The sequence below is a fragment of the Salvelinus alpinus genome, chromosome 13, assembly GCF_045679555.1.
Source record: "Salvelinus alpinus chromosome 13, SLU_Salpinus.1, whole genome shotgun sequence".
Lineage (NCBI taxonomy): Eukaryota > Metazoa > Chordata > Actinopteri > Salmoniformes > Salmonidae > Salvelinus > Salvelinus alpinus.
Window position 1 is genome coordinate 33,923,895 of NC_092098.1, and position 540,791 is coordinate 34,464,685.

The window sequence follows — 540,791 nt, forward strand, 5'->3', positions numbered from 1 at the left end:
GAGAGAGCTCGGATCGCTTACGTCATATCACTCCTTACTGGTCGGGCTCGGGAGTGGGGCACAGCTATCTGGGAGGCAAGGGCTGAGTGTTCTAACGTTTATCAGAACTTTAAAGAGGAGATGATACGGGTTTTTGATCGTTCAGTTTTTGGGAAGGAGGCTTCCAGGGCCCTGGCTTCCCTATGTCAAGGTGATCGATCCATAACGGATTACTCTATAGAGTTTCGCACTCTTGCTGCATCCAGTGACTGGAACGAGCCGGCGTTGCTCGCTCGTTTTCTGGAGGGACTCCACGCTGAGGTTAAGGATGAGATTCTCTCCCGGGAGGTTCCTTCCAGCGTGGACTCTTTGATTGCACTCGCCATCCGCATAGAACGACGGGTAGATCTTCGTCACCGAGCTCGTGGAAGAGAGCTCGCGTTAACGGTGTTTCCCCTCTCCGCATCTCAACCATCTCCTCCCACCAGCTCAGAGACTGAGCCCATGCAGCTGGGAGGTATTCGCATCTCGACTAAGGAGAGGGAACGGAGAATCACCAACCGCCTTTGCCTCTATTGCGGTTCTGCTGGACATTTTGTCATGTCATGTCCAGTAAAAGCCAGAGCTCACCAGTAAGCGGAGGGCTACTGGTGAGCGCTACTACTCAGGTCTCTCCATCAAGATCCTGTACTACCTTGTCGGTCCATCTACGCTGGACCGGTTCGGCTGCTTCCTGCAGTGCCTTGATAGACTCTGGGGCTGAGGGTTGTTTTATGGACGAAGCATGGGCTCGGAAACATGACATTCCTCTCAGACAGTTAGGGAAGCCCACGCCCATGTTCGCCTTAGATGGTAGTCTTCTCCCCAGTATCAGATGTGAGACACTACCTTTAACCCTCACAGTATCTGGTAACCACAGTGAGACCATTTCCTTTTTGATTTTTCGTTCACCTTTTACACCTGTTGTTTTGGGTCATCCCTGGCTAGTATGTCATAATCCTTCTATTAATTGGTCTAGTAATTCTATCCTATCCTGGAACGTTTCTTGTCATGTGAAGTGTTTAATGTCTGCTATCCCTCCTGTTTCTTCTGTCCCCTCTACTCAGGAGGAACCTGGTGATTTGACAGGAGTGCCGGAGGAATATCATGATCTGCGCACGGTCTTCAGTCGGTCCAGAGCCAACTCTCTTCCTCCTCACCGGTCGTATGATTGTTGTATTGATCTCCTTCCGGGGACCACTCCCCCTCGGGGTAGACTATACTCTCTGTCGGCTCCCGAACGTAAGGCTCTCGAGGATTATCTGTCTGTTTCTCTCGACGCCGGTACCGTGGTGCCTTCTTCCTCTCCCGCCGGAGCGGGGGTTTTTTTTGTTAAGAAGAAGGACGGTACTCTGCGCCCCTGCGTGGATTATCGAGGGCTGAATGACATAACGGTTAAGAATCGTTATCCGCTTCCCCTTATGTCGTCAGCCTTCGAGATTCTGCAGGGAGCCAGGTTCTTTACTAAGTTGGACCTTCGTAACGCTTACCATCTCGTGCGCATCAGAGAGGGGGACGAGTGGAAAACGGCGTTTAACACTCCGTTAGGGCATTTTGAATACCGGGTTCTGCCGTTCGGTCTCGCTAATGCTCCAGCTGTCTTTCAGGCATTTGTTAATGATGTACTGAGAGACATGCTGAACATCTTTGTTTTCGTTTACCTTGACGATATCCTGATTTTTTCACCGTCACTCGAGATTCATGTTCAGCACGTTCGACGTGTACTCCAGCGCCTTTTAGAGAATTGTCTCTACGTGAAGGCTGAGAAGTGCGCCTTTCATGTCTCCTCTGTCACATTTCTCGGTTCTGTTATTTCCGCTGAAGGCATTCAGATGGATCCCGCTAAGGTCCAGGCTGTCAGCGATTGGCCCGTTCCTAAGTCACGTGTCGAGTTGCAGCGCTTTCTCGGTTTCGCTAATTTCTATCGGCGTTTCATTCGTAATTTCGGTCAAGTGGCTGCCCCTCTCACAGCTCTGACTTCTGTCAAGACTTGCTTTAAGTGGTCCGGTTCCGCCCAGGGAGCTTTTGATCTCCTCAAGAAGCGTTTTACTTCCGCTCCTATCCTTGTTACTCCTGACGTCACTAAACAATTCATTGTCGAGGTTGACGCTTCAGAGGTGGGCGTGGGAGCCATTCTGTCCCAGCGCTTCCTTTCTGACGATAAGGTCCATCCTTGCGCTTACTTTTCTCATCGCCTGTCGCCATCGGAACGCAACTATGATGTGGGTAACCGCGAACTGCTCGCCATCCGCTTAGCCATAGGCGAATGGCGACAGTGGTTGGAGGGGGCGACCGTCCCTTTTGTCGTTTGGACTGACCATAAGAACCTTGAGTACATCCGTTCTGCCAAACGACTTAATGCACGTCAAGCTCGTTGGGCGTTGTTTTTCGCTCGTTTCGAGTTCGTGATTTCCTATCGCCCGGGAAATAAGAACACCAAGCCTGATGCCTTATCCCGTCTCTTTAGTTCTTCTGTGGCTTCTACCGACCCCGAGGGGATTCTCCCTGAAGGGCGTGTTGTCGGGTTGACTGTCTGGGGAATTGAGAGACAGGTAAAGCAAGCACTCACTCACACTGCGTCGCCGCGCGCTTGTCCTAGTAACCTTCTGTTCGTTCCTGTCTCTACTCGTCTGGCTGTTCTTCAGTGGGCTCACTCTGCCAAGTTAGCTGGCCACCCCGGCGTTCGGGGTACGCTTGCTTCTATTCGCCAGCGGTTTTGGTGGCCTACTCAGGAGCGTGACACGCGCCGTTTCGTGGCTGCTTGTTCGGACTGCGCGCAGACTAAGTCAGGTAACTCTCCTCCTGCCGGTCGTCTCAGACCGCTTCCCATTCCTTCTCGACCATGGTCTCACATCGCCTTAGACTTTATTACCGGTCTGCCTTCGTCTGCGGGGAAGACTGTTATTCTTACGGTTATCGATAGGTTCTCTAAGGCGGCACATTTCATTCCCCTCGCTAAGCTTCCTTCCGCTAAGGAGACGGCACAAATCATCATTGAGAATGTGTTCAGAATTCATGGTCTCCCGTTAGACGCCGTTTCAGACAGAGGCCCGCAATTCACGTCACAGTTTTGGAGGGAGTTCTGTCGTTTGATTGGTGCTTCCGTCAGTCTCTCTTCCGGGTTTCATCCCCAGTCTAACGGTCAAGCAGAAAGGGCCAATCAGTCGATTGGTCGCATATTACGCAGCCTTTCTTTTCGAAATCCTGCGTCTTGGGCAGAACAGCTCCCCTGGGCAGAATACGCTCACAACTCGCTTCCTTCGTCTGCTACCGGGCTATCTCCGTTTCAGAGTAGTCTTGGGTACCAGCCTCCTCTGTTCTCGTCCCAGCTCGCCGAGTCCAGCGTTCCCTCCGCTCAGGCTTTTGTCCAACGTTGTGAGCGCACCTGGAGGAGGGTCAGGTCTGCACTTTGCCGTTACAGGGCGCAGACTGTGAGAGCCGCCAATAAACGTAGGATTAAGAGTCCTAGGTATTGTCGCGGTCAGAGAGTGTGGCTTTCCACTCGTAACCTTCCCCTTACGACAGCTTCTCGCAAGTTGACTCCGCGGTTCATTGGTCCGTTCCGTGTCTCTCAGGTCGTCAATCCTGTCGCTGTGCGACTGCTTCTTCCGCGACATCTTCGTCGCGTCCACCCTGTCTTCCATGTCTCCTGTGTCAAGCCTTTTCTTCGCGCTCCCGTTCGTCTTCCCCCCCCCCCCCCCGTCCTTGTCGAGGGCGCACCTATTTACAAGGTACGGAAGATCATGGACATGCGTTCTCGGGGACGTGGTCACCAGTACTTAGTGGATTGGGAGGGTTACGGTCCTGAGGAGAGGAGTTGGGTTCCATCTCGGGACGTGCTGGACCGTTCGTTGATTGATGATTTCCTTCGTTGCCGCCAGGGTTCCTCCTCGAGTGCGCCAGGAGGCGCTCGGTGAGTGGGGGGGTACTGTCATGTTTTGTCTTTGATCATCATGTCTTGTCCCTGTGCTTCCCTCTGCTGGTCTTATTAGGTTCTTTCCCTCTTTCTATCCCTCTCTCTCCCCCTCCCTCTCTCCCTCTCTCGCTCTCTCTCTCTATCGTTCCGTTCCTGCTCCCAGCTGTTTCTCATTCTCCTAACTACCTCATTTACTCTTTCACACCTGTCCCCTATTTTGCCCTCTGATTAGAGTCCCTATTTCTCCCTCTGTTTTCCGCTTCTGTCCTTGTCGGATTCTTGTTTGATGTTTGCTGTTCTGTGTCCTTGTTCCGCCCTGTCGTGTTTTTGCCTTCTTCAGATGCTGCGTGTGAGCAGGTGTCTGTCAGCTACGGCCTGTGCCTTCCTGAAGCGACCTGCAGTCTGTGGTCGCGTCTCCAGTCGTTCCTCTCTACTGACGAGAGGATTTCAGTTTCCTGTTTTGGATTTTCCTATGATAATATCCAGGAGTATCATTGTTTGTTTAAGACTGGATTAAAGACTCTGTTTCTCTTAAGTCGCTTTTGGGTCCTCATTCACCAGCATAACAACAGGCATATAGAATGGTGCTGGATTGGATAGCTGCCGTATTACGGGCTCCTGATCAATTCTGCTATTTTGAGTGTGTTTTTTGAGCTGATCTTAACTTATTTTGTACATAATGAACAGCAATCACTAACCTCGATTTGGATGAAGATTTTTACTTCAATGAGTCGTCATCGCAGGACATACTGCTTACCCCGTACCAAGCCCTAATCTCTGAGATGCATAGAAGAAAGAGGTGACATAAGCGGGGCCGACGTGCGGGCACTTAGAGGAAACTATGATGCCTCTACCCTCCATTTTATTGGCAAACATACAATCACTGGAGAACAAACAGGACGAGCTTGGTTGTAGATTATCCTATCAACAGGACCTGAAGAACTGTAATATCCTTTGTTTCTCTGATTCGTGGCTGAACAAGGACATGGATAATATACATATATCTGTTTTTTCTATGCATCGGCAGGACAGAACGGCAGCTTCGGGTAAGGTAAAGGGGGAGGTGTGTGTCTCTTTGTTAACAACAGCTGGTGCACAATCTCTAATATTAAGGAAGTCTCGAGGTTCTGCTCGCCTAGAATACCTCATGATAAGCTGTAGACCATACTATTTACCAAGGAGTTTATCTATATTTTTCGTAGATGTTTATTTACCACCACAAACCAATGCTGACACTAAGACTGCACTCAACAAGCTGTATAGGGCCATAAACAAACAAGAAAATGTTCATCCAGAAGCGGAGCACCTAGTGGCCGGTGATTTTAATGCAGGGGACCTGAAATCCGTCTAACTGCATTTCCACCAACATGTCACCTGTGCACCTTTACTCCACACACAGAAATGCATACAAAGCTCATCCTCGCCCTCCTTTTGGCAAATCTGACCATAACTCTATCCTTCTGATTCCTGCTTACAAGCAAAAACTTAAACAGGAAGTACCAGTGATGCGCCCAATACGGAAGTGGTCCGATGTAGCGGATGCTAAACTACAGGACTATTTTGCTAGCATACACTGCAATATGTTCCAGGATTCATCCGATGGCATTTTGGAGTTTACCACATCAGTCACCAGCTTCATAAGTGCATTGACAACGTCATCAAATCAAATCAAATGTATTTATATAGCCCTTCTTACATCAGCTGATATCTCAAAGTGCTGTACAGAAACCCAGCCTAAAACCCCAAACAGCAAGCAATGCTGGTGTAGAAGTCATCCCAACAGTGACCGTACGTACATATCCCAACCAGAAGCCATGGATTACAGGAAGCATCAGCACTGAGCTATAGGCTAGAGCTGTCACTTTCAAGGAGTGGGACACTAATCTGTACGCTTATAAGAAATCCCGCTACGACCTCCGTTGAGCCATCAAACAGGCAAAGCATCAATACAAGATTGAATTCTACTAAGCCAAATGCCTTCTATGCATGCTTCGAGGCAAGCAACACTGAGCCATGCACGAGAGAACCAGTTGTTGCGGACGACTGTAGCGAATGTGAGTAAGACCTTTAAACAGGTTAACATTCACAAAGCTGCAGGGCCAGACGGATTACCAGGACGTGTATTCAGAGCATGCGCTGATCAGCTGGTAAGTGTCTTCACTGACATTTTCATGGCTCACATGACTCACATTAACACCATCATCCCAGACACTCTGGAACCATTCAATTCGTATACCGCAGCAACAGATCCACAGATGGCGCAATCTCTATTGCATGCCACACTGTCTTCTCTGACCTGGACAAAAGGACACCTATGTGAGAATGCTGTTCGTTGACTACAGCTCAGCTTTCAACACCATAGTGCCCTCCAAGCTCATCACTAAGCTAAGGACCCTGGGACTGAACACCTCCCTCTGCAACTGGATCCTGGACTTCCTGATGGGTCGCCCCCAGGTGATGAGGGTAGGCAACAACACATCCGCCATGCTGACTCTCAACACGGGGGCCCCTCAGGGGTGTCTGCTTAGTCCCCTCCCGTATTCCCTGTTCACCCACTACTGAGTGGCTGCGCACAATTTCAACACCATCATTAAGTTAGCTGATGACACGACGGTGGTAGACCTGATCACCGGCGATGTTGAGACAACCTAAAGGGAAGAGGTCAGAGACATGGCAGTGTGGTGCCAGGACAACAACCTCTCCCTCAACGTCGCCAAAGACAAAGGAGAATTGTGCACTACAGGAAATTGAGGGCCGAGCACGCCCCCATTCACATCGACGAGGCTGTAGTGGAGCGGGTTGAGTGCTTCAAGTTCCTTGTGTCCACATCACTAAGGATCTATCATGGTCCATACACAACAACACAGTCGTGAAGAGGGCACAACAAGGCCTCTTTTCCAATCCAGGAGGCTGAAAAGATTTGGCTTGGGCTCTCAGATCCTCAAGTTCTACAGCTGCACCATTGAGAGCATTTTGACTGGCTACATCACCGCTTGGTATGGTAATTGCTTGGCATCCGATTGCAAGGCGCTACTGCAGTTAGTGCGTACGTCCCAGTACATCACTGAGGCTGATCTCCCTGCCATCCATGACCTCTATACCAGGCGGTGTCAGAGGAAGACCCTAAAAATTGTCAAAGACTCCAGCCACCCAAGTCATAGACTGTTCTGTCTGCTACCTCACGGCAAGTCTAGAACCAACAGGACCCTGAACAGCTTCTACACCCAGGCCATAAGACTGCTAAATAGTTAGTCCAGGTAGCTATTTGGTTAACTATTTAACTAACTGCACTGACCCTTTTAGCACTAACTTTTTTGACTCATCACTTACGCTGCTGCTACTGTTTATTATATATCCTGTTGCCTAGTCACTTTATTCCTAGTTATATGTACATATCTACCTCAATTACCTCGTACTCCTGCACATCGTTTCTGTACTGGTACCCCATGTATATAGCCATGCTGTCATTACTCATTGTGTACTTATTATCACTTTTATTAAGTGTTAATACTTTTCTATTATTTCTATATTTTCTTTCTCTCTGCATTGTTGGGAAGGGCCCGTGAGTAAACATTTCACTGTTAGTCTCTACACCTGTTGTTTACGAAGCATGTGACACATAAAATGTGATTTGATAAAGCAATATCGAATTGATGGATGGTTCTGCTGCTTATGTTGTGAGGACAGCTGTCTACCTGATCTTACATGATTGATGTGATTTTGTTGCCGTCCGACTATTCTAAAGAACAAGGTTCTCTAGCTTGGCCTAATTATTTCTCCATGATTTTGACTTTAGCTGCTCGTTGCACATTGCCTTTTATCAATCTGTGCACTCCATAATCTGGGTACAGGTATAGTGTACTTAATGATGACTGACGACCATTCAAACATTAATGCATTGATGATACTAGCTACTTTTGAAGTTATTAGCCCTAATTGTAAAAAAAAAAAAAAAAAAATAGGGGGCCACTCAAATGTTTTCGTCCCCCCTGTGGCGAAACCCAAGCTCTGCACCTGGTTGAACCTATCCAATCCTTTGATATCCAAGTGCCTTTTGGGGCCATCCTGCTCCACTATCAATCACAGACAACAGGAAACATGTTTGTACATAACAAGTATCCCCTGTAAAGCTGCACGGGCTGTCACACATTCTTGATGTTTTTGTCTCGTTCCTCCGTGACTGAATCATAATTTCATACCAAAACCCAAAACATCCATATAGTGGCAGCTAAGAATGACTTCTGTCACTCTGTGCATTTCTGAACACAATTATCCAACTGATTGATTAATTACGATTCATGTTACAGTCAGTGAAGCAGGATGACAAGTTCTCATTTGTGACGGCATCTGTAAGTAGTATGCACTTTCTAAAGCTTTCCATACATTCCTGGGGGAGGCATTGGTCTGCCCAGAGAGCACAGGAGAAAGGGTGGTAAAAACAGAAAAATTACACAAGGCTTTTGTTCAGCACCATTTACAGTACATGTTTGTTTCTCTCTCTTTCACATAAAAGGAAATGTATCAGGGAAATTCATATAACAATAATACCAGAAGATGAGGTGCAATTAACCCTCTGGGTGCCTCTTGTATTTGTGAATTATTTATGTAGAAAAGCTAATAAATAAGTTGTGTCAGTAAACAAAAAAATGAAATATATATAATTGAAATGGTTTGTTTTCAAAGTCACTTTGAAGGGAAATTTAAAAAATGGTCTATAAAATATGTTTTGAATGGACAGGTACATTAAATGCCATTGATCCATTTGCTTAGAAATCACTCAAAAATTATAATTATTATATAACACAAAACAATACTTTAACCTAAAAGTGATGTAATATACATCAGTAAACCTACTGCAAATTTGAACACCAAACATACCAGTACACTAGAAATAAAATGTTGTCTGTTTATGGAACGTTTTAGAATGTCTGGGATGACCAGAAGTGAGGAAGTAAATGGCAATACATTTTAGTTATTGTGTCTGTGCTGGCAGATTTACATGCTACTATACCCTGCTCTCAAGTGGCCTGATGGCCGGATGATAGTAACATCTCTATGTGAAGATATCTACAATGAGGCATTCTGAGGTACTGAGTTGTCTCTGGCTTCAACCCTACTGTGCTGTAGATTTAATTGAACGTTACCCAAAAATTCAGAGCGGGAGACCAAATAAGGATGGGACAATATTTAGCTAAGTACATCTGAACAGTCCTTTGTACACTTGTATTGCATTTAGTGAGGCATAATGATGTGAAAAGATGGATGGCATGGAATTAAATCATACACAGAGGCACCAAAAGGGTTAACACTACTGCAGTTGAGTGCTTGTAAACTGAATTGTCAAGCAGTGTTGTGCAAACCTGTAAAAAACGTGTGAAACTGTATAATGACCACCAATACTTTGACATACAGGACAGAGCAATCAATGTCTCATTTTATCCAGCATCAACACCCATGTACTCTGTACCAAGAACGACATGGGAGTCATAATAATGAAATGTCTTTCCAATCTATGGCAACTTGGATTCTCATAAAATGGACAATGAGGATGTAAGTCCATCTCATCTGATTATTCCCTGAAGCTGCAACACAAATTCCTCTGACACAGCAATATCCATTACATACAGTAAACGCACACACAAAAAACTATGAATCTATGCCAAATAATAAGTACTTTTTCCTGTTTTCTTTGATCAGCAACGTACCTCTACTCTGTACTGTACCTGTACTAACTAACAATGGGCCTACGTCTAAAGGTTTACCTCATTTGATATCCTACTAAACTGTCAATTAATTTGCTATCTTTGTATGTCAAAGACCATAACAAATACAACGTCAGTACAACACCAAGAAGGGTTTGTTCATTGCTAAAATGTCTAACCACAATGTACAGTTTCAGGACAGTTCTATAGTAGACTACAACATTGTTTGTTGGTTAAAAAAAACAGGGTGTTCACAAGGTGTGTGAAGCAAGGAGTTAAAAACCTCTTAAGGATCCTCCCCTTTTTGTCAATTTTCGCCTAAAATGACATACCCAAATCTAACTGCCTGTAGCTCAGGACCTGAAGCAAGGATATGGATATTCTTGATATCATTTGAAAGCAAACACTTTGAAGTTTGTGGAAATGTGAAATGAATGTAGGAGAATATAACACATTAGATCTGTTAAAAGATAATACAAAGAAAAAAACATGCATTTTTTTGTATATTTTTTTTACCATCATCTTTGAAAGGCCATACTGATTTATTCAGCCCAGGCGTAATCTATATTTTGGCCACTAGATGGCAGCAGTGTATGCCCAAAGTTTAGACTGAGCCAATGAACCATTGCATTTCTGTTAAACAATTTGTATCAAGACTGCCCAAATGTGCCTAATTGGTTTATTAATAGATTTTCAAGTTCATAACTGTACACTCTCCTCAAACAATAGCATGGTATTGGACAGTGTAGTTAGATTAACAAGAATTTAAGCTTTCTGCCAATATTAGATATGTCTATGTCCTGGGAAATGTTCTTGTTACTTACAATCTCATGCTAATCGCATTAGCCTACATTAGCTCAACCATCCCACGGGGGACCCACCAATCCTGTAGAGGTGTTAACTCACCACCTAAAGCAACACAAAATTGATTGATAATAGCACCAGTTGTTGTCAGAATGTGTGCAATGGAATTACAAAGTCAATATGCCCCACTTATGGGTCTCTAGAAAATGGTACTGTCATCTTTATAGTCTGGTGCAACTCTACTAATCAAATCTTTGCACCTATTGAGAGCTAGAGGCAGAACATATACGTTACACCATAAACAATGTGTTTAAAATTGTTTTTCAAAGCAGCATTGAATATCTGTTACATACACATACGCTGTAAAATATCTCTGATTGCACAATCTGTTGACTGGAGGAATATAGATTACACATACAGTATATTGTAATCTGCTGCTATACAGAACGCAAATGAACACCTGCATGAAAACTTTCCCTCTTTCCAAAAGCCAATTGAGTCCATGACAAGATACAGGGAGGGTTCTTGAGCGGGCCAGCAGTAACATTTGGAGTTGAGGATCTGTGGCAGTCTTGGGAACAGACTGGTATAATGATGGACCTATTGTAGAGCCACATAGTTATTCATTTTTCCCATTGGCCAAGCTAGCCATGTTAGCGTATTCCAAGATCAACTTGTCAGAAATTATTCATTGCAGGTAAATTAAGTAAAGAATTAATTCCAGTGCTTTCCAGTTATGCTTAACAATTTGTAAAACCCTGTATCTTTATCTTAGTCGTTAATAAACCGATGACACTTGCACCCTTTTTTTGTTATTTATTTTGTTTTGTACAGAACTGAAATGGTTTGCCTCAAAGGCATTTCTGTGTCAGTGGAATATAAATATTCTCTATTTGTATGATTCTGTTTATCTAAAAAAGCAACAAGTGGATATAAAAATAAAAATAACATGAAATAATACACCATGAAAACCATTGACACCAAATGTATTCTATATCTGTTTGATTTATAATACTGAATCATTAAAACTAATTTGTAGTATTTAGAATAATTCAGTCACTCACATAGAAATCTAGTGGTCTGCTACTTGTCACAATGTACCACTGAAACAGACTGTACACTACTCAGTGCCCACTCACTCTGCAATATACTCTGTGTGTATCATATTCTCATGTACAAAAAATATATATGACAAGGTATGCTTTTTTTAAACATTATTTACACTGCGTTTGCTGTAGTCTTTTGAGTCTTAGCACATTTTTCTTTATTTAACTAGGCAAGTCAGTTAAGAACAAATTCTTATTTACAATGACAGACTAGGAACAGTGGGTTAACTGCCTTGTTCAGGGGCAGAAAAAAATATTTTTACCCAGTCAGCTCAGGGATTTGATCTAGCAACCTTGCAGTTATTGTCTCAATGCTCTAACCACCAGACTACCTGCCACCCCTAGTAACTAGTAAACCTACAAGGTTGATTGTATTTCATACTGTACATCTTGCTTGGCCTCGACTTGACTGTGTACAGTACAGTACTGTGCAGTGTTTTCAAATGTCATTTTCTTGGGGTGACATAATGCTTTGGTATTTTGTTATACAGCTATGTTTTGGTTTTTACATAATTTTGTGTGGAACTCAGATTGGCGTATGGGAGATTACCAGTGTTATATTCAAAATAACAACATATCATGTGTGATCTACCAGAGGAAATAAAATTCTGAAAATAATTACTCATATAAAACACTGTCCTTGAAAACTTGTGTTTTAGCACCAGAGGTTCTTACTCTACAGACTCATTTAATGAATTAGGCATAGAACAACCATCAAAGACCAAAATACATAGGGGCTTTACAATGCTCTGTAATGCTCTATGCTCTGCTATGAAGTAGTAGCACCAAACATCTCCTCTTCCATAGAGCAGACAACTATGATGACAGTTCCTCTTACAAGGTGTTACTTTTCCGACCCCTAGGTTGCAAACAATATGACCGCTATTAGATGACCTCTGAGTATGGTTCAGATACACCAGAAAAATAGCTATTGCTATACTTGACAGAAAGCATCATGTCATTGTTAACTGTAAAATGTACCGCTGTACAGTTTAGATGTGGGCCACTACATCATGTAACTGCTTGTATATCTCCTGAAGTCATTTACACAAATGCCCCAAATATCTGTAAAAACATAAAGGGAAATCTCAGTTACACATGATTGAGTAGGTGAAGTAATGCACTGTATAATCAGTTTAGCTATGGTCGTTTGTAGCTCAGTTGGTAGAGCATGGTGCTTGCAAATGCCAGGATAGTGTGTTCAATTCCTGGGACCACCAATACGTAAAATAATGCACACATGACTGTAAGTCGCTTTGGATAAAAGTGTTTGCTAAATGGCAGATATTATGATACAGTCAAATCAGAGTGTATTCACACACAACACACAAAAGCTTGCTTATTACATGTCATACTAATATTCAGAGTCATGAAATGTCAAAAAAATATATCTATACATATTATTATTATTAAAACATTTAGACTTGACTTGAACTTAAAGAACGCATTTCAGCATTATAAATGGTACATTGATTAGTCCGTGGCATGATTAGGCAGCAACTTTTTTGGTCTTATTCGCTGAACTCAAAATTACAGCAAATATATTAGGCTAGCATCATATTTTCGCCAAAGTTAACCAATCGTTGGTCCACAACCCCTTGAATGGGAAGTGATTCTATCCAAGCGATGCCATTTAAATCATTCCAATTCTCTCCAGAGCCACAGACTTTCAACCTCTGCCCATTGTGATATACAATAGTACTCTCTGCTTCAAATCCCAACTGTGGGAGAGGTGGATCAATGTATGTGCTTTGATTGCATCTTAATGTTGGCAAAACGCTATTGTTTTATTCAAAGGTTCAGGTTAGTCGGTTTTGTGATTTCTAAATCCTTCTCATGTGACACCACTCTGCACTCAATATCAACACTCCACTGACTCAGTATACTGGCAAGATATGTATAATATTCCCCAAAATATTGAGGATTATAATGACCTCTAAATTAGTGTTCCTGTTTTTTACTTATCCTCTCTTCTCATATATATTAAGTATTGTAAATGCATTCCCTCTTTTCACAGCAACATTCAGAAACTTTAACATGCAATGATCTCTCTGCTATACACTATGTACATTTTATCCATATCCATTGCACATTAAATGGTCAATATATATATATTTTTAAGAGGGACATTCTACTGCTCCCCTTCCCTCATGCTTTACAGCATTTCCTTCATGTTAAACTCTTTTAAAAAATCTGCCTGTATGCACATCTCAAAAAGGACATTTTTCAGATGTCTCATGTTTTAGGCCTTGGGAAAGCCATTCATTTTTAAATAACTGTACATTCTGAAAAATAGCAAAGGGCTTATTCCCTCTATCTAGAGATTTATGGTCAATATATAAACTTTTTGAATGTTGGTGATTATTAATGTGGTTGCTGAAAGCAAGAGCACTACTGTTATTCTACATACTTATTTAGTTATGTGCTACTTTATGTGCGTAATGTGCTCAACTTTGGAGAGGTGTTTATCATCCTCTCTACATTCAGCTTACATAACAGACACATGTACAGAAACAACAGAATATGACGCACAGAGCCCTTGCCAGCCTTGGGGATATTCTACAAATATCTACAAAGGGTCCGTCTGAGTGGAGAAGGCAAAAGGCCAGTTTGCATTATTCAGATTTCTGCATTATTCTGCTGATACTTTAAGGGCCACAATATATCGTAAATGTAAATGTGTAAATATAAATACAGTTGAAGTCGGAAGTTTACATACACCTTAGCCAAATACATTTAAACTCAGTTTTTCACAATTCCTGACATTTAATCCAAGTAAAAATTCAGGGTCTTAAGTCGGTTAGGATCACCTCTTTATTTTAAGAATGTGAAATGTCAGAATAATAGTAGAGAGAATTATTTATTTCAGCTTTTATTTATTTCATCACATTCCCAGTGGGTCAGAAGTTTACATACACTCACTTAGTATTTGGTAGCATTGCCTTTAAATTGTTTAACTTGTGTCAAACATTTTGGGTAGTCTTCCACAATAAGTTGGGTGAATTTTGGCCCACAGAGCTGGTGTAACCGAATCAGTTTTCTAGGCCTCCTTGCTCGCACACACTTTTTCTATAGGATTGAGCTCAGGGCTTTGTGATGGCCACTCCAATACCTTGACTTTGTTGTCCTTAAGCCATTTTGCCACAACTTTGGAAGTATGCTTGGGGTCATTGTCCATTTGGAAGACCCATTTGCGACCAAGCTTTAACTTACTGACTGATGTCTTGAGTTGTTGCTTCAATATATCCACATCATTTCCCTCCCTCATGATGCCATCTATTTTGTGAATCAATCCCAGAACAACAGCAAGCCACCCCCGTGCTTCACGGTTGGGATTGTGTTCTTCGGCTTGCAAGCCTCCACCTTTTTCCTCCAAACATAACGATGGTCATTATGGCCAAACAGTTCTATTTTTGTTTCCTCAGACCAGAGGACATTTCTCCAAAAAGTACGATCTTTGTCTCCATGTGCAGTTGAAAACCGTAGTCTGGCTTTAATATGGTGGTTTTGGAGCAGTGGCTTCTTCCTTGCTGAGCGGCCTTTCAGGTTATGCCGATATAGGACTTATTTTACTGTGGATATAGATACTTTTGTACCTGTTTCCTACAGCATCTTCACAAGGTCCTTTGCTGTTGTTCTGGGATTGGTTTGCACTTTTTGCACCAAAGTACGATCATCTCTAGGAGACAGAACGCTCATCCTCCCTGAACGGTATGACAGCTGTGTGGTCCCATGGTGTCTACAATTGTTTTTCTGAGGTCTTGGCTGATTTCTTTTGATTTCCCCATGATGTCAAGCAAAAACACACTGAGTTTGAAAGTAGGCCTTGAAATACATCCACAGGTACACCTCCAATTGACACAAATTATGTCAATTAGCCTATCAGAAGCTTCTAAAGCCATGACATAATTTTCTGGTATTTTCCAAGCTGTTTAAAGGCACAGTCAACTTAGTGTATGTAAAGTTCTGACCCACTGGAATTGTGATACAGTGAATTATTAGTGAAATGATCTGTCTGTAAACAATTGTTGGAAAAATGACTTGTGTCATGCACAAAGTAGATGCCCATGACAGACTTGCAAAAACAATAGTTTGTTCCCAAGAAATTTGTGGAGTGGTTGAAAAACCTAAGTGTATGTAAACTTCCGACTTCAACTGTATGTACTGTGTAAATAATGTAACAATATATTACTTTAGTTACTTCAGTTCGTGTTTCAATGTTGGCATGTGTCTAAAATGACCATGATCATTCAATAGGTTTATTTTTGCTGACAAGGTTTTTGACTGAGATGATGGTTCAATTCAGTGAAAGAATTGTGCCATTATAAATCATAACTGGTTTCTCTCATAAACAAACAAAGCTAAGTGTCAATAATATATTACTTGAAGAAGTTCCTATAACTTATGTTTACTTAAAAAGTAAAATGGGTATCTGAAAGAGCCTCAGGTTTTCAAAGATAAACTTAGCCTTAAGATGCTTTTGGTAAACCAGGCCCAGGATAATAGTTGAGATTTGATACTCTTTGAATTACCTTGACAATGATATTAATGCCCTAAGGCAGTATTGTTCCTTACCTGAGCCCCTACCAATTTATTTTGTGCAAGTAGTCACCCTTGTGGAAAAAGTACTCTACATAAATATCATTTTCATATATGAAATCCAAAATATCAGAAAATATATATACGCATATATGTAATTGCATGCATATATTGTCCAATTTATTTAAAATATATACTTTTTCATAATACATTGTGCAATATATGCTACAATTGAATGAGAATATATTTTTATATATTTAATATATTTTCTATAATAGAATATGTTCCTTGCATTTTGATTCGTCATATTTATATAATTCTTCCGAGGGAGAGTTTGAAAATAAATGCCAACAACTTGCATTCCTAAATAATCAGCAGATACATATTTTTTTGTAAAAAATTGAGAAACCATAACATATTTCTGAATGTTATTGCCATAACAAAGCACCTTGATTTTGATTTAACGTGTAAAATGTTTTAATTGAAGCTTACAGTATCGATAAATCCTGTTGGATCAGCACAAATGAAGGAATATTTCAAAATCATCAGTCTAGGAAGGGAATAGTATGCTAATTATTTAAAGTATCAGCCTATACTGTGAGAATGTTAACATGCACAGTAATAATTCGATATTAAACTGATTATGGCAGTAGGCAGATTATGCCATAGTCATGTAAACACCTTATTCTGTTTATCTTAATCGGCATAAGGTCAAAATCGAAGTAAGCATACGTCGATTAAAACAATGGTTTTCTGGGAAATCTTTCAAATTATTAGGACATGTTAACACCTTAATCGGCGTTCCAGCAGTGTATTTGATCTGCGCATGCGCTAGCACCATCCGCGTGAGTTCGGAATAAATGTATGTATGCGTCTTAGAAGTAGTTCTCACATAGAAACTTTATATGTCCTAACTCAGAATCAAATATGCTTTCCAAAAATAACATGGTCGCTGTGGTAGAATGTTTATTTTGATTGCCGATTTTCTGCATTTATCAGAGTGCCATTAGGCAGCCTGATTTCAGATGTGTCCATGTAAAAAGGATTATTAGGGAAATCGTTCTTCTTGAAAATATGTAATTTTTTTAATCAAACTATTATATTAATCTGACTATCCACAATAATCATATTATTGTATGCATGTAACCGTACTCAATGTCATGTGTTTACAAGTGCAACGTGGGGGATTTACTGATAAATAGAATATCCTGATCCTGCCGACTACGCCAAATGTAACACTCAGGCTCAGTTTAGCCACAAATTGATAATAAACCATCCAAAAAGTCCTGTACTGTCAAACAAAAGTCAAGAAATTGTGGCCACTTGACACAAGTTCTAACTTGTTCCTCAGTTGAGGTTTCTCACTTGAAGTTCAACAGAACACACTGTAACCTGGCTCCATAAAACCATAGTAGAATAACTTTGAGAGTTTCTTCTTTAGCAATTTTGTTCGTCTTTCTTTCAACTCTTTAAGGTACATGACTAGGCATCCACAATATGTCATCTGTTTATGATGTAAAATACATATGCAGGCAAAGTATATAAGTTCTACACACCAAAAAATAAACATAACATGAGCATTAGCATCCATGATTCAGACTCTCTAGGACTCAATGTACACATCCAGCTTAAGAAGCACCAAGATGGATGTTGAAATTGTATTGCACCAACCGTAAAACATCAAGTATGATCAATTACAGTATCATTTCATATTTGTGGTAGCTGTCATTCCTCTGAAATTACTAATCTCTCTGCAAGTAGAAATACCACTTTCAGATTTGGTGAGTTTGTTAGCACCTGAAGTTGCAACTCTTAAAGGAAAACTCCACACAAAAACTATATTTTGATATTTGTTTCATTAGTCCATTGTTGACAAAGTCCCAAAATGTTGACTTTGTCAACAATGAAGTAATGAAACAGATACCAAAACATAATTCTTTTTTTTTTTGGGGGGGGGGGGGGGTATCAATAAGATACCCAATGAGGGAAATGTGTTAATATACCCAAATCAAAGTGCCTACTTTACATAATTCAGGGAAATGTCAAACCAGCAGTGAACCAAACAGTTGAACCAAAACATATGAGCAATTGGTCTCAAGTGCACAGCAGCACCTGTGTTCCTACATGTATGGGTGAAACCATTCCAAACACCCCTCTCCTTTTCTGACTATCACCAGATAACCCCCCATTGCCATGACACACACAGTTCAGCCTTGACGAGCCCAGATATGTCTATATCGACATGATAATACATGCCAATTTATAAAAAAGCACCCTTCAATGACAGAATTTTTTTTTAAAAAAAATAAAAACTTTAGCAGCTCTGCGTAGCCGTTATTCCACAAGAAGCTCCTCCATTGACCTTTCCGAAGGAGAATAGACAAGTGTCGAGACATTCTCCTCATCACAGCCATGTGGAATTCCAAGCACATGAAGAGAAAAAGATGCCAAGGCTACAAATAAAGCAAATGGCCATCAAAGGCAGTTACTTTCATAAACAATTGAGAACAAAATGACAAAAAAAGACCCCCAAAAAAGAAACAAAACTGAAGGGGGCAACCAGAAGAAGCCATATAAAGGCCATCATAAGCCTCTTGTTCATCGAATCAGGCCCATATGAATGAAAAAATACTATAGTATACTATGGCACAAAATCCTATCCTCCTCTCATTACAGTACACGTGATGTTTTTATTGATTAAGGAAGTTGTAGTATTTTTGGCATTACTATAGTACTTTTTAAATAGGATATGGAGCCCTCGGAACTATTCACAACGCTACAGTAAGTGTAATAGTACAAGTGAAGATGGCATCAAATAAAGACAAAAACAAACATTATTTAGCAAAATGGCAAAAGACAAAATTTTGCTCCAGTGCAAACTCCTTTCCCAGACGATGACACACCCAAAGTCCAACCTGAATAGTAACTGTGTTGTGTAGAGTGTGTGAGGTTGTATGCCTTGAGAGATGTACAGTAGCCTAGAGTGTAGTACCTGTTCTGTTCAAATGGAGCATAATCCCAATTTAATCCCTTCCCCTCGCCCTATTCAAAATAGATCTATGAGCTTTTGTGCTTACTTTATGACAGATCTTCCCCATAAGGGGAAATACTCACCATTCCTTTATGGGTTTAAGGGAGAATAAAATTGAATGAATGTTTATACAGAATAACTCAACTGTACAATCACCTTCTAAATGATTCCAAGAGAATACTTGATGATGTATACTGTATGTCCACAACATATCAAATATGTAAAGCATAACATGCTCCATTTCCCTAATAGCCATTATGAACACTTCAGTTATGGTGTGTCAAAAGACCAGAGCCCAGGGATAGATTTTTGATCTGCATGATATCATTCTACGACTTATAGTAGACCTACATCGACCTAATCAAATGTTGGTATATATTGTTACCATTTGGATTTTCACATTTGGAGTTATTAAAATTGTGTCAAATTTCAACAAAACCCTGCTTAAATAAGATATAAGATCATAAAAAAACATACACGCCAATACAGTTGTGTTCAGCTAGCTGAGCCTCGTTGTGGTGCCATGTCCTGTGCTATGAGGTATATTTTGTAGGATGTGAGTGAGAACCCTGTGTGGATGGGAGAGTCTCTGGGAGGTGATAGAGGGCTAGCAGAGTGAGGCAGGTGAGGATACTCGGGTGCTGTAAACTGAGACCTAACTAGGCTTCATGTGCCGTTTTTACAATGGGCTACGCCTGTACTGAAGTATAAAGATGAGATAGAAAATGAAAACCTCAGACGGGTCCTTTCCCAAATGGTTAGAACAATTGTTTCAAAGTAATCTATGTTGTAGCACACAGTATTACTTCCCTCAAATTAAATATTTTGCACTGGAGTAAAACTTTGGAAACATTGGATAGCCACTGTTTTACTTTCAACTTCTCTTAAAAAAGGAACTTAAAAGCATTGATTGATGCTGGGGAATGAGCAACGCTTTAGACTGAGAGGTCATTTTCCAGGTGGGGTTTTGTGGCATTTTGGGGGAAGAGTGTAACCTGACTCCCCCACAGTGTCAGAGGAGAGTGGCATGGTCTGGGTCCATGTTATCCATGCTGGCCAAAATGGCCTTCCGGTCCTCCCGGGGCGGGCGGCGGTACAGCAGAGCGGAGAAGCGGGCATACGGGTCCTGTCTGACTGGCCGTTTCTTCTTCTTGCGGAGGTAGAGAGCTTCTTCGGGCTGGAGTACCTGAGAGGTGTAGTCCTGCTGGGTCTGAAAGGTGGAGACACCTGGAGGATGGGGATAGCGACATACAGGTCAGAGGTGAGCGAGCCCTAGGTCAGGATAAGAGGGCAGAGGTGGAGAGTAAGGGTCCTGGGTGCTATCAGACAGACATTGGGCCGGAAGGTGAGGCATGCAAAACACACAGGAAACCATGGGTCAGAAAACAGGGTGGTTGAATTAGAGAATGAGCTCAGTTCCAATCCAAGGTAAATACTTTACGCTGTACCACTCACCATACCATACCACCACAATATGGTTATTTGCGCACAATACTCTAGGAGAGTAGATAGTTCCCAATCAGCAAAATGTAAACGTTACTTGGGTTAGTTACATCATCATAACGTCCCCATCCTCAATAATAATAAATTAACACATTTGGATAGCTACAGTAGGCTTTGGGTTTAGCAAATGCTAGCTAGCCAACAGTCCATAAAATGCATTTCAATGCCAGATGAAGCCAACAGTCCATAAAATGCATTTCAATGCCAGATGAATGACACTATTGGTTTGAATGTTTCAAATTCATTAAAGGGCTTCTAAATGTGGCACCTACATGTTTGGGACCAAAATAAGGTAGTTGGGTAACAAAATAATGATCTTACAATGGTTCAAATAAGTTCATGAGTTAGAAATGCAACATGAATAAGTGAGACGTTGAATTGTATGATTCAAAAGATAAATTGTATTAACTGATCATCTACAGTCATTTGATACCTGTGTAAGTATTATTAGAAATTATGTCATGACTATGGAGAAAGTTGGTGTCAAAGTTAGGTTTCTGGAGAACTGCAGAACTCATTGAGGGAACTACCTTGGTGTTACCACCACTAAGGCTGGGTATCAGAGATGGGGAAAATATCACACCATGGTACCTTATCACACCATAGTGGCGTGCCGCTGAGTAGATAGCATCGTATGATGCATATATGTAATTTGATTGGCGCCTGTAAAAGAGAAAGTCCTTGTTAATCCTGTTGTGGTGAAGTCTCTAAAAATATATATGGCTACTGAAAACAAATCTGCCAGACACAATTTCTGTCAAAAGAGCGGTATGCCACAAAATGTGCATGTTATTCAATCATTGTCTTACGTCAGGACCATACAACCACAACGCCAGAGGACTCACCTGTTTTTCTTCTGGACTTGGAGTTGTTGTTGTTGACCACCATCATCTTCTTGGCCTTTTTAATACGTTGGTATCTCAATGCATCAAACCTCTCAGACCCCGCAGGGGCACCCGGCTCACCTCGACGATTTCTGAACAAAAAAAAGGAGGGAGAAGACACGTAACCCTGAGGAACATCTGTCTACTGGACCTCTCTGTCTGCATGAGAGGCCCTCAAAGTCCAAGGGTCAAACCTTATGAATTCAGCTTCACATTACCTAACGTTTGGAGCAATGTGAGGTTTGGAGCAACCTGAGGTTTCTGACTGAACAAAGCCAATAGTTTGGCCAAACGAAATCAAGAGGTATGTTTGTGTGACTTGAATCTAGGCTGTTCCTGTATTTTACACCATCTGTTCTATGATTTGTTAAATAATATAATAATCCTTGTAACAACGTTGTGATGCGTCAATTTATCCCAAGGTGAGGTATACAAGATTATTACAGTGCTTAAACATTTAGAAAAAATATTTACAAAAAATATCTGTTATTTTCAGAGGGGAGTGAAAAGATATATGTATAAAAAATAAACCATACAAACGGAATTTGATTTCAAGCTTAAGTGTAAACAGCAACACTTTCTTATGTTTTATTTAAAAAAAATTATTCTGAAAATAACAGTTGCAAATCTGAAACAATATTGTCATTTGTAGAACATGAACGAGTATTCCTATCCAGATACCGAGGCACATTAAAACGGCAGCCCACAAATTCTGTCACCAACACACCAGTTTCTCACAAGACACGAAAACAAATAGCATATAGGGCTGTCCTCCAGCTGTGGCTGCAGAGAGAAATTGAAGGCTTTTAGAAGAGAGGGAAAATCACAGCTGAGCGACAAAGCATCATCAATATGTATTCATAGACATGGATATTGTCTACAATGGGCTTCACCATGCTGACAGGGAGAGATGGCGGGAGGGGAAAATGGCTACTTGGGAACAGTCACATAAAGAAAAATAAGCCAAAACCAAAACGAACAACAAATGTAACAAGAGTTTATTCAGATATTTGTTTATTGGGGGGGACTGAATAGCAATATTTAGCGATGGCATGCATGGCAGTTTGCACATGGAACAGGACTTTAAAGGGGAATACTCCGAAAAGTGGTCCTGTATGGCTCAGTTGGTAGAGCATGGCGCTTGCAACGCCAGGATTGTGGGACTGATTCCTGGGGCCACCCATACTTAAAATGTATGCACATATGACTGCAATTCGCTTTGGATAAAAGCGTCTGCTAAATGGTATATATTATATTATTATATAAAAGCACTTCATAGGACTGTGGACCTAAAACCAGCGGGTGCTTGGTCCCCCTCACACCCTGGGCTAATGCTACTTTCCCCACAATATCAAGAAAGTGTGTCAACAGTTGTGGGAGGACACTTGCTTCACATGGTAGTGAGAACTGTTCTGCAGTCCAAACTTACAAGTGTAATTAGGTTATTTGGGTGTTTTGTTTCATACTGACTGGAGTTAAGGGAGTTTCGACTGCCAATCATATAAAATATTTCCTAAGAGCATGGGTCCAAAATATTTAATTGGTGTATTATACAAAAGCACCTTAAGTAAGAAAGGATAGTATGTCCAACTTGTAAGTCGCTCTGGATAAGAGCGTCTGCTAAATGACTTAAATGTAAATGTAATGTCTACTGCTTGAGAGGAATGCTAAGAATGTAACAAGTCAAAGAGGACATAACAAAGTGCCCATTGCCACAACCCACAAGACTAGACGAGAGAGACAAGCTACTACAGCCTGGACAATCTATAATATAACCTTGGGTAGGCTTAGAAAAGGGCTATTACAATTGTAATTGTCTTTGTCAGATAAATATATATTTCCTCTGATATCTACTGCTCATTCTTTATGAAGACACAAAAGAAGGCACAAAAAAGTAAAAAAAGTGTAGCTAAGCTGCCAAAGTAACACCATTATACATAATAATGCTTCTGTAGTCAACAGAACAGATAACATTTTTGTCAGGGCCTTGCTTGTGCAAGGACTTTCTTTCAGCTTTTTATGTGTACCTGTCAGCTGTCATGGTAGTTAACCAAAACAATCTTAATCGAAAAATAACGAGTGTTGTTAGCATACATCTCAAGCATACAGTTGTGTCAGGGATACAGTGCCTTCAGAAAGTATTCACACCCCCTGACTTTTTCCACCGTTTTTTGTGTTACAACCTGAATTTTTAATTGATTAAATTGAGATTTTTTGTCACTGGCCTACACACAATAGCCCATAATGTGAAAGTGGAATATTTTTTTCTGAATTTTTACAAATCATTTAAAAAAGAAAAGCTGAAATGTCTTGAGTCAATAAGTATTCAATTCCTTTGTTATGGGAAAGGGGGATACCTAGTGAGTTGTACAACTGAATGCTCTCAAATGAAATGTGTCTTCCGCATTTAACTCAACCCCTCTGAATCAGAGAGATGCGGGGGGCTACCTTAATCAACATCCACAGCGCACAGGGAACAATGGGATAACTGCCTTGCTCAGGGGCAGAATGACATATTTTTACCTTGGGGATTTGATCCAGCACCCTTTTGGTTACTGGTCCAACGCTCTAACCAACAGGCTACCTATGGCAATCCTACATAAGTTTAGGAGTAGAAATGTGCTAAACAAGTCAAATAATGAGTTGCATGGACTCACTCTATGTGCAATAAAAGTGTTTACGTTACTTTTGAATGACTACCTCATCTTTGTACCCCACACATAGAATTATCGGTAAGGTCCCTCAGTCGAGCAGTGAATTTCAAACACAGAGTCAACCACAAAGACCAGGGAGGTTTTCCAATGGCTCACAAAGAAAGGCACCTGTTGATAGTTGGGTAAAAAAAAAGCAGACATTGAATATCCCTTTGAGCATGGTGAAGTTATTAATTACACTTTGGTTGGTGTGTCAATACACCAAGTCACTACAAAGATACAGGTGTCCTTCCTAACTTATTTGCCGGAAAGGAAGGAAACCGCTCAAGGATTTCACCATATTTTCAAGCATAGTGGTGGCTGCATTATGTTATGGGTATGCTTGTAATCGTTAAGGACTGTGGAGTTTTTTTCTGGATAAAAAAAAGGAATGGAGCTAAGCAAACATGGTTCAGTCTGCTTTCCACCAGACACAGGGAGATTAATTCACCTTTCAGCACAAGGCCAAATCTATACTGGAGTTGCTTACCAAGAAGACAGTGAATGTTCCTGAGGGGCCAAGTTACAGATTTGACTTAAATCTACTTGAAAATATATGGCAAGACCTGAAAATGGTTGTCAAGCAATGAGAGCTTGAAGAATTTTGAAAATAATAATGGGCAAATGTTGCACAATCAGGTGTGGAAAGCTCTTAGAGACCTACCCAGAAAGACTCACAGCTGTAATCGCTGCCAAAGGTGTTTGTACAGAGTATTGACTCAGGAGTGTGAATACTTACGTAAATAAGATATTTCTATATTTCATTTTCAATAAATTTGCAAACATACAGTACTAGTCAAAAGTTTGGACACACCTACTCACTTCAAGGTCTTTCTTTATTTTTTACTATTTTCTACATTGTAGAATAATAGTGAAGACATCAACACTACGAAGTAACCAAAAAAGTGTTAAACAAATCAAAATATATTTTATATTTGAGATTCTTCAATGTAGCCACCCTTTGCCTTGATGACAGCTTTGCACACTCTTGGCATTTTCTCAACCAGCTTCATGAGGTAGTCACTTGGAATGCGTTTAATTTAACAGGTGTGCCTTGTTCAAAGTTAATTTGTAGAATGTATCTCTCTTCTTAATGCGTTTGAGCCAATCAGTTGTGTTGTGACAAGGTAGGTGTGGTTTGGTAGCCCTATTTGGTAAAAGACCAAGTCCACAATAAGGCAAGAACAGCTCAAATAAGCAAAGAGAAATGACAGTCCATCATTACATTAAGACATGAAGGTCAGTAAATGCGGAACATTTTAAGAACTTTGAACATTTCTTCAAGTGCAGTTGCAAAAACCGTCAAGCGCTATGATGAAACTTGCTCTCATGAGGACCTCCACAGGAAAGGAAAACCCAGAGTTACCTCTGCCACAGAAGATAAGTTCATTGGAGTTTACTGCACCTCAGATTGCTGCCCAAATAAATGTTTCACAGAGTTCAAGTATCAGACACATCTCAACATCAACTGTTCAGAGGATACTGCGTGAATCAGGCCTTCGTGGTCGAATTGCTGCAAAGAAACCACTACTGAAGGACACCAATAATAATAAGAGACTTGCTTGGGCCAAGAAACACGAGCAATGGACATTAGACCGGTGGAAATCTGTCCTTTGGTCTGATGAGCCCAAATTTGAGATTTCTGGTTCCAACCGCCGTATCTTTGTGAGTAGGTGAACGGATGATTTCCGCATGTGTGGTTCCCACCGTGAAGCATGGAGGAGGAGTTGTGATGGTGCTTTGCTGGTGACACTGTCAGTGATTTATTTAGAATTCAAGAGACACTTAACCAGCATGGCTACCACATCATTCTGCAGTGATACACCATCCCATCTGGTTTGCCCTTAGTGGGACTATAATATGTTTTTCAATATTACAATGTCTCAAAACACACCTCCAGGCTGTGTAAGGGCTATTTGACCAAGCATGAGAGTGATGGAGTGCTGCATCAGATTACCTGGCCTCCACAATCACCAGACCTCAACCCAATTGAGATGGTTTAGGATGAGTCGGACAGCAGAGTGAAGGAAAAGCAGCCTACAAGTGCTCAGCTTATGTGGGAACTCCTTCAAGACTGTTGGAAAAGCATTCCTCATGAAGCTAGTTGAGAGAATGCCAAGAGTGTGCACAGCTGTCACGAAGGCAAAGGGTGGCTACTTTTAAGAATCAAAAATCAAAAATATATTTTGATATATTTGTTTAACATATTTGTTTTGTTTGTTTGTTTAACATTTGTTTAATATATTTGTTTAACACTGTTTTGGTTACTACATGATTCCATATGTGTTATTTCATAGTTTTCATGTCTTCACTATTATTCTACAATGTAGAAAATAGTAAAAATAAAGAAAAAACACGGAATGAGTAGGTTTGTCCAAACGTTTGACTGGTACTGTATCTAAAAACATGTTTTCAATTTGTCATTATGGGGTTTTGTGTGTAGATCTGCGTTACTTAAAGTATGGGTTGCGACGGGACCTGTTAATGGTGGGTCGCGACGTAAATGTATAATTATTTAATTAATTACTGGAATTGACTTGGCCAAGCGCAACTGCAGCTCTCGGTTCATTGCGCTCTCTGTTTAGCAGCGGTCTCTGCTCAGTTTGGCAGCTGCTCGAGTGGGAGAGGTAGAGGGAAATGCCCGTGTGCTTCGCAGTTTACCGGATCTTTTTCCTGCAGTTTTCTTGAAGATCACTCCACGACCCACACGCTGCAGCGCTGTCTTTCAAGCCACTGACTTGTTATCCCCACTCGCCATCACTCACTGCTGCAATGAAATGGACTCATGCTAGCCACAAGTTCTGACTGAGCTCAATCGTAATGAAACGCAAATACAGTGATTACTTTTTGTCTCTTTCATACAAACTTTGAGATATAACGAGGAGCGCCCACTGTGTTTTGTGTGGGGAAGTGCTTAGTAATGAGTCTCTCAAAACGAACAAATCAAACAACATGACGGTAAACCCAGGGAGTTATTTCAGAACAGGGCAGAATGTTTCAGGAAACTGCTTCGAAAGTGGAAAAGTAAGTCAACTAGCAAGGCATTGTTGTCATTTTATAACAGGTGATGATATGCAGAAATAAGGGAGTACTATCTCTCATAGTAGTAGATGTGAGTTTCTCTTTCAAACAATCCGCTGGACTTGTAACGTTACACAGCTAATAGCTAACGTTAGCCAAAGCAAGGTAACTAGCTCCTGATAGTGCAACCGTAAGAAACAGTACAGATGAAGATGAAAAATTATCAGGCCTACTGTACAGTTTACTGTATAAATTATTGTTGGAAACAAGTCTAGCTTGGAACTGTTGCTGTTAAAATACAAGTAATATTTTTTTATTCTGAACTGGAATAAACTGATTGAAGCAAGATGCTTTTTGAGGCAAACACTTACTTACACAGTTCTGGGTTGCTCATCTGCTGTCACACCCTGGCCTTAGTTATCTTTGTTTTCTTTATTATTTTAGTTAGGTCAGGGTGTGACATGGGGGATGTATGTGTTTTGTATTGTCTAGGGTTTTTGTATGTTTATGGGGCAGTGTTCAGTCTAGGTGTTTGTATGTCTATGGTTTCCTAGATTGGTTCTCAATTAGAGACAACTGTCTATCGTTGTCTCTGATTGGGAGCCATATTTAGGCAGCCATAGTCATTAGGTAGTTTGTGGGTGATTGTCTATGTCTTTACGTTAGTTGCTTGTGTCTGCACTTTCGTTATATAGCTTCACGGTCGTTTGTTGTTTTTGTATAGTTTGTCAGTGTTCGTTTCGTGTTCGTCTTCGTTAAATAAAGAAGATGTATTGTTATCACGCTGCGCCTTGGTCCTCCTCTCTTCCACAATACGACGATCGTGACATCTGCAGCAGGAAGCAGTCTCCTGCCTGACTGAGAAAGCAGTAGATATTCTGATCCAGTTTGGCACAACATACCTATGCCAGTCAGAGTTCTCAAGTACAGAAACAGTGTCAATGCTGACCATGACCTCAGTGTTGCACTGTCAAAAACTGAGCCCACCTCTCATTAGGACTGTGTGTATGTGTGTGTTTTCTGGTCTACATCTGTGTGATGTGATCAATCAGTTTATTCCAGTTCAGAATAAAAAATATGTATTTTAAGAGCAACAGCTCCAAACTTAGACTTTCTATCAACAATAATTTATACAGTAGGCCTGATCATTTTTTATCTGTATTGTTACTTAGCGTTGCACTATCAAAAAGCCTGTGTGTGTGTGTGTTCTGTTATACATCTGTGTGATGTGATCAATCCGTGTATTCCAGTTCAGATTGAAATGATTTATTGTATTTTAACAGCAACAGTTCCAACCTAGACAGGTATGTAGGAGTGTTTTTAATGGGGAAAAATAAACATCAAAATATATTTATGGGTATTTCATTTTTAGGCATAAGGGCAAAGAAATGTACCGATATGTATGTATAGTCAACTTGTAAGTCGCTCTGGATAAGAGCGTCTGCTAAATGACTTAAATGTAAATGTAAATGTAGTTGCATATTTTACTAAGTGGGTCCCAGGAAAACACAGAATTTCTCATTTGGGTTCCAGGTGGAAAAAGTTCAAGAACCCATGGTGTAGATGGTTGAGGAAAAACATCCATTTTGATTTCAGGCTGTAACACAATAAAATGTGGAATAAGTCAAGGGGTATGAATACTTTCTGAAGGCTTTGTATGTGTCTAACCTTCAAATCAATTATCCTAAAGGGTGACATATGCATGTTTATGACAGAATGCATACATTATTGCAGACTGTAGGACTCAAAATGCATAGTACTTTGAAAAAAGGAAATGAACTGCAAGTTGATTGGAGTAACAAACTAAACAAAGCAAGACCGAAAGACTCGTATTCCCCTTTAAAGGACGAGGTGATTCAAAGCCCCACCTGCTGCCCCCCCCCTTTCAGACATGGATCCAACCCTTACCTATTGTGGTGTAGAGGACCTGGTCACAACAACGCTGCCCAGATAGCTGAGATCAATCAAAAACAAAGCAGGTAAGACTCCAGGAGCCATCAAGAACGACCAACTGCCCCTAATCAATAATGATGGAGACATTGCAACACATGAAAGCGGACAGATCCCTGCAACACGCTTCGCCCAACAAGCCTCCCTGTAAGTCAGACCTGGGATGTCCTGGGGGCAATGAAGGGGTGGGTGAGGGATGGGGTTGGGGTGGAAGGTTCAGGGAAGAGGCAGTCCATGCAGTCAGGTTACTTTTAAGTACGAGGATGGACCCCCCTGTGCCTGCTGAGATGGACTCTCATAAAAGTACCCTCTGCATGATAAATACGGAGTCCTAAAAGGCCTAAGAGTTAGACACAGCAATGGTGTTTGTTTTGTCTGAGAGTCAATTCGGATGCACATATGGGATTCCTCCTGTTGGGTGAAAGCAGGGTAAAGCATGACACACATGGAAAACCAGGGATCTTGTGGTGATGTCCCTCTGATTCCAGGCTTTTAGGGGCTTGTATCAAACAAACTGCACAATGCATTTGAAATGGTTTAGATAATAATAGCATTTTCTCCAAAGACTTACTGTAGCCCCGAAAGGTCTGTAAGGTAATCTGTGAAGCAAATCATTTATCTTGTTAGGTCACAAAGGAGTTGATCCACCAAGTCCGAATTTAGAGGAAAATTAACAATCGGGATTTGTCAAAAGACAAGTTTGGTACAGTGCTTCACAGATTCAATGGATGGATGTTTGAAAGTTGATGTCTGACATGAAAAGCAGCATTGATCGAGTTGAAAACGGCAGAACTCCCAAGCCCATAAAATAAATCTATACAGCAAAATTACATTGCAAGGAATAATGTAAGAGTCCCTAGTCAATTTATCATCATAAATTATATCCTTTGATTAAGTCATTTGTCAAGAAAAAAAGAAAAAAAATCTATTGATATTTCACTCTAAAAACTGACATTGGTATGTAGTCCAACCCAAATTTTCCTGACAAGTGCATTTAGCTTTTAAAAGTAGAACCAAAATTGTCTTCAATGTAACTGCGTTCAGAACTCAAGGCGCAACCTAACAAGTTAAAGCAATTGGTAATGGGGCAGATAACAAGTAAATCCCTCCCTGAAGGCCTAGTGCACCTACCCTGAAGCTGACAACTGGGGTGGAGAGGGCTCGGACGGAAGGACCTCCTCCTCAGTTCTCCTCTGGGATGGTATCTGCCCAATGGGATCACTTGGGATCTGCCCAAACATGTTGCTGCTTTCCATGGGGGGTGACGGGGACTGGGACGGGTAGCTTGTGGCGGAGGTGGCAAAGGCCATGTGGGAGCGGAAGCTGGGACTTGCCCTCTTGCTAACCTGACCATGGGCGGGAGAGGAAGAGGGAGACGACCTCCGGGAGAAGCTGGCTGAAGAGGGTGGAAGCAGGGTGATCTCGGACATCTCTGGAGGTATGGAGGGCTGGACGAAGCTGGGACGGGGACGCGGTCGCACTAGAATCTCTGGGGAGCCCTCGTGGGAACTAAGTGGACTCTGGGTGAGGGGCGAGAGGCGGGAAGGTTGGAGGACCATCATGCTAGGCTCCATCCTACGAGCCTGCCTGGGGCTGAGCCGGGGGGTGGGCTCGAACCACCGGGTGTCCAGGCTACTGAATGTGCTAGGGCTGCCCATGAGGACTGTTGGGTCGGGGTAAGGCAAAACTGGCACACCCATACCGTGGCTTTTGTGTCTTAACTTCCCTAGACTCTGTGCCTCTTGCATAGCTAAACGCTTGACTGGAAGGCCCTGAGGCTTGACCTTGCTGGGAGACTTGCCTGGACAGCTCTTTGGGGCCTCCAGCTGCAGAACACCGTGGTAGGAGGGCACCTGGAGAGAGGATGGCTGGAGAGCACCAAGGGGAAGAACATGGGGAGGAGGAAAGAAAGGTTCCCGGTGGAGATGCAAAGGGTGGTGGGGTGGGAAAATGAAGTGGGGCCTTTCCAGACTTGCAAAGGGGAAATCGGGTCTGTGCCAGATCTCCGGGGAGCGAGAGGAAGAGGTAAGCGTCAGGGGAAGGGGGAAGCTTGAGACGGCATAGTGATGAATATCTCCTTCCCCCATCTCCTCAGGGATGCGGTGGTGACCAAAGGGCCCTTCGGGATGGTAAGGTGGTGACGACATGACAGAGCTCAGAGGGCTGGTGTCTACCATGTAGAAAGGGGGTGGAGGGTCGGGTTCCCCAGGGCTGCCAAGGTACCCGTAGAAGTGACCGTGGCTGTGGGGGAAGGCTCTGTGGTGCAGGGAGCCTTGGATCTGCCCCGTGGCCTCGAGCCGACTGCTCTCCATGATGGTCATACCTTCCATGGGCCTCTGAAAGCGGGGGCTGTAGGCTGGTGGCTGCAGGTAAGACTCCTGGCTGGAGATGGGGGAGATTTGGTGAGGTCGAAGGGTTGCCATGACGGGGGGTATGGGCCCGGGATCATCGTTCTCCTCATCCGACTGGCGGAATTCGGGATAGCGGTCTGACTCTTCGACGAAGGGAAAGCCCTCAATTCGCCGGGGATTGACGGAAATCATCTCCATGTCGCTGGGGTCCATGACGAAGCGTCCGTCAGGGCCTCGGCTGATCAGCTCGATGGGCGTGGTTGCCTCCATTTCATACTTGGACTTTTTGCTCGTTATTGCTCGCTTGGTTTTCTTGTACAGGGAGAGTTCTTCCTTCTTCACAGGACTCGGGGGGATCTTCTTCATGCTCATGCCATGCCCGTCCTCAGAACACTCTGATGGTTGTCCCATGGAACGCATGCTCTCCGGACTCACCTTACCAGAGGAGAACCTGAGAAACAATGGAAAGACAGAAGGCCAGTCAATGCCTGCTCACCTATCTCCTTTAACATGACTCAGCAAACAACCAAACCAAGCACCTCTGTCGATGCCTTTACTGCCAGGCAACATTTTAACTGGAAATTACGATGGAATAAATAAAATAAAGAGCCAAGCTCTGACTATAAGTGTTTCATATTTAGGTAACAAAATAAATATTGTCATAATTGTTTATCTGAACTGGAAAGTCAGATTATGTGCTGTTCTAAGTTTAGTTTGAGCCTGAAGTTTAAATGGGGATTTCAGACACTGCTACGATGCGCCAATGATTTGATCTGACAAGGCAGGGATTGAATGTTTATCATTTGATTATGAATAGAGGATGGAGATGGAGGGACCATGTGCAGCAGTAACTTTAGAGTTTTGGACTGGTCTCCTACGCAACATTATAAATAAATTGTTGAGTCATAGGTGCATGGTTGAGTCATAGGTGCATGGTCTTGGTATGGAGTCAGATGACCCACTGAGTAAAGTATATTTTGTGTACAGGGTTAACAGTCTATGTTGTCTATTAACTTTCCATTTGCTCAACCGCATCACTTGAACAGCTCATCAGGAGACTGTGCTGATTATAAATCATGTCTGCCTGTTCGTTTCTGATTGAGTAATATTTTCATTGTTCAGTCATGGTAGTGTAATTGATGTGAAGTCAGTCACATTAATTAAGTGTCTCTCAGTGGAATAACAATGCTTAATGTGTGTGTTGTATCACCTGACATTTCCATTTACTTAGATTTTCATAAACCTCTGATAGTCATTGCCTCTGGTTGGCTCTAACATGCCCCCACCCCACCCACACATTCCCATTGCCCAGACATGGCCATCTTGATGACTCAGGTGACCATCTTTAGCAGAGTGGGCATCTGTCCCTTTTTCCCCTCCTTTTTTCTCGATAAGTCTTGTCATTACTCAACTTCCCTGGACCACATACTCTCGAGCCTTGTTCTCACTATATTTATATGTGGTGTTGACATGCATGTTATTTGTATTTCAAATTGTGATTTGAATTTAAGAATATCCACTTAGAATACAGTACATTCTAAGGTCATCATTGTAGAAATTGGACTACGTGTTTGTTATTAGTTATATGGGTTTTATTCATTAGGAAGAAATTTGAAAGTCCATTTAGTCAAGAGAGTATTTATGTTATACCAAGAAATGAGGAACAACAAGCATTTTCCAGAAAAGAAAAGAGAAAAATCGGGACGTTTTGATAATACTTTATTCAGAGTACAATGTAAGGCTGAGGCTTTTCAGTCTCTCTTTTTTGCTGAATCACTAAGGCCTAGCTGTGCTTGTGATGGCTGCGGTGGCAATGGAGGGGCTGAGTTTCTAAGGCAACTGACAGTCGATGACCCGCATTGAAAAGCAATGACGTTCTCTTTCTCTGCTACGTATGAGGCACGTACGTTCTCTCTCTCTCTGCAGAAGGCACTGTCTGTCGTGGTGCAGGGTCTTCAAGTAGAGTGCGTGACACAGGCAAACACATCTGACTCCACTGGATGCAGAGCACAACTCACATTCAAGATGCTTCCAGCAAACTATTCAATATCTACTACTCATGTGGTTCATAATATCTAAAACTATATCAACAAGTTGAATACATAGAAATAGCTATTACAACCAATACTATACACATACTTCAGTCTAGATAGAACTGTTGTTACAGCTATAAAATGTAATATGCTGGCTTGTTTGTTTCTATAAAAATCACTTTTGAATATAGTATGACATTTGCTGAATGTGCCATTTTTCATGTTAAGATTGTCACCGCTCATATTATTATGAGACAAAGATGTATTAACACTGGTTATAGCATGAATTTTAGCAGTACAGCAGATGAGGACAATACACATATGTAAAAGTGAGAACCTCATAAGTGTTCTCCTGGTCATATAGATTCACTGGTTTGATTACAACGCTGTAAAATTACAGGTGGTCACAAATACAACATTATACTTCTAGTATGTTACTGTATGTACTGTATATACGGTGTCATGTGCTTTATACAGTAACAGGAGCACCATTTGGCACCAACACTGTATGCTTACCATTACACATACTCACTCGACTAAACTTAACACTAAACACTCTTGACTTTTCAAGGAATCCAACAGAATAGCTGAGAGGAAAATAGCAAAGCATAGAAAAGAGTAACTGCCAGGAGAAAATAACATTGTGTTGAATTAACTACGTATCACATGAAATCAATTCACAAAGAAAATAAGAAAGCGTTTCTAGTTTAGGCAGGGTTAAGTCAAGCTTAGGTGTGCAGGGGCAGGTTCATCACAAAGAGATTCAGGGGCTGCTCGGCTGCAAACAATCTGGAAGTACACAAGGTATATTCAGCTAAGACTTTTTGTGACATAGCAACATGAGGGAGATTTCTACAGTATGCTGTCCATTCTAGCAAAAAGGTGCTATTGTTATTGACAACAAAGGAACATTGAAAAGACTTGCTTGTATAAAGATAGGACAAACTCGTGAGAAACCACAGTGAAATTTGATGAGATTAAATATTTATGTTGAAACTGACATAGAACAACTATGTATTGTGTGAGTACGTCCTGCAGACAGCCACATTAACATTTCCAAAAGTCTAAAATGAATTCTGTAAAAATTAATTTTACTTTGGAAAGCCTTTGATGAAAGCCTGCATGCTTGTTATAATCATGTATGATCCTTTATTTTGTATAATACGCTTATAATATGTCCATCTATGTAGGAAATGTAGGACATTTTCTTAAAAGTGACTCAAAATGGCTTATTTAGTAAGGATGATTATGAGAGTAATTATAAGATAATAATAAGAGGGCCATACATTCTTATGACAAGTCTTATGATGCATTCTAACAGCATAATGGATTACACCTGCACACTTGAAGTAAATTGTTACCGGTACTTTCAACCCACAGTTAAATTAAGAACTGAATGATGTTGACATTTTTATGGCAACATATTTGCTATGTTTAAACCACAATCTGTAACTTTCATTCCCAGTTGAAAGTGCTGCCCATGCATGTACAGTCCCAGTCAAAAGTTAGGACACACCTACTCATTCAAGGGTTTTTCTATATTTTTACTATTTTCTACATTGTAGAATAATAGTGAAGAAATCAAGACTATGAAATAACACATATGGAATAATGTCGTAACCTAAAAAGTGTTATACAAATCAAAATATATTTTATATTTGAGATTCTTCAAAGTAGCCACCCTTGCCTTGCGCAGATTGTCACGATCGTTATAAGACGAATGAGTGGACCAAGGCGCAGCGTGTAAGAAAGCCATCTTCTTTTAATGAAGAAAAAAACAAACACTTGCAAACGAACAAAAACAACAAACGATCGTGAAGCTAAAACGAACTAAGTGCACACATGCAACATAGAACATAGACAATTACCCACAATCACCTAAAGCCTATGGCTGCCTTAAATATGGCTCCCAATCAGAGACAACAATAACCAGCTGTCTCTGATTGAGAACCAAACCAGGCAACCATAGACTTTCCTAGACCTCTCTCCTGAACACAACCCCATACACTATACAAAACCCCCTAAACAATACACACACCCTAAACTAGCCAAAACACACAAACTTCCCATGTCACACCCTGACCTAACTAAAATAATAAAGAAAACAAAGAATACTAAGGCCAGGGCGTGACAGTACCTCCCCCCAAAGGTGCGGACTCCGACCGCACAACCTGACATTGAAGGGGAGGGTCCGGGGTGGGCCTTATTATGGCGGCGGCTCGGGTGCGGGACGTGGCCCCCACTCCACCATTGTCAATACCCGCTTTGGCGGCTCTGGTAGATCCTGGCTGGCGGGCGACTCTGGCTGCTCATGGCTGGCGGGCGACTCTGGCTGCTCATGGCTGGCGGGCGACTCTGGCTGCTCATGGCTGGCGGGCGACTCTGGCTGCTCATGGCTGGCGGGCGACTCTGGCTGCTCATGGCTGGCGGGCGACTCTGGCTGCTCATGGCTGGCGGGCGACTCTGGCTGCTCATGGCTGGCGGGCGACTCTGGCTGCTCATGGCTGGCGGGCGACTGGCTGCTCATGGCTGGCGGGCGACTCTGGCTGCTCATGGCTGGCGGGCGACTCTGGCTGCTCATGGCTGGCGGGCGACTCTGGCTGCTCATGGCTGGCGGGCGACTCTGGCTGCTCATGGCTGGCGGGCGACTCTGGCTGCTCATGGCTGGCGGGCGACTCTGGCTGCTCATGGCTGGCGGGCGACTCTGGCTGCTCATGGCTGGCGGGCGACTCTGGCTGCTCATGGCTGGCGGGCGACTCTGGCTGCTCATGGCTGGCGGGCGACTCTGGCTGCTCATGGCTGGCGGGCGACTCTGGCTGCTCATGGCTGGCGGGCGACTCTGGCTGCTCATGGCTGGCGGGCGACTCTGGCTGCTCATGGCTGGCGGGCGACTCTGGCTGCTCATGGCTGGCGGGCGGCTCTGGCTGCTCATGGCTGGCGGGCGGCTCTGGCTGCTCATGGCTGGCGGACGGCTCGGGCTGATCCTGTCTGGCGGACGGCTCGGGCTGATCCTGTCTGGCGGACGGCTCGGGCTGATCCTGTCTGGCGGACGGCTCGGGCTGATCCTGTCTGGCGGACGGCTCGGGCTGATCCTGTCTGGCGGACGGCTCTAGCGGCTCGGGACAGACGGGCGGTTCTGACGGCTCGGGACAGACGGGCGGCTCTGACGGCTCGGGACAGACGGGCGGCTCTGACGGCTCGGGACAGACGGGCGGCTCTGACGGCTCGGGACAGACGGGCGGCTCTAACGGCTCGGGACAGACGGGCGGCTCTGACGGCTCGGGACAGACGGGCGGCTCTGACGGCTCGGGACAGACGGGCGGCTCTGACGGCTCGGGACAGACGGGCGGCTCTAACGGCTCGGGACAGACGGGCGGCTCTGACGGCTCGGGACAGATGGGCGGCTCTGATGGCTCGGGACAGACGGGCGGCTCTGACGGCTCGGGACAGACGGGCGGCTCTGACGGCTCGGGACAGACGGGCGGCTCTGACGGTGCTTGGCAGACGGGCGGCTCAGACGGTGCTTGGCAGACGGGCGGCTCAGACGGTGCTTGGCAGACGGGCGGCTCAGACGGTGCTTGGCAGACGGGCAGCTCAGACGGTGCTTGGCAGACGGGCAGCTCAGACGGTGCTTGGCAGACGGACAGCTCTGGCCGGCTGAGGCGCACTGTATGCCTGGTGCGTGGTGCCGGAACTGGTGGTACCGGGCTGGGAACACGCATCTCAGGGCTAGTGCGGGGAGAAGGAACAGGGCATACTGGACCCTGGAGACGCACATTAGGCCTAGTGCGTGGTGCCGGCACTGGTGGTACCGGGCTGGGAACACGCATCTCAGGGCTAGTGCGGGGAGCAGCAACAGGACGCACAGGACTCTGGGGACACACAGGAGGCTTGGTGCGTGGTGTAGGCACTGGTCGTAATGGGCTGGAGACACGCACCATAGGGCTAGTGCGTGGAGGAGGAACAGGGCTCTGGAGACGCACAGGAAGCTTGGTGCGTAGTGCCGGAACTGGTGGTACCGGGCTGGAGACACGCACCACAGGGCTAGTGCGTGGAGGAGGAACAGGGCTCTGGAGACGCACAGGAAGCCTGGTGCGTGGTGTAGGCACTGGTGGTACTGGGCTGGGGAGGTGGCGCCGGAAATACCGGACCCTGCAGGCGTACTGGCTCCCTTGAGCACTGAGCCTGCCCAACCTTACCTGGTTGTATGCTCCCCGTCGCCTGACCAGTGCGGGGAGGTGGAATAACCCGCACCGGGCTATGTAGGCGAACCGGGGACACCATGCGTAAGGCTGGTGCCATGTATGCCGGCCCGAGGAGACGCACTGGAGACCAGACGCGTTGAGCCGGCTTCATGGCACCTGGCTCAATGCCCAATCTAGCCCTGCCAGTGCGGGGAGGTGGAATAACCCGCACCGGGCTATGAACACGTACAGGAGACACCATGCGCTCTACTGCGTAACACGGTGTCTGCCCGTACTCTCGCTCTCCACGGTAAGTACAGGGAGTAGGCGCAGGTCTCCTACCTGACTTCGCCACACTCCCTTTTAGCCCCCCCCCAAGACATTTTTGGGGCTGACTCACAGGCTTCCTACCGCGTCGTCGTGCTGCCTCCATTCGCCGGTATCCCTCCTCGCACTGCGCCAGAGAATCCCAGGCGGGCTCCGGCATTCTCCCTGGGTCTATCGCCCACCTGTCGATCTCCTCCCACGTAGTGTAGTCTTGTCTTTGCTCCTGTTTCCTTGCTGCCTCCTCATACCGCCGCCTCTCGGCTTTAGCTGCCTCCAGCTCTTCACGAGGGCGGCGATATTCTCCAGGCTGAGCCCAAGGTCCCTTACCATCCAGTATCTCCTCCCATGTCCAGAAATCCTTAGTAGGTTGCTCCTGTTGCTGCTTAACACGCTGCTTGGTCCGGGTTTGGTGGGTAATTCTGTCACGATTGTTATAAGACGAATGAGTGGACCAAGGCGCAGCGTGTAAGAAAGCCATCTTCTTTTAATGAAGAAAAAAAAAAACACTTGCAAACGAACAAAAACAACAAACGATCGTGAAGCTAAAACGAACTAAGTGCACACATGCAACATAGAACAGACAATTACCCACAATCACCTAAAGCCTATGGCTGCCTTAAATATGGCTCCCAATCAGAGACAACAATAACCAGCTGTCTCTGATTGAGAACCAAACCAGGCAACCATAGACTTTCCTAGACCTCTCTCCTGAACACAACCCCATACACTATACAAAACCCCCTAAACAATACACACACCCTAAACTAGACAAAACACACAAACTTCCCATGTCACACCCTGACCTAACTAAAATAATAAAGAAAACAAAGAATACTAAGGCCAGGGCGTGACACAGATTCATGAGGTAGTCACCCAGAATGCATTTCAATTAACAGGTGTGACTTGTTAAAAGTAAATTTATGGAATTTCTTTCCTTCTTAATGCGTTTCAGTCAATCAGTTGTGTTGTGACAAGGTAGGGGTAGTATACAGAAAAGAGCAAAGAGAAATGACAGTACATCATTATTTTAAGACATGAAGGTCAGTCAATACGGAAAATTTCAACAACTTTGAAAGATTCTTCAAAAACCATCAAGCGCTATGATGAAACTGGTTCTCATGAGGACCACCACGCAGAGTTACCTCTGCTGCAGAGGATAAGTTCATTAGAGTTACCAGCCTCAGAAATTGCAGCCCAAATAAATGCTTCAACAGAGTTCAAGTATCAGACACATCTCAACATCAACTGTTCAGAGGAGAATGCGTGAATCAGGCATTCATGGTCAAATTTCTGCAAATAAACTACTACTAAAGGCCACCAATAAGAAGAAGAGACTTGCTTGGGCCAAGAAACACGAACAATGGACATTAGACCGGTGGAAATCTGTACCTTAGTCTGACGAGTCCAAATTTTAGATTTTTGGTTCCAACCGCCATGTCTTTGTGAGACGCAGAGTAGGTGAACGGATGATCTCTGCATGTGTGGTTCCCAACATGAAGCATGAAGGAGGAGGTGTGATGGTGCTTTGCTGGTGACACTGTCTGTGATTTATTTAGAATTCAAGGCACACTTAACCAGCATGGCTACCACAGCATTCTGCAGCGATACGCCATCCCATCTGGTTTGCTCTTAGTGGGACTGTCATTTGTTTTTCAACAGGACAATGACCCAACACACCTTCAGGCTGTGCAAAGGTTATTTGACCAAGAAGGAGAGTGATGGAGAGCTGCATCAGATGACCTGGCCTCCACAATCACCTGACCTCAAACCAATTGAGATGGTTTGGGATGAGTTGGGCCGCAGTGAAGGAAAAGTAGCCAAAATGTGCTCAACTCCTTCAAGACTGATAGAAAAGGATTCCAGGTGAAGTTGGTTGAGAGAATACCAAGAGTGTGCAAAGCTATCATCAAGACAAAGGGTGGCTATTTGAAGAATCTCACATATACAATTTTGATTTGTTTAACACTTTTTTGGTTACTACATGATACTACATAGTTTTGATGTCTTCGCTATTATTCTACAATGTAGAAAATAGTCAAAATAAAGAAAAACCCTTGACTGAGTAGGTGTGTCCAAAATGTTGACTGGTACTGTATATGTAAACTGTGTGGGTGGGTCTTGACATATGTCACTACGACAGAGTTATTTGAATTATGTGGTAACCTAACCTTCCCCAAAACTATAGACTACTTGGGGTGTTTTTGGAGTCGGATAGCCCAGACTTCAAATAACTCTGTGGGAGTAATTTGCACTTTTGATAGGGAAAGAAAGTTACATTTCCCCAAACTCCCAAAGTAACAGATAATGGGGCAGTAAAAGCAAATTATTCATAATTATTGAATAACTGTCAGCTTCTGTTGAATATCAATCTCATTTGAAGTAGAACAAAAGAGACTCCATTTTCCAATGGTCTCCCTGATGTAATCAATTAACCAAACCCATTGCTTTCCAGTTGTTGTACACCAGACCTGTTCCCTTTGTATAGCCATCCCAAACTTAAAACGCCATTGGTCTACCTGTGCTAGGTTTAAAACAGGTCAGGCCAGAGCATGTGATGCTATGCCCGTGAGCTTCATGACAAGTGGCGATATGTTCCTGTTATATTCTTAGTGTATGGCATAGGAGGGAAGTTGGGGGGTGGGACGTGAGGAGAAGCAGCAGCAGCAGCCCGACCAATGAAACCCACGAGATGGGAGGAGAGAATACTGGGTATGTGCGCCCAGTGGAAATCCTCAATGGGACAGAGTCGTCTGTCGATTCAAAGGAGAGTAAACATTTTGTCCATTCTGAACACTGGAGTGGTTTCATCTTACATGTCCAGCATGGTGGTCAGCATCGGGGGCAATTGGTACCATTTCGGGAAAACTGAATACAATGGCCTCCTGTGCAATGTTGTGTTATTGTGTTATTGCCCTCAGAACAGCCTCAATTCATCGGGGCATGAACTTAACAAGGTGTCGAAAGTGTTCCACACGGATGCTGGCCCATGTTGACTCCAATGCTTCCCACAGTTGTTTTAAGTGGACCGGATGTCCTTTGGGTGGTGGACCATTCTTGACACACGGGAAACTGTTGCGCTTGAAAAACACAGCAGCATTCAAAGAGAGCAGGTGTTCTTAATGTTTTGTACACTCAGTGTAATTCACTGTTGTTACACCACTTACCGTGGCTTATATGTCAATTTGAATTTGGAGCAGTCTGACCGCTGAAAATCCTTTTCAGTTCGCGGTGCTATCACGCTACGTTTGCACGCACCTCGGGGAGACCATTAATAGTACTGGTCTAAATTGCTATTTGGCCCATTTTGGGACAATTTCTGAGATATCGGGATCTAGGGCTTTCGTCTTGAATCGGATGTATTTAAATTCAGCTCAACAGCTTTCTCAAAGGGCACTTTCTACCCAACAGGTAGAAAGTGCGCAAGTCACCCTCTGCTGGACATCTAAGACTATGACATCTCCGGGGACCATAAAACAAGTATGACTCCAGGTAGGTTGCTTAGTGCGTATCTTTTTACAGCTGTATCTATTCAATAATTCTGCATCTCCTGTGAGTGGACCGTGAGGGAGTTTAGGGCCCCAACTGCTTGAACTGGCATGTGACCGTGCGACTGTGCCCAGCACATGAAGCATGCGGCCAAGCCAGCCAGCAGCACACTGACTGAGGGGCGGGCTGAACAAGGTGCAGTTAGCCACACTCACTGAGGGCTGGAGGGCGGGGACCGGTAGCTGCTGGCGTCTGGCCCCTCACAGTAGGGCTCTATGCCGGGCAATGGGCTAAGAGGAGTCCTGCGGTGGGAAATACAACAGAGACGGGAGAGGAGGAAGAAAAAGAGGGGAGAAGAGGGAGGAGGAGGAGGAATGCTGTCAATGAGTCTCCAGAGGTTCCACGTCCAAACAAAGAAAGAGAGAGAGAAAGAGAGTGAGGGATGATAGAGGAGAGACAGAGAGGAGGGAGGGAGAGAGAAAGAGATGGTCAGAGAAACGGAGTCAGTGACAGAGGGTGTGAGAGAATCTAAAATAAAAGGCTGGGTAGGGATAAAAAGATGGAGAGACAGGGAGACAGAGAGAGGGGGAGAAAGAGATACAGTCAGAGAAACGGGGTAAGCAAAAAATTAGATGAAAAAGAGGCAAAAAAAGGAAGAGGAAGGAGAAAGATGGGGATAAGCTGAGTCGGAGAAACAAGCAGAAAGCAAAAGGGAGGCAAGACAGAGAGAAAAGGGAGGAGAGGAGATAGAAGCAAGAGCTAGAAACAGAGAGGAATAAAGAATACAGGGAAGGAGCGAAAGACACAAGAAGATATTTGTACGATGCACGTCTGACAAGCTATCCATTTATTATGCACAATGAGTCATTCAGCATACCATTAGACACCCACACATGCTAGGACTACATACTGAGTACTGTGGAAGTAATGCATTTCAGAGGGAACGGGGGTATCCCTCCGTCTGGCTTTGGTAGCAGCACAACACACACCCTTGTTCCTATGTATTTTGGGAGACATTTCCAAACATCCTTAATTTCAACCCTAAACCTATTAGCAGTTAATAGTTCATATTGGTGGGATGGAGAATAAGTAAAGGAGTATATATATATATATATATATATATATATACACTCAGTTGAAGTCGGAAGTTTACATACACCTTAGCCAAATACATTTAAACTCAGTTTTTCACAATTCCTGACATTTAATCCTAGTAAAAATGCCGTCTTAGGTCAGTTAGGATCACCACTTTATTTTAAGAATGTGAAATGTCAGAATAATAGTAGAGAGAATTATTTATTTCAGCTTTTATTTATTTCATCACATTTCCAGTGTGTCAGAAGTTTACATAAACTCAATTAGTATTTGGTAGCATTGCCTTTAAATGGTTTAACTTGGGTCAAACGTTTCGGGTAGCCTTCCACAAGTTTCCCACCTTAAGTTGGGTGAATTTTGGCCCATTCCTCCTGACAGAGCTGGTGTAACTGAGTCAGGTTTGTAGGCCTCCTTGCTCGCACACGCTTTTTCAGTTCTGCCCACACATTTTCTATGGGATTGAGGTCAGGGCTTTGTGATGGCCATTCCAATACCTTGACTTTGTTGTCCTTAAGCCATTTTGCCACAACTTTGGAAGTATGCTTGGGGTCATTGTCCATTTGGAAGACCCATTTGCGACCAAGCTTTAACTTCCTGACTGATGTCTTGAGATGTTGCTTCAATATATCAACATAATTTTCCTACCTCATGATGCCATCTATTTTGTCAAGTGCACAAGTCCCTCCTGCAGCAAAGCACCCCCACAACATGATGCTGCCACCGTCGTGCTTCACAGTTGGGATGGTGTTCTTCGGCTTGCAAGCCTTCCACTTTTTCCTCCAAACATGACGATGGTCATTATGGCCAAACAGTTCTATTTTTGTTTCATCAGACCAGAGGACATTTCTCCAAAAAGTACGATCTTTGTCCACATGTGCAGTTGCAAACCGTAGTCTGGCTTTTTTACGTCAGTTTTGGAGCAGTGGCTTCTTCCTTGCTGAGCGGCATTTCAGGTTATGTCGATATAGGACTCGTTTTATTGTGGATATAGATACTTTTGTACCTGTTTCCTCCAGCATCTTCACAAGGTCCTTTGCTGTTGTTCTGGGATTGATTTGCACTTTTCGCACCAAAGTACGATCATCTCTAGGAGACAGAACGCGTCTCCTTCCTGAGCGGTATGACGGCTGCGTGGTCCCATGGTGTTTATACTTGTGTACTATTGTTTGTACAGATGAATGTGGTACCTTCAGGCGTTTGAAAATTGCTCCCAATGATGAACCAGACCTGTGGAGGTCTACAAAAAAAATTCTGAGGTCTTGGCTGATTTCTTTTGATTTCCCCATGATGTCAAGCAAAGAGGCACTGAGTTTGAAAGTAGGCCTTGAAATGCATCCACAGGTACACCTCCAATTGACTCCAATTATGTCAATTAGCCTATCAGAAGCTTCTAAAGCCATGACATAATTTTCTGGAATTGTCCAAGCTGTTTAAAGGCACAGTCAACTTAGTGTATGTAAACTTCTGACCCACTGAAATTGTGATACAGTGAAATAATCTGTCTGTAAACAATTGTTGGAAAAATTACTTGTGTCATGCACAAAGTAGATGTCCTAACTGACTTGCCGAAACTATAGTTTGTTAACAAGAAATGTATGAAGTGGTTGAAAAACTAGTTTTAATGACTCCAACCTAAGTGTATGTAAACTTCCAACTTCAACTGTATATATACAGTGCATTCGAAAAATATTCAGACCACTTGACTTTTTAAACATTTTGTTATGTTACAGCCTTATTCTAAAATGTATTAAATATTTTTTAAATCCTCATCAATCTACACAGAATACCCCATAATGACAAACCAAAAACAGGTTTTTAGATATTTTTGCTAATTTATAAAGAAAAACAGAAATACCTTATTTACATAAGTATTCAGACCCTTTGCTATGAGACTCGAAATTGAGCTCAGATGCATCCTCTTTCCATTGATCATCCTTGAGATGTTTCTACAACTTGATTGGAGGCCACCTGTGGTAAATTCAATTGACTGGACATGATTCGTAAAGGCACACACCTGTTTATATAAGGTCCCACAGTTGACAGTGCATGTCAGAGCAAAAACCAAGCCATGAGGTTGAAGGAATTGTCTGCCAAACTGAGCAATCGGGGGAAAAGGACATTGGTCAGGGAGGTGACCAAGAATCCGAATGTCACTCTGACAGAGATGGGAGAACCTTCCAGAATGACAACCATCTCTGCAGCACTTCACCAATCAGGCCTTTATGCAGAGTGGCCAGACAGAAGCCACCCCTCAGTAAAAGGCACACCTTAAGGACTCTCAGACCATGAGAAACAAGATTCTCTGGTCTGATGAAACCAAGATTGAACTCTTTGGCCTGAATGCCAAGCGTCACATCTGGAAGAAAGCTGTAACCATCCCAACGGCGAAGCATGGTGGTGGCAGCATCATGCTGTAGGGATATTTTTCAGCGGCAGGGACTGATAGACTAGTCAGGTTTAAGGTAAAGATGAATGGAGCAAAGAACAGAGAGATCCTTGATATAAACCTGCTCCAGAGCACTCAGGGCCGCAGACTGGGGCAAAGGTTCACCTTCCAACAGGACAACGACCCTAAACACACAGCCAAGGCAAAGCAGGAGTGGCTTCGGGACAAGTCTCTGAAGGTCCTTGTGTGGCCCAGACAGAGCCCGGACTAGAAGCCAATCGAACATTGCTGGAAAGACCTGAAAATAGCTGTGCAGCGACACTCCCCATGCAACCTGACAGAGCTTAGAGGATCTGCAAAGAAGAATGGGAGAAACTCCCCAAATCGAGTTGTGCCTAGCTTGTAGCATGATACCCTTAGAAGACTTGAGGCTGTAATCGCTTCCAAAGGTGCTTCAACAAAGTACTGAGTAAAGGGTCTAAATACCTATGTAAATGTTATATTTTCATTTTTTTATACATTTGCAAAACTTTCTAAAAACGTGTTTTTGCTTTGTCATTATGGGGTATTGTGTGTAGATTGATGAGGGGGAAAAAAAAAAATTATGTAACAAAATGTGGAAAAAGTCAAGAGGTCTGAATACTTTCCGAATGCACTGTGTATATATATATATCTTTAATTGTTCTATTGCTCTAAAGTGACTTAGTGAACTGGAGTGCAATTGGCTCGTGCCAACATTTACAGACGCCAATAATGACAGCTTGCCCTCCAAAAAAAATGGATTGTCCATAAATACCCAATTGACAACAATACATTAAACTTTGTTTTGAATTTCTGTTCTCTTTCTTCTGTGACTATGTTCAAGCCTTATAATATGTACAGTGATTAGAGAGATTTGGAAGATAATGTGCAAGTGCATAACCACAGCCAAGGCAAACTCCTTCACTTTTTCTTCAATGACAAGTGGATGGAAAGTATGCAATGTTGATGATGAGTACTGCATATTACACAAATAATAGGATCATATGTACAATGCAAGAGATTTCTGCTTGACATGGTGTGTAAACCATTAAGCCATATCCAAAAGTCATCAAAGGGGGCAGTTATTAGAACTGGGGGGAGAAGACACGCAAAAGACTGGTTCATTAAATTAATGAATTGAAGAACACGATCATTTATCTCATTAGGCTCAGTGAGCAGTTTGGTCAGTTGTTCTTTTCAAGTGTGATTTCAGAGTTTGGAAAATGTGTCAACTTGCCATGATAACATTAATAAAGTGTTTCAGTGTACCATGGTAAACTGCTGAGCAGAGTAAAGCTAGTGCCTGTGGCCCAGGGTGCCACGCCCCCCACCCCCATTTTTTTTTTTGCCCTGCGGTATAATTTGCACTCTGAATGGCACAACATACAAAGCAATCTACGGTCAGGGTGTGACAACATCAAAACTATGAAATAACAAATATGGAATCATGTAGTAACCAAAAAAGTGTTAAACAAATCAAAATATATTTTATATTTGAAATTCTTCAAATAGCCACCCTTTCCCTTGATGACAGCTTTGCACACTCTTGGCATTCTCTCAACCAGCTTCATGAGGCAGTCAATTGGAATTCATTTCAATTAACAGGTGTGCCTTGTTAAAAGTTCATTTGTGGAATTTATTTTCATTCTTAATGAGTTTGAGCCAATCAGTTGTGTTGTGACAAGGTAGGGGGGGTATACAGATGATAGCCCTATTTGGTTAAAGACCAAGTCCATATTATGGCAAGAACAGCTCAAATAACCAAAGAGAAATGACAGTCCATCATTACATTGAACTTTGAACTTTGAAAGTTTCTTCAAGTGCAGTTGCAAAAACCATCAAGCGCTATGATGAAACTAGATCTCATGAGGACCGCCACAGGACAGGAAGATCCAGAGTTACCACTGCTGCAGGGGATAAGTTCATTAGAGTTACCAGCCTCAGAAATTGCAGTCCAAATAAATGCTTCACAGAGTTCAAGTAACCGACACATCTCAACATCAACTGTTCAGAGGAGACTGTGTGAATCAGGCCTTCATGATCGAATTGCTGCAAAGAAACCACTACTAAAGGACACCAATAATAATAAGAGACTTGCTTGGGCCAAGAAACACGAGCAATCGACATTAAATTTGACCTTTGGTCTGCAGTGTCTTTGTGAGAAGCGGGGGGGGGGGTTGCTTTTCTGGTGTACCGTCTGTGATTTATGTCGAATTCAAGGCACATTTAACCAGCATGGCTACCACATCATTCTGCAGCGATACACCATCCCATCTGGTTTGGACTTAGTGGGACTATCATTTGTTTTTCAACAGGACAATGACCCAACACACCTCCAGGCTGTGTAAGGGCTATTTGACCAAGAAGGAGAGTGATGGAGTGCTGCATCAGATGACCTGGCCTCCACAATCCCCCAACCTCAACCAAATTGAGATGGTTTGGGATGAGTTGGACCGCAGAGTGAAGGAAAAGCAGCCAACAAGTGCTCTGCATATGTGGGAACTCCTTCAAGAATGTTGGAAAAGCATTCCAGGTGAAGCTGGTTGAGAGAATGCCAAGTGTGTGCAAAGCTGTCATCAAGTCAAAGGGTGACTATTTGAAGAATTTCAAATATAAAATATATTTTTATTTGTTTAACACTTTTTTTGGTTACTACATGATTCCATATGTGCTATTTCATAGTTTTGATGTATTCAGTATTATTCTACAATGTAGAAAAAAGTTAAAATAAAGAAAAACCCTTAAATGAGTAGGTGTTCTAAAACTTTTGACCGGTAGTGTAAGCTGAAGCATTTAATGTGTGGAACAATCATAATTATATTGAAAAAATCCATCTAGCATTGATTAAGTTTCAAAATGTTATGGCCCACCTAAACTGTGTCGGTGCCCCACCTTGGCCGCCCCATTCAAAATGTTCTGGACACGCCACTGCACAGAAGCATGGGTAGTAAAGCCAGGGGCCAGGATGGTGTGAAGAAGCATGAGGGAGGCCCCAGGATCCAAATGAAAAAAGACAGCTAGGAAACATAATTCACAGCATGCATGTTTTTTACCATGTTAAACTTCAGTTCTTGCCAGCGCCAAAAAAGTATTCTCGACAAGGATCAAAGAACATTGTTGTCAGGGTAGGAAAGAGGAATAATGACAAATAAGAACAAGTCAGGGGATTCTGGAAACTCGCATGTACCAGCCGTACTTTGCTAGTGAGCCACTTTTCAACCGCAGCCTTTCAGCCAGATCCTCTGCTAACCTATAGTCATACACATAGTGAGCGTAGAGGAGATAGGCATAGGGGACAGAACAGAACATAGTCCAGGCTGAATACTTACGTTCTGGGGTGAAGTTTCCCTAGTTAGAGATCTAGGATCAGCTTCCCTCCCCAATTTCTAACCTTAACCGTAAGCACAAGCATTTCGCTACACTCGCATAACATCTGCTAATCATGTGTATGTGACCGACAAAATTTGATTTGATTTTAACCATTGGTTTGGAAAAGCAAAACTAACCCAACATCAGCGACCCAAGATCAGCAATTTCAATCTACACCAATACTAACACAGAGAGAGGGATTGATCTCCTTTCAGTATCTGAAGCTGGTCTCTGATCACAGCTTTCACCTGACTTCATCTTTCATCCATGAACTGAGAATATGGGTTAGCAATAGCATGTTAGCGCTTGTGTGTGTCCTAGTGGTGTGATTTATAATTGCACACCATCTAGGTTGGATTAGCCTATGCACGGTTGCCAGAAAAGAGCTAAAATTCGTTTTTAAGGGATACAGTATTTTCAACCTATCCTCCGTTTCCCGTGAAAAATGGGTGTGGGAACATTGCTCAGGCGTTTTTTTCCGCCTGCTACGTAAGGTTAAGGTTGAGTTATCACGGGAGAAAAAAAGTTTACTTTGGACTATATAACCTATTGCCCTTTTCACACTATTACTGAGCCGGGCCATGACAAGCCGAGCTGTACTTGGCTGGCCTGGTTACATACCCACCATAGTTGCTGGAAGTTTGCAGGATAGGACAATGTGGAAGGAAAACATCCAAACCAGCACAGTACGGTTCGGGTCGACACTTTAGTGTTAAAAGGGTCAAATGGAGTCCCAAGACGAGGGCTAAAGACATGAATCACAATCAAGTGGCAGCTTTTGAAAAAATAACAGGCTACAGTGACAAATCGGATACTTACCTGTTACTTTTTTTTTTTTTTTTACCTCTTACCTAACATTTAAAACACCACAACTTTACAGACATAACACATTCTCTTCTCCTAAAATGTTGGTTGTACGTCCTGTTGCAATGTTAGTACCACTACACCAGGAGTTCAACAAAACATGCTCTGTAAGTGAGTGGATCAAAAAATACTTCCATGGAATGCAGCTCAACAACATATGCTTGTTCAGTCCTCAAAGCCCACAGAAGGAATGAGTTTGAGAAAGAGAGAATCTATGTGGCAATTAAGATGCTATTTTAATGAGGCCACAGTAGCCAAATGAGGCCCTTGGAAAGATCTGAGGGAGAGCCATTTCTCCAATCCAACAGTTTGTCATACCTCTGAAGCACCGCCCTCAAATAATTATCAAACGTTCTGCCTTTAATGTCAGGGATTTTTGATTGATGTCTCTATGTAGGATTGTTTTCTTTTGATACTAAAATACTTGGGTTGCGTCTCAAATTATATCAAATTATACCCTATTCCCTTTATAGTGCACTACTTTTTTTTTACCAGCACCCCATATGGCTCTGGTCAAACGTAATGCACCATATAGGGAACACACACACAAAGACTTGGTTGCTAGATTAGACACCAATGTTTGTGAACACGGCCATGACAACCTCTCTGTGACCAAGAGGTATTGATCGTTCAGTCCCACTGTTATTAGGAAAACAAGGTCAACAACGATGAATTGAACGTTCTGGGCCGTGACAAAAGACAAGCTTGTGTACAAGCTCAGCTCTACTAGTCCATTAAGATTACATGAAGGAAAACATGTAGCTGAAAGTGTTTTCTCTAGGCCGCAATTTGTTGGGAATTATCGACAACATGATTTGAATTTGGTAAATGTTTATAAAATATGAGTTGTATTTTTTCAATATCATATTGAGCATTTACTGTACGCGACAAGTATCGTTCCAAATATGACCGTTAAAAAGCAAGTATGGGCTTTGCTGAGATGAACTACGGGTAATGGCTAGCTACACAGTGACCGCCCCCTGTCCGTCAATATCTGGCCAATCGCTGGCCAGTAATTGGTGGTCCTGCCAATAAGCTTTCTCTATTTGATGGGCGTGTCTGCTAGAATCCTTGAGTTGTGATGCAGTGCACCCTGCCCTTGATTTGCATAATTTGCAACGAAGTAAGAAAAAGAGAAAAGCGTTGTTGGCTTAGGGTTACTTACGGAGTTTCCACACTTTTTCTGCAGTGTGTTATCGAGAGAGGGGGGTCTGAAAAAGAGGTGGGGGGGATTAATTCAATGTTTAATTTGATGTCAATTCAAAGAAATGTCAAGAGAGCTCTATATTGCTATATCAGCTGTCAAATCATGTGTATGTGTGTCTGTCTGTAAATCCTTGTGTGTCTCTATGTGTCTCACCTCTCCTCCTCTTGAGCTTTCGTCGGCGCTGCTTGTTGACGAAGCAGGCTGCCAGTGTGCTAAAGAGGACAGCAGCTGCCAGGAAACAGATGGTAGCCACGATGCCAGCCACCACCGGCCGCGCCAGCCCCCCCTCATCCACCATTTCCGGGGGTGGGAAGAAGTCTGGGGGAGAATAGGGGGGTGTGTGAAAGAGAGAAAGAGAGAGAGAGAGGGGCGGGAGGGGAGAAAGAGTGTTTTGGGGGGGTGTAGGATAGGTGAAGGGGGAGAGAGGGAGAGAGAGTGAGAGTTTGAGAGCGAGACATGACATGACTTGTCTGCCTGGAGGCTATAGGCTTGGACAGGTTTTTGACCCAAAACAATACTGTGACCGATATCCACCCACAATAATAAGTATATTCGCTTTATATTGGTATAGTAAACTAAGCATATTGGTATATTAGAAACCAAATCTTTCCAGTCTAGCCATTAAACATGCAATCTTGTGAGCAAGAAAAGTGTATTACATTGTTTAAATGACTTGAGTAACTCTACATAGCCTTTGTACTAGGCTTGGACTTTAAGGAGAATGTAACTGATTACTACGTATGGGAGGGCCTGACATCTGACATCTGCAGGCCTCTATCAGTCACCACACCAACTGTGTGTGTGTTCATGTCCGTGTGTGTGTGTGTCTGTGTGTATGTGTCTAGCTGGCTCCTGCCAATCACCACACCAACTGGCCGTCCAATTCACCTGATTCAGCGACTCATCATTTATTGTCCTGAATCGATAGACACTTAGTGGAAATGGATTAGGAAACTCCTTTCCTCATCTACTATCCTTTCATGACCACAGACTGTCTAGATGACTGGATAGTGAATTAGTTCTCGCCCTCCTCATTTTATCTTGGGGAGAATTTGAAATATCAACATTCAGCAAGACTGTGATCAAATACTGTTAAAAAAAATGTAGTACAAGTATTTTATCAGGAGGGGGCAGCAAAGTACTTCCAAGTTTAGGAAGTAAACTCTTGTGAATTATGGTGTAAATTACAAGATTATGTTATAATGCTGTAATTGCATCAAATGGTTGTTTTATGCAACAGAATAAGGGGTTATTAGAATGCTCATTTGTATGTGTTCTACTGAGGATGGGCCTCTGGAAGATTTACGATGTCTTTGAGTGATACCGCATTCCAGAGCATGAGTTAATGTTTCTGTTCTATAAGGTACCAGGGAGAGATGACTCCAGGATGGAGTTGGGAGGACAGACACTGGTCTCTACACAATGAGTTCTCATGTTTTTAGAGCAGATACTGTCTGCTGTGAATTATAAGTATATTTCATACAAATCTTAACCTTGAGACCCATTCCATACAGTACATCTGTTGCGTGTCATGTAGACTGAAGGAGGATGGACTTTGCTATAAAATGCTGTGGCTCAAACCAGCTCATTGAGTTCTCAGTGATCACCTCCAGGGGTGATTACCGACCAGCTCCATTACTGCACTAATTAAATAGTAAAGTTTGATTGTTTTGAAGAAATCTTAAAAGTCTCTCCTTTTGATTACAACTATTCCACCACAGAATTGTTTGCAGCTCTGGCGATGCTTTCACAGTTGCTCACAGTCACAATTTCTGTGACAATATATTCCCTGTGACCTCCACACCAGAACAACATCACAGGGTAGAGAGTATTTCAACCTGACAGCACTGAAGATGGACATCTTATGTGAAATGTCCATAGGAGGAATATGAACAGGGGTTTTGTGATGTCATACTTTTCAGGCTGTTCCAGGAAGTATTCGTGCCTGGTCCCAGATGTGTTAGTGCTGTCTTGCTAACTCCTATGGTCATTGTCACGTTTGACACTTAAGAATTGGCAATCCCTCTGGATCTCTTACAATATACACCACCAGTCAAAAGTTTTAGAACACCAACTCATTCAAGGGTTTTTCTTTATTTTTACTATTTTCTACATTGTAGAATATTAGTGAAGACGTAAAAACGATGAAATAACACATATGGAATCATGTTGTAACCAAACAAGTGTTAAACAAATCAAAATATATTTTATATTTGAGATTCTTCAAATAGCCACCCTTTGCCTTGATGACAGCTTTGCACACTCTTGGCATTCTCTCAATGAGCTTCACCTGGAATGCTTTCAGGTGAAGCTGGTTTGAGAGAATGCCAAGAGTGTGCAAAGCTGTCATCAAGGCAAAGGGTGGCTATTTGAAGAATCTCAAATATAAAATATATTTTGATTTGTTTAACACATTCTTGTTTACAACATGATTCCATATGTGTTATTTCATAGTTTTGATGTCTTCATTATTATTCTACAATGTAGAAAAAAGTAAAAATAAAGAAAAACACTTGAATGAGTAGGTGTTCAAAAACCTTTTACCGGTAGTGTATATTTTGTATGATCATTTTATACAGTTTTGTGGGATTTAAATGGGTCATTAAATTACCACTCCACCAAATTACATTACAGTGTTTTTTAACAGGATGAATCCCTACAATTATTTCCCCATTTGCTTTGTTTTGTCATGTTTTCAGTTAATATCTGCCATATCTCAATTTTAGTCTACCACTTGCCCCATGCCTCTGTCTCTCAAATCCTAGACATGTTTTGTGTTGTTCACTCACCTGTACTGGACACTCCTACTGTGTTACTGGGCTCGCTGACCAGTTCCTCCATGACTGCTATGACCCGGAACTCATACCACGCCTCCTAAGTCACACACACCAGGGAGATGAGAGTAAGACAGGGGCAGAGGAAACACTGTATTTGTGTGTGTGTTAGTGAAACATCTGTTTAATGTTGAACTCTGTCATTCATGTTGTAGTCTGTCCCATTCTTCTTAGAGTCAATAAAAACTATTGTTTACAAAAAATAAACCAGTTTGTTCGTTTTAGGAGGAAATCCACAAGGAAATCTACCTGTCAAAGTGGGCATGAAAATGTTTCGCATCACTAACAGTATGTTAGCGAAGAAGTAAAAAGGCAGAGCAACAAATAGACAGTCCCTCGTGGTCCAATTACCTCAATAGCTTGAGTAAAAAGCGAGCTGCAGGAATGTGCTACAGTATAGGTGTAATGAGTGATAGAGACGTGTGAGTGGGTGTTGGGAGTCATGCTAGAATAAAGTACCTGCATTGAATGTATCCGCGTCCCAAATGGCACCCTATTCCATTTATAGTGCTGATATGGTATTTAGTATCCTACTTGCGCCGTGGTCAAAAGTAGTGCACTATAAAATAAATAGGGTGCCATTTGGGATGCACCCTGTGACTGATGGCTGAATGAGACAAGAAAATAATAAACATTTCACGCCAGGAGCGCAATCCGACATACAACAAAGGAATATAGATTTTTTTCAACATAGGTGGAAAAATACATTTCTTTTTTTTGAATATTTTATTTTTGCATTTTCCAATTAACAACATTCAAGACAAACGTGAAAAGATATTAGACAACAATAGGACAAAGTGACAGTAACAGATGAGCGTAACAAAAAGTAAAAATCAAACAAATTATAAATATATATACAAACAAACATACAATAAAAAAAGATTATAATGAGACATTGGATCATATGGTCACCTGCCGTAGGTTACATATTATACATTACGTGTGAAACATTATATAAGGATAATATAGAGATTCATTCAATGTGATGTGGGGGGAGATTCTCCATATAGTCAATAAAAGGTTGCCAAATTCTGTAAAATGTATTTAACTTATTCCTCAAGCGGTAAGTGATTTTCTCCAGTGGGATACAACTATTAACTTCTGATAGCCACATTGCAACTGGCAGGGGGGAATCCAATTTCCATTTCAAGGCAATACATTTCTTGGCAATCGCTAGCAATATTTCTGTTAGCTTTATAGTATGGCTTTGCCTAAGATTGGTGTTAGTAAAGTTGCCCAGTAGACAGACCTCCGGGTCTAAAGGGAATGCAACCCCATGAATTGAGGATATGGTATCGCATACCCCCTGCCAGAAACCGTGTAGTTTTGAACACTGCCAAGTGGAATGGAGGAATGTTCCTTCATCTGAGCCACATCTAAAACATAGGGAGGAGATATCAGTGTTGAACTTGTGCAGTCTAGATGGCGTGATATAGAGCTGATGGAGGAAATTAAACTGGATCAGTCTGTATCTGGAGTTCAGTGTGGATGTGACACCATTCCTGCATAGGTCACTCCATAGACCCTCATCAAGATCAATACCCAGATCTTTTTCCCATCTAAGTCGGGGTTTATCTAGCCCGGTCAGTGTTAGTCCTGACATAAGAGCATCGTAAACACGGGAAATGGTCTTGAACAGTGGTTGGTCTGCGTGGCAGAGTTGTTCAATAGGTGACATCTTAGGTAGGTTCCATTGTCCCTTGAGAGACACCCTAATAAAGTTTCGTAGTTGTAGGTAGCTAAAGAAGTCCCTGTTAGGCAAGTGGTATTTCTGTTTCAGCTGATCAAAAGACATAAGAACTCCCTCCTCGTAACAATGTTCCAGAAGAGTGATCCCCTTATCAGACCATGGTCTAAAGTTACTATTCTGGAAAAACATAGGAATCAATCTATTGTTCCATAAAGGGGTTTTAGGGGAAAGGAATCCCCCTCGTCCGAACAGCTCTTGCAGTTTGCACCATGTCAGGACAGAATGTATGATTAAAGGGTTGTCTGTGATGGTTTTAATAGATTTTCTGTCCCATTTGTAAAACAATTCTGCCCCAGTGTCATCGTTTACCTCAAGCTTTTCAATGTTCAACCATGAGGGAGAGGGACCCTTATCAAACCTCTGAGCCAGAAACCTCGACTGTGCTGCCCAGTAGTACATTCTAAAATTGGGGAGGTTTAAGCCTCCTTGACTGTAATCCAGGGTCAGTTTATCCAGGCCAACCCTAGGGGTTTTGCCGTGCCAGATAAACCGTCTGGTCATCTTGTCGAGAGAGGAAAAGAATGCTGCGGGGACAGGGATAGGGAGAGATTGAAACAGATATAGAAATCTGGGCAGGACATTCATTTTAATTACATTGATTCTACCCAGTAGAGTGAGAGGTAAGTCCATCCATTTACAAAGGTCACCCTCCACCTTTTGTAACAAACTGGCCAGATTGAGTTTATAGAGGTTGTTCAGGTTACCATCCACCATTATGCCCAAATATGTGAAGCCCATAGGCGACCATCTAAAAGGAAACTTGTGCTTGATGGTATGATGGTCAAAGACAGACAACGGTAAGATTTCGCTTTTATCTAAATTGACCTTATATCCAGAGAAAGAACTATAACACTGTAGCAGGATCTGCAAGTGAGAGAGGGAGTGTTCTGGGTTTGTTAGAAATAAGATAAGGTCGTCCGCAAAGAGTGATAATTTATGGGTATGGGGGCCCACCTCAAAGCCATGTATGTCAGGGCACGTTCTAATAGCCTCAGCCAACGGTTCGATGGCGAGGGCAAAGAGGTGGGGGCTAATTGGGCAACCTTGTCTGTTCCCCCTATAGAGAGGGAAAGAGGAGGAAGTAATCCCGTTGGTAGCAATCCTAGCTTTAGGAGATTTGTAGAGTGATTTTATCAAATTTACAAACACGGTGCCTAAACCAAACTTTTCCAAGACGCGAAAGAGGTATGGCCATTCAACCCTATCAAAGGCCTTTTCAGCATCGAGGGAGACTGCGACACTAGGTATTTTGTTTTTGTTAGCAAGGTGAATTATATCAAAGAACCTTCTGAGATTATTGGAGGACAATCTATTAATTATGAAGCCAGTCTGATCTGGGTTGACCAACAGGGGAAGACATGACTCCAGTCTCTTAGATAGCATCTTGGTGACCAGCTTACAATCTGTGTTAAGGAGAGAGATTGGTCTATATGAGGCGCACTTTAGTGGATTTTTCCCTTTCTTGTGGATTACAGTAATCACTGCTTGAGAGAAAGACTCTGGAAAGTAGTTGTCTTCCCTGGCTTTTTTAAGTACCTCCATAAGGTAGGGGACCAACAGCTCCCTAAATTCTTTATAGAACTCTGGAGGGAAGCCATCCTCCCCAGGAGATTTATTAGAAGGTAAGGATTTAATGGCCTCCAACAATTCAGGAACTGAGAAGTGTTCACTCAGGCGCTCGCTGTCTTCCCCTGACAGGCATGGGAGGTTGAGAGAGGAGAGAAAGGAGTCGATCTCTGATAGATCATCGCTTGATTGGGAAGTGTAGAGGTCTTCATAGTATTTCTTAAAAGTATTATTAATTTCAGTAGGGTCGAAAGATATCTCATTAGTAAGAGTTTCTATAGCATTAATTGTCCTCTTACTTTCCTCTGCTTTCAGTTGCCATGCCAATACTTTGTGAGCTTTCTCTCCAAGCTCGTAATAACGCTGTTTTGATTTAGTGATGGCCCTCTCAGCTTGATATGTGTTCAGAATATTATATTTCAGTTTTTTATTTACCAAAAGCCTGTATAGATCTTTAGTCGGGCCTCTTTGGTAGGTTTTCTCTAGCTCTGAGATTTCAGATTCAAGGGCACTCAGTTCCGCACCGTGTTTTCTCTTCAGCCCTTTAGTATAGGAAATGATCTGTCCCCTCAGATAGGCCTTCAATGTGTCCCAAAGAATGAAACTGTCAGGAGCGGAGGGTTTGTTTGTCAAAGTGAAAATATTGATCTGCTCTTTGATGAATGCACAAAATTCAGGTTGCTTTAGGAGTGTAGAATTTAGTCTCCATCTATATGCTCCATTTACCTTGGTAGGAATGGAGATTGATAATACCAGGGGAGAATGGTCACTAAGCAATCTGGGGAGATACTCAACATCTAACACTCTATGAAACAGTTGTGTCGATATTAAAAAGTTATCTATGCGTGTGTGTGTCTTATGTGGGTGTGAATAAAAAGAGTAGTCCCTATCCTGTGGGTGCAACTGTCTCCAGATGTCTAGTAAATTGAGATCTTTCATGAATGACATGGTGAGTTTGCCGGCTTTGGTAAGAAGTGAGGGTTTATCAGAGGACCTATCAAGAACTGTATCTAAACAAAAATTAAAATCTCCTCCAACCAGTAACCATCCTGGTGGTGCTTGAGCAACCTGAAGGAAGACATTCTGAATAAACATATGGTCATCGAAGTTAGGAGCATAGATATTCAATAGGGTCCAAGACTCTGAAAACATATGCCCCTGCACCAAAACAAACCTGCCAGAGGGATCAGAGATGGTGTTGTTGACGCAGAAGGGGATGTGTCTACTTATCAAAATTGCAGTTCCTCTTGCTTTGGAGTTAAAAGAGGACGCAAAAACTTGTCCTACCCATTCCCTCTTCAATTTCTTGTGTTCACTGGCTGTGAGATGTGTTTCTTGTAAAAACACAATGTCAGCCTTTAATTTCTTAAGGTATGTATAGACTCTCTTCCTTTTAATCGGGCTGTTAAGACCTTTTACGTTGAATGTGACATATTTTAGTGGATTAAGCATAGTTGGGTTTCAAATATGTAACTGAATGGAATTCTATCATATGTAGATAGTTAGGAAATGTTTCAACTTTGGTTTTAACACAGAAGTGACCTATGTGTCTCTTTAGGAAGGAAACAATAAACATAGAAAAAAGGGGGAAAAAATTAAGAATCCCACCCACCCCGATTGTTAGACTAAAACCACAATCCCAACAATCAAACATGAATACACTTGTAGAGATACGTTGCTGCTCGCTTTCCATCTTGCTCTTACTAGCTAAACCTTGGCGTAAACTAAAACCTGCGAGCTCTCTAAATTGAAAACAAACGTTGTGAATAGACATTTATGGCTGAATATTTACTGCCCACGGTAAGGGCTGCTTGAGTCTCTTTTCGAAAGATTAACATAAATGAGGGGGAAAGCAGTGGGCCTAAACCCACTTATTTGCTTCGCCCAGTGATATGGACTAAACCAAAATATACTCTCCTGTAAATGTAATAGAACTCACCCCGGAAAGATACGGTTAGTTGAAAATGTACAAATCAATTATAGCGACCGGAGGATATCAGCGGTTCAGTCCGGATAAGAGAAAACAAACAAACTGCATCTTATCCCCCAAAGAGACCGTCCTGGCTCAGACGTTGCTCAGTTCTTTGAGAAAAGTGTACACTTCTCCCGGTGTGTTGAAGAGATGGCTTCGGCCTTTGTACTGAACTTTCATCCGCGCAGGGTGGATGAGGTAGCCGATGATGTTCTTCTCCTTCAGTGCTTTGGCGGCAGGTCTGAACTGCTTGCGACGTCTTGCGAGATCCGCGCTCATATCCGGGAAAAGGCTGACCCTCTTGCCATCAATGGTTATGTCCCCTTTGGCTTTTGCGAGTTGCAGTACCTTCTCTCTGTCTTGGAAACGGAGGAACCTGATCAGGACGGCCCGTGGGGGCTCATCTGGCCGGGGTTTCGGCGCTGATGTTCTGTGGGCGCGTTCGATTTCCAGTGGCTTGGTGAAGTTGATTGTGCCTAGGACATCCGGGATCCATTGAGTGAAGAAACGGGCCGGGTCACGGCCCTCGCTGTCCTCTTTCAATCCCACCACACGGATATTACTACGTCTGCTCTGGTTCTCCATCTGATCTACCTTGTTTTTGAGGTAGGCATTGTCCTTTTGCAGTTGTATCAAGACCTGGTCATGTCGAGCGATGGTGTCTTCAACTGTGCTAATGCGCAACTCTGCCTCAGTCGTTCTCAAAAGGAGATCATTCATGGAGGATTTCAGGTCGTCGATGGAAGAATGGAGTTCAGCCGTTCTCTTATCGATTTTCATAGAAAGACCTTTGTTACCGTCCTGAATTTCCCGGAGGAGAGTAGCCAGCATGTCGGCAGGCTCGCAAGGGGCCGAGAGCAACAGTCTGGAACTGTCGTTTGAGTTATGAGGGCTAATGCTAATCTTGCTAGCGTTATCGTTATCTTGGGAATCAACGACGTTTTGGTCGTTCTTCTTGCCTCTCGGTCGGCGGTCCATGGCTCTTTGGGAAGTTAAGTACTTGACAATTTATCAGCCGATGTTAGAATATTGTTTCAACGTTGTTATTTAGGTAATAATAGAATAACTTTGAAGAGCTCGGTTTGTCAACGTCTGCTCAGCTCCGCGGCATCACGTCCCTCCGGAAAAATACATTTCTATACTTTAACACATCACTCTCCCCAGATGGTGTACTTATGTGAGACTAAGTATGCATTCCAAATGGCACCCTAAACCCTATACAGTGCAATTCTTTTAACAAGAGCCCTGTGAGGGAATAGGAAATTTGGTACTATTTGAGAAGTATCCTAAAATGTTTTATGACTTCTTTGAGATATCAGATTGGGCTGACAAGGAAGATAAAATAATAATTTTCATATACACTGAGCATTCAAAACATTAGGAACACCTTCCTAATATTGAGTTGCACCCCATTTTGCCCTCAGAACAGGCAAAATGTTTCAGGGCATGGACTCTACAAGGGGTCGAATGCGTTCCACAGGGATGCTGGCCCATGTTGACTCCAATGCTTCCTACAGTTGTGTCAAGTTGACTGGATGAGCATGAAAACCAAGCAGCATTGCGCATGGCATCTACTAACATACCCCGTTCAAAAGGCACTTAAATCTTTTGCCTTGCCCATTCACCTTCTGAATGGTACACATACACAATCCATGTCTCAATTGTCTCAAGGCTTAAAAATCCTTCTTTAACCTGTCTCCTCCCCTTCATCTACACTGATTGAAGTGGATTTAACAGGTGACCTCAATAAGGGATCATAGCTTCACCTGGTCAGTCTTTGTCATGGAAAGAGCAGATTTTTCTAATGTTTTGTACACTCAGTGTAACATTATATAGTTGGTCCTTTGAAGAACACATTTTTTAAAAACACAACTGACTCCTATCCCCAATCATCATACAATATATATACAAAAGTATGTGGACACCCCTTCAAATGAGTGAAGAGGTGTCCTACGTGGCTAATTCAGCCACAGCCGTTGCTGACAGGGGTATAAAATCGAACACACCGCCATGCAATCTCCACAGACAAACATTGGGAGTAGAAAGGCCTTACTGGAGCTCAATGACTTTCAACATGACACCGTCATAGGATGCCACCTTTCCGACAAGTCAGTTTGTCAAATCTCTGCCCTGCTAGAGCTGCCCCGGTCAACTGCAAGTGCTGTTATTGTGAAGTGGAAACGTCTAGGAGCAACAACAGCTCAGCTCCGAAGTGGTAGGCCACACAAGCTCACAGAACAGGCCCAGCGAGTGCTGAAGCGCGTAGCCTGTAAGAATCGACTGTCTTCGGTTGCAATACTCACTACCGAGTTCCAAACTGCCTCTGGAAGCAATGTCAGCACAAGAACTGTTCGTCGGGAGGTTCATGAAATGGGTTTCTATGGCCGAGCAGCCGCACACAATCCTAAGATCACCATGCACAATGCCAAGCGTCGGGTGGAGTGGTGTAAAGCTCACCACTATTGGAGTCTGGAGTCTGGAGCAGTGGAAACGTGTTCTCTGGAGTGATGAATCACGCTTCACAATCTGGCAGTCCGAGACAAATCTGTGTTTGGCGGATGCCAGAAGAACCCTACCTGCCCGAATGCATAGTGCCAACATAGTGCCAACCTCCCAGTGAAGGGGAATCCTAACGCTACAGCATACAATGACATTCTAGATGATTCTGTGCTTCCAACTTTGTGGCAACAGTTTGGTGAAGACCCTTTGCTGTTTCAGCATGACAATGGCAGGCACAAAGCGAGGTCCATACAGAAATGGTTTGTCGAAATTGGTGTGGAAGGACTTGACTGGCCTGCACAGAGCCCTGACCTCAACCCCATTGAACATCTTTGGGATGAATTGGAACGCCGACTGCGAGCCAGGCCTAATCGCCCAACATCAGTGCCTGACCTCACTAATGCTCTTGTGGCTGAATGGAAGCAAGTCCCTGCAGAAATTTTCCAACATCTAGTGGAAAGCGTTCCCAGAAGAGTGGAGGCTGTTATAGCATCAAAGGGGGGACCAACTCCATATTAATGGCCATGATTTTGGAATGAGATGTTCGACGAGCAGGTGTCCACATACTTTTGGTCATGTAGTGTAGTCATAACCATAGTGTTGGATGAAGGTGTGTTAATGAGCTTGGCTGGAATTAAAGCCTGTGCCCACACCAGCCATGCGGATAACTGTCCACCCGTCATTCTGTATGAAACAGTGTTTATACAGTAAGCTACCTGAATGAGATCTCTGGCTAGCAGCTCTGTCTCTCCAGCGGGGATGGCATCATCCAGGACATCCCACCTCTCCCCTAGGCGGAACTCCATGACGTAGCGCTCGATCGGAGCCGTGTGGTTGGCTGGCGGGATCCACATGAGCAAGACGCCCTGCTGCGTTCGATTGGCTATGAGGCATCGTGGTGGGGTAAGCAGCACCAGTGGTTCAGGGGTACTTATAGGAAAAACTGGACGGAGAGAAAAAAGGAGAGAGAGAGAGACAGAGGGGGAGAGTTGGAAAGAGAAAGAGAGACTGAGAGAGGTTAGAAAGCTGTATTTCAAATGCAGTAGCAGTGTAACTGCAATTGTTGGTACGAGTTCTTTAGAAAGTCGATGAGCAACTTTTAAACCACAACACATTGCTACTACAGCTGCTGCCACAACACCACTGTCTACATCACTATTAACAACAAAACCACACATCATTCAATGAATTACCATCACAACTTTTCCCTTGCTGCCATCTTGTACTTACAACACACAGTTCTGTTGTGTTCCCGCCAGGTAAGGTCACTCTTACCTCACTCTCTTAGGTCATATACTGTAGGTCAGAGGTGAATACCGTGAATACCCACCTAGTGTGTTCACAGTAACGACCTCGCTGAAGGGGCCCGTGCCCAGCTTGTTATGCGCAAGGACACTGAACTGGTAGGCCGTCTGGGGCTCCAGGCCGGGCACTACCAGCCATGTCTGGCCAGAAGGCACGGCTATAGACAGCCAATCATGTGGGCCCAGCTGCTCCCTCTTCACCCTGCAAGGTGGAGGGGGACGATAGGAGAACATTCATGGGAGAGGGGGATGAGGGAAATACACATAGGAGTGGATATGTAGAGGGCCTAGACTTTTAGTAATTTTAGTCATTTCAGTAACGGTCATTTCTATCCTGTCAGTTCTGTAAAAAGATTTTGTCCGGTCAGTTCAGTAACAGGATTTCTGGAATGACATTTCAGTGACACACCATTGCAGTTGCAGTCAGTGATGTCATTGTGTCTGTATCATTTCAGTAAGATCATTTATGTTAGAACATTTCATTTACAGAATGTCATTTCACAGTATTTCAGTCAAATAATTTCACACAGTAATACAGTTGATGGTGGTAAGCCCATGCTGCGCTCAGCCGTGCAAATTCCCATTGAAGCTAAAGATGGACCATGCGTTAGATTCAACACCACTTTTCTGACTTTCACTGCAACAGATCTCCCTGAAAAAGTAATATGGGTGAATGAGTTCTTCTACTTTCCAGTGAGTATGCATGGCATCAGTCTCTGTTCGTATTGTAACATAGTGTAGTCCTAAATAGACAGCAACGTATGAGACCACTGTGGGAGCGTGGGTTTATCTCACTATAAACATGGTTCAGAAAGATAACACTATACACCAACATGTATATCAACCTGAGGGGAGAGTCATGATCCTCGTATACGATGTCATTGTGTCATGTAATATGTAGGCATAACTCTCCCTAACAGACATGCATGTATCAGCTGCATGATGGTGTACATGATAGAGGCTGGGGGTTAGGGACTGTGATAAATCAAAATGTGCTTACTTTGTGCTGACGGTCAAAGCGCCTCTCTGTGATTTACAGCAAAAGCCACGCGCAGACGGTGTTCCCAACTTTCCCAATCCCGGGATATCATTACGCCATCCTAGGGGGCATCTAGTGACTCTCAGGTCTTGGCCATTGTGCGCATGTTAAGTGACATGTTAGCTGTTGTGTGTATATTATGATGCATTCACATTGAGGGTGTCTATATTATGATGCATTCACTATGAGGGTGTGTATATTATGATGCATTCACTATGAGGGTGTGTATATTATGATGCATTCACTATGAGGGTGTGTATATTATGATGCATTCACTATTAGGGTGTGTATATTATGATGCATTCACTATGAGGCTGTGTATATTATGATGCATTCACTCTGAGGGTGTGTATATTATGATGCATTCACTATTAGGGTGTGTATATTATGATGCATTCACTATTAGGGTGTGTATATTATGATGCATTCACTATGAGGGTGTGTATATTATGATGCATTCACTATGAGGCTGTGTATATTATGATGCATTCACTATGAGGCTGTGTATATTATGATGCATTCACTATGAGGGTGTGTATATTATGATGCATTCACTATGAGGCTGTGTATATTATGATGCATTCACTCTGAGGGTGTGTATATTATGATCCATTCACTATGAGGGTGTGTATATTATGATGCATTCACTATGAGGCTGTGTATATTATGATGCATTCACTATGAGGGTGTGTATATTATGATGCATTTACTATGAGGCTGTGTATATTATGATGCATTCACTCTGAGGGTGTGTATATTATGATGCATTCACTATGATGGTGTGTATATTATGATGCATTCACTATGAGGGTGTGTATATTATGATGCATTCACTATGAGGGTGTGTATATTATGATGCATTAACTCTGAGGGTGTGTATATTATGATGCATTCACTATGATGGTGTGTATATTATGATGCCTTCACTATGATGGTGTGTATATTATGATGCATTCACTATGATGGTGTGTATATTATGATGCATTCACTCTGAGGGTGTGTATATTATGATGCATTCACTGTGAGGGTGTGTATATTATGATGCATTCACTATGATGGTGTGTATATTATGATGCATTCACTATGAGGGTGTGTATATTATGATGCATTCACTATGAGGGTGTGTATATTATGATGCATTCACTATGATGGTGTGTATATTATGATGCATTCACTATGAGGGTGTGTATATTATGATGCATTCACTCTGATGGTGTGTATATTATGATGCATTAACTCTGAGGGTGTGTATATTATGATGCATTCACTATGAGGGTGTGTATATTATGATGCATTCACTATGAGGGTGTGTATATTATGATGCATTCACTATGATGGTGTGTATATTATGATGCATTCACTATGAGGGTGTGTATATTATGATGCATTAACTCTGAGGGTGTGTATATTATGATGCATTAACTCTGAGGGTGTGTATATTATGATGCATTCACTGTGAGGGTGTGTATATTACTTCACCGTCAGTGGGTTTATTGTGCTTCATTGGCTGTTATGGTTGTGTACATAATGCTTGTTGTCAGTGAGTATATTACCGTATGAAATGTAGCTATATAACACAATATTTTCATTGTCAGTTTGTATTTCACGGTGCACTGCCTGTCAGTGTGTCCATAATGTATTGGCTGTCAGTGAGTAAATCATATGGTGGCAGTCATTGTAATAGGATATGGTGGCTAGCCTGTCGGTGTGTTTATAATGTGGTAGCGGGGGGCTGTTTGGGGGCGGTCCCATCTTTGATTAGCACATGAGACCAGTAAAGACCGTACGTCCTTCCCAGTGAGGCTAATACATTTTTTTATTTTTGAGGGGGGATTTCAATAAGTGGGGCAGTACTATTCAGGGTACTATGAATATTTATTACATTTGAGTTTAAGACAATTCCGCTACATCCTGCATACATTTTCACAAGTCAACTTAAAAAACATTTAATTGAAAAGGACTTGAGAGTGGTGTCTGGGGAAAAAGTTAGTTTATTCACTTTATCTAAAGCCGTCTTCCAAGCACTATGGCTAGAGTGCTGATAATGATCCTCAGAAATACTCAGGAGGAGATGGAACTTCTGTCTGGAGTCTGTGTGTGTGTGCGGGCGGTAATGTGTGATAATGCTTAAGCATACCATGTTTGTTTGTTATTGTTGACTGAGGCTAACCTTTAGCTCAGCGAGTTAATCTGTCATCTAATGGTCAATCACACACGTGCCAGTACGTGTGAGTTCATGCATGCAAGTGTGTGTACGGGTGTCTGCGTGAGCACATAAGTGTGTACACGTTGAAGTTTGTGGCAATACACATGAAATATTATCAGTGTGTGTGTGCACACGAATGCGTGCATCTGTGTCTGTGTTCTACAACAGTGTGTGTACGACTATGTGTGTGTGCGTGTGTGTGTGTGTGTGCGTGTGCACGTGCGTGTGTAAACGCATCACGGTGGAGGCCTGCCAAGCATGTTTGCTAGAGGACCTTGGAATGAGAAGCATTTGTCTTAATCTCCCGACCGGCAGAAGGTAGCTTTTTGACCGTGCTGCCTGCATACTGGCACTGTCCTCCAAAATCAGCTCCCTATCTGACGCTAAAAGACACAACGCATGTGCACCCTGGTCACCCTGGTCAGAAGTAGTGTACTATATGGGGAATTGGGTGCCATTTGAGATGCAGTCCAATGTCAGCCGCCTGTTGCGTTACCATCACCCAGCAACCTGGCAGTCTCACACACCACCATGCTTTAACACTCTGGAGAGGAGATAGCTATATGGGGCTTGAGACTTGTTATAACGCCATAGTGACCTGACTTAAGGTGTTAAAGTGGGCCAACTAAAGAGATCAGACAGGATCGGTAGTGTCAATGACTGACTGCATCCAGAGCATAGAGCTATAAATGTGGCTTACCACCTGCTATAACCACCTAATGTCCTGACATGGTGTTAGAATTGGTTGTCTGGGCCTATGGGTCTACATACAGAATACATAGGGTTACGACCTGTTATAACAGCCTCTTCACCTGATACAGAGTTAGAACTGGGTTTGTGGCACATTTGTGGCCAACATTTTCCTGATCAACGCTTCAAATGAATATGAGCTGCTGTTTCTGTGAGTCCTTCGCACCTGAAACATAATCAAACAAACAAACATACAAAAAACAATGATGCAGCTCTTTATAGAGCTTTCTATAGAGTTAAGAGCAGCGGGGGCTATAGAATAGTGATATTTGGCAGGAATATTGGAAGTGGAAGGTTGCTACTTGTTAGAGTTGCATCAGCTTTAGGGAGAGCAGGTAGGTGGAGGTCTAGGCACTAGCCGAGAGAGAGTGAAAGAGTGAGAGAGGGAGAGAGAGACAGAAAGAGAGAGGGTAAAGGGGGCCAGTTGGTTGGATAGCGTGGAGTCAGTGGAGGAGAAGCTCTGTTTACTCTTGCTTGGCAAAATAGAAACCCTTGAGTGATCAGCATTGTTTTGTGTGTGATCAGCTAATTCTTGAATATCTAGTATTGCGGTGTAAGGAACTGACAGTTGTGTTGTTGATGACAATCGGGACCAGATGATGTCATGAAGATTTGTGGCAGTGTTGTAAACAGATCCGATGGCTGCTTGCCTGCTGCTAATATAGGAACTAAAAGACAGCATTTCTAAAGAAATCAGTCATCTCACGAGTTCCCTTTCAGGCAGAAAATAAACATTCAAATAGTTTGATGAATTGATTGCAAAATAGTTCCACTAAATGTGATGCATCTCAGTACTAGCACAATGGATATGTGATATTGTAAAAACCTTGTTTAATGTGAAACACAGGCATATTAATGAACTTAAGTTACTAACCACTTCTATTAATAAAAACTACTTGACATGGTAAGTGTCCTCAGAAGTCGGCGAGGGAGGGCGCGACGGAGCCTCTGACGAAAACATGAGATGTCTAATGACGCGCCCGTTGGCGTGGCATGAGGGCATAGGGGGGGCATGGGGGGTGTGCTCGACACAGCTTTTATAGCACATGAATATATCATTACTTTTTTAGAGGATCACAGTACTTAAAGCGCGCGCTAATTGCGCAGTCTGCTTCTCGCTAATTGTTCTCCTCGTTTCTTAATATGATACTTCATATTCACTTTTAATAACATCTCCCCCATCTAGGGATCGTAACAGTCTGATAGTTCTTCTCGCTGGTTTTTATCTGTGGTCGTTAAGTAAGGGGCAAGCCCATTTGCTGTGTGTCTGTTTGGGAGTAGGAGAACGAGCTGATGACAGTGCAGAATACCCTGCGGCAGGGTCTGGTCTGGTTTGGACTGGTTTGGTCTGGTCAGGTCTGCTATGAAAAGCCAACTGAAAATTATTCATGATTATTATTTGACCATGCTTGTCACTTATGAATATTTTGAACATCTTGGCATAGTTCTGTTATAATCTCCACCCGGCACAGCCAGAAGAGGACTGGCCACCCCTCATAGCCTGGTTCCTCTCTAGGTTTCTTCCTAGGTTTTGGCCTTTCTAGGGAGTTTTTCCTAGCCACCGTGCTTCTACACCTGCATTGCTTGCTGTTTGGGGTTTTAGGCTGGGTTTCTGTACAGCACTTCGAGATATTAGCTGATGTACGAAGGGCTATATAAAATAAACTTGATTTGATTTGATTTGATTTGGTTTGGTTTGGACTGGTCTGGATTGGTCTACGCTGGTCTGGTTTGGACTGGTCAGGTCTGGTCTGCTGTGGACTGTGAGTGATGTGGTGGTGATCTATAAGGAGCTCAGTGGATGATGCTTCATGGTCAGTATTCACAAAGCATCTCAGAGTGCTGATCTAGGATCAGGTCCCCGCTGTCCATGTAAGCTTATTTATTATAATCTGAAAGGCAAAACGGATCCTAGATCCGCACTTCTACTCTGCGACGCTTTATCAATACAGGCCCAGTAGTACTAAGTGAGCTGCTTGGTGATAATGTATACTTTTGTAGTGACGATAGGAATTGAGCATGTAGATGTTATAAGCATGATTATCTGGCGAATACCATTTGAGGAATCAATGGGTGAAAAGGATTGGTGATAAAGTCAAACTATTGTTGAAACGGTTTCCCGGGCAATTTTTGCCCCGTTCTGAACATCGGTGTGTAGCTACAGCGCATTTCCATGACAGTCAACTGAAAATATTGGTAATTTGGTGTCTTAAATAGTTTGAATTAGGCGTTTTTGTGCTTGTCTCAATCCAAAGTTATTGGAGTTGACTTGGGATGACTTGAACGGCATGTTACGCTAAGCCGTCCCCTCTCTCTCGTATTATCCCCACCCCTTCCCATCCGCTCTGGGTAACAGTTGCCCTTTTTAAGGCACAGGTCTAGGAACAGCCTACCCCTCCCCAAACCCGAACATTAAAGCGTGAGACTGAACTTGACTGAACTTGATAGTGTCAAGGGGCAACTTCCCCCCCACTACCCCATCCAGCCCCCCTCTTCCCCAGCCAAGGTGAAGCAGCCTCCCCTAGGCAGAAGAGCAGCAGAAGTGGGCAGAGAGGAGCTTGGTTTCCCAAAAAACTTGGGCTGCATCCCGATTCTCCACCCTTTTCAGACCTGTGCACTTCTACTCTCCCTGTCATCTACTTCAAAGCACTGTATTGGTGTGGAAGCATTGACTGGAGTGAGAAGGGTAGAGAATCGGGACGTAGCCTTAGAGAGAAAAAAGTTTGAAGAAAGAAGAAGCAGGAAGCAAAGCATGCTGGGATGACTCACACATGGCCATACCAGACTGATAATGTCTGCTCAAAGCCGCCGTCGTAGCCAGCCTCCCATGACACGTTGGCCCAGGTGGTGGAGACCGCCGCATGGATGTCGGCCGGGGCGTGGGGGCTTGTGCCTGGGGAGGGGAGGAGTCAAGTAGAGAGTGGCGGTAGTGAGGAGGGTGGGAGAGAAAGAGAGTGAAACATGAAGCATAAACCACACACACACGTACTTAAATCACACATACACAAATCAAACACACACAAAAACACAGACACACAAAAACGCAGACACACAAAAACACACACACAAACACAAAAAGGCAGACACACACACACACACACTGAGTTGGCCTGGAAGGAAGTCAGCTCTTTCTGATATGTGTAGGCTTTATGTGATTGTGTAAAGACTATAGTCATGTGGATGGCCTCTGAGTGGTTGTGTAAAGACTACAGTCAGGTGGTAGACCTCTGAGTGGTTGTGTAAAGACTACAGTCAGGTGGATGGCCTCTGAGTGGTTGTGTAAAGACTACAGTCAGGTGGATGGCCTCTGAGTGGTTGTGTAAAGACTACAGTCAGGTGGATGGCCTCTGAGTGGTTGTGTAAAGACTACAGTCATGTGGATGGCCTCTGAGTGGTTGTGTAAAGACTACAGTCAGGTGGATGGCCTCTGAGTGGTTGTGTAAAGACTACAGTCATGTGGATGGCCTCTGTGTGGTTGTGTAAAGACTACAGTCAGGTGGATGGCCTCTGAGTGGTTGTGTAAAGACTACAGTCATGTGGATGGCCTCTATGTGGTTGTGTAAAGACTACAATCAGGTGGTAGGCCTCTGAGTGGTTGTGTAAAGACTACAGTCATGTGGATGGCCTCTGTGTGGTTGTGTAAAGACTACAGTCAGGTGGATGGCCTCTGTGTGGTTGTGTAAAGACTACAGTCAGGTGGTAGGCCTCTATGTGGTTGTGTAAAGACTACAGTCAGGTGGTAGGGCTCTGAGTGGTTGTGTAAAGACTACAGTCATGTGGATGGCCTCTGTGTGGTTGTGTAAAGACTACAGTCAGGTGGTAGGGCTCTGAGTGGTTGTGTAAAGACTACAGTCAGGTGGTAGGGCTCTGAGTGGTTGTGTAAAGACTACAGTCAGGTGGTAGGGCCTCTGAGTGGTTGTGTAAAGACTACAGTCATGTGGATGGCCTCTGTGTGGTTGTGTAAAGACTACAGTCAGGTGGTAGGCCTCTGAGTGGTTGTGTAAAGACTACAGTCAGGTGGTAGGGCTCTGAGTGGTTGTGTAAAGACTACAGTCAGGTGGTAGGGCTATGTGTGGTTGTGTAAAGACTACAGTCAGGTGGTAGGGCTCTGAGTGGTTGTGTAAAGACTACAATCAGGTGGTAGGCCTCTGAGTGGTTGTGTAAAGACTACAGTCAGGTGGTAGGCCTCTGAGTGGTTGTGTAAAGACTACAGTCAGGTGGTAGGCCTCTGAGTGGTTGTGTAAGTAGGCCTCTGGTGGTTATGTAAAGACTACAGTCAGATATATTTGAATAACATCTTAAAATGGTCACCAGTAAGGTCAGACTTGAAAAATAATTAAAACCCTCTTCCCTTTCATCCTCCAATCACACATCAGCATCTGTCATAACAGGTGTGACCTCGTATGGTCGTGTCACTTCGTATTGACGCCATATGTTAGCACCAAAACGTTTCATCAGACGAAAGGATGTAGGGGTTGGAAGGCAGACAAATTACCCAGGAAGCAGTGGAGGCTGCTGAGGGGAGAACGGCTCATAATAATGGCTGGAACGCAGCAAACAGAATGGCATCAAACACATGGAAACCATGCTATATATATATGATATATTTGATACCATTCCATTAATGCCGCTCCAGCCATTACCACAAGCTTTTCCTCCCCAATTAAGGTGCCACTAACCTCCTGTGCCAGGAAGCCTTTCTGCTGTCCAAGAAAATGGAGGAGAATGTATCTTAATTGGTTGACCTTGTAACCATAGAACGTCAGAATGTCTTATAGCAGTCCTGCTATGTTGTGTCTGCAGTAGACGATTTCAGAAATCTCTGGCCATGTTCGAACAAAAGTACAAAATATTCCCTACTAATTATACACGAAAATGTGCTGAAAGGTAAAGGAGAGGAATGATTTGGCCATAATCTAATCACCCACCAAATACATGAAAACGTATTTCATTGGCCAATTGAACATCTTCGAATTATGCTATTCTCTGTTGCTTGACCATTGAACGCAAGAATGCGAAAGAAACAGTGGCCTGATTACCCCATCTGTAACTCTAGCACCTATGCACAACAACCTCCACACAGGCAATATCAGTGGCCAGCTAACTGAAGACTGAGTGGTCTTTCTACATAGCCAGCTGCAACTAGGAACACCAAGACTGTTCCAAAAAGGCATCATTAGTAATAGGATGGCCTAGACACAACAAGTGACAGTTAATCTATCGGTTGTCTTTATTTAGCAGACAAACTAGAGTTTTCAGCAGTGGAAACAATCTCTGTGTCTACTTCCCTAATGCTGCGAGCCCAATTTGCTCATTTGTGATTTGCGGATATTGGCGCGCCACGTCGTTGACCTTGCAAATTGCTCTTTGCACATGTCCCCCAGGTGCTTTGGCTGACACGTCGAGCTTTGGAAAATTGTCAGTGGTTGACGCTTGGATGCCGCCGTCACTGCCGCTCTGCAAAGCCCTGCCTCTCTTCACTACCCTTTCAGAGCACACAAGGGTCGTAATCGTTAAGGCATGCAACGGAAACCATTTTAAAACGTTTTGCAACAGATAATGAAAATGTGTATTTCGGATTGGTTACCTTTGGACGTGATGTCCTAGTATTGGACTACTTCTACTAGACTAGTTATATTGTAGATTCAAATTTAACTGGATTGACTCAACATGGTGTTAAAAGGCCCATTGCAGCCATTTTTATCTCAATATCAAGTCATTTCTGGATAACAATGAAGTACCTTACTGTAATAGTTTCCGGCAAACCGTGCCAATATATCCTCTAAACATCACTTTTATACAACGGGTTACAAACATATTCAAATAATAATTGACATATTTTCATACTATTTCATCCTTCCACAAGATATAGTCCCGACACAAATCTAGGGTTGCTACCCAAGCTGGCTGGTCATTCGTTCTATTGGTTCGGTTGCCCGAGATGCGATCCAGTCGTTCAGTCTTTTTGTTCTGTATTTATAGACACGACCCAGTCGTTCAGTCTTTTTGTTCTGTATTTATAGACACGACCCAGCCGTTCAGTATTTTTGTTCTGTATTTATAGACACGACCCAGTCGTTCTGTCTTTTTGTTCTGTATTTATAGACACGACCCAGCCGTTCAGTCTTTTTGTTCTGTATTTATAGACACGACCCAGTCGTTCAGTCTTTTTGTTCTGTATTTATAGACACGACCCAGTCGTTCGTTCTAAATGTACCGTTGCCAGTTATTATCTCTTGCTTGCTAGCTAACCAACTACAACTAAATTACAGTCACGTCAAAAATTGCAGCCAGAATAACAGCAAAGTAGCCGCATTTGCATTTGTCTAAGCTGTTTTCTAGTGACATTTATTTGGATACATCCATAACAATGAGCTAATGAGGTGCGATTTCGCCTGGCATAGAAAATGTGCTCACTTGTCAGGACACTGTTGTTCAGAGGAGCTAGCCAACAACACAGCTAACACAATCACTTTAAACTGAAACTGTAAAGACTGCTGGCTTCCTGCACTTATTTTCGTTTGACCTTTTTTCAATTTACATTTCTTCGTATATATCCATAAAAATTATGCGTCTCGTCCCGACTTCCAACACGTTCATTACTGTGGGACAGCTGGAGATTGAATTTGAATATTGAAACAATGTTGCAAATGTCAGAGAAACAGAAAGGTTTATACAAATCTCCGCTGGTGATTTGTATAAAACTAGATGTTAGTCTAAAAGAAATGTGAGATAATGTCTAGATGTTTTTTATAGTGGCGATCAAGTTTATAAATTGGTTGGCTGGGCTGATGAGACAATGGATTGCGCAGTCAGATGGAACAGATTAAATAGGCATTTTAACGTCATAGATTTTGCCGGTGTTAACATGTGGACTAGACACCGGCTGGAATGCGGTTTTAATCAATCAGCATTCAGGATTAGACCCACCCGTTGTATAATAATTTATACTGCCTGGTGATGTCACTAGGCAAGCCAAAACTTCACCCATGTAAAACCTGCTAATTGGAAGGTCCTGTGTAAATTATATTTTCAACCAGCAACCATCAGGAAATAACACTGATAAAATGTTTTCACATTTTTACAGTTTTAGTTTCATCAGCTGTTGTACAATAACTGAATTATGACTGCACTGGGCCGTTAAGGTTCTTCACTTCTCTTTGCTTTCACCTGTCCAATCGTGTTAGAGCAGGGATAACTTTGAAGACTTCTTGACATTTTCAAACAGGGCCCACGTGAATGGTGATAAGGCTTGTAATTTATAAATGTCAAACTGAACTCTGTGTGTGTGTCTCAAACCTGTGTTAAAATACTACTGGGTTCAAAGACATTTGGATATTAAGTATTTGGATATTTTTTATTTGACAAACCAAGCAGTTGAATATTGGAATGTATTTGTAAATACACTTTAAAAATATTTTCAAATACTCAAATACACAGTATACTGTATATAAAATATTTAAATACTCCCATGCATTTGAACCATGTATGTTTGGTATTTGAAATCATGTATTTTGAAATAAGTATTTGAAAATACTTTCAAATAGTAGGCTATTTATAGGAAAGTATTTGAAAATACTTAAAAATACTTCCAATAGAAGTAGTTGATTCGGGCCACAATATTTTTTTAAATAAATATTTTAATAACAAATAATCAAATCTGCACGTATTTGAACCCAGATCTGATGTGTTTGTATGTGTGTGCCTATGCCTGTTCCTGTGTGCGGCAGAGTGGCTCCTACCAATAACTAGGAGGTGTGTGCTGGCAGTGATGCTCGTGGCGACGTTGGTGGCCACACACTCCCACTCCCCGTGGTCCTCCTTGCTTAGGGACTTGAACTGTAAGCTGCCTGAGGGGAGGACATTGTGCTTGCTTTTGCTGGGCTTCCATACCTAAAAAGAGAGAGGAGAAGGTTGAGTCTTACATCTCACAGAACAGCACATACTGTACTGGTCCTGGCAAGAAAGGACATTATCGTCCACCCACATAGCTTCCAGACAGACAGTAGATTAGTAGACAGACACATAGAAAGCCAGACTGACAGAGAACAGAAGACTGATAGAAAAAAAGGAAGACAGACAAAAAGGAAGACAGACAAACAGTGACGCACACAAACAGACAGGTAGATTAGTAGACAGACAGACAGACAGACAGACAGACAGACAGACAGACAGACAGACAGACAGACAGACAGACAGACAGACAGACAGACAGACAGACAGACAGACAGACAGACAGACAGACAGACAGACAGACAGACAGAGACAGGCAGACAGACAGTCAGGCAAAACAGAAAGGCTAACACCTTTAAAACTTCTACCGAGTCAGAAACCCAGATCCGGGAGCACCCCCCACCCCCCACCAGTAAAAAAGCTGAATAGCATAGCTAGCATAGCGTCACAAGTAAATAGTAGCATCTAAATATCATTCAATCACAAGTCCAAGATACCAGATGAAAGATCCACTTCTTGTGAATCCAGCAATCATTTCTGATTTTTAAAATGTTTTACAGGGAAGACACAATATGTAAATCTATTAGCTAACCACGTTAGCAAAAGACACAATTTTTCTTTGTCCACCATTTTTTCTCTCCACCAGTAGCTATCACCAATTCGGCCAAATAAAGATATTGATAGCCACTAACCAAGAAAAAACCTCATCAGATGACAGTCTGATAACATATTTATTGTATAGGATAGTTTTTGTTAGAAAAATGTGCATATTTCAGGTAGAAATCATAGTTTACAATTGCACCCACCATCACAACTCGACTAGAATAAATACAGAGAGCAACGTGTATTACCAATTTACTCATCATAAAACATTTCATAAAAATAGACAAAGCATAGAAAGACACAGATCTTGTGAATTCAGACAATATTTCAGATTTTCTAAGCGTTTTACAGCGAAAACACAATAAATCGTTATATTAGCATACCACATGTGCAAACGTTACCCCAGCATGAATCCAAGGCAACGGGAGCGATAACGTTATGATCACCAAAATATATTAATTTTTTCACTAACCTTCTCAGAATTCTTCCGATGACACTCCTGTAACATCATATTACAACATACATATAGAGTTTGTTCGAAAATGTGCATATTTAGCCACAAAAAAACGTGGTTATACAATGAGAATAGTAGCAAAACTGGCCTGAAAATGTCGGGCGCTATCTTTGAGAGTGATCTAGTCTAATCGATAGCTAATCATAAACTTGACTAAAAAATACAGGGTTGACAGGAATCGAAAGACAAATTAGTTCTTAATGCAATCGCTGACTTACATTTCTAAAATTATCCTTACTGTGCAATACCGGGTCCGCCAAAGCGAAGCTACACATAACAAAATGGCGATATATGCGTTTAAATTTTTTCAACAGAACAGCGATTTATCATCATAAATAGTTCTTACTGTGAGCTGTTCTTCCATCAGAATCTTGGGCAATGTATCCTTTCTCCGGTCTAATCGTCTTTTGGTCGAAAGATGTCCTCTTGTCCCGTCGAAATGGCCAATAACGTTCGGTATGTACAGGAAACGTGCCCAGCTCATGGAAGAGCGTCACAAATAAATGCCTCAAAATCGCACTAAACGGATATAAATTGCTATAAAACGGTTTAAATTAACTACCTTATGATGTTTTTAACACCTATAACAAGTAAAAACATGACCGGCGATATATTACTGGCTAAACCAAGGCTTGGAAAGGGGTCGGTCCGACGCCCTTCATGCGTCCAGCGCAGGATCCAAAAGAAAGCTACTTCCGGTCTTTTCTGTTTTATACAGGCCCTGATTGCGCAATCGACTCCATTCAAATTGTCACCACTTACTGACATCTAGAGGAAGGTGTAGGCAGTGTTTGTATCCTCATAGCATTCACAGGGACATTAAAACTGACCTGGGACCAGAGGCCAAGATTTCTGAAATCTCACTCCCTGTCAGGGAAAGTGCTGTAGATAGAGTTCTGTTCCACTCAGAGACATAATTCCAACGGTTATAGAAACTAGAGAGTGTTTTCTATCCAATAATAACAATAATATGCATATTGTACGAGCAAGAATTGACTACTAGGCAGTTTAATTTGGCAATGTCAAAAAAAATAAAGTGCTAACAGCACCCCCTATTGACAAAAGGTTAAAAAAAAGTATCCTTCCAATCACTGTCACTGTTGTAAGAGACCTATCCTTCCTCAGCTATTCATATAACTAAAATGTTCGGCATCACAACGGTAAGGGGAGACAAACAACTGCAAATCACATTGTTTTCAACAGGAGAGATTAAGAAGCTCCGTAATCAAGAGACAATTTAAGGTTAATGCTAATGAGTTTGTTTCAACTGATAATGCCACCATTAAAATGCAATTAAAACATTGGGATTTCTAGGAGCCAGTTTGATTGCAATCTCATCTCATTCTTTGTGGCAAAGATGGAAAAGAAGATGACTCCTGTCACGCCCTGACCTTAGTTCCTTTTTTATGTCTCTATTTTGGTTTGGTCAGGGCGTGAGTTGGGGTGGGCATTCTATGTGTTTTTTCTATGTTTTCTATTTCTATGTGTTTGGCCTGGTATGGTTCCCAATCTATCGTTGTCTCTGATTGAGAACCATACTTAGGTAGCCTTTTTCCACCTGTGGTTTGTGGGTAGTTGTTTCCTGTTTTGTGTTGTGTCACCTTTCAGGACTGTTTAGATTTTCGTTGTTTCACTTTGTTATTTTGTATTTTGTGTTCAGTTATATTAAATTAACATGGACACTTACCACGCTGCGTTTTGGGCCGATCTTTCCTGTTCCTCAGATGAAGAAGTTACAACTCCAATATCAACAATAGTTAGGACACCATGGGGGGGGGGGGGGGTTATGGGAGTAAGAACCACCCGTTATCATTACTCAATAATGGTCATCTAACATCACCTGGGGAATTAGTGACACCGAGTAGATTTGTTACCATTAAATCTCAATGCCAAATATATTGTGTGAGTGTACAGCAACGTGCTACCCAATACCCATAACTTTAGGGTGAAAGGATAGAGAAGAGGAGCTGTAGCTCTGTCCTATTATAAAGTAATAGACTGTTAGACCAGGCCACAACATGAGTGCTTTGGGTGGTGGTGGGGGTCGTTTACCTTCCTCCATGTGATGTTGGGATAGGGAAATTCTCCCTCAGCCGCACAGGGGATGACCAGTTCTCTCCCAGCCTCCTGCCTGTACTCCCCTCCGGGAACAATCGAGAACTTGGGGGGATCCTGCCCAGAGAAAGTGTGAGATTAGGCCTGAGCCTGGGTGTAGTCGCTAGGCTAACTTGCAGCATGCTAATCTTCTTATAGAAAATGCATGGGAATTGCTACACTAACTAGCACAGTTAGCATTAATGTAAGCTAACTCGCAGCATGCTAGTCTTCCCATAGAAAATGCATAATCACTGCTATGCTAACTAGTATGCTACACTAATTAGCGTTAGCATCAGCCTGCATACCTTTAGCACCAGGGGAGTGGGATCGGACCAACCCTCAGAGCCCAGGGCGTTGTAAGGCATGCAGGTGTAGGTGCCCAGAGAGTCATCCGTCACTTCAGTCACGCGGATGCTCCCGTCCTCCATTTGGCTCCAACCAGGGTACTGAGGGAACAAAGAGGGGCCAACACTATGACATTGCAATTTTTGTATGGCTGAGCTCACCAGTGGCACATCACTATACCATCATCCTGCAAAGAGGAGCTGATGAGACTGTGGCTGCCCGATGGAATAGGAAGTGAGAGGTACGCTCGGTCTCCCCATTGTTCTCAATAGTTAAAAGTTCTGAATCAAAGGGGACTGAAGGCAAGGTCAATAAGTAGTGAAAGGAAACAGCAAAGCAACAGCTAGATTTTGTCTAGGATATATACAACAATTTATCTACCCCTAGAAGCCTGAAACTAGGAAACTTAGTCACTAGTTTAATGCACATGTGAAGTGTAGAAATTACCCACTAAAGTAGCCCTGCAGTTAGCTCAGTTCATCACCTTTGTTGCAGTTCAAAGCTTGAGGGGATTTCCCAGTCTGCCATCCCCAAGCCGGGTAGATGTTGCCCTTCTAGGCACTGTCAGCTTACCCCTTAGCCCTAAACTTAACCATTAGGGGAAAACACAAAACTGACTTTAGATCAGTGTCTTCACCCTACTTAACTGGGCTGTATTCAGTTATCTCAGAAACCCAGAACTAAAATATTCTGTAATTGTGTCAGATGCTCGATGAAGTTCTGGGGGGAGATCGATGTATGAGAAAAGATACTAATGAGACTAGCAAATTCTCCACCCATCTAAATAGAGGATTTGGGAACGTCTGTCCCCTCTTACGAAATTCGAAATCGTAATTTGTCCAAATTGTTAGTGACAAAAAATCTGCGCACTGGAACAACGTTCCTCATTAGTCGTCGCATCCCACAGTCTGATGACAGACGCTACGATAACATACCATCCTATGCGTCTGTCCGCAAGTGATTATGTATTCAGTGATGTCAAATGTTCTGAACATTACAGATAGAAATAGAACTGACACCTTATCCTACCTAACAGATAATCATATTGGTTCTACACAATACATTTGTCTCTGAACGTTTTGGCTCATATTCATTCGGAACCAAACGCAAGCAAAGCTACTGAAACAGAGAGGGACTTTTTTTACCCATTGCAAGACATTTTGCTCCGGTGTGCTCTAATGAATACGACCCTCGACTCACCTTCTCTATCCGGAGAGGGTTGCCATCTTTGGTCCACTTGACCAGCGTGGCGGGTGGGTTGGCGTCCACCGGGCAGCGGATGAAGCCTGGCAGGCCGATGGCCACGTAGATGGCAGGTGGCATGTCTTTGACACGGGCAGGGTCTGAGGCGAGAAATGTTTTTATTGGACATAGGAGAGATGGTGGGAAAAGTAGAGAGTTTGTCACAAAGGCAGTGGGCTGGATTGGAACCCACGATGACACGGGCAAACATACAATGGTGTAGGCAGTGGCACTAACCTCTAGCTAGACCATCCAGGTCACAAGATAAATATCATACTAAAACATTATCTTTATTGTAGAGTAACATTGGTAGTGATTATGGGACCAGTACTTCAGCAGGAGCCAGGGGAAATAACACGGGCTGTCGTAACATGATAAACTGTGCTTCTGTAGCAGCTGGTCTGAGAGCAGTAGCTGTTCATGTGGAGGTTGTGTGTGTGTTTAGAGTGGATGGGTAAACACTGACTAGTGAACAGGGAAATATGTTTTTAGTATGTCAATTAATTTCACAAGGAAGGAGAATCTGAGACAGTCACATATGTAGAATGGAATCAACGTGTGGATTAAAATGAGTTTAGAGAAGGCTGTCCTCTTTAGTATTCAGACAGAGGCTTCCATGGCTGAGGCAGTCTGTCTGGAGTCACGGCTAATTTAACTTTATCCGGCAACAAGGATAGACGACAGGAAAGAGGAGTTGGAACTGAAAGTCAATACACCAGCTTTTAACTTTGAACAACCCCGGAAGCAGGAGAATAGTAGGGGTGCTTAGCAAAATTATGTCAAAGTGTGCCGTTTCAAAGAACCATATACCCTATATTTTTACACTTTGGTGGCTGTGTAAGCGGATCAGCTCAGTCCAACTTGTTTTGGCTTGGCCCAGTTCAGCTCAGGTGTGTGAAAAGCCCTATATAGTGACAGATTCGCCACTACACCCCTTACATTACACAACGGCACAAATCAGGTTTCCACTAGATAGCACAGCCACAAAGTCAAAATTGCTTGATCGTAAAAATTCATTAAAACTAAAATTAGCTTTTTGGTCTTAATTTAAGGTTAGGCATAAGGTTAGCAGTGTGGTTAAGGTTAGGGTTAGGGTTAAAATCAAGTTTTAAGAAGATACATTGTAGAAATGGCCAGGGTTTATGAATTTGTGGCTGTGGTAACTAGTGACAACCCACAAACCAAAAAACTCGTCTGCACTTCCCATTCTTTCCCTCCGTGTTATCTAACCTTTTACCGGACAAGTCTCAGGCTGTGTCGGTTCTGATGGATAATATCTGTGGCCTAATGGCAGATTCAGACATTGTCATCTGCTCAAAGCCCTGTACATATGGCCACAAAGCCATGCTCCACAAAGAGCTAATGGATATCCGTCCGACGGCCGGTGCAGCTCAGAAAGGAGCGGTTTAGAAAAAACATAATGCTTGGCGAGGTGCCACAGTCTATTTATAGGAAAGATGAGGGGGGTAGTGCCACTCTCGATACAGCTAGCATACACACACACTCACACTTATCTAACATGCACATATCCACACATGTATTTATGTCTCTCTCTCTCTCTCTCTCTCTCTCTCTCTCTCTCTCTCTCTCTCTCTCTCTCTCTCTCTCTCTCTCTCTCTCTCTCTCTCTCTCTCTCTCTCTCTCCCTCTCTCTCTCTCTCTCTCTCTCTCTCTCTCTCTCTCTCTCTCTCTCTCTCTCTCTCTCTCTCTCTCTCACACACACACACACACACACACACACACACACACACACACAGACTGTAATCTTGTCGTCGTGCTGCAGTGCCATCAGTGGTCTAGTGGGGCCGCTATCGCCCACGCTGCCTGTCTGCCTGCTTCCCTGTCTGCCTGGCGTCTGGAGCTGACATCACTGCAGAGGAGAGGGTTTCCACAGAGGATGATGTCACCTCTCCCCCCCCTCCTCTCTTTCACTCTCCCTTTCCCTCGCTTTTGCAGGTCCTGTCACACGCACGCAGCACCGAAACAGCAGGTCACGGTGGACAAATTTGGTCTGTGTGTGTGTGTGGCGTGTGTTGTGGCATGTGTGAGTGTGAACATTAGAGTGTGTGTGTTTGTATGTGTGTGTGAGTGTGTGTGGCTGCCTCCATGGTACTGTTCTCCTGGGGCAGGTATAGAAGCATGGCAGCATGCACCCCAACCATCCCCCCAAAGAGAGGGCACAGAGATGGGGGGGTACAGCTAAGAGGGGGAAGAGAGGGGGAAGAATTCCACGTGTTCTCGCACACCCCGAGAGCTTCTGGTCAGCGGGGTGGTGGCACTGGGATCCTCATCTCTCCCAAGTGGACATTCTCTCTTTCTCCCCTGACCCATCTGTCTATCGCCTCCTTTGAATTCCATGCTGTCACAGTTACCAGCCCTTTCAAGCTTAACATCCTTATCATTTATCGCCCTCCAGGTTCCCTTGGAGAGTTCATCAATGAGCTTGACGCCCTGATAAGTTCCTTTCCTGAGGATGGCTCACCTCTCACAGTTCTGGGTGACTTTAACCTCCCCACGTCTACCTTTGACTCATTCCTCTCTGCCTCCTTCTTTCCACTCCTCTCCTCTTTTGACCTCACCCTCTCACCTTCCCCCCCTACTCACAAGGCAGGCAATACGCTTGACCTCATCTTTACTAGATGCTGTTCTTCCACTAATCTCATTGCAACTCCCCTCCAAGTCTCCGACCACTACCTTGTATCCTTTTCCCTCTCGCTCTCATCCAACACTTCCCACACTGCCCCTACTCGGATGGTATCGCGCCGTCCCAACCTTCGCTCTCTCTCCCCCGCTACTCTCTCCTCTTCCATCCTATCATCTCTTCCCTCTGCTCAAACCTTCTCCAACCTATCTCCTGATTCTGCCTCCTCAACCCTCCTCTCCTCCCTTTCTGCATCCTTTGACTCTCTATGTCCCCTATCCTCCAGGCCGGCTCGGTCCTCCCCTCCTGCTCCGTGGCTCGACGACTCATTGCGAGCTCACAGAACAGGGCTCCGGGCAGCCGAGCGGAAATGGAGGAAAACTCGCCTCCCTGCGGACCTGGCATCCTTTCACTCCCTCCTCTCTACATTCTCCTCTTCTGTCTCTGCTGCTAAAGCCAATTTCTACCACTCTAAATTCCAAGCATCTGCCTCTAACCCTAGGAAGCTCTTTGCCACCTTCTCCTCCCTCCTGAATCCTCCTCCCCCTCCTCCCCCCTCCTCCCTCTCTGCTGATGACTTTGTCAACCATTTTGAAAAGAAGGTCGACGACATCCGATCCTCGTTTGCTAAGTCAAACGACACCGCTGGTTCTGCTCACACTGCCCTACCCTGTGCTTTGACCTCTTTCTCCCCTCTCTCTCCAGATGAAATCTCGCGTCTTGTGACGGCCGGCCGCCCAACAACCTGCCCGCTTGACCCTATCCCCTCCTCTCTTCTCCAGACCATTTCCGGAGACCTTCTCCCTTACCTCACCTCGCTCATCAACTCATCCTTGACCGCTGGCTACGTCCCTTCCGTCTTCAAGAGAGCGAGAGTTGCACCCCTTCTGAAAAAACCTACACTCGATCCCTCCGATGTCAACAACTACAGACCAGTATCCCTTCTTTCTTTTCTCTCCAAAACTCTTGAACGTGCCGTCCTTGGCCAGCTCTCCTGCTATCTCTCTCAGAATGACCTTCTTGATCCAAATCAGTCAGGTTTCAAGACTAGTCATTCAACTGAGACTGCTCTTCTCTGTGTCACGGAGGCGCTCCGCACTGCTAAAGCTAACTCTCTCTCCTCTGCTCTCATCCTTCTAGACCTATCGGCTGCCTTTGATACTGTGAACCATCAGATCCTCCTCTCCACCCTCTCCGAGCTGGGCATCTCCGGCGCGGCCCACGCTTGGATTGCGTCCTACCTGACAGGTCGCTCCTACCAGGTGGCGTGGCGAGAATCTGTCTCCGCACCACGTGCTCTCACCACTGGTGTCCCCCAGGGCTCTGTTCTAGGCCCTCTCCTATTCTCGCTATACACCAAGTCACTTGGCTCTGTCATATCCTCACATGGTCTCTCCTATCATTGCTATGCAGACGACACACAATTAATCTTCTCCTTTCCCCCCTCTGATAACCAGGTGGTGAATCGCATCTCTGCATGTCTGGCAGACATATCAGTGTGGATGACGGATCACCACCTCAAGCTGAACCTCGGCAAGACGGAGCTGCTCTTCCTCCCGGGGAAGGACTGCCCGTTCCATGATCTCGCCATCACGGTTGACAACTCCATTGTGTCCTCCTCCCAGAGTGCTAAGAACCTTGGCGTGATCCTGGACAACACCCTGTCGTTCTCAACTAACATCAAGGCGGTGACCCGTTCCTGTAGGTTCATGCTCTACAACATTCGCAGAGTACGACCCTGCCTCACGCAGGAAGCGGCGCAGGTCCTAATCCAGGCACTTGTCATCTCCCGTCTGGATTACTGCAACTCGCTGTTGGCTGGGCTCCCTGCCTGTGCCATTAAACCCCTACAACTCATCCAGAACGCCGCAGCCCGTCTGGTGTTCAACTTTCCCAAGTTCTCTCACGTCACCCCGCTCCTCCGCTCTCTCCACTGGCTTCCAGTTGAAGCTCGCATCCGCTACAAGACCATGGTGCTTGCCTACGGAGCTGTGAGGGGAACGGCACCCCCGTACCTTCAGGCTCTGATCAGGCCCTACACCCAAACAAGGGCACTGCGTTCATCCACCTCTGGCCTGCTCGCCTCCCTACCTCTGAGGAAGTACAGTTCCCGCTCAGCCCAGTCAAAACTGTTCGCTGCTCTGGCACCCCAATGGTGGAACAAACTCCCTCACGACGCCAGGTCAGCGGAGTCAATCACCACCTTCCGGAGACACCTGAAACCCCACCTCTTTAAGGAATACCTAGGATAGGATAAAGTAATCCTTCTAACCCCCCCCCCCCTTAAAAGAGTTAGATGCACTATTGTAAAGTGGTTGTTCCACTGGATATCATAAGGTGAATGCACCAATTTGTAAGTCGCTCTGGATAAGAGCGTCTGCTAAATGACTTAAATGTAAATGTAAATGTAAATGTAAGAAAGGGAAGGAAGACAAGGAGGGAGAAGAGAGAATAGGAGCGATAGAAGGAGAGAGCGAGAAAGATTAGGTTGACAATGTGGATTCAGAGAGGTAGGAGATGATGAGAGGAGAAACAGAAAGAGAGATGGAGAGAATATTTTTATTTTTATTCCCAGCCCCTGTCCCCGCAGGAAGCTGCAGATGCCTCTTGCTAGGCAGTCATTGTAAATAAGAATTTGTTCTTAATTGACTTGCCTAGTTAAATAAAGGTTCAATTTAAAAAATAGACAGCGAGAGAGAGAGAGAGAGAATTAAGAGATGGAGAGAGAAAGCATATCCTGGTAGTTCAGTCTATCTACATCCTACCACCCTAAAAACCCTGGAGATACAGTAATTACACTATACCACTACTACTCAGCTCCAACTCTCAACAAAGACCTCAGTGGCAGCCGAGCAGACAAGAATATCATCCAAAGTCTAAAAATAGAACAGCGCTAGATAGCTAGCAATCTCTCGCTCTCTGCATCCTGGCTCTAGCAGTGACTTGCTTTGGGAAAATAAAAAAGCTCCCTCTATCTCTGTGTCAAAAAAGTGTCTGGTCTCTGAAAGCAATGGTGTAATGCTTCCTCCCTCCCTCATGACTGGTGCTGTTTTCTCCTGCTTGGGCCCTGAGAAAAAAAAGATCTAATTTAGAGCCGTGGAGGAGGAGATAGAGCGGGGGAATGCAACATGTCTGTTGCCTTGGCTACCCAGACGAGTCACTACCCACCGACGCGGGGCCACATCTCTGTGGTGGATGGGTATTACCGGTGCGCAACATTCATCCTCGCCTCCATTAATTTAGATTACAATACATCTGATTTACCTCGGGGGAATGACAGGGCTGGAGTTTTTGAATGTCACGACTCATGAGTGAAAGGCGGGTTGCGTGTAATATTGATTAATTCTGATCAAACACAAAGCCTGTGTGACTGAAAAACGAAAGAAAGAGAGCATTTAATTCGAGGAGAACATTGGTGAAAGTGACTCAAATGACTTTGAAGAAGAGTGACTTCAAGGTCACTGTTTCAATTCTAACCCGCAGGGCTCCTGGGAATGGTGTGTGTGTGTGTGTGTGTGTGCGTGTTGGGGTTTAGAGACACAGTGTGTGTAGTGGTTGAATGGGATCACGGTTAGGGCTAATATGCCCACTTGGCATATGGGGTGGGGGGTCTGAAATTGTCTCGGAGACCACACACCAGTGTAACCTCCAATTAATCTCAATTACACAGTGCAGTGGATAGAGAGAGAGAGGGGTTCTATTTAACTAAGTCTATACCAGGGTTCCCCAAATGGTGACATGATTTTATATAAATAAATCAATTGTTTGAGTGATTTTTATTTTGGAAATCTGTTCCAAAGTATTCCCACGGATAATAGAGAGGTATATGTGATCGTATATAAATGAAAGCTAGGTTTGAAATTATTATGTTTTTGTCAAATATTCTATCTGTTTGGGCTTCTTGTGGTCAATTTGCAGTCTAGAATTATTTGTAATTATGTTCCGGTCCCCCGACCATCCGCTCAAGAAAAACAATCCGCCCGCGGCTGAATCTAGTTGATGATCCCTGGTGCATACCATGGCCAGATATCGTGCCATATTTCCTGTAAAGCTTTATCGCCATTAAATGTACATACAGTAATATGGAAACTGGTATTTGGCTTGTGATTCATAGGGTGGTTAGGTAGTATAACACTCATTAAGTAGAGAACAGCATCAGCAGGACTGAATGTACACAGTTGCAGTGGGACTGCTCAATAGCACAGCTGCAGGTTCAAGTTGCTCTTATAAGCACAGATCTAGGATCAGTCAATCAATGTCCTAAGTGCGGCTGATGAGTAGAATTAGAATTGTTAGAGTAGGATGGATCTTGCTGTAGTGTACACCCAGTAGCTCTGTGTGCTCTGATGAACACGACCCACATCTTGACAAGCGCAGGGTGGTAGGTAGCCTCGAGGTTAGAGCGTTGTGCCATAACCGAAAGGTCGCTGGTTCGAATACCGTAACCGACAAGGTGAACAATCAGTCGCTGTGCCCTTGAGCAAAGCACTTAACACAAATTTCTCCAGGGCTGCTCTACAATGGTGACCCTGGCCGTGACCCCACTCCCTGCGGGTGTCTCAGAGGGATATGCAAGAAAAACATGTGTAACAGGACAAATTATTATTATGATAAGGGGTATGGGTTGACTGTAGAGGATAGGGCGAGACACTCACATTGCACTGTGAGCTGGGCCGAGGCGGATGGGGGCCGGCCCAGGCTGTTGCTGGGGCTGCAGGTGAATCTCCCAGCATCCTCTGGCTTCACACTGCCAATGATGAGCGAGCCGTCCACCAGAATACTGACCCTGTCCCTCAGGCCACTGCAGAGGAGTGATGGACCGAGAGGGAGGGAGGAAGATAGGGAGGGAAGAGCATCAAAGTAGCGTCTATAACCACATCATTGACTCAATGGGTCAAATCTTAACTTCCACAACACGCATTTTTACCTATTCGTGCATTAATCTCAATGGAAAACTTAAAGTTCAAATTCAACTTAAGTGGAAGTTAGGATTTGCCCCAATGACACAGACATATGTGTGACTTTGAAAAGTAATGCTGAATATTGGTGCTGAAATAAGCCGCGTCCTCAGAGCATCCTCAAAGCATGTGCAGCTGGCTGGAGTGTTTACGGACATATTCAATCTCTCCATATCCCAGTCTGTTGTCCCCAATTTTTTCAAGATGTCCACCCTTGTTCCTGTACACAAGAAAGTGAAGGTAACTGAACTAAATTACTATTGACCCGTAGCACTCACTTCTGTCATCCTGAAGTGCTCTGAGATGCTAGTTAACGACCATATCACGTCCACCTTACTTGACAACCTAGACCCACTACAATTCGCATACCGCCCCAACAGATCCAAGGATGATGCAATCGCCATTGCACTGCACACGACCCTATCCCACCTGGACAAGAGAAATACCTATGTAAGAATGCTGTTCATAGAGTACAGCTCAGCCTTGAACACCATAGTGCCCTCCAAGCTCATCACTAACCTCGGGGCCCTGGGTCTGAACCCCGCTCTGTGAAACTGGGTCCTGGACTCCCTGATGGGTCGACCTCAGGTGGTGAAGGTAGGCAACAACACCTCCGCCACGCTGATCCTCAACACTGGGGCCCCACAGGGGTGCGTGCTCAGCGCCCTTCTGTACTCACTGCTCACCTATGACTGCATGGCCACCCACGTCTCCAACTCATTTGCTGATGAAACAACAGTGGTAGGCCTGATTATAAACAATGACAAGACAACCTACAGGGAGGAGATGATAGTCCTGGCAGAGTGGTGCCAGGAAAATAACCTCTCCCCCAACGTCAACAAAACGAAGGAAGCTGATTGTGGACTAAAGGAGACAGCAGAAAAAGCACGCCCACATCCACATTGAAAGAAGAAAGGGTCAAAAGCTTCAAGTTCCTCATCGTGCACATCACTGAAGACCTGAAATGGTCCCTTCACACAGAAAGTGTGGTGAAGAATGTGCAGCAGCGCCTCTTCAACCTCAGGAGGCTGAAGAAATTTGGTTGACCCCTAAGACCCTCACGAACTTCTACAGACGCACAGCTGAGAGCATCCTGATGAGCTGTATCACCGCCTGTTACGGCAATTGCACCGTCCGCAACCGCAGGGGCACACTGCCTGTCCTCCAGGACATCTACAGCACCCGGTGTCACAAGAAGGCCAAGAATATCATCAAGGACCTCAGTGGGCCTGTTGACCCCACTACCATCTAGAAGGAGGAGATAGTACACGTAGGTGAATCAAAGCTGGGACAGAGAGACTAATAAACAGCTTCCATCTCCAGGCTATCAGACTGTTAAACATTCACCACTAGCTGGCCTTCGCCCAATACCCTGCCCTGAACCATAATAACTGTTACTAGCTGGTTACCACCCACCATTAATGTTTACATACGGTTTTACTCGCTTTATATGTATATACTGTATTCTAGTCATGGATCATCCTATACAAGTACGACACCTTTTCAATGCCATACTGTCTATACACACCATTATATACAGTGCATTCGGAAAGTATTCAGACCCCTTCACTTTTACCAAATTTTGTTACGTTACAGCCTTATTCTAAAATTGATTAAATTGTTTTTTTCCTCATCAATCAACACACAAATACCCCATAATTATAAAGCAAAAACAGGTTTTTGGAAATTGTTGTAAATTTATTACAAATAAAAAACTGAAATATCACATTTACATAAGCATTCAGACCCTTTACTCAGTACTTTGTTGAAGCACCTTTGGCAGCGATTACAGCCTCAAGTCTTCTTGTGTATGACGCTACAAGCTTGGCAAACCAGTGTTCTGAGTTTCTCTCATTCTTCTTTGCAGATCCTTTCAAGCGCTGTCAGGTTGGATGTGGAGCGTTGCTGCGCAGCTATTTTCAGGTCTCTCCAGAGATGTTCGATCGGGGTCGGGGTCTGGCTGGGCCATTCAAGGACAAATTTCATATGTGTTATTTTATAGTTTTTATGTCTTCACAATTATTCTACAATGTAGAAAATAGTAAAAATAAAGAAAAACCCTGGAATGAGTAGGTGTGTCCAAACTTTTGACTGGTACTGTATATATACATTGAACAAAAATATAAACTCAACATGCAACAATTTAAAACATTTCATTTAGAGTTCATATAAGGGTTGAGTTAGAGTTCATATTCATATCAGTCAATTGAAATAAATTCATTAGGCCCGAATCTATGGATTTCACATGACTGGGAATACAGATGTCGGTCACAGATACCTTAAAAGTAAAGGTACGGGCGTGGATCAGAAAACCAGTCAGTACCTGGTGTGAACATTTGCCTCATCAGAGCGACACATCTCCTTTGCATAGAGTTGATCAGGCTGATGATTGTGGCCAGTGGAATGTTGTCCCACTCCTCTTCAATGGCTGTGCGAAGTTAATGGATATTGGCGGGAACTGGAACACACTGTCGTACACATCGATCCAGAGCATCCTAGACATGCTCAATGGGTGACATGTCTGGTGAGTATGCAGGACATTTTCAGTACAGTTGAAACCAAGATTAATCCGTGAAGAGCACACTTTTCCAGCGTGCCAGTGGCCTTCGAAGGTTACGACGCTAAACTGCACTCAGGTCAAGACCCTGGTGAGGATGACGAGCACGCAGATGAGCTTCCCTGAGACGGTTTCTGACAGTTTGTGAAGAAATCCTTCGGTTGTGCAAACCCAGTTTCATCAGCTGTCCGGGTGTCTGGTCTCAGACTATCCCGCATGTGAAGAAGCCAGATGTGGAGATCCTGGGCTTGCGTGGTTACACGAGGCCTGCGGTTGTGAGGCCGGTTGGACATACTGCCAAATTCTCTAAAATGACATTGTCATGGTAGGGTGTCTTATGGTAGAGAAATTAACATTCAATTCTCTGTCAACAGATCTGGTGGACATTCTTGCAGTCAGCATGCCAATTGCACGCCCATAAAATCATGCTGTTTAATCAGCTTCTTGATATGCCACACCTGTCAGGTCGATGGATTATCTTGGCAAAGGAGAAATGCTCACTAATAAGAATGTAAACAAATTTGTGCAAAACATTTCAGAGAATTAAGCTTTTTGTGCATACGGAAGATTTCTGGGATCTTTTATCTCAGCTCATGAAACATGGAAACAATACTTTACATGTTGTGTTTATATTTTTGTTATATTCTGTATATACACTGCTCAAAAAAATAAAGGGAACACTAAAATAACACATCCTAGATCTGAATGAATGAAATATTCTTATTAAATACTTTTTCTTTACATAGTTGAATGTGCTGACAACAAAATCACACAACAATTATCAATGGAAATCAAATTTATCAACCCATGGAGGTCTGGATTTGGAGTCACACTCAAAATTAAAGTGGAAAACCACACTACAGGCTGATCCAACTTTGATGTAATGTCCTTAAAACAAGTCAAAATGAGGCTCAGTAGTGTGTGTGGCCTCCACGTGCCTGTATGACCTCCCTACAACGCCTGGGCATGCTCCTGATGAGGTGGCGGATGGTCTCCTGAGGGATCTCCTCCCAGACCTGGACTAAAGCATCCGCCAACTCCTGGACAGTCTGTGGTGCAACGTGGCGTTCGTGGATGGAGCGAGACATGATGTCCCAGATGTGCTCAATTGGATTCAGGTCTGGGGAACGGGCGGGCCAGTCCATAGCATCAATGCCTTCCTCTTGCAGGAACTGCTGACACACTCCAGCCACATGAGGTCTAGCATTGTCTTGCATTAGGAGGAACCCAGGGCCAACCGCACCAGCATATGGTCTCACAAGGGGTCTGAGGATCTCATCTCGGTACCTGATGGCAGTCAGGCTACCTCTGGCGAGCACATGGAGGGCTGTGCGGCCCCCCCAAAGAAATGCCACCCCACACCATGACTGACCCACCGCCAAACTGGTCATGCTGGAGGATGTTGCAGGCAGCAGAACGTTCTCCACGGCGTCTCCAGACTCTGTCACGTCTGTCACATGTGCTCAATGTGAACCTGCTTTCATCTGTGAAGAGCACAGGGCGCCAGTGGCGAATTTGCCAATCTTGGTGTTCTCTGGCAAATGCCAAACGTCCTGCACGGTGTTGGGCTGTAAGCACAACCCCCACCTGTGGACGTCGGGCCCTCATACCACCCTCATGGAGTCTGTTTCTGACCGTTTGAGCAGACACATGCACATTTGTGGCCTGCTGGAGGTCATTTTGCAGGGCTCTGGCAGTGCTCCTCCTGCTCCTCCTTGCACAAAGGCGGAGGTAGCAGTCTTGCTGCTGGGTTGTTGCCCTCCTACGGCCTCCTCCACGTCTCCTGATGTACTGGCCTGTCTCCTGGTAGCGCCTCCATGCTCTGGACACTACGCTGACAGACACAGCAAACCTTCTTGCCACAGCTCGCATTGATGTGCCATCCTGGATGAGCTGCACTACCTGAGCCACTTGTGTGGGTTGTAGACTCCGTCTCATGCTACCACTAGAGTGAAAGCACCGCCAGCATTCAAAAGTGACCAAAACATCAGCCAGGAAGCATAGGAACTGAGAAGTGGTCTGTGGTCACCACCTGTAGAACCACTCCTTTATTGGGGGTGTCTTGCTAATTGCCTATAATTTCCACCTGTTGTCTATTCCATTTGCACAACAGCATGTGAAATTTATTGTCAATCAGTGTTGCATCCTAAGTGGACAGTTTGATTTCACAGAAGTGTGATTGACTCGGAGTTACATTGTGTTGTTTAAGTGTTCCCTTTATTTTTTTGAGCAGTGTATATCTAAATATATTGAACTCTGACATTGCTTGTTCTAATATTTATTAATTTCTTTCTTTTTAGTTTTGGATTATGTGTGCATTGGTTTTGAGCTAGAAACACAAGCATTTTGCTGCACCTGTGATAAAATATGCAAATTAACTTTGATTAGAAATGTGGCTTTACACACAAATGTTAATTAGGTGCAATGTCCAGGTGGCATAGTGTCACGGATTCCCCCGGTACTGCTGCTCATTCCGTGCACCAGTTCCGGAGGTCTATGTCATCGGCCTCTAGGCATCGCTGAACTGTCTCATTATGCACACCTGATTCCAATTCTCCTTATTAGTAATTGTATATATGTGCCCTCTGTTCACCATTGTCTGGTCGGTTATTGTTCCCATGTCCGTTCCTCTGTGAGTACCTGTGCTTTGTTATTTCGGCTCGCTTGCTGTGTGTATTGTACACTTGTTATTACGGGTCTCGTCCCGTGTATTGTTGTGCATTTGTTACTACGGGTCTCGCCCCGTGTAGTGTATTGCGGGTCTTGTCCCGTGTATTTATTAGAGGTTTAACCTTGCTCTTTTGTTTGGGTTACATCCCTGTGTTTTTGTATACGTGTTTGTTTTGGGCTTCGTCCCCTTGCCTTTCATGGCATGTGATATTAAAACCTCCTATTACGTATTCCCGCGTCTGTCTCCAATCATTTATTCAACGTGACATATAGCCTGTTAAATACTGTACATTTTCTAATATCATTGTGTATTAATACCATTGTCTCAACTTCCCTGGGCTCCAATAACAAACTGCCTCCTTATATTGAAACAAGGGCTCTTCCCTTGTCTCTCCTCCCTCCCCATCTCCCTCCACTTAAACATTTCATTCTCTGGGAGTGTGGGAGTTCTCTGGGAGGTTGAAAAAGTGTACAGGCCACGCATGAGTGGATGTGGGAATGCTGGGGGCTAGGTGGAAGTCCCGTAATCATAGCTAGTGGAGTGTGGAACGGCACAAGCACTGTGTCACTAGATATTCCTGTCACTAGATATTCCTGTCACTGGGGACAAGGAGGGGTGGTGAAGAAGAGGTGGTGTTGGTGAGGGGGTCCTCTATCTATTGCCTTCTACCTTTTTCCATCTCTATCTTTCTTTGCTTACTGTCTTTCTGTCTCCATTGTGGTGACGCTGTACATACCGTTCTCACTTTGTCCCTTCCACATTCCCTGACTTTGACTCACTCATTTTCTCTATCTTCATTCTCTTATACCTCCTTCCCGACCTCCCTCTGCTTCAGTCTAACTCTTTTCCGTCTGACTGTCTATCTTCATTCCCTACTTTGCTTAAAGAGGTACATGTTACACTGTACCATCCTCTCTTTCAATCTTATTCAATACCTCTCTTCTCCTTCTCTCTACCCACCCCCCTCCCTATTTATATATAAATTCCCGTTGTACTTTATCAAAAATATTTTCAAAGTCAGTTATGAATACTAGGCCTGGTTTCCCAGATTTTTCAGTGTTCTATTGTTTCCAGTACTTGTATTTTATTATCTCCAATGTATCGTCCATGTCAAAAACCTGTCTGATTAGGATGAACAATACCTTTTTAATTCTATGCGCTATGCAATTCGCTCGAATTTTGCATCACAACACTGAAGTGTAAGGGGCCTCCATTTTTTAAAGTGGACTGGATCGCTATATTTACCACCTGGGTCCTGTTTTAGTCATAGTGAAATCAGACCTTCTTGTTGAGTATCTGTATATTTTTATAGGAGTGGTTAAAACATGCTAATAACGGTCCGCTGAGTACATTAAAAAAATGGATATCCCTCAATTGGTATGCATGCCATCCAACCCTTGAGTTTCCCTGGCTTAAAGGCTTTAATTGCATCAATAAGTTCCTCCTCTGTAATTTGGCCTTCACATGAGTCTTTCTGTACAGCTGTTAATTCTACATTATTAATAGAAATGGAGGAGACTGAAACAAAAACTTATGCTTAAAGTACTTTGCTTCCTCTTTCAAAATATTGGTGACTGTCATTTGTAACAAGTTTCAGTTAATTCTTTTTGGTAGCATTTCTATGTTGAAAATTAAAAAATGATTTGGTGCATTTTACCCCATCTTCCATCCAGTTTGCTTTATTTTTTTGAATATATTACACTTGGTTTTTCTTCAAAAAGTTCCTCCAGTTCTTTTTGTTTTTCCTCTAACTTATTCTCTACCTCTCTGGTACAGTTTATATTCCTGTCTATCTGTACTGTTAGTCCATCTACTTCCTTTGTTAATATGAACTCTTTTGACCTATATTGCTTTTGTTTTAAAGATGAGTATTGCATTGCATAGCCCCTAAAAGGACATTTAAAAGTGTCACATACAATAAAGGGATCTGCTGTACCTATGTTATGTCAGAAAAGGTCCGTCTTGGTTAAAAACAAGTAGTCTTACAATAGGCTTTGCTTACATTGCCAATATCCTCGCCCACTTGAATTCTGTAAGACCAATGTATATGCAAATGATTTGATGGTCCGACCGCATTCTGTCCCCTATCAACACTTTTTACTTTTGGGGCAAGCGAGAATGACATAAGAAAGTAGTCAAGATGACTAGCTTGATTTAGCCTCTGCCATATACAGTACCAGTCAAAAGTTTGGACACACCTACTCATTCAAGGATTTTTCTTTATTTTTTACTATTTTCTATATTGTAGAATAATAGTGAATACATAAACTATGAAATAACACATATAGAATCATGTAGTAACCAAAAAAGTGTTTAACAAATCAAAATATATTTGACATTCTTCAAAGTCGCCACCTTTTGCCTTGATGCTCACCCATCCGGGGGCTTTGGCTTTGTTTGACCAACCCTGTCAGGCAGGCTCAGACTCTTGAGCGGACGATGCTGCTTTAGTGGGTCTTTGACCACGTTTATCTTTCTGTCTTGGTGGAGTATAGACTACTTGCAGTAGGCCTATAAAACAGATAAAGATAACAGATCCATCGTGTGTGGGTCGCTCAGGTGGGTGTCTAGGATATAGGGTTGACGAAGGTTCCATCGTGATAGGACAATAAATAAATAAACTACATTGTAATTTATTTTCAAATGCATATCCCATATCTGCATAAAATTGAAAACTCTCTCTGTCACAACTCCTGCTCGCAGACACACATGGGCTCTGGCTTTTGCAACCAAATTCACTTTTTCACTCACTTAACCCAACACACTTTTTCAATCACACAAACACACACCCCATCTTCCACCACATGTACATACCCACATACTGTGCCTTCGATGTCCTCTGTTTGCGGTGGTTTTATTTGTATCATGTTATTCCTGCCTAATCTCAGGCTTTTGAGTACGTTTGTGTTCCAGTTCCTTATTTGAAGATCTATTATTTAATTAATTGTACTTTCTTTTAATGCTATCTTATCTATTTATAAATACTATAAATAGAAACTTAATTACAAATTATTTTACTACATTCCCTATCTTGAATGGTATAGTGTATTTGAATTGTATTTCTTTATCAATTGTTGTATTTTATCATCTTTTTTTTAATTACAATCCCTACCGTGGATAGTGTTCGTTGTTGGGTATTATCAAGTATTGATGGCTAGCTTGCCTTGCACTCAAGTTTCTTCTGTCACCATGGTGGGGTACTGCAGCTTGTTTGACACTATTTCAGGCACTGCTGTTATGCCATCGCAGGGCATCTTAATTCCATGTGAGGAGAAAGAAGTGCACAATAATGCATGCAACACAATAACTAATACTCTCTCTGTGCAAGGGTCTAAAATGAGATTACATGATCAGGTTGACAGTTCCAAATTCATTGTGTATGTGCGTCAGGGCGGGATTTTATTTTAGTACTTCTATGTCTCTCAAATGTTACTGCGTGCCGTGACTGCACAAGGACAATGAACAAACAATTCTGTAAGTGGTGATTGGTATACACAATTCACACCAAACAAAGCATCACAAAACTCATATTTAATGTGTCCCCAGTTGTACGGCATGTGTTTAGGGTGGTGGTGGATAGGGGATGGAAGAGTAATGAACCCGATCATAACTTTACTTCTTGAAAAAGACGTTGTCGTCCTCCCAGAACCAGGTGTAGGTGAGGTTGCCAGGGTAGGCCTCGGCCAGGCAGTCCAGCTTGGCGGCCTGGGATATGTTCACCGTCAGGTTCTGGGGAGGGGACACGATGAACGGTGGCCCTGGAGGGACACAAAGCACAAAACAATGGCAATTAGTTACATTCCCTTTTTTTATTTTATTTTATTTTACATGTACTCAAACACGTTAAACAGGAGAAGATATGAGAAAAAAATACAGTCCAATCATCTGCCGAACCAGACCCTCTTGCTTTAGCTCACATAGCATTTCGTTCCCTTATGATTTTAGTAAGTTCCTCAGTAAACCAAGGGTTCTCTCTGCCCTTAATCCTATGTTTTTTTTAAAAAGGGGCATGCCTATTGCATACATCCTGGAATTGTCACGGATCCCCCTGGTACTGCTGCTCATTCCATTCACCAGCTACGGAGGTCTACGTCACCAGCTTTCTAGGCTTCACTGAACTGGATCATTACCACCAACCCCGGACTGTCTTCGTCTCATTACACACACCTGGTTCCCATTCCACCTGATTAGTATGTTATATAAACTCAGCAAAGAAAGAAACGTCCTCTCAATTAACTGCGTTTATTTTCATCAAACTTAACATGTGTAAAATATTTTTATGAACATAACAGGATTCAACAACTGAGACATAAACTGAACAAGTTCCACAGACATGGCTAACATAAATGGAATAATGTTTCCCTCAACAAAGGGGGGTCAAAATCAAAAGTAAGTCAGTATCTGGTGTGATCACCAGCTGCATTAAGTATTGCAGTGCATCTCCTCCTCATGGACTGCACCAGATTTGCCAGTGCTTGCTGTGAGATGTTACCCCACTCTTCCACCAAGGCACCTGCAAGTTCCCAGACATTTCTGGGGGGAATGGCCCTAGCCCTCACCCTCCGATCCAACAGGTCCCAAATGTGCTCAATGGGATTGAGATCCGGGCTCTTCACTGGCCATGGCAGAACACTGACATTCCTGTCTTGCAGGAAATCACGCACAGAACGAGCAGTATGGCTGGTGGCATTGTCATGCTGGAGGGTCATGTCAGGATGAGCCTGCAAGAAGGGTACCACATGAGGGAGGGGGATGTCTTCCCTGTAACGCACAGCGTTGAGATTGCCGGCAATGACAACAAGCTCAGTCCGATGATGCTGTGACACACCGCCCCAGACCATGACGGACCCTCCACCTCCAAATCGATCCCGCTCAAGAGTACAGGCCTCAGTGTAACGCTCATTCCTTCGACGATAAACACAAATCCGACCATCATCCCTGGTGAGACAAAACCGCGACTCGTCAGTGAAGAGCACTTTTTGCCAGTCCTGTTTGGTCCAGCTACGGTGGGTTTGTGCCCTTAGGCGACGTTGTTGCCGGTGATGTCTGGTGAGGACCTGCCTGACAACAAGCCCTCAGTCCAGCCTCTCTCAGCCTATTGCGGACAATCTGAGCACTGATGGAGGGATTGTGCGTTCCTGGTGTAACTCGGGCAGTTGTTGTTGCCATCCTGTACCTGTCCCGCAGGTGTGATGTTCGGATGTACCGATCCTGTGCAGGTCAGCTGTCCATCCTGTCTCCCTGTAGCGCTGTCTTAGGCGTCTCACAGTACGGACATTGCAATTTATTGCCCTGGCCACATCTGCAGTCCTCATGCCTCCTTGCAGCATGCCTAAGGCACGTTCACGCAGATGGGCATCTTTCTTTTGGTGTTTTTCAGAGTCAGTAGAAAGGCCCCTTTAGTGTCCTATGTTTTCATAACTGTGACCTTAATTGCCTACCGTCTGTAAGCTGTTAGTGTCTTAACGACCGTTCCACAGGTGCATGTTCATTAATTGTTTATGGTTCATTGAACAAGCATGGGAAACAGTTTTAAACCCTTTACAATGAAGATCTGTGAAGTTATTTGGAATTTACAAATTATCTTTGAAAGACAGGGTCCTGAAAGGGACGTTTCTTTTTTTGCTGAGTTTGTGCCTTCTGTTCCCCATTGTCCTTGTCGGTGTTTGTTCCCATATCCGTTGGTCTTGTGACTACCTGTGCTTTGTTGTTTCGGCTTTCGTGCTACGTGTATTGTGCACTTGTTATTTTTGGTCTTGTCCCGTGTAGTGTTATTACAGGTCTCGTCCCATGTAATTATTAGAGGTTAAACCTTGCTCTTTTGTTTGGGTTACATCCCTGTGTATTTTATATCCACTACCGTTCAAAAGTTTTGGGTCACTTAGATATTTCCTTGTTTTTGAAAAAAAAGCACATTTTTGTCCATTAAAATAACATCAAATTGATCAGAAATACAGTGTAGACATTGTTCATGTTGTAAATGACTATTGGATCTGGAAACGGCAGATTTTTTATGGAATATCTACATAGGCGTAAAGAGGCCCATTATCAGCAACCATCACTCCTGTTTTCCAATGGAACGTTGTGATAGCTAATCCAAGTTTATAATTTTAAAAGGCTAATTGATCATTAGAAAACCCTTTTGCAATTATGTTAGCACAGCTGAAAACTGTTGTCCTGATTAAAGAAGCAATAAAACTGAACCTTCTTGGTCAAATAGCCCTTACACAGCCTGGAGATGTGTTGGGTCATTGTCCTGTTGCAAAACAAATGATAGTCCCACTAAGTGCAAACCAGTTAGGATGGTGTATCGCTGCAGAATGCTGTGGTAGCCATGCTGGTTAAGTGTGCCTTAAATTCTAAATAAATCACAGACAGTGTCACCAGCAAAGCCCCCCCACACCATCACACCTACTTCTCCATGCTTCACAGTGGGAATAACACAGGTGGAGATCATCCGTTCACCTACTCTGCGTCTTACAAAGACACGGCTGTTGGAACCAAAAATCTCTAATTTGGACTCATCAGACCAAAGGACAGATTTCCACTGGTCTAATGTCCATTGCTTGTGTTTCTTGGCCCAAGCAAGTCTCTTCTTCTTATTGGTGTCCTTTAGTAGTGGTTTCTTTGCAGTAATTCGACCATGAAGTCCTGATTCATGCAGTCTCCTCTGAACAGTTGATGTTGAGATGTGTCTGAACTCTGAAGCATTTATTTGGGCTGCAATTTCTGAGGCTGGTAATTCTAATGAACTTATCCTCTACAGCAGAGGTAACTTTTGGTCTTCCTTTCCTGTGTCGGTTCTCATGAGAGCCAGTTTCATCATAGCGCTTGATGGTTTTTGCAACTGCACTTGAAGAAACTTTCAAAGTTCTTGAAATTTTCCGGATTGACTGACCTTCATGTAATGATGGACTGTCATTTCTCTTTGCTTATTTGAGCTGTTCTTGCCATAATATGGACTTTTACCAAATATGGCCATCTTCTGTATACCACCCCTACCTTGTCACAACACAACTGATTGGCTCAAACGCATTAAGAAGGAAATAAATTCCACAAATTAACTTTTAACAAGGCACACCTGTTAATTGAAATGCATTCCAGGTGACTACCTCATGAAGCTGGTTGAGAGAATGCCAAGAGTGTGCAAAGCTGTCATCAAGGCAAAGGGTGGCTATTTGAAGAATCTCAAATATAAAATATATTTTGATTTGTTAAACTCTTTTTGGGTTACTACATGATTCCATATGTGTTATTTCATAGTTTTGATGTCTTCATAAAGAAAAAAAGAAATAAAGAAAAACCCTTGATTGAGTAGGTGTGTCCAAACTTTTGACTGGTACTGCATATATTTTTTTGTATTTTACCCCTTTTTGTCCCCAATTTTGTGATATCAAATTGCAATCCAATTACCATCTTGCCTCATTGCTGCAACTCCCCAATGGGCTCGGGAGAAGCGAAGGTCAAGTCATGTGTCCTCTGAAACATGACCCACCAAGCCGCGCTTTTTAACACCCGCCCGCTTAACCTGGAAGCCAGCCGCACCAATGTTTCGGAGGAAACACAGTTCAACTGACGACCGCAGTTTGCCTGCAGGCGCCCGGCACGCCACAAGGAGTCGCTAGAGCGTGATGAGCCAATTAAAGCCCCTCTGGTCAAACCCTCCCCTAACCCGGACGACGCTGGGCCCATTGTGCACCGCCCTATGAGACTCCCGGTCACGGCCGGTTGTGACAGCCTGGGAATGAACCCGGTTCTGTAGTGACGCCTTAGACTGCTGCACCACTCGGGAGGCCTAGACAACCATTTTTAAGTCAAAACTGTAACTAGGTCACTCAGGAACATTCAATGTAATCTTGTTAAGCAACTCCAGTGTTAATGTCCTGCTGAAAGGTGAATTTATCTCCCAGTGTCTGTTGGAAAGCAGACTGAACCAGGTTTTCCCTCTAGGATTTTGCCTATGCTAAGCTCTATTCCTTGCTATTTTCCTCTATTCCATACCCATAACATGATGCAGCCACCATGTTTGAAAATATGAAGAGTGGTACTCAGTGATGTGTTGTGTTGGATTTGCCCCAAAAATAATGCTTTGCATTCAAGACGTGAAGTTCATTTCTTTACCACATTTTTTGCAGTTTTACTTTGGTGCCTTATGGGGATGCATGTTTTGGAATATTCTGTACAGGATACTTCTTTTCACTCTGTCATGGAGTAACTACAATGTTGTAGATCCATCCTCAGTTTTCTCCTATCACAGCTATTAAACTCTGTAACTGTTTTAAAATCACCATTGGCCTCATAGTGAAATCCCTGAGCATTTCTTTTCCCTCTCGGGCAACCGAGTTAGGAATGACGCCTGTATCTTTGTAGTGACTGGGTGTAGCGATACACCATCCAAAGTGTAATGAACAAGAATATAAATGCAACATGTAAAGTGTTGGTTCCATGTTTCATGAGCTGAAATAAAAGATCCCAGAAATGTTCTAAATGCACAAAAAGCTTATTTCTCAAAAATGTTGTGCACAAATGTCACGTTCCTGACCGGTTTTCTGTTATTTTGTATGTGTTAGTCGGTCAGGGCGTGAGTTTGGGTGGGCAGTCTATGTTATGTGTTTCTATGTTGGTAAAGGGTGACCTGATATGGTTCTCAATTAGAGGCAGGTGGTTTTCATTTCCTCTGATTGAGAGCCATATTAAGGTAGGTGTTTTCACATTGATTGTTGTGGGTGGTTGTCTCCTGTGTCTGTGAATGTTGCGCCACACGGGACTGTTTTCGGTTTGTTTGTTTGTTTGTTCGGTTTTTGTGTAGTCTGTTTTTCCTGTTCGTGCGTTCTTCGTGTTTCATGTAAGTTCTTACGTTCAGGTCAGTCTACGTCGTTTGTTGTTTTGTATCTATTCAAGTGTTCTTCCTGTTTTTTTTCGGTTTTGTTTAATAAATATAATGTCAAGTTACAACGCTGCGTCTTGGTCGAATCACCACTCCTCCTTTTCGTATGAAGAGGAGGAGGAATTCCGTTACAGAACCACCCACCTAACCCGGACCAAGCAGCGTAAGTTCGAGCAGTGGCCTACTAAACAGGAGTCTTGGACATGGGAAGAAGTCTTGGAGGGAAAAGGACACTGGGCACATATTGGGGAATATCGCCGCGCTCGTGAGGAGATGGAGGCAGCGAGAGCCCAAGAGCGGTGGTATCAGGAGGCAGCAAGGAGACGTGGCTGGAAGCCCGAGAAGAAACCCCAAAAATTTATTGGGGGGGGGGCTAAGAGGTAGTGGGCCAAGAGGTAGTGGGCCGAGGGCAGGTAGGAGACCTGCGCCCACTTCCCAGGCTAACCGTGGAGAGCGGGAGTACGGGCAGACACCGTGTTACGCAGTAGAGCGCACGGTGTCTCCTGTACGTGTTCATAGCCCGGTGCGGGTTATTCCACCTCCCCGCACTGGTAGGGCTAGATTGGGCATTGAGCCAGGTGCCATGAAGCCGGCTCAACGCGTCTGGTCTCCTCGGGCCGGCATACATGGCACCAGCCTTACGCATGGTGTCCCCGGTTCGCCTACATAGCCCGGTGCGGGTTATTCCACCTCCCCGCACTGGTCGGGCGATGGGGAGCATTCAACCAGGTAAGGTTGGGCAGGCTCAGTGCTCTAGGGAGCCAATACGCCTGCACGGTCCGGTATTTCCGGCGCTACCTCCCCGCCCCAGCCCAGTACCACCAGTGCCTACACCACGCACCAGGCTTCCAGTGCGTTTCCAGAGCCCTGTTCCTCCTCCACGCACTCTCCCTATGGTGCGTGTCTCCAGCCCAGTGCCTCCAGTTCCGGCACCACGCACTAAGCCACCTGTGCGTCTCCAGAGCCCTGTACACACTGTTCCTTCTCCCCGTACTCGTCCTGATGTGCGTGCCCTCAGCCCGGTGCCACCAGTGCCGGTACCACGCACCAGGTCCATAGTACGTTTTGAGAGTCCAGTGTGCCCTGTCCCTGCTCCCCGTACTAGCCTGAAGGTGCGTGTCCTTAGCCCGGTGCCTCCAGTTCCGGCACCACGCACTAGGCCTACAGTGCGCCTCAGCCGGCCAGAGCCATCCGTCTGCACAATGCCATCTGAGCCATCCGTCTGCCCAGTGCCATCTGAGCCATCCGTCTCCCCAGCGCCATCTGAGCCATCCGTCTCCCCAGCGCCATCTGAGCCATCCGTCTGCCCAGTGCCGTCTGAGCCATCCGTCTGTCCCGAGCCATTAGAGCCGCCCGTCTGTCCCGAGCCGTCAGAGCCGTTAGTCAGGCAGGAGCCGCTAGAGCCGCCAACCAGACAGGATCTGCCAGAGCCGCCAACCAGACAGGATCTGCCAGAGCCGCCAACCAGACAGGATCTGCCAGAGCCGCCAACCAGACAGGATCTGCCAGAGCCGCCAACCAGACAGGATCTGCCAGAGCCGTCAGCCAGCCATGAGCGTCCAGAGCCGTCAGCCAGCCATGAGCGTCCAGAGCCGTCAGCCAGCCATGAGCGTCCAGAGCCGTCAGCCAGCCATGAGCGTCCAGAGCCGTCAGCCAGCCATGAGCGTCCAGAGCCGTCAGCCAGCCATGAGCGTCCAGAGCCGTCAGCCAGCCATGAGCGTCCAGAGCCGTCAGCCAGCCATGAGCGTCCAGAGCCGTCAGCCAGCCATGAGCGTCCAGAGCCGTCAGCCAGCCATGAGCGTCCAGAGCCGTCAGCGAGCCATGAGCGGCCAGAGCCGTCAGCCAGCCATGAGCGTCCAGAGCCGTCAGCCAGCCATGAGCGTCCAGAGCCGTCAGCCAGCCATGAGCTGCCCCTCAGCCCAGAGCTGCTAGTTATCCAGAACTGCCCCTCAGTCCAGAGCTGTCTCTCTGTCCGGAGCTGCCCTTCAGTCCGGAGTTGCCCCTCTATCCTGAGCTACCTCTCTATCCTGACCTACCTCTCTGTCCTGAGCTATCTCTCTGTCCTGAGCTACCTTATCCCGGTGCTGCCACTTGTCCCGGTGCTGCCCCTTATCTTAAGGTTACCCTTTAAATTAAGTGGGTGTATTATGAGGGTGGTCATTCGAAGGGGGAGACGTAAGCTGGGATTGACTATGGTGGGGTGGGGACCTCGCCCAGAGCCTGAGCCACCACCGTGGTCAGACGCCCACCCAGACCCTCCCCTAGACTTTTGGTGGTGCGTTCGGAGTACGCACCTTGAGGGGGGGGGTTATGTCACGTTCCTGACCGGTTTTCTGTTATTTTGTATGTGTTAGTCGGTCAGGGCGTGAGTTTGGGTGGGCAGTCTATGTTATGTGTTTCTATGTTGGTAAAGGGTGACCTGATATGGTTCTCAATTAGAGGCAGGTGGTTTTCATTTCCTCTGATTGAGAGCCATATTAAGGTAGGTGTTTTCACATTGATTGTTGTGGGTGGTTGTCTCCTGTGTCTGTGTATGTTGCGCCACACGGGACTGTTTTCGGTTTGTTTGTTTGTTCGGTTTTTGTGTAGTCTGTTTTTCCTGTTCGTGCGTTCTTCGTGTTTCATGTAAGTTCTTACGTTCAGGTCAGTCTACGTCGTTTGTTGTTTTGTATCTATTCAAGTGTTCTTCCTGTTTTTTTCGGTTTTGTTTAATAAATATAATGTCAAGTTACAACGCTGCGTCTTGGTCGAATCACCACTCCTCCTTTTCGTATGAAGAGGAGGAGGAATTCCGTTACAACAAATTTGTTTACATCCCTGTTAGTGAGCATTTCTTTGCCAAGATAATTCATCCACCTGCCAGGTGGGGCATATCAAGAGGCTGATTAAACAGCATGATCATTTTACAGGTGCACCTTGTACTGGTGACAATACAAGGCCACTCTAAAATGTGCAGCTTGGCCACTGACATGCTGGAGAAGTGTGCTCTTAACGGATGAATCCCGGTTTCAACTGTAGCAGGCCGATGGCAGACAGCGTGCATGGCGTCATCTGGGCGAGCGGTTTGCTGATGTCAACTTTATGAACAGAGTGCCCCATGGTGGCGGTGGAGTTATGGTATGGGCAGGCATAAGCTACGGACAACAAACACAATTGCATTTTATCGATGGCAATTTAAGTGCACAGAGATACCGTGAGGAGATCCATTATCATGCCATTCATCCGCCGTCATCACCTCATGTTTCAGCATGATAATGCACAGCCCCATGTCGAAAGATCTGTACACAATTCCTGGAAGCTGAAAATGTCCCAGTTCTTCCATGGCCTGCATACTCACCAGACATGCCACCCATTGAGCATGTTTGGGATGCTCTGATTGACGTGTACGACAGTGTTCCAGTTCCCGCCAATATCCAGCAACTTCGCACCGCCATTGTAGAAGAGTGGGACAACATTCAGCAGGCCACAATCAACAGCCTGATCAACTGCATGAGGCAAATGGTGGTCACACCAGATACTGACTGGTTTTCTGATCCACGCTCCTACCTTTTTTTTAGGTATCTGTGACCAACAGATGCATATCTGTATTCCCAGTCATGTGAAATCCATAGATTAGGGTCTAATACGTTTATTTAAATTTACTTATTTGAACTGTAACTCAGTAAAATCTTAATTGTTGCATGTTGCGTTTTTAGTTTTGTTAAGTGTAATAACCTTACCATGCTCAAAGGGATATTCAATGTCTGATGTTTTTATTTTTTATTACCCATCTAACAATAAGTGCCTTCTTTGCGAGGCATTCAAAAACCTCCCTGGTCTTTGTGGTTGAATCTGTGTTTGAAATTCACTGCTTGACTGAGGGACCATACAGCTAATTGTATATGTGGGGTACAGAGATGAGGTAGTCATTGAAAAATCATGTTAAAACTATTATTGCAAACAGAGTGAGTCCATGCAACTTATTATGTGTCTTGTTTAGCAGATGTTTAGTCCTGAACTTATTTAGGTTTGCCATAACAAAGGCGTTGAATACTTATTGACTCAAGACATTTCAGCTTTACATTTTTTATTAATTTGCAAACATTTCTAAAAACATAATTCCCCTTTCACATTATGGGGTATTGTGTGTAGGCCAGTGACACAAAATCTCAATGTATTCCATTATACATTCAGGCTGAACACAACAAAAAGTCAAGGGGTGTGAATAGTTTCTGAAGGCACTGTAAGTGGAATAGTGGTGAGTGAGAAAAGAGGGAAAGATGGCCTATGATATCTTATCAGTAATTTCAGCTCATTTCATCTGCCTGCACCGATGGAAAATCCTCAAATCCATGTCATAACGTGTGCGTACACACAAACATACTCAGCACACACAAACATACATTTTAGTAATTTAGCAGATGCAAAGCTGAGCTGATTGCAGAGTCCATAATACAAAACACACACACCCACCCACACAGTCCATCCCCCTCCTTAAGCCAGCTTGGTGATTTTGGCTGGCAGCCTAATATGGTAGTTCTGATCCAGAGCCCAGGGCCTGAGCCTCTAACAGGGGAAGGATTCTTATCTGCAAACCCACTGTGTGTGGGTGTGTATGGGTGTGTGAGTGTGTATGGGTGTGTGTGTGTGTATGTATAGCAGGGGCACAACTGGAAATGCTGCCTGCTGCAGATTTGCTTAGTTGATCTGGTGGCGATCGGATTCAGTGGCTTTCCAATAGGGACACCGAATTAACATAATCCCTACCCCCAGAGTCATTTGCCAATCAAAAGCCACCACCTTTAAAACCTGCATCATCAGACATCATCAGACAGACAGACAGACATACAGAGAGCTTGTTAAAGCCTTAATCCTCAGACATGCTCCATATGGCAGCCAATTAGCTCCTGTAGTGGTAGACCTCATAGGCACACACACACTTACACATCTTCCTGCACATGCACATACGTACACCCGCCCACTGCTGCACGTAGGTATACATGCACTCACACACAGACACAAACACACAGACGTTGAGTTGTGGTGAGGCTACCTTGGACAAGCAGGCGTGTGGTGTGGACAACCTCCCCCTGGATGCTGTAGGCTCGGCAGGTGTACGCCCCTCTGTCCTCGCGCCTGACCAACAGCACCGTCAGACTCCCATCAGACACCTGGGGAGGGAGAGGACACCATCAAATAATTATTACTGATTGAATACTGTACTTTCTGATTTTACTTCCTGGCATAGGGTACCATCAATATGGCCGCCAGTCCACTAATCAGGGAACATAGACTTGAATAGTGATTGACATTCTAGAAGAGATTCTATGACAGACGTTGGACACTCACCATTCCCTTACATATTTTGGATCACTATCTGTACAACAATAAAGCACTGCAATCGGCACTAAATAACACCCATGTTACAAAATACAAAAGCCCATGTTCTGTTGTAGGCTAGCCTGTGTAGGGCTGGTGTGGGCTAGCCTGTGTAGGGCTGGTGTGGGCTTGGTGTGGTCTAGCCTGTGTAGGGCTGGTGTGGGCTTGGTGTGGTCTAGCCTGTGTTGGGTTGGTGTGGGCTTGGTGTGGTCTAGCCTGTGTAGGGCTGGTGTGGGCTTGGTGTGGTCTAGCCTGTGTTGGGTTGGTGTGGGCTTGGTGTGGTCTAGCCTGTGTTGGGTTGGTGTGGGCTTGGTGTGGTCTAGCCTGTGTTGGGCTGATGTGGGATTGGTGTGGGCTAGCCTGTGTTGGGCTGGTGTGGGCTAGCCTTTGTTGGGCTGGTGTGGGCTCGCCTGTGTTGGGTTGGTGTGGGCTAGCCTGTTTTGGACTGATGTGGGATTGGTGTGGGCTAGCCTGTGTTGGGCTGGTGTGGGCTAGCCTGTGTTGGGCTGGTGTGGACTAGCCTGTGTTGGGCTGGTGTGGGCTAGCCTGTGTTGGGCTGGTGTGGGCTAGCCCGTGTTGGGCTGGTGTGGGCTAGCCCGTGTTGGGCTGGTGTGGGCTAGCCTGTGTTGGGCTGGTGTGGGCTAGCCCGTGTTGGGCTGGTGTGGGCTAGCCCGTGCCCACCTTGCCCACCGAATACTCAAATTGGGCCAATGGGGTCATGTTTGCTGGGAATAACCACTGGACCAGGTATTTAACCAGTTTTATCATTACATCATATAATACATCATTTCTTATGAGTGTAACTATTAGTGTTATCGTTTTATATGTATACATGTATGTTTATGCATGTACCAATTAGCACTACTCACCTAGCCCCTTGTGGGATAAATAGAGCAGAACTGACACTTACAGCCTATAACATAAAGACTGTAAATTACACACTACTCAAGCACTACATAAACCATGGCTGCCACATAGTGCTGTCACTGTGAGAAATGAATCATCTCTCTCTCATTTCCCAGAGTACAGGATGGGACACGACTTGTTGTCCGACAAGAAACAACGTTTAGGAGATCAAGTTACACTACACTACTTCCATAGTGGTGCAACACACAACCTGAGCAGAAAGCTAACTTTCAGTCAGTCTCACTGTAGCCATTCATTAATTACTTTTGACAAATTCCTAAATCATTACACAGTTATTTATGTTATCTATAGACAGTGGTTTTTACAGGCATTTACTCAATAGAGCCAGAGTCATTGATTCTCACATTCTCCCCCTCAAATCTAACGGACCAATTAAAGGCCAAGTACAGTGGTCTTGATATCCATATGAAATCATTTCTAGATAACATTAATAGTTCACCCACATGTGTTACTGTACATGTGGTAGATGTGTTACTCTACATGTGGTAGATGTGTTACTGTACATGTGGTAGATGTGTTACTGTACATGTGGTAGATGTGTTACTGTACATGTGGTAGATGTGTTACTGTACATGTGATACATGTGTTACTGTACATGTGGTAGATGTGTTACTGTACATGTGGTAGATGTGTTACTGTACATGTGGTAGATGTGTTACTGTACATGTGGTAGATGTGTTACTGTACATGTGGTACATGTGGTATAGCGAGACCAGGTCAACAGGATGACAGACGTAGTAGTAAGTGAGATGTGGTGTGTGTGTATGTCTGCAGGTGTATGTGTGCTTGAGTGAGAGTGTGTGCTTCCCATGCAACCGTCACCTTTAGTTTCCACCAAAGACTAACAGTACTTTCAACAACCAATCAACCACCTGTTACCCAATGAAAAAGCGGGCCATATGACATCACCATCTTACATTACAAAAAAAAATACAGAAATAATTAATATATTTATACGGAGAGAACAAACTCCACTACCACCCTTCTTCAATGCACAATGTGACAGAGGCGTACCATAAGCTTAGCCAGAAAATCCTCTGAGAATGCACACGGGGACTACGGACTCAGCAAACATTAGTCAGACTAAAAGCCGTACAGTATAATTACCGTAATTTAACGGAGGGTGTAAAAAAAGACAACACAACAAAAACAAAAAGAATGTTAAACACACCAAATGCCTCGTGGGAAAATGAGGACAGACTTTTTTTTTCTGATAAAAAGGGTGAAATTAACTCAAAATATTTGTTTTTGTTTTTCTGGTTTAAACGGATAAACAAATTGATAAGATTAGTCTTTTTCCAGTAAAATGGGGGAGAATAGTCAAGACCTCTTAAATCGATATTTTCTTAAACAGCCTGTCTACTGTTTATAAATACTGTTCTGTCCATAACTGGCCGCTGCTGTCACGTTCCTGACCTTATTTTCCCTTATTTTGTATTTATTTAGTATGGTCAGGGCGTGAGTTGGGGTGGGTTGTCTATGTGTGTTTTCTATGTTGGGGTTTTTGTGTTCGGCCTGGTATGATTCTCAATCAGAGGCAGCTGTCAATCGTTGTCCCTGATTGAGAATCATACTTAGGCAGCCGGGGTTTCACGTGTGGTTTGTGGGTGTTTGTTCCTTGTTAGTGTTTCGCCACACGGGACTGTCACGGTAGTTTCATTTGTTATTTTGTATCGCATATTGTTTTCGTGTCTATTAAATTACCATGGAAACTAACCACTCTGCAAATTGGTCCGATCCTTCTCGCCTCTCCTCGTCCGAGGAGGAGGACGACATAGACTATCGTTACAGCTGCACTATTCAACAGAACAGCTACGCATCTCCTTAAGCACTACAGTGCCTTCACATTTTATTGTATTACAAAGTGGGATTAAAATTGATTTAATTGTCATTTTTTGTCAACAATATACATAAAATACTTTGTTTATGTCAAAGTGGAAGAAAAATTCTGTTTTTTAAGATAAATATAAAAATGCATAATTAATATTGTCATTGCATAAGTATTCAGCCCATTTATTTAGGCAAGCCTCAATGAGTTAGGAGTAAAATGTGGTTTAACAAATCACATAATAACATACATGGACTCACTCTGTGAAATAATAGGCGTTGGGATGATTTTTTATGACAAACCCTTCCTCTTTCCCCCAGAGATACATACAGTAGGGGCAATACCAAAATAATGTCAGTGATCTAATGATTCTGTCTCTTCGTAGCAAAGTCTGCAGAGGTGAGATGGTTGTATGCCCCATATAAGGTGCACTCGGAAAGTATTCCGACCACTTCACTTTTTCCATATTTTGTTACATTACAGCCTAATTCTAAAATTGATTAAATAGGTTTTTTCCCCTCATCAATCTACACACAATACCCCATAATGACACTGGCTCTCATGAGGACCGCCACAGGAAAGGAAGACCCAGAGTTACCTCTGCTGCAGAGGATAAGTTCATTAGAGTTAACTGCATCTCAGATTGCAGGCCAAATGCTTCACAGAGTAAATGTATTTTTTTAATATTTTTTTTTACCTTTATTTAACTAAGGAAGTCAGTTAAGAACAAATTCTTATTTTCAACAACAGCCTAGGAACAGTGGGTTAACTGCCTTGTTCAGGGGCAGAATTACATATTTTTACCTTGTCAGCTCAGGGACTCGATCTTGCAACCTTTCGGTTCCTAGTCCAACGCTCTAACCACTAGGCTACCTGCCACCCCAAGTAACAGACACATCGCAACATCAACTGTTCAGAGGTCGGTCTTCATGGTCAAATTGCTGCAAAGAAACTACTACTAAACGACAACAATAATAAGAAGATACTTGCTTGGGCCAAGAAACACGAGCAATGGACATCGGTGGAGTCCAAATTTGAGATTTTTGGTTCCAACCGCTTTGTAAGATGCAGAGTAGGTGAACGGATGATCTCTACGTTTGTAGTTCCCACCGTGAAGCATGAAGGAGGAGGTGTTATGGTGTGGGGGTGATTTTCTGGTGACACTGTCAGTGATTCATTTAGAATTCAAGGCACACTTAACCAGCATGGCTACCACAGCATTCTGCAGTGATACACCATCCCATCTGGTTTGCGCTTAGTGGGACTATCATTTGTTTTTCAACAGGACAATGACCCAACACACCTCCAGGCTGTGTAAAGGCTATTTGACCAAGAAGGAGACTGTTGGAGTGCTGCATCAGATGACCTGGCCTCCACAATCATCCGACCTCAACCCAATTGAGATGGTTTGGGATGAGTTGGACCGCAGAGTGAAGGAAAATAAGCTAACAAGTGCTCAGAATATATGGGAACTCCTTCAAGACTGTTGGAATAGCATTCCAGGTGAAGCTGGTTGAGAGAATGCCAAGATTGTGCAAAGCTGTCATCAAGGCAAAGGGTGGCTACTTTGAATAATCTAAAATATATTTGGATTTGTTTAACACTTTTTTGGTTACTACATGATTCCATATGTGGTATTTCACATTATTTTACAATGTAGAAAATAGTAAAAATAAAGAAAAATCCTTGAATGAGTAGGTGTGTCCAAACTTCTGACTGGAAAACAAAATGTTTTTCCACATTTTGTTATGTTACAGCCTTATTCTAAAATTGAGTTTTAAATTGAGTTTTTCCCTCATCAAGCTACACACACAATACCCCATAATGACAAAGCAAAAACAGGTTTTTAGAAAATTTGGCTAATTTATTAAACAACAAAAAAACTGAAATATCACATTTACATAAGTATTCAGACCCTTTACTCAGTAATTTGTTGAAGCATCTTTGGTAGCCATTAAAGCATAAAGTCTTCTTGGGTATGACGCTACAAGCTTGGCACATCTGTATTTGGGGAGTTGGCATTCAGGCCAAAGAGTTCCATCTTGGTTTCATCAGACCAGAGAATCTTGTCTGATGGTGCCTTTTAGCAAACTCCAAGCGGGCTGTCATGTGCCTTTTACTGAGGAGTGGCTTCCGTCTGGCCACTCTACCATAAAGACCTGATTGGTGGAGTGATGCAGAGATGGTTGTCCTTCTGAAAGGTTCTGCCATCTCCACAGAGGAACTCTAAAGCTCTGTCAAAGTGACCATCGGGTTCTTGGTCACTTCCCTGACCAAGGCCCTTCACCAATTTCTCAGTTTGGCCAGCTCTAGGAAGAGTCTTGGTGGTTCCAAACTTCTTCCATTTAAGAAAAGGAAAGGGGGTACCTAGTCAGTTGTACAACTGAATGCCTTCAACTGAAATGTGTCTTCCTCATTTAACCCAACCCCTCTGAATCAGAGCGGTACGGGGGGCCTCCTTAATCAACATCCACGTCTTTCGGCGCCCGGGGAACAGTGGGTTAATTGCCTTGCTCAGGGGCAGAATGACAGATTTGTACCTTGTCAGCTTGGGGATTCGATACAGAAACCTTCTGAATGATGGAGGCCACTGTGTTCTTGGGGACCTTCAATGCTGCAGACATTTTTGGTACCCTTCCCCAGATCTGTGCCTCGACACAATCCTGTCTTGGAGCTGTACGGACAATTCCTTCAACCTCATTGCTTGGTTTTTGCTCTGACTTGCACTGTCAACTGTGGGACCTTATATAGACAGGTGTGTGCATTTCCACATCATGTCTAACCAATTGAATTTGGGTCTGAATACTTATGTAAATAAGGTATTTATGTCCTTTAGTTGTAATACAAAAATACAAAAACCTGTTTTCGCTTTGTCATTATGGAGTATTGTGTGTAGATTGATGAGGAAACTCAAAATTCTTTAAAATGACTAAAACCAAATCAAAACTGTGTAGAAATGATAATGGACCTACATTTCTACAAGTTTATTGACTGTGTCCAGCTCGCTAATAATCACCTAAATTAAAGGTAAACAGTCAGGGATTATTGGAAATTCCAAAAATGATGGATAAAGGATATTTTGCAAATTTTGACGGCAAGGAAATATAACCAATTATCAGTGCGGCCCCCCGGATCTCGTTGAAGACCAAATGTGGCCCCTGGGCAAAATGAGTTTGACACCCTTGATGTACAGCAATATTTCAACCTTTTCTGTGATTTTCAAGCAGATTTTCTTTCACTTTGAAAATGTGAAGTAGGTTGTGGGTCGGTAGGAAAATGTTTCAGTTTAATTCCTTTTTAGATGTACTGTAGTTTTAAGGCAGCAAAATGTGACAACTTTGCAAGGGGTGTGTATGTAGACTTTCACTGGCGACTGTATGTAGGATCTATAGGATTATCCAATCAGGTGTGAGCGTTTCATGTGTAGCTGGTTCAGCTTCAACCCCCACCTGGCTCACTAGTCTTTGACTTATAATCTTTTAATACAATGTTGCCCCATTCCAAAATGACCCCATGGCTTGCTCCCTACCCCTAGGAACTTCGTGGTACTGTACATTTGACAGGATTGGATGGGTGGTGGATGTAAGTAATATGGCACAAAAGAGTGGATGAAATGGAAAAAGAGGATGAAAGAGTGGAAAGGGAGGATGGCTATGTAGCCCTAGAGGGGAGGAGGAGGACAAACAAGGTAGTAAGCTGTCTCTTCCTGTTTGTAACAGGTCACAGGAGATGAGAGTGGAGGCTGCAGCCGTGCAGTCCTCAATCAGAGGGCCCACATAGGCAAAGAGATGGACGACTAAGTCTACCTTGAGGGGGGTCTTACAACTGGGAAGAGGGAAGGAGAGCAGGAAGTGTGTGTAAATAGTCTAAAGCGGCCACCTGTCCTTAATCTGCACTGATATGAAAAAAAAACAGGATGTGTGTAAGCGATAGGTGTTGGATACTTTGCATGCAACAGTTCAGTGTGATCATCACTGGATGTTCTGGGGTTTTCAGATCAAAGTAGAGCTGCTGATACAAGGACAAAGCGGGAAATAAAGGCTAGATTACCTATGCCTCAATAGCCCTCTCTCTCTCTCTCTCTCTCTCTCTCTCTCTCTCTCTCTCTCTCTCTCTCTCTCTCTCTCTCTCTCTCTCTCTCTCTCTCTCTCTCTCTCTCTCTCTCTCTCTCTCTCTCTCTCTCTCTCTCTCTCTCTCTCTCTCTCTCTCTCTCTCTCTCTCTCTCTCTCTCTCTCTCTCTCTCTCTCTGTGCATGTGTGTATGTGTCTCAGGGAGAGGAGATAGATAGATGGCAGCTGAAAAGAATACACAAACACACAAACATATAGACACAAACACACCCACACGAGAGCACTCCTCCACTCCTAACCCTCAAAAGTCAATAGAACAAACACTGTTGTATGCTCATCTGTCAAAACCAGTGTTCATTCGTTCAGCTCTCCACCACGACACATATCTGATGCTGCGCCAAGGAGGGCAAAGTCCATTTTCTAATCATTTACACTTCAAACTACGTTAACATTCAGCGATGCTTGCTAGTGTCATGTAATTACAGTCCCCCCACGATTCCTCAATTGTTAATTATTTTGCTAAATCAACAATTCCCCACATATTATGCGAGGGCTTGCACATTTGACCAATCACTACACTATTTCTGCATAAAACAGTCCAATCATCTAAATTCTATTGCATAAAATTACCCATCACCGCAGTACAAAAAGAGGGCTCACTATTTCAACCAATCACTGTACATTTACAACATAATAAAGTTCAATCAAGCCACACGTCAACAAAAGTTTTCCCTCATCAGAGCATTTTCGTGACAAATTTGACAAAATCACTGCATATTGCATCTAACCTCTGCTGCTATTTAGAAGCAAAAGGAGGTGAATAGGGAAATAGCTCAAAAGCTAAGGACCTGTAGGATCATAGACATGGCTTTCTCGAGCGAAGGCTACATTTGGACGCAACGTCACCTTAAAGTTGCCTGGTTAGAACTGAGTACCGGGTAACGCGTGGAGATCCCCAACACGTTTAGCTGAGGCCAAAGCGAATGATCTCCGCGAACCAAGGCTGCCTGGGCCAACGGGGAGCTACTGGTGCACCAGAGCGTTGATGCATGCCACTACTGACATATTGTTGGTTCTGACCAGCACAAGCCGGCTGGACAAAAGCAGGGTGAAACACCTGAGTGCCAGATACACCGTAAGGAGCTCAATGGTAGTTGATATGCAGTGCGCTCCGCACCAGTGTCCATATCTCCCGAATCGAGTTGCCTTTGTGCAGCGCACCCCACCCTTGGGTGGATGCGTCTGTCGTGATCACCTGCGGGATACAACTCAGCCCATGGGAGCCGCATGACAATAGAAGTAGGGACCCACTACTGGGCCATGTCCCGTAGGCCTGACAGAGACTCCCGAAGCGACTGGCATAGGCTGCGAAGTGCATCCAGGTGAGTGGCTAGCGCTGGAGGGCCCTTATCAAAAATAGCCCCATTGGAATGGTAGGCATTGGCACTGGCAAAAACACACTGTGTCCCATCCTTTTCAGAACCAGGAAATGCCAGCTGTACCATCCGTCCTGGATCTTCGACATAGGAACCACTCGGATTGTCTGCTTCTGGAGACGGGAGGATATATCCTCCCTCAAAATGGGCACTTAGGCCTCGGGAACAGTCAACGTGTGGATGCCACCGAAGTGTGGGGTACGCACAACAAATTGTAGCCTGTACCCTGACGTCACTGTTCACATGATCCAGGTCGACACTGCGCATGCGCGCGATTGGTCGGAGCAGACAGCGAGCCTCCAGTAAAGTGCCATCTGAAGGGGCGGGACGCCAACTCGTGGACTGGGAGAGATTGGTTATTTTTCCATTTCCACTACTCTTGACAACCATGTGTCTGAACGTGGAGAAGGGACACTTTTCATTGAAATCACATGCAGGAGACAACACTTTTGACACCTGTGAACACTGATGAACTTTGGGGTTGAAAAAAACGGTGTTTATGTGCCAAGGTTTGCCTAAAGCCATGCCCACTCTGGGTACAAGGGCTCCGGCGATCAGTGACATATCTCGAATGGCAGTACCACCTGTGGGTACTGTTGTCACAACGAGCCTCACTCGGTTTAGGCGGTAAGATGCGTTCCGGTAACCGGCTGGCACCCAGCACTTGGCCACGCATTAAAAATAGACACTGGGAAAATAACTTCATCATGGAGGTTACCGACCAGTCATAGGTACTGGTAACAAAGTGCCTTGTAGCATGGATGGGAATGGGACAGACAGCTCTGAAAAACGGACCCCTTCGATGGTAAAAGGCAGGGGCAACTCGTAATCCAATGTAATTCCCAGGAATCACCTACAGGGCCTATAATCTATATCAATAGACACCTCATAGGGACTAGTGAGCTACAGGGAGGAATCGGCAATGAGTCACCTATGGGGGAGGGGTGCCCCCTTGTGGACAGAGAGCAAATCACTCAACATTACTCCCACCCTGGAGAGATTGATATACACCTTGGACCCCGTGAACACCGTGGAGTGCAGGGTACCAGAGCGGCATTAAACATGGACAAGCTTCCAACACACGTTGTGCTTCCGTGAGACTGTATTGCCTGCATGAAGCCCGGCCCCTTTATGGGCACAGAGGGCTCTGGCATTGGCTAACGTTGGCTAACTCTGGCATACAACCTGTTTGCTGTAACAAAATGTGGGGGCACTGTCATCATGGCAATGTTTTTGTAGATCGGCACAGCTGCTCTGGGGCTACTTCCTCATCGGAGGAGCACGGAAGCCCCTCTATCTCTACTCCCTCCAACTCCAGGAATTGAAAATAGAAATGGGGTTGCCATATGCCGGGGGAACGCTAGTAAGCTTCATTCACCGGAAGTTATGATGATAGCCGACATTAGCCAGGAGGCTCATTAGTCTAAGCTAGGCTAGCTAGCCTCTTTGACCAAAGCACGGTCCATTTAGAATAACCAAGTGACTTAAGGCTACGTATAGTAAACAAGACAGCTACCCAAGCAACTCCACCATGGGGAGGCAGGAATATCTAATAATATCTAGTTCGCCTCGGCAAGTTAGCCAACCTGGCTAGCATGCTATGCAGTGCTCATTAGCTAGCCTGGTCTCGAAAGTTTACGTAAGACCGGATCACTGAGGTGGGACCCACACCCTTCTGCGAAAAGAGACATGTGGTGCTTAACCAAGGCAGACACAGGCGGCTGGGAGATACCCACAAATCCTGGCCGCCCTCTCGCTTTGAGTAGCCTACCGTAACCAGCAACAGAGCGCTCTGGAGCCCGGAAGACATTTGACCTGACCAACGACCCAAACCATCATCCACGTCCCGCAACTCAGACTCAGACGAGGTACGAGCACCCGGGAGAGGAAGTCACTATCAGAAACACCAAACCCCCGAAAGAATGATTCACAGTTGAGGAACAATGCCAGCTGTCCCCTAGTCTCGCACACAAACTGATTCAAGCGAGGGCAGCTTGAGCATGCACCGTGCCGAGACAAACAAGACAACCAATGTGAGTATCTTTTGATTCCGTGGGGAATCGTTGCGAACCCAACCCGGCTTGTTAGCCTTCGTCGTTTTGGATGCATTAGTCATCTTACTTATTGCTCTAGCCAGGCCAAGTAATTAGAAGAATAACTAATTGTTAGTGATCAGGAAACTTATGAGATCCTTATGATATCTCAATCTCTTCATTCAAAGACTCAATCATGGACACTCTTACTGACAGTTTTGGCTGCTTTGCGTGATGTATTGTTGTCTCTACCTTCTTGCCCTTTGTGCTGTTCTCTGTGCCCAATAATGTTTGTACCATGTTTTGTGCTGCTACCATGTTGTGTTTTTATTTTATTTCACCTTTATTTAACCAGGTAGGGCAGTTCTCATTTACAACTGCGACCTGGCCAAGATAAAGCAAAGCAGTGCGACAAAAACAACAACACAGAGTTACACATAAAGAAACGTACAGTCAATAACACAATAGAAAATAAAAATCGAAAAATCTATGTACAGTGTGTGTAAATGTGGAAGAGTAGGGAGGTAGGCAATAAATAGGCCATAGAGGTTAAATAATTACAATCTAGCATCAACACTGGAGTGATAGATGTGCAGATGATGATGTGCAAGTTGAAATACTGGGATGCAAAAGAGCAAGAGGGTAAGTAATAATATGGGGATGAGGGAGTTGGGTGGGCTATTTACAGATTGGCTGTGTACAGGTACAGTGATCGGTAAACCTGCTCTGACAGCTGATGCTTAAAGTTAGAGAGGGAGATATAAGACTCCAGAGATTTTTGCAATTCATTCCAGTCATTGGCAGCAGAGAACTGGAAGGAAAGGCGACCAAAGGAAGTGTTGGCTTTGGGGATGACCAGTGCAATATACCTGCTGGAGCGCGTGATACGGGTGGGTGTTGCTATGGTGACCAGTGAGCTGAGATAAGGCGGGGCTTTACCTTGCACAGACTTATAGATGACCTGGAGACAGTGGGTTTGGCGACGGATATGTAGTGAGGGCCAGCCAACGAGAGCATACAGGTCACAGTGGTGGGTAGTTTATGGGGCTTTGGTGACAAAACGGATGGCACTGTGATAGACTACATCCAGTTTGCTGAGTAGAGTGTTGGGGGCTATTTTGTAAATGACATCGCCGAAGTCAAGGATCGGTAGGATAGTCAGTTTTACGAGGGTATGTTTGGCAGCATGAGTGAAGGAGGCTTTGTTGCGAAATAGGAAGCCGATTCTAGATTTCATTTTGGAATTGAGTCTGGAAGGAGAGTTTACAGTCTAACCAGACACCTAGGTATTTCAGAACCGTACAGAGTAGTGATGCTAATCGGGCGGGAGGGTGCAGGCACCAATCGGTTGAAGAGCATGCACTTAGTGTTGCTACCATGTTGTCATGTCGTGTTGCTACCATTGTGACCACCCTCCCACTCTGTCTGACAAATTCTTTATCTTTGCTCTTGTTTTCCTTAATAGGATGTCGGTGGGCGGAGCCGGGGGGGTCGTCAGCGAAATGGGACACACCTGGGCTTGGGTGTGTCCCAGGATAAATGCACCTCTTCCCCATTCATTGCGGAGACTCTCTCCATGCAGACACAGATTTTGGTTGTGGCATTTTTGTGGCTGTTTTTGGTTGTTTGTGTTGGCACCTTTCAACACCCCTCATTATCACATTTATGCACGCAACCACTCACACTACTGATTACTGACTACACACACCATTGTTAATTATATTTAGTTTACTTTAGTTAAATAAATATATTTTGTTATTCCTTATCACCACGTTGTCTCCTTTTTTGATATGCACTTATATGCACGGTTCATGACACCATGCTGCCTTGCCATGTTGTTGTCTTAGGTCTCTCTTTATGTAGTGTTGTCTCTCTTGTCGCAGGAGGTCTTTTGCCTTTTGGTAGGCCGTCATTGTAAATATTTGTTTTGAACTGACTTGCCTAGTTAAATGAAGGTTAAATAAAATAAATAAAGATCCATAAAAACTTCAGCATGCTCTACCACTAAAGGACAGTTGGCGCAACATAAGACAGTCTCGTGTTCCAATTGTTTGTTTTAATAGCGTGAACCGTTCCTGTTCACACCGAGGTGAAGAGCGGAAAAATGTAAGGAATGAATCTGAGCCTCACACTTATCACCTGTGGAAGGCGGGACTTCCAGCGAAGTTGACTGACTGAAATGTAACTGAAATCCATTTAACCTAATTTTTACCAGCATGTCACCTGTGCAATTAGATGCGACAAAACTCTTAATCACCTTTACTCCACACACAGAAACGCATACAAGGCTCTCCCATGCCCTCCCTTTGGCAAATCTGATCGTAACTCTATCCTCCTTATTTGTGCTTACAAGCAAGAACTCAAACAGGAAGTACCAGTGACGCACTCAATACAGAAGTGGTCCGATGAAGCGGATGCTAAGTTACAGGACTGTTTCACTAGCACAGATTCATCTGAAAACATTGAGGAGCTTACCACATCAGTCACCGGCTTCATTAATTAATAAGTACATTGACGGCATCGTCCCCACAGTGACTGTACGTACATATCCCAAACAGAAGCCATGGATGACAGGCAACATCCGCACTGAGCTAAAAGCTAGAGCTACCGCTTTTCAAGGAGCTTGACACTAAACCGGACGCTTATAATAAATCCCGCCATGACCTCCGACGAGCCATCAAACAGGTAAAGCTTCCAAATACAGGACTAAGACCGAATCCTACTACGCCCACTCTGATGCTCATTGGATTTGGCAGGGCGTGCAAACTATCACATCTTACAAAGGGAAATCCAGCCGCAAGCTGCCCAGTGACGCGAGCCTACCAGACGAGATAAATGTATTCTATGCTCGCTTTGAGGCAATAAACAGTGAACCATGCATGAGAGCACCAGCTGTTCCGGACGACCGTGTGATCTCGCTCTCCATTGCCGATGTGAGTAAGACCTTTAAACAGCTTTACATTCACAAGGCAGCAGAGCCAGACGGATTATCAGGATGCGTACTCAGAGGACGCGTACCCATCATTTAGTTTGCTGTCGACAAGACAGTGGTAGGCCTGATCACTGATGACAATGAAACAGCCTATAGAGAGGCAGTGTGGTGCCAGGACAACAAACTTTCCCTCAACATCAGCAAGACAAAGGAGCTGATCGTGGACTACAGGAAACGGAGGGCCGAGCACACCCCTATTCACATCGATGGGGCTGTAGTGTAGCGGGTCAAGAGCTTCAAGTTCCTCGGTGTCCACATCACTTAGGAATTAACATTGTCCACACATACCAACACAGCTGCATCACCGCTTGGTATGGCAACTGCTTGGCATCCGACCGCAAGGCGGTACAGAGGGTAGTGCGTACGGCCCAGTACATCAAGGACCTTTATAAAAGGCGGTGTCAGAGGAAGGTCAAAAACATTTTCAAAGACTCTCTGCTACCGCACGGCAAGCGGTACCGACACACCAGTCTGGAACCAACAGGGCCCTGAAGAGCTTCTACCCCCAAGCTAAAGAGTTAACCAAATAGATACCCGGACTATCTGCATTAACACTCTTTTGTACTAACTCTTTTGACTCATCAAATAAGCTGCTGCTACTGCTTATTATCTATCCTGTTGCCTTGTCACTCTCCCCCTTTCTATACAGTACATACAGTATCTACCTCAATTACCTCATACCCCTGCACATCAACTTGTTACTGGTATCCCATGTACAGTATATAGCCACGTTATTGTTACTCATTGTGTTTTATTCCTTGTGTTATTCTTTTTCAATTATTTGTCTCTCTGCATTGTTGGAAAGGCCCTGTAAGTAAGAATGTATCTGTTAGTCTACACCTGTTGTTTATGAAACATGTGACAAATCAAATTTGATTTGATACTGTGAATACAAAGTCAAGGACCTCTGATGGCTATTCGGTGCAAAACTCCCTAATGCTCGAAAAAGCCAGATACCATTTCTATCTGGAATTAATGCATGGCCAGTTGTAAATGGAATGGGATAGAAATTCTCCATATAACTAGCAGACTATGCAATCCCATGAATAGAGCCATAGAGACAACAGATGGGGCAGGTCAAATGTAATGTTTACCAGGAATCTATCTTCTAACATTATTCACACATTATTCACACATATAACGCTCCTGCACTTGCTCAACAGTTTGCATGATATAGCCAATGTTGTCCTTTCTAGCATGGTCATCCCAACTGAGCTTAGTAGAACTACTTTTAGACTTCATTGGGTCATCATCACATGAATACCTAAGAGGTAGCCAGGGGCAAAGTACCTGCCCTCCAGGACACCTACAGCACCTTCACAGGAAGGCCAAAAAGGTAATCAAGGACAACAACCACCTGAGCCACTGCCTGTTCACCTTGCTATCATCCAGAAGGCGATGTCAGTACAGGTGAATCAAAGCTGGGACCGAGAGACTGAAAAACAGCTTCTATCTCAAGGCCATTAGACTGTTAAATAGTCATCACTTGGCGGCTTCCACCCGGTTACGTAACCATGAACCTTAGAGGCTGCTGCACCATATACATAGACTTGAAATTACTGGCCACTTTAATAATGGAACACTAGTCACTCTAATAATGTTTACATATTTTTGCTTTACTCATCTCATATGTATTATATTCTACTGTATTTTAGTCTATGCCACTTCGACATTGCTCATCCTAATGTTTACATATTCCTTAATTCCATTCTTTTACTTTTAGGTTGTGTGTATTGCATGCATTGTTGTGAATGGTTAGATATTACTGCACTGTTGGAGCTAGAAACACAAGCATTTCACTACACCCACAATAACATCTGCTAAACATGTGTATGTGACAAATAAAATTTGATTTGATTTTAGGTGGGGCAAACACATGAAGTGGTGAAGTGGGGGTCCTACCTTGTACTTGATGCTGTCCTCCACGGGCTCGCCCTCCCGGAGCCAGTTGATGGAGGGCTTGGGGTTGCCGGAAGCAACGCAGCTCAGGGTGATGCTGCCGCCTTCCTTGGCCTCAACGTACAGTGGCGGCGTGTCCGTGAAATTGGGGGGAGCTGTGAAGAGGACAATATAAAATAAATGGTGAGAAAAATGTTACTGGCAAATATCAAAAGGGAAACATCTCTAATGTTCCAATGTTGTATGTGTTTTCGTGTGATATTTGTGTTTATATGTCTGTTAATGTCAATGTGTGAAGCCATAATGTGGAAAATAAAGTTGACATATTCTGTTTAAAATGTATTAATCCAATGATCCACTACGAGAAGCTCTAGCTAGCAAACCTTAGATGTGTTGCTAGGAGAGGCGCAAAATCAAGTGAATATTTACAGACTTTGCTTGGACAATGTAATCATTACCACACACAAGTAATGAATACATTGCAGTAGTGTTTTATGATCTTTTTACTGTATATGTGTATGTACTGTACTATGTGAGTAAGCTTCAACGAACATTTCCAATGTATATATTACTGTTAATACCTGCAAATGGCAAATAAACTACTTGAAATTGAAGTTTGGACCAAAATATGGCCTGTGTTTAACCGAATAGCCCAAACACTGGTAAAGTTTTATATTAACGTTCAGTAATAAACCATTTATAAAAGGCATATACAAACAGTTTGTGCACCATTTATTAATCATTACTCCCACAAGGATCCCAATTTCAAACTCTCATAAAAAGATGGGATCTTATACAGTTTCTTGCCATAGCCTTCTGTGACTTTAAATAATATTTCTCTCAAAGCTGTGTTTCTGTCACGATTCCTAATGAAGGTGGCTCCCCTTCCTGTTCGGGTGGCGCTCGGTGGTCATCGTCACCGGCCTACTAGCTGCCACTGATCCTTTTTTCCCCTTTTCTGTTTATTGGTTTCACCTGTTTTGTGTTTGGTTAATTAGTTGGGCTATATTACCCAGCAGGCCCGCCTGCTATTTGTGCGGGATTGTTTGTGTAACTAGGGTGCACGTTTGAGGTATACGTGTTTCGTGTTTGTGGGTTTTGCTGGACTGTTGCAGTCCCCGGTTTTGGGGCATTTGTTTTGTGTGCGCTCTGTGTTTTGTGGGGTGGCTTTTGTTCACCGTTTTGTGCATTACATTTGCACTACTACTGAACTCTCTGCTTCCTGCGCCTGACTTTGCACCCACTACACCCAGATCGTTACAGTTTCCTGAAAAATGTGTCCAGCGATTTGGTCAACTCCATCAGATTAGTCTAAAATCCTAAATTAATCAGGAATAACCATGGCCCCTTATTCATGTCTTCACTACATGTAGTAGTAGTAGACCCTTCCTGCAGTCAAATGACAAAATCGCCCTCTACTGGCCTCATGGGTGGAATGTAATTAATAATTCATAAATATAGTTTTTTTAAACCTGCAAAAAATCTGGTGTTTATATGTCAAACAGTTGTGTTATATTTCAGTCTTCTGTGAGCTACAGTACCAATCAAAGTTTGGATACACCTACCCCTTCTCGGGTTTTTCTTTATTTTTACTATTTTCTATATTGTAGAATAATAGTGAAGACATCAAAACTATGAAATAACATATGGAATCCTGTAACCAAAAAAGTGTTAAACATTTTAGATTTGAGATTCTTAAAAGCAGCCACCCTTTGCCTTGATGACAGCTTTGCACACATGTTTTGTTGTTGTCAGAAAATAGAAAGTGACATTTGAAAGATACAGTTTTTGTCTTTTTGGAAATTGAACTCAGATCTTAATGCTGGCAATGTCATAAGAACCCCCCCCCCCCCAAAAAAAAAATCATGTGCTATGGTCATATTCATAGAGTATGCAATGTAGGTCAAGGAAAGTGTACACATTATTTGTATGCATCCTCCAAATGCGCCTTTGATCTAGCTCATCGTTTACAGTAGGAAAAGTGAATGGGAAAACAGGTTGGAAGTTTCCTCACCTGTCTGTGTCCTTTTGGAACAGTAATTAGTGACATTTTATATCAGTAATTGGTGACATTTTATTTCAGATATTCAAATCTCATATTCCACAACATGGGGACATTTCGGGGAAAAGTTGAGATAAACCCGTTTTTCCAAGAATCCCTGATTTATAGAAAATGTTAGATATATTTCCATAAATATTCTGTGTTGTGTGCTTATTATTTTACCATTGAAATGATCTAGGTCATTTTCAGAGCTAAGAAGAATCAGGTACTGCTGGAATGTCTACGAATGTCATGCTCATCTTATGAGTAATTACACTAGTTACTCAAAACCTTTATAAAGTATAAACAGCACACACTTTAGATTAGGGACAGCAAAAAACACTAATGATTAGAAAATGGTTTATAAATGTAGGAGTAATGATTAATAAATAACAAACACACTACTTACAGTTGAAGTCGGAAGTTTACATACACCTTAGCCAAATACATTTAAACTCAGTTTTTCAAAACTCCTGACATTTAATCATTGTAAAAATTCCCTGTCTTATGTCAGTCAGGATCACCACTTTATTTTAAGAATGTGAAATGTCAGAATAATAGTAGAGAGCATGATTTATTTCAGCTTTTATTTATTTCATCACAATCCCAGTGGGTCAGAAGTTTACATACACTCAATTAGTATTTGGTAGCATTGCTTTTAAATTGTTTAACTTGGGTCAAACGTTTCGGGTAGCCTTCCACAAGCTTCCCACAATATGTTGGGTGAATTTTGGCCCATTCCTCCTGACAGAGCTGGTGTAACTGAGTCAGGTTTGTAGGCCTCCTTGCTCGCACACACTTTTTCAGTTTTGCCCACACATTTTCTATGGGATTGAGGTCAAGGCTTTGTGATGGCCACTCCAATACCTTGACTTTGTTGTCCTTAAGCCATTTTGCCACAACTTTGGAAGTATGCTTGGGGTCATTGTCCATTTGGAAGACCCATTTGCGACCAAGCTTTAACTTCCTGACTGATGTCTTGAGATGTTGCTTCAATATATCCACATAATTTTCCTCCCTCATGATGCCATCTGTTTTGAAGTGCACCAGTCCCTCCTGCAGCAAAGCACCCCCACAAAATGATGCCGCCACCCCCGTGTTTCACGGTTGGGATGGTGTTCTTCGGCTTGCAAGCGTCCCCGTTTTTCCTCCAAACATAACGATGGTCATTATAGCCAAACAGTTCTATTTTTGTTTCATCAGGCCAGAGGACATTTCTCCATGTGCAGTTGCAAACCGTAGTCTGGCTTTTTTATGGCTGTTTTGGAGCAGTGGCTTCTTCCTGGCTCGTTTTACTGTGGATATACAGTGGGGAGAACAAGTATTGGATACACTGACGATTTTGCAGGTTTTCCTACTTACAAAGCATGTAGAGGTCTGTAATTTTTATCATAGGTACACTTCAACTGTGAGAGACGGAATTTAAAACAAAAATCCAGAAAATCACATTGTATGATTTTTAAGTAATTAATTTGCATTTTATTGCATGACATAAGTATTTGATACATCAGAAAAGCAGAACTTAATATTTGGTACAGAAACCTTTGTTTGCAATTACAGAGATCATACGTTTCCTGTAGTTCTTGACCAGGTTTGCACACACTGCAGCAGGGATTTTGGTCCACTACTCCATACAGACTTTCAGCTCCCTCCAAAGATGTTCTATTGGGTTCAGGTCTGGAGACTGGCTAGGCCACTCCAGGACCTTGAGATGCTTCTTACGGAGCCACTCCTTAGTTGCCCTGGCTGTGTGTTTCGGGTCGTTGTCATGCTGGAAGACCCAGCCACGACCCATCTTCAATGCTCTTACTGAGGGAAGGAGGTTGTTGGCCAAGATCTCACGATACATGGCCTTATCCATCCTCCCCTCAATACGGTGCAGTCGTCCTGTCCCCTTTGCAGAAAAGCATCCCCAAAGAATGATGTTTCCACCTCCATGCTTCACGGTTGGGATGGTGTTCTTGGGGTTGTACTCATCCTTCTTCTTCCTCCAAACACGGCGAGTGGAGTTTAGACCAAAAAGCTCTATTTTTGTCTCATCAGACCACATGACCTTCTCCCATTCCTCCTCTGGATCATCCAGATGGTCATTGGCAAACTTCAGACGGGCCTGGACATGCGCTGGCTTGAGCAGGGGGACCTTGCGTGCGCTGCAGGATTTTAATACATGACGGCGTAGTGTGTTACTAATGGTTTTCTTTGAGACTGTGGTCCCAGCTCTCTTCAGGTCATTGATCAGGTCCTGCCGTGTAGTTCTGGGCTGATCCCTCACCTTCCTCATGATCATTGATGCCCCACGAGGTGAGATCTTGCATGGAGCCCCAGACCGAGGGTGATTGACCGTCATCTTCAACTTCTTCCATTTTCTAATAATTGCGCCAACAGTTGTTGCCTTCTCACCAAGCTGCTTGCCTATTGTCCTGTAGCCCATCCCAGCCTTGTGCAGGTCTACAATTTTAGCCCTGATGTCCTTACACAGCTCTCTGGTCTTGGCCATTGTGGAGAGGTTGGAGTCTGTTTGATTGAGTGTGTGGACAGGTGTCTTTTATACAGGTAACGAGTTCAAACAGGTGCAGTTAATACAAGTAATGAGTGGAGAACAGGAGGGCTTCTTAAAGAAAAACTAACAGGTCTGTGAGAGCCGGAATTCTTACTGGTTGGTAGGTGATCAAATACTTATGTCATGCAATAAAATGCAAATTAATTACTGAATCATACAATGTGATTTTCTGGATTTTTGTTTTAGATTCCGTCTCTCACAGTTGAAGTGTACCTATGATAAAAATTACAGACCTCTACATGCTTTGTAAGTAGGAAAACCTGCAAAATCGGCAGTGTATCAAATACTTGTTCTCCCCACTGTAGATACTTTTGTACCTGTTTCCTCCAGCATCTTCATAAGGTCCTGTGCTGTTGTTCTGGGATTGTTTTGCACTTTTGCACCAAAGTACGTTCATCTCTAGGAGACAGAACGCTTCTCCTTCCTGAGCGGTATGACGGCTGCGTGGTCCCATGGTGTTTATACTTGCGTACTATTGTTTGTACAGATGAACGTGGTACCTTCAGGTGTTTTTAAATTGCTCCCAAGGATGAATCAGACTGGAGAGTGGAGGTCTACATTTTTTTTCTGAGGTCTTAGCTGATTTCTTTTGATTTTCACATGATGTCAAGCAAAGAGGCACTGAGTTTGAAGGTAGGCCTTGAAATACATACACAGGTACACCTCCAATTAAACTTCTGACCCACTGGAATTGTGGTACAGTGAATTATAAGTGAAATAATCTGTCTGTAAACAATTGTTGGAAAAATTACTTGTGTCATGCACAAAGTAGATGTCCTAACCGACTTGCCAAAACTATAGTTTGTTAACAAGAAATTTGTGGAGTGGTTGAAAAACGAGTTTTAATGACTCCAACCTAAGTGTATGTCAACTTCCGACTTCAACTGTATATAAATGCCTTATAAATGGTTTATTACTGAAATGTAATATAAAGTGTTACCCACAACCCTTTTGTTCATAGCCAGATTAAGCAAAAATTAGCTCTGCTAGCTAATCCTGCCAAATTCATTATTGTGTTAATTATTCACGTACATACAAAAGGAGGCCTTGAAAATTCCAAAACACAATCTATGCAAGTTGCGCTCATCTACCTGGTGCAAAAGAGCCACTTACTCAATCAGCAATGAATCCTCTGTGAACACTATCTCCAGGCATTTATAGCCTCTAAGTGTACTGTATATGAGCCACTACCGCTAGCCACTTCCACTCACTTTCCCCATCCTCTACTCCTCTGGGTTGTTTTAATACTTTATCTCCCTATTTCCTCTCTCCTCTCTGCATCTCTCCAGGGCCCATTCATTACTTGCTTCTGATTTAGGACCAAAACTATGGCCTAGACGTAACCGAAATCTCTTAAAGTCCCAATTTTGCTTTGATAAGTCACAGAATAAGGGGCAGCAGGTAGCCTAGCGTTGGACTAGTAACCGAAAGGTTGCAAGATCGATCCCCGAGCTGACAAGGTAAAAATATGTCGTTCTGCCCCTGAACAAGGCAGTTAACCCACTGTTCCTAGGCCGTCCTTGAAAATAAGAATTTGTTCTTAACTGACTTGCCTAGTTAAATAAAGGTTTAAAAAAATTAGAAGTCAGGCCCTAGTTATAACATTAATATATATGGTCACTATGGAGGTGGGTCATGCTACAGGGCTCATATTCTGTCTTTGTCACTACTATGGTACTGGAATATAACACTTTCTCACAGGTTTTCATTCATTTTCTGCATTAGCCGCCCCCCCCGCCTCAACTCTTTAAATGTTCTTGAACATGCTGCCTTAATTTTCTGAAAGAGGGAGAGAGAGAGCGAGAGAGAGAGAAAGAGAGAGAAAGAGATGGGATACTCCAAGGAACTAAATTACAGCACATAGGGCAAGAGAATAAAAACACATTCATCTGTGAGTTTTGTTCAATGTATTCAATACTACAGTAACGCCATAATGCATAATAACTTTCCGCTCGTCTTTTTTCAACAATATTCCATTTACTTCATACCATGGGACAGTTTGCTTTACAGAAGCTTCAAACATAAATTGTTAATTCGACTAGCAACTACAGAATTGCATGTTATTGGACACACGGTTTCTGTAATACCCAATTACAGGCGAAATGCGGATGAAAACAAGGCATTGTGTGAAAATCTCAATTTAAATTACACAAAGGCAATGACTGGACTGAACATCTTTACTGTGCATTTTAGTAGTCAACACAATTATTTTCAAAATATTTATTGGATTTCATGGTTGAAATTAGAAAATAATTTCCAGGTCACACAACATTTTGGGAAGAATGCTTCATCCACTAACATTTCGGAAACGGACAACTTTGTTGTGTGTTTGAAAAATGTATAGCGCACACATTTAAAAGGTACGTTTGAGAGACCCTGTCTTCCTGATGTTGGAAAGTAACAAATATCAAAAAACACAGTCTTGGAAAACGGGACAGGAGAAGAAAATATCTGGGGCCTCAAACATAGTTAAATATTTACAGAAAAAAAGTCACAAAGTGCACTGCACTCACCTACAGAAAGCCTGCAGTGATCACTAGACGAGATACTACCTCTATGGAATCGGATGTAGTGTACTTCAGGGCCTCACACTAGTCAACACCTTAGTCCAATAATGCATATGCTGAAACCTTCACCTGGCCTTGACTCTACTGCTGGGGAACACCTGTGTGACAGCTTGCCCCAGTGACCACACTTTTAGATGTACCATGGGGTAACAGTCAGGCATGATGGTATCAGAGACAAAACAGATGCCATGAGGGCTTAACAAAAGGACATAAAGGCATGGGAAGATGGACTCTAGGTAATTACTGCCCATTTTACCTCAATATTGTGTGGGAATCATAACATTCTGCCACTGTCAACACAGCGTTACACATCTGTGAATGACTAACTTATTATTTAGGCAGTTCCCAACCCAGGTAGCTGTAGTGCCACAGATACTAACTATAGTATCCAGACAGATCTCAATTCCATGACATCCTTTGGATCCCACTGTCCCCGTGGGACTCGTGCCTCATGTTCTAATACAACCAACAGCACCTGGCCAGGCGCTAATAAAGCAGGCAATTAAGAGCGCATAGCATCTGTCCATCCACTGGCTCTCTGTATCTCCACTAGCCTGCTGCATTCAAAGGTTTTTTAACAATACCTTGGCTTTACCCCTTAGCTACAACTGGTGTTATACTGCAGAGGTTGGCAGTGGACTACGGTGCGTGCTGGTTTTCGTTGCAGTCCAGCAATACCTCACCTATTCAAGTCTAAATTGAATGAGCAGTTGATTAGTTGGATCAGGTGTGTTAGTGCAGGTCAGTATTCACATCTCGGGTACCGAAGTAGTGGTGCACTAGTATGGCCAAACCTGAAGCTATTACAATTCTTATCTTTCTTTCTCCCTTTCCTCCTTTTCTGTGTCACATCAGGTCAGCAACCACAGCACAGCCACGCATCATGCTGCTGCTCATTTTTTTTATTTTTTTTTTATTTCACCTTTATTTAACCAGGTAGGCTAGTTGAGAACAAGTTCTCATTTGCAACTGCGACCTGGCCAAGATAAAGCATAGCAGTGTGAACAGACAACACAGAGTTACACATGGAGTAAACAATAAACAAGTCAATAACATGGTAGAAAAAAAGAGAATCTATATACAATGTGTGCAAAAGGCATGAGGTAGGCAATACATCGAATAATTACAATTTAGCAGATTAACACTGGAGTGATAAATCATCAGATGATCATGTGCAAGAAGAGATACTGGTGTGCAAAAGAGCAGAAAAGTAAATAAATAAAAGCAGTATGGGGGGTGAGGTAGGTAAATTGGGTGGGTAGTTTACAGATGGACTATGTACAGCTGCAGCGTTCGGTTAGCTGCTCGGATAGCAGATTTTTAAAGTTGTTGAGGGAGATAAAAGTCTCCAACTTCAGAGATTTTTGCAATTCGTTCCAGTCGCAGGCAGCAGAGAACTGGAAGGAAAGGCGTCCAAATGAGGTTTTGGCTTTAGGGATGATCAGTGAGATACACCTGCTGGAGCGCGTGTTGCGGGTGGGTGTAGCCATCGTGACCAGTGAACTGAGATAAGGCGGCACTTTACCTAGCATAGCCTTGTAGATGACCTGGAGCCAGTGGGTCTGACGACGAACATGTAGCGAGGGCAAGCCGACTAGGGCATACAGGTCGCAGTGGTGGGTCGTATAAGGTGCTTTAGTAACAAAACGAATGGCACTGTGATAAACTGCATCCAGTTTGCTGAGTAGAGTATTGGAAGCTATTTTGTAGATGACATCGCCGAAGTCGAGGATCGGTAGGATAGTCAGTTTTACTAGGGTAAGTTTGGCGGCGTGAGTGAAGGAGGCTTTGTTGCGGAATAGAAAGCCGATTCTTGCTTTGATTTTGGATTGGAGATGTTTGATATGAGTCTGGAAGGAGAGTTTGCAGTCTAGCCAGACACCTAGGTACTTATAGATGTCCACATATTCTAGGTCGGAACCGTCCAGGGTGGCGATGCTAGTCGGGCGTGCGGGTGCAGGCAGCGAACGGTTGAAAAGCATGCATTTGGTTTTACTAGCGTTTAAGAGCAGTTGGAGGCCACGGAAGGAGTGTTGTATGGCATTGAAGCTCGTTTGGAGGTTAGATAGCACAGTGTCCAAGGAAGGGCCGGAAGTATATAGAATGGTGTCGTCTGCGTAGAGGTGGATCAGGGAATCGCCCGCAGCAAGAGCAACATCATTGATGTATACAGAGAAAAGAGTCGGCCCGAGAATTGAACCCTGTGGTACCCCCATAGAGACTGCCAGAGGACCGGACAACATGCCCTCCGATTTGACACACTGAACTCTGTCTGCAAAGTAGTTGGTGAACCAGGCAAGGCAGTCATTAGAAAAACCGAGGCTACTGAGTCTGCCGATAAGAATATGGTGATTGACAGAGTCGAAAGCCTTGGCCAGGTCGATGAAGACGGCTGCACAGTAATGTCTTTTATCGATGGCGGTTATGATATCGTTTAGTACCTTGAGCGTGGCTGAGGTGCACCCATGACCGGCTCGGAAACCGGATTGCACAGCGGAGAAGGTACGGTGGGATTCGAGATGGTCAGTGATCTGTTTGTTGACTTGGCTTTCGAAGACCTTAGATAGGCAGGGCAGGATGGATATAGGTCTGTAACAGTTTGGGTCCAGGGTGTCTCCCCCTTTGAAGAGGGGGATGACCGCGGCAGCTTTACAATCCTTGGGGATCTCAGATGATACGAAGGAGAGGTTGAACAGGCTGGTGATAGGGGGTGCGACAATGGCGGCGGACAGTTTCAGAAATAGGGGGTCCAGATTGTCAAGCCCAGCTGATTTGTATGGGTCCAGGTTTTCCAGCTCTTTCAGAACATCTGCTATCTGGATTTGGGTAAAGGAGAAGCTGGGGAGGCTTGGGCGAGTAGCAGCGGGGGGGGCGGGGCTGTTGGCCAAGGTTGGAGTCGCCAGGAGGAAGGCATGGCCAGCCATTGAGAAATGCTTGTTGAAGTCTTCGATTATCACGGATTTATCGGTGGTGACCGTGTTACCTAGCCTCAGTGCAGTGGGCAGCTGGGAGGAGGTGCTCTTGTTCTCCATGGACTTTACAGTATCCCAGAACTTTTTGGAGTTAGAGCTACAGGATGCAAATTTCTGCTTGAAAAAGCTGGCCTTTGCTTTCCTGACTGACTGCGTGTATTGGTTCCTGACTTCCCTGAACAGTTGCATATCGCGGGGGCTCTTCGATGCTATTGCAGTTCGCCACAGGATGTTTTTGTGCTGGTCGAGGGCAGTCAGGTCTGGAGTGAACCAAGGGCTATATCTGTTCTTGGTTCTGCATTTTTTGAACGGAGCGTGCTTGTCTAATATGGTGAGGAAGTAACATTTAAAGAATGACCAGGCATCCTCAACTGACGGGATGAGGTCAATATCCTTCCAGGGTACCCGGGCCAGGTCGATTAGAAAGGCCTGCTCGCAGAAGTGTTTTAGGGAGCGTTTGACAGTGATGAGGGGTGGTCGTTTGACCGCGGACCCGTGGCGGATACAGGCAATGAGGCAGTGATCGCTGAGATCTTGATTGAAGACAGCAGAGGTGTATTTGGAGGGCAGGTTGGTCAGGATAATGTCTATTAGGGTGCCCATGTTTACGGATTTAGGGTTGTACCTGGTGGGTTCCTTGATGATTTGTGTGAGATTGAGGGCATCAAGCTTGGATTGTAGGACTGCCGGGGTGTTAAGCATATCCCAGTTTAGGTCACCTAACAGAACAAACTCTGAAGCTAGATGGGGAGCGATCAATTCACAGATGGTGTCCAGGGCACAGCTGGGAGCTGAGGGGGGTCGGTAGCAGGCGGCAACAGTGAGAGACTTATTTCTGGAGAGATTAATTTTTAAAATTAGAAGTTCGAACTGTTTGGGCATAGACCTGGAAAGTATGACAGAACCTTGCAGGCTATCTCTGCAGTAGATTGCAACTCCTCCCCCTTTGGCAGTTCTATCTTGGCGGAAAGTGTTATAGTTGGGTATGGAAATCTCAGAATTTTTGGTGGCCTTCCTAAGCCAGGATTCGGACACGGCAAGGACATCAGGGTTGGCAGAGTGTGCTAAAGCGGTGAGTAAGGCAAACTTAGGGAGGAGGCTTCTGATGTTGACATGCATGAGGCCAAGGCTTTTTCGATCACAGAAGTCAACAAATGAGGGTGACTGGGGACATGCAGGGCCTGGGTTTACCTCCACATCACCCGAGGAACAGAGGAGTAGTAGGATGAGGGTGCGGCTAAAGGCTATCAAAACTGGTCGCCTAGAGCGTTGGGGACAAAGAATAAAAGGAGCAGATTTATGGGCGTGGTAGAATAGATTCTGGGCATAATGTGCAGACAGGGGTATGGTGGGGCGTGGGTACAGTGGAGGCAAGCCCAGGCACTGGGTGATGATAAGAGAGGTTGTATCTCTGGACATGCTGGTCTCAATGGGTGAGGTCACCGCATGTGTGGGGGGTGGGACCAAGGAGGTATCAGAGGTACGGAGAGTGGAACTACAGGGTCCATTGCAAACCAAAACAATGATAGCTAGCCTGAACAACAGTATGCAAGGCATATTGATATTTGAGAGAGACATACAATAAGGCATAAAGTGATTGCAGGTCTTGATTGGGAGAGCTAGCTAAAACAACAGGTAAGATAACAGCAGCAATAACAGGGTGCTAGTCTAACACAGCAACAACAGGTAAAAATGGCGACGACTAGGCAGAGAGGGTCGGATTAACTACACACAGATCCTGAGTTAAAGCACAGAGCCGACAGATAAAACACAAATAAACAGAATGGAGTACCGTGAATTAATGGACAGTCAAGCATGCATCAGCTATGTAGCCAAGTGATCATAGTGTCCATGGGGCAGCCGTAGATGGAGCAGGGAGGCCTCCACTAAGCTAGCACGCGGCGTTTAAAGTTAGTAGCCCGGGGGGTGGTCTGCTCAGACGGAGGGGGTCTGCTCAGACGTGGTCGTGTCGACAGAGAATCCAAGCCAGATGGCGATGGCGAAAGAGAGGTTGTGAATTGTAGAATTGTGTTTGCTAACTGGTGCTAGCTTCGTGGCAGTGGCGCTAGCTGCGCTAGCCGCAAGCTAGCTGTGAGGATCAGAAGCAGTGGCTCAGGGATTACGGCAGGAATCCGGCGTTGTTGTCGAGAGACAGTCCGATGCTGGTAAATTGGTGAGTAATATCCAGGCTAATAACAGGGCTGGTGTCTGTGCAGAAGGTAAAAGCTACTAGCAGCGGCAAAAAAATGGCTAAATTAGCTTGTAGCTGGTATTGTAGCCCAAGAATTCGCTGGTAGACCTCTTCAGCTAGCCGGCAGATGGGCCTAGCTCGAGGCTAGCTCAAGGCTAACTGGTGCTTGCTTCGGGACAGAGGTGTTAGCCAGTAGTAGCCACTCGGTTGCAGCTAGCTAGCTGTGATGATACGGTGTAATTGTCCAGAGCTTGCGTCAGGAATCCGGTGATGTGGTAGAGAAAAAGCAGTCCTATATGCTCTGGGTTGATATCGCGCTTGCAGACTGGCAGGTATTGGCCCGGTATTGAAGCTGGCTGTGTCCGAGTTGAGGGTGAAGACCGCAGCAGTGGCTAACTGACTACTAGCTAGTAGCTAGTTATCTGGCTAGCTTCTGATTGGGGTTACGGTTCTAAAGTATAAAAAAATAGCAGGTCCGTACCACATTGGGTGAGGCGGAATGTAGGAATGTATATTCAGTTCCTAGATGGAAAGTGAAATTAAAATATATACGAAATGTATACGAAAAATACGAAGACTATTTACACGGGACAGGACAAACAAAGACACGTCCGACTGCTACGCCATCTTGGATCATAGCCTCTCCTCTTCTCTCTGTCCCTCCTTCAATGGTTCTTTGTGACAATATTGCATGAGTGGCGTCAGGTGGATGAGTGGGAGGGAGAAAAGTGAGCAAGACATCAGAGAGAGAGAGGAGAGAGAGAGGGAGAGAGAGAGGAGAGATTGAGGGGAGAAAGAGAGAGAGAGAGAGGAAGAGAGGAAGAGCGGGAGAGAGGGAGAGAGGGAAAGAAAGAGAGAGAGAGATGTGCTCGAATAGACATAAGCATGTACAGTGCATCCATATGCAGTAGCTACGGCTTCATCTAGGACCTTAAAAATAAACTGGAGGCCACTGGAGGTGGCCAATGTGGGAATGAAACGCTTTCGCTAATGGACGTGGCAGTGTTTCAAAGTGCACCTTTTAAATAGTCTGATGCTTTTTGCAATAATACACCTCCACATGAAAAAGTGTTATTAATAGTAAACAAATAGTTGTATAGTAGTAGTAGTAGTAGTAGTAGTAGTAGGACTGTAGTAGTATTATACCATGGAGCAATATTTGAAAGTGGATCCTGTTGCTAACAGGATTTTTCAAATACCAGACTGGCGCTTTAAAATCTTGCCAGTTTGAAATGAATCAATTAAAAACATAATCATTGCAACAGACACTACATCTGGCCAATCAACATAACTAGTACTCTGAATCCTCCAAATGGTTTGAAATGGGACAATAAAGGATAGCTTTATTGTCTGGCCTAGCAGGATAATGGCTTGTTTCATAGTCTGGCCCATAGCAGACCTTACCATCTGCATCGGCCCACTCTCTCTCTTAGTGTTCAGACTCGGAACACCTGGCATTCTTCTAGTTATTCTCTAAAGCTACATCTGAATGCTGGGGAGAGACAAAGCAATCTTTCCAGGCTTCATACACATTTTGACGGATGGAATTTCCTGGCTTTCCATGAATTCTCCATGAATTTAAACCAAATTACTATGACCAACCATTAGTGTTCTCTATGTACGTATAAAAAAAAGTATGCGCAATGTGGTATTGACACTGGGAGGCTGCTCTCTGATCCCATGTACCATCTCCTGTCATTGAGCAAGGCACTTAACCCCCCACAAAGTAGAACACCTGTTAGGCAACTGTATATAACACGTGGTCAACCCTCAGTGTGGAGAGCTACTGGGTGTGCAGGCTTTTGATCAAGCTCACCTCAAACACATCAGAGCCTGTTTATCAAGGTTTCTAAAATGTGGTTTGTTAGAGGACTGGAATAAAAGCCTGCACACCCATTAGCTCTTTTGGTGGATGGTTGATCACCCTAAATGTATAACATTGCAACATAACATCCAAATACGTTTTATGCCTTTTGAAAGAATTCACTCATTTAATATATCAAAGATCAAATGGCTATGGTAGGCTACAAATCGTATTATTCAGCTGTAGCAAGCCTACACATTTTCTTCAGTAAATTGATCTAATCTTGTTTCTCTTGGCCTGAGAGTCCTTTAGGGGCCTTTTAGGGGCAAACTCCAAGCGGCCTGTCATGTGCCTTTTACTGAGGAGTGGCTTCCGTCTGGTCACTCTACCATAAAGGCCTGATTAGTGGAGTACTCCAGAGATGGTTGTCCTTTTGGAAGGTTCTCCCATCTCCACAGAGGAACTCTGGAGCTCTGTCGGGAATGACCATCGGGTTCTTGGTCACCTCCCTGACCAAATCATGTCCAATCAATTGAATTTACCACAGGTGGACTCCAATCAAGTTGTAGAAACTTCTCAAGGATGATCGATGGAAACAGGATGTACCTGAGCTCAATTTCGAGTCTCATAGCAAATGGTCGGAATACTTACGTAAATAAGGTACTGTATTTCTGTTTTTAATTTTTAATACAATTGCAAAAACTTCTATAAACCAGTTTTTGCTTTGTCATTATGCGGTATTGTGTGTAGATTGATGAGGGAAAAACAATATTGAATACATTTTAGAATAAGGCTGTAACATAACAAAATGTGGAAAAAGTAAAGGGGTCTGAATACTTTCCGAATGCACTGTACAATAGCTTAACAGTTAACTACTGGGTACAAGATATGTTTTGAATTGGCTACCTAGTTATTAGTCTGTTCTCTGCTGCAATGTCTCTCTCTCCTTGAGCAATGGTCCACTCATCTTGCACACATGCAGGTGATGCGCGTTTCGTGCTAAAGCGCCATTCCGATCCTGGCTGATATGTAGATTTTTATTTGATTGAGACAATATTTCAAAACTGGGTCTAAATAACTTACATTAAGAGAATTGATTTTCCAAACCATTTAGGATTTTATAATTTTCTCAAATTTTTCCAGGCCTGGAAAACACAACTTTAAAATTCCATTACTTTTCCAGGATTTTCATGACATAGGAACCCTATCTTTCATACACTGTGTTTTATGTCTCTCATCTGCTTGGCAAACCCTGAAGGCTCTAGTAGACACACACATGCACAAGTGCAGACACACACTTTCATGAAAAGAGGCAAGTGTTTTCAAGATCAGCTTCACACACTTGCCCTTTATCAATGCTGGATAAGGATTGTCCCAGCAATTTAAATGGTGGACAGGAGGAATTTCATGATCTTTGTGAGAGGAAGAAAAGTGTGTGCAGGAGCGAGACAGAGGTAGGGTGTGTGTGTGCGTGCATGCGTGTAGTGTGTAGTGTGTGTGTTTGAGGGAGTGATAAAATCGCAAGCTTGTGTCGCAGGGTTGGATTAATAAACAGCGTGAGAGGAGGCAGACTATAATAAGACTTTGTGGCTGCGAACCCTGCAAAGTGCGTGCAGATGTTCACACACACACTTTGAATATCTGCATCGGTCCTCCAACAACCAGAGGTGTCAAGTTTCAATCCCCAGTTCCGTTTTGCCCTGGAGAATCAAGCTAACCCTTCCCAGCAAAACCTAGCACAGCTAACTGTAGCAGAACTGAGCCCAGCACAGTCTAGCCCAGTACATTTAAATTCAGCACTGTCAATGCTACCACGGTTTAGCACTGGTTTCCCAGCCTACTATAACTTTGACTCTAGCCTTAGTAGCCCATCTTGAGTTAGCCCAGCCCAGCCCAGAGTCCCTGGCTCATGGTGTCAGGCTGATGCACAGCCCTGGAGGAGTTTCCTCTGTTAAATATGCATGAGTATCACTGACTGAACATATGTACCAGCAAAGAGAAACCCCAACACGTTCATCAGCTTCGGGCAAACTGCCAACTCAACTAATTACAGCATTCCTGTGATAGGTAAACCACACCGACTACCTTCCTCTCTGAGGTGAATGTGTAAAAATAATGTTCATATTTTGAAGTAGGAGGTACTGTTTAGGGATAGTTAGGGAGATTTCAGCGAATCTAGGGGATTTCAATGGAGCTAAATACATCTAGCTGGGTGTAACAACTTTAGCCATTAAATCATGTTCAATAGGGAGGTTTAGTTTCCCAAATACAACACACAGTGTATAGGCTAATGTTTCATGCTAAGTAACGTACCCTTGGCCATTCACAATCTTAACAAGGGAAAATTATTAAGTTTGAAGTCACATTCAAGGCACAAAAAAAACATTAGCTGGGTGATGATGACATTGTTGACCCATAAGCCCACATTCAGGCTTGTGCCAGACAAGGATTGGTTAGCTGGTCTTATGTCCCTGATGAACTGAGCTTAGCTCTCTCTATCTGAATATAAGGTGTAATCTATGATCCCAGACCCCGAGCTCAATGTATGGGATTTAGCTCACAAACAGAGAGTCAGCGGAATGATTGCATGGATCATACAGTATTGTTACCCATTACCGTAGTGCCATTCAACATTGCGAAACCATGGTGAGTGCAACAAAAGAGAGAGCAGTGTAATACAATAAGCTATTATTTGTGAAGGGGAATTCAGTGTGTGTGCGTGTGTGTGTGTGTGTGTGTGTGTGTGTGTGTGTGTGTGTGTGTGTGTGTGTGTGTGTGTGTGCATTCTTTCACGTGACAATGCTTCATTGTAAATAATGTATAAAGGCATGCATGTATATGTGTGTGCCATTGTCAGAATATGAATCTCTGTGTCGAAACAACTTTGACTTGACCTTGACACGTCCATCCTCACACAGAGATGCCATGTCAAGACAAAGTGCATATGCTGAAGTGTAGATGTGTGTGCATGTGCGCAGCAGGATCAATGCAGATATTCAATATGCACTCATCATTACATGATATAGAGAACTTGTCACTGACAGTCTACAGCTAATAAAGTCCAAAATCTACCTACTGGTCGCTAGAAAGAGTAGTTTTGCTCCTGTGGTTGCTAGTGGCTGGAAGTTGAACTAGTGAAACGGTGACATTGCACTGTAGGTACAGTATGTCTGACAAGCTAACAGCTGTTTTTGTACTGCTCCAGTGCTGCATCATACAGTAATAGTATCATACTGCTTTCACACATTTGACCCTGCAGACAGTACAGAATACAGATCTGTCTGAAATGCACACTCACAGTGTGGGACAATACCCATTGTTCAAACTATCGGGGGGATATGTTACAACGTTAATAGACAGCCGGCATTATGAGTACAACGATAAAAAGAGACCATGCAAGTTTGAGCCTTTATCTATCGAAAGCTCTGGGAAGCAGGGAAGCCGAAATGAGAGATAGAGATGGAGAAACAAATTTACAGTAAACAAACCGATGTGCTGATACACCACCGCAGCTAATTATGCAAAAACAAAAAAGTGATAAAGATCGCTTTGGACCGCTTTACTCACAAAACAAATGCAAATCCCAATTTTATCTCAGAAATAAAATCCTCTTTGCCCCGGAGCTTGAAGATTGGGATCGGAACAGAACATCCTCTGAGACAATTGGCGCGTCTCCCGACAAAACGGACCCCCACTGTCCCTCCTGGAGAGAGAGAGACACAACCAAGCTTATATATACATGCACCATAATAATCCGATATTAAACTGATTATGGTATTAGTAATGTAAACACCTTACTCCGCTTATCTTAATCGGCGTATGGTCATAATCGCTGCCCGCACCCTCCCGCCCGACTAGCATCACTACTCTGGACGGTTCTGACTTAGAATATGTGGACAACTACCTACGTGTCTGGCTAGATTGTAAACTCTCCTTCCAGACTCATATTAAGCATCTCCAATCCAAAATTAAATCTAGTATCGGCTTCCTATTTCACAACAAAGCCTCCTTCACTCACGCTGCCAAACATACCCTCGTAAAACTGACTATCCTAGCGATCCTCGACTTCGGCAATGTCATTTACAAAATAGCCTCCAACACTCTACTCAACAAACTGGATGCAGTCTATCACAGTGCCATCGGTTTTGTCACCAAAGCCCCATATACCACACACCACTGCGGCCTGTATGCTCTCGTCGGCTGGCCCTCGCTACATATTCGTCGCAAGACCCACTGGCTCCAGGTCATCTATAAGTATTTGCTAGGTAAAGCTCCGCCTTATCTCAGCTCACTGGTCACCATAACAACACACACCCGTAGCACGCACTCCAGCAGGTATATCTCACTGGTCATCCCCAAAGCCAGCACCTCCTTTGGCCGCCTTTCCTTCCAGTTCTCTGCTGCCAATGACCGGAACAAATTGCAAAAATCGCTGAAGTTGGAGACTTATATCTCCCTCACTAACTTTAAGTATCAGCTATCTGAGCAGCTTACCGATCGCTGCAGCTGTACATAGCCCATCTGTAAATAGCCCATCCAACTACCTACCTCATCCCCATATTGTTTTTATTAAATTTTTTGCTCTTTTGCACACCAGTATTTCTACTTGCACATCATCATCTGCACATCTATCACTCCAGTGTTAATTTGCTGAATTGTAATTACTTCGCTACTATGGCCTATTTATTGCCTTACTTCCTTAGTCCATTTGCACACACTGTATATAGATGTTTCTATTGTGTTATTGACTGTACTTTTGTTAATCCCATGTGTAACTCTGTGTTGTTGTTTTTGTCGCACTGCTTTGCTTTATCTTGGCCAGGTCGCAGTTGTAAATGAGAACTTGTTCTCAACTGGCCTACCTGGTTAAATAAAGGTGAAAAAGAAAAAATACAAAGTAATCTAAGTAAGCATATGCTGAATAAAATACCTGGATTTCTGAGCAGTTTTTCAAACTATTAGGACATGTAAACACCTCAATCGGAGTTCCAGCTGTGTATTGGATCTGCACATGTGCTAGCACCAGCAGTGTGAGCCTCCCTCTTTTGCGTGAGTGAAGTGAGTTGGGAAGAACTGAAAGTATGCATCTTATTAATAGTTTTCACAGTCCTGCTTTAAATGATGTTCAGTTTATAAAGGCTTCCTAAAGCCTTCATAATGCCTTTATAAGCACAACCTAAATGTGTTACAAAGCCAAATGTCATGCTTTAGAAAGGGTTCATAAATTTGGCATATCTGTGTGACATAATCACCAATGTCAAATCTGACATAACCCACTGTGTTGAATATGATATAAACATGTGCTTTATGAAGGATGACATGTTGTGCTGAAGGATGTCACACGCTCTAAAGTTTAGTCATGTTAGTCACATTACACCTAATTTCGTTCCCAGACACTTCTGCCCAAATGGTCTGGTGGACCAACGCATCAAACTTGTCCTTCATCAGTTATGCTTTGGTTTAAAATACAGTTTTAAGAAGAGAAATTGTGGAAATGGGCAGGGTTTAGCCGTAATTATGACGTTGTAGCTGTCCTTCATAAATAATCAGAATGTTAATAACCTCTTTATTGACACTTTATGTAGTGTCCTGTAATACTTTGTTGGAAGTCAAACACCTTCGGTCATTCAAACACATCCATAAAGACTCTATATCACATGACACTGTACTTACTTTAAAGTCAGACCGCTTTGGTCATTTATAACACAGATTAATACCTTGTATCATATGACGCTGTACTTACTATAAAGTCAGGCACCTTTGGTCATTTATAACACATACATAAATGCCATATATCATATGACGCTGTACTTACTATGAAGTAAGATACCTTTGGTCATTCATAACACATACATAAATGCCTTATATGATATGACGCTGTACTTATTATGAAGTCAGTCACCTCTGGTCATTCATGACACATGCATAAAGGCTTAATGATGCAAACACAAATGTATTAACACTTAGGGAATTATCAGTAACAGCTAAATAATTTAAATATTAAAGACATTTTTAAACTATACATTTCCTTCTTTAAAAAAAAATTGTTATACAAAGTTTCAAAAAGTCCAGCAATGCAATTACATTGAACATTACACAGGGCTATTAATAGTGTAGCTTGTACCTGAGCTGGCAGGGACAAGCTACTACTCTCTGCCTACTGGAGGTCTTGCATGTTGCCAGAAATACTCTAAATGGGGAGATGGGGAAACTCCATTTGATCTGTATTATTATATTCCTCTTTCATTTACAAATCTCATGACGTGACTATGAGACTTGGCTGTATCTAGGGGGATTTTTATTTAGCTGAGCCTGCTAGCCAGCTACATTTTGTTAGCTAGCTAGCTAGCAATTCTCGTGGAGTCACCAACATTATTTGAAATAATGCGTGAGGTAGCTATGTAATCTAACGCAACACTTAACTACTATATACAAATTACAATAAATAACTTTGACTAACACCGTTCCGTACACATTTTGCGTAACAGCGGCATTCAAACTAGGCTGCAATGAAAATTAATGTGACTGTAGCGACTGTGTTGGCATCAAAATCCGGGGTGTAAACTACGTTTCTATTCAAGCGTTGATTGACATGGTAATGTACCAATAGTATTGAAGAAAAGTTGAAAAAACTGACCGCTCTGACGCTGTAAGTTATGCAACTCATTGTGTGCCGTACAGCTTCTTTCCACCAGGGGTAGCGCTTCTCTCGCAGATTAAAAACAAGAAATTATCAATGTTGAGCGTAATGGTGAGTGTAAAGTTAATTAATTGAGTTCACCAATAGTTAATTCAAACAATTGGGCTCCCGAGTGGCGCAGCGGTCTATGGCACTGCATACCAGTCATTACAGACACCCTGGTTCGAATCCAGGCTGTATCACAACCGGCCGTGATTGGGCGGTGCACAATTGGCCCAGCGTCGTCCGGGTTTGGCTGGTGTAGGCCATCATTGTAAATAAGAAGTTGTCATAACTGACTTGCCTAGTTAAATGTAATTATTAAAAATATATATGTTAATTGTTCACGTCATCACTGCGAGCCATGACTCTCAAAAACCGTGACAGCTGCAGATTACTTGTGAAGATAAATTTAGTGCATGAAGGTCTCGTCATTGATTTTGCTGGAAAGGGGAGAAATTGTGCTTTACAATGGTATTCATATTACAGTTGACCTGGAAGTATTACATTTTTGGGGTGTTAAAATAAGGTCAAGTGTACGGAACACTGCGATGTACAAAAGGTTAACTTATTCGTTTTTCGCTGTCCAGTGGCACCACAAGTGGGTATTTGATTTGCAAACATCACAAGAAACTCCGCTAACCAAACAACAGTGCAGAATTAAAGGGCAACTACACTCAAATATCAACGTTTCATAGATTTTTCACAGACATCAAAAGTTCAAAAAGTGTGCAAAAACTGGGGAAATCCAAAGCCTGGGAAAACAAAACCAAGAAAATATAACTTTTAAGAAAAAAAAAACTCACTTTATTGTGTGTGTCATCCTGCAGCACAGCATTTTGGGGAAAGTTGAGGTCAGATCAAATATTGGCTATGCACCCAATAGGGAAAGAGGTTGAGCCATCCTAAGACATGTTTTACATGAATATAATATAATATATACGATTTAGCAAATGCTTTAATCCAAAGAGACTTACAGTCATGTGTGCATAAATTTTTACGCGTGGGTGGTGCCAGGAATCAAATCCACTATCCTGGCGTTGCAATGCTCTACCAAGATGCATGACAAGGTTATACATGCTTTGTGAAGCCTCAATTTAATATGATATATAAAGCCTTTATTAAGCGGCGCTTATGCCACCCTTTATAAAACACAGGTTTATGTCATATTTGAGTTTGACATACTGGGTTGTGTCACATTTTACAATGGTGTTTTTTTCACACAGTTATGCCACATTTATGAACACTTTATAGATCATGACATACGGTCAGAGATGATTTGTGACACATTTATGTAGTGTTTATAAAGGGTTTATGAAGCCTTTATAAGCTGCACGTCATTTTAAAGCAGGACCCAAACGGTCATATGTCCGAACTCAGAATGAAATAGATTTCCCAAAAATAACATGGTGGTAGAACGTTTATTTTGATTGCCAATTTTCTGCATTTATCAGAGTCCCTTCAACTAGCCTGTTTTCAGAAGTGTCAATGTAAACAGGATTATTAGAGATATCGATTTTCTTGTAAATGATGTAAACATTTTAATCTACCTATTATATTAATTTGAGTATTCACAATAATCGTATTATTGTGTGCACGTAAATGTACCCAATGACTCATACAGCTTTCACTCATGTTTAATTTCTCTTTTTTTCATATTCTACGTATCTATAATCACCTTATGATGGATCTGATCTGCTTACATGTGTAATCCAGAAGCTTTTTCCCGGTCATTTGGCTACCATCAGCACCAATTGGCTACCATCAGCACCAGGGGCCATGGTGCGGCTAATTTCACACACTCACTATGGGTCAACGTGGTTGACATGGGCTACCCAAGGAGGAGGTGAATGAATTCAAAACGATGCATTTGTAGTGTGTGGCAGAAATATGATTTGTTTACAGTTGTAACAATTTTCTAAGGGTAGTAAAAATGTATTGATTAAAAGGAATACCAAATGTTTTTGTTGTAGGCCCTACATTGCAGAAAGATGCTGAGTACTGTATTGCAGTGTAAACCCACTCTTTAGACTGAACCACAGACAGAGAGGGACAGAACAACAGATTGACCCCATCATCAACTGCTCCTGTCTGCTCCATGTGTTGTATAGCAAGGCGGATGTTGTGGCTGGATTTGCTTTGTTATCACAGGTTTCTGAGCAAATCTGTCAGGAGATTGCAAGGCATAGATTCTCTCCACACAAATGAGAAGCATTATCAGTTGTGTGTTGTGTTACTCCATATAGTCAATGCTCTGAATGGGCCAATAAACGTCTGCACAGAAAGAGTGGACAAAGGACAATCACAAACATCAATAAACAAAGCTCTACTACAATATGGTAGGCTATACTGTACCTTCTCAGCAGTGAGGCAATCGGGAAACACAAGGCTAGAATAGAGTATAATAAAACAGGTTTTTGTTAGACTAGAATTCCACTGTTGGTTCTCAACATTTGTTAGAAGCATCAAAGAACTACTAGAGGAGCTATTTTTTGAAGGATGTCCTCCCGAAGAGAACAGCCAGTTCCTTATTTCTTAGTATGGAGGGGGTTTAAGTGCAACCAAAGAAACGGGGAAGAAGCTTTGACATGTTAGCTCTTTGACATCAAACGCAGTGGAGGATAAAAGAGTTTCCATTCATCCTACAACACAGACATTAAATATTTCACTGTTCCTCTGCCACATCTGCATGACTGCACTTCCAGTCTGATTCATAGGCACAGAGCTCCAAAAAAGCAACAAAAAAGTGTTCTCAGATCTCTCAATTAAAAGGATAATTCACCAAATCTGACAACTTTGATTTTGGGTGACTACACCTTTAAGAGGCTATCACTATGCTCTTAACTCTTTGAGTGTGGTACAGTCTCAAAGTGTGCTGCTATAACGTTTTCATAACAACTAAGCTGCAGACGAGGAAGGAAGGAATCATTTGTTTGAATGAGAGGGGTGGTTTAACTGGTTTGTTGAGTCTGCCTGCATGGGCAGTGAGTATTGGTCCCTTCCACTTTGTAGCGTGACGGTGCTGAGAAGCCTCCTACTCGGTGCGAGGCGTCATGTTCTGATGATGTGGCAGCACTGCTCCAAAGACACTCCAACACCATTACTTTTCATTCCTCTTCTTTCTTTCTATCCTTCCTTTCAAGTTGTTCTACATGTTTTAACTGAATGTTGTTTTATGCAGTTGGTCTATTTTAATTTTAAAAGCTCCTCGTGTGTCGCCTTGTCTCCTCTATTATAAGACGCAAATAAAGTCTTTATACTTTTTTCTCCTTTTGCATCATAGTTGCAAGGAGCATAATGCAGAGTTTTGGGCCTTTTCTCCTCCAGTCTGGGCTGTTTCTTTAATCCTAAGCAGTGGCTAGGGGTCATGTGTAAATCTGTTCAGAGCACGAAGAGGAGACAGAAAAATATGTGTTTTTTTCAGAGAGCTATGAGAGAGAGAACTAGAGATTAAATGAACGCAGCAGACAGAGAGAGACAAATAGAACGAGATAGAGAGACAGAGAGCGAAAGAGTGGAGAGTGGGAGAGAGGAAAGATATAGAGAAGCTGTGCAGCTTATATGCACTGCAGACCTCTGCTGCAAAGGATGGATGGGGGATGAGAGGGGGGAGCTGGAGGAGCTATTTGAGCCTTGGAGATCTGAACCCCCCATCCCATTGAAATCAAAAGCTTGGGAGAAAAAAATCCCCAACTCTACACAGAGAAGCATCATTCCCACCAACCCCTCTCCCCTTCCCCCTTTCAACACTTAGCTCACACCTTGGTTGACAGGGTGCGTGAGGGTGTGAGGGCGAGGAATATCACAGGAACTTGAACAGCAGCATCTACATCAGCATCACAATAGCCCAACCGATTGCCACTCAATGCTATGGACGCTAACCTGGCTCTAACCTACTCAGTTACTCAGCGCTACTGAAGCTAACTGCTAATTAGCAACTTCCCCAAATAGCCTCCTGACAACAGAGACCACTAGCGCACAACAGGCAGCGGCTGCCGCATTAACAGTATGTGCCGGCTCCAAACCCCGCGAGAGTTCTGGCAGCACAAGGCACCATAAATATATTCATGGCGTTACGTAAGGCATTTTCTGTGTCATTTGAAGGCATAAGGAAGGCAGTCACGATGTTGGAAGGGATGGTAATGAGCTCTTTGAGTGGTATCTCCTCAAACATTCTAAAACACAGAGCTGACGGCCCGGTGCCGGTTCAAGGGCTTGGAGTTGATTCCATTTACATACTTGAAGATTGAAGTCTCCATCTAGTCCCGATGATTGCAGTACCAAACATGGGATTCGTCAAAGCTGCTCGATAGTGTGTGCGTAGATTACACAACTCCTTTTGGGTTGGTTAGTCTCTCCTTGAGTATCTTCCTTGAGATATTTTGAACTTCAAGAAACAGGAAATGCAGGGTAGCATGGTAGCAAAATACACTGCTCAAAAAAATAAAGGGAACACTTAAACAACACAATGTAACTCCAAGTCAATCACACTTCTGTGAAATCAAACTGTCCACTTAGGAAGCAACACTGATTGACAATACATTTCACATGCTGTTGTGCAAATGGAATAGACAAAAGGTGGAAATTATAGGCAATTAGCAAGACACCCCCAAAAAAGGAGTGATTCTGCAGGTGGTGACCACAGACCACTTCTCAGTTCCTATGCTTCCTGGCTGATGTTTTGGTCACTTTTGAATGCTGACGGTGCTCTCACTCTAGTGGTAGCATGAGACGGAGTCTACAACCCACACAAGTGGCTCAGGTAGTGCAGTTCATCCAGGATGGCACATCAATGCGAGCTGTGGCAAAAAGGTTTGCTGTGTCTGTCAGCGTAGTGTCCAGAGCATGGAGGCGCTACCAGGAGACAGGCCAGTACATCAGGAGACGTGGAGGAGGCCGTAGGAGGGCAACAACCCAGCAGCAGGACCGCTACCTCCGCCTTTGTGCAAGGAGGTGCACTGCCAGAGCCCTGCAAAATGACCTCCAGCAGGCCACAAATGTGCATGTGTCAGCATATGGTCTCACAAGGGGTCTGAGGATCTCATCTCGGTACCTAATGGCAGTCAGGCTACCTCTGGCGAGCACATGGAGGGCTGTGCGGCCCCACAAAGAAATGCCACCCCACACCATGACTGACCCATCACCAAACCGGTCATGCTGGAGGATGTTGCAGGCAGCAGAACGTTCTCCACGGCGTCTCCAGACTCTGTCACGTCTGTCACATGTGCTCATGTGCTCATTGTGAACCTGCTTTCATCTGTGAAGAGCACAGGGCGCCAGTGGCGAATTTGCCAATCTTGGTGTTCTCTGGCAAATGCCAAACGTCCTGCACGGTGTTGGGCTGTAAGCACAACCCCCACCTGTGGACGTCGGGCCCTCATACCACCCTCATGGAGTCTGTTTATGACCGTTTGAGCAGACACATGCACATTTGTGGCCTGCTGGAGGTCATTTTGCAGGGCGCTGGCAGTGCTCCTCCTTGCACAAAGGCGGAGGTAGCGGTCCTGCTGCTGGGTTGTTGCCCTCCTACGGCCTCCTCCACGTCTCCTGATGTACTGGCCTGTCTCCTGGTAGCGCCTCCATGCTCTGGACACTACGCTGACAGACACAGCAAACCTTTTTGCCACAGCTCGCATTGATGTGTCATCCTGGATGAACTGCACTACCTGAGCCACTTGTGTGGGTTTTAGACTCCGTCTCATGCTACCACTAGAGTGAGAGCACCGCCAGCATTCAAAAGTGACCAAAACATCAGCCAGGAAGCATAGGAACTGAGAAGTGGTCTGTGGTCACCACCTGCAGAATCACTCCTTTTTTGGGGGTGTCTTGCTAATTGCCTATAATTTCCACCTTTTGTCTATTCCATTTGCACAACAGCATGTGAAATTTATTGTCAATCAGTGTTGCTTCCTAAGTGGACAGTTTGATTTCACAGAAGTGTGATTGACTTGGAGTTACATTGTGTTGTTTAAGTGTTCCCTTTATTTTTTTGAGCAGTGTAGTTGAAACAACCACCAAATTTCACGTGATCTTCACCAATGTCATGGAGCCACTCTTAACTATCCGCATCTTCAGAAAACCTTGGGAGCTTGGATATCCATACATTCCAAAATATTTCCAAACCCCACAATGGATATTTATGACTTTGCCACTGCTACAGTGGGTTAGCGTTTAAGAGGCGGCTCCACGTACACAAATAGTCCTGCAGGCACTGCAAACACGCACAGGCGCGTGCGTACACACACATTCACAGACAGACACAAACATGAGCACATGTGCATAAGCACACACTAGCAAGCACACACGTGCAGGCACACACACACACACACGGGCTGGCTACAGTGAGTTCCGGTTAGGGCAGTGTCCACATTTCATCCATTGATCTGATCTTGAAACTAATCTTACTGATCAGGGTCATGAGGAGTTGATGCTGAGGTAAGCTTTTCTTTAGACAAACACAGAATTCAAGGACAGCCACATAATAATCAAGGGCCCTGTTTTGTCTAAACTGGTTACCTGGATCAGTTAGAAATACTATTCTTCCAGCACACTGAGGAGGCATGATTGAACTCTGGCAGTTTATTTTTGTTTCACACAGTGGGACACTTTATTGAGCACACAAATCATCGAAATGCATTCGGGCAGTGACAACAAGGTTTTTACATGGTAGCTGGGTTGCTGAAATACAGTGCCTTCAGAAAGTATTCACACCCCTTGACTTTTCACACATTTTGTTGAGAGACAGCCTGAATTAAAATTTGATAAAATTTAGTTTTTTTGTCACTGGCCTACACACAATACCCCGGAATTATGTTTTTAGAAAGTTTTAGAAATTAATAAAAAATGAAAAGCTGAAGTGTTTTGAGTCAGTAAGTATTCAACCCATCTGTTATGGCAAGCCTAAATAAGTTCAGGAGTAAATATCTGCTTAACAAGTCACATAATAAGTTGCATGGACTCACTCTGTGTGCAATAATAGTGTTAAACATGATTTTTTAATGACTACCTCATCTCTGTACCCCACACATACAATTATATGTAGGGTCCCTCAGTACAGCAATGGATTTCAACCACAAATTCAACCACAAAGACCAGGGAGGTTATCAAATGCCTCGCAATGAAAGGTACCTATTGGTAGATGGATAAACAATTTTAGAAAGCAGACATTGAATATCCCTTTGAACATGGTGAAGTTATTCATTACACTTTGAATGCTGTATCAGTACACCTGTCACTAAAACTCAGTTGCCGGAGGGGAAGGAAACCGCTCAGGGATTTCACCATGAGGCCAATGGGGACTTTGAAACAGTTACAGATAGGAAAAAACTGAGGATGGATCAACAACATTGTAGTTACTCCACAATACTTAGGAAGCCTGTACAGAATAGAAATATTCCAAACCATGCATACTGTTTGCAAAAACGCAAAGAATGTGGCAAAGAAATGCACTTTATGTACATTATGCCTTGAATCTATTCTTCCGCGTCCAGAAACCTGCTCCTTTTATTCTCTCTTTGAAACAGTTACAGATAGGAAAAAACTGAGGATGGATCAACAACATTGTAGTTACTCCACAATACTTAGGAAGCCTGTACAGAATAGAAATATTCCAAAACATGCATACTGTTTGCAAAAACACAAAGAATGTGGCAAAGAAATGCACTTTATGTACATTATGCCTTGAATCTATTCCTCCGCGTCCAGAAACCTGCTCCTTTTATTCTCTGTTCCGAACGCACTAGACGACCAGTTCTTTTAGCCTTTAGCCATACTCTTATCCTAGTCCTCCTTTGTTCCTCTGGTGATGTAGACGTTAACCCAGGCCCTGCAGCCCTCCTCCCTAAGTTTGTTTTATTCCCTGCTTTAGCACACTCCGCCAACCCGGATGTCCTAGTCATGTCTGAATCCTGGCTTAGGAAGGCCACCAAAAATCCTGAAATTTCCATCCCTAACTATAACATATTCCAACAAGATAGAACTGCCAAAGGGGGCGGAGTTGCAATCTACTGCAGAGATAGCCTGCAGAGTTCTGTCATACTATCCAGGTCTGTGCCCAAACAAATCAGGCTTCTACTTAAAAATCGACCTTTCCAGAAACAAGTCTCTCACCGTTGCCGCTTGTTATAGACCCCCCTTGGCCCCCAGTTGTGCCCTGGACACCATATGTGAATTGATCGCCCCCCATCTATCTTCAGAGTTCGTACTGTTAGGTGACCTAAACTGGGACATGCTTAAAGATATACTTCTCCTTAATGCAACCGCTGTGTCAGATTTAAAAAAAGCTTTATGGCAAAAGCACACCATGCAATAATCTGAGTACAACGCTCAGGCACCAAAACAAGCCATACAGATACCCGCCATGTTGTGGAGTCAACAAAAGTCAGAAATAGCATTATAAATATTCACTTACCTTTGATGATCTTCATCGGAATGCACTCCCAGGAATCCCAGTTCCACAATAAATGTTTGTTTTGTTCGATAAAGTCCATCATTTATGTCCAAATACCTCCTTTTCGTTTGCGCGTTTAGTAGACTAATCCAAATTGACAACGCGCGAGCAGTCCAGACGAAAAGTCAAAAGAATTCTATTACAGTTCGTAGAAACATGTCAAACGATGTATAGAATAAATCTTTAGGATGTTTTTATCATAAATCTTCAATAATGTTTCAACCGGACAATTCCTTTGTCTTTAGAAATGAAAAGGAACAGAGCTCGCTCTCACGGCCTCACGCCTGACTTAGCTCATGGCATTCTGCCAGACCTCTTAGTCAAACAGCTCTTATTCGCTCCCCCTTCACAGTAGACTCCTGAAACAAGGTTCTAAAGACTGTTGACATCTAGTGGAAGCCTTAGGATGTGCAATCGGACAACATTTACACTGTATCTTGGATAGGCAAAGACTTGAAAACCTACAAACCTCAGATTTCCCACTTCTGGTTGAATTTTTCCTCAGGTTTTTGCCTGCCATATGAGTTCTGTTATACTCATAGACATCATTCAAACAGTTTTAGAAACTTCAGAGTGTTTTCTATCCAAATCTACTAATAATATGCATATCTTAGCTTCTGGGCCTGAGTTTACTCTGGGCACGCTTTTCATCCGAACATGAAAATAGCGCTCCCAGCCAAAATAAGTTAATAATGTTTACACTGTTTTACCCACTTTATATGTATATACTGTATTCTAGTAATGGTTCATCATATAAAACTTCTGCTGTACAAACCTTTTCTAGTCAACTACTGTCCATACTGTATACACCATTATATTACATGACCAAAAGTATGTGGACACCTGCTTCTTGGAACATCTCATTCCAAAATCATGGGCATTAATATGGAGTTGGTCCCCCCTTTGCTGCTATAACAGCCTCCACTCTTCTGGGAAGGATTTCCACTAGATGTTGGAACATTGCTGTGGGGACTTGGTCCCATTCAGCCACAAGTCGGACACTGATGTTGGGCGATTAGGCCTGGCTCGCAGTCAGCATTCCAATTCCTCCTAAAGGTGCTCAATTCATCCACCACTCACTATGCTTCTCTGGTCACCAGTTGGCACTTGTAATATGGGGTGGTGTGCGGCAGTTTACTCTGGGCACGCTTTTCATCCGAACGTGAAAATAGCGCCCCCCAGCCAAAAGAAGTTAACACCCCGGCCATCCTACAAGTGAAGCTAGATGCCCTCAATCTCACACAAATCATCAAGGAACCTACCAGGTACAACACGAAATCCGTAACCATGGGCACCCTCTTAGATATCATCCTGACCAACCTGCCCTCTAAATACACCTCTACTGTCTTTAACCAGGATCTCAGCGATCACTGCCTCATTGCCTGCGTGCGTACCGGGTCCATGGTCAAACGACCACCCCTCATCACTATCAAACGCTCCCTAAAACACTTCAGCGAGCAGGCCTTTCTAATTGACCTGGCCCGGGTATCCTGGAAGGATATTGACCTCATCAGTAGAGGATGCCTGGTTGGTCTTCAAAAGTGCTTTCCTCTCCATCTTAAATAAGCATGCCCCATTCAAAAAATGTAGAACTAAGATATAGACCGTGGTTCACCCCAGAATTGTCTGCCCTTGACCAGCACAAAAACATCTTGTGGCGTTCTGCATTAGCAGCGAATAGCCCCTGCGATATGCAACTTTTCAGGGAAGTCAGGAACCAATATATTCAGTCAGTTAGGAAAGCTAAGGCTAGCTTTAGAAATGTTCATGCTGTGGCACTAATTTCAAAAAGTTTTGGGACACTGTAAAGTCCATGGAGAATAAGAGCACCTCCTCCCAGCTACCCACTGAATAGGAAACACTGTCACCACCGATAATTCTACGATAATTGATCATTTCAATTAGCATTTTTTCACGGCTGGCCATGCTTTCCACCTGGCTACCCCTATCCTGGCCAACATCTCAGCACCCCCTGCAGCATCTTGCCCCCCCCCCCCCCCCCCGCTTCTCCTTCACCCAAATCCAGACAGCTGATGTTCTGAAAGAACAGCAAAATCTGGATCCCTACAAATCAGCTGGGCTAGACAATCTGGACCCTCTCTTTCTAAAATGATCTGCCGAAATTGTTGCAACCCCTATTACTAGCCTGTTCAACCTCTCTTTCGTGTCGTCTGAGATCCCCAAAGAATGGAAGCTGCCGCGGTCATCCCCCTCTTCGAAGGGGGAGACACTCTAAACTCAAACTGTTATAGACCTATATCCATCCTGCCCTGGCTTTCTAAAATCTTCGAAAGCCAAGTTAATAAACAGATCACCGACCATTTCGAATGGACAACTACAAATACCTAGGTGTCTGGTTAGACTGTAAGCTCTCCTTCCAGACTCACATTAAGCATCTCCAATCCAAAATTAAATCTAGAATTGGCCTTTTTCACAAAAAAGCCACCTTCACTCATGCCGTCAAACATACCCTCGTAAAACTGACTATCCTACCGATCCTTGACTTCGGCGATGTCATTTACAAAATAGCCCCCAACACTCTACTCAGCAAAATGGATGCAGTCTATCACAGTGCCATCCGTTTTATCACCAAAGCCTCATATACTACCCACCACTGCGACCTGTATGTTCTCGTTGGCTGGCCCTCACTACACATTCGTCTTCCAAATCCACTGGCTCCAGGTCATCTATAAGTCTTTGCTAGGTAAAGCCCCGCCTTATCTCAGCTCACTGGTCACCATAGCAACACCCATCCGTATCGCGCGCTACAGCAGGCATACTTCACTGGTCATCCCCAAAGCCAACACTTACTTTGGTCACCTTTCCTTCCAGTTCTCTGCTGCCAATGACTGGAACGAATTGCAAAAATCACTGAAGCTGGAGTCTTATATCTCCCTCTCTAACGTTAAGTATCAGCTGTCTGAGCAGCTTACCGATCGCTACAGCTGTACATAGCCCATCTGTAATTAGACCACACAACTACCTCATCCCCATATTATTACTTCCCTCTTGCTCTTTTGCACCCCAGTATCTCTACTTGCACATCATTATCTGCACATATATCACTCCAGTATTAATGCTAAATTGTAATTATTTTTGCCTCTAGGGCCTATTTATTGCTTACCTCCCTACTCTTCTACATTTGCACACACTGTACATAGATTTTTCTATTTTTCTTTTCTATTGTCTTATTGACTGTACGTTTCTTTATGTGTAACTCTGTGTTGTTGTTTTTGTCGCACTGCTTTGCTTTATCTTGGCCAGGTCACAGTTGTAAATGAGAACTTGTTCTCAACTGGCCTACCTGGTTAAATAAAGGTGAAATATAACAATATCTCACATCTCAAAATAGGGCTACTTAATGTTAGATCTCTAACTTCCAAGGCAGTTATAGTCAATGAACTAATCACTGATCATAATCTTGATGTGATTGGCGTGACTGAAACACGGCTGAAGTCTGATGAATGTACTGTGTTAAATGAGGCCTCTCCTCCTGGTTACACTAATGACCATATCCCCCGCACAAAGGTCGGAGGTGTTGCTAACATTTACTATAGCAAATTTCAATTGACAATAAAAAAAGACTGCATTTTCGTCTTCTGAGCTTCTGGTCATGAAACCTATGCAGCCTACTCAATCACTTTTTATAGCAACTGTTTACAGGCCTCCTGGGCCGTATATAGCGTTCCTCACTGAGTTCCCTGAATTCCTATCGGACCTTGTAGAAAATATAAAACTTTTTTGTCACTTTAATATTCACATGGAAAAGTCCACAGACCCACTCCAAAAGGTTTTCGGAGCCATCATCGACTCAGTGGGTTTTGTCCAACGTCTCCGGAACTACTAACTGCCACAGTCATACTCTGGACCTAGTTTTGTCCCGTGGAATAAATATTGTGAATCTTTTTCTTCATAATCTTGGACTATCGGACCACCATTTTATTACGTTTGCAATCGCAACAAATAATCTGCTCAGACCCCAACCAAGGATCATCAAAAGCCGTGCTATAAATTCTCTGACAACCCTAAGATTCCTAGATGCCCTTCCAGACTCCCTCCACCTACCTAAGGACGTCAGAGTACAAAAATCGGTTAACCACCTAACTGAGGAACTCAATTTAACCTTGCGTAATACCCTAGATGCAGTCACACCCCTAATAACAAAAAACATTAGTCATAATAAACTAGCTCCCTGGTATACAGAAAATATCCGAGCCCTGAAGCAAGCTTCAAGAAAATTGGAACGGAAATGGCGCTACACCAAACTGGAAGTCTTCCGATTAGCTTGGAAAGACAGTACCATGCAGTATCGAAGAGCCCTCACTGCTGCTCGATCATCCTATTTTTCCAACTTAACTGAGGAGAATAAGAACAATCCAAAATGTATTTTTGCTACTGTCGCAACTAAAAAGTAGCATTCCCCAAGAGAGGATGGCTTTCACTTCAGCAGTGATAAATTCATGAATTTCTTTGATGAAAAGATCATGATCATTAGAAAGCAAATGATGGACTCCTCTTTAAATCTGCATATTTCTCCAAAGCTCAGTTGTCCTGAGTCTGCACAACACTGCCAGGACCTAGGATCAAGGGAGACTCAAGTTTTTTAATACTATATCTCTTGACACATTGATGAAAATAGTAATGGCCTCTAAACCTTCAAGCTGCATACTTTCAAGCTGCATACATATTCAAGCTAAATACATATTCCAACTAAACTACTGAAAGAGCTGCTTCCTGTGCTTGGCCCTCCTATGTTGAACCTAATAATATCCCCCGGATATGTACCAAACTCACTAAAAGTGGCAGTAATAAAGCCTGAAAAAGCCAAACCTTGACCCAGAAAATATAAAAAACTATCGGCCTATATCTAATCTCCCATTCCTCTTAAAAAAATGTAAAAGCTGTTGCCCAGCAACTCACTGCCTTCCTGAAGACAAACAATGTATATGAAACGCTTCAGTCTGGTTTTAGACCCCATCATAGCACTGAGACTGCACTTGTGAACATGGTAAATTACCTTTTAATGGCGTCAGACCAAGGCTCTGCATCTGTCCTCGTGCTCCTAGACCTTAGTGCTGCTTTTGATACCATCGATCACCACATTCTTTTGGAGAGATTGGAAACCCAAATTGCTCTCCACGGACAAGTTCTGGCCTGGTTTAGATCTTATCTGTCGGAAAGATATCAGTTTGTCTCTGTGGATGGTTTGTCCTCTGACAAAGCAACTGTAAATGTTGGTGTTCCTCAAGGTTCCGTTTTAGGACCACTATTGTTTTCACTACATATTTTACCTCTTGGTGATGTCATTCGGAAACATAATGTTAACTTTCACTGCTATGCGGACGATACACAGCTGTACATTTCGATGAAACATGGTGAAGTCTAAAAATTGCCCTCCCTGGAAGCATGTGTTTCAGAAATAAGGAAGTGGATGGCGGCAAATGTGTTACTTTTAAACTATGACAAAACAGAGATGCTAGTTCCAGGTCCCAAGAAACAAAGAGATCTTCTGTTGGATCTGACAATTAATCTTGATGGTTGTACAGTCGTCTCAAATAAAACTGTGAAAGACCTCAGCGTTACTCTGGACCCTGAACTCTCTTTTGACGAACATATCAAGACTGTTTCAAGGACAGCTTTTTTCCATCTACGTAACATTGAAAAAATCTGAAACTTTCTGTCCAAAAATGATGCAGAAAAATGCATCCAGGCTTTTGTCACTTCTAGGTTAGACTACTGCAATGCTCTACTTTCCGGCTAAACACGGTAGATAAAGCACTAAATACACTTCAGTTAGTGCTAAACACGGCTGCTAGAATCTTGACTAGAACCAAAACATTTTATCATATTACTCCAGTGCTAGCCTCTCTACACTGGCTTCCTGTTAAGGCTAGGGCTGATTTCAAGGTTTTATTGCTAACCTTCAAAGCATTACATGGGCTTGCTCCTACCTATCTTTCCGATTTGGTCCTGCCGTACATACCTACACGTACGCTACGGTCACAAGACGCAGGCCTCCTTACTGTCCCTAGAATTTCTAAGCAAACAGCTGGATGCAGGGCTTTCTCCTATGGAGCTCTTTTTTTATGGAATGGTCTGCCTATCCATGTGAGACGCAGACTCTGTCTCAACCTTTAAGTCTTTATTGAAGACTCATCTCTTCAATAGGTCGGTCCTATGATTGAGTGTAGTCTGGCCCAGCGGTGTGAAGGTGAACAGAAATGCACTGGAGCGACGAACCGCCCTTGCTGTCTCTGCCTGGCCGGTTTCCTTTCTCTCCACTGGGATTCTCTGCCTCTAACCCTATTACGGGGGCTGAGTCACTGGCTTACTGGTGCTCTTCCATTGTGTCCCTAGGAGAGGTGCGTCACTTGAGTGGGTTGAGTCACTGACGTGATCTTCCTGTCTGGGTTGGCGCCCCCCTCGGGTTCATGCCGTGGGGAAGATCTTTGTGAGGTATACTCAGCCTTGTCTCAGGGTAGTAAGTTGGTGGTTTGAAGATATCCCTCTAGTGGTGTGGGGGCTGTGCCTTGGCAAAGTGGCTGGGGTTATATCCTGCCTGGTTGGCCCTGTCTAGGTGTATCATCGGACGGGGCCACAGTGTCTCCCGACCCCTCCTGTCTCAGCCTCCAGTATCTATGCTGCAATAGTTTATGTGTCAGGAGGCTAGGGTCAGTCTGTTATATTCTCCTCTTATCCGGTGTCCTGTGTGAATTTAAGTATGCTCCCTCTAATTCTATTTTTCTCTCTTCTCTTGTAGGATCTGGCCTGATGACTCCTTGCTGTCCCCAGTCCACCTGGTCATGCTGCTGCTCCAGTTTTAACTGTTCTGCCTGCGGCTATGGAACCCTGATCTGTTCACCGGACGTGCTACTTTGTCCCGGACCTGCTGTTTTCGACTCTCTCTCTCTACCGCACCTGCTGTCTCAAACTCTGAATGATCGGCTATGAAAAGTCAACTGACATTTACTCCTGAGGTGCTGACCAGTTGCACCCTCTACAACCACTGTAATTATTATTATTTTACCAGGCTGGTCATCTATGAACGTTTGAACATCTTGGCCATGTACTGTTATAATCTCTACCCGGCACAGCCAGAAGAGGACTGGCCAACCCTCAGAGCCTGGTTTCTCTCTAGGTTTTTCCTAGCCACCGTGCTTGCTCTTTGGGGTTTTAGGCTGGGTTTCTGTATAGCACTTTGTGACATCGGCTGATGTAAAAAGGGCTTTATAAATACATTTGATTGATTGATTGATATTCACCTTTCAGCAGGACAATAACCTTAAACACAAGGCCAAATATACACTAGAGTTGCTTACCAAGACGACATTGAATGTTCCTGAGTGGCCTAGTTACAGTTTGGAGTTAAATTGGCTTGAAAATCTATGGCAAAACTTGAAAATGTCTGTCTAGCAATGATCAACAACCAACTTGACAGAGTTTGAATAATTTTAAATAGAATAATGTGCAAATATTGTAGAATCCAGGTGTGCAAAGCTCTTAGAGACTTACCCAGATAGACTCACAGCTGTAATCGCTGCCAAAGGTGATGCTAACATGTATTGACTCAGGGGTGTGAATACTTACGTAAATGATATATTTCTGTATTTCTAAAAACATGTTTCCACTTCGTCATTTTGGGGTATTTTGTGTAGATGGGTGAGAAAAAATTATATTGAATCCATTTTGAAATCAGGCTGTAACTCAACAAAATGTGGAATAAGTCAAGGGATATGAATACTTTCTGAAGGCACCGTATCTCAGCAACCCAGCTACCATGTATGATTAAGTAGAACTCTAAATCTAGCCCATGTCAGACGTCTTCCCAAGTCGAATATGTATTTCAAATATGTCACATACTTAAGGTGGACTTGAACCAATGGAGTCCAAAAAGTGCAAACTCTTCATGCCAGGCAAGTTTCTCAAACAGTATTTGGAATAAGTATACAACCCAGGCCTGTCCTACACAAAACATCCACCACAAGAGAGTAAATCTACTCTGTAGACAAAACAGAATCAATTGTACCAAATCAAACCATCCACCCAAAACAACAGAATCGCCTTCATCAAAGACCCATTGACGAAGCCAAACTGACTTGCTATGTTGATAACTAAGGTCTCATTATAGGACATTCAACCCAACCACAGCAGTAAGGGCTGGGGTGTCCAGTCAGCAGACAGCTGCTGCAATGAATCCATTTCAGTTAGTCTAGCAGAGGCGTGACAGTTGGACAGTGGTAGAGCGGAGGGACCTGGGGCCTAAATGACTGGCTCCTCTCCAGAGCTCTGGGTAAGTCATACAGCGCTGATGACACTGAGCTAATGTGCTGCGACCAGGGACCGGGGGAGGCTGCGTGTCTGTCTGAGGTGTCTGTTAACACAGCGACAGGTGTCTGTGTGTGTGTGTGGAGGGGTGGGCGTGCAATTGTGTGTATGAGAGAGTGATGGACTGTGTGCGTGTGTGTGTGCGTGTGTGCCTGTGACGTCCACCTAACTCACCATTTACTGTGAGGTGCACCCAGCTGCCGTTGTGAAAGGTGTTGTACTGCTGCTCCAACATCAGGACCTTACACTCATACCAGCCCTGGTCGTCTGAGCGCACATTCTCAATCCGCAGAGAAGATTTGCCGTGCAGACTGGCTCGGCCTGGGGGAGGGATAGGAAGGAAGGGGAGAGAGATTAATAACAGTGGTCAAACCAGGAAACATTGTATTCAGTACGTTATAATCAATAGTACACTCTTAGGAAAAAAGGTGTTATCTCGAACCTAAAAGGATTCTGAGGCTGTCCCCATAGGATAACCTTTTGAAGAAACCTTTCTGGTTCCAGGTAGAACCCTTTTGGTTCCAAGTAGATCCGTTTGGGTTCCGTTTGGGAACCCTTTCCTCAGACGGTTCTACATGACACCCAAAAGGGTTCTACCTGCAACCAAAACGGTTTTTACCTGGAACCAAAAGGGGTTCTCCTATGAAGAACACTTTTAGAACACTTTTTTCTAAGAGTGTATATAATCCTCCCTCTACTGTATCATATAGACCAGGTTTTCCGAACCACCGGGCCCGGACCTGTACTTTTTTTTCTTCTTTCTAGGGCACGGGATGGGTATTCCATTAACTCCATTCACTTCCATTAGTCTGTGAGCAAGTCTGAGAGCCAGTAGCTCATATCTTACTCCCTGAAGCATTTTTGTGAAAAAAGTAATTACCCATAACATATGCTGATTGGATGGACTGGACACGAATCAAGTCTCAAACATTATTACAGTAGCCACATAACACTGTACTTACAGGAGCAAGCTTACATGGACATGATATGCAATAATAATATCCATTTTAGCACATTGACTAACCACGATTTACATGACAAGTTTGAACAGAAGTGAGGTGAGTAAATAGCCTATGGTCAAATAACTACAGTAGGCTAATAACAAATGCCTCTTGTTTCTTTAGCTAGCTAGCATCAGGGATAGCTCCCAGGGATCCAAGAATGGTGAGTTGAAATGGTTTTAGTATTCTCCCCAAGTGACATTTGCTTGCTAAATAGCAATTCAATTTGCATGCCAAATGAAAAGAAGGGACCCTGTATATACTGTTGTGCTCTACAAAATCTGAAGAAATACCGGTAAGTTAGATGTGCTTGTTTTATTTTGGGTGGCAGGCGTGCCGAGTGCCATTCCTAACTCTTCCAAACACCCTACCAGACGCATAGAAATGGAGCACAGAAACATGAGAGCCTACCAAATTTGAATCCATCATAAAACTAAGACTACAGGGGTTGTGTAGCAGCCCAGTGTCACAGCAGCTTTCACTCTTTACAGGTCAAGCAGTGAAAGGGGGGGTATTTATGATTTTGCTCTTGGCAATCTGGCAACCCCTCATAACAGATGGCGGCCGACGATATGGGCTAAACAAAGGGCTTTGAAGGCACAATGACACACAACATCAACATTATCAAAGCCCTCCACGGCTCATTACGCGCTCCCCAGAGTCAATGTTTTTGAGTGACTTCCGTTATGTAACATATGTTATATGAGGGCAAATAGAAAATAACTATTAATAGGACAACTGTGACTTTATTCCTAGCCTGTGTGCAAATGTGCAGGTCTGTTTCTATTCATCTGCTTTTGTCATCATAACGCCATGTGTCCATCTGTACTCATCTCTGTCTATCAGTGTATGTACAGTGCCTTTAACTTTTTCCACATTTTGTTTTTCGTTACAGCCTTATTCTAAAAAGGATTAAATAAATAAAAATCCTCAGCACTCGAAATTCAATTAAAGTAAATTCAATTGATTGGACATGATTTGGAAAGGCACACACCTGTCTATATAAGGTTCCACAGTTGACAGTGCATGTCATTGCAAAAACCAAGCCATGAGGTCGAAGGAATTGTCCATAGAGCTGCGAGACAGGATTGTGTCGAGTCACAGATCGGGGGAAGGGTATCAAAACATTTCTGCAGCATTGAAGGTCCCCAAGAACACAGTGGCATCCATTCTTAAATGGAAGAAGTTTGGAACCACCAAGACTCTTCCTAGAGCTGGCCTCACGGCCAAACTGAGAAAGCGAGGGAGAAGTGCCTTGGTCAGGGAGGTGACCAAGAAGCCGATGGTCACTCTAGAGTTCCTCTGTGGAGATGGGAGTACCTTCCAGAAGGACAACCATCTCTGCAGCACTCCACTAATCAGGCCTTTATGGTAGAGTGGCCAGATGGAAGCCACTCCTCAGTAAAAGGCACATGACAGCCCGCTTGGAGTTTGCCCCTAAAAGGCCCCTAAGGGACTCTCAGGCCAAGAGAAACAAGATTAGGTAAATTTACTGAAGAAAATGTGTATGCTTGCTTCAGCTGAATAATAAGATTTGTAGCCTACCATAGCCATTTGATCTTTGATATATTAAATGAGTGAATTCTTTCAAAAGGCATAAAACCAAGATTGAACTCTTTGGCCTGAATGACAAGTGTCACGTCTGGAGGAAACCTGGCACCATCCCTACGGTGAAGCATGGTGGTGGCAGCATCATGCTGTGGGGATGTTTTTCAGCGGCAGGGACTGGGAGACTAGTCAGGATTGAGGGAAAGATGAACGGAGCAAAGTACAGCGAGATCCTTGATGAAAACCTGCTCCAGAGCACTCAGGACCTCAGATTGGGGCGAAAGTTCACCTTCCAACAGGATAATGACCCTAAGCACACAGCCAGCACAACGCAGGAGTGGCTTCGGGACAAGTCTTTGAATGTCCTTGAGTGGCCTAGCCAGAGCACGGACTTGAACCCGATCAAACATCTCTGAAGAGACCTGAAAATAGCTGTGCAGCGAAAATCCCATTCCAACCTGACAGAGCTTGAGAGGATCTACAGAGAAGAATGGTAAGAACTCCCCAAATACAGGTGTGCCAAGCGTCATACCCCAGAAGACTCAAGGCTGTAATCGCTGCCAAAGGTGCTTCAACAAAGTACTGAGTAAAGGGTCTGAATACTTATGTAAATGTGATATTTCAGTTTTGCTTTGTCATTATGGGGTATTGTGTGTAGATTGAGGGAAAAAAACGATTTAAACAATTTTAGAATAAGGTTGTAATCTAACAAAATGTGGAAAAAGTTAAGGGGTCTGAATACTTTCTGAAGCCACTGTACATGCATATGTGTTTATATCTGAATATACTGTTTGTCTGAATGTCTATATCGGTGTTTCTTTATTTTTTTGTATGTACCAATGCTTTATATATACACTAGATGACTGTGTTGAATCCATCGTGCCTCCATCTTGGCACTCCCCCACCCTTGTAAAAAAATATTTTGGAAGGTATAGAAATGCATTTATACATGTCTACATTACTTTTTTTACACATTTATTATATTACAGACACCTTAATGCATACTTTGAAATTATATTATGTGAGCTAAACATAAAAATTATACATAAAAAGTATATAAGAAATTGTTAAATACATACATATGGAGGACTGATCCTACAACCGGTGGCTTCAAAGTCTCTCAATGGCCAATACATAGAACCAGTAATCCAGGTTTTATATACATAATTGGTGTGTAGAGGTAGGGCAGCAGCATGAAGCCTCAGGTCTAGAGTACCACTCAAGTCAGACCTCTTCTCTGAGCTAATGATGACACAAGTCCAGCTGTTACACTTGTCCCTCCTTTCCCGCTTCTCCTCTCATTCCTCAAATTACCTCATACCTGTCAGTGCATGTCAGACTGTCACACCTAGTTATTGTCATATCAAATCAAATGGGGTGATATCGTGAGAGGAGCCATCTACAATTCACACTAGCTCCAACGCAAACCTGAGAGGTTCCTAATAAGTTCTGCTAAACTTTGACAGAAGGGCAATGTGGATGTTGTCGCTTTGAGGAACTTATGCAACTCTAGTCTTTTTTGAGCCTTACTTGGAGATTCTCCTCATTGATATTGGAGCGTGGCTATGGTTGCGGGTTGGCTCTCACACTGGAGCGAATATTGGAGATCAGTGTTGGAGATCTATACTTCAGAAGGATAACTGGGCCGCAGCCTGCCTGGCCAATAGAAAGGAAGGATTGCTTTAAAAGTCAGCTATATTTTTTATCTGGGTGATTAAGTGGGGATGGGAGAGAGGAGGGAAACTACGCGGACATGGAGGTTGAAGATAGTACCAAAGTTGTGGGACATGCTGGAAGTGTAGGTACAGGTAAATACAGTCCTCTACTCGGTGGACCTTACATTATATTTAAGTCATTTAGCAGACGCTCTTATCCAGAGCGACTTACAAATTGGTGCATTCACCTTATGACATCCAGTGGAACAGCCACTTTACAATAGTGCATCTAAATCTTTTAAGGGGGGGGGGGGGGGGGTGAGAAGGATTACTTTATCCTATCCTAGGTATTCCTTAAAGAGGTGGGGTTTCAGGTGTCTCCGGAAGGTGGTGATTGACTCCGCTGTCCTGGCGTCGTGAGGGAGTTTGTTCCACCATTGGGGGGCCAGAGCAGCGAACAGTTTTGACTGGGCTGAGCGGGAACTGTACTTCCTCAGTGGTAGGGAGGCGAGCAGGCCAGAGGTGGATGAACGCAGTGCCCTTGTTTGGGTGTAGGGCCTGATCAGAGCCTGGAGGTACTGAGGTGCCGTTCCCCTCACAGCTCCGTAGGCAAGCACCATGGTCTTGTAGCGGATGCGAGCTTCAACTGGAAGCCAGTGGAGAGAGCGGAGGAGCGGGGTGACGTGAGAGAACTTGGGAAGGTTGAACACCAGACGGGCTGCGGCGTTCTGGATGAGTTGTAGGGGTTTAATGGCACAGGCAGGGAGCCCAGCCAACAGCGAGTTGCAGTAATCCAGACGGGAGATGACAAGTGCCTGGATTAGGACCTGCGCCGCTTCCTGTGTGAGGCAGGGTCGTACTCTGCGGATGTTGTAGAGCATGAACCTACAGGAACGGGCCACCGCCTTGATGTTAGTTGAGAACGACAGGGTGTTGTCCAGGATCACGCCAAGGTTCTTAGCGCTCTGGGAGGAGGACACAATGGAGTTGTCAACCGTGATGGCGAGATCATGGAACGGGCAGTCCTTCCCCGGGAGGAAGAGCAGCTCTGTCTTGCCGAGGTTCAGCTTGAGGTGGTGATCCGTCATCCACACTGATATGTCTGCCAGACATGCAGAGATGCGATTCGCCACCTGGTCATCAGAAGGGGTATCTTTGCCACAGTTAATGTAACCGTTACTGTGGCTCTTTTTGTTTGAAACAAGTGTAACACAATCTTTTGGTTTCAGAAAAAATGCCTGATCCAACGCTGAGTGCTTGTTTCTATAGAAACACAGGGCATAGGGAGAGAAATCCGGTTTGGCTTGGTATTAGGGCAAGTGTAAGGAAAGTCATCAGTTTGGGGATCCCATTGATATTCTGAGAGACCAGGGACAATGTTTCTCTAAGGTTGCCATGTGCAATCTTCGACAGCAATGTTCTCAGGAATTGCAAGGGGATGAATGTTGGAATATTCCATATGTTGGGTTATTTTGGGTGATCTCGTATGCCTGCTACATTGACCATCAGCAACGACAATGAGACCCTTTAAAGCGATCTTAATCTATTTGCAGTCAAAGGTAGGCAGACTGTTTTTCTAGCACAAACTGGAATATGTTCCGGGATTCTTCCAATGGCATTCAGGAGTACACCACATCAGTCACTGGCTTCATCAATAAGTGCATTGATGACATCGTCCCCATAGTGACCGTTTGTACATACCCCAACTAGATGCCATAGATTACAGGCAACATCCGCACTGTGCTAAAGGGTAGAGCTGCCGCTTTCAAGGAGTGGGACTCTAACCCGAAATCTTATAAGAAATCCCGCTATGCCCTTCAACGAACCATCAAACAGGCAAAGCGTCAATACAGGACTAAGATTTAATCGTACTACACCGGATCCGACGCTCGTCGGATGTGGCAGGGCTTGCAAACTATTATAGACTACAAAGGGAAGCACAGCCGAGAGCTGCCCAGTGACACGAGCCTACCAGACGAGCTAAATTACTTCTATGCTCGCTTCAAGGCAAGTAAGACTGAAGCATGCACGAGAGCATCAGCTGTTCCGGACGACTGTGTGATCACGTTCTCCGTAGCTGATGTGAGTAAGACCTTTAAACAGGTCAACATTCACAAGGCCACAGGGCCAGACGGATTACCAGGACGTGTACTCCGTGCATGCGCTGACCAACTGGCTAATGTCTTCACTGACATTTTCAACCTGTCCCTGACTGAGTCTGTAATACCAACATGTTTCAAACAGACCACCATAGTCCCTGTGCCCAAGAATACTAAGGTAACCTGCCTAAACGAATACCGACCCGTAGCACTCACGTCTGTAGCCATGAAGTGCTATGAAAGGCTGGTCATGGCTCACATCAACACCATTATCCCAGAAACCCTATACCTACTCCAACTTGCATACCGCACCAACAGATCCACAGATTTTGCACTCAACACTGCCCTTTCCCACCTGGACAAAATAAACACTTATGTGAGAATGCTATTCATTGACTACAACACCATAGTACCCTCAAAGCTCATCACTAAGCTAAGGACCCTGGGACTAAACACCTCCCTCTGCAACTGGATCCTGGACTTCCTGACAAGCCGCCCCCAGGTGGTAATGGTAGGTAACAACACAGCCGTCAAGCTGATCCTCAACACAGGGGCCACTCAGGGGTGCGTGCTCAGTCCCCTCCTGCACTCCCTGTTCACTCATGACTGCATGGCCAGGCACGACTCCAACACCATCATCAAGTTTGCAGATGACACAACAGCGATAGGCCTGATCACCAACAATGATGAGACAGCCTATAGGGAGGAGGTCAGAGACCTGGCCGTGTGGTGCCAGGACAACAACCTCTCCCTCAACATGATCAAGACAAAGGAGATGATTGTGGACTACAGGAAAAGGAGGACCGAGCACGCCCCCATTCTCATCAACGGGCTGCAGTGGAGCAGGTTGAGAACTTAAAGTTCCTTGGTGTCCACATAACCAACAAACTATCATGGTCCAAACACACTAAGACAGTCGTGAAGAGGGCATAACAAAGCCTATTCCCCCTCAGGAGACTGAAAGGATTTGGCAAGAGTCCTCAGATCTTCAAAAGATTCTACAGCTGTACCATCGAGAGCATCCTGACTAGTTGCAACTGCTCGGCCTCCGACCGCAACGCACTACAGAGGGTAGTGCGTACGGCCCAGTACATCACTGGGGCCAAGCTTCCCACCATCCAGGACCTCTATACCAGGTGGTGTCAGAGGAAGGCCCTAAAAATTGTCTAAGACCCCAGCTACCCTAGTCATACACTGTTCTCTCTGCTACCGCACGGCAAGCAGTACCGGAGCGCCAAGTCTAGGTCCAAAAGGCTTCTTGGTCCAAAACAGCTTCTACCCCCAAGCCATAAGACTCCTAAACAGCTAATCAAACGGCTACCCAGACCCCTCTTTTACGCTACTGCTACTCTCTGTTTATTATCTATGCACGGTCACTTTAACTCTACATGTACATATTACCTCAATGACCTCGACTAACCGGTGCCCCCGCACATTGACTCGGTACCCCTGTATATAGCCTCGCTATTGTTATATTACTGCTGCTTTTAATTATTTGTTACTCTTATTTTCTATTTATTTAATTTTTTTAGTTACTTATCTATTTTTTACTTAACACGTTTTTCTTCTTAACTTCTTAAAGCATTGTTGGGCTTGTAAGTAAGCATTTCACTGTAAGGTCTACTACACCTGTTGTATTCGGCACATGTGACAAATACAATTTGATTTGATGTATGTAAAGGGTTTCTTCCTGGGGTGAAGGAGAGGACCAAAATGCAGCGTAGCCAGTGCTCAACATGTTTAATTATAAGAACAAGTGAACACTACAAACAACTTACAAAATAACAAACGTGCAAAACCGATACAGACCTATCTGGTGCAGAACACAAACACAGAGACAGGTAACAAACACCCACAAAAGCCTACTGCCTATGGCTACCTTAAATATGGCTCCCAATCAGAGACAAATGAATGACAGCTGTCTCTGATTGAGACCCAATCTAGGCAGCCATAGACATAACTAGACAACCTAACAAACACTATCCCATACACATACAACACCCATAGACTAACCAAACACACACAACATACAATGCCCACCCCAACTCACGCCCTGACCAACTAAACATAATCAAAATAACATAAAAATAGGTCAGGAACGTGACAATGTATCATATTCTCTATGAAGACAGTTAAATGCAGACCCAAGTCAATGGTGTTTGAACTGAGGTCTCATTTAGGCCCAGAATGTGGTGTATGACAGACTCTTTGTAGCTCCTAATGGAACAAGCCAAACACCATAGATGAATGTTCCTCTCTCAGACAAAGTGGAAATGCCTTCCTGCCAATACACAAAGCCTTTTCATTGGCTTGGGGTGGCTAGACGGCACGGCACCGAAACAAAGATGCACCCTGTTGGCACGACAGACGGAGGGCCGCCCTTCGCCCAGAGGAAGCAGTGCCCCCTCAGTGCCCTCCATGGTGAAAAAAGCAGCAGTCCAATCTACAATGGGCACAACTCAGACCTCTGTGTGAACAAGAAGTGCTATTGATTCCTAGCCTTGACGCTGACCCTCATTCTGTTCCAGCGCTGTTCCATCCTCACTATGTTCCATTGTAACTCACAGTAGAGGAAAGCAGAAGTCAGTTAGCGACGACTAGAGCTTCGGATCCAGCAGTAGCATTAATTGAAAAGGGCCCCTGTTCAGTAGCTACTGCAGCGCAGCAGGGAAAAATTGGCTATAGTTTAAAGCACGGGTTGTCAATCTCTGTGAGGATTGTCAAATGTAATTTGTACCGGGGTGCGAGGAGCTGTCTAAAAACAGCAACAGGGAAGATTGTAGAGGAGATGCATAAATCCTTTGAAAGATATTCCAACAAATAAAAAACCGCCTACCATCTAGATATAATGGCTGGAAGCTATTTTAGAAGATTGAAAATGTTCTACCACCTTCAATTATTTGTCTCTTGATGCACTAAAACACTGTCCATATGATTTGCGTCTTTGATCCAGTAAAATGTTTTTAATCACAATCAATTGGGGAATGTATCACTTCGATGCCATTTAGCCATATAATAATTATGTTGACTATTGTTCTCTAAATGGTGATTTACACTGAACAAAATTATAAAAACAACATGCAAAGTGTTGGCCCCATGTTTCATGAGCTGAAATAAAATATTAAAGAAACTGTCCATACTTCACCCATTGAGCATGTTTCTGATGTTATGGATCTACGTGTACGACAGCATGTTCCAGTTCCCGCCAATATCCAGCAACTTTGCACAGACATTGAAAAGGAGTGGGACAACATTCCACAGGCCACAATTAACAGACTGACTAACTCTATGCGAAGGAGATGTGTCACGCTCCACGAGACAAATGGTGGTCACACCAGATACTGACTGGTTTTCTGATCCACGCCATTACTTTTTTTTAAAGGTATCTGTCACCAACAGATGCATATCTGTATTCCCAGTCATGTGAAATCCATAGATTAGGGCCTAATGAATTTACTTCAATTGAATGATTTCCTTGTATGAACTGTAACTAAATAAAATCTTAGAAATTGTTGCATGTTGCGTTTATATATTTTTTCAGTATAGTTTGCAGCTTCAACCTAATCAAATAGTCAGCAATACATAAAGAGGCATACTTTGTCCCCAGTGTCCCTGTTGTAGATTCCGATGTAACCTAACCGACAGAACTGCTCAGACTTTGGCCTGATGTAGAAATCCTCAACCGCTCTCATTAACATTTACTGTGAGGACAACCATTAAAATAGCATATCCTGCCCCTGGCGACGTCTGATAAACTATGAGGTTTCATTTTAGCTTTTCTAAAACGGACATGCTCAGTAAATTACCACACGCCCTTTCTGTCTTTGCTCCGTATCAATGCTGTAATGTTCCAATCGCCCAGATGAAGAAGACAAAAACATATGGTCCGACACACTTTTGACCCATCACCTCTACCGTTACGCACTTCTGGTCTGGAGGCCTTTCAACTTCTGCTCCTGTTTGAAGTGCAATGGTATACCACCTGGGTGGGTATTCTCCCCCAACCGATTGTCCACAGCTTATTGAAGTCAGCAGAGCTATTCTGAGAGGTAGTCTGTCCTTTTCCCAAAGGTCAGTGATTGTCTAAAGGCCATTGCTGAGTTTCATGTGCTTAATACAAATATATTAAAATATAAATACCATTGTCTCATCGTTGTTCCAAGATGGCTTAGCAGTTCAGACGTCATTTTTGTCCTCGTACTGTCTTGTCCTGTATATATATATATTTACACCTTCTTCGCATATCTTTTATATATTTTATTATCCAAGAACTCAACTACAAAAGCTTTCCTGCAAAAGCTTTCCTGCAACCCGCCTCACCAATTACAACAAAAAAAAGTATTATTTACCTCAAATCTGAAAATCCACAGTGGAAGCTAACCAGGGGCTAATCAGAAGTTAGCCAGAAAGCTAACCAGAAGCTAGCCGAAAGCTAATCTGAAGCTGCTCAGAAGTTAGCCGGTTTGCTGGCTAGCGTTGGTGTTTCAGCTGCCCACGTTTTGTGGTCATCAGCTATTCCTTTAGCTCGATAATCTACCGGCACTTTTGTGCAACGCGACTTGGACCGGAGCATACCGGGCCTTTTTTTCTCTCAGTTTCCCCGGATTTCAGCCGCAGGCTCTGGACATTTGCACCTTGATTTCGCAGCTAGCTAGCACCGTGTGACTATTGGCTTACGTCGATCCCGGAGCAAACTTAAATTATTCCGGAGCTAGCCAGCTGAGGAGTTCCATCAGCCATTCCTGGGCTACAGTCACCTATCCGGCCCCGTTTTTTTTTTTTTTCTTTTCCTGCAGATACGGAGCCCCACCGGGCCTTCACGACTGACTGCCGACGTTATCTGCCCGAGGGAGTTATCCAACTGGCACCTCCGTCGCGACGTTACCTGAACGCTCATCTGGGGCCCGCTAATCGTTAGCTGTCTTATCGGCTGCTATCTGAATAAGTATATCGGACAATTTTTTTTCTTGGGTCACTATATCTATTTTGCCAATTGGATTGATCCCCTCTACAAGACACGGAACCCCACTAAACTACCGACGGAAACGCACGAGGTGTCTAAAAATAGACCTCCATCCTATGCTATCTTGCTACCGATAGCCATCTACCCGGCCAGCTGTCTGGATCGCCGTGACCCCAACCAACCTCTACTCACTGGACCCTTATTGATCACTCGATTAAGCATGCCTCTCCTTAATGTAAATATGCCTTGTCCATTGCTGTTCTGGTTAGTGTTTATTGGCTTATTTCACTGTAGGGCCTCTAGCCCTGCTCACTATACCATATCCAACCTTTCAGTTCCACCACCCACATATGCGATGACATCACCTGGTTTCAATGATGTTTCTAGAGACAATATCTCTCTCATCATCACTCAATACCTAGGTTTACCTCCACTGTATTCACATCCTACCATACCTTTGTCTGTACATTATTCCTTGAAGCAATTTTATCGCCCCCAGAAATGTCCTTTTACTCTCTGTTCTAGACGTTCTAGACGACCAATTCTCATAGCTTTTAGCCGTACCCTTATCCTACTCCTCCTCTGTTCCTCTGGTGATGTAGAGGTGAATCCAGGCCCTGCAGTACCTAGCTCCACTCCTATTCCCCAGGCGCTCTCTTTTGATGACTTCTGTAACCGTAATAGCCTTGGTTTCATGCATGTTAACATTAGAAGCCTCCTCCCTAAGTTTGTTTTGTTCACTGCTTTAGCACACTCTGCCAACCCGGATGTTTTAGCCGTGTCTGAATCCTGGCTTAGAAAGACCACCAAAAATTCTGACATTTTCATCCCCAACTACAAGATTTTCAGACAAGATAGAACGGCCAAAGGGGGCGGTGTTGCAATCTACTGCAAAGATTGCCTGCAGAGTTCTGTTTTACTATCCAGGTCTGTTCCCAAACAATTTGAACTTCTACTTTTAAAAATCCACCAAACAAGTCTCTCACCGTTGCCGCCTGCTATAGACCACCCTCTGCCCCCAGCTGTGCTCTGGACACCATATGTGAACTGATTGCCCCCCATCTATCTTCAGAGCTCGTGCTGCTAGGCGACCTAAATTGGAACATGCTTAACACCCCAGCCATCCTACAATCTAAGCTTGATGCCCTCAATCTCACACAAATTATCAATGAACCTACCAGGTACCACCCCAATTCCGTAAACACGGGTACCCTCATAGATATCATCCTAACCAACTTGCCCTCCAAATACACCTCTGCTGTTTTCAACCAAGATCTCAGCGATCACTGCCTCATTGCCTGCATCCGTAATGGGTCAGCGGTCAAACGACCTCCACTCATCACTGTCAAACGCTCCCTGAAACACTTCAGCGAGCAGGCCTTTCTAATCGACCTGGCCGAGGTATCCTGGAAGGATATTGATCTCATCCCGTCAGTAGAGGATGCCTGGATATTTTTTTTAAATGCCTTCCTCACCATCTTGAATAAGCATGCCCCATTCAAGAAATTTAGAACCAGGAACAGATATAGCCCTTGGTTCTCTCCTGACCTGACTGCCCTTAACCAACAGAAAAACATCCTATGGCGTTCTGCATTAGCATCGAACAGCCCCCGTGATATGCAACTTTTCAGGGAAGCTAGAAACCAATATACACAGGCAGTTAGAAAAGCCAAGGCTAGCTTTTTCAAGCAGAAATTTGCTTCCTGCAACACAAATTCAAAAAAGTTCTGGGACACTGTAAAGTCCATGGAGAATAAGAACACCTCCTCCCAGCTTCCAACTGCACTGAAGATAGGAAACACTGTCACCACCGACAAATCCACTATAATTGAGAATTTCAATAAGCATTTTTCTACGGCTGGCCATGCTTTCCACCTGGCTACCCCTACCCCGGTCAACAGCACTGCCCTCCCCTCTGCTACTCGCCCAAGCCTTCCCCATTTCTCTTTCTCCCAAATACAGTCAGCTGATGTTCTGAAAGAGCTGCAAAATCTGGACCCTTACAAATCAGCCGGGCTAGATAATCTGTACCCTTTCTTTCTAAAACTATCTGCTGAAATTGTTGCCACCCCTATTACTAGCCTTTTCAACCTCTCTTTCGTGTTGTCTGAGATTCCCAAAGATTGGAAAGCAGCTGCGGTTATCCCCCTCTTCAAAGGGGGGGACACTCTTGACCCTAACAGCTACAGACCTATATCTATCCTACCCTGCCTTTCTAAGGTCTTCGAAAGCCAAGTCAACAAACAGATTACCGACCATTTCGAATCCCACCATACCTTCTCCACTATGCAATCTGGTTTCAGAGCTGGTCATGGGTGCACCTCAGCCACGCTCAAGGTCATAAACGATATCTTAACCGCCATCGATAGGAAACAATACTATGCAGCCGTATTCATTGACCTGGCCAAGGCTTTTGACTCTGTCAATCACCACATCCTCATCGGCAGACTCGACAGCCTTGGTTCCTCTAATGATTGCCTCGCCTGGTTCACCAACTACTTCTCTGATCGAGTTCAGTGTCAAATCGGAGGGTCTGTTGTCCGGGCCTCTGGCAGTCTCTATGGGGGTGCCACAGGGTTCAATTCTTGGACCGACTCTCTTCTCTGTATACATCAATGATGTCGCTCTTGCTGCTGGTGATTCTCTGATCCATCTCTACGCAGACGACACTATTCTGTATACTTCTGGCCCTTCTTTTGACACTGTGTTAACAACCCTCCAGGCGAGCTTCAATGCCATACAACTCTCCTTCCGTGGCCTCCATTTGCTCTTAAATACAAGTAAAACTAAATGCATGCTCTTCAACCGATCGCTGCCTGCACCTGCCCGCCTGTCCAACATCACTACTCTGGAGGGCTCTGACTTAGAATATGTGGACAACTACAAATACCTAGGTGTCTGGTTAGACTGTAAACTCTCCTTCCAGACTCACATCAAACATCTCCAATCCAAAGTTAAATCTAGAATTGGCTTCCTATTCCGCAACAAAGCATCCTTCACTCATGCTGCCAAACATACCCTTGTAAAACTGACCATCCTACCAATCCTCGACTTCGGTGATGTCATTTACAAAATAGCCTCCAAAACCCTACTCAATAAATTGGATGCAGTCTATCACAGTGCCACCCGTTTTGTCACCAAAGCCCCATATACTACCCACCACTGCGACCTGTACACTCTCGTTGGCTGGCCCTCGCTTCATACTCGTCGCCAAACCCACTGGCTCCAGGTCATCTACAAGACCCTGCTAGGTAAAGTCCCCCCTTATCTCAGCTCGCTGGTCACCATAGCAGCACCTACCTGTAGCACGCGCTCCAGCAGGTATATCTCTCTGGTCACCCCCAAAACCAATTCTTCCTTTGGTCGCCTCTCCTTCCAGTTCTCTGCTGCCAATGACTGGAACGAACTACAAAAATCTCTGAAACTGGAAACACTTATCTCCCTCACTAGCTTTAAGCACCAGCTGTCAGACCAGCTCATAGATTACTGCACCTGTACATAGCCCATCTATAATTTAGCCCAAACAACTACCTCTTTACCTACTGTATTTATTTATTTATTTTGCTCCTTTGCACCCCATTATTTCTATCTCTACTTTTTCTATCTCTACTAGCTCTACTCTACTTTTTTTTTTTTACTTGCTATATTGTATTTACTTCGCCACCATGGCCTTTTTATATTTTTATTTATTTATACATATATTTCGTTTGCGTTCACCTCCCTTATCTCACCTCACTTGCTCATATTGTATATAGACTTATTTTTCACTGTATTATTGACTGTATGTTTGTTTTACTCCATGTGTAACTATGTGTTGTTGTATGTGTCGAACTGCTTTGCTTTATCTTGGCCAGGTCGCAATTGTAAATGAGAACGTGTTCTCAATTTGCCTACCTGGTTAAATAAAGGTGAAATAAATAAATAAATAAATAGGATATTTCTCATATTTACATGATTCAGATGACCTTTGAGGGAACACATCTTTCTCATGATTATGGATTCCTTTCCTTTGCTCTTATTTCCTGTTATTATAAAGAGTCTTGATTCCCAGAGACTGACATGGAGGCCAGAGTCCTATAGACTCTCCATCTATACTGAACAAAAATATAAACTCAACATGCAACAATTTCAAAGATTTTACTGAGTTGCAGTTCATATAAGGAAATCAGTCAATTTAAATAATTTCATTATGTCCTAATCTATGGATTTCACATGATTGGGCAGGGGCGCAGTCATGGGTGGGCCTGGCTGCCAAGTGGGTGGGCCTATGGCCTCCCAGGCCCACCCATCCACTGGGGAGCCAGGCCCAGCCAATCAGAATGAGTTTTTCCCCATAAAAAGGCTTTATTAGAAACAGAAAGACTCCTCAGCAACCCCTCAGACGATCCAGGTGAAGAAGCCGGATGTGTAGGTCCTGGGCTGGTGTGGTTAAACGTGGTCTGTGGTTGTGAGGCCGGTTGGACGTACTGCCAAATTCTCTAAAACGACGTTGGAGGCAGCTTATTCTCTGGCAACAGCTCTGGTAGACATTCCTGCAGTAAACATGCCAATTGCACGCTCCCTCAAAACTTCAGACATCTGTGGCATAGTTTTGTGTGACAAAACTACACATTATAGAGTAGCATTTTATTGTCCCCAGCACAAGGTGCACCTGTGTAATGAGCATGCTGTTTAATCAGCTTCTTGATATGCCACACCTGTCAGGTGGATGGATTATCTTGACAAAGGAGAAATGCTCACTAACAGGGATGAAACAAATGTGTGCTCAGAATATGAGAGAAATAAGTTTTTTATGCGTATGGAACATTTCTGGGATCTTTTATTTCAGCTCATGAAACCAACACTTTACATGTTGCGTTTATATTTTTGTTCAGTATATAATATAGTATGTCTCTGATGGAACCATGTGACATCAAACACGCAAGTGACTTGCTACTTGGCTGCTCAGTCAGATATCTGGCTACAGTATTAACTATGCTGCTTCATGGCTGGATTATCGGTCATAATCAGTCGTTTCTAATACATTATAAAGAGGGCATTCATAGCAACTGCCTCCAACTCCAAATCCTAGAGATTTTGCTGTGGGAGCCTGGCTCTGCATTGTAAAGGCACTTTAACAGAAACCTCCACTTTGTCTGATGCAGACTGCAGATAATCTATTGACTGGCTCCCAACCAAAGGGATTATAGTGTGCTAATCATATATGGCATATTAACAGTATAATGCATCTAATGGGAGTGATGTTATTTAAGGGATCAAAGGGAAGCAGATTGTTTTCCACTGTGATCATTCTAGGATACCTTTAATAGCGAAAGATATGACCTAGGAACAAATGCACCTGTAAAATCAATGGAGTTGTTTATTATCCATTTTAAAGGAAGACATCTTTGTATCTTCACCCTCATTATACATTGATCTATTTTATCAATAAGAATTGAAGCACATTTTACACCCATTCATTATATCTAATAACACCTGTCAAAGAACAACAATATTATGGTCTCATAGCTAAAGCAGAGATCAGCCATATGTCATGTTTCACAAGCAGTATCACACTTCTCGCACCTGAGAAGGGGATATTTCTTACAGAGCATTTGATTCCCACTGTGGGTGTTAGGGGAGGGTTGTGGGAGTTGATGTTATGTGCTATACAGAGACAACCTCCCCTAGACAGCAGTGAAAATCCCAAACGTGCTCCCATCCTTACACACACTCGATCTTGTGAATCTGAAAAAACTTTAACCTCTCGGATCATTTGAAAATGTTTTTTTATTGAGACAGACAAATTATATGGGAGGGGGGAGATGCAGAGTAGCGGTGGGGCCGGGATTTATATATATGCTGAGGTGTAACGATGTGCGCTGAGAGTCGGGAAGCAAGTTCAGGGAGTGAGTGTTTTAATAAATAAACACAACATAATACAAAACAAGAAACACGAACAACGCACAGAACTGACAGAAACAATGACGCCTGGGGAAGGAACCAAAGGGAGTGACATATAAAGGACAGGTAATCAAGGAGGTGATGGAGTCCAGGTGAGTGTCATAATGCGTGTAACGGTGAGCAGCCTGGTGACCTAGAGGCCAGAGAGGGAGCACACGTGACATGAGGGGTGACGTATATGTGCTGCATGTTGCAGCGTTACCTGCTAGACCAGCCTCGATTTCAGAGTAAATTCAATTACTATAGTAATTGCCTAAACAGCTTTACTTTGAATTCATGCCCAAGGCTGGTCTAGCAGGTAACATATAGCATATAGAAACTACATTGAGTGTACAAAACATTAAGAACACCTGCTCTTTCCATGACAGACCGACCAGGTGAATCCAAGTGAAAGCTATGATCCCTTATTGATGTCAATTGTTTGTGTCAAAAACTGCAACGCTGCTGGGGTTTTTAATAATCAACAGTTTACCATGTGTATCAAGAATGGCCCACCACCCAAAGGACATCCAGCCAACTTGATACAATTGTGGGAAGCATTGGAGTCAACATGGGCTAGCATCCCTGTGGAATGCTTTCGGCACCTTGTAGAAGAGGGGGCTAAATAGGTGTACAAAATGACAAAATTGACAAAACTGACCAACGGCAAAACACCTTTGACACCTGTGGTTTGGGGCTAATGAAGAGGGAGAGGTGTTCTCCTACCGGCGTACTCCGGGTCCACATGAGGCGGGTGGAAGCGGAAGTTGATGAAGAAGGGGATGGGCACTCCGAACTTGAACCATTCCACCACATAGGGCTGGCCGTTCAGGGGGTGGGCCACGTCGCATCCCAGGATGACGTTCTCTCCAGCGCGCGTTGTCACAAACTGGGGCTCCTCTCGCACGCCGTGGGCACCTGGGAAACGGAGAGGGGGCGACATTACTTAATTGTGGTGAAATAACCAACCGAAAGCAACCTAGAAGGAAACGGGTCATCTTTTATTAGCATACCATCCACATTGTGTCTTAGAGTTCCAACATCAACCACAAACATTTTGTTTGTTTTTTCACATAGAGAAATGTAAGATAAGAAATCCTCCTTGAAAAATTTCATGAAGTACAATATTCACAAAACGTGATATACAGTGGTACATCCTCAACCAACATAAACAGAAGTGTCACGGCCGTCGTCAGGGTGGAAATGACCGGACCGAGGTGCAGCGTGATGAGCGTACATTTATTTTATTTGAAATGAATGTCGCCAAGAAAACAAAGAAAAGACCGTGACGCTTAACAGGGCTTTAGTGCCACTAACAAAGATAACTACCCACAAATGCAAAAGGAAAAAAGACTGCCTAAGTATGATTCCCAATCAGAGACAACGATAGACAGCTGCCTCTGATTGAGAACCACACCCGGCCAAACACAAAGAAATAGAAAACATAGAAATAAAGAAACTAGAATGCCCACCCTAGTCACACCCTGGCCTAACCAAAATAGAGAATAAAAGCCTCTCTATGGCCAGGGCATGACAAGAAGACCTAACCTAAATTACACTGATTGGGCCACAGAACCTTATTCAACCATAAGGTCTTCTTATTTGTTAGAACATCTGCCTTTTAAGTAGCCTCCTCCACTTCCACCATCCTGGTTTACTTTTTCTCTCACGTAGAGAGCACCCTGTTTGTGATGACAGAGAATCATGAACTACGGGTGTCATAACTCAAGGTGGCGACAACAAATTCCATCCTGAGCTAAGACCAATAGTTTTAGGAATGGAATATAAAGGACATAGCTCTGTGTGTGGGAAAAAAAGCAGTGCACTTTGTCTTGATACCATCACCCATTGCTGCCGTGGCATGAGGCTTTCTACGAGTCTGAGACACTCACTTGAGAAAGATAAGGCACACGCTCGCACAAACACACACAGACACACACACTGTACATTTACTGGACTTTCATTACATGCTGTAAACTTGGATGGAACATATCTTAACTTCCTTATTTACTTTTTACAAGACATACACTATATGATCAAAGTATGTGGACACCTGCTCGTCGAACATCTCATTCCAGAATCATGGGAATTAATATGGTGTTTGTCCCCCCTTTGCTGCTATCACAGCATTCACTCTTCTGGAAAGGTTTCCACTAAATGTTGGAACATTGCTGCGGGGACTTGCTTCCATAGAGCAACAAGAGCATTAGTGAAGTCGGGCACTGATGTTGGGCGATTAGGCCTGATTCGCAGTCGGCGTACCAATTCATCCCAAAGTTGTTCGATGGGGTTGAGGTCAGGGCTCTGTGCAGGCCAGTCAAGTTCTTCCACACCGATCTCGACAAACCATTTCTGTATGGACCTTGCTTTGTGCAGGGGGGCATTGTCATGCTGAAACAGGAAAGGACCTTCCCCAAACTGTTGCCACAAAGTTGGATGCACAGAATTGTCTAGAATGTCATTGCATGCGGTAGTGTTAAGATTTTCCAGTGCCACTGGAACTAAGGGGCCAACCAAACAATGAAAAACAGCCCAAGACCATTATTCCTCCTCCACCAAATTTTACAGTTGGCACTATGCATTCCGACAGGTAGCGTTCTCCTGGCATCCGCCAAACCCAGATTAGTCCGTCAGACTGCTAGTTGGTGAAGCGTGATTCATCCCTCCAGAGAACACGTTTCCGCTGCTCAAAAGTCCAATGGCGGTGAACTTTACACCACTCCACCCAACGCTTGGCATTGCGCATGGTGATCAAGAAGCTCCCGACGAACAGTTCTTGTGCTGACGTTGCTTCAAGAGGCCGTTTGGAACTCAGTAGTGAGTGTTGCAACTGAGGACAGACGATTTGTACACGCTACGAGCTTCAGCACTCGGCGGCCCCGTTCTGTGAGCTTGTGTGGCCTACCACTTCACGGCTGAGCCGTCGTTGCTCCTAGACGTTTCCATTTCACAATAACAGTACTTACAGTTGACCGGGTCAGCTCTAGCAAGGCAGAAATTTGACAAACTGACTTGTTGGAAAGGTGACATCCTATGACAGTGCCACGTTGAAAGTCACTGAGCTCTTCAGTAAGGTCATTCTACTGCCATTGTTATATATGGAGATTGCATAGCTGTGTGCTCGATTTTAACATCTCTCAGCAACGGGTGTGGCTGAAATAGCCGAATCCACTAATTTGAAGGGGTGTCCACATAATTTTGTATGTATAGTGTAATTCTGCAGACACTGACAGGGGACTTGACATTGTTGGTTTATTACGATGAAGCTGTGTGTACATATGTCCACAGGGCTATCTGTTCTACCAGAGCATCGATCCTCTACTAATTCATGTATGGCTTGGCTTTACAACCGGAAGCGAAGTGTGCTTTCATTTTACCAGTCAATATGGCTAATCAAATGGTGGTCTGCTCACCTCTGTGGCCCATAGGGATGCTGGGGATTATTGGGTTTGTCTTTGAGGATGACCCAGTGCCAGTGGGTTGCTATAGGAATGCTCTACATCCATGTTGCTCTCCAGTTGGTGTCTGCTGGTTTTCGTTTCTCCCTGGTACTTAATTATTGATCTGTTACTGTAACATAATGACCAATGTCTCACCAACTCCTAATTCCCGCTGCTGGGAGGGGGAAATTCACTTTTACTTCCTGGCTAGAATAGGAGTAGGCCTATAGTCAGGGGCCTCGGTGAATGCAACAAATCAAGGAGCAGCAGAGACAGTGACGCTTGTAAACCATCAAGTTTCAAGTTTCGCACATCACATTCTGCACTACCGTATACGAACAATAGGGTGAAAGCAAGCCAGCAGCCAGGAAAACTTTGTGAAGTACGCTTTGTTGAGGAGAGACTCATTCTTGGCAAATCAATCCTGAAAACCAGATACATATCAGTTGTGCTATTACACACTTAAACATAAAAAATCTCATTGCTATAATAATCTGAAATTATACTCAAGGATATTATTGTATGTCACAAATGACTTAACTCATGTTTAAAGCAAGAGGCAGGGAAAACGTGTACAGCTGTCACGATCGTGTGGAGGAGAGACGGACCAAAACGCAGCATGTGGAAAATAAGCCATCTTCTTTTATTTTACTACGAAGATGAACATGAAACGAAACACTATTACAAACTATACAAAAACAACAAACGACCGTGAAGCTATAAACGTAGTGCACACACACAGGCTACAAACGTTCAACATAGACAATTCCCCACAAACAGCTAAAGCCTATGGTTGCCTTAAATATGGCTCCCAATCAGAGACAACAATAACCAGCTGTCTCTAATTGAGACCCAATTCAGGCAACCATAGACTTTCCTAGATACCTACACTCAACCATAGACACAGCTAGACTACTATACTAAACATAAACCCAACTACTCTAATAAACCCCCTAAACCTTACAACCACCCTAGACACTACAAAAAACACATACATTCCCCATGTCACACCCTGACCTAACTAAAATAATAAAGAAAACAAAGAATACTAAGGCCAGGGCGTGACATAACCCCCCCCCCTTAAGGTGCGAACTCCGGGCGCACCAGCACAAAGTCTAGGGGAGGGTCTGGGTGGGCTTCCGTCCACGGCGGCGGCTCCGGCACTGGTCGTGGTCCCCACCCCACCATAGTCACTACCCGCTTTCGTAGCCTCCTCCAAATGGCCACCCTCCACATTAACCCCACTGGATTAAGGGGCAGCACCGGACTAAGGGGCAGCACCGGACTAAGGGGCAGCACCGGACTAAGGGGCAGCACCGGACTAAGGGGCAGCACCGGACTAAGGGGCAGCACCGGACTAAGGGGCAGCACCGGACTAAGGGGCAGCACCGGACTAAGGGGCAGCACCGGACTAAGGGGCAGCACCGGACTAAGGGGCAGCACCGGACTAAGGGGCAGCACCGGACTAAGGGGCAGCACCAGGATAAGGGGCAGCACCAGGATAAGGGGCAGCACCAGGATAAGGGGCAGCTCCGGACTGAGGGACGGCAGCTCCGGACTGAGGGACGGCAGCTCCGGACTGAGGGACGGATCCTGGCTGGATGACGGCTCTGGCGGATCCTGGCTGGACGGCTCTGGCGGATCCTGGCTGGACGGCTCATGGCTGGCTGACGGATCTGGCTGCTCATGGCTGGCTGACGGCTCTGGACGCTCATGGCTGGCTGACGGCTCTGGACGCTCATGGCTGGTTGGCGGCTCTGGCAGATCCTGTCTGGTTGGCGGCTCTGGCAGATCCTGTCTGGTTGACGGCTCTGGCTGGTCATGGCTCGCTGACGGCTCTGGCTGGTCATGGCTCGCTGACGGCTCTGGCTGGTCATGGCTCGCTGACGGATCTGGCTGGTCATGGCTCGCTGACGGCTCTGGCTGATCCGTTCTGGCGGAAGGCTCTGGCTGATCCGTTCTGGCGGAAGGCTCTGGCTGATCCGTTCTGGCGGAAGGCTCTGGCTGATCCGTTCTGGCGGAAGGCTCTGGCTGATCCGTTCTGGCGGAAGGCTCTGGCTGATCCGGTCTGGCGGAAGGCTCTGGCTGATCCGGTCTGGCGGAAGGCTCTGGCTGATCCGGTCTGGCGGAAGGCTCTGGCTGATCCGGTCTGGCGGAAGGCTCTAGCTGCTCCTGTCTGGCGGAAGGCTCTGGCTGATCCGGTCTGGCGGAAGGCTCTGGCTGATCCGGTCTGGCGGAAGGCTCTGGCTGATCCGGTCTGGCGGAAGGCTCTGGCTGATCCGGTCTGGCGGAAGGCTCTGGCTGATCCGGTCTGGCGGAAGGCTCTGGCTGATCCTGTCTGGCGGAAGGCTCTGGCTGATCCTGTCTGGCGGAAGGCTCTGGCTGATCCTGTCTGGCGGAAGGCTCTAGCGGCTCCTGTCTGGCGGAAGGCTCTAGCGGCTCCTGTCTGGCGGAAGGCTCTAGCGGCTCCTGTCTGGCGGAAGGCTCTAGCGGCTCCTGTCTGGCGGACGGCTCTGTAGGCTCATGGCAGACGGGCGGCTTTGCAGGCTCATGGCAGACGGGCGGCTTTGAAGGCTCAATACAGACGGGCAGTTTATGCGGCGCTTGGCAGACGGACAGTTCAGACGGCGTTGGGCAGACGGGCAGTTCAGGCGCCGTTGGGCAGACGGGCAGTTCAGGCGCCGCTTGGCAGACGGGCAGTTCAGGCGCCGCTTGGCAGACGGGCAGTTCAGGCGCCGCTTGGCAGACGGGCAGTTCAGGCGCCGCTTGGCAGACGGGCAGTTCAGGCGCCGCTTGGCAGACGGCAGACTCTGGCCGGCTGAGACGCACTGTAGGCCTGGTGCGTGGTGCCGGAACTGGAGGTACCGGGCTAAGGACACGCACCTTCAGGCTAGTGCGGGGAACAACAACAGGGCACACTGAGTTCTCAAGGCGCACTATAGGACTGGTGCGTGGTACCAGAACTGGTGGTACCGGGCTGAGGGCACGCACCTCAGGACGAGTGCGGGGAGAAAGATCAGTGCGTACAGGGCTCTGGAGACGCACAGGAGGCTTGCTGCGTGGTGCCGGGACTGGAGGCACTGGGCTGGAGACACGCACCACAGGGAGAGTGCGTGGAGGAGGAACAGGGCTCTGGATACGCACTGGAAGCCTGGTGCGTGGTGTCAGCACTGGTGGTACTGGGCTGGGAACACACACCACAGGGCTAGTGCGAGGAGCAGTAACAGGACGCACAGGACTCTGGAGACGCACAGGAGGCTTTGTGCGTGCTGTAGGCACTGTCTTAACCAGACGGCTAGCACGCACCTCAGGACGAGTATGGAGAGCTGTTCCCGGTGACATTAAATCACCAACACGTTCATTCGGACGGATGCCGTGCCTCATGCACCAAACCAATACATCCCTCATAACTCTCTCCTCCAATTTCTCCATTAACTCCTTTACTGTCTCTGCATCACTCTCCTCCAAATCCGCCCTCACCGGCTCCTTACGGTAAGCAGGAGGAGTTGGCTCACGTCTCCCGACTGACCCAACTAAACTACCCGAGAGCCTCCCCCCAAGAATTTTTTGGGTTTGACTTACGGGCTTCCAGCCTTGTTTCCTTGCTGCCTCCTCATATCTCCGCCTCTCTGCTTTCGCTGCCTCCAGCTCAGCTTTGGGCGGTTATATTCTCCTGGTACTTCGCGGTCCAGAATTTCCTCCCAATTCCAATAGTCCTGTGTAGGTGGGTCCTGTTGTTGTTGCACACGCTGCTTGATCCGATGTTGGTGGGGAATTCTGTCACGATCGTGTGGAGGAGAGACGGACCAAAACGCAGCATGTGGAAAATAAGCCATCTTCTTTTATTTTACTACGAAGATGAACATGAAACGAAACACTATTACAAACTATACAAAAACAACAAACGACCGTGAAGCTATAAACGTAGTGCACACACACAGGCTACAAACGTTCAACATAGACAATTCCCCACAAACAGCTAAAGCCTATGGTTGCCTTAAATATGGCTCCCAATCAGAGACAACAATAACCAGCTGTCTCTAATTGAGACCCAATTCAGGCAACCATAGACTTTCCTAGATACCTACACTCAACCATAGACACAGCTAGACTACTATACTAAACATAAACCCAACTACTCTAATAAACCCCCTAAACCTTACAACCACCCTAGACACTACAAAAAACACATACATTCCCCATGTCACACCCTGACCTAACTAAAATAATAAAGAAAACAAAGAATACTAAGGCCAGGGCGTGACAACAGCAAGAGGTGTGAAGCAGGGAAAAACGGCATGAGCTTTTAAAGTGTATATTAAGCCCATATTCAGAGGCATGAAAAGCTTCAACAGTCACCTTGGCTGGAGGTCAACACAAAATAATAGCTTAATTACCTCACTTTACACTAAACAGAGGATGATTATCATATAATTTCGTTGTAGTTGGCTACATGTCGGATGAACACAAAACAGCTTCATTCTGGGCAGTCAGAGGCTGCTCAAAATGCTTCTTCAGTACAGAGAAATCCTCTCATTCTGTCTTTTTAAGGTATGGAAGTCAGGCACTTACATTGAACACTATAACTATAACAGGCATATTTACGGTTGCCGAAACATTGCTGTAATGTTGGATGATGGTTTACTATGTGGATCTGTGTGTGTTCTTCTTGTGCTTGGCATGGGCGGATAAATAACAGAGGATGAGGGAGAGCGCATATACCCAAGACTCCCCCTACCTCCCCTACATAGCCCAGCGCTACGGGTTGATTGGATGCCGGTGACATCACCAGCAAGCAAAAACAGGCCTCTGGAAGGTATGACTTCACTGTTTATATTGATGAGAGAGAGGGAGAAGAAACAAGCGTTAATAAAGCTCCTCTTCTCTTCCATTAGGATTTTGCCCGGAGTGGGACGGTCAAACACTTTAATCTCCGAGCTGCAAGAGGGAAGAGTAGAGCATATCCTTCCAGAGAGGTTCACAGACAGCCTATAGAGTGGGATCTAATGTTTGAGCATGGCTGTCTGTGTTCAAGAAGATGAGATGTCCTATCACTCTCGGCTGTAAGATCGACATTTGGACAGCTGTCACTCAATGGTGTCTCTGTCCGAATTTAATGAGCCCAATCCAAATGTTCTTTATCAGTCCAACCATTTTAAGAGTACAGTATTTCATTATGATTATATTAATAGCTGCATTTATCAAACAAACCATTCACTTCTGAACTGTTCCTGAAGTTTGAAGCACCCTCAATCACGCTCCTCGAGAGATTAGAAGTATACATTAAATATGCAAGACTTTCCAAACTCATTGAGAGTGACCATTGTTGAATACTAAAGTCCATATGCTAGCTTGCACTGAATACAAAGAATTCTTAAGTTCAGGAAGATGAAATAGTGGTAGATGGCGGAGAAGTTGAACTGAAATGTAAACTCTACAGTCTACACTGAAAACTGTCCTTACCTCCAGAAAATACTTATGTTGGGAGTTTTAAAAAATAAAGAAAAATAAATTTTTTGAAAATTGCTCAAAATTAAGTGGGTATTAGCCTAAAAGTTAAGTGGGTATTAACCCAAAAGGTGTAAACTAATTTGATATAGCACAGTCAAAATCTATTAATTTAGAGAACCACATAATAGGGTAGTAAAACTACACTGAACAAAAATATAAAACGCAACATACAACAATTTCAAATATTTTACTGAGTTACAGTTCATAAAAGGAAATCATTCAACTGAAATATATTAATTAGGCCCTAATCTATGGATTTCACATGACTGGGAATACAGATATGCATCTGTTGATCTCAGATACCTTAAAGAAAAGGTATGGTCGTGGACCAGTCAGTGACCACCATTTGCCAAATCTCCTTCACATAGAGTTGATCAGGCTGTTGATTGTGGCCTGTGGAATGTTGTCCCACTCCTCTTCAATGGCTGTGCGAAGTTGATATTGGCGGTAACTGAAACACACTGTTGTACACATCGATCCAGAGCATTCCAAACATGCTTAATGGGTGACATGTCTGGTGAGTATGTAGGCCATGGAAGAACTGGGACATTTTCAGCTTCCAGGAATTGGATACAGATTCTTGTGACATGGGGCTGTGCATTATCATGCTGAAACATGAGGTGATGGAGGCGGATGAATGGCACGACAATGGGCCTCAGGATCTTGTCACAGTATCTCTGTGAATTCAAATTGCCATAGATAAAATGCAGTTGTGTTCGTTGTCTGTAGCTTATGCCTGGCCATACCATAAACCCACCACCACCATGGGCCACTCTGTTCACAATGTTGACATCAGCATACCGCTCGCCCATACAACACCATACACGTGGTCTGCGGTTGTGAGGCCGGTTGGATGTAATTCTCTAAAACAACGTTGGAGGTGGCTCAGGGTAGAGAAATGAACATTCAATTCTCTGGCAAAAGCTCTGGTGGACATTCCTGCAGTCAGCATGCCAATTGCACACTCCCTCAAAACTTGAGACATATGTGGCATTGAGTTGTGACAAAACTGCACATTTTAGAGTGGCCTTTTATTGTCACCAGCACAAGGTGCACCTGTGTAATGATCATGCTGTAGAATCAGCTTCTTGATACGCCACACCTGTTATGTAGATGGATGATCTTGGCAAAGGAGAAATGCTCACTAACAGGGATGTAAACACATTTGTTCACAAAATTTGAGAGAAATAAGCTTTTCATGCATATGGAACATGTGGGATCTTTTTTTCAGCTCATGAAACATGGGACCAACACTTTATATGTTGTGTTTATATTTTTGTTCAGTATACTTCAAAATGGCATTGTTATTACCTAACCCAAAAGTGCCGGAGAAGTAGTGGCAGCCACTCAAAGATCAAAGTCAGCACGACTGAGTTTCAGATCAATAAAGGGTAAATTTGCAAAACCATAGAAACTGGATTCATTGTGCCTGACTGTGCAATTATCACACGCAGGGAAGAGAAATCCAGCGGGACACACGCTGTGAAAGAGAATGGAATGTGAAATAGTCTGTTAGCGGTGTTTAACTTATGCAGTAGAAGAAGAACTGGGAAATGTAATATGGAATTGCTTCACCTCCTCGGCCAGACTAATTGCGCTGCTCATCTGTGTATGTCGACTGTCAAAAACCCAAATATCATGGTGGCTTGAGAAACTAATGAAGCACAGAGGGAAGGGCAGGATATGACCTACCTGGCTCACATGCCCTCCAACAAGTATCACTCACTCATTTTCAATTCAAAGTAGACTCTGCCGGGGTGCACAGAGAGCATCTAATTCTTCCTGCATCACTGCTAGAGTGTAGTCATGGCCTTATTATCATGCCATGAATTTATGTCTATTCAAGTCTACATATCTAAAGGTAACGGTTACGTTGCTGCTTGTAACATCAAAGTGAGTTATGATACCTGTGAGTTTTATTCACAGGGCCAAGTGAGAGATTGTTATTTGGGTTCAGGTATGATAGTACCATTTGAAGGAAACCTTCATTGAGTCTGTCTAGTGTGCACTGCTCACTAACAGTTTACCTCTCTGCAAGCTAACTCCCTGGTACACCGTCTCTGCCCTGTTGCCCTCCACCTATCTCTACCCCAGAACGGTCTCACATGCCAGTTTATTAGGTACAACCATCTAGTACCGGGTCGGACCCCCCTTTGCCTCCAGAACAGTCTGAATTATTCGGGGTATTCTACAAGGTGACAGAAACGTTCCAAAGGGATGTTGGTCCATGCTGACACGATGGCATCATGCAGTTGCTGCAGATTGGACGGTGGTACATTCATACTGTGAACAGCCCGTTTCATCCGTTGATTTTAGCTGATAGGATTGGAGCTGGGTGTGGTTGCAATAGCCCATCTGTGACAAGGATTGCCGAGTTGTGTGCAATGGTGTAAAGTACTTAAGTAAAAATACTTTACAGTACTACTTAAGTCTCTTTTTGGGATATTTGTACTATTTATAGTGTTGACTACTTTTACTTTTACTTCACTACATACCTAAAGAAAATGATGTACTTTTTACTCCATACATTTCCCTGACACCCAAAAGTACTTGTTACATTCTGAATGCTTAGCTGGACAGGAAAATGGTCCAATTCATGCACTTATCAAGAGAACATGCCTAGTCATCCCTACTGCTTCTGATCTGGCGGACTAAACACACATGCTTCGTTTGTAAACGAGTGTGCTCTTGGGTGTTCGTACATTTTAAAAACAAGAAAATGGTGCCATCTGGCATGCTTAATATAAGGAATTTGAAATGATTTATACTTTTACTTTTGATACTTAAGTATAATTACATTTACTTTGATACTTAAGTATATTTAGAACCAAATACTTTTAGACTTTTACTCAAGTAGAATTTTACTGGGTGACTTTTACTTGAGTCATTTTCTTTTAAGCTATCTTTCCTTTTACTTTTTCCACCACTGGTTGTGCATTCCGAGATGCTGTTCTGCAGCATCTCAGCATCTACACCACTGTTGTACTGTGCCGTTATGTCTGTTTCTGGCCCGCCTGTTAGCTTGCACGATTCTTGTCATTCTCCTTCGACGTCTCTCATCAACGAGCTGTTTTCGCCCACAGGAATGCCGCTGACTGGATGTTTTTTGTTAGTCGCTCTTAGTAAACCCTAAACACTGTGTGCGGGAAAAGCCCAGTAGGGCAGCCGTTTATGAGATACTGGATTCTGCGCGCCTGGAACCGACGATTATACCACTATCAAAGTCGCTTAGGTCACTAGTTTTGCCCCTTCTAACGTTCAACTGAACAGTAGCTGAATGCCTTGATGCCTGTCTGCTGTCTTTATATAGCAAGCCTGGGCCACGTGATTCACTGTCTGTAGGAGCGATCCATCCATTTTCGTGAACGGGTGGTCTACCTAATAAACTGGCCGGTGAGTGTACATGGGTATTCACTGTCTAGTTGGACTTGGGTATATGTTTTTTCTTCATGTATTGTCTGTGGTTGGAGTCGTAGCTAGCTTGTGTGCTTTGGGTGGTACCCTTATGCTGGCTGGGTTTGCAAAAAGGGAGTTAGTATATACATTTGTATAGTGTTTAGTAGTGTCAAACTTGACCACTCAATTGCCAATCTTTAAGCCCAACAAAAGTTTAGACCAGTTGTGCCAATTACTGGTCAAGGGCTAATAGTGTCTGGAGATTTTGCTTAGTTAAGTAACTAAAGTCAATGATTGGCCAAACTTTCAAATTTAATTTGGTTCTCTTCATATTGGACATCTCATAGATTGTTGTACATTGAAGATTTGTGACGTACTCAACATTTCGACTGATTTCATGTCATGCAATCATGCATTCTTCAAGTCATTCCACTACAAGTTACGTGTTCCCTAAAATCCTTGTCAAAGGTGAATCGGACCAATACCTCCAACAGAAACCACTGAGTGAAGAACCTTATGAGGCCAAACGTTGTGGCGCTGTCAATAAAAGGCGCACAGTGCATTAGTGTCCATTCATCGTGCCGCTCCACTGCCTGCTTTCATTGATGGTATTGCTGCTCATCATATGTGCCCTAACGACTTTCTTAATACAAATTCACACCCTCTTTCAGTGCTCCTCTGCTCTCAGAGTGCAGACAGATCCTATCTCACATAAGCTCCAATAAATAACCATAGAGTAGCATGTTAGCGTTGATGGACCTCTAATTACGAAAGAGGGGAGGAGGCAGTGCATAACTCAACCACGCAGCCTCGATTAGCATTTTAGAACCTGATGAGCGGCTGCTCCTTTGTGCAGGTTGATTACTTCACCTTAACCTGTTCAACGCTTCTACAGCAGCATCCTTTATGATGGATATTGCTTCTGACAGCTCTGTTAATGCCATCTCCTTGTCCCCTTCCCTCTACTTTGCCCTGTGGTCTCCCCTGATATCTCATTTCCCTATAATGCTCTTCTATGGTGTGCATGACTTCACTTTGCAGTTGCCCTGTTGATTCATGGTGCCTACAATCCTTGGAGGACCTTGGTGACTCTGTTGATACTTAGTCATTGGACTAAGGTCAGACAGAGGAGTTTTCATATTCCAGGAACTTCTGTTATCTGGTTTCTAAGCTTTACAGCAAAGTCAGCAGGTCAGAAAACATTGCAAAAATGTATATAAGGAGATTTGCCTTGAAAGAATCAGTATGGTGAAAAAGTTTGACAGTAAAATAGAAATCTTACTCCCCACTCTAATTTGCATATAGCGCAATTTATCACCATCAAACCTAGGGAATTGTGAGACAGTGAACAGTATACCATCACCTACTGATGAATGTAAAGGCTTGGGACTGCCGAGACAGCATGCACAAAACCGGAGCATGCAATTATCAGGCGCAATTAAAAAGACTGCAAATGAACTGTAAAACTGTATAGCTCTTAAACAGAGTTTGTACTTATTAGGAGTCAAATGTATTCAGGAAGCAACAGGGAACCTTCATGCAGAAATTTCAGAGGAAGTGGAATTTGAACTTTTTGCCTGCTTCCACCTAAGATCGCACCACAGAGTGTCTTTGAAGAGTACAAAGAAACTGGGTCTGATTTTGAGACTCTTACCACCTAGTGTCTGGCTGGAATTAAGGCCAATAGAGATGCACTGACAGTCCCGATTCTCCACCTTTTTCCTGAAGTGTGCACTCACAGACTATTGTGCATGGATGCTTACACCAATCTTATGCTTTTAAATCCATGACAGGAGTGTGCAAGTGCACACTTCTGGAAAAGGGTGGAGAATCGGGACAGTCTTTCAGTCAGAAAAGTGTATTACCATACTGACATGATATAGATGCTCTCTGCAGAGACATCACAGCAAAGGGTTTAGGGTGAGTACAGCTAATCCAGATAGTTTGTTGGTATTTGAAGTTTAATAAAAAACTTAATCCGCAAACATATGAAAATAGGTGATGAGGAATCTATTGCGTCACTGAAGATTGTATTACTATCTACTAAATTAATTTCTCGAAATATGGTTTGTCTGTGGGAGTACTAGGCTTGTGAGGGTTATTGTTAGGCTTCTGTAACTACTTTCACATGGACCTGTGATTTCGCGACTGGTAGCCTGGTGGGCACAGTTAGCATCTGTGTCTACCACTTAAAGACACTTTATTCTGTGGGGACTTAATCCACTTTATTTGATTAGGTTGTACACTTTTCTGACTGAAAGAGAACAGATACAATCAATGGCATGTTTTGGAAAATCTTCAAAAATGTACCAGAGTTCAGTTGACTAGAGTACTCTGCTCTCTGAAGAAGCTAGGTTAGCATTCAACAACAAAATGTTAGCCTAATCAGGACCGAAATCTGTGAGTACAAAACTTAAATCCAACTAACTGACAACAAGGAGATTGCTCGAAATATAATGAACAGATATACTCACTGAAGTATTAGGCTTGGAACACATAACAAAGCATGAGTGACAAATAATTGTTGACCTAACTGCTTACTGTTCTACAACATTAAAGGAGACAATGACTCTAACAGCGCAATTACCAAGCGCTCTATGATTAATGGTTGTACCGTATTCTCCTTGGCATGTCTAGGCCTGACATCCTGGGTTAAATTTGCTCGACTCTTACAAAGGCAAAATGCTTGCTTTTCGTCATCATTAAATGCTATTATTTTTCACAAATTTGTTTACATCCCTCTTAGTAAGCATTTTTCCTTTGCCAAGATCATCCATCCGCCTGACAGGTGTGGAATATCAAGAAGCTGATTAAACAGTATGATCATTACACAGATGCACCTTGTGCTGGGGACAATAAAAGGCCACCCTACAATGTGCAGTTTTGTCACAGCATAATGCCACAAATGTCTCAAGTTGAGGGAGCGTGCAATTGGCATGCTGACTGCAGGAATGTCCACCAAAGATGTTGCCAAAGTTGCCTACTATGTCGTTTTAGAGAATTTGGCAGCCCAGAACTTCCACATCGAACTTCTTCACCTGCGGGATGGCCTGAGACGATCCACCCGGACAGCTGATAAAACTCCACAAACTGTCAGAAACCGTCTTAGGGAAGCTCATCTGCATGCTCATAATTCTCACCTGGGTCTGGACCTGATTGCAGTTTGGTGTCGTAACCAACTTCAGTGGGCAAATGCTCACCTTCGATGGCCACTGACACATTGGAGAAGTGTGCTCTTCACGGATGAATCTTGGTTTCAACTGTACTGGGCAGATGGCAGACAGCATGCATGACATCGTGTGGTCGAGCGGTTTGCTGATGTCAACGTTGTAAACAGAGTGCCCCATGGTGGCAGTATGGGACGGCATAATGAACACAACTGCATTTTATCGATTGCAATTTGAATTGATCCTGAGGCCCTTTGTCATGCCATTCATCCACCATCATCACCTAATTTTTCAGGATTATAATGCATTGCCCCATGTCACAAGGAACTGTACACAATTCCTGGAAGCTGAACATTTCCAAGTACTTCCATGGCCAGTTGTAACGCTCGTCTTCCTCCTCGTCTGAGGATGAGCAAGGATCGGACCAAAATGCAGCGTGGTTTGAATAGATACTTTTAATAATATCAACGAAGACGAAAAACACTTGATAAACTACAAAACAACATGAACAGACCTGAACATGAGAACATAAAACATGAACGCACGAACAGGAACGAACCAGTACCGTGTGGTGAACAAACACAGACACAGCAACAATCACCCACAAACAAACAGTGAGAACAGCCTACCTTAATATGGTTCTCAATCAGAGGAAACGTAAAACACCTGCCCCTGATTGAGAACCATATCAGGCTAGTTGACAACCCAACATAGAAACACATAACATAGAATGCCCACCCAGCTCACGTCCTGACCAACTAAACAAGACTAAACAAAGGAAATAAGGTCAGGAACGTGACACCAGTGTGTGTGTTCCAGTTCATGCCAATATCCAGAAACTTTGCACAGCCATTGAAGAAGAATGGGACAACATTACAGGCCACAATCAACAGCCTGATCAACATTATGCGAAGGAGAGGTGTTGCACTGCATGAGGAAATCCATATATTAGGGCCTAATGAAATTATTTCAATTGACTGATTTCCTTATATGAAAGGTAACTGAACACATCTTTGAAATTGTTGCATTCCAGGGAAGTGCTTATGACTGTCAATAGAGGGACACCACATACTGTCAATTGTGGTTGCTATGCCAATACATTGCCCTCATAAAGCGTAATTTAACATCAATGCCCTTACAAGCCATTTGAGCAATTTAGTCAGTTAGCCTCAGTGCAACCACTCAACATATTTTCCACTTCTCTGGCTGAGCATTTCTAAAATACAAAATATCAATCTGTATGGCAACCCAAGTGTAACCCTTATCTCTTCAGAAATTACTCGTTTGGTCAGCCCGAATCTATAGACAGTATATCAAGATGTGGCGTTGCATGAGAGGGCAGCAAGGAGGTCATTTCAATTACGCTGCCCGTGCTCTAACAGGGGCACAACCGGCCAGCGGTCTCCGTAATGGTAGCGAAAGGGGCCTCCCAATCAAGGATGTGACTTTGCTTGGCTGGTCACAGCCGTTGATTGGGTCATAATGGAGTGCCTGTCATGCCTCTGTGAAGGTTACGTCAGTGGGGGGAACGGGACGAGGGAAGAGAGGCAGTCCAGAAACCGTGGGAGCCTAAATGGAGAGCCAGGTTATAGCGGGACCTCATTCTCTTTCTCTCTCTGTTAATCTCAGACTCTTTTTCACTCAGCCGTTACACACACACACCATGTCACAGGCCATCCCTTTGACTCAAACCTCTATCACAGCCATAAAAGGCTAAAAGTGTGCCTCATCAGCATGCGCTCTCTGCCAGTGTCCAGGGAGGGGGGATTGCAAATCCCACAATGGTAGAGATAAACACACTCTCCTAAATGAGATTATAAAACATGATTAGATCTATGGCAGACAAAGGGCACAAATCAACATATTGTTGGCAAAATGTTGACCGTGTCTTATCCTCATAGTCTGCAACTTTTTCTTGGAGGAAGAGGAGCTCATTCTTAATCCTCCCCATGCGGCCCACGGAAACAACTTTGCTAACTTTAGCCCGGTGGCAGAAGCAGTAGCCCTTAGGGTTGGGCGGTATCCAAAATACGGTATTACCAGAAGTGCACACAAGGGGTGCTATTTAAAACAATATATATATATATATATAAATAATTTTTGGGGGTCGCACTAAACATTTTAGGCAACAGGGATCTTGATCCAGGAGGGGATTGAATGTCTCTGCTGTAACCAAGAAGCTTGATCTTGATATCTAGAGTTAGCAAACCATAGGTGGAGCCCTGAGCTGGATATGATTTATTTGACATATCTTAAATTTCTTATAGTTATAACTTATTTTTATGCCCCCAACCCCCCCTAAAAACTGTATTGAAAATCCTATGTCGGTATTCCAAAATACCCCCGTATACGTAGCCCTGAAGACATGGACCACCCAATCAGCACAGCATAGCACACCAGATCCTGAGGTCAGATGAGACTTCCCAGAGACAGACAGAAACAAGGAGAGTGAGGAGAGAAAAGAACATCATGATTCTGGTGTGTTACTTGTAGTCTGGAATAAAAGTAGTAGAACCCTATCATAAGTATTCTTACGCCCCCTTGCTCCTTTTCTCTGCTGAATTCTTCTCTATATTTGTTATTTGAATCTTGTACTGACGGTGTGCAAATCCATGCTGTAATATAGCAGGACTACAGCAACATGGTAGATACAATATGTAATTTCAAGTACTAGCAACTTTTGAAGAACAGAATATTTGCTCCAGTAATGTACCGTTTGGGTTTGTAAGCTAGAGCACTGCTGTATAATACAAAGTAGCTGTGATTCAAAAAACCCAGCTCTCAGTACAGTACAGTTACGGCTGTTGCCTGATGTATTACCGCCATACCGACAGTCATGAGTCAATTCCACGTGACCGTTGAGTCATGGTAATCTCCTCTTATGCACTCTGGACATTCGTTGGTAGTACCCAACTCGCTAACGATCATAAGGTCGCTAATTGCCTGATACTCAGAGCTCTATTGTCCCTCTTCACCACTCTGAAATCAATGCAAATGAAATCAAAAATCACAAATCTCAACAAAACAGTATCGTGCTTTTAAAACTCACTGAAATTGATCAACTTGAAGAAAGACGTTCAACAACAGGTTGAAACTGAGTGGAAAACAGGGATGTTGTTTCAAAGCCTAACACAGCGTAATGGACAGCACTTTTTAAGGTGATGATTAGCCTAATTCAAAACACTCATTAGCATGTTAGAGGTTACACATACAGTGCTTTCGAAAAGTATTCAGACCCCTTGACTTTATCCACATTTTGTTACGTTACAGCCTTTTTCTAAAATGTTTTAAATATTTTTTTCCCCTCATCAATCCATACACAATACCCCATAATGACAAAGCAAAAACAAGTTAAGACATTGTTGCTAATTTATTAAAAATAAAAAACAGAAAAATCAGCATTTACATAAATATTCAGACCCTTTATTCAGAACTTTGTTGAAGCACATTTGGAAGCAATTACAGCCTCAAGTCTTCTTGGGTAGGACGCTACCAGCGTCGCACATCTGTATTTGGGGAGTTTTTCCCCAATCTTCTCTGTAGATCCTCTCAAGCTCTGGTTGGATGGGGAGCATTGCTGCACAGCTATTTTCAGGTCTCTCCAGAGATGTTCAATCGGGACGAATCCGGGGTCTGGCTGGGCCACTCAAGGACATTCAGAGACTTGTCCCGAAGCCACTCCTGCGTTGTCTTGGCTGTGTGCTTAGGGTCATTGTCCTGTTGGAAGATAACCTTTTGCCCAGTCTGATGTCCTGGGCGCTGTGGAGCAGGTTTTCCTCAAGGATCTCTGTACTTCGCTCCGTTCATCTTTGCCTCGATCCTTACTAGTGACGTGATGCTTGGCTTTCCAGACGTGACGCTTTGGCATTCAGGCCAAAGAGTTCAATCTTGGTTTCATCAAACCAGAGAATCTTGTTTCTCATGGTCTGAGAGTCTTTAGGTGCCTTTTGGCAAACTCCAAGCGGCCTGTCATGTGCCTTTTACTGAGGAGTAGCTTCCGTCTGGCCACACTACCATAAAGGCCTGATTGGTGGAGTGCTGCAGAGATGGTTGTCCTTCTGGAAGGTTCTCCCATCTCCACAGAGGAACTCTAGAGCTTTGTCAGAGTGACCATCGGGTTCTTGGTCACCTCCCAGACCAAGGCACTTCTCCCCCGATTGCTCAGTTTGGCCGAGAGGCAAGCCAAACTTCTCCATTTAAGAATGATGGAGGCCACTGTGTTCTTGGAGACCTTCAATGCTGCAGAACCCACACAATCCTGTCTAAGAGCTCTATGGACAATTCCTTTGACCTCATGGCTTGGTGCTCTGACATGCACTGTCAACTGTGGGACCTTATATAGACAGGTGCGTGCCTTTCCAAATCATATTCAATTAATTGAATGTACCACAGGTGGACTCCAATCAAGTTGTAGAAACATCTCAAGGATGGTCAATGGAAACAGGATGCACCTGAGCTCAATTTCGAGTCCCATCGCAAAAGGTCTGAATACTTATGTAAACAGAATACTTTCTGTTTTTATTTTTAATACATTTGCAAAAACTTATAAAAACCTGTTTTCGCTTTGTCATTATGGGGTATTGTGTGTAGATAGCTTTGGATTTTTGATTTAATCCATTTTAGAATAAGGCTGTAACGTAACAAAATGTGAAGAGGTCTGAATATTTTCCGAAGGCACTGTATGGCGTTATACAATGCATAGCTTACTGCATATTATGCATGTCAATTTTTCTTATTTTTTATTAACTGATTTAAGATGTCTTTGGTACATAATTGGTCAAGCCTATACTCCGAAATTAAACAAATTCTAGTCATCACTTTTGAGTGTGGACTGTATTATTATGCATACTGGATGGACTAGTTGCCTTATGCTATGAGTCTTAGAGAGAATGTATAGGCCCAGGCGATGCTGTTGATTCACTGATTGTGCAGGGCAGCTTAAAGAGTTAACTACAATTATAGCGAACATGTAACCTCAACAAAAAAAGAAACGTCCTCGCACTGTCAACTGCGTTTATTTTCAGCAAACTTATTAGCATGTGTAAATATTTGTATGAATAAAATACTCAACAACTGAGACAAACTGAACAATTTCCACAGACATGTGACTAACAGAAATGGAATAATGTGTCCCTGAACAAGGGGGGGGGGGGTCAAAATCAAAAGTAACAGTCAATATCTGGTGTGGCCACCAGCTGCATTAAGTACTGCAGTGCATCTCCTCCTCATGGACTGCACCAGATTTGCCAGTTCTTACTGTGAGATGTTACCCCACTCTTCCACAAGGCAGCTGCAAGTTCCCGGACATTTCTGGGGGGAATGGCCCTAGCCCTCACCCTCCGATCCAACAGGTCCCAGACGTGATCAATGGGATTGAGATCCGGGCTCTTCGCTGGCCATGGCAGAACACTGACATTCCTGTCTTGCAGGAAATCATACACAGAACGAGCAGTATGGCTGGTGGCATAGTCATGCTGGAGGGTCATGTCAGGATGAGCCTGCAAGAAGGGTACCACATGAGGGAGGAGGATGTCTTCCCTGTAACGCACAGCGATGAGATTGCCTGCAATGACAACAAGCTCAGTCCGATAATGCTGACACACCGCCCCAGACCATGACGGACCCTCCACCTCCAAATCGATCCCGCTCCAGAGTACAGGCCTCGGTGTAATGCTCATTCCTTCGACGATAAACGCAAATCCCACCATCACCCCTGGTGAGACAAAACCGCGACTCGTCAGTGAAGAGCACTTTTTGCCAGTCCTGTCTGGTCCAGCGACGGTGGGTTTGTGCCCTTAGGCAACGTTGTTGCCGGTGATGTCTGGTGAGGACCTGCCTTACAACAGGCCTACAAGCCCTGTCCAGCCTCTCTCAGCCTATTGTGGACAGTCAGCACTGATGGAGGGATTGTGCGTTCCTGGTATAACTCGGGCAGTTGTTGTTGCCTTCCTGTACCTGTCCCGCAGGTGTGATGTTCAGACGCCATAGTGTAGTTTGGAGTGTGACTGTTTGAGGTTGTGGACAGGTGTCTTTATTACTGATAACAAGTTCAAACAGGTGCCATTAATACAGGTAACGAGTGGAGGACAGAGGAGCCTCTTAAAGAAGAAGTTACAGGTCTGTGAGAGCCAGAAATCTTGCTTGTTTGTAGGTGACCAAATACTTATTTTCCACCATAATTTGCAAATAAATTAATAAAAAAATCCTACAATGTGATTTTCTGGATTTTTTTTTCTCATTTTGTCTGTCATAGTTGAAGTGTACCTATGAGGAAAATTACAGGCCTCTCATCTTTTTAAGTGGGAGAACTTGCACAATTGGTGGCTGACTAAATACTTTTTTGCCCCACTGTATGTATGAAGTGGATATAACAGTATGTAAACATTATTTAAGTGACTAGTGTTCAATGACTATGTACAGTGCATTCGGGAAAGTATTCAGACCACTTTACTTTTTCCACATTTACTTACGTTACAGCCTTATTCTAAAATGAATTACTTTTTTTTTTTTTAAACGTCCTCAATCTACACACAATACCCCATAATGACAAAGCGAAAACATGTGTTTTTTGTTGTTGCAAAAAACGATTTACATACGTATTCATACCCTTTTCTATGAGACTCGAAATTGAGTTCAGGTCCATCCTGTTTCCATTGATCATCCTTGAGGTAACTGTTTCTACAACTTGATTGGAGGCCACCTGTGGTAAATTCAATTGATTGGACATGATTTGGAAAGGCACGCACCTGTCAATATAAGTGACCGACCGGCTCAAATCGGTCTTATGTAGCAAAATTATTATTATTATTTTTTTTTACAGTGAATAAAAGTAGAGACTCATACCCTGACTACACCGTTCGCGTCGTGTGCGTGATCGTTGCAAAATAAATGTAGAAATCTATATTATTCAATTATTGCACCCACACTGCTCGCGCTCGCCAACGAGCGTCTGTGTTGTCAAAGGCTAAAATAGAAGTCAGTTCTATTTGTGACGCAGATCGCGGTGCAAGTCCTGCCTCTCCCATCTCCTCATTGGTTTATAGAAGCAGGTACCCACGTGCCATCTCCTCATTGGTTATACCCACGTGGGTGACTGAAAGACGAATGAGGTCGTCCAACTTTATGAAAGTTGCCAATCGCAATATAAAGTCCAGAGAAGAAAAATCCTGGAAGGAGGAGAGATGACTAGAAACGATTGGGTTGACTGTATTATGTGTGGATTAATTGTCGGAGTAGAGGACATTGTGCATTTCAGGTAAAATAACAATTCAATGTTTATATCCCAGGACAAATTAACTAGCAAGTGCAAACTAGCTAGCTAAATTGCCATACATGGTTCATGCTTTTCGACCTGTCCCCAAATTAATGTAATTGGTTCAGAGTTTGTTTTGATATTTTAATCTGCGTGTCGTGATCGCGTTTGGTGTGGGGAGATACAAAATAAATTTATGAACGATGGTGCATGCGCGCAGCCAGTTTGGGTTCCGTGTCAGAGCTAGAAAAATGTATGTCATACACTACAGTTGAGGAACAATGGGAAAGTAATTCTGCTTTGAAAGTTGATTCATTTGTAAACTTAATTTTCAGAAAATGGCCTTTAAATATTTTGGTACTACTACTGGAGTGTTCTTCTTTGTCTACACCCATTCAGCATCGTTCACACCCTCTTAAGCTTTAGCCCCACCCATCCCTTTAAGGGTTAATCGAGCGTTCTGTACTAACAACAGCAGTCAAGCACCCAAGCTAACTTGCGAGCTACTTTCAGACACAAATGAGAGAAGAGCCCCTTGAACATTACTCACCCGAGCAGAGCTAGTTAGGCTGTAATGTTATCTAGAGCGTTGGTGACTGCAACTGTGCTGTCAGATTGTACGTTCGTCAATTTAGAGCATTTTGCTCTCGTAGCGTTCAGAGTGCACACTGGACGCTCTGGCCGATGAGTAGGGTTGATCCGAACGTTTTGACCTCACAACGGCGGTCAAGCATCCAAGCTAACTGGCTAACATTGGCTAGCTACTTCCAGACACAAATGTGAGTACACCCCGCTCTGACCATTTTACTCTCCCTAATAGAGCTGGTTAGGCTGTTTTCATGTTATCCAGAGCGTTGGTGACTAACTGTGCTGCTGGTAACTATTTAATTACGCTTTTTTGCTGAAGTTTACTAACACTGGCCAAATTCAACTGGTGTTGAGCGTTCGTAAATTCTCTGGCACACTCAGACGAGAGTAGATGACCAGACTGAATTTACGAACGCACCCGAAATGGTTACTTGCATAGGGGAGTCTTGTTAAGACATGTAGCTAGCTAGCAAGCTAGCTAAACAATGAACCATAATCCCAATTCATGATGTTACTACCCTGCATGAATCTGCAGGTAGCTAACCAACCAGGTTCAATGTTAGCTAGCTAACATGAGGCTATAACTAGGCAAGCAAATGTGTCTGAGATATGAATAATAAGATCATACACATAACGTAAGCTAGTGAGACAGCCAGCTAACATTAGCTAGCTAACAGTACACTTTAACTTGAAATGAAACCACTTTGTCAAAATTAGAAATGTGTAATATCTGAAAAATGTAGCAAGCTAGACTATCTTACCCATATACATCATCGATGGATGCGTCTCCTGTCACGGATGCCATGGTTCACCTTAGTTTGAAGATGTAAACAGGTGTTTTCTCCATCTCCTTAGCTATCATATTCGAATTCCACTGATTTCAAAACTATGTTCTATAGAGAGTGGGATGCAACACTTATGCAGTTTTACTACGCGATACATTTAAAAAAAAGTTGCGTTAGACAGAATTACCTACACATACACATGGCTCTCCGATGGCGCCGGAGAGGATGGCTATCGTTTCATGGGCTCTTAATTAACTTCTTACGGCTGAGATCCCGTTAACGGGATCGATATGACAACAGCCAGTGAAAGTGCAGGGCGCCAAATTCAAACAGAAATCTCATAATTAAAATTCCTCAAACATATAAGTATTTTACACCATTTTAAAGATAAACTTGTTGTTAATCCCACCACAGTGTCTGATTTCCAAAAGGCTTTACGACGAAAGCACACCATCTGATTATGTTAGGTCAGTACTTAGTCACAGAAAAACACAGCCATTTTTCCAGCCAAAGAGTGGAGTCACAAAAAGCAGAAATAGAGAAAACTAATCACAAACCTTTGATGATCTTCATCAGATGACACTCATAGGACTTCATGTTACACAATACATGTATGTTTTGTTCGATAAAGTTCATATTTATATCCCCAAAAAATTGTTTACATTGGCGCGTTATGTTCAGTAATGTTTTGCCTCCAAAACATCTGGTGATTTTGCAGAGCCACATCAATTTGCAGAAATACTCATAATAAACATTAATAAAAGATACAAGTGTTTTACATGGAACCTTAGATAAACTTCTCCTTAATGCAACCGCTGTGTCAGATAAAAAAAAAACGGAAAAAGCTCACCATGCAATAATCTGAGTACAGCACTCAGAGACCAAAACAAGCCATACAGGTACCCGCCATGTTGTGGAGTCAACAGAAGCCAGAAATAGCATTATAAATATTCACTTACCTTTGATGATCTTCATCGGAATGCACTCCCAGGAATCCCAGTTCCACAATAAATGTTCGTTTTGTTTGATATAGTCCATCATTTATGTCCAAATACCTCCTTTTTGTTTGCGCGTTTAGTTCCAAAATCCAAATTGATGACGCGCAGGCCAGACGAAAAGTCAAAAAATTCCATTACAGTTTGTAGAAACATGTCAAACGATGTATAGAATCAATCTTTAGGATGTTTTTAACATAAATCTTCAATAATGTTTCAAACAGAGAATTCCTTTGTCTGTAGAAATGCGATGGAACGCAGCTAACTCTCACGGGGGCGCGCCTGAGTGAGCTCGTGGCACTCTGCCAGAGCCCTGACTCAATCAGCTCCTATTCCCTCATCCTTCACAGTAGAAGCATCAAACAAGGTTCTAAAGACTGTTGACATCTAGTGGAAGTCTTAGGAAGTTCAATATGACCCCATAGACACAGTATATTGGATAGGCAAACCTACAAACCTCCGATTTCCCACTTCCTGGTTGGATTTTTTCTCAGGTTTTTGCCTGCCATATGAGTTCTGTTATACTCACAGACATCATTCAAACAGTTTTAGAAACTTCAGAATGTTTTCTATCCAATGCATATAATTAGTAGATGATTCTTAGCTTCTGGGACTGAGTAGCAGGCAGTTTACTCTGGGCACCTTATTCATCCAAGCTACTCAATACTGCCCCCAGCCATAAGAAACCAATCGTGCTATTTGGTTTGTTTAAAAAAAAAGTTCTTATTTTGTACATAATGTTGCTGCTACCGTCCCTTATGACCGAAAAGAGCTTCTGGAAATCAGAACAGCGATTACTCACCTTGAACTGGATGAAGAATTTATTTTTAATGAGTCGGACAAGAGGGATTTACTCCAGACACCTGAACAGGCCCTCATCCCAGTCATTCGCAGGAGAAAAATATGGAAGAGGTATCGTGGAAAGAGATCGGGGTGCCTTGTGAGGATCTGCCGACGAGTGGCTAATCTGCCTTTGCCATCCGTACTACTGGCCAACGTACAATCGCTGGATAATAAATTGGACAAACTAAAAGCATGTATATCCTACCAAAGGGACATAAAAAACTGTAATATCTTATGTTTCAATGAGTCGTGGCTGAACAAAGATATTAATAACATACAGCTGCCGGGTTATACACTGTAAAGGCAGGATAGAACAGCAGCCTCTGGTAAGACAAGGGGTGGCTGTCTATGCATATTTGTAAACGACAGCTGGTGCATGATATCTAAGGAAGTCTCAAGGTTTTGCTCGCCTGAGGTAGAGTATCTCATGATAAGCTGTAGACCACACTATCTACCTGTATACTGTATACCGCCATAAGCAAGCAGGGAAACGCTCATCCAGAGGCGGCGCTCCTAGTGGCGGGGGACATTAATACAGGGAAACTTAAATCCGTTTTACCAAATTTCTATCAGCATGTTAAATGTGTAACCAGAGGGGAAAAAACTCAAGACCACCTTTACTCCACACACAGAGACACGTACAAAGCTCTGCCTCGCCCTACATTTGGCAAATTTGACCATAACTCTATCCTCCTGATTCCTGCTTACAAGCAAACATTGAAGCAGGAAGCACCAGTGCCTTGGTCAATAAAAAAGTGGTCAGATGAAGCTGATGCTAAGCTGCTAGCACAGACTGGAATATGTTACGGGATTCTTCCGATGGCATTCAGGAGTACACCACATCAGTCACTGGCTTCATCAATGAGTGCATCGATGACGTCGTCCCCACAGTGACTGTACGTATATACCCCAACCAGATTACAGGCAACATCCGCACTGAGCTAAAGGGTAGAGCTGCCGCTTTCAAGGAGCGGGACTCTAACCCGAAAGCTGATAAGAAATCCCGCTATGCCCTCTGACGAACCATCAAACAGGCAAAGCATCAATACAGGACTAAGATCGAATCGCACTACACCGGCTCCGACGCTCTTCAGATGTGGCAGGGCTTGCAAACCATTACAGACTACAAAGAGAAGCACAGCCGAGAGCTGCCCAGTGACACGAGCCTACCAGATGAGCTAAATTACTTCTATGCTCACTTCGAGGCAGTAACACTGAAACATGCATGAGAGCACCAGCTGTTCCGGACGACTGTGTGATCACACTCTCCGCAGCAGATGTGAGTAAGACCTTTAACTTCTTTCAGCTAGAGGGCAGAATTTTTATGTTTGGATAAATAACGTTCACAAGGTAAATGGACTATTTCTCAGGTCCAGATGCTAGAATATGCATATAATTGACAGATTAGGATAGACTCTACACTATAACGTTTCCAAAACTGTCAAAATATTGTCTGTGAGTATAACATAACTGATTTTGCAGGCGAAAACCTGAGGAAACCCAACCCGGACGTGCCTTTTATTTGTAAAAATCCCTGTTCCGTTGCCTGCCCCTCCATTTAAAGGGGTATCAACCAGATTCATTTTCTAATGGCTTTCTCAGGCTGTGACCAGGCTTTAGACATAGTTTCAAGCTTTTATTTTGAAAAATGAGCGAGATTTTTCAAAACGCGTCAGGTGTTCTTTGATTAGTTCCTGGGCGCGAGAGATGTAGCTCGACATTTTCTTTCTCTGTACTATTGAATAGGTTACTGTCCGGTTGAAATATTATCGATTATGTATGTTAAAAACAACCTGAGGATTGATTATAAAAAATGTTTGACATGTTTCTACGAACATTACGGATACTTTTTGGAATTTTCATCTGCCTTTCAGGACCGGAACGAGCCTGTGGTTTTCTGAACAAAAATAACATTTGTGTAACTGGGAGTCTCGTGAGTGCAAACATCTGAAGATTATCAAAGAGAAGCGATTAATTGTATTGCTTTTCTGGCTAGCTGTTCTTACTGTTTTGTCTGGTGATTGATAAACTCACAAACGCTTGGATTGCTTTCGCTGTAAAGCATATTTTCAAAATCTGACACGATAGGTGGATTAACAACAAGCTAAGCTGTGTTTTGGTATATTTCACTTGTGATTTCATGATTATAAATATTATTATTATTTTTTTAATTTGGTGCTCTGCAATTCAGCGGTTGTTTACGAAAATGATCACGCTAAAGGGATCCGTGCGGCAAGAAGTTAAACAAGTCAACATTCACAAGGCCGCAGGGCGAGATGGATTACCAGAACGTGTACTCCGAGCAGAGCACGTGCTGACCAACTGGCAAGTGTCTTCACTGACATTTTCAACCTCTCCCTGTCTGAGTCTGTAATACCAACATGTTTCAAGCAGACCACCATAGTCCATGCACCCAAGAACACTAAGGTAACCTGCCTAAATGACTACCGACCCGTAGCACTCACGTCTGTAGCCATGAAGTGCTATGAAAGGCTGGTCATGGCTCACATCAACACCATTATCCCAGAAACCCTAGACCCACTCCAATTTGCATACTGCCCCAACAAATCCTATCCTATCCGATCTCTATTGCACTCAACACTGCCCTTTCACACCTGGTCAAAATGAACACCTATTTGAGAATGCTATTCATTACCTACAGCTCAGCGTTCAACACCATAGTGCCCTCAAAGCTCATCACTAAGTTTAGGACCCTGGGACTAAACACCTCCCTCTGCAACTGGATCCTGGACTTCCTGAAGGGACACCCCCAGGTGGTTAGAGTAGGTAACAACACAGCCGCCACGCTGATCCTCAAAACAGGGGCCCCTCAGAGGTGCGTGCTCACGCCCCTCCTTTACTCCCTGTTCACTCATGACTGCATGGCCAAGAATGACTCCAACACCATCATTAAGTTTGCCGATGACACAACAGTGGTAGGCGTGATTAGCAACAACAACAAGACACTATATAGGGAGGAGGTCAGAGACCTGGCCATGTGGTGGCAGGACAACAACCTCTCCCTAAACATGATCAAGACTAAGGAGATGATTGTGGACTACAGAAAAAGGAGGACTGAGCAAGCCCCCATTCTTATCGACGGGGCTGTGGTGGAGCAGGCTGAGAGCTTCAAGTTCTTTGGTGTCCACATCACCAACAAACTAACAAGGTCCAAGCACACCAAGACAGTCGTGAAGAGGGCACGACAAAACCTATTCCCCCTCAGGAGACTGAAAAGATTTGGCATGGGTCCTCAAATCTTCAAAAGGTTCTACAGCTGCACCATCGAGAGCATTCTGACTGGTTGCACCACTGCCTGGTATGGCAACTGCTCGGCCTCGGACCGCAAGGCACTACAGAGGGTAGTGCGTACGGCCCAGTACATCACTGGGGCCAAGCTTCCTGTAATCCAGGAACTCTATGCCAGGTGGTGTCAGAAGAAGACCATAAAAATTGTCAAAGACCCCAGCCACCCTAGACATAGACTGTTCTCTCTGCTACAGCACGGCAAGAGGTACCGGAGCGCCAAGTCTAGGTCCAAGAGGCTTCTAAACAGCTTTTAACCCCAAGCCATAAGACTCCTGAACATCTAATCAAATGGCTATCCTAACTACTTGCATTTCCCCCCACCCTCTTTTACACTGCTGTTACTCTCTGTTATTGTCTATGCATAAGTCACTTTAATAACTCTACCCACATGTATATATTACCTCAATTACCTCGACTAACCGGTGCCCCCGCACATTGACTCTGTACCGGTACCCCCTGTATATAGCCTCGCTATTGTTATTTTACTGCTGCTCTTTCATTATTTGTTACTTTATATTTATTTTTTGTGTGTATTTTTCTTAAAACTGCATTGTTAGTTAACTTCTCTAGGATAGGGGGCAGCATTTTCACTTTTGGATAAATAGCGTGCCCAATTTCAACTTCCTTCTACTCATCCCCAGAATATAAGATATGCATATTATTAGATTTGGATAGAAAACACTCGGAAGTTTCTAAAACTGTTTGAATCATGTCTGTGAGTATAACATAACAGGCAAAACCCCGAGGAATAACCATTCAGAATTTTCTTTTTTTGGGGTCACTGTCTGTTCAATGAGTTTCATTGAGATACTAGATTTCTAAGGAACTTGTTTGCAGTTCCTACCGTTTCCACTGGATGTCACCAGTCTTTGGAAATTGGTTGAGGTTATTCCTTTGTGCAATGAAGAAGTACGGCCATCTTGAATCAGTGTAAGGTTATGTGTACTGTTTGAGAGTTGCGCAAGACTAGAAAAGTAGCGTTAGTTTGTTGTCCTCGTGTATTGAAAACAGATAGACCCGTCTTCAATTTGATCGATTATTAACGTTTAAAAATACCTAAAGTTGTATTACAAAAGTAGTTTGAAATGTTTTGGCATAGTTTACACGTAACTTTTGAGATATTTTGTAGTGACGTTGCGCAAATTGGAAGCTGTTTTTTTCTGTAAATGCGCCAAATAAATTGACATTTTGGATATATATGGACGGAATTAATTGAACAAAAGGACCATGTGTGATGTTTATGGGACATATTGGAGTGCCAACAAAAGAAGCTCGTTAAAGGTAAGGCATGATTTATATTTTATTTCTGCGTTTTGTGTTGCGCCTGCAGGGTTGAAATATGCTACACTCTCTTTATTTACTGTTGTGCTATCATCAGATAATAGCATCTTTTGCTTTCGCCGAAAAGCCTTTTTGAAATCTGACATGTTGGCTGGATTCACAACGAGTGTAGCTTTAATTTGGTATCTTGCATGTGTGATTTAATTAAAGTTTGATTTTTATATCATTTTATTTGAATTTGGCGCTCTGCATTTTCCCTGGATTTTGGCGTCCCACATATCCCAGAGAGGGTAAGTAAGCTTGTAAGTAAGCTTACAAGTAAGCTTGTAAGTAAGCATTTCACTGTAAGTGAAATTTTGTACCTGTTGTTTTCGGCGCATGTGACAAAAAGAAAATGATTTGATTTGATACTGACTACCTCAAATAGACAGAAGCGTGCTATATGGCAGACCAAACTCATCTATCGGCATGTCCAACCCATTCATTATCTTAGCCAATCATGGCTAGTGGGAAGGTTGCTGTCATTTTCTGTGGCTAAACCAAATAGGCTTGTAATTTAACAATTGTATTCATATTTACAGATGGTATACACGTTTGTTATTAAGGCACATGAAAGCTCACATGTTCAAGAAGGCATTTTTGCCCAAAAAGTTAATGTTCAAACAGCTCTCCTGTGAAGAAGTGACCCGCGACATATGCCTAATTTCCTGAAACTGGTCACATAAGGTCTCAGAGTTGACAGTGCATGTAAGAGCAAAAACCAAGGCAAGGTTGAAGGAATTGTCCGTAGAACTCCGAGACAGGATTGTGTCGAGGCACAAATCTGGGGAAGGGTACCAAAACATTTCTGCAACATTGATGGTCCCGAAGAACACAGTGGCCTCCATCATTATTAAATGGAAGAGGTTTGGAACCACCAAGACTCATCCTAGAGCTGGCCGCCCGGCCAAACTGAGCAATCGGCGGAGAAGGGTCTTGGTCAGGGAGGTGACCAAGAACCCGTTGGTCACTCTGACAGAGCTCCAGAGTTCCTCTGTGGAGATGGGAGAACCTTCCAGAAGGACAACCATCTCTGCAGCACTCCAATAAACAGGCCTTTATAGTAGAGTGGCCAGACGGAAGCCACTCCTCAGAAAAAGGAACATGACAGCCCACTTGGAGTTTGCCAAATGGCACCAAAAGGACTCTCAGACCATGAGAAACAAGATTCTCTGGTCTGATGAAATGAAGATTGAACTCTTTGGACTGTATGCTAAGCATCACGTCTGGAGGAAACCTGGCACCATCCCTATAGTGAAGCATGGTGGTGGCATCATTATGCTCTGGAGATGTTTTTCAGTGGCGGCGACTGGGAAATTAGTCAGGATCGAGGTAAAGATGAACGGAGCAAAGTACAGAGAGATCCTTGATGAAAACCTGCTCAGGACCTCAGACTTGGGCGAAGGTTCATCTTCCAACAGGACGACGACACTAAGCACACCGCCAAGACAACACATGAGTGGCTTCGGGACAAGTCTCTGAATGTCCTTGAGTGGCCTAGCCAGAGCCCGGACTTGAACCAGATCGAACATCTCTGGAGAGACCTAAAAATAGCTGTGCAGTGACACTCCCCATCTAACCTGACAGAGCTTGTGAGGATCTGCAGAGAAAAATGAGAGAAACTCCCCAAATACAGTTGTGCCAAGCTTGTAGCGTCATACCCAAGAAGACTCAGGGCTGTAATTGCTTCCAAAGGTGCTTCAACAAAGTACTGAGTAAAGGGTCTGAATACTTACAGTTCCAGTCAAAAGTTTGACACACCTACTCATTCAAGGGTTTTTCCTTATTTTTACTATGTTCTACATTGTAGAATAATAGTGAAGACAACAAAACTATGAAATAACACATGGAATCATGTAGTAACCACAAAATTGTTAAACCAAAATATATTTTTCAAAGTAGCCACTGAGAGTGTTACTAGCAAAGCACCCCCACACCATCATACCACCTCCTCCGTGCTTGATGGTGGGAACCACACATGCAGAGATCTCACAAAGACACCGCGGTTGGAACCAAAAATCTCAAATTTGGACTCAGACCAAAGGACAGATTTCCACTGGTCTAATGTCCATTGCCCGTGTTTCTTGGCCCAAGCATGTCTCTTCTTATTGTTGTTGGTGTCCTTTAGTAGTGGTTTCTTTGCAGCAATTCGACCAGGAAGGCCTGATTCACGCAGTCTCCTCTGAACAGTTGATGTTGAGATGTGTCTGTTACTTGAACTCTGTGTAGCATTTATTTGGGCTGCAATTTGAGGTGCAAATAACTTTAATGAACTTATCCTCTGCAGCAGAGGTAACTCTGGGTTTTCCTTTCCTGTGGCAGTCGTGATGAGAGCCAGTTTCATCACAGTGCTGGATGGTTTTTGCAACTGCACTTGAAGAAACTTTCAAAGTTCTTGAAATGTTCCGGATTGAACGACCTTCATGTCTTAAAGTATTGATGGACTGTCATTTATCTTTGCTTATTTGAGCTGTTCTTGCCATAATATAGACTTGGTATTTTACCAAATAGGGCTATCTTCTGTTAACCACCCCTACCTTGTCAAAACACAACTGATTGCCTCAAACACATTAAGAAGGAAAGAAATTCCACTATTTAACAAGGCACACCTGTTAACTGAAATGCATTCCGGGTGACTACCTCAAGAAGCTGGTTGAGAGAATGCCAAGAGTGTGCAAAGCTGTCATCAAGGCAGAGGTTGGCTACTTTGAAGAATCTCAAATATATATTTTTATATCATGTACCATTATTCTACAATGTAGAAAATAGTCAAAACAAATAAAAACCCTTGAATGAGTAGGTGTCCAAATTTTTGATTGGTACTGTATGTCAATTTGTCATTTTTAAAACATTTTGCAAAACTGTCTAAAAACCTGTTTTTGCTCTGTCATTATGGGGTATTATGTGTAGATTGATGAGGGGGAAAAATGTAATCAATTTTAGCATAAGGCTGTAATGTAACAAAATGTGGAAAAAGTCAAGGGGCCCTAGGACCATGCCTCAGGACTACCTGGCATGATGACTCCTTGCTGGCCCCAGTCCACCTGGCCGTGCTGCTGCTCCAGTTTCAACTGTTCTGCCTGCGGCTATGGAACCCTGACCTGTTCACCGGACGTGCAACCTGTCCCAGACCTGCTGTTTTCAACTCTAGAGACAGCAGGAGCGGTAGAGATACTCTTAATGATCGGCTATGAAAAGCCAACTGACATTTACTCCTGAGGTGCTGACTTGCACCCTCGACAACTACTGTGATTATTATTAATTGACCATGCTGGTCATTTATGAACATTTGAACATCTTTGCAACCAGGAGTGGAGGAAAGGAGAAAATGTGTATTTTTTCGTATTTTTCTATTCAAACGGTTATTGCGGTGACCGCTGTCATTTGGCTGGCCAATAACCAGCATCCAAAATTCCATGAACATCTCAGCCCTAACAAAAGGTACCAATTGTATAGCTTACTCCGTTACACACTCTTACTCCGTTACACTAACCCCCATCTAACCTCGCTCCACAGCGACCCCAGCAGTCGAGCTGAGCCCAACTCTGGAGCACCAGTGTGCTAGCTTAGCAGATATACACTGCCTCTCTGAACTCGCCTCTGACTGGGCTTGGACCAGGCTCCTCTACCTTGCTAACACACGTGGCCGCCAGCTTGATAACGTACAAACCATTTGAGCCACACAAAGTTACCAATTGGATAGCTCCATCTGTGACACTTCAAGCTAGCAGTGGAGTGAGGTTACAGTGGATTTTGTGTAAGTAAAGTGACATAAAACAATAACTGACCACTACCAATGGCACACACATAATCAAGGCCAACACAAACATACTCCTTTAACTCTGGCTCTGACCCTGGCTGTGAGCCTGTTGAGGGTCCGTGTAAACAGAATAAGAGTGATGTAGAGGTCTGCTCTTGTTGGTGCTCTGGGACTTCTCAGTGTGATAGAGTAGCTCATGTATCCAAAAGCCAACCCGCACTACCACAGGGGTGTGTGTGTGTGTGTGTGTGCGTGCGCGTGTCCAAAAGATGTGGTGTGTGCAGGATAAGTGTGTGTGTGTGTACAGTTATGTCCAGTTAAACACTGTGCCAAAGAGGTTAGGAACCTGAGAAGACAGGCAGACAGACATACAGACACTTGTACACATTCTGCTTGCCACAGTCACAAACGCAGAACTTTCAATACAGAGAGCAGGGATGGTGAAGCCAAGAGAGGAGATTGAGCTGACCAAAGAAAGCAAAAAAAAGACAATGAGAGAGAAGATAAGAATAGGCAGGATGCGAGGGGCTGATCCATCAGCCATGAGCTTCTGGGAGTGACAGAGAGCGCCTGGAGTGCGTCACGGCTGGTGACAGCAGCCTGGGCTGGGAACAACTGATGATGTTATTGTGTACTCTCACTCTCACTTGGCACATGGACCAGAGGAGGCCCTGCATTCAACTACTGGGCCCATCTACAGCACGGAAGAGAGATCAAGATGGATAGGTGGAGGGTGAGGTGGGGGGATGGATGGATGAAAGTTGCCGACATACTGTAGTATAGATCAGTTTCTAGAGAATGACAGGAAGATGTGCATCACTCACTGCACACATCAATTCAGACTAATATATATGCATCATGCACTGCAAGGTGCATCTATTCAAGAGATACTCTACTACTGCTTCTATACTGTAGTATCTCATACGCCAATGGAGAACCAGTCTTATTCTACGATGTCCGGTCAAATACACCACTATGGAGCACACTCCATAGTGTCCCTTTTTGGAATACAGAACCGCGTCTAATTCAATCCAGACTGTCTATGAGAGTGAATTGGAGGGCTCCGGGTCTTTGCCGAGGGTAGGAGGCGAGCTAATTTCTCGGGCTGAGTGCAGTGCAGCGGGGCTGGGCCATGGTATCTCATGGCCTGGGTCCCATGAATGTTTGATGGGGCTGGAGGAGGCGGCACGGAGGAAGCTGACTGCGCTGCATCAGTGGCCAGCTGTAAGATGAGACGGGGAGAAAGTGTGCCAGCCCGGGGGGTTGGGGGGCTAAGGAAGAGGCACAGCACTGTGCACACAAACGTTCTGCGTATGGGAAGACACGGTGCCAAAACGCCCTGTGCAAGCTACACACCACACAAACACACAGATATACACACTGGCAGAGATACTGTACAGTGCAACATGCACATACAGTTGAAGTCGGAAGTTTACATACACCTTAGCTAAAAACATTTAAACTCAGTTTTTCACAATTCCTGACATTTAATCCAAGTAAAAATGACCTGCTTTAGGTCAGTTAGGATCACCACTTTGTTTTAAGAATGTGAAATGTCAGAATAATAGTAGAGAGAATGATTTATTTCAGCTTTTATTTCTTTCATCACATTCCCAGTGGGTCAGAAGTTTACATGCACTCAATTAGTATTTGGTAGCATTGCCTTTAAATTGTTAAACTTGGGTCAAACGTTTCCGGTAGCCTTCCACAAGCTTCCCACAATAAGTTGGGTGAATTTTGGCCCATTCCTCCTGACAGAGCTGGTGTAACTGAGTCAGGTTTGTAGGCCTCCTTGCTCGCACACGCTTTTTCAGTTCTGCCCACACATTTTCTACAAGATTGAGGTCAGGGCTTTGTGATGGCCACTCCAATACCTTGACTTTGTTGTCCTTAAGCCATTTTGCCACAACTTTGGAAGTATGCTTGGGATAATTGTTCATTGGGAAGACCCATTTGTGACCAAGCTCTAACTTCCTGACTGATGTCTTGAGATGTTGCTTCAATATAATTTTCCTCCCTCATGATGCAATCTATTTTGTGAACTGCACCAGTCCCTCCTGCAGCAAAGCACCCCCACAACATGATGCTGCCACCCCCGTGCTTCACGGTTGGGATGGTGTTCTTCAGCTTGCAAGCATCCCCCTTTTCCCTCCAAACATAACAATGGTCATTATGGCCAAACAGTTTCTCCAAAAAGTACGATCTTTGTCCCCATGTGCAGTTGCAAACCGTAGTCTGGCATTTTTATGGCGGTTTTGGAGCAGTGGCGTCTTCTTGCTGAGCGGCGTTTCATGTTATGTCGATATAGGACTCGTTTAACTGTGGATATAGATACTTTTGTACCTGTTTCCTCCAGCATCTTCACAAGGTCCTTTGCTGTTGTTCTGGGATTGATTCGCACTTTTCGCCCAAAGTACTTTCGTCTCTAAGAAACCAAACGCGTCTCCTTCCTGAGCGGTATGACGGCTGCGTGGTTCCATGGTGTTTATACTTGCATACTATTGTTTATACAGATGAACATGGTACCTTCAGGCGTTTGGAAATTGCTCCCAAGGATGAACCAGATTTGCGGAGGTCTACATTTGTCTGAGGTCTTGGCTGATTTCTTTTGATTTTCCCATGATGTCAAGCAAAGAGGTACTGAGTTTGAAGGTAGGCCTTGAAATACATCCACAGGTACACCTCCAATTGACTCAAATTATGTAAATTAGCCTATCAGAAGCTTCTAAAGCCATGACATCATTTTCAGGAATTTTCCAAACTGTTTAAAGGCACAGTCAACTTGGTGTATGTAAACTTCTGACCCACTGCAATTGTGATACAGTGAATTATAAGTGATATAATCTGTCTGTAAACAATTGTTGGGAAAAATTACTTGTGTCATGCACATAGTGGGGCAAAAAAGTATTTAGTCAGCCACCAATTGTGCAAGTTCTCCCACTTAAAAAGATGAGGCCTGTAATCATCATAGGGTACACTTCAACTATGAAAGACAAAATGAGAATTTTTTTCTCTCCAGAAAATCACATTGTAGGATTTTTTATGAATTTATTTGCAAATTATAGTGGAAAATAAGTATTTGGTCAATAACAAAAGTTTCTCAATACTTTGTTATATACCCTTTGTTGGCAATGACAGAGGTCAAACGTTTTCTGTAAGTCTTCACAAGGTTTTCACACACTGTTGCTGGTATTTTGGCCCATTCCTCCATGCAGATCTCCTCTAGAGCAGTGATGTTTTGGGGCTGTTGCTGGGCAACACGGACTTTCAACTCCCTCCAAAGATTTTCTATGGGGTTGAGATCTGGAGACTGGCTAGGCCACTCCAGGACCTTGAAATGCTTCTTACGAAGCCACTCCTTCGTTGCCCGGGCGGTGTGTTTGGGATCATTGTCATGCTGAAAGACCAAGCCACGTTTCATCTTCAATGCCCTTGCTGATGGAAGGAGGTTTTCACTCAAAATCTCACGATACATGGCCCCATTCATTCTTTCCTTTACACGGATCGGTCGTCCTGGTCCCTTTGCAGAAAAACAGCCCCAAAGCATGATGTTTCCACCTCCCATGCTTCACAGTAGGTATGGTGTTCTTTGGATGCAACTCAGTATTCTTTGTCCTCCAAACACGACGAGTTGAGTTTTTACCAAAAAGTTATATTTTGGTTTCATCTGACCATATGACATTATCCCAATCTTCATCTAGATCATCCAAATGCTCTCTAGCAAACTTCAGACGGGCCTGGACATGTACTGGCTTAAGCAGGGGGACACGTCTGGCACTGCAGGATTTGAGTCCCTGGCGGCGTAGTGTGTTACTGATGGTAGGCTTTGTTACTTTGGTCCCAGCTCTCTGCAGGTCATTCACTAGGTCCCCCCGTGTGGTTCTGGGATTTTTGCTCACCGTTCTTGTGATCATTTTGACCCCACGGGGTGAGATCTTGCGTGGAGCCCCAGATCGAGGGAGATTATCAGTGGTCTTGTATGTCTTCCATTTCCTAATAATTGCTCCCACAGTTGATTTCTTCAAACCAAGCTGCTTACCTATTGCAGATTCAGTCTTCCCAGCCTGGTGCAGGTCTACAATTTTGTTTCTGGAGTCCTTTGACAGCTCTTTGGTCTTGGCCATAGTGGAGTTTGGAGTGTGACTGTTTGAGGTTGTGGACAGGTGTCTTTTATACTGATAACAAGTTCAAACAGGTGTCATTAATACAGGTAACGAGTGGGGGACAGAGGAGCCTCTTAAAGAAGAAGTTACAGGTCTGAGAGCCAGAAATCTTGCTTGTTTGTAGGTGACCAAATACATATGACAACTGACAACCCGGGATTCCTCAGAGAGAAAAAGGGCTTGAGACAGGCAGTAGCCTCCAGCTTCTGTCAACCTCTGAAAGAAGGACACCATGTATCGAGCAGAAAACCTTCTGCCTCCCACTGACAAGGACAGCATTGAGGAGATTCGCACTTCAGAGTCACAGTCTGGAGTGTTGAATGACGATAATAATAATGACAATGTTGTGCCTGAAGTTGGATAAGGCTTATGTGATCCCCAACCTGTGTGGGATCAAATCCTGGGCTCCACCGGTGTTTACACTATGTTCCCTCTATTTGTCTCCCAGCTCCTTCTGTCTACCAGCTCCTTCTGTCTCCCAGTTCCTTGTCTCCCAGTTCCTTGTCTCCCAGTTCCTTGTCTCCCAGTTCCTTGTCTCCCAGTTCCTTGTCTCCCAGCTCATTTCTGTCTAGGCTATCAATAAAACTGAAAAAAATATAAACAAAATATATATATACAGTACCAGTCAAAAGTTTGGACACACCTACTCATTCAAGACTATGAAATCACATATGGAATCATGTTATATATATATATATGTTATATTTGAGATTTTTCAAAGTAGCCACCCTTTGCCTTGATGACAGCTTTGCAAACTCTTGGCATTCTCTTAACCAGCTTCATGAGGTAGTCACCAGGAATTGATTTCAATTAACAGGTGTGCCTTGTTAAAAGTAAATTTGTGGAATATCTTTCGTTCTTAATGCATTTGAGCCAATCAGTTGTGTTGTGACAAGGTAGGGGTGGTATACAGAAGGTAGCCCTATTTGGTAAAATACCAAGTCCATATTATGGCAAGAACAGCTCAAACAAGCAAATGGAAATGACAGTCCATCATTACTTTAAGACATGAAGGTCAGTCAATCCGGAAAATTTCAAGAACTTTTAAAGTTTCTTCAAATGCAGTCGCAAAAACCATCAAACGCTATGATGAAACTGGGTCTCATGAGGACCGCCACAGGAAAGGAAGACCCAGAGTTACCTCTGCTGCAGACACCAATAAGAAGATACTTTCTTGGGCCAAGAAACACGAGCAATGACATTAGAGCAATGGACATTAGACCGGTAGAAATCTGTCCTTTGGTCTGATGAGTCCAAATTTCAGATTTTTGGTTCCAAACGCTGTGTCTTTGTGAGACTCAGAGTAGGTGAACTGATGGTCTCCGCATGTGTGAAGCATGAAGCACTTTTTTGGTTACTACATGATTCCATATGTGTTGTTTCATAGTTTTGAATTCTTCACTATTATTCTACAATGTAGAAAATAGTACAAATAAATAAAAACCCTTGAATGAGTAGTGTGTCCAAACTTTTGACTGGTACTGTATATATATTTATTTTAAATTATTATTGTTTCTAAACCCCCCTGTCCATAGACCAGTACCATAGTTCTGTGGGACGTTTCAGACTGGTCTATCAGATAGTGTAGTTAAAGTACATCAATAATCACTTCTCAAGTATTAGTTTAAATTCAAAAGGTCACCAATGGCAGAACACCAAAGCCCACTAGCCCCTGATATAATTTTTTGGGGGAGAGACGACACTGGCCTAAGATCAACAGGTGTCTAATTGTAATGTGAAACAAAGCTCCCTCCAACATCAATATATTGGCACAGGTTTGTGCACAGACAGGACATCGCAAGGTGTTTCTAAAATAGGATTGCCACGGAATGCAGTTCTGTTCTACCGCACTTCCCAATTTTGTTACCACCACAACCAAAGCCCGGAGCAAACAGGCCAATTAGGTAGTGAACACTAGCGTGGAATTCTAATCATGGGCCCTCAAACTGCGGGCATGGAGGATAAGATGTCTTAATCTTCTTATTCTGCGTGTGGACAGCTGCCGCAGAGTAGGCCCAAGCTGCCAGATAACCCCGGGCTAGGGGTAGTGGTGGTGCTTGGCTGCACATACTCCCAAAAACAGGTAGTATAGTGTGTGGGACTCAGTGTACAGTATGATGGCGAGTAATACATGCTCCTGGATATAGGCGTGGCCGCTGCCAAAGAGGTGTAGATTACAGGCAATTAGTGGGCCGCCATGCTTGGGGACCTGTGTTTCTGTATTTGCCGCAAATGCCAGCCTCTGCAAAATTCAAATGGAGGCTTGGAGTTGTGAGGCTTTTCATTGCATTGATGCATATGAACCCTCACTCATAAACTCTAATACACACACACACTCACAAAGGTGCATGCACGCAAGACAAACAAATATACAACAGTCACCCCTCAGCACACAGACCTATGTACCCACTTCTGCACATACCGACACATATACACGCATGTCATATGCACACACTAACAGAAACACATTGGGTGCACACACTGAGGCGTCACATTCTCGCAATCCCGGGGGTGTATGCTCCTCATCCTATACGGCAGATCATTGACAAAGAACTTGGCTGAGGGACAGACAATCAGACTACAGAGAACTAGGCTTTCAACTTCTGGACAAACATTTCAGCTATATTTAAATTTTAGTCATTTAGCAGATGCTCTTATCCAGAGTGACTTACATGAACAATTAGGGTTAAGTAACTTGCTCAAGGGCACATCAAGAGATTTTTCAACTATTCTGCTCAAGGATTTGAACCAGATGCCTTTCGGTTACTGGCCCAACGCTCTTAATCATTAGGCCGTTGCTATATGATGTACAGCTCCATTACCTCCAATACTTTAGCCTTAATCAGCAAATGGGTCTAATTCATCCCAGCTGTTCCTGCCAGGTAATATTAATAATTTTCACCAGCCCTTTTACTGGGGTCTAGCACTGATCAATGGCATATTGAAATTAATGTAACATATTGGAATGAATGTCAAATTAAAATGCATATAAACTGTAATGTATGCCATAAAACATTGCAATACAGAAGACTGTGATGAAACTGATTTGATCTCTGATGGAGAACATCACAACATTTTAATCCATGCACTTCTGACACTCAATTACTGGGTACTGGGTAGGCAAACGATTGTCACTTCGGTCCATGGCACCAACAGAGAATTAATCAATGATCACCTATGTGAAATCGACAACAGCGCTCTAAAATCCACGGACCCTGGCAGGGCCTGGCTGTTATATTATATGTTGTACTCCTAATACATAGTCCCCACTGTAGAATCCCTCTCTGCTGGAGTGATCTCAAACAAACACAGTCATAGAGGAGCGTTACCTTACCAACCTGGCCCTCCATGGGGGCCCTGGTGCCCTGGGTAGTGACCTCATAGTTTAAATTAGTTCAAAGGCATCACTGCAGCACAGGCAAGATGGCCAACCACCAGCGCATGGCGTTTCACAACCCACATCAAGCTTGTCTCCATCAAGACAGGGCAGTTCAGCAGGTGTGTGGAGAGTACTCACATCATCAACAGCCAAGCAGTCAATGAACTGAAAAGCCATGAAAGACGCTTAGTTCAAACAGGGCGTGGGACTTCTCACCCTTGAAAAAGCCAAAGCCTTTGCCACAACAATTAATATTCTGGACAATATGCCTGATCTGTATTCTCCCTTTGCAGCCTTTGGCCCAAGTGATTAAAAGCTCGGACGGCTTAAATGTGACTGAACTGCGACAATAGGAGATGTTTCGCAAACATATGAGAGCGCAAATGCTCCTCTAAACAAACACACTTTCAGTCGACTGCGAGTCAGGTAATAGGCCTGTACTGTAGCAACTGCGGCTCCAAGTCCAATCCCACCGCAGGTTTCTGTGGGCCATGGAGTGGGCCTGTTGATGCATATTAGGACAAGTATAGCATTAACATGCCAATCAATGGCTCCCAACTATCAACTCCTGTCTCCATCCTTCATGAGATCAGTACACGGGGCCAAGAGACTACCCGCCCGTCTCCCTCCACACAAAAACATCAGCGCACACAGACTCCTCTACTCCACCTTCCCTCCTGGCTGATACATAATTTAAGGCATGCAGGAAGTTACAAGGTGAGGAAGTCCTTTTCCCTGTACAGACTTGAGCTTTTCCCAAAACACTTAAGCGGTGGGGCGTCAAACACTTGAGCACATGCACGCATGCATGAAGCCACTAATCTGCCAGACTAAAAGTTAAATGTGGATTCCTATCTTCTTTTGCTGTAGAAAGCCATTGTTTGAAGTGCAATATATTTTTAAGAAATTGAATGCCACAGCTTTGTCCTTTTAGACACAATACACTTGCTTGACTTTGAGGCACTTTGACAAGTTGCCCTAGCACCCCTGTCTGCATAAGACATCTTCCAACAAGGCAATAGCTAATCATATAAATCATACTAACTACATGAAACACTGAGACAGGGTTACCTTATCGATCAATTAGCAATTTTCTACTCCAAATGGTTAGACGTCCAGCAGACATGGAGAGGGGAAACAGACAGGTAAAATAGTGTGTGTTATCCACCACTGCAACATGAATAAAACAGCAATTTACTATGTTGCAAATGTGAACTGGGTGGTTTTCAGTGTTGACAAGACTGAAATAATAACATACTGACCTTACTACTACACTAAAGCTCTGTGGAGTAGAATCGTGCATAATTGAAGATGTTCCACAAGGCTCCGACCCATCTTTATCTGGAGCATCTTTCACCAGTACTCTCTAGCATCAGTTGGTCCAGAAGGCACCTCAACCATAGAAACTGGTGTCTCTCAGTGACCCAAAATGGAGTCTGGATCCCAGGGGGCTTAGGACCCGAGGCAATCTTTCGTATTCCAAATATCAGCTGATTGATGTCTGAAGGTTGGTGACTTTTATGGAGCACATCATTTGCCCTGGGCGAGAGGGGAGGCTGCTACTGTACTTCCCATCAAGCTCAAACAGGGTGAAGGACTTCCTTTAGCGGGACATGGACTCTATCGAAAGCATATTATCATGCTAACAAGCATGAACTAGAGGAAAGATGAAAAGTAGCTTTATGTGTTACTGCTCTATGCTCTACCAAATTCCTTAAGCATCTTTTTAAGAACAATTTCAAGAAAATATTTATAAGCAGTGACCCACATCTCTCCATAACTGACTTCTATCTCATACTGGTTAACTACTCACCAGAAAATACATCCCATTAGATGCATAGTAGCATAATAAAGAATCATGTGCAAAAATATCTCTACAAAAAGGTATTGAAGAACCTATGAACCTTTGCAGGTTCAAATACTGGCCAAGTGTAACGCTCGTCCTCCTCCTCATCTGAGGAGGAGCAAGGATCGGACCAAAATGCAGCGTATTGTGAAGACATAATCTCGTTTATTTAAACGAAGACAAAAAACACTTGAACAAACTACAAAATAACAAACGACGTGAACAGACCTGAACTTGAGAACAAAAACACATGAACGACCGAACAGGAAGGAACACACGAACGAAACAGTCCCGTGTGGTACAAACACTGACACAGGAACAATCACCCACAAACAAACAGTGAGAACAGCCTACCTTAATATGGTTCTCAATCAGAGGAAACGTAAAACACCTGCCCCTGATTGAGAACCATATCAGGCTAATTGAAAATGAACCCAACATAGAAACACATAACATAGAATGCCCACCCAGCTCACGTCCTGACCAACTAAACAAAGACAAAACAAAGGAAATAAGGTCAGGGGCCTGTTGCACAAAAGTAGAATTAAGACATCCGGGATAAATGACTCAGCTGAGCTCAATGAAGCCAAAACATGTGCGTCCAGGCTTAATTGGTTGCACAAAGACCAAGCCAGGATGAGCAGACACGGATTAATTAAGCCAGGTGAAACCAATCCTGGATAGGTGCGCGCTCACGGCTCACTCAAATAGACCCCGCCACAGATCACAGATTAACTGATTTACCATGGCAACTAGAGCCGCGTACTTTTCCCCGTCGGAAGCACAAATCCTCATGGAGGCATACGAGGAGGTAAAAGATATAATTAAGAAGAAAGGCAACACCGCCACAGTGATAAAGCAAAGAGAAAAAGCGTGGCAAAGTATTGCAGACCGCCTGAATGCGTAAGTAGTGCACAATTACACACTCACCGCTCCGCTGAAACATCACAATTACAATTCAAATATTTAATTCACATCTCCAAAAATGCAGTTGTACTGTAATTATGAAATGGTTACATTTTTAATTGAAATGCACTGCAGATATGAGTGAAATTGTGTAAAGTAACTCCATCACACTGTATAAAGCTATGATACATTTTTTGATATTTTTACTGAAAACAAGACAAAAATACCAAGTAATTTTTTGCAGTGTGACTCCATTAAATGTGTGTGTGTGTGTGTGTGTGTGTGTGTGTGTGTGTGTAGATTAAACATGAACGGGCCAAAGCGGACATGGCAGCAGGTCAAAATCAAATACAAGAACATTCTGCAGAATGGTATGGTCCCTGACTAATATTTAACAAAGCACAAGCATATATTGTACCCAGAAGGTGCCTGCTCACACATTGTCTGTACTGTTTTAGCAGTGAAAAAGAATACCCACAGACAAGGCACGGGTGGTGGGTCACCAAAGGCTGACCTTACCCCAGCAGAGGACATGGCCTTGGAGCTAAATAAAGGCAGGCCCGTCTTAGAGGGGATCCCTGGGGGGAAAGAGACGAGCATAGGTTCCTCCCAAGATGCCACCCGCTTCATTCAAGGTATGTCCTTCCATCTCTACATGGGATACAACCACATTCATATTGAATCAATTTGGACTGTCTGACTTTACCTATTGCCTTGCAGTGTCTGGCAGCACTGTGTTCCTGTTAGAGCCACCAGCACAAGCACCAGACGATGCTGATCCAGTGAGTACTCCATCAAAGGCATACTGTAGGCCTGGCATGTCTTGTCTACTAGCTTCAATATGAATCCGATTAAATGTGATAGGGTGAAGGCCCCAGTGCAGCAGCAACAGCACATGATGGAGACGATGATGAGGAGGAGACCATCTCTCTGGATTCCAGAAGGCATGAGGTATCATGTTAAGACTGTGAAAGTACTATTTACTCTACAATGGTGAGGAGTCCTCATCAAAATCAAAAAATCTAATTTCTTTTACAGGACCCAGATGCTATACAGTGGGAAAACCAGCCTGGCAACATAGTGCGTATTAATAAAAGGACACCACATCCTGCCAAATTCCAGCTGCGCTAATTGTATTGTGTTCACAGAGCTCACAAGCTATCAGAAAGTTGTATGGCAACCACCTCCGGCGCCAAATAGAACTGGCAGACATAGACATTCAGTACAAGAAGAAAAAGATGGAAAATCTTGCACTGGAGTCCGAAATAAAAAAGAGGACAATTAGGAAACTGGACCTTGAAATAAAAAAACTTGAGAGGGAGGTGAGATATGCCTTCAATGTACACTGTATGCTAACTGTAACACAAATGTATTATTCATTATTTTTCTTTCCTCCCCCAGCTCCAAGAAGATGACACAGCTCAAAATAAAAATTAGGTATATTCTCGTAAAGTCAAGTGAGCCATGACATATGAGCTCTTATTGTGAGCACACAGGACGGTGGCATCTTTCTAAGGTTTTTTTTATTTTCCCAGCAATCAGTACAACCAAGTCATCGTTATAAGGCATCGCCCTCTTTTGCCCACCCCCCCAGCACCAGGTGTGGCCACTAGCCTATATGAAGGCCCAAAATTGTGTGTTCCTTTCTGCTCTGACAATGGCATGCCCATTCGTGCGAGATGTGGTGGATGAAGAAGCACTTGTGCTGAGGAGAGCCTTCAGGCGAGAAAGGGTCTTCAGGGACCGGTTGGACCCACTGGCCTTCCCTGATGACCATCTATATGAAAGATACAGGTTTTCTGCAGATGGCATCAGGTATCTATGCAGACTACTGGGTCCCAGGATTAAGCACCGCACTGCACGGAGCCATGCACTGAGTGTGGAGCAAATGGTTTGTGTGGCCTTGCGCTTTTTTGCTAGTGGAGCCTTCCTGTACTCAGTGGGGGATGCAGAACAGCTGAACAAGGCCACAATTTGCCGCACAATAAGGAGTGTGTGTCTGGCTATCAAAGCATTAGCAGATGTCTTCATCTCCTTCCCTGGCCACAGAAGACTCTGTGACATCAAAGAGGAGTTCTATAGGATTGCAGGTAAGAGGATCTACAAATTACAGGACAACTGTTAACACATAGTAGGATACTCATTACTTTGTGTGACAGGTTTCCCCAATGTCATTGGTGTAGTGGACTGCACACACATAAGGATAAAAGCCCCCTCAGGTGCCCATGAGGCCGATTTTGTGAATAGGAAATCCTTTCACAGCATTAATGTTCAGGTGAACATAACTTTTTGATATTGTCCATTGACGAACACTCTGCATTGCCAGTGATGTGCATTGATTGGTGTAATATTCCTCATCTTATGATTTCAGATGGTCTGCAATGCTGACTGTGTGATCAGCAATGTTGTGGCAAAATGGCCTGGCTCAGTCCATGACTCCAGAATCTTTCGGGCCTCTGAAATCTATCAGTGCCTATCACAAGGTAAGCCACACAACCCCTATTTATAACCATCATGGCTGTGTCAAGAATATCACTGTGTTTATGAGGTAGTAATGATGAGATTTTGTGTTGACAGGTGAATTCTCTGGTGTGTTGCTGGGAGACAGGGGGTATGGCTGCCAGCCTTTTCTCCTGACACCTTTCACAGACCCCCAGGAAGCACAGCAGGCCTACAACCATGCCCATGCCAGGACCAGGGCCAGAGTTGAAATGACCTTTGGCCTCCTGAAGGCACGCTTTCACTGCCTTCACAAATTAAGGGTCAGCCCTGTTAGGGCATGTGATATTACTGTGGCTTGTGCTGTCCTCCACAATGTGGCCTGCCTGAGGAAGGAGAGGGCCCCCAGAGTGCCACCAGCCATGGACTGGGACAATCCGTCAATCTTCCCTGATGACGACAGTGGTCGGCTGCTGAGGGACCAATATGTGTTGAATTATTTTAGTTAGTATGTGTGCTTTCAATTTTGGTTAAATATGTCCTGCGGTGGCAGAGGAATTTGGGTTTTTTTGGGTTCGTTTTTTGACGAATTTGGCCTCTTATGATGTTTGTGCGGTATACTGTGTGTAATACAAGGCTGCAGGGAGGCTACTGCATCCATTCATTTGTCTGTTCAGTTGATGTGTATGGATTTGTCCTGCATTTATTTTAGTGTGCAGACATGCAGGGTGTGTTATATACAGACCTTTGAATGTGTATGTATCATTTTGTATAATATGCTTGGATTCTGTGCTTTCCATCTTGTAGAGTCACTGTGACTTCAGTTTCGAAAGGAGCTGATGGTTTACCTGCTTTGTTTTGTCCTTATTCAATAAAGGAACATAATGTTACACATTGTGTTTTTATATTCATATGGAATGTGTATTTGTTTATATGACAGAGTACTAGGGCCACACTGAAGAAAAAGGATAAAGTCATAAATTTATGAGGCTGGTTCTTTCTGCAGAAAAGCTACATATTGTTTTTACAGTTTTGATACTTATGACAATGTGATACTTAATATTCTGGCACATCAGCATGTCTTTGTTTATGAAACCATACTGAAGTACAATTTCACGAAATGCCCCACATCTGTCATTTTAACAACTGTCCTCCTTTAAAACAACTGGTTACAATATTATGACTTGTGTTTTTTTCCCCTCTGTGGCCCTAATATTCTATCATTTTATATATAGCCTTATAGTCTATGGGAAACTGTAAATTATCTAATGATAGCAACATCATCTAAAAATCATTTTTTATCCAAAATCATTGAAATTAATGATCACAAACGTTTAAATAATAACAGTGGGTCTAGTTATATGTGATAACAATGTATAGTGAGCAGTGAAATAACTATTGGTTTCCATTTGTGGTGACTGCTGACTGACATTAGGGATGAGATTAAATAGATCCTGGAATTTAGCCTGGTCTGGAGCAGGCTAGCTCCACAGAATAAATCTCCATGGTAATTTATACCATAACATATCCTCCTGCCCCCTATCCATCTTTAGTGCAACCGGATTACGGATCAATTGAGCCAGGATCACCAAGATATCCTGGCTTAATCCCTTATCCTAGTTTTGTGCAACAGGCCCCAGGAACGTGACGCCAAGGTCTCACTCTTCGAGAGCTACTTCTAAGTACGACCTCCAAGCCAGAGCCCGGTTTCCCAAAAGCATTTTCTACACTTTTGATATTATTTTCAATAGTCCACTGTTGATACAGTCCTAAAATGTTTTGGATGTCAGCAGTCAAGTTTTCAAGATATTGGACTTTAAAGAAACAAAGTGTCACCGGCCACATCATAATACCAATAAGTTGAGCATCATTTGATGCATTTTGCATCATCATGATGATGTGGCCAGTTTCCCTTTATGGCCAAGTTCCTTGTTAGAACCTTCGTAGGAGCAGCGTTGAGTTGTTTCCAAAAACCATTGTTGCAAAGCTGGAACTGTTTAGGATTAATTGGGGAGAACGGGCTTGTGGTAATGGCTGGAACCGAGCGAATCGAATCGAAACCATGTGTTTGATACAATTCCACTCATTCCGCTCCAGCCATGACCACAAGCCCGTTCTCCCCAATTAAGGTGCCACCAACATCCTGTATTTGGAACTCGGTAGTACGGAAAGAGTCTTGGTAGTCTTCAACTATAAGGTGTTGTTTTAAGCTCTCCTAGCTGTGCTTTTGAGGAATTAGAGCAAGCACAGATGTTTTGTTTGGAACACAACACTGCATCCCCACCATCACACAATTACTGTTGTTTTCACACAATCCAAAAACAGCCCATTACAAATCACAATCTGGGTCAGGTGGGCATCATTTGAAAGATTGTTCTATTGCCAACCTGACTAGCTAAGTTATAAAATACGACCTTACAGTGTTAGGCTTTCATAAGGCAATTCAGAGAAACAGATCATAATTTTAGTGTGCATAGAAAGGAGTCATGATTGCATTCAGGTGCGTGTTCACCGACAAATGTTCTTCACAATAGACAAACATCGTCTCATTGTGTTCAGAACAACCCAGGATATTTTGGCATTTCTTCTTGTAACTGTACATCAAACATAGTCAACATAAACGTTAACACTGTATATGACATAAGTTTTATGACATGGAAATGTGAAGTGCACATTTGGGCTCACTGGATGTTTCTCAAAATTTAGAAAATAGTACAAATAAAGAAAAACCCTGGAATGAGTAGGTGTGTCCAAACTTTTGAGGCCATCAAGATGTTTTGGCTCGAGAAATTGCCGATACTACAATGCAACAAATACATTGATCATCTCAACAAGGTTTTACCCGTGGTCGTGGAGCTGGGTGGAAGTGCAACTAAAATGTAGTTTAAATGATATATCTGTGAGAATATCCAAGGGGCTTTTATATAATTCAAAATTAATAATAATAATAATAATAATAGCTTATTTAGATGATTTCGTTTTCAAATAACGTAAAATGAGCGAGAAAAAGGTCCTTCTTGAACATGGGTTGACACATTGTTACTAAATTGTAAATAAAGCCAGTTTGTTAATTAGAATGATTTATTTCTGTTTTTAGAGGGAGAGAAACCAAAAACCTACAGTCATCTCACAAGTCTTCCAGTCGAGGCCGGCACAGGTATTGAACCAGCATCTGTAGCAACACAGCTTGCACTGCTATGCAGTGTCTAAGACTCTTGCGCCACCTAGGCGCTGTACAACGTGACTGGTCGGGAGTGGGCTACAGTACTACAGTAAGATCAAAATAATCCTTACAAAATAAAATAATAAAAACCTTAGTGTAACAATTTTCAGTTTCTATTTAGGTTTATGTCGCCCATTCATTATCAGTTAGAGACACAGTAGGACCCAAAAGCATAATCAGTGCTCTAACTCCCCCTTACGCTGGTCTGGAGAAATGAACTGGTGACGCAGGGTACCATATTAAACAAAAAATGACCTCTAAGTACCGCAGCATAAATCGCAAACCCTTTAGTGGAGCAACCACTGTCGTATGAAATACAACATACGCTATGTGATTTGTTGTGTGTATGTGGAACACCAAGTGACCATGTCACTTGAATATCCATGTCATGATTAAAACCTGTCAGCAGTGTTAGAATGCCCTAAATGCACACACCTTACACACACACACATATGGACACATCATACATGCAAACACAAATTCACTCTAACTAGCTGGATTTCCATCCAATTTATGACCGATTTTCATGCGATATTCTAAAATACGCATAAAAACAATATGTGCATTTTCCCACCAGAGGTGTTGCCATAAAATTGACTTGTTAAAAGTCTGTGCGTGATGACGTAGTGCACATAAAAATAAGTTCCGCAGTTCAATTCCCATGTACCGATCGATACAAGTTAAATGGGGTTCCATCGCATTTTCAACTCTACTGATGGTTTTGTCACAAAAAAAGTTGCATCATACAGCGATTGTGCCCACTCTGGTCTTGGTACATGCGCTCTAGCCAACAGCTCACAGATACAGTGCGGCTAGCCTACAACATGATGAGATTATTATGAACAAAAGAGCAAGATTATTTGTATTTGTCATACAGCAGCCAAGTACCATGTCATCAGAATAAGACCCTTGTTATTTATTGGAAAAGAGCAATTGATTAATTTTGGAGGTATTTGACCCGGTTGTGCTCGAAACATGAATACTTAAATACATTTTAACAATCTGACATAATTATTTATAATTATTATTTCTCAATTCAATAGTGTTCGAACAAAACAAGTAAATTAAGTAAATCTGTCATAATAATTTCATGTAAATATTACCTGTTTCCATTATGTGTAACTACTGTCCAAATGTAATTACTGTCCAATAAACTGCATGCTTTCCCGAGTCATAGTGGGAGGACCACACACTGTGACTATTATCACATGACCCCAAGTTTACTTCGATATGATGGTTATATAAATATTTGCACATAAAGGCATTTCCACCACCATTTCTTGCATAATGAATTTTACCGACACAAAAAGATCCCACCATGTCGAACGAACCATATTATCTGTCTGCATTTATAAAATTGTACCGATCTCACACACACACATACACACCTAATACTGAACCTTCACAATGAAATCGATTGCTTTAAATTGGTTGTCTCAGCATTCCTATTTGTGGTTAATTAGTAACTAGTCTTAAGGTTTCTGTGAGGTCATCAACAGTTGCCGACTCTCTCCAATCTCCTCTTTTGCAATGTGTAAACATACCACTGAAGTATTCTTTTTTGCAATGGCCCTGTGAGGCAGTAAAAGTATTAGGAACTGAAATCTCTAACGTTATGCCTTTAACTAAATCTCTTCCTGTGTGTTTACACTCTTTACCCTCCCCGGTCCGCACACACGCAAGACATATAGCCCACTCATGCAAGCACAAATACATACACAGACACACACGCACACACACCTGAGAAACGATCCTGGGGGGCAAGTGATGTTCCAACCCGCCCCTTGACCCAACACAACCTGGCCACTCTGTACCTGTGCCATGTGCATTATGGTCAAGCACCAGAGTGGCATTTAACTCACAGCTTAGTCATAATCAGTTTTACGGGGGAGAGCGCCATCCTGTTAGTGGGCATATGCTCATATCATGGTTAAAGACTCACTATTCCCTCAGGGGGCTATGTGGGGGATGTAACAAGTGGAGTGTGGATACTAGCAGACGATTGCCATGCACCCCTCCAGGCCGCCATTAACAACACTCTCCATGCTCCCACGCCCCCCCACTCTGCCATCCCATATTGCTTAGAGCCAGCCAACTTAAATGGTGGGGGGGGGGTGTTGAGTTTGTGTGGAGAGCTAGGGAAATAGGCAGAAGGAGGGACAGACAGACAGAGGAAGCGAGTGAGGCAGAGAGGAGAATTTAGAGAAAGCACCTGACCAAAGAACGGGGAGAAATGGAGGGTGTGTGTGTGATTGTGGGGGGGTTGGAAAGAGGATGCACATACAGAGAGAGGAGCAGACAGAAAGACAGTAGATGAGACTTAAGACGGGGAGAGAGTAACAGATTAGCGGGGGGGCAGAAAGAGAGAACTTGTGTCCAGGGTTATCGCTGGCCAGAGTCGAGGGTGGCGTTTGACAGCTGACAGCTTGAGATGGCAGCGTTCGGGCAGAAGAACGTAGTACAGCCAGCTTCTGCTGGTGTATGTGTGTATGTGAGTGTGTACAGCTCTAGAGCTCAATGACTGTCTGTCTGTAACGCTGAGACGGGGAACATATTTTTTTTATTTCACCTTTATTTAACCAGGTAGGCTAGTTGAGAACAAGTTCTCATTTGCAACTGCGACCTGGCCAAGATAAAGCATAGCAGTGTGAACAGACAACACAGAGTTACACATGGAGTAAACAATAAACAAGTCAATAACATGGTAGAAAAAAGAGAATCTATATACAATGTGTGCAAAAGGCATGAGGTAGGCAATAAATCGAATAATTACAATTTAGCAGATTAACACTGGAGTGATAAATCATCAGATGAACATGTGCAAGAAGAGATACTGGTGTGCAAAAGAGCAGAAAAGTAAATAAATAAAAGCAGTATGGGGGGTGAGGTAGGTAAATTGGGTGGGTAGTTTACAGATGGACTATGTACAGCTGCAGCGATCGGTTAGCTGCTCGGATAGCAGATTTTTAAAGTTGTTGAGGGAGATAAAAGTCTCCAACTTCAGAGATTTTTGCAATTCGTTCCAGTCGCAGGCAGCAGAGAACTGGAAGGAAAGGCGTCCAAATGAGGTTTTAGCTTTAGGGATGATCAGTGAGATACACCTGCTGGAGCGCGTGCTGCGGGTGGGTGTAGCCATCGTGACCAGTGAACTGAGATAAGGCGGCACTTTACCTAGCATAGCCTTGTAGATGACCTGGAGCCAGTGGGTCTGACGACGAACATGTAGCGAGGGCCAGCCGACTAGGGCATACAGGTCGCAGTGGTGGGTCGTATAAGGTACTTTAGTAACAAAACGAATGGCACTGTGATAAACTGCATCCAGTTTGCTGAGTAGAGTGTTGGAAGCTATTTTGTAGATGACATCGCCGAAGTCGAGGATCGGTAGGATAGTCAATTTTACTAGGGTAAGTTTGGCGGCGTGAGTGAAGGAGGCTTTGTTGCGGAATAGAAAGCCGATTCTTGATTTGATTTTGGATTGGAGATGTTTGATATGAGTCTGGAATGAGAGTTTGCAGTCTAGCCAGACACCTAGGTACTTATAGATGTCCACATATTCTAGGTCGGAACCGTCCAGGGTGGTGATGCTAGTCGGGCGTGCGGGTGCAGGCAGCGAACGGTTGAAAAGCATGCATTTGGTTTTACTAGCGTTTAAGAGCAGTTGGAGGCCACGGAAGGAGTGTTGTATGGCATTGAAGCTCGTTTGGAGGTTAGATAGCACAGTGTCCAAGGAAGGGCCGGAAGTATATAGAATGGTGTCGTCTGCGTAGAGGTGGATCAGGGAATCGCCCGCAGCAAGAGCAACATCATTGATGTATACAGAGAAAAGAGTCGGCCCGAGAATTGAACCCTGTGGTACCCCCATAGAGACTGCCAGAGGACCGGACAACATGCCCTCCGATTTGACACACTGAACTCTGTCTGCAAAGTAGTTGGTGAACCAGGCAAGGCAGTCATTAGAAAAACCGAGGCTACTGAGTCTGCCGATAAGAATATGGTGATTGACAGAGTCGAAAGCCTTGGCCAGGTCGATGAAGACGGCTGCACAGTAATGTCTTTTATCGATGGCGGTTATGATGTCGTTTAGTACCTTGAGCGTGGCTGAGGTGCACCCGTGACCGGCTCGGAAACCGGATTGCACAGCGGAGAAGGTACGGTGGGATTCGAGATGGTCAGTGATCTGTTTGTTGACTTGGCTTTCGAAGACCTTAGATAGGCAGGGCAGGATGGATATAGGTCTGTAACAGTTTGGGTCCAGGGTGTCTCCCCCTTTGAAGAGGGGGATGACCGCGGCAGCTTTCCAATCCTTGGGGATCTCAGATGATACGAAGGAGAGGTTGAACAGGCTGGTAATAGGGGGTGCGACAATGGCGGCGGACAGTTTCAGAAATAGGGGGTCCAGATTGTCAAGCCCAGCTGATTTGTATGGGTCCAGGTTTTCCAGCTCTTTCAGAACATCTGCTATCTGGATTTGGGTAAAGGAGAAGCTGGGGAGGCTTGGGCGAGTAGCAGCGGGGGGGGCGGGGCTGTTGGCCAAGGTTGGAGTCGCCAGGAGGAAGGCATGGCCAGCCATTGAGAAATGCTTGTTGAAGTCTTCGATTATCACGGATTTATCGGTGGTGACCGTGTTACCTAGCCTCAGTGCAGTGGGCAGCTGGGAGGAGGTGCTCTTGTTCTCCATGGACTTTACAGTATCCCAGAACTTTTTGGAGTTAGAGCTACAGGATGCGAATTTCTGCTTGAAAAAGCTGGCCTTTGCTTTCCTGACTGACTGCGTGTATTGGTTCCTGACTTCCCTGAACAGTTGCATATCGCGGGGGCTCTTCGATGTTATTGCAGTTCGCCACAGGATGTTTTTGTGCTGGTCGAGGGCAGTCAGGTCTGGAGTGAACCAAGGGCTATATCTGTTCTTGGTTCTGCATTTTTTGAACGGAGCATGCTTGTCTAATATGGTGAGGAAGTAACATTTAAAGAATGACCAGGCATCCTCAACTGACGGGATGAGGTCAATATCCTTCCAGGGTACCCGGGCCAGGTCGATTAGAAAGGCCTGCTCGCAGAAGTGTTTTAGGGAGCGTTTGACAGTGATGAGGGGTGGTCGTTTGACCGCGGACCCGTGGCGGATACAGGCAATGAGGCAGTGATCGCTGAGATCTTGATTGAAGACAGCAGAGGTGTATTTGGAGGGCAGGTTGGTCAGGATAATGTCTATTAGGGTGCCCATGTTTACGGATTTAGGGTTGTACCTGGTGGGTTCCTTGATGATTTGTGTGAGATTGAGGGCATCAAGCTTGGATTGTAGGACTGCCGGGGTGTTAAGCATATCCCAGTTTAGGTCACCTAACAGAACAAACTCTGAAGCTAGATGGGGAGCGATCAATTCACAGATGGTGTCCAGGGCACAGCTGGGAGCTGAGGGGGGTCGGTAGCAGGCGGCAACAGTGAGAGACTTATTTCTGGAGAGATTAATTTTTAAAATTAGAAGTTCGAACTGTTTGGGCATAGACCTGGAAAGTATGACAGAACTTTGCAGGCTATCTCTGCAGTAGATTGCAACTCCTCCCCCTTTGGCAGTTCTATCTTGACGGAAAGTGTTATAGTTGGGTATGGAAATCTCAGAATTTTTGGTGGCCTTCCTAAGCCAGGATTCGGACACGGCAAGGACATCAGGATTGGCAGAGTGTGCTAAAGCGGTGAGTAAGGCAAACTTAGGGAGGAGGCTTCTGATGTTGACATGCATGAGGCCAAGGCTTTTTCGATCGCAGAAGTCAACAAATGTTCCAATATGTAGAGGAGCGCATGAGCGGCAGAGCAAGGTGACAGACAGTCAGTCCTCAGTCGCCCAGAGGCATATGACACCAGCAGCACAGCGTCACTCACTGTACTGTCCTCGTCTTCTTGGCAATGACAACCATTTGCTGCCTGCCTGGCTGATACTGCATTGAATGGGACTACATGTGAGAGGAAGATATACTACTATTGTAATGAATGCTGTAGGCTACGTGTAACTATTATCTACACAGCAGCAAAGGCTAACTATCAAAGTAAACTCGACCTCTTGATTATCAATCCAAAAATGAACTGTCAACTATCAATGGATATATGCAGTATAAACTTAATTGAGCATGTTTGACCATACTTCAACATACTGTACAATGTACCATGTTGCAGCAATTTGATAATATCAAAATTCCCTCCACCCAGTGGACAAATATGGAAGTACTGGGCTAATTAAGTCCATATATGAGACCGGTATATTGGGATGAAAATGTATACATCACTTTACCTGTATTGGCAAGACATTATGTATCACCATAGTTGGTAGCACAAACATACAAGTAGGTCTGCATTTTGCGATGAAGGAAGTTAAAAGGAAACTCTACAGGACGGGTGTTTTAGAATTTACAACACCACTAAGAATTTTGGATGCGTTTTTAAACATACAAAAAGCAATAGACCAGTCAATATGCTTACTGTAGCTTACAACACTATTGAGAATCAGGATGGTGCTTTGCATGCGCCTCTGCAGCTACCTAAAGAGGGTTAATCAAATTTCTAGCAGCATGACAATCCATGCCCAAACCATATTATTAGATATATTAGTGATATATATCATGATTAGTGCTGTTAATTTCTTATTATCCACCCCCATTATCCTAATTTAGATACCGGAGATGGAGTGGCTATTCATAATTAAATGAATTTGTATTACTTTTCCTCCTAATTTGTGCTCGTCTCATCATTCAACCAAACGTAACATATCATACCTAATGGAGTGTCTTGGATTTACATACAGAATAATAGTAAATACTCTGAGACCAGGTTGCAACATGACACTTCGAAACAGGTGCAAGCACTTCAAACACATTGAATATCCAATTTAATCATCTCAATTTGCGTACTTCTGTTTATTACTTGTTGACAACATTTACGACAGGCAAACAACCAACATTCTGAAAGCCATATACCCTTTTAAACATATCCACAATAAAACTTGATCAGCAAGCAGTATAAAATATTGCACTTCAACTCACCTTGAGCTGCCGTTCCTCGGGTGCTGAATACACTTGCTATCAAAGTGGCCACATACCAAATCATAGTACTATTACCAACCAGAAAGAAACCTCATCATATCTCAAAGTGTCCCTTGCAATAAACCTTTCATTGCGGAGCCCCCAGGTCAATAAACGCGCTATCTGCTGCTGTTGATATCATTTTAATCATGCCCTGCACCATACTGCTGACTTTTTCACCGGCGCTTTCCTTCTCTCTATCCCTCCCCTGCACTCCTTTCGCATCCTCTCTCGCTGAGACAGAGCACCTGCAACACTGAGGGGAGAGCAGACCGGGCTAGATAGCAAATCTAACATGAAACCAAGCCTGACAATTTAGCTATTAGATCCGCCTCCGCATTATTTTTATTGGTGAGTGTGGGAGGGTTTGGGGCGTGGATTGGTTTCTCCACTGTCGCTCTGGAGACACTACCAGAATACCAGACGAGCCCTGTTTCAAGGTGAGTTGGAGCGTGAAGTTGTACAAGAGCCGCAGAATCATGCGCAATAACAGTGATAGAGGAACTTGCATATTCGATCCAGGACCTATCTAAAACATAATTGCACTCACTAACACGAGCGGAGAGTTAGGATTCCAAATATGTCTTCCATCTTCATGGGACTTGATGCAAAAACAATGAGGCGACTTGCAAGTGCAAACTGCGCGCGCCTACACTCTTGACGGTGAGCGGTCCACCGTGCTACTTTATCTTACACTAATCGTTTATTGACACAGACTTTAATTAAAATATGTTCTACTGATTCATGGCGTTCGGGAATATTGGATTACTTCCTACATGGAACTATAAATGAATCATTGCCATCAACCGAAACGCAACATGCGTCATTCTGACATAGCCCTGAGTAGAGCTACACCAACGTCCAACGATACTGCCCATAAATCGGTGAAGAACACATCTCGATAGTTTATCTCATGTTTTCTGAGGATAGTTCCCCTTTCCATAGGTCAAATTGTCATTGCTTGCCCACAACTATTCTGTATCTCAACCGCAGAGAATAGTTTTTCTAATAGTTAGCCCACCAGTCGTAGGCTATTACACTTTTGTAATACGTTATTAACCATTGGTGTAATTACAACATTATTTGATGAGCTTTTTATTGTGTTGTGTGTACTATACCATATGATTGGTTAATGTCCTATGTAGGCTGTTCTAAAGGCTTTATGAATGCATATCTAGCCGAATGTGTTACCAGTGTGGACAGAATATTTCAGAGGTACATTATATTAGTGTAGCCTACATGCAGAACACACTTTGAAACGTAAACCCGTGCCAATTAATCTGGAGTAATGAGCTTTTTTTTTTTACTCGTGAGGGTTTAAATACCATCATAAGAGCTTTAAATAATATATGTTTAGTCCAGTGGATTTGATTTTAAACCACATAATATACAATTTATAAACTATTGGGAGAAGATATTAGTATTAAAAGTGTTAAAACAATAAGTAGGGAAGTAATTTGTGTATGATTTGCAAAGTAGCACTATGCAAACAACAGTAAATCCTTCAGTTGTAATTATGGACACTTTCTTCCATAAGCTAGTAGGCCTAGTACAGTGGGAATGGTTTGCTATTTCAGACGTTTTTAATGGAAGCATTGGTGGACTGCCAATGCTTTCTGACCCGCAATTATGCCAGCCTCTATATGACATTTTACAGCTGGGCAGCACTCAGGTTGACACTTATCCAAGATGCACTGTATCTCTCATCTTCAATGTTTATTTCTACGTGCTGGGCCCAATAATTATTTTGCATCAAAATGGGGATCTTGGACAAATAAAGTTTAATGCATGACAATATATTATTTTTTATTGCCCTACAAAACTACAGCCCTTTCAACTAAGTGACAAAACAAAATATTTTACCTAATCAATGTAAACGTGTCATTATGTAAAATTTACTCTTGCACACTGTTAGCATAACATGATTGATTGTACAGTATAAAGCCATTTAACAAGCTCTGAACTTTTAAAGGAATGATTAATATTCTGCTGGTTGCCTAATGATACAACCCACTATCACAAATTATCATGCAATAGACAAATTACTTATGAAAATTCGTGACAGACACATTTTTTGTGTCCACCACACAAATGTGTATACAGTGCATTTCAATCACAGATTAACCTAACGTAGGATGCGTAAAAGAAACGCCTGAAACTAGATCCCCTACATGTTGATGGCAAAAATAAAAACTGTAGGGGGAGGTTCTCTTCTGCACTGTTCAACCAATCCAGTAAATGTGGAGGAGGATTTAGGATGGATTTTCTTTTTGTTAATGTCTAAAAGTGAAAGTCGCATCATAGGCTCTCTTTACATTTCCCCAGAAAACCGTAACATCCAGTTGTTGGGGACTGGGCAGTGGTTAATCACAGATAAAGGTAGTAGGTTACTTAAGACAAAAATGATAGAATCAAGGTTGGTCAGGGAGGATGGGTGGATGTATAATGCGAAGGTCTAGCAACCCAAACATTGCATGTTTGAATCACATGATGGACCAGTTTAGCATTTGTGCTAATAACTTTGCAACTTCTTATTACTTTTTAACTACTTAGCTAACATGTAATCGTAACGGGTATGAAATGGCAAGCTCGTTAGCAGTGCACACTAGTAATGTTTCAATCGGTGACATCACTCGATCTGAGACTTTGAAGTAGTTGTTTCCCTTGCTCTGCAAGGGCTGCAGCTTTTGTGGAGCGATAGGTGAGAGGCAGTTGTTGATGTGTTCAGAGGATCCCTGGTTGGGGCAAGGAGAGGGAAGGAAGCAGTACTGTTACATAAATTAGCCCTAACCTTAACCCTTTAATACTTAGCTAGCATGTTACCTAAACGTAACCCCTAACCTTAACCCCTAGCCTAGCTAATGTTAGCCACCAAGCTAACCTAGCTAGCTAACATTAGCCAAACCAAATTGGAATCGTTATGAAGAAAATCACATCCTGGACACGAATGAGTTATGAAGAAAATCATGTGGTGGACACGAAAAAATTTACTTTTTCCTTTGCCTCTCACGAATTTTGAATAAGTAATGTGTCTTTTTCATGATAATCTGTGATAGTGTAATAATCTACAGTCAGGGCCGGAGTTATGGGCGGGCCTTAGGGGGCCTGGCCCGCCCTATTGCACTTCCTTGCCTGTCCAAATAAAACATTGAAATATTGATAATTTATTTGATCAACATGCGCGCCGACAAAAAGACACATCAATCTCAGAGAAAGCGTCCGAGCGAGCGAAACAGTGCCCCTCTGTCTCAGTATGTGTAGACCAGGGATGGGCATCTTTGATGGGGGTGGGGGCCACAAAAAAATCTGAATTTTTGAGAGTCTGCAGTTGCTTCCCCGGGAGAATTTTATTTGTTTGTTTTATAGTTAATTTTGTGCAATTCTACCAATTTTTCCATGGGGTTATAGAAAATGTTGCTGTTTTAAAGCTAGTTTGCTGCAATTCTACACATTTTGCAATGGGGCAGAGAGAAGATTTAGTAATTTCATAATTTCATTTTTATAATCCCCCCCCAAAAAAACCCAAAACTATTTACCTGGGGAAGACAATGTATCTGATGCTGTCTGGACAAAAAGAGTATGGCATGTCATACTATTTCTGTCCAGACAGCATCAGATACATGGGCTACATATATTAAGACAGAGGGGCGCCGTTCTGCTCGCTCTGGTGCTTTCTCCATTGAGATTTGGAAGAGAGGAAGAGGCGAAGCGAGAGGGCTCTGTCACGTTCTGACCATAGTTCTTTTGTATTTTCTTTGTTTTTAGTATGGCCAGGGCGTGAGTTGGGTGGGTTATCTATGTTTTGTGTTTCTATGTTGGGGTTTGTCGTTTGGCCTGATATGGTTCTCAATCAGAGGCAGGTGTTTGTCATTGTCTCTGATTGGGAACCATATTTAGGTAGCCTGTTTTGTATTGTGGATTGTGGGTGATTGTTCCTGTTCGTGTGTTCCTGTGTTCTGTGTTCACATTTTCGGGACTGTAGCGTCTTCGGTTGTTTTTGTCAGTTTATTGTTTTGTTCGTTCTTGAAAGTATTCGTTTAAATATGAATACACACCACGCTGCATCTTGGTCCGACCATTCTTACTCCTCAGACGAGGAGAACGAAGACTACCATTACAAAATCACCCACCACAACAGGACCAAGCAGCGTGGTAACGGGCAGCAGCAGCAGCAGCAGCGAGATCTGGACTATACAACTTGGGAGGAAATAGAAAGGTGGTCGGTCGACCCAGGGAGAGTGCCGGAGCCCGCATGGGATTCTCTGGAGCAGTGCGAGGAGGGATACCGGCGAATGGAGTTGGCATGGCGATCAAGAAAGAGCGGATGGAAGCCAGAGAGGCAGCCCCAAACTCCCCGTGCTTACCGTGGAGAGTGAGCGTACGGGCAGACACCGTGTTATGCGGAAGGGCGCACGGTGTCTCCAGTACGTGTGCATAGCCCGGTGCGGTACATAGCAGCACCTCGTATCGGCCGGGCTAGATTGGGCATCGAGCCAGGTGCCATGAAACCGGCTCTACGCATCTGTTCTCCAGTGCGTCTCCTCGGGCCGGGGTACATGGCACCAGCCCTACGCATGGTGTCTCCTGTACGTGTACATAGCCCAGTGCGGCTTCCACCTCGCCGCACTGGCATGGCTACGGGGAGTATTCAGCCAGGTAGGGTTGGGCAGGCTCGGTGCTCGAGACGTGTAGTGCGCCTCCACGGTCCGGTCTATCCGGTGCCTTCTCCAAGAACCAGCCCTCCTGTGGCAGTCCCACGCACCAGCCCTCCGGTGGCGGCGCCACGTACCAGGCCTCCAGTTCCAGCACCCCGCACTCGCCCTGAGGTGCGTGTTCCCAGCCCGGTACCACCAGTTCCGGCACCACGCACCAGGCCTACTGTGCGCCTCCAGGGTCCAGTATGCCCTGTTCCTGCTCCTCGCACTCGCCCAGTGGTGCGTGTCCCCAGCCCGGTACCACCAGTTCCGGCACCACGCACCAGGCCTACTGTGCGCCTCAGCAGGCCTGAGCCGCCCGTCTGTCCAGAGCCGCCCGTCTGTCCAGCGCCGCCTGAGCTGCCCGTCTGTCCTGAGCCGCCAGAGCCGCCCGTCTGTCCTGAGCCGCCAGAGCCGTCCGTCAGTCAGGAGCCGCCAGAGCCGCCCGTCAGTCCTGAGCCGCCAGAGCCGCCCGCCAGTCAGGAGCCGCCAGAGCCGCCTGCAGTTGCCCTTCAGTCCAGAGTTGCCCTTCAGTCCAGAGTTGCCCTTCAGTCCAGAGTTGCCCTTCAGTCCAGAGTTGCCCTTCAGTCCAGAGTTGCCCCTCAGTCCTGAGCTGCCCCTCAGTCCTGAGCTGCCCCTCAGTCCTGAGCTGCCCCTCAGTCCTGAGCTACCCCTCAGTCCTGAGCTACCCCTCAGTCCGGAGCTACCCCTCAGTCCGGAGCTGCCCCTCAGTCCGGAGCTGCCCCTCAGTCCGGAGCTGCCCCTCAGTCCGGAGCTGCCCCTCAGTCCGGAGCTGCCCTTCAGACCGGAGCTGCCCCTCAGTCCAGAGGCGTCCTTCAGTCCAGAGGTGTCCCTCAGTCCCGTGGGCCCATTTATTAGGGTTCCCAGGCCAAGATTGGTGGCGAGGGTCGCCGCTCAAAGGCCACTACTGAAGCGGACTAAGACAATGGTGGAGTGGGGTCCACGTCCAGCGCCGCCACCGCGGACAGATGCCCACCCAGACCCTCCCCTATAGGTTCAGGTTTTGCGGCCGGAGTCCGCACCTTGGGGGGGGGGGGGGGGGGGGGGTACTGTCACGCTCTGACCATAGTTCTTTTGCATTTTCTTTGTTTTTAGTATGGTCAGGGCGTGAGTTGGGTGGGTTATCTATGTTTTGTGTTTCTATGTTGGGGTTTGTCGTTTGGCCTGATATGGTTCTCAATCAGAGGCAGGTGTATGTCATTGTCTCTGATTGGGAACCATATTTAGGTAGCCTGTTTTGTATTGTGGATGATTGTTCCTGTTCCTGTGTTCTGTGTTCACACTGTAGCGTCTTCGGTTGTTTTTGTCAGTTTATTGTTTTGTTCGTTCTTGAAAGTATTCGATTAAATATGAATACACACCACGCTGCATCTTGGTCCGACCATTCTTACTCCTCAGACGAGGAGAACGAAGACTACCGTTACAGGCTCACTCTCACCAAAATCTGTCCAGAATAAGTCCAATGCGTTTCTTTGGGACAACAACTCCCACTGTTCGGATGCTGGCGCGTCTCTCTCGCCAATTCTTGCGCATTCATTGTTTCATTGTGTGAATTGTTTGCCCTTTGTTTATTTTGATCGATTTCCCATTACATGTCACCAGTAGGCTTAGTAAATATACCTGTAATCCCCGGAATTTGGTTCCATTCTTTTATGTTAATGCATGTGTCAAAAACAGAGTTATATAATCCTACGGCAAACACAAAGTACAATCAAAGGTTATTTATTATAAATTCAGCTTTTACAACAATGACAATACACAGTATCACAATGTATAAAGGAGCTAGGATTTAGGGCTATAGGCTAACTATGACCACCGAGGAAACTAACACTTACAGAGCGTTGGCATAGGTTTGTTTGTTCGGCTCTACCCAGGCAGGTTTAGTTTGTTTGGCTCTTCCTCCCAAGCATGGGTCGTTACTCGATAGCTAGTCCGGTAGTCAGTGACTGGTTCAGTCATCAATAGCAGGTTCGGTGGCTACTTGCGGGGCTGTCTCTCGCTCTATGCTGGGCCTGCTGGGTTTTAGCGCTGGGTGTAGCCTCTCGCAGCTGCGTCGGGCACGGGCAATTGGAGTCACACTCGCACGTTCTAAACATGTACTTTCCTTTAGAAGGTGATGTGTCTTTTTCACACAGCAGGCGAACAGCAGCAACAAGGTGGATGTCAAGAGGTCCCCGGTCCGAATGGTGCCTGAAGGTAAGTTCCTTTTAACTCACGTTCTAGGGCGTGTTTAGCAATATAGTTCTTGGAGTGAGAAGGTTATAGGGAATTGGCAACAGATGTCTCAAGTCAATATAGTCCAGGAATGGGCAACTTTGATGGGAGTGGGGGCCACAAAAAATCTGAACTCATCATGAGGGGCCGCAGTTGCTACCCATTTTAACATGAGGTGTAGATAAAATGTTGTTTTAAAGCTAGTTTGCTGCAATTCTACACATTTTACCATGGGGCAAAGAGAAGATTTAGCAATTTTATAACTCATTTCATGCAAATTCTTTAATTTTAGAGTTAATTTAGTGCAATTATACTCATTTTGCCATGTGGTAGAGAGGAACATGAGCAGTTTTACAGCTTTATGTCCTGCAATTCTACACATACAGACTCACATTAACCATCTCCAATCCAAAGTTAAATCTAGAATCGGCTTCCTATTTCGCAACAAAGCCTCCTTCACTCATGCTGCCAAACATACCCTCGTAAAACTGACTATCCTTGTCACGTTCTTTAAAATGAGTGGACCAAGGCGCAGCGTCCGTAGAGTTCCACATTATCTTTAATAGTGAAACTTACAACAAAACAACAAAGAATAACAAACGTTCAGTCACGGAGCGCAACAAAGCACTAACCAAAACAATATCCCACAACCCAGGTGGGAGCAATAGAGAACTTAAATATGATCCCCAAATAGAGGCAACGATAATCAGCTGCCTCTAATTGGGAACCATACCAAGCACACCAATATAGAAATAGAAAAAACTAGATCACCCCCCTTGTCACGCCCTGACCTACAAAACCATAGAGAACCAAGGGCTCTCTATGATCAGGGCGTGACAATCCTACCGATCCTTGACTTCGGCGATGTCATTTACAAAATAGCCTCCAACACTCTACTCAGTAAATTGGATGCAGTCTTTCACAGTGCCATCCGTTTTGTCACCAAAGCCCCATATACTACCCACCACTGCGACCTGTATGCTCTCGTTGGCTGGTCCTCGCTACATATTCGTCGCCAAACCCACTGGCTCCAGGTCATCTATAAGTCTTTCCTAGGTAAAGCTCCGCCTTATCTCAGCTCACTGGTCCCCATAGCAACACCCACCCGTAGCACGCGCTCCAGCAGGTATATCTCACTGGTCATCCCCAAAGCCAACACTTACTTTGGCTGCCTTTCCTTCCAGTTCTCTGCTGCCAATGACTGGAATGAATTGCAAAAATCACTGAAGCTGGAGACTTATATCTCCCTCACTAACTTTAAGCGTAAGCTGTCAGAGCAGCTTACTGATCGCTGCAGCTGTACACAGCCCATCTGTAAATAGCCCATCCAACCAACTACCTACCTCATCCCCATATTTGTTTTTGTTTTTCTGCTCTTTTGTACACCAGTATTTCTACTTGCACAACCTCATCTGCACATATATCACTCCAGTGTAAATTGCTAAATTGTAATTACTTTGCCACTATTGGCCTATTTTTTGCCTTACCTCCTTACTTCATTTGCACACAGATTTTTATTTTGTGTTATTGACTGTACGTTTGTTTATCCTATGTGTAACTCTGTTGTTTTTGTCGCACTGCTTTGCTTTATCTTGGCCAGGTCGCAGTTGTAAATGAGAACTTGTTCTCAACTGGCCTACCTGGTTAAATAAAGGTGAAATAAATAAATGTCAATTGTGCCATAGGGTGGAGAGAAATGCTTGCAGTTTTTTATATGATCTGAGTGAGATTGACTAACAAAATCAATGGGTTCTCCCTGGGCTCTAATTCAACCTTGGTTACTACAAATTTGGATAGCTGACCACAAGACAAATTTGACAATTAAAAACATGTTAGCTGACATGGGCTATTTGAGTGACTATCAATGACTGACATAACAAGAGAAAAACTGTTGAAGCACAACAAAAATTCGAAATTGCAGTTGGCCATCCCTAATGTAGTCCATACCAATCTGGGGAATCACAGCACACATGCAAGCAAGCAAATAGTTCATGCAATTAAATTTCACTCGTCAGAATGTCAGAATTTAAGTAAACAACACACAGCACAGGTGATTAAAATGCACTCATTAATAGGCATGATATAAAATAATAAGACCTGCTTATTAGTAATATACAAATAATGGCAGTACCTAGTTTGATAAGAGTCAGTGTCAGTTGTTGAAAGTATTAATTACAGCAATTTACCTACTTCTCTCATTATTGGAGTGGAAACGTTGTTTGCAGAGTTCACAACCTGCCACACTTGCGAGAAACAAGTTTTGGTTTATTTCATAACCATGATTTCCGAGTTTTGTACATTTTTTTATTGTCTTTTGTTTTGGGTGCTCCATGTAAGCAATGAGCATGTTTCTGGTTTCTCGTTAAGGGAGCATACGGCTGAGAACACATAGAAGTAGGCCTACCTGGCTTGCTGCATGTAAATGTAGGAAAGTGCCCATTTAGGGATATCTCATTTCTGATCGTCTTAACTCACCAGGTCCACCACTAATAAGCTGAGCTTCTCTGTCATTTTTTTCTTCACCTCACTGAGTAAGTCAGCAAAGTTTTTTTTTTTTTTTACATCCATTGCAATTAATAATAGTTCCTCACAGTATTTGAACATTCTTTCCAACACTCTCCCGGCCTCGATAATCACCAAGCCTCAGTGTGAAAGAGCAAAATATCATGATCTGATTATCCCATATATCCAATGGAAACGTCATAAAAAAACAGCTGTCTGTCCTGAGCCCACTGGAGTGAGAAACTCTGAGGAACCGGAATAGGCTAGTTGATACAATGTTGCAAGTTCTCTAGGGACAGCTTCAGGCCAGACCCATGCTGATTGATTTTATACAATATTGCACTTCACTAGCGATAGCTCAAGTCAAGACAAATAGAAAGGGAGGCAGACAGACGAAGTAGAGAGATAAATGCGATTGAAAGAACCTGAATTTATCAGGATGTTTTCTACTGTTTTTATTTGTCGGCTTTAGGCCTAAAGTGCTTTTTCAGAATGTATTCACACCCCTTGACTTTTTCCTTCTTTTTTGTTGTGTTACAGCCGGAATAAAAAATGCATACAATTTAGAGTTTTTGCCACCATAATGTCAAAGTTAATTAAAAATGAAAAGCTAAAATGTGTTGAGTCAATAAGTATTCAACCCCTTTGTTATGGCAAGTTCAGGAATAAAAATGTGCATAGCAATGATCATCAACCAATTTGACAGAGCTTGAAGAATTCTGAAAGGAATAATGGGTGTATGTGCAGCCAGGATCCATATAGTGAGAAAGTCCTCAGTTTTCTCTCTGTTTGTCGTACTGTTGCACAATCCAGGTATGGAAAGCGCTTAGAGACTTACCCAGAAAGACTCACAGCTGTAATCGTTTCCAAAGGTGCTTCTACAAAGTATTACCTCAGGGGTGTGAATACTTAAGTAAATTAGATATTTCTGCATTTCATTTGAAATAAATTAGCAACATTTTCTAAAAACAAGTTTTCACTTTGTCATTGTGGGGTATTGTGTGTAGATGGGTGAGAAAATAAATAAATTGAATAAATGTTAAATTCAGGCTGTAACAACAAAATGTGAAATATTTTGGCAGAGGCTGGTGCTCTCGCATTAGTTGAATTGCATCTTTATTCAGATTTTGATGATTTACCCTGTGACAATGATTGAGAAACGAAAACGTTATTATTTAAATTAAACTTTTCCACGAAAATGTGCATATATAAATAATCATAACTGGCACGCAGATTAGTGATCTGACGTGCTGTATTGTTCACGCCACGCTGCTCGTTCACTCCACACTGTTCGTTGGTAAGCGAATGCTCCTTCTATCTCTCTCAACTTGTTGACAGGTGTTTGGCTCACTGCCCCGCAATTCACCACCTTGCGAGATGGTCATCTCCCGCTTGTATAGTGTATGTGCAGCCAGGATCCATATAGTGAGAAAGTCCTCCGTTTTCTCTCTGTTTGTCGTACTGGTGTGTGACTACAGGCTAGCTAGGCTAATTGGGCTTCCGTGTCTCTCTTGACAGGAATTTACAAAAAAATTGCTATAAACCACAGTGAGTTCGCAAATACAGCCCGCACCGCGCCTCCTGAAACAAGCCTGTGAATTGGCAAACACACAAGCAGCACACACCCGAGTCATCACACATTCATATTCAGATGGGACAGTTATATCACGATATGCCCCCCTCTACATTTTCTTTAATATAATCTATGGACATAGATAGTGGAACCCCAGAAATAGATAGTGGAACCTCAGCTTAGACGAAGTTCCAGGGACATGACTTGTGATTTTCTTCCCCGTGAGTTTTTTTTCTCCAGAATCTTCCCTTGCTGAACATAGTCAGCACAAAATAATAACAGCATACCATTACCAATGAACCGGGCTAATGTGACTTCCCCTCTCTCTTTCTTAATAGCATTGGTTAATCGAATAGGGTGTAGATTAGACCCTGTGGTCACATCAAACATGATTACGACTTTCCACTCCGACACATCATTACTTTTGTTTTTCACTACCTTCACCCTCTTCACGGTCTCAACACTAGAACTGCCACTGCTGTCTGCAGCGCTTATAGCAGGGCCTTTCACTACCTTCACCCTCTTCACGGTCTCAACACTAGAACTGCCACTGCTGTCTGCAGCGCTTATAGCAGGGCCTTTCACTACCTTCACCCTCTTCACGGTCTCAACACTAGAACTGCCACTGCTGTCTGCAGCGCTTATAGCAGGGCCTTTCACTACCTTCACCCTCTTCACGGTCTCAACACTAGAACTGCCACTGCTGTCTGCAGCGCTTATAGCAGGGCCTTTCACTACCTTCACCCTCTTCACGGTCTCAACACTAGAACGGCCACTGCTGTCTGCGGCGCTTATAGCAGGGCCTTTCACTACCTTCACCCCCTTCACGGTCTCAACACTAGAACGGCCACTGCTGTCTGCGGCGCTTATAGCAGGGCCATTCTTTTTTATTTTACTTTTCACCACAGACCATCCAGGTCCATGACTTTCATCATCCCCACCCGTACCATCAGAACTATCATCCATGTCGATCACAGTCCAGCATCCTACCACAATATAGAACGATGGATTATATTTCGCTTCCTTGTTTGAAGTCGAACCTCGCCTCTGCCTCCTGTCCTATTTCTCAATTGCCTAAATAGCTGCCAATCAGCTAACGAGCAAGTTTGTCTAGCCTTGGCCCAGGCTTAATTTCTTATCAAGAGGTCTGAGAGTACAGGAGAGTAGCATGGGTTAGTTCGGTTTTTGCATCTGAGTCGCTTGAAAGTGGCATGTTTATCATCCGGAGAGGTAAAACTGGATGATAAAAATTCAAGTGTTAAACAGGGTCTGGTATGCAGCTAGTAGAAAAAAGCTCTGAATAATATAGATCATGAAGGAACGCCTGGGGGAGAATGAAAAAAAAAACATCTTCACAATTATACGAGGGTTAGAGCTTTTCAATTTGGTATCTCTAATCCAAGCAATAGGGCAGTGGTCGCTGATATCATTTGCAAAAACACCACTAGCCAAATACTTATGAGGATGGTTAGTCAGGATGAGGAGTTTTCTAGGTTTTTCACATTAATCCGAGTGGGTTTCTTTATCAGCTGAGTCAAGTTGTACTCAAGATGGACATTCTTCAACTGATCTGAGGCATGTGTAAGCCAATCAAGATTTAGATCTCCTAACACAACCAGTTCAGATACCAGAAATTTTTTAAATAATCAGAAATAATATCAACAACCTCCGCCAAAGCAGCTGGGGTAGACCGCAGCAATAAATATATGCATATTTTGGCTTATGACACTTTTATAACCAACAGCTCACATATTTTGGGGACAGAGATGCTAAGAGAGCATGATGCCATAAGAGAAGATCTTACATAAATAGCAACCTTTTTTTGTCTATCACATCTGAAAATGTTGTAGTCCGCAATGGTAACATCCTTACCATAATCAAATTATTCAGCCAAGTCTCTGAGATAACCAGAACATCTGGGCTTGTGTCATGCACCCAGAAAGTCCAGTTTAGACATCAGGCTTCGCACACACATTTATATGTAAAAGTTCAAGCCCTCTGCGAGATTTGCAAACAGCAGGAGCATTAATGGTGACACAAGAGTCAGTATAACTGGATAAGTTAGCCACAATAGGCTTCCTGATTGGATACAAAGTTGCAGAGCTAATAGTAGAATTCAGATGAATGTACACAAGATTATAAAATAGCATAGCTGGAGATAGCTCCTGTAAGGAACCCAATGTTGTTAACAGAGCTATGAATGGAAATTAAATTAACAAGCACAGAATGACTATTTACAATACCCCTATGGGAAGCTGTGGCGGAATGAAATCGCTGCAATTTAATGGGAGTAAATACCTTTGAGGAGCATGATTTGATCAGTCATTGCCTCAGCGCTGCCTTGTATTTTTTGGACAGGATCCAGGCACCCAAATGATTAGGGTGGATCCTCTGCTTCCAAAGGGTGTCAAAGTTTACAAAAGTTACACCTAAGGAGCTGCAGTAGTCACGTAGCCAGTTGTGAAGTGCTAGTAGCTTGGTAAAACGTTCACTACATTGACCCAGCGAGGGCACAGGGCCAGAAATGGTAGAACGTTATTTGGTATCCAGCAGAGACCCAGTAAATTCTTCCAAATCCTGTTTCAGACATTCCGAGCTAACATCTAAAGTCATTAAATCCCACATGGACTACAAGTCAAATCACATTTTATTGGTCACATATACGTGTTTAGCAGATGTTATTGCGGGTGTAGCGAAATGCTTGTGTTTCGAGCTCCGACAGCGCAGTAATATCTAACAAGTAATATCTAACAGTTTCACAACATATACCCAAAATACATGTTAATCTAAGTAAGGAATGGATTCAGAATATATACATATATGTCAGAGCGGCATTGGACGAAGATACATTGTCATAGTATAGAGTACAGTATATACATATGAGATGGGTGATGCAATATTTACAAACAATTAAATTGTCTTAGATACTGTAGAATAGTATACAGTACAGTGTACACATATGAAATGAGTAATGCAAGATATGGAGACATTATTAAAGTGGCTAGTGTTGAATTTTTTTTTTAAGTGGCCAGTGATTCCTAATCTATGTCTATAGGCAGCAGCCTCTGATGTGCTGGAGATGGCTGTTTAACAGTCAGTGGTGTAGTATAGAATACAATACAGTATATACATATGAAATGAGTGATGCAATAAGTAAACAACATTTAAAAGTGACTAAGATACCGTAGAATAGTGTGGAGTGCAGTTTACACATATGAGATGAGTAATACCAGATACGGAACATTATTAAAGTGGCTAGTGATCCATTTCTAAAAGTGGCCAGTGATCCTAATCTATGTCTATAGGCAGCCGCCTCTGATGTGCTAGTGATTGTTATTTAGCAGTCTGATGGCCTTGAAATAGAAGCTGTTTTTCAGTCTCTCGGTCCCAGCTTTGATGCACCTGTACTGACCTCGCCTTCTGGATGATAGCGGGGTGAACAGGCAGTGACTTGGGTGGTTGATGTCCCTGATGATCTTTTTGGCCTTCCTATGGCATCGGGTGCTGTAGGTGTCCAGGAGGGCGGGAAGTTTGTCCCCGGTAATGTGTTGGGCAGACTGCACCACCCTCTGGAGAGCTTTGCGGTTGTGGGCGGTACTAGTTGATACAGCCCGACAGGATGCTCTCAATTGTGCATCTGTAAAAGTTTGTGAGGGCTTTAGGTGTTAAGCCACATTTCTTTAGCCTCCTGGACCATTTCAGTTTGTCAGTGATATGTACGCCGAGGAACTTGAAGCTTTCCACCTTCTCCACTGCGGTCCCATCGATGTGGATAGGGGGGTGCTCCCTCTGCTGTTTCCTGAAGTCCAATATCATCTCCTTAGTTTTGTTGAGTGAGAGGTTATTTTCCTGGCACCACACTCCCAGAGCCCTCACTTCCTCCCTGTAGGCTGACTCATCATTGTTGGTAATCAAGCCTACTACTGTTGTCTCGTCTGCAAACTTCATGATTGGGTTGGAGGCGTGCTTGGCAACGCAGTCATGGGTGAACAGGGAGTACAGGAGTAAAGGAGGGGGCACAACTGCATCAATCTCCGTGTGCTGACAGAACGGTGGGGAGCAGGCTAGAAATATCCTGTACTCGAGTCCCGGGGTAGCACAGGGTTTCTGCTCCAGAAACCGAGATGTTACCATAGAGCTGCCTAAGACAACAGTTGGCGAGATATCTGCCCATTCCCATTCGAATGATTCAGGTGAACCGTCGAGGACCTGCGAGAGGTGGAATATTGCATGCCTGCAACTCTTGGCACCCGGTTCGAGCTTCCCATAACCAACAAAGTGGAAATCTACAGTGCAGTTAGTAATATTAAGTTACACAATTGTTTTTTATTTTTTATTATTATTATTATTTATTTTTATTGAATATCCGAAACATACAATACACTTGCAGTGAAGCCGCTCAACAACTACATCATACCAATCATCCAACAGACTCCCATTCAGAGCGACCCACAGAAACATCCAGGGTCAATGTCCTGCTCAAGGGCAAGTTGACAGATCTCCCACCAGGCCAAAAAACATGAAGCCGAACCCTCCAAGTCCCCCCCCCCCCACAGTTCCCCAATAGGTGTCCCTCAACCATTCGAGACCCCTCCCACAGCCCCCCCCCCCCAAGAAGAAAAATAAAAAATACAATTAATTCCATTCCCTACCCCCAAGAACCCCCCAATGCACCAACGACCAAGAGAATGAGCTAAAGAGAAAAATGGAAAAGACAGAAGAAAACAGCAAACAACAATGCAAAAAAATTAATTAATAATAATAATACATTTAAAACAAAGGACATCAAGGACAACTAAAATCATAACAGCAATGCCAACTGAATATGTTTGTGTGCAAGTCTGGCAATATTGCATGTATGTGTGTATTCTTGTATGCGTTTATTTGAATGAGAGTGTGTGTATATGCATGTGTACAAACACCTGCACGGTATCAGCCTCAGGCAAACCGGCATTAGTTGTAAAAACATACTTTTTATTATGTTTTATTCTATTTAAAACTTTTATCTTTGACCATCATTCTATCTCCCGCACAGCAACTCCACTCCCACTTGTCTCCCATTCCAAATCCTAACCCTCAGCTTCCCTCAGCCCATCCCATCTATCTCTGCTGGCCACCCACTTCAGTTTTCTACGCAACACATATCTTTCAACTATGCTGTGTTGTTTAACGTAGAATTTCAATCTATCTAATCGAATAGAATCCACAGATTGTGAGTTGAAGATAAAAACTTTTACTAAGAGTATTAGTAATTGACTGACCCGGTCTCTCCAGATCTCCTAACAGTACTATTTCTAGGGCCAATTTTATATCAATGCTATGCATTTTCAGCCATTCCTGAACCTGAGACCAGAAACAGGCTACCTGAGGGCAATACCAAAATAAATGGTCCATTGATTTTGTATCCTCACAACAAAATCTACAGAGTTTCGATGATTTTATGCCCCAAATATTCAACATTTTGTTGGTGACAAGAATTCTATATAATAATTTTAGCGAAGTCTTTAATCTTGCATTGTTTTATATATCAACTCATACACCCTGTACCATGGAATCGGTACATCAAAAATATCTTCCCAACTATTTTGCAATCTGTATGGCACAGTTATCAACATACTGATCCTCAAATGAAACTGGTATACTTTCCTATTTATGCTATTTTTATTCCTCTGCCAGTTTTGATCCTTTATATTGGGCAGACAGACCAGTTCCCTACCCCCCCGCTGCCACCTGCCTCCTCCATTTTTGGGGCAATGCTGTAATCAATTGGTTGTACTCTTGGATTGAGCAGACCTTCCCATACAATTCTGATAACTCCATGAAGGACATAACTCTACCCTTACAATATCATTTAAGAACAAAATACCCTTTTCAAACATCTTTCCCATAAATACAGGTATTTTATCAGCCAGCACATTTGAATTCAGCCATATTATTTGTTGTAATATTTGTTATATCTTTTCAGGGGATGAAATTGAAATTGTAGGCAATGCTTGTTTGAAAAAGAAAGATACTTTGAAAAAAGTGTAATTTTCAATTAATCGAAAATGAGATATGGCAATCTGCAAAAAGGCCATTTCTAAACAATGGATGAGCTTTTCTTATTAATCTACTTAAGAACCATTTAGGGTTCAAGTAAAACTTTCGAATGAGTGAAGCTTTTAGAGAGAGTTTTAGTGCTTTTATATTTAATAATCTCAACCCACCCAATTCATATTCATTATATAGATAGACACGTTTTATTTTGTCTGGTTTAGCGTCCCAGATAAAGCGAAAAAAAAAATGCTCATATGATTTGAAAAGCGAATCATCAGGAGTAGGCAGCGCCATACGAGAGTGAGTAAACTGAGATATGACTAAGGAGTTAATCAGGGCAATTTTTCTAATAAATAGAAAGGTATTTACCTCTCCATGGTTGTCTATTTTACAAGTTTTCTATTGAAATTCATTGTGGAGAGCTTATTTATATATTTTGTGATATGAATACCGAGTATGTCTACTTCACCATCAGCCCATTTTATAGATAAACTGCAGGGTAATGTAAAAGTTGTATTTTTTAAAGGTCCAATATGTAATAGTGTACACTTATCATAATTAGGTTTTAGTCCAGAGTACAGAAAGGTTATCTAGATCTTTAATGAGACATTGCAGGGATCTAGCTTGCGGACTTAATATAAAACTTGAGTCATCGGCATACATGGACACCTTTGTTTTTAAGCCTTGGATTTCTAATCCTCTAATGTTGTTATTGGATCTGATTTTAATAGCTAGCATTTCGATGGCCATACCGAATAGATATGGTGACAGCGCACACCCTTGTTTAACTCCTCTTGACAATTCAAAACTCTGAGAAGTAGCCGTTATTTATTATTTTACACCTGGAGTTGCAGTACATTATTTTTACCGATTTTATTCGAGAATTGCCGAAATTGAAAAAATCCAGGCATTTCTAAATAAAATCCAGTCTTTATCAAATGCCTTTTCAAAATCCGCTATAAATACCAGGCCTGGCTTCTTAAATGTTTCATGATGTTCTATTATTTCTAGTAGTTGTTGTATATTATCTGCAATGTATTGTCCATGTAAAAACCTGTCTGATCAGGATGAACAATACCTGGTAAAACCCTTTCAATTCTGAGTGCTATGCATTTTGCATCACAACATTGAAGTGTAAGGGGCCTCCAGTTTATATTTGCCATCTTGGTCTTACATTTACATTTTAGTCATTTAGCAGACGCTCTTATCCAGAGCGACTTACAGTAGAGTGCATACATTTTATTACATTTTACATACTGAGACAAGGATATCCCTACCGGCCAAACCCTCCCTAACCCGGACGACGCTATGCCAATTGTGCGTCGCCCCACGGACGCGGCCGGCTGCGACAGAGCCTGGGCGTGAACCCAGAGACTCTGGTGGCGCAGCTAGCACTGCGATGCAGTGCCCTAGACCACTGCGCCACCCGGGAGTCTTGTTTTAATAATAGAGAAATCAGACCTTCCAGCTGAGTACCTGACAGACTACCATTTCTATAGGAGTAGTTAACTTCACTAGGGTAGGAGGCAGCATTCGGGAATTTTGGATGAAAAGCGTGCCCAAATTAAACTGCCTGCTACTCAGGCCCAGAAGATAGGATATGCATATAATTTGTAGATTTGGATAGAAAACACGTATAACAGAACTGATATGGCAGGCGAAAACCAGAGGAAAATCCAACCAGCAAGTACTATTATTTTGAAAGGCTGTTTTTCCATTGAAAGCCTATCCACCATACAAAGACTTAGGACCCAGTTCACGAGCTCTGTGGCTTCCTCTATATGTGTCCAGTCTTCAGGCATTGTTTCAGGCTTTTACTCTGAAAAATGAGGAAGATACAGCACTTTCAATCAGTGGCCAGTGGAAATGTCCATTCATCAGCCATGCGTCTGATCGGGAACGCGCCTTTCTTGTTTCTCCTTTCCTATTGACAAAGCTTTTGTCCGGTTGAAATATTATTGATTATTTATGACAAAAACAACCGGATGATTGATTTTAAACATCGTTTGGCATGTTTCTACTAACTTATATTGTACTTTTTAAAAACTTTGTCTGGACTTATTAGTGCACACGCCTTAAGCATTCGGATTACTGGACAAAACGCGCAAACAAAAAGTAGGTATTTGGTCATAAAGAGGGACATTATCGAACAAAACTAACATTTATTATCTAACATGGAGACCTGGGAGTGCCACCAGATGAAGATCATCAAAGGTAAGTGATTAATGTTAATGCTATTTCTGACTTTTGTGACACTCTCCTTGGCTGGAAAATGGCTGTATGGGTTTCTGTGGCTAGGTGCAGACCTAACATAATCGCAAAGTGTGCTTTCTCCGTAAAGCCTTTTTGAAATCTGACACAGCGGTTGCATTAAGGAGAAGTTTTTCTTTATTTGTATGTTTAACACTTGTATCGTTTATCAATGTTTATGATGAGTATTTCTGTAATTTGATGTGGCTTTCATCACTTTCACCGGATGTTTGTTTGAGACAATGCATTTCTGACCATAACGCGCCAATGTAAACTGAGATTTTTGGATATAAATATGAACTTTATCGAACAAAACATACATGTATTGTGTAACATGAAGTCCTATGAGTGCCATCTGATGAAGATCAAAGGTTAGTGATAAATTTTATCTCTATTTCTGCTTTTTGTGACTCCTCTCTTTGGCTGGAAAAATGGCTGTGGTTTTCTGTGACTAGGTGCTGACCTAACATAATCGCATGGTGTGCTTTCGCAATAAAGCCTTTTTGAAATTGGACACTGTGGTTGGATTTACAAGAAGTTTATCTTTAAAATGGTTTAAAATACTTGTATGTTTGAGGAATTTTAATTATGGGATTTCTGTTGTTTTGAATTTGGCGCCCTGCAATTTCACTGGCTGTTGTCGAGGTGGAACGCTAGCGTCCCACTTGTACCAGAGAGGTTAACAAACCTCCAGAAGAGCTTCAATGCCATAGAACACTCCTTTCGTGGCCTCCAACTGCTCTTCAATGCAAGTAAAAATAAATGCATGCTCTTCAACCAATCGCTGTCCCCACCTGACCGGCCCTCTAGCATCACTACTCTGGACGGTTCTGGCAACTACAAATACCTAGGTGTCTGGTTAGACTGTAAACTCTCCTTCCAGACTCACATTAAGGATTTCTAATCCGTGAATCCTTAAAGAGATGGATGGGACTAAGGCTTAAGAGTGTGTGAACGATGCTTAAAAGGTGTAGACAAAGAAGAGCTCTCCAGTTATCAAGTACCAAGGTAAGACCCAAGTGCAGACGGTGTGAAGTAACAATGTTTATTGTAACAACAGGGGCAGGCAAACGACAGGTCAAGGCAGGCAGGGGTCGATAATACAGAGTAGAGGCCATGGTACATGACGGCAGGCAGGCTCATAGTCAGTCAGAGTAGTCAGGCGGGCGGGTACAGGGTCACTTTCTAAAAAGTGGGGTTACAAGCTTATAAACTTTCAAAGCAGAATTACTTTCCCATTGTTCCTCAACTGCAGTGTATGATATACCATTTTGTAGCTCTGAGTCTCAGAGATGTGAGAAAACAAAAATCTAAGCCTTGTGTCATTACAAAGAGGAAATGTAAAAACTTTAGTGAAGTCTTTTTTACACAATCTTTATTTTAGTGACCTTGATTGTATTTCAGCTATCCCTGAACCTGATCTAGCTTTGAGCCTCGTTTGCAGATGGTCTTCAATACTATTGTGGATAACCATGCTTCCTTCAAAGAATTAAGAGCTAAATACAGATTGAATTCCTGGTACTCTGCAGAATTATCAGAAGTCATTCATAAAATAGATGATGTTTGGGTCAAGGTCAGGAACACAGGCTTAGGCCCAGACTGGGAAGCTTTTAAGCAATTAAAGAATCATTGTGTAAAAAAAAAAAAAAAAAATATTCAGAAAAGCTAAATCTGATTATTATGTAACCGTTCTTTCAGATTGTAATGGGAACCCGGCTAAATTCTGTAAAACTGTCAAATCCCTGAAGGGTTCTCACTACCGAATCACCATTTTATTTCAGCGGGCTCGCTCTTTGAAAGAACTTCTAAGCCTATTCACAATGATATTGGGCTGGATACTGATAGGGGAAAGTTGTTAAATCATCAGAGAAATGATAGTCAAAGCTTTTCTTTTAGGCTATTTACAGAAAAATAACTAATGGATGCTTTGCTAGCAATGGACAACAAGAAATCTACAGAAGCTGACTAATTGGATCCTGGTCTGCTTAAGTGTGCAGCGCCCATCATTGTTGGCTCAATAACTCACATTTAACATTGTTATCAGAAAATATACCAAAAGTATGGAAATCAGCTCGTGCTGCCACTCCATAAGGGCGGGATAGTAGGGATCTTAATAATTATCACCCCATTTCAAGGCTTCCTTGTCGAGCTAAGATTCTCGAATCCTTGGTAAATATACAACTTTGGACTTTTTTTTATCTGAGAAATGTATTTTGAATGTTAACCAATCAGGGTTTAGGCCTGGGCATAGCATTAACCACTTTAGTTGTTAAATAATCTTGTCAATGCTTTAGACACTAAAATGAAATGTGCTGCTTTATTTGTGGACCTGTCAAAAGCTTTTGATACTGTTAATCATTCTGTTTTATTGAATAAGTTGTCCTCGATAGGCCTGAGTTCTAACACCTGTTCATTGTTTCAGATCTCAGGCCATTGTGAGTAATGGGGTTAAGTTTGAATTTCTTGAGGTGCATAAAGATGTACCACAGGTGTCGATTTTGGGACCTATTCTCTTCACTATTTATATAAACACCATTGGTCAATATTTTTTTAAATGTTAAACTTCACCCAGACTTTTGATCTGCCCATAGGCGGAAATCCCAGGGGGGACGGGGGGGACACGACCCCCCCATCCTGGGGAAAATATGATTTGTCCCCCCCAATATATCACTGTAAACATAACTATGTAATTTCAATAATATTAATAATACGCAATGAAAGCACTTGTGCTGATTATAGACACTTAATAGCGCGTTTTTAAATTTCACAAGATTGCGACCCCCCCGCCCTTTGCCTCACAATGGTTTGATCCACTGCCAGTTCTTTAGCTGGCAAGGTAATAGAGGGCTCGTATCTACTGTCCGAAAGGCACTCAATGTACGTAACTGACGTGAGGTAATCCAGTCAATCGCGCCTTAGCAATGTATATATTTTTTTAATGTTGCAGGGTTCACACACTAGCTGAATTTGCAGAGCTAGCGCGCAAACTAAAGCAAACATTAACTATCAAGCTAGCTAGTACCTATTCCATTTATGTGGCGTCGTCAAAGATGGAATATTTGCTATCGTCAGTTTATTCCAAGATTAGCATGCAGCTGTAGTGCTTCAAAGTCCCTGTGATAAGGTTAGCGATAAACTGAAGTCCAAACTGAACAGAACTACACTCTCTTATACCATTGTCTTAAATATATTTAATGGTCTCGTTGCAAAAGCTAAATTGTCGCTAGTGAATTTTTTTATTTTTTTCACCTTTAACCAGGTAGCAAAGATTATAGCAAACACCACAGAAACGGAATTGGTGCTCGCTAGCTTTGCAAATTCAGCTATTCTTGGAAGCCTGCCAATATGAAACAAACGATGTTAAAATTTCAAAACGTTGCAGCATGTGTTGTGTAAATGTGTGTGTGCAGCTAGACCGGTCAGCCAGCCAGCCAGGTAGAAAAATGTCAGAAAAAAGTAAAAAGACGGACATCAGAGTATTTTTCAGTACACCAAAACGCAAAGTAAGAACTCTAGTAGCCTAATATCTCAAAGACCAGTTGATAAAATGTTCATAAGAAAGAAGTGAAATGCTAATGGCAATATTTCACAATGATGTCATTAGGCAGAGCAGGCAACAGATGGCACACAGACAGCAGAGCTGGGGACAGATATGCAGGGACAGACTGGCAGAGACAGGGAGTCTCAGGTAAATTTGTTGAGTCTTTGTTTGGCAACATTATGAAAGGTTCTCAATTTTTTTTACTTGTAAAATAGGGACATAATTGGAAAATGCCATGAATACCCCCACTCTCAATTTAAACTGGTGACTGAACCAAGATTTGTTTAAGGCAATGGTATTGCTGTTGTGATTAATTGTGTAGTTTTGGGTACCGGTAGTTAGGAGTACAGCAAACACCTTATTTCTTTTCTAGGAGACAGACTGAGTCAGTGAGGGTGGTGAAAGGGAAAGAGCCAAGGAGAGAGACTTCAGAGGACAGTGTCACAGCCACGGCAGGACCAGGTGTCACCCTTGTTGCCAGCAGCACCAGTATAGGGGACAGTGGCACAGCATCGTCCAGTTACCTCAGTGATGACACAAAACCATTATTACATTTACATTTAAGTCATTTAGCAGACGCTCTTATCCAGAGCGACTTACAAATTGGTGCATTCACCTTATGATATCCAGTGGAACAACCACTTTACAATAGTGCATCTAACTCTTTTAAGGGGGGGGGGTTTAGAAGGATTACTTTATCCTATCCTAGGTATTCCTTAAAGAGGTGGGGTTTCAGGTGTCTCCGGAAGGTGGTGATTGACTCCGCTGACCTGGCGTCGTGAGGGAGTTTGTTCCACCATTGGGGTGCCAGAGCAGGGAACAGTTTTGACTGGGCTGAGCGGGAACTGTACTTCCTCAGAGGTAGGGAGGCGAGCAGGCCAGAGGTGGATGAACGCAGTGCCCTTGTTTGGGTGTAGGGCCTGATCAGAGCCTGAAGGTACGGAGGTGCCGTTCCCCTCACAGCTCCGTAGGCAAGCACCATGGTCTTGTAGCGGATGCGAGCTTCAACTGGAAGCCAGTGGAGAGAGCGGAGGAGCGGGGTGACGTGAGAGAACTTGGGAAAGTTGAACACCAGACGGGCTGCGGCGTTCTGGATGAGTTGTAGGGGTTTAATGGCACAGGCAGGGAGCCCAGCCAACAGCGAGTTGCAGTAATCCAGACGGGAGATGACAAGTGCCTGGATTAGGACCTGCGCCGCTTCCTGCGTGAGGCAGGGTCGTACTCTGCGAATGTTGTAGAGCATGAACCTACAGGAACGGGTCACCGCCTTGATGTTAGTTGAGAACGACAGGGTGTTGTCCAGGATCACGCCAAGGTTCTTAGCACTCTGGGAGGAGGACACAATGGAGTTGTCAACCGTGATGGCGAGATCATGGAACGGGCAGTCCTTCCCCGGGAGGAAGAGCAGCTCCGTCTTGCCGAGGTTCAGCTTGAGGTGGTGATCCGTCATCCACACTGATATGTCTGCCAGACATGCAGAGATGCGATTCACCACCTGGTTATCAGAGGGGGGAAAGGAGAAGATTAATTGTGTGTCGTCTGCATAGCAATGATAGGAGAGACCATGTGAGGATATGACAGAGCCAAGTGACTTGGTGTATAGCGAGAATAGGAGAGGGCCTAGAACAGAGCCCTGGGGGACACCAGTGGTGAGAGCACGTGGTGCGGAGACAGATTCTCGCCACGCCACCTGGTAGGAGCGACCTGTCAGGTAGGACGCAATCCAAGCGTGGGCCGCGCCGGAGATGCCCAGCTCGGAGAGGGTGGAGAGGAGGATCTGATGGTTCACAGTATCAAAGGCAGCCGATAGGTCTAGAAGGATGAGAGCAGAGGAGAGAGAGTTAGCTTTAGCAGTGCGGAGCGCCTCCGTGACACAGAGAAGAGCAGTCTCAGTTGAATGACTAGTCTTGAAACCATATCAGCCACACCCACAATTTATAGAACCGCAAACTCTTGCAAACGTTTCAAGAGAGAGGAACACTGCACTGATAAGGAACATTGCTATAACTATTATTATTAGTAGTATTATAATGATTTAAACAAGTTGGGACAACCCTTCAGTTAACTACTGTACCTAACAATTATCCAGTAGTAGTGATTATGGTCCCTCAATATACATTTAACATATTACAACATAGTCTATGTGTTACAGCACTACTTTTGGTGTCCCCCTCAGGAATTGCTCCTGAGAAAATTTCATGTAATTGTCCCCTCCAAGGTTGATATCAGATTTTCGCCCCTGGATCTGCCTGTGTCAAAACTACAGTCAGATTTTACAGCTATGCAGGAATCTCTTGCTGATTCAAAACTTGTGCTTAATACAGGCAAAACAAAATTCATGTTGCTTTTAAACTCTCGTAAAAATGTATCAGATATTCACTTATTAGATGGTTCGCCAATTGAACGTGTTCCCCCATATAAATACTTAAGCATTTGGATTGATATGGATTTGACGTTTAAAAACATATACAGTACCAGTTGAAATTTTGGACACACCTACTCATTCCTGGGTTTTTCTTTATTTGTACTATTTTCAACATTGTAGAATAAGAGTGAAGAAATCAAAACTATGAAATAACACATATGGAATCATGTAGTAAGCAAAAAAGTGTTAAGCAAATCAAAATATATTTTATATTTGAGATTCTTCAAAGTAGCTACCCTTTGCCTTGATGACAGCTTTGCACTCTCTTGGCATTCTCTCACCCAGCTTCATAGTCCCATACTCATCTTTTTTGTTTACAACATGATTCCATATGTGTTATTTCAGACTGTAAACTCTCCTTCCAGACTCACATTAAGCATCTCCAATCCAAAATAATTAAATCGAGAATCAGCTTCCTATTTCGCAACAAAGCCTCCTTCACTCATGCTGCCAAACATACCCTCGTAAAACGGACTATCCTACTGATCCTTGACTTCGGCGATGTCATTTCCAAAATAGCCTCCAACACTCTACTCAGCAAACTGGATGTAGTCGATCACAGTGCCATCAGTTTTGTCACCAAAGCCCCAAATACTACCCACCACTGCGACCTGTATGCTCTCGTTGGCTTGCCCTCACTACACATCTGTCTTCCAAACCCACTGGCTCCAGGTCATCTATAAGTCTTTGCTAGGTAAAGCCCCGCCTTATCTCAGCTCACTGGTCACCATAGCAACACCCATCTGTATCACGCGCTCCAGCAGGCATATTTCACTGGTCATCCCCAAAGCCAACACTTTCTTTGGCCGCCTTTCCTTCCAGTTCTCTGCTGCCAATGACTGGAACGAATTGCAAAAATCACTGAAGCTGGAGTCTTATATCTCCCTCACTAACTTTAAGCATCAGCTGTCAGAGCATCTTACCGATCACTGTACCTGTACACAGCCAATCTGTAAATAGCACACCCAACTACCTCATACCCATATTGTTACTTATCCTCTTGCTCTTTTGCACCCCAGTATCTCTACTTGCACATTCATCTTCTGCACATCTATCACTCCAGTGTTTAATTGGTATATTGTAATTATTTCGACCTCTATGGCCTATTTATTGCCTTACCTCCCTACTCTTCTACATTTGCACACACTGTACATAGATTTTTCTATTGTGTTATTGACTGTACGTTTGTTTATGTGTAACTGTGTTGTTGTTTTTGTCGCACTGCTTTGCTTTATCTTGGCCAGGTCACAGTTGTAAATGAGAACTTGTTCTCAACTGGCCTACCTGGTTAAATAAAGGTGAAATAAAATAAAAAGCAAGTAGTTTTAGACTCCTGCATCATTACTGAAAAAGTTCAGATTTGTGATGCTTTTAATCAGCATTTTATCTCAATTGGTTTCCTATTTGAAAGAAAGGGTGGTCATACTGGTCTTGGCCAATCGGTTGAATGTTCTTCTCACATACAGCCTCCAGTTGCCTCGATGGATGATCAGTCAACCTCATGTGACTTAGGAAATGGTAGGGTTTTTCTTTTTGGCAACTCACAGAAACAGAAGTTCTTGCTGCCTGATTAGCTATTGACACCAGAAGTCATTATGGGCTTCCAATTTGGAAACGTCTTTGCTTAAGTATGCAGCGCCCGTCATTGCTGGCTAGGTAATACACATTTCTTATTTAACTTGATAATTATCCGCCCATTTCCAGGCTCCCTTATCTTGCGATAATACTAGAATCATTGGTCAACAAACAGCTACATTATTTTCTATCTGTAAATGGTATTCTTAATGTTAATCAATCCGGATTCAGACCTAAACATAGCACTACTACGGCTACCATGCTTGTGGTCAATTATATTGCAAATGCCTTAGTTGATAAAAAACAAAATCTGCCATGTTTGTAGACTTGTCAAAAGCTTTTGTTACTGTAGACCATGTTATTTTGTTGAATAAGCTGTCCTCGATACGGTTGTGTACTGATGCTTGCCAATGGTTTCATAATTATCTCAATGACAGAACTAAGGCCATCAAGGTAGATGGGGTCAAATCTGAGTTCCTTGAGTCATGTAAAGGGGTGCCCCAAGGTTCGATATTCGGCTCACTACTGTTTACAGTCTATATATACAGGGCAATCGGAAGTATTCAGACCCCTTGACTTTTTACACATTTTGTTACTTTACAGCCTTATTCTAAAATTGATTAAATAGTTTTTTCCACTCATCAATCTACACAATCTACATACCCCATAATGACAAACCAAAAACAGTTTTTTAGACATAAAAAAATATTACAAAATAAAAAAATATTACATTCATATAAATATTCAGACCCTTTACTCAGTACTTTGTTGAAGCACCATAGGCAGCGATTACATCCTTGAGTCTTCTTGGTTATGACACCCCTGTATTTGGGGAGTTTCTCCCATTATTCTCTGAAGATTCTTGCTCTGTCAGGTTGGATGGGGAGCATCGCTGCACAGCTATTGTGAGGTCTCTCCAGAGATGTTCGATCGGGTTCAAGTCCGGGCTCTGGCTGGCCCACTGAAGGACATTCAGAGACTTGTCCCGAAGCCGCTCCTGCGTTGTCTTGGCTGTGTGCTTAGGGTCTTTGTCATGTTAGAAGATGAACCTTCGCCCCAGTCTGAGGTCCTGAGCGCTCTGGAGCAGGTGTCTCCATCAAGTGTCTCTCTCTGTACTTTGCTCCTTCCTGAAGCATCTCCCACAAGTTGGATTGGCTTGATGAGCACTTCTTACGTACTATACGGTCACGCTGTGCCCACATCAGCTCAATAGGGTTGAGATCCGGTGACTGTGATGGCCACTCCATTATAGACAGAATACAAGCTGACTGCTTCTTCCCTAAATAGTTCTTGCATAGTTTGCAGCTGTGCTTTGGGTCATTGTCCTGTTGTAGGAGGAAATTGGCTCCAATTAAGTGCCATCCACAGGTTATGGCATGGCGTTGCAAAATGGAGTGATAGCCTCCCTTCTTCACGATCCCTTTTACCCTGTACAAATCTCCCACTTTACCACCACCAAAGCACCGCCAGACCATCACATTGCCTCCACCATGCTTGACAGATGGCGTCAAGCAATCCTCCAGCATATTTTCATTTTTTCTGCATCTCACGAATGTTCTTCTTTGTGATCCGAACACCTCAAACTTAGATTCGTCTGTCCATAACACTTTTTTCAAATCTTCCTCTGTCCGGTGTCTGTGTTCTTTTGCCCATCTTAATCTTTTCTTTTTATTGGCTGGTTTGAGATATGGCTTTTTCTTTGCAACTCTGCCTAGAAGGCCAGCATCCCAGAGTCGCCTCTTCACTGTTGACGTTGAGACTGGTGTTTTGCGGGTACTATTTAATGAAGCTGCAAGTTGAAGACTTGTGAGGCGTCTGTTTCTCAAACTAGACACTAATGTACTTTTCCTCTTGCTCAGTTGTGCACCGGGGCCTCCCAGTCCTCTTCCTGTTGTGCTTAGATCCAGTTTGCGCCTGTTCTGTGAAGGGAGTAGTACACAGCGTTGTACGAGATCTTCAGTTTCTTGGCAATTTCTTGCATGGAATAGCCTTCATTTCTCAGAACAAGAATAGACTGATGAGTTTCAGAAGACAGTTTGTTTCTGGCCATTTTGAGCCTGTAATCGAACCCACAAATGCTGATGCTCCAGATACTCAACTAGTCTAAAGAAGGCCAGTTTTATTGCTTCTTTAAATCAGGACAACAGTTTTCAGCTGTGCTAACATAATTGCAAAAAAGGTTTTCTAATCATCAGTTAGCCTTTTAAAATGATAAACTTGGATTAGCTAACACAACGTGCCATTGGAACTTCTACAGGAGTGATGGTTGCTGATAATGGGCCTCTGTACGCCTATGTAGATATTCCATAAAAAAATCTGCCGTTTCCAGCTACAATAGTCATTTACAACATTAACAATGTCAACACTGTATTTCTGATGAATTTTATGTTATTTTAATGGACAAAAAATGTGCTTTTCTTTCAAAAACAAGAACATTTCTAAGTGACCCAAAACTTTTGAACGGTAGTGAAAATATGAATAGGCATACCAAATATGCCCAATAAGTACATGGTTGGCATTTGCCAAAGTGAGAGATGGTAAATTCCAGAAGTCCATTATGGGTATCACAATAGTCAAGGGAAAAAAGCATTATTTTGGGGGTGGGTTTACATAGTTGAAAATTACAGAACTTAAGGATGTGCGATAAGTCTCTGTACTTTATCTACATGCAGTTGGTGGGAGAATATTTGCCAAAAGCATTTCCTTTTCCTTTCTGAGTGGCACTCTAAAAGCTTGCTCCCCTAACAACCCTGTAAGTAAGAGCAGTAATATTACAGCCCTTATTGCCTGCCTTAATGCATCCCCATATGCCCAAACCCCTAGTACATTATGGTTTACAAGAACCCTAGACACAGAGCCTGAAGCATTGTCACGATTCATCAAGACAACACGACTCACATCCCCACATCCAAAGGGCCAGACAAATAAGTCCTAAAAAACAGTAGGAGCACTTCACATCCAAGTCCCTACAGCCATAGCCGAGCGAGTTGAAAATGGAAATCCAAAATGACTCAAAAATATATGAGCCACTTCAACAGACTCTAGATCAGCACTCATACTTTGGAGTTTGTGTTCTTTACAAAGTGCTTGTCTGTAAGCTGAGCCATTGTCCTCAATAGGACTGTTGCTACAGCCTCACTGCTTTGCCTTGTGTGAAAATGTAAGAGACAGACCATGGGACACAACAAATATAATACAAGTCAAAAGTTTGGACACACCTACACACCTAGGGTTTTTCACATTGTAGAATAATAGTAAAGACATCTGACCTGGATATTGTGTGTGTGAGTCTGTCTGTGTGTGAAGGCGGGCTGCTGTTCAGTCTTTGTGCTCTCACCATGGTGGGCCATTTTGCCAGCTGGACCCTCTGCTCTCCTGGGTTTTGGGAAAAGGTTGGTCGGGGAGAGAGCCAGCAGACGACCAATCCGGAGTGTCACACACAAGGGAGGCCCATAAGAAAGAGAGATGTATAATGCCTATTTGAGAGGGGATGCATTTTGCAGGTCAACTTATACAAAGGTTTGTCTCTTTAAAGAAATTACTATACATAATGGGATTTCAAGGTATTGTTTGTTCGAGCTTAAACATTCTCATACTGCTTTGTCATTTCTCTTAAGTCCCATGTCAGTAAAATGAGAGCTCCAAATATAAACCTGAAGAACAAATTTGATACCTTCATGTTACCATGACAATATAATGAGTAGAGGCTTTAATATGTACTGTACATGCATAAAAAATACAGACCTGTGAAGCCACCCACGGGCAATTTAGAAGTGATGGAGGAAGAGATATGATAAACTTTTTTCTCTTCGTGTACCTGCAGAAGACAATAGATAGAAGGTCTGTGTTTTTCTGCACCATTAAAGGATTTGCATATTTCGAAAGGACAGCGAAAGAGTCGCTTGCGCGACTGTCACTTATCCGCACTCAGGGATCCATTTGGGTTGTCCTGTGCTTTGTGAAATGTTAACTGCAGTTGACTCAACAAATGCAAATTAGTTGGGCCCAGGCTCTGTGGTTATTGGTTATTGTAAGACATAAAGGGAGGGCCGATAAACAGCTTGCCGGCTGGCTGGCTGAAGCTAAGCCCAGTGCCCCCATGGTTGCAAGGGAATCTGTTATAACAGGAATGGAGCAGTGAAGGCTCTGTGCTCCTCTTATTGAGCTAGTTGGTGTTCCCATAATTCCTGCAGTTTGGGCTCTGACACAATGGAATTTGTTCACAGACTATACAGTCACGGTCTTCAGTCTTTTACTCCGAGCCCTGTTTGTTCTCTTTTTCTATGTCTGTTGGTCTGTTAACATTCTAGTTTTAGTTACTCCTCAAACATCCTAGCACCGTTCAGAGAAATAAATTACAAATTAATCTAACTCAGTCCATGTGGTCGATGGCCTTGATCTATGATCAAGAAAGGTAATATAATTCTCGTTCTGGCATTTTTCGAGTTTGGCTGGTACCCTTGTGTACACACTGAGTATTAGAGAGTAAGACGACTGGAACTTCAGGCTCAAAGAGTATTACATTGGAGCATTATAAAAGTCATTTTTGGAGGTTTCTCTTATTGAATGAGTCATTAAACTACAGATGCTACCTTTTGTACTCTGAACAGCCTTAGCAGAGAACCAAAAACAACCAGATGCAGATATTGAGATGAGCGAGATGCAAGACTTCGCTCTCACACAGTCACACACTATCTGCGCATGTGCATGGGTTTGCATCACGCTGTTACAGCATGGTAGCTAGTGGAACAGATTATGTGAGAGCAAAGTCTTGCATCTCGCTCATCTCAATATCTGCAAGTCTACCTTTAAGGTGTTTTGGTTGTTTTTGGTTCTCTGCAAAGGCTGTTCAGAGTTGTGGGTATTATTGTGGGTGTAGTGAAATGCTTGTAAATTGACCTACTATGCTGTTTACTTTCTGCATCTACATCATATCACTGCGTCTACCTTTAAATAGTCAATAGGGCGAGTTTGGAACACTGCTGAACAGTCTATTGTAAATGTCCACTGTGTGTACTCTAATGTACATTTGATAAACCCTTTGGTTTGGTTATGGGGACAGTGTAAGTTGAGCTGCCTTGGGGTAAGTGGGTGAAAATGTCCTGTGACAGTGAGTGATGGTGCTGGTAGGTCAAAGTTGAATTATGTGGTATATTGTATATATCTTGAATATATGCCTACATTCAAATATACAGTTGAAGTCGGAAGTTTACATACACCTTAGCCAAATACATTTAAACTCAGTTTTTCACAATTCCTGACATTTAATCGTTGAAAAAAATTCCCTGCCTTAAAATAAAGTGGTGAACCTAAGAATGTGAAATGTCAGAATAATAGTAGAGAGAATGATTTATTTCAGCTTTTTTTTCTTTCATCACATTCCCAGTGGGTCAGAAGTTTACATACACTCAATTAGTATTTGGTAGCATTGCCTTTAAATTGTTTAACTTGGGTCAAACGTTTCGGGTAGCCTTCCACAAGCTTCCCACAATAAGTTGGGTGAATTTTGGCACATTCCTCCTGACAGATCTGGTGTAACTCAGTTACTCAGAGTCAGGTTTGTAGGCCTCCTTGCTCGCACACGCTTTTTCAGTTCTGCCCACACATTTTCTATGGGATTGAGGTCGGGGCTTTGTGATGGCCACTCCAATACCTTGACTTTGTTGTCCTTAAGCCATTTTTCCGCAACTTTGGAAGGATGCTTGGGGTCATTGTCCATTTGGAAGACCCATTTGCGACCAAGCTTTAACTTCCTGACTGATGTCTTGAGATGTTGCTTCAATATATCCACATAATTTTCCTCCCTCATGATGCCATCTATTTTGTGAAGTGCACCAGTCCCTCCTGCAGCAAAGCACCCCCACAACATGATGCTGCCACCCCCGTGTTTCACGGTTGGGATGGTGTTCTTCGGCTTGCAAGCATCCCCCTTTTTCCTCCAAACATAACGATGGTCATTATGGCCAAACAGTTCTATTTTTGTTTGATCAGACCAGAGGACATTTCTCCAGAAAGTACGATCTTTGTCCCCATGTGCAGTTGCAAACCGTAGTCTGGCTTTATTATGGCGGTTTTGGAGCAGTGGCTTCTTCCTTGTTGAGCAGCCTTTCAGGTTATGTTGATATAGGACTCGTTTTACTGTGGATATAGAAACTTTTGTACCTGTTTCCTCCAGCATCTTCACAAGGTCCTTTGCTGTTGTTCTGGGATTGATTTGCACTTTTCGCACCAAAGTACTTTCGTCTCTAGGAGACAGAATGAGCGGTATGACTGCTGCGGGGTCCTATGGTGTTTATACTTGCGTACTATTGTTTGTACAGATGAACGTGGTACCTTCAGGCGTTTGGAAATTGCTCCCAAGGATGAACCAGACTTGTGGAGGTCAACAATTTCTCTTCTGAGGTCTTGGCTGATTTCTTTTGATTTTCCCATGATGTCAAGCAAAGAGGCACTGACTTTGAAGGTAGGCCTTCAAACTATAGTTTGTTAACAAGAAATCCGTGGAGTGGTTGAAAAACTAGTTTTAATGACTCCGACCTAAGTGTATGTAAACTTCCGACTTCAACTGTATATCTCTCTGTTCAATATCACTTAGCCTTCCATTTCTTGACCAGTTGTCTGGGACAGGAATATTATTTAAGTGTACCAATTCATAGGTAAGTTCTCTGCATTTTGGCCACTAAGCCCATGTAACTGGTCCGCTAGATTCTTGATATGTTTAGCAAGCTCAGACTCCATTTCATCCGACAAGAATGTGTGCCTCTGCTGCACTGTCATGGGCTTTCTTTCGCACAGGTACATGTTCATTAAATTTTTTTGTCAATGTACCTCCAGTGTCATTCAGTCAATTTCCATCCCTTGCTGCTGCTCCAATAGACTTCTTTCCTTCTCTAACTTCCTTCGCTGCTCATTCAAGAACCTCAAATGGTGGCTAGACCCATGCTTGTTTTACATTTGTATACATGGGGCATGATGATGTATGTTCTGTAACAATAAAAATCCACTATCTTGAGTTCATATACATGACACATTGCAAAAATACTATGCACATTATGCATAAAACAGACAAAATGTAAACATAATTCGTATGGGGTATGGTGGCCATTGGCTCAACTTACCTCAAGACAAACTATTAGCCCACACAACTAGGATGCACTTTAATGCTAGTTTTAGGACCTCATATTATAGCCTATAGAGACCCCAAGTAATATATAAAAAAGTCTTCAAACAATCTACATTGGTTTAGATTCAAGCATCACGAAACTTATAACACCGTCAATTAATTTGATTTTGTGAAAATCAGTTTTTTGGACCTAACTTGCTTAACATTTTTTCCATGTGGTTTCTTCCTTCACAGACTCCATGAACTGATGACCTCTTTCTAAATAGTTGTTCACCTGATTAATTGTGTTTATGGTTTATTAGAAACGAGGTGGCTCAACTAACTCTGGGCTCAAATAACTCACCCCTCAACTTACCCCACTCTCCCCTACTGGCAAAACTGTTGTGAGAAGACAGGAGTTGTGGAATTTGAGTGTGCTGTGTTGGCACCATTTTAGCAGCATATTGCCAAAATGCAGCAGACATTCTTCTGGGAGGAAGAACATTTATCTTTTTCTGGAATGCTTGCTTCCAGCCATATGATAAAGAAACTTCCACTAGCCACTCCTCATAGCAGGGAGCTTACAATAAACACATGGATTCCAAGAAGGATCAATGCAGTGTTTTAGTGATGAACAAAATGTGTTCGCTTCAGAAGTGGAAAAACTGGTCGCAATGGTCTGGTTGTATACTGTTGTGTAAGGACATTTCACGGACATATTTTTAGGTTATACATTTGAGTAGATTATTTTCTGCCACGTAACCTTGATGAAAAATTACCACAGCACTTCTCAATCCACAAGCTGTCACTCAGAACATGGCTGATATCACTCAACACACCATAAGACACAACCATTCAGGGGCACAGCATTCAAGAGGATTGGACTCTATTCTAAGTAAATTTCCATTATGCAAATAGCCCCGGTGCACCACCGGCAGGCTCCAAACTGTAGAGTAATCCTTTCCGGATCACAAGTGATTTTCTCAAGGGCAGTGTGAATGGCCAACTGCTGCGGCCAGCCTTCTCCAAATGTTTACAGTCACGTCATCGACATCTGTTCCCAAGAGGGGACTGAAAAATAAGCTCTGGACCGTGCATTTCTGGGGGTCAGAAAGGTCAAGCTCAAGTGGATGTTTATATTAAGATCCATGCTTCACCATCCTTACAGTGAAGCATGGTGGTGGCAGCATCATGCTGTGGAGATGTTTTTCAGTGGCAGGGACTGGGAGATTAGTCAGGATCGAGGCAAAGATGAACGGAGCAAAGTACAGAGAGATCCTCGATGAAAACCTGCTCCAGAGCACTCAGTACCTCAGACTGGGGTGAAGGTTCACCTTCCAACAGGATAACAACCCTAAGCACACAGCCAAGACAACACAGGGGTGGCTTCAGGACAAGTCTCCTATTCTTCTCGGCAGGCCCTTTCAAGCTCTGGATGGAGAGTGTTGCTACACAGCTATTTTCAGGTCTCTCCAGAGATGTTCGATAGGGTTGAAGTCCGGGTTCTAGCTGGGCCACTCAAGGACATTCAGAGACTAGTCCCGAAGTCACTTCTGCGTTCTCTTGGCTCTGTGCTTAGGGTCGTTGTCCTGTTGGAAGGTGAACCTTCAACACAGTCTGAGGTCCTGGAGCAGGTTTTCATCAAGGATCTCTCTGTACTTTGCTCTGTTCATCTTTGCCTTGATACTGACTAGTCTCCAAGTCCCTTCAGCTGAAAAACATCCCCACAGCATGATGCTGCCACCACCATGCTTCACCGTAGGGATGGTGCCAGGTTTCTTCCAGACGTGACTCTTGGCTTTCAGGCCAAAGAGTTCAATCTTTCATCAGACCAGAGAATCTTGTTTCTCATGGTCTTAGAGTGTTTAGGTGCCTTTTGGCAAACTCCAAGCGGGCTGTCATGGCCTTTTACTGAATGAGTGGCTTCCGTCTGGCCACTCTACCATAAAGGCCTGATTGGTGGAGTGCTGCAGAGATGGTTGTCCTTCTGGAAGATTCTCCCATCTCCACAGAGAAACTCTAGAGCTCTGTCAGAGTGACCATCAGGTTCTTGGTCACCTCCCTGACCAAGGCCCTTCTCCCCCGATTGCTCAATTTGGCTGGGCGGCCAGCTCTAGGAACAGTCTTGGTGGTTCCAAACTTCTTCCATTTAAGAATGATAGAGGCCACTGTATTTTTGGTGACCTTCAGTGTTGCAGAAATTGTTTGGCACCCTTCCCCAGATCTGTGCCTCGACACAATCCTGTCTCGCATCTCCGGACAATTGCTTCGACCTCCTGGCTTGGTTTTTGCTCTGAGATGCACTGTCAACTGTGGGACCTTATATAGACAGGTGTGTGCCTTTCCAAATCATATCCAATCAATTGAATTTACCACAGGTGGACTCCAATCAAGTTGTAGAAACATTACAAGGATGATCAATGGAAACAGGATGCACCTGAGCCCAATTTCGGGTCTCATTGCAAGGGTCTGAATACTTATGTAAATATGGTATTTCTGTTTTTTATATTTTTTATAAATTTGCAAACATTTCTGAAAACTTGTTTTCACTTTGTCATTATGGGGTATTGTGTGTAGATTGCTAATATTTTTGTATTTATTTAATCCATTTCAGAATGAGGTGGAAAAAGTACAGGGGTCTGAATACTTTCCGAAGGTACTGTATGTCCACTCAGTATGCATGTCCCACTCAATTTGAATTGATGCATGAATACCCACAAATCCAAATGTATTGATCTAAAGTGTGTCCATCTTGGTGTCTGTGTACTTGGTGATTATAAAATCATGCGTTCTGTCTCAAAAGGCCTCATATCCCTCCTCACAGATGAGACACTACTGGCTGTTTGTGAAAACACAGTGCCTACATCCCAAATGGCACCCTACATTATCTCCTGTATAATACACTACATTGGAGCAGAGTCCTATGAGCCCTGGTAAAAAGTACTGCACAATATAGGCAAAAGGGTGCCATTTCAGATGCAGACACTCTGATAGAAGAGCAGACACTCAGTCTAGACATAACAATAATCTATTTTCATCAGTCCAGACATAAAAGCAACAACCTTGGCTGAATCCCAATTAACCCCCTTTCCCCTCGACCCACCATTTGCGTGTTCACTCGCACTTATGCCATATGCACAAGTGTCTCAAAGCTGAGGGAGTGAAAATGATGGAGGGTGTAGGGGCTAATTAGACCCTCCGATAACCACTTTGACCGAGCCAACAATGCTGCCGGCTACAGAGCGAAATGGAATCCCATAAGGCATCGTGTTATTTTTGAGTTTCACACTAAAGAATGGAGAGGAATTAATGTTTAACTATTCCTGAGGTTTATATCTTGTAAAACGACAGGGGGGGTTTGTTCATTTGAATTTCATGCTGATTGTATTATTTAAAAGTGGAACATGAATTGCATCATTCAAGTTAGGGGTGTGTCCCAAAGTTAATGGGTTATTGATACCCTCGCCACTCTCTGGAAGTCACCCTCGGAGTTTCATCAGCAACACGTGACAACGGAGGGCCTTCTGAGCGAGTTGTTAGGGGCGAAGGGGTGGTTTGGGATTCACTACCTGTCTCATCATTCTCCCTCAACCTGACAGAACATGGATTGTGTCCCGACGACCATTCAAGGCAGAGCTTATATGACACCACTGCTGAACATGAGACCTGGTCCTGGAACTGTATGTGCTGTAGCCACAACAGTGTCAGGAGTTGGCTAAAGCACAGAAACTAGCTACAGATAGGACTAGGCTAGTGAACTAGTAAGACAGAGAGGATTTCCCAGACAGAGATTAAGCCTAGTCCTGTACTATAAAACAAGCTGTTCTTAATACAGGACTAGACTTAACCATGTGTTTGGAAAAGTGGCAATTCTGTGCAAATGCTTGGTTCTTGTGAAATGGGGGAATAGTATTTTGACCCAGGTTTCTTATATGTGAGCTGGAGGCTTCCCGAGCGTCACTGCATCATGTTGTGTTAAGTCACAATGACATGGGAGTAGAGAACGGTCTGTTCGTGACAACAGAGTGTGGGCCAAACTAGATTACTGGAGTAGAGGGTTGTCGTATTCCCTCAGTGTGGGTACTCCATGACTGCTCGCATACGCTTAGGAGTATGGAGTCATGTTCTCTCTCTGTGTTTGTGTGAGTGTGTGAGTATACATATACATATATACAAAAGTATGTGGACACCCCTTCAACTTAGTGGATTCGGCTATTTCAGCAACACCCGTTGCTGACAGGTGTATAAAATTGATCACACCTCCATGCAATCTCCACAGACAAACATTGGCAGTGGAATGGCATTACTGAAGAGCTCAGTGACTTTCAACGTGGCACTGTCATAGGATGCCATCTTTCCAATAAGTTAGTTCATCATATCTCACAGACCGGGGCCGCCGAGTGCTGAAGCACGTAGCAGATAAAAATCGTATGTCCTCGGTTGCAACAATCCAAACTGCCTCTGGAAGCAACATCAGCACAAGAACTGTTCATTGGGAGCTTCATTAAATGGGCTTCCATGGCCGAGCAGCCGCACACAAGCCTAAGATCACTATGCGCACTGCCAAGCGTCAGCTGGAGTGGTGTAAAGCTTGCCGCCATTGGACTCTGGAGCAGTGGAAATGCGTTCTCTGGAGTGATGAATCACACTTCACCATCTGGCAGTCCGACGGACGAATCTGGGTTTGGCGGTTGCCAGGAGAACGCTACCTGCCCGAATGCATAGTGCCAACTGTAAACTTTGGTGGAGGAGGAATAATGGTCTGGGGCTGTTTTTCATGGTTCGGGCTAAGGCCCTTAGTTAAAGTGAAGAGGAATCTTAACGATACAGCATACAATGACATTCTAGATAATTCTGTGCTTTCAACTTTGTGGCAACAGTTTGGGGAAGGCCCTATCCTGTGACAATGCCTCCGTGCACAAAGCGAGGTCCATACAGAAAATGGTTTGTCGAGATCTGTGTGGAAGAACTTAAATCGAACACCTTTGGGATGAATTGAAACGTCGACTGCGAGCCATGTAATCGCTCAACATCAGTGCCCGACCTCAATAATGCTCGTGGCTGAATGGAAGCAAGTCCCCACAGCATTGTTCCAACATCTAGTGGAAAGCATTCCCAGAAGAGTGGAGGCTGTTATAGCAGCAAAGGGGGCCCAACTCCATATTAATGCCCATGATTTTGGAATGAGATGTTTGACGAGCAGGTGTCCACATACTTTTGACCATGTAGTGTACATGACGGTTCAAGGAAGGTAAAGTGCACCGGGAGGGATGTCACTTCTGAACAGTTATCGCCATAGTGTGCTAAGCCTCCTTTACCTGCTCTCATGGAAATTATACACTGCGTAACAGAAGCCTCTGGAAAAGTATATCTCGTCAGTCTCTCTCCCTTATGGGAAAAACACGTTTTTATTTACTACATCAATTCTCAGATAGCTTGTTACTGTATCAGGGAACGGCACAACAGAAGACTCCAGAGAATTATCCCAATGTGAAATTATTCCTCAGGATAATCCTGCTTTCCTTGTATGGAATCCACTGTTATCAAATCCATTGATAAATGAAAGTAGATAGGTTTCAACAATAGTGCTGTTAGTTGTCAGGTGCTTTCAGATCCGTGGTCACAATGGAGAGTAGACCAGGGTCATGTTCATTAGGACAAGCAATGGAAAATGATTGAAAACAAAAATTAGAGTTTCTTATTGGAAAAGTCCAGGTAGTTGCTCCCTGTTTTAGTCTGTTTTCTTCCCTTTGGTGCCTAATGAACACAACCTAAAAAAGGAAGCCATTTCAGACTATTAGGATGTGGCCACTGTGTTAGAGAGGTGCAGAGTTATTTTCTCTGTTGACACTCCCACCCATAACACATAAACACACACACACATTTCCCAGCCCATCCCACACACTCCCCAGTCCTGGGCCGATCCCTTTACAAAGCTGCCACAAGATGCAGTGTGCTGTCACCAGTCCAAGATGAATGGATGGTTCCTAACTCACTCGCCTATATTACTGGATGAGCCACCACTAATTGGAGTTTATTTAGGAAGGGATCTTTAAAGGCAAAAAATGCTGAGCCACAGAAACATGTAAGAGGGGAAAGATGGGACTGTAGACAAATTGAAGGGGGGATAGTTAGAGACACAAAGAGAGAGAGAGGGGAAGGAGAGAGAGGGGGGGCTGAGATACAGAGTGTGCAGAGCACACGCGAAATAGAGGCTGCAATACAGAACAAGCGAGAGAGATAGAGGGGAGGAAAGTCAGACACAGAGAGGGAGCGAGAGGAGAGGACAGAGACAGAAATTGAGAGAGCGGGAGAGAGAAAAAAGAGGGAGGAAGGGTATTGGCCAGTTTAAAGCAGTGAGATTACCTCATGAAAGCCTAAAGAGAGGAATATGGGGCAGGATGTGATAACATCTCGTGACCTCAAACCTAGGAGAAAAAGGCCTATGAAATAGAAATGTGAACACTCCCCTCATCTCTCTTAACACCAGCAGAGCGCTACATTTGTAACAACAGAGTAGGTCTATTTATTTTGAACATTGTAGATAACTCATTATATTTCTGACTATGTTGAGATGCCTTTGGATAGGATATAGTACCATGAATATTTCAATAAGGTGGACTTTATTGTCAGTTTTAATTCCCTCAATCAGTCATCAACTCTAGTTTTGCTATGCTAACAAATACATTGATCTCTAACTCATTCATCACACCAAGTGAAGCCAAAACAACAGTATATAGCAGGGATCATCAACTATTGTAGCCGCATGCCGATTTTGTCTTGAGAGGATGATCGGGGGGATGGAACATAATTACAAATAATTTGTAGACTGCAAATTGACTGCAAGAAGCCCAAACATATATAATATTTGACTAAAACATAATTTCAAACCTTGCTTACATTTGTATACAATCACGTTAGTGATGCGCGGGTTGACTCATAACCCGCAGTCCCCGCGGTTATATCTGCGGGTGGTAAAAGAGGATGATGGCAGTGCCGGCTATGTTATGTGTGATGATTGTGAGGCACCATACAAATCCGACAGTCACAAGACTGGGACAGTGGCTTGCGAAAGTATTCACCCCCCTTGGCATTTTTCATATTTTATTGGCTTACAACCTGGAATTGAAATAGATTTTTGGCGGGTTTGTTTAATTAGAATTACACAACATATCTACCACATTGAAGATGCAAAATATTTTGTGAAATAAACAAGAAATAAGACAAAAAAACGGAAAACTTCAGCGTGCATAACTATTCACCCCCCCAAAGTCAATATTTTGTAGAGCCACCTTTTGCAGCAATTACATCTGCATGTCTCTTGGAGTATGTCTCTATAAGCTTGGCACATCTAGCCACTGGTATTTTTGCCCATTCTTCAGGGCAAAACTGCTCCAGCTCCTTCAAGTTGGATGGGTTCCGCTGGTGTACAGCAATCTTTAAGTCATACCACATATTCTCAATTGGATTGAGGTCTGGGCTTTGACTAGGCCATTCCAAGACATTTAAATGTTTCCCCTTAAACCACTCGCGTGTTGCTTTAGCAGTATGCTTAGAGTCATTGTCCTGCTGGAAGGTGAACCTCCGTCCCAGTCTCAAATGTCTTGAAGACACAAGACAGGTTTCCCGCAAGAATTTCCCTGCATTTAGCGCCATCCATCATTCCTTCAATTCTGACCAGTTTCCCAGTCCCTGCCGATGAAAAACATCTCCACAGCATGATGCTGCCACCACCATGCTTCACTGTGGGGATGGGGTTCTCGGGGTGATGAGTTGTTGGGCCAAAAAGCTCAATTTTAGTCTCATCTGACCAGAGTACCTTCTTCCATATGTTTGGGGAGTCTCCCACACACCAAACATGTTTGCTTATTTTTTTCTGGCCACTCTTCCGTAAAGCCCAGCTCTGTGGAGTGTACTGCTTAAAGTGGTCCTATGGACAGATACTCCAATCTCCTCTGTGGAGCTTTGCCGCTCCTTCAGGGTTATCTTTGGTCTCTTTGTTGCCTCTCTGATTAATGCCCTCCTTGCCTGGTCCGTGAGTTTTGGTGGGCGGCCCTCTCTTGGCAGGTTTGTTGTGGTGCCATATTCTTTCCATTTTTTAATAATGTTTTTAAATGGTTCTCCGTGGGATATTCAAAGTTTCAGATATTTATTTATAACCCAACCCTGATCTCTTGTTTGGAGAGCTCCTTGGTCTTCATAGTACCGCTTGCTTGGTGGTGCCCCTTGCTTAGTGGTGTTGCAGACTCTGGGGCCTTTCAGAACAGGTGTATATATACACTGAGATCATGTGACAGATCATGTGACACTTAAATAAAGTCCACCTGTGTGCAATCTAACTAATTATGTGACTTCTGAAGGTAATTGGTTGCACCAGATCTTATTTAGGGGCTTCATAGCAAAGGGGGTGAATACATATGCACACACCAGTCATTTTTTTCATTTCACTTCACCAATTCAGACTATTTTGTGTATGTTCATTACATGAAATCCAAATAAAATCCATTTAAATTACAGGTTGTAATGCAACAAAATAGGAAAAATGCCAAGGGGGTGTATACTTTTGCATGGGACTGTAGGCCTGTTCAGATGGGTTAAATGGAAACTGAAATTTGGACACTGACTGTAGGCCTATAACGTCTCACATATCCTTAATATTAACTCCTGCAGAATTAAGCATTTCTTGCAGTGAAATGATATACCAAATGTAGGCAAAATAGTTACTCGGGAACAGGAGTGGAGAAATATGATTGATTTATTTCAGCATCTTGACAGAATGCAAATGCACAGTTAGATAGCTCATCTACAGAGGGTATCATTATCAGCATCATAAAAGCTGATAGTATTTCAACCACATAAAATATGCATCCAAGTCGAACTGAAATCTTATCAGAAACATGTTGGGTCGATTTTACAGCTTTCTATTTCATTACAACCGGTCAAACTGATGTCATTTGAAAATTTTTCACAGAAAGTGTTTCCTGTTTAATAATTTTTCTTTGTTATTGCATTTTCTCCCCAGTCCCTAAACGTCTTTGCTTCACGAAAGAAACAGAGATGACAGAGAACTTGACCAATGTCAACTAGATGGAAGTATTCATTCTATCGATGTATTACATTATTCTGGTGAGCAAGGGTTTATTTAGTATTTTAGGGCAACATATGACAGAGAATCTGCATTTTTATAATTATAGACAAGTTGACTAACAAAAAAAAAGCCTACCAAAATGTTGAATATTATAAGCAGAAATCAGGCCCCAAAAAAGTCCTGCACCACCTGTCAAAAAATGATTACGCATTTTCTATATTAGCGGGTTAGGGTTGGGTGCGGGCCTCAGATTACATCATATCACATATAGTCGGGCGGTTGCAGATGGGTTATTAGTAATTGCGGGCGGGTGCGGGTGAACAAACAGCTGACCCGTGCACGTGTCTCTATTATGCATGGGACTACTTGATAGCAGATTTCCAAAATGTAAATCACTTGGGCTAATTTCCTGGTGTTTGTACAGTCTTATGTCCGTTTGTACAGTCTTATGTCCGGGCCACCAGTTGGGGATTCGAATGTATAGAGTGCCTGATTCAAAGTTGGCAGAGTTCGCTTTTTGGGCTTCAAGCTCTTCTCCGAAAAGAACAACTAGAAACCGCCAGGCACCAGCTCCTCCCCCAATCCGAATTAAAGGGCTTCTTGATGTTTACTGCAGAGTTTTAGGAAGCAGTAATCTGGGGGATCATGGGTAGGGAGGTTAGCACTGGTAAGCCTGGGTTGTGATCTATCACTTGGCAAATATCAGTGATCATAAAAACCTGTTGAAACATGTGATTACACAGCTTTGGCATGGCTTTCTTTGGTTTGAGTGGGCCAATACCCTTGTTGGTCAGTAACATGTGTTGACCCAGTTGATTCCAATTTAAACAGGGATATGCTGGTATTAGCCTCTTATCCCAAATCAGCACCTAAACCAAAGGGTGCTGATTTGAGTAATGTTGGCCCATGTAGGGCTTGTATTCTAGGCTTCTTTGATAGACAGTATATGTGCCCTTAATATTACCATTGAGATCTCCAGCAGATTGGCGATAGGGCAGTTCGGGCAAATGCTTGGTGGTTCAATCCATATTTAGGCTAGTGGATTGGTTTCATGCGAGAGAGAACCTGTTTGCCGGTGTGTCAGAAATGCCTGAGCCGATTTCTGGTCCCAGTTCGCTCCTGATCACATGATCATTTATACTGTATCAAACTTTATTTGAGGAATTGTCACGATCGTCGTTGGAAGCATACTCAGACCAAAGCGCAGTGTGATCTGGGTTCCACGTATTTATTGAAGTGAAACGCACAAAAAAAACAATAAAGAGCAAACGACACGTGAAGCTATGGAGTGCTCACAGGCAACTACACATAAACAAGATCCCACAAAACACAGTGGGGAAATGGCTGCCTAAATATGATCCCCAATCAGAGACAACGATAAACAGCTGCCTCTGATTGGGAACCATTCCAGGCCAACATAGAAAAAAACAACCTAGATTACCCACCCTAGTCACACCCCGACCTAACCAACATAGAGAATAAAAAGGCTCTCTATGGTCAGAGCGTGACAGGAATCATTACAAACTGAGGAATTATACATTCTAATGGGGTGATGAAAAACAGCAGGGTATCTACTGTATATGAAAGAACACCGGCCGTGTTGCCCTTAGGTATAAATACAAATGTTTTCTAGACAATTAAAGTGCTACGATAAAATGTCAAATGTTACCCCTTTGAACAATTAAAGACACATTTACAAACATCTTAGGGTGGACCTTTTTTAATGCATTTTCTATTTAGTGAACCACAAAACCTCATAGTGATCATGACTGTAATAATTTAAGCTAGCAATTTGATACATTTATCCATTTCCTCTGCTGTTGAACACAATTATTAACACTGCTTGTGAATGAAGGATCAATAATTAATACATGAAAGAGGCTTTAAGCTTTCTATTTCGGGTGGGGAAGTTAACCTAATGTCAAGCTGTCGTGGGACTTTATTGGATCTTTGTATCCAAGTGCGTGACAAAGTGATGTCTGTGACTACTTTTGGCAGGGATTTGACCTCCCGCTGCTCTGAAGGCAACACATTGTCAATTGTTCATAATATCTCTATCTAATCTGTTTGAACAGGAGGAAATTCAAAATCTGCACAGACGATTGGTATTCTCTCCAGTCAGCTAGAAGTATTTCTGTGTCAGTAACCCCCCCTTTTTAAACATTGGCACTGTAACCATAAGGAATAACTGAAGTATGCATAAAATGCATCTGATTTTGATGTTACACCTGCTCAAAACATAGGCCTATGTTGAGTCTCAGGGTAACAGATATCCAACACTGTACATAGGCCTACTATATGTATGTATTCCTATTTCCCTGCCTGTCAAAGCCTATGTATTCCTCCCTCCTTCATCACTACAGCAGTGTAATTGCATGGCTGTGCCAGCAGAGGATGTATGAAATACTGCACAGCATTTCCAATGATTTCATCACTGCCACAGAGAACAGGCCGTGCAAAGGAATGGTCAGTGGATAGGTCTATAGTGGGGCTGAATTCAAGGGGCTGCAGTGCACGAACAAGCTCACTTTACAGGCAAAGTGAATTGGCCTCACTGCCAGAACAAGCGTGTTAAGTGTGAATTATCAGAGCATTTATAATAGATAACAAATAGCTGCAGTTTCATTGGTCCAGAAAAGTTGGATAATGGATAAGTGAGGTTTTTACAACTTGCTGTAGCTGTTTGAATACTTGAGAAACTGAACCCTAAGCAAAAATGCATCAGCTTCAATAAGAGTTCTTTCTTTCATCAGCTATCAAGATGTTTTTTATTTTGCTATATTGAAATCATTTCATGGTACATTTACTGTAAAAATTCATATGAATGGATACACATTTTAGTTATCTTACACTACAAATTTATACACTGATCCAATCTTACCTCAACACATCCTGGATGGAATTTGATAATTCTCCTCCTCAGTGAGAAACTAAGGCTGCATTTAGACAAGCAGCCCAATGCTGATCTTTTTTTCTCTCACTAATTGGTATTTTGACCAATCATACCAGCTCTGAAAAAGATCTGATGTGATTGGTCAAAATACCAATTAGTGGAAAAAATATCAAATTGGGCTGACTGTCTAAACGCAGCCTAATAGTATGTGTAGGCCTATTTCTGAGACAGTCCGACACTTCTCCTATGGATTTACAATTAATAAAATAATAAATTACTGGACACTCCCCCTCCTTCCCCTTGTGTTACTGGGCCATATACAGTACCAGTCAAAAGTTTGGACACACCTACTCATTCCAGGGTTTTTCTTTATTTTTACTATTTTCTACATTGTAGAACAATAGTGAAGACATCAAAACTATGAAATAACACATAGGGAATCATGTAGTAACCAAAAAAGTGTCAAACTGTCACGACTCCGACCGAAGGTGACTCCCCTTCCCGTTCGGGTGGCGCTCGGCGGTCGTCGTCACCGGCCTACTAGCTGCCACTGACTCTTTTTCCTCCCCCTCCTTATGTGTTTATTTGTTACACCTGTGTTGAGGTGATTCTAATTAGTTGGGCTTTATTAGTCAGCCAGCCCGTACGCTTCTTTGTGTGGGATTGTTCAGTTGTAGTTTTGGATTTCGGGAGTAGATGAACGTATTGTTTGTTTTGTTCATCAAGTGTATTTTGGACTGGGTTTTGTCCTCCGTGTATGGGACATTTGTTTGTTACACCCAGTAATTCCGTTTGGACATTTGTTTGCCGGTTGTGCATTAAAAGCACCGTATTGAACTCTCTGTTGTTCCTGCGTCTGACTTCACACCCCCCCGACACCCAGAGTGTTACACAAACAAATCAAAATATATTTTATATTTGAGATTCTTCAAAGTAGCCACTATTATTCTACAGTATAGAAAATAGTAAAAATAAAGAAAAACCCTTGAATGGGTAGGTGTCTCCAAACTTTTGACTGGTTCTGTATGTCTCCATGGAGATAAGATACCTTTTCTCAGTCCATTTTAAGGGTCATGAGCCATCCAATGTTGCTAGCTATGGCCTTTGATGGTATTTTCCCCAACATGGACTTTCTCCGCTCACCTTTAGAATTTACGCATAACAATAGGTCCAGGCTCTGCCCTGTCTAACCGCTTCTCCGCTCATACCATAATATCTATACCCTTGCAAGTGAAGAAGCACGTAATATTGCCATTTCCTTGTTGCTTGTTTTGAATAACGCTGACACATATTCATTCCCCAACAGCCCTGCTCTTTGGAAATGGCCATGCAGTGCTATGCCCCTGAGCATAGGATTGCCTGTCTTCAATTTCTTTCTAACTACAATTTTTCGGGTTCTTGAGTTGATTTGTAATGGCATACAATGTCCTTGGAGAGCTCTTTGTGACAAACCATGATTCAGTATGGAAGGGAGTAGAATAGATAAGGTAGTTATCCCCTCACAGGAAGACACACTGGACTTGGCTGTTTTGAGAAAACCTGACACTGATCTTACACTGTCATTGTGCCTCAATGGGGAAAAACAACTCTTTAGCTACTGGTTCATTTAACCTCACTATCGAGCATAAAGTTCTCTTGGATGGACAATTCACAGAGCATGTAAAGAGCCATCCCAAATGAGGTTGCCCGTTAGTCGTACTACAAATAATGTTCGGCCTTGATGGTCAAGTCCTGGCAGTATTTTTCCACTGCTGATTAATTCCAGCACTTCTGTTTCTTGTCTTTCTAGGCCTCGGCAATAGAGAGAGTGCCAAAGGCTCTCAAAAGGGAGCAGTCCAGGCCCTTATTTAGGATATGGGACTAAGAAGACACCCTTGGAGCAGTCCATTCCAAAAGACTTTTGGAATTGAAACTCGCCAAAAGATCAGATTTTACACAAGCTCTTACTCACAGACCATAAGGGCCAACCCAAAAGAGGACATATCCTGTAGTTTGAGGACCTTTTAAAAGACCTTACTCTGCCACTTGGTTAGTTAGACTCCACTGAGTGCAATTTGAAGAGACTGTTGGAAGTACAGCCTACATTTCCAATACAGTACATACACTAGCATCAGAGTTGAGCTCTTTGGATTGAAATGCAATGTTTTACATACCACATCCTTTCCTAAAACTTTCAAACCAACAGTGGATGGTAATATCTATCAAAATGTGTGTACACTAACTCCATGTAATCAGAGAGGAGCAGCACTCAATGTTGACTATTGCCACTCAAATCGATCTCTTCAGACACAGGCATAACTTGGAACGAAACAGGGGTCATGTGGCTCTCTCTGTCCCACTTGCAGTAGTTTTTTTAAAGATATTGAAATGATTACCTCTCATGCTAGAATTAGTCGATCCCCCCAGGCATACACACTCGCTTTTTCTACAATTTGCACTTTCTAGTGTTCATAGTACATTAATAGATTTGTTTTCAGTTAGTGTGTTCAACGTGTTAGCCGTGGTTCTTCTATGGAGCAAGCGCACCACCTCACTTGTGTGTTCATTTTGTTTTCTCTCACCAAGAAACAGGGAAAACTCGTTGGGATTCGAGATCTGGGTCTGTCTCGTTTCAGTGATGACATTTCTCAACCACGGCGAAGGGAAAGCGCCCAATTAATTCGAAGATGGCTGATAAACTGAACTCAGGACGATCGTTCATGCATAACGTTGTTGCTTAATGAGAATACTCTTGCCCAGAATTCACTACAGTTTAAAAATGTTGACTTCATATTTAGGTCTGAACTTTTATATACCAAAGCGAAGTTTCTCAACCAGGAGTCAAAGGGTCTGGTTTACTGTTGGTGGCAATGCAGAATTTTCACTTTCAAATCCACTGCCACCTGAGATGTTCATCGTTTTACTATTTCTTTATTTTGGAGATTGCACCCTGAAAATCTTAAAATGGCTCTTAGATTATTATATATGTTGTGTTAACCTCATTTGCTGAAGTTGTCCTAATATAGACACTGTGAACTTGGTTCCCATTTCAAATCATCCAGTAATATTTTACAACTTATGAGTGCTGATACATGTCAGTTGATGCGAGTGGTATTTGGTGCCAGTCTGAGCCAGGAGGTTGGATCCCACACTGTTGACTGGGTGGTTGGAGGTGTGAGCACCAAGAGAAAGGTTGCAGCTGGCCGTGTGGCGCTGACATACTGTCGACAGATTGAGTCGTGTACCAGTAGGCCAATGTGTTACTGACGAGACTGTGATGTGCACAATAAGAGATGAACATACAGTGCATTTGGAAAGTATTCAGACCCCTCCACTTTTACACATTTTGTTACGTTAGTCTTATTCTAAAATGGATTAAATTGTTTTTTCCCGCCTCATCAATCTACACACAATATCCCATAATGACAAAGCAAAAACAGGTTTTTAGACATTTTTGCAAATGTAAAAAAGAAAATACGGAAAATTGGCATTTACATAAGTATTCAGACTTTGTCTGTACTTTGTTGAAGCACCTTTGGCAGCGAGTACATCCTTGTGGTATGATGCTACAAGCTTGGAACACCTGTATTTGGGGAGTTTCTTCCATTCTTCTCTGCAGATCCTCTCAAGCTCTGTCAGGTTGGATGGGAAGTGTCGCTGCACAGCTATTTTCAGGTCTCTCTAGAGATGTTAGATCGGGTTCAAGTCCGGGCTCTGGCTGGGCCATTCAAGGACATTCAGAGACTTGTCCCAAAGCAACTCCTGCGTTGTCTTGGCTGTGTGCTTAGGGTCCTTGTCCTGTTGGAAGGTGAACCTTCAACACAGTCTGATGTCCTGAGCGCTCTGGAGCAGGTTTTCATCAAGGATTTCTCTGCTCCGTTTATCTTTCCCTCAATCCTGACTAGTCTCCTAGTCCCTGCCGTAGGGATGGTATAAAAAAAAAAAAAAAGATAATTATTATTTAACCAGGCAAGTCAGTTAAGAACACATTCTCATTTACAATGATTTCATCACTGCCACAGAGAACAGGCAAAGGTCTATACTGGGGCTGAAGTACATGAACAAGCCTACCCCGGTGACACTTGGCCAATTGTTCACTGCCTTATGGGACTCCCAATCACAGCCAGATGTGAGGCAGCCTGGATTTGAACCAGGGACTGCAGTGACACCTTTTCCACTGAGATGCAGTGCCTTAGACCGCTGTCCCACTCGGGAGCCCTGAGTGTTGGGCTCCTGGTATTGACCAGGTGATGAGGGGTGTCTGGTTTCCTCCAGACGTGATGCTTGGAATTCAGGCCAAAGAGTTCAATCTTGGTTTCATCAGACCAGAGAATCTTGTTTATCAGGGTCTGAGAGTCCTATAGGTGCCTTTTGGCAAACTCCAACCGGGCTGTCATGTGCCTTTTACTGAGGAGTGCCTTCCGTCTGGCCACTCTACCATAAAGGCCTGATTGTTGGAGTGCTGCAGAGATGGTTGTCTTTCTGGAAGGTTCTCCCATCTCCACAGAGAATCTCTGGAGCTCTGAACAAGGCCCTTCTCCCCCGATTGCTCAATTTGGCTAGGCGGCCAGCTCTAGAGTCTTGGTGGTTGCAAACTTCTTCCATTTAAGAATGATGGAGGCCACTTCTTGGGGACCTTCAATGATGCAGACATTTTTTGATCCCCTTCCCCAGATCTGTGCCTCGACACAATCCTGTCTCGGAGCTCTACGGACAATTGCTTCGACCTCCTGGCTTGGTTTTTGCTCTGACATGCACTGTCAACTGTGGGACCTTATATAGACAGGTGTGTGCCTTTCCAAATCATGTCCAACCAATTGAATAAACCACAAGTGGACTCCAATCAAGTTGTAGAAACATCTCAAGGACGATCAATGGAAACAGGCTGCACCTGAGCTCAATTTCGAGTCTCAAAGCAAAGGGTTTGAATACTTATGTAAATAAAGTATCTGTTTTGTTTTTTTATTAAATTTGCAAACATTTCTAAAAACCTGTTTTCGCTTTATCATTATGGGCTATTGTGGATAAGGATAAGGGTACTGTTTTATTTAATCCATTTTAGAATAAGGCTGTAACGTAGCAAAATGTGGAAGAAGTGAAGGGGTCTGATTACTTTCTGAATGCACTGTAGAATGATGGGAGAATGTCCTTTAACTTGTGGCGGCCTTTCCCCCATATTTGCTGGTTAGTGATTCAAGGAGAGGGACTGGACAAAGGTTCAAGCATGTTGCTTTCACCTATCAGATACCCTTCAGATCAGTGATCATGACGGAAAGGATTACAAGATAACTATTCATGACTTAAGTAATATAAGGTAATATGGGCTATCCAAATAAAGCATATAATGATAGGCTGTGACAAAAGGACTACAGGAACAATTTCACCTATGAAGCACATTGCTTCATCTGCTTCTATTTTGAACACATGATTCTTTCTGAGGGACTGTGTAGGATTAGAGTTGACTCTCTGAGTGCAGTGGGGAGAGTACGATGACGTACCTGCTAGGGACCGGTTGTGTTGGCCCCTTTGTCAGTGGCAGTCAGGACAATAAAAGCTGCACCATGAGTGGCACTGCAGGACATTCATGATGACTGGAACCACTCCCTGGGGACATCGCTACCTCACAGCCCGAGTCCACAGCACAGTGCAATGGAACCACACACGCATTAACTGACTAATGACATGGGACAGGTTGAGTTAGAATGATTTTGTGATGTAAGGTTATGACAGCCTTACTGGTAGAACTTCCGGAAACTTACATATGTACCATTTGGTACCAGGTACCATTTGTGTTGAGTTATTTGCTGTATGTAACTGTCTAGAAAGTATCTATTGTTGCAGGTAAATATTAGGTACTGTAAGTACCAACCTAAACCAGGCTGTGAAATAAAGTGTAATCGCAAATTCTTATCAAGGAATACTGAATAGAAGGACATTTTTTAAGAACACCTTGAAGACACCTTCTTTGGCGAATGCCTACTTCAAATCTTGTCCTGGAGGCAGAACTGAGCGATTTCCCTGTAGATAGGCCAGCTGCAAAGTTAAAATTGGCTATATTGTATACATTCATAAAAACAAAACATTTGCTTTTTGATTTTAATTTAAGGTTAGGGTTAGTAGTGCGGTTAAGGTAGTGTTAAGGTTTAAAATGAGATTTCACTCTGGAGAGCTGCCTCCAGAACACGATTCATGACAAAAACGCTAACCTGCTAATTGGACTGAAGAGGTAAAGGTCTTGACAGTAAGAACAAAAAAATCTAATTTTCATCCACACATCTGAGCTATCTTTTTTGTCAGGTGCATGTTAACAGTTGGATAAGATGAGACACTGCTCTCGATAGTATCACTGATCTTTAATAACCTTAATAAGTATCGGCCTCACGGCCTTCGTCAGAGCTTTTGTGGGTTTTTTAAAATCGGCACCCTTATCTAGATCTAGCCCCACCCACATCCGTTCCACGCATCGAATGGGGTTGGAGGCAAAGGAAAAACAAATAAGTGCTACCAAATATAACAATATGGATTTCATAAATATTCAAATAAAGTGTGTACATAAAACGTATTAAAAAAAACGTATTAAACACGTCTGTAAAACCCCAACCCCGAGTTTTCATGCCCCTATTTCAGTAATCTGAAATAGGGGCATAATTCATGTTCAAATTCACAACATAACATACAGTGGGGAGAACAAGTATTTGATACACTGCCGATTTTGCAGGTTTTCCTACTTACAAAGCATGTAGAGGTCTGTAATTTTTATCATAGGTACCCTTCAACTGTGAGAGACGGAATCTAAAACAAAAATCCTGAAAATCACATTGTATGATTTTTAACTAATTAATTTGCATTTTATTGCATGACATAAGTATTTGATACCTACCAACCAGTAAGAATTCCGTCTCTCACAGACCTGTTAGTTTTTCTTTAAGAAGCCCTCCTGTTCTCCACTCATTACCTGTATTAACTGCACCTGTTTGAACTCGTTACCTGTATAAAAGACACCTGTCCACACACTCAATCAAACAGACTCCAACCTCTCCACAATGGCCAAGACCAGAGAGCTGTGTAAGGACATCAGGGATAAAATTGTAGACCTGCACAAGGCTGGGATGGGCTACAGGACAATAGGCAAGCAGCTTGGTGAGAAGGCAACAACTGTTGGTGCAATTATTAGAAAATGGAAGAAGTTCAAGATGACGGTCAATCACCCTCGGTCTGGGGCTCCATGCAAGATCTCACCTCGTGGGGCATCAATGATCATGAGGAAGGTGAGGGATCAGCCCAGAACTACACGGCAGGACCTGGTCAATGACCTGAAGAGAGCTGGGACCACAGTCTCAAAGAAAACCATTCGTAACACACTACGCCGTCATGGATTAAAATCCTGCAGCTCACGCAAGGTCCCCCTGCTCAAGCCAGCGCATGTCCAGGCCCGTCTGAAGTTTGCCAATGACCATCTGGATGATCCAGAGGAGGAATGGGAGAAGGTCATGTGGTCTGATGAGACAAAAATAGAGCTTTTTGGTCTCAACTCCACTCGCCGTGTTTGGAAGAAGAAGAAGGATGAGTACAACCCCAAGAACACCATCCCAACCGTGAAGCATGGAGGTGGAAACATCATTCTTTGGGGATGCTTTTCTGCAAAGGGGACAGGACGACTGCACCGTATTGAGGGGAGGATGGATGGGGCCATGTATCGCGAGATCTTGGCCAACAACCTCCTTCCCTCAGTAAGAGCATTGAAGATGGGTCGTAGCTGGGTCTTCCAGCATGACAACGACCCGAAACACACAGCCAGGGCAACTAAGGAGTGGCTCCGTAAGAAGCATCTCAAGGTCCTGGAGTGGCCTAGCCAGTCTCCAGATCTGAACCCAATAGAAAATCTTTGGAGGGAGCTGAAAGTCCGTATTGCCCAGCGACAGCCCCGAAACCTGAAGGATCTGGAGAAGGTCTGTATGGAGGAGTGGGCCAAAATCCCTGCTGCAGTGTGTGCAAACCTGGTCAAGAACTACAGGAAACGTATGATCTCTGTAATTGCAAACAAAGGTTTCTGTACCAAATATTAAGTTCTGCTTTTCTGATGTATCAAATACTTATGTCATGCAATGAAATGCAAATTAATTACTTAAAAATCATACAATGTGATTTTCTGGATTTTTGTTTTAGATTCCGTCTCTCACAGTTGAAGTGTACCTATGATCAAAATTACAGACCTCTACATGCTTTGTAAGTAGGAAAACCTGCAAAATCGGCAGTGTATCAAATACTTGTTCTCCCCACTGTACATAGGCATTTTATCATTAAGACCTTTAGGAAATAATGTCTGGAGGGTGAAAATCCAAAAACATTCTCTTTTACTCAGATTATTATTTATATCACCTCCCCTGTCTGATATCTTAACTTTCTCTATGCCACAAAATCTAAATGTATAAATGTCATGTTTTAGGTCATTAAAATGTACTGCGACTGGATAATCCCTGTCGTTTCTCCTAATTGAACTTTGATGGTCACTGATTCTCTGTTTGAGAGAATGAGAGGTTTTACCTACATAGCACAGCCCACATGGACATTTAATAATGTAGTAACATGGGTGGCGGAGAACGTAATAATGTCATTTATTTGGAACCGTTTTCCTGTATGTGGGTGGCAGAAATATTCACACGTCATCATATTGTTGCACTGTGCGCAACCTCTGCATTTATAGCTACCATTTGGAAGAGGGTGTAAAAGAGCCTGGCTGATTTTCTTTTGTGGCTGGCAGTTGGCATGGACCAATATATTGCGTAAATTGCGACCTCTCCTATATACAATAAGTGCTGGATTCTTAAATTCAGCCGGCAAAGCTGGGTCCGATGATACAACATGCCAGTGTTTCTTGACCGCATCTCCTACTTTTTGCGAGTTCAAAGTATATGTAGTTGTGAACATTACAGAGTGTTCTTTAGCTTTAACGGGTCTTTTTTGTAGCAGTTCATGTCGTGTTTTCAGCAATGCTAAATTAAGAGCTTTATCCACACATTGTGGAGAATACCCTCTTATTAGAAACCTATTGCCCATCTCCACAGCTTTTTCTAGATAGTCCTCTGTGGAGTGGCATATACGGCGCAGTCTGAAAAACTGGCTTCTTGGAAGTCCTCTTTTTAATGGCTCAGGGTGGAAGCTGTCACCCTGTAATAGAGTATTTCTGTCTGTTTCTTTTCTATACAGAGTTGTAAACAGTGTTCCATTTGATTTCTCAATCCACATATCGAGGTAATGAACACGTTTAGTGTCAGATTCAATAGTGAATTTGAGATTGGGGTCAATGTCATTGAGTCAGGCCATAAAGTCTGACAGCTCTTTTCCCGTTCCTCCCCATATGCAAAAAGTGTCGTCAATATATCGATACCACTTCAGAACTTCATTCAAAAATTGATTTTCGTTTTCATTATTAACAAAACGTTCTTCAAAAAGACCCACATAAAGGTTAGCGTAACTCGGAGCGAATGAGGAGCCCATCAATGTTCCATTCGTTTGGAGATAGTATTCATCATCAGACCTGAAGTAGTTATACGTCAAAACATATTCAGCCAGCTGTAGAATAAAGTTGGTTGGTGGGTATTCGTTAGTATCTCTGTCTCTCAAATAGTGAGCTAGGGCTGCAAGCCCCCCCATCCGGGGAATGCTGGTATATAGACTCTCGACATCTAATGTGACCAAAATACAGTCTTCTGTTAAACCTGTTATTGGTGAGATCTTGTTTATGAAGTCTAGGCAGAGTTCCTCTGTCCAGTGTTCTTTTGCCCATCTTAACCATTTATTTTTATTGGCCAGTCTGAGATATGGCTTTTTCTTTGCAACTCTGCCTAGAAGGCCAGCATCCCGGAGTCGCCTCTTCACTGTTGACGTTGCGACTGGTGTTTTGCAGGTTCTATTTAATGAAGCTGCCAGTTGAGGACTTGTGTCTGTTTGTCAAACTAGACAATCTACTTGTCCTCTTGCTCAGTGTGCACCGGTGCCTCCCACTCCTCTTTCTATTCTGGTTAGAGCCATTTTGTGCTGTTCTGTGAAGGGAGTAGTACACAGCATTGTACGAGACCTTCAGTTTCTTGGCAACTTCTCGCATGGAATAGCCTTCATTTCTCAGAACAAGAACAGACTGACGAGTTTCAGAAGAAATATTTTTTTTTCTGGCCATTTTGAGCCTGTAATCGAACCCACAAATGCTGATGCTCCAGATACTCAACTAGTCTAGAGATGGCCAGTTTTATTGCTTCTTTAATGAGCACAACAGTTTTCAGCTGTGCTAACATAATTGCAAAAGGGTTTTCTAATGATCAATTAGCCTTTTAAAATGATAAACTTGGATTAGCTAACACAACGTGCCATTGGAACTTCTACAGGAGTGATGGTTGCTGATAATGCGCCTCTGTACGCCTATGTAGATTTTCCATAAAGAAATCAGCTGTTTCCAGCTACAATATTCATTTACAACATTAACAATGTCAACACTGTATTTCTGATCTATTTTATTTTATTTTAATGGACAAAAAGTGTGATTTTCTTTCAAAAACAAGGACATTTCTATGTGACGCCCAACTTTTGAACGGTGGTGTACATCTGTTTGCTCATTTTGGCTTTTTGATATTCCTCAGTGAGGGTGCTGCTAAAACAGCCCCCTGGGTACCATGTGGGAGAGAAATAAGTTACAAATGTCTGGCTTCATGTTCTTCACTATATGAGACACAAGTGGTGATTTTCGATTAGTCATCTGACAGCTGGTCTGTCTAGCCAAGCCAACCCTCCTTACGCTGCCATAGAGATTGGCCTTTAGTCGCTGCAGGTAGGCCAGTCATCAAAGACTAAGCACTCATGTCACCCTTCGTAAGAACTGGTGGTCTGAGATGACATTTGGCTTCATAAACGGGTCAGGGGTTTAGTCAATCCGCCCGGCTTTGTCCCAAATGGCACCCAATTCCCTTTTTTTGACCTGGGCCCATAGGGTTCTGGTCAAAAGTAGTGCATTATAGAGGGAATAGGGTGCCATTTGGGACGAATCCACAGCCCTTTGACAACCAGGGGAAAGGTGTTAATTTATGTTGTCTCCAGCTTTGGACTCTATGGTTAAAGGGACAGTTCACCCAAATTACAAAATGCATATTGGTTTCCTTACAATGTAAGCAGTCTATGGACAAGGAATGACAGCATTTGATTTTGTTTACCTGACCAGTGTTTCAAATGGTAACTCTTTAGCATGTGTGCCACAAATCCAATGCAAGCCATGTCGAAATCAACCTAAAGCATCTCAAAATGTATATAAAACATTTGGACGTAAAGCACGGAAATGGTTATATAGATACCATTGACTTGCATTGGATTTGTGCCAAAAATGCAAAAAAGTTAGCATTTGAAATAGTGGCCATACCTTGTCCATAGACTGCTGTGATAGGTGTGTAAGCAATAGGGTGAATGCACTTTGAAGTAAATCTCAGCTCAGTTTAAAGTACACCCAAGAAAAACTTTTATTGATCATACTGATTCAGGAGTATCATTAAAAGAGGTTAACATGCCCCACCAACATTAGACAACTATACTGAAAGCCCTTAAATTGCTGCAATAAGTAAATCAAATCAATGATGAGAATAGTCAGATTAATCAATACATAACACGACGTGGTGGCATAGCAGGAAGATCGGCATACCGTGCAACAAGAGGTTATGAGTTCAAATCCCAGATGAAGACTGTTGAATAATAATTACTGTATAAATGAACATGCACATTGTAATCAAGTACAGTATGTCAAAGTGTGTGTAATATGTAAGTTGAAAATACTGTGTGAGTATCCCTAACCTTGCCAACAGATGAAGAGGTTCCCCAATCAGGATCTTGCTTGGAACAGTAACAGGGTGTGATGTGTAATAAAACATTTTTGGGGCAGAGAATGCTTCTTAGGTTCCATCAGGCAACGTTCTGACAACTGATACAAATAAATGTTCTTGCAACGTTCTCATGAAATATGTCTAGAACATTAATATCTTATGTTCTGAGAATATGGCATGTTCTGCGTATGTTTGGTGGGTTGTTGATGGAATATTCTCCTAACCCTCAGAAAATGGGACACTTGAATGTTCTTGCAACATCCCATGAAACGTGTCTAGAACATTAATATTGTATATTCTGGGAACATGGTAACCACGTTCTGGGTATGTTCTGTTTTACATTAAGGGAATGTTCTCTGAACTGTAACACCAAAAACATGCTTAAAAGGTTATCAGAAGGTTTTTGCTAACATAGAATGTTTCCCATAACTAACGGAAACTAACAATCAAACATTAGGGGAACATTACGTGTAACATTACAGCCACACACAAGCCTAAGATCACCATGCACAATGCCAGTGGTGTAAAGCTTGCCGCCATTGGACTCTGGAGCAGTGGAAACGCATTATCTGGAGTAATGAATCACGCTTCACCATCTGGCAGTTTGATGGACGAACCTGAGTTTGTCGGATGCCAAGAGAACACTACCTGCCCAAATGCATAGTGCCAACTGTAAAGTTTGGTGGAAGAGGAATAATGGTCTGGGGTTGTTTTTCATGGTTCGGGCTGTTTTTCATGGTTCGGCTGTTTTTCATGGTTCAGGCTAGTCCCCTTAGTTCCAGTGAAGGGAAATCTTAACGCTATAGCATACAATGATATTCTAGACAATTCTGTGCTTCTAACTTTGTGACAACAGTTTGGGGAAGGCCTTTTCCTGTTTCAGCATGACAATGCCCCATGCACAAAGCGAGGTCCATACAGAAATGGTATGTCGAGATCTGTGTGGAAGAACTTGACTGGCCTGCACAGAGCCCTGACCTCAACCCATCGAACACCTTTGGGATGAATTGGAACGCCGACTATGAGCCAGGCCTAATCGCCCAACATCCGTGCCCGACATCACTAATGCTCATGTGGCTCAGTGGAGGCTGTTATAGCAGCAAAGGGGGGACCAACTCCATATTAATGTCCATGATTTTGGAATGAGATGTTCGACGAATGGGTGTCCACATACTTTTGGTTATGTTGTGTATCAACGAGTCTTCAGAGCACATGAAAGGTGTGTGTGTGGACAATATCAGTGTTTGGGGGGGTAGGGCTTGGTAGTGGTCTGTGTGTAGTGGGTGCTCTCTACATTTCAAGTAATTTCAAGGAGAGTGAGATTGAATATCTGCATCACCAGACTTTCTGTACAGTAGCCTACAGACTGAGCCCTCTCGCTCTCTTATTTTCCCCCTCCAGTTGTGCTGAGTTGACAGAAGTGGGCACCATCAGAGAGTGGCAACGCCTCCTGCCCTGGGTATTGTAATTACAGTTATCTCAGCACACATGGTGCTGCTGCCTTAGCCCTGCTGGTCATTTGGGGCTGTGTCTGAGGCAGACGTGTGCTGCTGTGAATCTCAAACACCTCGCTGCTCTGCTGCGCTATCAGCACATCTCAGCTCTACTGGACCCGCTGAACCCTCAGCCCTGAGGATAGTGAGGATAGGGTTCTTCAGTCCTGGTCCTGGAGACCATCGTAACTAACTAACTAACACACCTGTTCACCTCATCAAGGGTCGGGTTGAAAAGCTGAATGATTCAATTATCTGAGGGCTTGAACCAAGTGTGTTACTGGGTTAGAACAAAAGCATGCACACCCTGTAGGGCCTCCAGGGACCAGCATTAAAGGGATTTGGCTGGAGAGTCCCTATAATGGTGAAAAGCAAAATGCTATGGATTACTGCTAACAACTTCCATCTACACCCTGAAACAATCCCTTTACGATAGATATGCAGAATTGAACATTCATGCTAACCTCCAGAAACTCATCTAGGTAGATCTGAAACGATTGGATAGACATAAGCAACGAGGCACAAAATTCCACCCAGCCCATATTGGGCAAGGGAAGCAATTATCATATTGTAGACATCCTATTCAATCCTTTCAGATCTACATGAGTGTCTATGGGGTAGGATGTAGGGGTCAATTTGGAATTCAGAAATAGTGCTAAGAACACCTGTGCACAGAAAACATTCCCCCTCTTCCCCATCCCTCATTTAGTGCTCTCCCCCACTCTTTCCCTCTCTCCCTCCTATCCCCATCCCTTGTTTAGTACTCTCCTTCTCCCCCCTACACTGAGACTGTTGTCAAGCCTGGCTAGTCCCCGTGGATAAACAGGGTCCTGTGTATAATTTGATTTGTGCCACCGCAATCCACTCTCTCCCGTCGTTGGGCCGCCTTGTGATATGCCAGCAATGTTAATAACGCTGTCTGCCGGTTTAGCATTGGCTCTCCGTGAGTGATTAACACTGCATCCCACTGTATTGGAACACGTTACCACATCTCCCGGCGCATAATTACAGTTTAATGTAGTATGTGTTTTCGCCATTGTGTTTTCTTTGGCCCTGACAAAACACGACCTGTTCTCTCTGCTACCGCTAATAAAACCGCCATTTGGTTGAGCTATTGTAAAGCCGAAGTGCACTTAAATGTGGCTTAATTTAAAGTAGGGACTATTTAGTCTGGGGAAAGTACTGAAAACCCTAGAAAGATATGGATTTGTGTAAGCCTCAGCTTTACACCAAAGATAAGGGAATAAATTAATGAACTACATGTTAGCAGGTCCAAGCTGAGCATACATGTACTGCAATACAGCTAACAGCCAGATTCAGAAAGCAAGTCAGGTCAAGTTGTCTTCCACTGTCAGGGGCTGTATGTGTGTCCTCGGGGGCACACAATGAAGCGATTAATGACAGACCCTTTTGGCTGACACTGCATGGATTCATGGTATTTCACAAGCAAACTCCAGATAGGGACCCAATTGAACATGTACAGGTAACTGCAAAAATAAAGGAAACACAAACATAAAGTGTCTTAATAGGGCGTTGGGCCACCATGAGCCAGAACAGCTTCAATGCACCTTGGCATAGATTCTACAAGTGTCTGGACCTCTATGGAGGGATACAACACCATTCTTCCACGGGAAGTTCCCTAATTTAGTGTTTTGTTGATGGTGGTGCAAAAAGCTATCTCAGGGGTTCAACTGGGTTGAGATCTGGTGACTGAGATGGCCATGGCATATGGTTTACGTTGTTTTCATGCTCATCAAACCGTTCAGTGACCACTCTTACACCGTGGATGGGGGGATTGTCATCCTATGGGGGCATAGCCATGGTTGCCAAAATAATGGCCAAATAAATGGCCTGCCCAGCATTTTATACACTGCTCAAAAAAATAAAGGGAACACTAAAATAACACATCCTAGATCTGAATGAATGAAATATTCTTATTAAATACTTTTTTCTTTACATAGTTGAATGTGCTGACAACAAAATCACACAAAAATTATCAATGGAAATCAAATTTATCAACCCATGGAGGTCTGGATTTGGAGTCACACTCAAAATCAAAGTGGAAAACCACACTACAGGCTGATCCAACTTTGATGTAATGTCCTTAAAACAAGTCAAAATGAGGCTCAGTAGTGTGTGTGGCCTCCACGTGCCTGTATGACCTCCCTACAACGCCTGGGCATGCTCCTGATGAGGTGGCGGATGGTCTCCTGAGGGATCTCCTCCCAGACCTGGACTAAAGCATCCGCCAACTCCTGGACAGTCTGTGGTGCAACGTGGCGTTGGTGGATGGAGCGAGACATGATGTCCCAGATGTGCTCAATTGGATTCAGGTCTGGGGAACGGGCGGGCCAGTCCATAGCATCAATGCCTTCCTCTTGCAGGAACTGCTGACACACTCCAGCCACATGAGGTCTAGCATTGTCTTGCATTAGGAGGAACCCAGGGCCAACCGCACCAGCATATGGTCTCACAAGGGGTCTGAGGATCTCATCTCGGTACCTAATGGCAGTCAGGCTACCTCTGGCGAGCACATGGAGGGCTGTGCGGCCCACCAAAGAAATGCCACCCCACACCATGACTGACACACCACCAAACCGGTCATGCTGGAGGATGTTGCAGGCAGCAGAACGTTCTCCACGGCGTCTCCAGACTCTGTCACGTCTGTCACATGTGCTCAGTGTGAACCTGCTTTCATCTGTGAAGAGCACAGGGCGCCAGTGGCGAATTTGCCAATCTTGGTGTTCTCTGGCAAATGCCAAACGTCCTGCACAGTGTTGGGCTGTAAGCACAACCCCCACCTGTGGACGTCGGGCCCTCATACCACCCTCATGGAGTCTGTTTCTGACCGTTTGAGCAGACACATGCACATTTGTGGCCTGCTGGAGGTCATTTTGCAGGGCTCTGGCAGTGCTCCTCCTGCTCCTCCTTGCACAAAGGCGGAGGTAGCGGTCCTGCTGCTGGGTTGTTGCCCTCTTACAGCCTCCTCCACGTCTCCTGATGTACTGGCCTGTCTCCTGGTAGCGCCTCCATGCTCTGGACACTACGCTGACAGACACAGCAAACCTTCTTGCCACAGCTCGCATTGATGTGCCATCCTGGATGAGCTGCACTACCTGAGCCACTTGTGTGGGTTGTAGACTCCGTCTCATGCTACCACTAGAGTGAAAGCACCACCAGCATTCAAAAGTGACCAAAACATCAGCCAGGAAGCATAGGAACTGAGAAGTGGTCTGTGGTCACCACCTGCAGAACCACTCCTTTATTGGGGGTGTATTGGGGGTGTCTTGCTAATTGCCTATAATTTCCATTCCATTTGCACAACAGCATGTGAAATGTATTGTCAATCAGTGTTGCTTCCTAAGTGGACAGTTTGATTTCACAGAAGTGTGATTGACTTGGAGTTACATTGTGTTGTTTAAGTGTTCCCTTAATTTTTTTGAGCAGTGTACATGACAGGATGTTAATTGCTTAATTAACTTGTGTTTCTATCATTTTGGCAATTACCTGTAGGTAGCATGTGTTCAAGGTTTCTCAATCAATATACTGCCCAGAAAACATAATTGGATTTCACTGTATTACTCCATCTTCTAGCTAAATGGACAAAGGAAGAGACGTTCATCTAATATAGATGAAAATACCCTCAAATTAAAGCTGAGAGTCTGCACTTTAACATCAGTCATTGTATCATTTCAAATCCAAAGTGTTGGACTACAGAGCCAAAACAACAAAAAATGTGTCACTGTCCCAATACTTTTGGACCTTACTGTACTGTATATTATGTGAGCTCCCTGGACATACATCCAGTATTTTACAATAAACGAGGTGAAGCTCTGTCATAGTCAACATTGCTTTAAGAGCCCTAGAGTGCCTTCCATTAGGGCCTTGATCTTAGCTGGGGACTTCCAGCACAAATCCATTCTCATTTTCTCAATGGAGAGCGGGCCGATAAATCGGGGCCCAGCATGCTTTGCGGCCACGGTTAATGTTTTATGGTGGTGCTTAGGCTTAATTGCTACCGTGGGGAAAGCCTGAGTGGCCAGTTCATTTGCGTCCAAAGGCATAATGAGGGATATCGCCGCAAAACCAGATATTTCCACTGACTAAGTTAAGAAAGCCCCATTGTTAAGAGGGAACTTCAGAGCAAAAACAGCCAAAGGGTCACAGCGATGATATAGTAACAGGAATAGAGGGACTGGGGCTGTTAAACAAGGGGATATTGGGTCGGACGTTAAAAGGAATGTAACAAAGCAGAAATGATTTACCGGGGAGACAAATATTTGTACTCAGTATTCTATTTTTACAGGCTGCCCTTTCAAAATCCTCGATAGCACAACTTCATGGAGTATATTTAGGACCGGAGGTCTAAGTATAGGACTTTTTGAGGTGGTAATGGTCAGCTTTGAGGGCAAAATGTACTTACATTATCACAAAGCCTCTTCATTTCCAAACATGACTGTTTTATGTCATCAACAGTCAAAATAGTTTGAAAATTATATAAATTACAACATACTGTACAGTAGATGCATTCGTTTAGCAGTCCGTGGAAAGCTATACTTTTGGTATGTGAAAATGTCTTGCATAGGTCACACTACTCATGAGGTGTTTGTCAGCTGTCACACAGTGAAGAGAAGTAGAGAATTTAATATGACTGTAATGTAGACACTGGGAGTCGAGAAGCAGGTGGTAAGTTTAATATAACACATAACATGGACCGATACAACGTAGGCGTAGTGTCTAGACAACAATACTGCCTGGGAAAGGAACCTAAGGTAGTGCCAGATAAAGGGAAGGTAATGGAGTCCAGGTGTGCTTAATTATGAAGCGCAGGTGCACGTAATGATGAAAGCCAGGTGCGCGTAATGATGTTTCCCATGACCGGTGGTTAGTAAACCAGCGACGTCGTACGCTGGAGGGAAGGAACGGGAGTAGAAGTGACAATGACTTATTATTAAATGTGAGCATTACCACTTTGTGCCCCCTCATCAGAAATGACTTAGTTGAAAAGGATCTGTTATTATACTGTATAAATACAATCAAAGGAATCATATAGATTCACAATGTGACTAAAACATTCAAAGAAGTGATATCAAATCAAAATAAAATGTATTGGTCACATACACGTGTTTAGCAGATGTTATTGCGGGTGTAGCGAAATGCTTGTGCTGCTAGCTCCGACGGTGCAGTAATATCTACCAAGTAATATCTAACAGTTTCACAACATATACCCAAAATACACGTACATCTAAATAAGGAATGGATTCAGAATATATACATATATGTCAGAGCGGCATTGGACTAAGATACAGTGGCATAGTATAGAATATAGTATATACATATGAGATGGGTGATTCAATATTTACACACAATTAAAGTGACTAAGATATCGTAGAATATACATATGAGATGAGTATATGCAAGATAAGTTATTAAAGTGGCTAGTGTTTCATTTCCTTAAAGTGGCCAGTGATTCCTAATCTATGTCTATAGGCAGTAGCCTCTGATGTGCTGGAGATGGCTGTTTAACAGTCAGTGGTGTAGTATAGAATACAATACAGTACATACATATGAAATGAGTGATGGAATATGTAAACACAATTTAAAAGTGATTAAGATACCGTAGAATAGTGTGGAGTGCAGTTTATACATATGAGATGAATAATACTAGATACGGAAACATTATTGAAGTGGCTAGTGATCCATTTCTAAAAATGGCCAGTGATGTGAAGATGGCGCCGGAGGGGATGGCTGCCGTCTTACCGGCTCTTAACCAACCATGCTATTTTGTTAGTTTTTTCGCGTTGTTCGTAACTTTTGTACATAATGTTGCTGCAACTGTCTCTTATGAACGAAAAGAGCTTCTGGACATCAGAACTGCGATTACTCACCGCAGATTAGACTAAGAGTTTTTCTTCAATGAGTCGGATGGGAGGGAGATACTACAGACACCCGACTAGACCCAGTGTCACGTTCTGACCTTAGTTATTTTGTTATTTCTTTATTTTAGTATGGTCAGGGCGTGAGTTGGGTGGGTTATCTATGTTCGTTGTTCTATGTTGGTTTTTGCGTTTGGCCTGGTATGATTCTCAATCAGAGGCAGGTGTCGTTAGTTGTCTCTGATTGAGAATCATACTTAGGTAGCCTTTTTCCACCTATGTTTCGTGGGTGTTTATTTTCTGTCTTTGTGTATGTCACCAGACAGGACTGTTTCATTTCGTGTCATTCTCGTTTATCGTTAGTTTTGTTGTTTTGTTCGAGTATTCGTTTTCATTAAAAGGCATAATGAATACTTACCACGCTGCACCTTGGTCCTTCTCTCTTTCTCCCAATGACGAACGTTACACCCAGATCCCCGGCATTCGCTGGAGAAGGAAACTGAGATTTCTCTGAAAAAGATCGGGGTGGCTTGTGAGGATCAGGCGACGAGTGGCTAATCTGCCTTTGCCTTCCATCCTGCAAGCTAACGTTCAATCGCTGGAAAATAAATGGGACGAACTGAAAGCACGTATATCCTACCAACGGGACATTAAAAACGGTAATATCTTATGTTTCACTGAGTCGTGGCTGAATGACGACATTAAGAACATACAGCTGGCGGGTTATACACTCTATCGGCAGAATAGAATAGCAACCTCTGGTAAGACACAGGGCGGGGGCTTATGCATATATGTAAACAACAGCTGGTGTACGATATCTAAAGAATCCTCCTGATTCCTGCTTACAAGCAAAAATTAAAGCAGGAAGCACCAGTGACTAGATCAATAAAAAAGTGGTCAGATGAAGCAGATGCTAAACTCCAGGACTGTTTTGCTAGCACAGACTGGAATATGTTCCGGGATTCTTCTGATGGCATTGAGGAGTACACAACATCAGTCACTGGCTTTATCAATAAGTGCATCGAGGACGTCGTCCCCACAGTGATTGTTCGTACATACCCAAACCAGAAGCCATGGATTAGAGAGCTGCCGCTTTCAAGGAGCGGGATTCTAAACCAGAAGCTTATAAGAAATCCTGCTATGCCCTCCGACGAACCATCAATACAGGACTAAGATCGAATCATATTACACCAGCTCCGATGCTCATTGGATGTGGCAGGGCTTGCAAACCATTACAGACTACAAAGGGAAGCACAGACGAGAGCTGCCCAGTGACACGAGCCTACCAGACGAGCTAAATACCTTCCATGCTCGCTTCAGTAACACTGAAACATGCATGAGAGCATCAGCTTTTTCCGGACGACTGTGTGACCACACTCTCCGCAGCCGATGTGAGTAAGACCTTTAAACAGGTCAACATTCACAAGGCCACAGGGCCAGACGGATTACCAGGACGTGTACTCCGAGCATGCACTGATCAACTGGCAAGTGTCTTCACTGACATTTTCAACCTCTCCCTGTCTGAGTCTGTAATACCAACATGTTTCAAGCAGACCACCATAGTCCCTGTGCCCAAGAACACTAAGGTAACCTGCCTGAATGACTACCGACCCGTAGAACTCACGTCTGTAGCCATGAAATGCTTTGAAAGGCTGGTCATGGCTCACATCAACACCATTATCCCAGAAACCCTAGACCCACTCCAATTTGCATACCTTACCAACAGATCCACAGATGATGCAATATATATTGCACTCCACACTGCCCTTTCACACCTGGTCAAAATCAACACCTATGTGAGAATGCTATTCATTGACCACAGCTCAGCGTTCAACACCATAGTGCCCTCAAAGCACATCACTAAGCTAAGAACCCTGGGACTAAACACCTCCCTCTTCAACTGGATCCTGAACTTCCTGGCGGGCCGCCCGCAGGTGGTAACGGTAGGTAACAACACATCCGCCACGCTGATCCTGAACACGGGGGCCCCCCAGGGGTGCATGCCCAGTCCCCTCCTGCACTCCCTGTTCACTCATGACTGCACGGCCAGGTACGACTCCAAAACCGCCATTTTTGCTGATGACATAACAGTGGTAGGCTTCATCACCGACAGCGATGAGACAGCTAATAGGGAGGAGGTCAGAGACCTGACTGTGTGGTGTGACGACAACAACCTCTCCCTCAATGTGATCAAAACAAAGGAGATGATTGACTACAGGAAAAGGATGTCCGAGCACGCCCCATTCTCATCGACGGGGCTGTAGTGGAGCATGTTGAGTACCTTGGCGTCCACATCACCAACAAACTAACATGGTCCAAGCACACCAAAACAGTCGTGAAAAGGGCATGACAAAACCTATTCCCCTCAGGAGACTGAAAAGATTTGGCATGGGTCCTCAGATCCTCAAAAGATTTTACAGCTGCACCATCGAGAGCATCCTGACGGGTTGCATCATTGCCTGGTATGGCAACTACTCGGCCTCCGACCGCAAGGCACTACAGAGGGTAGTGCGTACGGCCCAGTACATCACTGGGGCCAAGCTTTCTGCCATCCAGGACCTCTATACCAGGCGGTGTCAGAGGAAGGCTCTAAAAATTGTCAAAGACTCCAGCCACCCTAGTCATATACTGTTCTCTCTGATACCGCATTGCATGCGGTACCGGAGCGCCAAGTCTAGGTCCAAGAGGCTTCTAAACAGCTTCTACCCCCAAGCCATAAGATTTCTGAACAGCTAATCAAATGGCTACCGAGACTATTTGCATTGCCCCCCCCCCCTTCTACACTGCTGCTACTCTCTGTTATTATCTATGCATAATCACTTTAATAACACTACCTACATGTACATATTATCTCAACTACCTCGACACCGGTGCCCCCGCACATTGACTCCGTACCGGTACCCCCTGTATATAGCCCCGCTATTGTTATTTACTGCTTCTCTTTAATTATTAGTTTTTCTTATCTCTTACTTTTTTGGGGGTATTTTCTTAAAACTGCATTGTTGGTTAGGTCTTGTAAGTAAGCATTTCACTGTTGTATACCTGTTGTATTCGGCGCATGTGACAAATAACATTTTATTTTATTTCTAATCTAAGTCTATAGGCAGCCGCCTCTGATGTGCTAGTGATGGCTGTTTAGCAGTCTGATGGCCTTGAGATGGAAGCTTTTTTTCAGTCTCTCGGTCCCAGCTTTCCTGATAAGCTTTCCAATCTTTGGGGATCTCAGACGATATGAAAGAGAGGCCACATTCCCCTTTAAGCCACTTGATATGACTTAAAGGGGAATGCTGTTTCCACTGTAAATATCATATGTGCTGTATCTATTCATTCTACTGTATCTACTCAGTCTAAAGTGAGTCTACACAAGCAGGCTGAATGGAGTGCATGTCCTTGTTTCCATGGGTCACTGTCTGTCATGTACTTGTGTCCACGGGTCACTGGCTGTCATGTCCTAGTTTCCATGGGTCACTGTCTGTCATGTCCTTGTTTCCAAACACAGATCTTATGGTGGCAATGTCAGGGTAGGTATAATGTTTTTATGTAAGGTATCTGTAGGTTAATAACGTGTTCATAACTGTTAATAAGACTTCCTTAGCTAATACCAGCAGGTAATACACAGCCAAGCTTCAGGTGTTTCTGTCAGAAGTTGTGTCGTTTGAAAAATGCTCAATGCAAGGAATTGTTGGCCTGCTCTGTGACGAGCCGACAGATGTTTTGGGACATACACAAAAACTTTGAACATGATGTCTATAAGGACAGTTTGAGTAAGACAACATCATGTCATCTCTGTTAGTTGCCTAAAAGCACAGCAAAGTATATTCATTTCCAGCAACCAATGCCAAAAGTTGGTTAATGCAGGTCCACTATCTGGCAGTGGACACACTAAAGTGGTCGAATGGCCCCTAGGCCAGATGGATAATGTAAGAGGACAAAATGGTTCGGTGAGAGATGGAGCGTAGACCGATTGACTCCACATTAGTGTGCTGTTAGGCACCACGTTGAACAGTAGCAACGCTGTGCTTATTTATGCAGAAAAACAAACAGCGCTTATAGGATTATCCTGAGACACAGTGGGCTAACATGACCCTGTCAGCCCACATTGTGCTTCTGTCCATATGTGCTAGGACTAAGGAGGCTGTCCTCTAATTATCTCTATGTCTGTGGGTGGGCCTGAATCTAGTGAATGTAATGTTGGGGAGGCTTGCATAATAAACTCAGAAAAAAAAGTAACATCCCTTTTTCAGGACCCTGTCTTTCAAAGATAATTCGTAAAAATCCAAATAGATCTTCATTGTAAAGGGTTTAAACACTATTTCCCATGCTTGTTCAATGAACCATAAACAATTAATGAACCTGTGGCTCGGTCGTTAAGATACTAACAGCTTACAGATGGTAGGCAATTAAGGTCACAGTTATGAAAACTTAGGACACTAAAGAGGCCTTTGACTGACTCTGAAAAACACCAAAAGAAAGATGCCCACGGTCCCTGCTCATCTGCGTGAACGTGCCTTAGGCATGCTGCAAGGAGGCATGAGGACTGCAGATGTGGCCAGGGAAATAAATTGCAATGTCAGTACTGTGAGACGCATAAGACAGCACTACAGGGAGACAGGACGGACAGCTGATCGTCCTCGCAGTGGCAGACCATGTGTAACAACACCTGCACAGGATCGGTACATCCGAACATCACACCTGCGGGACAGGTACAGGATGGCAACAACAACTGCACGAGTTACACCAGGAACGCACAATCCCTCCATCAGTGCTCAGACTGTCCGCAATAGGCTGAGAGAGGCTGGACTGAGGGCTTGTAGGCCTGTTGTAAGGCAGGTCCCCACCAGACATCACCGGCAACCATGTCGCCTATGGGCACAAACCCACCATCGCTGGACCAGACAGGACTGGCAAAAAGTGCTCTTCACTGACGAGTCGCGGTTTTGTCTCACCGGGGGAGATGGTCGGATTCGCGTTTATCATCGAAGGAATGAGCGCTACACCGAGGCCTGTACTCTGGAGCGGGATCGATTTGGAGGTGGAGGGTCTGTCATGGTCTGGGGCGGTGTGTCACAGCATCATCGGACTGAGCTTGTTGTCATTTCAGGCAATCTCAACGCTGTGTGTTACAGGGAAGACATCCTCCTCCCTCATGTGGTACCCTTCCTGCAGGCTCATCCTGACATGACCCTCCAGCATGACAATGCCACCAGCCATATTGCTTGTTCTGTGCGTGATTTCCTGCAAGACAGGAATGTCAGTGTTCTGCCATGGCCAGCGAAGAGCACGGATCTCAATCCCATTGAGCACATCTGGGACCTGTTGGATCGGAGGGTGAGGGCTATGGCCATTCCCCCCAGAAATGTCTGGGAACTTACAGGTGCCTTGGTGGAAGAGTGGGGTAACATCTCACAGCAAGAACTGGCAAATCTGGTGCAGTCCATGAGGAGGAGATGCACTGCAGTACTTATTCTAGCTGGTGGCCACACCAGATACTGACTGTTACTTTTGATATGGACCCCCCCCCCCCCCCCCCTTTGTTCAGGGACACATTATTCAATTTCTGTCTGTCACATGTCTATGGAACTTGTACAGTTTATGTCTCAGTTGTTGAATCGTGTAATGTTCATACAAATATTTACACATGTTAAGTTTGCTGAAAATAAACGCAGTTGACAGTGAGAGGACGTTTCTTTTTTTGCTGAGTTTATTTTATAATTATCATTGCACCCTGGTGGCGGATGGGAAAAGAAGACTAACGTCATCACCATCCACAACATTACATCACTGTTCCTCAACGATATGCCACACATTTGCGATAGATTTTTCTATGCGCGATTCCAATGCAATTTCAAATACTATCCAAGCTTTTAAGTTTGCTGAAAATAAACGCAGTTGACAGTGAGAGGACGTTTCTTTTTTGCTGAGTTTAGTCATCACTGAGGTCAGTTTTGCATCCACTATCAGAAGTAATGCAGCAGCTATGGCTATATGCACCATGGGTTTGAGCAAAGCAGTCCTGTATAAAACAAGGAGGATTGTGGGGCATGAAGGACAACATGGGCTGAAACTGAAAGACCAACAGATGAGTACTTAGAAAGGTTTTGAAAGTTCATTGTCACAAGTGAGTCATAAGAAAAAGAGGTGGCATACACATGCACAGTGAGAGACCATGAATTGAGAAAAAACATGAATTATTATTACACCTATTCACACAAACTCCTCATACAAACACAAATACCCCTCCAAACACATGCACAAAACACAATGACTTACATACAGTACATACAACTCTCTCCACACACTCCCAGAAACCCTATTACTCACACAGTCCCCACACACTGTTTGAAAGCAGCAGGATTGTTGCAGTGTGTGTGTGTGTGTGTGTGTGTGATGTGTGGCCTTTCAGTGCTCTGTGATTACCTGGGGGACTAATTGATGTGCTCAAGTTTCGTCCAACAAAGTGCTTACTTGCAGGTTCCTTCTCGACAATGCAACCACAATAAGAAACAAGAAACGATAATATGAACATAAAGTAAATGGCAGTAGAATAGTGTAATACAGGAAGGCACAATTTGTAATCCAATATTTACACGTGTTTTGGGGAAGGGGGGAATGTATTAATAGAGCAGTATAATAAGAGTCTGCTAGCTGCAGCAGATACATGCATGTATATGTGTGTTTATATCTGTGTGGGTGTGTGCATGAGTGAGTGCATGTGTACTAAAGTGCAGAGAATCAGAGGGCTGTCTTCACCACCCGCTGGAGGGCATTGCGGTCGTGGACGGAGCAATTCCCGTACAAGGTCAGGATGCAACCGGTCAGGATGCTCTCGATGATGCAGTGGTAGTATTTGGAGAGGTCCCAGAGCGGGATGCAACCTTTCTTCATCCGCCTTAGGAAGTAAAGACTCTGTTGCGCCCTCTTAACAAGTTTGGTGGTGTTGGCGGTCCATGACAGGACCTCGTGATGTGGACACAGAGGAACTTAAAACGTGTGAATTTCTCTACTGAGTTCCTGTTGATCGTCAACAATCAACTCCTTTGTTTTGATGACATTAAGGGAGAGGTTGATGTCATGACACCACATTGACAGTTCACTTACCTCCTCCCTATTCATAGGTTGCACCTCCGCCACTTGGTCATGTCATGCCATTGTTATGAATGTTCATAAGCCGCCCTCTGCTGGCGGCGGCGTAGTGGTGCCCAGAAGTCATGATAAGCCCAGTCATTCTGGACGGAGGCTAACGACTGTTTTGTCTAAATTACACTATAGTATCCTGGAAATACGATGACATTGCTAAAGTAGGCAAATATCTAGTAGGAAACAACTTTGCCATCATTATCATGTCATCAAATTACAATATTGTCATTAGCTAGCAAAGTTCGTCAAAAATAGCTAGCAATGCTAACGTTAGGGAGTGAATGTTATTTATAATAAGGGTTACATGGAGAAAATCGGACCTCTCTGAAATGGCCCGCCCTTCAGAAAAATATATTTTACCTAAACCCACCCTGAATGCTTGAAGAAAAAAACAAGTGCCCCTCCCCTATACCCAAAATAATAATTAAAACATGAAGTCGATAGCAGAGAACGTGTCTACTGTTTACCCTCACTTCTTGGACAGACTAGACTCTCTCTTGTTCATGTCTCTAGTCACTAGAGTCTTAGATATGCAGTTTTAGAAACTGTTCTTCGTCCTGTAAACATTACATGGCAACCCAGGATTTTTCTTATAGCGCACAGGGCTGTGGGCCAGAAGGTTGTAGGTTCGCAAACCACCGTGGACAAGAGTAGGGGTGGAAAGAGCTCCGTTATAGTAAAAGCATTGCATGAATCTATCATCTAATTTGCAGGTCTGAGAAAAAATAGCATTTTATTAACATTTCATGCAATTATCCATCATTTTACATATTTCAGAATCTTTTTTAATACCAAACAAATTACAGGCTAAGTATGGACAGAGAGCTAGGCCTGTGTTATCTTATCATATTTCTCCAATGCCAAATCAGTGTCTTGTTTGTAATGAAACTGTCCCTGTTTGCAAATAATTAAATCTGAGACATCATTCGGAATCTGAGCATGGTACTTTAAAAAGTTAGGCCTGTCTTTCCACTCCAGACAGAGTAGGCCTAACGACGCATAAAAATGTACGTTTTAACTGCTGGCTTCTCTTCTTCCATGGCTTAACCCAACGAGTGAAGCTCACAAGTGTTTTTCTAAAAGTTGTCTGGGTTTAAACATCTTCTATTGTACAGAAAGTGAATAGCTTAATCAATTGATAGTGACAGAATTAGATTACTTCCCAAGCAAAGTACATTTTTGTCTCCTCAGCTATAGAAGGCTGTAGCTCAGACTCTGAATGTCAAAGAAACAGAACAATGATATCCTCATATGCATCCGAGTCACATCTTTCCCGGGTATTTTACAGCTTGTTTCTAGCATAAAGCATTGCGGACCGAAGTGCTGTTATAGATCACTTTATATATTCGGATGCGTTTTATTTTCTTCAAAATCTAAAGCTCACAAGGGGGTAGGCCTGTGCTTTTTTTGTTGCCATTTTCTTTAATAAAAGGTAGGCATATGGTATACCCTCTCATACCCCCTCAATTTGAGTTTTGGTTTTTACTTAAGAGCCCTTCAATGACACAGATGTTGGCTATTTAAAGAGTGCCTGGTGGGTGGAGGAATCTATGGATATAGCAGCCTATAGCCTAATTTTGTCTGTCAAACAGGTAGGCCTATCTCTTTCTTATATAGGAAGAAATAGGCTCCAACACAAAACTCTCTTGTTGTTAGTAAAGACTAATTAAAATGAAGATGGTTTAAATGAATTATGCCTACTAAAATGTGCTTACTTTCAGCACCATGAGCTGTCCATTTCCCATTGAATGTTCCGCGGCTGCCTCTTCAAGTTTCAGCACCACAATGTAAATTACTCCAATCTGGATTATTGTGAGGTCAATAACTCTGATAAAAACAATAGTTGTTTTTAATCAAATGTATTATTGTAGTAGCAAGCTATCAAAGTTGACCTCCGGTCCTCCTCATCTTCGTGCTCTCCTTCTCAAACTGAACAGAACATAGGCTATAGGCGAGCCCACGCGCAACATTTTTTGGACTAGGCCTAATCAAAAATAATTTTCTGAAGAAGCCTTTGACTCTCCTCCTGATGCCACCATAGGCCTACAGAGCACAGCCATTGGTTAGGCAGCACACACAAAAAAGTTGTTGATCAGCAAGAGTAGAGCAGGCCGGGCTCAGGGTTGGAATATCCAGTGCCGTGTGTAATGCAGCCTAGTTTATTCACACCATCCCAGCAGCTATCTTAGAAATATAACTTTGCTCTCTGCTTGTCTGAGCATGCACCTCATAGCCTATAGCCTATGGATTATTTCATTGAGACCACACTAAAAAGCTTATAGGCTCACTTGATATTGCACGCCCTGCGTAGAATCAGAGATCAGCATCAGGCTCACATTGATATATAGCCTAATAAGCAACTAATTCTAAAACACTGAGAAATATTGACATGTTTACTTGACCATTCCCTGGACTAGATTAAAAGAAAGGCTAAACCCTCCCCTTGACTGAAATTGAAAAAGCATGACACCCCCATTTTCCTCCTGCTAGCTTTTTTTTTTTACCTTTATTTAACCAGGTAGGCTAGTTGAGAACAAGTTGTCATTTACAACTGCGACCTGGCCAAGATAAAGCAAAGCAGTGCAACACAAACAACAACACAGAGTTACACATGGAATTAACAAAACATACAGTCAATAACACAATAGAAAAAAAGTATATATACAGTGTGTGCAAATGAGGTATGATAAGGGAGGTAAGGCAATAAATAGGCCATAGTGGTGAAATAATTACAGTTTAGCAATTAAACACTGGAGTGATAGAGACTGGAGTGATAGATGTGCAGAAGATGAATGTGCAAGTAGAGATACTGGGGTGCAAAGGAGCAAAAAATTATAAATAAATAACAGTATGGGGATGAGGTAGTTGGATGGGCTATTTACAGATGGGCTATGTACAGCTGCAGTGATCTGTGAGCTGCTCTGACAGCTGGTGCTTAAAGTTAGTGAGGGAGATATAAGTCTCCAGTTTCAGTGATTTTTGCAATTCGTTCCAGTCATTGGCAGCAGAGAACTGGAAGGAAAGGCGGCCAAAGGAGGAATTGGCTTTGAGGGTGACCAGGGAAATATACCTGCTGGAGCGCGTGCTACGGGTGGATGCTGCTATGGTGACCAGTGTGCTGAGATAAGGCGGGGCTTTACCTAGCAAAGACTTATAGATGACCTGGAGCCAGTGGGTTTGGAGACGAATATGAAGCGAGGGCCAGCCAACGAGAGCATACAGGTCGCAGTGGTGGGTAGTATATGGGGCTTTGGTGACAAAACGGATGGCACTGTGATAGACTGCATCCAATTTGCTGAGTAGTGTGTTGGAGGCTATTTTGTAAATGACATCGCCGAAGCTTTCTCTCTCTGCTGTGTTCACTGAGTCGTTGTGCCCGCCTTGCAACCTCATTGGATAATGCTGGCCAGGCGTCTTGCTAGCTGTCACTCAAATGCGAGGGGCTGAAGCTATTTGGCTAGAACTCAAATCGAGGGGGCTTGCCCACGTGGGGGAAAATGGCCCCAAAGTACCGGAGCATGTCTTTAAGGGGAGGACACACTCTAGGAGAGCAGTCATCTTCATTATCCCCGCAGAGCCTGTTGGCGACACTGCGTGTCACTTCCTCATGTTAGGCCGCTCCATCTCCTCTGATCCTCCCCTGATCCGAGGCACGACTCTGAATATCAATGAAGCCATTGATGCCTCCCTGAAGGGGCTCCGCTGCTCGGGCCAACCAGGTGCAAATATTGCACTGTCACTCTCTTGAATGGAGGCGGCAGAGGACGCAGTGCAGGGCGCAGCTCCCATGTAGTTAACGAGAAATAATTGGAGAAATGTACCAGAGAGAAGAGGGGTAGGGCGCGCTGGAGGACGGTGCTAAGAGTTTAAAATCTAATCATAGACCTGTCAACATGTATTAACGTGAGTGGATGGGAGTTGAAGGAAAATCAAAATGCAGACAAGAGAAAAGAAAAGAATGGTGTCTCCAGTGTCGGGGAGAGATATACTGTAGGAGGCACCACTTATTGACAATATGATCTGGTAATGAAATAACATGACAAATACATGTTTTCCATGTTAGGCCTGCAATTTTAAATGATACAAGGGGGCTTGAAGTAGCCTGCTTGAACTTGAATTTGGAGCTCAGAAATTCAAGTACTGGAATAGGCCTACCTTGAAAATCAGACATTTTGTCGTTCTCCTGCACCCTTAAAATGATCTGTGGTTTCATTTTTGATCAGTTTTGGTGGAAATAGTGGACTGCATAGGGAATAGATTGCCATTTGCCATTAGAGGTGGGCCACAATAGTTTTTTCCTATAAGAAGGTATCTTATTAAGTGTATCGCCAATCTTTGTTTGCATGTGAAAAAACAAAAACAACTGAGCAGAATATATTATTGTTCATTGGAAATAGCCCAAGTGGCCACACTGGCCACACAGGTCGGCCTATGACGTCTTCGATAACAGTTCACATACTCCAACTTAGAGCAGTCAACACTGACGAGAATTAGAGTGTAGCGCTTAACAAATGGCACTCTATTCCCTGCAGTCCATTATTTCCACCAAAACGGATCAAAAATGAAACCACAGATCATTTTAAGGGTGCAGGAGAACGACAAAATGTTTGATTTTCAAGGTAGGCCTATTCCAGTACTTGAATTTCTGAGCTCCAAATTCAAGTTCAAGCAGGCTACTTCAAGCCCCCTTGTATCATTTAAAATTGCAGGCCTAACATGGAAAACATGTGTTTGTCATGTTATTTCATTACCAGATCATATTGTCAATAAGCCCACTAGGCCATGTAAGTCATTATATCCTGAATAATGTATAGGAATAGCATTGGGTGTTGTGCAATAGTCTATCCTACACAATTGGGTACAGTAGACTGTGTCCAATCCGAGGCACTAAAACATGAAAACATGAACTTATTACATTGATGCTTTCTGTGTTAAATCTAACGAGAACCTAAAACAAGCAGACAACAACGGATGATCAACATCAATTCGCTAGGGATATTAGATCCAACGTGGATCCAGGTACAAATGTCTTTACTGGCGTAACAAATGAGACACCCAAATATTTTGGACATTCCACCTTTTTTCCGGTACTTGGGCTGTTGTTGCGTCACATGCGCTATCACAACGGCTGTTCGTCACTTCACTGTCACTTGTAAAATTCCTTCCTGGATCAGATGATGATGTGTGAAAATATCACGTCTTAATTAAATCAGCTGGACACCAAATGCGCATCCAACAAGTAATATGTATAATTGTTGAAGAACCACGTTAATGACAGTATAAATTTAGATTTTAAGTATCAAGGTAAGGTGACTGTTTCGGTTAAAGCATTCAATTTTGCAATGCATACATTATTTTGGATTTGTGTGCCCATGAATACTGTTTTCACCGAGTAACATACATATTTACACTGCATTTCTGAGATCTCAATACGAAAAAGTGTCTGACTGCTAGATCCAAGATTCTTACAGGGTTCAAGTTCAATGTCTAATTTAACTGATTATTGCTTAATATATGATATAACGACAACTTAACCTGCCATAAACGCAAGGACAGAAAAGTCATGTTTTATATCATATGATTTTGGGCAAATTCATCAAGACACAAACCACGATAATGGGTTAAAAAAGGTATTACGTGAACGGGTGAATTTTATTGAATATACAGTAGCTATATTCCCCCTTATAATGCATCTTAATGACATGAAAAAAATTGTCTGATTAATATCAATAATATTCCCAATGGTTTGGATGGACACAGGGTAAAATGGCAATTGTGACACTTAGTTGCTTTCATTTGAATTGCAAAGACATTGCAATAGGCCAACGCAACTCAAACTCTCCCTCTCATTTTAATTCCTGAATATTCACCAGGGAGATGTAGAATGGCAAAAAAAAATTTGCTCGATCAGATACTTCTTATTAGCATTGTACTGTACAGTAATGCTGTCTTGGAGTGATTATGGTAATGCAATATTCTATTAGCCACCATGTGCTGTGTCTGCCTCGAGGGAAGCTTGTCATTAATTTGTATGAAGGCTGGGTAAATAGCAAAGTCGGGTGGAATAAATCTAAATAAATCCGGCTCAAATATGCCTGAATGGGTTGTTACGCAAACAAGGTGCAATACAAACCATGTCTGTTCAGACATGGTTTGTATTGCATTACTACTGTTCATTCCTTTGTCAGCAGATCTTAAAGGAACAACTATGATAATGGAAGGGAGAACCATTCTAGTCTCTTTAGCAGTGGCTATTTTAGCACAGAAGTGGCTATTTTAGCATCTTGGTAGGGCAAACTTAATTTTATTGTTTGCTGCATGCCAGCAAAGCCACAACACAACCCTAAACAATATATTGAAGTAAAGTATTCATACCCCACATTTTGTTACATTGCAGCATTATTTAGAACCATTATTTTTAAATTATAGCATACAGACATGAAACACAAAAACAGAGTCAATAATGCCTGAGGAAAGAACCAAAGGGAGTGACAGATATAGGGGAGGTAATCAGGAAGGTGATGAAGTCCAGGTGAGTCTCATGAGGCGCAGGTGCGCGTAACGATGGTGGCAGGTGTGCGTAATAATGAATAAACTGGCAGCATGCCCAGTGTCGAGCCTATTGGGCCTTCAGTGTGTGACAGGCTTGTGATGGTGAAAGGACAGCAACCATAATACAAGCTAACTCATGTAGGTCAGAGATTGCACTTTTTGTAAAACACAAAGGGCCAGTGGTGTAGTGGAGGCTATACCCACTTTGCTCTTCAGTGGACATTGCCTATACTCACTTCTTAATCCGTACAGTTGTGTATCAAAGTAGTGTAGTGGAAGTATATGACTTATGTAGTACAATAGAGAAATCATGCACAAAGTAGCCTACACAATCGCAAAGCACGTGAAATACAGTGGGGCAAAAAAGTATTTAGTCAGCCACCAATTGTGCAAGTTCTCCCACTTAAAAAGATGAGAGAGGCCTGTAATTGTCATCATAGGTACACTTCAACTATGACAGACAAAATTAGAAAATAAAATCCAGAAAATCACATTGTAGGATTTTTTATGAATTTATTTGCAAATTATGGTGGAAAATAAGTATTTGGTCACCTACAAACAAGCAAGATTTCTGGCTCTCACAGACCTGTAACTTCTTCTTTAAGAGGCTCCTCTGTCCTCCACTCGTTACCTGTATTAATGGCACCTGTTTGAACTTGTTATCAGTATAAAAGACACCTGTCCACAACCTCAAACAGTCACACTCCAAACTTCACTATGGCCAAGACCAAAGAGCTGTGAAAGGACACCAGAAACAAAATTGTAGACCTGCACCAGGCTGGGAAGACTGAATCTGCAATAGGTAAGCAGCTTGGTTTGAAGAAATCAACTGTGGGAGCAATTATTAGGAAATGGAAGACATACAAGACCACTGATAATCTCCCTCGATCTGGGGCTCCACGCAAGATCTCACCCCGTGGGGTCAAAATGATCACAAGAACGGTGAGCAAAAATCCCAGAACCACACGGGGGGACCTAGTGAATGACCTGCAGAGAGCTGGGACCAAAGTAACAAAGCCTACCATCAGTAACACACTACGCCGCCAGGGACTCAAATCCTGCAGTGCCAGACGTGTCCCCCTGCTTAAGCCAGTACATGTCCAGGCCCGTCTGAAGTTTGCTAGAGAGAATTTGGATGATCCAGAAGAAGATTGGGAGAATGTCATATGGTCAGATGAAACCAAAATATAACTTTTTGGTAAAAACTCAACTCGTGTTTGGAGGACAAAGAATGCTGAGTTGCATCCAAAGAACACCATACCTACTGTGAAGCATGGGGGTGGAAACATCATGCTTTGGGGCTGTTTTTCTGCAAAGGGACCAGGACGACTGATCCGTGTAAAGGAAAGAATGAATGGGGCCATGTATCGTGAGATTTTGAGTGAAAACCTCCTTCCATCAGCAAGGGCATTGAAGATGAAACGTGGCTGGGTCTTTCAGCATGACAATGATTCCAAACACACCGCCCGGGCAACGAAGGAGTGGCTTCGTAAGAAGCATTTCAAGGTCCTGGAGTGGCCTAGCCAGTCTCCAGATCTCAACCCCATAGAAAATCTTTGGAGGGAGTTGAAAGTCCGTGTTGCCCAGCAACAGCCCCAAAACATCACTGCTCTAGAGGAGATCTGCATGGAGGAATGGGCCAAAATACCAGCAACAGTGTGTGAAAACCTTGTGAAGAATTACAGAAAACGTTTGACCTCTGTCATTGCCAACAAAGGGTATATAACAAAGTATTGAGAAACTTTTGTTATTGACCAAATACTTATTTTCCACCATAATTTGCAAATAAATTCATAAAAAATCCTACAATGTGATTTTCAGGAATTTTTTTTCTCATTTTGTCTGTCATAGTTGAAGTGTACCTATGATAAATTACAGGCCTCTCTCATCTTTGTAAGTGGGAGAACTTGCACAATTGGTGGCTGACTAAATACTTTTTTGCCCCACTGTATATTCTCATGCCAGCAGCACACAGCTTAGTTTCAAAGTATTAGCTATAGGCAGCAAGAGTGTGTAGCTCTCAACTCGTTGACGCATGGAGCAGCTCATAGAAGAACGACATCGGTAGCTGGTAGGTAGTTAAAATGTTAACTTATATCTACCAGTAAATGTTAAGGCAACTGAGTATGCAAACCAGGTATTGAAACATTTTGGTCCTCAGTCTTGGTTAGTAGGCTATTTGTGATGCTCAATTAAGTCATCATGAACATTTCTAAAGGCTTTCCAAAAAAAACTTCCCAATTAAATGTTGACCGCAATGTAGCCCTAACTGACAAATATATAATGCTGATTTGTATCAATGGGGAAGGCATTTTGTTTTGCTCTGTTGAATTAAAGGGCAACTACACCCTCCAAAAATATTATTTTCCCGGGTGGTCTGCTGAAGTGGTTTAAGGATTGTTGTGGACTTAGAACATCACTTTATTTTATTTTAAAAAGTGATTGAGTGAAAATCTGAAATAAATAGGGAAACATAGTATCTCACACACAGGGCGCCTTTCCTTCACACAGGACCCATTTCTCCAGGCAACACTACACCACTGCATAGGGCCGATGGATAGGCAACAGTCACACACAGCATGATGTTAACGGATAAGCAGTCCATTCACTCAGACAAAATAAGCCAGTAGGTCCCAATCATAAGAATACAAAAACACAACCATTAGGCTAAGCATTTCCCAATTGAAATGTACAACTATTACTTCCCATTGCAAAAACATTTCATGTTTAGCACACAAAGTAACCGGTGATCTAAAGTTTAAATGCAACAATGTTTCACACACAAGTTATTTTCAAAGAGATGGCTAACAGCATGTGAGCTGCAATACAAAAAACACAGTTCCACTCACCAGATGATAATTTGAAACTTAATTTAGCAAATTAACTTAACAAATTAGCAACAACATCCTCTTCAATAACACCTGCTGCTGCCGTTGCAAACTAGCCCACAACAAAAGCTAGCTAGCTAAACCGTGGGAAAACTATTCCTCGCTATTGCACAGTGGCCTGTTGGCTTTCGAGAAGGCAGTTTCCATACGTTATTGTAAAAACGGTCCCACCCATTACAAGTCAATGTGATTGGTTCATTCCACTGTCACTTCAAAATATTGCCCATATACAGTTGAATGGCAGATGCTTTTTTATCAAGCATCTGAGGGCCTAGCCAATGTCTGACTTAGCTAGCTAGATTTATCTCCTGTAACGATCGTTGTTGGAAGGATGGTCGGACCAAGATGCAGCGTGGGGTAGGTTAATCATTTTTTATTCATGAATAACCGGCACAAAACGAGTAACAAACGAAAGGTACCGCTTTGTAGGGCTAAAAAGCAACAATACAAAAACAAGATCCCACACCCAACAGGTGGAAAAAGCCTGCCTAAATATGATCCCAATCAGAGACAACGATAGACAGCTGCCTCTGATTGGGAACCATACCAGGCCAACATAGAAATACACAAACTAGAGTACCCACCCTAGTCACACCCTGACTTAACCAAAATAGAGAATAAAAAGGCTCTCTAAGGTCAGGGCGTGACATGCCCCAGAAACCACCAAAGAAAAATCCTGATGGATATTTTTTTCTCTTCAGTGTTACCCTTTACATTCTAGCAAAAACTGAAGAGATTAAATCAGAACATCATTGAAAATAATAATTATTAGTATTTTATAAATCCTGTGCCTTTCTCTGAAAGCGTAGAAGGCCCTCATTGTTCCCCACTGTTTGGGTTAGTAATAATTTGTAGAGGGGATTTATTTGCCTTCAGCATGCATTTTTTTCACCATTCTGATTGTCTAAAAAATCCATATGTTCTTCTGAAAGATGAACACAGAAATATAAGAGATTTTGTTGTAGACAGAACACATCGGAGTATGATTCAATTGCATTGACATGCACTACTCAGCCCGTACTTTACACAGACCGGTGTGGCATAAACAATCAGAGCTCAGTAGGCCTATATGCAAATAGACCATTGCCCTATATGGATCTGTGCCATTTACTTTGAACTGGACTGTGTTTACAGCATGAGCGGTCTTGAGTAGATGCACTTGTTTTGAGATCAAAGTGAGAGCTGCATGTAGCCACGTGTGCACATTTTGTTAATATCCTTCACTAGTAAGTTATTAGTTATTAGCCAGTTATAGATCATTTTCAGTCAGTAATAGGGGAGTGATTGCTTCCTACTGTAACGGCAGTCTAAGTCGTCCTCCTCATCGGACGAGGAGAGGCGAGAAGGATCGGAGGACCAATGTGCAGAGTGGTAAGTTTCCATGATATTTAATAAACACGAAAACAATATACGATACAAAACAACAAACGAACATACCGTAACAGTCCCGTGTGGCGAAACACTAACACAGGAACAAACACCCACAAACCACACGTGAAACCCCGGCTGCCTAAGTATGATTCTCAATCAGGGACAACGATTGACAGCTGCCTCTGATTGAGAATCATACCAGGCCGAACACAAAATCCCAACATAGAAAACACACATAGACAACCCACCCCAACTTACGCCCTGACCATACTAAATAAATACAAAACAAGGGAAATAAGGTCAGGAACGTGACACCTACAAGAGCACAAAACGTAAGCGAGTCAGGTAAAGAGCTTCTCTTTTTTTTGGTCTTAAAGGTGCAGTGTTGTATTTTGAGAAAGGCTTGAATAAGCGAAGTAGCCAATAGGCAGAGGGTAGCATAATTTGTCTGATTCTCTGTAATAGTGGTATGGGAATGATAATGCATTTTATTTTGTAAAGTGGTTTCTTGCATCAAACAACATTCTCAGTCACCTTGTTGTCACGTATACACAGGGAGTCAAGAAGCAGGTGCAGAATGAGAGTTTAATAACAATAATGCAAGGCAAATTAACAAAACGGGGATGCATACTGAACAATAAAACTAACCAATACTGCCTGATTACCTAGGCTACTGAGGGCTAAATAATGGGAAGGTAATCAAGGTGATGATGAAGTCCAGTTGTGCGTAATGATGCGGAGCAGGTGTGTGTAATGATGCGGAGCAGGTGTGTGTAATAATGGTTGCCAGGTTCTGTGGTTAGTAGACTGGCGATGTCAAGCAGAGGGAATGGAAGTAGGTGTTACACTTGTCTGAAGAACAAGTGGATAAACAGGTTAATGTCAAGCCCTACATGTTTTTTTTCAAAAGTTTCATGGAATATAGGCCTACATTGAACACCACACATAGGCTCCTACTGTAGGCTGAATGATAGAACAGCTATTTCCATGTTAAAATGTTATGGGATGAATTTTCACCATTGTTTTTGATGGTAGGTCATTCTGGTAGGCCTACATTATGATCAAATAGCCATAGTAGCCTACAAGGTCACTGTTAAGACTGTAACTTAAAGCGGGCACAGCCTCAGTGTTCACAGTAAACATTCGCTGGAAGTTCACAGAATTTTCTGTTAAAGTTTGCGCTCAGTGCCCCCAAAAATTTGAGGGAACATTGCTGGAGACACCTTGCAGTTTTCTGTAACATTTGCTAGTGAATAGTGGTAGTGTGGTTGCAAATTAAATAACTGCTTCGCCTCAGTTAGCCAAGATGGTTATCTAGTCAGCTAAGGTTGTTTACAGTTAGCAACCGTTTGCTACTGTGACACTGTCTTTTCATGAACCTGTCAAAGAAAATGACAAGGTTTCTGTAGTTGTTTACATTTTACATAACATACATCCATGTGTATCTACTTTCTATACATATTGTTGAGTAAACAACTATATATGTATTTTTCATGTTTAGACAGCAAACTTTCTCCTTTATCTTCACTCTCCTCACACATTTGCACGTTTTGCTATTTAGCAGATGCTCTTATCCGTCCGTACCGCTTCCATTCCAGCTAATGCCACTCTACATGGATACTGTACATTTGCTACAGTGAAGCGAATCTCGGGTGATTTGCATTGATTTATTGACTCCTTGCCGTCTTGCTTTTGGCATATGATTACCACAGCCAGCATGAGTCTAGAAGGACATTGGAGGGAGAAAATGGGGTTGGGAGAGCGAGGCAGAGGCACTGCCATTCACTATACCTATGAGTCATTGAGTGAGTGTACTGGCCTAATCCACCCCCAGCCCTTGGTCTTGACCTATGGTGGGGGGCCCACTCACGCACACCCCAGGATCCCCCAACGTGCTGGATCCAGAGGGGGGACAGGTTCCCGGGGGATGGCAGGTGGCAGCACATGTAGCCCTGGGGGGCAGACAAACGAACAAGGAGGGTGAGCTCTGTCATGCGAGGTTGGCTCTTTTTCCTCAACTTTCAGTTGGTTGTGTAACACAGAGTATGTTATTGTTGTACCGCCTCTGCCTGGGCTTTTGTGGAACAGTCTATTGGATTCTTGCCTCTGCACTGTTTTGAGTCCCTGTTGCGGCTTTCGTTCTCCTGCTATATTGGTGTCAGTGGAGGGATCACTCCAGTGGTCTCACGAGGCATTGGGGAGCATGCACTTGTGCGAGTTTGAGGCTCAGTGCTGGCTTCTTTCTGGAGGTGAAATACTGTAACACAATATACATGCATAGTAGAGATGAAACGGTATGAAAATGTAATATCACGATTATAGTGACCAAAATTATCACGGTTATCAGTATTATCGTGGTATTGTTCAAATGTGCTGAAAATGTTCAGAAAGTACTGATACACACACTGAAATCATTTCACCAAGTTTTATATTGAAAACCAACAAACAGCAAATATAATTAGCAGCACTATGCACTTTTTGTCTGCATAAACATTAAAATAATAACATTAACATTAAAGATGGCACCATGTGGCCATGAGGTAAAAGTTTCCTTAGTACAGGTTTTAATGAACACAACCTTAAGTAAGCAAATCAAATGCGCATATAAAAGCAACACAAGTAAAGCAATGTGCATGTAAGAACAATACAACCATATGTAAACAAATCAAATGAACAGCACTGATTGTATGTCCGTTCTCTCCTTCATAAAGAAATAAGTTGCTGCTGGCCTAACATCCTGTATGTATGTATCTTTGTTCACTTGTAAATGTTCAAATGTAAAAATGTCAGCATATTTACTTTGTCCGGTTTAAGTAGTGATCTGCGAGGGGAAACCATGTGCACGCTAGCACTGAACACTCTCTGATGGCACGCTGGTTGCTGGGATGCACGAAAGCTTCCTGGCAACCCTGGCAAGGTGAGGCAGCTCTGATGCATGGCCCCTCCACCACACCAGTGGATCCTCTCCTGCTGGAATGGGTGGCAGAGACAGGTAGACCTTGATCTATTATTTTACTCTGTCTTCTGGAGTGGTTGGAATCTGACCCTCTTTACCTCAACAAGGCAGCAGGGAGGTGATCTTTCTCAGCAACCCAGCCAGGCCTTCCCATCTGATGCCGCTGTGGGGGTGTTGGTGGTGGAGGTGCTGCTGGTGCTTTGTGGTTCTTCCCTGACTTGTGCAGCTGCCATCTAAAAAGCTCCTTTTGAAGTGGGGGTCAATGAAACAAGCCATGTGCATGACTCTCTTTGCCTTCTCTGTGTATCTGTTGATAAGGTCTTCTCTCATTACCCTTTTCATCCCCTTGGTCAGGGATGGCTCCATATCCTTTTCCACCAGAACATCACAGGTGATGGTGGTCCAGGACAGGCTTGATGGCTGACCGTGTCACTCGTGTCTCTGAGGCAAGTGCATATGTAAACTTGCTTAGAGGTTTAAGGAGCTGGCACAGTTGCTCCATGACACTTATGTCGGCATCCTTGGCCATCAGATGCCATGTTCCTCTTTCTCCAGCCAGTGTCGCACAGACTGGCTGCTGTTGGCTGAGGAAACGCTCAAGCATCTTGTGTGTAGATCCCCATCGGGTCACCACATCATGGATCAGAGCCTTCGGTGGCATGTTGAGGGCAGCTTGCTTTTCTCTCCGTTCTCTCCTCCTCTTCCAGCTCCGTGAGAAGCCTTGGACTAGATGACGGCAGGCCTTGACTACTGTGTCAACTCTCTGAATTTTCAAAGCCTTTGAGATGACCAGGTTCAAATTATGGCCAAAGCACCCAAGCCACAGATCTGGGAACTCTTCAAAAGCCTTGATCATGTTTGTTGTGTTGTCTGTGGTTATGCAGACCAGGTCTTTCTTGTTGATCCCTGTTTCTCCAGGCAGTTGGATTCCAGTTGCCAGTCTGGGGTGAGGTAATGGATAGTGAAGCTGATGTAGGGTTGACCACTGGTCCAAAGGTCAGTAGTTGCAAACCATGTGCCTTGAGCCAAACATTTTCCAACATCAGCTTTAACCTGGTTGTATAGGTTTGGGATTTCATTATTGGAAAAAAGTGTTCATGATGGCACTTTGTAGTGAGACCACGGCAACCTTCATCGCCTCAGAAAGCCAGGACTCTCAACAATTTGTATTGGCACCATGTCCTTTGCACTGTAATATGAAAAGGCTGCAGTGAGGTCTTGAGCTTTTTTTGATGTGGGTGCATAAGCAGCCTGCCTTTTAAATGCTTGCTTGAGTGTCTATGTCACAACTGTAGATGAGGAGGGACCAGTAGCATCACTGGTTTTGCCTGCTGCACGCCCACTCTGTAAACAAGGGAATAGCAAATGTATTATTATTGGTGGTGTTTGTCAGGTTTTGGCCAGGACTATTCAGGTTTTGGTCACTAGATTTCCCCATTGCGCCTTTTTGAACCTTTTGTTTTTTTCCCTTCTAGTTATTGTTTTCACCTGTGCCTCATTTCCTTGTAGGTATTTAAACCATTAGTGTCACTCAGTTCTTTGCTCTGTGTTTGTATGTTAGCTCCCAGCCCCATGCTGTGAACATATATTTCTCTTGTTGGATTTTCCAGAGGTACTCTGGTTTTGTTCTTGTTTATTTTTGATTCGTCTTTTGAGGTTTGTTTTTTCCCTGCTGTTCTTACCACTTTGTGGATTTTCTTTGTATTTTGGAGGATATCCATTTTTTCTCTTGGCTTTACTTTTGACGTTGTGGATTTATATTTTTGCCTGAAGATCTTTTACCTTGATTAAACCACCGTCTCTAGTACTGCTGTGTCTGCCTCATCTTCTGGGTTCTGCCGACTATTAGTGACTGTTTCTCACACCGGGTCCTGACAGTGTTACATTATAATTATGATCACTCACTCACACACACAGTCTATCTCTTGTGTTGCATTTGAGTATATGCAATGACCCCATCCACAATTTACATAAATACAAATGAGACTTGTATAGGAGTCTATAGTGTTTCTCCTGTTGGAACACCTTTACAACCAAGTTGACTGCTGGATTTTAAATGAACAAAATATGTTGGTTGGGTGGCTAAACTACATAACGTGTTATCGTGTGCAATGGGCGAGTAGAGTCTGCAGACACACAACGCATACAGCAGCTGAACAAGGTGTAGTGTTTTTACAAGAGTAGGTAACACTGAAAGCCTCAGTTTATATTATTGACAAGCTATTAGCAAGTTAGACAGACAACCCATTACATTTCCCCCCCATTCAGAAGTCCCCACATCATGCATTGAGCTAAAGGTTAACTTACCTTGAATTCGCTATAAAGTGGTGGTCACGAAGACGACTCAAGTGTTGTCGCCTTTCGCAGCGATTTTTGTATGTTCTGTAGACAGGGTGACCATCTTTGATTAAGTTTCCCTCAGCACTCTTGTAAAACCCAAAATACGACCACACTTCAGATTTGGTCCTCTTAGAAGGCTGAAAATCTCCCGAGAACTGTCACTGCCTTTCGCCACGTTTTCACACACAAAACCCACGTTGCGCCTGCGTCAGACTGTTGCTAACTTTGGTTGATGCTGGACAGTATTTACCATGAGTTTTTCAAACCGTGGTAATCAAACAATCGTCGGGAATTTTACCTGGTTTATCGTGAAACCGGTAACCGTTTCATCCGTAATGCGTAGTAGCCACGGTTTGAGTCCCCATTGCAGCTCTCTCTCTCTCTTCCGGTACAGTATTACTTCTACCTTGAGCTTGTGGAGTGATCTTGCAGAGGCTTTCATCCTGTGGGAGATAAATAGGTTCACATTATAACATTCATAAATACATCATACACTTGAAGTCGGAGTTTACATACACCTTAGCCAAATACATTTCAACTCAGTTTTTCACAATTCCTGACATTTAGTCCTAGTAAAAATTCCCTGTTTTCGGTCAGTTACGATCACCACTTTATTTTAAGAATGTGAAATGTCAGAATTATAGTAGAGAGAATGATTTATTTCAGCTTTTATTTCTTTCATCACATTCCCAGTGGGTCAGAAGTTTACATACACTCAATTAGTATTTGGTAGCATTACCTTTAAATTGTTTAACTTGGGTCAAACGTTTCGGATAGCCTTCCACAAGCTTCCCACAATAAGTTTTGAATTTTGGCCCATTCATCCTGACAGCTGTAGTAACTGAGTCAGGTTTGTAGGCCTCCTTGCTCTCACACGCTTTTTCAATTCTGCCCACACATTTTCTATTGGATTGAGGTCAGGGCTTTGTGATGGCCACTCCAATACCTTGACATTGTTGTCCTTAAGCCATTTTGACACAACTTTGGAAGTATGCTTGGGGTCATTGTTCATTTGGAAGACCCATTTGCGACCAAGCTTTAACTTCCTGACTGATGTCTTGATGTTGCTTCAATATATCCACATAATTGTTCTCCCTCATGATGCCATCTATTTTGTGAACTGCACCAGTTCCCTCCTGCAGCAAAGCACCCCCACATCATGATGCTGCCACCCCCGTGCTTCACGGTTGGGATGGTGTTCTTCGGCTTGCAAGCATCCCCCTTTTTCCTCCAAACATAACGATAGTCATTATGGCCAAACAGTTCTATTTTTGTTTCATCAGACCAGAGGACATTTCTCCAAAAATTACGATCTTTGTCCCCATGTGCAGTTACAAACCGTAGTCTGGCTTTTTTTATGGCGGTTTTGGAGCAGTGGCTTCTTCCTTGCTGAGCTGCCTTTCAGGTTATGTTGATATAGGACTCGTTTTACTGTGGATATAGAAACTTTTGTACCTGTTTCCTCCAGCATCTTCACAAGGTCCTTTGCTGTTGTTCTGGGATTGATTTGCACTTTTCGCACCAAAGTACATTCATCTCTAGGAGACAGAATTCGTCTCCTTCCTGAGCGGTATGACAGCTGCATGGTCCCATGGTGTTTATACTTGCATACTATTGTTTGTACAGATGAACGTGGTACCTTCAGGCATTTGGAAATTGCTCCCAAGGATGAACAATTTTTCTGAGGTCTTGGCTGATTTCTTTTGATTTTCCCATGATGTCAAGCAAAGAGGCACTGAGTTTGAAGGTAGGCCTTGAAATACATCCACAATTACACCTCCAATTGACTCAAATGATGTCAATTAGCCTATCAGAAGCTTCTAAAGCCATGGTACCATTTTCTGGAATGTTCCAAGCTGTTTAAAGGCACAGTCAGATTAGTGTATGTAAACGTCTGACCCACTGGAATTGTGATGCAGTGAATAAGTGAAATAATCTGTCTGTAAACAATTGTTGGAAAAATTACTTGTGTCATCCATAAAGTAGATGTCCTAATCGACTTGACAAAGCTTTCGTTTGTTAACAATACATTTTTGGAGTGGTTGAAAAACAAATTTTAATGACTCCAACCTAAGTGTATGTAAACTTCCAACTTCAACTGTATATTTACAAATATCGTAAATATGTCAAGTTTACTCAAAAAAAATAGTTAACATTATTAGTGTAGAGAAACCAATGGGAATTAATACATTTTGTATTCGTCCATTTGAAGTAGTGGCCGGCTAGAAACTATTTTGATGAGTGGGCCATGAGTGATGACTAATCACCTTTTTCATCAGAACCACGCAGAATAACAACGACGCCAGACATTCTTTCAAAACCTCTTACAGCACAAGCCCTCCCTTAACCAGTCAGGTACGCACCACCGACTGACCCACACCTGATGTAAATGCTATACTCCTCTCTGTCCTTCAAGCATTGTCAACTCCTCACACCCATTCATAACTTCTACGTGCTGTACCCACTACATTTTCAACTCTACTCTAGCTGACGTCTTGGCGTGAGTCACCCACTGAATCCAGCTGTTCCTACATTAAATATAATAAAACTGGCAGCCTCCTACTGTATTGTGCTTGGACTATAATCCACCTACAGTGAGTGAGTCACCATACCCATCCAATCCCCTTGTCGTGTACAGAGGAGGTGTAGGAATCAAGGACTCATCGAGAAGCCACCAACTGTGAATCAGTCAGCAGCCCTGCCTACCTTTGGCACACGGTGGTCATCCATGCCGTCAATATGTGGCTGCCTCATTTGGAGACTGAAGCATGGCCGGTGTTTGTTCCCTGGCGTTGCCATGGTTTCCAGCATGTTCATCACTGCACTCCCTACTCGATCTCTCCCTTCCGCTCTCTCTCTCTACGTGTTTTGCTGACTCCACACCAAGCATAGTGAGGGAGAGGACTAACTCACAGCTCTGTATGTGAAGGGTACGTCTACACAGGTGGTCCCACACAAAAAACAATCCTCTGACACTGTTTTTTAAATGTTGAAGCTTGTATAGAGTGGAACACAACTTTGGTAACAGCTTGATCTAACGATATCATCTCAAGCTTCTTTTTGATTAATTTGCAGATTTGAGAAAATACTCCTTAAGTTAGGCCTAATTAGGTTGTTAGTTCATCTTTACATGCTGATATAAAAAGTACAGTTCAAGTCTTTGATTCAAATTACAGAGTTAGAATATAGAAAATGTAGGAAATAATGCATGAAAACAGGACCAAATGAAATAGTCTTCAATCTATCATGTCCATACTTTATCTCCAAATCTGCTCTGCATACTAGATCTGGTCTGTACACCATTGTTTTCACCTGTATATACAGAATTTAAGTGGACTGGACAGGTGAAATAATGTAATGACCTTATCACACTTTAGAGGATGACTTTGCTTATAAATGGTTTGTGTAGCTTTTATGTATTGTGTATAAAGACTGTCAATACAATATGAAACCTATTCTAAGTTGTAATTTAAAAAAAGAATTGACCAGGGAAAAATCATGCGTTCAACAGAAAGTAATTTAACATTTGCTTAATAACCAGATAATAACAACAGGTGTCCTGGGTAATATCATATACAGGTACAGTAGCTGCCTAAATAAAGGAAACGCTTGACTAAATGAGAGCTACAAAGTATATTGAAAGCAAGTGCTTCCACACAGGTGTGGTTCCTGAGTTAAGCAATTACAATCCCATCATGCTTAAGGTCATGTATAAAAATCCCAGTTGCCCATTATTTTGACAAACGACCAAGGCTAGAAGAAGAGATCTCTGAGACTTTGAAAGAGGGTTCTCAAAGGAGCATAGGGTGTTAAAGCAGTGTAGGCTCCTCAGAGGATGAAGGGGAGGACCATCCTCCTCAGTGAATTTCATAAAAATAGTAAAATATTTTTAAAAGTCATCCATTTTAGATAAAACTATACGAAATATATTCACGTGTCAAATAATTGATTAAAACACACTGTTTTGCAATGGTCTACAGTAGCCTCACCAGCACTTTCTAGAGTAGCACCATGGTGTAGCCAGAGGACAGCAAACTTTCGTTCTCCTCTGGGTACATTGACTTCAATACACAACCTAGAAGGCTCATGGTTTTCACCCCCTTCCAGAATTAAACATTAATTATGAACAACATCCTCCAACCTATCAAATATCTTGCAGAATGAACTGACATGTTGTCCACCCAATCAAAGGATCAGAGAATGAATCTAGTACTGAAACCATATGCTACAGCTAGCTAGCATTGCAGTGCATAAAATGTGGTGAGTAGTTGACTCAAAGAGACAATAGTTGAACAGTTTTGAACAAATTAATTTCTTCAAAAATGAAGGAGAATCAAGAGAGAAAGCTATATATTTCGTCATTTCCCCCCCCTTTCACTTACTTAGCTAGCAAATATAGCTCGCTAGTTTAGCCTGCTCAAACACCCAGCGCAAACAGAGGGATGCTATGTTAGCTAGCTGGCTATGACTAGCCAACACGACACTGGAACTCTTCTGAGTCAAAGTACGCTTTTGGTTTTACTCATTTATTGCCACCAGGGCCCGCCGGTATAACTACAAAACTGCTTACTGACTCTACACTATAAGTTTACTGCATGATTGCAGCGGGTTTACGAACGTGCTACACCGATGAACTATGTTGACTATTACGTATTATGTTACTTTAGATAATATGGTGACGATGCAGGCTGTGTGTAGCGATTATGATATGGTTTGGCTTGGAAAGGTTTTTCGCCTGGTCACATACAGCTGATGTGTTGTGCATTGAAGTCCACAAGCGAAGGGAAAAGGTGAGAGGAGGAGAGTGCATAGATGTGAGAAGGAATGCAACGTGGCTGCTATGAAAGTGAACTGTGTTTACCTGTGATCAGGGGTGTATTCATTCTGAGATTCTGTTGATTTTTTTTTTCTGAAACGGAAGCAAACAGAATGAAACGGGGATAAACATACCTGAATTTGTCCAATAAACTCTTGTTTGCAACTGTTGGACTAATAATTACACCATAGGTCAGCTACATGCAGGCAAGAGTGTGCAAGGCGGTATTGAATGTGTCACCTCAATCTGTCACCTCAAATTTTTCTCTCAACCTGTGTGCACCTATGTCGTAAACTTTCATTCATAGGCTGGGTTGTTGCAACCTCATGATGGGTATAGGGAAAATTCTAATATCATGTAGTAGCCTAAACCTATCGATGTTACATTGAACTGGGTGAATGGAATATGAATGACAGTCATCCAACACGCTGTAATAGAAATAAGGCCATGTGTCACGAATATCACCGAAGGTGGCTCCCCTTCCTGTTCGGATGGTGCTCGGCGGTTGTCGTCGCCGGTCTACTAGCTGCCACCGATCCCTTTTTCCTTTTCGTTTGTTTCTGTCTAATTGTTTTCACCTGTTCCTTGTTGGGGTTTTGGGATGGGTGTTATTTAAGTTCGTTTTGCCCGCTGGTGTTTGTGCGGGCTTGTTGGTTGTTACGTTTGGTGATGTATCGTGTTTTGTTTTGGGTTTTCGCTGTCCAGTGTTTGTAACGAGGTTTGGGGTTTGTTTAGCGCCAGTGTTTTGGGCATTCACCCATGTTTTGGACCTGTTACGTTTTGAAGGACATTAAAGCGTTTTCCCGTTCATTTCGCTCTCTGCATTTGACTCCTCACTCATTTCACTCACCCATCATTACAGAAGCCCGCACCACCAGATGGAGTCAGCAGGAGTAGCGACCACCTCTCTCCCCACGATGGAGGAGAGAGTCCATCATACGTCCATCCTCCATCGCATTGGATCAGCAATGGATCAGATGATGGAGAGGATGGACCGTTGGGAGAGGAGTGGTCTCCCTACTACCCCACCGACCCTCCCACCAGCAACTCTACCATCTCCTCCAGCGGGATCCGGTGCCAGCGCTCTGCGCATCACGCCTCCGAGGGAGTAAGATGGAGCAGCGGCAGGGTGCCAGGGATTTCTGCTACAACTCGATCTCTACCTGGCCACTGTTCGGCCTGTGCCCTCGGATGAGGAGAGCGTGAGTGTCCTCGTCTCCTGCCTGACGGGTAGGGCCCTGGAGTGGGCCAACGCCGTCTGGAACGGGCCCGACTCAGCGAGGGGTCACTACCTGGAGTTCACCCGTCGTTTCCGGGCTGTGTTCGATCATCCCCCGGAGGTCCGAGCGGCGGGTGAGAGGTTGTTCCATCTCCGGCAGGGGATGAGGAGCGCGCAGGACTTTGCGTTGGACTTCCGGACTTTGGCCGCTGGAGCAGGGAGGAACGACAGGGCCCTGATAGACCATTACAGGTGTAGCCTAAGAGAGGACGTCCGCAGGGAGCTGGCTTGTCGGGACACTATGCTCAGCTTGGATGAGCTGATCGACATGTCTATCCGGCTAGACCATCTGCTGGCTGCTCGCGGACGTTCTGAAAGGGTCCTGTCAGTTCCACCTCCTGCCCCCCCCCGTTCCCATTCCTATGGAGCTAGGAGGGGCTGCATCTAGGGAGACCGGAGGAGGAGGCTCCTCCTGTACCCAGTGTGGCCGGAGAGGGCACACTTCCGGTCGGTGCTGGAGGAGTCCATCTGGGAGTCGAGAGGGCAGGCAGAACACTCCTCGGTCACCCCAGGTGAGTCAGCACCACACTCTCCCAGAGCTTCCTGTTGGTCACATGTTTTTGTTCATCTGTTTTCTGAGGTTTTTCCCCTCTCTCCAGCATAAAGCGCTAGTCGATTCAGGCGCAGCGGGGAATTTTATAGATCGCGGACTCGCCCAGAGTTTGAGGATTGCGTTAGTTAAGGTAGACCCCCTTCCCCGTGCACTCCTTAGATAGTCGGCCGTTAGGGTCAGGGCTGGTCAGGGAGGCCACGATTCCTCTGGAGATGATTACGCAGGGGAATCATAAGGAGCGGATTAGTCTGTTCCTTATTGATTCACCTGCGTTTCCGGTGGTGCTGGGGATTCCCTGGCTGGCTATTCACAATCCTACTATTTCGTGGAGACAGGGAGCTCTCCAGGGGTGGTCTGATGAGTGTTCAGGCAGGTGTTTAGGAGTTTCCATCGGTGCAACAACGGTGGAGAGTTCAGACCAGGTTTCCACCGTGCGCATTCCTGCTGAGTATGCCGATTTGGCTATCGCCTTCAGTAAGAGGAAGGCGACCCTATTACCACCCCATCGACAGGGGGATTGCGTGATAAACCTCGAGGTAAACGCTGCACTCCCCAGGAGTCACGTGTATCCGTTGTCCCAGGAGGAGACGTTGGCTATGGAGACATATGTCACGGAGGCTCTGGGACAGGGGTACATTCGGCACTCCATGTCACCCGTATCCTCAAGTTTCTTTTTGTGAAGAAAAAGGAGGGTGGTTTGCGTCCGTGTATTGATTATCGAGGTCTAAATTCCATCACTGTGGGTTTTAGTTACCCACTACCTCTCATCACTACGGCGGTGGAATCATTTCACGGGGCGCGATTCTTCACGAAACTGGACCTCAGGAGTGCGTATAATCTGGTGCGTATTCGGGAGGGAGATGAGTGGAAAACCGATTTTAGTACCACATCTGGCCATTATGAGTACCTCGTCATGCCGTACGGGTTAAAGAATGCTCCAGCCATCTTTCAATCCTTCGTTGATGAGATTCTCAGAGACCTGCATGGACAGGGTGTAGTGGTGTATATTGCCGACATCTTGATCTACTCCGCTACACGCGCCGAGCATGTGTCTCTGGTGCGCAAGGTTCTTGGGCGACTGCTGGAGCATGACCTGTACGTGAAGGCAGAGAAATGTGAGTTTTCCAAACGAGCCGTTTCCTTCCTGGGTTATCGCATTTCCACCTCGGGGGTGGTAATGGAGGGTGACCGCGTCAAGGCCGTGCGTAATTGGCCGACTCCGACCACGGTAAAGGAGGTGCAGCGGTTCTTAGGGTTTGCCAATTACTACCGGAGGTTTATCCGGGGTTTTGACCAGGTGTTGGCCAGGCCCCTATTACCTCACTGCTGAAGGGGGGGCCGGTGCGCTTGCAGTGGTCAGCAGAGGCGTACGGAGCTTTCCGTCGTTTGAAGGCGCTGTTCACCGACGCGCCAGTGTTGGCGCATCCTGACCCTTCTTTGGCGTTCATAGTTGAGGTGGACGCATCCGAGGCTGGGGTTGGAGCTGTGCTCTCCCAGCGCTCGGGTACGCCACCGAAGCTCCGCCCCTGTGCTTTTTTCCCCGAAGAAGCTCGGGCCAGCGGAGCGGAATTATGATGTGGGGGATAGGGAGTTGTTGGCCATGGTTAAGGCTCTGAAGGTGTGGAGACACTGGCTTGAGGGGGCTAAGCACCTTTTCCTCATCTGGACTGACCACCATAACCTGGAGTATATCCGATCAGCTAGGAGACTGAATCCTCGTCAGGCAAGGTGGGCCATGTATTTCACCCGATTTCGTTTTACGATCTCGTATCGACCAGGTTCCCTCAATACTAAGGCCGACGCGCTGTCCCGCCTATATGACACTGATGACCGGTCCATCGATCCTACTCCCATCATTCCGGCTGCCAAGCTGGTAGCACCGGTAGTATGGGAGGTGGGCGCGGACATCGAGCGGGCACTAAGGGAGGAACCTGCGCCTCCACAGTGCCCGGAGGGTCGTAGGTACGTGCCGCTCGCTGTTCGTGATCAATTGATTCGATGGGCTCATAGTCTACCCTCGTCAGGTCACCCGGGTATTTCGAGGACGGTGCGAAGTCTTAGAGGGAAGTACTGGTGGCCTACCTTGGTGAGAGACGTGCGATTCTATGTCTCCTCCTGTTCGGTGTGCGCCCAGAGTAAGGCTCCTAGGCATTTGCCACGAGGGAAATTACAACCCCTCCCCGTTCCACAACGGCCGTGGTCCCATCTATCGGTGGATTTTCTTACTGATCTTCCCCTGTCTCAGGGGAACACGACGACCTGGTCATTGTGGATCGGTTCTCTAAGTCCTGCCATCTTATCCCGTTGCCCGGTCTCCCTACGGCCCTGCAGACAGCGGAGGCACTATTCACCCATGTCTTCCGGCACTACGGGGTGCCCGAGGATATCGTTTCTGATTGGGGTCCCCAGTTCACGTCCAGAGTATGGAAGGCGTTTATGGAGCGTCTGGGGGTCTCGGTCAGCCTGGAGTGGGTGCAGCGCTCTAAGGAGACCTGGAGAGCCGTCCAGGAGTCATTGCATCAGGCGAGTGGATGGCAGAAGAAGAGCGCTGACCGTCACCGCAGTGAGGCCCCCGTGTTTGCACCGGGGGACAGGGTCTGGCTCACGACCCGAAACCTGCCCCTCCGCCTGCCCTGCCGGAAGCTGGGTCCGCAGTGTGTAGGGCCATTTAAAGTCTTGAGGAGAATAAACAAGGTGTGTTATCGATAGTTACTCCCTTCGTATTATCGTATTAACCCCTCGTTTCATGTGTCTCTCCTCAGGCCGGTGGTAGCTGGTCCCATGCAGGAAGGTGAGGTTCCGGAGGTCCCTCCGCCCCCTCTGGACATCGAGGGGTCCCCGGCGTACACGATACGGTCCATTCTGGACCCCAGACGCCGGGTGAGGGGCCTGCAGTACCTCGTGGACTGGGAGGGGTACGGGCCGGAGGAGAGGTGCTGGGTCCCGGTGGGGGATATATTGGATCCAACTATACTAAGGGAATTCCATCGCCTCCATCCGGATCGCCCTGCACCTCGCCCCCCGGGTCGACCCCGAGGCCGGTGTCGGCGCGCTGCGGGAGCCGCGTGTCAGGGGGGGGGGGGGGGTACTGTCACGAATACCACCGAAGGTGGCTCCCCTTCCTGTTCGGGTGGCGGTCGTCGTCGCCGGTCTACTAGCTGCCACCAATCCCTTTTTCCTTTTCGTTTGTTTCTGTCTAATTGTTTTCACCTGTTCCTTGTTGGGGTTTTGGGATGGGTGTTATTTAAGTTCGTTTTGCCCGCTGGTGTTTGTGCGGGCTTGTTGGTTGTTACGTTTGGTGATGTATCGTGTTTTGTTTTGGGTTTTCGCTGTCCAGTGTTTGTAACGAGGTTTGGGGTTTGTTTAGCGCCAGTGTTTTGGGCATTCACCCATGTTTTGGACCTGTTACGTTTTGAAGGACATTAAAGCGTTTTCCCGTTCATTTCGCTCTCTGCATTTGACTCCTCACTCATTTCACTCACCCGTCGTTACCCCATGCTCATATTTTTTTTTTTTAAGTCTTCCCTCATCTTAAATGGCACCGACCGCCACTGATTTAAAGGGTGTGTGTGTGTGTGTCTCAGTCACCAGATCTCAACCCAATTAAACACTTATGGGAGATTCTGGAGCGGTGCCTGAGACAGCATTTTCCACCACCATCAACTAAAGACCAAATGATGGAATTTCTTGTGGAAGAATGGTGTTGCATCCCTCCAATAGAGTTTCAGACACTTGTAGAATATATGTCAAGGTGCATTGAAGCTGTTCTGGGAGCTCATGGTGGCCCAACGCCCTATTAAGACACTGTATGTTGGTGTTTCCTTTTATATTTTATTTCAAATGTTTTGACAAACAAAAAACTACATAGACAAAAACAATAGACTACCAAACACTCACATACTGTATATACATTTCAACAAACATTAATGACATCACATTTGCTCAGACCCACATGTTCCCACCCGTAAGACTCCATATGACTTCATATTGTGTTTGTCTGTAGCCAGATTATTTTCTATATTTCAATAATAAAGCATTTGATTCTTCCATTCTCTTAACGTTGGAGTACCATTTGAATTCCTGTAAATAATAGCTTCTTCAATATAAGTGACTAATATTGTCCAACACCGCGCCCTCGTATGCCATGTCTTGAAATATGCAGATTGACTGATTAAAAGTAAACTTACATTGTAAAGCTTCTGACAGCCAGCTTTCTAACTCTGCTTTCTAACGCCGTGTTTCCTTTATTTTAGCATTTACCTGTAGGTGTTAGTGATCTTGTGAGATCATGACATGGAGGTAAAGGTCATGACTGTCATACTGTTGGTGACGTACTGTACCTACGCACTTTACCCTCAAAGTGAGTCACACTATTCATGCAGTTTTCTTTTCACTAATGACTCCCGTGGCAACTCTTATGTAACGTGAGAGTTTACATCGATGAGTGTTGTTTTCTTGGCACATATTTTTCTCTCGGAGGCCACAGACTGGTGGTCTTAAACTAAACATTTAGAGAAAACACCGCGAAGAACATAAAGTGTATAAACACTGTACAAATGACCACATTCTAATTATTATCATACAGTCAGCCCGGAAGAGTGTGAAGACAGGTGTGCTTTTCTGAAAAGTGATGAGTCAACACTTTTGAACGTTACGAACAATGGATAGCGATCTGAGCCGTGTGTTCCGTGCTCAGAAAAAAAGCTGCGTTACACACATCTGCAGTCCCGTGCACTTCAGCTCATTGATCTGTCAGTGGTGGAAGGACGGAGGCTGACAGTGCGTGAACAATGGGGCTGGCGCACGTGTCGGGCTTGATGATTTCCCCCGTGAGAGCCGTTGTAGCCCCGTGGAAACATTGGAGAACATGAAGAAACATGAAGTGCCTTGCGTTCAGAGCCACTTAGCGGTAACCTTGTGCTCACAACAAGTGTGTAGTAGAACACTTTGCGTCCCCAGAGAGAAAGGTTGTAAGGCTCTATTTCATAACAGTAGGGCCCAGGGGGGATTGAATTGCCTGGCAACACATGTTGGCAATGGAAACTAACTACAGGTTAGGGGAATGGAACAACAGTGAGCGATTACACAATGTCATAAAACCCATTGGTATTTGTGTTAGCAGGGTAAATATATTCATCAATGATGGCTGGTGTGTGTGTGTCTGAGAATTGGGGGCACCATTAAAATGCAACACCTAAAGAAAACTTCAACAGTAGTTAGTTCTAAATCACTGATCAGCCCTGGGATATTAAAAGGAAAGGTTCACCTATTTTGAATGTTATATGTTTTTTCTGCATCTCTGAGTGATGTTCTATCGCTTCCCTGGGTCATTTCATGTTTTCATGTGGATCGGAGTTATTGGCGTTCAAGCAGGCAGAAATCCGGCCAGTATGACGTAGCACCGTGATAAAGTCACTCATTACACTGGAAATTAATCGGAATACGACTTTTAGATCGCGAAAACGTCTAACATACATGTCAGATTTCATTACTGGCCGATGTCATAATTCGGGAGGATGTATTCTCTCGAATGACCCATTGATCATATTTTTGCGATTTTCCTACCTCGAGAAATGTGTAATTTAACAGAGGCTCAAGCACAATTTTTTCTGTCTGCCTATTTAGTCCAGGGTGCATTGCATGGTGCTGTTGCCAGAAATATTTTAGAAAGGGAGATAGGAATCCAAGGAATGAAGGACCGTATAACCCCCCCACCTAGCAGACTGTCGAACAATCGCGTTCACGTTGTTATGCTGTGTCACGCGGTTGCTAAAATAATCGTCACGTAGTCCCTTCTCAAAGTCAGTGTATATGTGGAGAAACGTGCCTATTTTCCTCAAGTACATGTCACGATTCAAAAGCTATACGATACTATAGATAGCAAGTTAATTATCTCACCTCTCAGAAAATATTTGTAATGTTTTACTTGTTGTTGAAATTCATGCTAATGTTGGGTTTTTGAGCTAGCGCCCAATAGACTCCCATTCACTCCTCCTTAAAGGAGAGTGCTCCTTGTCCCAGAATCACCCAGAATAGACCGCACGGCCCTTTGACGTAACATGGGCAAAGTTATCTCATCAAAAATGTATCTGCCGTTGCGAATATTAGATTCCACTCTTATGAGGCACATCTATCTGCAGGTTGAACATGGTGAGATTGTAGACTCGTAAATTGATAGTGCAGTTTGTTTAGGCAATTTTACAGCTAACTAGTTATGTTACATGATGATATTGTATTTGGTTTTATTGTGTGTAGCTACGCTAGCTAGCTAGCCAGCCAACTAGCCCATCCATAGAGTGCATTGCATTGTGGATTTTGTAGTTGATTTTTAGCTACAACAGATTTCCACAAGGATTTTTCATGTTGCTACTAACCTATAATGCCAAAATTAAACATTTGTTCACAAAAAATATTGTTCTCACATATTAGTGTTATTTAACACTGTAAATTAAAGGAATGAGTGGTTTTTGGTGTATTTTTCCTTTAACTCCAAAAACGGAAAATCAAGAGGTTGGGAAAGGTAGAGTTCTCACTTTTACTACAGCTTTAAAAATAGAGCATTACACCCATTACAGCGCCTCTGCTAGCTACTGTACATGGGAATTTGTGACTGCTGACATCACCTAAATCTGTGCCTCATTCTCACACTTCAGAATTATTCTGGATGGCAGCCCATTGAAATTCATTGTGATTCTGACACCCTGATTTTAACACAGATTATTTTCACCTGTTGACAGACGTAACGCAATGGGATTACATCATCTAGTTGCACAGCAGATTGATTTACAAAGTTAAACTTACAAAATTCATAGGCTACAGTATTTAATCTGTACACTTCCTAACTAGGGATGGGACGATACAAGTATTGCAATATTTTTTCCATGGCAAAAATTAAAACACGAAGCAGACCTTACTCTTTGGTCCTTTAAAAACCTCCTGTATATTGTGTTCTATAGCTTGGAAAATAAATACATGTGACTCTGGATGACAACATAGGGCTGTTTTTCTCATGAAGTTAAATCTGCTTTGTTTGTTTCCTTGCCACGATACGAACGAATATTGCGATACTGGTATCGTCCGTGCCCTATTTCTAACCACATATAGTGTGTACTCGCACTCTGGTCTAAGGAGACTCTAGCCTCGGCTTACATTGTTATCTAGGTTGAGATGAGAGCCTGTGGCAGAAGCTAAGAAGACCCCAAAGCTCTAGGTAAGCGTTTGGAAGTAGGTCCTGACTCTCAAGTATCATTCAAGATCACCAGGCACTTGCTGAAGAGTTGCTGAAGTCCTAGCTACATTCCTAACCTGGACCCTCATCCTACAGTGGCCATCTAGCCATCCTCCGCTTATGTATATATTTATATTTCGGCCTATGATGTTGCTCGTTCTGATATTTCTTAATTTCTTTCTTTAAATGTTTTGGATTATGTGTGTATTGATTTGTATTGCTAGGTATTACTGCCCTGTTGGAGCTAGAAACACAAGCATTTCGCTGAACCTGCGACAACATCTACAAATCTGTGAACGCAACCAATAAACTTTGATTTGATGGTCTCTTTCAACACCTCACCCTTTCCCTGCAACACATTCCCAGATCTTTGCAAAAGAAAGGGCCTTTGTAATCAACTAAAAATAACAAATACTGTTCTCCGTCCATAGATATATCTTCAAATGAACAGTGCATACAAAGACAAAGAGGGGAAGACGTGGTTTAACAAGAGTATTAGTATTAGAACTCTACTTCTAAGTGATATGGTTCTTTCTTTTCCACACTCAAGTTAAATGTTGACTAATCTAAGATCAGATAGTCTTATCCTTCACCATCAAGGGGACTAGAAAATATCTGGCCTTGAATCAGTGGTTAGGGTCAACTCATACCTATTCCATTCATCCCTTTTCACAGGATCTAAGCAACTAATGGGGCTTGAAACACAAGCAGGGTTTTGCACTGAGCTAGTAAACCAGTAATCACTGGCAAAGGTTGCCCCCTAGTGTAGACAGACAAAACCACTCTCATAATATGTGTACATCATTTACATTTACATTTAGCAGATGCTCTTATCCAGAGCGACTTACAAATTGATCATACAGTATTATCTACAGAAGAGTATTAGGGCTAAGTGAAGAGAAAAATATATATAAAAAGTGATGGGTGGTGGTACTTGGATTATAATTTTTTTGCATGATACTTTCAAAAAGTGGCAATATTTTGAGAATTTAGTAAAAATGTAATTTTGTGAATAAAGTGGTAATATTTCAAGAATAAACTCAATTTAATTTAGAGAATAAATCCACATTTTAGAATAAATTCACAGTTATATTTCAAGACTAATGTAGGGGATTTGGTTAATTGCATGTCTCCCTGGCTTCCTGTTGCTGTGGTGCCAATGTTGAAATGCCCCAGTTAGATGACCTGGTGAAACTGTACATTAGAATTTGGCTTTAGTACTAAGGAAATCCTTGCTCTTTTCGCACATAATCACCATATTATTATAAGTATTAGAAACTGGAAAAGGTTGTGCCATAGACAGTAGCTGTGTGTTGGTAAAATCACTGAGGAAGCCAAGCCATATAATGTTGGTGAAGTCCACAAAGCAAATATTGCATGTAACAAACAGTTATATCACCTGCAGCATGGTCAAGCAAGTTAATGTTTGCCAGTTTACTAAACTACTGATTTATAACCACAGAGTTACTACAAGTCAGCACAACGACAACAGGAGTATTGCCTTTGCTATTCCTGCACCTTTTCAACTTAAATATTTAAACATCATTAATTAAATCAACAAGGCTATATATGCTTTGTTTAATACAATTTGCTGCACCAAGACATTTACATTTACATTTAAGTCATTTAGCAGACGCTCTTATCCAGAGCGACTTACAAATTGGTGCATTCACCTTATGATATCCAGTGGAACAACCACTTTACAATAGTGCATCTAACTCTTTTAAAGGGGGGGGGGGGTAGAAAGATTACTTTATCCTATCCTAGGTATTCTTTAAAGAGGTGGGGTTTCAGGTGTCTCCGGAAGGTGGTGAACAACCCACAGTTGAGCTCAGCTCAAAGCTGATTGGCTAATTCTTTTATCATTTGTTTTTATCAAGGGAGGCCAAATTCTTGCTGGCATCAATCTATCAAATGCTACAGCGGCAACATGTTATAGTCTTTTGAACCAGACAGCATCAGATACATGAGCTACACATACTCAGATAGAGGGGCGCTGTTTCCATCTCTCGGATGATTTCTCCGGTGAGATTCAGCCACTTGCGAATTGATGGAAAATTGTGAAAACACCGAGAGACAAAAGATACATTATTTTATCATTTTTATTTGTCAAATATTTGGGGAAGCCTGGCTTCCCTTGTCAACCATGAATACACGCCACTGGCCACAGATTATTTTCAGAAGGAGGAACAGTGGTTACATAGAGACGGGGGGTTGTAGGCTACGTGACTAGGGCTGCATTTCAAACTCACACCCTCGTCCACTCACACCCTCGCCTTATGCCCTTAGGGGAATCCCCGCGGCCATATTTGCCGTCGGTCCAAATGATTAGCCAGGCAAGGGAAGATTGCAATGTAAGCCCTTCAGCCCTCGTTTTAATGGAGTTTGCGAGTGTACAGTTATGCTCATTTCGCAGCCTGAAATGCATCAATATGGAGTCAACATACAAGTGTAAGTAAAAACGAATGTAAATAAGTTCGAAATTCTGCTACTAATGCACACACACGTTTCGTAAAAGTAATTATGTTTTTGTTTGGTTAGCTTTTGGAAATTGTAGAATTAAAACATTTTCCTTCAGAAGTTCCAGCTAGGCAGGCTAACGTTAGTTAGCTAATTAATTTGCTAGCTATCATACAGTAGGCATATATTAACTATATAATTATTATAATATAAGTAGACATGCAATCATAATTGACTGTAGCGCATCTAAAGTCACCCCATACAGAACCAATCAGTCGATATAATTGAGAACAAGCATCAGAAATCACGCGATATGAATCAGACAGTGGGGTGCTCCCTGACCCACTAGTTGGTCAGACGGTTCAAATCAACGTTTCATATCGTAATTTCCGAGTAGGCGGTAATGATCATTTTTATTGTGCTGTAACTGAAACTAGAAGATCTTCTGATGTCCTTTCCCTTCGTCAAAGGTACATAATGGATTTTTAAAAGTGTTGTTAACCCCGGGATAGCCCGCTAATATGACCCATAGTATGGAAGAACAATTCTTGAGTGCAATTCAATCTACAGTACATATACACCACGATATGAAACATTGATTTGAACCTTCTGACCAACTAGTGGGTGGCGCCTCACTGTCTGATTCATATCGCTTGATTTCTGATGATAGTTGTCCATTTATATCGACTGATTGCAATTGTATCGGGTGATAAAGCACCCACAAGCTACCGGTGGCTGAAAACACAATCGTCGCGGGACTAAGGAGTGACGAATTTCCGGGAAGGGTGGTCCATTTCAAATTCATTCCTTCCTCCCTTGCCGCTTACCCTGCAAGTGTAAATTCGTCAGACATCATGATACGTCATAAGTGTCCACTTCATTTGAGGGCTGAGGGGAGAGGGTGTGTCTGTTAAGTGTTTGGAATGCAGCCTAGGTGAGCACACAAAAAGAACGAATTCTCTTGGGATCCTGGAGTCCCACGTCAAGCTGCTCTCCAAATTCGCTGCAAAACCACTATTTTACAGCCCATTATAAACATATAGTGGCCCACTAGATTGAATACCCTGACCTGTAGGATAATAATACATTAGAGTGGGCAAGTGAAAGTAAATTATAGGCATATCCAATGGCTGCGGGAAGAATGAACAATGAAGCAGGGGTTTTACCAGCTGTACGTGATCGTGGGAGGAGAGGAAACTCAAGGACCACTCCAGCATGCGCAAACCAGCTAATCTGCAGTGCTGTTTGAATATATTCATCGACGGATTCTCCCTTGCTTGAAATAATCATTGATCTGATATTACTTTATTGGTAGCCTAGCATACCATCTCCTTTCACTATCTATCGGTTTTCAAGGAGGGAGGAATGAAGGATGCATAGGTTATCCCAAAACAAGGACATTGTCTCTGTTATAGACTATTTGTTATACTGCTCATTTTGGCTACCGCTTGTTAACCACATAGAGGCTAGTGGCTAGACCTGTTAGCTGTTAGGTTTTAATAATGGGGTGGCAGGTAGCCTAGTGGTTAGAGCGTTGGACTAGTATACGAAAGGTTGCAAGATCGAATCCCCAAGCTGAAAAGGTACAAATCTGTCGTTATGCCCCTGATCAAGGCAGTTAACCCACTGTTCCTAGGCCGTCATTGAAAATAAGAATTTGTTCTTTACTGACTTGCCTAGTTAATTAAAGGTTAAAACCTTTTTTTTAATATTAATAATGGAACGTAAAATGACTGTCTCAGACGGGGCTTTACCCAAACCCCTGTGCCCCTGCTCCGTGGCTATGCAAGGTCCATGACAGGGGTTCGGGGGCAGCCCGCGCAATCCTTCTCCGTGACCTACATTCACAAGATAATAAACATAGGCCTAGGAGATGGCAAATATAAAGACCTGGTCTATCTAAAAAACTGGAGGCCCCTTACACTTCAATGTTGTGATGCAAAAATACTAGCAAAATGCATAGCACTCAGAATTAAAAGGGTTTTACCAGGTATTGTTCATCCTGATCAGATAGGTTTTTTACATGGACGATACATTGGAGATAATATACGACAACTACTAGAAATAATAGAACATCATGAAACATTTAAGAAGCCAGGAATGGTATTTATAGCGGATTTTGAAAACGCATTTGATAAAGTAAGACTGGATTTTATTCATAAATGCCTGGATTTTTTTCAATATCGGTATATCTCTTATAAAATTGGTAAAAATAATGTATAGCAACCCCAGGTGTAAAATAGTAAATAACGGCTACTTCTCAGAGTTTTGAATTGTCAAGAGGAGGTAACAAGGGTGTCCACTGTCACCATATCTATTTGTTATGGCCATCGAAATGCTAGCTTTTAAAATCAGATCCAATAACAACATTAGAGGATTAGAAATCCAAGGCTTAAAAAAAAAGGTGTCCATGTATGTCGATGACTCAAGTTTTATGTTAAGTCCGCAAGCTAGATCCCTGCAATGTCTCATTAAAGATCTATATAACTTTTCTGTACTCTCTGGACTAAAACCTAATTATGATAAGTGAAAAATATTACGTATTGTATCCTTAAAAAATACAACTTTTACATTGATACCGTGTGTGTGTGAGAGACGCCTGTTTGAATGAGTGTATTAGACCCCCCCCCGACCTTCCTCCCCAAACACACACCGGCATACACACACAACCCACCTGTCTCTACCTATGTATGTAACCATGGATTTGGATGAAATACATCATCTGAGTCTGTGATGTTCCTCCTGAAAATATTCTGTGGCACAACCTCATCCAGGTCCTAATAGGTTCGTCTTAGAATATGGTTATTATATGTTAAAAGAGAAAGGATGTCCTTGTTAGCCTACTAAAGGCAATTCTAAAGTATAGTTTCACCAGGTCATCTAACTGCAGGCATTTCAACGGTGGCACGCACATATATAGTGAGCCAGGGAGACAGGCAGTTAATCAAATCCCCTACTTTAATCTTGTTTCTAGGAAACCATACACAGTCTTTGAAGGAAGAAACCAAAAACGTGGTAAACAAGTTAGGTCCCCAAAACTGATTTTCACTAAGTCAAATTAATGTATTGTGTTAGTGGTTTCATGATTATTGTATCTCAACCAAAGTATACTGAACAAAAATATAGATGCAACATCCAACAATTTCAAAGATGTTACTGAGTTACAGTTCGTATAAGGAAATCAGTCAATTGAAATCAATTCATTAGGCCCAAATCTATGGATTTCACGTGACTGGGCAGGGGTGCAGCCATGGGTGGGCCTGGGAAGGCATAGGGCCACCCACTTGGAAGCCAGGCCCACCCACTGGGGAGCCAGGCCCAGCCAATCAGAATTAGTTTTTCCCCACAAAAGGGCTTTATTACACCACCCCCACCCCCCTCAGATGATCCCACAAGTGAAGAAGCCGGATGTGGAGGTCCTGGGCTGGCGTGGTTACACGTGGTCTGCAGTTGTGAGGCCAGTTGGACGCACTGCCGAATTGTCTAAAAGGACGTTGGAGGCAGTTTTATGGTAGAGAAGTTAACATTCTCTGGAAACAGCTCTGGTGGACATTCCTACGGTCAGCATGCCAACTGCACACTCCCTCAAAACTTGAGACATCTGTAGCATTGTGTTGTGTGACAAAACTGCACATTTTAAAGTGGCCTTTATTGTCCCCAGCTCAAGGTGCACATGTCACTTTAACTCTACCTACATGTACATATTACCTTAACTACCCAGACTAACCTGTGCCCCCGCACATTGACTCTGTACCGGTACCCCCTGTATATAGCCTCGCTAATGTTATTTTACTGATGCTCTTTAATTATTTGTTATTTTAATGTTTTACTTATCTACTTTTTACTTAACACTTATTTTTCTTAACTGCATGATTGGTTAAGGGCTTGTAAGTAAAGATTTCACTAACTTCTACACCTGTTGTATTCGCGCGCATGTGACAAATATGATTTGATTTGATTTAATGATTATGCTTTTTAATTAACTTCTTGATATGCCACAAGTGTCAGGTGGATGGATTATATTGGCAAATGATAAATTCTCACTAATAGGGATGTAAAGAAATTTGTGCACAACATTTGAGAGAAATACGCGTTTTGTGTGTATTGAACATTTCTGGGATTTTTTTATTTCAGCTCATTGAAACATGGGAACTACACTTTACATGTTGCATTTATATTTTTGTTCAGTATATATCATTTTAAGATTTGTTATATACACCAGTTGGGGTCTCTATAAGCTTCATTATGAGGTCCTAAATCTAGCATGAAAGTGCATCCTTGTAACTGTGTGGGCTGATATAGTCAAAAAGTTTGCTTTGGGGTAACTTTAGCAAATTTAAGTGTTTTCTTCCAAGGTGTAAAGCAAGGAATTATCACTGGGATGTGAGGTAACAACAGGACCAGGCCTGTGTTAAAAGTTTTTTTTTAAGTACAAAGTGTTTGTTAGGTGTTAAGTCTGTGTAAACAGATCCTTAAAATGTTTTCTTTAACTAAAAAAGGGCCCTCTCTCACGGCTCTACTATATTTCCCTTGACAGAGTGATGCTGAATGAAAATATGGCTCAACTTACCCAACTCTACCCTACTCCCATGTCTGAATCAGTACCTGATCAGCAGAAAGAGAAGAAACCAGAAATGTTTGTTACTCCAGGAGTGTAATTGAACAGTCCTGATCTACAACAAGGATGATGGTTACAGTCTAGCCTCAAGAGAGCAGCATTTCCCTACAAAAAGGACAACTATCAGCAAGGACATACAAGTGCAAAACTGTAATGCTGCCTGAAATCAACAAACAAAAAACAGACACAGTGGCAAGGAAACACACCCTAGATGGGAAGTAAACTTGAGAGGAACCAGACTCTAGCGGGGGAGCACATCTTCCATCTGGATTGGCCAGGTAAGGAAAATGTTTGGTCCGTTTACAACTGGGTCAAACATCATGTCAGTTGGTCATGTAGAGAAAGATCCGATTGATTTCTTGAGAGATCAGTTTCAAATGCATGTTTCTGTTTTGATTGATGAAGACATACTGTTTTTAAATGTGAATGTGATGCCCCACAGGCTCTAAGCCAATGGTAAACAAGTTGAGCCACTGAATAAAAGGCATACAAGAAAAGACGCGGCAATACTATGCTACTCCACCTATACATTACATCCCAATACAGAAGTGTGTCTCGGGAAGAGAAGTGGAGAAAGACTTCAAATAGACAACATTGGCTCCACTTAATGCGGTAGAGCTTTGAAGCGAAACACTAAAGAGCAAAGAAGAAAGAAGAGTGCAGACAGGCAGCTCAATACATCTAGGGGCTATTACTGTGTCTAAAAAGCATGCCTGCCAGCAAACTGCAGCCTGGCGTTTTGCTCAATGATTCTTCTGCTGTCATGCCAATTTAACGGGTTCTTTGCCTGTTTCACAGAGGACTGACTTTAAGTGACTGTGGGCAGGTGTTTTGCACTAACAAGTACACCGTGAGCTGTACAGGGTGACCTGACAGGGCAACTAAACTAAGAGTTCCCTGGGCCAGGGTGTCATTAAAGCATTTAGCCCAGAGAAAAGGTTGGGTGGGTCTCTAAGGGAAGGGAGGGAGGCATTGCATTGGTGTCGGTGCTACTAAGCCTTGATTGGATAGGAGAAATTAGATGAAGAGAGGAAAAAATAGAGGAAGTACTTTAGAGGAAATTAAACCTTATTATGAGTATGAAATGGGAATCGCTCATAGAAAAATCTATTGCACATGTATGGCATATCTTTGAGGAATAGTGATGTAATGTTGTGGATGGTGATGACGTTAGTCTTCTTTTCCCATCCGCCACCAGGGTGCAATGATAATTATAAAATAAACTCAGCAAAAAAAGAAACGTCCTCTCACTGTCAACTGCGTTTATTTTCAACAAACTTAACATGTGTAAATATTTGTATGAACATAACAAGATTCAACAACTGAGACATAAACAGAACAAGTTCTACAGACATGTGACTAACAGAAATGAAATAATGTGTCCCTGAACAAAGGGGTCAAAATCAAAAGTAACAGTCAGTATCTGGTGTGGCCACCAGCTGCATTAAGTACTGCAGTGCATCTCCTCCTCATGGACTGCACCAGATTTGCCGATTCTTGCTGTGAGATGTGGAAGAGTGGGGTAACAAGGCACCTGCAAGTTCTCGGACATTTCTGGGGGGAATGGCCCTAGCCCTCAGCCTCCGATCCAACAGGTCCCAGATGTGCTCAATGGGATTGAGATCCGGGCTCTTCGCTGGCCATGGCAGAATACTGACATTCCTGACTTGCAGGAAATCAGGCACAGAACGAGCAGTATGGCTGGTGGCATTGTCATGCTGGAGGGTCATGTCAGGATGAGCCTGCAGGAAGGGTACCACATGAGGGAGGAGGATGTCTTCCCTGTAACACACAGCGTTGAGATTGCCTGAAATGACAACAAGCTCAGTCCGATGATGCTGTGACACACCGCCCCAGACCATGACAGACCCTCCACCTCCAAATCGATCCCGCTCCAGAGTACAGGACTCGGTGTAACGCTCATTCCTTCAACGATAAATGCGAATCCGACCATCACCCCTGGTGAGACAAAACCGCGACTCGCCAGTGAAGAGCACTTTTTGCCAGTCCTGTCTGGTCCAGCGACAGTGGGTTTGTGCCCATGGGCGATGTTGTTGCCGGTGATGTCTGGTGAGGACCTGCCTTACAACAGGCCTACAAGCCCTTAGTCCAGCCTCTCTCAGCCTATTGCGGATAGTCTGAGCACTGATGGAGGGATTGTGCGTTCCTGTTGTAACTCGGGCAGTTGTTGTTGCCATCCTGTACCTGTCCCGCAGGTGTGATGTTCGGCTGTACCAATCCTGTGCAGGTGTTACACGTGGTCTGCCACTACGAGAACGATCAGCTGTCCATCCTGTCTCCCTGTAGCGCTGTCTTAGGCGTCTCACAGTACGGACATTGCAATTTATTACCCTGGCCACATCTGCAGTCCTCATGCCTCCTTGCAGCTTGCCTAACGCACGTTCATGCAGATGAGCAGGGACCCTGGCATCTTTCTTTTGGTGTTTTTCAGAGTCAGTAGAAATGCCTCTTTAGTGTCCTAAGTTTTCATAACTGTGACCTTAATTTCCTACCGTCTGTAAGCTGTTAGTGTCTTAACGACCGTTCCACAGGTGCATGTTGGGTGTGACGGAGAGAGAGCCCGACTGGAAACAAACTGTCGTTTCCATGTAATAAAAATGTAAAATGAAGTTCGGGAATTTTTGTAAATTTTTAGTTAACTTTGAACCTAAATCCAATGTTTTCATGTTGAATTTGCATTAGTTGACAACTCAATCAAAATGTAAATTAAAACTAGACGTTGAACTGACGTCTGTGCCCAGTGGGGAGAGACAGAGACAGCGGGAAAGGAATGTGGGGTTGCTTGCTTAGCACAGACACTTGTGTCATGGAGCTAAAAATGTGTGAAAATCCTCTAGTAGTCCACAATGGCTCCAGAGCTGTTATGGGTCTAGCCTGGACTGTCAACATTCCTCCAATCTCACACTCCTCCATCCACATTTGCTCAATCTTTCTCATTCCTTTCCTCATCTCATCCCTTTTCTTTCACAGTGTTGTGAGTCAAATAAAATATGTCAATGTTTTATCAAATGGAATGACAACCACTTCATTTACCTGAAAAATAGGTACGGACAATAGTCACAATATTTTAATGAACTCAAAGACTTTAACTGGAGTGGCATTAGCTAAATGGTATGAATTTGTATTCTTCAAATTATAATTTGAGTTCTCACACAACATGGTATTATCTAACTTTATTCCAATATCCTCTGTACTTCCAATTGGAATGCGGGTGGAAGACATGTGGGAGTGGTTTACACCCTATCTGTTTTTATTGGTCTGTGATGTTGTTTTCATACTACTTTGAATTGTGCCAGAATAAAGAGTTGTCTCCATAAAATTGGAGGCTTTGTAAAACTGGATACTACACAACCAAAGAGGTGGTGGTGGGCTCAGCCCTAGAAAAATACAGTATCACATGTATTGAAATACACATAGTACATTTTCTTATCCTTTTACATTTTCTCAATCTCACTTTTTTAGAATGAATAGTAACTATATACTTTGTCAGCAGAGTAAATACAATGACAAACTGCAATATAGGCTACAATGTCATACACCGGCACAACAAATAGAAGGTTAATTTATCTTCAAAGTATATTCAAACTATTCAGGACAATGAACTTACATCAGTGCCATAGACTGTCTTACTTAATCCACAATGATTTAAAATATGATTACTTTGCAGCAAACAACTAGGGTATGGATACTAAAGTTGTGTCGATCAGAAAGCCACACCATTTCTCAGTCTCTTACATGCTCTTACTAGCCCTATGGCATACACGTTTCCTCCCAAATGTTACGCATACATTTATAACCAGACAGGCTGAATTTATGACAAAAAATTGCTTTCCAAGAAGCAGAGGAGTAAACATAGCTAACAATCTCAGTGGTTTTGCACGTTTGGGGTTTATTTACAAAGAGGTGAATCAATTTTCATAAATTGCGGTGGGTCATGGTACACATTCAGCTTACATCAAAACACAACAAATTAATTAGTGAAATGTAAGTAATGCTGTCTAAATATAGTATTTTCAAATGCTTTTACATTTTTGTTGGATAAGAGTGCTATTTCATGGATAAGATTTATGATATTGTACCAGGGCAAAGTTTGGCAAACGCTTCTTAAATATGGTCTCAGCTAGAGAGTCTTAAAAAAGAAGAGAATAAAACCTTTCACTTCATTAGCTATATTTGTCATCCAAGGCCTCTGCTATCTATTCTACAGTACACCTCCTACAAGCCAATGATTCAAAACAACATACCCATGCTATATTCTCATCAGCATGAGAAACCAGACAATTGATGTCCTGAAATGTCTATGAAACGATAGTCCTGGACTATGTGTCATTTACAGTGGATGGGATGATTGAGTGAGCCACTCACAATGCTAATCCACATGAGATCGAGGCGATCTAAAATCTATCCATGATAATTAGCATTAGTTCAGCAGGTCTCTCGCCATGGGTAAGCAGAGAGGGGGATGGGGAAAGGGATAATGCAATGGAGCAGATCCAAGTGGTACTGTAGCCTAACATACTGTATTGGAGCATCTGCAAGCATGGCAAGGGGCCAACGCCTATCTCTCTCTCCCAAGCCGACTCGCCTCTCCGTGCAGATGTCAGCACGTCACATGCCCTGGATATGAGAGGAGGCGAGGGAGGGAGGAGGGCTGCCCGAAATCTGTCTCTGCGCCACCATGGGAGTGGAAAGGGTACACTGACTACACACCATCGTTCTGATACAGTACACTCCCTCCCGACCAATGGCAGCCTTCCCTCCTCGGCCAGACTGGCCAAGTGCACGCCTGGCATGCTGGGGTGGTGGAGAGGGGGACAACAGCTGTGGGCGGTGGGAGAGACAGTCGCTCAGTCCTGGCAGGCCGGGAGGGACAGGTGGGCTGTGCTCATCCGAACGATCACTCGCATGTGTGAGGGGTTGAACGGATCACCCTGGCCAGAGCCTCGCTCTTACATCACCTGCCAGAAATCCCAGGCATGGCAGCAGCTCTGGCTACTTGATAATCTACTTGTAACTAATGCCTGAAAGCGAGTAAAGTCAGATGGTTGGAAGATAGGCACTTGGGGCTTATAGATAAAGGACTTTGCAGGAAGTCCCCCTTTGACAGAAAACATATAATCCTGCATGACAGTGTCTGAATGTTTGTTTCAAATGATACTGTGAAATTGGGGGGAAATAAAGGTAAACTGGGATTAAACAACTGCCAAAATAAAAAGAGTTCTACGTTTTCCATGTGCCAAAGAATCATTTTTCTACTGCTCCGTCTCCTTCAAGAAGAACACATGAGGACAGACTACTGAGACATTATTTGTCTTTCCTTCTTTTATTGAAAATAAAATCCCTATCAATCCCTGCTTCACCATAAGAGCTTTAAGATGAAAGGTGTAAGAGGTTTAGGCCTTTAATTCCCTGGAGAAAGCTCCTCTTATGTCCTTGGATATTACTACCTAAGAGCCTTGGTCTCTCCTCCATGTCACAAAGCACAGAGCATCCGATTGAATCAGCTCCCTTTAATCCTGCTTAATTTAGGTACGTAAACCACAAGGGCTTAACATTCCTATGACCCTGCCACCCAAATGAATTAAGGAATTGATTCTCTCCTTGTTGGCCTTAAACTAGATTCGGCTAAGACTACATTGAGACACTTCGCTCTTGAATATTAGATGAAGGAAGTCATAATATTACGCTCATAAGGTCCCCTCCCTTCTCATCAATTTCTCCCTCTCTCAGTCACTCTTTAAATTTCTCCCTCCCCTTTCTCACTTGCCTCCATATCTGTCACAATAGCCACCTCACTCTGATATTAACTTCATTCTCTTTCTCTCACCACCTTTCTCTCTGTGCATTTTCTCGATATCCCTCTCTGTATTTTATTTTTGATCCACATCTTACCTCCCCTATCCTCCCTGAGGGGTTTTGAGGTACGGGGGTGAGAGCCAGCCGCAGCTGCCTCTTCCTTCCTCTGGCTGGGTCTCGGCCTGGGTGTGGAGGCATGCTGTCAGCTCCCATTACCTAATTGGAATTGAGATGCAGCTGGCCAGGGTTTCTGCCTGCACTGCACTCCTGGTGGAGATGCTCAGGGCTCCAGCGCCCACTTTGCCTCAGATTCACCTCACACATGGGGGGAGTCAGGGGTGCATCCCCTGGGCTGTGTGGTTGAAAAGCAGCCAAGGCCAGTAGATGGAGGGAGAGTTCAGACCACCAGCCAGCTATATCTAAGAAGGTCAGCAGTGTTTAATTGATATGCTTGGTCACGGTGCACTGGCAGAATTTATACATACTAGCTTACTTTATGAAACACCCTAGGGGCTTATTGTTGAATCTATACTGAACAAAAATATAAACGCAACTTGCACAATTTCAAAAGTTACAATGCCTTGCAAAAGTATTAACCCCCTTGGCATTTTCCTATTTTGTTGCATTACAACATGTCATTTAAATTGATTTTCATTTGGATTTCATGCAATGGACAAACACAAAATATTCCAAATTGGTGATGTGAAATTTAAAAAATTACTTGTTTTCAAAAAAAAAATATTATTTTTTTTACGGAAAAGTGGTGAGTGAATATGTATTCACCCCCTTTGCTATGAAGGCCCTAACTAAGATCTGGTGCAACCAATTACCTTCAGAAGTCACATAATTAGTTAAATAAAGTCCACCTGTGTGCAATCTAAGTGTCACATGATCTGTCACATGATCTCAGTATATATACACCTGTTCTAAAAGGTCCCAGAGTCTGCAACGCCACTAAGCAAGGGGCACCACCAAACAAGCGGCACCATGAAGACCAAGGAGCTCTCCAAACAGGTCAGGAACGAAGTTGTGGAGAAGTACAGATCAGGGTTGGGTTATACAAAAATATCCGAAACTTTGAACATCCCACGGAGCACCATTAAGTCTATTATTAAAAAATGGAAAGAATATGGCACCACAACAAACCTGCCAAGAGAGGGCCGCCCACCAAAACTCACGGACCAGGCAAGGTGGGCATTAATCAGAGAGGCAACAAAGAGACCAAAGATAACCCTGAAGGAGCTGCAAAGCTCCACAGCAGAGATTGGAGTATCTGTCCATAGGACCACTTTAAGCCATACACTCTACCGAGCTGGGCTTTACGGAAGAGTGGACAGAAAAAAGCCATTGCTTAAAGAAAAAAATAAGCAAACACATTTGGTGTTCGCCAAAAGGCATGTGGGAGACTCCCCAAACATATGGAAGAAGGTACTCTGGTTATATGAGACTAAAATTGAGCTTTTTGGACATCAAGGAAAACGCTGGCACCAACCCAACACCTCTCATCACCCCGAGAAAACCATACCCACAGTGAAGCATGGTGGTGGCAGCATCATGATGTGGGGATGTTTTTTTATCGGCAGGGACTGGGAAACTGGTCAGAATTTAGGAATGATGGATAGCACTAAATACAGGAAATTCTGGAGGGAAACCTGTTTCAGTCTTCAAGACATTTGAGACTGGGACGGAGGTTCACCTTCCAGCAAGACAATGACCCTAAGCATACTGCTAAAGCAACACTCGAGTGGTTTAAGGGGAAATATTTAAATGTCTTTGAATGGCCTAGTCAAAGCCCAGACCTCAATCCAATTGAGAATATGTGGTATGACTTAAAGATTGCTGTACACCAGCGGAACCCATCCAACTTGAATGAGCTGGAGCAGTTTTGCCTTGAAGAATGGGCAAAAATCCCAGAGGCTAGATGTGCCAACCTTATAGAGACATACTCCAAGAGACTTGCAACTGTAATTGCTGCAAAAGGTGGCTCTACAAAGTATAGACTTTGAGGGGGTGAATAGTTATGCACGCTCAAGTTTTCTGTTTTTTTGTCTTATTTCTTGTTTGTATCACCTAAAAAAATATTTTGCATCTTCAAAGTGGTAGGCATGTTGTGTAAATCAAATGATACAAACCCCCAAAAAATCTATTTTAATTCTAGGTTGTAAGGCAACAAAATATGAAAAATGCCAAGGGGAGGGAATATTTTCACAAGCCGCTGGAAAAGGAAATCAGTCAATTGAAATACATCCATTAGGCCCTAATCTATGGATTTCACATAACTAGGAATACAGATATGTATCTGTTGGTCACAGATAACTTATTAAAAAAGGTAGAGGCGTGGATCAGAAAACCAGTCAGTATCTGGTGTGACCACCATTTCATGCAGCACAACAAATCTCCTTCACATAGAGTTGATCAGGCTGTTGATTGTGGGCTGTGGAATGTTGTCCCACTCCTCTTCAACGGCTGTGCGAAGTTGCTGGATATTAGCGAGAAGTGGAACATGCTGTTGCACACGTCGATCCAGAGCTTCCCAAACATGCTCAATGGGTGACATGTCTGGAGAATATGCAGGCCAAGGAAGAACAAGGACATTTTCAGCTTCCATGATACATGTACAATTCCTTGCGACACGGGGCCATGTAATATCATGCTGAAACATGAGGTGATGGCGGCAGATGAATGTCACGACAATGGGACTCAGGATCTCGTCACGGTATCTCTGTGCCTTCAAATTGCCATCGATAAAATGCAATTGTGTTCGTAGCTTATGCCTGCCCATACCATAACCCCACCACCACCATGGGGCACTCTGTTCACAATGTTGACATCAGCAAACCGCTTGCCCACACGACATCATACATGTGGTCTGCAGTTGTGAGACCGGTTGGACGTACTTCCAAAATCTCTAAAACTACGTTGGTGGTGGCTTATGATAGAGAAATTAACATTCAATTATCTGGCAACAGCTCTGGTGAGACATCTATGGCATTGTATTGTGTGACAAAACTGCACATTTTAGAGTGGCCTTATATTGTCCCCAGCACAAGGTGTACCTGTGTAATGGTCATGCTGTTTAATCAGCTTCTTGATATGCCACACCTGTCAGGTGGATGGATTGTCTTGGCACAGGAGAAATGCTCACTAACAGGGATGTAAACAAATTAGTGCACAACATTTGAGAGAAATAACCTTTTTGTGCGTATGGAACATTTCTGGAATCTTTTATTTCAGCTCATGAAACATGGGACCAACACTTTACATGTTGCGTTTATATACAGTGGGGCAAAAAGGTATTTAGTCAGCCATCAATTGTGCAAGTTCTCCCACTTAAAAAGATGAGAGAGGCCTGTAATTTTCATCATAGGTACACTTCAACTATGACAGACAAAATTAGAAAAAAGAATCCAGAAAATCACATTGTAGGATTTTTTATGAATTTATTTGCAAATTATGGTGGAAAATAAGTATTTGGTCACCTACAAACAAGCAAGATTTCTGGCTCTCACAGACCTGTAACTTCTTCTTTAAGAGGCTCCTCTGTCCTCCACTCGTTACCTGTATTAATGGCACCTGTTTGAACTTGTTATCAGTAATAAAGACACCTGTCCACAACCTCAAACAGTCACACTCCAAACTCCACTATGGCCAAGACCAAAGAGCTGTCAAAGGACACCAGAAACAAAATTGTAGACCTGCACCAGGCTGGGAAGACTGAATCTGCAATAGGTAAGCAGCTTGGTTTGAAGAAATCAACTGTGGGAGCAATTATTAGGAAATGGAAGACATACAAGACCACTGATAATCTCCCTCGATCTGGGGCGCCACGCAAGATCTCACCCCGTGGGGTCAAAATGATCACAAGAACGGTGAGCAAAAATCCCAGAACCACACGGGGGGACCTAGTGAATGACCTGCAGAGAGCTGGGACCAAAGTAACAAAGCCTACCATCAGTAACACACTACGCCGCCAGGGACTCAAATCCTGCAGTGCCAGACGTGTTCCCCTGCTTAAGCCAGTACATGTCCAGGCCCGTCTGAAGTTTGCTAGAGAGCATTTGGATGATCCAGAAGAAGATTGGGAGAATGTCATATGGTCAGATGAAACCAAAATATAACGTTTTGGTAAAAACTCAACTCGTCGTGTTTGGAGGACAAAGAATGCTGAGTTGCATCCAAAGAACACCATACCTACTGTGAAGCATGGGGGTGGAAACATCATGCTTTGGGGCTGTTTTTCTGCAAAGGGACCAGGACGACTGATCCGTGTAAAGGAAAGAATGAATGGGGCCATGTATCGTGAGATTTTGAGTGAAAACCTCCTTCCATCAGCAAGGGCATTGAAGATGAAACGTGGCTGGGTCTTTCAGCATGACAATGATCCCAAACACACCGCCCGGGCAACGAAGGAGTGGCTTTGTAAGAAGCATTTCAAGGTCCTGGAGTGGCCTAGCCAGTCTCCAGATCTCAACCCCATAGAAAATCTTTGGAGGGAGTTGAAAGTCCGTGTTGCCCAGCAACAGCCCCAAAACATCACTGCTCTAGAGGAGATCTGCATGGAGGAATGGGCCAAAATACCAGCAACAGTGTGTGAAAACCTTGTGAAGACTTACAGAAAACGTTTGACCTCTGTCATTGCCAACAAAGGGTATATAACAAAGTATTGAGAAACTTTTGTTATTGACCAAATACTTATTTTTCACCATAATTTGCAAATAAATCCATTAAAAATCCTACAATGTGATTTTCTGGAATTTTTTTCTAATTTTGTCTGTCATAGTTGAAGTGTACCTATGATGAACATTTACAGGCCTCTCTCATCTTTTTAAGTGGGAGAACTTGCACAATTGGTGGCTGACTAAATACTTTTTTGCCCCACTGTATTTGATCGTGCAAAAATAGTTGCCAGTACTCACCCAGCAATTTGTTTTTTATTGTCACATACACCGAAGAGGTGCAATGAAATGTGTTGTTTTCCATAGTTGTATGGTGCTCCTGTAAAGCTTGAGGTATATTTTCTGGGTGACCTAAATATTGACTGGCTTTCATCAAGCTGTCCACTCAAGAAAAAGCTTGAAACTGTTACCAGTGCCTGCAACCTAGTTCAGATTATCAATCAACCTCCCAGGGTATTTACAAACGGCACATGATTGAAATCATTCACATGTATTGATCACATCTTTACTAATGCTGCAGAAATGTGCTCTAAATCAGTATCCACATCCATCGGATGTAGTGACCATAATAGAGTAGCCATGTCTAGGAAAACCAGTTACAACTGCTGGGCCTAATATAGTGTATAAGAGATCATACAATAGGTTTTGTAGTGATTCATATGTTGAAGATGTAAAGAATATTGTCTGGTCTGTGGTGTGTAATGAGGAGCAACCAGACGCTGCACTTGACACATTTATGAAATTGCTTAGTCCAGTTACTAATAAGCGTACACGCATTAAGAATATGACAGTAAATACTGTTAAATCCCTGTGGATTGAATAGGAATTGAAACATTTTATGGTTGAGAGGGACGAGGCAAAAGGAATGGCAAATAAGTCTGACTGCACAGCTGATCGGCAAACGTACTGTAAACTGAGAAATCATGTGAATTTACTAAACAACAATAAGAAGAAACCATGAAAAACATAGAAATTATATAAAGAATGATAGTAAAACGCTTTGGAGGACCTTAAATTACATTTTGGGTAAAAACGTGAGCTCAGCTCCATCAGTCATTGAATTGGATTGTTCATTCATCACAAAACCATCTGAACTGATATTTCCAACTACTTTAATTATTTATTAATTGGCAATATTAGCAAAGTTAAGCTTAACATGCCAACAACAAATTTTGAACCTACACATCCATGCATAACTGACCCAATTGGGAAAGACAAGCATTGTACTTTTGAGTGTGGAAGAATTGAAAAAAGTATTGTTGTCTATCAACAATGACAAGCCACCTGGGTCTGACAACTTGGATGGAAAATTACTAAGGATGATAGTGGACTATATTGCCACTCCTATTTGCCATCTATTCAACCTAAGCCTACAGGAAAGTGTGTGCACTCAGGCCTACAGGGAAGCAAAAGTCATTCCGCTATCCAAGAATAGCAAAGCACCCTTTACTGGCTCAAACAGCCGACCAATCAGCCTGCTACCAACTCTTAGTAAACTTTTGGATAACATTTATTGGACCAGATACAATGCCATTTCACAAATGATAAACTGACTTTCAGCGCTTATAGGGAAGGAGCCTCAACATGTACAGAAATTGATGAGAAGATTGTTCGAGATGATTTGTTAGACTTCAGTGCAGCTTTTGATATTATCGATCATAATCTGCTACTGGAAAAATGAATGTGTTATGGCTTTACATCCCCTGCTATAGTGTGGATTGAGAGTTATCTGTCTAAAAGAACATCGAGGGTAGAGTCGGGCATTCCCCAGGGCAGCTGTCTAGGCCCCTTACTTTTTTCATTCTTTACTATTGACCTGCCACTGGCACTGAGTAAAGCCTGTATATCTATGTATGCTGATGACTCAATATAATACACTGAGTGTAAAAAACATTAGGAACACCCTAATCCAGGCAAAAGCTATGATCCCTTTTTGATGTCACTTGTTAAATCCACTTCAATCAAATATACAGTTGAAGTCGGAAGTTTACATACACCTTAGCCAAATACATTTAAACTCAGTTTTTCACAATGCCTGACATTTAATCCAAGTAAAAATTCCCTGTTTTAGGTTAGTTAGGATCACCACTTTATTTTAAGAATGTGAAATGTCAGAATAATAGTAGAGAGAATTATTTATTTCAGCTTTTATTTCTTTCATCACATTCCCAGTGGGTCAGAAGTGTACATACACTCAATTAGTATTTGGTAGAATTGCCTTTAAATTGTTTAACATGGGTCAAACGTTTCGGGTAGCCTTCCACAAGCTTCCCACACTAAGTTGGGTGAATTTTGGCCCACTCCTCCTGACAGAGCTGGTGTAACTGAGTCAGGTTTGTAGGCGTCTTTGCTCGCACACGCTTTTTCAGTTCTGCCCATACATTTTCTATGGGATTGAGGTCAGGGCTTTGTGATGGCCACTCCAATACCTTGACTTCGTTGTCCTTAAGCCATTTTGCCACAACTTTGGAAGTATGCTTGGGATCATTGTCCATTTGGAAGACCCATTTGCGACCAAGCTTTAACTTGCTGACTGATGTCTTGAGATGTTGCTTCAATATATCCACATAATTTTCCTTCCTCATGATGCCATCTATTTTGTGAAGTGTACCAGTCCCTCCTGCAGCAAAGCACCCCCACAACATGATGCTTCCACCCGCGTGCTTCACGGTTGGGATGGTGTTCTTCGGCTTACAAGCCTCCCCCTTTTTCCTCCAAACATAACGATGGTCAGTATGGCCATACAGTTCTATTTTTGTTTCATCAGACCAGAGGACATTTCTCCAAAAAGTACAATCTTTGTCCCCATGTGCTGTTGCAAACCGTAGTCTGGCTTTTTTATTGCAGTTTTGGAGCAGTGGCTTCTTCCTTGCTGAGCGGCCTTTTAGGTTATGTCGATATAGGACTGTGGATAGAGATACTTTTGTACCTGTTTCCTCCACAAGGTCCTTTGCTGTTGTTCTGGGATTGATTTGCACTTTTCACAACAAAGTACGTTCATCTCTAGGAGACAGAACGCGTCTCCTTCCTGAGCGATATGACAGCTGCATAGTCCCATGGTGTTTATACTTGTGTACTATTGTTTGTACAGATGAATGTGGTACCTTCAGGCGCTTGGAAATTGCTCCCAAGGATGAACCAGACGTGTGGAGGTCTACAATTTATTTTCTCAGGTCTTGGCTGATTTCTTTTGATTTTCCCATGATGTCAAGCAAAGAGGCACTGAGTTTGAAGGTAGGCCTTGAAATACATCCACAGGTACACCTCCAATTGACTCAAATGATGTCAATTAGCCTATCAGAAGCTTCTAAAGCCATGACATAATTTTCTGGAATTTTCCAAGCTGTTTAAAGGCACTGTCAACTCAATGTATGTAAACTTCTGACCCACTGGAATTGTGATAAAGTGAATTATAAGTGAAATAATCTGTCTGTAAACAATTGTTTGAAAAATTACTTGGGTCATGCACAAAGTAGATGTCCTGACTGACTTGCCAAAACTATAGTTTGTTAACAAGAAATTTGTGGAGTGGATGAAAAACAAGTTTTAATGACTCCAACCTAAGTGTATGTAAACTTCCGACTTCAACTGTAGATGACTGGGGATGAGACAGGTTAAAGAAGGATTTTTAAGCCTTGAGACAACTGAGACATGGAATGTGTATTTGTGCCATTCAGAGGGTGAATGGGCAAGACAAAAGATTTAAGTGCCTTTGAATGGGGTAGGGTAGTAGGTGCCATGCGCACTGGTTTGAGTGTGTCAAGAACTGCAACGCTCCTGGATTTTTCCTCAACAGTTTACAGTGTGTATAAAGAACGGTCCACCACCCAAAGGCCATCCAACCAACTTGAAGAAACTGCTTGGTGTAACCTTGGATTGTAAAGTGTCATGGTAAAAACATATTTATGCAACGGAAGCTAAGATGAGGAGAGGTCTGTCCGTAATAAAGCGATGCTCTTCAACCGATCGCTGCCAGCACCTGCCCGCCTGACTAGCATCACTACTCTGGAAGGTTCTGACTTAGAATATGTGGACAACTACAAATACTTAGGTGTCTGGTTAGACTGTAAACTCTCCTTTCAGACTCATAATTAAGTATCTCCAATCCAAAATTATATTGAGATCGGCTTCCTATTTCGCAACAAAGCATCCTTCACTCATGCTGCCAAACATACCCTCGTAAAACTGACTATCCTACCGATCCTTGACTTCGGCGATGTCATTTACAAAATAGCCTCCAACACTCTAATCAGCAAATTGGATGTAGTCTATCAGTGCCATCCATTTTGTCACCAAAGCCCTATATACTACCCACCACTGCGACCTGTATGCTCTCGTTGGCTGGCCCTCGCTTCATATTCGTCGCCAAACCCACTGGTTCCAGGTCATCTATAAGTCTTTGCTAGGTAAAGCCCCGCCTTATCTCAGCTCACTGGTCACCATAGCAGCACCCACCCGTAGCACGCGCTCCAGCAGGTATATTTAACTGGTCATCCCCAAAGCCAAATCCTACTTTGTCCACCTTTCCTACCAGTTCTCTGCTGCCAATGACTGGAACGAATTGCAAAAATCACTGAAGCTGGAGTCTTATATCTCCCTCACTAATTTAAGCATCAGCTGTCAGAGCAGCTTACCGATCATTGCACCTGTACACAGCCCATCTGTAAATAGCCTACCCAACTACCTCATCCCCATACTGTATTTATTTATTTATCTTGCTCTTTTGCACCCCAGTATCTCTACTTGCACATTCATCGTCTGCACTTTCACTCCTTTGCTTAATTGCTAAATTGTAATTATTTCGCCACTATGGCCTATTTATTGCCTTACCCCCCTAGTCTTACTACATTTGCATACACTGTATATAGATTTTTCTATTGTGCTATTGATGGTACGTTTGTTTGTCCCATGTGTAACTATGTGTTGTTTGTGTCGCACTGCTTTGCTTCATCTTGGCCAGGTCGCAGTTGTAAATGAGAACTTGTTCTCAACTGGCCTACCTGGTTAAGTAAAGGTGAAATAAAATACACTGCTCAAAAAAATAAAGGGAACACTAAAATAACACATCCTAGATCTGAATGAATGAAATATTCTTATTAAATACTTTTTTCTTTACATAGTTGAATGTGCTGACAACAAAATCACACAAAAATGATCAATGGAAATCAAATTTATCAACCCATGGAGGTCTGGATTTGGAGTCACACTCAAAAGTAAAGTGGAAAACCACACTACAGGCTGATCCAACTTTGATGTAATGTCCCTAAAACAAGTCAAAATGAGGCTCAGTAGTGTGTGTGGCCTCCACGTGCCTGTATGACCTCCCTACAACGCCTGGGCATGCTCCTGATGAGGTGGCGGATGGTCTCCTGAGGGATCTCCTCCCAGACCTGGACTAAAGCATCCGCCAACTCCTGGACAGTCTGTGGTGCAACGTGGCGTTGGTGGATGGAGCGAGACATGATGTCCCAGATGTGCTCAATTGGATTCAGGTCTGGGGAACGGGCGGGCCAGTCCATAGCATCAATGCCTTTCTCTTGCAGGAACTGCTGACACACTCCAGCCACATGAGGTCTAGCATTGTCTTGCATTAGGAGGAACCCAGGGCCAACCGCACCAGCATATGGTCTCACAAGGGGTCTGAGGATCTCATCTCGGTACCTAATGGCAGTCAGGCTACCTCTGGCGAGCACATGGAGGGCTGTGCGGCCCCCCAAAGAAATGCCACCCCACACCATGACTGACCCACCGCCAAACTGGTCATGCTGGAGGATGTTGCAGGCAGCAGAACGTTCTCCACGGCGTCTCCAGACTCTGTCACATGTGCTCAGTGTGAACCTGCTTTCATCTGTGAAGAGCACAGGGCGCCAGTGGCGAATTTGCCAATCTTGGTGTTCTCTGGCAAATGCCAAACGTCCTGCACGGTGTTGGGCTGTAAGCACAACCCCCACCTGTGGACGTCGGGCCCTCATACCACCCTCATGGAGTCTGTTTCTGACCATTTGAGCAGACACATGCACATTTGTGGCCTGCTGGAGGTCATTTTGCAGGGCTCTGGCAGTGCTCCTCCTGCTCCTCCTTGCACAAAGGCGGAGGTAGCGGTCCCGCTGCTGGGTTGTTGCCCTCCTACGGCCTCCTCCACGTCTCCTGATGTACTGGCCTGTCTCCTGGTAGCGCCTCCATGCTCTGGACACTACGCTGACAGACACAGCAAACCTTCTTGCCACAGCTCGCGTTGATGTGCCATCCTGGATGAGCTGCACTACCTGAGCCACTTGTGTGGGTTGTAGACTCCGTCTCATGCTACCACTAGAGTGAAAGCACCGCCAGCATTCAAAAGTGACCAAAACATCAGCCAGGAAGCATAGGAACTGAGAAGTGGTCTGTGGTCACCACCTGCAGAACCACTCCTTTATTGGGGGTGTCTTGCTAATTGCCTATAATTTGGAATAAGGAATGGGCCCACTCCACGACCATTGAGCGGACAGCGTCAGGCAAAAACATCCAGTTATCTGGGCCCCCCCAGGGTTCGGCTGGGACCGCTGCACCTCCCGGATCTATTTCCCTATACCCCAGCTGAGTGCCGTCGCCAGGCACGAGGTGGGAAGGATGGTCTCTGGCTCCGGGTGGTAACCGTGGAGTTATAGCAGCGAGACAGGGCATCCAGGTCTTGTCCTTTTCTCCAAAAAGAAGAAACCTGCGCCAGCGGGAGAGGAAGAGGGACGGATAAATCCTGTAGCCAGGAAGTCCCCAATGTAGGTCTCCATAGCCTTGGTCTCTGGTCCCAGCAGAGAGTACAGACGTCTCAGAGGCGGCGTGGGGCTAGGGAGAAGGTCAATCCCCCAGTCATAGAGGCGGTGTGGCAGAAGGGAAGTGACCCGGGACTTGCTGAACACCTCCCGGAGGTCCTGGTACTCCACGGAAGGAAGGAGAGCTCCGGAGCAACTTCGAGCCCCCAGGAAGACGACTTCAGACAATGGGCGTGGCAAAACGGACTCCAGCCCATGATAGCACCCGTAGACCAGATGATGAGGGGATTGTGTCACTGGAGCCAGAATAATCCCAAAACCACGGGAATCTGGGGAGATTTGATGAGCAGGAATTGAATGGTCTCGCTGTGATTCCATGACACACGTAGGTTGATGGGAGTGGTGTTATGGGTGACCCGACCTATAGAGCGCTCGTCCAGCGCTCTAACATCCATGGGAATGGAGAGGGGCTGAGTGGAGATGTTCAGCTCGGAAGCAAGTGTGGCGTTCCAAAAAGCTCTCATCAGCCCCGGAGTCGATGAGGACCCGGAGAGATTTGGACTGGTTTCCCCACAAAACGTGCATCCTATTAGCTACAAGGCACTGAAGTAATATTGTAAAAGATGTGGCAAAGCAATTCACATTTTGTCCTGAATACAGTGTTATGTTTGGGGCAAATCCAATACAACAATTTACTGAGTACCACACTCCATAATTTCAAGCATAGTGGTGGCTGAATAATGTTATGGGTATTTTTATTATTTTTATTATTTCTCCTTTACTTTATGAAGTAAGATTAGGGAGGTAAGGCAATAAATAGGCCATGGTGGCGAAATAATTACAATTTAGCAATTAAACACTGGAGTGATAGATGAGCAGAAGATGAATGTGCAAGTAGAGATACTGGGGTGCAAAGAAGCAACAAAAACAATATGGGGATAAGGTAGTTGGGTGGTGTCAAGGGTCGATGTGCAGCAGGTGGGACGGAGTCAGCCGCAGGACACAGAGGATGAGTAATAACAGACTTTACTCAATACGACAACAAAAATAATTTCCACGCAGGGAAAACAATCCAGCTCACACAATGTAGCGACAGCTTAACACAGAACAAACACGCACAAAATCATGGGGGGGACCAGAGGGTTAAATAAGGAACATACTTATGGGAATGGAAACCAGGTGTGTACAATGAAGACAAAACAAATGGAAAACGAAAAGTTTTCTCCAGCAGCGCACCGACACCAGCCTCGAGGCCGACCCGGAGGACGAGGTGCAGGACGATCTGGGTGGAGACGGTGAAACTCCCGCAGTAACGACGGGTCTAGGATGTCCTCCACCGGCACCCAGCATCTCTCCTCCGGACCGTACCCCTCCCACTCCACGAGGTACTGAAGGCCCCTCGCCTGACGCCTTGAGTCCATGATGGCTCGAACAGTATACGCCGGGGCCCCCTGGATGTCCAGAGGGGGCGGAGGAACCTCCCACACCTCAGACTCCTGGAGCGGACCAGCCACCACCGGCCTGAGGAGAGACACATGAAACGAGGAGTTAATACGGTAATCAGGGGGGAGCCTGACCTATAACTAACCTCGTTCAGTCTCCTCAGGACTTTAAATGACCCCACAAACCAAGGACCCAGACTCCGGCAGGGCAGGCGAAGGGGCAGGTTTCGGGTCGAGAGCCAGACACGGTCCCCCGGTGCATACACCGGGGCCTCACTGCGGTGGCGGTCGGCGCTCGCCTTCTGCAGCCTGATGGCCCGTTGCAGGTGCACATAGGCAGCGTCCCATGTCTCGTCCGAGCGCCGAAACAATTCATCCACCGCAGGTGTCTCGATCTGGATCTGATGCCACGGTGCCAGTACCGGCTGATAACCTAGTACACACTGAAAAGGAGATAGGTTAGTGGAGGAGGGAGTTTTAGGCCATCTCTGGCCAGGGGATAAAAGCTGCCCACTCGCCCGGCCGGTCCTGGCAATAGGACCGCAGAAACCTACCCACATCCTGGGTAACTCTCTCCACCTGCCCGTTACTCTCGGGGTGAAAACCTGATGTGAGGCTGACCGAGACCCCCAGACGTTCCATAAACGCCCTCCAGACCCTAGACGTGAACTGGGGACCCCGATCAGAAACTATATCCTCAGGGCCTCCCCAGTCTGTAGAGCCGTAGGGAGACCGGGCAAAGGAAGGAGACGGCAGAACTTAGAAAACCGATCCACAACGACCAGGATCATGGTGTTTCCTTGTGACGGAGGAAGATCCGTCAGGAAATACACCGATAGGTGTGACCACGGCCGTTGTGGAACGGGTAGGGGTTGTAATTTCCCTCTGGGCAGGTGTCTAGGTGCCTTGCACTGGGCGCACACCGAGCGGGAGGAAACATAAACCCTCACGTCCTTAGCTAAAGTGGGCCACCAGTACTTCCCACTAAGACAGCGCATCGTCCTACCGATGCCAGGGTGACCAGAGGAGGGGGACGTGTGGACCCAATAGAGCAAACGGTTGCGGACAGCAGACGGAACGTACAGCCGCCCAGCTGGACACTGGGTGGGAGTGGGCTCTGTACGTAACGCCCGCTCAATGTCCACGTCCAGCTCTCACACCACCGGTGCCACCAGGCAAGGGGCTGGAAGTATGGGAGTGGGATCCATGGGCAGGTCCTCTGTGTCATACATCCAGGACAGTGCGTCTGCCTTCCCGTTCTGGGAACCTGGTCTGTAGGATAGGGTGAAAACAAAACGGGTGAAATACATGGCCCACCTTGCCAGTCTCCTCGCCACCCGGATGTACTCCATATTGCGGTGGTCAGTCCAGATGAGGAAAGGGTGTTTAGCCCCCTCAAGCCAATGCCTCCACGCTTTCAGAGCCTTTACTACAGCCAGTAGCTCCCGGTCCCCCACATCATAGTTACGCTCCGTCGAGCTGAGCTTCTTCGAAAAGAAAGCACAGGGGCGGAGTTTGGGTGGCGTACCCGAGCGCTGAGACAGCAAAGCATCTATCCCAGCCTCGGAAGCATCCACCTCCACTATAAATGCCAAGGAGGGATCGGGATGAGCCAGCACGGGAGCCTGGATAAACAGAGCCTTCAGGTGACCAAAAGCCCTGTCCGCCCCAGCCGACCACTGCAGTCGCACCGGTCCCCCCTTCAGCAGTGAGGTAATGGGAGCCGCTACCTGACCAAAGCCCCGGATAAACCTCCGGTAGTAGTTGGCAAACCCTAAGAACTGCTGCACCTCCTTTACTGTGGTTGGAGTCGGCCAATTACGCACGGCTGAAATGCGGTCACTTTCCATCTCCACCCCTGACGTGGAAAGGCGGTACCCTAGGAAGGAGACGGACTGTTGAAAGAACAGACATTTCTTGGCCTTCACGTACAGGTCATGCTCCAACAGTCGACCAAGCACCTTGCGCACCAGGGACACATGCTCTGCGCTTGTAGCGGAGTATATCAGAATGTCGTCGATATACACCACTACACCCTGCCCGTGCAGGTTCCGGAAAATCTCGTCTACAAAGGATTGGAAGACCGATGGAGCATTCATCAACCTGTACGGCATGACGAGGTACTCATAGTGCCCAGAGGTGGTACTAAATGCCGTTTTCCACCCATCCCCCTCCCGGATACGCACCAGATTGTAAGCGCTCCTGAGATCCAATTTTGTGAAGAAGCGCACCCCGTGCATTGACGCAATCGCACTGGCTATGAGAGGCAGCGGGTAACTACCTCACAGTGATCTGATTCATACCTCGATAGTCAATACACAGGTGTAAACCACCATCCTTCTTCTTCACAAAAAAGAAACTCGAGGAGGCAGGTGAAGTGGAAGGACGAATGTATCCCTTCCCCAGAGATTCGGAGACATGTTTCCATGGCCGCCGTCTCCTCCTGTGACAGAGGATACACGTGACTCCTGGGAAGTGCTGCGTCTACCAGGAGATTTATTGCACAATCCCCCCGTCGATGGAGTGGTAGTTGAGTCGCCTTCTTGTTACAGAAGGCGAGAGCCAAATCGGCATATTCAGAGGGATGTGCACGGTGGAGATCTGGTCTGGACTCTCCACCGTAGTAGCACCGATAGAAACACCTACACACCTCCCTAAGCACTTACGTGACTATCCCTAGAGCTCTCTGTTGCCACGAAATAGTGGGGTCATGATAGGCCAACCAGGGAAGGCCCAACACCACGGGAAACGCAGGAGAATCAATCAGGAGGAGACTAATTCTCTCCTCATGACCCTCCTGCGTTATCATACATAGTGGAGCAGTGGCCTCCCTAATCAGCCCCGACCCTAACGGACGACTATCTAAGGCATGTACAGGGAAGGGCACATCAACAGGAACAATAAGGATCCCTAATCTAAGTGCAAATGAACGGTCAATAAAGTTCCCAGCTGCACCTGAATCTACTAACGCCTTTTGCTGGGACTGAGAGGAAAACTCAGGAAATTCTATACACATACATGTGCGCAACAGGGAGCTCTGGGTGAGTCGTGTGCCTACTCACCTGGGATGATCCACCAGTGCCCTGCCTGCTACCTCAACTTCCTGGGGAACCTCCCCAGCACCGACCAGCAGTGTGCCCTCTGTGGCCACATGTGGTGCAGGAGATGGCCCCCCTTCCGGTCACCCTCAGAGCACCACCTCCGAGCTCCATAGGTGTAGGATCGGAGGTGCTGGGGGATGGAATGGACGGGCCCCGATCCGGAAGTCTGTGGGTGGCCAACAGGTTATCCAGCCGGATGGATAAATCCACCAGCTGGTCGAGGGTAAGGGTGGTATCCCTGCATGCCAGCCCCCTGACGAACGTCCTCCTGTAGACTATATCGGTAATGGTCGATCAGGGCCCTTTCCTTCCATCCCATGCTAGCTGCCAGGGTCCTGAAGTCCAAGACAAAGTCCTTTGTGCTCCTCATCCCCTGTCTAAAGTGGAACAACCGTTCCCCCGCCGCTCTCCCCTCAGGTGGATGATCGAAGACCGCCCGGAAGCGGCGGGTGAAATCCTCATAGAGGACCAACGCTGCGCCTTCTCTCCCCCATACGGCGTTGGCACACTCAAGTGCTCTCCCCGACAAACAGGAGATGAGGGCGGACACGCTCCCGTGTCCCGAGGGAGTCGGGTGGACGGTCGCCAGGTAGAGCTCCAACTGGAGCAGGAACACCTGGCACCCGGCAGGCGTCCCATCATATGCCCTCGGGAGTGAGAGCCGAATCCCACTGGGTCCAGGTGACGGAGGGGTGGACAATGGTGTGGGTTAGGGTGAAGTTGATGGGGTTGTGGGAAAAACCCCTCTCTCCCATCGCTCCATGGTGTGCAGCACGCAATCCATGGCTGTGCCAAGATTTTGTAGCATCGTCGCGTCCTCCACCGGTAACAGAGGACTGGGTGCACCTGCTGACTCCATACTACTGGTGCGTGTTTCTGTCAAGGGTTGATGTGCAGCAGGTGGGACGGAGTCAGGCGCAGGACACAGAGGATGAGTAATAACAGACTTTACTCAATACGACAACAAAAATAATTTCCATGCAGGGAAAACAATCCAGCTCACACAATGTAGCGACAGCTTAACACAGAACAAACACGCACAAAACTATGGGGGGAACCAGATGGTTAAATAAGGAACATAATTATGGGAATGGAAACCAGGTGTGTACAATGAAGACAAAACAAATGGAAAATGAAAAGTGGATCGGTGGCGGCTAGAAAACCGGTGACGTCGACCGCCGAACGCCGCCCGAACAACGAGAGCGACCAACTTCGGCGGAAGTCGTGACAGGTGGGCTATTTACAGATGGGCTATGTACAGGTGCAATGATCAGTAAGCTGCTCTGACAGCTGATGCTTACAGTTAGTGAGGGAGATATAAGACTCCAGCTTCAGTGATTTTTGCAATTCGTTCCAGTCATTGGCAGCAGAGAACTGGAAGGAAAGGCGGACAAAGGGGAAGTGACCAGTGAAATATACCTGCTGGAGGGCGTGCTACGGGTGGGTGCTGCTATGGTGACCAGCGAGCTGAGATAAGGCGGGGATTTACCAAGCAAAGACTTGTAGATGACCTGGAGCCAGTGTGTTTGGTGACGAATATGAAGCGAGGGCCAGCCAACGAGAGCATACAGGTCGGAGTGGTGGGTTTTATATGGGGCTTTGGTGACAAAATGGATGGCACTGATAGACTACATCCAATTTGCTGATTAGAGTGTTGGAGGCTATTTTGTAAATGACATCGCCGAAGTCAAGGATCGGTAGGTTTTACGAGGGTATGTTTGGCAGCATGAGTGAAGGAGGCTTTGTTGCGATATAGGAAGCCGATTCTCGATTTAATTTTGTATTGGAGATGCTTAATTGTGGGTCTGGAAGGAGAGTTTACAGCCTAACCAGACACCTAGGTATTTGTAGTTGTCCATATATTTTAAGTCAGAACCGTCCAGAGTAGTGATGCTAGACGGGCGGGCAGGTGCGGGCAGCGATCGGTTGAAGAGCATGCATATAGTTTGACTTGCATTCAAGAGCAGTTGGAGGCCACGGAAGGAGAGTTGTATGGCATTGAAGCTCGTCTGGATGTTTGTTAACACAGTGTCCAAAGAAGGGCCAGAAGTATACAGAATGGTGTCGTCTGCGTATCAGAGAATCACCAGCAGCAAGAGCGACATCATTGATGTATAGAGAGAAAAGAGTCGGCCTGAGAATTGAACCCTGTGGCACCCCCATAGAGACTGCCAGAGGTCCGGACTACAGGCCCTCCGATTTGACACACTGAACTCTATCTGAGAAATTGTTGGTGGACCAAGCGAGGCAGTCATTTGAGACACCAAGGCTGAGTCGAAAGCCTTGGGCAGGTCGATGAATACGGCTTCACAGTATTGTCTTTTATCGATGGCGGTTATGATATTGTTTAGGACCTTGAGCGTGGCTGAGATGCACCCATGACCAGCTCGGAAACCAGATTGCATATCAGAGAAGTTACGGTGGGATTCGAAATGGTCGGTGATCTGTTTGTTAACTTGGCTTTCAAAGACTTTAGAAAGGCAGGGTAGGATAGATATAGAGAGGGATTACCACGGCAGCTTTCCAATCTTTAGGGATCTCAGACGATACGAAAGAGAGTTGTACAGGCTAGTAATAGGGGTTGCAACAATTGCGGCGGATAATTTTAGAAAGAAAGGGTCCAGATTGTCTAGCCCAGCTGATTTGTAGGGGTATGCTTATCATCGTTAAGGACTAGGGAGTTTTTCAGGATACAAATTAAACGGAATGGAGCTAAGTACAGGTGAAATCCTAGAGGAAAACCTGGTTCTGTCTGCTTTCCACCAGACACTGGGAAATTAATTAACCTTTTATCAGAACAACAACCTAAAACACAAAGCCAAATCTACACTAGAGTTGCTTACCAAGAAGGCAGTGAATGTTCCTAAGTGGCTGAGTTACAGTTTTAACTTAAATTTGTTTTGAAAATGTATGGCAAGACCTGAAAATTGTTGTTTAGCAATGATCACTGTATGTACGGTGGGATTATAAATGTTGTATTTTAGATATGTAGTGGTTTAATAGTGGTGTTTTTGCCTTAATTTGGTTGGACCCCAGGAAAAGTAGCTGCTGTCTTGGGTTTCCTAAATAAATATAAATACATCAACGGATTTCTCACCTTGTCGGCTCGGGTAGTCAAACCAGCGACCTTCCGGTTACTGCCCCAACACTCTAACCGCTAGGCTACCTGCCGCCTAGCTAGCACATTTGGTTTCTTAGAAGTTGTGGGAATGTGTCTTTGGGCTCAGATTGGTTCTGGTAACAAAGTCCTCAAGTTTCCTGACCGGTAAAACAAAACTTTTTTTTAACTATGACTGTTCTGTGAATGTTTGTTGTTCGATTGCAGCAGCAATCTGCGTTCAGGGTAGGCAGTGCCCTGAATGAAATAAATAAATAAATATATAAGTTTTATGAATAATCATTTGATCATGTTTTTCTGCATAACAAAATCGATTTCCCAAATGTTGCTGTGATCATGTACAAGATGTGCAAAGGGAAAGGCAACCTCACTGTGTGCCTTTCTCCCAATATTCAAACTCCAAACTGAATGCAAGGCATTGACATGACTTGGCTTGACATGACATGACTTGGCTTGAAAAATGTATTGGCTTGAAAAAGGTAATGGGATAGGCAGGAGGATAGACAGAGCTCACTCCTGCCTGTGGACGTCACACATTATCTGCCCCCTTTTGGTGGTTACCGTTTTACTGTTAGCTAAAGTAAGCTGATCAGGATGGCTAACATACTGCATCTGAAACTGTTTTCAAAGTTGGATTTTCTTAGCGAAACGTGGTAATAAGGGATGGAAGACCAACACCTGAGCTTAGGGACCTACACCAAAGGAAGGGACATAAAATAACATAATCATTTCAATCTGAGTGGCTCTGTAGCTGTGCTGCTAGCAGCCGACTCTACTGCTTCCCCTGCTTGTTGTTCTCCACCAGCGACAGCGTGTGGACAAGAGTCTGTTACTGCGCCTAGAACAACTTGCCTATAACACTCAACAAGCATGACAAATCTGTGTCTCACATCCAAAGCCAGATAGCTCTTAAAATATTTGGCAGCTCACGGATCGATCTGACATTGAATGAACAATGGAGAATGAACATCAGCATGCACATTGCAAATATAAAAGAAAACTGTGAGATTTTGAAAGACCTACATTGTAGCTAATTAATGCCACATCATGCTACCTAGGTAAACAGGAGTTGGCATTTCATGGCAACAATGAGAGTTCCAGCTCATCAACCAGGCCCAGGGGCACATATTAGTGATGGGGGGGGTCGATACAGTTACCTATCAGGACATTATTTTTGACAATATATCGTATTGTTTTGACAATATTGCAATATTATTTTTGCTCTAGTTTGATATATCTGAACCAAAAAGTATTTTTCCTTCTTCTAAAATGTATAAAATTACTTTTTCATCTTCAATCTAAAATTCAAAAGGCACTCGCACATCTGAGCAAACTTGCATGGCAACAGTTGAACAAGATGAATGAAAAAGGAAACCGCACACTGCTCTTGATAGTATCACTGATCTTTAATAAGCTTACGTCCAATTTGTAAGTCGCTCTGGATAAGAGCGTCTGCTAAATGACTTAAATGTAAATGTAATGTAAATGTAACGTATCGGCCTCACGGCCTTCGTCAGAGCCGATACGTAAGCTTATTAAAGATCAGTGATACTATCAAGAGCAGTGTGCGGTTTCCTTTTTCATTCATCTTCATCATCAATCTACACACAATACCTCATAATGACAAAGCAAAAACAGTTGTTTAATTTTTTTTGCACATTTATACAAAATAAAAATCTGAAATACCTTATTTACATAAGTATGCAGACCATTTGCTATGAGACTCGAAATTGAGCTCAGGTGCACCCTGTTTCCATTGATCATCCTTGAGCTATTTCTCCAACGTGATTGGAGTCCACCTGTTGTAAATTCAATTGATTGGACATGATTTGGAAAGGCACACACCTGTCCATATAAGGTCCCACAGTTGACAATTCATGTCAGAGCAGAAACCAAGCCATGAGGTCGAAGGAATTGTCCGTAGAGCACAGAGACAGGATTGTGTCGAGGCACAGAAATTCTGCAGCATTGAAGGTCCCCGAGAACACAATGGTCTCCATCATGCTTAAATAGAAGAAGTTTGGAGCCACCAAGAGACTTCCTAGAGCTGGCCACCCGGCCAAACTGAGCAATCGGGGGAGTAGGGCCTAGGTCAGGGAGGTGACCAAGAACCCGATGGTCACTCTGACAGAGGTCCAGAGTACCTCTGTGGAGATGGGAGAAACTTCCAGAAGGACAAGCATCTCTGCAGCACTCCACCAATCAGGCCTTTATGGTAGAGTGGACAGACAGAAGCCACTACATTTATGAAACGAATTATTCCAGATACTAACAAGCACACATCCATGACTACATGGAACTCTATTCCACATCAAGTAACTGATGCAAGCAGTAAAATTTGATTTAAAAAACAGATTAAAAAACACCTTATGGAACAGCGGGGAGCGTGAAGCAACACAAACATTGGCACAGACACACGCACACACACACACACACACACACACACACACACACACACACACACACACACACACACACACACACACACACACACACACACACACACACACACACACACACACACACACACACACACACACACACACACACACACACACACACACACACACGAACTTAGTACTGTAGATATGTGGTAGTGATGGAATAGGGGCCTGAGGGCCGACAGTGAGTTGTGAAATCTGTGAATGTATTGTAATGTTTTTAAAATTGTATAAACTGTCTTAATTTTGCTGGACCCCAGGAAGAGTAGCTGCTGCTTTGGCAGCATCTAATGGGGATCCATAATAAATACAAATACTCCTCAGTAAAGGGCACATCTGGAGGAAACCTGGCAACATCACAAAGGTGAAGCAGGGTGGCGGCAGCATCATGCTGTAGGGATGTTTTTCAGCGGCAGGGACTGGGAGACTAGTCAGGACCGAGGAAAGATGAACAGAGCAAAGTACAGAGAGATCCTTGATGAAAACCTGGACCTCAGACTGTGGCGAAGGTTCACCTTCCAACAGGACAATGACCCTAAGCACACAGCCAAGACAGGAGTGGCTTTGGGACAAGTCTCTGAATATCCTTGAGTCACCTAGCCAGAGCCTGGACTTGAACCCGATCTAACGTCTCTGGAGAGACCTGAAAATAGCTGTACAGTGACACTCTCCATCCAACCTGACAGAGCTTGAGAGGATCTGCAGAGAAGAATGGGAGAAACTCCCCAAATACAGGTGTGCCAAGCTTGTAGCGTCATACCCAAGAAGACTCAAGGCTCTAATCGCTTCCAAAGGTCCTTCAACAAATTACTGAGGAAAGGGTCTGAATACTTATGTAAATATGATATTGCAGTTTTGTATTTTTAGTACATTTGCAAACATTTCCAAAAACTGTTTTTGCTTTGTCATTATGGGATATTGTGTGTAGATTGATGAGGGGGAAAAAACTATTTAAAACATTTTAGAATAAGGTTGTAGCGTAACAATGTGGAAAAATACTGAATACTTTCTGAATGCACTGTAAGTATGGTGATATCATATCGTGAGGTCCCTGGCAAATCCCAGCCCCATCAATTATGTGGAACTATTACATGCCTTTGCTGAAAAAAAGTTAGCAAACCCATTTAGAGACCAGCACCGTGTGTACTTTTTGCTCATGGCCTATGATGGAAATTTCAATTAAACTGACGCGCTCTTCCGTGTTCTGCAGAACAAAGTTATGGATATTGGCTTCTGCCGTACCCGTATCAGCAACAAATGAAACCCCTGGAACGGCAGGGACAAGACTTTGATAGTTTCTTTGAGCGATTCGAGCAGAAATGCAATGAACTGGGCCTGGCAGAAAGTGAAACTTGTTTGATTTCGTTAGAGTTAAGGCTGATCTTGTCAGATTGTACAGTCACAAATGGTAAGAGACAAATCACCTGGACAGCTCCTCAGCTTTTTGTTCCAGCATGACTTGACACAGACTGTTCCCGAGGCGACTAAGTTACTGCAGCTGGTCCTCACAATACCAGCCAAAACAGCATCCGTTGAGAGGTAAAAGACATACAGACGAATAAAGAAATACAGTCAAAACCGGACTGATCAAAGTCCACTCTCATCCCTTGCCATCATCTCTATCGCATCAAGAGACTTTTAAAACTGATGGCCAACAGGGAGGAGTTTTATAGTTCAGTCACTGATGGATGGACTTCGTTTACAAGTAAGTACAAGTGTTAATTTACTGCTCACTGGCATTTGGGTCGCTGTCTGTGGTGCTTAATGTAGCCTGTTAGTTGCGTAGGGCACAAGCTATAAGGGCTTGTGAATTTTTGTCCAATGGTTGCGCCGCCTACCTGCTGCTGATGGTTGGTTGTGGTTGTTTGATGGTCATCTTCGTGATCGTGTCATACCGAGTGTTTGTGTTTGTGTGTGTGCGTGCGTGGGAGTGAGAGACGAGGACTGGGGGGGCTCAATAGAAAGTGCCTACCCGGCTTCAGACTTCACCGCCCTGAGTTCCCTGAAAGTTTTCTGTTAAAATGTCATTAACGCTCTGAGAATGAAAATTATAGGTTATTTGAAGATAATTAAATAACATTGTGAGAAATTTCAGTGAATGTTTCAAGAATAATTTTAACACTGCTTGCTTATTTTAGATTATTTTTTTAACTCCAAGCACAGATAAACATTGAAATTAATATGATTTGGCATTAATCGTGCTAACAGTTATTTTGACTTATTCATTGTGACACAACATCAGTGAGATTCAAACCTGTCTCTATCGATGGAATTAGTCCACTGCGCCACCACAATGGAGATAGCATACCATGTTTTTTTACGTATACAAAGCTGTTCATATAGTCTATTAGAAAGTCATGTCTCGTTTTTTGTTTGCATAGAGAGGAACTTATAAAGAGGATAGACAGAGTTTTGTTGAGGCGCAGAGAATGGAATGTTCCAAATATTTTCTTGTGGTTTTATAGAAAGTTTTCTTAAAGAGTGGCTGAACTTACCAATTCCGCATGTGTTTTTTTGTTGCTCATTAAGAAAAACGGGATTTGAGTCTATGGGGTGCATTTCGATGTGGGTGTGTTATGTCCGCTTTGTCGTACCCTGGCAGTTACTGTTGTTATTCCCTCTTAAGACATAGTAGCAACAACATAGCCATTATCATAAGATAATCAAGACATTTGTAATTTATTTTGACATTTTTGCAGAGGTCTTAGTCGCACAATTTTATATCTAGCTAAGGTGTTTGGTTCAGTATTCCTCAATTTAAAAAAATAAATCATAAAAAACTACTCAGTTCACTGCAGACAGTATCGAGTCAGCGCCGTCTGGCTGCACTCAGGACAGATTCCTGGGGATCAGGTTTTTGGCTAAAATGTCCTGGTACTTGGTAAAGTTAATGATGCAGTTGACCTGAACAAGGTCCCCAGGACAAGTGGAAGCAAAATAGCCCCATAAAATCAAAGATCCACCACCATACGTATGAGATACTTTTCTGCATATGCTTCTGTTTTCCAACGCCAAACCCACGACTGGTATGTGTGTCCAAAGAGCTCTATTTTCATGTCATCTGACCATTGCACTACCTGGTGTTTGATAAACGGCATTGGCACTTGAATTGGAAACTGAGTTATGGTGAGGAAGTGCATGTTGTTAGCCTTCTTGGATAGGTGCCCCTTCTGAATAGCAGGAAAGACGGCATGAGAGAAGGCATGCCAAGATGAGTGATCCTCCCGAACTGTGCAAACAAACACCTGGTGGGTTACAGGATGCAAGGTACAGAAAAACAGAGCCTTAGCCGAGCAATAAAAACATCGTTCGGGACAGAATCCAATGGCTGAATATGTGCAAAGCGCTCACATCAGCAGCGAGAAATGAATCACTTGTGTATTAACCATGCATCTGTTGCCATTATTCAATGAATATTTTCATCAACCAATTAGGGACCACTGTCATGACTACCATTACAACAGCAGAATTCCTTTAAAAAGACATTCAGCTAAAATTAGCAACATGGCACTGCTAGTATGTACCAGTAAGGAGCCATTAGGGTATTTCATATTATACACTGCTCAAAAAAATAAAGGGAACACTTAAACAACACAATGTAACTCCAAGTCAATCACACTTATATGAAATCAAACTGTCCACTTAGGAAGCAACACTGATTGACAATAAATTTCACATGCTGTTGTGCAAATGGAATAGACAAAAGGTGGAAATTATAGGCAATTAGCAAGACACCCCCAAAAAAGGAGTGATTCTGCAGGTGGTGACCACAGACCACTTCTCAGTTCCTATGCTTCCTGGCTGATGTTTTGGTCACTTTTGAATGCTGGCGGTGCTCTCACTCTAGTGGTAGCATGAGACGGAGTCTACAACCCACACAAGTGGCTCAGGTAGTGCAGTTCATCCAGGATGGCACATCAATGCGAGCTGTGGCAAAAAGGTTTGCTGTGTCTGTCAGCGTAGTGTCCAGAGCATGGAGGCGCTACCAGGAGACAGGCCAGTGCATCAGGAGACGTGGAGGAGGCCGTAGGAGGGCAACAACCCAGCAGCAGGACCGCTATCTCCGCCTTTGTGCAAGGAGGTGCACTGCCAGAGCCCTGCAAAATGACCTCCAGCAGGCCACAAATGTGCATGTGTCAGCATATGGTCTCACAAGGGGTCTGAGGATCTCATCTCAGTACCTAATGGCAGTCAGGCTACCTCTGGCGAGCACATGGAGGGCTGTGCGGCCCCACAAAGAAATGCCACCCCACACCATGACTGACCCACCGCCAAACCAGTCATGCTGGAGGATGTTGCAGGCAGCAGAACGTTCTCCACGGTGTCTCCAGACTCTGTCACGTCTGTCACATGTGCTCATGTGCTCAGTGTGAACCTGCTTTCATCTGTGAGGAGCACAGGGCGCCAGTGGCGAATTTGCCAATCTTGGTGTTCTCTGGCAAATGCCAAACGTCCTGCACGGTGCTGGGCTGTAAGCACAACCCCCACCTGTGGACGTCGGGCCCTCATACCACCCTCATGGAGTCTGTTTCTGACCGTTTGAGCAGACACATGCACATTTGTGGCCTGCTGGAGGTCATTTTGCAGGGCTCTGGCAGTGCTCCTCCTTGCACAAAGGCGGAGGTAGCGGTCCTGCTGCTGGGTTGTTGCCCTCCTACGGCCTCCTCCACGTCTCCTGATGTACTGGCCTGTCTCCTGGTAGCGCCTCCATGCTCTGGACACTACGCTGACAGACACAGCAAACCTTTTTGCCACAGCTCGCATTGATGTGCCATCCTGGATGAACTGCACTACCTGAGCCACTTGTGTGGGTTGTAGACTCCGTCTCATGCTACCACTAGAGTGAGAGCACCGCCAGCATTCAAAAGTGACCAAAACATCAGCCAGGAAGCATAGGAACTGAGAAGTTGTCTGTGGTCACCACCTGCAGAATCACTCCTTTTTTGGGGGTGTCTTGCTAATTGCCTATAATTTCCACCTTTTGTCTATTCCATTTGCACAACAGCATGTGAAATTTATTGTCAATCAGTGTTGCTTCCTAAGTGGACAGTTTGATTTCACAGAAGTGTGATTGACTTGGAGTTACATTGTGTTGTTTAAGTGTTCCCTTTATTTTTTTGAGCAGTGTAGTTTAGCCAATGATAGCATATTAGCATGTTAGCATTATGTTTTGGTAACGTTGGATTTATAGCCTACTGAATTAATTAAAGGAATTCATTGTTGAGAAACGTTATAAAAAATCTGACTGACAAAAAAACTTCAGACGAAGAGGAGGAAGGCTGCCGTTACATTATCTCCCGAATCAATATCTGCTTTTAAGATACTCCGCCTTTTTTCAATACTTTGGAAGATATTATGTTCATGAACACAACATTTATGTAAGGTCCTTTCCGTTTACTTATAAAATGAGGAAGACCTATTTTTCACCACCACCAGCAAATTTGTCACATGCCTCAGGTTTTTCACTAAATCTAGGAGAAATGGAGAGCTCCAAGTACATCAAGGTTAATGGCCAATATATATTTTTTGTCAGTACATGGTAGTTACAAAGCCTGTAGACAGGTTCAGTGTAACCACAGTGTAGGTACACATAAATAATTGTAGAATTGTGTTTGAGCTCCATTCTTTATGACTAAGTACACTAAACTCTACATATCCTGTAAGGGCAACTGTATTGCAGACACCTTCCCTTCTTTCCTGCATTAAAAAAAAAAAACACCTCACATCCCCCCCGTTCAGATGACACCTTTATCCTTATGCTTTGTGTTTCACAAGTTATATATTATTTTACCTATTGATATAAAGATCCCCTGCTTTTGCTGCGCTGAGTTTCTCGTAAGTAAGGGTTTGTGGATGTCTGCTTGGCTGATCTCACGTCAGCTCTTAGGGGGTGAGGGTTGACCCATCCATTATCCCCCAGGTCCACCTCACTGACCACCTACCCAGAGTGCCATCTGGCACACATCTCAGAAGAGAGAGGTCTGTTGTTTGTTTGTGTGCAAAGAACTGAAAAACGCTTGCCCGCTATTCACCTCATGAGCACATTGTGCCGTGTATTTATGATTCATTAAATAAATTATTTCTCCATCTCTACATCTTCAAAAGTGCAAATAGTTTCATATTTGGTCCCTTTTCTTTTCATCATATGCACAAACAGACAAGCAAACAACTAAGCGATGGATTCTATAACAGCTTTTCTGTTACTGTACGATCAAATCACGCTCAAAGCTGGGATGTTTTAAAGCAGTGGAATGTGTATTCTCCTATAGCTATGCAAGGTATTCTATTAAGCGGTTGCCCTATTTTTTAAGTAATCGCCTGGTTAACTAAAGGTTAAATAAAATGAATAAATACATGTTTGTTTTTATTACACAATTTGCACAGCTACAACTTTTAGAGTTCTTGTTTTTCAAGGCACAGTCCCAGCAGCGTAACTAAATTTGATTTGATTGGAAATGAAACAAAGTATAAAAAAAAGTAATTTGGGAATTCCTAGTACTTAAGATGTTTTTTGTTCATCTAATTTTAGCAGTGACTCGTGCTTTGTTTCTTCTAAGGTTCATGCTATATGGGTTTGCTGTGGGTATTTAGTGATAGGAAGGAGAATATCTACAGTGCTACATTAAGCACTACGTGTCTGGGAGTTGAGGGTCATTCCAAGTTAAACTGTAATGATAACAGTATGGTAGCAGCATCCTTGATATGCCCATGACAGATTTGTCGAGCACAAGAAGTGATTACTTGAGACACATCGTGTCCCCTTGGGAAAAAATGCCCTATTTATTTGATCTGAATTCTCATTTGCTTCCTATTTTTTCCCTCAATCCTTTTACCCGCTTAAGCCAGGTCCAAGTGGGAATTATAAATGAGCACGAAAGGAGGAAAATATTACCGACCATGTCAGCCAAATCATCCTATACTGGATACGAGTGTTTTTTCACAAGTATTTTTATTTCTATGCAAGATGCCTTTGCAGAGAATTTGGGTGACAAAAGCTTTCAGTTGTCCTGTCCATCACATTCTAAATATAAGACATGAAAGATCAAGGATATAAATACATTGACTGACTTGATACCCTTGTCTTCACCCTTCACCAATCAACTCTCACATTGGGCCCTGATTGCGTGCCTGCCTGCTTCCCCGGCCCCTTGTGGAGACTGAGGATCAGTCTGAGTGCTGTGAGGGCTGTGGGTTTTCAGATTTCTCTTTTGGGCGTCCTTGACTCTGATAAGGGCTCCAAATGACTAAAGCCTGTAACATTCACACATCGGCGGGGTAATGTAATGGCTTTGCTGCTGAACCTTGTTTTGAAAGGACAAGACAGAGGGGACAGATATGGTTATTTTTATTTGATTAGACAATTTCTCTCTACTTTCTTCTTCTACTGTCTCGGAGGATTTGTTATTAAAAAATGACCTTACGAAACTACTAAGATGAGGTATCATCTCTGGGAGCTAATGCGATTCTTCAGGTCTCAGGCAAGGTTACTCACAAAACCACCTCTACACTGGGACTGTTGAATTGACTATGTGCAGTATATCATTATTTGTTTATTTGCTATGTGCCTTGAGGGATTTTAGAAACCATGATACAAGACACGATATCCATCCACTTACAGTATGTACTGTACATACCTGGATGGGTACCTACCTACCTACCCATCGATCCTCTTAAACCTGATATATACTCTCCTACAAGTCCTTGAGTCAAAAGCATGAATCGAAATCAAATACTGCACAGCAGTGGAATATCATGGAGGCCCTCTTAAAAAGAGATTTAGTCTACAGTGCAATATAAATTGCTTACCCAAGGTGACAGAGAACCAGAAGGCTTTGCTTACGTACCATCTGGTGGCATATTTCACTGTTAGTCTACACCTGTTGTTTATGAAGCATGTGACAAATAAAATTTGATTTGATTTTCCTTGCAATAAAGAGGACAGTGAGATTCACCGTTTATAGTGCTAACGGGCTAAAACATCTCAAGGTCGCGGCACCGGACCCAAATAAATATCACTGACAGATTCAGTGAACCCGGAGCGGCCGCGTAAAACAGACCATGGGAGGTAGTTTGTCTTCTGTCCGCAGCGTTTTACAACATGAGAATGTCACCGTAGCAGCAATCGAGCCAATGCCACTCAGAGTCTAGGGGAATTATACAACGGGTGGGTCTAATCATGAATGCTGATTGGTTAAAACCGCATTCCAACCGTGTCTATTCCACAAGTTACCACCAGCTAAATCTATGATGTTAAAATGCATTTCTCAGCCAGTCGAAATCATTAATATTTTTTCTGGATATACTGTATACAAAGAAATGCAAATTGAAAAAAGGTCAAGCGAAACAAAATGCAACTAGTTTGCAGTTTTTCCAGCTTCAGTTTGAAGTGATTGTGTTAGCTGTGTTGTTGTTGGCTAGCTCCTCTGAACAACAGTGTCCTGACAAGAGAGCACATTTTCAATGGCAAGGGAAATCACGCCTCATTAGCTCATTGTTATGGATGTATCCAAATAAATGTAATTATAAACTGGGTGGTTCGAGACCTGAATGCTGATTGGCCGACAGCCATGGTATATCAGACCGTATACCATGGGTATGACAAAACATGTATTTTTACTGCTCTAATTACATTGGTAACCAGTTTATAATAGCAATAAGGCACCTCGGCTGTTTGTGATATATGGCCAATATACCACGGCTAAGGACTGTGTCCAGGCACTCCACTTTGCGTAGCCATGGCATATTGGCCATATACCACACCCCCTCCAGCCTTATTGCTTACTTATACAACAGGTGGGTTTAATCCTGAATGCTGATTGGTTAAAACCGCATTCCAGCTGGTGTCTATTCAGCAAGTTGCCACTGGCTAAATCTATGACATTAAAATGCCTATTTACTGTTCCATTTGACTGCGTAATCCACTGTCTCATCAACCCAGCCAGGCAATTTATAACTTTGATCTCCACTATAAAAAGCATCTAGATATTATCTCACATTTATTTTAGACTAACATTTCGTTTTCAAAAGCGGAGATTTGTATAAACATTGCTGTCTGTATCTCCTACATTTGCAACGTTGTTTCAATATTCAAATTTGATCTCCAGTTGTCCCATAGTAATGAACTTGTCGGGACGAGACAAACAGGCAGGTAGCGTTTCTCAGCCAGTCGAAATCATGAATCAGCTGGCATCATTTTTATGGATATATACAAAAAAAAGTAAATTGAAAAAAAGTCAAACGAAGATTTGCAGTCTTTCCAGCTTCAGTTTGAAGTGATTGTGTTACTGTAGCTGTGTTTTTGGCTAGCTCCTCTGAACAACAGTGTCCTGATGAGTGAGCACATTTTCTATGCCAGGCGAAATCGCGTCTCATTAGCTCATTGTTATGGATGTATCTAAATAAATGTCACTAGAAAACAGCTTAAACAAATGCAAATGTAGCTACTTTGCTGTTATTCTGGGCGCAATTCTTTGACGTAACTGTAAGTTAGCCGTAGTTGACTAGCTAGCAATTTTTTGACGTAACTGTAAGTTAGCCGTAGTTGGCTAGCTAGCAAGCAAGTAATAAGAACTTTGCTAGCCAGTATGGCAATGGAACATTTAGAACGAACGACTGTGTCGCGTCCATAGATACAGAACAAAAAGACTGAACAACTGGTTCGCGTCCATAGATACAGAACAAAAAGACTGAACGACTGGGTCGCGTCTCTAGATACAGAACAAAAAGACTGAACGACTGGGTCGCGTCTCTAGCAACCCTAGATTTGTGTCGGGACTATATCTTGTGGAAGGATGAAATAATATGAATAAATTAATCAATATAACGTTTTTAATGAAAATATGTCAATCATTATTGGAATATGTTGGTAACCCGTTGTATAAAAGTGATAATGCTCTCGAAGCCGGTGTTTGGAGGATATATTGGCACGGTTTGCAGGCCCTCAACGAATAAATCCTCCAAACACTGGCTTCTTTGGCATTATCACTTAACTAGAAAACAGCTTAAACAAATGGAAATGCAGCTACTGTTGTTATTCTGGCTGCACTATTTGACGTGACTGTGTAAGTTAGCCGTAGCTGGCTAGCTAGCAAGCAAGGGATAAGAACGTTGCCAGCCAGTATGGTAATAGAACATTTAGAACAAACGACTGGGTCGTGTCCATAGGTACAGAAAAAAAAGACTGAACGACTGGGTCGTGTCCATAGGTACAGAAAAAAAAGACTGAACGACTGGGTCGTGTCCATAGGTACAGAAAAAAAAGACTGAACGACTGGGTCGTGTCCATAGGTACAGAAAAAAAAGACTGAACGACTGGGTCGTGTCCATAGGTACAGAAAAAAAAGACTGAACGACTGGGTCGTGTCTCTAGCAACCCTACATTTGTGCCTGGACTATATCTTGTGGAACGATTAAATAGTATGAACAAATTAATAAAAATAATGTTTTTAATGAAAACATTTCAATCATTATTTGAATATCTTGGTAACCCGTTGTATAAAAGTTATAATGCCCTCGAAGCCGGTGTTTGGAGGATATATTGGCACGGTTTGCCAGCCCTGGGGCCTAACAACACCCGTGCCAATATATCCTCCAAACACTTGCTTCTCAGGCATTATCACTTAAATGTAAACTAAGAGTCTTGTGATACATGAAAACAGCAGCGCACACTCTGGAAAATGTGATTAAGATTTAGATCAGATAATTTGGCATATTAATCCTTCAAATTGCATCTTTACATTTCTCTACAAAAGGGGAAGAGAGCATAGACATGATGTCAGAGTTATATTTACTTAACTACATAAGCCAGAGGACCGAACCAAAATGGTGGTTCAGATGGCTCAGTTAGTTGGAACATGGTGCTTACAACACCAGGGTTGTGGGTTTGGTTGTGGCGGCAGTAAAAATGGGGGAGAATTGATCTGGCAACTGGAGGGCTGTAGGATTCAGATCCTAACAATCCTCTACCGTTGAGCACAACTGTAAATCGCTCCAGATCAGCATCTGCTGATCACCATATATATATTTTTATTATTACTTAGATGGAGTTGGAAAGGAAGATACATAGATACATGTAACCATGTAAAAAAAAATATTAAAACATGAAAGTCAACATTTCGCTCTTCCTCACTCCGTTTCTATACATCCGTTCTGCTAAAAGATACCCTGAAAGAGCAAGCTGCTGATAAGAATGATGACCGTGAATACAATGTGGGCTCAGAGCCAAAAGCTAGGACTTAAAGTGGATGGCAAAGGAGAAAGTCTGTCGTCTTAAGTGCTGAAAGTAAATCTGAGAATTCAGGATGTCTCTAAAGCGCCTCTATCATTCAAAAGACAAGAGAAAAACAATGGAAACAAAAGAGGCTGTTACATATTGTTTGTGCGTGTATGGGGGAAGGGACTTTAAGGGTTACTTTCCTCCACTGTATGTCAAACTATAAAGCCTGGTGCATCAGGTGCATATTGGGAATGCGTTTTACATTTAAGCTCTATTCACTGTGTGTGGACCTTGATAACATAGAACACATTTCAACTACTAGTAAAACGACCATTGTCCCCTTTTCTGTATTAATACTTAGTACTTACATAGTTTTCTGATATTGAAAAACCATAAGAACTGTAAATTCATTAGGGAGAAGACACCATGACAAACCGAAAAGCGTAATGCAATGAATAGTCTTTATTCCCTCCAGTTATCAAAGCAACATACATTTAATAATATGTAATTGTCATAAAATTGCAAGCAACATATTTGGGCCACACACATTAGTGTGGACTTTCTAGCAGACACGATTCCAATGGTTGGCTTAGCTATATAAAAGCAATAACGATTGCGTGCAAAATCAATTGAGATTGACTGAGATAAATAGCTGATTCTTTCAAGCCTGATCTGCCTGATGACACAGCTGTGGGGTTCTCTTTAAATGCAGTTACAACGGACAGGATTAGGCCAGTAAAAAGAGCCTCCAATCAATGCTAATTAATCCCTTGTTTACTCTACACAATTTGAATAGTCAACAAAACATTCCAAAGGCCATTTGTTTTAGGAAGGATGCCAATTGAGTTTTCTATTTTTAAGAATGGAATTTGTCTGGATATCTGACATACAAAGCCTACTCTGAAAATCAATAATAAAAAATAAAAAAGATTTGTAAATGTTATCGTATTTGTACAGCACAGAATGGTGTCTGGTAGAATAGAATGGGTAAAATGGGTAGCCTAATACAGTAGTCCCCAATCAGAGATTCGAGCTGCCTGGTCCACGGTTGTAAAACGTCTGGTCCTCCCACATCTTGTCAACCATACATTCTTGACTGTTTGAGTGATGCTATCGGTAGCCATGGAAACCCGATACAATAGATTCATTCCCCCTGCCTCTCTCTCCCTGGCCAGTCCTCTCCATCCACCGAAAAGCTCTTGACTTTGCGCATGTACGGCCAAACTGAACATTGCATCGACTCCAAGATGGCGTTAACACGTCTGGCTTGCATTCTGGTCCTCCTCTCAACTCACTGTAAGTAAATACATGAGGACTGCGCTTTATTTCCCTAGCCTATTGCCGTTGCTGAGACATTCTGGACGAGACATTCTGGACGTGACACTCGCTTGTGTCATTTGAAATGAGCTACTTTGTTATTTGCGAGACGTGATCTGCGTAAGGATATAAGTGATCATTTCTGACCCAACTCTCTCAGCAAGCTAGCTATAGCCAGCCAGCTATTTTGTTATTAATAGATGATGTTCTGATTTAAATGGAGATATATTCAATTATAAAGTAGGCAATCGAAGACCAGAATTAAGAAATGGTTTGGTAACGCTGTTGTGTCGGCTCGTTGGAATGTTTGATCTATCTGAAGCCGGACAGTGCAGTTTGGCATTTGGAAGTATGTCTAGTTTATCGAACTCTTCAGAGATAGAAACCTTTCGTAAACTGCTCTACATACAGTTAGTGTGTTTTAATGGGCTATAAACTTTACATGATGAAATAGCAAGAAGAGATACAATGTATCCGTTCATTTAGAGGCTTGTTTTTTTAAAGGGGACTCCCCCTTTAGTCTGTCTCCTTACTTTCAAAAGTGTTCGACTGTAAATACAACTATAAATGTGTTATTGTCTAAGAAATAAGTATTTCATATAAATATACGTTTGCTTAAACGTTTTTAACGTGTTTGAATCGTGGTTGATAAAAGTTCAGTCTCGCAGTATTCAGTGATGCGAGATAACGGTTTTTTCCATTGGGGAATAAAGACAGACAGTTCGCGGGAGGAGCCTATCTGAAAGCAGCAGGCAGCTCGCTTTGTCCGCTCTTTGAAGAGCGGTTCTAAAATGTAGATTTTGTAACTTTTTATTAGCCATCTTAAGCGATTTGTCTCGGCATGTAAACAGTTATTGTTTTGATTTGACCCTAATTAAAACATGAAATAACTGTTAGAACTGTTTACAATTTGGCCAGATGCAGAGACAAATCATTTAGCTATGTTGCTGGAAGAGTATGATGCAATTTGTTCCCATGAAGCGCTCCCTCGTGTTTAACTCAGGCATACTCAGATCCTTCTCGGAAAGAATGTTTAATCATTATGTTGACATTTCAGAGATACATTTGTATCAACTTTCACAATTGCTGATGTCATTGACATGCTAAATTAAACGAAATAGAACTCTGAATAAGAAGAATGAAATAAAAACATTTTGAATTGTTCCCAAATGTTTCCTAATAGCCCATAGCAGGTGCTATAGCTTACCTAATATTCAAATTGTAATGAGAATTTGAATCACTAAAGTTATTGATAAATAAGTTAAGGCTACTGATATACACGACACATACGGCTAGATTATAGCAGGATCTTAAACAGCACCACGTGATGGACTGGTGGTGGTCGTTTGCTTTAGGGTTTAACTGTTTTTCCTGAAGTGCTAAGCATGTATTGAATCCTTCTTGAAGAGAGACACACGGAACAAAAGGAAGCACAGACCTGTGTGCCTTCAGCCCCTCTGGTCATCCAAGTGTGTGGACTGGCTTAATTATCTGTGAATTTAAATATGGATAGCAAGAAGGCTGCTTCCAAAGATGGTGCTGGTGTCTTTCAATGTCGACCAGGAATTAGACCTGCTGAGAATCTGATTTAGTGTGTTTGAAGCAATGTTGCCTATTATTTTACAGCTTACCCAGTTGTTATTGTCTGTAGGCTATATACTATAGTTAGAGCTAGTTAACCTTGATTGTTGTTGGAAAGATTGTTACCACTCAATTACAGTTCTGAAAGAAAAACATAATTCACAATTTGAGGAAAATAACTTGAATCAGCTTTGTACGTTTAAACACCTGTTACTATGTAATTTGATTTTATTGCTTAAATGTACAAATCTATTTGACCTCTTTTGTTATGCACATTCTTTTGTTGGTTTTAGGCTTATTCATCATTGGCTTGTTTTTTCATTTCCAAGGAACTGTTTTGAACACATGTCATAGTTTGAATGTATTTTGAATAGGTATGAGAGAGATGTACAGGGATTTGCTAAAAATAAGGAAACACCAACATAAAGTTTTTTTTAAATAAGACGTTGGGCCACCACGAGTCGCCAGAACAGCATCAGTGCGCCTTAGCATAGATTCTACAAGTACACTATATATACAAAAGAATGTGGACACCCCTTCAAATTAGTGGATTCAGCTATTTCAGCCACACCGTTGCTGACAGGTGTATAAAACTGAGGACACCGCCATGCAATCTCCATAGACAAACATTGCAATAAAATGGCCTTACTGAAGAGTTCAGTGACTTTCAACTTGGCACCGTCATAGGATGCCACCTTTCCAACAAGTCAGTTCGTCAAAATTCTGCCCTGCTAGTGCTGCCCCGGTTAACTGTAAGTGCTGTTATTGTGAAGTGGAAACGTCTAGGAGCAACAACGGCTCAGCCGCAAAGTGGTAGGCCACACAAGCTCACAGAACGGGACCACCGAGTGCTGAAGCGCGTAGGGGGGACCAACTCCATATTAATACCCATGAATTTGGAATGAGATGTTCGACGAGCAGGTGTCCACATACATTTGGTCATGTAGTGTATCTGGAGCTCTATTGGGGGGATGCGACACCATTCTTCCACAAGAAATTCCATCTTCTGGTGATTTGTCGATGGTGGCCGGAAACGCTGTCTCAGGCGCCGCTCCAGAATCTCCCATAAGTGTTCAATTGGGTTGAGATCCTGCCAAGACTTAGAAGTGCCAAGATATGTGGGAGCTTGACAGTGCTGAAAGTAGAACAGTACCAAAGCCAATATAAACCAAGCCAATATTCTTTGATTTTTATTTGGACTTGCGTATATTGTTTTGTATTCTTAGGTATTACTGCACTGTTGGAGCTAGGAACATCAGAATTTCGCTACACCCACGACAACATCTGCAAAATATGTGTATGCAATCAATAAAATTTGATTAGATTAATATTGAGATATTTCCTTAATAGTCTTAGAAGAAGCACCTTCACAAATCTTAACCCTTAAGGTCCAGTCACCTCTATTTGAAGTTTGAGAATTATTGGCTTCTTTGACCTCAAGAAATTCACATTTATTCAGTGTCAGTAAAACTTGTTTTCCAGTCTGAATAAAAGTGAAAGAAAGATCAATAACAATGGTTGTGGCAAATGTCATTTCAGACTTGATAAATTACCCTTTAGCAAATGAGTGGGAAATTGATTAGGCTACTCATGGAGGCATGACCAACTGAAATGTGAGAACCTGGTCTAGTTTTTTTGCCCTATGGCAGCTCACAGTAAGTCTGCTTAAGCCTCATACCTCTTTGGGTGAGAAGAGAAGTCCCTTATCTGAGGAGATATGGGAGAGAAAAGCAAGCTGCCTCCTTAAGCATGAAACACATCGAGTATCCCATTGCCGATAGACAGCCTATAGGTACTTATCACAGTGGGAGGCTGTTCCTTCTCTTACTAGAACAAAAGCGGTACCTGCTTCATGCCGACCTGTTAGCAACAAACCTATCGATTCTACTTGTAGAATCACAATGCTCGTCAGCGGCCAACAACTTGACTTTGAGACAATCAGAGAGCATGAACCCCCCTAAAAGGGGGACATTTTCTCCATACATCCACGGATGAGCCAGTCACACTTCATATGCAATGTAGGCTATGGGATGGTAGCTAGCTAAGTGCATTAATTAAATCACAATGGATTAGCTAGTTTCAATGAATAAGCTGCCTGTGTTAGCTGCCGAGTGTTGTGCAAGCCAGCGAATATGCTAACGCCTTTGCTTAGCTAATGTTGGAGTGTTTTCCCCTGATAAGTCTCTCCATCATGGCAAAATGTTTGGTCACACACACACACACACACACACACACACACACACACACACACACACACACACACACACACACACACACACACACACACACACACACACACACACACACACACACACACACACACACACACACACGATGAAGGATAAGACGCCTGTCTTCTTTGCTGACTTAATTTAAACAGGAGCCAGATGACAGGTGTTTTCTTCATTGTATAAAATGTGTGGCAATGCTGGTGGGGCCGGCAGGAGTTGGTGAGCCCCAGGGAAAGTGCTGATAGCGCTTCCCCCCAGGAGGTGCTTGTTGTCAGATGCTTCCCTTCCCATCCACAGCTTGTGAGCAAATGTTTGGAGCACTCCCTGAATGGCATGCTGGAACCCCCGGGCGAGTCACATACAGCTTGACATTTTAGTGTAGACAGTAAATGGCAGGGAAAAAGAGAAAAACGAATAGCAAGCACAGAGAGGAGTGGCTGCCCACTCAGCGCTAGTTTATTTAGAGAGTTAAGAGTTATTCCCAACAGACAAAGCAGTTGTGTGAGAATGGTAGACCCACTGTCCGTTTAAACTAGCACGGTAGCCCATGTCCTGTAATTAGGCTTGCAGCTCTAGCCTACATTTCCAGTTTGCTTGTAAAGCCGTTTGCAGTAGAGGTCGACCGATTAGGATTTTTCAACGCCGATACCGATTATTGGAGGACCAAAAAAAGCCGATACCGATTAATCTGACAATTTTTTAAATACATTTTTTGTAATAATGACAATTACAACAATATTGCATTAACACTTATTTTAACTTAATATAATACATAAATAAAATCAATTTAGCCTCAAATAAATAATGAAACATGTTCAATTTGGTTTAAATAATGCAAAAACAAAGTGTTGGAGAAGAAAGTAAAAGTGCAATATGTGCCATGTAAAAAAGCTAATGTTTAAGTTCCTTGCTCAAAACATGAGAACATATGAAAGCTGGTGGTTCCTTTTAACATGAGTCTTTAATATTCCCAGGTAAGAAGTTTTAGGTTGTAGTTATTATAGGAATTATAGGACTATTTCTCTCTGTACCATTTGTATTTCATATACCTTTGACTATTGGATGTTCTTATAGGCACTTTAGTATTGCCAGTGTAACAGTATAGCTTCCGTCCCTCTCCTCGCCCCTACCTGGGCTCGAACCAGGAACACATCGACAACAGCCACCCTCGAAGCAGCGTTACCCATGCAGAGCAAGGGGAACAACTACTCCAAGTCTCAGAGCGAGTGATGTTTGAAACGCTATTAGCGCGCACCCGCTAACTAGCGCGCACCCCGCTAACTAGCGCGCACCCCGCTAACTAGCGCGCACCCCGCTAACTAGCTAGCCATTTCACATCGGTTACACCAGCCTAATCTCGAGAGTTGATAGGCTTGAAGTCATAAACAGCTCAATGCTTGAAGCATTGCGAAGAGCTGCTGGCAAAACGCACGAAAGTGCTGTTTGAATGACTGCTTACGAGCCTGCTGGTGCCTACCATCGCTCAGTCAGACTGCTCTATCAAATCATAGACTTAATTATAACATAATAACACACAGAAATACGAGCCTTTGGTCATTAAAATGGTCAAATCCGGAAACTATCATTTCGAAAACAAAACATTCATTATTTCAGTGAAATACGGAACCGTTCTGTATTTTATCTAACGGGTCGCATCCCTAAGTCTAAATATTGCTGTTACATTGTACAACCTTCAATGTTATGACATAATTATGTATAATTCTGGCAAATTAATTACGGCCTTTGTTAGGAATAAATGGACTTCACACAGTTCACAATGAGCCAGGCAGCCCAAATTACTGCATATACCCTGACTCAAGAGAAATGACACAATTTCCCTAGTTATAAGAAATTCATGTTAACAGGCAATATTAACTAAATATACTAAATATGCAGGTTTAAAAATATATACTTGTGTATTGATTTTAAAGAAAGGCATTGATGTTCATGGTTAGGTACACATTTGTGCAACGACAGTGCTTTTTTCGCAAATGCGCTTGTTAAATCATCACCCGTTTGTCGAAGTAGGCTGTGATTCAATGAGAAATGAACAGGCACCGCATCGATTATATGCAACGCAGGACACGCTAGATAAACTAGTCATATCATCAACCATGTGTAGTTAACTAGTGATTATGTTAAGATTGATTGTTTTTTATAAGATAAGTTTAATGCCAGCTAGCAACTTACCTTAGCTTCTTGCTGCCCTCGCGTAACAGGTAGTCAGCCTGCCACGCAGGCTCCTTGTGGAGTGCAATGTAAGGCAGGTGGTTAGAACGTTGGACTAGTAACCGGAAGGTTGCAAAAAACGAATCCCGGAGCTGACAAGGTAAAAATTGGTTGTTCTGCCCCTGAACAAGGCAGTTAACCCACCGTTCCTAGGCCGTCATTGAAAATAAGAATGTGTTCTTAACTGACTTGCCTAGTTAAATAAAGGTGTAAAAAAATATATATATATATTTTTTAAATTGGCAAATCGGTGTCCAAAAATACCGATTACCGATTGTTATGAAAACTTGAAATCGGCCCTAATTAATCGGCCATTCCGATTAATCAGTCGACCTCTAGTTTGCAGTTAATCTATACTGAGGTTAGGTTTTGACAACAATTTGAATTGACATTTTGAATAATGTATTATGCACGATTCATGCAGATTCATCTCAGCATTTAGAAGTTACACTGAAGTTAAAGCTAATCATTGGCCAACAACAAGACCACAATAGTAGTTATCTACAGTGCCTTCTGAAAGTATTCAGACCCCTTGACTTTTTCCAGATTTTGTTAGGTTACAGCCTTATTCTAAAATTGATTAAATTGTGTTTCAATCTACACACACAATACCCCATAGTAACAAAGTAAAACATGTTTTTTAGACATTTTTGCTAATTTATAAAAAATGAAAAACGGAAATATCACATTTACATAAGTATCACTTATGCGCTGTCTTGGCTGTGTGCTTAGGGTCGTTGTCCTATTGGAAGGTGAACCTTCACCCCAGTCTGGAGCAGGTTTTCATAAAGGATCTCTTTGTACTTTGCTCTGTTCATCTTTCCCTCGATCCTGACTAGTTTCCCAGTCTCTGCCACTGAAAAACATCCCCACAGCATGATGCTACCACCACCAATCTTCACCGTAGGGATGGTTCCAGGTTTACCCCAGACGTGGCGATTGGCATTCAGTCCAAAGAGTTCAATCTTGGTTTCGTTAGACCAGAGAATCTTGTTTCTCATGGTCTGAGAGTCTTTAGGTGCCTTCTGGCAAACTCCAACCAGGCTGTCATGTGCCTTTTACTGAGGAGTGCCTTCCGTCTGGCCACTCTACCATAAAGGCGTAATTGGTTGAGTGCTTCAGAGATGGTTGTCCTTCTGGAAGGTTCTCCCATCTCCATAGAAGACCTGTAGAGCGTTGTTAGAGTGACCATCAGGTTTTTGGTCACCTCCCAGACTAAGGCCCTTCTCCCCCGATTTCTCAGTTTGGCTGTGCGGCCAGCTCTAGGAAGAGTCTTGGTGGTTCCAAACCTCTTCCATTTAAGAATGATGGAGGTCACTGTGTTGTTGGACCTTCAATGCTGCAGAAATGTTTTGGTACACTTTCCCCAGATCTGTGTTTTGACACAATCCTGTCTCTGAACTCTACAGACAATTCCTTTGACCTCATGGCTTGGTTTTTGCTCTGACATGCACTGTCAACTGTGGGACCTTATATAGACAGGTGTGCGCCTTTCCAAATCATGTCCAATCAATTGAATTTACCACAGGTGGACTCCAATCAAGTTGTAGAAACATCTCGAAGGTTGATCAATGGAAACAGGACGCACCTGAGCTCAATTTCGAGTCTCATAGCAAAGGGTCTGAATACTTTTATAAATAAGGTTTTGTTTTGTATTTGTAATACATTTGCAAAAATTTCCAAAATCTGTTTTTCCTTTGTCATTATGTGGTATTGTGTGTAAATTGATGAGGAAAAAACATATTTAATCAATTTTAAGGCTGTAGCGTAACACAATAAGGCTGTAACATAACAACATATGGAAAAAGGGGTCTGAATACTTTCCAAATGCACTGTACCTTGGATAACCGCGCCACAAAGGACCATGCATGGGATAAAGGCAGCAAAGCACATGATTCCAACAATGGAATGGCCCGAAACAGCTGAGCAGGAGTGGGTGGATGGGTTTGGGGAGAAGGCACGAGTGACCAGAAATATCTATGGCGTCCCTCCCAAACCCCAGACACTGTTTGTTAGCAGCAAATGCGGCATTGTGAATAAAAAGCATACGGAGGAAAAAACTTCTAATGTACTGTGAATTACTTCACCCCTCCCACTCACCTGTTTTAAGTTGGTCTTAAAGAGAATGAAAGGGTAGTTGACTAAGAAATAAAGCATAACAGAAAAGGTGGATTTGAATGGCCTTTCATGAGATAGAAATCCACTTGAACTTCGCACCAAGAACTTGAAAGGTTATTGAAGTAGGCACTACCCTGCTTTTATATATTTTTTCTCCTTTTGGTAAGCAGTAGCAGATGCTGAGGGGAAAGTTGAAAATGGACATGGTTATGTTCCAGGAATGGCAAGCACGTGCATTCTTCAAATGTTAATAAGACTATCGTGTGGAAGAGGCATTGATAAAAAATAAAAATAGGTCTAGAGCCTGGCTGCTAGGCTGAAGGTAGTTGGCCAAAACCCCCCATTAAAATATAACATCAGCTTTGGCTCGTCTCAGATTTGTTGTTGTTGTTGCATTAAGCCCATCTGTAGGCCTTGGTGTAATTTTGGGGAATTTTGATCGAGCACAACACTTATTTATATTTCTCAGAGATGTCACTTTTTTCTGTTGTGAGATATGGCATAATAAGTCTGGAAGTGATATTTCACCTTGTCAGTAGCAGTTGAAATCTGTTTGTTTTGCCAAGACGTTATCATGCAATGTTTTTTCTGTGTCTGCGGGATAATCTTTGAAATGCTCATCAATTGGCTGTCTGAGTTTAGGGCAGTGTTTTGGCGATTTCCTGTTTGCCGATCTTTATCTGTAGTCACGTGATCCCTAGGGGAAGAACGCCGGAGTGGTTTTCCTCCCTGTGTTCATTCAATAGATTCAGACAGAGCCAGCACATCAATAGGTCAGGAGGAACCGCCATCAATCACACATTGGGATGCTGTCAATTTAGGGAAATAATTACAGATTCATTAATGGCAGGGCACAGATAATAGAGTGAATGCTGCTGAAGCACTGCCTGTCTGAAAAGGCAAGGGAAGTCTGGGCTACATGCTAGGAGTCATAGCCAGATAATCGCTTTGGATTCATCCTCTGTTTACCATACTGTCACAAAGGCAATTACTCTCTCTATAAATAGCCAGATGGCAGAATCATATGACAGCCTCAGGTGTTTGAACGCTGTTCATTCCAAAGCATTGGGCTTGTATTCAAGCAACTCTAAATATATGATTCGAGATTAAACATATTCATATCTAAGCATAGTAAAATAGAAACTATTGGCATTATCTGAAAATGCATTTGTTCATCTTAAATCTTAAATACACATTGACGACAACTGACTAGTTTCAGCACCATCCTCACCGCTTTTCTACCCTTCTGAAAAGGCAATTTGGCATTTTCAGCGAGAACACTTTTCGTTCCTAAAACAAGTCTATCACCAACAGCCAAGCTGACAGTCAAAATACTCTCCTTCCTGTGATCTGCAGAACTGACAATGACTCCAACCCCTCGCAGCAGCCAGCTGAGTTCTTAAGTGTCTTCTACAGTATGAAGGGCAGATGACACCAGCCTTGTGATAAAAAAAGACATCCCAATCATTTTGTTGACCATAACTAATCCTCGCCGAGGCGTTCTCTTGATGTAGGGCCTTGCGAAAGAGACCGGTATGCAAGAGCCATGTATGTGGTTGTACGGCCTCCTAGTAGTGTTGTGCGATTCTTGCGGTAAGACCTGACATAAATGTTGGTGGTCATCCAAAGAAAGTTTTTATTTATTAATATTTTTTTATTTAACCTTTATTTAACTAGGCAAGTCAGTTAAGAACAAATTCTTATTTACAATGACGGCCTACCCCGGCAAAACCCTAACACGGACGACGCTGGGCCAATTGTGCTCCGCCCTATGGGACTCCCAATCACGGCCGGTTGTGATACAGCCTGGAATCGAACCAGGGTCTATAGTGACGCCTGTAGCACTGAGATGCAGTGCCTTAGGTCGCTGCGCCACTCAAGAACCCATTGAGCAGCATTGCGGTGTTAGGTTCTAAATGAACCAAGTAAAAACTCACAGACGATTAGTAAAGCTCAAACCAAGTTTATTCACCCAAAGGATTAGACAGCTGAAGAGACAAAGACATGGTTCCACCAGCACAAGTATATATACCCCAATTTGGATGAAGTCTCCTCCTTCCCTCTAAACATTACGTCTTTATTGCTAGGGAAGAAGTTAAGTGATGCAGGTAATTAACTGTTCCTTCTCCCTTAATGTGACCTGACCTCGGTCCCCATTCCTCACTAATCCACAGCTCTCCACCCTTATCTGTGACTGCAACTATGTGATCGCCTTTCCTTTACTCATTACATTCCAAGCTTAATTGACTCCACCATATACATTCCTCCTACAGATAACCAGTAACTTTTGGTGTAGGAACCAGGCTGTGGCACTCCTCATTTCCATAGGATACCTGATGATTAACAATATTTGCAAGATGGCGCCGACAGAGATGGTCGCCTCGCTTCGAGTCCTTAGGAAACTATGCAGTATTTCGTTTTTTTATGTATTAGTTCTTACATTGTTACCCCAGGAAATCTTAAGTCTTATTACATACAGCCGGGAAGAACTATTGGATATAAGAGTGACGTCAACTTACCAACATTACGACCAGGAATACGACTTTCCCGAAGCGGATCCTCTGTTTGGACCACCACCCAGGACAATGGACCTAATCCCAGAAGCTGACCCAAAACAACGGCACAGCAGAAGGGGCAGATGGAGCGGCCTCCTGGTCAGGCTTCGTAGACGTGCACCTTGCCCACCGCTCCCGAGTATACTACTCGCCAATGTCCAGTCTCTTGACAACAAGGTAGATGAACTTTGAGCAAGGGTTGCCTTCCAGAGAGACATCAGAGATTGTAACATCCTCTGTTTCACAGAAACATGGCTCTCTCGGGATATGTTGTCGGAATCGGTTCAGCCACCGGGCTTCTCCATGCATCGCACCGACAGAGATAAACTCCTCTCTGGGAAGAGGAAGGGCGGGGGTGTATGCTTCATGATTAATGACTCATGGTGTAATCATAACAACATACAGGAACTCAAGTCCTTCTGCTCACCCAACCTAGAATTCCTTACAATCAAATGCCGGCCATATTATCTCCCAATTTTGGATAACTAGTCACTTTAAACAATGCCACTTTAAATAATGCCACTTTAATAATGTTTACATATCTTACATTACTCATACCATATGTATATACTGTATTTTATACCATCTATTGCACCTTGCCTATGCCGCTCGGCCATCGCTCATCCATATATTTATATGTACATATTCTCATCCACTCCTTTAGATTTGTGTGTATTAGGTAGTTGTTGGGAAATTGTTAGATTACTTGTTAGATATTACTGCACTGTCGGAACTAGAAGCACAAGCATTTAGCTACACTCGCATTAACATCTGCTCACCATGTGTATGTGACCAATAAAATTTAATTTGATTTTGATTTGATTTATTTCAAGTTTAGAAGTCAGAACCCATCTGCAGTGAGTAAGGGGGGTGGAGTAGGGGTAGGTTTGGGCGGTATAGTTCTCTTTTTGGGGGTTTGGTGCACCCTAAAATTAACTATCTGACTATCTATGTGCCAAATAAATGATCACCAGCTCAGGGCTCCAGTTATGCATTTGGTTTGCTAACTTGCTATTTAAGTGGCTAGCTTGCTCGATCAAGCTTCTTGGTTACAGCAGAGAATCAATCCCCTCCTGGATCAAGATCCCTGCTGCCAACATTTTTTTCCATTCAGAAAGAAATAGTGACCCTTGTGCGCACTGCCAGTAATACTGTATGGCACAGGAACGATATGAAGGTATGAAAATATGGAGTGCATCGTGACTTCTCACTGTAGTGTTTCTCACGTTTCTACCCAAGGTAATCGGCCCAGATGCTTTATCAGCCCAGTGACCATATGCCAGAAATGATTCATCATCAGGCAGAATCTCAGCATCAAATCAAGCTAAATCATTCTTATAACTATCTCAAGCTCAGGAAATGTAGTTGGCCTCTGTGAAGGGATGTGCAAGTCTTGTGCTAAGGCCTGACAAAAATGTTGGCAGTCAGACAAAGGGAGTTTTTGTTGAGTAGCATTGCGGTGAGTAAGGGGGGTGGAGTAGGGGTGTTTGGGAGTTCTTTGTGACTTCTCACTGCAGTGTCTCTCACGTTTCTACCCGAGGTAATCGGCCCAGATGCTTTATCAGCCCAGTGACACAAATGCCACAAATTATTCATCATCAGGCAGAAACTCGGCATCAAATCATGCTAAATCATTCTTATGGCCATCTCAAGCTCAGGAAATGTAGTCCATTGAAGACTGCCATGCCATCACAAATAATCCATCAAAGTATGACATGTTTGGTAATACACAGTTTCAGTAAATTGGTCCAAGGTTCTTATTTAGGCAGCTGATAGGTAGGCCTACAACCTACAACTACAGTTTCAAATTGAATGTATTTCACAATAAAGCCTCTCTCTTCAAACGAGGTATGTAGGCGTTAGCAAGTTCACTGAACGTCAGAATGATGGTGAGTAGGCGATAGAGAACAGACAGAGCTACAATAAATGATTATTGATTTGTGTCAAACAAAGGAAGGTCTTAGTAGAATAAATATCCTGTCTACTTTTGAAAAGCCACCATTAGCATCCGACTTGCAATGTACATTTAGCTGACTGGTCAGATAGTGTTGGTAGATTGTAACCAGACCATCTGGTGACCTGGTGTTGGGGTTAACACTTGGGCTACAGTATTAGGCCTAACTGGTAAAAAGGATGATTTTATGCAGCAGAGATGCGACAGTGTAACATTAACTGAGCAAGTATAACCTCAGTAATTCCTTTGTCCCATTAATGCTCTTAATAAGGATACTCTTTATTTTACAGTATGCTATTTACCTGGCACTTACTTAGAAATGACATGGTGAAATGGTAATCACTCAATAATTACTTAACTATTTGTTTGGTTTATTTGGGATTCATTGAAACAAGAAGCAGCATTTGTGTTGCTATATTTGAAGGACCAAAAAAGATCAATTGCTATCACATAATTTTACTAGTTCATACCAAGTAATAATTATAAGCAGAGACAAGACTAAGTATAGCCAGACATAAGAACATATCTTCATGATAGCTTTCAGCTGACCTAGTCTGGAGCACTTCCATTAAAACTTCATCATCAGTTAAGCCTGAGAAAGTGTCGGACCAAGCATGTATAAAATACTCAGTGAGCACTGAAATCTTTGATATCGAGCGACATTAATGGCATTTCCTAATCCTGTCAGAATGTATCACTGGGACATGGGCAACCCTAGGTTTTTGGTTTGCCATGAGTCGTGCCTGAGAACACGGTAGAAGCCCAGATACAGCATGTACACAGTACAGCTGCCACACGTGTGTGAGTGCATACCCTGGGTAAGTGCCTGAGATATTTGTCGGCATGCCAGACATTGGTGGCGAGTTAGTAACATGGTGGCCCTAGACTGAGCTTCGTAAGAGGGTGTACTGCCTGTAGTACTTACTTGTCAACCATGCTACAGCAAGCTGTAGAAAAAGAAAAACAATTTGAGTCATTTTTATTGTGACTCAGAGGTTTGGCGGGCATTTGTCATCACTGTAACCGGACGCTAGACAAGGCCGCATCCTCAGAGCTGTAGAGAGAGTTTAGGCATCCGTGTGCTTAAGAGTCCATTTTAGTAGCAGAGCCTATAGGGGCTGATAAGGGTGCTTGCCTGAACTGGTGACGTTAGCAGGTAAAAAAGAAAAAAAAGAAAAGGCCAACGCGTGGAAGTGCACAGAAATTTGAATAGATTTTCATAAACACCGCCGTGTCAGCCATTGGAAAGAAAAAGTGAATAGGACAGAAAAAAAGATGTGGAACAACTCATCAAATTTGTCACATCTAGCTCATTTCTAAGGCAGGAAGATTGCAATTAAACTAAATTGTCAGTTTCTCAACATTCTAGTCTTATTCTAATGTGAAATGCAGCAGAGACATCCCAAAATGACCACACTATCTCATCTGCCATTTCCTCCTAGATAGTCCGACTTCCCGAGTTGAACATGTTTATACAATGGTCATTATCAGGTCTTACAAGATAACCTTAAAAGGAGCCAACAAGACCTTGGAGAGGTTTCACACAGGCAGAATAATCAGACATTATTATTGGGGATGATTGTGTGAGGCTTAAAAGAGATTCTCACAATGTGGAATAACACCACAACAAAGATACTAGTACATTCACCATAGCCATATAGAAGAGGTTCATTGTAACGCTGGAATGAATTCAAGACCACTCTAGATGATATAGAGATATAGAAATTACGACTTGTGAACAAAGCAAATGTATCGTGGCAACATGGGAGATGAGAAAAAGACAGATTAAACTTGTCCTTTTAAAACCTATTTAATCCCAATAGAAGCAACAATAATACGTTTGAAGTCAGGATTATAATAGATTGTGATAGAAAATGACATGTTTTCTTTGTTATTCATCTATTTTGTCATGGCAAAAGCTCAAAGGATGAATATGAAGCACTAGGCCTAGATGCAGAATTTGTCGTGTCTCCACTAGACTAACATTCCTTTCTAAAAGCAGTGCTCTGTCATTGATTGATAGGACCCTCTATGCATATACATTTCACACACACAGTCACAATTAACGGAAAGCTGTACAGCCTCATCTTTTCATATCCCCCCCTCGCCCATTTACATTTTAAGGCCCTCACTGTAAAAACCCACATCTTAAAACATAGGCTGCTTGCATACCCATGTAGAATGTTGAATACAAACCATGAAAATAAATTGTTTTGAGAGATATATCCAGACAGCCCTGCACATTTTAGATGAAAGTACAATGACCCTGGTGGAACAATCTGGTCAGGCGGCACCATAAGAAGATTTTCTACGCTTGACCTGTGTTCTTCATTTCCAGTATGCACTCCTGGTACGATGAAGACATGTCTTATAGTCTTTCTGAAAGAACAATGAGAGCACAGATGTGCGGCTCTTGAAATATTGAACGCATAAAACAGCAGAGTGACAGAATAAAGCCAACAAATAATTTATTGAGAAAATAAATAAGAATGGTAGAAAACATAAGAACAAAAGCCTTTTAGTAGGCAGGACGAGTTATTTGATGGTGCTCACACAGGGTCTCGGAGTGTGCCCTTTGGATGAGGAGAGGAAAAACACAAAAGTTTCCCCCCAGCCTCCTCAGACCCATCCATTCCGGTTGTATCCGGTTTGAGCCAGAACAATGATCTTATGGGTTTGTGCATTTTCACCACACTTTCAGAGGGAATCTATATCTCTGGGCTGATGAGTCCCTCTAAATAGCCTCCCCCGATTCTCAGTGTAATTAATTCCCCACTCTGAGGGTCATTCATGCGGAACTGGCCAACCATGCAGTTTTATTTCAGATCATCAACACTCAGGATCATCCTGCATATGACTTTGGGCAGCATACTGTGGTTTCAGGGCGTAGGTTAGCCCAATGTTTCGAGACAGACCTGGGAATGACAGGACTCGGAAGGTCTCGTGGTCAAACGAACAGATCTACAAGTGGCCCCAGATGTGAGCAATGAAGGTAGCGTAGAGTACTGTATATTGGTTAAACCTACCGATGCCCACTCAATTTGATGGTTTTCCCCCAGAGTTTAGCTGGACGCTTGTTTAGAGATCAGACAGCAGTTGGCCAATCGGTTGGAGACATCACTTATCAGGGGTGGGGTCACTATAATTGCTATGTGCAGCTGCAAAGATTCCATCGGAGTCTGGACATTCCATACTGGGAGCAATATGCAGACCAGTGACACTCCCCAGTAATTGACGGGATATTCTCCTTAGTGTGACTAATGAGTTTGGCCATAATTATTTCCCATTTAAAGGGCTTAAAAAAAAAAGATCTTGGTTAGCTGAGTTATGCTAGAATTACTCAGCTAGGACTGTAATAATACTGTTAACCTGTATCATTAAAGTGCATCTTCCAAGGAATTCTCCATTGCATGATATACAGAAGATGAGAACAAGCATAGCAAGAGACCATAAGACAGAGACTGGTGATCGTTCTCTTTGGTTTGGAGATGGGGTTATGAACACACCTCAGCGGTGCACTACACATCTGTCTAGTGAACAAAATCATTTTCTCTCTGGATCAAGATCCAGATGCGAGCGTGTTTCTTTTTTGTGACTCTGTCTTGACATGTAAACAGTGTGTAATCTGCCATGTAAATCATTGTCTTTCAGAGCTTCAGAGAAAGGCAAATGGTATATTGAAAAAAGTCCCTGCCAATTTCACGTTTGTATGCAACTTTTTCCATCCTTAATTCTTGATGTTTCCCCCCCTTTTCCAATTTTAAGTTTGAGGCAAAAAAATGGAGGGCAATCGAAGGTGCACTTTTGCTTTATCAAACAGAACACCACAGAGCACTTAGGTTTGCAAAAACAGGCAGGTGACAAAAGTCAACAGCTGTCCTCTATTTTTGCCATGAACGCACTTCTGTGACTCACCATTGTGTCCAACCACCAGGTTGCATTGTAACATTGAACAGTATGTCTTACTTCCTGTGATGGCATGAGTGTGACTACATTGCTAGCGTTAAATTCGGCCACAGAATGGGCTGCATGGAGCGCTCAGCAGTTTTGCTATGCGGCGCGTTTGTCCGGCATTTCCCATGGAAACCCGTGGGGGATTCCTCCCGAGCAGGTGATGGAAGCAGGGGTCCTTTGGGGTTGTCAGTGGTAGCATGAGGCTCAGATGGTTAGCCCCTTTTCTCCCACCTGTTGCTCAGCAACATTCTCTGCCCTGCTCCTCAGACTGCCTATGCTAACTATTTGAGTCTGGAGTATGCTTTTGTACACATGTTGTTCTAAAGGCCTGCTCACTGGGTCAGTCGCTGGGATCGCTCACCAGGGAACTGCACACTTTGATGTCGCAATCCTTCAAAGCACGCAATTTTTGATATAGGAGAGCAATCCTTTTTGGTATAGGAGAGCATTGTGTTAGTATCTAGTCTGGAAATGGTTATGAAATAGTCCTGATTTATTCAGTTATATATCCTAGGTTGTGGAATTTAGCAGTCTTTAGCGTTGGGATAGTGGGTGGTAAGAGTGCGTCTTCCATCAGAAAAGTCAGAACACAGTAATTTTGTGATGCCAAACATTAAAATACAAACCATACTGTAGTAAACACTTTAATTGACATTTACTACATAGACTATATCTTAGCAGAACAATATAATTGCCTCTGAGCAAGGCACTTTTTAAAATATAATTTGGACAAGGGTATTCTAACTAGCAAGGATTATCAAAATGGACAGTAAATAAATGAACAGGGAATGTTATGACTGTTGTCGTTAGTTGACCTCAAATGAGGTTCCTTTTGGAAAGTGACCCTTTTCCCTGTCCACGCTTATCAAAACTCTGCATCACCTGTGACCAGTTGTTAGTGCTGAGTGATTAACAGAAATGTCAGTTATTTTTAATTTTTAAACAACTAATTGATCGATTATTTGAATTCCATTAAGTTCAGTTCTTTCTGTGCTGTGAGCTCAGTGCGCACATTGCACGTTTTCTCTAGAGATAAATCAGATCAATCCCGAACTGTGCTATGTAGTAGTAATTGTAGTTTCCAACAGGCCAATATTCTACATAGATTAGCGCAGAAAACGTGGTAATTAACTACAATGACCATACATGCTTACAATCCATTGCGTGCCTACTTGTCCAGTCCGTGTTTCTTTTAGCATGCTCCTTAAAAGAGAGAAGAATGCGTTATCGAGAAGGATAGTGAGCAGTTGCTTCGGGTGGTATCTCTCTACCTGAAAATACATGATCTAAGTGATTGATAGTTGGTATTCAGCAGTCATAAAAGTATGTCTTATTTACTTAGAAGATCTACTAAAATAATGATTTTGTCAGAGCATAGGCAGCAGCTCTATAGAGATGAGATGATGACTTGGAATGAAAATAAAGTAATCAAATAAAACTAATGTAATATACACAACAACTGAAATATTTTATTAAAATAATGTGAATAAATGTTGATTAATAAGTGATAAGCAGTAATGGGCAGTCACTACTATCATGGGACTTTTATCAATTGTTTTATTCAGTTTTATTCGGATTATTAACAGAAACTGAACCAACCTCAAAAAGCACTAATCGCTCAGCACTACCGGTTGGTTGTCCCCACGATGTCAAAAGCTTTGGGTGACCTCACATTCTACACTCCCCCGCACTCACTCCACACTAACTGCTTACTAACTAACAATTAAACAGGCCAGAACTGCTGCCCACATCATTTAACAAAATATAGAGCCATATTTATTGAGTCTAGGTCTACTTCAAATCTGGTCAAAATAAATATTTTGTCCAAGTATGGATCTTTTAGGTGGAGCAGGATATGGTCTGAACCCAGACTCCCTCATTCGATAGTAATGATTGTGGACAGCTCTACACCGGAATAAAATGTAGACACTACTATTTTGTCAGTAAATAAGTACAAAATAAAACAAGTCTAGTTTGAATAGTCTGTATGAATGCCTCACACCATGTTTAGTTAGTCTACATGTTCAAACCTCACCCCTTGTTATTTGTTTTCTGAATCAAGTCTTGCGTAACTGCCTATCATTTTCAAGAGTCTATTCATGGAGTAATGGCCCTACCCCGTTGACATCCATCATTGCTACCGAATCACAGTGAAAGCAAGTGGAAAGAGGACACATTTTTCATTGGGTTGCCATAGAGCACTTCCTGCATGGCCAGTATATGCAAAATAATGACTTTTATGGAACGAAAGACTTAACTGAGGTTAATTTTACCTACAAATATATAGATGTCTAGAGGTGTGAACCTTCATCTTTGAGTCAGCAAAGATGCTAGTTAAATCTGCCTACAGTTTCTGTTAATGCCAGTGAGAATTACATTATTAAAGGAATACCTTGCAACAGAATTATGGGTGATAAAAAATGCATCAAATCATATGCCTGTTAACAACCAGGAAGTCATGAAACCACAGTATGAAACCAGAGTATTTTATGTAAAAATAATCAGCTTCACAGAGCTTAAGTGTCCAGAATAGAGAGATGAATATGGGGATGTATAGGCTATTTATGCATTCAACTGGCCTAACTGTTCAGGCATTCGGAGTTGCTGCCCCACTGCACAAGATGCCTTTGTTCAGGAGTGCAAACAAAAGGCAATTAATGAGATCGGCTATGGGGGGCCACTGCTGGAGAGGAAAACAATGGGAGCACTGGGATTTGTGCTTGGCCTGCTGTTCTAGGGCCGATAGGATCTCAATGAGTGGACTGAATGCTGCTGGGAGGCCCATGATGGAGACTTTATGAGCTCCCTGCTGCCTTCTCACACACTCTGGCCTGTGAACACCACAATTGTGTTGCTAAAGAGTAAGTGACCGTCTCTGGCTGTGCTACAATGTGTTTCAGCCATTATCACATTGCCCAATAGAAAATTGGCATGTTCCAATCAGTTCCAACAGGATCTAAGGCTATGTAGTAGATGACTCCCATTGGGAAACACAGACATGAAAAGATAAAGCCAAATCACTTTGTTAGATTTAGATATATAGGTTGTGAAAAGGCTCAGTTTTGTGAAACACTAGTGAGGAAAAGCTCAAGTGAGCCAATGAAGTCTGGCCAATGGCCTTGTCCCCAGAGGCAGTGTCACAGGGGGACTCCCTTTCAACTCAGCTCTTTTCAGCGCACAGCGAGCATCCTTTGGACCAGGAAGTGAGGCGGATTAAGGCTTTTGGCCTCACTAAGTCAACACGTCTCTGCTAGCAGTGTGACATTATTATTCAGCTGTCAGGCAAGCCTTAGCTTACCGGTATCTGCTACACACATTGGTCGGCACTAACAACAATGGCCGCTTATCAATGTAGCCCAGGCCAACGTGGCTGAGCCTAGTGTATCGGTTCAACGTGGAGTAATCAAATCAAATTTCAAATAAAATTGTATTTGTCACATGCGCCGAATACAACAAGGGTAGACTTTACCGTGAAATGCTTACTTACAAGCCCTTAACCAACAATGCAGTTCAAGAAAAAGAGTTAAGAAAATATTTACTAAATAAACTAAAGTAAAAAATACAATAAAAAGTACAGAGGTTATACACAGGGAGTACTGGTACCGAGTCAATGTGCGTGGTACAGGTTAGTCAAGGTCATTTGTACATGTAGGTAGGGGTAAAGTGACTATGCATAGATAATAAACAGTGAATAGCAGCAGTGTAAAAACAAAGGGGGGGTTCAATGTAAATAGTGAGGCCATTTGATTAATTGTTTAGCAGTCTTATGGCTTGGGGATAGAAGGTGTTAAGGAGCCTTTTGGACCTAGACTTGACACTCTGGTACCGCTTGCTGTGTGGTAGCAGAGAGAACAGTCTATGACTTGGGTGACGGAGTCCTTGACAATGTTTTGGGCCTTCTTCTGACATCTGCCTAGTATATAGGTCCTGGATGGCAGGAAACTTGACCCCAGTGATATATTGGGCCGTATGTACTACCCTCTGTAGCGCCTTACATGCTGACCAAAATAAATGTACACATACATGTTATTCAATCATTGCACCCACACCGCTTGCGCGCGTCGAAGAGCGCCTAGAACTTCGTTCCCACCTCTCCCATCTCCTCATTGTTTTTTAGGAGCATATACCCACGTGCCATCTCCTCATTGGTTTTTAGGAGCATATACCCACGTGCCATCTCCTCATTGGTTTTTAGGAGCATATACCCACGTGGGTGATTGAAAGATGAACTGAGGACCACACTCCAGTCCAGTTGATAGTGGTAATGCAAATTAATGTTGGTTGCCAACCGCCATATAAAGTCCGAAGAAGAAGAAGCCTGAAGGAGGAGAGATTACTAGAAACAAACTCGGTTTACCCTTTTATCTGTGGATAAATTGTTGGAGTTTACCTTGTGCATTTCAGGTAAAATAACAACCCAATGTTTATTAGCTAGCAACAGCAAGCTAGCTAGCTAGCTAAATTGCAATAAATGTTTAATGCTTTCGACCTGTCCCCAAATTAATATAGTTTGTTCAGAGTTCATTTTGATATTTCAACTTGCGTGTTCTGATCGTTCTGGTGTGGGTGGACAAAATCAACATGTGCACCATGGTGCACACGGATACACGGGTTTGGTCTGGTCAGCATGTTAAGGTCGGATGCCGAGCAGTTGCCATACCAGGCGGTGATGCAACCGGTCTGGATGCTCTCGATGGTGCAGCTTTAGAACTTTTTGAGGATCCAGGGACCAATGCCAAATCTTTTCAGTCTCTTGAGGGGGAAAAGGTATAGTCGTGCCCTCTTCACGACTGTCTTGGTGTGTTTGGACCATACTAGTTGGTGATGTGGACACCAAGGAACTTGAAACTCTCGACCCACTCCACTACAGCCCTGTCGATGTGAATGGGGGCGTGTTCTGCCCTCCTTTTCCTGTAGTCCATGATCATCTCCTTTGTCTTGCTCACATTGAGGAAGAGGTTGTTGTCCTGTCACCATACTGACCTCCTCCCTATAGGCTGTCTCATCGTTGTCGGACACACTGTTGTGTCGTCAGCAAACTTAATGATGGTGTTGGAGTAGTGCTTGGCCACCCAGTCGTGGGTGAACAGGGAGAACAGGAGGGGACTAAGCAACCCCCCCTGAAGGGCCCCCGTGTTGAGGATCAGCGTGGCAGATGTGTTGTTGCCTACCCTTACCACCTGGGGGCGGCCCGTCAGGAAGTCCAGGATCCAGTTGCCGACGGAGGTGTTTAGTCCCAGTGTCCTTAGCTCAGTGATGAGCTTTGTTGGCACTATGGTGTTGAACGCTGAGCTGTGGTGAATGAACAGCATTCTCACATAGGTGTTCCTTTTGTCCAGGTGTGAAAGGGCAGTGTGGAGTGCGAATGAGATTGCATCATCTGTGGATTTGTTGGAGCGGTATGCGAATTGGAGTGGGTCTTGAGTTTCCAGGATGATGGTGTTGATGTGAGCCATGACCAGCCTTTCAAAGCACTTCATGGCTACCAACGTGAGTGCTACGTGGCGGTAGTCATTTAGGAAGGTTACCTTCGCTTTATTGGGCACAGGGACTATGGTGGTCTGCTTGAAACACGTAGGTATTACAGACTCGGTCAGGGAGAGGTTGAAAATGTCAGTGAAGACACTTGCCAGTTTGTCCGAGAAGCACTGAGTACACGTCCTGGTAATCCGCCTGGCCCTGCGGCCTTGTGAATGTTGACATGTTTAAATGTCTTGGTCACATCGGCTATGGCGAGCGTGATCACACAGTCATGCATGCTTCAGTGTTGCTTGCTTCAAAGCGAGCATAAAAGGCATTAAGCTCGTCTGGTAGGGTTACGTCACTGGGCAGCTCGCGTTTGGGTTTCTCTTTGTAGTCCGTAATAGTTTGCAAGCCCTGCCACACACGACGAGCATCAGAGCTGGTGTAGTAGGATTCAATTTTAGTCCTTGCCTGTTTGATGGTTTGTCTGAGGGCATAGCGGGATTTCTTATAAGCGTCTGGATTAGTGTCCCGCTCCTTGAAAGTGGCAGCTCTAGCCTTTAGCTCGGTGCGGATGTTGCATGTAATCCATGGCTACTGGTTGGGATATATACGTACGGTCACTGTGGGGACGACGTCGTCGATGCACTTATTGATGAAGCCAGTGACTGAGGTGGTATACTAATCAATGTCATTGGATGAATCCCGGAACAAATTCCAGTCTGTGCTAGCAAAACAGTTCTGTAGCGTAGCATCCAAATCATCTGACCACTTCCGTATTGAGCGAGTCACTAGTACTTCCTGCTTTAGTTTTTACTTGGAATCCGGAGGATAAAAGTATGGTCAGATTTTCCAAATGGAGGGTGAGGGAGAGCTTTGTATGTGTCTCTGTGTGTGGATAAATGTGGTCTAGAGTTATGTTTTCCTCTGGTTGCACATATGACATGCTGGTAGAAATGAGGGAAAACAGATTTAAGTTTGCCTGCATTAAAGTTCCCGGTCACTAGGAGTGCCGCTTCTGGATGAGCATTTTCTTGTTTGCTTATGGCCTTATACAGCTCATTGAATGCGGTTTTAGTGTCAGCATCAGTTTGTGGTGGTAAATAGACGGCTACGAAAAATATACAGTGGGGAGAACAAGTATTTGATACACTGCCGATTTTGCAGGTTTTCCTACTTACAAAGCATGTAGAGGTCTGTCATTTTTATCATAGGTACACTTCAACTGTGAGAGACGGAATCTAAAACAAAAATCCAGAAAATCACATTGTATGATTTTTAAGTAATTAATTTGCATTTTATTGCATGACATAAGTATTTGATCACCTACCAACCAGTAAGAATTCCGGCTCTCACAGACCTGTTAGTTTTTCTTTAAGAAGCCCTCCTGTTCTCCACTCATTACCTGTATTAACTGCACCTGTTTGAACTCGTTACCTGTATAAAAGACACCTGTCCACACACTCAATCAAACAGACTCCAACCTCTCCACAATGGCCAAGACCAGAGAGCTGTGTAAGGACATCAGGGATAAATTGTAGACCTGTACAAGGCTGGGATGGGCTACAGGACAATAGCCAAGCAGCTTGGTGAGAAGGCAACAACTGTTGGCACAATTATTAGAAAATGGAAGAAGTTCAAGATGACGGTCAATCACCCTCGGTCTGGGGCTCCATGCAAGATCTCACCTCGTGGGGCATCAATGATCATGAGGAATGTGAGGGATCAGCCCAGAACTACACGGCAGGACCTGGTCAATGACCTGAAGAGAGCTGGGACCACAGTCTCAAAGAAAACCATTAGTAACACACTACGCCGTCATGGATTAAAATCCTGCAGCGCACGCAAGGTCCCCCTGCTCAAGCCAGCGCATGTCCAGGCCCGTCTGAAGTTTGCCAATGACCATCTGGATGATCCAGAGGAGGAATGGGAGAAGGTCATGTGGTCTGATGAGACAAAAATAGAGCTTTTTGCTCTAAACTCCACTCGCCGTGTTTGGAGGAATAGAAGGATGAGTACAACCCCAAGAACACCATCCCAACCGTGAAGCATGGAGGTGGAAACATCATTCTTTGGGGATGCTTTTCTGCAAAGGGGACAGGACGACTGCACCGTATTGAAGGGAGGATGGATGGGGCCATGTATCGCGAGATCTTGACCAACAACCTCCTTCCCTCAGTAAGAGCATTGAAGATGGGTCGTGGCTGGGTCTTCCAGCATGACAACGACCCGAAACACACAGCCAGGGCAACTAAGGAGTGGCTCCGTAAGAAGCATCTCAAGGTCCTGGAGTGGCCTAGCCAGTCTCCAGACCTGAACCCAATAGAAAATCATTGGAGGGGGCCGAAAGTCCGTATTGCTCAGCGACAGCCCCGAAACCTGAAGGATCTGGAGAAGGTCTGTATGGAGGAGTGGGCCAAAATCCCTGCTGCAGTGTGTGCAAACCTGGTCAAGAACTACAGGAAACGTATGATCTCTGTAATTGCAAACTAAGGTTTCTGTACCAAATATTCAGTTCTGCTTTTCTGATGTATCAAATACTTATGTCATGCAATAAAATGCAAATTAATTAATTAAAAATCATACAATGTGATTTTCTGGATTTTTGTTTTAGATTCCTTCTCTCACAGTTGAAGTGTACCTATGATAAAAATTACAGACCTCTACATGCTTTGTAAGTAGGAAAACCTGCAAAATTGTCAGTGTATCAAATACTTGTTCTCCCCACTGTAGATGAAAACCCTCTTGGTAGATAGTGTGGTCTACAGTTTTTCATGAGGTACTCTACCTCAGGCGAGCAATATCTCGAGACCTCTTTAATATTAGACATTGCGCACAAGCTGTTATTGACAAATAGACACACACCACCACCCCTCGTCTTACCAGACGTAGCTGTTCTGTCCTGCCGATGCACGGAAAACCCAACAAACTGTATATTATCCGTGTCGTCATTCAGCCACGACTCGGTGAAACATAAGCTATTACAGTTTTTAATGACCCATTGGTAGGATAGTCTCGAGCAGAGATCATCCAGTTTATTTTCCAGTGATTACACGTTGGCCAATAGAACGGATGGTAGAAGCGGGTTACCAACTCGCCGACAAATTCTCACAAGGAACCCTGATCTTTTTTCTTCATGCGAATAACGGGGATTTGGGCCTGGTCTCAGAGAAGCAGTATATCCTTCACGTCGGACTCATTAAAGAAGACATCTTCGTCCAGTTCGAGGTGAGTAATTGCTGTTCTGATATCCAGAAGCTCTTTTCGGTCATAAGAGATGGTAGGAGCAAAATGATGTACAAAATAAGTTACAAACAAAACAAAATAGGAGCCCGTAAAATGGCAGCCATCCCCTCCGGCGCCATTCTATGAATTCTAGCCTAGTGTATTGGGCCAACGTAACCTAGTGTATCGGGCCAAATAAGGCATTACAAGCTAAGGTAATCGCTGGGGGAAAAAAGGTGTGTTAAAGGCCCAGTGCAGTCAAAAAAGTGATTTACATATATACCTTTCCACAGGTTGTGATAATACTTTGAAATTGTGAAAATAATGATAAAGCCCTTTAAGTGTAAGAGGTGTTTGAAAAGTTCCTGAAATTTTTGCCTGTTTTGGTGGGATAGAGCTATGCGGTAAATCACCAGGCGGTAAATTAGTTAACAGACCAATAAAAAACCATGCGTTGGCAACTCTTTAAACTGTCCAGGAATTTAACCACAATACCTCCATGTATTATATACAGTTGAAGTCGGAAGATTACGTACACCTTAGCCAAATACATTTAAACTCAGTTTTTCACAATTCCTGACATTTAATCCTAGTAAAAATTCCCTGTCTTAGGTCAGTTAGGATTACCACTTTATTTTAAGAATGTGAAATGTCAAAGTAATAGTAGATAGAGTGATTTATTTCAGCTTTTATTTCTTTCATCACATTCCCAGTGGGTCAGAAGTTTACATGCACTCAATTAGTATTTGGTAGCATTGCCTTTAAAATGTTTAACTTGGGTCAAATGTTTTGAGTAGCCTTCCACAAGCTTCTCACAACAAGTTGGGTGAATTTTGACCCATTCCTCCTGACAGAGCTGGTGTAACTAGGTCAGGTTTGTAGGCCTCCTTGCTCGCACACGCCTTTTCAGTTCTGCCCACACATTTTCTATAGGATTGAGGTCAGGTCTTTGTGATGGCCACTCCAATACCCTGACTTCGTTGTCCTTAAGCCATTTTCCCACAACTTTGGAAGAATGGTTGGGGTCATTGTCCATTTGGAAGATCCATTAGCTAACAAGCTTTAACTTCCTGACTGATGTCTTGAGATGTTGCTTCAATATATCCACATAATTTTCCTTCCTCATGATGCCATCTATTTTGTGAAGTGCACCAGTCCCTCCTGCAGCAAAGCACCCCCACAACATGATGCTGCCACCCCGTGCTTCACGGTTGGGATGGTGTTCTTCGGCTTGCAAGCCTCCCCCTTTTTCCTACAAACATAACAATGGTCATTATGGCCAAACAGTTCTATTTTTGTTTCATCAGACCAGAGGACCAGAGGACAATCTTTGTCCCCATGTGCAGTTGCAAACCGTAGTCTGGCTTTTTTATGGCGGTTTTGGAGCAGTGGCTTCTTCCTTGCTGAGCGGCCTTTCAGGTTATGTCGATATAGGACTTGTTTTACTGTGGATATAGATACTTTTGTACTTGTTTCCTCCAGCATCTTCACAAGGTCCTTTGCTGTTGTTCTGGGATTGATTTGCACTTTTCGCACCAAAGTATGTTCATCTCTAGGAGACAGAACGCGTCTCCTTCCAGAGCGGTATGACGGCTGCGTGGTCCCATGGTGTTTATACTTGCATACTATTGTTTGTACAGATGAACGTGGTACCTTCAGGCGTTTGGAAATTGCTCCCAAGGATGAACCAGACTTGTGGAGTTCTACCATTTTTTCCCTGAGGTCTTGTCACGATCGTGTGGAGGAGAGACGGACCAAAACGCAGCATGTGGAAAATAAGCCATCTTCTTTTATTTTACTACGAAGATGAACATGAAACGAAACACTATTACAAACTATACAAAAACAACAAACGACCGTGAAGCTATAAACGTAGTGCACACACACAGGCTACAAACGTTCAACATAGACAATTCCCCACAAACAGCTAAAGCCTATGGTTGCCTTAAATATGGCTCCCAATCAGAGACAACAATAACCAGCTGTCTCTAATTGAGACCCAATTCAGGCAACCATAGACTTTCCTAGATACCTACACTCAACCATAGACACAGCTAGACTACTATACTAAACATAAACCCAACTACTCTAATAAACCCCCTAAACCTTACAACCACCCTAGACACTACCAAAAACACATACATTCCCCATGTCACACCCTGACCTAACTAAAATAATTAAGAAAACAAAGAATACTAAGGCCAGGGCGTGACATAACCCCCCCCTTAAGGTGCGAACTCCGAGCGCACCAGCACATAGTCTAGGGGAGGGTCTGGGTGGGCTTCCATCCACGGCGGCGGCTCCGGCACTGGTCGTGGTCCCCACCCCACCATAGTCACTACCCGCTTACGTAGCCTCCTCCAAATGGCCACCCTCCACATTAACCCCACTGGATTAAGGGGCAGCACCGGACTAAGGGGCAGCACCGGACTAAGGGGCAGCACCGGACTAAGGGGCAGCACCGGACTAAGGGGCAGCACCGGACTAAGGGGCAGCACCGGACTAAGGGGCAGCACCGGACTAAGGGACAGCACCGGACTAAGGGACAGCACCAGGATAAGGGGCAGCACCAGGATAAGGGGCAGCACCAGGATAAGGGGCAGCCCCAGGATAAGGGGCAGCTCCGGACTGAGGTACGGCAGCTCCGGACTGAAGGGCAGCACCGGACTGAAGGGCAGCACCGGACTGAATGGCGGATCCTGGCTGGCTGGCTCTGGCGGATCCTGGCTGGCTGGCGGATCCTGGCTGGCCGGCTCTGGCGGATCCTGGCTGGACTGCTCTGGCGGATCCTGGCTGGACGGCTCATGGCTGGCTGACGGATCTGGCTGCTCATGGCTGGCTGACGGATCTGGCTGCTCATGGCTGGCTGACGGATCTGGCTGCTCATGGCTGGCTGACGGATCTGGCTGCTCATGGCTGGCTGACGGATCTGGCTGCTCATGGCTGGCTGACGGATCTGGCAGATCCTGTCTGGTTGGCGGCTCTGGCAGATCCTGTCTGGTTGGCGGCTCTGGCAGATCCTGTCTGGTTGGCGGCTCTGGCAGATCCTGTCTGGTTGGCGGCTCTGGCGGATCCTGTCTGGTTGGCGGCTCTGGCGGATCCTGTCTGACGAATGGCTCTAGCGGCTCCTGACTGACTAACGGCTCTGACGGCTCGGGACAGACGGGCGGCTCTAATGGCTCGGGACAGACGGATGGCTCAGACGGCACTGGGCAGACGGATGGCTCAGATGGCGCTGGGGAGACGGATGGCTCAGATGGCGCTGGGGAGACGGACGGCTCAGATGGCGCTGAGGAGACGGACGGCTCAGATGGCGCTGAGGAGACGGACGGCTCAGATGGCGCTGGGGAGACGGATGGCTCAGATGGCGCTGGGGAGACGGATGGCTCAGATGGCGCTGGGGAGACGGATGGCTCAGATGGCGCTGGGGAGACGGATGGCTCAGATGGCACTGGGCAGACGGATGGCTCTGGCCGGATGGGGCGCACTGTAGGCCTGGTGCGTGGTGCCGGAACTGGAGGCACCGGGCTAAGGACACGCATCTCAGGCTAGTGCGGGGAGAAGGAACAGGGCATACCGGACCCTGGAGACGCACATTAGGCCTAGTGCGTGGTGCCGGAACTGGTGGTACCGGGCTGGGGACACGCATCTCAGGGCTAGTGCGGGGAGAAGGAACAGGGCATACTGGACCCTGGGGACGCACATTAGGCCTAGTGCGTGGTGCCGGAACTGGTGGTACCGGGCTGGGGACACGCATCTCAGGGCTAGTGCGGGGAGAAGAAACAGGGCATACTGGACCCTGGGGACGCACATTAGGCCTAGTGCGTGGTGCCGGAACTGGTGGTACCGGGCTGGGGACACGCATCTCAGGGCTAGTGCGGGAAGCAGCAACAGGACGCACAGGACTCTGGGAACACACAGGAAGCTTGGTGCGTGGTACCGGACTGGAGACACGCACCATAGGGCTAGTACGTGGAGGAGGAACAGGGCACACTGGACTCTCGAGGCGCACTATAGGCCTGGTGCGTGGTACCGGTACTGGTGGTACCAGGCTGAGGGCACGCACCTCAGGAAGAGTGCGGGAAGAAGGAACAGTGCGTACAGGGCTCAGGAGACACACAGGAGGCTTCCCAACCTTACCTGGTTGTATACTCCCCCATATCAACATCTCTCTCTCTTCGCTCTCCTCCAATAACACCAACAACTCCTCAAATATCTCATAATCTCCCATCCTTTCACTTTCCTCCAATCTGTCCAATAACTCCTCCACATTCTCTGACTCATACCTTCGTTTAGCCAACTGCTCCTGATGGTAAGCACGGGGAACTGGCTCAATTCTCCCACTTGACCCAGCAACACTCCCCGTGTGCCCTCCCCCAAGAAATTTTTGGGGTAGCCTCTCGGGCTTCCAGCCACTCTGCCTTTTACGCTGCTTGGTCCCATGTTGGTGGGGAATTCTGTCACGATCGTGTGGAGGAGAGACGGACCAAAACGCAGCATGTGGAAAATAAGCCATCTTCTTTTATTTTACTACGAAGATGAACATGAAACGAAACACTATTACAAACTATACAAAAACAACAAACGACCGTGAAGCTATAAACGTAGTGCACACACACAGGCTACAAACGTTCAACATAGACAATTCCCCACAAACAGCTAAAGCCTATGGTTGCCTTAAATATGGCTCCCAATCAGAGACAACAATAACCAGCTGTCTCTAATTGAGACCCAATTCAGGCAACCATAGACTTTCCTAGATACCTACACTCAACCATAGACACAGCTAGACTACTATACTAAACATAAACCCAACTACTCTAATAAACCCCCTAAACCTTACAACCACCCTAGACACTACCAAAAACACATACATTCCCCATGTCACACCCTGACCTAACTAAAATAATTAAGAAAACAAAGAATACTAAGGCCAGGGCGTGACAGGTCTTTACTGATTTCTTTTGATTTTCCTATGATGTCAAGCAAAGAGGCACTGAGTTTGAAGGTAGGCCTTGAAATACATCCACAGGTACACCTCCAATTGACTCAAATGATGACAATTAGCCTATCAGAATCTTTTAAAGCCATTAAATTATTTTCTGGAATTTTCCAAGCTGTTTAAAGGCACAGTCATCTTAGTGTATGTAAACTTCTGACCCACTGGAATTGTGATACATTGAATTATACATTGAAATAATCTGTCTGTAAACAATTGTTGGAAAAATACTTGTGTCATGCACAAAGTAGATGTCCTAACCGATTTGCCAAAACTATAGTTTGTTAACAAGAAATTTGTGGAGTGGTTGTAAAACAAGTTTCAATGACTCCAACCTAAGTGTATGTAAACTTCCGACTTCAACTGTATCTGTGTATTGTTATGAACACACTGTCAGGAGTTATGGAGTGCACAAGCAATACCCATGTTTAAACCTGATTGCTTGAGTTTATATTTCAAAATGTCATCACAATCAGCAATTCTTGCCTATCTCTTGACCATAATATTTCACACAGAAACCAATTAAAACCCACAAAAGCATATTTTCCCTTTCTCGACACAACACGAAGACATTTATTTTAATTGCACTTGGTAAGGCTGGGGTGGAAATTACATTCCTAATTAGGATTAAGGAAGAGGTCAGTCTGCTTGGACTAGAATGCGAGGTATTTGCAGCGAGCAGAGCCAATGCCATCTGTGCAGAGAGCAGCTAATTCTGGCACCCGATGTTACACAGATTTTCGTGGTAGGAGCTTCGCTACGAGCATAGGATTGACTCTGTCCCCTGCCCCAAAAACGCTGTGTTGAGCTGAATTAGGCCCCTGGATCTCTTAAGCCCCCACCACGGTCTCAGAGAGCCCCCCAATTTATTTTGACGTCCGAAATGTGTGGCGTGTCATATTGTTTGCACTGGAGTGCCATGTCAGGGTAACCATCGCCTCTGCATTATGCCTCGATTTGCCTTGACAGAAGGCGTTTACAGCATCTTACACTGGGGCCAGTCTGGGGTTGAAAAATGAGCCACCAATTGATGTTATTAAGGGAGGATGGCCAAGGCTTCCCCAGCTGCCTGTGAAATGGTAGGAGATGTAGTGCTGCTACACTTACCTGCAACCAATTAGCAAACTGTGGGGGCCCAGCCTGGTGTTGACAGCCACTATAAATAGCCGCAAGGCTTCTCAAACGCTAACCTATTCTTACTAACTGAGGAATAACTCACAGACCTGCTGCCTCCGATTGTCCACTACATCATCACTAACATGCACTGACACCGGCTCAAATGACAGAATTGACTCAAAAACTGGCTAAACACAACCCATAGCAGGGCAGCTTCACTTTATGCACAGCAGCATGTCGAACTGGCACACCACTCCTCTCCACTCTCACTTTCATACCCACTTATAACTCTTCCTGTGTAAATATTGTGCCTGGATATAAATATTTATATTAGCAGCTCCAAGCTTAGATTATTTTATCTGTCATCAGATCACCCTCTCGTAGTTTTATTGATGTACAAATTACCTCGACTAACCTGTACCACCGCATATTGATTCGGTACCGGTACCCCCTGTATATAGCCTCGTTATTGTTATTTTATTGTGTTACTTATATAATTTTTTACTTGTGTTTATTTGGTAAATATTTTCTTAACTCTTTCTTTAACTGCACTATTGGTTAAGGGCTTGTAAGTAAGTATTTCACGGTAAGGTCTACAAATGTTGTATTCGGCGCATGTGACAAAAAAAGTTTAATTTGATGTTATCAGAGATCTCTGAATTTCACGTTGCCCTTGGAAATGATTAGGTAGGTGCTTACTTAGACCGAATACGGAGAGATTACCTAAGAGGCAGTTATATAAACAGTATGCTTGTCATTTAATACAACACAGGCAATAGCCTACATACTGGAAATGTAGGCCTGTGTTTTTGAGTTTAGCTCAGCTGAATAGTTTATGGAGAAAAGTAACAATAAATGCTTGAAATTGTGAGGAGTGATGTCTAACTGTAAAGTCTATGTATACAGAGGGTCTGTTGAGTGAAGATACACCACCAAAAGTATGTGGACACCTGCTCGTCGAACATTTCATTCCAAAATCATGGGCATTAATATGGAGTTGGTCCCACCTTTGATGCTATAACAGCCTCCACTCTTCTGGGAAGGCTTTCCACTGGATGTTGGAACATTGCTGCCGGGAATTGCTTCCATTCAGCCACAAGCATTAGTGAAGTCGGGCACTGATGTTGCACGATTAGGCGTTCTATTTCATCCCAAAGATGTTCGATGGGGTTGAGGTCAGGGGTCTGTACAGGCCAGTCAAGTTCTTCCACACCGATCTCGACAAACCATTTCTGTATGGACATCGCTTTGTGCAAGGGGGCATTGTCATACTGAAACAGGAAAGGGCACATGACTCGAATGTGGGTGGCAATATTTTCCTCAAAGACCATTCAGAAAATGTTTGCACTCAATTGAATAGCACATTTTAGAGTACTTGACACATCTTATTCTAAAGTTAAGCAAGATTAGATCCCGTCCAAAGCTGGCAGAGTGAAAGTTCCATCCACCACTCCGTGGACCAGTCTTGTGAGTTAGTAACTACTCCGCTGGAGGACAAAGTGAGAGGGGACCAGATGCAGACGTTAATGCTGAAATAAAGTGACAGCTTCCAAGGCATTCAGTGACACCGTCACCCCTACTACCCCCTCCACTCTCTCAGTGGTTCTAGTCAGGCCTAGTCTTTGACCTGTGTAGATCAAGAGGGCTCCATCCCTGCCATAAAGGCACAGGGGGCTGCCCTGGAATAGAAGGCATCACAGAGCGGGGCCTATTGCAGCCACACAAATGAAGAATAAATGAATACACAAAGAGCCCTTCCCGGTAACACTGAACTGTGTCAGAGTCGACCTGGAAAAGATGGAATGCAAATGAGCTCACTCCTGATACCCAGCCACAACTTCTAATCAGGGACCATTAGACACATACACAGTGCAGTTTCTCAGCAGTAGGTCTCTTACACAAGCATTTCGCTACACTCGCATTAACATCTGCTAACCATGTGTATGTGACAAATACATTTGATTTGATTTTATACCGTTTGATATAGCATGATATTTGACATACAATTGAAGTTTGCTGCTCTCTTGCACTGTCACTACGCTCAGCCCTCCTCTCTAAGATCAAGCCTGGTGACATTTGCTCGGCAGCTGAAGGAGTATCTGAGGCATTTTCTTTGAGGCTTGCGTTATCTTTGCTTGAACTGCACTATATTTAGTCACACTGGAATGAGGGAAGACTACAAAGCTCCTCCTGTACATTTCCAAACTTGGAATTTGATTGCTTGTACGCGTTTTCAGCAGATCTGTCATCCTTTCACAACAGTTGACAATCATCCAGAGACTGTTTCAATCATCATATAGATGCAGCCAATGTGACGTAATTCCCAGCTCTGGTATCCACTAGCAACACCAGCCTTCTGGATACAAAATGACTTTCTGCCGGTGCCATCTGTAGACTGTTCAGCTATTACGCAATTATGATAAGAGAGAGAAAAACAGCAATGGCAAGGCAAGTCTAGCGACAAACTGTGATTCGGGATAATAAGGCACAAAGATATGAGAATCTTAGGGCACTATCACAGCATATTGTGCTATCACAGCATATCACTGCAATAGTCAAATTGTTTTAGTTGCCTAGGGTTACTTATTTGATTGCCGCCTACGCAGATGTTACTGCTCCTTGGGTTTCATATCTGTGACTGTCTGTGACAGCAGACAAACCTTTCATTTCAGAATATCTGGTCAGAACTCAAGCTTGGTGGATAAACAGATGGATTCAGTGTTTTATTGAAACCAGAGGTTATTAGTGTCATCCAATAAGAACAGAAGTGGCACTTTTCGATAGGCCAAAGAAAAGAGATGAAAATTCAACATAAGACCTCTGGTATGGTAATAGTAGGCACATGGTGGTAATCTTCAGTGCTTATGTAAAGAGGCTTCAGTGTGCCCTCGCCACTATGTATCCTCCCATCCCATAATGTTAAACTGTGGGTGGAAGGGTAAAAATAGGGGTGAGGGGGGATAAGAAAGTTGACCGGACAAGTCAGCTGGCGAGAGTGACCGCCACTGCCGGATGACCACAGCTGTTACCACACAACCTGCGGTCACTTGGCCTGCGAGCTTAGCCCTAAAACCAGTCCCTCCTATTGTTGTTGTTAGAGGTTGTTATTTTCACAGAGGACTTGAGGTCAGTTCAGCCACTTTCTCCCCAGCTCACACAAACAGGTGGGTCACCACCAGAGCTTCTGTTTACTGGTGGGGTAAGGGAAGAAAGTCTAGGAATTTGTATGTTTAGGTATAGAAACTGTGGAAACTGGAGCATGATTTGTTTGGAATCAGTGCAAAATCTTTTCTTAGCAAAGAGCTTATGCTGTATGGAATGTAAATGTCAATTCATTCATTCATTAGTCTGGCTTTGCATCCAGATAGACATTAGCAACTAAGCTAAGTGAGAATTGGCATCGCCCAAGGGTAAAATGTATCAGAGACGTTTAAAAAAATATTTTTTGAAAACTATCCTGTCTGACAGTCTTGTGAAAGCATTTGGATTTTCTGGGATAAACGTAACTGAAACCACAATCTGGTTTAGCATGCACATTTCATGAGGGGCCTGCCAGTTAATTTCTTGCAGCACCGACCAAAGAAAACTCTGTGGTCAAGTATGTGGTGACAAAAACTGTAACCTAGTTTTGCTTGTAAAGATAAATATTTACTCTCTTTGAAGGAATTCCAAGTGTTCACATAGACTCCCTCAGCTACAAGTAAAACTCTCCAGGCCAAGACACTGTGGAGGTACAGGAGGGCAGTTACCCGGGTGGTTGAATTGGAGAATGTGTGACCCACTACACACCATGGCCAACATGCAGCATTGCAGAGCCTTTAGGGCAGCGGAGGGAGAAGAGTTCTTAAGTCTTGCGGCGTGTTATACTGGACTGTATATGTCTTAGCACTGGGATAGAGCCTAGTTTAACACAATCCACATACGGAGTGGAAGTTGCAGAGCACAAAAACACATCCCATCCAATTTGCTGGCGCTGACTGAGGATAATGCATTTTTCCGTGGGCACCACTTGCTCAGCGAACAAACAGCCGTCCTCCTCTTGGGGGAATTAAATCAATGCAGCAGTTAAAAAATAACAAGGAATATTATCTGCTTCATGCGCTGCTGAATGAACGGGATGTGCTCAATGTTCACTGACTAGATGTGTCAAAGCAGATTCTGCCCATTTACCAAGTCCCATGTGATCCCTAATCACGTGTGTGTTTGTGTGTGTTCCAAAGGGGTGTAGCCTTACATGAAAAAAGCTTCGAAAAACAGCAACTAGCAGATAATTTGCAAAACTAGGTACTTTGATGTCTGGGGTTTTAAAGGGACGTGGGTGTATCTCGCGGAGGTGCTAGGCAGAATTGTTACTTTGGGGATTTCACTGGGAAGCTTAATGAACCCCTCCATTTATGACGTCACACTCCTCTATAACTTTCTTTTACTAGCAGAAAGGGAAATCTTGTTGATTTTTCCAATAGTAACACCACAGAAAGCTAGGAGCCAATTCACATGCAGGCATCCATTCTCTAGTCCTCAGTTCAATTTCCATCGCTCCATGTCATCTGCGTATAATTCTAAATGAAGCCAAGGGATAGCTTTTGTCTCCAGTCCCTCATCTATTGTTTTATTCAGCATCGCAAAGCCTGGGGTTTTATCAGGGCATTACACTAAGATTACCAAGAAGAACCAGCCGTCCCTCTTGAGAAGGGCGAGGGAGATTAAAATACTCCCATGCAGATTGCCAGATCGCACACAGCTGTGCCCTGCCAGGAAGACAAGAAAGAGAGATGGAAAGACAGGGTAATGTAGGTCACGGAGCACCTGCATGGTTTGAGGGCTTAAACTACACACACAGGCACACACACACTGCAAAGACCTGGCCATCTACTGTATATGAAGACAGTGGGAAACACTACTGCAGCCTCTCAGACGCAGGTGTTAGGGGATGCATCATGGCACTGGGAAGCGGTCAATACCTTAGAATCTTTCCCAGGGGAGAGCAGAGAGAGAGAGAGAACAGACAGGATGACAGAGGGGTCATAGGTCAGGATGAGGCAGACAGGGGAAGGGAAGAGAGACGGGAGACACCTGTCCCACAGTGCACAGTCATCACTTCCTTATTGCTGCTTAGTCCTCGAACACTTTCCTGGCCACTGCCGCCTCTCAGCTAATGCCCCCATCAGGAAAGCTCCATCTGTTGCCGTGCAAACGCTCAGGAGGATGTAATTGTTAAGAGGATGTATGTTCAACCAAGGTTCCGGCCTGCTGGATCTGCTCCATTTCTGTTTTGTTCACCTAGCCTCACCTGCCAACCCTGGGAAATTATTAAGAATTCAGCCATCCTGCTTGCAGACAAGACTGTGTGTGTAAATTACCAAACATCGGGACTCACCAAGAGAGTTTTGACTTTAATATTGTGGTCTGGATGTTGGGACTTTAAAGTTATTCATTTTGACTGGGGTTTTTGCACACTTTTTCCTGGACAGCTGCTTCTAAGGCAAACCTCACAACCTTTTATCGGAGTATCAAGCTCACTTAAGCACCAAATCAGCACCTAATACTATCTGAGTTAACAAGGAAGATGGAACAGGGGCTTGCCTAAGCTAGTCCATTAGCTGGTCAAAACAAAAAGAAAGCTGTTTGGTGAAATCAAAGACAAAATACTATTGTGCTAAGTGATATATTTAGGTAAGCTTATGTGGCTTTGTTTTAATGAGCACACAATCAACAGGTTTTTGTTTTATTTTATCATGTACCATGAGATACGTGGCCTATATAATTCTCTCATTAACATACACTCCTACATACATGCATAATTGAACTCTGAGGGGGGAAGAAATGTCTGCAGTTGTGCAAATAAGATTGCATATAGCTAGAAATATGAGGAAAGTGGTGATTGATATTCATCTTTATTCTGCACCAATTCTACTATAGAATAGATTTTCTCAGTTGAGAATCTCTCCCTCTGTGACTATTCCAATCAAGAAGGACTTGACATTTCAAAAGTACAGTTTGCCACATAACCATGGCTGCAAGGGCTTGTCAGAGGCATTAGCGAGTTACCAAACAAGCAAATACGTTTTTTTCTACGTGGAGCTATTCTATTACTTCCGCCTGAACACTTTCAACTAGGCTCTCGATGTTGTGGAATATGTGAATGACTTGCAGGCTTTGACAAAACTATTTGATGTTTCAGTTTACAAATACAGTAGCTAATTTGTGTGTGATGTTCGGATGTACCGATCCTGTGCAGGTGTTGTTACACGTGGTCTGCCACTGCAAGGACGATCAGCTGTCCGTCCTGTCTCCCTGTAGCGCTGTCTTAGGCATCTCACAGTATGGACATTGCAATTTATTGCCCTGGCCACATCTGCAGTCCTCATGCCTCCTTGCAGCATGCCTAAGGTACGTTCACGCAGATGAGCAGGGACCCTGGGCATCTTTCTTTTTGGTGTTTTTCAGAGTCAGTAGAAAGGCCTCTTTAGTGTCCTAAGTTTTCATAACTGTGACCTTAATTGCCTACCGTCTGTAAGCTGTTAGTGTCTTAACGACCGTTCCACAGGTGCATGTTCATTGAACAAGCATGGGAAACAGTGTTTAAACCCTTTAAAATGATTTTTACGAATTATCTTTGAAAGACAGGGTCCTGAAAAAGGGACATTTTTTTCTTCTTCTGAGTTTATATAGTGTCAAGAAAAAGTATGTGAACCATTTGGAAATAACTGGATTTCTGCATAAATTGGTCATAAAATGTGATCTGATCTTCATCTAGGTCACAACAATAGACAAACACAGTCTGCTTAAACTAATAACACACAAACAATTATACGTTTTCATGTCTTTACTGAACACACTGTGTAAACATTCACAATGCAGGGTGGAAAAAGTATGTGAACCCTTGGATTTAATAACTGGTTGACCCTCCTTTGGCAGCAATAACCTCAACCAAGCGTTTTCTGTAGTTGCGGATCAGACCTGCACAAATGTCAGGAGGAATTTTGGACCATTCCTCTTTACAAAACTGTTTCAGTTCAGCAATATTCTTGGGATGTCTGGTGTGAAGTACTCTCTGGAGGTCATGCCACAGCATCTCAATCGGGTTGAGGTCAGGACTCTGACTGGGCCACTCCAGAAGACATATTTTCTTCTGTTGAAGCCATTCTGTTGTTGATTTACTTCTGTGTTTTGGGTCGTTCTCCTGTTGAGCTTAAATTGGCGGTCAGATAGCCTAACATTCTCCTGCAAAATGTATTGATAAACTTGGGAATTCATTTTTCTGTTGATGATAGCAAGCTGTCCAGGGCGAGGCAGCAAAGCAGCCCCAAACCATGATGCTCCCACCACCAGACTTTACAGTTGGGATGAGGTTTTGATGTTGGTGTGCTGTGCCTTTTTTCTCCACACATAATGTTGTGTGTTCCTTCCAAACAACTAAACTGTAGTTTCATCTGTCCACAGAATAGTTTGCCAGTAGCGCTGTGGAACATCCAGGTGCACTTTTGCGAACTTCAGACATGCAGCCGTTTTCTTTTGGACAGCAGTGGCTTCTTCCGTGGTGTCCTCTCATGAACACCATTCTTGTTTCGTGTTTTACGTATCGTAGACTCGTCAACAGAGATGTTAGCATGTTCCAGAGATTTCTATAAGTCTTTAGCTGACACTAGGATTCTTCTTAACATTGAGCATTCTGAACCGTGCTCTTGCAGTCATCTTTGTTGGACGGCCACTCCTAGGGAGAGTAGCAACAGTGCTGAACTTTCTACATTTATAGACAATTTGTCTTACCGTGGACTGATGAACATCAAGGCTTTTAGAGATACTTTTGTAACCCTTTCCAGCTTTATGCAAGTCAACCATTCTTAATCTTCTGAGATATCTTTTGATCGAGGCATGGTTCACATCAGGCAATGCTTCTTGTGAATAGCAAACTCAAATGTGTGTTTTTATAGGGCAAGGCAGCTCTAACCAACATCTCCAACCTCGTCTCATTGATTGGACTCCAGGTTAGCTGACTTCTGACTCCAATTAGCTTTTGGAGAAGTCATTCGCTTAGAGGTTCACATACTTTTTCCAACCTACAGTGTGAATGTTTAAATGATGTATTCAATATAGACAAGAAAATTACAATAATTTGTGTGTTATTAAGTTTAAGCACACTATGTGTGTCTATTGTTGTGACTTAGATGAAGATCAGGTCAAATTTGATGACCAATTTATGCAGAAATCCAGGTAATTCCAAAGGGGTCACATAGTTTTTCTTGCCACTGTATATACATATATAAATGTAGAACTTTTTACTCTCAGGGCCTAACTTGTGTTGTCTTTGTTTAACTAGAACTATATGAAATGGATCACATCTCGAGAGACAAAGCCCAAAATATTGCTATTAAAGATTCATAGCAATTAACATTAGCAATGGGGGAACATTAAAGCTTTGAAGGCCTACACTAAAGACTTACTTATAGTCCTTCCTTTCCATCACTCCCACTCCTGAACTTTACATTTCATTAAATGTTTAATCTTATATTAAGTTAAGCGGGTGAATATTCGCCTTTTTCAGCCCGTGGGACAATGTATAGCTTGGTGTTTAAACTGACGACATAAGGTAAACAAGCTGTGGTCTAGTAACGATCTCATAGACCTTAGGGTAAGCAGCTTACCCAGTCTGCTTTAGAGGGCGACCCCAAACAGCTCCCACACCCATGCGTGCATTGGATAGTTAGCAGGGAACTGGTATGAGACTGACATTGACTTAGCAGGACCAGGGTGAGGGGGACAGGAAATACACCTACTAATGCCTGGGTGTAAGGAGAGTTTCCTGGGGAAAGGTCTACCAAAGGATCCGTAATCTTATGCTTTCAGACAGACTTGTCTCTTCAGGTCGCAGACTCGCCTTACTGTGTGAAAGAACTGTGTGGTGTCTTGCTAATTCATTGTGTCAGCAGAGGCCCGGTGAACTCAGCCGGTAAAAGGCTCTAAATGTGCTCCTGTCTTTTTAATGGACAGGGGCACTTAGGCCTCTTTCTTTAGACAGGGATGGGGAGCTGGGACGCAATGGGGCGCCAAGCCGTGTTACTGGATCAGTAAGGTTCCTGGATGTAACCACTTAATGAAAACGGCCACAGAGTTGGAGTTGGTTATTGGTTTCAGTCAGGTGAAGTAGCCACTGGCCTCAGTCAAAGTGCGTCACCAGGAGAAACAATCTAATAGAGTGGAACAGTAAAGTTAGGGGTTGGCAGTGGGAAGTGGCACACACTGCAGGAAATAAAAAGGGATAGTTCACACAGATTACACATTGGTTTCCTTACCCTGTAAGCAGTCTATGGACAAGGTATGACAGCAATCAATGATTTGGTTTAGTTTCTCTAGCACCGTTTAGTGGCACAAGTCCCATTCAAGTCATGGTACCGATATTAGCATTTTTTGGCGCATCATGTCCAAATCATCCGAAAGCATCTAAAATTGATTGTAAAGCTCAACAAAGTCACTTATAAATTATTTGAATATGATGTGTGAAAAATGCTAATATCGGTACCATGTCCTGAATGGGATTTGTGCCACAAATGCTAAAACATTAGCATTTGGAAACAGTGCCAGGGAAACTAAACCAAAGCATGGATTGCTGACATACCTTGTCCATAGACTGCTTACTAGGGCCGGGACAATACCAGTATCGCGATACTCGTTAGTATCGTGGCAAGGAAACAAAACCCGAAGCAGATTTAACTTCTTTTGAAAAACAGCCCTAATGTTGAAAACAAGCATTATGTTGTCATCCAGAGTCACATGTATTTATTTTCCAAGCTATAGCACACAATATTATTCATACAGGAGGTTTTTAACGGACCAAAGAGTAAGGTCTGCTTCATGTTTGCATTCTTTTCCATGGAAAAAATATTGTGATACTGGTATCGTCCTGGCCCTACAGGTTAAGGAAACCAATATGTCCATTTGTAATTTGGGTGAACTATCCCTTTTAGGACATTCATTCACACTGACATGCAGTTCACTCAAGCCAACTGACCAAGCCTCTGTGACCCTGACCAGCAGCTACTTGAACCTAAGCATCATCTGAGTCTCAGGGAGACTATTCATGGTTGTGTGACTGGGTTGGTATGCATGTGTGGAGGAATGGCCTGTCGGGATGATTCAGCAGTGCCCACTCCCATGGCCCATTACTGCCACATGGGCACTCGCGTCAGGCCCAGAGAGGGAGAGAGAGGGGCCGGGCAGGCTGCTAGGCTGCCACTGGCATGGGAGAGCTCGTGCCGAGAAGGGCATGCGCCTCCCTGCACAATTACTCACAGTGCGTAGAAACTGTGCCCCCCCTTAAGTCCACGTCGGTTCGCCCCGCCAGACTAAAAATGGAAGGTAACAGATCCAGACCATGGTACACTGGGAAGAATGAAGAATGCGTCTGGGTGGGGTGGTAGATTGGGAGCGAGGGGATTGATGTTAATTTAGTTCCTGGAATTTTGGATGAGCTAACTGGTTAGAAACAACCCTAATGGGGGCGTAACAGCGAGCTCACCAACCATAGCCCGGCAAACAGGCACTAATGGACATCGCACATAGTTTGTGAGTTCATCAGTGTAATGGCAAAGTTCGTGTGACTGTGAGACTTATGTTTCTTCCTCCTCGTTCCTGTTTTGCAGGTTATTTCAACGTGTTGGCAGTGATTCTGAGAACAACGAATGATGCGCCATGGGCCAACGAGTTTGAATGTAAGAGCCAATAGAGATCTCGTAATGTATACACCGATGTGCATGACTTTGACTTGACACTAAAGAACCAGAACCACCAAACAACATCAATCCTTTGGTTCTTCATTTTGAAAGCCTTGCATCTAATTTCCTCTCTTCTCGTCTGGTAGCTATCGAATTGTCCTGTTTGATAGAGTCCATCTCCACAAACGACCCCAGAATCGAATGGAAGAAAATTAAGGATGGGGAGCCCAGTTATGTCTACTTTGAGAAGAAGATCTCAGGTAACGGACTCAACTGAGTGCTTTGTCTTAATGTCATCTTCACTAATATCAATATCAAAGTGACACAAAGAGACAAAAATAAATAAAAAATTCTGATCATCTTACAGAAACAAACAATTCCTGCTTTACAAACAGCAGTTATCTGACTAATAAGGGAATGACATTCTGTTCTATACTCATCAATTATGTCTGTATTAAATCAGCGGGAACTTAGTGTGTTTTTTTTTCTCCTGCAGGAGATTTGGAGGGCAGAGCAAGGATCAGAGAGCCTGCAACATTAGTGATAACCAATGCCACAAGATCAGACTCAGCCAGTTATCGTTGCGAGGTCACCGCCCCAATTGACCAGAAAACCTTTGATGAGATTTTGATCAACCTTGTCGTAAGAGGTAGGTATATCAGCCGCTTCAACTCACATCTACCCAACACACCACTAGCTTTTTGCACCATAATCACATTATTAGTTGTATTACGAAAGTAAACTGTGGTATAATATTGAAACCAGAACAAATGTAAGACTTTACACCAACACAAAGATGCATCACCCTGTGGCTATGACTGAAATTGCATGTTTGGGGAAGGAAGAATTGCCACTACCTAGCTGAAATTGCATGTTTGCCAAGTCATTTGCGATGCAATTCTTTAATGCACCTCATAATTTCACTGCCAAAATATTTGCTCTTAGTCTTAAACCTTGTTGCTTTTGGAAGTTGCTATGAAGCATAACATACAAAACACAATGAACATACTCATTGTCCCTACAAACAGCCTTAGAGGTTACTACTTTCAATGCTGTAAGCTGAAACTTTTTTGTAGGTCAGGCCAACTCTTTGGCACACGTATGAGGATGCGTTGTGACTGGCCTGTCCCTGCCGCAAAGGCGTGTTCTGGGCTATATGGGGAAACCTCTGAAACTGCATCCCCGCTAAATAGCACCGCTAAAGATGGAAAGTGCCGTGTGTTTAGTTGACAGGGTTTGGCACAGGGCAAAAGACGCGTACCCATTCTCAGAGGTCATTCATTGGCCTAGTAACTATAACCAAATGTGTATCATGGGTTGTGCTGATTTGACACGTTCAGATGCTGAATGTTGCCACTGCTGAATATGTGTTTGTGTCCACAGTGAAGCCAGTGGTGCCGAAATGTGCTGTCCCCAAATCGGTGCCCGTGGGGAAGGCGGCGGAGCTGCGCTGCGTGGAGGACGAAGGTTTCCCCAAGTCTCAATACCAGTGGTTCCGCAACAAGGAGGAGATCCCCGATGACCCCAAGACCAGCCCCAAGTTCTTCAACTCCTCCTACACGCTCAACGCCGAAACTGGAACCCTGGTAAGTGTGTGTTTTTGTGTGAGGACTGGGAGGGAAGGGGACTCTAGGGCAGGGCGAGGCTGTGGGGGTAGGTGCGGATATTTTGGGGAAACAGTTGATGGTGCGCAGGGATTGAGGCATGAGGGGAATTTGCAGTCCTCATTGGCACATTCCTGAACTCCCTCTCCCCTGCTCAGCCAGACACAGTCAATGGCTCGCCCCCAGGCCCTCCACTCAACCTTCACACTAGCCTCTAAAGGTTGGCCTGGCTGTCACTGACATACTTCCAGGGAGTCACACCCTATTACATGCTACACCGGCCTCTTTTACTTGAAGACCACCAGTTAACACTGCCAAATCAGTGTTTCGTATCCAACTAACCAAAAGCCAACTAACTATCAACAGGACTAGAATTAGAGGACAAGACATCATTAGCCTGGGTTCAAATGTGATGGGAGACAGCATACGAAAACTGAAGCGATATCTGTTGAACATCAAAGCAACTAATTTTGGTGACAGTTCCACCTGCAACGTAATCCCAATTGGACCTCGTTATAAACCTGCACTTTACCACATGCAGTAAAATATATTGGCACCCTTGCAGGATTGACTATTTCTTCGAAAATAAGTTGACATTTGAAAAACTGTGTGTTTACATGTGCATTTGTTTGATTTACAACTGCATAGGACCAAAACAACTAATAATCTAAACTAAAATTGAAAATTTTCACTACAAAGTCCAAAAATAGCATGGACAAAATGTTTCTAAATTCTAATTAATTTGGTTAGAGGCAATGATTCGCATTTATTATGTAATTTCTCAACTGTGGTGAGTTTGCAGGTGCCCACAGGTTAAAAATAGCCAGTCAACCCATTTTTAAAAGAAAAAACTGAACATTCTGAACACTGCACTCCATTGTAAAGTGCCAAGGGTGCCAATATATTTTACAGCATCTGTACATACACCAGAACAAAAGGACACCGGTTATACTGTTGTTGGTTTTTCCTCTGCAGAAATTCAGTGCTGTCAGAAAGGACGACTCAGGAGAGTACTTCTGCCGAGCAAAGAACGACGCGGGTCACTCAGAATGTGTACCGCAGACGATGGAAGTCTGTAAGTCTGTTTGACAGCTGACACAGTTGTATACAAGTTACACAACACACTAGGGTTGGGCGGTATCTAGATTTTCATATCATCATACCGTTTCTGTACCATACTGGGGTATACGGTATTACAGAATTTGCACACACAAGGGGTGACATAAATAAATAAAAACAAGCACAAAACAATTTAGTCAACAGGGATCTTGATCCAGGAGGGGATTGAATGTCTCTGCTGTAACCAAGAAGCTTGATCTTGACATCTAGCCACTAGCAAGTTAGCAAACCAAATGCACAGCTGGAGCCCTGAGCTGGATATCATTTATTTGACACATCTTAGATTTCATATAGTTATACTTAACTTAGTTATAAGCAGTGGGTTAAAAACAGTATTGAAAATCATACTGTCGGTATTTCGAAATACCCCAGTATACAGTATATCGCCCAAGCCTACATGTTGAAGCATGTTATTCCCGTAGTCCGGTATTTCCTTCATAAAGAGCCAGTTGAAGATACCTCAACATAAATTCTTCATTCATCCTGTTGTTTCTCCCCAGATAACATCAATATTGCCGGGATCATCCTGGGAGTGCTGGTGGTGGTGGTGGTGCTATTGTGTATAACAGTGGGCATCTGCTGTGCGTACAAGCGAGGCTACTTCGTCAGCCAGAAACAGACAGGAAACAAGTGAGTGAGACTTCTTGAGCGGCGCGGCAATGGGTCATGGCTCATTGAGGTTTAACATTTGCCTATTTAGACCTTATGAACAGCCTTGACTTCACAACTTGACCTGGTCAACTCACAGCCAATGGTTTTATAACATGCATGGAACAATTCTTACTAGAAATGTGTTGTTTTTGCAACACCATAAATGTCTTCTGATCATGTCTCCATTGTGTCTGACAGTTACAAAGCCCCAGCGAAAGGAGACGGAGTGGACTACGTCAGGACAGAGGACGAGGTGCGTAAAGAAAAAAACGATATTTTAAACTAGGCAGTCCAACTTTTTCTTACTTGCTCTTCCCTTTTTATTCTAGGGCGACTTCCGACACAAATCTTCATTTGTCATCTGAAGAGGAAGGGCATGGAAGGGAAAGGTGTGATACTTTGGACTGAACTCACTAAGTGTGTGAGATGACCAGTGAGCTGCCACAGTATGTGCCTTGAGCTCTCTGCACGTCTGAAACGATTCAAGTTTGCCAAAGGTGACAAGTTTTCACAAATCTATATAGAACTATTAACCATCGTTACAGACACAGATAAGTATTGAAACCCGCTTGTTGACCTTTTTATCACCAAACAACTTATTTTGCTAAATTATGGAGATTTTTACGTTAAAGTTATAGCATGTTTCAATAAGGTTTTTAACACTATCTGCTGGGGAAAAGCATTTATGTAAGATGTTCTGCCAGGAGGGGAAAAACATCTAGCTAAGTTCTGAAGTAAATCTAACATGACATATTTCTACTTTAAACATGTGCTTCAAACCTTTGTCATTTATATAACTTTTTTTTCTACCAGCAAAATTTGTCAGACTATTTTTGATGGAATATATTTTGAAATGCCTATAGATAAAGGTTTACTTTTTTAAATATTTGTAAAATACTAGCATACTTTTTTATTTGGTTGTGGGAAAAATAAGTTTCAACCACTCAGTATTCAGCTGTAAAATTTCACCTTTCCTACCCCCCCAAAAAAACACAATCACAAAATGACTTGTTTTACCATAAAGGTTTGGTTCTAGAACGGTCTTACATATTTTAATTTCTGTTGGGATTTCCATGTTAATATTGAAAGTTAAATGTTTGTAGATAGTGTCTTGGACAGTAAAAGGCTTCAATGAGTACCAGCCAAAAGCTGGGAAATACTGTACACAATCAGTGCTGCATATATCCTTGATTTTAAGTGTCCTTCTATGCTTGAGTTTATCTTGTATATATTGAATATATTGTCATTTTTTGTTGTTGCTGTATGTCAGGAATACATTGAGTATTTGTAATACAGGGTTTATGTTGGCTAAAAATTGTATATAGATAACTGTTTGTATGTGTGTGTGTGTCCCCAAGGAGGCAATATGAAACTCTTCCCATGGTTTGAAAAATACATGGTCATGGTAGAGACGATCTGCCTAATGTTTGCACATAGGACATTTTACATTGAACAAGCTTCTCTACACCAGGCAAAAAACGTAGAATTTCAAATTCAAGTAAACGACCTAAGACATTGTATTTGACGTTTTCCCAAATGAATTTATATCCAAGAGTTACAAAACATTACAAGATAGAGTAATTGCCTGTAGCTAGTAGAAACCAATTAATGCAGATGCAAAACATTTTTTACAAAACAGGTACTTAAGGTTTTCATTTGTACTTTGATAAAGATCATTCCTCTTAAGTGCCTTCTGCCATTACAACAGTAGATCAGCTTCATGCCATCTAACACATTTTAACATTTTATTTTAAAGCGATTTCTCAATCACAATACTGCAAAATGCACAAAAACCTGAATTGCATGTTTAATACTCCACGAACGGCGTTTGAGAGGAATGATGACATTGACAAGAATAATGGAACATTTTCCCACCCAAATCATTTTTACATATCTGCTTTGTTTTGTAAATAGATTATTTTCTTTTAGCATTGTTTTAAAGGATTACACTTTTTTTCCATTGGAGTAGAAATAGAGATTTATTATGCAATAGTGCCTAAATAGTGGGAATTCTTTTTGGTAGAGTAAAGACACAAATAGAAGAAAATATACACAAAGTTTGTTAACAGATTAAATAGATGGAGAAACAAAAGCATGCCGCCTACATTTACCATAAAGGCCAGAAAACACCGGCAACTTCCAAGGCATTGAAAATAAGATATTTTTTTATTAAACAGCCCTCTTCAAAACCGGCAATATGTAGTTTTAAATACACAGTGAAAGAGATTCCAATACATGTTCTATGGTTGGGGCTAGCTAAGCCAAATACTGACTGCCAATCACGCTTTTCCTCCAATCCAAGGTTGATGAGGTTCAAGCTATCCAGTGTTGATAATCTGCCTCGAATTTCTCCAATACTTGAGGTTGGCGTTGAAATCATGTGAAGGTTCAAGCGTTTCAAGTGTTCACACGCTTATTTGATTGAGAACATGATTTTTCTGAACCAAACTAATGTAACACCCATCTCAGGCCTGGTACAAATCCTCTGAGAATTCTTGAACCGTATGTTAATGATTAATAAAACTCACTTCTAATATTCTGACATGGGTGCTGGATTTTCATTTACAAAAATAAAGAACATTTTACATGGGACATCAAGTGTGTTCAGTATAGACAGAAGAGAACATGAAAAATAAATAGCTACTGATGTATTTGTCTTGTTCTTTTTTGATTGAGTGGGGACTGCACGTTCCATTGCCTTGGCACTGGAGTTCTGAAAACACAAGAAATGAATTAGGTGAAACCTTCCGACCATTATATGGTTTAAAGCTTACTTTGATAAAAAAAATAAGTACTTACTGCTGATCAGGTGAGATCAATTGAAGGACACGTCCTTCTTCTCCAGTCTTTGAACCTATGAAGAAAAAAACTAAAAAGTCAGACCAAACACATCATCAGTGTCCACTTGTGATCAAATGGCACCTGTCTAAAGGTCCAAATGTTGCATACCTGTTCTCCGGTCACTGAAGATGGCGCTGACTCCTTCCCCGAATGTAACTTCATTTATGTTACCTGAGTAACATGTAATAGGGATATTATGTTGGGGAATTAGATTTTTGATATTTAATTTAAGGCATAAGGTTAGTAGTTTGGTTAAACGGCAATTCCGCCACTTTTCAACCTCATCTTCAGCACCAAACCAGTGTCTACATACACAAAAAAGTATGTGGATTCGGCCATTTCAAACACCCGTTGCTGACAGGTGTATAAAATCGAGCACACAGTCATGCAATCTACATAGACAAACATTGGCAGTGGAATGGCCTTACTGAAGAGCTCAATGACTTTCAACGTGGCACCGTCATAGGATGCCACCTTTCCAACAAGTCAGTTCGTCATATTTCTGCCCTGGTCAACTGTAAGTGCTGTTATTATGAAGGGGAAATGTCTAGGAGCAACAACGGCTCAGCCGCGAAGTGGCAGGCCACACAAGCTTACAGAAGGGGACCGCCAAGTGCTGATGCACATAGCGTGTAAAAATCGTCTGTCCTCGGTTGCAACACTCACTACCGAGTTCCAATCTGCCCCTGGAAGCAACTTCAGCACAAGAACTGTTTGTCGGGAGCTTCATGAAAGGGGTTTCTATGGCCGAGCAGCCGCACATAAGCCTAATATCACCATGCGCAATACCAAGCATCGGCTGAAGTGGTGTAAAGCTCGCTGCCATTGGACTCTAGAGCAGTGGAAATGCGTTCTCTAAAGTGAAGAATCACGCTTCACTAGCTGGCATACTTTGGTCATAAAGTGTGTGAAAACAGTGCATTTCAATGATCTGTGGTAAAAAATAAATAAAAAGTTAAGGTCGTAAGAAAATTATCCTGTGACACAGGAGTTTAAAGGTTTTTAAAAAAACAATGTTTTTCAAAACCTGCAACGGGTTTCTAGCCCAAAGGAGGGTATTTTATTTTTCCCCACGTCACTGCCAATCTAATAGTGTTTCAAAAAATCACATTTTACATAAGTTGACACTGGTATTTCATTGGAGACAATGAAAATGAGGTTGAAAAGTGGTATAGTTCCCTTTTAAGGTTAGGGTTAAGTGTAGGGTTTGGCATAAGGTTAGCAGTATGGTTAAGGTTAGAGTTAGTTTTAAAAACAGATTTTAAGAAGATGGTAGAACATCCAGCTTTGCCAGTTAGTGCCAATTGATGAATGACTTCAGTGAGTGGGAAATGACCACCTCTGGACAACGTTTTTTTTGTTGGGGTTTATCATGGGGCTGCCAGCCATCGACTTGTGGCCCAACAGCAGCTCTTTTTGCTCTACATGAAGAAGCTTTCATTGAGTCAGTAAATTGTTGACAGTACCTATTCAGAAGGCTCCTTCCCCAATCACAAGGTTTCTTAAGACCCCATGTACAAAGATCTCCAATGAGGGAAATCTAGCAGCATCAGCATTATTGGGCACAATGGATGGTAACCACTGCATGATCAATGCATATAGAGATTGAATGTCTAGAGCAGTGTGATCCAGTCAGTTCCACATGATACTCCTCATTCAATGTTAGCTGCTCTTGGGACATGCACACAGCCTATACACTTGGCATGCGGGAGGGTGTCTGACTCCTGAAGGAGAAGGAGGATTCAGATCTGGGTTTGTCCAACTTACCCTGCGGGGTGCTTATAGCTCGATCGCAGACGCCTCCTTTCGGCTTCACTGTAATAGTGGAACACAAGAAAAAGGAAAGAAATCTGTCAAATGGAATCACATCTCACCAAGTCGGAGTTGGCTATTTCCATCTAGTCAGCGGTGTGGTCATGAAAGACGGCCATACCTGATCCATCCAGAGGTGTGAAGTTTCTGTCGCCGGTCACCATGACCCAGCTCCTGTGTGGCCCGCTCCTCTGCTTCGCTGGCTGACGCCTGGTGTTCGAGCACAACACCCAGTCAGAGAGACAAGCTTAATTACGCTCTCCCATTCCACATAGCAGCAAGGTGTGCCCATAGTGGTGGTTGTAATAGAATGTTGTTGTAGGTGTAGCTGAAGTGACAATGGGAGTAATGCCTCTAATACCAGATCAAAAGGCACAGTGCAGTCAAAAACATGATTTCCTGTGTTTTATATACATTTCCAGACTAGGAGTCTGGAATAATACTGTGAAATTTATGATTTTGAAACCGCCTGAAGTTTCTGCCTGTTATGGTGGGATGGAGTTTTAGCCTGCCTAGTGACATCACCAGGTAGTAATTTAGTTCATTAACAAATAAGAGAGTTCCAAACCTCTGCCAATAACAGCTAGTTCATGTTTCCCTTCCCCACTTAGACCCTTCCTAGCTAAATTCTTGCTTAAGAAATTGCTCTTTAAAAATCAATTTGTCAACCATTTTAATTGAAAACAATCACAGTAATGTACTTAAATTGTTACCCAGAAATTATATATATATATATATATATAAAGGCTGCATTGGACCTAAGATTATTAGGCATTTAATAGCGCCTTTTGAGATTGCTCAATCTGGGACTGGAATGTGTCTAGACATACGACTCTCCACCTTGTAGTAGAGAGGATTCAAGGTGACGTAAAATGGGTGTAATATTTTCACACCAAGTATAAGTAGTCTTAAGGTAGGTACAGTGCATTCGGAAAGTATTCAGACCTTCACCTTTTCCACATTTTGTTATGTTACAGCCTTGTTCTAAAATGGATGAAATTGCCCCCGCCCCCCCAGGAAATCTACACAGTATACAACATATTTATATTTAAAAAAGAAATTGGTTTAGAAATGTTGCTAATTTATTCAAATTAAACTGAAATTACAGTTACATAAGTATTCAGACCCTTTACTCAGTACTTTGTTTAAGCATCTTTGGCAGCGATTACAGCCTTGAGTCTTCTTGGGTATGACGTTACAATCTTGGCACACCTGTATTTGGGGAGTTCCTCCCATTCTTCTCCGTAGATCCTCTCACGCACTCTCAGGTTGGATAGGGAGCGTCGCTGCACAGCTATTTCAAGGTCTCGAGAGATGTTCGATTGGGTTCAAGTCCGGGCTCTGGCTGGGCCACTCAAGGACATTCAGAGACTTGTTCTGAAGCCACTCCTCCATTCCTGGCTGTGTGCTTAAGAGTCGTGGTCCTGTTGGAAGGTGAACCTTCACCCTAGTCTGAGGTCCTGAGAGCTCTGGAACAGGTTTTCATCAAGGATCTCTGTACTTTGCTCCACTCATCTTTTCCTTGATACTGACTAGTCTCCCAGTCCCTGCCGCTGAAACAAATCCACACAGCATGGTGCTGTGACCACGCTTTACCATGGGATGTTGCCAGGTTTCCTCCAGACGTGATGCTTGGCATTCAGGCCACAGAGTTCAATCTTGGTTTCATCAGACCAGAAAATCTTGTTTCTCATGTTCTGAGATTCCTTTAGGTGCCTTCTGGCAAACTCCAACTGGGCTGTCATGTGTCTTTTACTGAAGAGTGGCTTTCGCCTGGCCACTACCATAAAGGTAGTGATTGGTGGAGTGCTTCAGAGATGGTTGTTTTTCTGGAAGATTCTCCCATCTTCACAAAGGAACTCTGGAGCTCTGTCAGAGAGACCAACGGGTTCCTGGTCACCTCCTTGACCAAGGCCATTATCCCTTGATTGCTTAGTTCGGCCGGGCGGCCAGCTCTGGGAAGCGTCTTGGTGGTTCCAAACTTCTTCCATTTAAAAATGATGGAGACCACTGTTTTCTTGGGGACCTTTAATGCTGCAGATTTTTTTTTGCTACCCTTCCCCAGATCTGTGCCTCGCCACAATCCTGTCTTGGAGCTCTACGGACAATTCCTTCGACCTCATGGCTTGGTTTTGCGCTGACATGCACTGTCAACTGTTGGACCTAAAATAGACAGGTGTGCACCTTTCCAAATCATGTCCAATCAATTGAATTTACTCCAATCAAGTTGTAGAAACATCTCAAGGATGATCAATGGAAACAGGATGCATCTGAGCTCATAGCAAAGGGTCTGAATACTTACGTAAATAAAAAGGTGTGTTTTTTCCCCCCCAACATATTTGCAAAAAAATGTAAAACCTGTTTTCGTTTTGTCATTATGGGGTATTATGTAGATTGATGAGGGAAAAATGTAATTTAATACAATGTAGAATAAGGCTACCATTACAAAACATGGAACAAGTCAAGAGGTCTGAATACTTTCCGAATGCACTGTATGTACAGTATAGGTAAGTAGCAGGATTTCCGTCAGCCGGTAATTGCTGGCTTTTGGCCAACAAAATAAATCATGCACCCCCGACTGTTGCGTGCTGCCTTACGTGCCTGCCCCTACTGGTGAGGAGAGAACGAGCGAGAGAGGAGCTTTGGGCTACTGTTGATTGCAAAGATGTGATTGCAAAGATGGAGGCCTTTTTAATTGAAGTAAAATTAAAGTTAGAGTATGCCAGGGTTTGCGTTAGGCAGTAATAGCAGTCTTTCGTCCGTTTTTTTTTTTTTAAAGTGATAAATAAAATTGACACTGGACATTGGCCAGAAGATAAAAATCCCTTTGAGAAATAATGCTTTTTAGCGCATTAATTTATTTAAATACCTGTTGACTGGTCATGCTTATCGGTCTATAGGTTAATTAGCATTATTTTGTGGAATTAAATTGGCCCGTGTACAGCATATTCATTATACATATTTATCACACGCATACAGATAGAGCCTTTGAGTGGAAAATCTGTCTGACAGTGCAAGAGTTGCTGCTGCAGCATCTTGTGGTGCTTTCAAGACAACTGTGAACTCTGAAAAATCGAGGTCAAATAATGACTTCAGTGATCTTCAGGTCGGAGATCTAGAAAGAGGCTCGAGTTGGATGACCGTTCAAAACGAATTTTCCTAGTCGGAGCTTGTTTTTTCCCGCCAGTCTTGAACGCACTGAAGTTGGAAGTCAGAGATTTCTGAGTCCCCAGTTGTTTTGAACACGGCATCAAACGGCAACGGAAGGCAGGCTTTATCAGCCGTCACACACCCCTTTGCAATGAGCCGAAGGCAGTATGCATTTTTAAAACATATACTTAATTGTTTGAAACCTGAACGTTTTAGTACACATGAAACATGTCTTACCTTGCTTCAAGGTAGCCCATTAGATCTCCTCCCTTTCTAAATTTCTAACAGATCATTTCATCGGTCACATGAAACCGCTAGCATGTGCAGTGTCCTTTTGCATAATGGAATGAACATTCACGCGTAGCCTACTGCATTGTGCGCATTGCTGCGCTTATAATGTGAAGAAATAGTTCATCAACTAAACGTTTTGAGCTGTTGCATCAGACTCATATAGCCTAGGCCTACTCACTGTATGACTTTGGGATCCATCGTCTCACAAATGTCCCAGAGTCTGTTTGGAATAGGCCATTTCTTTCTCGACAAGCTGACCAATAAAATAGGTAGCGTAAACTTTTCTACTATAGTAGATTGACATAGGCTAGTGATTTTGCTGTTTGTTACTGGTCTTGTTGGCTGAGGAAAAGTAAATGTGGACAGTTATAACATGTTCAAAGCACACAACAGAATTCGGAAAGGATCGCACATCGTTGCATCCTCGACTTGCATGTTCTAGTAATATCAATTACCATATTCTAAATGTGATCTGCACCGTGCGTGGATGCCCTAATCAGGTTAAGCACCCAACGCATATGGATCAGGTACATTTATCAAATGTCTGGTAATTGAAAATGTTGCTGGTCAAAATGTCCAGCTCCACATTTTCCTAACGGAAACCCTGTAGTATATGCCTATAGTAAAGAGAGCTGTCCTCCATATGGCATTTTAATATTGTAGTTCTTCACAAAGATGAGAAGAACGTTGGCGTGGCCAAATGTGCAACTCGCTATTTTGGTAGACTTGAAATTTGGAACTTTATAAATGTTTTCGTATTTATAACAATTTGTTTAATCATTATTGTAGGCCTATTTATAAAATGTCATTAGCCTATTATTGTCATACGTTGGGTATGGTATGCACTTCCTGGTAATTGCTGCAATATAGCCTATAACATTTCTGTGAAGGTTTAAACCAGTTCGCAAGTGTTTTGTTTCATTCTGTTGAGCCATTTTAAGTTCCAACTGTCGCAATATAATATCCTGCTTGTATTTCCCCTATAAAGAATGACTTTATCACGGCCGGCACGCTCATTAGGCATGATTAGGCGGCGCCTTTTTCTGAACTGGCCAACACATAAAACCTCACATAATTCTGACAAAAACAATGACAATTTCCCTCAACCAGTGGCATATGGGCTTTTTAGGCGAGCTCTGATGCCGCCCTTAGATAAGCAGTGCCTATTTTGTTAAAGGCAGGGGCACAAAATATTTAGCTTGTCTATTCTCAGCGCGCCTCTCAAGGGTGCTGTTGGAGGGACGCATCTCTGCAGCACTCCCAACATTCCATCAAAAACATAATCAAACGCGCCTCCCGAGTGGCACAGCGGTCTAAGGCACTGCATCGCAGTGTTGCGTCGTCACTACAGCCTGGGGTTCGATCCTCGATAAATAAACATTTTCCTAACAGAAATCCTAGTAGGTAGGTATGAAAGCATTGTGCTTATATGCAGCTAAGAGCTGTACCTGTCTGACTGGGCAAGTCTTTGGGTGAGCAGGCCTCGGTGGCAGGGGCCGACGGGCTGGGGCGTGGCAAAGCCCGTTTGGAGAAGCCTGTGGGCAGAAGCAGGGGCAGGGGAGCCCAGGATCTGAGAGACAGGGAGGGGGAGGTATGGTGGAGGAGGACAATTATGAGAGTATGTATGGGATATGTAGCCTGTAGACATTTAGACAATTGACATCGAGTCAGGCATTTCTTCATATTCTCTCTTTTACAGACAGATTTAGTAACCTTTTTAATTAATTTCCACTTAAATAGAATTTTCACCTACTGACATCAATGTAAGTGAGATTGACTTAAGTGGAAGTTAGGCATCAAGGGGCAATTCCTTCATTACCAGCAGGGCTCCTGATGGATTGCTATTCAGGCTGTTCGCAGCAAAGAGTAATGGCTGTAAGAAAGTACTCCTATCTAAAAAAAAAAAGAAAAAAAAAAGACAAGACCTCCCTCCATTACTAGGCCTAGTGCTCACCGGCGTGCCTCCAGAGGCAGCATCCCCTCCCAGGGAGCAGTGGACCATCTGGGCTTCCATCTCCTGCTCCTTCTCATACATCTTCAGGTTGTACTCCAGCTCTACTGCCAGCTGCTCGTCCGCTGCAAAGAACTCCTTCACCTCACTGCGGTAGTCCTGCATGGTCAGCTAGACAGCAGGGAGAAGTGTTATATCCCCTAAGGATTTGGCCTTAGGAACAGATCTAGGATCAGACTAGCTTGAGAACCCAAGGTCCATACAGACATTGGGTTTCATTCGAACCATTGACAACAGCGCAGCCAATGTGCACAACAGTCCCGACACCCTGTCTAACCCTTAATAATCATTGTGTGCAATATGCTTTTGGAAACCTCAGAAACTTCATATCACCCCCAAAATAAATTTGACAAATACAGAAGATCCAATTACTGTGGGCTTCTTTAACACAGATTTCCACGAGGTGTTTTGCGTTGCACATAAGGATGCACATTTTAGTCAATTTGGCTGAGGACTAACAGACCCTTATTAACCAGTCAACAAAATTGTTCCAAACAGTAAAATGACGTGACCAACAGGAAATACTATGCATGCATACATACAAGGGTAGGATGTTTTTCATCTAGATGCAACAATAGAAATCCTATTGTCTTAAAGTCGAAAAGCTATTATTGAACACGCAACTGCAATTAGCGGAAAAACACCAGTCTAAACAGCGCACTTAATGCGAGCGGTTCCATATGTGACAGAAAATCCGTTAGAAACAACTAGGATGGGTTGCTAATATAACTAGAATGGTGCCTTTAGCTTCTGGACAACGAAAGAAACTTGTTATGAAAACCAATGTCTGTCTTCTCTAGTTTACAACAGCCCTGTGACCGGCCTCTGCTTCACAATGGCTTTATGGTAGGCGGGAGCAAATGGTTAGGTTCTGCACCAGAGTCCCTCTCTGAAGTTGAAGAGCTACAGATGGTACTCTCCTCGGTGGCCTGTGTTTGCATGCTTGCTAACTGCTAGCACAGGCACAGACTCCTGTGTCAGCTCCTTTCAATGTTTGCTGCAAACTTTTGGGGTAAGCGTCGCATTGAGGCAATAGTGGTTGGGCATGTTTTTCCTATACTGATTGTTTGAAGTAAAGTAAAATGTTCAGGTTTCAAACAATGATATTGCCTCAAATCCACATTGCAAAGTGATGGGTGACGCACTGATAGCATGCCTACTATTGACTATCGCCTATGCACTCGAATGGGAGGCGTGCTTTAACTTTGAGTTGAAAGAAGAAAATTGTAGCTCTTTAAAATCATGGACATCAAAACAGTTAACACGGAATGACTGGGCTTATAAAAGAACAGGTCGCACCAGTACCAGCTGCTCTTGCCCTGTGACCGGTGGCGATAAGCTATTCCGCTCCTCAAACTAGGCTGTGTATGCGTGATAAATAAGATACATGACGACTACCCAAAATACACGCACCAATTTAATTCCACTAAATTACACTAATTAACCTATAGACCGATAAGCATGACCAGTCATGTGTCTTTTCAGTAGCTTACCGATTAACATCCCTAGTTGCACATTTACCCGAACTATGACACTTCCTGAGCTAATGGAAACTCCGGTGAGAACACAAAACATTGGCTCAAAGTGGTGTTTGGATTTTTTTTTTTTTTTTAAACTCAGGAAATCTGTTTGTATTTGCAAAGTTATTTTTGGATCATTATTAAGTTGAGTGTTCAAGGTTTCCAAAACTGTTTCGTAAAACAAAGAAAATGTTTCCAAATAAGAGTGTTTCAAACTTGACCAAATCACCTCAGCTAATCAAAAGGAACATTGAATGACTCCAATGTAGCGTTGGAATCAGAAGAGCCCTACTCCACTGTATTCACTATCCTGGTGGATACAAACATTGTCATGGGATACATTTTGAACTGCAAACCATGCTCAGTCCTAAGTTCTTGCTTTTAATGTATTTTCAAAATTTCTAAGTTGTTTTAATATATTTTACATTTCTAATTGCGCTATCATACATTATACTTGACAATGGATGTCATGATGGCCGTCTTCCCTCTCTGCCTTACCTGGAGGTAGCCCATGAGGTCCTTCAGGACTGGCGAGCGCTTCTGTTCCAGCATGCTCTTCAGATTAATGATGATGGGAATCATGCTCTCGATGAACACTTTCTTCTGGACCTGTGGGTGGATGGATGAACAGAGGTTTGTTAGTTAGCCGTTGGCCCCCTCTAGTGGCTTGGAACACAACATTTGTGGGTTTAAGTAGTGCTGGACAAATACATGTTTATTGTAAGTCACTTTGGATATAAATGACTGCTAAATAGTAATATTATCATTACTACTACTTGTTTTAGAATACAAAATTGTGTCCTATTAAGACGTGTTGCATGTAAAAGAATTAAAGAAAGCTTAAATTGCAACCAAATCCGAGTCCTGGGCTCCCATTTCATTACTACTACCATTATTCAAAGCTCAACATACCTGTGAGACCACCTTCTTCTGGGCCACCTGCATGATGGCCTTGGCCATGGCCATCTGCTCGTCCTCCTGCGGCTCGTCACCACCAGCCCCCGCCGCTTCGCTCAGTGCTGACAGCTTGATCTCCTTGAGGCTAAGGATCCTAAATGTTTCAGCCAGCACTGCCGCCCCGTCACCGTCCAGAGGCAGCTCACCGTCCACGAAGCACGCTGAAGGGGATGGGGTGGAGGCAGAGACACAGCGAAAGAGAGGGAGAGGCAAAGAGAGCATATGAGTGAGAGAGACAAAGGTGCAAACATTCGATAAGCTCTCACCAATACACATTTGAAGAGTACATGTAATTTCAATGTAGCAGTTTTCTTGGAGCGTTTACCGAGGATGTTCTGGCTGATCTTGATGGTGATGTTAAAGCGCTGGGCGTCTGTGAAGTGCACCAGCAGGAACCTATAGATCGTGAACCTCCTCTCTTTGTTCTGGGCTCCTTTCAGGGAGAACTTAGCCTTCTCACTGGGGGACAAACAGACATTTACTACAGTGTTTCCCAACCTGTCATGGACTAGGGACTGGCAAACGACATAATTGTCCATTGTAACACATTTCCATTTCGCACAATTGCTCGAATAGAATTGCCAGTTCAATAGTCTAGCTAGTTCACAATCACACTACAACCGCAAAGAACAAGTCCAATACTACTCATCCACTGATTAAGAAAGCATTTTTACTGTGAAAATATCTTGTTGTGACCATCTCACCATCGGAGTGCCTGATCAGCAATATCTTAGAGTGCAAGTTCAGAATCACCAACTTAGAATAGTCCTTATCATCATCCTTGTAAACTCAGCAAAAAAAAGAAATGTCCCACAGATTTTCATTGTAAAGGGTTTAAACAGTTTCCCATGCCTGTTATTAACCAATTAATGAACACGCACCTGTGGAACGGTCGTTAAGACACTAACAGCTTACAGACGGTAGGCAATTAAGGTCACAGTTATGAAAACTTAGGACACTAAAGAGGCCTTTCTACTGACTCTGAAAAACACAAAAAGAAATATGCTCATCTGCGTGAACGTGCTCCAGGCATGCTGCAAGGAGGCATGAAGACTGCAGATGTGGCCAGGGCAATAAATTGCAATGTCCGTACTGTGAGATGCCTAAGACAGCGCTACAGGAGACAGGACGGACAGCTGATCGTCCTCGCAGTGGCAGACCACGTGTAACAACACCTGCACAGGATCGTTACATCCGAACATCACACCTGGAGGACAGGAAAAGGATAGCAACAACAACTGCCCGAGTTACACCAGGAACGCACAATCCCTCCATCAGTGCTCAGATTGTCCACAATAGGCTGAAAGAGGCTGGACTGAGGGCTTGTAGGCCTGTTGTAAGGCAGGTCCTCACCAGACATCACCGGCAACAAAACCACAAAACCACCGTCACTGGACCAGACAGGACTGGCAAGAGTCGTGGTTTTGTCTCACCAGGGGAGATGGTCGGATTCGCGTTTATCGCCAAAGGAATGAGCGTTACACCGAGGGCTGTTCTCTGGAGCGGGATCGATTTGGAGGTGGAGGGTCCGTCATGGTCTGGGGCGGTGTGTCACAGCATCATCGGACTGAGCTTGATGTCATTGCAGGCAATCTCAACGCTGTGCATTACAGGGAAGACATCCTCCTCCCTCACGTGGTACCCTTCCTGCCGGCTCATCCTTACATGACCCTCCAGCCTGACAATGCCACCTGCCATACTGCTCGTTCTGTGCGTGATTTCCTGCAAGACAGGAATGTCAGTGTTCTGCCATGGACAGCGAAGAGCACGGCTCTCAATCCCATTAACACGTCTGGGACCTGTTGGATCAGAGGGTGAGGGCTAGGGACATTGGCCCCAGAAATATCCGGGAACTTGCAGGCGCCTTGGTGGAAGAGTTGGGTAACATCTCACTGTAAGAACTGGCAAATCTGGTGCAGTCCATGAGGAGGAGATGCACTGCAATACTTAATGCAGCTGGTGATCACACCAGATACTGACTTACTTTTGATTTTGACCCCTCTTTGTTGAGGGAAACATTATTCCATTTATTCAGTTGTTGAATCCTGTTATGTTCATAAAAATATTTTACACATGTTAAGTTTGATGAAAATAAACGCAGTTAATTGAGAGGAAGTTTCTTTCTTTGCTGAGTTCAGAAAGCAATTTGGTAGCCAATATAAAACTACTTTTAGCCAAAAATAGGAGCATAATTGTACCTGGGCGTTTGAGGGAATTTGTTGTAGGTCTTGTGTTTCTCATAGGAGTTGAAGTGGAAGATGCACTCAATGAAGTGCTGTGAGAACATCACTGGGTTCTTCTTGAGCAGGAGGTGAACCAGGCAGTACTCACACAGACTGGAATGGAAATAAATGTGATGGGATTAATTTACTAGTTCCCTCAGTTATGTTCATTTTTTGCTTTTTGTATTGAGTGCATTGTAACTGGTGACAGCATACATAATGATCACCACTTACCTAGCAATGGTAGGGTCAGAATCCACCAGCACTGCAATGAAACGGAAGAACAGCGAGCCCTTCCATTTGACAAACTCTTCCTACAAACAGCAACAGAAACGATTCATAATTCTTTACCCTCTTCCTGACAGTGACAGGTTTATTGGAAAAAGCTTTTACATTGTGGCTTTAGCAAGCTGAATTCAGGAATAACAAGTATATATAATTCCAGGATTACAGCGACTGAGAAAAACATTTAGGAGGGCAAAGTCATTTAAGAATATTGATACATTTTAAATCAATCAAGCCATAGTAACACTTAATTTCTGTCAGTTTATTGTCCTCCGGCCACAATCGGTACAGCAGAGGGCGCCATCTATCGTTTCTGAGTCCTACCTGCAGCAGGTTAGTGAGCATGGTGAGGGTCTGCTTGCGGATGAGCGGCTCCTTATCGCGGAGACATGCCGACACGTTGGGAACGTAGCGGTCAACCATGTTGGTGTAGCGCACGCACAGGTCACACATGACCACGACCACGTTGCTGCGCACCGACAACTCGCTGCACAGTTCCAGTTCGCGGGCGAACGCCGGCAGGTACTTGCGGGTCAGCTCCTCGTGCTGCAGGCACAGCTTACCTGGAGGGAGACGGGAGGGGTGGAGAGTTAGCGATCCAGTTATTTTTGGAGCAGAGTGCTTATGGTATGCTACTCTCCCTGGGGTCCAGCAGTTATACAATTCTAAAAACATTGTGTGTGTGCACTCAGGCCCCTACTATATATCTATAGCACAATGGTGTGGGGTTGTTTCTGGACAGTGTCTCAGCCAAAATTACATTCATTTCCAGGAAGGTGGTCTGAGGTGAGGTCATACCTAGAGTGATGACAGCATGAGCCCGGACGCTGCTGGGCATGGAGGAAGCCTTAAACTGAGACAGAGGCTTGGAGCCAGCCAGCTCCTCTGACCCCTCTGTTAGAACACGAAACATGTATAGTAGAAAGAAACATTCGACATAGCTGTGAATGGACCAGAAGAACAATGCATATGTGACCAAATATGCCACTTAAGGGCTCCATAACATTCTAATATTCTCTGAATAATGTATTAAAATACCTGACTGTTGTTCCACACTGGAGGTGAGGACAGACTGGACCAGGAGCACAATGCGTTTGCCCACTTTGGAGGGACAATGCAGCGACGCCACGCCTAGTGTGTACAGGTGCTTCACCTGACCGGGGGGAAAGAATTTGTAGGTAGATGGATGGGCAAGATGACCTCAATGAAGCCCAATTAATACACAAAAGATCCAGTTTACACTCGCTTTGCAATAGTATTCAAAGGATCTGTCAATGAGTGATTCTGTTTAGATGTTCATTTCTCTCACCACCAAATCCTCATTCAAATTCTGTGCTCCATTTTCATTCAGGATGACGCCGGAAAGATACGCCTCACAGACCGAGACTAGTTCTCCACAGTGTTGGTTAAGGAATGTCTGCAAAGCATAATTTAACTTCTGGTTAGCTAATACAGTCCACATTAAAAGAATGGAAGTGAGTTACTGGGATTTATTCTAATATTTGAGGCTCGCACACAAAAACTACCTGTGTGTCACTGACTGCCTCTGCCTTGCCCAGTCGACACAGAGTCTCCACACTGGCACTGATCACCTCCAGAGGCATGTCAAAGCTCTTCAGCCAGGTAATAATGTCCTCTGCCATTAAAAAATATAAAAAAGAAGTTAGATTCACAAACAAGAAGTAAGGATAGCTAGGGTCAGGGCTATTTCCAGACCACATGATGCGACCAGGAATAAATCTGAACCCTAGTTATAGTCAAAGGCACAGAATTTCTCCCAATCAAGAAAAACTCCTACAATAGAGGGGAGGGAACCGGGGCCTAAATTAAAAAAATAAAATCTACCAGCCACTCAGATTTCTTTATCAGCCAAAATATTTACCATAATTGCATCAAAACAACAGACGACCATACATTGTAATGTTCCTAAAAAACAAGAAATGTAATAGTAAGAATTAATGTGGTATATTGCTAAATTTCATTCCATTTTAACCAAAATATCAGAGACAAAATATTCAGCTGCCCCTTTAAGAACAGGTTGTTACCATGGTAACAGGGCCACTCCAGTCATATGAGAGATTTGGGACCTGACTAGGGCATTTCTTCACTATCAGTTGAAGCAGCAGACTCAAACTAACATTAAAAACAACCGAGCTTGTGAACAAAACAATGTAAATAGCCAAGAAACACAAGGACAAAGTCTCAATTTGTAAACTTGAGTAAATTAGACATTAGTCATTCAGCACTTCACTCAGTACGCACAGCTCCTCTGCTGCTTGAGGCAAGATATAGGATGCATATTTCTTTGTACGATTAGCAGATACGAAACAAAATTGCAGAAAACTGTAGTATTTTTCTCCTGTAAATTGTGCTCATACTTTACTTTTTTATATGCGAATGTAATGCTTGCAATGTAGAGCCCTGCAAATTGACTACCCGCCAACGTGGCTGGTGAAATAGACATTCTTAGCTATAGCTAAGTCTAGCCACATTTGGTAGGTGTTAATTTTATGCCTTAGAAGGAGCCATCTTGACAGCTCATCCTGTGTCATCCCATTCAAAGCAACTTGGACACCCACCGACAATCCTGCTCTTGGTGTCTTCGTTCAGATGCTCGCCAATGTCCCCGATCACGCACAGGATATGACAGGATGTTGTCACTGTGACGTTCTTTGACCTAGAAAATAAAACATTCAGTCAAATATTTGACAAGCACAGGAGATGGGCTGTTTGAAAATACGCAGCGTCCCTTTCTTGACATAATGACCAGTCTGTATAGTGACTGGACTGGTGAAAGCCATGTTGTGAAACCTCTGCTTTCACCAATCACGTTGTCTAAGGTCAGGAAATACTTAAAGGAACGGAGGAAGAAAGGATGCATTGTCTTAGTATTAAGAGAAGGCAAGAGAGCGCGCCGGATAGTTATTTACAAAAATAAATACTGTAAGATATTTATCAATAGCCTGAACTACACTGACCTGACCAGGTCGTCCCAGGCGTCCAAGATCTTTCCGTAGTCGAGTCGGGGGCAGGAGCTGGCCACTTTGGAGAGCAGCAGCCACGCCCCGGCCGCGTGCTCTGCCTCCGTGTGAGAGATGAGGTTGTTGATGAAGGCTGCAGTGAACTTGTTCTGCTTGGACCACACCGTGAAGGCCCTGCTGAAGTACCGGCTGTAGAGGAGGAGGAACGCAAAGGTTTAATAAATGTTTTTGTGTCCCCACTTAGATACACTATGGAAGTTAATTGTTTAGGTCAGATTTTTGTTTGAATATAATTCATACATATTTAGTATAATATTGGCTGTGGGGAGGTGTTCCTCACTTCTAGATTAGATTATTTCTGGACATTTAGCGGACCACTTTTGGCTAAAGAGCACCCCCAGACGCACTTAATTAACATGAAGTCTCCGAAAGCAGCGTGAATGTGCACCTACCCAAGGTCTTGGCAGTGGTCACACAGCAGGCCCAGCAGGTCCCAGGTCAGTGTCTGCTGGGCGTCCCTGTAGCTGTAGGAGCCGTGGCTCTTCACCTGGCTGAGGATGGTCTGCTCTAGGCACTCCAGGGCTTTCTCCTGGACAGAGCTCTCTGCGTCCACCACGGCCGGCACCACGCCCCGCAGCCATGCCTTCTGTACCAGGCTGTTCTCTGGGTGGGCCTGAATGGAGGGGTAGCCCCAGGCACAGAGATATGAGAAAAATATGGAGAAAAGAGGAGAGTGCTTGTGAATGACTGAAGTTGACTATACAGGCCAGAGATCTACAAGGCTCCTAGACCTTATGAGCCAGTTTCCTGGACCATGGAATCTCCATAGGTGAATAGGATGGAAGTGTTGATCTGCTCATGTACAATATGGCAGAAGCTCAACTAGACTAGGGCAGTGTTTCCCAACTCCAGTCCTCGAGTACCCCCAACAGTACGCTGGACTAGAGGGTAGTAGAAGGAGAGGCAGTGAGCAGTGCCACCCAGACAGACAGAGCTAGCTACTCACAGCAAGGAGGTCCATGAGGCACTGCAGGGCCTTCTTCTTGACAGACAGGGCGGGGTCCCGGGTGCGTTCCGACAGCACAGCCAAGTTCTCCTCACTGAGCATGATCACGTTGTGCTTCAGCAGGCCCATCATCGCCTGGACATAATGAGGGTTAGTGAGATTTTAAAGAGCAGGTTGGTCGTATTTGCACACCTTATATAGCCCCAGCAGGTAGAATGAGTAGCAAGCAAGAAATGTGCATTCCACAATCGGTGTTTTAACCCTTTGGGGGGGGGTTCTACTAAGCTAACATATGGAATTATTTTAAGATGGTCATACAAAGAATCAATTAGAATGCTAGGACCCCTTTAGGTATTTATTATTTGATTAAACATTGAATTTGGTCTTACTGCCATTAGCCCATAGAAACACATTGAATAACAGAGTCGCACATGGAAAAACTGTCCCCCAAAAAATCTAAAAGGAAGTTTGTTTTGAAGTGCCTGTCCTATATCTGAGATAAGAAAGATCAGGAAATGTATTTATTTTTGACATATTTAACCACTTTTTTTTTTGGTACTAAACTACTTCCATATACAGTACTGTGCAAAAGTTTTAGGCAAGTGTGAAAAAATGCTGTAAAGTAAGAATGCTTTCAAAAATAGACATGTTAATAGATTATATTTATGAATTAACTAAATGCAAAGTGAGTGAACAGAATAAAAATCTAATTCAAATCCATATTTGGTTTGACCACCCTTTGCCTTCAAAACAGCATAAATTATTGTAGGTACACTTGCACAAAGTCAGGGATTTTGTAGGCATATAGTCAGGTGTATGATTAAACAATTACACCAAACAGGTAAAAATTCAAATTCAATATGTAGGTTGAAACAATCCTGAACTGAAACAGCTGTGTAGGAGGAATAAAACTGGGTGAGGAACAGCCAAACTCAGCTAACAAGGTGAGGTTGCTGAAGGTGAGGTTGCTGAAGTCAAAAGTCATACACCATGGCAAAACTGAGCACCGCAACAAGACACAAGGAAGTTATACTGCATCAGCAAGGTCTCTTCCAGATGTGCTGTCCAAACTCTTTTGAAGCAGCACAAAGAAACAGGCAACATTGAGGACTGTAGATGCAGTGGTCGGCCAAGGAGCTTACTGCAGCAGAATTTGCAGAAAACAGTGGGACCCTGGTACACCCATCTACTGTCCGGAGAAGTCTGGTCAGATGTGGCCTTCATGGAAGACTTGCGGCCAAAAAGCCATACCTCCAACGTGGAAACAAGGCCAAGCGACTCAACTATGCACAAAAACACAGGAACTGGGGTGCAGAAAAAGGGCAGCAGGTGCTCTGGACTGATAAGCCAAAATGTGAAATATTTGGCTGTAGCAGAGGCAGTTTCTTCACCGAAGGGCTGGAGAGTGGTACACGAATAAGTGTCTGCAGGCAACAGTGAAGCATGTTGGAGGTTCCAAAAAAGTTTGGGGCTGCATTTCTGCAAATGGAGTTGGGGATTTTGTCAGAATTAATAGTCTCCTCAATGCTGAGAAATACAGGTAGATACTTAGACAATACCATCAGGGAGGAATCTGATTTGCCCAAATTGTATTCTGCAGCATGACAACGACCCCAAACATACAGCTAAAGTCATTAAAAACTATCTTTAGCGTAAAGAAGAACAAGGAGTCCTGGAAGTGATGGTATGGCCACCACAGAGCCCTGATCTCAACATCATCGAGTCTGTCTGGGTTTGCATGAAGAGAGAGAAGCACCTGAGGCTGCCTAAATCCAAAGAAGAACTGTAGTTAGGTTCTCCAAGATGTTTAGGCCAACCTACATGCCGAGTTCCTTCAAAAAATGTGTGCAAGTGTACCTATAAGAATTTATGCTGTTTTGAAGGCAAAGGGTGGTCACACCAAATATTGATTTGATGTAGATTTTTCTTCCGCTCACTCACTTTGCATTTTGTTAATTGATAAATATAACAATTCTTACTTTACAGCATTTTTTCACACCTGCCTAAAACTTTTGCACAGTACTGTATACTTCCTTTCATAAAAAAAAAAAAATGGTACCAGGGTACCTTCAGACGAGTCTTGTGAGCGTCCTAGATAGAGTGTGTTCGTGAGAGTCTCACCTTTCCATAAAAGGGTCATAAAAAGTGGACAGGCCAAACTGGCAGATTTTTATATTATGCAAATTGACTCAAGATGGTTAATGGCATACAACCATGCAAGAGAAGCCTACAGCTCTTTAAGTCATGTCAACTACTGTACAGTACACACATTAAACAAAGACAGAAGTACGTACCTGCAGTGCACACTTCCTCACGTTGGTCTTTGGGTCACTCACACGGCGCTTCAGTAAAGCCATTGTGTCTTTTGCTAAAGAAAACACGACCATCACATTACCATCAAATACTGAAATCATGTCCCACCAAACAATGTTTTAAATAAACACCTAAAAAGCCTGTAATTTTTTTTTGACTTACACTCAAAACTTGCATGGTCATTGTTTGTGATCTCAATAGTCTTGAAAGGTAAAGTCTTGAACGTTTTTTGGGTCGTCTGTGAATTTAAAGTGCCTAAAAAAAGGAGCAGGTCACATTGAGTAAACAAACAAAAATATCCAACTATATTACTGGATTTAAAGCTGTTCTAGAGCTTACCATCAGAACCGTTACCCTCCAAGACAGTCTGCGCAGATGCTAAAATTGATAGAAATGACAAATTAGTTTAGTATGCAACTAGTATTTGGTGCTTTGTGCATGTGTACATACATGCATATGTTAATGTTTGTGTGTGTGAGACTCACTGGTGGAGAAGAGCTCTTTGATGCTGCGTGTGGCGTTCATGGAGGGCAGCTCCAGGCACTGGGCCAGGCAGGTGAGGGCGTGGCCTCGGACTGTGGGCGAAGCGTCTGAGCGACGGCCAAACACCATGTTGTGGACCAGGAACCTGTGGGACAGGAAGGAGACTAGTTCTGCGTCCAAATTTTCATTTGCTTCCCTCTCTGGCTGTTCCAGCAGAGCCATGGACACGTCCAGTGCAAACATCCGGTACGCCACCTAGGGGAAGACAGCAGAAAGTTTAGATTCAGTTCAAAGCCAACAGCTCAAATCCCAACTAATTCATACTTGACAGCGCTTACCTTTGATTGTCTGGAGTAATCAAATAGCCACTTTATGAATGACGCGTAGTCTCCACAGGGCATTTTGGCCAGCAGCTTGGCCACGGCCTGGGCTCCATGCGTACGGTAGTCTGTCTTGTCCACCATCTGAAAAATTCATGCCAGGACAAAGCTATTATCTAATGTGATCCAATGTCTTTATTTGTATTTTCTGTTCTAACATTTATCCCCCTTTTCGGGATTACGATCTTGTCTCATCGCTGCAACTCCCCAATGGGCTCGGGAGAGGCGAAGGTCGAGTCATGCGTCCTGTGAAACATGAACCACCAATCCGCACTTCTTAACACCTGCTCGCTTAACCCGGAAGCCAGTTGCACCAATGTGTCGGATGAAACACTGTTCAACTGACGACCGAAGTCAACCTGCAGGCGCCCAGCCCGCCACAAGGAGTCGCTAGAGAGCGATGAGCCAAGTGAAGCCACCCCGGACAAACCCTCCCCAACCCGGATGACGCTGGGCCAATTGTGCGACGCCCTATGGGACTCCTGGTCACGGCCGGTTGTGACACAGCCTGGGATCGAACCCCAGGCTGTAGTGACGACGCAAAACTGCGATGCAGTGCCTTAGACCACTGCGCCACTCGGGAGGCCCCAACGTCTTTTATAGGAGTAAATTCTTTTAGACAGATGTTGGATTAGTTCCAAATTGACAAAAAATGTATGGATTGCATTTTAAAGTAAATGTAGTTTTACCCGGAAGGATATGTGCTGCAGGAGGATCCGTAGAAAGGGCAGTGCTGGCTCTTTCAGTTCATCAACAACATGACTATGATGAGACACACAGGGCGAGATCCATTACAGCAACTAGTGATATGCATTTCAAACTGCAACAAAAAAATTCAAGGGTTCTTACGAGTCCATACAGGAGTGCATGTTAGTTTTTTAAATATACTTTTTGAGGGAGCTTTTTAAAGATTCTACATACAAAAAGGTAAAGAGTAAAATAAACTATCACCTACCGCAGGGGTTCCCAAACAGCAGGGTACGGTCTGAACCCCTCAAAAACAAAATATATAAATATTCTATACATTTTTTTTGGGGGGGGTTCAGACCGGCTTTCAACTAATTCTTGAAAGTTGTAAAATTAGAATGCACAAGCCGCAATTGGGAGTGCATCATAAGTTTTCCTTGGCATGTCAGTCATTGCATACCTTAGAGAGCCATGTCTAGATCAACTAGCCCATGCCAGCTGAAGTTATTTTAGCCCATAGATTGTTGTAATGTTTGAGTGACTCAAATATCACATGAATACACATGTATATAATTCCAAGAATTTGAGAATTAAAACTGCTAGATTTTCTCTGCGCCTCATGGGGCGGCAGGTAGCCTAGTGGTCAGAGCGTTGTGTCAGTAACCAAAAGGTTGCTGGATTGAATCCCCGAGCTGACATGGTAAAAATCTGACATTCTGCCCGTGAACAAGGCAATTAACCCACTGTTCCCCAGTAGGCCATCGTTGTAAATAAGAATTTGTTATAAATTGACTTGCATAAAAAAATTCAATAACGAAGTGTAGAATTACAGGAAATAGGTTTTATGCTGGAAGGGGGGCCACGAGTGAAAAAATGTAAGAACCCCTGCCTTACCGCATCAGAGCTCGGGAGTACATGTTTATGTTATATTTTATTAATATATATATATATATTTAACACACAGTTGAAGTCGGAAGTTTACATACAGTTTAAATGTATTTGGCTAAGGTGTATCACAATTCCTGACATTTAATCCTAGTAAAAATCCCTGTCTTAGGTCAGTTAGGATCACCACTTTATTTTAAGAATGTGAAATGTCAGAATAATAAGAGAGAATGATTTATTTCAGCTTTTATTTCTTTCATCACATTCCCAGTGGGTCAGAAGTTTACATGCACTCAATTAGTATTTGGTAGCATTGCCTTGAAAATGTTTAACTTGGGTCAAACGTTTCAGGTAGCCTTCCACAAGCTTCCCACAATAACTTGGGTGAATTTTGGCCCATTCCTACTGACAGAGCTGGTGTAACTGAGTCAGGTTTGTAGGCCTCCTTGCTAAGTTTTCAGTTTTGCCCACACATTTTCTATAGGATTGAGGTCAGCGCTTTGTGATGGCAACTCCAATACCTTGACTTCGTTGTCCTTAAACCATTTTGCCACAACTTTGGAAGAATGCTTGGGGTCATTGTCCATTTGGAAGACCCATTAGCTAACAAGCTTTAACTCCCTGACTGATGTCTTGAGATGTTGCTTCAATATATCCACATAATTTTCCATCTTCATCTTCCTGCAGCAAAGCACACCCACAACATGATATTGCCACCCCCGTGCTCCACGGTTGGGATGGTGTTTTTCAGCTTGCAAGCCCTTTTTCCTCCAAACATAACAATGTTCTATTTTTGTTTCATCAGACCAGAGGACATTTCTCCAAAAAGTAAGATCTTTGTCCCCATGTGCAGTTGCAAACCGTAGTCTGGCTTTTATATGGCAGTTTTGGAGCAGTGGCTTCTTCCTTGCTGAGCGGCCTTTCAGGATATGTCGATATAGGACTTGTTTTACTGTGGATATAGATACTTTTGTACCTGTTTCCTCCAGCATCTTCACAAGGTCCTTTGCTGTTGTTCTGGGATTGATTTGCACTTTTCGCACCAAAGTACATTCATCTCTAGGAGACAGAACACGTCTCCTTCCTGAGCGGTAGGACGGCTGTGTGGTCCCATGGTGTTTATACTTGCACAGATGAACGTGGTACCATCAGGCGTTTGGAAATTGCTCCCAAGGATGAACCAGACTTGTGGAGGTCTACATTTTTTTCCCCCTGAGGTCTTGGCTGATTTCTTTTGATTTTCCCATGATGTCAAGCAAAGAGGCACTGCGTTTGAAGGTAGGCCTTGAAATACATCCACAGGTACACCTCCAATTGACTCAAATGATGTCAATTAGCCTATCAAAAGCTTCTAAAGACATGACATAATTTTCTGGAATTTCCCAAGCTGTTTAAGGCACAGTGAAATTAGTGTATGTAAACTTCTGACCTACTGGAAATGTGATACAGTGAGTTATAAGTGAAATAATCTGTCTGTAAACAATTGTTGAAAAATTTACTTGTGTCATGCACAAAGTAGATGTCCTAACCAACTTGCCAAAACTATACTTTGTTAGTAATACATTTGTGGAGTGGTTGAAAAACAAGTTTAAATTCCTCCAACCAAAGTGTATTCAAACTTCTGATTTCAACTGTATGTATATATACACACACACATACATATATGTGTGTATATACAGTGGGGCAAAAAAATATTTAGTCAGCCACCAATTGTGCAAGTTCTCCCGCTTAAAAAGATGAGAGGCCTGTAATTTTCATCATAGGTACACGTCAACTATGACAGACAAAATGCATTTTGAGAGCATTTGGATGATCCAGAAGAAGATTGGGAGAATGTCATATTGTCATATGGTCAGATGAAACCAAAATAGAACTTTTTGGTAAAAACTCAACTTCGTCGTGTTTGGAAGACAAAGAATGCTGAGTTGCATCCAAAGAACACCATACCTACTGTGAAGCATGGGGGTGGAAACATCATGCTTTGGGGCTGTTTTTCTGCAAAGGGACCAGGACGACTGATCCGTGTAAAGGAAAGAATGAATGGGGCCATGTATCGTGAGATTTTGAGTGAAAACCTCCTTCCATCAGCAAGGGCATTGAAGATGAAACGTGGCTGGGTCTTTCAGCATGACAATGATCCCAAACACACCGCCCGGGCAACGAAGGAGTGGCTTCGTAAGAAGCATTTCAAGGTCCTGGAGTGGCCTAGCCAGTCTCCAGATCTCAACCCCATAGAAAATCTTTGGAGGGAGTTGAAAGTCTGTGTTCCCCAGCAACAGCCCCAAAACATCACTGCTCTAGAGGAGATCTGCATGGAGGAATAGGCCAAAATACCAGCAACAGTGTGTGAAAACCTTGTGAAGACTTACAGAAAACATTTGACCTCTGTCATTGCCAACAAAGGGTATATAACAAAGTATTGAGAAACTTTTGTTATTGACCAAATACTTATTTTTCACCATAATTTGCTAATAAATTCATTAACAATCCTACAATGTGATTGTCTGGATTTTTCTCTCTCGTTTTGTCTGTCATAGTTGAAGTGTACCTATGATGAAAATTACAGGCATCTCATCTTTTTAAGTGGGAGAACTTTCACAATTGGTGGCTGACTAAATACTTTTTTGCCCCACTGTATGTATGTGCATATATACATACATATGTATGTGCATATATACATACACACACATATATACGTATGTCTATATATATATGTACATGTACACACACACAAGTATATATAAATGACTATTGCATGGTAGCACTCACATCTGTATGCATGAAATGCTTTGAAAGGAAAAAATTAATTGTATGTTCTATTATTAAAAAAAGAAAAAACTGAACCATGCATGATAGCACCAGCTGTTCCGAACAATCTGTTCCATCAGCCTTATTAACCGATGTGAATAAGGCCTTTAAACAGGTTAACATTCGCAAGGCCAAACGGGAAAATGGGTCTGTACTACATATTTTTTTTTTTCCTGTACTTCTGTCAAATGTGTCTTATGTCATCGTCTACTGCTTGAGAGAGGATAAAGTCTGTATCAATGCAGCCGATGTCCCAATAATTATAGCGCGAGAACACTGAGCCTCCTCACAGCCTGCTCCACTTACTCATTGCTAGCTCTAGCCTGTCCTGATGAATACCATTATGTTATGTAGTACATAGTTTATTTTTTTACCAAAGTCAAATTGATTGTATGATTTTATAACGCATACATTAAAAAATGTAATGATATTGAACTCAAAAGATCTGTCTGGATCAAGTGCCATTCTGTGACTTCGGCTAATATGCCCCCCCCCGGTATCATTTTGGTATTGTGATGGTATCGACTTTTGTGATACTAAACTTGGTATCAAAATCAAAACACTTTAGTCTACACCTGTTGTTTATGAAGCTTTTGACAAAATGTTTTTTGGACATATCCTCCTGTTTCCTGATCATTGCAGATGGACATGGAGTGAAGGAGAGGAAGCATGTTTATTGATTCACGTTGTGAACTGCCATTCCTTACCTGACAAAGCCAATGGCCTGATCCCGGGCAGCGAGGACAGCTTTGGTGGCCATCAAAAGGGAGGGCTTGCCACTTTCCCCTTTGCTCATCATGAGGATCACATACAGGACTCTGTGGAAAACCCGGCCCAGAGACTGGAGAGACAAGTTAATTCAACAACAAAGAACCAGAGCTTAAACTCATTACGGTAGTAAGTCAGTAGCAATGTTTTGACCAAGGAAGATGTGTTGTATATGCATTTTCCTCAATACCACTTTCTCATCTCCATGATTTGAGGAGCAGAGCAACCACAATCCGTAATAGGCCAATTCAGGCATTGTCCTCATGTCGTCGATATCCCTGGGCACAGATCAATACAATTAAAAAAAATAAAAAATAATGTTGAAAATATTGAAGTTCACAAAGGATAATGAAGTGTATGTATGTCTGTGTACTTACTGTCCAGCACCAAAGGTCAATTCTCCAATAACAGGCTCAAAGTTAGTCAGCTTGGCAAACATCTAAAGTTGACAAAGAAGATCCAGCTTTTAATGGTGTAACTGCTCAACATTTTAATAGACAACGAGGTCAAAACCACCTAGCCTATAGATACTGGCACTATCCAGAAGTACCTGTACACAGTTGTCTGCACTCTGTGGCTCATCCTTCAACGGAAATTTGAGGAGGAGCCGGAGGAGGCTTTTCACCAGGAGGACGACTCCCTCTCTGATTTTCAGGAGGTCCTGTGGAGACAAATGGACCTCCTCCTCCTGTTCCTCATTCTCATCTACTTCCATCTGTTGAGTGAGAGACAAGACAAAAACACTTAGAATGAACAAAGTGAGTAACCTTGGCAAAATTAAAAGATCATTGAGATTTGATCAGTGTCATTATACAATATTGTGTAAGGTAAGACAGCCCCAAGTATGAAAACAGGAACATGCCTGGACATAAAGGCAATGGATATTTCCAGTATATCTGTGACAAACCTCGTCATTGTCTTTCCTGTGTGGTTTGGACCGTTTGCCGTCAGCCTGAGAGCTCTTCAAAGTGTCTTTCTTGCGCTTCTTGACCAAGCTCTGAGGCCAACAGTTGCTCACGGTGTTCAAGCAAGTGTCAAAGAGGATTTGGTGGAACATTTTGTTGACCACACTACCTGTGGAAGACAGACAGAAAGGCAAGACCAAGAGACAGACCAGAGTAAACACACATTCACAGGGTAACCTCCAGCCCACAGGAAATTATTTTCACCCGTCCACATTAGAAGTCCTAATCAAACATGCTTCAGAATTTTACTTAGTACAGTACAGAACATACCTGGGATTCCCAGTAGCAGTAAGTAGAGGGAGGATGCCTGTAGAGCGCTTATCCTTTGCTGAACGCTGGCAGTTTTGGACTTCCCTCCCAAAACAAAGTACGACAGCACCGCCACAAGTGACTTGACAGAGACCCCATTGTCACCGAACACTGTCCAGACACTCTAAAAATACAATCACAGAATCAAGGGAATGATAAATCAGAGTACATTCTATGGATTGTTCTCTGTAACAGAAAGGTTCCCAACTTTCAAGTCAAACCCATTTGTAAATTATTCAGTGTTTCCCCTATATGCATGTAGCAGTGGCGCAACGCCGCTGCTAAATCATGGCCTCCACTGCACAATTTTTTATTATAATGTAGATGTATGCCCCAGGAAGACCCCATCCACCGTCCGCCACAGGTCTCTTATTTTCATACTAAACATAACAGACATGGTATTACACGCTCCTGATTTGTTAACTAACCTCATGACCAGTATGAAGTTGATAGAAATAAAACCATGCATTTCAAGATGGAATTCACACTAGAGGAAACAGCTCTATTGTCCACTCCAGCACCTTTGTTATTTTTTTGTGTGGATGAAACTGAGCGAGGTGAGGTGCGTCGGTAAATGTGGTACATATTCTGATGTTCTTTCGCACGTGCAATGATGTGTCAGTGTTGGTTGGTTGCAGTAACTTCGTTGTTGTAATATCCTAAACGGACCTGGCAGTTTCAACATTACAATTCCATCTTTAAAAAGGGTATGCTACAAGTACTTGAGGTTAAGGACAGCCAAACAGAAAAGACTATGCAATTTTCAAGCTAAACTCTTTACTAAAACAGTTCTTACTTGTGATGTGCCATCAGTTCCTACAGTGGACACCTCAGTATCAGTCATATAGGGTAGCAGGTAACTGTACAACGTTTTGAATTCCTTGGATCCATTTTTTATGACAATGGCAGCATCCAGTGGTTCAGTTTCAGTGAATTCAAAATCCCACACAGCATCAACCCAACCTGCACAAAAAACACCAATGAATATTAGTTTCAACTCCTTACTTGAGCCCAAACTCTGAACAATGAATGCAAGACTGACTTGACATGATAATAAATCAGCTAGCTATCATAGGGCAATTCCATGCCAGCTGGAGCGGAAAATATTTTTGGCATCTCAGATTGTTCTGGCAATTCTCACATAGGAACTTCAATGGGAGGCAGGACACTTGACATGCTTTAAAAATGTGTATTACAAACCACTTAAGAAAATCATGAAGAAAGTGGCCATTTTATGCAATTTTTAGACTTATACATGCCTTCGATAACATCTTGGTCATTATACTCCTTCTAGTGTACTCTAACATATGGAGTATGTCTACTCTAGATTCTCAAATACAGATTAATTTATTCAACATTAAAAATATTCATATGAAAAAACTATCCTTTTTGATTTTGTTTATTTTAAAGATGTATTTTTTTTATATATATGCTCTCTGCTAAATCTGAAGTTCTGATCAATTTTCCAAACACCACAGTGAATGGTAAATGGATTCAAAGTGAACTCCCCCTGCTGGTGATTTGCTGAATGTGCAATTCTAAAGGAGGGATGTGATTGGTTAATGACCTATAACGTCAATTTCTATGTATAAAATGGGTAATATCATTATAAGTACCAGAGAGCCCACTCTGGAAATTGTATGCGTTTGAAGAGTATATTGTTTCAAACAATAAGTCTAAAAATAAGCTAAATAAAAAATGGTAGTTGAGATAAAACTATTAATATGACTAACATTGAATAAATTGAAATGTGTATTTCAGAATCTAGACATACTCCATATGTTAGAGGACAGTGCACACTATAATGAGTATAATGATGACACTAAGATGTCTGTATCATGTACGGTTTACAGATCATAGGGTGCAGTGGTGGAAAAAGTACCTAAATTGTCATACTTGAGTAAAAGTAAAGATACCTTAATAGAAATTTACAAGTAAAAGTCAGACAGTAAAATACTACTTGAGCAAGTCATAAAATATTTGGTTTTAAATATACTTAACTATAAAAAGTAAAAGTATAAATAAATTACAACCCCCCCCCCCCAGTGTATATATACACTGCTCCAAAAAATTAAGGGAACACTTAAACAACACAATGTAACTCCAAGTCAATCACACTTCTGTGAAATCAAACTGTCCATTTAGGAAGCAACACTGATTGACAATAAATGTCACATGCTGTTGTGCAAATGGAATAGACAACAGGTGGAAATTATAGGCAATTAGCAAGACACCCCCAATAAAGGAGTGGTTCTGCAGGTGGTGACCACAGACCACTTCTCAGTTCCTATGCTTCCTGGCTGATGTTTTGGTCATTTTTGAATGCTGGCGGTGCTTTCACTCTAGTGGTAGCATGAGACGGAGTCTACAACCCACACAAGTGGCTCAGGTAGTGCAGCTCATCCAGGATGGCACATCAATGCGAGCTGTGGCAAGAAGGTTTGCTGTGTCTGTCAGCGTAGTGTCCAGAGCATGGAGGCGCTACCAGGAGACAGGCCAGTACATCAGGAGACGTGGAGGAGGCCGTAGGAGGGCAACAACCCAGCAGCAGGACCGCTACCTCCGCCTTTGTGCAAGGAGGAGCAGGAGGAGCACTGCCAGAGCCCTGCAAAATGACCTCCAGCAGGCCACAAATGTGCATGTGTCTGCTCAAACGGTCAGAAACAGACTCCATGAGGGTGGTATGAGGGCCCGACGTCCACAGGTGGGGGTTGTGCTTACAGCCCAACACCGTGCAGGACGTTTGGCATTTGCCAGAGAACACCAAGATTGGCAAATTCGCCACTGGCGCCCTGTGCTCTTCACAGATGAAAGCAGGTTCACATTGAGCACATGTGACAGACGTGACAGAGTCTGGAGACGCCGTGGAGAACGTTCTGCTGCCTGCAACATCTTCCAGCATGACCGGTTTGGCGGTGGGTCAGTCATGGTGTGGGGTGGCATTTCTTTGGGGGGCCGCACAGCCCTCCATGTGCTCGCCAGAGGTAGCCTGACTGCCATTAGGTACCGAGATGAGATCCTCAGACCCCTTGTGAGACCATATGCTGGTGCGGTTGGCCCTGGGTTCCTCCTAATGCAAGACAATGCTAGACCTCATGTGGCTGGAGTGTGTCAGCAGTTCAATGCTATGGACTGGCCCGCCCGTTCCCCAGACCTGAATCCAATTGAGCACATCTGGGACATCATGTCTCGCTCCATCCACCAACGCCACGTTGCACCACAGACTGTCCAGGAGTTGGCGGATGCTTTAGTCCAGGTCTGGGAGGAGATCCCTCAGGAGACCATCCGCCACCTCATCAGGAGCATTCCCAGGCGTTGTAGGGAGGTCATACAGGCACGTGGAGGCCACACACACTACTGAGCCTCATTTTGACTTGTTTTAAGGACATTACATCAAAGTTGGATCAGCCTGTAGTGTGGTTTTCCACTTTAATTTTGAGTGTGACTCCAAATCCAGACCTCCATGGGTTGATAAATTTGATTTCCATTGATCATTTTTGTGTGATTTTGTAGTCAGTACATTCAACTATGTAAAGAAAAAAGTATTTAATAAGAATATTTCATTCATTCAGATCTAGGATGTGTTATTTTACTGTTCCCTTAATTTTTTTGAGCTGGGTTGTTGCCCTCCTACGGCCTCCAGTTCGCAACGAGCTACACAGCTCAAACTGCTGCATATACCCTGACTCTGCTTGCACAGAACGCAAGAGAAGTGACACAATTTCCCTCGTTAAAAGAAATTCATGTTAGCAGGCAATATTAACTAAATATGCAGGTAAAAAAAAACATATACTTGTGTATTGATTTTAAGAAAGGCATTGATGTTTATGGTTAGGTACACATTGGTGCAACAGTGGTTTTTTCACAAATGCGCTTGTTAAATCATTACCCGTTTGGCGAAGTAGGCTGTGATTCGATGATAAATTAACAGGCACCGCATCGATTATATGCAACGCAGGACAAGCTAGATAAACTAGTAATATCAACCATGTGTAGTTAACTAGTGATTATATGAAGATTAATTGTTTTTTTATAAGATAAGTTTAATGCTAGCTAGCAACATACCGTGGCTCCTTCCTGTACTCGCGTAACAGGTAGTCAGCCTGCCACGCAGTCTCCTCGTGGAGTGCCATGTAATCAGCCATAATTTGTCCAAAAATGCAGATTACCGATTGTTAAGAAAACTTGAAATCGGCCCCAATTAATCGGCCATTCCAATTAAATCGGTCGACCTCTACTTGCTAGCTAATTTGTCCTATTTAGCTAGCTTGCTGTTGCTAGCTAATTTGTCCTGTGATATAAACATTGAGTTGTTATTTTACATGAAATGCACAAGGTCCTCACTCCGCCAATTAATCCACACATAAAACGGTCAACCGAATCGTTTCTAGTCATCTCTCTTCCTTCCAGGCGTTTTCTTCTCTTGACATTATATTGTGATTGGCAACTTAGGTGCATTACCTGACCTCGTTTGTCTTCCAGTCACCCACGTGGGTATAACCAATGAGGAGATGGCACATGGGTACCTGCTTCTATAAACCAATGAGGAGATGGGAGAGGCAGGACTTGCAGCGTGATCTGCGTCAGAAATAGAACTGATTTCTATTTTAGCCCTTAGCAACGCAAACGCTCGCTTGCGCGCAATAATCGAGTAACATAGATTTCTAAATTTATTTTTTAACACACGTGAGCGGTGTAGTCAGCATGTAACGTTACTGTATTCCAAACATTGGTTCTTACGCCTACATCATGATGATACTTTGTCAAGCCATTATTGTTGTAGGTAAATGTGAGATAATTATATTAGCTAAACCCTGACTATTTCTTTGTTATGTACAGCGAAATCTGCCATTTGTTCCTACGTTCTGGAATGTTCAAGTGAAGTTGGCAACTTGAATTTAGCAAGTGACAAATGGAACTACACGACCACAGTAACGTTAGTGTTATAACAATAAAATGTAACGTTAGCTAGCTAAGTCGATAAAACCTGCCATACTAGTATTGGTAAAGTGTTAGATAAGCTCACATCACTGAAGTTGGTGACACTTAACATATTAGGACTTAACAGTAGCTAGCTGGTTAGCAAAAAACTAGCAAATCAAACCAGGCACAACGTCACGTCAGGCGTTCACGCTAGCTAGATAGCATCGGTTCTCTTGCAACCTGGCACGGCAAATTCGTTAAAATATCAATAATATAAGCAGGCCAATTGTTATTTCCGTACTACTTCAATACACATATCCTTTCAAATTAGGACTTACCTCCGGAGACGTCTTTTAATTTCAGAAAATCTAGAGCACGTATTAACTCCATCTTTCTTTGAATAAACCCGCCAACTCCTCTACAGTCGCGCCCTTGATTTACGTCATCGTCGGTTATATTTACACCAGAAATGTTGCGTCGAAATTGCGCAGAAACTGAAGCTGACGGCTTTGGTTGACATATATATTTTTATAAACTGGGTGGTTTGAGCCCTGAATGCGGATTGGCTGACAGTCGTGGTACGGATATAACAAAACAATATTTGTTTCTTCTCTAATTATGTTGGTAACCAGTTCATAATAGCAATAAGGCACCTCTGGGGTTTGTGGTATATGGGCAATATACCACAGCTAAGGGCTGTATCCATGCACTCCGCATTGTGTCGTGCGTAAGAACAGCCCTTAACCGTGGTATATTGGCCATATACCACAGCCCCTAGGGCCTTATTGCTTAAATATTGTTTCATTTTGTCACATCTAGAATAAAATTATTTTTCTTGACATAGGTGGTTCCTTTCTTCTAGCTATAATGGATAAGAAATACATTCGTTGAGCAAGGGGGTCAGGAAAATCACAAGAATTTAAATGAAAAATGAACACTTCAAAATTGCAATATTTCTCTGTGATCTGATATGGTGTCAGTGTGAAGTTGCCTATAGCTATCCAAAATGATTTGGCCATTTCTATCTGAATATCTGCATGCAATGCACATTACACTGATCCCGAGTTACACGCATGCGCATTTAACGAGGAAACGCTACAGTGGGCATTGCAATACTGCTGTAATTTGAAACATTCAACAATCGCTTCGTTTAGTTTCGTATCATAGGACAGACAGCACAATCTAAATTCCGGAGGAAATCACTCGTAGGAAGCATTTGGAATACAGTAACGTAAGAGTTTTGTTGTACATGCAAAATCTACAAAGGCTTGTTGAAAAAGGTATAGGCTCTGAAACAAGGTCCAGTGATGAGTTTCTTTAGTTTTGGTCAAAGTGCAGAAATCGATATCGTTTTGAAAGACGCTGAGACAAGAAAGAGAGTTCAACATAAGACTGAGGATGGGAAAAAGGACAAATATTTTCTGTTATATGATGGTGAGACAGTATCTGGAAACGTCAACGTAACACTTAAGAATCCAGGGAAAAGACTCGAGCATCAAGGCATCAAAATTGAGTTTATTGGGCAGATTGGTAAGTCTGTGACAGAGCAGGGTTGTTACTGCCAAAATATCTTAATAAGCTACACAATTATCCATGGCGCAAAACATGAATTTACTTCGATTAAGAAGTCTCTATTCGTGATGTTGTCATCCTAATGAATTGTCAAGCTGATTGATCAATCAATCGACAGATAGTTAATTTAATGTTGCAACTGTAGCTCGATGACCCAAGTCATATGACATACATGTATGTATGTGCCACGTGTGTTGCCCGTTGAGAGAGAAATATATGTTATCACCAGCTGGTCTTTAGTTTGCTTTGAGTATGTTACAATTGATATGCAACGTTTTAGTCGATGAGTGAAGGTATTAAGCCATGCCATGCTCATTAGTCTATTCACTGCACGCTGCTTGGGCACGGGTTAAAACGTAGTGACCTGTGGTTGGCTGTGATATAAGTGATAAACAGAAGCACTATTGTGCCACAGAAACTCTCCTACAGTAGATTAGTTATCTGCCTGGTCAGAAGTTCAGAGATGTGTGAGAATCATGATACTAACTTCACCTGTCAGTTACACTTGAACATAAATGTGGCCTATATCATAGGTCCTTTATAGTTACATTGTAATAAACGTTATTACACAGTTGTAAGATGCAGTAACCAGTTGTCATTTGTAGCATTACCTTTAATCCATTCACACGACATGTAATGCCTTTTTAAAGGGATAGAAAGTAATCTGTAAACTCTTCTAGATAATTTTTCACCATTGAAAACTGGTGACTAACTATTTCTCTCTTGTCAGAGCTGTACTACGACAGGGGGAACCACCATGAGTTTGTGTCTCTGGTTAAAGACTTGGCCAGACCGGGAGAGCTAACACAGTCCCAGGCCTTTGACTTTGAGTTCACACACGTGGAGAAACCATACGAGTCCTACACAGGCCAGAATGTCAAATTACGGTAAGGAAGTATCTGGCAACAAACCATCCATGAACCATTTGTACAACATTATAGGTCAAAATCAATTACCCTCACACACAATTTGAGTTCCATCACTAAATATGTATGTATATCACATGTATGCATGTGATTCTAGGCCATTTAGTTAAATATAATAATTTTAAGCATTGTAAAGCTGATTGTCTGTGATAAAAATGCCTTTGTCCAAAAGAATGGAGCTCTAGAGTGCCATTTAAAGAGTTATGCAGTCAACAAAACAGAATTGTTGCCTTGGCAAAACAAGGAAATAGAAACAGAAATAATAGAATCTGAAAATAGAGATAGACTGGAGCCCAGTCTAGAGAATTGCCATTTCCGATGTCTCCAGTACAGTGTATATCTACAGTAGCTTAACTTCTGTACATATGTCAAATATGTTAACATGAGAGTATCATTTGTCTGTAGAGTGAAGTGCAAATACAGTTATATCAAAGCACAGATTTCACCTGATTTCTACTGTGTCTCACCAGCTATTTGTGGTCTTTATGGGTAGAATGTGACTCCTATTGGAGACTTTCTGAATTGTTCTTTGTGCATCATGCATTTATACCCATTGAGTAGATGAGTTGATTTTCTGCCTCTTCTCTTTTATATTTCAGCTACTTTCTGAGGGCAACGGTAAGCCGGAGACTGAACGACATCAGTAAAGAGATGGACATTGTTGTGCACACGCTCAGCACATACCCAGAACTCAACTCGTCGATCAAGATGGAAGTGGGAATCGAAGACTGTCTACACATCGAGTTTGAGTACAACAAGTCCAAGTATGACTCTGTTACCATGGTTTATCATATATGAAAAAATATTCATGTTTTTGAATGATGATATAGCAGAGCTTTAGTGAAGTCAAACTTAAGTCTCCCTGGTTCAACTTCCCTAAACTCCTATGCTAATAGCATGTTTATATTTGTATTTATTATGGATCCCCATTAGCTGCTACCAAGGCAGCAGCTACTCTTCCTGGGGTCCAGCAAAATTAAGGCAGTTATACAATTTTAAAAACATTACTATACATTCACAGATTTCACAACACACTGTGTGCCCTCAGGCCCCTACACCACCACTACCACATATCTACAATACAAAATCCCAGTGTACGTGTGTGTATAGTGCGTATGTTAACGTGTGTGTGTATGCATGTGTCTGTTTGTGTTGCTTCACAGTCCCGGCTGTTCCATAAGGTGTATTTTTATCTGTTTTTTATATCTCATTTTACTGCTTGCATCAGTTACTTGATGTGGAATAGAGTTCCATGTAGTCATGGCTCTATGTAGTACTGTGCGCCTCCCATAGTCTGTTCTGGACTTGGGGACTGTGAAGAGAACTCTTGTGGCATGTCTTGTGGGGTATGCATGGGTGTTCGAGCTGTGCGCAAGTAGTTCAAACACAGCTCGGTGCATTCAACATAAATATTTTTGGGGGCTCGCAAGTGGTCTAAGGCACTGCATCTAAGTGCAAGAAGCGTCACTACAGTCCCTGGTTCGAATCCAGGCTCTATCACATCCGGCCGTGATTGGGAGTCCCATAGGGCGGCGCACAATTGGCCCAGCGTCGTCGTCCTGGTTTGGCCGGGTAGGCTGTCATTGTAAATAAGAATTTCTTCTTAACTGACTTGCCTAGTTAAATAAAGGTTAAATAAAATATATATCAAAATATATATATTTATGTTAGCTCTCTGTGTACATCCAAGGGCCAGCCGTGCTTCCCTGTTCTGAGCCAATTTCAATTTTCCTGAGTCCCTTTTTGTGGCACAAGACCACACGACTGAATAGTAGTCCAGGTGCAACAAAATTAGGGCCTGTAGGACCTGCCTTGTTGATAGCGCTGTATCGTATGATTTTTGAGGAAAAAACATCTGAATGTAATAGGACATTTGAAGTAGCTTATGTCGCAAATTAAACACTGATCAGTTTGAGGCGAGTGAAACATTGTCAAAGTACTTGTTATGACAACTTCTGTCATTACTGTTTATTAGCATTGGATGGAAGTGGACAGTTAATCAAAACCAAAGTGTGGATTTCGGTCTCTCCTTGTCCATAGACTGCTTTCAAGGTAAGGAAACCATAACCTAAATATGCCATTTAAACAGTCCCTTTAACTGTGAACTGTCCCTTTAATGCAGATACCACCTAAAAGATGTAATCGTGGGAAAGATTTACTTCCTCTTGGTACGGCTCAAGATCAGACACATGGAGATTGACATCATCAAGAGAGAAACGACAGGCACGGGCCCAAATGTGTACCATGAGAACGACACCATAGCCAAGTATGAGATTATGGACGGAGCACCAGTGAGAGGTAAGTGGCACCGACAACCAGTGGAGGCTGGTGGAAGGAGAAACCAGAGGAAGGGCTCATTCTAATGGCTGGAATGGAACTGTATGTTTGATAGTTTTCCGTTGACTTTATTCCAGCCATTACAATGAGCCCATCCTGCGGATTCTCCTTTTACCAGCCTCCACGCTGGATTTACACAAACGATGGGCATGGGACTTGGATTGAAAACGTCTGACAAAAAACATATATTTTACAGTGAACTATCACTTTAATATTATGGCTTTTGTCTTTCAGGGGAGTCCATCCCTATCCGACTATTCCTGGCTGGCTATGAGATGACTCCTACAATGAGGGACATCAACAAGAAGTACTCTGTGCGGTACTACCTCAACCTGGTGCTCATAGACGAGGAGGAGAGGCGTTACTTCAAACAGCAGGTACATGCAGATACACAGTAGAGACAGTAGAAACAGTAAACACACAATAGAGATAGAATGGCAGGCAGGTAGCTGCTGTTGTTCTATTTGATCTGATTGGTGACTAATTTGTGGTTCATGTCAAGGTTCAAGGTCAGCACATTGTTCATTTCAACTCTGTGTATGAGTGCTGTGTAACAGTAGGCTGTAACAAAACATTTATTTGTATTGGGATGTAAAGAAAGGACATCAAATAGAGGTCCTATCATACCTGTATCACACCATAGCAAATTGTAACATGAGGTGTACATCAAATCAAATTCAATTCAATTTTATTTTATTTAGCCCTTCTTACATCAGCTGATATATCAAAGTGCTATACAGAAACCCAGCCTAAAACCCCAAACAACAAGCAATGCAGGTGTAGAAGCACGGTGGCTAGGAAAAACTCCCTAGAAAGGCCAAAACCTAGGAAGAAACCTAGAGAGGAACCAGGCTATGAGGGGTGGCCAGTCCTCTTTTGGCTGTGCCGGGTGGAGATTATAACAGAACATGGCCATGATGTTCAAATGTTCATAAATGACCAGCATGGTCAAATAATAATAATCACAGTGAACAGGTCAGGGGTCCATAGCCGCAGGCAGAACAGTTGAAACTGGAGCAGCAGCACGGCCATGTGGAATGGGGTCAACAAGGAGTCATCATGCCAGGTAGTCCTGAGGCATGGTCCTAGGGCTCAGGTCCTCCAAGAGAGAGAAAGAAAGAAAGAGAGAATTAGAGAGCGCATACTAAAATTCACACAGGACACCGGATAAGACAGGAGAAGTACTCCAGATATAACAGACTGACCCTAGCCCCCCGACACATAAACTACTGCAGCATAAATACTGGAGGCTGAGACAGGAGGGGTCAGGAGACACTGTGGCCCCATCCGATGATACCACCGGACAGAGCCAAACAGGCAGGATATAACCCCACCCACTTTGCCAAAGCACAGCCCCCACACCACTAGAGGAATAACTTCAACCACCAACTTACCATCCTGAGACAAGGTCGAGTATAGTAGGCTGTGTGTTGGTGAGTGCAGTAGTTAAACTGGGATGTGTTCATTATCACAACGGGAAGTAAAAATTGACATTCTTATTGGACATGTCCAGGTAGTTTCTCTCTGTTTCATTCTGTTTTATTGCCTTGTTCTAGGAGATCACTCTGTGGAGGAAGGGGGACATAGTGAAAAAGAGCATGTCCCACCAAGCGGCCATTGCCTCACAGCGCTTCAAGGGCTCGTCCAGTGCAGAGAAAGCCCTTGCTCAGGCCCAGGCTAAGGAACAGTAAAACTCCAGAATAGCCTACACTCCATCACTTTGTACAGGTGTGTGTGTCTGTGTGCATGTACAGTGTGTGTACGATGTAGTGTACATGTCTGTGAATCTATGAATGTGAGAAAGAATGCATGTGTTTTTTCACTGCATCTATGAATGTGTGTGTGTTTATCAGAGCATCTTTGAATGAGACCATGTGTGTGTTGATATTCAATATGTGAACATCAGCCATCTTAGGCATATATTTCTACCCTCGCCCATTTCAACATCGCCATCTCACCACAAACACTGATGGCACTTTCTACAACAACTGCAGTTGAAAAGGGATGACAAATTTCATGTTTGAAGAAATAAGGCATTCTCAGGGTATATTTTATTAACTTTTAGCTAGGTTTTTCTGCCGTACTGATTAGCATAATATGCTTTTTTATTTTCTTTGAAATAGTGATTTCTTAACTCGAAACTATGGTGAAAACAGCTGCTGTTGACATAGCTTCCTTTAGGCATCTCTTAATGAATACTTGTCTTTGGCAGTTGGACTCAATGGACATGCAAGATTTCTTAAGTCCTGTTTACACTTTGCATTAACATGTGGTCGTCATCCGATCAAGATGATCAAATCACTATCTGATCAAGGTCTGTTCCGTCGACACAAAAATGTGTCTCTCATCCGTCCACTGTATGTGGACACGGGACACATGTTAGCGCCAGGTATAAACGTGGCTTTAGAATCAGAGAATATGCTAAATGTTTTTTTATTGTGCGAAATGTCATGCAAATAGGGAACATTTTGGGAAAATTACGTTTCAATTGTCAGACATCAACTATCAGCATTGCATTCCATTCCATCATCAAAAAAAACATTCCATTCCAAGCTTTGTCATTATCAGTTGATGTAAACAGCAATGTTTTATTTTTTAACAGAATCTTTTTTTATGTATTTGATCTTTTAGTAACATTATACATGTTCTGGGTTCATCTATCTGTTAGAAATGTAAGCCAGATGGCTTATGTCCATTAACATTGGCCAAGTTTGGTGACACTGATAGTTTCTTGGAACTAATGGCTTTCACGGTTGTGGCTAGATGGAGAATTAATGTAGCAGTTTAGGAGAATTAACATGGCATGTAAGAAGAATTAACGTAGCAGGTTAGGAGAATTAAAGTAGCAGGTTAGGATAATTAATGTAGCAGGTTAGGATAATTAGGTTAAGGTTAGGAAAAGGGTTAGGCTTAGCTAAAATGTACTCCATCTTACCGTAGAAGCCATCAGTTCCGAGAAACCATCAGTATACCATGCCGGTTCCCTGGGTAGGCAGGGTTTTCTTATTTTAGACCATTCCATTGGTCCTACTGAAATCTCCACCCACTCACAACTAACTTACCCACTGCCACTGCTGCTAATACGTTTGAAAGATTTTGGTGTAACCTTTCCAACCTATCAACCAGAAATAAGATATATTTAAACCATTCATTTTTATTTGCACTAGATCCAAATTATGTGAAATCAGTCTGTTTTCTGTCAGTCATTTGTTTTAAAAGTACCTAGAAGACATTGCCAGCATTGGATAACCCTTAGGCAAAAAGTTAATTGCTTAATGGCTCTAGTTCAATTCGAGAAACAACCTCACAGCTTGTTTTTCCTGTCATCTCCAACCATTTTACACCAGGCACATGACTTCCGGTGTGAATGCACTGAAGTCCTCAAAATGGTGTAATTTTGATTGTAAATAATATGAAGAAACAAAGAATGTGTCAAAAGTAAATACATTTGTGTCAGAGCAAATAAATTTGCAAACATTTCTAAAAAACTGTTTTTGCTTTGTCAATATGCAGTATTGTGTATAGATTGATGAGGGGGAAAAAACTATTTAATCAATTTTAGAATAAGGCTTTAACGTAACAAAATCTGGAAAAGTGAAGGGGTCTGAATACTTTCCGAAGGCACTGTATTATGGCCTTTAACTAGACTTTGGGCTAGATTCATTCAGATTGCACTAGCCGACTCCCACATAGCTGTTGTTTTGACGGTGTTGGGGGTGGAACTGGATTAGAGCTGTCAAATCCACAAGCGGTTACTGGCATTATATACCTGTCGCGGATATTGTTATTGGCTGCATAGAGTCGCATTAGTATAAAGCCCATGCAGCCATGTTATGCTTTATTAATGCTAAACAAAGGTTTTTAAACGTATTAGAGAATGATGGATTTAATTCAAAATGACTCAAAAGAAAGGTACATAAATCAAACATAAATATATCAACATAAAGATATCATACAAACCTTTAAAACTACAGTCTGCAAATAAAAATAAATACAAAAAATGGCCATCCTGCCACTTATTTTAACATACAGCTGAGGGATGGGAAAATATTACACCACATAGACAGCGCTCCAGATGCAAGGACTGACAGTTTTGAAGCTATATAGTCATGGCCAAAGTTTTGAGAATGACACAAATATTAATTGCCACAAAGTTTGCTGCTTCAGTGTCTTTAGATATTTTTGTCAGATGTTACTATGGAATACTGAAGTATAATTACAAGCATTTCATAAGTGTCAAAGGCTTTTATTGACAATTACATGAAGTTGATGCAAAGAGTCAATATTTGCAGTGTTGACCCTTCTTTTCAAGACCTCTGCAATCCGCCCTGGCATGCTATCAATTAACTTCTGGGCCACATCCTGACTGATGGCAGCCCTTTCTTGCATAATCAATGCTTGGAGTTTGTCAGAATCTGTGGGTTTTTGTTTGTCCACCCGCCTCTTGAGGATTGACCACAAGTTCTCAATGGGATTAAGGTCTGGGGAGTTTCCTGGCCATGGACCCAAAATATTGATGTTTTGTTCCCCGAGCCACTTAGTTATCACTTTTGCCTTATGGCAAGGTGCTCCATCATGCTGGAAAAGGCATTGTTTGTCACCAAGCTGTTCCTGGATGGTTGGGAGAAGTTGCTCTCGGAGGATGTGTTGGTACCATTCTTTATTCATGGCTGTGTTCTTAGTCAAAATTGTGAGTAAGCCCACTCCCTTGGCTGAGAAGCAACCCCACACATGAATGATCTCAGGATGTTTTACTGTTGGCATGACACATGACTGATGGTAGCGCTCACCTTGTCTTCTCAGGACAAGCTTTTTTCCGGATGCCCCAAACAATCGGAAAGGGGATTCATCAGAGAAAATGACTTTACCCCAGTCCTCAGCAGTCCAATCCCTGTACCTTTTGCAGAATATCAGTCTGTCCCTGTTTTTTTTTCCTGGAGAGAAGTGGCTTCTTTGCTGCCCTTCTTAACACCAGGCCATCCTCCAAAAGTGTTCGCCTCACTGTGCGTGCAGATGCACTCACACCTACCTGCTGCCATTCCTGAGCAAGCTCTGTACTGGTGGTGCCCCGATCCCGCAGCTGAATCAACTTTAGGAGACGGTCCTGGCACTTGCTGGATTTTCTTGGGCGCCCTGAAGCCTTCTTCACAACAATAGAACCGCTCTCCTTGAAGTTCTTGATGATCCGATAAATGGTTGATTTAGGTGCAATCTTACAAGCAGCAGTATCCTTGCCTGTGAAGCCCTTTTTGTGCAAAACAATGATTCCAAGCACCACCCTCCTTTTGAAGCTTCCAGTCTGTTATTCGAACTCAATCAGTATGACAGAGTGATCTCAAGCCTTGTCCTCGTCAACACTCACACCTGTGTTAACGAGAGAATCACTGTCATGATGTCAGCTGGTCCTTTTGTGGCAGGGCTGAAATGCAGTGGAAATGTTTTTGGGGGATTCAGTTCATTTATATGGCAAAGAGGGACTTTGCAATTAATTGCAATTCATCTGATCACTCTGCATAACATTCTGGAGTATATGCAAATTGCCATCATACAAACTGAGGCAGCAGACTTTGTGAAAATTTATATTTGTGTCATTCTCAAAACTTTTGGCCACGACTGTACATTGTTTGCAATGGTATTGTTTACAATAAATTGAGTTAAACAAGCTCATGATTTGTATTTTTCTAAAATATATGACTATATACCATTCATTTATGAGAAAAAAATGGATGTCCCAATCCTACACTGTAGCCTTAAGTGTATTTACAGAAATGTATGTGTATTTTGACCTAAAATAAACGTAATTCATATTTCATAGCAAGCTATAAGGTACTATTCCATTTGTGAAAGGGAATGTTAGTATACAGACAAAGCTGTATATCAAGGCTCAGGAGAAGACCCAGATACAGACAGTTTCGAAGTAGCAAAAGTTTATTACAGAAACAGGTGGGCAGGCAAATGACAGGTCAAGGGCAGGCAGAGGTCAGTTGTCCAGAGCAGAGTCCGAAAGGTACAGAACGGCGGGCAGGCAGAATGGTCAATAACCAGGAAAGCTAGAAAACAGGATCTAGAGCAAGACAGAAGCATGGGAAAACCACTTATAGGCTTGACGAAACAAAACAAACTGGCAACAGAGAACACAGGTATAAGTACACTACAGACCCGTAGCACTCACGTCCGTAGCCATGAAATACTTTGAAATGTTGGTAATGGCTCACATCAACACCATTATCCCAGAAACCCTAGACCCACCCCAATTTGCATACCGCCCAAACAGATCCACAGATGATGCAATCTCTATTGCACTCCACACTGCCCTTTCCCACCTGGACAAAAGGAACACTTATGTGAGAATGCTATTCATTGACTACAGCTCAGCGTTCAACACCATAGTACCCTCAAAGCTCATCACTAAGCTAAGGATTCTGGGACTAAACACCTCCCTCTGCAACTAGATCCTGGATTTCCTGACGGGCCGCCCCCAGGTGGTGAGGGTAGGTAGCAACACATCTGCCATGCTGATCCTCAACACTGGAGCTCCCCAGGGTACGTGCTCAGCACCCTTCTGTACTCCCTGTTCACCCACGACTGCATGGCCAGGCACGACTCCAACACCATCATTACATTTGCAGACGACACAACAGTGGTAGGCCTGATCACCGACAACAATCGAGACCTGGCCGGGTGGTGCCCGACCTATCCCTCAACGTAACCAAGACTAAGGAGATTATTGTGGACTACAGGAAAAGGAGGACTGAGCACGCCCCCATTCTCATCGACGGGGCTGTAGTGGAGCAGGTTGAGAGCTTCAAGTTCCTTGGCGTCCACATCAACAACAAACTAGAATAGTCCAAACACACCAAGACAGTCATGAAGAGGGCACGACAAAGCCTATTCCCCCGCAGGAAACTAAAAAGATTTGTCATGGGTCCTGAGCTCCTCAAAAGGTTCTACAGCTGCAACATCGAGAGCATCCTGACTGGTTGCATCCCTGCCTGGTACGGCAATTGCTCGGCCTCTGACCGCAAGGCACTACAGAGGGTAGTGCGTACGGCCCAGTACATCACTGGGGCTAAGCTGCCTGCCATCCAGGACCTCCACACCAGGCGGTGTTAGAGGAAGGCCCTAAAAATTGTCAAAGACCCCAGCCACCCCAGTCATAGACTGTTCTCTCTACTACCGCATGACAAGCGGTAACAGAGTGCCAAGTCTAGGACAAAAAGGCTTCTCAACAGTTTTTACCCCTGGTAACAGGTAATGAAATGGCTACCCGGACTATTTGAATTGTGTGCGTCCCCCCAACCCCTCTTTTTACGCTGCTGCTACTCTCTGTTTATCATATATGCATAGTCACTTTAACTATACATTCATGTACATACTACCTCAATTGTGCCGACCAACCAGTGCTCCCGCACATTGGCTAACCGGGCTATCTGCATGTGTCCCGCCACCCACCACCCACCCTCTTTTACGCTACTGCTACTCTCTTGTCATCATATATGCATAGTCACTTTAACCATATCTACCTGTGCATTCTGCCTGACTAACCGGTGTCTGTATGTACCCTCGCTACTTTTATAGCCTCGCCACTGTATATAGCTTGTCTTTTTACTGTTGTTTTATTTCTTTACATACCTATTGTTCACCTAATACCTTTTTTGCACTATTGGTTAGAGCCTGTAAGTAAGCGATTCAATGTAAGGTCTACTACACCTGTTGTATTCGGCGCACGTGACAAATAAACTTTGATTTGATTTGGGGAATAATGGGGAAATGGGCGACACCTGGAGGGGGGTGGAGACAAGCCCAAAGACAGGTGAAACAGATCAGGGTGTGACACTAGGCTAAAAGCTAAATGCTCATACAGGATACAAGTATCTTTTACCTTTAATAGTTGTATTTTGTGTTTCTGTTTTTGAAAATGGTTTTTAATCCTATTTCTCTGATTAAAAGAGAGCCTGAAAATTATATGTTATTATTCAATGCCTGGCTTGAACCTCTCATGATGTGACACACAAACGTTGTCACTAGGGGGCAGGCTTGCATGTACTCCTGGTTAGACCTTCAATGTCTTTGAAGACCTTATTCCCATCTCTCTGTGAGAGGGATAGTATATTTTCAACCATTCAAACACTGAGGGTGCAAGTGGCTCCCTTTCATTTCCTTCATATGTAATGGTGAAAGATGGTAAAATTAAATTCAAGTGAAATGAAATTCCTGAAATATTTCTACCTATCCTGTGACTCCAAAGGAGTGTAAAGTAAGAAAAGGAGACAAGGAAAGGAAGTCACTGTAGACTATTAAGATGCACCCTAAAGTGCATACACATTGTTACATTGTTACATTGTAATGTAAGTGAGCGTCTTTAGTCCTGGCAGAGGCTGGCTGCCAGATGTGATGGACAGTTTAGTAGATGCGGTCTAAAAGGTTGCTGATGGAAGAGCAGTCAGTCAGTGGCAGCCTTCTACAGTAACTCATCCATGCTAAGGTTATTGGTATTGATTGAGCAGATGCTGCTGACCGATGTATTTTTATCAGTTGAGGAATGAAGCCATCAGAAAAATGTGTGCTGTGTTCTTCAGTGTTGATTATTTTCAGGCAAATTCCACTTATCCACTGGGCCTGAAGAGCTAAAGCCTTTTCACACAGTATTAGGCTTCAGCCCAGAAACTTGAACTGCAGCCATATTAACAAATTGTTAACCTTGAAAACCAACAGTTGAGGTGTATGGTCTTCCCCGGATCCGATTGCACGTTGGGGTTCTCCTTATTCAATCAAAACTGGTATCCGGGTGTTGCTGATAATGTAGAAAAAAATAATTTGCTCAACTAGAAAAGAGAACCGTTTAAAGGCCCAAAGCTATTCCTATTTGTTTAAACATGATTTCCTTTACATATGTGACCTTGCATCACCTATTGTGGTCACATTAAGGGTAATGTATCCTTGAGTGTTATGGTTTGTTTGATTTTACGTTATGCAGAAGCAGTGGCGATTTTAGCATGTAAATTCTTGGTGTGGCAAACAAAAGCCACTACACAACACAGCACTAAACAATACATGAATTGCACTATAATGGTGACAAACAGTGCACACAAAAATAAAGCTGTCCCAACAACAGAGCTTTCTTTTCAGCACCAGGGAGTGAATCCTTACCACCGCTACACCTGGCTATCAGCAGAGCCTTGTGTGCTCACTTAAACAGAAGGTGGCACGGCGATCCTTCTTGTGGGCAAATTTTGTCATCAAAGTCTCCCATTCGTATGGTGCTTTCAAGACAACTGGGAACTCATTAAAAAAACAAGTTTGAATCATGACGACAGTGATCTTCCGGTCGGAGCTCTAGAAAGAGGCCAGAGTCCCCGACTTGGAATTCCGAGTTGGATGATCGTTCAAACGTATTTTCCCAGTCGGAGCTTGTTTTTTTCAGAGTTCCCAGTTGTCTTGAACTCACTGAAGTCTGAGTTTTCCCAGTTCCGAGTTTCCAGTTGTTTTGAATGCGGCAGAAGTCATACTGGATTGACAGCATGGCAAATGTATTCAACCTTTTCTGGCCTATTGTGTTGCATGTGAATGTTTATCCGTTTAAGCTTGAAAAAGAGACCCTTAAACCCTGACTTGGACCACACACCCTCTCCAGTGAATAGCAGGCTAGTGATTGCTTTGCAACGCTTGCAGTTAGGCACTGATTCCTTTCAAACCACTCATTGTTGAATTTGCGATTTCCAACTGGTTGTGTATTGTTTATGTCCAATGGCCGGTGAGCACCGATATGTTTTATCAATAATTTCTCTTCATATGACAAGGGTTGAAAAGGATTTGCCAGTAGATTGTCCACTTGATTCATGATGATGACTGCTTGTCTAGCTTGCCAGCTAAGATTTCGAAAGTATGATGTTGACATGATCAGTCCAATCAAAGCTACGGTAGATATAACGTGATTTGACGTAATTTTATCTGTGGCCAATGACCTTTAATCTTCTTGGATGGGCACTTCTAATGTAAATCTATAGCAGCACCCCCAGCGGGCTTGAATTTTCGGTGACGTGGTGTCCCCATGAGTGACAGAACACTGAGCCAATCACGGCGCAACTAGAGAACATTTCCAACCCCTACGCTCTGTATTTTCCACTGGCTGCCCCACCACAACTGAAAGCACTGAGCTAGGCTGAAACATCTGCATTTTGGAGCTGCCTTACTCAAGGAAGCAAAAAAGAGACCATGTTTGTATGCAGCTTTTTTAAACTAAATTATTATAATTTTTTTTACATTATTTGCAAACTGATATGTGACATGTATTAATGCCAAAATAACATGCAAAACAGGCAACAACAATTTTGTAATTTCTTTAAAGCTAAACAGGTGGGGCTCAATACCTGCCCTGAATGACGGGTCGCCACTGTGCAGCTGTCACATTTGAGAGGAACTGTGAGGCGGGTGGGGGGTTGAGGGATTGGCTTGTCCTCTCACAATTATAAACACCTCTAGTGCAACCCAGCTAGCACATTTGGTTCCTTGGAAGTTGTGGGAATGTACATGTTTGGTTTCCCATTGGTTCTGGGAACGAAGCCATAAGTATCCTGACCGGTAAACAGAGATTTTTAAACGTTCTGAGAACGGAAGTGAAAATGTCTGTTCTGTGAACGTACATGTTTTAGGCTGCAGGGAGGTTCTGAGAACTTTCTGAAAGTTTGCCTGGGAGGTTTTATAATTGTTCTGAGAACAGAAATGATATGTTAAGTTTTTTAATAACTTCCTTAAAACGTTCACTGAATGTTTCAATAAGACTTTTAATAACACTTATAGCTTAGTTTGGGTTACAGTGCATTCGGAAAGTATTCAGACCCCTTGACTCTTTCCACATTTTGTTACATTACAGCCTTATTCTAAAATCTATTAAAAAAAAAAATTCCCTCATCAATCTACACACAATAACTCATAATGACAAAGCAAAAAATAAATGTTTGCACATTTATTTAAAAAAAAACTACTGAAATATCAAATTTCCTTAAGTATTCAGAACCTTTACGCACCTTTGGAAGTGATTACAACCTTGAGTCTTCTTGGGTATGACGCTACAAGCTTGGCACACCTGTATTTGTGGAGTTTCTCTCATTCTTCTCTGCAGATCCTCTCAAGCTCTGTCAGTTTGGATGGGGAGTGTCACTGCACAGCTATTTTGAGGTCTCTCCAGAGATGTTCGATCAGGTTCAAGTTCGGGGTCTGGTTTGGCCACTCAAGGACATTCAGAGACTTGTTCCGAAGCCACTCCTGCGTTGTCTTGGCTGTGTGCTTAGGGTTGTTGTCCTGTTAGAAGGTGAACCTTCGCCCCAGTCTGAGGTCATGAGCGCGCTGGAGCAGGTTTTCATCAAGGGTCTCTCTGTACTTTGCACCGTTCATCTTTCCCTCTATCCTGAGTAGTCTCCCAGTTCCTGCCGCTGAAAAACATCCCCATAGCATGATGCTGCCACCACCATGCTTCACCGTAGGGATGGTGCCATGTTTCCTCCAGACATGACGCTTGGTATTCATGCCAAAGAGTTCAATCTTGGTTTCATCAGACCAGATAATCTTGTTTCTCATGGTCTGAGAGTCTTTAGGTGCCTTTTGGCAAACTCCAAGCGGGCTGTCATGCCTTTTACTGAGGAGTGGCTTCCGTCTGGCTACGCTACCATAAAGGCGTAATTGGTGGAGTGCTGCGGAGATGGTTGTCCTTCTGGAAGATTCTCCCATCTTCACAGAGGAACTCTGCAGCCATGTCAGAGTGACCATCAGGTTCTTGGTAACCTCCGTGACCAAGGCCCTTCTACCCCGATTGCTCTGTTTGGCCGGGCGGCCAGCTCCAGGAAGAGTCTTGGTGGTTCCAAACTACTTCCATTTAAGAAAGATGGAGGCCACTGAGTTCTTGGGGACCTTTAATGCTGCAGAATTGTTTTGGTACCCTTCCCCAGATCTGTGCCTCGACACAATCCTGTCTCGGAGCTCTACGGACAATTCCTTTGACCTCATGGCTTGGTTTTTGCTCTGACATGCATTGTCAACTGTGGGACATTATATAGATAGGTGTGTGCCTTTACAAATCCTGTCCAATAAATTGAATTTACCACAGGTGGACTCCAATCAAGTTGTAGAAACATCTCAAGGATGAGCAATGGAAGCAGGATGCACCTGAGCTCAATTTCGAGTCTCATAGCAAAGGGTCTGAAAACTTATATAAATAAGGTATTTCTGTTTTGAATTTGTAATACATTTGCAAAAATTTCTAAAAACCTGTTTTCGCTTTGTCATTATGGGGTATTGTGTGTAGATTGGTGAGGAAAACAATTAATTTAATCAATTTTAGATCAAGGCTGTAATGTAACAAAATGTGGAAAAGGTCAAGGGGTCTGAATACTTTCAGAATGCACTGTACATACACCTCACACACATGGTTATGGGCTTAAAAGAAGAAGACACCTGTAGCATTTCAGATATAGAGTAGAAATGCATTCAATTCAAAGTTTGCATCCCAATTTTACACTTTGGGCTCTATTTTAATAAACTTAATGCAATGGTAAATCTAAGCGAAGGCAGTAGTGCTATAGGTTCAGGGGTGTGTCAGAAATATTTTTGCTATTTTCACTATCACAATTATTGCCACACTTGCTGGCGCTGTGCTCCATGGCGAAATATGTGGTTGCTTCATGCTGTGTATTTATGGTCTTTTATGTATTGCCTTGGAATCAACTCCAATTCCAATGTTAGTCAGTTATAGTTTGTTAAATGGCTTACAGAAATGAAATAACAAAATGTAGAGCTATCTTCACGAAATACATTAACTTGAACCCATTTGCAGTCCACATTGTTTTAAGTAATTGCATGGCTAGTATTCACACTGATATAGGTTTTAGTAGTATTCACACTGATAAAAGCAATAGGCCTACTGTAAATTGCATTATGGCGGTGCATGGACACGCCAAACATCGTAAATAAGCAAGGTTAAGTTCAATATTGATAAGGCCTAAAAAGAGAATGAATAATTCTAATCAAATCCTAAACAAAATAGGATATGTCACACTTACAGGCACCATAATTTCTTTCTGTGGGCATATAATATTAAAACAATGCAGAATATGGATAGTTTTACGCACATCCACACTTCTCAGTAGCTAGACAAAGATCCAATAAAGAGAAAGGGAGAATGTCCACTCACCGTTATACTGCTCCTAAATAGGCCTATGTTTTATTAACATAATCATAACAATTTTACAGATCAGATCGTATTCACACATTTCCAGAAGTTGCATTGCAAGCGGACGTTGTCTCCATAAAACCAGGAAGGTGAAACATTCTAATAAGTTTGGTTGTAATAAAATGTAATGAAAAACAAGCAGTTAAAAATAAAAATAAAAAAACATGTAAAATGCAATGATATCATACAATCGCCAGGATAAAAAAGACACACTTTGCTGTTGAACAAGCCTTCGTTATAGTAGGCCTAAGGGAGGGCTTGGGTTTTGAATAATATATGAAACAATTTTTACAGGTTACAGATAACTTTTAAATACGAGGTTCACCGGTATTCACAGAGGTACGCATCTCTCGTTTCATGATGAGCATGGAGGGAGTTTTACGCAAATCCAAAACAGGACCTGCATGGCTAAAATAATGTGGGCCTGCCTACAAATATTGAATAAAGCTTTGCCAAACCCTTTATCGATAGTCCTGACTAGTTTGCGAATGCATTGGGCAGACAAAAAAAAGCCTTAATTGAGAGGAGAGGAGGCTATGCTTGGTCTTTAATCAAATAAAATGGGAAAAAACATGAGTTTTTTATGTTTCTAAATATGAAGTATTCAGGCTCCAAAAGCACATTGGGCTACTCTTGTTTCATGTGCATATGGGCAGTGTGCGTCACGGTTGGATAGGGGCGTTTCCGTTGTCAAAATTCATGCCATAACCAACTGCATTACTGCTAAAACCATCTTACTGTAAATCCCCATCAGCACTGCCTGAAATTAGCACTTTGAATCATGTTTTTTAAGGACACTGAGCACAAGTGAGCTGATATAAGACAGGTAAAAACACCAGTGCGGCAGTTTTTACATAATGAAATTGCAAACTAACCTGTGTTTGACACTAGTGCCAGCTTAACACCAGACGAAAATAGAGCCCTCTATATATACAGTTGAAGTCGGAAGTTTACATACACTTAGGTTAGAGACATTAAAACTTGTTTTTCAACCACTCCACACATTTCTTGTTAACAAACTATAGTTTTGGCAAGTCAGTTAGGACATCTACTTTGTGCATGACACAAGTCATTTTTCCAACAATTGTTTACAGACAGATTATTTCAATGTATAATTCAATGTATCACAATTCCAGTGGGTCAGAAGTTTACATACACTAAGTTGACTGTGCCTTTAAACAGCTTGGAAAATTCCAGAAAATTGTGTCATGGCTTTAGAAGCTTCTGATAGGCTAATTGACATAATTGGAGTCAATTGGAGGTGTACCTGTGGATGCATTTCAAGGCCTACCTTCAAACTCAGAGCCTCTTTGCTTGACATCATGGGAAAATCAAAAGAAATCAGCCAAGACCTCAGAAAACAATTGTAGACCTCCACAAGTCTGGTTCAACCTTGGGAGCAATTTCCAAACGCCTGAAGGTACCATGTTCATCTGTACAAACAATAGTATGCAAGTATAAACACCATGGGACCACACAGCCGTCATACCGCTCAGGAAGGAGACGTGTTCTGTCTCCTAGAGATGAACATACTTTGGTGCGAAAAGTGCAAATCAATCCCAGAACAACAGCAAAGGACCTTGTGAAGATGCTGGAGGAAACGGGTACAAAAGTATCTATATCCACAGTAAAACGAGTCCTATATCGACATAACCTGAAAGGCCGCTCAGCAAGAAAGAAGCCACTGCTCCAAAACTGCAATAAAAAATCCAGACTACGGTTTGCAACAGCACATGGGGACAAAGATCTTACTTTTTGGAGAAATGTCCTCTGGTCTGATAAAACAAAAATAGAACTGTTTGGCCATACTGACCATCGTTATGTTTGGAGGAAAAAGGGAGAGGCTTGCAAGCCGAAGAAGACCATCCCAACCGTGAAGCACGGGGGGTCGCAGTATCATGTCGTGGGGGTGCTTTGCTGCAGGAGGGACTGGGGCACTTCACAAAATAGATGGCATCATGAGGATGGAAAATTATGTGGATATATTGAAGCAACATCTCAAGACATCAGTCAGGAAGTTAAAGCTTGTTAGCTAATGGGTCTTCCAAATGGGCAATGACCCCAAGCATACTTCCAAAGCTGTGGCAAAATGGCTTAAGGACAACAAAGTCAAGGTATTGGAGTGGCCATCACAAAGCCCTGACCTCAATCTTGTAGAAAATGTGTGGGCAGAACTGAAAAAGCGTGTGCGAGCAAGGAGGCCTACAAACCTGACTCAGTTACACCAGCTCTGTCAAGAGGAATGGGCCAAAATTCACCCAACTTATTGTGGGAAGCTTGTGGATGGCTACCCGAAACGTTTGACCCAAGTTAAACAATTTAAAGGCAATGCTACCAAATACTAATTGTGTCTATGTAATCTTCTGACCCACTGGGGAATGTCATGAAAGAAATAAAAGCTGAAATAAATAATTCTCTCTAGTATTATTCTGACATTTCATATTCTTAAAATAAAGTGGTGATCCTAACTGACCCAAGACAGGGAATTTTTTACTAGGATTAAATGTCAGGAATTGTGAAAAACTGAGTTTAAATGTATTTGGCTAAGGTGTATGTAAACGTCCGACTTCAACTGTGTCACAGGAGACTGAAAAATATCAAAACCGTTTGACATAGAAACATGAGATTTTTGGTGTTTAGAAATAAATAATGTTTTTTGAGTATGAAATTATGAAAAATATTAAACATTCCACCCATGAGGCCACTAGGTCATTCGACTTCAGGAAAGGGCTAACAAGTCACATAATAAGTTGCATGGACTCTCTATCTGCAATAATATTGTTTAACATGATTTTTGAATGACTACCTCATCTCTACCCCACACATACAATTATCTGTTGGTAGATGGGTAAACAATAAATAAAAGCAGACATTGAATATCCCTTTGAGCATGGTGAAGTTATTAATTACACTTTGGATGTGTATCAACACACCCAGTCACTAAGATACAGATACAAAGATGCCGGAGAGGAAGGAAACCTCAGGGATTTCACCATGATGCCAATGGTGACTTTAAAACAGTTAGAGTTCAATGGCTGTAATAGGAGAAAACTGAAGATGGATCAACAACATTGTAGCTACTCCACAATACTAGCCTAAATTACAGTGAAAAGAAGGAAGCTTGTTCAGAATAAAATATACCAAAACATGCTTCAAAATCAAATCAAATCAAATGTATTTATATAGCCATTCTTACATCAGCTGATATTTCAAAGTGCTGTACAGAAACCCAGCCTAAAACCCCAAACAGCAAGCAATGCAGCTGTAGAAGCACGGTGGCTAGGAAAAACTCCCTAGAAAGGCCAAAACCTAGGAAGAAACCTAGAGAGGAACCAGGCTATGAGGGGTGGCCAGTCCTCTTTTGGCTGTGCCGGATGGAGATTATAACAGAACATGGCCATGATGTTCAAATGTTCATAAATGACCAGCATGGTCAAATAATAATAATCACAGTGAACAGGTCAGGGGTCCACAGAACAGTTGAAACTGGAGCAGCAGCACGGCCATGTTGAATGGGGTCAACAAGGAGTCATCATGCCAGGTAGTCCTGAGGTATGGTCCTAGGGCTCACGTCCTCCAAGAGAGAGAGAAAGAAAGAAAGAGAGAATTAGAGAGAGCATACTTAAATTCACACAGGACACCGGATAAGACAGGAGAAGTACTCCAGATATAACAGACTGACCCTAGCCCCCCGACACATAAACTACTGCAGCATAAATACTGGAGGCTGAGACAGGAGGGGTCAGGGGACACTGTGGCCCCATCCGATGATACCCCCAGACAGGGCCAAACAGGCAGGATATAACCCCACCCACTTTGCCAAAGCACAGCCCCAAAACCACTAGAGGGAAAACTTCAACCACCAACTTCAACCATCCTGAGACAAGGCCGAGTATAGCCCACAAAGATCTCCACCACACCCAGACAGGAAGATCATGTCAGTGACTCAACCCACTCAAGTGACGCACCCCTCATAGGGACGCCATGGAAGAGCACCAGTAAGCCAGTGACTCAGCACCTGTAATAGGGTTAGAGGCAGAGAATTCCAGTGGAGAGAGGGGAACCGGCCAGGCAGAGACAGCAAGGGCGATTCGTTGCTCCAGAGCCTTTCCGTTCACCTTCACACTCCTGGGCCAGACTACACTCAATCATATGACCCACTGAAGAGATGAGTCTTCAGTAAAGATTTAAAGGTTGAGGTCTGCGTCTCTCACATGGGTAGGCAGACCATTAAATAAAAATGGAGCTCTATAGGAGAAAGCCCTGCCTCCAGCTGTTTGCTTGTTTACTTCCCGTTTGCAATAAGGCACTAAAGTAAAACTGCACAAAAATATGGCAAAGACATTAACTTTATGTCCTGAATACAAAGTGTTATGTTTGGGGAAAATTCAACACATCACTGAGTACCACTCCTCATATTTTGAAGCATGATGGTGGCTGCATCCTGGATATGCTTGTCATCGACAAGGACTAGGGAGTTTTTTAGGATAAAAATAAACTGAATAGAGCACAGGCAAAATCCAAGAGAAAAACCTGGTTCAGTCTGATTTCCACCAGACACTGAGAGATGAATTTATCTTTAAGCAGGACAATTACCTAAACCACAAGGCCAAATCTACACTGTGGTTGCTTACCAAGAAAGCAGTGAATGTTCCTGATTGGCCGAGTTACAGTTTTTACTTAAATCTACTTGGAAATTAATGGCAAGACCTGAAAATGGTTGTCTAGCAATGATCAACAACCAATTTGACAGAGGTTGAAGAATTTTGAAAATAATAACTGGCAAATGTTGCACAATCCAGGTGTGGAAAGCTCTTAGAGACTTACACAGAAAGACTGACAGCTGTAATTGTTGCCAAAGGTGCTTCAATCAATCCCTATCCCAGTCTGCTGTGCCCACATGCTTCAAGATGGCCATCATTGTTCGTGTTCCCAAGAAAGCTAAGGTACCTGAACTAAATGACTATCGCCCCTTAGCAGTCACTTCTGTCATCATTTAAAAATATATATATATTCCACCTTTATTTAACCAGGCAGGCCAGTTTAGAACAAGTTCTCCTTTACAACTGCGACCTGGCCAAGATAAAGCAAAGCAGTGCGACAAAAAACAACAACACAGAGTTACACATAGGATAAACAAAAGTACAGTCAATAACACATTAGAAAAATCTATATACAGTGTGTGCAAATGGAGTAAGGATTACCTCCTTACTCCAAAAAATAGGCCAATAGTAGCGAAGTAATTAGAATTGATCAAATTAACACTGGAGTGATAGATGTGCAGATGACGATGTGCAAGAAGAAATACTGGTGTGCAAAAGAGAAAAAAGTAAATAAAAACTATATATGGATGAGGTAGGAAGATTGGATGGGCTATTTACAGATGGGCTGTGTACAGCTGCAGCGATCGGTAAGCTGCTCAGATAGCTGATGCTTAAATTTAGTGAGGGAGATATGTCTCCAACTTCAGCGATTTTTGTAATTCGTTCCAGTCATTGGCAGCAGAGAACTGGAAGGAAAGGCGGCCAAAGTAGGTGTTGGCTTTGGGAATGACCAGTGAGATGTACCAGCTGGAGCGCGTACTACGAGTGGGTGTTGTTATGGTGACCAGTGAGCTGAGAAGACGGAGCTTTATCTAGCAAAGACGTATAGATGACCTGGAGCCAGTAGGTCTGGCGACGAATATGTAACGAGGGCCAGCCGACAAGAGAATACAGGTCGCAGTCGTGGGTGGCATTTGGGGCTTTGGTGACAAAACGGAAGGCACTGTGATAGACTGCATCCAGTTTGCTGAGTAGAGTGTTGGAGGCTATATTGTAAATGACATCGCCAAAGTCGAGGATCGGTAGGATAGTCAATTTTACGAGGGTATGTTTGGCAGCGTGAGTGAAGGAGGCTTTGTTGCGAAATAGGAAACCGATTCTAGATTTAATTTTGGATTGGAGATGATTAATATGAGTCTGGAAGGAGAGTTTACAGTCTGGCCAGACACCTAGGTATTTGCAGTTGTCCACATATTCTAAGAACCGTCCAGAGTAGTGATGCTAGTCAGGCGGGCAGGTGCGGGCAGCGATCGGTTGAAGAGCATGCATTTAGTTTTACTTGCATTTAAGAGCAGTTGGAGGCCACAGAAGGAGTGTTGTATGGCATTGAAGCTCGTTTGGAGGTTTGTGAACACAGTGTCCAAAGAAGGGCCAGATGTATTCAGAATTGTGTCGTCTGCATAGAGGTGTATCAGAGAATCACCAGCAGCAAGTGCGACATCATTGATGTATACAGAGAAAGGTGTCGGCCCGAGAATTGAACCCTGTGACACCCCCATAGAGACTGCCAGAGGTCCGGACAACAGGCCCTCTGATTGACACACTGAACTCTCTGGGAAGTAGTTGGTGAACCAGGCGAGGCAGTCATTTGAGAAACCAAGGCTGTTGAGTCTGCCGATAAGAATATGGTGATTGACAGAGTCGAAAGCCTTGGCCAGGTCGATGAAGACGGCTGCACAGTACTGTCTTTTATCGATGGCGGTTATAATATTGTTTAGTACCTTGAGCGTGGCTGAGGTGCACCCGTGACCAGCTCGGAAACTGGATTGCACAGCGGAGAAGGTACGGTGGGATTCAAAATGGTCAGTGATCTGTTTGTTAACTTACCTTTCGAAGAATTTAGAAAGGCAGGGCAGGATGGATATAGGTCTGTAACAGTTTGGGTCTAGAGTGTCACCCCCTTTGAAGAGCGGGATGACCGTGGCAGCTTTGCAATCTTTAGGAATCTAGGACAATACGAAAGAGAGGTTGAACAGACTAGTAATAGGGGTTGCACTAATGGCGACGGATAATTTTAGAAAGAGACGGTCCAGATTGTCTAGCCCAGCTGATTTGTACGGGTCCAGATTTTGCAGCTCTTTCAGAACATCTGCCATCTGGATGTTCTGCTATAAGCATTTCTCCCCGGCAGCTACTTGGTGCAGAGCTGTTGGCCGGGGTTGGGGTAGTCAGGAGGAAAGCATGGCCAACCGTGGAGAAATGCTTATTGAAATTCCCGATTATCGTGGATTTATCAGTAGTGACAGTGTTTCCTAGCCTCAGTGCAGTGGGCAGCTGGGAGGAGGTGCTCTTATTCTCCATGGACTTTAGAGTGTCCCAAAACTTTTTGGGGTTAGAGCTACAGGATCCACATTTCTATTTGAAAAATCTAGCCTTTGCTTTCCTAACTGACTGTGTGTATTGGTTCCTGACTTCCTTAAAAAGTTGCATATCGCGGGGACTATTCGATGCTAGTACAGTCCGCCACAGGATGTTTTTGTGCTGCGCACTCACTTTCACTTTCTATCACTTGATTAGAGCGGTAGCTAGAGCGTCTGGAGGTATTCGGTTTTCTGTCCGTCCTCTTTTCTGCTGCCCGTGGCTTTTTTTTATTGCGGCACGCCGTCGCAATGTGGCCTATTATCCATGCATAACACTTTTCGTGTTTGAATTTACAGTCAAACGCTGCGTGTTTGCCTTTGCAACGATAACAGTCTCTATTGGCTGTTGCACCACGGCTTTCTGTTCTTTGAAATTCTACGCGCTCAGCGCTGCTCTCTTTTACTGTATGGCACGCAGTTGCCCCCCTTGCCTGCAAATCCAGTGCATTTCTATTTGCGGACTCCATGGCCTGAGCCAGTTTGAGTGCATTCTCAAACGTGAGATTAGGCTCTGATAACAATCGTATTTGTATCCTGTCATCATTAATCCCACACACCAGCCGATCGGGTAGCATTTGCGATAATGTATTCCCATAGTTACAGTCCAATGCTAGTTCTCTCAACTCAGCCACATATTCCCCCACTGATTCGATAGGTTTTCTCATGCGTGAATCAAACTTGAATCTTTGTACTATCTCACTGGGTTTGGGGTTGAAGTGATTTTTTAATAGCTCGACTAAATCTATCTATGAATGACTTTTCTCCTGGTTTATCTGGGCTCAACAGGTTTCTCATTAAGCTGTACGTCTGTGCACCGACAACGCTTATGAGTATGGATTTCTGTATAGTGGCATCAGTTATTTCATTAGCAGCAAAGAAATGTCAAATCAAATCAAATCAAATTTTATTAGTCACATACACATGGTTAGCAGATGTTAATGCGAGTGTAGCGAAATGCTTGTGCTTCTAGTTCCGACAATGCAGTAATAACCAACAGTAATCTAACCTAACAATTCCACACTACTACCTTACACACACACACAAGTGTAAAGGGATAAAGAATATGTACATAAAGATATATGAATGAGTGGTGGTACAGAACGGCATGGCAGATGCAGTAGATGGTATAGAGTACGGTATATACGTATGAGATGAGTACTGTAGGGTATGTAAACATAAAGTGGCATAGTTTAAAGTGGCTAGTGGTACATGTATTGCATAAAGATGGCAAGATGCAGTAGATGATATAGAGTACAGTATATATACATAAGAGATGGGTAATGTAGGGTATGTAAACATTGTATTAAGTGGCATTGCTTAAAGTGGCTAGTGGTACATTTTTACATAATTTCCATCAATTCCCATTTTTAAAGTGGCTGGAGTTGAGTCAGTATGTTGGCAGCGGCCGCTAAATGTTAGTGGTGGCTGTTTAACAGTCTGATGGCCTTGAGATAGAAGCTGTTTTTCAGTCTCTCGGTCCCTGCTTTGATGCACCTGTACTGACCTCGCCTTCTGGATGATAGCGGGGTGAACAGGCAGTGGCTTGGGTGGTTGTTGTCCTTGATGATCTTTATGGCCTTCCTGTGACATCGGGTGGTGTAGGTGTCCTGGAGGGCAGGTAGTTTGCCCCTGGTGATGCGTTCTGCAGACCTCACTACCCTCTGGAGAGCCTTACGGTTGTGGGCGGAGCAGTTGCCGTACCAGGCGGTGATACAGCCCGACAGGATGCTCTCGATTGTGCATCTGTAGAAGTTTGTGAGTGCTTTTGGTGACAAGCCGAATTTCTTCAGCCTCCTGAGGTTGAAGAGGCGCTGCTGCGCCTTCTTCACAACGCTGTCTGTGTGGGTGGACCAATTCAGTTTGTCCGTGATGTGAACACCGAGGAACTTAAAACTTTCCACCTTCTCCACTACTGACCCGTCGATGTGGATAGGGGGGTGCTCCCTCTGCTGTTTCCTGAAGTCCACAATCATCTCCTTTGTTTTGTTGACGTTGAGTATGAGGTTATTGTCCTGACACCACACTCCGAGGGCCCTCACCTCCTCCCTGTAGGCCGTCTCGTCGTTGTTGGTGATCAAGCCTACCACTGTAGTGTCATCCGCAAACTTGATGATTGAGTTGGAGGCGTGCATGGCCACGCAGTCGTGGGTGAACAGGGAGTACAGGAGAGGGCTCAGAACGCACCCTTGTGGGGCCCCAGTGTTGAGGATCAGCGGGGTGGAGATGTTGTTACCTACCCTCACCACCTGGGGGCGGCCCGTCAGGAAGTCCAGGACCCAGTTGCACAGGGCGGGGTCGAGACCCAGGGTCTCGAGCTTGATGACGAGTTTGGAGGGTACTATGGTGTTAAATGCTGAGCTGTAATCGATGAACAGCATTCTCACATGGGTATTCCTCTTGTCCAGATGGGTTAGGGCAGTGTGCAGTGTGGTTGCGATTGCGTCGTCTGTGGACCTATTGGGTCGGTAAGCAAATTGGAGTGGGTCTAGGGTGTCCGGTAGGGTGGAGGTGATATGGTCCTTGACTAGTCTCTCAAAGCACTTCATGATGACGGAAGTGAGTGCTACGGGGCGGTAGTCGTTTAGCTCAGTTACCTTAGCTTTCTTGGGAACAGGAACAATGGTGGCCCTCTTGAAGCATGTGGGAACAGCAGACTGGGATAAGGATTGATTGAATATGTCCGTAAACACACCAGCCAGCTGGTCTGCGCATGCTCTGAGGACGCGGCTGGGAATGCCGTCTGGGCCTGCAGCCTTGCGAGGGTTAACACGTTTAAATATTTTACTCACCTCGGCTGCAGTGAAGGAGAGCCCGCAGGTTTTGGTAGGGGGCCGTGTCAGTGGCACTGTATTGTCCTCAAAGCGGGCAAAAAAGTTGTTTAGCCTGTCTGGGAGCAAGACATCCTGGTCCTCGACGGGGCTGGTTTTCTTTTTGTAATCCGTGATTGACTGTAGACCCTGCCACATACCTCTTGTGTCTGAGCTGTTGAATTTCGACTCGATTTTGTCTCTGTACTGAGACTTAGCCTGTTTGATTGCCTTGCGGAGAGAATAGCTACACTGTTTGTATTCGGTCATGCTTCCGGTCACCTTGCCCTGGTTAAAAGCAGTGGTTCGCGCTTTCAGTTTCACGCGAATGCTGCCGTCAATCCACGGTTTCTGGTTTGGGAATGTTTTTATCGTTGCTGTGGGTACGACATCGTCAATGCACTTCCTAATGAACTCGCTCACCGAATCAGCATATTCGTCAATATTGTTGTTGGACGCGATGCGGAACATATTCCAATCCGCGTGATTGAAGCAGTCTTGAAGCGTGGATTCAGATTGGTCGGACCAGCGTTGAACAGACCTGAGCGCGGGAGCTTGTTGTTTGAGTTTTTGTTTGTAGGCTGGAATCAACAAAATGGAGTCGTGGTCAGCTTTTCCGAAAGGGGGGCGGGGGAGGGCCTTATAAGCGTCGCGGAAATTAGTATAACAATGGTCTAGTGTTTTTCCAGCCCTGGTAGCACAATCGATATGCTGATAGAATTTAGGGAGTTTTGTTTTTAGATTAGCCTTGTTAAAATCCCCAGCTACGATGAATGCAGCCTCAGGGTGTGTGGTTTCCAGTTTACAAAGAGTCAGATAAAGTTCGTTCAGGGCCATCGATGTGTCTGCTTGGGGGGGAATGTATACGGCTGTGATTATGATTGACGAGAATTCCCTTGGTAGATAATGCGGTCGACATTTGATTGTGAGGAGTTCTAGATCAGGTGAACAGAACGACTTGAGTTCTTGTGTGTTGTTATGATGATCACACCACTTCTCGTTAATCATAAGGCATACCCCCCCGCCCCTCTTCTTACCGGAAAGATGTTTGTTTCTGTCGGCGCGATGCATGAAGAAACCAGCTGGCTGCACCGACTCCGTTAGCGTCCCTTGAGTTAGCCATGTTTCCGTGAAGCAGAGCACGTTGCAATCCCTGATGTCTCTCTGGAATGCTACCCGTGCTCGGATTTCATCAACCTTATTGTCAAGAGACTGGACATTGGCGAGTAGTATGCTAGGGAGTGGAGCGCGATGTGCCCGTCTCCGAAGCCTGACCACGAGACCGCCACGTTTTCCCCTTTTTCGGCGTCGCACAGGGTCGCCGGCTGGGATCAGATCCATTGTATTGTGTGGAAGGCAAAACACTGGATCCGTTTCGGGAAAGTCATATTCCTGGTAGGAACGATGATGAGTTGACGTTAATCGTATATTCAGTAGTTCCTCCCGACTGTATGTAATGAAACCTAAGATTACCCGGGGTACCGATGTAAGAAATAACACGTAAAAAAACAAAATACTGCATATTTTCCAAGGAACACGAAGCGAGGCAGCCATCTCTTTTCGGCGCCGGAAGCCATTATTTCACAGTACTCCTCCCATTCCTGATTTTTAGGATCAAATGGTGGTAGCGAGCCTATTGTTGCCAAAGCCATCTTTTCCGATTCTTTCTCCCCTCACACAGTCAATAATTTGTCCTACCCGTATCCAGGGAATCAATCCTTCAGAATCTTCCACCGTTCACTTGAGTCTCACCTCCCGCGTCGCACGCCAAACACTCCGTTAACTTCGTGGCAAAAAAAAATCCAACGCAGTTATCCTCATCGCCAAATATGTAGTATCCTTAAAGGCTTCTTAGAATTACGACTCATGAGACTTACGTATGGTTTAGTATTTAATTGTAACTTAGATTTACATTATCTTATGCACCTGGCTTAAACTACCTGAAGCTTTCTTAATCATAGTTATATAGGCAGACATAGGAAATAGCTACGGATAGCGGGAAGCAAACCCCCGTCTTGAGTCAATACTGCCATCTATTGGTAAACATAAATATACCAGGTTACTACAATTAAGATACCTTAAAGAAATACACAAGAAAACTACTAACATGGAATTATTTTAAGATGGTCATACCAGTAATCATTTAGATATTTGATTTTGAGTTTAGGACCACTTAAGGTATCAAAAAATATATACAAAAGGATTTGATGAAACATTGAATTTGGCCTTATTGCTAATAGCCCATTGAAATGCATTGAATAACAACTTCATACATGGATAAATAGATAGTCCCCCAAAAAATCAAAAGGAAGTTTGTTCTGAAGTGTCTGTCCTATATCTGAGAGATATTAGAAAGATCAGGAAACTATATATGTATTTGATGTATTTAACTTCTCTAGGATAGGTGGGACGGTAGCGTCCCACTTGGCCAAAATCCAGAAAAAATGTAGCGCGCCAAATTCCAATATATTACTATAAAAATCAATCTTTCATGAAATCACACATGAAAGACACCAAATTAAAGCTACACATGTTGTGAATCCAGCCAACATGTCTGATTTCAAAAAGGATTTACGGGGAAAGCACACCAAACAATTATGTTAGCTAAGTACATCGCCACAGAAAAACACAGCCATTTCCCCAGCAAAAGATAGTAGTAACAAAAACCAGAAATAGAGATAAAATTAATCACTAACCTTTGAACATCTTCATCAGATGACACTCATATGACATCATGTTACACAATACATTTAAGTTTTGTTCGATAATGTGCATAATCTCGGTTTGCATTGGCGCCAAGTTCAGAAATGCCTCCAAAATATCCGGAGTAATTACAGAGAGCCACGTCAAATAACAGAAATACTCATCATAAACTTTGATGAAAGATACATGTTTTACATATAATTAAAGATACACTTGTTCTTAATGCAACCGCTGTGTCAGATTTAAAAATAACTTTACGTAAAAAGCACACCATGCAATAATCTGAGATTGCGCTCAGATTTAACAACATTTCTCCGCCATGTTGGAGTCAACAGAAATACGAAATTACATCATAAATATTCCCTTACCTTTGATTATCTTCATCAGAATGCAGTGCCAGGAATCCTAGTTCCACAATAAATCGTTGTTTTGTTCGATAATGTCCATTACTTATGTCCAATTAGCTAATGTTGCTAGCATGTGTAGTACACGTGTCCAAACGCTCGCGCAGATGCAGGCAAACGTCGGATGAAAACTTCAAAAAGTTATATTCCAGGTCGAATAAACTGGTCAAATTTAGTAGAGAATCAATCTTCAGGATGTTGTTATCATTTATGTCCAATAACGTTCCAACCGAAGCATTCTTTCATGTCTGTATAAGTAATGGAATGCAAGACGACAACATGAGGAAAGCGCGTGACCAAGAACTGGCAATCTGCCAGACCACTGACTCATTCCCCTCCCATCCGGTCCCACAACACAGCATAAACTTCATTCCACGTTCTACTGACAGTTGACATCTAGTGGAAGGCGTATGAAGAGCAAACAGATCCATATATTACAGGGAATTGAATAGGCGATGACTTTAACATCGACCACTCTCAGATTTTTCACTTCCTGTTTGGATTTTTTCTCAGGTTTTTGCTTGCCATATGAGTCCTGTTATACTCACATACATCATTCAAACAGTTTCAGAAAGATCAGAGTGTTTTCTATCCAATAGTAATAATATGCATATATTAGCATGTGGGACAGAGTAGGAGGCAGTTCACTATGGGCACGAAATTCATCCAAAAGTGAAAATGCTGCCCCCTATACCAAAGAAGTTAACCCCTTATTTTAGGCACTAAACTATCTCCATATATACTTCCATAATTAAAAAAAAAATGGTATCCGGTTACCTTCAGACTAGTCTTGTTGGGCTTGTGTGCATCCTAGTGCAAAACAACCAACATATACGTGTTCGTGAGAAACTCATCTTTACACAGAGGGGTATTAGTGTGTAGCCCAAATGGTTCAGACGCTGCATACAGAAGTTGGCAGATCGGATCTAACGACTTCAGAGTCTCATCTTTCCATAGAGTGGTCATAATAGTTTATAGTTAAAGTGTTTGGATGCAATACACGTTTTTGTGAGAAGACCGATTTTCAGAATGTCTCATGGTCTGACAAACACCGCTCTAGCTCTGCCACTTTTCACAGCTGATGCGGAAGGGCAACATCGGCGGATGCAGTTGGTTGCCCTTGCAAAAAAACATATCTCTAGCTTAAAATGAGAGATTTTGATGGGAATATTTTTGTGGGGCCACGGACATCGACTGTAGTTTTTTTTTATATATAAACCTCCCAGGAAAACGTTCAGGGAACCATAGTAGAACGTTCCCAGAACCTTCTTGAGACCTCTAGAACAGGCCAAATGTTCACTTCCTTTCTCAGAACATTTAAAAAACATTTGGTTTTACCGGTCAGGAAACTTTGGCTTCGTTCCCAGCACCAATGGGAAACCAAAAACTCACGTTCCCACAACTTCCAAGGAACCAAATGTGCTAGCTGGGAGGTCTCTGACCTCCTCTCTGTACGCCGTCTCATCACCGTCGGTGATCAGGCCTATCACTTTCATGTCGTCAGCAAACTTGATGATGGTGTTGGGGTTGTCCGTGGCCATGCAGTCGTGGGTAAACAGGGAGTACAGGAGAGGACTAAGTACACACCCCTGAGGGGCCCCCGTATTCAGGGTCAGCGTGGTGGAGGTGTTATTGCCTACCCTGACCACCTGGGGGCGGCCAGTCAGGAAGTCCAGCATCCAGTTGCAGAGGGAGATGGGGTTCCAAGCTTGGTGATGAGCTTGGAACAGGACTATGGTGGTGAATGCTTAGCTGTAGTCAATGAACATCATTCTCACATAGGTATTCCTCTTGTCCAGGTGGGAGAGAGCAGTGTGAAGTGCAATTGAGATTGTCTCATCTGTGAATTGTTGGGGCGGTATGCAAATTGGAGTGGGTCCAGGGTCTCTGGAATAATGGTGTTGATGTGTGCCATGACCAGCCTTTCAAAGCATTTCATGATTACAGATGTGAGTGCTGTGGCACGATAGTCATTTAGGCAGGTTACCATGGAGTTCATGGGAACAGAGACAACGGTGATCAGCTTGAAACATGTTGAAATTACAGACTGTTACAGATGTTTTTTCCATTTCGTTTTATTTTATTAAAAACCAAGCATTGCCTCCCGTCTTCTCAATTAAGGCTTATTTTTTTGTCTGCCCAATGCAATTCTGAAGTAGTCAAGACTGTCGATAACGGATTTGGCTCATGAGAACGCTTGTAGGAGAACAATCAACATTATGTTCAAAGGAAGTGTTAAGTCAAGATACACCTTAGTTTAAGGAGAATCTCAATTGCATTTACTTGATTCCTCGAAGGGTTGCAAAATTCCATTAACTTTCCTTAAATTCCCTAGTTTTCCACAAATCCCAGTTGGAAGATTCCCGGAATCGTGAGGGAATAAGCAAGGAAATCCGACATTTTCCGACCAGGATTTCTGGGAAAATGTATTGGATTTTCCAACACTTATTCCTTGTATCGTCTCCTCTCTGTTCTCTCCTCGCCTCCTTTTGAAAAATGTAAAAGCTAAACGAGGAGAGGAGGCGAGGAGAGGAAACGTGGAATCAAATGTATTCGTATGAAATTAGATTCTCCTTCTCCACTAGCGTTATCAGGCAAATTACGTTTACAGAGGAGGGTCCCAAAATGCAAAAGAAGTGTAGTTAGTTGTGCTAGATATTTTATAGATAGAAGGATAAGTAGCGTATCGTTTTTAAATGTGTGCATGCTTTCCTCCGACAAAACCACAGCTGATTCAAAGGGGGTGTGGCGGATTTCAAAACTCTTCTGTGGTAGGATACATCTGTGAATCCTCCGCCGGAGGAGGCAATCGAGGAGAGGAGCCAACTCCTTTGTTCACCTATTAACAAATGTATCCTCTTCTACAGTGACCAGGGTCAGGGAGGAAAGGAGAACGGAGGAGTCAAGGAGAGGACAGACTTTTTCACAATTGAGAAAAAGCCATAGCTTTCAGATGAATTTGGATTGATGTTTGGGTGTCGTTTGGAAACATATTTGAACTTTCCTTCCTTCCTTTTGAAACAAAGTATATTTCATATGTTCTGGGGTGTATTCATTAGTGAACATCTTAGTAAAATGTTTTGCAACAAAAATGAGAGTTTCTTATTGGACAAATTCAGGAAGGTTCCTCTCCGTTTTGGTCCATTTGTTTCTGTTTGTTTCCTAGTGAAAACACCCCAGGTCATATCAGGGAAAGAAACTAAGATATATATTTTGCTCATATTTGTCTAGTGTCAAATAAGCACACTAAATCACACAATAAGAGCTCATTATCACTTATGACACGTATGACTTTGCCACAGTGGGTAGGGGAACATTGGAACTGTGTAACCTAAGTACCGGACCGACCATAACCAGGTTCTGATCGATACGTTAAGGTGATGATGTTACGCTTAGACACTCAACTCCATAACATTACATCAAGTCATCCACAAAATGCACTGCATTAGCCCCATAATAGATTTATGCTAATCTGCTATGCGAAACCAGCTAGCGGAAGAGTATAGCCCAACTGTACCAGGGAGAGATCATGGCATGGCCATATGTGTCTGTATCACTATCTGTGCTGCCATGGTGTTATAATAGTGCGTGAAGGCGTTACATGAGCACGTGTTTCTATTCCTATGTTGGCTATGAGCCTTCCAAAGGGGATTTCACCTCCACTACAGAATCAGATTAAACCCAGTCAGGGATTAGGGACAGGAAGCAGGCCAGGGACTGACGAGGAGCTGAGTGGGTTTACGTTGTGTGGGTGTGTGTAAAGCCATCTGTAACTCACAGGGTGACAAAAACCAAGTTGGCAGCAATCCCTCTACAACCGTCTTCTGGCATGGTGGAATAGAGGTGTATTGCTGCCTGTTTGGCATTCTCTCAATCTGTCACTCCCTTTCAGTCTCTATCTCCCTCTGTCACTCTCTGTTGCTCTGTCTCTCTCAATATTTCTATCACAGGACCTATGATAAATACAGATATACACTAAGTGTACAAAATATTAAGAACACCGTCCTAATATTGAGTTGCACTCCCCCCGGGGCATGGACTCTACAAGGTATCAAAAGCGTTCCACAGGGATGCTGGCCCATTTTGATTCAATTGCTTCCCACAGTTGTGTCAAGTTGGCTGGATGTCCTTTGGGTGGTAGACCATTCTTGATACACACGGGAAACTGTTGAGCCTGAAAAACTCAGCAACGTTGCAGTTCTTGACACAAACCGGTGCGCCTGGCACCTACCACCATAGCACCTTAACCATCGGGGTGACAGGTAGCTTAGTGGTTAGAGCGTTGGATTAGTAACCGGAAGGTTGCAAGATCGAATCCCCGAGCTGACAAGGTAAAAATCTGTCATTCTCCCCCTGAACAAGGCAGTTAACCCACTGTTCCTAGGCTGTCATTGAAAATAATAATTTGTTCTTAACTGACTTGCCTAGTTAAATAAAATAAAAAAACCACAAATCTTTTGTCTTGCCCATTCACCCTCTGAATGGCACACATATACAATCCATGTCTCAATTGTCTCAAGTCTTAAAAAGCTTTCTTGAACCTGTCTCCTCCCCTTCATCTACACTGATTAAAAAGTGTATTTAACAAGTGACATCAATAAGGTTAGTAATAACCTTCTTCCTTCACAGGCTAGCAAGCAAGCTAACCACCACCACCAATCTCAAGGTACCTCCTTTCAGCTCTGTTCCGTTCCAGCAGCGTTCTGTCCCTGTCAAAATGCTAATCAGCCTAGCTAACATATTCACAGGCTCTGGTCAATGAAGCTAGTTTTCCAGCCATTCTACACATAGAATGATAAGTAGCAGGTTCCAGGACAATCTAATAATGTAGCCATTGCGGACACAGTTAACCTGGTCTCTACAGTACACACATGGTGCAGCTGCTTCTCCCTTCAACTCCTCACCTTCCCCCCACCCTTTTCCTCATTAATATTGAGGGCTTTGAGCCTTGGAAGGAGGGAGGAAGGGAGGTATGGACAAAGGGAGAGAAGGAGGAGGGGAGGGGGGATGATGATTCCGTTAGGCAGGCAGGTGATGTAGCGAGCGAGCAATGCACAGGCTCTCTCTCTTTCTCTCTCTGTGGCTGAGGCTGCTTACTAATTCGAAAACAACACGCTGCTAGCAGCAGAAAGAGATAAGTGAGGGGGCTGTGTGTTAGTGGAGTAGAACGGATGGACAGAACAGCACCGGACATTGTCATGGTTCTTTCTCTCTCATTCTCTTTTTCTCTCCAGTCTCTGTAATGACTGTAATTGCTGTTGGTTGGTCAGTGTTGGGATTTGCAGAGGAAGGTGCCGTAGTGCAGATCTGCGTTGCCTAGGACAAGGAGGGACCGTCTCTCTGTTTCTAAGCCATATTACAGGAGGCACAGTTACTGCAGGTAATCTATCATTCTATCTATCCTTCTCTACCTCCACCTCTCCCTCCATCATTGTTTTCCATCATCTCCCTCCCTCTTATGTAACCATGGTCTTGTCTTCCATCTCTTCGTCCCCTCATCCTCTCCCTCTCTCTGCTCTTCCTTCCCCAAATCCATTTTCTTCCATAATGGCTATGGGAACTGACAAGCATGTTCTCATGTAGCCAATAAAAGTACTAGATGTAAACATATTAATATTCATGTTTACCACAGAGAGAGACTTCGGCAGGCAGCCACACAGCCATATGAATATGAATAGCAGAAGACGTGTTTGTATTGTTCTGAGATAAATGCAACCATATGATCCACCCATCGCTATATCGATTGAATTGTCCCAAATATGTCCAAAAATGATTATATATTTTTATTTTATAGCCATAAGATCTTATGGAATGCAATTATGGCAATGGATTTGGCATAACAACAAATATTGATTTATTCTCTAGTCACTGTGCTAGCGTTTGTTTTTGCCAGTGTAAAATGGGGACAGCTATTTGGTTACATTGTATTAAAGGACATCTGATGAGATTCTGCGATTGTTTTTTTTGGTCTTGGTGGTGTGTGGGTGTTTTGGCCCTAGGCAAGGAGCAAAACATTGGTAGGTTAACACCACCATTACCTGGGTCCATTGGTTAAGGTGAAGGTCAAATGTCCCATTCACACACACATGCGTGCATACCATTACACTCACTGCATATACATTCACATGGGCATACACATACAAACATACACAAACACGCAAACAAACTCATATTGTCACTCTAAGCCGTGATTTCACGGCAGCCTACCAGAACAAAATAATGTTCTGCTATTTTCAGTCTTTTCTTTGTATCTACCTGCAAGATGTTCATTAGCACATGGACTAAGAACTAACAAAAGTTCAAAGCTTCTCATGTAGCCATGAAAAGCTGCAAATATCTCTTACTATATTTAATGTATCTCCCATAAGCCGCCTCCAATGTCATTTTAGAGAATTTGGTAGTACATCCAAACTGGCCTACACAACCGCAGACCACGTGTAACCACACCAAACCAGGACCCCCACATCCGGCTTCTTTATCTGCGGGATGGTCTGAGACCAGACACCCGGACAGCTAATTCAATTGTGGGTTTGCACAACTGAAGAATTTCTGCACAAACTGTCAGAAACCGTCTCAGGGAAGCTCATCTGCATGCTCATCGTCAGAGATGTAACTGACTTCAGTGGGCAAATACTCACCTTCGATGGCCACTGGCACACTGGAGAAGTGTGCTCTTGACGGATGAATCCCGGTTTCAACTGTACTGGGTAGATGGCAGGTAGCGTGTATGAAGTCGTGTGGGCGATCCGTTTGTGTATGTAAACCCCATGGTAGTAGTGGGGTTATGGTATGTGCATGTACTACGAACACAATTGTATTTTATCGATGGCAATTTGAATGCACATAGATACCATGACGAGATCCTGAGGCTCATTGTTAATGCACAGCCCCATGTCGCAAGGATATGTTCAAAATTCCTGGAAGCTGAAAATGTCCCAGTTCTTCCAGCCTGCATACTTACCAGACGTCATCCATTGAGCATGTTTGGAATGCTCTAGGTCGACGTGTATGAAAAGGCCAAACTTATCCTACATCAGCATTCCAACTTTTAGATGCTATATGAATACATACTCAGAGGCTTCTTTGCAGAAAATAAGGGTGGGTATGATGGGAGAAAGAGACAGAGAGACAAAGAGAGAGAGGAGGGGCTAAAGATTAATATCTGTCTTTTGATTAATCAAATCAAATCAAGTTTATTTTATATAGCCCTTTGTACATCAGCTAATATCTCGAAGTGCTGTACAGAAACCCAGCCTAAAACCCCAAACAGCAAGCAATGCAGGTGTAGAAGCACGGTGGGTAGGAAAAACTCCCTAGAAAGGCCAAAACCTAGGAAGAAACCTAGAGAGGAACCAGGCTATGAGGGGTGGCCAGTCCTCTTCTAGCTGTGCCGGGTGGAGATTATAACAGAACATGGCCAAGATGTTCAAATGTTCATAAATGACCAGCATGGTCAAATAATAATAATCACAGTAGTTATCGAGGGTGTAGCAAGTCAGCACCTCAGGAGTAAATGTCAGTTGGCTTTTCATAGCCGATCATTAAGAGTGTCTCTACCGCTCCTGCGGTCTCTAGAGAGTTGAAAACAGCAGGTCTGGGACAGGTAGCACGTCCGGTGGACAGGTCAGGGTTCCATAGCCGCAGGCAGAACAGTTGAAACTGGAACAGCAGCAAGGCCAGGTTAACTGGGGACAGCAAGGAGTCATCATGCCAGGTAGTCCTGACGCATGGTCCTAGGGCTCAGGTCCTCCGAGAGAGAGATAGAAAGAGAGAAGGAGAGAATTAGAGAGAGCATACTTAAATTCACACAGGACACCGGATAAGACAGGAGAAGTACTCCAGATATAACCAACTGACCCTAGCCCCTCGACACATAAACTACTGCAGCATAAATACTGGAGGCTGAGACAGGAGAGGTCAGGAGACACTGTGGCCCCATCCGATGATACCCCCGGACAGGGCCAAACACGAAGGATATAACCCCACCCACTTCGCCAAAGCACATCCCCCGCACCACTAGAGGGATATCTTCAATCACCAACTTACAATCCTGAGACAAGGCCGAGTATAGCCCACAAAGATCTCCACCACAGCACAAACCAAGGGGGGGCACCAACCCAGACAGGAAGATCACGTCAGTAACTCAACCCACTCAAGTGACGCACCCCTCCTAGGGACGGCATGAAAGAGCACCAGTAAGCCAGTGACGCAGCCCCTGTAATAGGGTTAGAGGCAGAGAATCCCAGTGGAGAGAGGGAAACCGGCCAGGCAGAGACAGCAAGGGTGGTTCGTTGCTCCAGAGCCTTTCCGTTCACCTTCACACTCCTGGGCCAGACTACACTCAATCATATGACCTACTGAAGAGATAAGTCTTCAGTAAAGACTTAAAGGTTGAGACCGAGTCTGCGTCTCTCACATGGGTAGGCAGACCATTCCATAGAAATGGAGATCTATAGGAGAAAGCCCTGCCTCCAGCTGTTTGCTTAGAAATTCTAGGGACAATTAGGAGGCCTGCGTCTTGTGACCGTAGCGTACGTGTAGGTATGTACGGCAGCACCAACTCGGAAAGATAGGTAGGAGCAAGCCCATGTAACGCTTTATAGGTTAACATTAAAACCTTGAAATCAGCCCTTGCCTTAACAGGAAGCCAGTGTAGGGAAGCTAGCACTGGAGTAATATGATCAAATTTCTTGGTTCTAGTCAGGATTCTAGCAGCCGTATTTAGCACTAACTGAAGTTTATTTAGTGCTTTATCCGGGTAGCCGGAAAGTAAAGCATTGCAGTAGTCTAACCTAGAAGTAACAAAAGCATGGATTCATTTTTCTGCATCATTTTTGGACAGAAGATTTCAGATTTTTGCAATGTTACGTAGATGGAAAAAAGCTGTCCTTGAAACAGTCTTGATATGTTCGTCAAAAGAGAGATCATGGTCCTGAGTAACGCTGAGATCCTTCACAGTTTTATTTGAGACGACTTTACAACCATCAAGGTTAATTGTCAGATTCAACAGAATATCTCTTTGTTTCTTGGGACCTAGAACAAGCATCTCTGTTTTGTCCGAGTTTAAAAGTAGAAAGTTTTCAGCCATCCACTTCCTTATGTCTGAAACACAGGCTTCTAGCGAGGGAAATTTTGGGGCTTCACCATGTTTCATTGAAATGTACAGCTGTGTGTCATCCGCATAGCAGTGAAAGTTAACATTATGTTTTCGAATGACATCCCCAAGAGGTAAAATATATAGTGAAAACAATAGTGGTCCTAAAACGGAACCTTGAGGAACACCGTAATGTACAGTTGATTTGTCAGAGGACAAACCATTCACAGAGACAAACTGATATCTTTCCGACAGATAAGATCTAAACCAGGCCAGAACTTGTCCGTGTAGACCAATTTGGGTTTCCAGTCTCTCCAAAAGAATGTGGTGATCGATGCTATCAAAAGCAGCACTAAGGTCTAGTAGCACGAGGACAGATGCAGAGCCTCGGTCTGACGCCATTAAAAGGTCATTTACCACCTTCACAAGTGCAGTCTCAGTGCTATGATGGGGTCTAAAACCAGACTGAAGCATTTCGTATACATTGTTTGGCTTCAGGAAGGCAGTGAGTTGCTACGCAACAGCTTTTTCAATTTTTTTTGAGAGGAATGGAAGATTCGATATAGGCCGATAGTTTTTTATATTTTCTGGGTCAAGGTTTGGCTTTTTCAAGAGAGGCTTTATTACTGCCACTTTTAGTGAGTTTGGTACACATCCGGTGGATAGAGAGCCGTTTATTATGTTCAACATAGGAGGGCCAAGCACATGAAGCAGCTCTTTCAGTAGTTTAGTTGGAATAGGATCCAGTATGCAGCTTGAAGGTTTAGAGGCCATGATTATTTTCATCATTGTGTCAAGAGATATAGTACTAAACACTTAAGTGTCTCTCTTGATCCTAGGTCCTGCCAGAGTTGTGCAGACTCAGGACAGCTGAGCTTTGGAGGAATACCCAGATTTAAAGAGGAGTCCGTAATTTGCTTTCTAATGATCATGATCTTTTCCTCAAAGAAGTTCATGAATTTATTACTGCTGAAGTGAAAGCCATCCTCACTTGGGGAATGCTGCTTTTTAGTTAGCTTTGCAACAGTATCAAAAATACATTTTGGATTGTTCTTATTTTCCTCGATTAAGTTGGAAAAGTAGGATGATCGAGCAGCAGTGAGGGCTCTTCGATACTGCACGGTACTGTCTTTCCAAGCTAGTCGGAAGACCTCCAGTTTGGTGTGGCGCCATTTACGTTCCAATTTTCTGGAAGCTTGCTTCAGAGCTCGGGTATTTTCTGTATACCAGGGAGCTAGTTTCTTATGACAAATGTTTTTAGTTTTTAGGGGTGCAACTGCATCTAGGGTATTGCGCAAGGTTAAATTGAGTTCCTCAGTTAGGTGGTTAACTGATTTTTGTCCTCTGACGTCCTTGGGTAGGCAGAAGGAGTCTGGAAGGGCATCAAGGAATCTTTGTGTTGTCTGAGAATTTATAGCACGACTTTTGATGCTCCTTGGTTGGGGTCTGAGCAGATTATTTGTTGCGATTGCAAACGTAATAAAATGGTGGTCCGATAGTCCAGGATTATGAGGAAAAACTTTAAGATCTACAACATTTATTCCATGGGACAAAACTAGGTCCAGAGTATGACTGTGGCAGTAAGTAGGTCCAGAGACATGTTGGACAAAACCCACTGAGTCAATGATGGCTCCAAAAGCCTTTTGGAGTGGGTCTGTGGACTTTTTTCATATGAATATTAAAATCACCAGAAATTTGAATATTATCTGCTATGACTACAAGGTCCGATAGGAATTCAGGGAACTCAGTGAGGAACGCTGTATATGGCCCAGGAGGCCGGTAAACAGTAGCTATAAAAAGTGATTGAGTAGGCTGCATAGATTTCATGACTAGAAGCTCAAAATACAAAAACGTCTTCTTTTTTTTTTGTAAATTGAAATTTGCTATCGTAAATGTTAGCAACACCTCCGCCTTTGCGGGATGCACGGGGGATATGGTCACTAGTGTAACCAGGAGGTGAGGCCTCATTTAACACAGTAAATTCATCAGGCTTAAGCCATGTTTCAGTCAGGCCAATCACATCAAGATTATGATCAGTGATTAGTTCATTGACTATAAAGTGAGGGATCTAACATTAAGTAGCCCTATTTTGAGATGTGAGGTATCACGATCTCTTTCAATAATGGCAGGAATGGAGGAGGTCTTTATCCTAGTGAGATTGCTAAGGCGAACACCGCCATGTTTAGTTTTGCCCAACCTAGGTCGAGGCACAGACACAGTCTCAATGGGGATAGCTGAGCTGACTACACTGACTATGCTAGTGGCAGACTCCACTAAGCTGGCAGGCTGGCTAACAGCCTGCTGCCTGGCCTGCACCCTATTTCATTGTGGAGCTAGAGGAGTTAGAGCCCTGTCTATGTTGGTAGATAAGATGAGAGCACCCCTCCAGCTAGGATGGAGTCCGTCACTCCTCAGCAGGTCAGGCTTGGTCCTGTTTGTGGGTGAGTCCCAGAAAGAGGGCCAATTATCTACAAATTCTATCTTTTGGGAGGGGCAGAAAACAGTTTTCAACCAGCGATTGAGTTGTGAGACTCTGCTGTAGAGCTCATCACTCCCCCTAACTGGGAGGGGGCCAGAGACAATTACTCGATGCCGACACATCTTTCTAGCTGATTTACACGCTGAAGCTATGTTGCACTTGGTGACCTCTGACTGTTTCATCCTAACATCGTTGGTGCCGATGTGGATAACAATATCTCTATACTCTCTACACTCGCCAGTTTTAGCTTTAGCCAGCACCATCTTCAGATTAGCCTTAACATCGGTAGCCCTGCTCCCTGGTAAACAGTGTATGATCGCTGGGTGATTCGTTTTAAGTCTAATACTGCGGGTAATGGAGTCGCCAATGACTAGGGTTTTCAATTTGTCAGAGCTAATGGTGGGAAGCTTCGGCGTCTCTGACCCCGTAACGGGAGGAGTAGAGACAAGAGAAGACTCGGCCTCAGACTCCGACTCGCTACTTAATGGGGAAAAGCGGTTGAAAGTTTCTGTCGGCTGAATGAGCAACACCAGTTGAGCATTCCTACAGCATTTCCCTCCAGAAGCCATGAGAAAGTTGTCCGGCTACGGGGACTGTGCGGGGGGATTTATACTACTATCTGTACTTACTGGTGGCACAGACGCTGTTTCATCCTTTCCTACACTGAAATTACCCTTGCCTAACGATTGCGTCTGAAGCTGGGCTTGCAGCACAGCTATCCTCGCCATAAGGTGATCGTTCTCCTGTATATTATGAGTACAGCGACTGCAATTAGAAGGCATCATGTTAATGTTACTACTTAGCTTCGGCTGTTGAAGGTGCTGACGAACCATGTCCAGATAAAGCGTCCCTAGTGAAAAAGTTGAATGAGGGAAAAAAATTACTTTGCTAAGTAATGTGATGAGAGAAAGGAAGAGGCTTACACAATCTTGTTTTAAATGAATTCCTTTCCACGACACTCCCTGACTATATGCAAAGATCCAGGAAAAACGTTAGTACATTTAGCTCTCACTCCTGTAATTGCACTGCATCAGAACTTGGACTGAAACACAACTTTCATCCAACAGTCTTCCACAAGAATCAACTGTTGTTGTTAATTTCGTACAGATCACTCCATACTTACCAGGATAGTAATAACAAGAATTACATACAGAGTAATTCATCATTGAGGATGTCTGATAATTATAACTATATGACCTCATATACTGTAGTTTTAAGTGTTTAGGATTTGCACTTAAGTTGGTTAGTGTCCATCTTGAACAATGTTTCCCACATTTCATGGTGCTTAGTACAATCTTGCTGTGAAACAGAATTTGCCACAGCGATAAAATCTATAATTAGCACATTGTCTAAATTTAGGGCTAGCTATGCCCTTTCTTTTGTTGAGTATCGCTCTTAAGACATAATGGGTGGACACTGTAGTGTCTTTATAATGACTGTCAGTCCCTGAATCCCTTTCCTCATCAATGAAATCCCACCAATATTGCTTAATTAACCATTTTGGCTCCCTGGGGGACTGGGTCTTTCCTGGTCCAGCTGAGTCCCTTCCTCTTTGTCTGGGAGGGACTTTGTCATTCCAGACTTGCTACAAAATTTCTATGTGTATTTTATTGGTAAATATCCATTTGAAATTACTCTAGATAACTGATGTGTGAATGTATCATGTAATCAGGTATTTTTACTCCAGCCCAGCACTAACACACCTGATTCAACTAACCACCAAGCCTTTGTTTGTTGAATCAGATGTGCTACTGCTGATGTAGCAGATGGCCGAATTAGCATCGCTACTGTCTTCCTGAGACCTGAAGTACTGGTGCCGGTGCTGGGACCCAGAAAAAATCTTAGTCTTTTCTGGGTCAGTGGTATTGACAGTGTTTCTGGAGTATGATCTAATGACACAAATTGAAAAAAGCAACCCTCTGTAAAGTCCATGTTGTTTTCTAATTTTGGTCTCTTCCTTCCCTATGCTAGGGCTTCTTTCTCTGTCATTGACTTGTGATTGGGGACACCCACCATGGAGGCCCCGCTTGTGTGCCTGGATGAGGAGTTTGAGGACCTCAGGCCCTGCCGGGTAGAGAACATGCCCCTCAGCCGAACCCCTTACAGCACCGTCCCCCTGGCCCCCATGGCCCCCCTGGTCCCCATCACCCGTGAGGACTTCTCCGAACTGGAGAACTTCTCTGAGATGATGAGTTTCAAGTCCATGGAGGACCTGGTCAACGAGTTTGACGAGAAGCTGAATGTCTGTTTCCACAACTACAACACCAAGACGGAGGGCCTGGCCCCCGTGCGCAACCAGTCTCACACCGAGGAGGACGAGGAGCGGCTGCAGGATGAAGAGTAAGTGTCGGCCACCACCTTTGTGGTTTTTAAGCTTAAGTCTGACCTCAGCATAAAGGGTCTGTGCTTTTGTGATAAGAGTTTAAGATACAAATGGTGTATCACGGGAGAAGTGATTTTTCACTTCAGCGGCTTACCTTTTGGGTTGTACAATGCACCCCAGTAATCTTTTTGATAATATGGCACATTCTTTGCAGCAATCTTTTGAACAAAGCATTGGTCAATGCTTACTTGTTTAGGTAGTCCATCATGTCTGATGATGTCTTCCTCTTCTGTCTTCATACTGCATACTTTTGTGACTATACAATCCTATTCATAAGGCACACTATTTACTGCAAACAGAGCATGTAAAGTCTGGGTATGGTGTGAAAGGAGCAGCTATGAACACTACACCTATGCATTCATTACAGTTTAGATAGAATACCACAAGTCATCACAGCTATCAGCTAAACAGAGCATTGGCTGATATACCACTACTATAGCTCATGACTCAGCACTCAGATCCTGATACTCAGCTCACCTCACAGCGACCAAATCACCCTTCAGCAGAAAAACAGAAAAACACAAACCACCCGTGTGACCCTGCCCACCCCAGCAGTCCACAGCCGGTATAGGCCTTGAATTATTAAATGTATTTTTGAACGCTCTTTTGGTCTGTCGCCGCCTCTACCAGCAGGCAGCTAGCACTCCCATTCGCCAACAGCCTCTGAAGCAGAAACACAGACATTCTTGTATTGGGTGGAAATAAACCCTCTTGCTAAAAATAGCTTGGTTGTAGGTGCCCTTGGGTATGCCTATTGATCCATATTCAGAGTACATAGGACCGAAGGACAAAGTATTGATGATATACAATGATATACAAATTTGTATGTTGGGGATGCTGTTGTTAGCATGTGGGGGTGCATTAATGACCTTGTTTTGCATTTGATGATCTACTGTATTCTACATTACACTGCAGAGTTAGAAACTGCATCATATGATGTTTCTGATTTGAATGTTTTGAAATTGGTTCCCCTATCCTTATCCTTGTAGTGATGCAAGGAATATATACACATTTATCCAAGCATTATTTTATCTAGCCAAAAGTGATACATAATCTATAAACTATGTTATGCAACACAGTTGATGGAATGATCGGTTCAATCTAAAGGCCAGATTAACTAAAGGTTTGCAAACATATGGGACGGTGCTGTACCAGCTAGTTCCTGTTTGGCAGATGGAGAGATGGCTGGTGTGTGGGTGTTTGTGTGTGTGTGGGACAACACAACAGGCATGACCTCTAAGGTCATGAGTCCTGATGAATGGCTGCTTGTTTCCTGCATGGTGAATGGCTGGGCAGTGCCACTAAGAGGATGGTAGGGTGTGGGTGCCATGCCAAGCTGGGGGGAAAACACGGAAAGGGGAAACAAAGGGAGAGTTCTACTCTGGTCATTTTCACAAGGCTAAAGCCTTGATTGGACCGAGGATCTTATAGTTCGAGGAGGACCTGCACAATGCTGTAAGGGGCTGTTTTAATCTATACTTATTCACATTGGACACCTGTAAAAAATGTGTAAACTGTGAGTTTAGATTTTATTGTTAGTTGACTGTGTGCAATGCAGCCTGGACTGCAATAGGGAGGATTTTGATGTGCATTTTGATTTGATTACTTATGTTGACAAGTTCAGGGACATCATTTTTGAGAGACCGCCCAAAACAGAGTGAAATAAAAGAGCAACAAATGAGAATGAAGCAAAATAATGTGATGTGAACATCTCTTCCTCTGCATTCACTGTCTGCAAATGTTCAACGGAACACTGATAGAAGAAAATGGTGCAGATATACAATTGACAATTTCTATCAAATGTGATTTGGGTAGAGGAGGGTCATCTAGGGAGGAAGAGAAGGATGGTCCTCTTCATGATGTAATCCATCTTCCTCCTCAATTTGTTTTAATCACAAACCACCACTGAATTTGGGAATATTATTGAATTACCATTCTATGCCCCCCCCCCCCCAAAAGAGCCTGTTTCCTGATAGTTACAGCCTTGAGGACTGATAGTGTTTTGTGCTGTGTTGTGTGTGTGTGGGATGTCCTGACTGTTCCAACATTGGTGACTGAGTGTTTGTCTTGTGTTGGAGTATATGAGATGTCCTGTTACAATGTTGGTGGCTAAGTGTGTTTGCATCTCCCTTTTTTTGTTTGTTGCATTTTTACAGTGTATTTTTGTTGTGTTGCAGTGTTGGTGACTGAATGTGTGTTTGTTTATGTCCGTGTTTCAGTGTGTGGGATGCGCTGATGGATAACTACGTCCCTTCCTCTGTCTCCAGCTGGGACAACCCCAACTCAGAAGGATTCAACGGCAACCTCTCCGAACAGGAGGTAACGCCCTCCAATATACTCCAAAATACTTTAAGGTCATCGGAAGAATCATGTTTCTCCATTTTCCAACCCCCTTTCTTCTCAACTGGAAAGACAGCATTCTGAGACAACATCTTGGAAGTAAATTTTTTCATTAGATCTTTAGACTTTTATTTTATTAATTTTTTATTTTTATTTCACCTTTATTTAACCAGGTAGGCAAGTTGAGAACAAGTTCTCATTTACAATTGCGACCTGGCCAAGATAAAGCAAAGCAGTTCGACACATACAACAACACAGAGTTACACATGGAGTAAAACAAACATACAGTCAATAATACAGTAGAAAAATAAGTCTATATACAATGTGAGCAAATGAGGTGCGATAAGGGAGGTAAAGGCAAAAAAAGGCCATGGTGGCGAAGTAAATACAATATAGCAAGTAAAACACTGGAATGGTAGATTTGCAGTGGAAGAATGAGCAAAGTAGAAATAGAAATAATGGGGTGCAAGGGAGCAAAATAAATAAATAAATACAGTAGGGGAAGTGGTAGTTGTTTGGGTTAAATTATAGATGGGCTATGTACAGGTGCAGTAATCTGTGAGCTGCTCTGACAGCTGGTGCTTAAAGCTAGTGACGGAGATAAGTGTTTCCAGTTTCAGAGATTTTTGTAGTTCATTCCAGTCATTGGCAGCAGAGAACTGGAAGGAGAGGCGGCCAAAAGAGGAATTGGCTTTGGGTGTAAGCAGAGAGATATACCTGCTGGAGCGCGTGCTACAGGTGGGTGCTGCTATGGTGACCAGCGAGCTGAGATAAGAGGGGACTTTACCTAGCAGGGTCTTGTAGATGACCTGGAGCCAGTGGGTTTGGCGACGAGTATGAAGTGAGGGCCAGCCAACGAGAGCGTACAGGTCGCAGTGGTGGGTAGTATATGGGGGTTTGGTGACAAAACGGATGGCACTGTGATAGACTGCATCCAATTAATTGAGTAGGGTATTGGAGGCTATTTTGTAAAAGACATCGCCGAAGTCGAGGATCGGTAGGATGGTCAGTTTTACGAGGGTATGTTTGGCAGCATGAGTGAAGGATGCTTTGTTGCGAAATAGGAAGCCAATTCTAGATTTAACTTTGGATTGGAGATGTTTGATGTGAGACTGGAAGGAGAGTTTACAGTCTAACCAGACACCTAGGTATTTGTAGTTGTCCACATATTCTAAGTCAGAACCGTCCAGAGTAGTGATGCTGATCCATTTGAATGGATATGTTTCCTGATCCATTTGAATGGATATGTTTAACTGACTGCAGTGTGTTCTTTAGTGAGGCAATGTGGGAGAACATGCTGTAAGAGATCAACGTTTTAGCAAACGTGCTAGCTAGAGTGTGTTGTGCTTGTGGTGCTAACGTCACCTGACCTGACACCAAATATCAAGGCTGAGCTGCCTTGACTGCATGCTACTTAGTATCTGTCAATCAACCACCCTCCTCCCTCTCCTCCTGTAGTCTGCTCTCACATGCAACTGCAGGCACTGGGTCAGGGCCAAAGCACAGGGCTGGGTCAGGGCCAATACGCAGACAGACAGTCCCCAGCAAGAAGCTACTGTATAAGTGACTCTCCAAACAGTGGAAAGCATTTTTTACATTTACATTTAAGTCATTTAGCAGACGCTCTTATCCAGAGCGACTTACAAATTGGAAAGTTCATACATATTCATCCTGGTCCCCCCGTGGGAATTGAACCCACAACCCTGGCGTTGCAAGCGCCATGCTCTACCAACTGAGCCACACGGGACCACTAGCGGGACCACATGCATTCCATCAGCATTTACCCTTCCATGCCCCCGGTTTAGTTTATTACTGATTGCTATCCTTGTAGTGATTAACTGGGGTGAGGCCAATGGCATAAAAACAATGAGCAACAAAAGCAATCAAGTAGAAAATAGACAGTCAATGGACAATAGATAGATTTGGGGCAATTTGAGTCTGACTAAGCACAACCCAAACACTTTAAAATTGGCTTCTAAACTCGAGGGTAATAAATTGTATTTTCAGATGAAGAGCAGAGAGGGGTATAATGGGGTCATATTTGGGCCATGTTCACTAGCTCCCTAAATGCCAATGCTAATAATCTAAAGATAAATCCAATATAGGTGAATGTCTTTTCTGTACTCTTATTTATAAACCTTGTTTCCATGGTTTCTGTTTCCAATACTAAGAAGTTAAGCTACTGTAGCACTAATGTGGCTCAATGGGTTTCCATGGTTTCATTCGTTCCCTCTTGTATTCTACAGATTCATGAAAAAGAGGAGGAGATGAACGAGAAGAATGACATTGCAAACTGCCTGAGCGAGGAGCCTCTCCTCACTGCTGATCAGGTGACTACAGACACATGTACTTCCTATAAAAAAAATATATAAAAAAAAACATGTACTTCCTGTTATCCAAAGGACTTGGTAGGACTTCCAGTTAGGTACTGTATATTACTGGGTTTAGTTAAAGTAACTGTCCAGTGTTTCCAGTTTTCTATGAAATATGACCTATAATTATTTACAACACAAGTTAAAAAGTTTTCCTTAAAAGAAAATTGTAATAAGTATGTTAAAAAGCAGCTTTTCTGTGTTGGAATGGTGTGTGCGTACCCCAACAATAGAATGGTGTTGGCGTATACCGGTCATTAAAAATATTAATGCAAGTAGACCGCTTATTGACCATCATCCTCTATGAGGAAGTAGCAAACATTTTTGAAATGGTCTGTTTGAGATATAAGTCAGAGGTGGGGTTTTCTCCAATGTATGCTTTGGCCACAAATATGAATAAAAGATGAGTCAACAACATTATTTGGGTATGAGTTAAGAGAATATTCACTTTTAAATGTGAGATTCTCTCTGGACAGTTACTTTAATCTAATTTAGACAGTTTAAAACATACAAAAGTAGAATACATTAACTCCCCCATATACTATAATAATAGTGGTTAGAAAGGCCAAGGCAATTTAGGCCAAGGCTAAATGTATAGCAAGACTATTTATTTCAAGTAGCTCCCTTCTGCATTATAGCATAGGCTACTGTACATTCATCTACCTTCCATCCATCTCTCTCTCTCCAAGGTCATTGAGGAGATAGTTGAGATGATGGAGAACTCTCCGGACCCTGGTGAGACAGAGGAGGACGACGAGGAGGAGAGTGGACACTCCTCACCCAAGACCAACCCATCCCTTCTGGAAGAGATCAGACAGCTGTCCCAGGCCTCCAATAACAACATGCCTTCTTATGAAGGTAAGTGTACAAAAACTAAGGTTGCCTGAAGGGTTAAACACCAAGTCACATATACCAAAGAGTCAAATGAAAATTTTAGCAATTCAAGGTCCAATTGAGATTTTCATTGGAGTTGTGGACAGACACCTTTTCCAAAATCTATTTCCTGTTCATAGAAGTGTGTAAAAAGAAAGTGACCTTTGACCGATCTTGTAGTGGTTAAAGATGTGCTCTATGAGCTGTGACTGTGTCACTGAGTAACCTTGTCCGAGACAAAAATATTGTTTGTTTGAGTTAATGGCTAGGGTTTAGCTCAGTAGGCTAACGCCCTGCTTATAGGACTTTGATTGGGTGAGGGTTCATAGTTCAGACAATATGGTTGTCTTATCAGTTTACCTGAGTAAACATCTGGAACTTTCATCAGTCTTCAGCCTCTATGGTGAATATAGGATGAATAACTAGACAAACCTGCAGCAGGCATTTTTCGTATGAGTCGATCATTTCAGAGGGCCATGTCACACACTCAATATGGTTCCCTGTGGAAAGACATTGTGTGACCATGTGGCTCTCCTGCATGAGACACATTTTTATTTGTCCTGCTTGGTGTGTGTTTGTGTGTGTTTACTTCCAAAAATAGTAGTAATATTGGATAGTATCACCCACAGTCACAGAAACAGTCAAAGGCCAGTTCCTCTTCTCAGAATTTAATGTCAAGACTAATGAAAAACGTCATAGGTGACATACGGGTGATATCATCCCACTTTCCTCCCATTTATGTACTCAATTCATATACTGTAAGGCCAATAAAGACATTACAATCTATGTGTTGTGATAATTGCATTGTTTGCTCTATAACCTGTTAGATCATATGCCTTGCGACTGTGATATATAGGCGTAATGGCCGAGAAATAAGAAGACACAGTGGCCAGAATAAATACAACCACACCTTTATTTTATCACAAAACCAGATAGCAATCTCCGTCCAGTGAAGTGGTTTGAATCCTGGTTTGAATCCAGGCTGTATCACAACCGGCCGTGATTGGGAGTCCCATAGGGCGGCGCACCATTGGCGCAGCGTCGGTGTAGGCCGTCATTGTAAATAAGAATTTGTTCTTAACTGGCTTGCCTAGTTAAATAAAGGTTAATTTAAAAATAAAACAAAAGGCCACAAAGCATATTGCATGTACAGTAACAGACAGTTACATGAGCTAAAGCTTGTACAAGCAAGTTAATGTTTCTGACATTTTTAGACCACTAAACAACTATTGATTTAGAACCTCAGAGAGTTACTGCAAGTCGCAAAGAAAACAGCAGCTGCCTCCACTATTCCAGCATCATTTTAACTTCGACATTTCAACATCATCAAATCACCTCTGCTTAGTCTAATAGAGTGACAACTAAAAGATACCCAAAAATGTTTAGTTCAATCCACGTAAGCTAAATGTGATATGGCTGTCCATGGTTCTGATTTATGTGTGTGCGTGCGTGTTCGTGATTGTAGAAAAACATTCTGACTCATAGAGAAACTCCAATGTCATCCTCCTCTCTTTCATGTTGACGAAACAGTCCACCACTCTGTCATACCTGTACACAATTTTATTTTTTGTTGTCCTAGGCTACCTGGCTAAAATGCTAGCTCGCTACCCTAACTTCCATTCATGGGAAACGTTAGCTAGTTAACATTAGCCTTCTACATCAAATCAAATGTATTTATATAGCCCTTCTTACATCAGCTGATATATCAAAGTGCTGTACAGAAACCCAGCCTAAAACCCCAAGCAGCAAGCAATGCTGGTGTAGAAGCACGGTGGCTAGGAAAAACCTAGGAAGAAACCTAGAGAGGAACCAGCTTTTGAAGGGTGGCCAGTCCTCTTCTGGCTGTGCTGGTTATAACAGAACATGGCCAAGATGTCCAAATGTTCATAAATGACCAGCATGGTCAAATAATAATAATCACAGTAGTTGTCGAGGGTGCAACAAGTCAGCAGCTCAGGAGTAAATGTCAGTTGGCTTTTCATAGCGATCATTCAGAGTATCTCTACTGCTCCTGCTGTCTCTAGAGAGTTGAAAACAGCAGGTATGGGACAGGTAGCACGTCCGGTGAACAGGTCAGGGTTCCATAGCCGCAGGCAGAACAGTTGAAACTGGAGCAGCAGCACGGCCAGGTGGACTGGGGACAGCAAGGAGTCATCATGCCAGGTAGTCCTGAGGCATGGTCCTAGGGCTCACGTCCTCCGAGAGAGAGAGAAAGAAAGAAAGAAAGAAAGAAAGAAAGAAAGAAAGAAAGAAAGAAAGAAAGAAAGAAAGAAAGAAATAATTAGAGAGAGCATACTTAAATTCATACAGGACACTGGATAAGACAGGAGAAATACTCCAGATATAACAGACTGACCCTAGCCCCCCGACACATAAACTACTGCAGCATAAATACTGGAGGCTGAGACAGGAGGGGTCAGGAGACACTGTGGCCCCATCCGATGATACCCCCAGACAGGGCCAAACAGGCAGGATATAACCCCACCCACTTTGCCAAAGCACAGCCCCAAAACCACTAGAGTGATATCTTCAACCACCAACTTACCATCCTGAGACAAGGCCGAGTATAGCCCCCAAAGATCTCCGCCACGGCACAAACCAAGGGGGGGGGGGCGCCAACCCATCTAGCTACATATTGAACTTCCATCCTCCCAGGTCAGGGGCACAACAATGTATGAATTAATGGTTGGATCAGAATCAGCGTTATAATCATTGGCCAGTACGGAGAATGAAGTAAAACCACAAGTCCAAATCTCTAAAACCACAAGTCCAAATCCCTATTTCCATCCATGGCTAATTTAGGAAAAGGCCAATTTTTGTTAGCTGGCTAGCTAGCCACCAGAGGACAACAACACAACGAGATGCAACAGTTCAAGTATGCTCTCAATGGGATTTGATAGGAGTGACGACACTTTTTCTGGTGCGCCAGAACCATTCACAGTTGAGCTCGCTCAGTTTAGCTCAACGCTGATTGGTACATTTTTTATACTTTTTTTGTCACGGGAGGCCAGATACTCACTGGCTTCCCTTGCATTCAATGCTATGGGCGACAACAATGTCATGCTCGTTTGGACCAGACAGCATCAGCTTGATGGCCTACATGTAGAGAGACAGAGGGGCACTGTTTCGCTCGCTCGGATGCTTTCTCCTTTAAGATACATTCAGCCTCTTGTGATTTGAAGTACAATTATGAAACACAGAGAGACAAAATAAATATTTTTATTATTGGTCCAAAAAATTGTGAAGCCTGGCTTCCCATGGCTTCCCATGGCTTCCATGAATACACATCACTGACTGTATGTATACAGCAGGACTATTCAATTCCTGCCCTTGAGGCCTGAAGTGGTACTGGGCTCATATTCATAGAGTGTCTCAATGTATGTGTCTCAAAGTATGCTGATCTAGGATCAGTATTTCCTTTTATATCACAATGAATATGATTATATTGACAGGGGGAACCTGATCCTACATTAGCACTCCTACTCTGAGATGTTTTATGAATACAGGCCCAGGTTTTCTTTTTCCCAATCAGTTTATGTCATTGTGTTTTGTCCCTCAAGGAAAGCAATTTGATATCCCTTCTACAGTATATAACATTATGCATATTGAATCTCTGTTCACCTCTATGTACAGTTAGCCTGGTCCTAGATCTATTAGTAACAATGACCATAAGAGTTGGCTATACAGCATCTGGAATCAACAGGCTAATGTAGCGTAGCTCCATACCCGATTACAACCATCGTCTCCTCCCCTCCTCCCTTCAGACCTATGTCAGTTTGCCTGGGTTCAGATCTGTCTGTTTGTGACAATGACCATAGGATTTGGCTATTCAATTCAATTCAATTCAATTTTATTTTATATAGCCCTTCGTACATCAGCTAATATCTCGAAGTGCTGTACAGACACCCAGCCTAAAACCCCAAACAGCTAGTAATGCAGGTGTAGAAGCACGGTGGCTAGGAAAAACTCCCTAGAAAGGTCAAAACCTAGGAAGAAACCTAGAGAGGAACCAGGCTATGAGGGGTGGCCAGTCCTCTTCTGGCTGTGCCGGGTGGAGATTATAACAGAACTATGCCAAGATGTTCAAAAATGTTCATAAGTGACAAGCATGGTCAAATAATAATCATGAATAATTTTCAGTTGGCTTTTCATAGCCGATCATCAAGAGTTGAAAAACAACAGGTCTGGGACAGGTGGCGGTTCCATAACCGCAGGCAGAACAGCTGAAACTGGAATAGCAGCAAGGCCAGGCGGACTGGGGACAGCAAGGAGTCACCACGGGCGGCAGTCCCGACGCATGGTCCTAGGGCCCAGGTCCTCCGAGAGAAAGAAAGAGAGAAGGAGAAAATTAGAGAGAGCCAAGATTTTCAAAATGTTCATAAATGACAAGCATGGTCAAATAATAATCAGGAATAAATCTCAGTTGGCTTTTCATAGCCGATCATTAAGAGTTGAAAACAGCAGGTCTGGGACAGGTAGGGGTTCCATAACCGCAGGCAGAACAGTTGAAACTGGAATAGCAGCAAGGCCAGGCGGACTGGGGACAGCAAGGAGTCACCACGGCCGGTAGTCCCGACGTATGGTCCTAGGGCTCAGGTCCTCCGAGAGAAAGAAAGAGAGAAGGAGAAAATTAGAGAGCGCCAAGATTTTCAAAATGTTCATAAATGACAAGCATGGTCAAATAATAATCAGGAATAAATCTCAGTTGGCTTTTCATAGCCGATCATTAAGAGTTGAAAACAGCAGGTCTGGGACAGGTAGGGGTTCCGTAACCGCAGGCAGAACAGTTGAAACTGGAATAGCAGCAAGGCCAGGCGGACTGGGGACAGCAAGGTGTCATCATGCCCGGTAGTCCTGACATATGGTCCTAGGGCTCAGGTTCTCAGAGAGAAAGAGAGAACGAAAGAATTAGAGAGAGCATACTTAAATTCACACAGGACACTGGATAAGACAGGAGAAGTACTCCAGGTAACCAACTGACCCTAGCCCCCCGACACATAAACTACTGCAGCATAAATACTGGAGGCTGAGACAGGAGCGGTCAGGAGACACTGTGGCCCCATCCGAAGAAACCCCCGGACAGGGCCAAACAGGAAGGATATAACCCCACCCACTTTGCCAAAGCATAGCCCCCGCACCACTAGAGGGAAATCCTCAACCACCAACATTACAATCCGGAGACAAGGCCGAGTATAACCCACAAAGGTCTCCACCACAGCACAAACCAAGGGGGAGCGCCAACCCAGACAGGAAGATCACGTCAGTAACTCAACCCACTCAAGTGACGCACCCCTCCTAGGGACGGCATGAAAGAGCACCAGCAAGCCAGTGACTCAGCCCCTGTAACAGGGTTAGAGGCAGAGAATCCCAGTGGAGAGAGGGGAACCGGCCTGGCAGAGACACCAAGGGCGGTTTGTTGCTCCAGAGCCTTTCCGTTCACCTTCACACTCCTGGGCCAGACTACACTCAACCATATGACCTACTGAAGAGATAAGTCTTCAGTAAAGACTTAAAGGTTGAGACCGAGTCTGCGTCTCTCACATGGGTAGGCAGACTGTTCCATAAAAATGGAGATCTATAGGAGAAAGCCCTGCCTCCCGCTGTTTGCTTAGAAATTCTAGGGACAATTAGCAGGCCTGCGTCTTGTGACCGTAGCGTACGTATTGGTATGTACGGCAGGACCAACTCGGAAAGATAGGTAGGAGCAAGCCCATGTAACGCTTTATAGGTTAACAGTAAAACCTTGAAATCAGCCCTTGCCTTAACAGGAAGCCAGTGTAGGGAAGCTAGCACTGGAGTAATGTGATCAAATTTCTTGGTTCTAGTCAGGATTCTAGCAGCCGTATTTAGCACTAACTGAAGTTTATTTAGTGCTTTATCCGGGTAGCCGGAAAGTAGAGCATTGCAGTAGTCTAACCTAGAAGTAACAAATGCATGGATTAATTTTTCTGCATCATTTTTGGACAGAAAACTTCTGATTTTTGCAATGTTACGTAGATGGAAAAAAGCTGTCCTTGAAACAGTCTTGATGTGTTCGTCAAAAGAGAGATCAGGGTCAAGAGTAACGCCGAGGTCCTTCACAGTTTTATTTGAGACGACTTTACAACCATCAAGATGAATTGTCAGATTTAACAGAAGATCTCTTTGTTTCTTGGGACCTAGAACAAGCATCTCTGTTTTGTCCGAGTTTAAAAGTAGAAAGTTGTCAGCCATCCACTTCCTTATGTCTGAAACACAGGCTTCTAGCGAGGGCAATTTTGGGGCTTCACCATGTTTCATTGAAATGTACAGCTGTGTGTCATCCGCATAGCAGTGAAAGTTAACATTATGTTTTCGAATAACATCCCCAAGAGGTAAAATATATAGTGAAAACAATAGTGGTCCTAAAACGGAACCTTGAGGAACACCGAAATGTTCAGTTGATTTGTCAGAGGACAGACCATTCACAGAGACAAACTGATATCTTTCCGACAGGTAAGATCTAAACCAGGCCAGAACTTGTCCGTGTAGACCAATTTGGGTTTCCAGTCTCTCCAAAAGAATATGGTGATCGATGGTGTCAAAGGCAGCACTAAGGTCTAGTAGCACGAGGACAGATGCAGAGCCTCGGTCTGACGCCATTAAAAGGTCATTTACCACCTTCACAAGTGCAGTCTCAGTGCTATGATGGGGTCTAAAACCAGACTGAAGCATTTCGTATACATTGTTTGTCTTCAGAAAGGCAGTGAGTTGCTGCGCAACAGCTTTTTCTAAAATTTTTGAGAGGAATGGAAGATTCGATATAGGCCGATAGTTTTTTATATTTTCCGGGTCAAGGTTTGGCTTTTTCAAGAGAGGCTTTATCACTGCCACTTTTAGTGAGTCTGGTACACATCCGGTGGATAGAGAGCTGTTTATTATGTTCAACATAGGAGGGCCAAGCACAGGAAGCAGCTCCTTCAGCAGTTTAGTAGGAATAGGATCCAGTATGCAGCTTGAAGGTTTAGAGGCCATGATTATTTTCATCATTGTGTCAAGAGATATAGTACTAAAACACTTAAGTGTCTCTCCCGATCCCAGGCCCTCGCAGAGCTGTGCGGATCCAGGACAGCTAAGCCCTGGAGGAATACGCAGATTCAAAGAGGAGTCCGTAATTTGCTTTCTAATGGTCATGATCTTTTCCTCAAAGAAGTTCATGAATTTATTACTGCTGAAGTGAAAGCCATCCTCTCTTGGGGAATGCTGCTTTTTAGTTAGTTTCGCAACAGTATCAAAAAGAAATTTTGGATTGTTCTTATTTTCCTCGATTAAGTTGGAAAAGTAGGATGATCGAGCAGCAGTGAGGGCTCTTCGGTACTGCACGGTACTGTCTTTCTAAGCTAGTCGGAAGACTTCCAGTTTGGTGTGGCGCCATTTCCGTTCCAATTTCCTGGAAGCTTGCTTCAAAGCTCGGGTATTTTCTGTATACCAGGGAGCTAGTTTCTTATGACAAATGTTTTTCGTTTTTAGGGGTGCAACTGCATCTAGGGTATTGCGCAAGGTTAAATTGAGTTCCTCAGTTAGGTGGTTAACTGATTTTTGTCCTCTGATGTCCTTGGGTAGGCAGAAGGAGTCTGGAAGGGCATCAAGGAATTTATAGCACGACTTTTGATGCTCCTTGGTTGGGGTCTGAGCAGATTATTTGTTGCGATTGCAAACGTAATAAAATGGTGGTCCGATAGTCCAGGATTATGTGGAAAAACATTAAGATCTACAACATTTATTCCATGGGACAAAACTAGGTCCAGAGTATGACTGTGGCAGTGAGTAGGTCCAGAGACATGTTGGACAAAACCCACTGAGTCGATGATGGCTCCGAAAGACTTTTGGAGTGGGTCTGTGGACTTCTCCATGTGAATATTAAAATCACCAAAAATTAGAATATGATCTGCTATGACTACAAGGTCTGATAGGAATTCAGGAAACTCAGAGAGGAACGCTGTATATGGCCCAGGAGGCCTGTAAACAGTAGCTATAAAAAGTGATTGAGTAGGCTGCATAGATTTCATGACTAGAAGCTCAAAAGACGAAAACGCCATTTTTTTTTTTGTAAATTGAAATTTGCTATCGTAAATGTTAGCAACACCTCCGCCTTTGCGGGATGCACGGGGGATATGGTCACTAGTGTAACCAGGAGGTGAGGCCTCATTTAACACAGTAAATTCATCAGGCTTAAGCCATGTTTCAGTCAGGCCAATCACATCAAGATTATGATCAGTGATTAGTTCATTGACTATGACTGCCTTTGAAGTGAGGGATCTAACATTAAGTAACCCTATTTTGAGATGTGAGGTATCACGATCTCTTTCAATAATGGCAGGAATGGAGGAGGTCTTTATCCTAATAAGATTGCTAAGGCGAACACCGCCATGTTTAGTTTTGCCCAACCTAGGTCGAGGCACAGACACAGTCTCAATGGGTATGGCTGAGCTGACTACACTGACTGTGCTATTGGCAGACTCCACTAAGCTGGCAGGTTGGCTAACAGCCTGCTGCCTGGCCTGCACCCTATTTCATTGTGGGGCTAGAGAAGTTAGAGCCCTATCTATGTTGGAAGATAAGATGAGAGCACCCCTCCAGCTAGGATGGAGTCCGTCACTCCTCAGCAGGTCAGGCTTGGTCCTGTTTGTGGGTGAGTCCCAGAAAGAGGGCCAATTATCTACAAATTCTATCTTTTGGGAGGGGCAGAAAACAGTTTTCAACCAGCGATTGAGTGCTGAGACTCTGCTGTAGAGCTCGTCACTCCCCCTAACTGGGAGGGGGCCAGAGACAATTACTCGATGCCGACACATCTTTCTAGCTGATTTACACGCTGAAGCTATGTTGCACTTGGTGACCTCTGACTGTTTCATCCTAACATCGTTTGTGCCGACGTGGATAACAATATCTCTATACTCTCTACACTCGCCAGATTTAGCTTTAGCCAGCACCATCTTTAGATTAGCCTTAACGTCGGTAGCCCTGCCCCCTGGTAAACAGTGTATGATCGCTGGGTGATTCGCTTTAAGTCTAATACTGCGGGTAATGGAGTCGCCAATGACTAGGGTTTTCAATTTGTCAGAGCTAATGGTGGGAGCCTTCGGCGTCTCAGACCCCGTAACGGGAGGAGTAGAGACAAGAGAAAACTCAGACTCAGACTCCGACTCGCTACATAATGGGGAGAACCGGTTGAAAGTTTCTGTCGGCTGAATGAGCGACACCGGTTGAGCATTCCAACAGCATTTCCCTCCAGAAGCCATGAGAAAGTTGTCCGGCTGCGGGGACTGTGCGGGGGGATTTATACTAACGTTACTATCTGTACTTACTGGTGGCACAGACGCTGTTTCTTCCTTTCCTACACTGAAATTACCCTTGCCTAACGATTGCGTCTGAAGCTGGGCTTGTAGCACAGCTATTCTCGCCGTAAGGCGATCGTTCTCCTGTATATTATGAGTACAGCGACTGCAATTAAAAGACATCATGTTAATGTTAGTACTTAGCTTCGGCTGTTGAAGGTGTTGACGAACTATGTCCAGATAAAGCGTCCGGAGTGAAAAAGTTGAATGAGGGAAGAAAGTTGCGATGGAAAAACTAAAAATATAAACGGTAATTAAAAACAAAACAAAAAAAACGTAAAGTTGTCAGCTAGCAAAGTAAAGTAAAGTTGGCAGCAAAACGCACAGCAACACGTCTGCAGACTCAACAGGTAAGACTCAGCTCATGCAGAGCGGGGCTCCAGGCTAATGTAGCTCTATACCTGACCTCCATGCCTCTCTCTCCCTCCAGGCTTGAGTGTGATGCCCAGCTCGGCCCTGGTGGAGCTGCTGTGCCGGGTGGAGGCGGCCATCAGGGAGTACTCCGAGGAGCTGGTCACCCAGCTGGCACGCCGTGACGAGCTGGAGTTTGAGAAGGAGGTGAAGAACACGTTCATCACAGCCCTTATGGAGGTGCAGAACCGCCAGAAGGAGCAGCGGGACATGGGCAAGCGCAGGCGCCGGGTCGACAAGGGCCTCAGTCTGCAGGGTAACGCGATAACCACGACCGTGATTGGTGGTACACCTACTATGATCAACGCCTGCACAGACTCCAAGCCCGCCTCCATGCCTACGAAGGTTAGCATTGAGGGATTGACACATACCAATGTTGTATGATGATGATGGTGTGTGTATCAAAATCAAATCAAATTTTATTAGTCACATGTGCATTACAGTGAAATTCTTACTTACAAGCCCCTAACCAACAATGCAGTTAAAAAATACGAATAAGAATAAGAAATAAAAAGAACAAGTAATTAAAGAGCAGCAATAAAATAACAACAGCAAGACTATATACAGGGGGTACCAGTACAGAGTCAATGTGTGGGTTAGTGGTTAGTGCCCTCAGACGAACCATCAAACAAGCAAAGCATCAATATAGGATTAGGATTGAATCTTACTACACCGGCTCTGACGCTCGTCGGACGTGGCAGAGCTTGAAAACTATTACGGACTACAAAGGGAAACCCAGACGCGAGCTGCCCAGTGACTCGAGCCTACCAGACGAGCTAAATGCCTTTTATGCTCGCTTCGAGGCAAGCAACACTGAAGCATGCACGAGAGCACCAGCTGTTCTGGATGACTGTGTGATAACGCTCTCGGTAGCCGATGTGACCAAGACCTTTAAACGTTCACAAAGCCCCGGTGCAAGATGGATTACCAGGACGTGTACTCAAAGCGTGCGCGGACCAACTGGCAAGTGTCTTCACTGACATTTTCAACCTCCCCCTGACTGAGTCTAATACCTACGTGTTTCAAGCAGACCACCATAGTCCCTGTGCCCAAGGGAGCGAAGGTAACCTGCCTAAATGATTACCGCCCTGTAGCACTCACATCGGTAGCCATGAAGTGCTTAGAAATGCTGGTCATGGCTCACATCAACAGCATGCTCCCGGATACCCTAGAACCACTCCAATTCACATACCGCCCCAACAGATCCACAGATGACGCACTGCACACTGCCCTTTCCCACCTGGACAAAAGGAACACCTATGTGAGAATGCTGTTCATTGACTACAGCTCAGTGTTCAACACCAAAGTGCCCACGAAGCTCATCACTAAGCTTAGGACCCTGGGACAAAACACCTCCCTCTGCAACTGGATCCTGGACTTCCTGATGGGCCGCCCCCAGGTGGTAAGGGTAGGTAGGAATACGTCTGCCACGCTGATCCTCAACACTGGGGCCCCTCAGGGCTGTGTACTTAGTCCCCTCCTGTACTCCCTGTTCACCCACGACTGCGTGGTCAAACACGTCTCCAACACCATTATTAAGTTCCGTAGAGGATCCCGTCAGTAGAGGATGCCTGGTCTTTGTATAAAAGTAATTTCTTCACCATCTTAAATAACTTGCCCCTTTCAAAAAAATGTAGAACCAAGAACAAATAAGGTCCTTGGTTCACTTCAGACCTGACTGCCCTCGACCAGAACAAAAACATCCTGTGGCGGACTGCACTAGCATCGAATAGTCCCCGCGATATGCAACTTTTCAGAGAAGTCAGGAACCAATACACGCAGTCAGTTAGGAAAGCAAAGGCTAGATTTTTCAAACAGAAATTTGCATCTTGTAGCTCTAACTCCAAAAGGTTTTGGGACACTCTAAAGTCCATGGAGAACAAGAGCACCTCCTCCCAGCTGTCCACTGCACTGAGGCTAGGAAACACTGTCACTACTGATAAATCCACGATAATCGGGAATTTCAATAAGCATTTCTCTACGGCTGGCCATGCTTTCCTCCTGGCTACCCCAAACCCGGCCAACAGCTCCGCACCCCCCGCAGCTACTTGCCCAAGCCTCCCCAGCTTCTCCTTCACCCAAATCCAGATAGCAGATGTTATGAAAGAGCTGCAAAACCTGGACCCCTACAAATCAGTTGGGCTAGACTATCTGGACCTTCTCTTTCTAAAATTATCTGCCGCCGTTGTTGCAACCCCGATTACCAGTCTGTTCAACCTCTCTTTCGTATCATCCTAGATCCCTAGAGATTGGAAAGCTGCCGCGGTGATCCCCCTCTTCAAAAGGGGTGACACTCTAGAACCAAACTGTTATAGACCTATATCCATCCTGCCCTGCCTTTTTAAAGTCTTCGAAAGCCAAGTTAACAAACAGATCACTGACCATTTCGAATCCCACCGTACTTTCTCCGCTGTGCAATTCGGTTTCGGAGCTGGTCACTGGTCACCTCAGCCACGCTCAAGGTACTAAACGATATCATAACCGCCATCGATAAAAGACAGTACTGTGCAGTCGTCTTCATCGACCTGGCCAAGGCTTTCGACTCTGTCAATCACCGTATTCTTATCGGCAGACTCAACAGCCTTGGTTTCTCAGATGACTGCCTCGCCTGGTTTACCAACTACTTCTCAGATAGAGTTCAGTGTGTCAAATCGGAAGGCCTGTGGTCCGGACCTCTGGCAGTCTCCATGGGGGTACCACAGGGTTCAATTCTCGGGCCGACTCTTTTCTCTGTATATATCAGCGATGTCGCTCTTGCTGCGGGTGATTCTTCGATCCACCTCTACGCAGACGACACCATTCTGTATACATCTGGCCCTTCTTTGGTACTGTTAACAAACCTCCAAACGAGCTTCAATGCCATAAAACACTCCTTCCGTGGCCTCCAACTGCCCCTAAACGGTAGTAAAACTATGCTTTTTAACCGATCGCTGCCCGCACCTGCCCACCCGACTAGCATCACTACTCTGGACAGTTCTGACTTAGAATATGTGGACAACAACAAATACCTAGGTGTCTCACTAGACTGTAAACTCTCCTTCCAGACTCATATTAAACATCTCCAATCCAAAATTAAATCTAGAGTCTGCTGCTATTTCGCAACAAAGCCTCCTTCACTCACGCTGCCAAAAATACCCTTGTAAAACTGACTATCCTACCGATCCTCGACTTCGGCGATGTCATTTACAAAATAGCCTCCAACACTCTACTCAGCAAACTGGATGCAGTCTATCACAGTGTCATCCGTTTTGTCACTAAAGCCCGATATACCACCCACTACTGCGACCTGTATGCTCTCGTCGGCTGGCCCTTGCTACATATTTGTCGCCAGACCCACTGGCTCCAGGTCATGTATAAGTCTTTGCTAGGTAAAGCTCCGCCTTATCTCAGCTCACTGGTCACCATAACAACACTCCAGCAGGTATATCTCACTGGTCATCCCCAAAGCCAACACCTCATTTGGCTGCCTTTCCTTCCAGTTCTCTGCTGCCAATGACTGGAACGAATTGCAAAAATTGCTGAAGTTGGAGACTTATATCTCCCTCACAAACTTTAAGCATCAGCTATCTGAGCAGCTTACCGATCGCTGCAGCTGTACACAGCCCATCTGTAAATAGCCCATCCAATCTACCTACCTCATCCCGATATAGTTTTTATTTACTTTTTTGCTCTTTTGCACACCAATATTTCTTCTTCCACATCATCATCTGCACATCTATCACTCCAGTGTTAATTTGCTAAATTGTGTCGCACTGCTTTGCTTTATCTTGGCCAGGTCGCAGTTGTAAATGAGAACTTGTTTTCAACTGGCCTACCTGGTTAAATAAAGGTGAAATATATATATATTTTTTTTAAGTTTGCTGACCACACAACAGTTGTAGGCCTAATCACCGACAACGATGAGACAGCCTATAGGGAGGAGGTCAGAGAACTGGCAGTGTGGTGCCAGGTCAACAACCGCTCCCTCAATGTGAGCAAGACAAAGGAGCTGATCGTGGACTTCAGGAAAAGGCGGGCCGAACAGGCCCCCATTAACATTTACAGGGCTGCAGTCGAGTGGGTCGAGAGTTTCAACTTCCTTGGTGTCCACATCACCAATGATCTATCACGGTCCAAACACACCAACGCAGTCGTGAAGAGGGCATGGCAAAAAGAATTGGCATCGATCTCTAGATCCTCAAAAAGTTCTACAGCTGCACCATCGAGAGCATCCAGACCGGTTGCTTCACCGCCTGGTATGGCAACTGCTCGGCATCTGACAGTGAGGTGCTACAGAGGGTAGTGCGTATGGCCCAGTACATCACTGGGGCCAAGCTTCCTGCAATCCAGGACCTATATAATAGGCGGTGTCAGAGGAAAAACCATCAAATTGTCAGAGACTCCAGTCTATGACCCAAGTCATAGACTGTTTTGGTGTGCTTGGACCATGTTAGTTTGTTGGTGATGTGGACACCAAGGAACTTGAAGCTCTCAACCTGCTCCACTACACCCCCATCAATGAGAATGGGGGCATGCTCGGTCTTCCTTTTCCTGTAGTTTTCTGTGTGTGTGTGTGTGTGCGTGTAGCTGTCAACACACATGCATGCACACACACACACGCATGTGGGCTTAATGTCCATACACATCCATTTCCAAGCCAGACAGCTCTCTCTCTCTCTCTCCCTCACACATCAACATGGATAATGGACCGATAGACCATTAGGGCCTAACTAACTGAACTTATGGGAAGAACAGACAGAGTACTCACAGAGGAAGTGACCATAGGTTATCTTACAGTAACAGCTAGGGTTGCAAAGGGTCGGACATTTTCCATGGGAAGTTGAGCCCAGGAATTTGGGGAATTTTCTTAAATTCATCAAAAAGTTAGCTTATAACAGTGAACCTTTTTTTGTGGGATCCACATAAGGCAATTCTAGGTCTTGTGGCATATTTTGGTTAAACTATCCCCAATTCAATGGAATTGCAACCCTGTGCATGCACAGTGCATTCTTCCATCACATGTACAGCTGATTCTCAAGATCTTGCACACTAATGAGATGCTATTGAGCCCACACTACTACACTGTCTGAGCCAAGGACTACATGCTTTCTGGTAAGTTTTGATTACAATACTGGGTGGTGTGAATATATTTTAAATTACATACATGATTTTTTGTTAACTAGTAAATAGTAGCCTACAGCAAAGTGTGTTTAAATAATTTCTAACTTGTTAACAATTTCTGCTAGTTAGTTTTTGCTACCATGTGAGTTTTAGCTTGCTTGAGCCTGCTAACTGAGGAGTGTTAATTCACCTGTTTCATCTTAAAACATTTATCTTACAAAGGAGTTGTTTAATCTAAGTGCTTAACTATTTATCTGTACATGGAATTATATTTGGGTTTTTTTACTCATTTTTTTCTAATCTTTACAGGAAAATGCCACGGGCACTATCTGATGTGTGGAGACATTTCACTGCAGCTAATATAGAAGGAAAAGCTGTGTACATTTGCAAATACTGTGACAAATAATATGTGAAGAACACCTTATCGATAGCAACAGCTCATGGTCCTCCTGGAATGAGAAATGTCTTTGACTCAACAGAGGAACGTAGTCAGAGAAATGCTGTTGAATGTCTTGCTCGAGCTTTGTATGCAACTGGTTCACCTCTGATGCTCACAGGCAATGTGTATTGGAAGAGATTTCTGAATGTTCTTCGCCCAGCATACACCCCTCCAACCAGACATGCTTTGTCTACTAATTTTCTGGATGCAGAGTTCAAAAGAGTTCAAGTGAAGGTCAAACAAATCATAGAGAAAGCAGACTGTATTGCAATCATCTCTGATGGGTGGTCAAATGTTCGTGGGCAAGGAATAATTAACGACATCATCTTCCGGGAAATGGCCATATCACCCTCTGCTGATATGGACAGCCCCATCAAGAGGATCCTCCTGGATGATGTATTTTGGGAGAGAGTGGTAAGCAGTCTGAAACTCCTGAAACCTATAGCAGTAGCCATTGCACGGATCGAGGGAGACAATGCCATCCTGTCTAATGTACAGACTCTGCTTGCAGATGTAACAGAAGAAATTCGTACTGCCCTGCCCACTTCACTGTTGCTCCAAGCAGAGGAAACTGCAGTTCTGAAATACATCAAAAAGCGACTTCTGCCTGAAGAAGACTTCTGCCTGAAGCCCATACACGTCACAGCGTACATGTTGGACCCCAAGTATGCTGGCAAGAGCATCCTGTCTGGTGCAGAGATCAACAAGGCCTATGGTGTCATCACTACCGTGTCTCGCCACCTTGGCCTGGATGAGGTCAAGGTTCTTGGCAGTCTGGCGAAGTACACTTCCAAGCAAGGGCTTTGGGATGGCAGTCATGCCAACATATCTCACAACCACCTGGTGGAAGGGACTTTGTGGATCTGAGGCCCTTTTCTCTGTTGCCTTCATCATCCTCCAAATCCCACCAACATCAGCCGCCTCAGAGCGCAACTGGTCTTTGTTTGGGAACACGCACACCAAAGCACGCAACAGGCTGACCAATACAAGGGTTTAAAAATTGGTGGCCATCAGGGAAAATTTGAGGCTTTTTGAGCCTGACAACGAGCCATTCTCAACAAGGTTGTGACAGTGAAAATGAGGCCTCAGAGTCTGATGTTCAAGAGGTGGACATTGAGGAGGTCCAGGGAGAAGACATGGAAGCCTGAGAGGAAGACAACCAAAGCTTTCGTTTCTAGACTAACATTTTACAGATGTATGTTGCAAACATTTTTGGGGATCATTGGGGATCATTCAATATTCCCTTTCTTGTGTTGTTCAGTGAAATCATCCTATGTGAAGAGTCAACTCAATTAAAGTTCAATTTGTAACTAAATAGTTTTTTAAATTTCTATTGGAAGGATTTAATCATTTGCAAATGATGTCTACTTATGATAAGGTAAAAGGTTTTTGTCTTCATATGATACGGTAAATATATCCAATGCAAAAAACATCTACATTTAAATGGTATTAATATTAATTTGCATATATTTCCATAAATTCCCATATATTCCGACGGAAAGTTTCCACCTCTGAATATTCCCCAAAATGTGCAACCCTAGAAACAGCATAGACCAGCCCGTCCATATCCAGGAACAGATTATCAACGAACATACAGTCAAAAGTTTGGACACACCTACTCATTCAATGGTTTTTCTTTATTTTTACTATTTTTTACATTGTAGAATAATAGTGAAGACATCAAAACTATGAAATAACACATATGGAATCATGTAGTAACCAAAAAAGGGTTAAACAAATCAAAGTATAATTTATATTTTAGATTCTTGAAAGTAGACACCCTTTGCCTTGACAGCTTTGCACACTCTTGGTATTCTCTCAACCAGCTTCCTGAGGTAGTCACCTGGAATGCATTTCAATTAACAGCTGTGCCTTGTTAAAAGTTAATTTGTGGAATTTCTTTCCTTCTTAATGCATTTGAGCCAATCAGTTGTGTTGTGACAAGGTAGGGTTAATATGCAGAAGATGGTCTTTTACCAAATAGGGCTAAGTCCATATTATGGCAAGAACAGCTCAAATAAGCAAAGAGAAACGACAGTCCATCCTTACTTTAAGACATGAAGGTCAGTCAATCCGGAAAAATTCAACAACTTTGAAAGTTTCTTCAAGTGCAGTCGCAAAAACCATAAAGCACTATGATGAATGAGATCCGCCACAGGAAAGGATGACCCAGAGTTAACTCTGCTGCAGAGGATAAGTTCATTAGCGAGTTCCCAGCCTTAGAAATTGCAGCCCAAATAAATGCTCCACAGAGTTCAAGTAACAGACACGACTCAACATCAACTGTTCAGAGGAGACTGTGTGAATCAGGTCTTCATGATCGAATTGCTGCAAAACCACAAATAAAGGACACCAATAAGAAGAAGAGACTTGCTTGGCCAAGAAACACGAGCAATGAACTTTAGACCAGTGTAAATCTGTCCTTTGGTCTGATGAGTCCAAATTTCAGATTTTTGGTTCCAACCTCCATGTCTTTGTGAGTGAGACACATTGTATTTTTATTTGTCGTTACTACATGATTCCATATGTGTTATTTCATAGTTTCGATGTCTTTACTATTATTCTACAATGTAGAAAATAGTAAAAACAAAGAAATACCCTTGAATGAGTAGGTGTGTCCAAACATTTGACTGGTAATGTACCTGTCCAATACCATGGTAGTTCTATCTATTTAGTAATGACAATGTAAGAATGGAGGCTAGAGTCAATTACTGTAGCCCTCATCATATTGTACAACCAGTCAATATACCATTGACCTGTGGTGATGTCTGATTTTAATATCATAAGCATTCATAACTGCTCCTTTTAAATTAACAGCCTTCATATATGCTGTTGGGTTCAAATCAAATCAAAGTTTATTTGTCACGTGCGCTGAATAAACAGGTGTAGACCATACAGTGAAATGCTTACTTACAGGCTCTAACCAATAGTGCAAAAAAGGTATTAGGTGAACAATAGGTAGGTAAAGAAATAAAACAACAGTAAAAAGACAGGCTATATACAGTAGCGAGGCTATAAAAGTAGTGAGGCTACATACAGACACCGGTTAGTCAGGCTGATTGAGGTAGTATGTACATGTAGATATGGTTAAAGTGACTATGCATATATGATGAACAGAGAGTAGCAGTAGCGTAAAAGAGGGGTTGGCGGGTGGGACACAATGCAGATAGCCCGGTTAGCCAATGTGCGGGAGCACTGGTTGGTCGGCACAATTGAGGTAGTATGTACATGAATGTATAGTTAAAGTGACTATGCATATATGATAAACAGAGAGTAGCAGCAGCGTAAAAAGAGGGGTTGGGGGAGGGGCACAATGCAAATAGTCCAGGTTGTCATTTGATTACCTGTTCAGGAGTCTTATGGTAAAAACTGTTGAGAAGCCTTTTTGTCCTAGACTTGGCACTCCGGTACCGCTTGCCATGCGGTAGTAGAGAGAACAGTCTATGACTGGGGTGGCTGGGGTCTTTGACAATTTTTAGGGCCTTCCTCTGACACCGCCTGGTGTAGAGGTCCTGGAAGGCAGGCAGCTTAGCCCCAGTGATGTAAGGGCCGTACGCACTACCCTCTGTAGTGCCTTGCGGTCAGAGGCCGAGCAATTGCCGTACCAGGCAGTGATGCAACCAGTCAGGATGCTCTCGATGGTGCAGCTGTAGAACCTTTTGAGGATCATAGGACCCATGCCAAATCTTTTCAGTCTCCTGAGGGGGAGTAGGCTTTGTCATGCCCTCTTCACGACTGTCTTGGTGTGTTTGGACCATTCTAGTTTGTTGTTGATGTGGACACCAAGGAACTTGAAGCTCTCAACCTGCTCCACTACAGCCCCGTTGATGGAAATGGGGGCGTGCTAGGTCCTCCTTTTCCTGTAGTCCACAATAATCTCCTTAGTCTTGGTTACGTTGGGGGATAAGTTGTTTTTCTGGCACCACCCGGCCAGGTCTCTGACTTCCTCCCTACAGGCTGTCTCATCGTTGTCGGTGATCAGGCCTACCACTGTTGTGTCGTCTGCAAACTTAATGATGGTGTTGGAGTTGTGCCTGGCCATGCAGTCGTGGGTGAACAGGGAGTACAGCAGGGGAATGAGCACGCATCCCTGGGGAGCTCCAGTGTTTAGAATCAGCGTGGCAGATGTGTTGCTACCTACCCTCACCACCTGGGGGCGGCCCGTCAGGAAGTCCAGGATCCAGTTGCAGAGGGAGGTGTTTAGTCCCAGGATCCTTAGCTTAGTGATGAGCTTTGAGGGAACTACGGTGTTGAACACTGAGCTGTAGTCAATGAATAGCATTCTCACATAAGTGTTCCTTTTGTCCAGGTGGGAAAGGGCAGTGTGGAGTGCAATAGAGATGGCATCATCTGTGGATCTGTTTGGGCGGAATGCAAATTGGAGTGGGTCTAGAGTTTCTGGGATAATGGTGTTGATGTGAGCCATTACCAACCTTTCAAAGCACTTCATGGCTACGGACGTGAGTGCTACGCGTCTGTAGTCATTTAGGCAGGTTGCCTTTGTGGTCTGGGGCACAGGGACTATGGTGGTCTGCTTGAAACATGTTGATATTACAGACTTAATCAGGGACATGTTGAAAATGTAAGTGAAGACACCTTCCAGTTGGTCAGCACATGCCCGGAGCACACGTCATGGTAATCTGTCTGGCCCCGCAGCCTTGTGTATGTTGACCTGTTTAAAGGTCTTACTCACGTCGGCTACGGAGAGCGTGATCACACAGTCGCCCGGAACAGCTGATGCTCTCCTGCATGCCTCAGTGTTGCTTGCCTCGAAGCGAGCATAGAAGTGATTTAGCTCGTCTGGTTGGCTTGTGTCACTGGGCAGCTCCCAGCTGTGCTTCCCTTTGTAGTCTGTAATAGTTTGCAAGCCCTGCCACATAAGACAAGCGTCGGAGCCGGTGTAGTATGATTCAATCTTAGCCCTGTATTGACGCTTTACCTGTTTGATGGTCCGTCGCAGGGCATAGCAGGATTTCTTGTAAGCTTCCGGGTTAGAGTCCCGCACCTTGAAAGCGGCAGCTATACCCTTTAGCTCAGTGCGAATGTTGCCTGTAATCCATGGCTTCTGGTTGAGGTATGTACGTACAGTCACTGTGGGGACGATGTCCTCGATGCACTTATTGATAAAGCCAGTGACTGATGTGGTGTACTCCTCAATGCCATCGGAAGAATCCCGGAACATGTTCCAGTCTTTGGAAGCAAAACAGTCCTGTAGTTTAGCATCTGCTTCATCTGACCACTTTTTTATAGACCGAGTCACTGGTGCTTCCTGCTTTAATTTTTGCTTGTAAGCAGGAATCAGGAGGATAGAGTTGTGGTTAGATTTACCAAATGGAGGGCGAGGGAGAGCTTTGTACGCATCTCTGTGTGTGGAGTACAGGTTATCTAGATTTTTTTCCCCTCTGGTTGCACATTTAACATGTTGATGGAAATTTGCTAGAACTGATTTAAGTTTCCCTGCATTAAAGTCTCCGGCCACTAGGAGCGCCGCCTCTGGGTGAGTGGTTTTCTGTTTGCTTATTTCCTTATACAGCTGACTGAGTGCGGTCTTAGTGCCAGCATCTGTCTGTGGTGGTAAATAAACAGCCACGAAAAGTATAGCTGAAAACTGTGGCCTGCAATTCATCACAATATACTCTACTTCAGGCGAGCAAAATCTAGAGACTTCCTTAGATTTCGTGCACCAGCTGTTGTTTACAAATATGCACAGACCGCCCCCCCCCCCCCCCCCCCCGTCTTACCGGAGTGTGCTATTCTATCTTGCCGGTGCAGCGTGTATCCCGCTAGCTGAATATCCATGTCGTCATTCAGCCACGATTCCGTGAAACATAGGATATTACAGTTTTTGATGTCCCGTTGGTAGGATATTCGTGATTGTACCTCGTCTAGATTATTGTCCAATGATTGCACGTTGGCGAGTAGTATTCACGGTAACGGCAGCTTTCCCACTCGCCTTTACCCGGGTCCTGACCAGGCATCCGGCTCTTTGTCCTCTGTACCTGCGTCGCTTCCTCTTGCAAATAACGGGGATGTCAGCCCTGCCGGGTGTTTGGAGAATGTCTTGTGCGTCTTGTTTGTTGAAGAAAAAATCTTTGTCTAATCCGAGGTGAGTGATCGCTGTCCTGATATCCAGAAGCTCTTTTTTGCCGTAAGATACAGTTGCTGAAACATTATGTACAAAATAAGTTACAAATAAAACGGGAAAAAAAACACATAATAGCACAATTGGTTGGGCGCCCGTAAAATGGCTGCCATTTCTTCCGGCGCCATTTTCACTCATTACAAAACAAGCTAATATACTATATTCATAATAACTCTGTATAAGCTGTATGAATGCATAGAGAAATGTTATAATGTATTTAGAATGCATCACAAGAAAATGTAACTAAATCTGTGTTGTGATGACAGAGGGTTGTTGTTACTCACCGCTAGTGATTGTCTGTGTTCCAGCGTTTCAGTATGGAGGGTCTCTCCAACATCCTGCAGACAGGCATCAGACAGACATTTGGCAGCACAGGGATGGACAAACTGGTCAGACACTTAAGCATTTACAGCTCTTATGGGTTCAACACTGCTACATTTCTTCCGTAACTGTCTCTCTTTGTCTTCATTGTTCAGTATCTAAACACGGTAATTCCATATGAGAAGAAAGCAACTACTCCAACTGTGGACGACCTTCAGATGATCACTAATAGTAAGTAGGCAGGGAAATAAAATGCTAAGCTAATGGGTCGTTTTCCTAGTTTTGTTTTTTGCCCAAGCACTACACATCTGATTCAAATAATCAAAGCTTGATGAAGAGTTCATTATTTAAATCAGCTGTGTAGTGCTAGAGTAAAAACCAAAACGTGCACTCCTTGGGGTCCCCAGGACCGAGTTTGGGAAACGCTGTCTTAAACACACAAATTTACCCTCAAAGTTAGTTTTGTTCAGATAGTCTAGTACAAACCTAATTTTCTATTTGGTTAGTATGTGTCCCATCTGTTAGGTAACTTGTATGTCAATACCTACACTGTTCAAAGAACTCCAAAAGTGTGTCAATCCCCAGCAGTGCTATACTCAGTGCTAAGAGCCACCTTGCTTTGTTTTTCTCCCCACAGTTCTTTATGCCATGAAGGAGGACAGTGAGAAGGTGCCTACACTGCTAACTGACTACATATTAAAAGGTAACTAATGCTTTATTAGGTTTAGAAACACTTAACATTACATAGGTATTACTCTAAGTGTAAGGGAATAACTAATTGAAAAGCATTTACAGTATATTGTCCCAGTAAGGGTCAACAAAAGTGGAAAGTACAACATAACCTGATACATGGTACCTAAAGGGGCTATACTGGTATAATAATTAAGTGAAGCCAGTTCAGATGGGGAACTCGAGTGTTTACATAGTGTGTTTGATAGCATCAGCTGAAATCGTACCAATCGGATTCAAACAACACTTCCTACCTTAATATGGAGGTCTATAGAGTACCACAGTATGAGTCATAATACCCATAATACCTAGCCGTCAAACAGGGATATTGTTCCAATCGCTTTTCCACCATTCATTTTTTCCCGTCGTTTTTATTTTTATTTTTTAGAAACACTGAAATTAACTAAAGGGCTGTGTTTCGTGTATGCTTACTCTGGCGTGACATTTTGATAACTGTGTAAATCTCTCTAGGACAAGGTGACTTTTATCCATATATTCGCCTGTATTTACCCTCCAAAAATGAAATGCTAATTATCTGCTAATGTAGCTATCATAAAGAACTACAAATGCCATGATGATCTGGACGAGACTTCAGAATCGAGGCAAAGGTAAGAATCACTGGATTAACGATCTAATGTTAGCTACATTTAGTAATGAATAAATTGGCCACATTTCTTTAAAAAATGACAATACTGTGAACTGTCTTACACAGTTATCAAAAGGTTATGCGAGGGTAAGCCTACAAGAAACAGAGCCCTTATTTTATGTGTTTGGTGGAAAAACAATTGGAACAATTTCCCTGTTTGACCGCTAAGTGTTATGGGTATTATGACACCTCCACTGTGGGGCTCTATTTGAGTTGATCAGTTCTTCACACACATCATCTGCTGCTGTGCTAATCTATATGATTGGCTTCTCTTTGCTGCTTAATATTGCTGCTGCTGCAGCCATTGTTCCCTCCTGCTATTTATTGTCTGTTTTTTGCTAGCCTACTTACTACCACCCCAGCCTCCAGCTGTATGGTTCTGCTTTTGTTCCCGTCAGGGAGATTGGTATATCTCGCTCACTGCCTGTATTCTAATGGCACTAATGGACACATGGCTCTGGCAGTGATCTCCCCTGAAGGAGCAGAGCCTAACGCCAAGACCACATGTGTTGTCATCTATTTTCTAATAAATGGTTAGATGAATGTGAGTTTCCTGTCTGAACTTATGTCATGTGAAATGGGGCTGTACAGGGTAATGATAACGTTTAGCTAATTTGATAGTTGACAAAGCATATCATTATTATAACGATGATTGAAGTATCCCTAATTAACAACAACAAAAAAATTCTCCAGTGCTGTGTCCTACTTAAAGAATTCAAGCCATGGGCTGCTGTCTGACGGAGACTTCGGAGGGGACTCTCCAATCTGGCAACCCTCCACCCGTCCAAGCTGCATGAGCTCCCCCCGCTTTCATTGTCAGCCATGGATCGTTACCATCTAAAACACTGTACCTTACTCATCTAATAAAACTACTCCTTTTTGCTGAGCTCACCTTGTCCTTCCTGCACACTAAGATCCATCCAGAGCCAAAATGGCTGTCTCCTGAATACTACTGTATGGGGCCACTGTACCCCCGCTGACAAACTGACTAACTGATCTCTATTCAGAGCATGACAAGCAAATACTGTCCAGTGACCACACAGTTATACAGGGATGAGTTTGTTTTGTTGAACAATTTTTACAGAGATGATTGGTTGTTATCAGATATTCACACGGCTAAGTTTTACTTCACTGTACCTCAGGCCCAGAGGGGTTTGGTTCTGATGCCATTTTGTCTGTAGACCCAAATGTCACATTGTAAAGATTATAGAGGAGTTCTGGGTTCAAGTCCAGGCTCTGTCGCAGCCGGCTGCGACCGGGAGACCCATGGGGCGGCGCACAATTGGCCCAGCGTCGTCCGGGTTAGGGGAGGGTTTGGCCGGCAGGGATGTCCTTGTCCCATCACGCACTAGTGACTCCTGTGGCGGGCCGGGCGCAGTGCACACTGACACGGTCGCCAGGTGTACGGTGTTTCCTCCGACCCATTGGTGAGGCTGGCTTCCCGGGTTAAATGGACATTGTGTCAAGAAGCAGTACGGCTTAGCAGGGTCGTGTTTCGGAGGACGCGCGGCTCTCGACCTTCGCCTCTCCCGAGTCCGTACGGGAGTTGCAGCGATGAGACAAGACACTAACTACCAATTGGATACCACAAAATTGGGGAGAAAAAGGGGTAAAGTTAAAAAAATAAATAAATTAAGATTGAGGAGTGATGGGTTTCACTTACATGTAGGAAATTTGGACTGAACAGTTCTCTCATTATTCAACAAACTTAACTCATTTGAATAAAAAAGCTATTGATCTTTTCTGCCATGGTAGCACTGTAGCTTATTACAGGTGCTGTATATTTGAATGTTTTTGTTATTTCAGCCAATGATGTTTGAATATCCAGTGCTCTTTTGACCATTTATTTTTTACTGTGATCTTATATTTGATATAGGTCATCATGATACTGTTTTGTTCATTTTATACTTTTATTTAATGAATAGAGTATGTGTCACCCCATTCTGCCACATGGAGTTATATCATGGAGTTTGTCAATGATAAGATGGGCTCATTTTATGAATTCCTTTGAGCCATGTAGGAGAATACTACATTGCTAATCACAAGTTCAAATAAACATGCTACCCTAAAACTGTGAGCCAGAAGTGCTTTTTTTGTCCCTCCCCTCTCTGCTGACTGAATCAAGGCAACACAATGCAATGAAGGTCTGTTTCCCAGACACTGATTCGTTCTGGACTCAAAACCTCTGCAATGAACACAAACTGCAAAGTTATTTAGGCCACAGGGTGGTGACATAGTGACCCACTTTCGATTAATAAAATCATGCATCAATGTCAAGATTAAGGCCATAATTTTGTAAGCCTTCACACAACTGGGATCTGCATACAATATATTGTTAACTCTTCCTGTTTGAGATGTTGTTATTGGATCATACAATTGTAATGCTTCTCCAGGAGGTAAAATAAAACAATTATACAAATGTTTTACGCACAATTAATCTTTTAATAAAATTGATACAATTATTTTCCATATACATAAAAGTATAAGAAACTCATGCACATAGTGGTCTATGGTTGAGCATATATGCACAAATTTGCACCACCTTGGGCATCAGTGTGTCTGTTCCATAATCAGTTAAAACTAAGCTAGTATTTAAAAACTATTCTGTAACATTCAACGTTTATATAATTAATTTCTCTTTTTGAATTCTATTCCTGTGTTACAATGCATATACATTACAATATCACAAAATAAGAGGCCAGTATTCATATTTTCCCTTTAATACAAAATAATTTGCCGTTGATGATTACTACATACACTTATTTTGAGTCTGAGCAAGTCGCCATACTCAAAGTTACAGCACACACACAAACACACAATCCTTTTTGGCATATGTATTTTTCTCCCCAAGCCCGACCTTCTGTGCTCATAAAAACAGACACAAGACAGTGTCTCTCTCTGCTCCAGTTTACTGACAATATATACTCTCAAGTGATAGAGGTTGATGTTGAGGGTAGGGTTAGAAGCAAAAATGACATGCTTCATTGAAACTGTATTAATTTCAATCCAGCCATTACTATGAACCAGTCCACCAATTTAAAAAGTGAACCTTTTCATATTTAAAGGGTAGTCTTAAGTGCAACATTTAGTTTCTTGGATCGCTTGTTCATAACCTAGGTCCTAGGTCCTAGGCTAACCTAGGTCCTACAACATTACCTTGCTACACATAAACATGTCTGAATACATCAATCAAGACAGAGTAAAAACTGGACAGTAGTCTTGCAAAAGTAAATGGTATCAAATAACACCAGATTGACTCGAGGGTAGTTTGATCAGCGACATAGCCAAATCACTTTATCAAATCGAATTGCAAGGTCAGGTTGGTAGCAGTCAATAATATCTACAAAACTGAACCTAATCATCGTTGAACAATAAGGGAGAGTTGGATGTTCAGGAAAAGGGGTACGGTAAATTGAGCCAACGTTGATTCTAGGAAATCATACACAACATATACCATTTGACCAAATATTTAAGAGGTCATCATTTCATGGAGTCTGAAGAAACCACATGGAAAATGTGGTAAGTTAGGTCCAATTTATTGTGTTAGAGGGGTCATAATTCTTGTATCGAAACCATAGGTCATTTTTATATTGTTCTATAAATTAGCTTGAGTCTCTATAATCTTCAATATGAGATCCTAAACTTTGTATGAAAGTACATCCTTGAAGCAGTGTGGGCTAATTTAGTCAAAATGTTTGCATTGGGGTAAGTTGAGCCAATGGCAATGGGGTAAATTGAGCCAATGGCAAGTTTAAGTGTCTCCTTCCGAGGCGCAAAGCAAGGCATTATCGCTGGGATATGAGGTGACAGTACAACGTTTGTTAGGTGCTAAGTCAGTGATAAAAGATTAAAATAAAACAACGCTATTGTGATTGTGTTGAATTCAGTTTGGGATATAAAGATAGACATGGTTTTAAAAAGGTTGTGGTATTATTTCATTAAGTACACATTTGTATGCAGATTAATTTACCCTGTCCCGCAGCTTCACTTACCCCAGGGATACACAACATCCGGAAATATACAGTACCAGTCAAAAGTTTGGACACCTACTCATTCAAGGGTTTTTCTTTATTTTTACTATTTTCTATATTGTAGAATAATAGTGAAGAAATCAACACTATGAAATAACATATGGAATCCTGTAACCAAAAAAGTGTTAAACATCTTATATTTGAGATTCTTCAAAGTAGCCACCCTTTGCCTTGACCACTTTGCACACTCTTGGCATTATCTCAACCAGCTTCATGAGGAATGCTTTTCCAACAGTCTTGAAGGAGTTCCCACATATGCTGAGCACTTGTTGGCTGCATTTCCTTCACTCTGTGGTCTAACTCATCTAACCATCGCAATTAGGTTGAGGTTGGGTGATTGTGGAGGCCAGGTCATCTGATGCAGCACTCCATCACTCTCCTTTGTCAAATAACCCTTACACCACCTGGAGGTGTGTTTTGGGTAATTGTCCTGTTGAAAAACAAATGATAGTGGGACTAAGCGCAAACCAGATGGGATGGTGTACCGCTGCAGAATGCTATGGTAACCATGCTGTTTAAGTGTGCCTTGAATTCTAAATAAATCACAGTGTCACCAGCAAAGCACCCCCACCTCCATGCCTCACGTTGGGAACCACACATGCAGAGAACATCCCTTCACCTACTCTGCGTCTCACAAAGACACGGCAGTTGGAACCAAAAATCTCACATTTGGACTCATCAGACCAAAGGACAGATTTCCACCAGTCTAATGTTCATTGCTTGTGTTCCTTGGCCAAAGCAAGTCTTTTCTTCTTATTGGTGTCCTTTAGTAGTGGTTTCTTTGCAGCAATTTTCCATGAAGGCCTGATTCACACATTCTCCTCTGAACAGTTGATGTTGAGATGTGTCTGTTACTTGAACTCTGTGAAGCATTTATTTGGGCTGCAATCTGAGGTACAGTTAACTCTAATGAATTTATCCTCTGCAGCAGAGGTAACTTTGGGTCTTCCTTTCCTGTGGCTGTCCTCATGAGAGCCAGTTTCATCATAGCGTTTGATGGTTTTTGTGACTGCATGTCTTAAAGTAATGAT

General features: G+C 43.4%; 6 protein-coding genes, 1 long non-coding RNA gene and 1 other non-coding gene across 10 annotated transcripts; 5 read left to right on the forward strand and 3 right to left on the reverse strand.

Annotated features, from left to right (window-relative positions):
* Positions 1–11,241: 11,241 nt before the first annotated feature.
* Positions 11,242–233,977, reverse strand: LOC139537579 (protein turtle homolog B-like). Its single transcript, XM_071339056.1, has 21 exons — positions 233,550–233,977; positions 176,923–177,114; positions 159,183–159,329; positions 121,424–121,575; positions 105,910–106,027; positions 95,607–95,748; positions 86,460–86,605; positions 79,123–79,265; positions 77,883–78,023; positions 77,533–77,652; positions 74,153–74,303; positions 69,192–69,303; positions 62,442–62,617; positions 61,828–62,054; positions 53,280–53,364; positions 50,644–50,808; positions 50,449–50,494; positions 41,764–41,850; positions 30,299–31,969; positions 21,465–21,595; positions 11,242–20,343 (listed from the first exon to the last, which is right to left on the reverse strand). Exons 1-21 carry the CDS (start codon positions 233,611–233,613, stop codon positions 20,129–20,131), a joined length of 4,431 nt encoding a protein of 1,476 aa, XP_071195157.1. The 5' UTR covers positions 233,614–233,977; the 3' UTR covers positions 11,242–20,128.
* On the forward strand, positions 220,475–224,206 carry LOC139537581 (myb/SANT-like DNA-binding domain-containing protein 4). Its single transcript, XM_071339057.1, has 11 exons — positions 220,475–220,853; positions 221,157–221,227; positions 221,315–221,491; positions 221,577–221,638; positions 221,721–221,807; positions 221,895–221,936; positions 222,005–222,178; positions 222,258–222,293; positions 222,392–222,946; positions 223,228–223,339; positions 223,434–224,206. The coding sequence occupies exons 1-8, from the start codon at positions 220,696–220,698 to the stop codon at positions 222,291–222,293; spliced, it is 807 nt and encodes a 268-aa protein (XP_071195158.1). The 5' UTR covers positions 220,475–220,695; the 3' UTR covers positions 222,392–222,946; positions 223,228–223,339; positions 223,434–224,206.
* Positions 233,978–234,017: 40 nt separating the features above from the next.
* Positions 234,018–331,655, forward strand: LOC139537582 (uncharacterized). Its single transcript, XR_011667566.1, has 3 exons — positions 234,018–234,251; positions 240,439–240,499; positions 331,363–331,655. It is a non-coding gene; the product is annotated as an uncharacterized lncRNA (long non-coding RNA).
* A 50,951-nt stretch (positions 331,656–382,606) lies between these two features.
* Positions 382,607–430,832, forward strand: LOC139537584 (junctional adhesion molecule 3B-like). Its single transcript, XM_071339060.1, has 9 exons — positions 382,607–382,761; positions 424,848–424,916; positions 425,066–425,179; positions 425,416–425,568; positions 426,303–426,505; positions 427,499–427,598; positions 428,143–428,272; positions 428,492–428,546; positions 428,623–430,832. The coding sequence occupies exons 1-9, from the start codon at positions 382,677–382,679 to the stop codon at positions 428,656–428,658; spliced, it is 945 nt and encodes a 314-aa protein (XP_071195161.1). The 5' UTR covers positions 382,607–382,676; the 3' UTR covers positions 428,659–430,832.
* On the reverse strand, positions 430,441–462,370 carry ncapd3 (non-SMC condensin II complex, subunit D3). The gene is made up of 35 exons (XM_071339059.1): positions 462,229–462,370; positions 457,764–457,930; positions 456,929–457,091; positions 456,601–456,767; positions 456,244–456,408; positions 456,071–456,132; positions 455,884–455,971; positions 455,633–455,766; positions 451,235–451,307; positions 450,504–450,629; positions 450,168–450,420; positions 450,022–450,060; positions 449,845–449,937; positions 449,664–449,737; positions 447,370–447,504; positions 446,816–447,036; positions 446,361–446,552; positions 445,962–446,059; positions 444,909–445,018; positions 444,692–444,799; positions 444,421–444,535; positions 444,181–444,276; positions 443,707–443,945; positions 443,332–443,411; positions 443,074–443,211; positions 441,201–441,334; positions 440,831–441,036; positions 440,417–440,527; positions 438,342–438,509; positions 437,836–437,957; positions 433,068–433,156; positions 432,902–432,949; positions 431,243–431,305; positions 431,093–431,147; positions 430,441–431,006 (listed from the first exon to the last, which is right to left on the reverse strand). Exons 1-35 carry the CDS (start codon positions 462,278–462,280, stop codon positions 430,934–430,936), a joined length of 4,257 nt encoding a protein of 1,418 aa, XP_071195160.1. The 5' UTR covers positions 462,281–462,370; the 3' UTR covers positions 430,441–430,933.
* Positions 462,371–463,017: 647 nt separating this feature from the next.
* LOC139537569 (vacuolar protein sorting-associated protein 26B-like) lies at positions 463,018–470,213 on the forward strand. Of its 2 annotated transcripts, none has more exons than XM_071339033.1 (6): positions 463,018–463,420; positions 464,193–464,349; positions 464,988–465,152; positions 466,511–466,686; positions 466,960–467,102; positions 468,282–470,213. In XM_071339033.1, exons 1-6 carry the CDS (start codon positions 463,198–463,200, stop codon positions 468,414–468,416), a joined length of 999 nt encoding a protein of 332 aa, XP_071195134.1. In that variant the 5' UTR covers positions 463,018–463,197; the 3' UTR covers positions 468,417–470,213. The 2 variants fall into 2 exon arrangements, with proteins under 2 accessions (XP_071195134.1, XP_071195135.1); XM_071339034.1 differs by having other exon boundaries at positions 463,056–463,420; positions 468,239–468,458.
* Positions 470,214–498,173: 27,960 nt separating this feature from the next.
* LOC139537571 (fasciculation and elongation protein zeta-1-like) lies at positions 498,174–537,361 on the forward strand. Of its 2 annotated transcripts, none has more exons than XM_071339036.1 (10): positions 498,174–498,427; positions 506,592–506,960; positions 509,223–509,322; positions 511,590–511,673; positions 512,405–512,573; positions 522,372–522,697; positions 534,342–534,422; positions 534,510–534,585; positions 534,992–535,057; positions 536,423–537,361. In XM_071339036.1, exons 2-10 carry the CDS (start codon positions 506,635–506,637, stop codon positions 536,437–536,439), a joined length of 1,245 nt encoding a protein of 414 aa, XP_071195137.1. In that variant the 5' UTR covers positions 498,174–498,427; positions 506,592–506,634; the 3' UTR covers positions 536,440–537,361. The 2 variants fall into 2 exon arrangements, with proteins under 2 accessions (XP_071195137.1, XP_071195138.1); XM_071339037.1 differs by having other exon boundaries at positions 509,271–509,322.
* Positions 511,016–511,092, reverse strand: trnaa-ugc (transfer RNA alanine (anticodon UGC)). Its single transcript has one exon. It is a non-coding gene; the product is annotated as a tRNA-Ala (tRNA).
* Positions 537,362–540,791: the final 3,430 nt, after the last annotated feature.

What these genes read in the sequence shown, in the direction of transcription:
- LOC139537581 (XM_071339057.1), top strand. Translation starts at nt 220,696, where the DNA reads ATGGCAACTAGAGCCGCGTACTTTTCCCCGTCGGAAGCACAAATCCTC. An exon ending in CAAGAACATTCTGCAGAATG is followed by an intron (nt 221,228 to 221,314) that starts GTATGGTCCCTG and finishes GTACTGTTTTAG; the next exon opens with CAGTGAAAAAGAATACCCAC. An exon ending in TGCCACCCGCTTCATTCAAG is followed by an intron (nt 221,492 to 221,576) that starts GTATGTCCTTCC and finishes ATTGCCTTGCAG; the next exon opens with TGTCTGGCAGCACTGTGTTC.
- LOC139537579 (XM_071339056.1), bottom strand. Translation starts at nt 233,613, where the DNA reads ATGATTTGGTATGTGGCCACTTTGATAGCAAGTGTATTCAGCACCCGA. An exon ending in CCGAGGAACGGCAGCTCAAG is followed by an intron (nt 177,115 to 233,549) that starts GTGAGTTGAAGT and finishes TCCGTTTCCCAG; the next exon opens with GTGCCCACGGCGTGCGAGAG. An exon ending in TAGCCAGAGATCTCATTCAG is followed by an intron (nt 53,365 to 61,827) that starts GTAGCTTACTGT and finishes TGTGTGACTTAG; the next exon opens with GAGGCGTGGTATGAGTTCCG.
- LOC139537584 (XM_071339060.1), top strand. Translation starts at nt 382,677, where the DNA reads ATGTACGGCCAAACTGAACATTGCATCGACTCCAAGATGGCGTTAACA. An exon ending in ATGGGCCAACGAGTTTGAAT is followed by an intron (nt 424,917 to 425,065) that starts GTAAGAGCCAAT and finishes CTCGTCTGGTAG; the next exon opens with CTATCGAATTGTCCTGTTTG. An exon ending in ACGTCAGGACAGAGGACGAG is followed by an intron (nt 428,547 to 428,622) that starts GTGCGTAAAGAA and finishes TTTTTATTCTAG; the next exon opens with GGCGACTTCCGACACAAATC.
- ncapd3 (XM_071339059.1), bottom strand. Translation starts at nt 462,280, where the DNA reads ATGGAGTTAATACGTGCTCTAGATTTTCTGAAATTAAAAGACGTCTCC. An exon ending in ACTGCTACTGGGAATCCCAG is followed by an intron (nt 456,768 to 456,928) that starts GTATGTTCTGTA and finishes TGTCTTCCACAG; the next exon opens with GTAGTGTGGTCAACAAAATG. An exon ending in ATTACTCCAGACAATCAAAG is followed by an intron (nt 450,421 to 450,503) that starts GTAAGCGCTGTC and finishes GTCTTCCCCTAG; the next exon opens with GTGGCGTACCGGATGTTTGC.
- LOC139537569 (XM_071339034.1), top strand. Translation starts at nt 463,198, where the DNA reads ATGAGTTTCTTTAGTTTTGGTCAAAGTGCAGAAATCGATATCGTTTTG. An exon ending in GGCCAGAATGTCAAATTACG is followed by an intron (nt 464,350 to 464,987) that starts GTAAGGAAGTAT and finishes TTTATATTTCAG; the next exon opens with CTACTTTCTGAGGGCAACGG. An exon ending in GGACGGAGCACCAGTGAGAG is followed by an intron (nt 466,687 to 466,959) that starts GTAAGTGGCACC and finishes TTTGTCTTTCAG; the next exon opens with GGGAGTCCATCCCTATCCGA.
- LOC139537571 (XM_071339036.1), top strand. Translation starts at nt 506,635, where the DNA reads ATGGAGGCCCCGCTTGTGTGCCTGGATGAGGAGTTTGAGGACCTCAGG. An exon ending in CCGCCTCCATGCCTACGAAG is followed by an intron (nt 522,698 to 534,341) that starts GTTAGCATTGAG and finishes TCTGTGTTCCAG; the next exon opens with CGTTTCAGTATGGAGGGTCT. An exon ending in GCACAGGGATGGACAAACTG is followed by an intron (nt 534,423 to 534,509) that starts GTCAGACACTTA and finishes TTCATTGTTCAG; the next exon opens with TATCTAAACACGGTAATTCC.